Source organism: Alternaria ethzedia (genome assembly GCF_023757985.1).
Source record: "Alternaria ethzedia strain BMP 0044 chromosome Unknown scaffold_7, whole genome shotgun sequence".
Taxonomy (NCBI): domain Eukaryota; kingdom Fungi; phylum Ascomycota; class Dothideomycetes; order Pleosporales; family Pleosporaceae; genus Alternaria; species Alternaria ethzedia.
In genome coordinates this window covers 747,492-1,207,900 of record NW_026056200.1, presented here as the reverse complement: position 1 = coordinate 1,207,900, position 460,409 = coordinate 747,492, and the positions used below count along the sequence as shown (strand labels likewise).

At 51.4% G+C, this 460,409-nt stretch overlaps 153 protein-coding genes across 153 annotated transcripts; 73 read left to right on the top strand and 80 right to left on the bottom strand.

Annotated features, from left to right (window-relative positions):
* Positions 1–28,391: 28,391 nt before the first annotated feature.
* Positions 28,392–29,606, bottom strand: J4E87_004219 (uncharacterized protein; the record flags this gene model as incomplete). Its single annotated transcript, XM_049375842.1, has 2 exons — positions 28,392–29,350; positions 29,603–29,606. 2 exons carry the CDS (start codon positions 29,604–29,606, stop codon positions 28,392–28,394), a joined length of 963 nt encoding a protein of 320 aa, XP_049234827.1.
* Positions 29,607–30,760: 1,154 nt separating this feature from the next.
* J4E87_004218 (uncharacterized protein) lies at positions 30,761–31,874 on the top strand (the record flags this gene model as incomplete). Its single annotated transcript, XM_049375841.1, has 3 exons — positions 30,761–30,767; positions 30,800–31,595; positions 31,664–31,874. 3 exons carry the CDS (start codon positions 30,761–30,763, stop codon positions 31,872–31,874), a joined length of 1,014 nt encoding a protein of 337 aa, XP_049234826.1.
* Positions 31,875–32,155: 281 nt separating this feature from the next.
* J4E87_004217 (uncharacterized protein) lies at positions 32,156–34,441 on the bottom strand (the record flags this gene model as incomplete). Its single annotated transcript, XM_049375840.1, has 1 exon — positions 32,156–34,441. One exon carries the CDS (start codon positions 34,439–34,441, stop codon positions 32,156–32,158), a length of 2,286 nt encoding a protein of 761 aa, XP_049234825.1.
* Positions 34,442–34,936: 495 nt separating this feature from the next.
* Positions 34,937–35,783, top strand: J4E87_004216 (uncharacterized protein; the record flags this gene model as incomplete). Its single annotated transcript, XM_049375839.1, has 2 exons — positions 34,937–35,039; positions 35,131–35,783. The coding sequence occupies 2 exons, from the start codon at positions 34,937–34,939 to the stop codon at positions 35,781–35,783; spliced, it is 756 nt and encodes a 251-aa protein (XP_049234824.1).
* A 218-nt stretch (positions 35,784–36,001) lies between these two features.
* J4E87_004215 (uncharacterized protein) lies at positions 36,002–38,065 on the bottom strand (the record flags this gene model as incomplete). Its single annotated transcript, XM_049375838.1, has 1 exon — positions 36,002–38,065. One exon carries the CDS (start codon positions 38,063–38,065, stop codon positions 36,002–36,004), a length of 2,064 nt encoding a protein of 687 aa, XP_049234823.1.
* Positions 38,066–38,819: 754 nt separating this feature from the next.
* Positions 38,820–42,424, bottom strand: J4E87_004214 (uncharacterized protein; the record flags this gene model as incomplete). The annotated part of the gene is made up of 4 exons (XM_049375837.1): positions 38,820–39,081; positions 39,132–39,805; positions 39,852–40,226; positions 40,280–42,424. The coding sequence occupies 4 exons, from the start codon at positions 42,422–42,424 to the stop codon at positions 38,820–38,822; spliced, it is 3,456 nt and encodes a 1,151-aa protein (XP_049234822.1).
* A 536-nt stretch (positions 42,425–42,960) lies between these two features.
* Positions 42,961–44,207, bottom strand: J4E87_004213 (uncharacterized protein; the record flags this gene model as incomplete). The annotated part of the gene is made up of 2 exons (XM_049375836.1): positions 42,961–43,499; positions 43,913–44,207. 2 exons carry the CDS (start codon positions 44,205–44,207, stop codon positions 42,961–42,963), a joined length of 834 nt encoding a protein of 277 aa, XP_049234821.1.
* A 1,815-nt stretch (positions 44,208–46,022) lies between these two features.
* J4E87_004212 (uncharacterized protein) lies at positions 46,023–47,885 on the top strand (the record flags this gene model as incomplete). Its single annotated transcript, XM_049375835.1, has 1 exon — positions 46,023–47,885. One exon carries the CDS (start codon positions 46,023–46,025, stop codon positions 47,883–47,885), a length of 1,863 nt encoding a protein of 620 aa, XP_049234820.1.
* A 3,584-nt stretch (positions 47,886–51,469) lies between these two features.
* J4E87_004211 (uncharacterized protein) lies at positions 51,470–53,846 on the bottom strand (the record flags this gene model as incomplete). The annotated part of the gene is made up of 4 exons (XM_049375834.1): positions 51,470–51,683; positions 51,734–52,396; positions 52,452–53,659; positions 53,757–53,846. 4 exons carry the CDS (start codon positions 53,844–53,846, stop codon positions 51,470–51,472), a joined length of 2,175 nt encoding a protein of 724 aa, XP_049234819.1.
* Positions 53,847–54,537: 691 nt separating this feature from the next.
* On the bottom strand, positions 54,538–55,785 carry J4E87_004210 (uncharacterized protein; the record flags this gene model as incomplete). The annotated part of the gene is made up of 2 exons (XM_049375833.1): positions 54,538–55,458; positions 55,777–55,785. The coding sequence occupies 2 exons, from the start codon at positions 55,783–55,785 to the stop codon at positions 54,538–54,540; spliced, it is 930 nt and encodes a 309-aa protein (XP_049234818.1).
* Positions 55,786–58,941: 3,156 nt separating this feature from the next.
* On the top strand, positions 58,942–59,822 carry MRPL4 (54S ribosomal protein L4 mitochondrial; the record flags this gene model as incomplete). Its single annotated transcript, XM_049375832.1, has 3 exons — positions 58,942–59,287; positions 59,340–59,647; positions 59,697–59,822. The coding sequence occupies 3 exons, from the start codon at positions 58,942–58,944 to the stop codon at positions 59,820–59,822; spliced, it is 780 nt and encodes a 259-aa protein (XP_049234817.1).
* A 700-nt stretch (positions 59,823–60,522) lies between these two features.
* On the top strand, positions 60,523–62,054 carry GDI1 (Rab GDP dissociation inhibitor alpha; the record flags this gene model as incomplete). Its single annotated transcript, XM_049375831.1, has 6 exons — positions 60,523–60,529; positions 60,573–60,607; positions 60,659–60,998; positions 61,053–61,604; positions 61,656–61,913; positions 61,963–62,054. The coding sequence occupies 6 exons, from the start codon at positions 60,523–60,525 to the stop codon at positions 62,052–62,054; spliced, it is 1,284 nt and encodes a 427-aa protein (XP_049234816.1).
* A 411-nt stretch (positions 62,055–62,465) lies between these two features.
* On the top strand, positions 62,466–65,584 carry MCD4 (Glycosyl phosphatidyl inositol anchor synthesis; the record flags this gene model as incomplete). Its single annotated transcript, XM_049375830.1, has 4 exons — positions 62,466–62,634; positions 62,682–64,252; positions 64,302–64,489; positions 64,537–65,584. The coding sequence occupies 4 exons, from the start codon at positions 62,466–62,468 to the stop codon at positions 65,582–65,584; spliced, it is 2,976 nt and encodes a 991-aa protein (XP_049234815.1).
* Positions 65,585–66,588: 1,004 nt separating this feature from the next.
* Positions 66,589–68,012, top strand: J4E87_004206 (uncharacterized protein; the record flags this gene model as incomplete). Its single annotated transcript, XM_049375829.1, has 4 exons — positions 66,589–66,602; positions 66,657–67,093; positions 67,143–67,695; positions 67,748–68,012. The coding sequence occupies 4 exons, from the start codon at positions 66,589–66,591 to the stop codon at positions 68,010–68,012; spliced, it is 1,269 nt and encodes a 422-aa protein (XP_049234814.1).
* A 5,202-nt stretch (positions 68,013–73,214) lies between these two features.
* DEP3 (Efflux pump dep3) lies at positions 73,215–75,206 on the top strand (the record flags this gene model as incomplete). Its single annotated transcript, XM_049375828.1, has 6 exons — positions 73,215–73,343; positions 73,427–73,855; positions 74,014–74,394; positions 74,446–74,647; positions 74,703–75,106; positions 75,198–75,206. 6 exons carry the CDS (start codon positions 73,215–73,217, stop codon positions 75,204–75,206), a joined length of 1,554 nt encoding a protein of 517 aa, XP_049234813.1.
* A 676-nt stretch (positions 75,207–75,882) lies between these two features.
* Positions 75,883–77,610, top strand: J4E87_004204 (uncharacterized protein; the record flags this gene model as incomplete). The annotated part of the gene is made up of 1 exon (XM_049375827.1): positions 75,883–77,610. One exon carries the CDS (start codon positions 75,883–75,885, stop codon positions 77,608–77,610), a length of 1,728 nt encoding a protein of 575 aa, XP_049234812.1.
* A 311-nt stretch (positions 77,611–77,921) lies between these two features.
* Positions 77,922–80,201, bottom strand: DDI1 (DNA damage-inducible protein 1; the record flags this gene model as incomplete). The annotated part of the gene is made up of 3 exons (XM_049375826.1): positions 77,922–78,646; positions 78,728–79,308; positions 80,197–80,201. 3 exons carry the CDS (start codon positions 80,199–80,201, stop codon positions 77,922–77,924), a joined length of 1,311 nt encoding a protein of 436 aa, XP_049234811.1.
* A 696-nt stretch (positions 80,202–80,897) lies between these two features.
* Positions 80,898–81,717, top strand: J4E87_004202 (uncharacterized protein; the record flags this gene model as incomplete). Its single annotated transcript, XM_049375825.1, has 2 exons — positions 80,898–80,903; positions 81,175–81,717. The coding sequence occupies 2 exons, from the start codon at positions 80,898–80,900 to the stop codon at positions 81,715–81,717; spliced, it is 549 nt and encodes a 182-aa protein (XP_049234810.1).
* Positions 81,718–83,334: 1,617 nt separating this feature from the next.
* Positions 83,335–86,361, bottom strand: J4E87_004201 (uncharacterized protein; the record flags this gene model as incomplete). The annotated part of the gene is made up of 2 exons (XM_049375824.1): positions 83,335–86,126; positions 86,214–86,361. 2 exons carry the CDS (start codon positions 86,359–86,361, stop codon positions 83,335–83,337), a joined length of 2,940 nt encoding a protein of 979 aa, XP_049234809.1.
* A 1,017-nt stretch (positions 86,362–87,378) lies between these two features.
* On the top strand, positions 87,379–88,631 carry J4E87_004200 (uncharacterized protein; the record flags this gene model as incomplete). The annotated part of the gene is made up of 3 exons (XM_049375823.1): positions 87,379–87,677; positions 87,739–88,117; positions 88,170–88,631. The coding sequence occupies 3 exons, from the start codon at positions 87,379–87,381 to the stop codon at positions 88,629–88,631; spliced, it is 1,140 nt and encodes a 379-aa protein (XP_049234808.1).
* Positions 88,632–89,321: 690 nt separating this feature from the next.
* On the bottom strand, positions 89,322–90,396 carry J4E87_004199 (uncharacterized protein; the record flags this gene model as incomplete). Its single annotated transcript, XM_049375822.1, has 3 exons — positions 89,322–89,544; positions 89,643–90,235; positions 90,391–90,396. The coding sequence occupies 3 exons, from the start codon at positions 90,394–90,396 to the stop codon at positions 89,322–89,324; spliced, it is 822 nt and encodes a 273-aa protein (XP_049234807.1).
* Positions 90,397–91,231: 835 nt separating this feature from the next.
* Positions 91,232–92,899, top strand: J4E87_004198 (uncharacterized protein; the record flags this gene model as incomplete). Its single annotated transcript, XM_049375821.1, has 2 exons — positions 91,232–91,240; positions 91,280–92,899. 2 exons carry the CDS (start codon positions 91,232–91,234, stop codon positions 92,897–92,899), a joined length of 1,629 nt encoding a protein of 542 aa, XP_049234806.1.
* Positions 92,900–93,363: 464 nt separating this feature from the next.
* On the bottom strand, positions 93,364–94,419 carry J4E87_004197 (uncharacterized protein; the record flags this gene model as incomplete). Its single annotated transcript, XM_049375820.1, has 2 exons — positions 93,364–94,229; positions 94,278–94,419. 2 exons carry the CDS (start codon positions 94,417–94,419, stop codon positions 93,364–93,366), a joined length of 1,008 nt encoding a protein of 335 aa, XP_049234805.1.
* A 2,422-nt stretch (positions 94,420–96,841) lies between these two features.
* Positions 96,842–98,432, top strand: J4E87_004196 (uncharacterized protein; the record flags this gene model as incomplete). The annotated part of the gene is made up of 2 exons (XM_049375819.1): positions 96,842–97,819; positions 97,875–98,432. 2 exons carry the CDS (start codon positions 96,842–96,844, stop codon positions 98,430–98,432), a joined length of 1,536 nt encoding a protein of 511 aa, XP_049234804.1.
* Positions 98,433–98,867: 435 nt separating this feature from the next.
* On the bottom strand, positions 98,868–99,606 carry J4E87_004195 (uncharacterized protein; the record flags this gene model as incomplete). Its single annotated transcript, XM_049375818.1, has 2 exons — positions 98,868–99,209; positions 99,280–99,606. The coding sequence occupies 2 exons, from the start codon at positions 99,604–99,606 to the stop codon at positions 98,868–98,870; spliced, it is 669 nt and encodes a 222-aa protein (XP_049234803.1).
* A 418-nt stretch (positions 99,607–100,024) lies between these two features.
* J4E87_004194 (uncharacterized protein) lies at positions 100,025–101,853 on the top strand (the record flags this gene model as incomplete). Its single annotated transcript, XM_049375817.1, has 2 exons — positions 100,025–101,161; positions 101,212–101,853. 2 exons carry the CDS (start codon positions 100,025–100,027, stop codon positions 101,851–101,853), a joined length of 1,779 nt encoding a protein of 592 aa, XP_049234802.1.
* Positions 101,854–102,841: 988 nt separating this feature from the next.
* J4E87_004193 (uncharacterized protein) lies at positions 102,842–104,243 on the bottom strand (the record flags this gene model as incomplete). Its single annotated transcript, XM_049375816.1, has 4 exons — positions 102,842–103,190; positions 103,240–103,873; positions 103,921–104,163; positions 104,213–104,243. The coding sequence occupies 4 exons, from the start codon at positions 104,241–104,243 to the stop codon at positions 102,842–102,844; spliced, it is 1,257 nt and encodes a 418-aa protein (XP_049234801.1).
* Positions 104,244–104,984: 741 nt separating this feature from the next.
* J4E87_004192 (uncharacterized protein) lies at positions 104,985–108,005 on the top strand (the record flags this gene model as incomplete). Its single annotated transcript, XM_049375815.1, has 3 exons — positions 104,985–106,061; positions 106,111–106,552; positions 106,606–108,005. The coding sequence occupies 3 exons, from the start codon at positions 104,985–104,987 to the stop codon at positions 108,003–108,005; spliced, it is 2,919 nt and encodes a 972-aa protein (XP_049234800.1).
* Positions 108,006–110,950: 2,945 nt separating this feature from the next.
* J4E87_004191 (uncharacterized protein) lies at positions 110,951–111,527 on the top strand (the record flags this gene model as incomplete). Its single annotated transcript, XM_049375814.1, has 2 exons — positions 110,951–111,284; positions 111,355–111,527. 2 exons carry the CDS (start codon positions 110,951–110,953, stop codon positions 111,525–111,527), a joined length of 507 nt encoding a protein of 168 aa, XP_049234799.1.
* Positions 111,528–111,986: 459 nt separating this feature from the next.
* Positions 111,987–113,389, top strand: J4E87_004190 (uncharacterized protein; the record flags this gene model as incomplete). Its single annotated transcript, XM_049375813.1, has 4 exons — positions 111,987–111,994; positions 112,275–112,423; positions 112,523–113,118; positions 113,189–113,389. The coding sequence occupies 4 exons, from the start codon at positions 111,987–111,989 to the stop codon at positions 113,387–113,389; spliced, it is 954 nt and encodes a 317-aa protein (XP_049234798.1).
* Positions 113,390–116,057: 2,668 nt separating this feature from the next.
* On the bottom strand, positions 116,058–119,600 carry J4E87_004189 (uncharacterized protein; the record flags this gene model as incomplete). Its single annotated transcript, XM_049375812.1, has 2 exons — positions 116,058–119,506; positions 119,594–119,600. 2 exons carry the CDS (start codon positions 119,598–119,600, stop codon positions 116,058–116,060), a joined length of 3,456 nt encoding a protein of 1,151 aa, XP_049234797.1.
* A 3,038-nt stretch (positions 119,601–122,638) lies between these two features.
* On the bottom strand, positions 122,639–124,167 carry J4E87_004188 (uncharacterized protein; the record flags this gene model as incomplete). The annotated part of the gene is made up of 3 exons (XM_049375811.1): positions 122,639–122,945; positions 123,196–123,711; positions 123,998–124,167. 3 exons carry the CDS (start codon positions 124,165–124,167, stop codon positions 122,639–122,641), a joined length of 993 nt encoding a protein of 330 aa, XP_049234796.1.
* A 2,082-nt stretch (positions 124,168–126,249) lies between these two features.
* J4E87_004187 (uncharacterized protein) lies at positions 126,250–128,236 on the top strand (the record flags this gene model as incomplete). Its single annotated transcript, XM_049375810.1, has 2 exons — positions 126,250–126,255; positions 126,287–128,236. 2 exons carry the CDS (start codon positions 126,250–126,252, stop codon positions 128,234–128,236), a joined length of 1,956 nt encoding a protein of 651 aa, XP_049234795.1.
* A 268-nt stretch (positions 128,237–128,504) lies between these two features.
* On the bottom strand, positions 128,505–129,145 carry J4E87_004186 (uncharacterized protein; the record flags this gene model as incomplete). Its single annotated transcript, XM_049375809.1, has 2 exons — positions 128,505–129,068; positions 129,119–129,145. 2 exons carry the CDS (start codon positions 129,143–129,145, stop codon positions 128,505–128,507), a joined length of 591 nt encoding a protein of 196 aa, XP_049234794.1.
* Positions 129,146–129,595: 450 nt separating this feature from the next.
* On the top strand, positions 129,596–131,421 carry CCT7 (T-complex protein 1 subunit eta; the record flags this gene model as incomplete). Its single annotated transcript, XM_049375808.1, has 4 exons — positions 129,596–129,641; positions 129,689–129,855; positions 129,908–131,264; positions 131,312–131,421. 4 exons carry the CDS (start codon positions 129,596–129,598, stop codon positions 131,419–131,421), a joined length of 1,680 nt encoding a protein of 559 aa, XP_049234793.1.
* A 223-nt stretch (positions 131,422–131,644) lies between these two features.
* On the bottom strand, positions 131,645–133,285 carry J4E87_004184 (uncharacterized protein; the record flags this gene model as incomplete). The annotated part of the gene is made up of 1 exon (XM_049375807.1): positions 131,645–133,285. One exon carries the CDS (start codon positions 133,283–133,285, stop codon positions 131,645–131,647), a length of 1,641 nt encoding a protein of 546 aa, XP_049234792.1.
* Positions 133,286–133,839: 554 nt separating this feature from the next.
* J4E87_004183 (uncharacterized protein) lies at positions 133,840–135,236 on the top strand (the record flags this gene model as incomplete). Its single annotated transcript, XM_049375806.1, has 2 exons — positions 133,840–133,954; positions 134,074–135,236. 2 exons carry the CDS (start codon positions 133,840–133,842, stop codon positions 135,234–135,236), a joined length of 1,278 nt encoding a protein of 425 aa, XP_049234791.1.
* A 1,547-nt stretch (positions 135,237–136,783) lies between these two features.
* J4E87_004182 (uncharacterized protein) lies at positions 136,784–138,525 on the top strand (the record flags this gene model as incomplete). Its single annotated transcript, XM_049375805.1, has 3 exons — positions 136,784–136,912; positions 136,966–138,068; positions 138,129–138,525. The coding sequence occupies 3 exons, from the start codon at positions 136,784–136,786 to the stop codon at positions 138,523–138,525; spliced, it is 1,629 nt and encodes a 542-aa protein (XP_049234790.1).
* A 222-nt stretch (positions 138,526–138,747) lies between these two features.
* J4E87_004181 (uncharacterized protein) lies at positions 138,748–139,669 on the bottom strand (the record flags this gene model as incomplete). Its single annotated transcript, XM_049375804.1, has 2 exons — positions 138,748–139,132; positions 139,197–139,669. 2 exons carry the CDS (start codon positions 139,667–139,669, stop codon positions 138,748–138,750), a joined length of 858 nt encoding a protein of 285 aa, XP_049234789.1.
* A 491-nt stretch (positions 139,670–140,160) lies between these two features.
* Positions 140,161–141,818, bottom strand: J4E87_004180 (uncharacterized protein; the record flags this gene model as incomplete). The annotated part of the gene is made up of 3 exons (XM_049375803.1): positions 140,161–141,077; positions 141,137–141,597; positions 141,652–141,818. The coding sequence occupies 3 exons, from the start codon at positions 141,816–141,818 to the stop codon at positions 140,161–140,163; spliced, it is 1,545 nt and encodes a 514-aa protein (XP_049234788.1).
* A 4,770-nt stretch (positions 141,819–146,588) lies between these two features.
* J4E87_004179 (uncharacterized protein) lies at positions 146,589–147,313 on the top strand (the record flags this gene model as incomplete). The annotated part of the gene is made up of 2 exons (XM_049375802.1): positions 146,589–146,690; positions 146,747–147,313. The coding sequence occupies 2 exons, from the start codon at positions 146,589–146,591 to the stop codon at positions 147,311–147,313; spliced, it is 669 nt and encodes a 222-aa protein (XP_049234787.1).
* Positions 147,314–147,364: 51 nt separating this feature from the next.
* On the bottom strand, positions 147,365–148,322 carry J4E87_004178 (uncharacterized protein; the record flags this gene model as incomplete). Its single annotated transcript, XM_049375801.1, has 2 exons — positions 147,365–148,009; positions 148,071–148,322. 2 exons carry the CDS (start codon positions 148,320–148,322, stop codon positions 147,365–147,367), a joined length of 897 nt encoding a protein of 298 aa, XP_049234786.1.
* Positions 148,323–148,664: 342 nt separating this feature from the next.
* J4E87_004177 (uncharacterized protein) lies at positions 148,665–150,711 on the top strand (the record flags this gene model as incomplete). Its single annotated transcript, XM_049375800.1, has 6 exons — positions 148,665–148,730; positions 148,782–148,876; positions 148,924–149,682; positions 149,728–150,063; positions 150,117–150,307; positions 150,368–150,711. 6 exons carry the CDS (start codon positions 148,665–148,667, stop codon positions 150,709–150,711), a joined length of 1,791 nt encoding a protein of 596 aa, XP_049234785.1.
* A 9,689-nt stretch (positions 150,712–160,400) lies between these two features.
* On the top strand, positions 160,401–163,129 carry J4E87_004176 (uncharacterized protein; the record flags this gene model as incomplete). Its single annotated transcript, XM_049375799.1, has 3 exons — positions 160,401–161,506; positions 161,654–161,683; positions 161,839–163,129. 3 exons carry the CDS (start codon positions 160,401–160,403, stop codon positions 163,127–163,129), a joined length of 2,427 nt encoding a protein of 808 aa, XP_049234784.1.
* Positions 163,130–163,943: 814 nt separating this feature from the next.
* On the bottom strand, positions 163,944–165,964 carry J4E87_004175 (uncharacterized protein; the record flags this gene model as incomplete). Its single annotated transcript, XM_049375798.1, has 2 exons — positions 163,944–165,867; positions 165,921–165,964. 2 exons carry the CDS (start codon positions 165,962–165,964, stop codon positions 163,944–163,946), a joined length of 1,968 nt encoding a protein of 655 aa, XP_049234783.1.
* A 339-nt stretch (positions 165,965–166,303) lies between these two features.
* J4E87_004174 (uncharacterized protein) lies at positions 166,304–168,157 on the top strand (the record flags this gene model as incomplete). Its single annotated transcript, XM_049375797.1, has 1 exon — positions 166,304–168,157. The coding sequence occupies one exon, from the start codon at positions 166,304–166,306 to the stop codon at positions 168,155–168,157; it is 1,854 nt and encodes a 617-aa protein (XP_049234782.1).
* A 382-nt stretch (positions 168,158–168,539) lies between these two features.
* Positions 168,540–172,481, top strand: J4E87_004173 (uncharacterized protein; the record flags this gene model as incomplete). Its single annotated transcript, XM_049375796.1, has 1 exon — positions 168,540–172,481. One exon carries the CDS (start codon positions 168,540–168,542, stop codon positions 172,479–172,481), a length of 3,942 nt encoding a protein of 1,313 aa, XP_049234781.1.
* A 264-nt stretch (positions 172,482–172,745) lies between these two features.
* Positions 172,746–175,127, bottom strand: OCT1 (Mitochondrial intermediate peptidase; the record flags this gene model as incomplete). The annotated part of the gene is made up of 1 exon (XM_049375795.1): positions 172,746–175,127. The coding sequence occupies one exon, from the start codon at positions 175,125–175,127 to the stop codon at positions 172,746–172,748; it is 2,382 nt and encodes a 793-aa protein (XP_049234780.1).
* Positions 175,128–175,309: 182 nt separating this feature from the next.
* On the top strand, positions 175,310–176,183 carry J4E87_004171 (uncharacterized protein; the record flags this gene model as incomplete). The annotated part of the gene is made up of 3 exons (XM_049375794.1): positions 175,310–175,336; positions 175,384–175,476; positions 175,563–176,183. The coding sequence occupies 3 exons, from the start codon at positions 175,310–175,312 to the stop codon at positions 176,181–176,183; spliced, it is 741 nt and encodes a 246-aa protein (XP_049234779.1).
* A 3,088-nt stretch (positions 176,184–179,271) lies between these two features.
* Positions 179,272–180,804, top strand: J4E87_004170 (uncharacterized protein; the record flags this gene model as incomplete). The annotated part of the gene is made up of 8 exons (XM_049375793.1): positions 179,272–179,376; positions 179,440–179,474; positions 179,525–179,604; positions 179,658–179,680; positions 179,741–179,885; positions 179,937–179,962; positions 180,010–180,623; positions 180,681–180,804. The coding sequence occupies 8 exons, from the start codon at positions 179,272–179,274 to the stop codon at positions 180,802–180,804; spliced, it is 1,152 nt and encodes a 383-aa protein (XP_049234778.1).
* A 636-nt stretch (positions 180,805–181,440) lies between these two features.
* On the bottom strand, positions 181,441–182,128 carry J4E87_004169 (uncharacterized protein; the record flags this gene model as incomplete). The annotated part of the gene is made up of 2 exons (XM_049375792.1): positions 181,441–182,074; positions 182,124–182,128. The coding sequence occupies 2 exons, from the start codon at positions 182,126–182,128 to the stop codon at positions 181,441–181,443; spliced, it is 639 nt and encodes a 212-aa protein (XP_049234777.1).
* A 783-nt stretch (positions 182,129–182,911) lies between these two features.
* Positions 182,912–184,148, bottom strand: J4E87_004168 (uncharacterized protein; the record flags this gene model as incomplete). The annotated part of the gene is made up of 2 exons (XM_049375791.1): positions 182,912–183,459; positions 184,142–184,148. The coding sequence occupies 2 exons, from the start codon at positions 184,146–184,148 to the stop codon at positions 182,912–182,914; spliced, it is 555 nt and encodes a 184-aa protein (XP_049234776.1).
* Positions 184,149–184,881: 733 nt separating this feature from the next.
* On the bottom strand, positions 184,882–187,043 carry J4E87_004167 (uncharacterized protein; the record flags this gene model as incomplete). The annotated part of the gene is made up of 2 exons (XM_049375790.1): positions 184,882–185,187; positions 185,238–187,043. 2 exons carry the CDS (start codon positions 187,041–187,043, stop codon positions 184,882–184,884), a joined length of 2,112 nt encoding a protein of 703 aa, XP_049234775.1.
* An 862-nt stretch (positions 187,044–187,905) lies between these two features.
* J4E87_004166 (uncharacterized protein) lies at positions 187,906–190,403 on the top strand (the record flags this gene model as incomplete). The annotated part of the gene is made up of 3 exons (XM_049375789.1): positions 187,906–187,976; positions 188,330–188,798; positions 188,847–190,403. 3 exons carry the CDS (start codon positions 187,906–187,908, stop codon positions 190,401–190,403), a joined length of 2,097 nt encoding a protein of 698 aa, XP_049234774.1.
* Positions 190,404–190,918: 515 nt separating this feature from the next.
* On the bottom strand, positions 190,919–191,501 carry J4E87_004165 (uncharacterized protein; the record flags this gene model as incomplete). Its single annotated transcript, XM_049375788.1, has 3 exons — positions 190,919–190,996; positions 191,096–191,201; positions 191,356–191,501. The coding sequence occupies 3 exons, from the start codon at positions 191,499–191,501 to the stop codon at positions 190,919–190,921; spliced, it is 330 nt and encodes a 109-aa protein (XP_049234773.1).
* Positions 191,502–192,060: 559 nt separating this feature from the next.
* Positions 192,061–193,161, bottom strand: J4E87_004164 (uncharacterized protein; the record flags this gene model as incomplete). Its single annotated transcript, XM_049375787.1, has 2 exons — positions 192,061–192,869; positions 192,918–193,161. The coding sequence occupies 2 exons, from the start codon at positions 193,159–193,161 to the stop codon at positions 192,061–192,063; spliced, it is 1,053 nt and encodes a 350-aa protein (XP_049234772.1).
* Positions 193,162–195,280: 2,119 nt separating this feature from the next.
* Positions 195,281–196,663, top strand: J4E87_004163 (uncharacterized protein; the record flags this gene model as incomplete). Its single annotated transcript, XM_049375786.1, has 1 exon — positions 195,281–196,663. One exon carries the CDS (start codon positions 195,281–195,283, stop codon positions 196,661–196,663), a length of 1,383 nt encoding a protein of 460 aa, XP_049234771.1.
* Positions 196,664–196,949: 286 nt separating this feature from the next.
* Positions 196,950–197,968, bottom strand: J4E87_004162 (uncharacterized protein; the record flags this gene model as incomplete). Its single annotated transcript, XM_049375785.1, has 2 exons — positions 196,950–197,418; positions 197,937–197,968. 2 exons carry the CDS (start codon positions 197,966–197,968, stop codon positions 196,950–196,952), a joined length of 501 nt encoding a protein of 166 aa, XP_049234770.1.
* A 104-nt stretch (positions 197,969–198,072) lies between these two features.
* Positions 198,073–199,361, top strand: J4E87_004161 (uncharacterized protein; the record flags this gene model as incomplete). Its single annotated transcript, XM_049375784.1, has 3 exons — positions 198,073–198,214; positions 198,265–198,908; positions 198,966–199,361. The coding sequence occupies 3 exons, from the start codon at positions 198,073–198,075 to the stop codon at positions 199,359–199,361; spliced, it is 1,182 nt and encodes a 393-aa protein (XP_049234769.1).
* A 495-nt stretch (positions 199,362–199,856) lies between these two features.
* J4E87_004160 (uncharacterized protein) lies at positions 199,857–201,463 on the bottom strand (the record flags this gene model as incomplete). Its single annotated transcript, XM_049375783.1, has 2 exons — positions 199,857–199,897; positions 199,960–201,463. The coding sequence occupies 2 exons, from the start codon at positions 201,461–201,463 to the stop codon at positions 199,857–199,859; spliced, it is 1,545 nt and encodes a 514-aa protein (XP_049234768.1).
* A 1,183-nt stretch (positions 201,464–202,646) lies between these two features.
* J4E87_004159 (uncharacterized protein) lies at positions 202,647–204,313 on the top strand (the record flags this gene model as incomplete). The annotated part of the gene is made up of 4 exons (XM_049375782.1): positions 202,647–202,704; positions 202,758–203,212; positions 203,266–203,629; positions 203,691–204,313. The coding sequence occupies 4 exons, from the start codon at positions 202,647–202,649 to the stop codon at positions 204,311–204,313; spliced, it is 1,500 nt and encodes a 499-aa protein (XP_049234767.1).
* Positions 204,314–204,611: 298 nt separating this feature from the next.
* Positions 204,612–205,991, top strand: J4E87_004158 (uncharacterized protein; the record flags this gene model as incomplete). Its single annotated transcript, XM_049375781.1, has 1 exon — positions 204,612–205,991. The coding sequence occupies one exon, from the start codon at positions 204,612–204,614 to the stop codon at positions 205,989–205,991; it is 1,380 nt and encodes a 459-aa protein (XP_049234766.1).
* Positions 205,992–206,274: 283 nt separating this feature from the next.
* On the bottom strand, positions 206,275–209,720 carry J4E87_004157 (uncharacterized protein; the record flags this gene model as incomplete). Its single annotated transcript, XM_049375780.1, has 3 exons — positions 206,275–206,548; positions 206,607–209,164; positions 209,223–209,720. The coding sequence occupies 3 exons, from the start codon at positions 209,718–209,720 to the stop codon at positions 206,275–206,277; spliced, it is 3,330 nt and encodes a 1,109-aa protein (XP_049234765.1).
* A 445-nt stretch (positions 209,721–210,165) lies between these two features.
* Positions 210,166–212,088, top strand: J4E87_004156 (uncharacterized protein; the record flags this gene model as incomplete). Its single annotated transcript, XM_049375779.1, has 1 exon — positions 210,166–212,088. One exon carries the CDS (start codon positions 210,166–210,168, stop codon positions 212,086–212,088), a length of 1,923 nt encoding a protein of 640 aa, XP_049234764.1.
* Positions 212,089–213,438: 1,350 nt separating this feature from the next.
* On the bottom strand, positions 213,439–214,224 carry J4E87_004155 (uncharacterized protein; the record flags this gene model as incomplete). Its single annotated transcript, XM_049375778.1, has 1 exon — positions 213,439–214,224. The coding sequence occupies one exon, from the start codon at positions 214,222–214,224 to the stop codon at positions 213,439–213,441; it is 786 nt and encodes a 261-aa protein (XP_049234763.1).
* Positions 214,225–215,737: 1,513 nt separating this feature from the next.
* Positions 215,738–217,226, bottom strand: J4E87_004154 (uncharacterized protein; the record flags this gene model as incomplete). The annotated part of the gene is made up of 5 exons (XM_049375777.1): positions 215,738–216,142; positions 216,225–216,378; positions 216,498–216,604; positions 216,661–217,026; positions 217,221–217,226. The coding sequence occupies 5 exons, from the start codon at positions 217,224–217,226 to the stop codon at positions 215,738–215,740; spliced, it is 1,038 nt and encodes a 345-aa protein (XP_049234762.1).
* A 2,743-nt stretch (positions 217,227–219,969) lies between these two features.
* J4E87_004153 (uncharacterized protein) lies at positions 219,970–221,071 on the bottom strand (the record flags this gene model as incomplete). The annotated part of the gene is made up of 4 exons (XM_049375776.1): positions 219,970–220,285; positions 220,350–220,549; positions 220,603–220,934; positions 221,062–221,071. 4 exons carry the CDS (start codon positions 221,069–221,071, stop codon positions 219,970–219,972), a joined length of 858 nt encoding a protein of 285 aa, XP_049234761.1.
* Positions 221,072–222,436: 1,365 nt separating this feature from the next.
* Positions 222,437–224,197, bottom strand: J4E87_004152 (uncharacterized protein; the record flags this gene model as incomplete). Its single annotated transcript, XM_049375775.1, has 1 exon — positions 222,437–224,197. One exon carries the CDS (start codon positions 224,195–224,197, stop codon positions 222,437–222,439), a length of 1,761 nt encoding a protein of 586 aa, XP_049234760.1.
* A 449-nt stretch (positions 224,198–224,646) lies between these two features.
* On the bottom strand, positions 224,647–225,570 carry J4E87_004151 (uncharacterized protein; the record flags this gene model as incomplete). Its single annotated transcript, XM_049375774.1, has 1 exon — positions 224,647–225,570. One exon carries the CDS (start codon positions 225,568–225,570, stop codon positions 224,647–224,649), a length of 924 nt encoding a protein of 307 aa, XP_049234759.1.
* An 871-nt stretch (positions 225,571–226,441) lies between these two features.
* On the top strand, positions 226,442–228,693 carry J4E87_004150 (uncharacterized protein; the record flags this gene model as incomplete). Its single annotated transcript, XM_049375773.1, has 3 exons — positions 226,442–226,466; positions 226,517–226,586; positions 226,659–228,693. 3 exons carry the CDS (start codon positions 226,442–226,444, stop codon positions 228,691–228,693), a joined length of 2,130 nt encoding a protein of 709 aa, XP_049234758.1.
* A 239-nt stretch (positions 228,694–228,932) lies between these two features.
* J4E87_004149 (uncharacterized protein) lies at positions 228,933–229,503 on the bottom strand (the record flags this gene model as incomplete). Its single annotated transcript, XM_049375772.1, has 3 exons — positions 228,933–229,013; positions 229,068–229,343; positions 229,399–229,503. The coding sequence occupies 3 exons, from the start codon at positions 229,501–229,503 to the stop codon at positions 228,933–228,935; spliced, it is 462 nt and encodes a 153-aa protein (XP_049234757.1).
* Positions 229,504–230,104: 601 nt separating this feature from the next.
* J4E87_004148 (uncharacterized protein) lies at positions 230,105–231,131 on the top strand (the record flags this gene model as incomplete). Its single annotated transcript, XM_049375771.1, has 3 exons — positions 230,105–230,451; positions 230,511–230,970; positions 231,021–231,131. The coding sequence occupies 3 exons, from the start codon at positions 230,105–230,107 to the stop codon at positions 231,129–231,131; spliced, it is 918 nt and encodes a 305-aa protein (XP_049234756.1).
* Positions 231,132–231,339: 208 nt separating this feature from the next.
* J4E87_004147 (uncharacterized protein) lies at positions 231,340–232,093 on the bottom strand (the record flags this gene model as incomplete). The annotated part of the gene is made up of 2 exons (XM_049375770.1): positions 231,340–231,840; positions 231,890–232,093. The coding sequence occupies 2 exons, from the start codon at positions 232,091–232,093 to the stop codon at positions 231,340–231,342; spliced, it is 705 nt and encodes a 234-aa protein (XP_049234755.1).
* Positions 232,094–233,610: 1,517 nt separating this feature from the next.
* J4E87_004146 (uncharacterized protein) lies at positions 233,611–234,306 on the top strand (the record flags this gene model as incomplete). Its single annotated transcript, XM_049375769.1, has 1 exon — positions 233,611–234,306. The coding sequence occupies one exon, from the start codon at positions 233,611–233,613 to the stop codon at positions 234,304–234,306; it is 696 nt and encodes a 231-aa protein (XP_049234754.1).
* A 228-nt stretch (positions 234,307–234,534) lies between these two features.
* J4E87_004145 (uncharacterized protein) lies at positions 234,535–235,445 on the top strand (the record flags this gene model as incomplete). Its single annotated transcript, XM_049375768.1, has 3 exons — positions 234,535–234,901; positions 235,008–235,336; positions 235,368–235,445. The coding sequence occupies 3 exons, from the start codon at positions 234,535–234,537 to the stop codon at positions 235,443–235,445; spliced, it is 774 nt and encodes a 257-aa protein (XP_049234753.1).
* Positions 235,446–236,414: 969 nt separating this feature from the next.
* Positions 236,415–238,682, bottom strand: J4E87_004144 (uncharacterized protein; the record flags this gene model as incomplete). The annotated part of the gene is made up of 1 exon (XM_049375767.1): positions 236,415–238,682. One exon carries the CDS (start codon positions 238,680–238,682, stop codon positions 236,415–236,417), a length of 2,268 nt encoding a protein of 755 aa, XP_049234752.1.
* Positions 238,683–239,432: 750 nt separating this feature from the next.
* Positions 239,433–242,380, bottom strand: J4E87_004143 (uncharacterized protein; the record flags this gene model as incomplete). Its single annotated transcript, XM_049375766.1, has 6 exons — positions 239,433–239,671; positions 239,724–239,851; positions 239,905–240,169; positions 240,219–240,575; positions 240,954–241,586; positions 241,645–242,380. The coding sequence occupies 6 exons, from the start codon at positions 242,378–242,380 to the stop codon at positions 239,433–239,435; spliced, it is 2,358 nt and encodes a 785-aa protein (XP_049234751.1).
* Positions 242,381–243,068: 688 nt separating this feature from the next.
* On the top strand, positions 243,069–243,489 carry J4E87_004142 (uncharacterized protein; the record flags this gene model as incomplete). The annotated part of the gene is made up of 2 exons (XM_049375765.1): positions 243,069–243,301; positions 243,354–243,489. 2 exons carry the CDS (start codon positions 243,069–243,071, stop codon positions 243,487–243,489), a joined length of 369 nt encoding a protein of 122 aa, XP_049234750.1.
* A 1,943-nt stretch (positions 243,490–245,432) lies between these two features.
* J4E87_004141 (uncharacterized protein) lies at positions 245,433–247,043 on the bottom strand (the record flags this gene model as incomplete). The annotated part of the gene is made up of 3 exons (XM_049375764.1): positions 245,433–246,410; positions 246,456–246,998; positions 247,038–247,043. 3 exons carry the CDS (start codon positions 247,041–247,043, stop codon positions 245,433–245,435), a joined length of 1,527 nt encoding a protein of 508 aa, XP_049234749.1.
* Positions 247,044–247,749: 706 nt separating this feature from the next.
* Positions 247,750–250,075, bottom strand: J4E87_004140 (uncharacterized protein; the record flags this gene model as incomplete). Its single annotated transcript, XM_049375763.1, has 2 exons — positions 247,750–249,513; positions 249,560–250,075. 2 exons carry the CDS (start codon positions 250,073–250,075, stop codon positions 247,750–247,752), a joined length of 2,280 nt encoding a protein of 759 aa, XP_049234748.1.
* A 2,593-nt stretch (positions 250,076–252,668) lies between these two features.
* On the bottom strand, positions 252,669–257,975 carry J4E87_004139 (uncharacterized protein; the record flags this gene model as incomplete). The annotated part of the gene is made up of 1 exon (XM_049375762.1): positions 252,669–257,975. The coding sequence occupies one exon, from the start codon at positions 257,973–257,975 to the stop codon at positions 252,669–252,671; it is 5,307 nt and encodes a 1,768-aa protein (XP_049234747.1).
* A 2,908-nt stretch (positions 257,976–260,883) lies between these two features.
* J4E87_004138 (uncharacterized protein) lies at positions 260,884–262,771 on the top strand (the record flags this gene model as incomplete). The annotated part of the gene is made up of 3 exons (XM_049375761.1): positions 260,884–260,937; positions 260,993–261,128; positions 261,234–262,771. 3 exons carry the CDS (start codon positions 260,884–260,886, stop codon positions 262,769–262,771), a joined length of 1,728 nt encoding a protein of 575 aa, XP_049234746.1.
* Positions 262,772–263,221: 450 nt separating this feature from the next.
* On the bottom strand, positions 263,222–264,469 carry J4E87_004137 (uncharacterized protein; the record flags this gene model as incomplete). Its single annotated transcript, XM_049375760.1, has 1 exon — positions 263,222–264,469. One exon carries the CDS (start codon positions 264,467–264,469, stop codon positions 263,222–263,224), a length of 1,248 nt encoding a protein of 415 aa, XP_049234745.1.
* Positions 264,470–265,031: 562 nt separating this feature from the next.
* Positions 265,032–265,861, bottom strand: J4E87_004136 (uncharacterized protein; the record flags this gene model as incomplete). Its single annotated transcript, XM_049375759.1, has 2 exons — positions 265,032–265,627; positions 265,705–265,861. The coding sequence occupies 2 exons, from the start codon at positions 265,859–265,861 to the stop codon at positions 265,032–265,034; spliced, it is 753 nt and encodes a 250-aa protein (XP_049234744.1).
* A 715-nt stretch (positions 265,862–266,576) lies between these two features.
* On the bottom strand, positions 266,577–267,996 carry J4E87_004135 (uncharacterized protein; the record flags this gene model as incomplete). Its single annotated transcript, XM_049375758.1, has 4 exons — positions 266,577–267,027; positions 267,077–267,327; positions 267,380–267,564; positions 267,618–267,996. 4 exons carry the CDS (start codon positions 267,994–267,996, stop codon positions 266,577–266,579), a joined length of 1,266 nt encoding a protein of 421 aa, XP_049234743.1.
* Positions 267,997–268,315: 319 nt separating this feature from the next.
* J4E87_004134 (uncharacterized protein) lies at positions 268,316–269,154 on the bottom strand (the record flags this gene model as incomplete). Its single annotated transcript, XM_049375757.1, has 4 exons — positions 268,316–268,409; positions 268,458–268,656; positions 268,706–268,961; positions 269,023–269,154. The coding sequence occupies 4 exons, from the start codon at positions 269,152–269,154 to the stop codon at positions 268,316–268,318; spliced, it is 681 nt and encodes a 226-aa protein (XP_049234742.1).
* Positions 269,155–269,694: 540 nt separating this feature from the next.
* J4E87_004133 (uncharacterized protein) lies at positions 269,695–271,533 on the bottom strand (the record flags this gene model as incomplete). The annotated part of the gene is made up of 7 exons (XM_049375756.1): positions 269,695–269,917; positions 269,971–270,332; positions 270,384–270,708; positions 270,760–270,876; positions 270,928–271,206; positions 271,257–271,398; positions 271,449–271,533. The coding sequence occupies 7 exons, from the start codon at positions 271,531–271,533 to the stop codon at positions 269,695–269,697; spliced, it is 1,533 nt and encodes a 510-aa protein (XP_049234741.1).
* A 1,642-nt stretch (positions 271,534–273,175) lies between these two features.
* On the bottom strand, positions 273,176–273,717 carry J4E87_004132 (uncharacterized protein; the record flags this gene model as incomplete). The annotated part of the gene is made up of 3 exons (XM_049375755.1): positions 273,176–273,294; positions 273,397–273,666; positions 273,711–273,717. The coding sequence occupies 3 exons, from the start codon at positions 273,715–273,717 to the stop codon at positions 273,176–273,178; spliced, it is 396 nt and encodes a 131-aa protein (XP_049234740.1).
* Positions 273,718–275,956: 2,239 nt separating this feature from the next.
* J4E87_004131 (uncharacterized protein) lies at positions 275,957–276,991 on the top strand (the record flags this gene model as incomplete). Its single annotated transcript, XM_049375754.1, has 3 exons — positions 275,957–276,127; positions 276,171–276,226; positions 276,280–276,991. 3 exons carry the CDS (start codon positions 275,957–275,959, stop codon positions 276,989–276,991), a joined length of 939 nt encoding a protein of 312 aa, XP_049234739.1.
* Positions 276,992–278,316: 1,325 nt separating this feature from the next.
* On the top strand, positions 278,317–278,912 carry J4E87_004130 (uncharacterized protein; the record flags this gene model as incomplete). The annotated part of the gene is made up of 2 exons (XM_049375753.1): positions 278,317–278,765; positions 278,831–278,912. 2 exons carry the CDS (start codon positions 278,317–278,319, stop codon positions 278,910–278,912), a joined length of 531 nt encoding a protein of 176 aa, XP_049234738.1.
* A 753-nt stretch (positions 278,913–279,665) lies between these two features.
* On the top strand, positions 279,666–280,784 carry J4E87_004129 (uncharacterized protein; the record flags this gene model as incomplete). The annotated part of the gene is made up of 1 exon (XM_049375752.1): positions 279,666–280,784. The coding sequence occupies one exon, from the start codon at positions 279,666–279,668 to the stop codon at positions 280,782–280,784; it is 1,119 nt and encodes a 372-aa protein (XP_049234737.1).
* A 714-nt stretch (positions 280,785–281,498) lies between these two features.
* On the top strand, positions 281,499–282,456 carry J4E87_004128 (uncharacterized protein; the record flags this gene model as incomplete). Its single annotated transcript, XM_049375751.1, has 2 exons — positions 281,499–281,563; positions 281,616–282,456. 2 exons carry the CDS (start codon positions 281,499–281,501, stop codon positions 282,454–282,456), a joined length of 906 nt encoding a protein of 301 aa, XP_049234736.1.
* A 284-nt stretch (positions 282,457–282,740) lies between these two features.
* Positions 282,741–283,934, top strand: J4E87_004127 (uncharacterized protein; the record flags this gene model as incomplete). Its single annotated transcript, XM_049375750.1, has 1 exon — positions 282,741–283,934. The coding sequence occupies one exon, from the start codon at positions 282,741–282,743 to the stop codon at positions 283,932–283,934; it is 1,194 nt and encodes a 397-aa protein (XP_049234735.1).
* Positions 283,935–284,182: 248 nt separating this feature from the next.
* On the bottom strand, positions 284,183–285,817 carry J4E87_004126 (uncharacterized protein; the record flags this gene model as incomplete). Its single annotated transcript, XM_049375749.1, has 3 exons — positions 284,183–284,404; positions 284,461–285,538; positions 285,639–285,817. The coding sequence occupies 3 exons, from the start codon at positions 285,815–285,817 to the stop codon at positions 284,183–284,185; spliced, it is 1,479 nt and encodes a 492-aa protein (XP_049234734.1).
* Positions 285,818–287,176: 1,359 nt separating this feature from the next.
* On the bottom strand, positions 287,177–288,057 carry J4E87_004125 (uncharacterized protein; the record flags this gene model as incomplete). Its single annotated transcript, XM_049375748.1, has 5 exons — positions 287,177–287,197; positions 287,257–287,271; positions 287,341–287,468; positions 287,542–287,656; positions 287,704–288,057. 5 exons carry the CDS (start codon positions 288,055–288,057, stop codon positions 287,177–287,179), a joined length of 633 nt encoding a protein of 210 aa, XP_049234733.1.
* Positions 288,058–289,225: 1,168 nt separating this feature from the next.
* On the bottom strand, positions 289,226–291,163 carry VTS1 (Flap-structured DNA-binding and RNA-binding protein; the record flags this gene model as incomplete). The annotated part of the gene is made up of 3 exons (XM_049375747.1): positions 289,226–289,273; positions 289,330–290,612; positions 290,662–291,163. The coding sequence occupies 3 exons, from the start codon at positions 291,161–291,163 to the stop codon at positions 289,226–289,228; spliced, it is 1,833 nt and encodes a 610-aa protein (XP_049234732.1).
* A 1,841-nt stretch (positions 291,164–293,004) lies between these two features.
* Positions 293,005–293,577, bottom strand: J4E87_004123 (uncharacterized protein; the record flags this gene model as incomplete). Its single annotated transcript, XM_049375746.1, has 5 exons — positions 293,005–293,061; positions 293,113–293,173; positions 293,220–293,344; positions 293,399–293,469; positions 293,517–293,577. The coding sequence occupies 5 exons, from the start codon at positions 293,575–293,577 to the stop codon at positions 293,005–293,007; spliced, it is 375 nt and encodes a 124-aa protein (XP_049234731.1).
* A 402-nt stretch (positions 293,578–293,979) lies between these two features.
* Positions 293,980–295,497, top strand: VPS4 (Vacuolar protein sorting-associated protein 4; the record flags this gene model as incomplete). The annotated part of the gene is made up of 5 exons (XM_049375745.1): positions 293,980–294,088; positions 294,143–294,169; positions 294,219–294,390; positions 294,441–294,773; positions 294,825–295,497. The coding sequence occupies 5 exons, from the start codon at positions 293,980–293,982 to the stop codon at positions 295,495–295,497; spliced, it is 1,314 nt and encodes a 437-aa protein (XP_049234730.1).
* Positions 295,498–296,140: 643 nt separating this feature from the next.
* Positions 296,141–299,627, bottom strand: J4E87_004121 (uncharacterized protein; the record flags this gene model as incomplete). Its single annotated transcript, XM_049375744.1, has 5 exons — positions 296,141–296,348; positions 296,406–298,900; positions 298,948–299,123; positions 299,172–299,391; positions 299,445–299,627. The coding sequence occupies 5 exons, from the start codon at positions 299,625–299,627 to the stop codon at positions 296,141–296,143; spliced, it is 3,282 nt and encodes a 1,093-aa protein (XP_049234729.1).
* A 932-nt stretch (positions 299,628–300,559) lies between these two features.
* Positions 300,560–302,746, top strand: J4E87_004120 (uncharacterized protein; the record flags this gene model as incomplete). The annotated part of the gene is made up of 5 exons (XM_049375743.1): positions 300,560–300,751; positions 300,800–301,195; positions 301,244–301,721; positions 301,771–301,865; positions 301,913–302,746. The coding sequence occupies 5 exons, from the start codon at positions 300,560–300,562 to the stop codon at positions 302,744–302,746; spliced, it is 1,995 nt and encodes a 664-aa protein (XP_049234728.1).
* A 401-nt stretch (positions 302,747–303,147) lies between these two features.
* On the top strand, positions 303,148–304,023 carry RPS26 (40S ribosomal protein S26; the record flags this gene model as incomplete). The annotated part of the gene is made up of 4 exons (XM_049375742.1): positions 303,148–303,154; positions 303,505–303,666; positions 303,752–303,854; positions 303,909–304,023. The coding sequence occupies 4 exons, from the start codon at positions 303,148–303,150 to the stop codon at positions 304,021–304,023; spliced, it is 387 nt and encodes a 128-aa protein (XP_049234727.1).
* Positions 304,024–304,430: 407 nt separating this feature from the next.
* On the bottom strand, positions 304,431–305,209 carry J4E87_004118 (uncharacterized protein; the record flags this gene model as incomplete). Its single annotated transcript, XM_049375741.1, has 3 exons — positions 304,431–304,766; positions 304,819–305,054; positions 305,185–305,209. The coding sequence occupies 3 exons, from the start codon at positions 305,207–305,209 to the stop codon at positions 304,431–304,433; spliced, it is 597 nt and encodes a 198-aa protein (XP_049234726.1).
* Positions 305,210–306,343: 1,134 nt separating this feature from the next.
* Positions 306,344–309,838, top strand: J4E87_004117 (uncharacterized protein; the record flags this gene model as incomplete). Its single annotated transcript, XM_049375740.1, has 3 exons — positions 306,344–308,605; positions 308,658–309,346; positions 309,394–309,838. 3 exons carry the CDS (start codon positions 306,344–306,346, stop codon positions 309,836–309,838), a joined length of 3,396 nt encoding a protein of 1,131 aa, XP_049234725.1.
* Positions 309,839–311,414: 1,576 nt separating this feature from the next.
* J4E87_004116 (uncharacterized protein) lies at positions 311,415–313,455 on the top strand (the record flags this gene model as incomplete). The annotated part of the gene is made up of 6 exons (XM_049375739.1): positions 311,415–311,648; positions 311,699–311,899; positions 311,945–312,088; positions 312,139–312,244; positions 312,404–312,501; positions 312,550–313,455. The coding sequence occupies 6 exons, from the start codon at positions 311,415–311,417 to the stop codon at positions 313,453–313,455; spliced, it is 1,689 nt and encodes a 562-aa protein (XP_049234724.1).
* A 2,135-nt stretch (positions 313,456–315,590) lies between these two features.
* On the top strand, positions 315,591–317,277 carry DHH1 (DExD/H-box ATP-dependent RNA helicase dhh1; the record flags this gene model as incomplete). The annotated part of the gene is made up of 4 exons (XM_049375738.1): positions 315,591–315,634; positions 315,684–315,762; positions 315,818–316,414; positions 316,465–317,277. 4 exons carry the CDS (start codon positions 315,591–315,593, stop codon positions 317,275–317,277), a joined length of 1,533 nt encoding a protein of 510 aa, XP_049234723.1.
* Positions 317,278–319,779: 2,502 nt separating this feature from the next.
* Positions 319,780–321,806, bottom strand: J4E87_004114 (uncharacterized protein; the record flags this gene model as incomplete). The annotated part of the gene is made up of 2 exons (XM_049375737.1): positions 319,780–320,358; positions 320,430–321,806. The coding sequence occupies 2 exons, from the start codon at positions 321,804–321,806 to the stop codon at positions 319,780–319,782; spliced, it is 1,956 nt and encodes a 651-aa protein (XP_049234722.1).
* A 554-nt stretch (positions 321,807–322,360) lies between these two features.
* J4E87_004113 (uncharacterized protein) lies at positions 322,361–323,692 on the top strand (the record flags this gene model as incomplete). The annotated part of the gene is made up of 1 exon (XM_049375736.1): positions 322,361–323,692. The coding sequence occupies one exon, from the start codon at positions 322,361–322,363 to the stop codon at positions 323,690–323,692; it is 1,332 nt and encodes a 443-aa protein (XP_049234721.1).
* A 356-nt stretch (positions 323,693–324,048) lies between these two features.
* J4E87_004112 (uncharacterized protein) lies at positions 324,049–325,839 on the bottom strand (the record flags this gene model as incomplete). Its single annotated transcript, XM_049375735.1, has 2 exons — positions 324,049–325,652; positions 325,716–325,839. 2 exons carry the CDS (start codon positions 325,837–325,839, stop codon positions 324,049–324,051), a joined length of 1,728 nt encoding a protein of 575 aa, XP_049234720.1.
* An 812-nt stretch (positions 325,840–326,651) lies between these two features.
* On the bottom strand, positions 326,652–327,733 carry J4E87_004111 (uncharacterized protein; the record flags this gene model as incomplete). Its single annotated transcript, XM_049375734.1, has 2 exons — positions 326,652–327,495; positions 327,567–327,733. The coding sequence occupies 2 exons, from the start codon at positions 327,731–327,733 to the stop codon at positions 326,652–326,654; spliced, it is 1,011 nt and encodes a 336-aa protein (XP_049234719.1).
* A 781-nt stretch (positions 327,734–328,514) lies between these two features.
* Positions 328,515–330,602, bottom strand: J4E87_004110 (uncharacterized protein; the record flags this gene model as incomplete). The annotated part of the gene is made up of 4 exons (XM_049375733.1): positions 328,515–329,501; positions 329,561–329,618; positions 329,667–330,360; positions 330,425–330,602. 4 exons carry the CDS (start codon positions 330,600–330,602, stop codon positions 328,515–328,517), a joined length of 1,917 nt encoding a protein of 638 aa, XP_049234718.1.
* Positions 330,603–331,646: 1,044 nt separating this feature from the next.
* Positions 331,647–333,980, top strand: J4E87_004109 (uncharacterized protein; the record flags this gene model as incomplete). Its single annotated transcript, XM_049375732.1, has 1 exon — positions 331,647–333,980. The coding sequence occupies one exon, from the start codon at positions 331,647–331,649 to the stop codon at positions 333,978–333,980; it is 2,334 nt and encodes a 777-aa protein (XP_049234717.1).
* Positions 333,981–334,862: 882 nt separating this feature from the next.
* J4E87_004108 (uncharacterized protein) lies at positions 334,863–336,332 on the top strand (the record flags this gene model as incomplete). The annotated part of the gene is made up of 2 exons (XM_049375731.1): positions 334,863–335,154; positions 335,203–336,332. The coding sequence occupies 2 exons, from the start codon at positions 334,863–334,865 to the stop codon at positions 336,330–336,332; spliced, it is 1,422 nt and encodes a 473-aa protein (XP_049234716.1).
* A 518-nt stretch (positions 336,333–336,850) lies between these two features.
* Positions 336,851–337,855, bottom strand: J4E87_004107 (uncharacterized protein; the record flags this gene model as incomplete). The annotated part of the gene is made up of 1 exon (XM_049375730.1): positions 336,851–337,855. One exon carries the CDS (start codon positions 337,853–337,855, stop codon positions 336,851–336,853), a length of 1,005 nt encoding a protein of 334 aa, XP_049234715.1.
* A 2,324-nt stretch (positions 337,856–340,179) lies between these two features.
* On the top strand, positions 340,180–341,451 carry J4E87_004106 (uncharacterized protein; the record flags this gene model as incomplete). Its single annotated transcript, XM_049375729.1, has 3 exons — positions 340,180–340,393; positions 340,446–340,905; positions 340,959–341,451. 3 exons carry the CDS (start codon positions 340,180–340,182, stop codon positions 341,449–341,451), a joined length of 1,167 nt encoding a protein of 388 aa, XP_049234714.1.
* An 811-nt stretch (positions 341,452–342,262) lies between these two features.
* On the top strand, positions 342,263–342,960 carry J4E87_004105 (uncharacterized protein; the record flags this gene model as incomplete). The annotated part of the gene is made up of 2 exons (XM_049375728.1): positions 342,263–342,425; positions 342,509–342,960. 2 exons carry the CDS (start codon positions 342,263–342,265, stop codon positions 342,958–342,960), a joined length of 615 nt encoding a protein of 204 aa, XP_049234713.1.
* Positions 342,961–343,678: 718 nt separating this feature from the next.
* Positions 343,679–344,537, top strand: J4E87_004104 (uncharacterized protein; the record flags this gene model as incomplete). The annotated part of the gene is made up of 2 exons (XM_049375727.1): positions 343,679–343,747; positions 343,797–344,537. 2 exons carry the CDS (start codon positions 343,679–343,681, stop codon positions 344,535–344,537), a joined length of 810 nt encoding a protein of 269 aa, XP_049234712.1.
* Positions 344,538–344,811: 274 nt separating this feature from the next.
* On the top strand, positions 344,812–348,081 carry J4E87_004103 (uncharacterized protein; the record flags this gene model as incomplete). The annotated part of the gene is made up of 1 exon (XM_049375726.1): positions 344,812–348,081. The coding sequence occupies one exon, from the start codon at positions 344,812–344,814 to the stop codon at positions 348,079–348,081; it is 3,270 nt and encodes a 1,089-aa protein (XP_049234711.1).
* A 602-nt stretch (positions 348,082–348,683) lies between these two features.
* Positions 348,684–351,176, bottom strand: J4E87_004102 (uncharacterized protein; the record flags this gene model as incomplete). The annotated part of the gene is made up of 4 exons (XM_049375725.1): positions 348,684–349,053; positions 349,105–350,364; positions 350,411–350,864; positions 350,921–351,176. The coding sequence occupies 4 exons, from the start codon at positions 351,174–351,176 to the stop codon at positions 348,684–348,686; spliced, it is 2,340 nt and encodes a 779-aa protein (XP_049234710.1).
* Positions 351,177–351,577: 401 nt separating this feature from the next.
* Positions 351,578–352,425, top strand: GAR1 (H/ACA snoRNP pseudouridylase subunit; the record flags this gene model as incomplete). Its single annotated transcript, XM_049375724.1, has 5 exons — positions 351,578–351,653; positions 351,704–351,757; positions 351,807–351,907; positions 351,961–352,106; positions 352,155–352,425. 5 exons carry the CDS (start codon positions 351,578–351,580, stop codon positions 352,423–352,425), a joined length of 648 nt encoding a protein of 215 aa, XP_049234709.1.
* Positions 352,426–353,816: 1,391 nt separating this feature from the next.
* Positions 353,817–354,527, top strand: J4E87_004100 (uncharacterized protein; the record flags this gene model as incomplete). The annotated part of the gene is made up of 3 exons (XM_049375723.1): positions 353,817–354,001; positions 354,084–354,355; positions 354,421–354,527. 3 exons carry the CDS (start codon positions 353,817–353,819, stop codon positions 354,525–354,527), a joined length of 564 nt encoding a protein of 187 aa, XP_049234708.1.
* Positions 354,528–356,714: 2,187 nt separating this feature from the next.
* On the bottom strand, positions 356,715–357,962 carry J4E87_004099 (uncharacterized protein; the record flags this gene model as incomplete). Its single annotated transcript, XM_049375722.1, has 2 exons — positions 356,715–357,848; positions 357,906–357,962. The coding sequence occupies 2 exons, from the start codon at positions 357,960–357,962 to the stop codon at positions 356,715–356,717; spliced, it is 1,191 nt and encodes a 396-aa protein (XP_049234707.1).
* A 1,288-nt stretch (positions 357,963–359,250) lies between these two features.
* Positions 359,251–361,695, top strand: J4E87_004098 (uncharacterized protein; the record flags this gene model as incomplete). Its single annotated transcript, XM_049375721.1, has 3 exons — positions 359,251–359,541; positions 359,593–361,547; positions 361,599–361,695. The coding sequence occupies 3 exons, from the start codon at positions 359,251–359,253 to the stop codon at positions 361,693–361,695; spliced, it is 2,343 nt and encodes a 780-aa protein (XP_049234706.1).
* Positions 361,696–362,361: 666 nt separating this feature from the next.
* Positions 362,362–363,236, bottom strand: J4E87_004097 (uncharacterized protein; the record flags this gene model as incomplete). Its single annotated transcript, XM_049375720.1, has 3 exons — positions 362,362–362,927; positions 363,013–363,108; positions 363,170–363,236. 3 exons carry the CDS (start codon positions 363,234–363,236, stop codon positions 362,362–362,364), a joined length of 729 nt encoding a protein of 242 aa, XP_049234705.1.
* Positions 363,237–363,889: 653 nt separating this feature from the next.
* On the bottom strand, positions 363,890–365,650 carry J4E87_004096 (uncharacterized protein; the record flags this gene model as incomplete). Its single annotated transcript, XM_049375719.1, has 5 exons — positions 363,890–364,087; positions 364,147–364,638; positions 364,701–365,211; positions 365,268–365,368; positions 365,426–365,650. 5 exons carry the CDS (start codon positions 365,648–365,650, stop codon positions 363,890–363,892), a joined length of 1,527 nt encoding a protein of 508 aa, XP_049234704.1.
* A 1,997-nt stretch (positions 365,651–367,647) lies between these two features.
* On the bottom strand, positions 367,648–373,604 carry J4E87_004095 (uncharacterized protein; the record flags this gene model as incomplete). The annotated part of the gene is made up of 3 exons (XM_049375718.1): positions 367,648–367,999; positions 368,049–373,364; positions 373,417–373,604. The coding sequence occupies 3 exons, from the start codon at positions 373,602–373,604 to the stop codon at positions 367,648–367,650; spliced, it is 5,856 nt and encodes a 1,951-aa protein (XP_049234703.1).
* Positions 373,605–376,394: 2,790 nt separating this feature from the next.
* On the top strand, positions 376,395–378,159 carry J4E87_004094 (uncharacterized protein; the record flags this gene model as incomplete). The annotated part of the gene is made up of 4 exons (XM_049375717.1): positions 376,395–376,466; positions 376,515–376,552; positions 376,610–377,403; positions 377,453–378,159. 4 exons carry the CDS (start codon positions 376,395–376,397, stop codon positions 378,157–378,159), a joined length of 1,611 nt encoding a protein of 536 aa, XP_049234702.1.
* Positions 378,160–378,836: 677 nt separating this feature from the next.
* J4E87_004093 (uncharacterized protein) lies at positions 378,837–381,756 on the bottom strand (the record flags this gene model as incomplete). The annotated part of the gene is made up of 3 exons (XM_049375716.1): positions 378,837–379,244; positions 379,302–380,552; positions 380,605–381,756. The coding sequence occupies 3 exons, from the start codon at positions 381,754–381,756 to the stop codon at positions 378,837–378,839; spliced, it is 2,811 nt and encodes a 936-aa protein (XP_049234701.1).
* Positions 381,757–382,454: 698 nt separating this feature from the next.
* Positions 382,455–384,878, bottom strand: J4E87_004092 (uncharacterized protein; the record flags this gene model as incomplete). Its single annotated transcript, XM_049375715.1, has 3 exons — positions 382,455–384,481; positions 384,533–384,844; positions 384,872–384,878. The coding sequence occupies 3 exons, from the start codon at positions 384,876–384,878 to the stop codon at positions 382,455–382,457; spliced, it is 2,346 nt and encodes a 781-aa protein (XP_049234700.1).
* Positions 384,879–386,545: 1,667 nt separating this feature from the next.
* J4E87_004091 (uncharacterized protein) lies at positions 386,546–387,499 on the top strand (the record flags this gene model as incomplete). The annotated part of the gene is made up of 3 exons (XM_049375714.1): positions 386,546–386,915; positions 386,964–387,430; positions 387,485–387,499. 3 exons carry the CDS (start codon positions 386,546–386,548, stop codon positions 387,497–387,499), a joined length of 852 nt encoding a protein of 283 aa, XP_049234699.1.
* A 3,667-nt stretch (positions 387,500–391,166) lies between these two features.
* On the bottom strand, positions 391,167–393,111 carry J4E87_004090 (uncharacterized protein; the record flags this gene model as incomplete). Its single annotated transcript, XM_049375713.1, has 5 exons — positions 391,167–391,509; positions 391,680–392,149; positions 392,208–392,629; positions 392,689–392,895; positions 392,958–393,111. The coding sequence occupies 5 exons, from the start codon at positions 393,109–393,111 to the stop codon at positions 391,167–391,169; spliced, it is 1,596 nt and encodes a 531-aa protein (XP_049234698.1).
* A 1,551-nt stretch (positions 393,112–394,662) lies between these two features.
* Positions 394,663–395,119, top strand: J4E87_004089 (uncharacterized protein; the record flags this gene model as incomplete). The annotated part of the gene is made up of 2 exons (XM_049375712.1): positions 394,663–394,775; positions 394,843–395,119. The coding sequence occupies 2 exons, from the start codon at positions 394,663–394,665 to the stop codon at positions 395,117–395,119; spliced, it is 390 nt and encodes a 129-aa protein (XP_049234697.1).
* Positions 395,120–397,195: 2,076 nt separating this feature from the next.
* J4E87_004088 (uncharacterized protein) lies at positions 397,196–398,104 on the bottom strand (the record flags this gene model as incomplete). The annotated part of the gene is made up of 3 exons (XM_049375711.1): positions 397,196–397,670; positions 397,724–398,049; positions 398,093–398,104. The coding sequence occupies 3 exons, from the start codon at positions 398,102–398,104 to the stop codon at positions 397,196–397,198; spliced, it is 813 nt and encodes a 270-aa protein (XP_049234696.1).
* A 2,184-nt stretch (positions 398,105–400,288) lies between these two features.
* On the top strand, positions 400,289–403,183 carry J4E87_004087 (uncharacterized protein; the record flags this gene model as incomplete). Its single annotated transcript, XM_049375710.1, has 4 exons — positions 400,289–400,766; positions 400,815–401,302; positions 401,347–401,684; positions 401,731–403,183. 4 exons carry the CDS (start codon positions 400,289–400,291, stop codon positions 403,181–403,183), a joined length of 2,757 nt encoding a protein of 918 aa, XP_049234695.1.
* A 359-nt stretch (positions 403,184–403,542) lies between these two features.
* Positions 403,543–406,775, bottom strand: J4E87_004086 (uncharacterized protein; the record flags this gene model as incomplete). Its single annotated transcript, XM_049375709.1, has 4 exons — positions 403,543–404,325; positions 404,395–404,823; positions 405,278–405,969; positions 406,034–406,775. 4 exons carry the CDS (start codon positions 406,773–406,775, stop codon positions 403,543–403,545), a joined length of 2,646 nt encoding a protein of 881 aa, XP_049234694.1.
* Positions 406,776–408,015: 1,240 nt separating this feature from the next.
* On the bottom strand, positions 408,016–409,056 carry J4E87_004085 (uncharacterized protein; the record flags this gene model as incomplete). The annotated part of the gene is made up of 1 exon (XM_049375708.1): positions 408,016–409,056. One exon carries the CDS (start codon positions 409,054–409,056, stop codon positions 408,016–408,018), a length of 1,041 nt encoding a protein of 346 aa, XP_049234693.1.
* Positions 409,057–409,809: 753 nt separating this feature from the next.
* J4E87_004084 (uncharacterized protein) lies at positions 409,810–411,540 on the bottom strand (the record flags this gene model as incomplete). The annotated part of the gene is made up of 2 exons (XM_049375707.1): positions 409,810–411,483; positions 411,532–411,540. 2 exons carry the CDS (start codon positions 411,538–411,540, stop codon positions 409,810–409,812), a joined length of 1,683 nt encoding a protein of 560 aa, XP_049234692.1.
* A 2,118-nt stretch (positions 411,541–413,658) lies between these two features.
* On the bottom strand, positions 413,659–415,533 carry J4E87_004083 (uncharacterized protein; the record flags this gene model as incomplete). Its single annotated transcript, XM_049375706.1, has 4 exons — positions 413,659–414,904; positions 414,963–415,044; positions 415,105–415,262; positions 415,313–415,533. The coding sequence occupies 4 exons, from the start codon at positions 415,531–415,533 to the stop codon at positions 413,659–413,661; spliced, it is 1,707 nt and encodes a 568-aa protein (XP_049234691.1).
* A 1,117-nt stretch (positions 415,534–416,650) lies between these two features.
* Positions 416,651–417,921, top strand: J4E87_004082 (uncharacterized protein; the record flags this gene model as incomplete). The annotated part of the gene is made up of 4 exons (XM_049375705.1): positions 416,651–416,677; positions 416,738–417,173; positions 417,234–417,416; positions 417,470–417,921. 4 exons carry the CDS (start codon positions 416,651–416,653, stop codon positions 417,919–417,921), a joined length of 1,098 nt encoding a protein of 365 aa, XP_049234690.1.
* A 612-nt stretch (positions 417,922–418,533) lies between these two features.
* J4E87_004081 (uncharacterized protein) lies at positions 418,534–420,289 on the bottom strand (the record flags this gene model as incomplete). The annotated part of the gene is made up of 5 exons (XM_049375704.1): positions 418,534–418,893; positions 418,943–419,697; positions 419,753–419,842; positions 419,890–420,120; positions 420,172–420,289. The coding sequence occupies 5 exons, from the start codon at positions 420,287–420,289 to the stop codon at positions 418,534–418,536; spliced, it is 1,554 nt and encodes a 517-aa protein (XP_049234689.1).
* Positions 420,290–421,717: 1,428 nt separating this feature from the next.
* On the bottom strand, positions 421,718–422,612 carry J4E87_004080 (uncharacterized protein; the record flags this gene model as incomplete). Its single annotated transcript, XM_049375703.1, has 3 exons — positions 421,718–422,172; positions 422,230–422,436; positions 422,606–422,612. The coding sequence occupies 3 exons, from the start codon at positions 422,610–422,612 to the stop codon at positions 421,718–421,720; spliced, it is 669 nt and encodes a 222-aa protein (XP_049234688.1).
* Positions 422,613–423,546: 934 nt separating this feature from the next.
* Positions 423,547–424,825, bottom strand: J4E87_004079 (uncharacterized protein; the record flags this gene model as incomplete). Its single annotated transcript, XM_049375702.1, has 2 exons — positions 423,547–424,537; positions 424,632–424,825. 2 exons carry the CDS (start codon positions 424,823–424,825, stop codon positions 423,547–423,549), a joined length of 1,185 nt encoding a protein of 394 aa, XP_049234687.1.
* Positions 424,826–426,373: 1,548 nt separating this feature from the next.
* Positions 426,374–427,795, bottom strand: J4E87_004078 (uncharacterized protein; the record flags this gene model as incomplete). Its single annotated transcript, XM_049375701.1, has 2 exons — positions 426,374–427,414; positions 427,469–427,795. 2 exons carry the CDS (start codon positions 427,793–427,795, stop codon positions 426,374–426,376), a joined length of 1,368 nt encoding a protein of 455 aa, XP_049234686.1.
* Positions 427,796–428,406: 611 nt separating this feature from the next.
* J4E87_004077 (uncharacterized protein) lies at positions 428,407–428,835 on the top strand (the record flags this gene model as incomplete). The annotated part of the gene is made up of 3 exons (XM_049375700.1): positions 428,407–428,451; positions 428,497–428,583; positions 428,635–428,835. 3 exons carry the CDS (start codon positions 428,407–428,409, stop codon positions 428,833–428,835), a joined length of 333 nt encoding a protein of 110 aa, XP_049234685.1.
* Positions 428,836–429,152: 317 nt separating this feature from the next.
* J4E87_004076 (uncharacterized protein) lies at positions 429,153–430,728 on the top strand (the record flags this gene model as incomplete). The annotated part of the gene is made up of 5 exons (XM_049375699.1): positions 429,153–429,345; positions 429,514–429,612; positions 429,662–429,952; positions 430,018–430,277; positions 430,333–430,728. The coding sequence occupies 5 exons, from the start codon at positions 429,153–429,155 to the stop codon at positions 430,726–430,728; spliced, it is 1,239 nt and encodes a 412-aa protein (XP_049234684.1).
* A 598-nt stretch (positions 430,729–431,326) lies between these two features.
* Positions 431,327–432,988, top strand: J4E87_004075 (uncharacterized protein; the record flags this gene model as incomplete). Its single annotated transcript, XM_049375698.1, has 1 exon — positions 431,327–432,988. One exon carries the CDS (start codon positions 431,327–431,329, stop codon positions 432,986–432,988), a length of 1,662 nt encoding a protein of 553 aa, XP_049234683.1.
* A 337-nt stretch (positions 432,989–433,325) lies between these two features.
* Positions 433,326–434,142, bottom strand: J4E87_004074 (uncharacterized protein; the record flags this gene model as incomplete). Its single annotated transcript, XM_049375697.1, has 3 exons — positions 433,326–433,452; positions 433,504–433,999; positions 434,061–434,142. The coding sequence occupies 3 exons, from the start codon at positions 434,140–434,142 to the stop codon at positions 433,326–433,328; spliced, it is 705 nt and encodes a 234-aa protein (XP_049234682.1).
* Positions 434,143–436,847: 2,705 nt separating this feature from the next.
* Positions 436,848–440,651, top strand: J4E87_004073 (uncharacterized protein; the record flags this gene model as incomplete). The annotated part of the gene is made up of 4 exons (XM_049375696.1): positions 436,848–436,952; positions 437,016–439,096; positions 439,149–439,858; positions 439,912–440,651. 4 exons carry the CDS (start codon positions 436,848–436,850, stop codon positions 440,649–440,651), a joined length of 3,636 nt encoding a protein of 1,211 aa, XP_049234681.1.
* A 1,349-nt stretch (positions 440,652–442,000) lies between these two features.
* Positions 442,001–443,135, bottom strand: J4E87_004072 (uncharacterized protein; the record flags this gene model as incomplete). Its single annotated transcript, XM_049375695.1, has 2 exons — positions 442,001–443,064; positions 443,117–443,135. The coding sequence occupies 2 exons, from the start codon at positions 443,133–443,135 to the stop codon at positions 442,001–442,003; spliced, it is 1,083 nt and encodes a 360-aa protein (XP_049234680.1).
* Positions 443,136–443,972: 837 nt separating this feature from the next.
* J4E87_004071 (uncharacterized protein) lies at positions 443,973–445,561 on the bottom strand (the record flags this gene model as incomplete). Its single annotated transcript, XM_049375694.1, has 5 exons — positions 443,973–444,058; positions 444,114–444,461; positions 444,516–444,635; positions 444,685–445,263; positions 445,315–445,561. 5 exons carry the CDS (start codon positions 445,559–445,561, stop codon positions 443,973–443,975), a joined length of 1,380 nt encoding a protein of 459 aa, XP_049234679.1.
* Positions 445,562–446,462: 901 nt separating this feature from the next.
* J4E87_004070 (uncharacterized protein) lies at positions 446,463–447,282 on the bottom strand (the record flags this gene model as incomplete). Its single annotated transcript, XM_049375693.1, has 2 exons — positions 446,463–446,760; positions 446,813–447,282. 2 exons carry the CDS (start codon positions 447,280–447,282, stop codon positions 446,463–446,465), a joined length of 768 nt encoding a protein of 255 aa, XP_049234678.1.
* A 2,521-nt stretch (positions 447,283–449,803) lies between these two features.
* Positions 449,804–450,656, top strand: J4E87_004069 (uncharacterized protein; the record flags this gene model as incomplete). Its single annotated transcript, XM_049375692.1, has 2 exons — positions 449,804–449,934; positions 449,987–450,656. 2 exons carry the CDS (start codon positions 449,804–449,806, stop codon positions 450,654–450,656), a joined length of 801 nt encoding a protein of 266 aa, XP_049234677.1.
* Positions 450,657–451,620: 964 nt separating this feature from the next.
* Positions 451,621–453,959, top strand: J4E87_004068 (uncharacterized protein; the record flags this gene model as incomplete). Its single annotated transcript, XM_049375691.1, has 2 exons — positions 451,621–452,048; positions 452,102–453,959. The coding sequence occupies 2 exons, from the start codon at positions 451,621–451,623 to the stop codon at positions 453,957–453,959; spliced, it is 2,286 nt and encodes a 761-aa protein (XP_049234676.1).
* Positions 453,960–454,602: 643 nt separating this feature from the next.
* On the top strand, positions 454,603–456,056 carry J4E87_004067 (uncharacterized protein; the record flags this gene model as incomplete). Its single annotated transcript, XM_049375690.1, has 2 exons — positions 454,603–454,941; positions 454,992–456,056. 2 exons carry the CDS (start codon positions 454,603–454,605, stop codon positions 456,054–456,056), a joined length of 1,404 nt encoding a protein of 467 aa, XP_049234675.1.
* Positions 456,057–460,409: the final 4,353 nt, after the last annotated feature.

Here is a 460,409-nt window from a genome sequence, read left to right as displayed (position 1 = left end):
CTAACTTAGTATTAGCTATAAATACCTTAGAATTACTATTATAGCTTAGTAGTAATTTATCTTTAGTCTTTTTAGAATAATATACCTAATTATAGTCTAATATTATATATCTAGTATTTAACTAACTCTATTATTTAACACTTACTACTCTTAATATTAATAATAATAAGACTAAGAAGAAAGATTATAATAACGTTATTACTAAGAATAAGTCTAAAGACAACTAGTATTTTTAGATACTTTTAATTAAAACTATAAGTAGAAGTATAACTAGTGTGTAGTAGCTAAGGCCTCTAAACGCTAAGTCTAGTAGAGTAAGCTAATAAAGCTTACTACTATCTTCTATCTTAAAAGTAATAGAGTTATATAAAGAATATATTATATCTCTACTACTTTACTCTATAGTCTACCTTAGGTAGACGTTAGCTATTAATTAGAATTCTACTATAGCTTATAATAGTAATAAGGCTTCTAGTAGAAGAACTCTACGCTTATAGACACTAGAGCTAGCGCCTACTTTATTAATTAAGAATAGATTAAGTAGTAGCGCTTTACTACCTTTAAGATGTCTAAATCTATTTACTTAGCTTTAGCTAATAGAAAGAAAGTTACTAGACTTATATATACTACTAATATTACTATTAAGTATAGAAATTACGTTAGTACTATTCTCTATTATATTATAAACTTAGAAAAGTATAATGTTATTCTTAGAATAAACTAGCTAGATTACTATAAGCCTATTCTTAGCTTTAGTAGCTCTTACTCTATAATATTTAACTATAAGAATTATAAAGTTAACTACCTTAAGAATAGACTTTAAGACACTATCTATAAAGACTAACTACTAGAGAGTGTATTACGTAAGGTAGCTAGTAAGTCTATATCTACTAGAGACCTTAAGATCTTAATAATTAGCGCTAACACTATATATTTAGCTACTACTAAGAACTCTAGTTTAGTTATCTAGTTAGAGCTATATTACTTTAATAAGATTAAGTAGCCTAAGAACTCTTCTATAGATAACTATAATCTCTCTATATTTAAAGACTAAGTTACTAGCCTTATATTAGTAACCTAGAAAGACTTTAAATACTATATAGCTAAGATAGAGTACCTACTAATAAGTAATAAGTAGATACGTAAGCTTATTCTATTATACATTCTTAATTAGTTTTCTAATCTATTTAGCTCTTAACTAGTAAATATTCTACTACTACGCTGCTCTAGTATTAACTATATTATTAATATTAAGTCTAGAACTATAACTCTAAAACTATATATATATAAACTTACCTATAAGAAGACTATAGTAGTTAAGGCCTATATTAATAAGATAATAGGTAAGAGCTTTATTAGACCTAGCATATTACCTTATATATTACCTATTCTTATTATTAAGAAACTTTCTAGTAGGCTTTATATTTATATTAACTACTAGAGACTTAACGCTATTACGCGTAAGAATAGAAACGCGCTACTTATAATTAAGAAGACTTTTACTAGAATAGCTAAGGTATAAGTTATAATACTTATTAATATTATTACTACTTTTAACTTAGTTTATATTAAAGAAGGTAGTAAGAAAAAGACTACTTTTCTAACCTACTATAGATTATATAAGTATCTAGTTATACTCTTTAGCCTCTATAATACGCTAGAAACTTTCTAGATATTTATTAATAAAATACTCTATAACTACCTTAATATTATATATATAGCTTACCTTAATAACGTTTTTATATACTTAGATAATAAGAGTAAGTATAAAGACTATATACTAATAATCTTAGAAAAGATTAGCTATACTAGTATATACCTAGATACTTCTAAATACTTCTTCTCTACTAAATAAGTCTACTATCTAGAACTTATACTAATAACTAATAGTCTAGAGATAGACTCTAAGAAGGTAGCTACTATTCTTAACTAGCAGCTTCTATAGATAGTTAAGAATATCTAAGCTTTCTTAGAATTTATAAACTTCTATTACTACTTTATTAAAAGCTTCTTTATATTAGCTAAACTATTAACTATACTTACTATAGCTAATAGAAAGAAGTCTTTTCTCTTATCTTCTAATTCTAAAGCTATACTATCTTTTAAGCTTCTTAAGTAGATCTTCTAGACTACTAGTATACTTACTTATTTTAATTTAGATTTAGAGACTTAGTTAGAGACTAACGCGTTAGACTTTATTATAGCTACTATTCTATTCTAAATATATAATAGTATACTCTAACCTATTACCTTTATCTTCTATAAGATAAACTCTACTAAGTGCAACTATAAAATATATAATAAGAAGCTTTTTACTATTATTTACGCCTTTAAAGAATAGAGATTTAAGCTAGTAGAAACTCTAGATCTAGTAAAGGTTTTTTCTAATTACTAAGCTCTTTAGATCTTTATAACTAATAAGCGTCTTAATTAGTAATAGACGTAATAAGTAGAGTATCTTTTAGAATTTAACTTTAAGATTACTTACTAACCTAGTAAGTAGAGTGCTAAACCTAACGCGCTTACCTATTACCTAGGTAATCTTTCTAAGTATATAGATAATAATTATTACTAATACTAGTAGTAGATAGTTATTAAGTCTTATTAGGTTAACTCTAAACTTTAAGTTACTACTCTTACTAGTTACTAGAGCTCTAATACTAAGTACGCTCTATTCTTAGCTTACTACTATCTCTAATAAGCCTAACTATTAGTTCTTAACGTTACTTAATGTATATATAATAATAGTAAAGCTATAATAACTTATAAGACCTACGCTCTTAATACCTTATACGTTACCTCTATTAACGTTAATAATAACTATAAGGTATAGAGTCTTAGAGAGAAGAATAATATTTTATTTAATAATACTAGTAATCTTATAGATTTTATTAGCGCTACCTATCTATAAGATATACTTCTATAGGCTATTATTAAAGTAAAGAAAGAAGAGCTCTACTATCTTTCTACTAACCTTATAGATAATAACTAAAAGCTACGTATTAAGCTAGAAGACTATACTATCTATAATAACTTACTTTATATATAAAGTAAGCTCTATATCTCTAACGTAAATAATATCTACACTAAGGTTTTAAACTAAGTCTATAGATTATTATATAGAGAAGAATATAGTAGTAAGTATAAGACCTACGCTAAGCTTACCTATTAGTACTACTAGCTATAAATAATCTATAACGTTGCCTAGTATATATACGCTTATCTTACCTACTAAAGAGTAAAGTTATATAGAGAAAGTAAGTATAGTTTACTATATCTACTACTAATTCTAGATTAGTATTAGACCTTAATCTCTATAAACTATATTACGTACCTACTAGCCTATACTAATAATAAACGCACTTATAAGAATATTCTAGTTATTATTAATAGACTTAGTAAGAAGAAGAAGTTTATACCTATTATTAATCTATAGATAGATACACTAGTATAAGCCTTTATTAAGTTTGTCTAGAGAGAAAAAAGATACTTAGAATATATTATATCTAATTATAGTCTCTAGTTTACTTTGTACTTTTAGACTTATTTTTACTAAAGACTTAGAACTAAACCTAAGCTTTCTACTATCTATTACCTAGAGACTAATAGCTAAATAAAGAACGTAAATATTTTTCTTAAGTAGTACCTACGTGCCTATATTAACTATAAGTAGAATAATTAGACTCTTTTACTACTAATAGCTAAGTTTAAAGCTAACGTAGCTATAAATACTAGTATAGAAGTTTTTATATTTATTATAACTAAGAGTTATAACCTCTACTTAGAGATTAAGCTAGCTAAGGTAATAGACGCGTAGCTTACTACTCTAGCTAGAAATAATTACGCTAAGGCTAACTTATTTATAAAGAAGCTAAAGAACCTTTAGACCTTTCTTTAATAATAACTTACTTAGGTCTAAGCGAAATAAGCTAAGTATATAAATAAATATTAACTACCTACTCTAGAGTTTAAGGTTAGAGACTATATTATAGTAGACTTTTAGAATCTACGTATAACGTAACTAAACTAGTTACTAGACTTTAAGAACTATAGGCCTTTTATTATTATATAAGTTATTAATAATATAGCTTATAAAGTTACTCTATTACTAGAGATATAAGCGTATAATATCTTCTATCTATAGCTGCTCTACGCTATTAATAATAAGCTTTTACCTAGCTAGCCTTATAATAAAGAAGAATATATAGAGCTTACTAACTCTAATATAGATAATAATACTAAGTATATAGTTAAAGCTATTATTAATAGCTATATTAATTAATAACTCTATAACCTCTACTTAAATAAGAAGAGCCTGCTATAGTATAAAGTCTAATAGGTAGACTACTTAGAAAGTTCTAATAACCTATCTTAGAAACTATATATAAACCTAATTAGTTTACTAGATTTTGTTCTAGAATACTATTAATATAAGCTGTTTAAGCTAAAACTATATTAATAGTTTAATACGCTTACTAGTAGACAGAACTTTTTTATAATAATAATTTATCTACGTAATAACTACTAATTACTAAGGCTAGTTAAACTACTTACTTTATAAATAGTTACGTAATACTCTATTATAACTTATTACTTATATAATAGAAAGGCTATTACTATAGACTATTCTTAGTAAACTAGTAGTAATCTAACACTCTTTCTACTATAATAGAACCTTATAGAGAAGACTTATTAGCGTTCTTATATAACGCGTCTTCTAATAATAGGCTTATACTATGTCTAGTTATATAATAGTAACTTAGAGTCTAGATAACTTACTAGACTATAATTAAGATAAAAGTAGTATAAGCTATAATATTCTAGACAACGCTATTATAAGAGCAACATATCTATAAGTATACTAATACTAATAGATAATTCTAAGTCTCTTACTAATACTTTTATATTCTCTAAAAGCTACTTTAAGCGCTATAATTAAACTATACTATAGATATAAAGGTTATTAAGAATAATAGAGTAATAGTAAAGAATATAGAAGATGCTTTAGCCTATATAGCTTTTGTAAAATAGATATCTTCTTTATATTTAGATTATAAGTATTAAGTATAATATTACTTTTATAATATACTAGAAAAGTTATTTTAGTAAAAAGTCTTAGGTGTTAGAACTTACCTAAAAAGAGAGAAAAAGTAGTATTATAGATTAAATCTATAACTCTACCTAATTAGGTCTAGCGCGTATTAAGTAAGAAATATTAAAACCTTATATATACGCGTATTTGTTCTGTAATATAGTATCTTACTAGTAATATAATTTTAACTTAATATACCTATTATATAAGTAACTATTACTTAGACTAGGTATTAAAGAGTTAGAAGTACCTACTTAGGTAGTAAGTATAGAGAGAAAAGTAGAGTTTAATATCTTTAAAATAATATTAGTATTAGTATTAAGCTTAGAAGTTATACTTAAGTATTTAGCTAGGTATTTAGCTAGGTATTTAGATTTCTTAAAAATATAAGAAGTTCTTTAAAATAGAAAGTTATTAGATAGAAAAAAAAAAAAAAAAAAAAGTATTCTCTATATATAAAGTTTATATAACTCTCTTTAGGCTACTATTCTTTATACTATAGTTTACCTATATAAATATTATTTATATTTTATAGTATAGTACTATAATTTAATATTACTCTAGATCTAGAGTTTACCTACGTAGCGCCTCTATCTACCTAGCTCTATAGCTAAGAGAAAGGCTATTATAGTAAAAAGATTAGAAGTATCTCTATTAGAACAGGTGCTTAATGTAGTTAATTATATTATATGTCTCTTGTTGTTGTTCTTGTCTAAACGCTGTTTAAACCTAGTTTTCTCTAGCGCACTAACTCTTAAGTCTAATAGCTGTTTAGCCTATTATTATATTACTAGTTTTACTACTATATCTCTTCTACACTTAAGAAGAAGGCTTTCTCTTCTTCTTAAGTATAAAAGAGAGAATAGCTCTTAGATATCTTCTTCTACCTATTATATTGCTAGATTCTATCTACTTAATCTAAATATACTATGCGCTAAACTTCTATCTAGAAATCTAAATGCAAAATTTCTTTAGGCTATTTCTATTTTAGTATATCTTCTTCTATTACTCTTCTTATTTTAATTTAATCTCTTCTACTAGTTTGTAGCCTCTTTCTCTATTTCTTTAGTATATTCTAAACTTTATCTTAATTACTTTTAATATTAGTAGCTAATAATCTCTTAGGCTTAGATCTATATCTTTCTTAGGTTTAATTTTTACTTTTCTATAGCGCCTACCTATTTAGCGCTTACCCCTCTATAATATTAGCCTTTTCTTTAATAGATATTCTATTATTTCTAGTGCATTACTAGTATATCTATAGAGATATTTTAGAAAGTTTATACGTACTACACTACTATTAGAACTTATACGCTAGTTACCTTACTTTTTTACTTAAGAGCTCTTTAGCGCTTAGTAACTAGGCTATTAAAATAATAATATTACAACTTTTCTTATTGCGCATAGTAATTACTACTTTTAACTCTACTTTTACGCGCGTAGCTTTTTACTATTCTCTCTCTATTTTCTTCTCTTTTTTTGCTCTACTCTGCCTTAACTTTCTTTTTCTACTATAGCTTTACTTAAGCGCTCTAAAGGTAAGTTAGCTACTACAGACACTATACTAGTTACTATATTTACCTTCTATACTTAAGAGCTTACTGCTAAGCTAGCTATTATATCTAAGGCTAATAATAGCTCTGCTACCTCTACTACTACACTTACTTTTAAGCCTACTATAGCTAAGTAAGCTGCTACTATTACTACGCACGCGCTTACGCTTTCTAAGCTAACTTTTACTAATAAGATAACTATTAAGCCTAAGGCTATAGATAATTCTACTACTATTACTACTTAGCTTATAACTAAGAGTACTAGTAATAATACTGCGCTATTATTCTAACCTTTATGTGCGCCTAAATAGCTGTTAGCTAAACTTACTTTACCTACTCTACCTAAGACTACGCTCTTAATTAAAGCTAAGACTAGCGCTAGCGTTAGCTAAACTAATACTATTATAACTAACGTGCCTAATACTACTCTACTACTTTTCTCTATCTATAATGTTAACTCTACTAGCTATTCTTAGCCTAAGTTAGCTCTTAAGTCTCTAATAAAAGCCCCTTAGACGCCTATATCTTGTCTTTCTAAGAAGTAGAAGAACTAGAGTAAGTTTCTGCGTCTTTCTATTTTTACTCTAACTAAAGCTATTAAAGAGAGTAGGCGTAGTATACGTATAGCAAAGTTATATAAGTACAAAACTTCTAACTCTAGTTGCAATTAGTATATTACCTAGCGTAAGTCTTTTCTCTTCTCTAGAGCCTTTTAACTAAATATTATTCTAATATCTTCTATCTTATTAGTAACTAACTAGTAAGCCTATATTGTTATCTTTAGCTTTACTATAGATATATAAGATTACTTATATACCTTATAAAGCGTAGAACGCATACTTAGGCCTTCTCTATCTATTCTAGCTACTAATTAGAAAAGCTATTAGTCTAATATATAAGTTAACGCTTATAGCAACTTCTACTTAGCTAATCTAGAGATAACTATTAGCAAATTCTTTTAGTTAGATAATAAGTCTGCGTGCTAGCTATTTAACTCTAATATAGAGGCGCTTATACTATCTTATTATTTTAGCGCTAAGTTAGTTAGTGCAATTAACTCTTTAGTTAAGAATTCTTCTATTAAGATTATTATCTGTAGTTAGTGTGCGTTATTAAATTATAGAAAGATATTTAGCTAGTGTATCTAAGTCTACATTAATAGCTAGCTAATAAAGAGTAGAGTTTACACTAATTACTTAAAGTATAGTAATTATTAGGTCTACTCTTTTTATAGTAAGTTGCTAACTATTCTTTAGACATTTACTTTCTTGTTTCTAGTATCTTTGCTAACATGTTCTTCTAGAGACCTAAGTAGTAAAGCGTAGCCTTAAGTCTACTATAGCTACTAAGTTTATAGTTACTTCTAATATAATTACTAGTCTCTCTAAGAGCGTTCTTACTTGTCTTAAGGCTAGTAAGAAGCTAACTACTATATCTAAAGAAAGTAATAAGGCCTTATTTACCTAAGCTAGCAATAGTATAGCTACTTAGTACAGATACTATTTAAGTAATATTAACGCTAGTTACAACTTAGCTTTCTAACTAAGTCTAAAGAATCTTAGCTACAATTTGCCTAAAAAGGCTTCTAATACTAAGGCTACTTCTACTTCTACTAGCGTAACTTATGTTTAGTTATTATTACTACGCTTAAAGATTCTTAGTAAAAGTAATAATAAGTCTAGGTTAACTATTGCTAAGTGTTAGAGCTAACCTACAAAGTCTAATCTATCTACTAGCCTGCCTGCTCTAGACGCTGCGCTTTCTATTAAGCCTAATAGCTATTTAGCTACTAGTATTCTTAAGCCTATTACGCTAACTAGAAAACCTTATTACTACGCTCTTTGTGCTATTTCTTCTTCTATCTAGGTTCTAGGTAGTAGTTATAGTTAACCTTATAAGCAGCCTAAGCCTAAGAAGGCTGTTACTAATAAGGTAGATACTATTAGTAATAATGTTGTTAAGTTTAAGGCTTCTACTATTGCTGCTTCTATTACTACTTCTACTAGAACTGCTAAGCCTATTTCTTCTTTAACTTCTGCTAATTCTATAACTTCTAGCTCTGCTAGCTCTTCTGTACGTAGGTAGTTCTCTAGTCTCTTTTCTCTCTAATTAACTCTTAGGTCTATCTATTCTACTCTATAGTTATAGTAAATAAAATTATAATATACTTCTAAGTCTTCTCTTATTACCTTATATTCTTACGCCTATAATATTGTAATAGCTAAACCTATATTACTTCTCTTCTATACTTAAAAGAAAGAAAGTCTCTTCTTCTTTAGCTTTAGGTTCTAAATATTATTTAGATATAATCTTTCTATTACAATATTCTTAGGTTTCTAGTAGTTATTGCAATAATACTAGATTCTAAGCTGTAATTAAGAAGTACTAATAGTAATAGCTTTAGCAGCCTTTATAATTATATAGAAAATCTTCTAACATCTTTCTAAATTAAAATAATTCTTCTATAAAGTTAAGATCTATTTCTAAGGTTCTTAAAGCTGTTCTCTAGCCTGTCTAAGAGCCTTTTCTTGTTAGTAGATACTAATCTAAGCGCCTACTTAAGATGTCTAGTTAGAGTTTTACTATAGCTCTAGCTAAGCAGCCTTTAGTTAAATTTCTAACTACTCTAAATATATTACATTCTATATTGTAGTATTATAATATTCTCTTTACATCGCTAATATATTCTAAGAGTATTATTACATACTAGCTAGCTTTAAAATTCTAGTGTTATAATCTAGTGTTGCGTAGTAGTTCTTGTAAGAAAAGTAAGTCTATTACTATAGGCTTAATAGCTCTTTAGATAGTAAATATATTAAGCAAATTCTTCTATAATATCTCTATTACTACTTTCTACTCTTTCTACGCTTTAACTACCTTATACTCTTCTACGCGCTCTTCTACCTCTTCTTACTCTTTACTTTACTACTACTACTATTATTCTGCGCGTATTCTTACTATAGCTTTTAGCTCTATTAACACTACGCCTAAAGGTAAGACTATTAAGCAGCCTCTTGTTAAGAGCGCGTCTATTATCTTCTCTAACTTTAATAACGCCTACTCTACTACTCTCTAAGCCTTTCTGCGCGCTACGCCTAAGTAAGCATTTACTATTACTACGCTAGAGGCTGCTACTACTAAGCTAACTTCTACTAATAAGATAACTACTGCGTCTAAGGCTAAGAACTATTTAGCTACTATTACTACTTAGCCTATACCTATAAGTACTAATAAGTTTAATAAGCTAGACACGCAGTCTTTTAATAACTTTAACTTCTCTATCTTAGATAATAAGAGATCTCTTCTTAGCCTTTAAGAGTAGATTAATATTAAGACGTTCTTAGGTATTACGTAAATAGATTTTAACCTTAATTACGCGCTAAGCGCCTTTTAGGCGCTTTAGAGTATTATAGGTAAGAATACTTTATACTCTACTATGCTGCCTAACTACTATAAAACTCTATCTAATATTAAGAAATTTAGCCTCTCTATTAAGAGCTCTAGCCTATCTAAGTCTAAAGTTCTTTCTAAGTTACCTGCAAAAAAGCGTCTAGTGCCTAGAGCTCTTAGTAATTAGGTAGTAGAGTTGTATAAGCTACTAAAGCGTATTTCTACCTCTAATACTATTATTAGCTAGAGTAAGTCTACTATCTTTCTTTCTTAATTTCTAAAAGATATTCTACTAATATTATATTTCTTTATAGTAATACATATATTACGCGTAGACTTTACTATTAACTAGGTTAAAGACCTCTATAGATATATTGTTAACCTTAACACTTTAGAGACTCTAGCTAGACTAGTTCTTATAGTAGCCTACTTTCTAACTTAGAGTAAAGAACCTTAGATTAAGCGCAAAATTAATTTAGCGCCTCTAGACGTATCTAAGAACTATTTATTCTTCTATAAGTTCTTCTCTCTTAGTATAAACTATAAGCAAATTGTTTTTAAGCCTCTTATTACTATACTTATATACTATTATCTTATTAGCGTAATTAAGTATAAGTTAGCTTTAGGTAAGAATAAAAAGCTTAGTAGATATAATAAAATATGTAGCTATTACAAACGTAGTTTAAAGCTTTTGTTTAAGTTATATTACTTAGTTATATTAAATAGCTTTCTAATACTATAGAAGACTTGCACTAATTACTACGCAAAGAGTATAGAACTCTAGTGCTCTTTTACTTATAAGTTTCTAACTACCTTTTAGATATCTACTTTCTTAGTATTAGTATAATAGCTAACTTATTCTTAGGTAGGCCTAACTTCTCTAGCAAGAAGGTTATATTTACTAAGCTAGTTAATCTTAATAAGCCTTTTATAGCATTCTGCCTCTCTTATTAATTATTCTAGCCTTTCTTCTCTCTTAATAGCTCTAACAGCCTAAGCGTACTTTAGTTATATAAGAAGAGTTCTATAGTTTAGACTTTGCGTGCTTCTAAGAAGCTAGTTAGTAATAGTAACTATAATTCTACTAAGAAGTTCTAGAACTTAGATATTAGTAACTATAGTAAGAGTATCTCTAAGAAGAATTATAAGCTAAGGCTTACTTAGCTAGAGAAGGCTATAGCTACTCTAAAGAGTTTTCTAGCTCTACTATCTTCTAAGCGTAAGCGCGTTTCTTCTAAGAGTACTATAAAGTCTACCTCTACTAAGAAGATAAAGAAACTAGTACTACTACCTACCTCTATACGCACTTTTTGTACTTATAAGCTTACTACGCCTTCTACTAAGGCTATAGATATTAATAATAATAAGAGTAATAAATTTCTTACTCTATCTAAGTCTAAAAGCTTATTAGTTTAGAAGACTTCTAGTAAGAAGAAGAAGAAGAGTAAGAAGTAGGTACGTTACTTAGTTATAGGCTAAAATAGTAGTAGCTATTCTCTGTATATATTTATAGACGTAGTTTAGAGCTTAGTTATAGTATTTAATATATATATGTCTAAAACTACTTAAAACTATACCTATAATATATATGCCTAATACTTATTCTAGTTAAAATCTAGCTTCTTTGTTAAAATAACTACTAATAATTACTAAGGTCTAGACAATACCTATTCTATGTCTTGTTTCTCTTCTATATTAACTAATAGATTGTCTAGTTAAGCTCTTAGCTATAGGCTTCTTTAAACTTTAGTTAACTCTAGAGTATCTAGAATATCTTAGCTATACGTAGGCTGTTTAGGCGTCTTATTATTATTATTACTACTTACTTCTTAATCTATATTATTAGTTTTATTAGTAAAGAATATAGTTACAGCGTAGTCTAGCCTATTAATCTTAGCAAGATCTACTACTATGCGCTAGTAAAAGGCCTTTAGGTAGTTTTCTAGCGTATAACTTTAGAAAGAGGTGCTATTAAGCTCTTCTAACTAATACTAACCTTTCTTATTAACGCTGCTAATGCAAAATAGCCTCTTCTACTTAGGTAGAAGCTTAGTAAGCGTAGATTAGTTATTTTTGTAGAAAAAGTCTCTTAATAGAATAAAATTACCTAGAGAAAGCTTACTTAGCTAAAAGACTCTTAACTAGTTAAAATAGTTCTTGTTCTTATGCCTAAGACGCATAGTGTAGTTAATAGACTTCTTAAATTATTTATCTCTATAGTTAAACTAGTAGGCTTATATTATAAGAAGAGTAGGTATATTCTAAACGTTATTCTATAGAAGCGTCTGCTAAGTTAGAATAGATAGCTTAATAGGTAAGATGTACTACTAGCCTAAAACTAAGTACGCTAGTGTCTTGTTTATAGATTGCTTAATAGTAGTATAGTTAGTCTATAGAATATTAGGCAAGTTATCTACCTAGTTGCTAGAAAGCTTCTTTAGAGCAGCTATAATAGGCGCGTGCTCTTACTTAATAAGTTCTTGCCTCTAAGAGTAGTAGGCACTTAAAATAACTCTATTAATTCTCTATTACTTCTAAAGTTTCTTAATAAGGCTCTTATTCTTAGAGCTTCTATTAGCTAATATCTTAAGTAGAATACTCTATTAGTAAAAGATATTATATAGTAGAAACTTCTAAACGCTCTTTAAGTTATTCTTAGCTAAAGTCTTAGCTTCTACCTATTGCGAAAGGTAGTCTTAGGTAATAATAAGAAACTTCTTGCTATTACAACTAGGTAGTATGTAAATAACGTTAATAGTAATCTATGTAAATAGTATTATTAGTAGCTCTATAGGCTAAAGCTCTTCTTAAACTATTACTAATATATATAATTAGTACTTAGAGCAGAACTATATATAGCGTTTAACTTAATTATACTATTCTTTCTAATAGTAGCGCGCCTACACCTTACGCTAGGTGCCTTTCTTACCTTAGTAGCTAGACTTATTATAGAGAGATCTAATAATCTTATACTGCTTATCTATTAAGTTAACTACTCTTTATAGAGGCTAGCCTTCTAAGAGAATTATAAAGAGATATTGTTCTCTAATAGTTATTTAGAGCGCCTTCTTCTTAAACTTATAAAACTTAGTAGTAGATATATACTTAGGCCTTCTATAGAATAGAAGCTAGCCTATAATTACTTATAACTTATTACTATAGCTGTCTGCTAGTAGTTAATTATTAAAAGAAAGATCTACCTAGCATATTCTATACGCGTGCGCTAGAGCTTTACTAAAGATAAGCTAAACTATATTTAGGTGCGTATTAATAAAGTCTTCTACATCTTTCTTAGATTTGTTAGGTAGCTTCTAGCTATCTAGCTTAGGTATTTTTAAAAGAGTATTAGCTATAATGTTCTTCTTACTAGCTATATAGATAATGTTAAACTTCTACATATTAAGAAGTGTAAGCTACTAAGTAATTAGAGCTCTAGAGAGATTTATTGCGCTTTGTTAGAGTTGCGTAATAAGCGTCTTTGCATTTATCTTAACTTAGAAGTTTACTTTATAAATATAGAACTAAAACTTCTTTAGAGTAAGTAGAAGAGCCTTATATTTATGCTTACTTAAATTCTAATTTCTCTTAGTAGTAGACTAAACTCTACTCTTAAAGCGTACTAGGTAATAATAGCTATTTAGGTTAAGCTGCATAATAACTACACTCTAACTCTTCTTACTACTATTAACTGCAAGAATAATCTTTTAGATAGGCTTAGTGTAATTAATAGAAACTAGCGCTAGAGCAGTTATTAGAGTTACCTTAAGATATTCTATTATCTACTTCTGCTCTAGGCTCTATTTAAATAGTGTATTCTTATAGAGAAGCTTAAATAAAGAGACTATAATAATAGTAAAACCTAGTACCTATACTCTGTAGTAAACGTAGATTCTAAGAAATATTTAAACTTTCTTAGCGTTGCAATAATCTAGCTAATGCATAATCTTGTTAACCTTCTTCTTATTAGAGTAGCAGCTATGCTTATTAATTTAATAGCTAATAATAATTATAGAGAGGTAGTAGAAGTTAGACTTATAGCCTAATATTATTGCGCCTGCGCGCTTAATGTCTGTAAGCACTTTGTTAATATTTAAAAGATATTTAGCGACAAACTATCTTATACCTAGTTCTACCTTATAGTTACTATAGCGCTTCTTTAGCTTCTTAATACACACGTTATTAAGGTATAGTATATACCTATTAGAGATGTAGTCTCTGCAAATCTTTATTATAATACATATAAACTCTGCTAGAGAGTTTATTATACCTATTAGAAGTGTACACTATTATATAAGTTCTAATAGCGTTAAAAAGACTATTATATCTCTTAAGTTCTTATATAGTTCTACTTAGTTATACTCTAAGAAAAAGTCTAATAGGCTTATAATAACGCATTCTGCAAATTTCTCTAAAAACTTATTAGAATTAGGTAGTAGGTTAGCGTCGCAAATTGTAACTCTGTTAAGTTTTTAAGCGTTGTTAATTAGACAATACTTCTTATCTTTCTTAGTAACTAAGAACTATAGGTTACAATACTAGCTCTTACATAACTCTAAGGTACCTTAGTTAATGTAGTTCTAAATTATATTAATTATAACCTACTAAAGCTTTCTTAGAATAGAGAACTAGTTAGCTCTTTAGGCTTAATGTAGTACTATATTAATAATAACTAGAGAGATAACGTCTTTGCTAACTCTTCTAGATTTTCTAAAGTTCTAGACTAGTACTACTTCTTATTAGTAAAGAACCTCTAAGAGCATATCTTTCTCTACTAGTAATAACTCTAATAAGATTTTTATCTCTAAAATGCGTTTAGGTATTATTTAAGTGCCTTAGAGAAATGCAGCGTATTATAGCTTAAAATACTTAGTAAATAGAGCTAATTAGCTATTAGTATTAGGTACTTACTTTGCTGCTGCTCTCTTCTTCTAGTCTAACTACCTCTTAATAGGTTGCGTTAGTTAGCTAGAGTTATTAATAGGTTTAATCTTAACGCCTTTACGCTTATAAGCTCTATTAATCTAAGCGTTATTTAGCTAACTTACTATATACTTAGTAGGTAGGCGCGTAGGTTTACGCAATACTATAACTACATTAACCTTTAGTATAAGGCCTTTATCTACCTTAGCTAGGTTCTTTACCTAGAAGAACGCTTTACTCTATTTTGTAGTGTCTTTATTACTAATACTCTCTATAATATTGCTTAGAAGTTAGGCTAATAACTCTTTAACGTCTTCTATCTTAAAAATATATAAGCCTTTATTATCTCTTATTAGTAGGCTTCTATTAGGCCTAAGGCCTATTAACTTACTATTTAATCTTAATAAGTACGCTATTAGATCTTTTCTAGAGGCTCTGCGCTTCTTCTATAAGACCTATTTACTAATAGATTATATAGGTATCTAACTACTATTTAGTCTGCTGTCTCTAACCTTCTCTATTATTATACCTACTGCCTCTACATGCGCGTATACTATGCTACTTACTAGCTCTTTAGTTGCGTACTAGAGTGTAGCGCTAGCTACTATACTTCTATACCTTTTTCTAATATAGGTCTAGCATAAAGACTAGAAGCTATAAGCTTATTACTTCTAGTATATATAAATCTTATATTAGCTTAGCTATCTGCGCTAAAAATATAATAGTATATTAATCTATTAGTTATATACTTAATACGCGCCTAAGCGTTTATTAGAAAAGAGTTACCTAGAATAATTAGATTAGTGCAGAATTCTATAATAAAGAAGTTTATTTAGACTTTAATCTACTCTATAATAATAGAGACACTTTAGATAATATTTATAAAGCTTACTATACTTCTATTTGCAGTAACTATCTAAGCGGCCTTTATACTACCTAGTAGTAATATAATTAGTAATATAGCTCTTTTAGCTACTTCTCTCTTAATAGTGTTTAGCTTAGCGCCTAAGTCTAAGAGGTAGAGGAAAGAGTTCTCTCTAATGTTAATAGAGACCTTTAGGTAGTCTTAACACAAGTGCTTAATATCTATTAGTTAGTTATATGCTTAATTATCTCTTAGATAGTTATAATCTACGTCTTTAGAGTTATACTCTTAGCCTTAATCTGCAATAATGTACTATTATATATAGCTAATCTTCTAGTTAGTCTAGTGTTCTATCTTTAGGCTGTAGTAGTTAACTACTCTGCTAGCTTCTACTTCTACTAGTACGTAGTTAGAGAGAGTACTAAGAGTAATTATATTAACTGCAGCGCCTAAGAGCTTATTAAACTTTTATTCTTCTTTCTTACCTTATAGCTTCTCTTATCTAGCCTATTACCTTAATATCTTAATAATATTAACTTTAAACTTATCTAGCTTCTTATTTGTATAGTTAGAGTTAAACAGCGTCTTATAGACTTTAGGTATATTACTAAGAAGAGTACTAATCTAAAGAAGAATTAAAGTACCTAGAATACTACAGATTATAGCCTATGTATTAGGCTTAAGCTTATTAATAATCTTGCGCTTTCTTAGTTGCTTATTAGTTGTCTTAGGCTTTAGTTCTAATTATTCTTATAGTATTCTAGATACTCTATTATCTAGTTATATAAGATTGTCTTCTTTACTAAATTAGATAACTCTCTTCTTATTTAGCGCCTAATAGCTTAAAGAGTGTTCTATTCTATTCTTATAACCTTAGAGATAAGAGATATAATTGTTACTAGGTCTTTGCAGTATTATCTTCTTCTAAACCTTAGAAGAATTGTAAGATACTACTTTCTTAGGTTCTAATAATACTCTAGAAATAGTTGTAGCTGCAATAGTGTTGTTGTATTAATTTAGGTTCGCTAGACGCAGACAGTAGTCTAATTTATCTTTAGTAAAGATGCTTAAAAGCTTCTAGAATTATTCTATATTATTTACTTAGAGGCTTCTAGTAGAGTCTAGCATAAGCTAAACTAAAATAGCGTTGTTCTTTATACTAATTAGAGCCTTTAGGTTACTAAACTAGGCGTTAACTGTAAAAGAGTTAATATTCTTCTTTAGAAATTGTTGCTTAATCTTAGCTAAAATACTCTTAGCCTATAGTCTCTAGCCTAAGTTATTAATACAACTCTAGAGGTTCTCTAGCGTGCTCTACTAAAGCATGTTCTATTTATCTATATAAAGCTAGCTCTTATTTATATACGCTTAAAGAGTTAGGTAGTCTTACTTATAGTAGTTACTCTTATTATATACCTAATAATTTATAGTTGCTCTAAGAGCCTATTTATTTATAGTGCCTTAATTATATCTAGTTTCTAAATTCTAAAAGCCTTAGAAGTTGTTACAGAACGTCTAACTAGTGTTCTATTAGTAACTGCTGTATTGCTGCTGCTACTAAGGTTAATACTAGTTATTTAGCTAGAATTGCCTCTAGTCTTAGAGTAAGTACGCTTTTAGGTAGTTTGCGCGTTTATTAGCTTGCTAGTCTACTTTGCTATGTATATTAGTATTATTTATAAGTTTAGTTTTGTAGTAGGTCTACTAGATCTTTTATAGTTCTATCTCTAAGCTAGTATAATTAATCTTTAGGTTAAGCATCTTATTAACTAAGTTATCTACCTCTGTGTTAGTAGGTGCTTTTTCTAGAGAAGACTAGAAGGTATAGAGCCTAAGCAGCTTATCTTAGAGTAGAACGTTAAGCTTAGGTAGCTAGAAAGCCTACGTGTAGTTGTCTTAGAGAGTTAGTACTAGTTACTAAAGTTACTAATAGGCTATTAGCTGCGCTAGGTTAAATTTAACTTCTAGAACAATTTCTTTAACTACTTTAGAGGGGTTAAGCATGTAAGCTTCTTCTTCTACCTCTAGATAGGTAGTAAGGTAGTTACTAATCTTAGTGTAGTTAAATGCCTTTAGGTTATTAGTCTTTAAACTAAACTTATTAAGTATCTTTATAGTATACCTAAAAAGTAGTCTCTTAACTAGGTAGAAACCTTAGCGATCTTTATTAATAGTTAATACTTTAACACAGCGCTTGCTGCGAATCTAAAACTTCTATAGGTACTTCTTAATGTTTAGATTAGACTTTACTTAGCACTAGAGAAGCTAGTGCTTAAAGTACTTAGCCTAAGCTTTCTGTTAGTCTTTGTTATTAGTACAAAAGAGCTTTCTAAAAGCCTCTCTAAACTCTTTCTAGAATTTAGTAACTAGAGCGTTAGAATATTTATTTAAGGCTTAGATAATTACTCTCTACTTAGGTTTATAGTGCGCTAAAAGGTAATTAATCTTTATTTTGTCTATAAACTTATAGTACTTTAATATGTTCTTAAAACGCTTAAGAAACGTAGTAACGTTAGTTCTATTAAACACTAGAACTATTTCTAATAAGTATAGAGAAAGCTAGGTAAAATAGACTAGAGAGCAATTACCTAGCTACTAGAGAGACTAAGCTATTATCTAAAGAAGCTTTGCTATGTTATTATTCTAGAGTTATACTAGAGGTTGTGCCTAAGGCTGCTAGCTAGTAGTGCCTAAAAACTCTAGAATGTCTAGCATCTTAATATTCTTCTAGAATAATATAGGTGTTACTTTAGGTTTTATAGGCTTAGTTTAGAGAGGTAAAGATAGTTATTTAGCAAACTAGGCTTTTAAAGAGGCTTTAGCAACTAACTTAGATTATTTATTAATCTTAGCCTTATTAGATTAACTCTTACTTATTTATATAAGGTAGTATATAAGTATTGTAAATAGTATAATAGCTAGTGTAAATGTTAAATGTATAAGTGCTATTAATTAGGTTTAACTATTTACTTACTAACAAAGTTAGGTATCTTTTACTAGAAGAACTATTACTACTTTTTTTATATACTGTAATAGCTTTCTACTACTATCTTATTATTTAGCCTCTTCTTTTCTAGCTATACTAGAATTAAGATCTACTACGTTAGCTCTTCTAACCTTTCTTAAGTCTTATTATTTCTTCTTAGTAGAATAATACAGCTATATACTTTCTATTATATTATTTTCTATCTATGCAGCTATCTAAAGAGCAATTAGTCTAGTCTAAACCTTTTGTCTAGCTCTTTATATTACTTAGCGCAGCGCTACTGCAGCTATATTATCTATTAGCCTAAGTAGTAGTTATTATTATCTAATTATTTATGTTGTTAGAGGTCTCTTAGTGTACCTACTTCTTAGGTATCTATACTATTAGGTTTCTGCAGCTTATAGTTTACTTCTGCGCGTCTCTTAGGTATACTATTTTATATATTATCTTATTCTCTATTTTATATACTTGCCTATTGCTTATTCTATTATATTACGCAATAATTGTGTCTCTTCTAAAGCCTAGTTAAACTATTATTCTAATAAGCCTTTAGTAGGTAAAATGCGCACTTAAAGGTAGCGCGTAGCCTTTCTAAGGCAGAAGGCTAAATAGGTTAAGTTTTAGTTAGTTACTATATATAGTAGAGAGATTAGAAGTATTTCTATTAGAATAGATACTTAATGTAGTTAATTATATTATATGTCTCTTGTTGTTGTTCTTGTCTAAACGCTGTTTAAACCTAGTTTTTCCTAGCACACTAACTCTTAAGCCTAATAGCTGTTTAGCCTATTATTATATTACTAGTTTTACTACTACACTATATTATACTACACTCTAACTTCTACTTTACCTTCTACTTTTTTTATTATTACTATTAGTATCTATACTTTAGAAAGCTTATTTCTATATTAAATTCTAGAATTAAGAATATTTTAATAATTCTATAGCCTAATAGCTCTATAGCTTACTTATTACTACTTCTAAGTCTACCTCTAAGTTTACTAGAGAAGCTTTTATTACTATTACCTTTTATAAGTACGTTATTATTATTATTAAAGTACTATATTTATAGTAAATATTAAAGAAAAAGTTTTATTAAATTCTATAGTTATATATAGTAAGTATAAGGTATTTAGAAAATATACTTATAATAAGATTACTATATAGAGTTACTAACTACGTTTTATTACTCTACTTTATATTAATACTTTACTATAATAATAATATCTAAAACTTAGTAAAAATCTAATATAGATTACTATTAGATTTTACTATACTACTTAATATAGATAGCGTGTACTCTCTTAATTAAAAAGACTAAGCTTTTACTACGTTACTAGACTTTAATATACTTCTAAGACTTAAAATAAAATTAAGTATAGATATTACTATCTATAAAGATCTATTAAAAGTTTCTACTCTTTTTAAAGTTACTTAATAGTACTCTTAAATCTAGATTAATAATAGAAAGTTTATATAAGTTCTAGATAATAAGTATATATCTATTTTTCTTAGAGATAGATAGTAAGAACTTAACTTACTATTAAAGGTATACTTTACTAGACCTAAGAACTAAGTAATTATTAACTCTACTTTTAATAAACTTACTAATTCTAAGAAAATAAAGCGCGCTACTAAAATAGATTTATTTTCTATTTTTATTTTTATTATAAAAAAAAAGATTATTAAAGATAAAAATAGTATTAAAACTCTTAAGAAAAAAAGTAGACTTATTCTTAATATACGTAATATTAACTACTAAGTTATTAAAAATTATTACTTACTTACTACTTAAAAGAATATCTTAAGCTAAGTTTATAAAGTATACTATATTATAGTAGTTAATAGCTTTAGTTACTTCTATTAGTTTTAAGTTTATAAAAAAGACTAGTATAAATTTACTATAAATATATACTATAAAGCTAAGATACTTAACGTCTATACTATAGGTTTTAAGAACTTAGTAGTATATATTTAGAGAATAGATAATAATATACTTAGTAATATATCTAAATTTATAAAAGTATATATAGATAATTTTATAGTTTTCTCTAAGACTTTTAATAAGTACCTCTAGTATCTTAAGGCTTTCTTCTACTAGATTAATTACTATAGTATAACTCTTATATTTAAGAAGTACTTTATTAGATATTTAACTATTAAACTTCTTAGATAGTAAGTAAATATATTTAGAGTTACTTTAATAGATAAATAAATCTACACGCTATATAATTTTACTTTTCTCTAGTACGCTAAGAATATAAAAAAGTATATAAACGCTATTAGATTTCTTAATAATAGAATACTTTACTTAGCTTAGATTTTAGAACTTTTTATAATACTTAAGACTAAGCTATTATATTTTACTTTAAAGAAGAAAAGCTAAGAGAGAGCTATTACTATAGCCTCTATAACTATTCTAGTAGATAGTCTAGTTAGAGAAGCTTTTAATAATATATAATTCTTATAGAACTCTATTATTAAGCTAATCTATTAGAATTATCTTTAAACTCTTTATATTAATATTAATACTTTAAAAGAATATAGCTTTATATATATAGTTTACTACGTAATTAATAATCTAGAACTTATTATAGTAAATTTTAATATACTAGAAGAATATAAAGATAATATTTTATTACCTACTACTTAGTTAAAGAGATTTATTAACTTTAAAAAATAATCTATATAACTAGTTATATTTCTCTCTAAGTATTTATTAGGTCTAGAGTAATAGTACTTCTCTACTAAACTTAAAATAGCTAGTTTATACTAGATAGTTAGAAAAATCTCTTATATAATCTAGACTACCTCTAATGTATATATATTTATAAACTACGCTACTATAACTATAATTATATATTAGTAAAAACTTACTATAATAGAATTTTTTAAAAGTCTAAACCTTAGACTTACTAAAGTCTTACTTTATTTATAATAATATAACTTTAATATTAGATATAGATCTAGTAGGTTATATCTTATACTAGACGCTCTCTTAAGGTTAAGACCTAATACTATACTAAATTTAGACTACTAGACTAATATACTTAAGAATATTACTTATATCTTTTATACTTTTATTATAGAAATAAGTAATAACTTTAAGAACTATTTTAAACTTATATACTAGGTAGATACCTTTTAGATATAAGTTCTTACTATAGTATTTAGTAACTACTAGAATAATAAGAATAAAATATAACTAATATATAGTTTATAATTTCTTTATAAGAATAGTCTACTATATTACTAGAACTAGGTAGATAGTACTAAGCGCTTATATATACTAAAGTTACTTACTACTAAAATTTTCTACTAAGCCTATAATAACTTCTACTACTAAGAGTTTAACTAAATATATATCTATATTAAGTTATTCTTTTTTATTTATAAGCTTATAGAAAACTTAAAACTTTATCTTAAGTTTTACTCTTTTTATAAGATAATCTAAACTATATAATACTAGCTATATAGCTTTTTTAAATCTATTAATAAAAGTGTATACCTCTTTAAAGTTATATATATTAATATTATAATATACTTACTAGAGACTATATATAGCTATAATACTTTTTTTAGTAAGATATATTACGCTTTAAAAACTATTAATATTATTTCTAGTAAGAATATATAGACTAGTGTATAATAGTTAGTAGTAGTTACGTAGATAAACTATCTTACTAACTAGAGTATATAAAAAACTATTATTAGTAATTAGAATCTAAAATATATTAAAAGCTTTATAAGTAGATAATATAAAGTAATAAGTATAAAGCTTATAATAATAGTAGTATACTATCTAGAAGCTAATAGCTAATTAGAGTAGACTAACTAAATAGTAGTAATTACTATCTACTTCTTTATTATAGAAAACTCTAATAAAAGCTAAATAGAAGTAATAGCCTATATATAGTTTATAATAAATACTAGTAGAAATCTCTCTACTAGCTACACTTTATATAAGTACCTTATAGAATTTAACCTTTTATAAGAAATTAGAATTCTAGATACTAAATCTACTCTTTTAAGGTAGAACTTTAAGCTACTTAGACTTAACTACTAAGAATAAACTAAAGAAGCTCTTAACTTTATAAAAGTTACTTAAAAGAATATCTATAACTACTTATACTTTTAGATATAACTCTAGCCTAGTAACTATACTATCTTAGTTTTTTATTATAGCTACTAAATAAAAAGTAACTTTTTAAAAAAGCTTAGTCTTTAATAGTATAGTTCTTTTAAAGTTCTTAAAAAGATTAGAAAAAATACTTTCTATATTAAGTAACTATCTAATTCTAAAATATATAATATTATAAATACTACTTAGCTTAAACTATATTATACTTAGAAGTAAGATCTCTAGAATTACTTTTTTTTTATTCTCTAAAAAGTTACTACTTTATAGAAACTAGAGCTTAAGTTTATTAAGTGTATACTTAAGTATTACGTTAATAATATAACTAGTTAATATAAGTATTTTATTTAATAGTAAGACTACTTTATAATATATAATAAGTAGCTTACTATAGTTTAGCTCTAGAGTATAAGTAAACTTAAAAAGAACTTTAATACTAAGTTCTCTTTTACTAAGTAGAAAGTATATAAGTAGAACTATATTTAAAGCTAGTAAATATAAAAAAATACTTATAACTATTATATTCTAAGCTTTATACTAGACTCTAGAGTAGAAGCTATTATATAAAATAAGACTACTATATTACTTATTACTAATATTAGTAATAATAATAATAGTGTTAATACTTTATAATTTACACTATCTTCTCTATAGTAATAGTATAACTTTAGACTTACTAACTAACTTAATAATAGAAGTATCTAAATAGCTTATAACTTTAGTACTATAAAAGTATAGAAAGATAAGAATACCTAACTATAAATAGTAAGCTCTAGTAGTGTTTCTTAAAGTACTCTACTCTTAAATATTAATTAAACTTTTTCTTATAATATCTTAGTAAAAGATCTCTTTACTAGAAAAAAAGTAATTTTATACTTAGTAGAATACTACGCTTCTACTTAATCTTTTTACTTTCTTCTTTAGTATTTTTAGTTTTTTAGTTCTATAGCGTATTTCTTTTTTTACTTTTAGTATTTATCTTCTTTCTACTTACTAGTGTTTCTTAATTTTTTCTTATTAAGTAAATATCTATTAAGTATCTCTTATTAGCGTTTATTATAATTAAAATATACTTAATTTCTCTAGTAGTTCTTTCTAATTACTCTATTTTTATAATAGCTTAATTATATTATTTATATAGTTTACTAGAGTGTTTACGTCTACTACTAGTTTTACTAATATACTTATAGTAGCTATCTACTTAGTAATATATATACTATATAGTAAATAAATATTAATATTATATCTAAGTTAAATACTCTATATTAGGTTTATAGTATACTTTCTTACTATTTATACTAGAATTATAAAAGCCTTAATCTACTAAGATAGTAAAAAAAGAATAAGTTTATATAGCTACTATAACTTACTATACTTTTTTTATTTTACTTTTTTTACTCTATACTTAATATAGTCTTTTACTATCTTTTCTTTATCTTTTTTATACTATAATCTTTTAATAACTTCTTTTATAAGCTTTATTTTTATAATAGAATTTTACTTTTATACTATTATCTAAGCTACGCACTTTTTCTATACTATATACTTTAGATTTTATACTTTATACTTTACTTTAAGTACGCCTTAGTAAGATAATAAATATAGCGTATTATAAGCTTCTAGATATATATTTTAGTTCTACTTTCTTCTCTATATAGAGAGTCTAGTTTCTCTTTATAGCCTAAAGTAGAATATAACTTTAACTTACTATATAGCTTTTTTAATCTTAAGAACTTAACTATACTACCTTTACTAAATATAGCCTTACCTATAACTAATAAGAAAGTAGTATAAAACTAATCTTTTATAAAGGCTTATAATAACTACTATAAAACTACTTAGTATATTAGCTAAGTTAAAGCGTAAGATCTAGCTTTTTCTAATATTATAGATAGCTATTATAAAGTGTCTATAATCTAAGCCTAGTTATTTTCTTACTATAAATACTAGTATAATCTAGTAATATATAATATAGAAGAAGAATTTAATTAGTAGAATTAGTAGAATTATACCTTTACTATAGTTACTTTTATTATATATACGCTATATAATATTTATATACTAGTTAATAAAACTATATAATAATATTACTATAATATAGTAGTAACTATTAAGTATTATATTACTAGCTTATAGAGTATAGTATATTCTAAAAGTAAGTATAGTAGTATATCTACTAGCATTAGTCTTTAGAATCTAAATAGTATTATTAGTTAGTAATTTAACTATTATATATTTAAGAAGATTAAGAACTTTACTAGTATATATTAGAATAACTTTTTACTAAAGTTTAGTAGTAAGAAAGCTATAAAAGCTTACTTATTCTTTATAATTAAGAATAAAAATAATATAATAGCTAAGAATCTATTTAATATAACTCTTTCTAATAATAGTATTAAATATAATAAGTAAGTTATAGAAATACTTTATAAGTAAAAGTACTAAGTCTTTATATCTAATAAAGAGCTCTTAGATCTAAAAAAAAGTATAAGCGTCTAAAATATTACTTTTTACTAGAAAGTCTAAGACTTAGCTATATATATACTTACTTTATATAACTAGAAAAAAGACTAAAAAGTATAAGAGAATATTATAAGTAAATTAAAGAAGTATAAAGCTATTACTAAGACTTTTCTACTAATAAGTACTAAGGTCTTCTACTTTATAAAGAAAGATCTAGATAAAAAGTTTAAAAAGAAGTTTTATATACTTATTAACTCTAATATATACTAAATACTTTTTTAAGTAATTTTTCTAGATAATTTAGACTTATATAAGATAAAAAATTTTACTTAGATTTATACTTTCTACTATATAAAAAGCTTTAGAGTAAGAATAACTATTTATAATCTTAGTAACTAATCTTTCTATTTAACTTATTAGATACTTTACTTTTAGATAAAAGTACTAAAAAAAGAGAAAAAAAAGTAATCTAAAAGTAAAAACTAACTATAAACTTAAGTAAAATTACTTTTATTTAAAAGACTACTATAGTTTTTAGCGTAATAAGTATTTTAAATCTAATACTTATAGTACTTTACGTCTATAAGAAGTAGAGTTCTAAATTAAAAGTACTAACTTTAAAAGTCTATATTAATATAACGCTATATAAACTAGACTAGATTTTATTCTAAAGACTTAGTTTATTAGTAAAGTCTACTTTACTAAGAATAAAGTTAAAGTATAAATTAAAAAGAAAGTAGACTAGTCTTAAGCCTTTTATTTAGTTACTAAGAAGCTTTAAATCTAGTAGTTTAAGACTTCTTTTATTTAAAATAATAATAATACTAGATTATTTAATAGTAAAAAGCTTAATAGCTATAATAGCTTTAATAGTAGTATTAAAAAGAAGCTAGCTTCTAAGATTAAGCTTAAAAAAAAGCTTATTAAAGTACTTCTACCTAAATATAAGCCTATTTCTAAACCTACTATTAGTACTAAGCGTAAGTTCTAGATAAATTAATTATTACTATATAAGAGAAGTGTATACTTACTAAGCTATAACTCTACTATAAAAGATAACTTTAATAGTACTTATACTAGAGATAAAGATAAAAATAATACTTTTATTTAAAAAGCTACTTAATACTATATATATTCTATTAAGTAATAGATATATCTTACTAATTTAGCTATTAAGAATATAACTATAAGTAGTAAAATTAAAAGTAATATTATAGACGCTAGGTTTTTAGAGACTAGCTTCTAGTGTAAGATAACTTCTTATCTTACTAGTCTAGATAATCTTAATAAAAAGAATAATACTTACTACTCTAATACTAAATAGCTTATTAATTTTCTAGTAAAAGAGAATAATAAAGAAGCTAATAAGGTTAATCTTACTAGAGTTTAGAAAGAAAGTAGCCTTCTTATTTCTTTAACTAACTTAGATTACGTCTTTTATAATAATCTTCTTACTTAATTATTATACTTTATAATTTAGTATTCTAATACTTTACTCTTTATAAAAATAGTAGTACTAATTTAGTAAAGTATCTTTTAGCTTAATATCTTTACTAGTACTAATTATATAAATCTAGTAGTCTACTTATTACTTTAAGTATAAAGCTAATTACTAAAATATATTATACTATAAGCTTTCTTTTTTACTATATTTAATTTATAAAAGTTTTATCTTTATATTTTACTTTATAATATATTAATTAATATACTACTTTTTTTTTAGTAATAATATTTCTAGTATACTAAGCTAGTAATATAATAAAAGCTTTCTTTTTTATCTTTATTTAATATAGTAATACTATAACTTTAACTTATTAATAGTTACTTATATATTATAACTTAGCTTTTTACTTATTATACTAGATTTCTTTTATATACTTATAGGTAAGTCTAAAGTACTTACTATAAGTTTTTTCTTTTTTAACTTTAATAAAGAAAATACTTTAGTTTCTATTTTATTTATATATATAAGTTTTTTTTTAAGTTTTTTACTTTAGTAAAAAGGTTTTACTAAAGACTAATAGCTACTTTACTAAAATACTTAATCTATATAGTTTTTAAAAAGAGCTTATAAGCTATTTACTTACTAAAATAAAGCTATTATATAATTTTTTAATAAGTACTTAGTTCTTTCTTCTATACTAGTTAGTTAGTAGATATTATAATATAATTATACCTGTACCTATATCTTACAGGGGCGCTCTGCGGTATTCGCTATTGCGGCACGGAACCTTGAATAGGTGTGCGGCACAGATGGGGCCAACAGTTGTAAGTCTCGCATAACTTAAGCGCCAACAGCAGTCGTGGTACGCGAAAGTGATTATGAACCGTTACTGTGTGTGAAACTCTTCTTGCAGAAGGGGCTATGTAGCTTGCGAGAGCGCTAGCCCCTCGATCACGTCGATCGGGCTAGCTCAGGGTCACGCCCGACATCTGGAAGCTAGTCTTCAGGGCTTGTAAACCTCCCGTCAGACCACACTCGGGCAGCTGCGGCTTCGCGACCTAACGTTCTGAACAATTACCCCGCATGACAGCTTGCGGCATCGCATAAACCTCGCATGCGATCATGACTGATACTATCCCTAGGCACGCCAGCCCCCGGGGCCCACTTGATGGTCTTTCGCTTTGACTTCACGCCGGCAACACATGTGGGTAAATCATCTCGACCACGCACACCACATGTGTTAATATTGCGACTATACGACGATGCAATTAGTCACAACTAACGAGGCGCGGCTCAATAACATGATGGAGACGTACGCTCTGTAAGCAAGGCTTCATACGTTTCGATGTGCCAATATATTTCTAGTCCACATTTCCGAAAAGATAAACGAGTGAATTAACGAGAAAACAAGAAAGAGTGAGCGACCATGACGGGCCCAACATATGAAATATCCATCCTCCTTCAATCTACCCCGTCCTCCGCCCAACATCCTCATCTACGTTGCCCAACGCGTTCCTCCGTCAATCAGCGTCAGTACTTCCTATGGAGAACTTGGAATGTATACATCCTGAACAGTCTCCCATAGCTCGTCAGGCCTCTGTAGATGATGCAGCTCACTTGCTGGGAAGCCAATGGGCTCGTCACCCCTCCTCCAGATTACATTTTCCTCGCCAAGGTGGAAAGCTTCGGCCGGCTCCATGTAGACGTTCGAAGTGTCTTCCTTCACAGGCACGACTGTGATACTATCCACACGGGCGTTACGGGTAAGATCCGGAACCTCGAACGTCCACCAATTCGAGCCCTTGTCGGGATACGGTTGATTCACACCGTGGCCACTGGGAAGTACAACGTAGACCCTTCCTTCTACTGCTTGAGCATAAGCTTTGGAATTCGCAGCCCAGTAGTAGTCAAGACTGGAGAGAGTTTGGAACGCATTGTACTCGATCGCGTACTCCCCACCCCCGGCGTTCGGTAGTACATTATTCATAGAAGGCATCGTACCATGTCCGAGTTGGAGTCTGTCCTCAAGATTTCGCTTATAGATGCTGTCTTTCTTTTTTCGATCGAGTCCAGAGTAGAAGAACCATGGTTGACCGGTGAGTCCGTCCTGAGTGATAGTTTGTCGAAATTGGTTAGCACGGGTTGCAACATTGATGACTGGAACAGATGCATCCTCGGGATTGAAAGGGTCGTTCGCTGATGCTGCTGGCTGGTTACGATTGTTCCTTGCTGATGGTGGGTACTGGACAGCGTTTGGCTGTCCAGGGTTGTTAGCCGCAGGTGCGTTCGGGGCTGGATTAGGGTTTGCTGGTTGAGCGTCCGGGTTGGGGGCTGCTGGTTGCGAACTAGAGCCTGGACCGCCCGTGTCATCCCCGTTGTTGTTGAATCCTCCCTCGGTTTCCTGCGAATCGGAAAAGCCACCAGATGTCTCTTGCTGCTCACTGAACCCCCCAGACTCACCCTGCTGATCGCCGGCGTCAGAAGGAGTGTTCTGCTGATCTGGGTTTACATGAGGTGCGTTGGGACTGTTGTCGTTAGGTTTAGTTGGGCGTCCTCCGCCACTGGCTCTGCGGTCGAGTGCGGGCGGGAGAGCATCAGTACGGGCAAGATAAGGCCAGTTTGTATTGTTGAATGGGTGGCTACAGTCGACTTCGTTCTGGCATGGAGCGATCGGTATGATCGGTTTGCCGCTACTTTGGAGGATATATGCGGACAACAGTCCAAGAGCAATCGACTTCGGCACCGAGTGACGCATCGTGATGGTGTTGTTGAGTGGCGATGGTGTTTTGATACGAAGATGTAATGTGCAGAATGATCTTAAAAGTAGAGTTTGGGTGAAGAAGGGAGTAGATCACTCTGATGCTGGATGTCGGGTCAGGAGTGGTGGCTCTTATGTCTTCCTCCGTCGTTTCTCTACGTGTCTCGTCCCGCCGAACTTTCCTGGGGTCACATTCGAATCAGACAACAGATTTACACATCTAGCCTCATGCCAGATTTCACATCTTAATGCTACGTCATGAGCCCTCGTTATCAAAGGCCGTTTTTGGGTTCTTTGTCCATCTGCTGCGGACGGCCCGTGGCGAAGTTCGGCAGTGTCACTATGTGGAACACGATCGGCGTGTTGGATGTCACGTATGCTCTTCGAAGAGGTGGGAATATCTCTAGATGAAACTCAACAGTAGATTAAGTCGCCTCCGGTTCTTGCGGGGGCGGCTTGTGAGTGACGATGGTCGCCACGCCGCAAGTCCAGACGCCGCACGTTGAGGCGGCGCAGAGCCCTTACCGCACAAAGGTGATGACATACGGCGCCATATTTGATTACTCTATGTCACAGAAGAGGGCCATGATCGTTTTCATCGCATCGCAATGGAGTTGGGGCTGCGGCATAGAAAGGAGATCGAAAGCTCAGTGTCGCGACTCGGGGCCGATGTAATTGCCGACACCACAGATTCAGTGAGATGACGCAGAAACAAGGACACATAAGGAGCAATTGAGAGTACAGTGATGGCATCCTGCATCTCAAGCTCACGAAAGTCGAACGAGCATGACGCGTGCAGTGTAGGTGACACCATCATCATGGGAATGGGGTCCAGAGGGTCTTGCATCAGGACACGAGAGGCCAAAGGGACACGTCGCGATCTCTTGTGTGGAGAATGCATCTTATATGCCCTGTTACAATCAGATATAAGAAGCGAGCAAAGCGACAGTCGATGAGAGCATCAACATCAGTTATCGCTACAACCTTCAACTACTTTCAAATATTCCAAACGCTCTCAAACACTCTCATCCTACTATCTACACCTTGTACTATCGCATTCCCTCCTATTCAAAGCTCCATACTTGTACACCTTATCACCTCTCGCCATGTCAGGCTTCTTCGCCGAGCTCGGTCTCAGTGTAGCTTTCACCATGATCAGTCTTGCTCCCATGGTCCCCGAATGGCTCAAGGCAATCCCAAACCACAAACCAAGGTCAACGTACTGGTCGGTCTGCCGCCTTTAGATGCAGATGAGCAGAACAAGAAGGATGAGATCTACGAGAAGTTGAGCTACGGCGGATGCGCTCCGGAAGTGTCACTCTTCAACGCCAACGGAGACCGGGTTGGCTACAGCAAGAACAAGAAATGCAAGCAGGTCATTAGCCAGAACAGTCCAACCGACATCTGGGCCGACTACATCAAGCCAGGCGAAACGGAGAAAGCCGAGTACATCACCGTATCCGCATCTGGAACCGACGCTATCTGCATCTCAGCTATAGCAGTCACATACCCCACTAGCAGCGACACTTACGCTTTCCTCCCCGGCGAGGTAGCTGCCATATGCAACACGCACAACCCAGACTACAAGTACTCCTGGTCCCCATCCGCGACACAGATCCAGTTCAAGTCCGAATCCGGGCAGACCCAAGACGGGCGACCGAAATGCCTGTGGATCGACAAGCCCGACGACGACGGGGACTCAGCGACCCACTACGAAGGATTCCAAGTTCATCTTCCCGACTTCAAGCTCGACAACACTACCTTCCATGGATGGCAAGAAGACCCCTCACAAATGTGCGACTCGCTGGCGCGATTTGGCTCATACGATAGGCTCGACCCAATGCTCTGCCCAGAGATCTTCAGTCCAGCGCCAGCTAAAGGTGCAAGTCTTCCTTTGGATACCGTCTCGGCATGTATACCGGCTGCAAAAGACAGCACGACAGACCCTCACATCTGCGAGGACGACAGTTTCACGTACCAGCAACGGTACGATCTCATTGTCATGTACGACCAGATGTGTCTTAACGACGATTGGTGGTATTATAAGTGTGAAGAAAGGCCCTCATGCCCGCCTGGGCCGGAAAAGCGTCGGTCGCTTCTAAGATCGCGATCTTCTTCATCTTACTGGCCATTTCCCCATACTCCCAAATCGAAATATCGGCGCACTTCACCCGATCATCCGCTCCAGAGGCAGTTCGATGGAGTACTAGTCAAGAGTCAAGACGTCACGCAAAGTGCAGTGGAGATCTGCCAAAGCACTGGTAGTGTTGGACCTGACTTCTATTCCGAGCCCGAGCAGATGTTCTGTGATATGAAGACGCGTGAGTTGTATCCAGCATGTAACGGTACTGTTCAGATGACCTGTTTCGATCCAACTCAAAATGAGACGAGAATTGAGACTGGTGACGGAGAAGTGGATAAGCGTGGCGAGCGGAGAACATATGTGGAGGTGAAGGATTGGTCGTGAGCGGGACGAGAAGATGAATGGTCGTACAGGACTGGTCCCAATGTTGATATGCCATTTACAATTGTACCTCCTCTCGTATCTAATACCTCATACTCCTCACTCCCTTCTTGTGACTAGGGCTATCCATCCAGCTTTCCTTGAATCTATCCTCTCCGTCATCGTCCTGATCCACATCCCCCAGATCTATACCAGTAACACCGTCCACATCTTCACCGTCACTTCCAAACTCCTCTTGACCACCAACGCCGCCTTCAGGACTCCAAACCGGGCTTGTGGCAATCTTCGGTCTTGACTTGAACACCCTGTCGTAATCCACTTCGTCACTGAACAATTGCTCTGTGGGCGTACGCTCGATACTCTCAAGCTTCGCCTGCTCTAGGAGTTCGAACGACTTGCGGTTCCGTGGTGTATCGAATTGGTTGACGGGGAAGAGTGATGATCGGCTAGATTTACGCTGTTCCTTCTTCGCTGTGGCGGAGGGGCGGGGATTGTTTTGCATGGCTTCCATGGTGAGCCGGGTTCGTTCAGCCAGTGTTGCGCGTCGGTCGCCGTCTTCATCTCCAGTGATGGAAGGGATCGGTGGTGGTCCCATAGATGGCAGCGGTAGATCAGGTGACTCTGGAACAGGTTCGAAAGAGTTTGTCCGTGCCATTGTCATGCGTGTGCGTTCAATGAGTGAAAGGGACATGCGTGGTTGGGGCTTCTTGACCGGAGATGGGGTCGCATTACCGATGGAGTTGATGATCTGGTCGGCAAGTGCTTCTTCAGCATTAAGTTCTGGGGGATCGAAAGTTGGGATTGGTGGTTCAGAGGGGTATTCTGGCGATGGCTCAAGTAGTTTTTCAGGAGAGAGGTCTGTTTTTTGCTCCGAGTAATTAGTAAGTGTCTTGGTAGCTTCAGACCATGAGTTATCGACGACGGGCTCGGAAACAGCAGATGTGGTCTCCGGTACTGGTGTGCGCTCGTTATCAGTCTCCGTCGGCGATGCGTCATGCTGAGTCGTAGCTCTACTCAACGCAGATGATTGACCAATTAGTGTGGCATCTGAGTCGATTGGAGTGGCAGTTGCCGGAACGTGTCGAGATGGTCTGGGTAGAACCGGGACATGTTCTAACGAGTTTGGTCTTGATGGTGACTGTAATTTGACAGGCTTAGCTGGAATCACTGGTGCTTTGCGTATCGTCTCCGTCTGAGTAGATTTCCTTGTGAGAAGTGGTGGGCGAGCAGTTTTTGCCGTCGAGGTACTTCTATGATGTATAATTGTAGATGCAGTACTAGCCCTGACTTTGGCGGCTCGTGCTAGCTCACTGTCCATATCAGACAGGATGTCTTGAAATTCTGTTCGCATAGTCGGCCGCTTTACACTCGCAGATTCTGCGGTGTGCTTCGCCGACGGCAATTGATATTGCGAGTGGTCATCGAAGCGGAACTCTCTTACTGGCGCCGTAGTCTGTCCACTTCCTGATATTTCCTTCCCTGACTCGTCGCTTTGTAGCTCAGCATGGAAAGCCTTCCATTTTTGTAACCTCTCCTGCTGCTCTTGCACTCTTGCTTGCAGATTCTCCAGTAATCCAGTTTCAGGCGCGACGTCTTCTAGTTTTCTGCCTTTTTCCACCATATGCAAGACTTTGTCGAAACGGCTGTTTAAGAACGCATCGTCCGCCTGTACGTTCTCGCCGCGTAGCATTACGTCGAGCCACTGTTGGTTGCCAACCCAGTTGTCCTTAAGCTGTTTCTTGATGGCATTGGCTTCTTTCTGTGGTATCACTGGCTTTTGAGCTCCAGGGGTATCTTTGCATTTGCGTATGCGACCCCGGATATCTGCTGCCTTTTTGTCCAGAAGACCATGGAATTCCATGTACTTCAGCCTCTTCTCTTCCTTCTGTCTCAGCACGTTGACGAGCGCTGCCTTGTGCGCGATCGCTAGGGGCAGTAACGACCGTTGCTGTTCAGCTGAGAGCGTTGACGCTGTCGCCAGTTTTCTTGCGACAACGGCGTCTCTGTCTCCTCCGTCTTGCGCTGCAAGAACCTTTTTGAGTACGACATTCGAAAATATAGCCAATATCTCGTAGAACTTTTCGCCCTTGCACTCGTCAAGCATTGTCTTCCTAAGAACCGACTCTCTCCCCAGAATGCTGTTCTTCTTCAATTCGTTCAGACATCGGTATAGCGCAGCGCGGAGGTTTAACGATTGGAGTGGTTCGAGTGGCGGGAAGAAGGGTTGGAGTTTCTGTAGCTGAGTCAGACATAGATCAGCGTGAGGTTTCATCCCAGCATACCTGTGCTGTCTCATTGGGATCCCATATTTCGAATAGTCGAAATAGTGCCCATTCAGCCCCGCCAATTCTCTGCCGCTGGTCTGCATTCTTGGCCGAGAAAGTTTGTATCGTGATTTCAGGCCAATCCGGTCGCAAATCCAAATCCAACAATCGCAAATTGGTTACGAACAGGCGAATATCGGGCGCTGCTATTGGGTTCACTGCTTGAGGTTTGGGAATTGTCTTGACCGACGCGGTGCGCGCATGACCACTCATGGTAGTCGTGGTGGCCGCAGAGGCGGTTGAGGGCGGTCGAGACATGTTCGCGACCGCAGAGCATACATTCGCGCGGCGATCCTGGTCAAAGTCCCTGAGTCCTGAGGTGCATGCGTGGTGTTGCGGTGTGACGGGACCCTTGCGTTGTTTGCCAAGGCGGGTGTTATCGATAGGTCCGTTCGCGCCTTCTGTTCCCTGTCTTGACTTTCGTCACTTGTCCCACCTTTCTTCACTCACCAAACAGCCACCGTTTATAAGATAATCACGCACCCACTGGACTCCTATAAACATCCGACCCCGAACCGTATTCGAGACACCAAGCAATCATGACAGTCGACGAAGCAACCCAGGTCAACGGCGTGCCCGACACCAACGCCGGCGTACTTGACGCAAAGAAAGCAGAACAGAAGAAGTGGACGGTCGAGAGTGGTATGTCATGAACAAGCGATAGCTCGTCCGTATGCGACACCTCTCTTACCCCTCATACCCTGTATCCGCACATTACTAACATACCTCAAAGTCCTTTCAGAGAACGATCTTAAGTACGCCGAAAACACCGACTCACCGCTGCCCTTCTTCCACCTCCTCGAGCGCCTAAAGACGACCAAACGTGCAGGATGGCAGCGTTTCAAAATCGGCGATGGCGAGTCTATATCCGACCACATGTACCGCATGAGCATCCTCACCATGATGGCTCCTGCCTCAATAAGCTCCAAGCTCGACATCGCGCGATGCTGTCGCATGGCTGTTGTCCACGACATGGCTGAGGCGCTTGTCGGCGACATTACACCTGTAGACGGAATCGCCAAGGAGGAGAAGAGCAGGAGAGAGACCGAAACTATGGACTACATCTGCACAAACCTGCTGGGCAAGTTCAACGGTGGACTCAACGGCCAGGACATCAGGGCGTTATGGCAGGAATACGAGGACAGCGAGACGGCTGAGTCGCACTTTGTGCACGATATCGACAAGATTGAGCTACTCGTCCAGATGGTCGAATACGAGCGCGAGTCCAAGTGCGAGCGAGATCTTGGGGAATTCCAGTGGGTCGCAGATGTTATCAAAAGCGAGGAAGTTAAGGCATGGGCGCAGCAGATCATCCGTGAGAGGGAGCAGTTGTGGAACGATCATGGCAAGATAGCGAAGCCTGCTAGTGCGTACAAGAAGTCTTGAGGGACAACGGCGCATGGTGCCGAGCGCACTCGCATTACGATAGACGGGCTCCTTCACTGGCGCATTTCATGAGGTACGACGGTTTAGTAGACGGTGATTGCATGTCTAGAATTCATCTTCTCGTATGTAAACATAATTTCTCTCTCAGTCGTGATGTTTAATCCTCTTCACCTCCCTCAATAGGTCTTTCAACTTGACATCAACAACAACTCTAGCACTTAAGAATTAGACAAGCTGATCAATCTCCTCTTCTTCACCTCCCTACTCGGCGTCCCCGCGAGCCTAGGCATACCCCCAGCCACTCCGTTATCCCCAAAACCATAGTCATGCTGGCTATATCCACTACTCCCACTCGCGCTATTCCAAACCCCCTTGGTCCCCAACCCCCCATACTCCCCCTTCCTAATCTCATTACCAGACCTACGTCCATGCCAGTAACACAAGTCCGCGCTGGGCCCTCTATACTTCGGATGCAGAGGGCACAGCGGACTATTAGGAAGGTGTTCAGGGACGAGCCATTCAAACTTGCGTCGCTCTTCTTCTTCTTGACGGGCGAGCGCTGCGAGAGTGCGTTCGTCGGGGGTGTCGGGGTAGTGCGATTGGTGGATGCGGGACCAGACGTCGTGGCCCAGCATGGGGGATGTGGCTGCTAGGGAGGGACTGGCTGGCGGTTTTACGCCGAGGTAGCCTGCTGCATTGCCGATTTCGTTGCTTGTGCTTGCCGTGAGGGTGCTGCTCGGGCCAAAGTCAACGGGTGGGTTGATGAAATCGCTGCGGGGGCCGGAGGGGCCTTCGTCTTCTGCTTCGTCTGAGGGGTTGTCGATGTCGTTTGCTAGGCTCATGAGTAGGGCGTCGGAATCCCAGTAGCCGCCTGGACTGGACTTGGGCTTGTTGCGTGTGTTGATTGCGTCGCCGCCGTGGACGTCGAAGAAGAAGTCTGCTAGCTTGCCTTTGACTTCGCCGTTTGAGTCGAACATTGGTGGAGTTGGTACGCGTTGGAGGCCGGGTGGGATGAAGGCTGGCGGAGCATGCATCTGTGCGAGCGACTTTACTGGAGGTACCTGTTTGCCCCGAGCCGGGAAGAAGGAAAATGGAGTTTGTTGTTTGGTAGTCTCTGTGCCGTTTTGGTCGGAGATGCGGTTTGAGCGTCGGAAGGGATTGAAAGAGAAGCGGCGGTTGAGAGATTGCGCTGGTCCAGGAGAGGGAGGTGCATCGTCACTCGATTTGTGCAGCCATAACCAGCGGCGCGAACGTGTCGCCTTGGATTCGCTCGCTATTTGCTGCAACTCTGCCTTTGTTCGGGCTTGCTGTTCTCTGTATATCTTCTCTTCTGCTGGCGTCCAACTCCCATCTGGTGTCTTGGCCACCGTTGAATCGCTGGCACTCGTACCACTCTTCTCACTTCTGCCACTTCTCGTTCTTTTCGATCGCGGACGATCAATGTAACACCGATCTCTTACTTTCGGTGGCGGTCGTTCGAACTTCGGGGATTGCGACGAGAAGATCGCATCGGTATCGGGCAGGAGACCTATGCCACCTTGGTTTTCATTCCTCAGCGCTGAGGTGCTGTCCCGAATGTAGTCTTCTTCGAGGATTGGCGTAGCTTTGGCCATTGGCATTGGCTCCCACTTCGGCTGCTCTTTGCGGATCCACGGTGTTTTCGGACTTCGCGCGCGTGGAGCACCGAGGTTGGCCATAATATCGACGGGTGAGCGGCCGCGAGCAGGTAAGTCTGGAATGACGGTTGGCATGGAAAGATCGAGATTGACCTTTCTGCGGTCCCGTAGTCCGCCTTTTCCCGTTGGAGACTGTGGGCCCGATGGAATCTTCTCATTCTTTGTCGGTGTTGTTGGCTCCTCGATAACAACGGATGGCTTTGATGCTTGCTCGTACGACTCCTTCGCTTTAACAACGGGAAGTGGTGCGAATGATAGCATACGGTCCTTCTTGTGTAATCTAAGCGGACTTCCTTCCTGGGGATCTCGCCGGTCTTGGTCATCTTTGCTTTCGGGTAGGTGAAGCATCCTGAATTCTGGTACGTGCCGTACGATGCCCTTGGCAAAAGCTGCGATAGATGACCTTCTGTAATCGCGGACGTAGGAATCATTGGTTTCCGTGGAAAAGGAACCCGTTCGAGCTGTAGTTTCAGAATTGCGCGACTCCATACTGTCGATATGCTGCAGCTTGCTGTTTTGGATGTGGTCTGCATCGTCGATGGTCGTCCTTCGAATTATCTCTTCCAGCGGTGGAGGTGTTTTCGGACGTTCCTGCTCCATCGCCATTGGGTTGCGACTGTGCCTGCTCTCATTTCCGAGGCTTGCTCGATGGTCCCAGCTAAACCCCTCACGTCTGTCGACGTGCCGTCTTGGGGTAGTTCCTTCGCCGTTCTCTGACGACTCCGTGCTAACGATCTGGTCGGCATGGTCCTGAAGTGAGGTGTAGTGTCTAGTGAGAGACGTCGGCGAGCTCGGGCCCAGGAAGCTACCGAGATCGTGTGCAGAGGGTGCGATCAGCCCTGGTATGCCCGAAGGTGTGATAGAGGCATACGCGGGGGTATCGATTGCGTGGGCCCTGGTCGGTGGTGCCGATAGCATGAGCGGACCGGCGATGAAAGCCGCTGTTGCGTATCTGAAGCGTGTGCGCCCAGTTGATCACGCATCTAGCGGGCGGTATGTTGATTAGCAAACCGTTCGTAAGGTCAATAGGTGTATCGTAGGTGGGTGCGCAGAAAGAATAGGTAGCGCGCAGTTGTAGGAAACATGGTGTTGCTCTGAACTGGGGTGTAGAGGAAGCTTGTATCTTCGGTTTCCGCATCAGGAAGGAGACATGGACGACAAGACATCTTAACGAGGAAGTGGCCGTTTGGGCCGCGGATGTGCATACCAACTTCCCAACCGGGACATTAGTGTCATAAACAAGACTCCACCAACACCATTCTATGCAGAACCACACGGATATCTTTCCACTCCGCAAACCAAGCCATGCGTACCGGGTATCCAAACCATGTCTCATAACACATTACGCAAACATCAATACCTATCCAGATGATCCCGACGAGGCTTGCACCACACTAGTACCGTCGACAAACCGTGTGCGGAAGATGCGATTTGCGTTTTGGAACATGCCGTCTTTCAAACTGACAACGATGAATTGCGATCCCTTAAAGCGGGTCTTGAACAAACGGCCGATGTTTTGTGTGTGCGACAGGTCCAGCGCGGCGTCGACTTCATCTAGAATGTACATGGGTGCAGGTTTGAACTGGAGGAGGGCCATGATGAGGGATAAGGCGATAAGTGATCTAGAAAATGTTAGCGCATGTGATCCGGGCGAGTACGGGTGAGTGCATACCGTTGACCACCACTCAGCTCTGTCAGTGACTGCTTCCACACCTTGCCCAGCATGACTTTGACTTCCAGACCATCCGAAATTGTCTTGCCCTCAGGAGGATCCAGTTTCGCGAAACTGCCTGGCAGCAGCTCGTTAAAGATTTGACCGAAATCGCGATTGACAATTGTCCAGGTCTTGTGCAGCGCCTCTTTCTTATACTCATCAAGCTTGACGATAGTCTCTTCAATCTTCGATTTGTCCCGGATGACTGTCGACATGTTCCGCTTAAGGCTGGCTTCTTTCTTCTCAACATTGTCGATCATAGCCATGACCTTGGGGTTGATCTTGTTCTTCTTCTGCTGGAAGTGCTCTTCCAACGACTTCCGCCTGGTCTTCGCATCGGCCATGTTCACGCCCTTGAAGTCGTAGACTGTGCCGGCACGTCCAAAGAGCTCGGAGTCGCTCGCGATGAACTCATACTCCTTCTCGAGCGCCTTAACATGGCTAGCTGCGCCTTCTTGTTCTTTATGGAACCTTTCGATCTCATGGCCGAGCTTCTGTTGTTCAAGACCGCCTTCAGTAATGGATGAGTTCTTCGACCTGATCGCGTCTTCAAGTGAGCGAAGTTCTTCGTCGAACCCAGTGAGTTTCGCTTGTTCGTCTCTCAAGTGGGCTGCAGCTAAGTCGTGTGCGTCCTAGCAAAATTAGCATCGACAAGTGACCTCGGTCTAGAGAACTTACCTGTACACGAGATTGCTCAGCTAGCAACTCGTCCACTTCTGCTTGCTGCGACTGCAGATTGGTCTGAACCTCTTCAAGTTGCTCTTGTGCTGCCGCCAGGTCACTCCCGCATTGCTCGGACTCGACCATAGCTTCGCGCATCTCGGTCTGCAGGGGCTTGATCGAAGCGCTGTTCTTGTTCAAAGCCTTCTTGAGCTTGTCTAGCGATGACTGTAGTTCAGCAAGCTTGCTGTCCTTGTTGTTGCTGAACTCGCTCATGTCGCGTTCGATACGTTTGACGTCCTTGTTGGCCTCGTCTTGGCGAGTCTTTGCCGCTTTTATGTCTTCCTTGAGCTGAGCAATGGTCTGCTTCATCTCTTCTACGGCTTGGATGATCTGATTCATGATTAGCAAAGCCCCAGGTTCGCATTCCAGGAGTCATCACTTACAGATGAGGAAGAGTTGCTACCAATCTGCTCCTCAGTGAGCTTGATCTCGTGCCTCTTGAGGTCGAGCTCCTGTTTTGATTTACGAGCAGCATCCAACTTCTTTTTCTCTTTGGTCATGGTGGCCTGTAGCGACTGAAGCTGGGCTTCTTGCGAACTCAGTTCTGTTGTAATCTCATTGAGCTTTTGGAGGGTAATGAGAACCCCGCTAGACTGAGGTGCGCTGCCACCAGACAGAACACCAGCAGGGTCGTATGTGTCGCCTTGTAAAGTGACACTCTTCATGCGCACTGCTGGATCGAAGGTCACGCGCTTAGCGGTCTCGGCATCCTCACAGACGAGTGTGGACCCAAAGACGTACTCCATGGCGGCGTTGACCTCGTGCTCGTATCCGATCAACGACAAGGCCAAGTCGACTTTCCCAGGCGCGATCCTCTGAGCAGCCCCAATCTTCTCTGCCGACGCCTTGAAAGCTGCAATCTTGTTGAGTGGAATGATTGTCACTCGCTTCTTCAGCTTGCCGTTCTCGAGAAGTTGCTTGCCGGTAGCAGCTGAGTCGACGACAACGTTGTACAATCTGCCACCAGCGCAGATTTCCAGAGCAGTACCTGCTCGGGTATGCTCCTTTTCTAGGGTGAAGAGCTGAGCGACAAGACCTTTCACTTTAAACCGATCGAAGTTCGGGGATGGGTCGTTGTAACTGAAGTCGATGTTCGCAACCTGCCGCCTCATGCCGTCTGCCTGTTGTCGGAGTTCGCGTATGCGCGCCTGAAGATGCGACTCTTGCTGATACATGTCGGCCTCCTGGCCTTCGCTGTAGCCAAGCTTCGCAAGATCCGCTTCTAGCTTCTGAGCTTGGGATTTCAACGCCTCGAGGTCTTTGAGGAGCCCTGAATTCTGTTCTTTCGCCTTTTTCGCCTTCGGCTCGTCTTCCTTGATCTGCTTCTCAAGATGTGATATCCGAAGTTTACTCTGCTCTTGCTCGGTCGCGGCTGCGCTTGCGCGATTCCGGGCGTCTTGCAATTGGCCCTGGTAACCGCCTTCCTGGCCTTCTTTGGAAGCCACACCTGTTTGTAGAGTTTGCAGAAGTTCTTCTTTCTTCTCTACCTCCTCTGTCTGTTTCGCCAGCTCCGCGTGGGCTGTCTGGTACTTCTCTTGCAACTTCTCGTACGTCTGCTTTTTCTCCTGGAGTAGCTTCTCCAATTCTTTGACACTCTTCTCGACGCCCTCCTTCCGTTCTACCTCCTCGGCCATGCTCGTCGTTTTCAGGTCTAGCACTGTCGTCAGGCGGACAATCTCGTGCGAATGCGTCTTGACTTCCTCTTCCAGAGCCTGGAACTTCCCGCCCTTGCGCAGCTCCTTCTCTCGTGTTGCCTTTGTCTGTTTGATGTCCTCCTGGAGGTTCTCAATCTCCTTCTTCATGCGCACAGCAGACGCGTCGAGGTCTTTCGCCCTTTGCTTCTTGGCTTCGAGGTCTTCGGCAGACTGTTGTAATCGCTCGTTGTATCGTATGTAGTCGTATGCGACGACTAGCTTCGTAAGGCGCTCGAGCTCGCTCTGTGTCTGTTGGAAGTCCAGAAAGGCACGCTTTTCCATCCGCAGTTTCTCGAGCTTCGGGTCGATTTCGTCTCGCAGTAGCTCCGTAATCTCCTGCACCTTCATTTCCTTCTTAGCCATGGTCTTGTATGCCTTGTCCCGCCTGTCCTCAAACATGCGTGTTCCAGCAGCCTCTTCCAGCATAGCCAAAATCTCCTTGGCCTTCATGTTCAGCACCTGCATGACCTTTCCTTGTGCGATCATGAAATTCGGGTTGTTGATGTTCAGTTGTACAGACTGGAATAGGTTCTGTATGCTTTGTTGTTGCGCGCGGTGTCCGTTGATGAGATACTTGCTCGCTCCTCCGAGCACGATCTGCCTTGTCACCGAAATCTGTGCATGTTCCTCAAAGCCGACGGGGCTCTTCGATTTGTCGCGGTTATCGAACACGATGGTAACGCTCGCTTTGGTGACACCCGCTTGGCCGCGCTTGTAGATGAGGTCCTGCAGTACTATCAGCGCTCCCGTATCGCGTACATCTTGCTGTCCACACTCACCTGCAAGTTCTGCGCCCGCACCACGCTCAAGTTGTTGATTCCGAGTACAAAACATATCGAATCGAGAATGTTCGACTTTCCGGATCCGTTCAATCCCGTAATTGAGTTGAAGCTCTCGTCCCTGGTCCACTGTCAGTCGTGTCGTTGCGTGCGGGGAGCGTAAACAAGCCCTACCAGCCAGAGATGACGGTACGAACAGCGTATGACTTGTAGCCCTGTGCGCGTGTTAGAAAGCGACTACCGTAAAGTTTGAGGTCGCCTACATCGATTACGAGTTCTATAATCCTCATGGTGGCTGCATGTGCTGTCGTGCTGAAATGCGTCGCTGCTAATGTTTGTTGTTCCGTCTCACATGGGCAAGGGTCTCGGTACCGCCCACCAAATCGCGCTAGGCCTTCACGTGGCAGCGCGCCCACGCGTGCCCCGCCTCCTTCCACTCCCAGTCCGGCCAACGCGAGGGAACAATCATACGCACGAATCTCAATTGGCCGTAGACGTCATCGATTACTACTATGTGCTAAAGGAGTGTGAATATCTTCACCTGGTATCTCAAACGCTATCATCGCTCATCAACGCAGACTCAAAGTACAATCACCGAGCTTGCCCCAGGCAATGCTCTGGCTCGGCCTCTACGGGCTCACTAGCTTCTGTGCATGCGGTTTTTGAGCAGCTCTTTTTCCTCCCTAATCCTCTCGCAACAAACTCCTTAGATTCGAAGCTTCCCATTGCCTTCAATCCATATTCGCACTCGTCCTTGACGGGTGGAAGTGGCGCAGTCCTAGGGGCACCCCCCAGTTCCTGGATAGTGATCTCGTCATCTGGGTTGTTGGATAGCCCAAAGTTGAAGTTCCCGAAAACCTTGGTGCTCGGTCGCATTGTGCCCGCAGTACGGTCTTCGTAGTAAGAGGTGTTCCGGCCGGTGCCATATTGAGGGAACAGGGTTCGGAAGAGACACTTGGTCGCTGGCGCACAGGCTGTCATGATGTGTACAGCTGGTTCGGCGATGCTGATTCCGATGCCAATATCCCATGTGCGATCCTTGTTGGTGGGAGCAAACCGGTAGTAGTATACGATGAATCTGCCGATTGAGACGCCTGTCGCGATCCATCCCAGGCTCATGACAATGACGACTAAGAGCTTTGTACGTCGATGCATTTGGAGGCCCCATACCATGATAGAAGGGATTGGTATGATGATGAGGTCCATGAAGATGGACAAACCACACGACACGAGTACAAAGGTACGGGCGTCGATACAAGTACCACCAGGTACAACATTTCCGTTGGCATCGATGCTATCCATGGCGGGTCTGGACCAAGCGTAGGCACGAGGCGTGCACTGCACGACATTGACTATAGTCGACCCGACGGAGTATATGATGTTCAGCCAGAAAGTAAGGTGTAACGGGTATCGTACGCGCCGCCGACTATCTTTCATGCGGAAGAGGAACATGATAATGGAAGCTCGAATCAATCCCATGACTAGAAGCAGACGCCACATGTCAGCAAAATTCCGGAATGTCCTGCAGATCCGATATACGTACGTGGGTGGTACATCATCTGTACAGCGAAGTTCCATCGTATCGCAACGAGCTGATCCGCCACGGACTTCTTGGGCAGATCATAGACATGATAGCCGGTGCCGCTCAGTACAATGTACATCCATGTTGCCAGAGTATCTAGTATGAGGAGGACAAAGGCTATCAAGATAAGGTGGTCATCCCAGCAAAAGTTGCGGCCGAGGTACCGCGACCATACCCTGAGGAAGACTGTGAGAGAGGCGACGACTGTGAAAGTACCGATGATGGCCAGGACCTCGGGTTGTCGGCTTTCCACCATAGTCCTGCTGGTGTTTGTCGCCAGCGTCGTGCGACTGTGGAGCGCTCAGTCCGTTGGTGCGCAACAGGCGTTGAAGCCCACAGCGTGGAGTTCAATGTTGGCCTGTCCTGTGGATCGTGAACCGGATGAACCAGAGGGCTTATGAAGATCGTGGGTCCACGACGGATGATCGCACCGAGAAGCGAACGTGGAGTAACGACGCAAACAGTGAGGATCTGAAGTGTGACGGATATTGTAGGTGTTATTGGCCCACCCAAGGAAAAGTCGAATGTACCCGCACTGGACGCCTTCGAGTTTTCCTCGCTATGTGACTAGTATATGTCGCGCGTCCACGCGGGAAGTCGCACGTACACTCCCTTGGTGTCAGGATGGGATGTTTGGTGGCCAAGACGGATGCTGTCACTGCACGGCGAGGTGAAAGGTTGCCTCGGACCAGCCGCTGCTCTAGACTCTTGTCGTCTCAAGGATAAAAACCTGCCAGGAACCAGAGGCGTCGTCCAAAGCGAGGCGGTCCATTATGCACACCACAGCCGCGGCAACAGTAGTCGACTCCCGCTCGTGTCTTCCCCTCTCGCTTGACCAGAAAGAGGACTAGAGCGTCTCACGAAGTCCAAATCGGTTTCTCACGGTCCGAATTTGGGCTGACATGTCAAGGGCAGCCCTGGACACGGTCGCAATCTTCCGGCTGGAGGCCTGTCCGCCCAGTTGTTGGCTGGTCGATGGTCTGGACGCAACCATGGACAATTGAGCCACTGCCACTAGGGATTTCGATTGCTATTGCAAAGTGAGCGAATCGATGTTTTGAGCCACTTGCGATTAGGAGAAGTAAGTATGCCGATCTTCAGGATTATGGCGTTGTTGGCGTTGAAGGCTTGGAGGTCGGCGGCCATGTGGCTAACGGAGGCGATCCCCCGGGACTAGTTTATTGTCCGACCCGTCTGACGCAGCTCCTGCCAGACGCGTAGTCATCCTCACTGCACTCAATTGCAATTGATGGCCGAGAAATAACTGACACCATTCCAAGCCGTTATCATGAACGCGTGTTTTAGAACTACTTGTGAGCTCCACTGCTGCAGGTCCGTTGTCAGGCAATCGCGGCAGCTTCGCGCTTGCGTGCGTACATGACTCTCAGACTTTGCACTACCGGCAGCTACGCCGGCACCAACAGGCAGACCCTGGGCGGCAAGCCTCACGACTCGAGTAACGATGTGCCTGAGACTAGTCCCAACGACATATTCGAGCGCACGTGGGCACAGTCGATATTCCAGGGACTGCCTCACGAGTGCAGAATTCGCATTATCATTGCTGATCGCTTCTTGCGATAGGTCCAATATATAGAATATGCATGTGAGATACGCCGTACCACGCAACATCTGCATACATGGACACTCAGGAATTGCCTGGATAGGTTGCGATGCCGTGATTACTTGAATACCATGTCGTCGCCCCCGGTTAACTCAGCTGTCAACAATCTTTCCAGCCAAGATCAGCGGTCACACTCTGGGCAAAGAACATTAGCCTACATCCTGCCAAGCACAGGTTATTGGACAACGCCTCCTATATCGAGTCAGTCCGTAAGATGACCATTATGACTATCGCCTTGTTTCTCGTCTCAGTGCGCAACGGTCCGTCATCCGCAGACCAGCCGCAAGCCCCAGGGGAAAGGTACAGTGAGTAACGGCCGTCAATGGCAAAAAGAAACTTTCTGACAGACACGTAGATCTGCAGCCGTTCCACGGGAGACGATCAATTGCCAAAGACTGGTACCCTCGGTGAGACACTGAGTCGTCGTTTTACACCGACGAACTATTCAAAATGGCTTCCATCGCTATGTGGCTCACAGTTTTGGCTGCAACGTCAACCACGGCATCACCCGTCCTTTCGGCTAAGGCTGGAACCAACACCCTCAACGTAGATGTAGACCTCCAAGGCGTCACTTCAGCAGTCAGGTCCCTCTTTCTCCCCGGCTCGCTCGACGCTACAACACCAACGAACTCTTCGAGATGCAAAGTCTACCCCGATGACCCTCAATGGCCTTCCGATGAAGCCTGGTCCCAGCTCAGCAAACTCACTGGCGACCGCGTCATCAGTGCACCTACTCCATTGGCAGCAGTGTGCTACCCTGGCGAAGATTACAACGCTGCAAAATGCTCCGAATACACTGTGGCAGCATGGCAGAAGTCGTATATCCATATGATCGACCCTATTGAGATGATGTCTCCAGTCGCTCAAGGCCTGACCTGCGCCCCACCAGTTCTCTACGACTCGCATGGCTGCACTCGTGGAGGCTTCCCCATGTATGTCGTCAACGCGACTGAACCCAAGCACGTCCAGCTCGCCGTCAACTTTGCTCGTAATTCGGGTGTCAGACTCGTCGTCAAGAACACTGGCCACGACTTCCTCGGCAAAAGTGGTGGCAAGGATGCTCTCAGCATCTGGACGCACAACATGAAGGACATCGAGTACATCGAAGAGTACGTCGATGAGAAGCTCAACTACACTGGCCCTGCATTCAAGAGCGGTGTCGGAGTGCAGGCTTTCGAGATCTACAAGGCCGCCGCTGAGAAGGGCAGAATCGTCGTTGGTGGCGAAGGCGAGACGGTCGGAGTCATGGGAGGATACATTCAAGGAGGTGGTCACTCTCCATTGACCGGATTGTACGGCACTGGAGCTGACAGCGTGCTCTCCATGGAGGTCGTTAGGGCTGATGGCGAGTTTGTTGTCGCAAACTCTACCTCCAACACCGATCTCTTCTGGGCCCTGCGCGGCGGTGGAGGCAGCACCTTTGGCGTCGTCACCTCCGTGACCGTCAAGGCCCACCCCGACCTCGAGGTCACAGCTTCCCGCTTTGGGTTCAACTCCAAGGACACAGGCAACGAGACGTTCTGGGCTGCAATACGCTCATACGTCGACCTGTGGATCGACAACGCCGATGCCGGTACATACACATACTGGACTCTAATCCCCTCTAACGGCACCTTTGCGTTCGCCTTCTCACCCTTCTTCGCACCTGGCAAGAACGTAGAGGAAGCAACTGCACCCTTGCAGCCTTGGTTCAACAAGCTCGATGACTTGGGTGTCAAGTATGACCCCAACATCACTCACTTTGACAACTATTACGACGCGTGGCGTTCATCCTTCCCTCTCGAGGCCGTTCAGAAGCCCAATGTAGCGACCGCATCGCGCCTCTTCCCTCGCGCCAACTTCGAGACAGCCGAGAAGCGTCAAGAAGTATACGAGAACATCCGCCGTTCGAGCGAGAAGAACCGCGTCCAAGTTCACTTCAATATGCAAGCCAAGGACCCATACAACACCGACAATGCCGTAAACACTCATTGGCGCCCGTTGGTCTCTTTCAGCATGCAATCTGTGCGCTGGCCCATCAACAGCACCGCTGAGGAGATCCTGAGGATCCGCAAGGAATTCCAGGCAGGCGATATGCAGGCCTGGAGAGACATCAGCCCTGGCGCTGGATCCTACCTCGCTGAGGCTGATCGTCTCGAGCCTGACTTCGGTAACGCGTTCTTCGGTGACAATTACCCTAAGTTGTTGGAATTGAAGAAGAAGCTTGACCCTCAGGATGTGTTCTTTGCGACTACCGGTGTCGGTAGCGAGAGGTGGAAGGTAGAGAGCGTAGATGGCCTGCCGAACGAGAACGGCAAGCTGTGCCGTGTGTAAACGCGGGACTTCCTTTTCTCTGTATATTCTTTACTTCTCAAATTGGCCGATCTCGTTTGTAGCTTTGATAGATAGACGTCACTACACGAGTAAATCACGAAGTCTATCAAGTATTGCTCCCTCGTTTGTTGACCATGATATTTTTGTGCAAATCTCGACGAAATCTGACGGCGACAATGTCGCCTCTAAACTCTCGCATCATCCAGTGCGGGCCGGCCTTCAATCGTATCAAACACGGGCCCAACGAACTGCCTCTTCCCTCTGACAAACCACCACACAGCACTCCACAGCAGAACACCTCCCAGAACGACCGGCGCGTAGTTCATGTTCTGAGCCGTGACAGGTTGATATGGCGGAAAAAGAAGGAAAATAGATACGTAGACAGTGTAGATGATAGAAACAAGGTTGACACCCACACCGAGTCTTCCAAGTCTAAAGGGACCGTATGGTAGTGATGCCGGACGAGCAATCCGCCGGTAAGATATGAGCAATATCGGCATCAAGTATGAGATGTACAGACCGACTGTGCCGAGTGATACGATAGCGTTGAAAGCGGTAGTGGAACCAATGTTTAAAAGGCCGATCAAAATGAGAAAAACGCCGGTGACCGCTATCGCTGGTAGAGGTACATGATGTTTGCTGTCAACACGGGATAGCGTTTTTGAGCAAGGTAGTCCAGCGTCCTGGGCGAAAGACCACAGCATGCGAGATGCTGTCAGAAGAAGAGGTACTGTTGCCAATGCCGCTATGACTATGAGGGCGCACGTCATGGCTGATGCTGCTGCCTTGTTGCGGCTGATCTGATAGAAGATCTCGATGATGGGGTATCCGGTTGTCGTTTCCATCGCCTCGGTGATGTCGCCCATACAAAACAGTATGACGAGCAGGAATCCGAATCCTAATGCTCCGTTGATCATGATTGATGCCAACATGGCTCGCGGAACGTTGCGTTCGGGGTCTTTGATCTCTTCGGTGAGATGGGTCGCGCTATCGTATCCTGGTCGTATTGTCAGTTTTGTATAATTGTTGAAGATGGGCGTGACGAACCCGCAAGTACATATGTGCTACTCAGCAAACCAATGCTGAAAGCTACGCCGTCACTACTCCATCCCGACTCGTTGATAAAAGTGGTGAAGACGAATTCCGCAGAGTTTTTGCTGGGTGATACAACACAGATGACAATGATCAGCACGATCCAGAATCCGACGTGCAGCGCGAATGTCGCATGCAAAATCAGAGGCATGATTCTGATAGCAAAGACATTGACAAGTGCTGCAAGCCCAAGGAAGGCACAATATATCATCGTTCCGTGCCACCTCTCATACGAGTAGCTCGGGTAGTTGAGCACGACGAGACCTTGAATCATCGTTGCGCCGAGGAACGGGGCAGCCGCAGTGAAGGTCTGCCAGGCGAATATGCAGATCCATCCCGAGGCATATCCCCATGCTGCTCTGAATTTCTTGGGAGCGAGTTGGACGACGAAGTAGTACTGGCCTCCAGCCGATGGGTACCTGGCGGAAAGCGGTGGTCAGATGAGTTTACAATCCACAGAGGAGCTCTCGACTCACATGGAGGCCAATTCTGAAAGAGACAACGCTGTTGCCAATGTCCCTATGATCGCGACTGTGGTGTCTGTATCAGAGACCGATTCAAGTCAGCAGATTGGAAGACGAACGTAGGTATCCATACACCAGAGACACTGGGCCTCCAGATATGAGGCCGGTAGCCATTGTAGACCCAAGCGCTTCCCATGTTGCAATCAGGGATGTGGCCGTAGAAATAAGGGAGAAGACGTTGAAGTTTTGCTACTGCTTGGTAAGTAAGACGGTATCAACGGTCTCGACGTAACTTACTTCAAGCTTCTGGTCGGAGACCTGCGTCTGATCATGCTTCCCAGACATGGTCCGTTGCAAGTCCAGAGCCATCGCTTCGTTCTCTTTGCCGTCAACATCTTTTCGAGAACTCATGTTGGTTTTCTCGTTCACTCGCTCTGTACAGCGCAGTAGACGGTTAGTCCGATAGGAAGAAGAGAAAACGCTCACGCCGCATGTTCAGAATCATGGTCGTTGATGTGCGGAACCAATCCGAACAACCTGGACTGGTGAAGCGACTGTAACCTAATCAGGAAGCAGTAGCATGCCTGTCAAGATATGCTTATCTCTGCGCCGCATCTTTCCATTAGCAGAGGGGCTCCATGTTGAACGTGTGTCAGTGATCCCAGGGCCTTTCTCTCACGTTCTGCGTATAGTGTCCTATCTCGTCCAATCATCGAGGCGGGTTATACGAATTAGAGGAACCGGTTCTGCGGGGAACGGCAAAGGAAGAGGGTTCTGCAGCCATCCCGACGCCGGTCGTAGATGGAGGCGGAATCATGCCGTGATAGTGTACCTGACTCCAAACCAGACATGTGTATCTGGTGCTTTGCGAGTCACGGTAGCCATGGTGCATGCCCGGGTGGTGCGAGACGAGTAGTCGATGAGCCGAAGTGCTGTGCCCAGATCCCTCGAAGCTTACTACGCTCGGTTTAGACGCGTCAACATGAGTCGTCAGGGCGAACGTATGCCGTTGAGTTCATAATTCTCGTGTTGAAAGCGGCGCCTCTGTTCGGTGTAACGTCGGGGAGGTTGGCGAGACGTGCTTGACGCGTCTTATCGGTGTTGCGGGCAATGCGGACAAAATTCCGCGATAACGCTAGTGCCGCCGCCCACCAGCACCTGTCCGCAGTTCCATGGACGCGTCAAATGAAAACCACGTAGTCTCTTTCAGTGATATCTTGTGACCTTCATAGTGGAAGTACTCTCTAGATTTCCCGTAGTCACGAGCATTTACTGTCATCTTGCTTTAATGAATTCGCGTGCGAGCATACTCTAACAAACTACCACCACTTCACACCTCTGCCAGCAAAAGGTCCATCGCCCAGCATCTGCTCAACAAGCCAATCATCAATGATGACCGCCGCAACCTTCCTAAGCTCTTTCATATGCCTTTTGCACAAATAGCCACCGCGATTTTCCGTATCTGGTCTCCATCTAATCGTATTACGGCAGTCGCGGACGGCGCATGGTTTCTGGAGATAGCAGCAGGAAGTGAAGGAGGAGGAGATGGACGATAGAGAGGGGCGTGGGATTTTAGGCATTTTCTTTTGTGATGTATTGGGGAGGGACGGTACGATAGGATCTTGTTGTGTAGGTGAGATGCGATGATTCGAGTGATTCAGGTATGCTCAAAAGTTCAGATGGATGAGCAATAGTTCAGCGGGACGACTACTATACTTCCGCTAACAATGCGTTGGCTCATGATGAGATGTTGTCTTTGACAAACCCTCATCTGGGTCCAATCCAAGGACGTCCCGTATCCACGTACCCCCCAGCAGCAAACACGCGCCTCCTGAACCACCTCGCCTTCCTTGCATTCCATTCAGCAATAGGAGTCGCATCTTTCCAATGGGCCCCCCACGCATCGATATCTAAATCCTCGTTTGACCAGCCTTCACGTCCAATGCGGTCTTCATTGCCAATGATTCCTGACCTCTGTCGTCCACTCCTATTAACGTAATCTTCTGAAACTCGCACATTCCCGCGCCTCTACTGCGAGATGCCCAACTCCTTGTAGAAAGCTTCGGTTTGGGGCTTGCGACCAAGGAACTCCTCAAGAATATCCATCTCCTCCTTGGAACCACCACGCTCGAGAACCGTGTGCCGGTAGCGACGGCCTTCGGTGGGGTTCATGGGATCCTTCTTGAAGACAGTGTAGAACATGTCTGTGGAGTAGACCTGAGATGAGAGGTAGCCGTAGTAGCTGTGATGGTCAGCAAGTGATGTTTGGTAAAGTGATCGAACGTGACTTACCCAGCGTCATAACCACCGATCAAGTGGCCAAACGTAGCCTGTCCGTTACCCCAGTGCCAGTCACCCTTCTTGTCACCCTCCAACGACTCAGGTCCCTTCAGCTGACTGATCTCGTGCCTCAAAGAGTTGTACTTCTCAGTAATATCCATCTTCTCAAGCTCCTCATGGCTGGCTGGCTCGTGAACAGCCATGTCAAAAGTGCCGAAATGCAACTGTCTCAAGTTGAATAGGGCGTCGTTGACATGCTTGGTTGAGATCAACTTTGCAACGAGCGACTGGGGGATCTGCTCCGCTGGCTTCTTGTCGGCGCCTGAAGACTCTAGATATGCCTTCTCGTAGTCGGCAGAGATGTGAGAGTAGTGGTGTGATAGAGAGCGTAGTTGCGACGGTGTCCAGCACCAGTTCTCCAGCATCTGAGATGGTGCCTCAACAAAGTCACGAACAGTGTTGGTGCCGTGGAAGCGAGAGTAGGTTGTCCGCGATACCAAGTCATGAATACCGTGTCCAAGCTCGTGGAAGAGGGTAACGACTTCATCGTGCTTCAGTAGCGAGGGCTTCTTCTTTGTTGGCTTCGAGAAGTTGCAGACTAGTGCCGTTGCGGGGTATCGTCGCTTGCCGTTCTCGTCTATGTAACCAGGCTGTAGGTTGAAGTTGGCGGCATGTCTACCAATAAGTCAGTATTCAACTCATATGCAGGTCGTACAGCGGCTTTACTTACCCGTACTTGCCGTCCCGAGGGAACAGATCCAGGTAGAGGTAGCCGACAAAGCCCTCGCCCTCGCCCTTGTCATCCCAAACGCTGAAGATCTGCACCTCCTCATGCCAGACAATATCGGAACCCTTACCGCCATCAGCAAGGGCAGCCCTGTCTTCCTCGCCAACGATCTCAACGAAGACCAGACCAAAAAGCTCTTCAAAGATCTTCAACATGCCTTGGATAGTCGTCTGCAGAGGGAAGTATTCAGCAATGACTTGGTGGTCCAACTGATAGTCCTTCTCTAGTAACAGACGATCGTAGTACCGATTGTCCCAGAGGTAGTAGTCTTTGGTCAGCGGGCCGGTAAGTCCATTTTCCTTCACATCTTGCTCTTTCAATGCCATCAGCTTCTCAATCTCTTTCTTGCCGCCTGGTGCAAGCCGAGTGCGAAGGTCACCGAGGAAGTCGTCGACTGTCTTGGTAGTCTTTGCCATCTTGTCTTCTATCCGGAATTGCGCATGGTTGTCGTAGCCGAGAAGGCGGGCGGCTTCATCACGAAGGAGAATGGCCTCCCTGAACAGAGATACGTTGTCATTGCACTTGTTCTCATTCTCAACGAAGACCTTCATGCGCGTCTCCGGGTTCGTCGCATACTTGAGCGTCGGGAAGAGGTCGGGGTACTTGAAGGTCAGGAACAGCTTGCCGTCGAATTCACCCTCTCCCTTCTTGAGTCCTGAGAGGACATCTTCAGGCACGCCGTGTAGCTCCTCGGGTGTAAACCACAATCCTCCGCTTTCCTCATTAAGGTTTTTCTGGAAAGCAATGCTGATCTGACTCAGACGCTGCTTGATCTCCTTGAAACGATCCCTCTTGGGGCCCGCGGGAAGATTCAGACCATTCCTAATGAACGACTTGTGGTCCTTCTCGAGCAGCCGTCGGGACTCCGGGTCTAGGTCCTCGCCCTTCTTCAGTACTGCATCGATGAGGTTGAAGACGTCCTCGCGCATAGACGACTCAATACCAAAGTCATCGAGCATCTGCTCCACCTCGCTGGACGCATCGCGAAGCTCCTTGCTTGTCGACACGGCGTTGTAGAAGCCGAGGATATGCGATTCGATGGCCATCTTGTTGTCATCGCGGGCGATGGGAAGGAGTACGTTTGCGAAATTGGCGCTCTCGGGCTTCACGTCGCGGACAATAGCATCCTGGACACCTCGTGACCTGTCAATCTGGGGCAAGCGTTAGCATTTGGTCGATGCACCCCTCCGGCGGGGTCGGCAGCAGCAATCGCGAGCGGAAGCTCTGGAATCACGGAGCTGCACATACCAGTCGCTTTGCGTCATTCACCAAGCTCTCCTTGGTAGCCGTGAACTTGGGCGGCAACTGCGGCGGTGTCTTGTATTGCGAGGGAGCCATGGTGGAGTTGGTGAGTGGCCTAAACGGTTGTGTGTAGAGGGGATGCCGTAGAGGCGAGGGCTTGACGTATTGCAGTATAGATGGTACGCGGCCGCCGAGTCGGATTGAAGCCAGGATGGCGGATGTTGCGATGAAGAGAGCGACAGCGGCGAGGAATAGCTTGGTAAGGCGTGAGGAAGCCACGATGCAGGTGGGCAAACAAGGGCCTGCTACTTAAGCCGAGATGTTGGGGAGATCCACAGGTGCGATTGGTGTGCTGCGATAAACAACGGCTCTGTAGCTACGAGCACGACGGTGAAAGCGGTCGAGTATAACGCGGGCGTCTACGTGACCTCTCCATCGCTCTCTGGACAGCCGCATGAGATCGCCGCTGACGCCCAGGTGGATAGCTCCGCCCGGTGTTAGCCTCAAATGGCAAGGCGGCATCGTTAAACCCATGTCATCCTGCACCCCTCATGCAACACCCGATGTTAGACATGGCCGCAGTCGGCCGTGATGAACGTCTCTCTGCAGCTGCCAATGTGCATACAGAACGCGACATTTGTGTTCATGAGACCAGCACAGTCTGTGCAGTTCACAAGTGACACAGCTATCTCGAGTTGCTTACATTCTTGAGGGGAAAAAAATATGAACTTCATTAAGGGCAAATTATCATTATTGTTACAAATACAAGAAGGCACCCCTGAGCTCCTCAGACCGTCATGTGCGGATGCTGCTGTGGCTCTAGCAATGTCTCGCCCCTACTAGCTGAGCTCAGACTTTCCGGTATGGTGATAAAGGGCCCCCAAGCAGAGCCTCTAGTACGCACTGTCTCTTCGTGTATTGTGATGAAGCAATTGTCCTGCCCACTGGCTCTCTTGACGTCCTGGAGCGGCCATTCGCCCATGTCGAGTGCTTTGTGCTGGCTAAAGGCATCGATCTGAACAGGCCGCGATGGCACTCTGTTGACCTTCACTGGCGTTGCGCTTCGTTCTTCCTTTTGAGTACTGCGAAACAAGAGACGCAGGAATGGTATAGATGCAGAGATTATGCCGCTGTTGGTCTCAACCTGACCCCACAGGAGTAGGTCGTTTCCAAAGCGGGCAGAGTTGGAGGGCGACTCAGCCCATAGCATCATGACCCACATGCGTACGGACGATGCGGTTATAGCCATGATGCCAACTGAGAAGATGCCGATGAGTGCTAGACGTTTGGTCATAGCTATGCGAAGACTGAGAAGTGTTGGAAGGGGAAGCATGAGGATGATGATGTCGGTTATCAGGTTGGATGCCGAGGAGAACACCCATAGCTTGATGGGGTCAAAGCATTTGACTGGCTTTCGGTGGGCGTTAGGGTTGCGATCGAACTGAGCGAAGTAGTTGGTTGTCGACCAAGCGTCTGATGGGTTCTCGCATTGGAAGGTAGATGCCATACTTGCAGCAAACGTGTACATGCAGACGAAAGCGATCGTAGCATAAACGAGCTTGCGGAACGTGCGGTTTGCGGCGATGGCGCGGTAGAAGAATAGGATACTGAGCTTGACGAAGCCCAGCCCGATGGTGTAGGTCAAGCGGTAGACCCACCATGATATGAGATTGCCACGGACTTGCGGCTCGATCAGGGGCCGCTTCTCCTGGATGGATGTTAGACATTGTTGTTGGCTGAACTTTGGTCTCTCTCACTGGATTGAATAGATAGCTTGGACGAGTATGGGCGCTGGTCTCATCTTGATAGAAGTTCACCACGAAGTTGCCCCATGTAACTACCTGAATCTCATTAGCTTTATCGTCGAGGAGACGAGACTCAGACTTACAAGAGCCACAAACATGAGGTGATCGCTAGCACTGACAGTTCCCATCAAAAACCATCTGCAATAGTATCTGTTCGAGGACGTCAGCCTGTTGCCATATCACATCAACGCCAATTAGTCCTACCGCAACGCTACGATGACGGTCGACATCGTCGTGAGTATCGCCCCAACAATCACCACCACATATCCCGGCCGGAAGTACATGTTGAATGGCTGCGCGTGAAGCACAACAAGGAGAGTATCTAGGCTCGATTGAACGATTCGACGTGTGCAACAATGCGCCCGGACAGCAAGAGAAGAAAACGGATGTATGAACAAACATGAACATGAACAAAGTGAGTCGGGCCTGAGCGTTCGGTTATGAGGACGGATACAAAATGCAAACCTGAGGATTCCCCAGATTCTGCACAAGCGGGAGGGAGTGTCCCATAGGCCGTGTGGCGCTCCTTACGCGTGTGAACAAGCATTACTATCCCAGCTGTGGCGATCATGCGAGAGAAGCGACCGGATGGCTCGACGCGAAGTGAACCATAGTACATGTCTGGAGAATGCGATTGGTCTATGGCATCGAGAAAGTTCGCAGCTAGCGAATGATGCAAGGCTTAGAAACCGTTGTATAACATCGGGCAGCCATATGATCGGCCCGTAGCCTTGAAGAATCCACAGGAATCCACAATGGCATGCTATGAAGGAACAAAATGGGGCTGCGTCGTGATCTTGGCGCATGTGGTACGATCAGGATAGAGACGCTATCTCTATGCTGGGCTACGGAAGTCATGCGCGCTAAGTCCAAAACAGGTACTAACCGTGAAAGGAAAAGAGACAGCGGCCATGTGGCTAGATTCGGGTAGCTAAAGGCTTGCATGATGTGATGGGCTCGGCAGCAGAGCTTCCATCAGACCCACTTTTAGCCGGGTGGGCGTTGTGACGTGAGTGTCAGAGACCCTGAGGCTGAAACGCTTGTTGCACGCGTTACTCAACAACGAGGGCCTGAGGCGATAGACGAACGACGATGTCGCATTCGGATGCTGTTACGTAGTCTACCAATTGAAATGCTCGGGCATCGTGCTGGTTAGGAGAGCTCGATGGGATCGTGCATATTGAGCCTAGACCGCCCTCAAAAGATTGCCGATCAAATACTGTAACGACGCACCCTGGATTGTGGGTACTTGAAGGGAAGATAGGAAACATGAAGTTGCAATGAAGTCGGCAGTCTCCTGGTAAGCCGGGATGAGGATGGAAAACGACGTCGCAAGGCAAGATAGAATGCTGTACCTGATTGAGGCGGTACAGAAGGCCGGCCTCGAAACAAGGGATCGTAGGAAACGTCAAACCCCGGTAGAAGAGGTGTAGAGCCCACCGCTGCAACACAGTTAGTAGCACTTTCCTGTGATCACAGTCTGATGTTCGTGGGAGTTGCAGCGGGGGGTGCTCTCAAACATCTGCGGGGTGACGACTGCCGAGCGCTACACAAAGGTCGGCATCTGAAGGCCGCTTACACCGATGCGCAAGTTGAGTTTGGAGGTGGCTGGCGGCGCCCATGAGTCGTTGTTGAGGGAGAAAGCAGCCGTAAGACAAGCCAAGGATTCGGACACACCCTGAGTGAGAATGACTCACCGCTGCGCGCTATGATTGGACCATTGGGTGGCTTTAAGTGGGGCTGTGAACATCATCCGGGGACCACACTTTGGACTAAGGCACCGCAGCTGCAAGCCTCAGGCTTGCGTTCAGCGAAAAGGGCGTACGGGGTTTTGGCGACGGAACGTCCGGTTAGGTTCCCAAAGCGAGTACGATTTGGCAGATAATGGTGTTGTTGATGTAGGACATCGTCGAGGGTGTTGCTCACTTCGACTCATTGTGAGGTTGATGGACGTCTTCAAGGGCTCAATTTGTGTAGATATAGGCTCTTACTCATTATGAGCCAGAGTGATTGTCGCGGAAGATGAATGCAAACATCAGTATAAACTGAGGACAGTGCAACACAGTCATATGTAGAACAGATATTGAATTCATCATTTGACGAGATTGACAGTGAGTGTACACCACCAGAACCCTACAACCTCTGAGATTAAACCCTATTTTGCCGATCTGAATATCGCCCTGAACAGGCGTACCATGATCCGACCCATTGTCCGACATCGTCTGAAAGGAGGCCTCTCTAGATGATGAAACAGGAAAGATTAGGCCACCACATGCTGACAGACCGATACAGGGTTACTTGTGAGAACGGAGCAGGGCACGAAGCGTCTCGACCTCTCCCTCCAACCTGGCGTTGCGGACTTTGAGGTCGTCTCGCTCGGCTTTGACTTCCTTGAGTTCGGTCTCGAGGGTACTCATTTGATCGACGCGCTTTTGGCGGTAGCGACGGGCAGCAAGGGTGTTTGCCTTTCGCTTCTCAACTCGGCAGGAGGGTTCTGAGTCCTTGGGGCTGTTCTTTGTAGATGACAATTTGGACGACGAGATTTGCTCAGGAGGTGATGAGCTCTGATCCTTGTGACTTGTCGAGGAAGAACCAGAATGAGAGTAATCTACGTAGATTAGTTACTGGAGAATTGACAAGCGTGGCGTGGTCTTTACCTCTGGTCATCAGCGCAGATGTGTTCATAGTGTTGATATTGCCCATGCCAGGCGGCATGGTAAGCATGTTCATGTTGTCTTCCGCGATCGAAAGTGAAGTAGGCCCGCCAGGAAGCAGTTGCGTGCCATCGCCAAGATATTGTGAGTCAGAATGGGGGAAGAGGTCCCAGTCCGGAGTGGTATGGAAAGAAGGGTCCGGTGCAAGTAGGCCACCTGTCAAGGCGGCGGACGAGGAAGTAGAAGATAGAAGTGAAGGGGTATCGAACAGAGCACTGTTATTATCGGCGGTCGAGTAGGAGAGTGCAAACTCCCAATTAATTGACTGACTTCCAGGGTGGTTTGGCGACGAGACGGAGTTGCTGTGGCTGCCAGTACAGGCGGGCGAGTTCGCTTGGAACGAATCGCATGGAGAAGATTGAATACTGCATTTCGGGATGTTAAAGGGCGGGTCCTGGTACCCGCTGGTGAAATCGAAGAAATCGTCAAGTGAAATTGGAAACTATCTGAAGGCGCCCAGCACTGGGTGATGAGCGCGAAGTTTGGTGACGAGAGGAAGAGGAGCGCGGGGTGGCTTCTCTTTATACGGGAGGACGGTGCCTAGGTGGGTTTGATTAGGGCTGATGGCTGATGGCATGCGCTAGCGGCCTACCCCGGTCGCAGTTTCCTGCAACTTTGAATGTAACCCGGCTGCGCCCACCAGCATCGGCAAGCACAGCCCACACCGACGACATGGCTACGATACACTCCTCACGATTACTACGGCCCAATCTCGCATTGGTGCAACAGGACACGGTGCTGTCTTTCCTGGTGCCGTCGGTCCAATGCGCGCGCTTCTCCACATCACCCGCCCGATGGAAAAGAGACAACAACAGCAACAGAGGCAATTCCGCCGTCAGAGCTACCGGTCTGCGTCCTAGACAAACATTATCCGTCAAGGAGAAAGATTTCGCAAAGCAGCGGTTGCCCAAGCCCGTCAAGATCGAGCAGGAAGTGACTGGCACACCCGACCACGGCCTGTGGGATTTCTTCAAGGACCAGCAGCTCTTGCAGACACCAGTAGAAGAGCAGAAACACGGTAGGCTGCCATTGGTTCCGTGACGGGAAGCGGGTAACTGACAGAGGCACAGGAAGGTCGTGGACTGTTGGCGAGCTGCGCAGTCGAGACTGGGACACCCTGCACCAGCTGTGGTGGGTATGCGTGAAGGAGCGGAATCGTCTTGCGACCGAAAAGCTTGAGCGAAAGCGTCTGGACGCGGGCTACGGCGACTTCGAAAATGAGGAGCGAGACAAAACGGTGCAGGAGACGATGAAGGCGATTCTTGACACATTGGCCGAGCGACACCAGGCATACCAGGAAGCCTATGTGCTAGCGCAGAGCGATCCAGATATCGACTTGTCGAGGACAGACGGTCCACAGTACACTCAAACACCATACGTACGTACAACTTCTCAGGATGGCTATCCACATGCTGACCAATTTGTAGGAACCCGTAGAAGCAGACGAGACGCCGTACGAGACTCCGGCCGAGCAAACCATCGAAGAGCCCTCGAAAGACAAAGTACTTCCAGAACCCGAAGTGCAACCGAAGGAGAAGGTGAATCACGCATAATGAGGTTCATGGGTGCAGGTGGCATATGCGCCTGGGTAGCTACCCGGCGAGGAATGTACCTGTTGAAACTTTTGCAACGGTACGGACATCGTGCAAATGTGACTACGATCATAAACGCATCGCATATGGGACGGCGAACGGGGAGCACTGCTAGTGCAGTGAGGATGCTGTATAGATTAGGGTGGCCAGGGCGGCCTCTGTAGCATATCGCGTGTATCACAATCAGTCATGAAATCAATGAAGTGCACTAGTCAAGCGTATGCTAACCGCGACGAGTTATGAAAGTAATGCGAGCATAAACAGCCCTGGAGGTCGACCAGATTGGCGAGGCGCTTCCCAGAGAGAGCTACAACCCCACATCCATCACACCGCCTAGGGCTAACACCGCCTGTCCACGCGCCTTCTTAGCGGACACCCTCTACCGCAATCCTCAACTTTCTTATTCTGCACCCGACATCTGACAGCCATGGACGAGATTGCCCCCGAATACGACGTAGTGGTCCTGGGAACAGGTGGGTTGCCCTTACCCCACCTACGTAACGCTGCCGTCGCGGAAGCTAACTATCTCCAGGTCTCACGGAATGTGTACTTTCAGGGTAACACACGGACGCGTGCCAGCTTCCGAGTCCATACTGACATGCTTGCAGAGTCCTTAGTGTCAAGGGCAAAAAGGTGCTCCACATCGACCGCAACGACCACTATGGCGGGTATGTTATCTGAACAGGTACCCTGAGGGGCGAGAGCTAACAGGAAGCAGTGAGGCAGCATCGCTGAACATTGAAGCTGTAAGTTCTCAACAAGCCTGGCAGTCCAACACATGCTAACCCGGTGACTAGCTCTTCAAGCGGTACGGCCAGACCGAGGGCGAGCCATGGAAGAAGTACGGTCGCGTCAACGACTGGAACATCGACCTCGTCCCCAAGCTGCTCATGTCCAACGGTGAACTCACCAACATTCTCGTTTCCACCGACGTCACCAAATACCTCGAGTTCAAGCAGATCGCCGGCAGCTACGTACAACAGGGCAACGGCGCCAAGGCAACCGTCGCAAAGGTCCCCTCAGATGCTGGCGAGGCGCTGCGATCGCCTCTCATGGGTCTCTTCGAGAAGCGTCGGGCGAGGAACTTCCTCGAGTGGGTTGGCGCTTACAACGCGGATGACCCAGCGTCACACAAGGGTACGGATGCTCAAGTGAAAAGGAATAGAGAATGGTGACTGACATCTGACGCAGGCATCGATATCCAGAACTGCACCATGAAGGACGTATACGACAAGTTCGGCCTTGAGGCTACCACTCGCGATTTCATCGGTCACTCCATGGCCTTGTACCCCACCGACGACTACATCACACAGAAGGGGCAAGCAAATGAGGCCGTCCAGCGCATCAGGCTCTACGTCAACTCCATGGCACGCTACGGAAAGTCGCCTTACATCTACCCGCTCTACGGTTTGGGAGAGCTTCCTCAGGGCTTCGCTCGTCTCTCTGCTATCTACGGTGGTACCTACATGCTGAACACCGACGTCGACGAGTTCCTCTACGAAGGCGACAAGGTTGTGGGTATCAAGGCCACCATGAAGGAGAAGGACGACGCTGGCGAGGGCATGAAGTTTGAGACCAAGGCAGGAAAGATCCTCGCCGACCCCTCATACTTCCCCGGCAAGGCGCGTGTTACTGGACATTTGCTCAAGGCCATTTGCATTCTGAACCACCCAATCCCCAACACAGCCGATGCCGACTCACTGCAACTGATCATTCCTCAGTCTCAGGTCGGACGCAAGCACGGTACGTATACACCCGTGTGCCCATAGAACCCTTGCTGACAATTTCCGCTAGACATCTACATCGCTGTCGTCTCGTCTGCACACAACGTCTGCCCCAAGGGCTACTACATCGCCATTGTCTCCACCATCGCTGAGGGCGACAGCAACCACCACCTTGAGCTCCAGCCCGGTCTTGACCGTCTCGGAAAGATCGAGGAGAAGTTCATGGGCCCAGCTATCCCACTCTACGAGCCAATTGAGAGCGGTGCCAAGGACAACATCTTCATGTCAAAGAGCTACGACGCTACTAGCCACTTTGAGACAACGACTGGTATGTTTCCGGTGTCTGAAATGGTGCACGAAATACTGATATATGACAGATGACATCAAGGACATTTACCAGCGGGCCGAGGGCCACGAGCTGGTTGTCGAGGGTCTGAGAGAGGGCGCGAACTTCAATGTTGAGGAATAGACGGGCTCCACGAGGGAACGGATGATACAAGCATCAACGGTCTTTTAGGTATATCGTTTGGTAATCGGTAAAGACTTGGCTTCTATAACGACTTTCATTCTCAACATGTGTGAATGCGTGATGCTGCGGAGCTCGAGCTCGGTATTTCCTATTTGGGCGATGAGATCGGTCCCTTCCAATTCGACCACCACGCGCGTCTCGACGAACGTGTCAGTCCAGCCCAGATCAAGGTGGATAACAAGTCAAAGCTGCATCCATTCGTAGCGTATTGAGTCGTGATGTTGTACCTGTGCCTATGACGATGGTAGATCTTGGCAGGGATACCTCCATGGCTCCGCAACCATCTGAGTACTGCAACGCGTCCACAAAACGTGTCCTCGAAGCGCATTGCTGTTCCCACACTCCTTTACCATGGCGCAATTCGGTCGCTACAGGTTCCTGCTTGTAGCAGTAGTGTTCCATCTGGTGTACATCTATACAATATTCAGCATACATTTCACAAGTCCGATTGTCCATGGCATGCGCGAGCACCGCGTGGAGACGCAGGAGGCTCCCGCGAAACGTTTAGTGCTTTTTGTTGGTGAGTCGCGTCAAATGGGCCTCCATTCAGCACTGACAGTATTACAGGCGACGGACTCCGTGCAGACAAGGCATTTCAGTCGTTTCCTAACCCTGATCCCAATCCTCCGACCCCTCTCGCAGACAATACGAGCGACCCGAGACCCCTCGCCCCGTACCTCCGCTCTCGCGTCCTAGAACATGGCACCTTTGGCGTCTCCCATACACGTGTACCCACCGAGTCGCGCCCCGGACATGTTGCGCTCATCGCAGGCTTATACGAGGATGTCTCAGCGGTCACGACTGGCTGGAAGCTGAACCCGGTCAACTTCGACAGCGTCTTCAATCGAAGCCGGCATACATGGAGCTGGGGTAGTCCTGACATTCTTCCCATGTTTGAGGCGGGCGCTGTTCCTGGGAGAGTCGACGCATACTGCTATGGTGCTGAGGAAGAGGATTCCTCCAAAGACGCCTGGGTGTTAGACGAATGGGTGTTTGAGCGCGTCAAGAAGCTCTTTGCGGACGCCAAAACGAATGCGACACTGGATGCAGAATTGAGGCAGGAGAAGAACGTCTTCTTCCTCCACTTGCTTGGAATCGACACCACAGGCCATGCGCATCGACCATATTCGTGGCAATACTTGCACAACATTCAGATTGTGGACCGTGGAGTTCGGGAGATTACGGAGCTTATCGAAGAGTTCTACAACGATGACAAGACGTCCTTTGTGTTCACAGCGGACCACGGCATGAGCGACTGGGGAAGCCATGGAGACGGACATCCAGACAATACGCGCACACCCTTGATTGCATGGGGTGCTGGTGTTGCAGCCCCATTGAAGAACGCATCAGGCGTTGCGAAAGGCCACACCGAGTTTTCTTCTGACTGGAACTTGGACGAGGTCGAACGACACGACGTTGACCAAGCCGACGTCGCGGCATTGATGGCGTACCTGGTCGGTCTGGACTTTCCCACCAACTCTGTCGGAGTCTTGCCGCTCTCTTATCTTGACAAAGACCCCAAAGCCAAGGCTGAGGCTCTTCTTGCCAACGCTAAGGAAATACTGGAAATGTATCACGTCAAAGAGGATATCAAGAAGTCGACACAACTCCACTACAAGCCGTTCTCTGGCCTTGGTGACGAGGCACATTCTGTCGAACATCGCATTGCGGAAATACAAGCGTTCATCGACAAGGGCAACGATGTAGAAGCTATCCGTGAGACTTACGAGCTCATCGACCTTGGTCTCGAAGGATTGCGGTACTTGCAGACGTACGATTGGCTCTTCCTACGGACGCTGGTGACTGCCGGCTATGTGGGATGGATCGTGTTCGCTATCACGACAGTCATTGACCTGCATGTGCTCACCGAACATGTGCCAGCACAAAGAACGGCGGCCAGTATGGTGGTGTTCTCTTCTGTGTTTGTTGCGCTCTGTGGAGTATTCTTCAAACAGGAATCACCGATCGTCTACTACGCATACGCCGTTTTCCCTGTCTTGTTTTGGGAGGAAGTCTTTGCGCAGAGGCTGTCGCTCGTCAAGGGCAGCAAGGTTCTGTTTGGTCATCTAAACTCAGGCGCCGATGTTGCAAAGCTTGTATTTGCGACTCTTGGCTTTTTTGGTCTCCTCGAAGCTTTGGTAAGTAGGCCATGTACAGAAGGACACGATGGTACTAACTCAGAGATAGGTACAAAGCTACTTCGTCAGGGAAATCTACACCGTATGCTACCTGGTTGCAACATTGTGGCCAGCAGTCTATGGACAGGACTTTGTGAAGAAGAACATGGCGACAGTTGCCACTTGGGTCCTGTCTTGCATAGGCATGAGCGCTTTCACGCTACTTCCAGCCAACAAGGCAGAGGACACTCGTCTGATGTAAGTGCGCCGCTTTTCATGATCGAGTTTGAACTAATGATATGCAGTCTTCTTGGAGGCGCATTGATGTTTGTCATCGGCGCGCTTTACCTGCTCTTTGAGAAGAGCATTCTCGAAGACGGTAAATCCGAAGCCGAACTTGCCAAGCATGAACTCAACAACAACTCTCGCATTATACTGGGCGCCCAACTCGGTCTTGTAGTGCTGTCCATGATTGTCACGAAAAGCAGCAGCGGATACCTCCAAGCGCGCGTAGGCATACCATTCGGCGTTTTGACAGTGACACGAGCAACGCTGTTGGCCTCACTCGTCGTCCCTCAACTGCATGGTCTCTACCCGAACACACACTACGTCCACCGTCTCGTAGTCATCTTCCTGCAGTTTGCGCCGACATTCATCATCCTCTCGATCTCGTACGAAGGGCTATTTTACTTCGCCTTCTGCATGTGTCTGTTCAGCTGGATGCGCCTCGAGCACCAGGTGTACATGCATAACTCGGCCAACCCATCGACTGCAGCCATTACATCGGATCCGGCCAAGCCTACCATGGACGCTGCATCCGATCGCCTCAACTCGCTCCAAAAGGGGGAGTACAGAACATTGACTCTAGCCGACGCCCGCATCGCCCTCTTCTTCATCTTCTTCATCCAGTCGGCCTTTTTCAGCGCATCCAACATCGCGTCGGTGTCGTCCTTCTCGCTCGATGCCGTCTACCGCCTGGTGCCCATTTTCGATCCCTTCTCTCAAGGCGCACTTCTCATGCTCAAGCTCATGGTGCCATTTGCGGCTCTCTCGGCCAATTTCGGTCTGCTCAACCGCCGTCTGGGTGTGGCGCCGTCGGCCCTCTTCATGGTGGTGATGGCGGTTAGTGATGTCATGACGCTGAGCTTCTTCTACATGGTCAAAGACGAGGGGAGCTGGCTGGAGATTGGAACGACGATTAGTCACTTTGTTATTGCGAGTTTGCTGGGTGTGTTTGTTAGCGGACTCGAGATTTACAGCGAGTGGACTATTCGGGGGGTGGAGTTTGGCGGTAGCAAGAAAACGCAGGGGAATGGGACCGTCAACGGAAAGGCTAGTGGGAAGGTAGAGTAGTTGATGTATGGTGTAGTTGTAGTGCGTCTAAAATTAGTTTTATATGCGAGCATGGACAATCACCTCACACAAGGGAAAGACCGGACGTGTGCGTTGGAGTCGACATTACTATACAAACATCAGTTTGAGAATTGTTACGGCAGTGTAGTCTTATCGGTTCTGCAGAAGTGGCTGTCCAGTTTTCTTTTCGACAGGGTGTGATGTTCCAACCCTGTTGAGATAGGGGAATCAATGATGGAAAAGTATGGTTCACTACGGCAACGGTAGGATCGCTAGAGGCGCTGTACCAAACACGCAGGAAGCGCACGTTGACTGGAGCTAGGAAGATGCATGCTTCCGAGATGAGCTTGGGTTGCCGGGCAACATTGCGCTGTGCAAGTACGTGAATCGGTCGTGATGCTCTGGAAGCGACGGCAGCCGCGTGGGGAAGGCGAGGTCGCTTGAAGGAGCATCACCGTGCTGTCTCGTTATCAGGCGAGATGGGCGGACGGCAGGCTCGAAGCGGTCTCGAGAGGTGTGATGTGGCTGGGGACGGGCGGCTGGGAAGGCTCGGCTCCACAAACTAGCGGGGGCCTGCGGATGCTGCGCTGGGCGGCATGCGAGGATGGTCCTACCCAACGCACGACTATACAAAGCCTACGCTCGTCAACAACATCCGTTCGGCGCATTATTACCTCCGCTACCGTCTGCGGCGCATTGTTTACCTCCATCGCTCCGCAAAAGACATATAGTCCGTCTTGTGCGACGCGCCGTGTGTGTGTGCGACGCAGCGCATCATCGATAGTCGTGTTATCGTGTCTTGGAACCAGGGGCCCGCCCCAACCACCGCCGCCAACAGCAGCCCGTCGTTCAACCTCGCACTTTTCCTGCGAATCGAAAGCCTAAATCCCACACGCCCAACCATTCTTTATTCGTATCTCCAGGCGCAATCTCGCTTCCTCTGAACTGCCAGCTTATAACACCGCCGGCCTTCACCCTTCGCTGCAGACTCTTCTTTTCGCATAATGTTCTTCAAACGGTAAGTCGGACCTGCTACGCGCTGCATCTGGTGACGCGCACTAACTTTGCATAGTCGGTCCCGAGCCAATTCTTACGTCGACAACAGTGAGAACCCGCGCTCGCAGTCATTCGACGATTACACAGATAAGCGCCCCGAGTCGAGCCGTAAGGAGTCCCACCACAGCCAGCCCTTTTCCCCTACCGAGGAGCCGGACATGTATCCCCGCCAGCAGCAACCCCAAGAGCCGACGTACGCGCAGAGTGCTCCCCCAACCCACAACAACATGCCCATCCGCTCCCAGCAGGTGCCCCCGACCGGCAGCAGCGCCCCGATGGGGCTCGGCATGCCCGACCTCATCACCGCTGCCTTCAACCAGGCCGTCCAGCCCTACACGGAGAAGATTGAGCAGCTCGAGAGCCAGCTCGCCGACATGCAGAACTGGGTCGACCAGCTCGAGCAGCAGCGCGCCGAGGTGCACAACTGGATCGACAAGCGCGGACTGCGCCCAGGTAAGCCGCCTGCACTGCTCGCTGCACCACTCTGTACTGACCTGCCCAGATGTTCCTGCCTCAATTGCTAAGATCATGGACACGACCACCGCCGACGCTGCGCCCACACTCAACGCCCAGCTCGACCGCAAGATCACCATCGTCAACTTCGACCTGCACCGCCTGCAGGACGACCTCAACGACTCCATCTCCTCGTCACACTTTGCCTCGGCCATGCTGAAGTTCCTGCCCGACATCCAGCGCCTGACACTCCTCCCGTCCGGCCCGCGCTACGCCTTCGACCTCATCCTGAAGCTCGGCGGCAACCTCAACTCACACGGCGGCATCGACAGTGCTGATGCCGGCGACATAGCAGCCCGCCGCGACTTCTACAACCGCCTCGACGAGACCATGGTCGATGTCGTCCAGCGCCGCTTCGGCGAGGGCGAGGGCTGGGACGTCAAGCGCGAGATCAAGCGCATCGAGAAGACAGCCAGCTACCTCAAGACCTACGGCGTCGAGCCATACTTCCCCTCAACGCTTGAGATGATGAAGCGCGAGATGGAGTTCCAACCGCACCCCAACGGCGGTGTTCCCAATGGCGGAACAGGAACCCCACCGCGGTACCATTAGATCTCTTGAGTGTGTGAGCTGAGGTGTGCTGACAGTCTGTAGTCCGAGGGAGTCGATCGAACAGAGGATAGATGCGAAGCTGGAGAAGCTGGCACAACTCCAACAAGCTATCAAGAAGTGTCGAAGTGCGCAGGACAGCTTGGGCCAATTGCATTCGTTCGACGACAGGAAGCCCGGGCGCTCTTCGGGGCCTCCCCCGCCGCTCCCTCCACGTCCTCCGCCTCAGCCGCCTACTAGACCTGCGCCACCTCCACCCGGATCTATCTCGGATCTCTGTCTTGGTGTTGGCGCCGCTCCGGCTGCTTGATGAAACTTGTACTTAATACTCTTGATTGAACGAATTTCCTTGATGTGTTGCATGAAGCGGGGAAGGGAAGGAATTGGGGCTAAATTGGGGTGTGGTTCTTCTTCTGCATCATACCCGAGCATTTTTGGTAAATGGCGGCGTTTTGGGAATTGGGTAGCCTCTTGCATGTAGCTCGCGGCGTACATTTAGTATAGTTGTCGCTTCTTTTGAAGTAGTAATTGAGAACATGACTGAAAATGTTGGTACATCAAGATGAAAACATGCGAAACGAGTGAGCCAACCTCAACGGAGGCTCCAGGGTATTGAGTTCTTCCCTTGGACGAGGTGGGGAAGGTGAGAGTTTCCGAAGTTGTGTTTGACTGGACTGCATGCGTCGTAAAGAACACTCGCTATCGATATGGTGATGCGCTGACAGTGCACATCCACTGGCCGGCATTGTGGAAGAAACAACCCCGAGGTGAACATTCACTCACTCAGCGTCTTTGCGGAAATCAGGTGTAAAGGCTTGGCGGTGGTGGTCTGTCTGAGTACAAAAGATCTTCTGCTGCAGCTCATTCTCTTCTCCTTCATTATCGCAGTCTGGGTGTGATACTCCAAAAACTTAGCATACCGGTCCTGATGTTCTGTCTGCTCCTCCTTTTCCAAAAAGCTCTTGACAGCGTCCCATGGATTTCTGCTCCGCTCTTTTCCTCTTTGTCTAAACATTAAAACCCACCCTACGTATGGTACATGCGTCCAGAAAGATATCACTGCATAATTCATGTTGCAATCTTCGAAATTGGCGGAAAACAAAAGCAACATATGTATGTTCCTATGATCTTCGGGTGCTCAAAACTGAACATGGGCTATGCAAATGGGCGTTGGAGGAACTCTGGTTTTGAGACATTTTCGAAAAATCAGAAGCCAAGGTTGCATGAGCTTTGCGGGAATTTTTACGCTTTACTGCTCTTTTGGCGCGGCGCTGTCGTGGGAGATGGGTATAAAATCTGCACCCTCGTGCCTCCCGACTTTACTTCCTATACCACGCTTTTTTTCTAAAACACCAAAATCAACAGCGACTTGACCAATGACTGTGCTGTCTTTCTCTAAAATCAAACCCGTTGGCAATCAAAGCATGTCTGCTCTGCGCTGCCTTCCTCTCTTGTCACGGAGACCTTCAGCAAAAGCTGATCCTTTCAAAACTTAGCCTCTTCCTACAAATGACTCTGGTCATCCCGCCGACAGTTCAACTCGTGACTGGGAAGTGGATCAAAAGACAACGAATTTGGTCCCATGGAGACCGCTGCTGTTGCGCTGACTGGACTTGGAATCGTGCGATACACAAAAAACACATGGTCACAAGCGATATGTTGGGAGGAAGAGCAGAGAATTTGATACACCAAACTTCCGGCGCGATCTCGGTATCGATCTTACGTTCTAGAAGTGATATAAAAACTCTTCTGACCTTTACTCTTCTTGTCTCGTTACTTCCTCTACGGTCTCTTCCGATTTACCAACTTTACGCCAAATTCGGGTATGTTCTGCCTCTCTTTCTTTCTCAAAAAGTTCTACCATTGCGGCGAATGTTCGACACGAAAAACAGAATGGGAGGCCTCTCATGTCTTTCTGTCTTCTTTGCTTGTCGTTCTTGAAAATGCCGAAATGAGATGTAGATGCGCCCTGGTGTCTGACAGGAGAGTTTAAAACATGAGAGAGAAGCATCCATGTTGTCCAGCGACCCAACTTCGCATTTTTCCAAAGCCTACTTAGCGGTTCACAACGAGTCTCCAAAATAAAAGTTTCTGACCTAGATGGCTGTTCGGAAGAAAAAGCCTGGATGGAAGAAGACATGGAGTCTCAAAACAGCCTTGTTGACACGTATTGAGACGCTTGTCGCGGAACTTTATAAAAGCTCCGCCAGTCTCTCTCTTTGCACCTTCTCTACACCTCAGTGCTCGAAGTGCTTTCCTTCAAAATATGGGGCTCTACACCTAATGGGCTCTCTTCTTCGAAAATATCAAAAACGACTATCGTGGTCTCCTCCTGCCTTTCTTTCTTCTTCTCTTTCCATCAAAGGCGACTACGCGTTGACGTATGATTCCTCTGCTCTTCTTTCGACTGGAACGCGATGTTTAATCTTCGTCAAAAGGCACACATGAGTGTTGCATGCCCGAGAAGGCGTACAAAACAGACATCCAAAAGTTCCATGGCTTTCCTGGGCCCTGCGGTCTTCCAATCACAAATTTCTATCATGAATTCCGCATGTACGTGCGGTTGAGTGCTGAGGCCGACACTGATTGCATCCTCCATGGTAAAGCGTAATTTACCATGGTGACCTATGAACAATCTCACAGGCGGTGGGGATATGATTTCGATATCTCGTTTTCAATGCTGTTTTTATTTCTTATACCACCAAGTCCTCACCTCTGAATGATCAAAACCTGCTGGGTGGAGTATGATGAGCCCGTCTGCTCCTCTCGAAAAGGCAAAGGAAAGCGGCATAGTTGTCCTGCTCTCGATATCTTACCAATCTACGTCTTGTCGCAACGGTAGGCGAGCCTCTCAAACAAAGACTCCTCGAGCTGGTTCCAATACCCACGATACACATGCCAGAGGCTGATGTGGAAAACACGTGGTGAGGACGTGGCCATCGTCACACGATAGCGGCAGTGATGTGCCTTTGTGCCACAAATAATTCGGAGCCTATATTCATTTTGTCCAGGCGTCCAAAGCAATCGCAAAGATAATGTCGTCGTCAGAGTGATGCAGTATTTTGCCTCGGCGCGAGTGACCCTAGGGTTTGGTTTAGGCGGCCTGTGGTAACTCTCCAGACGCTCACAATCGACAGTTTCTATGGACTTGCCTGATGTGAAAATGCGCTAGAGCTGTGCACTAGCCTGGCTGGGATTAGCACATCCCATGCTCTTGAGCACTGCTCCGGCCTCCAGCCACCAGATTTTATCACTCAAATAATCGAATTCAACACGATGGCTTCGACAGCACAGTACGCTTGCGGAATTTGCAGGGAGCGTAAAGTTCGGTGCGATCGCGCGCTTCCCAAATGCAGAAGGTGCGATCGTCTCAATCAACCATGTGGCTATCAGGTGCACTCGCGTCGCACACGCGATGATCAGCTCAAACAACTTCAAGAACGGCTGGCCAAGACGGAGGCTCAGCTTGCTCTTACCGCGCAAAATTCGTCTACGACGACTACGCCCCATGCGCAACCAGCTTCTGTATTAGGGCCCACGACTGCTAGTACTCCGATGGACCTGGATAGTGCCAGAGAGACGAATGCAATCGTTGCAAATGGTTCATTTGTTCCGGACGTTGATTTATTCTCTTCTTTTGCAGAAGACATGGACTCACATATGACATTCGACTGGATGAATCAACCACTGGCGGCACTCGAACCGATGGATGATTTACTTCTCAATCAACCTCAGGAAGCGTCACAAAGCACCTCAAAAGAAGACATGTCTCCAACCGATCTGAGTTCGCTGCACGATCGCTACTTCCAGTCCGTCCACTATTCCTTTCCGTTCATAAACAGAGATAAGTTCATGATTGAGCCAACGGTGAGCGGTGGCCCTGCAGCGAGTGCTTTGGTTTATGCTGTTGCGCTTGCGGGCTGCTCTTACACTACCCTTGAAGACTCCGAACGACAGTCGACATGCTACAACCTAGCGCGTGATTACGCCGAGAGATGCGAGCGAGAAGACTGCATGAGTGATCTGAACTTCATCCAAGCCTTGCTGTTGATAGGCCGCTTTGAGGCTACAAGCCAGAAGCTGGAGAGGAGTTGGCTGACACTGGGACGCGCCGCCATGCTTTGTAGGCTTTTGAGGCTACATCGAATGGACGAAGTCAGCCATGATCGAAGTACAGAAAGCGGAGAAAGCCAGAACGGCCCTCGGTTCAGTTTGCCGCATACTGAAGATCCAGTGCTACTGGAAGAGCGACGGCGCACATTCTGGGGCTTATACATATTGGAAAGCTACGTGAAAACACGTAGCGGATTACAGTGTCAGCTGGGAGACGTCAAGGTGCGGAATGTGAACCTCTATGCCTTTAAGGGACTGACACAGTATCCAGGACTTTCGAATCAACTTACCATCGCCAGGGCTTTTGGGTTCGAGTTTAGTACCGCTCAAGATGCCTTCTGTTCTAGACGTGGGTACCGGACCCGGTCTCGAGATATCGTCTTACGCTGGCTGCGTTCTGATGGTCGAGCTGGCCTTGCGCTGCTTCGACCATGGGCAACAACGTGACAGACCAGATTTTTGGGACGATTACTACGCCCTAGTCAAGAAGACTGACGACCTCTTCGTTCTCCTCAAGCGTCATCTTAATGCGACTTCGATTCGTGAAGATCCAGTAGCCTTCAGCCTCTACATGAATCTGCGCGCGACTGAAATCTTCTCTCATGAATCAGCCACCACAAAAAGCGAGGAACAAGGACTACCACCATTGATGATAGCCGAGAGCCACCGCCGCGCGACTGCTGCTGCGTTCCAGATATGCAGCGCGGTAGGCCTTAATCTGCCATCGCCGCGCAAGGAAAGCAGCGATATCATCATGTTGCAAGCTATCTTCATTGCCTGGCCCTTGACTATGGCACTAAAAGCATTACACCGCGAACTCGTCAATGATGGGGGAAAAGAGACTACCAGTGGTGTGGTCGCTTCAACGCGCTTGCTTTTCGCGGCTCTAGATCACATTGAAGAGTCGGAAGGATACTGGCACCAAAGCGTGACGCATGTTGGGGCTAAGCTGCAAGAATGGGAAGAAAAGAACGGGTTAGAGCCGGTGGCTCTGTGAGAACCTTTTGTCTCTTCTTCGATGCATGTAGCGGGAAAGCGGCGATCTTTGCACCACTACACCTCATGGCTACGAGAAAGATTCTGATAATTTCCATTTCGTTCGACATAAGCCCGACCTTTTCCGTATGATATCCTCCGATAGATGTTCTGCTTCTTCATTCGACCGTCATCGTTTCGACACATGAATGTCCCCAGGAGGTAGTCGGTCGCTCGGACTCCGTGTCCGTGTCCGTACCTTGCACCACCTCTCCTGCCGTTATCGTCTCGTCGCCACACATCGAGCTCATTCCTGCTCTCCTTATCCCTTTTACTCCTGAGGAAACTGTTCCAATATTTATCGAGCTTGTATCTACATCTGCGAAAGCCCCGTGCCATTGAGAACTGAGTGAAACATTCAAATATGGACCGCACAGGCACACAACCGAGCCCGAACGACTTGGATCGCGAGAAGAATGCAGGACCGGCAGATTTCAGTACCCAGAGCTCACCTGCCGACAGGTCAAGTCCTCGCAATATCCATGGTTGGAAGGTAAGCAAGCCACTTTCACTCACACCCATACATGTCATCACATCCAGAATAAATGCTAACACAATACGTTTTCTTCCGTCTAGTGGGCAACCGCATACTCCGCAATGTTATCAACAACCCTCCTCTTCGCCCTCGACAACACAATCGTCGCCAACATTCAACCAGCCATCATCGCCGACTTCGGGCACCTCGAACTTCTAACATGGATCGGCACCGGCTTCGCCCTCGGCACCATGTTCATCCTGCTCTGGGGAAAGATCTACGGCGTCTTCAACATCAAATGGGTCTACATCTTCAACATCTTCTTGTTTGAGGCTGGCAGTGCGCTTTGTGGTGCAGCGCCGAATATTGAGGCGCTTATCATTGGGAGGGTTGTTGCGGGCGTTGGGGGTTCGGGCATGTATTCTGGTACGCTGACGTATGTGTCGGTTCTTTCGGATGAGAAGGAGAAGCCGGCGTATCTTGCGGGGAGTACTGTTGTTTGGGGGATTGGCAGTGTCTTAGGCCCGGTGGTGAGAATAACCCTACAACTCTTCCCTGCTGGATGTATGCTAACTTTCCATCATTAGGTCGGCGGCGCCTTTGCGGCAAGTAGCGCCACTTGGAGATGGGTATGTCATTTCGTCTTTACATCTTCGCATTCTCGCCATTGAGGCTGATCGTTTGCTAGGGGTTTTACGTCAATCTTCCCATTGGCGCGCTCTTCGCACCTGTATACTTCCTCTTATTCCCCAGTATCGACCCCTACCCGTCCAAGACGCTCGCCGAGAAGCTGCGCCTTGTCGACTGGGTCAACGCCGTCATCTTCCTCGCTGGTTCCGCCTGCCTAACCGTCGTGCTCACCTTCGGCGGTGTCATCTACCCGTTCAGTTCCGGAACTGTCATCGCGCTATGGACCATCACGGGCGTTCTGCTTGTCGTCTTCATCATCACGCTGAAGTTTCATCCGCTCGTTACCAAAGAGAATCGACTATACCCACTTCATTTCTTCAAACAACTGACATTGATCAACATGCAGCTTCAGGTGTTTCTATCCTCTGGTATTATCCTGGTAAGCTGCTTCCGAACATTGATGAAGTCAAATTGCTAACCTACCCCCAAGGCCATGACTTACTACATACCCCTCTATTTCCAATTCGTCAAGGGCGATGGCGCACTCGAGGCCGGCGTTCGTCTCCTACCATTGATCATGTTCATGGTCTTCGCGTCAATGGTGAACGGCTTCTTGATGCCGAGGTATGGCTTGATACCTGTCTGGTATATTGGAGGGAGCACACTGGCCCTTATTGGCATGGCTCTGATGTGTAAGACTTTACATCGCATCCGGGTTTTGAGTAACTTCACTAACGTCTTCCGCAGACACCGTCAATGAGGCTACACCCAATGCCAACATATATGGCTACAGCATCCTCGTAGGAGCTGGCACAGGGTGCTACATCGTCGCAGGGTTCGCCATCGTGCAGGCTTTGGTTCCTGTTCATGAGATAGCCAACGCCGTTGGTGCCATGACCATCAGTCAAGACCTCGGTATGGTGCTCTTCCTCGCAATCAGCGGCAGCCTCTTCCATAACGTCGCTGTCGACAAAGTTGGGAAGGCACTCCCAGGCGTCTCCCCCAAAGATATTGGGAACTTGATCGCGGGATCAAGCAGCAAGGCCTTCCAGGCACTGTCCGATGAGGAGAAAGCTTTGGTCATCCCCGAGATAGCCAGTGCCATGACCAGCATCTGGGCTTTCTTTCTTGCTGCTGCTGCGCTGAGCGTGGTATGCTCGGTTCCATTGCTGGTGAGTCCTCTCCAAGATTTGCCTTCCCTCCGCTGTATGATGTCTGCTGACGTCCACGACAGAAAGCCAGAATCGGTGATGGGAAGAAAGGTGCTGCGATCTCTGCAGCATAAGATGCACCGTTACTGGAAGTGAAGATGTCAAGCGAGGAGAAGCGTCTCGATTAGTGGTGGCTTTCATTACAAGATATACTTTCCTCTCCACTGTTGGAACAGGAACTCGTCATCTATTCGTTGCGGAATCTATCTTGTTCCCATGATCAGTGAATCCCTGAAGTACACAGCACCCACTGCACATATGGTCAGCAAAACCTGAGGCGGAGATTTCGTGATGCTGAATCTAGATGCATCCGCCCACGATCCGCCCTGGCCGACTGGCGAAAGGGGTGGATCCAACAGGCGACCAATAGACAAAGAGCGGCCGTTTGTGTCCGTTCCTACCTACCTTCCCATGTCTCCGGGAGTACCGACGATGCTTGAGACACTTTTCAAGATTAGGACAGGCCATGAAGACGATCGCAAAGTCTCAAGAAGAGGGAAGACTAGGGATGTATGATCGGAAGATGATGTAGTTGATGAATGCCATCATTGAAGAAGCTATTGATGGGTCCAGCAGAGTGGAGCTCGAACTCCGCGCGGGAGCCCCACATTTCCCGGTCGGCAGAACCTTCCACCGCCCAAAATTTCGAGCCGTCCCAGGTACTTTCCAGCGCAACTTCCAGATCTCACTTTACTCGCCTCCAAACACCCGTCACGATGTTCGCCGTTCCCGGATGGAACGTCGCCGCGCAGGTGAAAACCCAGGTCGAAGTACCAAAGCCGAAAGATTCCACGAAACCTGGAAAGAAGGCGCAGAAGCGGAAAGAGAAGCGCGAGGAGCAGCAGGTCAATGCAGACAATCTTGCAGAACAATGGGACAGCATAGCCAATGGAAAAGCTGCGGAGGTGGAGAAGACGCAAAAGACCAAGAAGCCAGAGGCAGCAAGTGTAGAGGCGACAGATGAGGCAGCACAAGACAAGCGTGGAAAGAAGAGGAAGAGGGGAAAGGCTGGAGGTAACAAAGACAAGGAGGCAGACGCAGATGGCGCAAAAGAAGTGGACGCGGATACGGCGACGATAGCTGAGCCTGCAGAAGCTAAAGCGGATGCTGCGAAGTCTGCTGAAGAGAAACCCGCAACAGCCGACAGCGAGGCAAAACGCGAGAAGAAGAAGCGCAGGAAGGAATCCAAAGCCGATAAGCTCCTCGCCGCAAACGCAAACGGCACGAACCCCGCCTCCGCGACTCCAGTCCTGGAGAACCTCCTTCCCGAACCCAAGGGCCTCACACCCCTCCAGCGATCGATGCGCAGCAAGCTTGCCAGTGCGCGCTTCCGTCACCTGAACGAAGCGCTTTACACAAAACCCTCTGCAGACAGCGCGTCTCTCTTCAAGGAAGACCCATCGATGTTCGAGGACTACCATCGCGGTTTCGCACAACAAGTCGAAGTATGGCCATCGAACCCCGTAGATGGCTACGTCAACAGCATAGTAGTACGAGGCAAGCTAAGGAACAAGGACATACGAAAAGATCGAAGAGGCCCACCAAAGAATGCAGTTCGCAGAGGCCCCGGTTTCGAGGAAGAAGAGACCACAGCCATCGCACCACCCCGTGGAGACGCGAAACCTCTCCCTCGAGACTTCAAAGGTCACTGCACCGTCGCCGATCTAGGCTGCGGAACAGCTTCCCTATCCTACCGCCTCCAACCTCATCTCAAATCGCTCAACCTAACATTCCACTCCTTCGACCTCTCCAAACCCACCGGCCCCTCCGCCGACCTCGTAACAATCGCCGACATCTCCGCGCTGCCCATTTCCGAAAACAGCGTCGACGTAGCCATCTTCTGTCTCGCACTCATGGGCACAAACTGGCTCGACTTCATCGACGAAGCATACCGTATCCTGCGCTGGAAAGGCGAGCTATGGGTCTCAGAAATCAAATCGCGCTTTGGACGTGTGGACAAGAAGAAGGGCGGTGTGCCTATCAACTCCATTGGCTCACTCAAGAAAACCATGGACAAGAAGCCGCCCAAGGCGAAGAAAGCTAAGGCGGATAAACCACCTGAGGAGGGCCCCGTGGACTCGGAAGACGAGGAGGAACTCGCGGTCAATGTAGATGGCCAGGAGGGTAAAGAGGGAACAGACGTTTCTGCATTTATTGAAGTGCTGCGGAAGCGTGGATTCGTTCTTGATGCTTTACCTGAGAGGCCGGGCGATGCGATCGATCTGAGCAATAAGATGTTTGTCAAGATGCAGTTTGTCAAGGCAGCGCATCCAAGCAAGGGTAAGAACGCGAAGGAGGATCAGAAGACGGGAGCTGTGGCGCAGAGAGGTGGGGGTATGAAGTTTGGGCTCAAGGGGAAGAGGTTTGGTGCTGGTGATGGAGATGACGAGGGCGATGCAAAGGATGGTGCGGTCCTGAAGCCGTGCTTGTACAAGATTAGGTAGACGTGGGAGTGCATTGTCATGATACGAAGCGCGTTGAGGGGCGTTGAAAGCCTTCTTCATTTGATCTATCTTATCTTCGTGAAACTACGTTAATGCATATGAAGCTTCTTCGCTTCTAATCCTGTTCCCTGGTAATACATGCATGCTATCGATGCCATGTCGTGAGTTCGTCAACTCATGTCCTCGTCATCGAGACTCCTTTGAACTGTTCAGATCTTTCCAAAGGATTAAATCTTACTGAGTGAGACTACAGCGGGTGTAGGCGAGCGCCATGTGATCCTGATCTTATGGTGCTGTGGTCGTCTCGTTGACTAACCACCGAGAAGGAAACTCGCAGCGTGCTCAACATTGCCTCCGAACATCTCCAGTGCTTGTATGGCTTCCTGTTCTGAACATCCAAACATGCCAGTGAGTTGCTGGATGTTCTCCTGAGGGAAGTTGCTTGTGGGTGCAGATGCTAAGGGCGCTTTGGACGCTGTGGGTTGGGCTTGCGGCTGCGCTGGTTGAGATGATGAGGATGATGCGCCGGCATTTGAAGGACCAGCTGCAGCGCTGCCTTTCGGTCGAACGGCACCAGTTTTCGCACCAATCTCCTCTCCGTTGGGACCTTGGACAGTTGGCTCGTTCATTTCCGCCTCCTCAAAGCTCCTGGGGATTTCCGACTCGTGCAAGAAGGGTACTTCCTGACCTTCAAAGCATAGTGCATTCTTCTCGAGATCGATCTTGGCGCGGTAACGCTTGAGCATGTCCAGACCAAATAGTAGGTCGACGTCCTTGCCCTCCATGACTGTGAAGGCGCAGGGCATGACCGCGCCTCCAATCTTGATCTCGGCGTGATGTACACGACCCAGAATACGGGCAGTGCCGACACCGCGTGCCATACCGGCATATCGGACGTCCATCAGGCGCATGATACCACACCGCTCGGCGCAGTCGGGGGACATGATGGTGGCCTGGGCGCCAGAGTCGACGAAGGCCTTGACAGGCACCCCGTTGACCTCGGTGTTGACGTAAAGCATGTGTACGCGCGTGAACACTGTGACATGTTAGCTTCCGTGGACACAGCCCCTCACTTATATCATCCCATCGGTCTATCCGCCGGTCGAAGTTGACATACCTTCAGGGTTCTCGTCGTATGCCTTTTGCAGGTTCTCGACTACGCGGTCCTGGCGGATGATGTCTTCTATCTTTCGTTGCGCCTCGACGTTGAAAGGGTCTTCGTTGAGCAGGGCAATCTGGTTCTGGCGCTCGCGCTCCGACTCCTCGGCCTGTCGTTGCCTCATGGCATATGTATCTCTCCAGCGGGTGGGGTCGTTGACGGCAGCGGCGAGCTCCGGGTCGCCCTGGCGCAGCTTGTTCATCTGCTGGGGGTCGTTGAGGACAAGCTGTCGCACGCCTTCTGGATCAGGTTGCGCGGGCCTGCCCGGCTGCTGGAGGTTCCTGTTTGGTCGAGGTGCGGCGCGCATCACAACGGCCAGCATCTCGCCATCCCGTATTCCGGCGTCCTCTAGTGTCTGTGTGTCTACGGCTACCGGCTGGCCGTTCAGGTAGAGGCTCTGTGACGCGGCGGGCAGGCTGGTGTCGGCCTCGATGAAGCCCTTGAGGTCCTTGACGGTGCTGCCGGGGGGCAGTTCGAGCGTCAGCAGGTCCGTGTCGGCCTGGGTGCCGGGCGCGGTGATGGATATGGTGACGCGAGGCCTGGCGGCGTGTGTTAGCAGCGTGCTGGGGGTGGTGGCACAACCACGGCTCCGGAATCGACTCACATGGTGGTTCGGAGCGGGCTGGGGCGTATGCGGGCACGTCTGGATGAGGCCAAAGAACGTGACACGGTGGGAGGTGAGGTTGGGTTGGGCGGGTCGGGGCAACGGTGTCTCGGTGCGCAGGAGCTTATAGGAAGGAGGCACTGGGCCGTGATGGTCTGGTCGCAACCTGGGACTGGAACGGGCCGGAGGGTCCTCGCAGTGAGAGAGGGAGAGGGCACGTCAGTCGCCGCCTGCTGGGCTGGAAGGGAATGGAACGTAGTGGAGCCGCGAACCCAGCGTCGGATGAATCAGCGATCAGAGGGCACAGGCTGCATGTTGTGAGAGTTTCGCCTAGGCCACCAAGGCTGTCACTCGTAATATACCAGCAACGTCGGGCTGGGGCGTAGGCGGAGGCGCGCAGTCGAAGGAGTAGTACTACTGCATCCAAACCACGACGTTGGCGGTGTAGGCCCAAGCATGGCCACAGCAAGCGGGGCAGCCGATGCGCGGGAGAGGCTAGACGGTGCAGACAGTCGCGTCGATATGAATGAATACCGTCTCTGCTTGGAGCCACGGCGTGTCTGCCATGCACTTGTCCTGGGCGGACTATGCGGCGAGCCTGGTCGCCATCTCCGCGGGGGTGCTGTTCATCCGGGAGCATACCCAGACCTTACTCCAGCTACCTGGATAGCATAATGTCTGGGATGCTTCAACTCCTGCCCAACGCATGCACGAGAATCATCTGGCCGCTGCGCCCTACGGCTAGCCCCTGCAAAGGATTCCGTGAGCTGTAGCTCCATGCCACCAGGTGCTGCCATACCCCACCGACATCATCCTACTGCACGTCATGGTGAATCCCATCGCCACACCATCGCTAGTCAGGGCATGGTCGATAATCCACGAATCCCGCCAGCACAAGACATTGCTTTTTGAGACGCAAGCAGGAGTCTAGAAGAGTGAATCCCATACCAGCCATAACACACGCATACCCCCGCCTGCTCCTTTGGGCCATCTGCCACGCAGCTAACCCGGAACGATCTGCAACGGCAGGCGCGAAGCGAACCGCTAGTAAAGGCGGGGCTGAGGCCGCAGAGAGTCTCGTGAGTCCTCCAGGAACCACGAACCCAGACTCACCACTGCACTCCGGCTTCCTATAGTCGCATCAACCGACCCTCCTGCCGTATCATCATCATAACAACGCTCCATCTGACCTGTCGCAACTCACCGCCAAGATGCCACGAGACTTGCTAGCAGACAAAAAGACGCTCGATGGCATGCCTGAACTATCAAGAGAGCCTGAGACCGTCGCTAGCCCAGAGTCCGTGGAGCAGCAATCGAGTCTGGTGCCCCATCGCAGTTCCAACATCGCCCAGGAGGGGAGACTCAAGCAGATGGGCGTCCGGCCCTACGCTTCATTGCTGAACATCGACGACCTGGATGATTGCGATTGGCTCGAGCATGCGGCCTTTGATCCGGTTGAAGCTGCATCGCGCGAGAAGGTGAGGACGATTGCTTTCATCGACGTTATCTCGAACATCATGGTCAATGCCTGTATTTTCTGCTCAGTGCCACCATTGGGCTCCGTCAGGCACGAGCCATGCGCTCTTCTCCATAATGATGTTACTCAAACCATCAAGTGCGCACACTGTCTTCTGCCCTGTTTCCTATCCATTGTTTCACGAAACACTAATATACCTCTTACGTCGTTCATCGGGTCCAATTGAGTTTGTTATGCGCTGGTCGTTCGCTCCTTCCCTTCCCTCACTCATGTGCAGCGCTCTTTCTTTCCGGTCTCTTCAGATTCCGCGCTAACCTACCACAGCTCGAGTACCGTCTGCGAACCTGTGGTGAGCTCTGCAGTGGGCTCTTCTCTTCCGCCTACCCCACCACGTCAGGACCATTAGGCGAGACCATCAAGTTGCACTCCTTCCCATCAATAGACTCAGCAGACACAGACCGGAAGCGCGTGATAATTGGTCACATCATCTCAACCAAAGCAAACTCCCCTCTTGTCACCGACGATGCCATGGACTACCCCAAGGACTGGAAAACCAACTATCAACTTACGCCAAATGTAGGGCACAACGAAGATGGTCAGACAGTCTGTCTGCACTCGTTATGTGTACATCCAAACTTTGCGCGCAAAGGTCTCGGCTCGATATTACTGCAGAGCTATGTACAGAGGATCAAGGATTCAGGTGTGGGTTCTAGGATAGCGCTCATCTGCAGAGACCGGTATATACCTTTCTATGAGAAGGCAGGATTCAAGAAGATTGGTCCCAGCAAATGCCAGTATGGTGGAGGGAACTGGGTAGACATGGTACTGGACTTTGAAGACAGTGGGGATGACGGATGGGAGTACTAAGAGGTATGCTCAGATAAAAGCGGGCCTTCTACAGGCTGGCATACAATCACGTTCGTAGATGTTTGAGCGATTCAAGAGCGTGTAGAATGGAACAAAAAGCATGTGCAAGATTTAGATGTTCACGCGCACTGTATTCGCTACACATCTGTCGTTGACTAATCGCCCATTCAGCCTCGCTTATTGAATCAGCCTGCTTAGCTCCTGCCCTCAGGCTTCGTTCAGCCGTAGGCAGCTGCGCCTCAGCCTCGTCTCACTCATCAACCTCGACAGCGTTTCCCTCGCTTCTTTATTCTTTTCCTCCTTCCTCCCTCTTTCTGACTGCATTGATGCGCACCATGTTGTACTTATTGGCGACCGACCCCACACGTCATTTCCCATCATGTCCACCCTGTACGAAGACACTCCGCTCCACATCGATGCCAGCACGAACATCCGACTTCTCACAATCCTCCCGACGAATGACGAGACGACTCCAATAGCCTGCGCCCTCCACGTTGTTGCTCTCCGAGAAAATCCTCACTATACTGCACTTTCCTATGTCTGGGGTCCGCCTACGCCTTCCCGAGACATTTTTGTCAATGGCAAGCCTTTCACCGTACGAGAGAACCTCTGGAACTTTCTTAATCAAGCACGGAAGGAAGAGAAAAATTGTCCTTTCTGGATAGACGCTATCTGTATTGATCAAGATAGCAATCCGGAGCGTACCCATCAAGTCTCTATGATGGGAAAGATATACTCGGAGGCTCAGCTTGTTTTGGTTTGGCTTGGGAATTCCACGAAGCATACCGCAAGATGGAGAACGTTGTTCAGCACTTTACTAGCTTTCGACATTCTTAAGCTTGCAGAGCAGGAAGCCTGGTGGGAAGACAATCTGGAGTGCATCAAAGAGCTATATTGCTCACCCTACTGGAGCCGAATATGGATTGTACAAGAATACGTTCTAGGCAAAATGATTAGCATACGATGTGGTTCACACGGGATCACTCACGATGAGATGAGAGGGATTCGTGATCAGTATTTCTACATACATTCTCACAAGGATGATTTATGCATGATACTGGATAGTCCTGCCACGCGAGTTCAACGACTTCGAGATAATAACCTGTCTATTCGTGATCGTGGAAAGGAATTTACACTTATCTTCGAATCCGTGATACTCGAGTTTGCGGATTCGGGATGTGCGGACGTGCGAGACCACGTGTACGCATTGTTAGCCCTTTGCGATGGGCCTTTGATCATTCCCGACTACTCGAAGTCGCCACTTGAATTGTTTGTTCAGATCCTCCGAAGGGCAGATGACACTTCACTGGAAGGCGGAAGACTTCCGTATGAAGACGAGAGAGTTCGTACCATAGAGTACTTGGGCGAAGTTCGCGAGTTACTAGGGATCGAAGATGAAGAATTAGAGAAATTGGACTGTGAGACGACGGAGCTACTGTATAGATGGTCATTCGACTGTTCGACTAGCGGGACTAGTTGTACAAACTCACATTGATCAGCTCCGCAGGGAGCGTTGGACAGTCATGAGGCTCAAGTCAGTTAGACTGTAAGAAATCACAGAGCATGAGTATCGTAGCCGGTCTCGTATCATCACGTTCTTGGTAGTATGCTAGACATCTACGCGTACTCACTCCTATCCACCCACCCCGGCTGCAACGCCTTCCCATCAATCTCGCTAAATGCAAACCCACTCTCATATCTCGCATACTCAATCAACTTGAGCGTATCCAACTTCGCGCCAGCCTCAGTCTGCGCCCACATCGCCACACTCAACACATTTTCCCCTCTCATGTTGAGGATACCAGGTGGAATGGGATAGCGAGTCTGGGGTCCAATGTGGGGTACGTATTTTCCGTACTGGTAGCCGTTGACGAAGAGAAGCATGCGTGCAATGGTACCTTTCGGCGCACCGAGTTCAATGCCGATTGGAACGTCGAGGTCGGAGTCGACGGAGAGGGAAAAGTTGGTTGTAAACCAGCGGATACCGGCGCCTTGGATGCCGTCGGCAGTGGGACTGGCGTCTTCCCAAGAAGAGGTGTCGAAACCGGGGAGGTGCCAACCGAGACGTTCACCGTACAAACCGCCTTCGTTCATTGGACCGCGCACGGGATCGATGTTTTGCTCTCCACCTGCGTTACCTTGGATCTTCCATTGGTCGAACGAGGTTTTCGTATTGTTACCGCTGAGGAGCTGGGCCCCTAGTATACCGCGAGGGTTTTCGGCGCCTGCGGGGCCTGTGGAGGTTTGGTCGTGGCCCGTGTAGTCGGTGATCACTGTCAAGACATTTCCTTCATCCTTCAATGTGACGTTCTTGAATGAGAGCAAGGCTGTGGTCGAAGTGAGTGATGCATTACCGGGGTGGTAACCGATTGATTGCCCGTTAAGCCAAGCCCCCCAGCCTGCCGCGACACCACCTTGAACTGTGATGTTGAGAGAAGACGCGGTCTTGCCAGAGAAGTATCCGCGGTAGATCTTCGCGCCAGTGTAGTACTTGTAGTCACTGCTGAAGAGTACAGGAAGAGTGAGCGGCTTCACTGGGCTGAGCGTTATGGTTTTGTTTGCGACAACCCAGTTGCTGTCATCGTACGAAGGTTGTATCTCAGGTGAAGACCCAGCAGCCTTGAAGTTGGCAAGCTCTGGAAGAGTGATCTCGCGGTCTGCAGTTCCAGCGATCTTCGCAGTGAGAGAACCATAGGGAGTCTTCGTCGTAGCGAGCTCCTTTCCATTCCAGGATATCGTTTCCACATCAGAACCGGCGTATACTTCGATAGTCGTCGCATTTGCATTGTCACCAACAACGGAAAGTGTGCCGCCTGATACACTGGCAGAGCGGACGAGATATGGCCCGAGCACGAATATCTGGTGGTCGGGTGTGACGTTGGGGTCATTTGTCGTTGATGGCGCAAAGAAGTTCCATGCAGTCGGTATATCAAGCATATAAGCAAGAACGCCGTTGGAGAACTCAACAATTGTTGCACCCCTGCTTTGGGTGTACGAGAAGCTTGAGTAGGTGCCATTAGCCGGCTTACTCGCAAGGTCTGACTCCGCACCGTATGCCTTGAACGTTACGTTACCCTGCGATTTGAATGCGAACTCTCCTATCTGGCCTTCGCGGGTGTAAAATACGAGGACAGGTCGATCAAACAGGCCATAGGTAGCAATCTCGGCTGACGAGTAGAGCAGCGTTTCGTCACCCACAGCGTAGTCGGTAACTACCCATCGACTCTGACGGCCCGCAAGCTGCATGCTCGGGATCTTGACATCGCCCTCCGATGTCTTGATCGTTATGGAGAAATCGGTAACAGCGCGGGTACGAGTGTTGTTGTTCTCGGCAAGGTAGAATCTCCCCTCCGTATCGCGGCTTTTGAGCTGCCAAGTCCAGATTGCGGAGTTGTCGACCGCGTTTGCGGTGCCGTTGTTCTCCATAAACGTGTTGTGAAGGCCCTTGCTGACACGGGTGAATAGTGCAAGGAGTTTGTACTGCTTGAACTTGTCGCGTACTTCTCGTGTCTCGCGTAGCGGCGCGTCGTAGTCGTAGCTAGTGTACACAACAGGAGCTGCAGAATGGCCCCAGTTCGTGCCGCCGTATGCCATGTACAAGTTTAGAAGGCCAGCTCGCTGTCCGATCAAGCCCTTGTAAAAGACATCCGCAAACTCAGGACTCTGTTCAGCCAAACACTGATCGAAGAAGTAACCGCCCCATGGTTGGAACCAGCCGCCTTCAAATTCGGGTAGATACTCTGGCTGAGTAGGGGAAACCTCTTGGAACCACTGGTAGTACGTCCTGGGCAGGTTAAATCCAGTGTCGAGATTCGTGCAGCTCATGCCACCAGGATAGCTGTCCAGACCGTAAACATTAATCGCACCACCGACATTGTTGTAGTCAGTAGACCAACTCTTCGACCTGAAGCCCTTCTCGTTGTGTGACAAAGGCACGATGATACCCGCTTCTTTGAAAGCGGTCTTCAACTGTTCCATGTAAATGACTAGAGTGTTGTTGGCTTCGTAACGGGTTTGTTGCAGTTCGTTCTCGACTTGTGCTAGGATGACAGGGCCGCCGTTGGTGATCTGGTTCTTCGCGATAATTTCGCCAACTTCCGCGATCCATTCTGACCACGCTTGTCTATATGTCTCATCCGAAGTCCTGTACTTGCCACCACTTCCGTCGCTGGTCCATAGCGCGAAGCCGCCGCCGTTCGTCTCCGCGTTGCAATAGGGTCCTGGTCGTGCGATCACGTAGAGTCCGGCTTCTTTAGCCATATCAAATAGGCGCTGAATGTCTTTTCCGGGCGTTGTAAAGTCGTATTTGCCTTTCGATGCAGAATGGTACGACCAGAAAAAGTAAATCGAGACGGTGTTCATGCCGTTCGCCTTGAACTTCTGGAAGACGTCGAGCCATAATTCGGGAACTGGGAGGCGAGCATAATCTGATAGGCGCAGAGGCGACAGTCAGTATGGTTCATGTACAGTTCATTCATTTCATCTCAATCACGTACGGAACTCTCCACTCATGACCATGATACGCTCGCCATTGACCATGAGCGACCCATTATCCCATTCCACGTCTGTCTGTAAGCCATTGTCCGTGGCTAATACACCAAAGAACAGCGAGATCGCGACTGCAAACAGATGGAAGAACCGCATCTTGACTTCCTCGGTGATGAAGAAAAGTCAATGAGACGCGACGCGACTTTTGCTCTACGACATAGCTCTCGATCTCGCGTGCAACTAGCCCGTGGACTTCAGCCGCGGCCAAAGATCGCCATCCGGACCTGCGCGTCGCGGAACGATCTCATTGACGGTATAATGTTTGCCATGGAAGAAATGCTCAGCGGGGTAATATGCAAGGTACTAGCGACCCCAGATGTGTGGCGTTTGCGGAGGCGGGTGGAACGTCATTCGCCCGAGATGCCGAGGGCGCGTGAAGGAAGCTTGCGCCAGCGGGAAGGTTACCACAACGGGAAGGGAGGAAGTATGTGGACGTCATGGAAGAACAAGCCATGTAATTTGCACCCTATGCTGGTGTTCAGTAAACACGTATAGTGTTGTCAGGAGACGTCGTGAGGTGGCTGGGAATAACGCAGATTCCCAATCTATGGCCGGTGGACGTACTAGCCATTTCCGGCACGCTACTTCACACGATGGAAGAGAGCTTTCCCATACCACTGCGCCGAAGTGGGCTGGAGCAGAGTCAAGCCTTTTAGTTTCCGTTCTTTCCGAGGCTTGTCACGCAACTCTGGCTATGCATTGACATGTTCACGAGGGTACCTTCGAACGACAGGCTTGGAAAAGTGGAAATCGGGCGGGTCCCACTCATTGGAGGATTTTCCGAAACAAATCTCCCCTGACCACACCCACGCACTGAACAAGCGTTGCTTCGAGCGACCATGTCCCTCTCATCTCTTCCTCTTTCTCTCCACTTGGTGGAGGATCTCGAAACAATCCCTCATCTGTCAGTATGGAGAATCTTGAATCGGGAAATTATGCCTCCGTCAAGTGTAGATTCGATGTATGAGTAATTGGCTGGTGGCTAAGTCATTCATTCGCATGTACCATTACCAGAAATTCGTATATATGTGTGGCGTACCAAGCATGTAGGCCAAGCAACCAAGCACTTCACTCGCTCTTTTAAGCCTTTCTTCGAATCAACCATCTTTCACAATGGTCGCCTTGACTCTTGGTATCTTCTTCACGTCGCTGGCGGCGTCCGCTGTGGCAGCCCCAGCCCCGGCCATCACTCCTGCACCTAAGCCCGAAGTCGTGAAACGTGCATCCAGCTGCACCTTTTCGGGCTCGAACGGAGCTGCTGAGGCTTCTAAGTCGCAGTCATCATGTGCTACCATGGTCCTCTCGGACGTTGCTGTTCCTTCAGGCACTACTCTGGACCTATCCAGCTTGGCTGACGATACCACCGTCATCTTCGAAGGTACCACAACTTGGGGCTACAAAGAGTGGAAAGGGTAAGCAAAATCCAAGTACAAATGTATGAGACATGCACTGACTTCATGAACCAACTTTCAGACCTCTCCTTGACATTCGTGGAACCAAAATCACTGTCAAGGGTGCCGAGGGAGCCGTCCTCGATGGTGATGGCGCTCGTTGGTGGGACGGTGAGGGTGGAAACGGCGGAAAGACGAAGCCCAAGTTCTTCTCCGCACACAAGCTCACCGACTCCTCCATCACTGGCATTACCATCAAGAACCCTCCCGTTCAAGTAGTCAGTATCAACGGATGTGACGGTCTCACCATTACCGACATGACCATCGATGCCTCGGAAGGCGACAAGGACGAGCAAGGTCACAACACGGATGGTTTCGACATTGGCTCGAGCAGCAACGTCATTATCGACGGTGCAAAGGTCTACAACCAGGATGATTGTGTTGCCGTGAACTCTGGTACCGTATGTAAGCCCTGGGGATGGAGATGATGACACCCGCTAACAATACGGATAGGACATCACCTTCAAGAATGGCCTCTGCTCTGGTGGACACGGTCTCTCCATCGGCTCTGTCGGTGGTCGTGACGACAACACGGTCGATACGGTTACCTTCTCGAACTCCGAGATCACCAAGTCCGTCAACGGCGTGCGCGTTAAGGCTCGCGCTGGCACGACCGGCAAGATCAACAAGGTCACCTACGAAGACATTACCCTGTCTGAGATCTCCAAGTATGGCGTCCTCATTGAACAGAACTACGACGGTGGTGACCTCCACGGTGACGCTGATACTGGCGTTCCTATTACCGGTTTGACGCTCGACAACGTCACTGGTGATGTCTCCAGCAGTGGCTACGACGTCGTCGTTACCTGCGGAAAGGGCTCCTGCACTGGCTGGACCTGGACAGATGTATCCGTAGCTGGCGGCAAGACCTACGACAAGTGCTCCAACGTACCCAGCGTTACCAAGTGCTCGTAGATGGTAGTTGTAGCCTTTTGTGGTGATGGCTCGAGCCTTTCTCATCTGGGGTGACGCACATTTTATTCTCGGTTCTGGCATGTCAGAGCTTCGCAGTCATTCCTTTTGCTGCGCTGTAAATATCCTTTTCTCTTTTGCATATTCAGAAAACCGCAATATACTCTTATTTTGAAACTGTATGTGCAACGAGTACCTTCCACGAATGAATGTTTATTTGATTTGATGTAGCGACGACGCGGTGTCGGATTCGCGGGTATTTGGCCATACGAGACCGCGCTCATGGTTTCTCCTGTCAGCGGTCGAGCTGGGCCTCCTGGAAGTGGGCGGATAAGCGACATGTCGCGAAACGGAATCCCAGCATGACTGACATCTCTTTTGCATGTTAACCGGCGCATCCTAAACTGAAAAGAGTGACTTCCTGTCTGGAACTAAGTTGCCTCAGTTGCATTGGCACTCTGATCCAGATGTTGATGCGCTACGTCATACCTTCCAAGGTTCCAGTCGTGGAGCCGACGCTAGAGCGGTTCGCAGCGGGCACCTGGGCAGCCACACCAACGCGCCTTTCCATCTCTTTATCACGACTCAACGCGTTAACGGGACGCGTCAAAACGTACCTCAATTTCATTATCAACCTATGCGAAACGCTACTTGGTCTTCCTCATCTTCACAACACTCCTAAACTTCACGCGCCTAATGCGAATTCGTGTACCTTGCTTCTTCCAAACCTCTCCTCCCAGAGATCTTCTCATTGATCCCATAGCGATGTAGTGCCTCTTCCGAGCCGAAGTACCTCACGGTTTCCGTTACGAGCTTCGCGACTGCCACGACCTCATCTTTTGCATCCGGTGTGGCCTCTTGCAATGTTCGACTCAATCTCTTCAGATTCTGGATTTGCAGCTCAATGCCGTCTAGGCTGGAATGAATGATGAAGCTTAAAGTTTCTGTAGGGTCTGGTTCACCGCTGATATTCTAAGTCAGAGAAGTTTCGGTCGACGTCTCGAAAGCACATACCTGTCGTCATCCTCGTCCTCGAACAACGTCTCGTCGTCGACCTCAGGAAGCTTTTTGAACTTCAGGTCCCTCGGCTTGGCCTCAGAGCAAGCGTCGTTCAATGCTGCCACCAGATACAATAGACGGTCTAGGCTTCGCGATGCGGCGTCCACGACTTCTCTCTTACGCTTATCCACCGTAGCCATACCGTCGAGATTCGCAAGATGAGCCCACACTTGCAGATCGAAAGCAAAAGCTTTAGTGTGTTCTACTATCTTTTCAAACGTGAGATCTTGAGGTTCCGCAGCCTCAACATCCATGTATGGAGAACACGTACTACTGATCTGGTCCAGTTTGTTTTGTAGCGTCGCATATTGGTACTGAAGTTCCGGTCGTGCAGTGGGTGATCTTGGGCTAGCGCTCGGGCTTCGCTTCGCCCTAAAAGCCTGACCGCTTGTGGGCAATGGCGGATTGTCCTGGTGGATTTCCACTTTGATGCTTGGTTTCTTCTGGTGTTGTGGCTTGCCTTCGTACCTTACCGGTAGTTGACTTGACAGGACTGGCTCGTTGGTCAGATCGTAGCCGGAAACTGGTATCGCGCTGGGCCGGACCTCCTGAGTGTTGTATCGTCGTTCTGACCTTCTGTCCCTTTGACCAGCTTCTGAACTCGATCGCATCCTCCCAGTAGTTTCGAAGACGGGGACGCCGAGTCGGTCAGGCGTTGTAGGAGAGTTAGAACTTCGTGGAGATGAGGCTGTACCATGCCGACTGTCATGATAGCGTTTCATTTCTTGTTCGCGACTCCTTCGATCCCATCTCGCCTTTTCTTCTATGGTATCGACATAGCCTCCTGAGCGCGACCGAGTATGACTGGGATTCCGATGACGTTCGTCGACTTCTAGGAAGTCGGTCGAGATGGTCGCCATCGCACGGAGTCGCAACGAATGGAAGAATGGAGACGATCAAAAGGTTTTAACGTGGTACGAACAAAGGCAGGTATGTGTCTATAGCGGAGACTCCTGCTGCTATGGTATGCATGGAACGTTCTGTCCGGTACTGCACCCAGTGTCAAGAGAAATTTGTCAGTGGGGTCGAGAACTCAACAGAAACGAAAAGATGTAGGAATGCCACGCTCATATGAACAGTGCGACCCAATTGCCTGATCAGGCAGCTGACTTCAGACGCCTTTGGGGGCCGTTGGGGGCTGAGCACCACCAAACGGTAACGTCATCCCTGTGCCGCTATGCATGGAGCCAATTCCGACCAATGTCACCTCAATACCCCACACCAATGCCGGCGAGCTGATGTTCGCATCTGTTCAGCCGCAATAGTTCGTGGGTCATGAGGCCGCCCGTTTAATGTCGAAAATACATCAGGCCGCCGCCTCTAAAAGATGGCCCAGCCCCCATCCGACCGCGCTGATATCCTGGACTCGCACTACATCTTACACGAAATTGCACCATACAGTTCCTGCGCTCGGCAGCTGTTGCTGTTACACGACTCAAAGTTTTCCCGACTGTGCCGCACGCAAGTTTACTGCTCCTTGGCGTCATAGAAGATACATCTCAACCGCATCTTCAACGCGACTCAACACTCCAGCTGGACGAGCCATGGCTGAAGTTCTTGGCGTTATCTCTGGCCTCTATACAGCAGGACAGGCTCTACACACCTTTGCCCTTGAAATCAGACAATGGAGACGACTATCCGAACGACTCTTCGACATCAAAGAAGGGCTTGACTTTGCGAAACTATCTCTAGACAGCTGGCAACAGAAATATGACATCCAAGTGCATCGACCCGATGTTCACACCAGGATCTTGTTTGGGAAAGAAGGGCACGAAAGGATCACAGCCACAATCGGTACTGTGAATGTGATCACCGGAAGCATCAAGAGCGACATCAAACGAGTCAGAGGCCTTGCTCTTAATTTCGAGTCTAGGAGAGGATATTATGGAGAAACTCAGCACTTGAGTAACGAGGATCGGGTCAAGGAGTGTCTTTGGAGAATTCGCCACAACACCACATGGTCGCGCAGATTCGAGTTGAGCGTCCTTGGAAAAGCGAACGATCTAGAAGAGCGTCTCAGGCGATTATATCAAAAGCTTACCATGCTCGAACGTTTTACCGACTTTTACCTCGAGCGAGAGCACGCAGAGATCTTCTCGGAAGTCAAGCGACTCCCTGGACGGCGAGTGATAATCAAGGTCGGAGACGGAAGGACGGATACGATACAGAGCAGGGTTCTGGACGCCGTTCGCGCCCAAAAAGATGCTGAGCGATTACATCGATGCAGCGACTCCAGCCGGGACAATCGACTACATCTCGGTTTATCCATCCCTCGCATTCATAAGCGCGACTTCGCGTTCTTGCTCAACATGAACGGGGCAAGCCATGAGATCATCGTCCATCCTGTGACCCTCAAGACTATCTACGAACCAGCTTTGGTGCCGAAGAATTTCGCTACTGCTGTGTCAAGTCTCATGAACAGGACGCAGGATGACTGCTACATGATACCTCCTTTGTCAACATCAGCAGGCTTCACGGTCAAGAAACCGCCAACAAACCTTCTCTCTGACTTGCAGTACAAGGAAGCCCTATCGAGTGTGATTCGCGACCAGAACGTCTACCTCGGCTCACAAACGCTGTACTCTCAAGACCAAAATGCGATAGCGACTGGCATCGCTCAAGGCTGTTTCCGATTGATAGGAAGCCAATGGTTGTCATTTCTCGACTGCTCGAATGTACGCTGGCGGAGAACAAAGGATGGGAAGTGGGCTAGCATGCTGACCGCAGCGCCTGGCTCGTCGATGACAACACGTACCCTGAACCAATGCTACCAAATGAATCGCCAAAGGAGAGATGGTCGCGATCTCTCCAAACACATCCAAATCTTCCGCATCGGACTCGTCCTCGCAGAGATAGCACTCAAATTACCCTTTTCGTACATCGATTTCGACACCGCGACCCACAAGACACGCTTGTATATCAACGATGGCGAGGAGGTCAGTGCTCACGATGTCGCATCGCAGGTCGAGCTGAGAAGCAACATCCTACTGGGAAATATGGTGTTCTTCTGCCTCAACGTACTACAAGACAACGATGTCATGGCGGAGAAGAGCATCGAAAGCAGCTATTATCAGGATGTACTCGGGCCGGCGGAAGAGCTGGAAAGGTTCTTCGGGGCTGACAGACGAAGAGGTGGCTTGAGTCCAGGCTCAAGCCCAATGGGGAGTGGAGCGAATACGCCAAGATCAGCTGGGAGTTCATATGTGTATTGACGTTGCGCTCGCTTTTGCATCGTCTTCTTTTCGCTTGAGACCTCCGCTCCATAGTGTTATCCGATGTACTTTCCGCATTACCACATACGCTTTTAATATAACAATATCCTTGAATAATATCAAAGTCTGGATCAGGAGTAGATTCCGATGAATGCAAGCAGCCGAGTACTGAGCACCAACACTAGGAGATTCAGCTGCCAAGTAGCGCGGACTCCAAGATACGGCACTGGTCAGCCGTGGCGCTGTAGTTAACATCGAAGGACACGAAATACAAGTGATGACTGAGTAGTGTTCCGAGCGAGGCGCTGTGAATGGGAGATGTAGCTTGCTGTTGAGCAATTGGTGAGACGAGCAGAGACAGGTGCGCCAGGCTAAAGCACCGCGTTGAATTTGTACCAAGACGCCTTCGCTATGCATTAGATACCAGGTAAGACATGAGAAACCCCTTCGACAGACTGCTCGTCTTAGACAGCAAAGCTCTGCTCATCCTTTCTGGGCCCTAGTCCTCTCTTCACACCATCCTTCAAACTCTCCCAGTTTACACCATCAATCCTGCGTCCGCGTGTGCCCATATCAGACGCGACATCACTCAGCTTGCCTGTGGCAATCTTGCGCATCATAACAAGATCTTGTGCGCTCTGGAAGGTCCTGCCCCTGCCCTCGGTCAGGAACTTCTCGATGAACTCCTCTTCGACTTCACTGAACGGCAATCCCGCTAGCTCAAACGCCTTGGCATCTCGCGTGTACATCTCGTGTTCGGGGTCCTGAGACCAAGGTTGGTGATCTAGCGTCTGCTCGATAAGGATCTCCAGTAGTGGTCTCTGCTCGTACTCCGGTCTGCCGTGGATCCACTGGTACATCTCCGTGACATTGCGACCTGCAAGGTATTTTGCAAACTCGTCCCTGGTTTTCTGGTCCTCCAGCGGCGGCCGTACACAGTTGTAGTATGCTAGTGCCAGTATATCATCTTTTGGATCCCTTGCCATGCCCATGCTGCTCACTTTGTCCTGCCCTGTCAAGAGGGTGTACATGATCTCGTCGGGGAAGGTGGGTATTATGCCCGGGTATGTAAGGTGTCCGACGGCGGTCGCGAATTGGAGGTGGTCGAGGAACCAGAGTCCTTCAACGAATGTCCAGAATCGCTTCTCGAGGTGTACGTCTTTCGCGAACGACTCAGCTAGCTCTGTCGCTTCGTGGTGTTGCGCCGATAAATCTTTGAGTAGGTAGAACACAAGACAGTGCTTATTGTGTAGTGTGGTGTTGGAGGAGATTATGCGCTGATGGAGCTCTTGAAGCTGTTGTGAGCTTTTAGGCGGGTACATCTTGCTTCCTGTTTCCAATTAGCATTTGGCGAGGTCCAAAAGTGTGCGCGACTTACCCTTGATGTTTAGGAGTGTCAGTAACCGTTCGAAGAAGGTGCGCCCACCGAGCGCAGTCCGGTATGATTGGATCTCTTGAACAAGGCCATCGTTGTAGTGAAGATTGCGATATACCGCGTCAAAGTCCTCAATATCAAGCATATTTATGGTGGAGCGTGTTTTGCTGGGGTGAAGGTAGTCGAGGTCTGTTGCGCGCGAGGTTCTCGATGGACCATTTGGGTCGCGCACGTCGATGTTTCCAGCCGCCGCGCGGTCACGTGGATTTCCCAGACACTTGGCGCCAAGCCCATCCTGATGGTATACCCACCGTGGCCACACAGCAGCCAGACGTTCTTGAAGCTCGCAAGTTTGATACTCAATATATTTGTGACTTCCAAGAACCATCAAGATCAGCGAGAGTCGTAAGGTATTATTGAATGGCTGACGCGCCCAACAGTTCGTTCTGCTGGTTGGCACTACCTCCAGCAGACTGCATGATAATAGCTCTCCAGTATGCGTGTCTAGTCATGCTATACAGAGCGATATTTCGTTGCATAGGGCGTGAGCTCAAACCTTATGTCAGCATCTAAGTGTCGTCCCCGAGCATGTCAGGATGCATGTATGACCTGATCGAACAGACGTAAATCACATGAAGATATCGAGGTAGGTATTGGAAGGACTTCATATAGGCCATCGGCGATGATACTGATGAAGGGTATAAGTCTCAAGTCACTGCCACGCGTCAGTACATGCCATACGCATCATGCCATGGCTGTCGTCCTCTCCCGGTCGATAGATCGTATGACCCGAGTTGCAGCATGCATGGTAATGATTCCCCCTCGGCAATAACAAACAGCGATGTCGGTTCTACGCTTTCCGAAATTCCGGATGTACTGTGTGTAAAGATATGTCAGACACTTGGCGTTCAGTATCAGATGATGAAGAATCGCTGTCGAAGAAGGTATAGTTGCGAGGTCCAAGCGAATGGATGCCCGCTGGCCCCACATCTTTCGCATGTTCGCGATTTACACCTCGTAGGATCGGTGACAGATTTGCATCAAGTGCGCTTATTGAGTATTTCGAGCGCTAGGCAGAAACTTGGAGGTCTGAGTCAAAGCCGGGGTCGCAGAGCCCAGTGCCGCCTTCAACGTCGACACTTCTTGATTGTAATGTTGCGTCAGAATGGAAGTGAAGCGATCTTGAATAGGCGGATAAATACTCCGAAACGAGTTTTGCGGCTCTAGAACCTTATCTAGTTGCGAAACAATCTTGAACCTTCGGGTTGAGGCTCCATGGCATGATGTCTTCTCGTCAAGTTTCTGTCACATTGAGCCCCAGGTGTGTCAGCCCGGGACTGGCCGGATGCCAGCAAAACACATGGAAATCGGAGCTTGATCATCTTGCGGTCTGCGCGTGGGATTATATCCGCCTCTAGCGTGCATTGCCAAGAGAAAACAAAGCTTGAGTGGATTAGAGACATGGCGCAGGTGACTATGGTTGATGTAAGCACCAATGATGTCTTTCGTGAGTGTGTAGCTCGGACAAAGCCTGGAGATAGCGGTGGTTGAATTTTTGCAAAATCGCGAAGGAAAACTGGGATCTGACAGGCGCGCGGTCTTAGCTTCCGATGTACCCTAGGACAGGGTGGTGAAGATCGCATGTGAATCTTCGATTCGAGCGCAAGTCGAGTGTGGGAGGCCGAGACGGATGGTCGTTGTCACCGGAATCCGATGCAGGCGCCTGTATATCCGCCTTGTCGCAGGCATGGCGTGACACACTCACTGAGTCTGCGACGAAGTCAAAGGCGACGAGGCCGTTTCAATTGTCAGGCCAAAGTCGCCGTAGGTTTCAATGTCATGATGAGATAGATGCAGCCACAACCTTAAGACTAACATGGCGAACTTTGCCGGGTGGATTGCTCGCAAAATCCCATTGGCGGTGGCTGACGGAATGGCCCTCTGTCCGTGCTTGCCCGGACCCACGCCGCGCCTGACAATCACATCCGACGTCACAGCCAACGAAGAATGCCATGCGATCGGATGGGTTTCGCAGCTGACAAACTCTTGTCGCAATGACTTGCTCAAGCTTCTTGTTCCGAAACTTCCGGAAACAATATAGATGCGAGCTAGGCCCATGGCGCTGGCGGCCACATGCATTGAAACATTTCTTCCTGTTACATCTGCTGTCTCCCTTGAATCCCTCATCTTCTTGTTGCTTTGACAGCGCATCCTGAAGTACTGTAGCCATTCATACGACTGGTCTGCGTCTTGCTATTTCAGTTGTCTGAGCTTTGCGCAATACATTTCACCTCAACAACTCTAATCCTTCCCTGAACACAACATACATGCCGGATCGCAGGAGTTTGACGATAGCCACCGCGGCGCTGCTAATTGAGCTCTTACCGTTGGCAGCTGCGCATGGCGATAGCAAGGAAATGGACATGAGCGCACATGATATGCCGAAGGCGCAACCGCAAGGCAGTGGCTTTGAAGGTTATTGGAGTTTATCGGAGCATGCTTCGCTTATGTACTGGCACATAGGGCTTGAAATCCTGGCCTGGATTGTCATCTTGCCAATCGCAGTCATGTTTAGCATCGCTCGCTCAAGATATACTCTCCCCTCGCAAATGATCTTCCTCGCCACCAATGCGTTCGCGCTCGTACTCGGCCTCGTACACGACCACAAGACACCGGAGATGTACGCAGGAAATGCACACAGCAAGATGGGATGGGCCATCACCTGGATCGCTTCGGCATGGGTGTTCATGGCTCTGATCCAGGCCTACGCTGGTGGGTCAGAGTCGCACTCGAAAGCGGACGAATTTGCGGAGCCAATGACGACCGCCAATATGCTCAGATATGAGCGCGTACACGACGAAGAGGCTATCGCGCCGTCGCGATGGTCAGGAGATTCGGGGCAGGGCACAGAGCGGAACTCGGCTTCTCTGTATGACCCCTCTCAGTCCCCCAGCGTGGAGTCTGAGAACCAGCAATTCGCTCCCCCTCTTCGAAGATCCACACATGACGACGACTCTTTCGGTAACGACGACGACAGCGACGACGAGAAGCGCGGCTTCCTTCGCAATACCTCGGTGGACAATTTCCTCTCTCGCAGCGTGGCGCGCTTCGCAGTTGGTCGGACACTCAAGGCAATTCGCTTCCTCTACGTTGCCATCGAGCGCACGATCTTGGTCCAAGGTTTCGCAGCTGTGGTGAGTGGCGCCATCGTCTATGGCGGCATCGGAAGAGGAGGAGCGGTTTTCAACGTCCTGGCGCACACGGTAAAAGGAGGCATCTTCTTTCTATACGGCTTCCTCACATTGGGTCGATGGATGGGTGCATTTGCAGATTTCGGATGGGCCTGGAACGTGAAGCCACCGAAGGAAGTCGTCGGTCGTCGGAGAGCGGCACTACCGTCGGCAGAGTTTACCGAATCCTTCGTAATCTGGCTATACGGCTGCACAAACGTCTTCCTCGAACACCTGGCTGCGTGGGGCGATGCATGGACTGCACAGGACCTGGAACATGTTTCGATTTCGGTGATGTTCTTTGGTGGTGGTTTGGTGAGTAAAGGTCGCTCCTTCCTTTTCCGTGTAATATCGCTGACATTCTTCTTAGTTGGGAATGTGCATCGAATCGACCAAGGTACGCGACCTTCTTCACAGCGGAGTCGTTGCCTCCCAGGCAAGCTCGCTACAAAACGAGTCCTGGCAGCAGCCTAGCCAATATCGCTTCTCGATGAACCCGCTCCCGGCCCTCATCATCATGCTACTCGGCAAGATGATGAGCTCTCACCATCAGAGCTCAATGGTCTCGACTATGATCCATACCCAATGGGGCAGCATGTTCATGGCCTTTGCTCTTGCCCGCGGCCTTACCTACATCACCCTCTACATCTCGCCGCCGACTTCGTTCCTGCCATCCCGGCCGCCTACGGAAATCATCACCGCATTTTGTCTGATATCGGGTGGTATCACCTTCATGGTCAGCAACAAGGACACAGTCGCGGCTCTGGAATCGTACGACCTCGACGCTATGTTCATCTTCACGGTTGTCATGGGCCTTACCGCGCTGCTCATGGCTTGGACGACTGTAGTAATCGCTATCAAGGGATGGGCTCTACGCAAGGAGAGCAGCAGCCAGTACGCAAAGGGTCTTGCTGGAGTATTGGCGTAGACGACGTCTTTACGAGATACCCTCGATCGATCGACTGGAGACGATTTTCTTATTTAGGAAGTGGAACTTCCACTTGATACCCTACATTTCCTCTTTACGACTTTGACGCATTTTTTTGATTTAATGGGTTTGGTCGCAGTATACCCCTTTCTTAAGGAAGACGACAGCCTGGATAGCTGCACCTAATGCCTGTTTTGTTCTTTACCGGTGGTAATGAAGGTCATATTGGATTAATGAGCTTCTTAGGACGAAGGGATCATGGTAGTAATAGACGGATGGCGACTCCGGAAGTTAATACTAAGTTGCACCACAGTTAGCAATGTAGCCACGCAACCCCTACACGATGTGGGATAATGAAACATCCATAGAACAAGCTTCCTTATTGCCATGAAAATTGTACTCATCGAGACATCACCATAGATTTGTCCGACGTTCTCAACGTGCTCCGCGACCCCGTCCAGCGACACCTCTTGCTATGCCTGTACCACCCCTGGTTCCTCTAGGTGCACCGCCGCGTGTAGGTATACCGCCCCGTCCGCCTGCTCGTGGTATTCCCCCTCTTCCTCTAGGTACGCCACTTGTTCTCGTAGCCGGTGCTGGCGTTTGTGGGTTCTGGAATTTGGAGTGGATTTTGCTACTCGGCGGGTTGTCGACGAATGAAGTGTCGGTCGTCAAGAACGTGGCTTCCATATCTTCTGGGCCTTGAGAGCGATTCAGGTTTGTGGCACCCTGATCAGGTTGGTTCTGTGGGCGCTTGAAGGATTCTGGAACAGGAGCCTAGTGACGAGTCAGTACCATCCCGCGTTCTCTCTCCTCTGTATCTTCTCTTCAGTCTCCCATCACTCACCTCCGGGAAGTCTACGCAAAAAGCATTCATGTTCATTCCATACAGAAACCCCGCAAAACTCTCTGAGAAACGTGCCAGGCTCTCGTGCATAAGTTGCAATTGCAAGAAGTTTTGCTCAAGGTCTGCCATGGCGTCGCTCAACTCCGCGAATCCATCCTGTAAGCCTTCAAGCGCGTTGCCAGATGCCGAAGCAGCGCGACCGCGTTGGGATGAGTCGCGTAATGAGGAGCGGGAAGACGGGCGGAGGGGCGTGGTCGGACGTGAGCGTGGTGATTTGCTGCGTGTGCGCCGGTACGAGGGCGTTGTTGTGGGTGTTGTGGACGCCATGTTTGCACAGTGGTAGATGTGTTTCCTTGTAAGTCTGGTAGCACAGTTGCGCAATTGCAGTCTGGTACTGTGACGCCTCTGGGTATCTTGAAACGCGGTCCTAGTTCGGAAGCTTGATACGAAGTAAACAGTACCCCACACGCAAGGCAATCGCGCTAAGACCAATTGGTCGATGATGCCATTGTTCTTGCTTCCAAAAGTACGCCTCTCTGTACGTCTCCGGATACTTTGTGTTCAGCAAACTATCACAAGACGCACTTGCCCGCAGCTTGCTCTCAGGCGTCCCGCTGCTGCATTCTGTACGTAGATCGCGGCTACATATTCGTCCGACGTATCCGGAAAGCTCTGCCGACGTCACACTAAGCAGACGCGAGCAGTTGCCATAACGAGGCTCAGCTCAGCGACCTGACACTTTTCCATGTTGCCTCGCGCACAGCCCCTACGACGACTTCTGCACACCTCTACACCCAAGCGTCAACTATCCGTGTATAACCCAAAGTATCGCGGCGCCCCACCTGCCCCCTATAGCTCTACGAATCCGGTCACACGCGCAAACCTACTACATCACAGTCGGCGAAGCACGGCACCGGCACCTCACAAGACAAGCGGACTCAACCTGTGGACTGTAGGAATAGTCGCTGGCATTGCAATTGGCGGCGTGCTACTCGTTCCCTTCGTACAGAGCTCTTCAGAGCCCAAGACGGCCAGGAAATCCACCCCGACTCATTTCAACACCGCAGACCTCACAGACTCGTACCTCGTCATGGCACCAAACACCCCCGCCGGGCGACCGGGAACCCTCACACCTGAAGAAGACAAGAAGCTGCGTGAGCTATGGGGGATCGTTATGAAGGTTTTCGGTGTGGAAGCGGGGTCGGAAGCTGCGAGCACGGTCGATGAGGTCGCATCTCCGACCACAAGTGAGGCGGCAGCGGACGGCAAGAAGGACAAGAAGAAGAGCCGATTGAACGTGTTCAAGAGGAATAAGGGCGAGAAGGGCGCAGACGACAAGGCGTCGACTGCTTCGACAGGCTCGACCCCGTCAGACATTAGCAGGCTGTCAATATCCGCCGATGACGACAAGTTCGGCCAGACCGCAGAGTTCAAGGCAGCGATCGCCAATATTCCCCCGGAGGAGCTGCGAAGGACCTTCTGGATGATGGTCAAGCACGACCACCCCGATGCTCTCCTTCTCCGATTCCTCCGCGCACGGAAATGGGACGTGGAGAAGGCGCTAGTCATGATGATCTCTACCATGCAGTGGAGATTGAACGAGATGCATGTCGACGACGACATCATGAAGAATGGAGAGCTCGCCGCTGCGCAAACTACCAGCGACGATGCTAAGACAAAGAAGAACGCGGAGGACTTCCTGACACAGCTGCGCATGGGCAAGAGCTATCTACACGGATTGGACATTGAAGGAAGGCCGATGTGTTTTGTTCGCGCGAGGTTACACAAAGCCGGCGAGCAGACGGAGGAAAGTCTGGAAAGATTCACCGTCTACACTATTGAGACCGCACGCATGCTGTTGAGGCCTCCGATTGACACAGCCGTAAGTCTATTCTCTTCTCCGGATTCTGTGCAATGATTAACCGAATACAGACTATTGTCTTCGATATGACGGACTTCTCTATGGCTAACATGGACTACACGCCGGTAAAGTTCATGATCAAGTGCTTTGAGGCCAACTACCCCGAATCGCTTGGCACTGTTCTCGTCTACCGAGCGCCCTGGGTCTTCAACGCCGTGTGGAGTATCGTCAAAGGCTGGCTGGACCCCGTCGTCGCCGGCAAGGTGCACTTTGCAAAGACGATCGACGATCTCAGCAACTACATCCCAAAGTCGCAGATTCCAACTGAACTAGGTGGAGAGGAGAAGTGGGAGTACAAGTTCCCAGAGCCCGTGCCTGGTGAGAACGACAAGATGGCCGAAGAGAAGCCAAAGCAGGAGCTGCAAAGCGAGAGGCAACAGATCGTCGACAACTACGAGACTTCCGTGCTGGAGTGGGTACACGCCGGTGAGGGTGCGCCAGCGGACGAGAAGAGGAAAGAAAGGGATAGCATTGCCGAACAGCTGAGGCAGAACTACTGGAAACTGGACCCGTATGTTCGAGCTCGCTCACTGTACGACCGTATGGGTGTCCTCCAGAGCGAGGGCAAACTAGACTTCTACGGCCAAACCCCAGCGCCCGCCGCAGCCGCAGCGCCAAAAGCAACAGAAACCAGCGCCGACGATCTCGACTAGGACTCGAAAGCCCAGCTACTCCGGCGGTACAGCACCTTCAACACCTTGGCCGACACTTCGAAACAACCATAATCCCTTTTCCCTTCGTGGCATTCACTATGTTGGTTTGGTAAACGGCCGGTTTAGCACACCATCGCTCTAATGTGTAGTCTTGAAAACAAACTCTCTGTATAGAACTCCACATCCCATCCCCTTTGATAGCCTTCGTCCCGTAAAGTTGCATTCAACCCCTACCTAATAATATCTCTCATTCGCCTTGTACCAACCAAGTACTAAAACCCCCACACCGCCTGCTTTTGCCTTCCCCCTTCTTCCTTTACCGCCTCACTACGTTTCAATCCTCTCCGGTGAAATGCGCGCCCCATACTACGGGGCTTCCCTGCGTGAGCACTGTTCATTCGATGCGGCCCAGATTCCCGATCGCGCCTCGATGCACTAGCACAATTGACGTCATGTTCCTGCATCGGAACAAATGCGAGTTTGCCCTCGGGACTCTCAGTATGTGCTTTTCCTCCTTTTTCCGGCTCGGCTCCTGGGCCTGAGCTAGAGGTTAGTCGGGCGGTTGCAGGTTCCGTGGTGCTGCTAGCACGGTTGCGAATGTGAATGGTCAGGCTTTATCGCAACGTCGGGGTGTTTTTTGGCTGGGTGCGCTGCGCTGCTGTGGGTGGCTCCGGGGGAAAGAGCTCAGGCTCGTTCCGGATAGGTGCCGTGGAGATCTTCGTAGATCTACGTCTTAGAACTGGGAATGTTATGGTGTTGATGTTTCGCTTGGGATGGAAACGTTACTGTTGGTGTTTAAGATTGGACGCGCGCTTGTGAAGTTGGTGTCGTGACATACGGCGCTCAAATTCGATAGTTTGAAGTTTGGTGTGGTGCTGAGGCGTGACAACTGAACACAAATAACGGCATGAGTAAGCGTGCGCGTGAAGGTGAGACCTGATCCTATGCATAATATTCGTACTGTAGATTTACATGCTATACAAACGCTCTATGAGGTGACTTTAAGATCTCTGCCTTCTCTCGTCCGATGGCTCTCGTGGTTGGCCACTTCGTCCAGTTTGGTGGCCATTTCATTGGCATCCTCTAAGCCCGTGTCTATCGGTCCCGCTGCTTCGTCGACTTGCTCCAGGGGGACATTCGTACCCATCCGTCCTACAGATCTGCGTTCGGGTCTCACGCTTTCTGCACTCTTGGCATCCACATCTGTGCTGGTTAATGTCAAGCCTTGTGCTGGGCGGTAGGTGATGCGGCCTTCAGCGGCGGCCGCAAGCCGTTGCTTTTGGCCGGTTTCTCCGGCACGACCTAGGACGCCAGCGATGACTTGTATGCAGCGTAGACTGTGATGTGTTAGCCTGAAACAGTAGCCGCTGGTGGGAGATGTTTTACCTGTCGTCGTTGGCAGGGATGGGGTACGTGACCCAGGTGGGGTCCGCGTTGGTGTCAATGACGCCGATGGTGGGAATGTTGTTCAGCGCACACTCGTGCAGCAGGACGTAGTTCTCGAGGGGATTCATGCAGACGACCAGGTCGGGCCGGAGGACAGATCGGTCGAAGAGCTGCTCTTCGAAGCCGGAGACCTCCTCGTCGAACTCATTCACGACCTTGGTCTTGCACCTGCCGAGAATTTGCTGGCCGTTGGTGATGCTTCCTGGGATCCAGCGCTCGAACAGGTGGTATCCTTTGGCTAGCTCCGCAGCGCGTGCTACTGCCCTATCCTGCCCGTCGCGCGTGCCCACGAACAAGATCATGCCTCCCCGCCGCGCAACTTCCTGCACGACCTTGGCGGACCGCCGCAAGTGGGCTGCAGTGACTTCGAGCGAGATGATGTGGACGCCTTGCCGTATGCCGTGGATGTAGCGTGCGTTTGCGGGGTTCCATAGGGAAGTGACATGGCCTTGGTGGGCCTCGGAGGCGAGGAGCAGTTCGAGGGTCACGTCGGCGGGCGATGGGGGGTGGTTCAGGAGGGAGTGCGGTTGGTAGTGCGGCTCGATCTGAGTTCCTAGATGTCCCATCTGCTTGGCTACGGATCGTCAGCAGGGTGGAGTCAGGATGGGGCGGCGGTCGTACACTGCTGCTTGTACATGTAGTACTGCTCAGCGACATCGTCGGAGGCGGACTCGGAGGTGCCATGGGTCTCGGGGTCGACGGAGGGGATGGGCTGCTGGAGGTGGGTGTTGAGCTGGGCCTCTATCGACTGGATCTGCTTGAGACTGTTGTCGGTAGCGGCCTCGATCGACTCGGTCTCGGTGGAGAGAAATCGCTGCAGCGGGCGGAGCGGCTGGCGGGAGTGTCGTGCGAGCGCCCGGGGGGCTATCGATGGTGTTAGTATGTGCAGTCATGTCCAATTGACGTCTCCTACCACTGCGCGCTGCGATGCTCCTCAGTATCATTTTGCCGTCGCGTGCAGTCGGCGCTGTCGCTCCAAAAACTCTCGAGCCGGGGCATGCCAAGCACCCGCCAAGCTAGCCCAATTGGGCCACCCTGCAGGCCAGCCCATCCTCCAGTGTCAGACCGATAACGAGCCTCAGGCGATTGCCGTCATTGTCAGATCATGTGTGCCAGTCAGGACCGCAGCGAGGGGGGCTGCGTGCATCGGTCCCACCGGTAGGGCAGAGCATGGCAAAGTGCAAAATACCATAGCTGGTCCCTGCTTGCAGAGTCGCTCGCCTCTTGCTTATCCCATGCCGCTCCGCCTGTGCTCAGAGAGTGCTTGTGCCCGGGCTGCCCCCGATAATTGCTCGCGTGAAGCCACTGACATGCTTCCGTCATCTTCTGCAGCTATCCCGCACGCGGCCTTTTGGCTTGGCACCTAGCGCATTCCACTGACGCTACACATGCTCGCTCTTCGCATCCCAACTTCACCCGCCCAATCTGCCCCAGACGACTCCCCGTCCTGCTGCACTGCACCCAGGCCGAGGAGCCCCCCCCCCATCTGTCGCCGCCCCCGGATGTCGCTTGTCAGACGCTGCACGCCCCGCCGCCGCGACTCCAACATCACCAGCGAGACAAGCGATAGCGCACCACCGCCGTGCCCTCGGGCGCCGCCCACACCCGTGGATGCCTACAACCCCGTGCCGGACGACACTGCCTGCTCCTGCCGCTCTTGAGCCCGTAGCGCCCTAGCCGCCACCATGAATGGCTACCCATATCCCACCCGGCCCTTCAACCCGGCCGCCAATGGGAACATGATGATGAATATGAATGGGGACGGCATGAACGGCTTCAACATGGTCGAGGGCCAGTCGCTGGACTCCATCGTCGCGCAGAACGACAAGGACAACCGCCGCCGGAGTATGCCCGTATACGCTAGAGGGCCCCAACAACAGCAGCAGCAACAACAACAAATGAACCTGGGCAGCCCCGACACGCGCAGGCTGAGCATGATGAATTTCGGTGATCCCAATGGCGGAGACATGGACGATTTCCAATTCGACATGTCAACCGCTGCCATGGACAACATGATGCGCAACAACACCGCTTTTCCGCGCACCACGGCCGACATCCAGAGTGACCAAATGCCGGCTGCCGACCTCAACATCAACACACAGTTCCAAGGCCAGGCTTCTCCCTTTCCGACCATGGGCGGTCCTGGCTCTGCCTACGCCTCGCCCATGCACCAGAAGAACTCCCTCGACCTGGACATGGGATCGTATCAGAACGGCATGAACATGCCCTTGGACATGGACGATTCGATGGCCATGACACCCATGGACATGAACATGTTCCCAGGCAGCCAATTTAACACACCCATGCTGGACTCGCCCATCCAGCAGGACTTTGTAGGACCAGTGCCCGCTGCTCCCCAAGGAGACAATACTCCGTCAGGGCAGACCCAAGACCAGTTCAAACGTCCGTCCCTAAACAATACACCAGAAGTCAAGTCCGGCAGATCCAGCTTCCTCAGTCGGTCGACCAGCCAGGACCAGTCCAGCATGCGGTCCCACTCCCGGCCCCAAAGTGAACACCATTCTTCCAACAGTGTTCCAACGCGCATGACCCTGGCCTCACTGCAGAACCAACAACCCGTCGCACAGGACCCTGCTCAAGATCTGTCTAAAGAGGTCATGAAGAAGCAACTCGCAGACTTCAAGATTCCGTGGCAGGCGCCCACCGGCGGGTTCCCGTCAACCAAAGCGAACAACCCACACATGAAGACGCAGTTCAAAAATGCGTACTCGTCGACCGGATTTGACATGCTCGGAGTGCTGGTACGTATCGACACAGTGTACTGAGATTGACATACTGATATGCCAATAGATGCGCGTAGCTACTCGACCTGAACCCCAGATCGACATCGGCTCCGTTGATCTTTCGTGCGCTTTCGTCGTTTGCGATGCCGAGCTGGACGACATTCCCATTGTTTACTGCTCTGAGAACTTCGAACGACTGACCGGCTACACGAGACATATGATCCTCGGGCGGAATTGCCGTTTCTTACAAGCACCTGACGGCAAGGTAGAATCGGGTATCAAACGCAACTACGTTGACGATGATTCGGTATACTATCTCAAGAACATGATCGAGAGTCGTGCCGAGGCGCAGATCAGCTTGATCAATTACCGAAGAGGCGGCCAGCCGTTCATGAACCTGCTCACTATGATCCCTATCGCTTGGGAGCCTGGCGGCAAGATGAAATTCTTCGTTGGTTTCCAGGTCGATCTAGTCGAGCAGCCTGGAGCCATGACGAACAAGAACTCAGGTGGGCTTCCGCATCTAACACAACACCTCGTGTGTGAGCTGATCATGTTATAGACGGTTCGTACCGAGTCAACTACCAACGCGGAATGTCGATGCCCAGTTACGTTTTCAGCGACCACCACAAGCCACAAGCAGCCGAGCAAGGTCAGACCATTTCCAAGGATGAGGTGTCCAACGTGCTCGCTGCATACAGCGGTAGCGGTGACTCGGAGATGACCAGACGTATCTGGGACAAGGTCCTGCTTGAGAACAGCGACGACGTCGTCCATGTCTTGTCGCTGAAGGGACTCTTCTTATACCTGTCACCGGCCAGCAACAGGATACTAGAGTACGACCCAAGTGAGCTTGTTGGGACTGCCCTGTCTTCTGTCTGCCATCCTAGCGACATCGTCCCGGTTACACGAGAGTTAAAGGAAACCACAAACGGCGCATCGGTCAATGTCGTGTTTAGGATACGGCGAAAGAAGAGCGGCTACATGTGGTTCGAAGGTCACGGTTCCCTTCACACGGAGCAAGGCAAGGGCCGGAAATGCATCATCCTTGTGGGTCGCGAGCGCCCAGTCTATACTCTCAGCAAGGCTATCGTACGCGAATCCGGAGGCGTTGGTGACAACGAACTTTGGACCAAAATGTCTACGTCAGGCATGTTCTTGTACGTCTCGTCCAACGTACGTCAGTTACTCGACAAGCAACCCGAGGAGCTTGTGGGCACAAGCATACAATCTCTTATGCGTCAAGAGTCTAAGATCCAGTTCGGCCGTATCCTTGAGCTTGCCAGAGGTGGCAGGAAAGGTGAAGTCAAGCACGAAATGATCAACAAGCGTGGCCAGGTCCTCCAGGCTTTCACAACCATCTACCCCGGAGATGCAATCGAGGGCCAGAAACCCACCTTTGTCGTTGGTCAAACGCGACTTCTCAAGTATTCGCGAAATAGCAATGCTGGCCGCCCATCGATGTACACGAACACCAAGCATGAACGCGACTCTCATAACTCTGTACACACGCAGATGTCAGGAGCAGCATCGCCCGCCGCAGGATCTCTGACCGGCCACACCGGGTCAAATACGCCAAACACATCAAACACAAATCCTCTTTTCATCACTACCGAGGAATCGCCTGCGACGTTTGCTGGCCACAACGGTCTACAGCTTGGACACCAGGATCAAAGTCTTGCTTCAGACGATAACGTGTTCGACGAACTGAAGACGACACGAAGCACAAGCTGGCAATACGAGCTCCGACAAATGGAAAAGCGAAACCGATACCTGGCCGAAGAGGTTCAGAGCTTATTGGCAGCCAAAAAGAAGAGGAAGCGCAGAAAGGGCGCAGGTCAGATGCAGAAGGACTGTGCGAATTGCCATACAAGAACAACACCCGAGTGGCGGCGAGGTCCATCGGGCAACCGCGACTTGTGCAACTCGTGCGGACTACGGTGGGCTAAACAGGTAAGTTAATCTTCTCACATCTAGTCCACATAATCAAACTAACAGGGACACTCACAGCAAGGACGAGTGTCACCTAGAACGTCGTCTGCGGCCAGTGACAAGAGCAAAAAGAGTGCTTCGCCACGCCACTTTCCTACAAGCCACTCAAGTCATCAGACTATTCTTCCTCATGCGAAGACGGAGAGCGGACAACAGTCTACTATCCCTTCGCCAATGGCCACTTCCACCAAACGTTCGCCGCAACAAGGTAGCATCAGCGAGTCGCATGCTGCAAAGGCGCCACGTATAGAAGTTGCTGCTTCACAGGGCTTCATTCCCCCACCGTCGATCGATGAAGTGACGGAGCCGGAATCATAAGCACGACGGATCTGAACGTCGTCTTCTTACTTCTTCTTCGCGGTTTCTCTCTCCTGTTTCGTGTCATTCTCCGCTTTGGTCAAACGATACCCCATTACTTATATTCACTTTAACGAACTTCACATTCGCTTGCTCGAAGCGAGCTTCTCATGGGGGAGTTTTTAGACTCACATCCTTTTTCTTTCTATATCCGTTTGATGTTTTACGACTTGGGTCAACAACGTGGGGAAGGTTTGGCGTGTGGTCGAGCTATTCGACTGCGGGTTTCACAAATTGGAGGCTGAGAGATGAGGCGCAATATGCATGTACATGTCTTGGGCACACTTTATCAGGTGTCTTCTTATTCTGTTGTATATATCAACGACGTTTGGCAACGGTACGGGATGGCTTATCAGGATCGCGTGGGGCGCACGCGTACGGACGGTATCACTCATCAATCAATCAATCATATATGTCGCATCAGATCAGATCATGTCAAAATGAATAGTGGAACGCGATTGCATGACCTGGCTGAAGCGTCATGGCGAACCCCAACGTTGCCCTTGACCCATTAATTCTTTCGCATCTCTCCCCCACCCGCACATCTCGTCGATTCGCTTGTTTGCTCGCTCGCCTACGATTCGAGTCGAAGCGAAGTGACGCGACGCGACCATCCATCCCCGCCGCAATTGTGGCGTCGAGTGGCCTCACTTGTCATACGTCAAGTCAGATCATAACATCAACCGCTAACTAGGATAACAAGGCCCTTTTGCCCATATCTGGTGCGTAATCCTAGCATGTTTGCACGGCTGTTTGTTTGTACGAGGCGCACCGCAACTGCGCGGCTTCCAAGGTTGGCAGCGAACACGAAGTACGATAAGACAACGGGCATCCCAAGTCCAACCTACGACGCTGATGTCGGCCTTGTCCTCGCTTGGAGTCTGACAACCTGCGACAGGCGCGTGGGACATTGACAAGGTCGGGGAGGGTGTGTTGGATGTAGCCCTAGAATGCGCGTGATGTGGCGCTAGAACGCTGCATGTGTTCCACGGAAGCAGGAAGAGGAACACAACCGAACAGGGGGTTTGGCAGGAAGGAAGCTGGGCAGCATGCAGGTTCCCGGACAGTTAGCCCCGGCATCACTGGGTTTAGTTCCAAGTCTCTTGGACACATGGCAGATTACGTTCCATGGATAGCATCTAGATTTGGGGGGCCTAGGGAAAACGCCATGCCGAGTAACTCGTTGGGTATTCTCTGAGCCTAACCTAGATCTTGTGAGGAGTCGTTGGGTTGGGTATTGCGAGAACGGTAGTTGGAGGTGGGAAAAACTTCGTGTGCCTCGGCATCGAGACCCGTGGCCATGAGCTCCAATGACGAAAGCTCAAAGTTCAACATGGCAAATAAACTTTGGTCCATCGCACGTTGTTACCCACATGGCTTGGGCTCTGGCAGACTGCCTCCCTCGTTCCCCCCTCCCCAAGCCCGCTCCAGCCTCCCAATCAAACAAGTGGGGCCGTCTTCCGGGCTTGATCCTTTGGATCCTTCGATCCCCTGCGGCCTGAGCGTTCTGGCAGCGCCTTATCTGGGCTCTGATGTCTGTGGGTTTTCCTTGGTGCGTGCCATGACATGTCGAAGCGGCGCGCGCGATGCAAGGGTACAAGGGTCTGTGGCCCTCTTTCGCACCGAAACTTTGCGCGCGCAGCAGAGCCGATGGGGGACATGGTCCCCGGATACTTGCACGCAAAAGAGGTAACGGGCTGGGCTTTTGGAAGCGATCTTCGTCCTTCATTTCTTTTTTTCACTTAGTCCTAGGCTGGGTTGAGCTTCATGCCTGATTCATTTCTAACGCTGTGCGGCTTTGGATAGTACTAGGGACCGTTCCGTTCTGCTGGGGGCACTGTTCGCTTCATTAATTTGTTGGTTGGCTTTCCGGTATTACACATACGAGAGGAACGCCTGCGTTGCGCTGCCTCTGCCTTTTTGTACTTTTGCATTTCCTGGTTCTTCGTTTGTCTGGACCGCTGCGACGACAACGCGAACTTGCGAAGCCTACGCGCGATATCTTTTCTTGTTTCTATTGTCGTGGGTTTACTTTTGGTCGGACCTCAGCCAAAGTCGTGACCTATTCCGACGACACATTCCGAACGCGAATTGCAGGACCATACATATCTGCGCGGGAACTTGGAAGGATTGCGTTTGCGTGGAACCACGGGACACGAGAAAAGGGAGTGCTTGGTTCGGAAGGACGGTTTGCGACAAGCGCACCCACGAGAGTTGACGACTCGAAACGGATCCGGTTACGACACGAATACCGCCTGAACGGGAGCGCATACACGTCACAAGAATTACAATCGCAGACACAGAATCAAGCGCAAGAGAAGGACACAATGGACGAGAACAACAGAATCACGATTACAGTGTGCGGTGATGGTGGATGCGGAAAGAGTTCGATTACGCTGCGGCTTGTGAGAAGCCAATGGACATCTGAGTACGACCCAACAATAGGTACATCCCCCTGCGCGCGAATTCGTCGCAACTTGTAGCCTCACACGACTAACACCCCTCCAGAAGACTCATACTCCGTAACCCGAACCGTCGATGGCGTCCCCTACTACCTCATGCTCACGGACACGGCCGGCCAAGAAGAATACCGCGGTCTTTGGGCCGCCTCGAACCTGCAATCCGACGCTTTCCTCCTCGTCTACGATATAACATCTGCCAACTCGCTCGACGCGCTCGACTACTTCATGGAGATGATAGAAATGGAGACCGAGAACCGGTTAGACAATGGCAAGATACCGCCCATCAAGTGCGTGGTAGGCAACAAGTGCGATTTACAGGGCCAAAGACAGGTAGAAGCGAAGACGGGTCTCGAGTGGGCGAGGCGGAGAAAGTGCGGATTTATGGAGACGAGTGCGAGGGAGATGGTCAACATTGAGGAGACTTTTGCGCGTAAGTCCTGCAGCGCAGATGACGGCAGAGACATGGCTAACAAGACGGACAGTGCTCGTACGTCGTGTAGTAGAAGCGCGGAGACTCACTGCCGGAGACGGCCCTGCGAACCGAACTGCCGCTCTTCCCCTTCAATCGCATCCGAACCGCGACCCGAACTCTTCGGCGGCGTATCTGGATAATGAGAAGGATGATGAGGACGAGCCCAAAAAGAGTTGGTGGAGGAGGCTGAAGTGCTGGTAGTTGCATTCCTATGTTGCTACGCATTGCACATAAGTCTCAGGCGTTTACCAATAGCCTGGGGACTTGTCGTTCGTTCACGGGCTCGCTGAGATGTGGTATGGGACATGAAGCACGACCTGCTTGTTTTATACACACTTTGCTTTCCCGTTTATTTCCTTGACTTGTATATATGCGTCGATGTTACGGGCGCAAAGCATTTGTATACGCATGGCATGGATATGTCGATTAGCGGGAATGGGGAAACCACGGGATATACCGGGCGGCTGTCTGATTCTTGTTCATTTTCTACAGCGTCTCACATCTTGCGTATGTATATTTCCTTGCATCACTGTCGATTTCATACTGTAAAGAATTCACATCAAGTTTTGAATGAGAACACATACTAGCTGGCGCACGTTGCACATGGACTGGACGCTTTCCGTGGTACGCTTCGCGGATTATATCAGAAGGCTCAATAATATGTATCAGTCAGCAGTAATCGCGATCTGTACCTATAGGATGTAGTGCGAACGATGACCGCTTCGAGGCTAACCACCCCGTCGGCTATCCAAGGCATCGCTAGCGCGTCTGTGCACGAGCACGCCATTGGCCTGTAAAGCCCTTGGACAACTTTGAAAACCCTCGCAATAGCATCAAACTGTTAATACCAACAAAAAGCTACAGGGACATCCTGCACCTGTCGACACTTAGGCAAGGAGCGCAAACAGTGCGTTCGAGGCCGGTGACGTCGTAACTACCCCTCTAAAGGGTCCGTGTTGACGGAGATAAGAGAGCAGCGAGCAAGAAGAGATATCGGCAACACAGAAAGAGCAGGAGCAACATGTCGAAACCTCATATTGAGGAAGAGCTTCCAGTTCAGGATGGTCTTTCTCGAACACTCAAAGACCTCTTCGCAGGTGCAGTGGGAGGAGTTGCGCAAGTCTTAATAGGACAGCCTTTTGGTAAAATCTCTACGAACTGCGTGTGAGACATATGCTGACTTCGCACTTCGACAGACATTGTCAAGGTGAGATTACAAACAACATCACAATACTCTGGTGCCCTGGACGCAGCGACCAAGATCTACCAAAACGAAGGAGCCCTCGCCTTCTACAAGGGCACACTGACACCACTCATCGGAATCGGAGCTTGTGTATCAATCCAATTCGGCGGCTTCCACTATGCGCGACGTGCCTTCGAAGCCAGTAACGAAGCCAAGACTGGAAAAGGTCAATTGTCATACTCGCAATACTATGCCGCCGGTGCATTCGCCGGTATCGCCAATACCGTTCTATCCAGCCCCATCGAGCACATCCGTATAAGACTGCAAACACAACCCCACGGTCCAAATCGTCTCTATGCCGGCCCGATCGACTGCGTGCGCAAACTCTCGGCACATCAAGGCGTACTTGGCGGTGTCTACCGTGGCACAGCTGTCACATTCATGCGCGAAGCACAAGCTTACGGCTGTTGGTTCACCGCCTTTGAGTACATGATGAACGCGGACGCTGCACGCAACGGAATTGACCGGAAGGAGATCTCTACTCTAAAGGTCGCGGCATATGGTGGACTTGCGGGTGAAGTGCTGTGGATCAGTTCATATCCCTTCGATGTACGTTCAAAATTCCCCATGTACGAAGTGCACGTGAGACATATACTGACCTCGTACACCCACCTTTTAGGTAATCAAGAGCAAGATGCAGAGTGATGCGTTTGGCAAGGATCAGAAGTACAAGAGTATGAGGGATTGCTTCGCGAAGACGTACAAGGGCGAGGGCTTGGGTGGCTTTTGGAGGGGTATTGGACCGACTTTGCTCAGGGCTATGCCAGTCTCGGCAGGCACATTTGCTACGGTCGAGGTCACGATGCGATTGATCAGCTAAGAAGCGCTCTTGGTTTCACGAACATCCCCAGATATTGCGGTGGTGGAGCCTGTACGATAAGCCCAGTGCCATAATTGATGGAAGACGCCGTTCAGATCTTTAGCCAATGTTTCAGATGTGCATACGGAGAGTTTGCGATACGTACCATTGGGAGATCGGCCTATCTGTATGCGTGTGCGAAACTATCGACTTCGTAGTGTTCCCATAGTAGCTAGTACGCGTCGATAACACGCCATTGCGTCTGAGCTTGGCTCGGCCTTAGTTCACAGATTATTGCGGTGCGGCCCTTGGGGAACAACAATGTCGTCGTATCACTCAGCCAGCCTCTAAACGCCCTCCACATAGAGCTTACTCAGCCTCTGTCTGTAGCGCGTTCCATCATCATGCTGACTACATACAAGATAGATTACCCTGTAGTCTAGGCACGCAGCACCCTCTCGGATGCAATTTCGCTCCTTCTTGTGCATTACGTCGGGTACCGACGCACCCCTGTCCGCACGCAGCCGTGCCGCATCCCCCCAAGATTCATGCCACAGCCTGCAAGCCACATGCTTTGAGCACAAACTCGAAGGAACCACTCATGAAATTGCACAACCAACTTGAGAAGGTACGGTCGGGGCCGACGGGCGTTGTTCCGCTATTGTGCCGCAATCCCGCTGCGAACATGTGGATTGGTCCGTAGAACTAACGGGCAGCACCAAACTCTACCTCTTCTCACCCCAAGTCCTGTAACATGCGATGGGAAGTTCCTTGTACGAGAGATAGAGTTTACAGCGAGTTCCAGGAACCTGGCCATGGCCTCGTGGAATTTGCCGAAGAGCTTCCGGGTATGCAAGAACGACTCTTATGCGGCGCGGTTTGCATCCATCGCCCGTCACACGTCACGTCACGTAAGGAGATTGCCGCTTTTAGCTAGGGAAGCAACGCATTCGTAGTCACGGCGAAAATCACCGTTATATCGGTGCATATGTTATGATATGATGTCGCTCAATGTCCTTTTCGATCGTTTCGCTCGAATCGCTGCTTCCTCCTCTGCACCGTACCTTCGCTAGACCTTCCAACAACGTGGGCGCGAGAGACGCGCCCGAATCCTACGATACGCGACGACGGACGCGTCAAAAGAACGCACAAAATGCTCTTCAGCACGACATTAAAGAAATGGACGTCCAATCTTAAACCCTCAAAGCCCTCTACACAGCCAAACCGACCATCAAAACAAACTCAATCGGACGAGAATCTCATTTCGATGCAACTACCAAAACCGCGATATAATTCCTCGACCCATTCGAACTCCGAAGCTGCGCTTCATCGACCGACGAGTCAGATTGTGTGTCATTCGCCGTTGGATAAAAGGAATCAGACGGGGAAGAAGGGGAGGAGGAGCAAAGCTGAACAGAGTGAGAGAGGGGGTGATGGTAATGGATTGAGGCATAAGACTTCTACACGGGTTTTGTTTTCGTCGACGCAGTTTGATAAGGTGGACGTAAAGAAGCCTGCTTGATGAGAGGTAGCAGTTATGATACATGGGTTTGGACAGCAGGACGGGATGGAACAGCGGGATCCAAAGGGAGAAGCAACATGGAATATGATGCGCAGAGGACAAGCAGAAGCGAATCAGGAACGACAATTTTCTACTACGAAATTATTCTAATTTTTGGCCTCGTTGGATGGACGGTACTCTTCACCATTACTGCCTCCCCGAAACGTGCAAAGATCTGTTCAGTGCTTCGGCAATTTGATCTTCATCAAACCCTCCTGTACTAGTCCTCCTCGGTCCCGAAAATGCTTCTTGCTGACTGAGCTCTATCGCTTTTGCAAGGTCGTCATCGTCATCGCTCCGTGCAACCTGCTCACCATAGTCCTCTCTCCATTCGCCCGGTGAAACTGTTCGTGGTATAGCATTGTCGTGGGCGCCTGGTGTGAGAAGTGGTTCAGCATCGAGCTCGTATAAATTTACGTCCTCGACAAAAGTTGGCGGAAGGTTTCGATGCTGATCTTGATGCAGGAAGTCTTGCATGGGTCTAGGTGGGCCGCGGTTTGCTTCGCTGCGACGCTGAATCCAGTCGGGTACGTCACCTGGCATCTCAGGATATTCAGCGTGTTCATTGCGGCTTGCATAAGAGATGTTGCTGTCGCTTGCTGGTCGATCCATCATGACACTGACACGCGCGCCATGCCGTTTTTCCCGAAGAGACTGTCTCTTGTTGAAGATTTTCGGACGTTCAGGCTTTGGCGAAGCTCCATGGGAGGCTGTAATCATTATTTATATGTGCGATGACACGAAGGATATTAAGCCAGATGGTTACTCACTGGTTCTCTTGAGGGGTTCGCCATCTGCGAGAAGTCGGGGAAATCCGCTGATCGGAAAACCAGACTGCCCGTATCGCGTGGTGCGGTGGTCAGTCAGATGCAGATCAATCGACACGGCTGCACTCTCCGAAGCAACTGGTATGACGATCGAGTCCAGTCTAAACAAACCTCTCTCTGTCATGTCACGAATGGTATGCCTTGTGACTGGTATAGATTGAGCCCCTTCGACGTGCATGGCTTCTTGTATACGAAAGAACGGCTGGAAGTGAGGCAATTGGTGCTTGCGTATGTAGTCACCCAAGTCCCGAAGATTATTGGAACCTGCAGCGAATCTGCATTGGATGTTGCCTTTCAATCATTAGTCAGTCATTTTGATAGATAGAACAAACTCACCCTGCACAATGATATGGTCGTCGGTGGGCCTGGAAGGGCAAGATCTCTCGAAGTAAAATGAACTAGCTACGAGTCGTTGCGCAACGTTCTTGATCTTTTTCTGCGCGCCAGGTTTGCGAAGACCGGTCTTGATCTCCTCCAGTAGATTATCGATCTGCGACTTGTCGTCCATCTTGGGTATCCGACTCATGGTCTTTGGGTTGAAACGAATGTATCGCTCGGCTGCAGCGTACGGGGCCATCCCTACCACGTCTTTACGGAACTCTTTCCATGTGGCTTCCGCATCCAAAGCACTTTCAACCCGTTGTTTGAAGATAGTAAGCCACGATTCGACTTCAGGAAATGCTCTCAGTACAGGCATAGATCGTCTCAAGCGTGGCGTATCCTTGACCTGGCTGAATATCTTCCGAATCTGGAATCGCCTGCTATCGTAACGTGAGGCATTCAGAGAATTGTCGGTATCTGCGCCGTGTTGACCAGTTCCTATGGACAGAAGAAGATCAGGAGGTCGCTGATCGGCATCAGGCCAAAGAAGCTTGCTTTCATAATTGGCGATGCGAACTGGGTTGTTGTGAAAGACAGCACCGTCCACATAACCCTCCATTGTACGTGCGTTTCTGAACGGCTTGAAGTATGTCGGAGCCGCAGAGGTTGCTCGTGCAGCTTCTCTGATCAAGACATCATTCTTCGGATCGTCGGGTCGGACCAACTGGTAGCCAATTTGCTCGTCCTCTGCGCGATTGTAGTTTGTAAATATGACTGCTTGTTCCGCAGTCTCCGTTGCAGAGGTAACAGCGACTTTGCACGCGCTAGCAACTGGAGTGTCACGTAACCCACCAAACATGGCCTCATCCTTGAAACACTCCTTGAAAGCTTCTTCTAGAGGTTTTGTGTGGTATTTGTTGGTTCCCAGGCTTACCCCTCCAAAGAACTTGGGTGTAAACGCCTTCTCCACCATTCTGAGAAAGAGTTGACTGCATTGGTCTACAGACCAATTCTTGACACCAAGACCGAGCGCCAAGATACCCCCGGTACTGGTGCCAACGATGAGGTCAAAGAATTCTTGGACTTTGATATGACCACCTAGCTCCTGTTGTATTTGGCGAAGGACTTCCAGGATGACTATCCCTCGTATACCACCTCCATCAAGAGACAGAATCCGTAGGCCTGCCAGTGGAGGCTTGAAGTAGATCTCTACTGGTGTAGGAAAGACAGCTTGGTGATCGTGCAGCGGACATGTGGCGATAGTGAAAGATCCTGAGAGTTCCCGATGTGGGCTGCCGTAACCTTTGACACACGCTGTGCAAAGCACGTGTCCGCAAGGCAAGGGATGCTCGGCCAGTTCCCTTAAACAACAGAAACAGGTAGTGTGGCTGACGAAGTTCTTTGCGCCCCCCATGTGGTGATAGAAGCCGGTAACGTTGGCCAAGTGGAGTTTGTTGACCGCATCCTCCTCAGTTGTTGGAGACTTCGTCATTTGCAAATCAAGCTTTGACTTGTTTTCGATCAGGTAATGCTTTAGGTATTCGAACCAGTCTTCATAGAACTTGTCAAATGTGAAGTCTGACTCATAGGGGCCAGATCCAATGACGCTGCCTCTTTGGTTTTGGTGTCCTTTCACATGTCGCTCCTTTACATTGACACATCGTTCGCCTCTTCTGTTGATGAAAGAACACGGCCAGAAGATAGCGCAAAAGTCGTCAAGAGCACCATCACAGTGCGTCATGTATTGTGTTTCCAAGATCTGCTCTGCAGATCCTTTGAGATCCTGTCGAACGCAGTCCAAAAGTATACAAGAGGTCACCATGTGGCTCAGTTCCTTGAAGATCTTCCTGGGGTCGTCGAATTGAGCTTTCATTGCAACGGCCAACTTCAAGACATGACCTCCAAAGTCTTGAGGTATCGGGTTGATCTTGAAGGAAATGTCCATGAAGTCGAATGGTGAATGAAGGTCCTGCGAGAAATGGTCGAATGCACATTGTAGATAGACATTGAGGTTGTCGGAATTGGAAAGCATGCGCGACCGTCGTTTGGCGTTGAATGACTCCAGGCATCGGTGTGTGACGACTTGGTGAAGCTTCGTTACCTGTTGATCAATCATCATATATCGGCCTTCGCCAGGGATCCGTACAACTGTGATCGAAGAGTAGTAACACTCAAGGAGATCCTTCATAGTTCGAATACGTCTGCCTCTTCCAACCCAATAATCTCGCCGCTCACGATATGCTGGATCGCGACTGATAGCTCCGGCGACGTTGGACATAAGAAGCTCTGTCGCGTACTCAGGATCCCACTCCTCCTGATCCACTTTTGTGTCGGTTGCGTTGAGTGCAATGACAGCGTGCGGGAGTGTAGGCTGGTTCACTGACTTCTCAAAGGAAGAGTCCGCCCATTTGATAAGCAATCCCAACACTGTAGATTCAAAGGTTTTTGCATTGCGCAGAACGAACACGATGACATCGGAGAATGTGTACAGAAGGCGAGGGTAGAGTTCCGTAACAGCGTATTGTCGTTTTGATTTATCAGGAGAGTTCGCCCATTTGATGTCTCTCTGGGTGCTATGCAAGCTTTTGGTGACTTTGCGGCGTTTTCGGTGCTCGCCCAATGCGACATCCTCCCTCCCTTTCTCTTTCTGTGGTGCTGTCGCACTACTTCGATATTGCGCAGCCATCGGGGTATTTTCGCCACCCTCCAGACCTTCGCAATCGGCGTAGAGTAACGGGTACTCGGTATTGTATGTGCTTGGATCGCTGTACAAGTGTACGTCACCGGAAGTGGGTACGTTGCTGTTTGCTGATGTTCCTGCGACAGGTGACGGGAGACTCCAGTTCCTTGGCTGGCTCATACGTTCTTGTTGATCGATGAGCATCTTGATAAGTGTACTCTTGCCTGCTCCGGTCTGACCAATGAAAGATACAAGTTGCGGGAAACGGTACTTGTATTCGCCAGAGTTACTATCCGCCATGATGGCAGAGTAACGACCATAGTCCTGGAAGGCAGGCGAGTTTTGACTATTGCGCACCATTCCAAACCACGTTGTATCCTCGTCTTCGATGTGTAATATCTGCTGCTCTCTATGCTCTCGAGGAGGAGTCAAAATGTCTCGCAGCCTCTTGACAACAGTTGGGTTCGCCTTCTCATGCGGAAGACCATCAGGCCCAGTGCGTCCCGCTTTGTGGGGGCCCTGTTTCCCCCAGCAGTCGTCGCAAAAGTTCATGTCGCAATATGAACAATCCCATACAGGAGATTTTTCAACCTCGCAACTCTCGCACAGCCGTAGCGGAGATTCATCGACGGTGACCTCAGATCGATCGCGTGAGAGCGCATGCGATGGATCCAAGGTAGGCTTTGGTCCATCCCGAAAGACACCGGTAGAGAACGATCCTCGAGGCCGACCGGTGCTCTTGGAAGATTCTGACCTGGATGTTTTGACTACAGGAATCTCTGGCGTATATGATGGCGGCCGTGAAATCATCGGATCGGCTGCTCTTCGGTAGGGACTCGACATATCGTCTGGACAGCCTCGCAAACCTCGTAGTTCAATGGCAAATGGTCGAAACGGGCGCGCGATGTTCCTCAGTAGGAAGAAAGGTGCGGAACTCCTCTCACCTAGTTGGTTTACGCGAGGCTAGATTCCAGCCTGATCTGTGGATGCATGTATCAGCATACGGATATTGGACGGCTTAGCGTAAGCAGGTCTGAGCCGCAAACCCCACGAATAGTGACCAATGTTGGGAGGACTAGAGCCATCTCCCATAAGCCATGAGAAGCCATCGCTGTTTTTAGACTCTTTGAGCAAAGAGTCACCCATCAGTGACTGCAGCTGATCAATATAAGCGCTCAGCTCATGCAGCCACCAAAGAACTCTAGATTTCGGATAGACGCGAGGCTGAAGTCTCTTCGCCGCCTATAGGCGCCTGGCTGAATATCAGAGAATCTGTTGACAGTACAAAGTAGCATCATTTTAGGGGTTCCATGCCTACTAGTCAATAGCAGCTAGAAGTGATCGGAACGAAGGTTGGGTGATCCGAAATACCTCGCGGGAACGAACGGGACGGGAGGTCGGGGACGGAAGACGGGCATGGCTAGTGCCCGATCCGGCAGCTGAAGCGGCAGAGAAATACCCACTGATGAAGCGAAATTTATCAGGCTGTCCATGTCCGGCGAATTGGGTATGCGGCAGATGGATGATGTGGGAGGGGGCGGACTCTGACCCAAAAGCAGGCTGAAAAAGGTGGGATTATGCGAAGCTGGGGTATAGGGTGCCTCAGCTGATGCGAAAGAGAACCTGGACAGGATTGATGCTTTGGTAGTGGAATATTGAAGGTGGATTTCTACGTGATTGAACATGTACTATGGGTCGTCATTGCACGCGCTTTGGAAGTGACATCATACGCGCCAGTTCGCGCCATTCCGCGTCGCGGTGGTCCAAGCTCCATCACAGCCATCCCACCCTCCTTCCGATGATGCTCACACCCCCAAGCGCAGCGCTAACCCCCGTCCACACCACCAAACTGCCATATTGCGTCCCATACAATCCATGCTCACCAAGAGTTCCCGTCTTAATCAATGCCTCGCTGATAGGCCCACTGACAATATTCCCAATACCTCTACCCATACACAAGAACGAGAAGACCATGGAGCTCTCCATCTGTCCCGTACTTGTTTGCACTGCTCTCATGATGCCAGGCCAAGTATTCGCGAAGCTGCCTGCGAAAAGTCCGTATGTGAAGCAGAAGATCAGCAACGGCGGTAGAGACGTGCTGAAGCCCCAGATTAGGAAAGTGGAGATCATGGCACCGATGGTGGAAATGAGGATGGCGGTGGTGACGTGTGTGCGATCGATGATGCTTCCCATACTAACGGATCCGATGACAGCGGCGACATTGAGGAGAATGAGAGGAACGGCGGAGACTGTGCTGCTGAATCCCAGTGCTTTGGTGTATGTAGGCAGGTCTTCATGTTGGAGCACAAAGTCAGCGTACTTCGCGAGTGAAGTTCGTATAGACACTTACAGATGGATGGTACAAAGAATCCCAAGCCCTGCAAGATGTTGCCAGACTGCAGAACCCAAAAGGTCTTGTTTGTGAGGAAAGTGAAAGTAATTCCACACCTAGTAGTTGCCGAGACAGGCAGCCGTGGTTTGATAAAGATTGTGACGGGTAGAAGAACTGCGAAGAGTAGGCCTGCCCATATGCGTAGCGTGTTGCGGAAGCCATAGCGATTGAGAAGGAACTGCAGCAACAGCGGAATGACGACGCCGCCAAGTGCTGTACCTGCCCACATGATACCAAATGCGAGACCTTTGCGTCTTACAAACCATTCATCCAAGAGTATGATACAAGGACAGTACACTATTGCGCCGCCAACACCATAAAAGATCCCTTGAGTGACGATGAGTTGTGGTACGGTCGTGCACAGAGAGCTCAGCCCAAGCGAAAGGCACATGGTGAATACACCAGCGACCATGGCCTTCCTTCTGTACTGCGGCCAGCGGGTGAACAAACCAAACGTCAATGGCGCGATCATGTATAGAATGCCCATCGCTGAAGTGCCGATGGCTGGGATACCAGATGAACCTGCGAATTCTGGAGATGAACTGTAGTACTCTTGAAAGATGCCATATGACCATGGGAAGCCTAGTAGGTATATTAGCAAACTTTCGAATTAGACAACACTACTACGGCAAGATTGAGTTGAGAGATATGTAGTCATGATGATACTACGAGGGCAAAGGCGTAGTCAATGAAACACTTCACACTCACCCCATACCATCATCTCCACCATAAACCCAGCCGCAACGAACAACCACGCATCTTTCCCGCCATCAGTCGGCGGTAGTAAAGACTCGTTCTCGTTTACGGGCTGCTCGTTCCATCGTTGGCTTGATTCAAGCTCGAATTCCGATTGGTTGTCGGGCGTGGTGCCGGTGCTTGTAAGGGCCGATTGAGTTCTAGTCTCCATGATGAGTGTTGAACGTAGATATCGTCAGAATGCTGCTCTAGAAAACATCCACAGAGGGCTTCAATTATATAGCAATCCATTCTGCGCTGATGCTGTATGATATCAACGATAAATGCATAGCAATTTGTTGACCGCAGGGTCCTCCGACCCAGATCGTGCCCAACATGCCAATAAAGATGTGCTGTTCAGCTCTAACACAGGAAGAGAAAAGCGATCCCTCCTCGAAAGCGGGGCATGGCAGACTGGTAGAGATGTCATAATTTGGAAAGAGTGCATGGCGCTGATTTCAAAGCGCTTTCGGAGTGGGCGACGCAGCGCACATGGAACTCCGAGGGGCGCCGGAGTTCGGCATAGAGTGCTCCAGTAGCTCATCGGTATCGCAACGGAGTCGGAGGCGACATCGCACAGCTGAACACGCGCGTTTGATGGGGAAAAAATTGATGAGAAATCTGTTCACGGTTTTCGCGCCTGATGTCTGATGATGCAGATCGCATTGGTTAAGCGCTAACTGTCCTTTGGTCGTAGCTCCCGCCGTATCCATGTAGGCGAGAACGGCACCTTCCCATGTCCGGACGTAATGTCCTACGCTTTCTCGGGCTCATCCAATAAGTAGCCATCCCTCCTACCCAGCACATCCTCGACGGTCTCGTCTGTGAATTTCAAGTCCTCCTCAAGCGGCACCGTGTCTTTGATCTTCAGCAGCATCACTGGCAGCGCGACGATCAAACTTCCAGCCAACAACACCCAACTGGATAGGAATATGTCCATGTAAGGCCTCTTGTAGCCGTCTAGGCGGAACACGATAGCTGCGCCAGCTGATTGAATGCCCTTGTAAAAGCCAGCAAAGTTGGCGAGCTTTCGACTGTTGTTCGAGATTGCGCCCATGAACCTGAGGGCTGTTAGCAGAGAGCATGCCAATGGAAAGACAGTCTTACCAGTACACGCATGTCTGCCATGCCGCGTCGTAGAAGCCATAGCTGATGTACAACACCATCGGGCCGCCTGCAGAGGTAGAGATAAAAAGTCAGTACATGTCTCACGTGCATTTCGCACATGACTTTTACGTACCATACCCGCCGTCTGTCCAATCGAAGTGGTGGCTATCATCGTCGCGACGATACCGTCGTTGGAATACGTACCCTCCTCCCCAAACGGCGAAGGTCAACAATAGCATGACTACCCAGGCAATCTTCGCCCTGGTAGTCCTTCTGACGTTCGGGAAATCCAGTGCAAATCCAAACACACCAGCTCCGAGTATCTGCGCCAACCAATAAAGCGCATTGTTGAGTGCGCGCGTTCGCACATTGAAACGTGCGTAGTTGACGTCGTTAAACTGGTACGTGTAGAACCAATTCGAAGCGAAGAACATCGGAAAGAGGAGTATGATATACGGATCCGTACGCAGAGTCTCCCAAAGACCCAGGATCTCGGACTGCCAAGTTGGGTGTTTCATCATGATAATTCGGCTGCCGTCGCGTCGTATGACGTGTTTGGCATCAATGAGTGTCCAGGAGAGGCAGGCGCCGAGGAATGTGAGGACCATAAAGCCGATGTATGTCTGGTCAGTGACAGCTGCTGGCCCGTCTGCGTTTTGTGTATCAAAGTTCAGCCCAAGCTGGACCAGGCTACCAATAACAGCACCCATGTTGAAGATGCTATCATAAGAAATTAGCTTATCTCGGTACGGTCCGTACAGCGACACCTACATCCAGAATAAAGAGATATACCGCCCCTTCTGCTTCTCTGGCGGATAACTCATCCTGCAGAGGTACGAAGTCAGTATATGTCTCACATACTCTTCATAAGTCAGCTTACATTATGGCACCTTGCGCCGACCACAGTATGCCAGCGCAACATCCTAACAAGAACCCAGAAAAGACCACGTAGCCCAAGTTCTGAGTTTTGTTGAAGCAAAGCAATGCACTGACGTAAACGCAATACCCCAGACCGCCGAAGGAAAGCGCAACTCGAATACCGAGGACATTGGTGATAGTGCCAGCGAAGAAACCGACGATTGCAAAGGTAGCATAAAGTGTAGTATTCGCAGCGTTGCTGGCATGTGCATCATCGTCGAGACCTGCGGCTCCGATACCATTGACGGCGTTGAACATGCCTGTGTAGAGTTAGTAAACTGTGCGTTACTACGATCGTGTGCTGCCTACCGGGACACAAGAAGCAGACAAATGAGACTAATATCAATTGCGATTCTGGCGATGCATAGCATGGAAGCTTGATGGGTCCGATTCTCAAGCTGCGGTATTTCCATCCTTTCGGTCTTTCGAAATCTCCATGGTCGCCGTTACTGACAGGCGCTCTTGCGCTTGCCCACCCAGAGTCGTCGGTTTTCGCCATTGGTGCTCGTATAACTGACGGGGCGTCTCGTGGGACTTGAGCCTTGTATTCAAGCAATTAATCGGCGAGCTGCAAGTGGGGATGCTGTAGATGGAAAAATGGGATGATGTTGATTCTACCGTGCGAACCTGAAACGACGAGACAAAGGAAGGATTCAGAATGCGGGTCAGGCTGGTCTGTTCGTCTTAGTAGCTGTTGCTGGATCGCTCACGTACGATGGGGCCAGTTGAGTCCGATCTGCGGACGTGCATGCAGTCGTGCTTTTCGATAGATGGACTGATTGGCGCAGTGCATGATTGTGGCAGCGCAGTCTCGCTATCTTTGTCTCACCAGCTGTGTTACCACACCCTTCTTTATGCAGAGTGCCCAATTCTGGGGGTGGAAGCTATCCATGCTTGGTATCGTCAGAATGCTGAAGTCCTACTTAATCTCAAAATGCTGTCCTCTGGTCGATATATTTCTGTTTGGTGCACTAAGATCGGTTACACGAGCAAGGCTCGATCGGAAGCTCACTTTGCGCAGCTCAGCCCGTCGCGTAAGACTGCTATGTGCGGCGCGCCTATGTAAGCCCGTGGCGTACCCCAACGCCAAATTGTGAACGCAACCTGCGTCCACAGAGATGGCTCCGCCCACTGCGGAGATAGAGCCAAGACATGCAAAGTACCACTGCGAGTCGCAACACGTATCAGCCCAGTAAGCTGGAAGGTCCATGTGCTCGGAATGAGGTGCGGAGGTCAAAATGGACGCATTGGGATATGTTTCGGCCCCATCATCTTGCTCGTACGTCTACGCCTCTTTCCATCACATTCGCAAAGCCCTTCGTGAGAGATATGTGACAGGCGTATCATGGCGCGCATCGACCAATAGGGATAGTTGTGTTCGGCCCTTGGTCGAAGTGCACAAGCAAGGGCATTGCGAAACCAATAACCCCGCCGGCCCCAATGGTATAGACTTTCAATATTTCTTCCATGTGTCTATTGGACGGCAAAGTTCAAGATCGGCGTCGCTGTGTACTCCAGCGTTGAGTAGTTCTCCCGGTCAGGCTCACCGCATGATCTACTGCTCCATGGCGTAAGCCACGACCTGTGTAGCTATCGGTACTTTTCACGTCACACTGCATAGCATAGCGTCTGCGCAGCCAGCAATTTGATTTCTCCTGGGCCTCACACCCATCGCAATGCAAATATCGACCATCTGCGATGGAGAGAGTTGCAACCACACCGGCGGATGCATCTTCCGCAGTTTCGGTTCTGAACAAAACGGCTTGGGCGTTGTTTGTATCTCTTTCCGAACTCAACCTGGACGCGAAACATTGCGATGCATCCCTTGACAATCTTGTGGGGGAGGTGAAGTCGCTTGGGAATGAGTGTTACCAGATTCACCTCAAACTGGCAGAAGTCGCAAGCAAGACCAAGACAGGGTCACCTCCACCCTATGATGGAGATGGTCGAATGTGGAGTTGCCTGGCAACTCAGGTCGAGGATGCAAGTCAGACTATAGATAGCCTGAACTCATTCGTCAGCGCTGTCAGGATGGAAGAGGCCGAAGAGGCCAGCGTTGTGTTCCAGCCGCAACGCCTTGTCGAGCTGCACAACAATAAGGAGCAGATTGAAGAAATGGGAGCCGCTGTACACAGACACAGCGACAATCTGAGAACTACGTTACTTCTGATTCAGGCGTAGGTCCTTCCTTGCACCAAAATTGTTTTCAACCGCTGAATCGTCTCCCAGGGTCCTCTCCTATATTGCGCCTATTCAGGCCGAACGACGTCCTGCACCTGACGTCATGAAGCTTCAACAAATGGTTAAGAAGCTACAACGATCATCCCAGGTCGGTCCGCCATGGCGGTATTCTCATACGGAGGCTACGTTGATGCAGTATGCGCAAGAGGTTATCGTGAAAGGAATGAATACTCCGGAAGCCAACCCACGGGAAGACATTATAGCTCAGACTTCACCCAAGGTCTCTAGCGATAGCGATCGTCTGCCATGGATGAAGGCTATCCAAGCAATACGAGAAGATCGAAAGGAGTCGGTGCCAACAAAGAGCCCTAGGAGAGCTCTCAGTGTCTTGCGAGGTGCGGCTCCACTTCAAGGTGTACAAGAGCGTGAGACATCCGACTCGGACGATGATCTGGACACCGACTTCGCGAAAGCGGCCTTGAGCACAGGCTCGCAAGCCTTCGATTCCGGAAGTTGGGACGAGGCGGACTCTCTACTCCAAGAAGCACTCAGAATATTGCAAGGGCTGTCAACGCGCCAACGCGCATTCTGTGACGTGTTCAGCCTCTTCTACAGGCTTGCAGTCTGCGCCTACCACGTTCAGGAACCTGTAGATGCGGCAAAAGCTCTGATCGGATTTGTCAACCAGCCAGCAGACTCTGATCAGCAACGTGAATGCATTCACAACGCGACGCACTTGCTGTCTCAGTTATATGTCCGAATGAGGCAACTCGACCGTGCACGAGCCGAATGCGAGAAGGCCTTACAAGCAAGAAGACGATTACTGGGAAAACGGCATGCTTCGTCTTTGGAGTCCTTGGCTCTTATGGCTCACATTTACGTCTTGCTCAATAACCGTGCGCTTGCGAAATCCTGCCTTGCCATGATACCGGAGGCAAACCGAGAAGCCTCTTTGAAGGCAGTCGAAGAATCGCTACAAACGAGCGTAGAGCACCTTGAGTTTTCTTCGCTTCTCTCGCGTGCGAGACCCTCCGAGACCGATGCGATAGGAGAGCGACCTCGCAGCAGACTCTCCGAAACAAGCTTGGAAGCCTCGCCAGAACCTACTGGGAGCGACTCAGCATCTGTGTCCATGGTACTGGCTGCTCGGCCTTGGAAAGCGCCTCGAAGTGTTATATCCGAGAACATGACTCTGGTGGATTCCAGCCCTCCAATGGGAAAATCGCAACCTTCTGCATCAAACAGAGTAGAATGGAGGCCGTCAGAGGATGGAAGTTGGACACAGGGCTACTCTCCTAGCCCGAGAAAAGCAGAACCAGTGATTCCGAGCTCGGATGAACCCAGGCATATGGCGACATCCGAGGGAAAGCCCTTATCTCGCAAAGAGATCCTTGGTAAAGTCGGATGCCAACCAAGGGATCGGACCGAAGAGGCTGTTTGCGATGGAGATCATGGAGCGTTGACAGCTATCCTTAACAAGAAGAAGGGGTTCTGGCGCTCGAGTGTGCGCAAACGGGGCCGCCCAGAGCGAGTCACCGCGCTACACTTCGCCGCGCTGCTGGGAGAAGTGGTTATGGCGAGGACCCTGATCCAAGCGGGGTTCAGCGTCAACGAAGTTCCTTTTGGCTACTCAACAACTCTAACGCCGCTCAACTTCGCTGTAGGCGCTCGACAAGTGGCCATGGTCGACTTGCTCACTGCCAATGGAGCGGTGCCAGCCGAGCCGGACACCTGGTCGACCTTGGCCGGACAGCTTATGAGTCGCTCATGGCTGATCAAGACCACGTCGGATGCCGACAAGCACCTCGTTCCAAGCCGCATCATCGCAGTCATGGATGTCTTGCTCAACCGCGGATGGGATATCAATGCACCGATGACGACATCCGGGGGAACCGTGCTGCACCAAGCTGTTTCTTTCTGGACAGGCGCCTACAAATGGGATCTGGATCTTCGAGCCACAGTGACATCCTTCTTATGCGAGAGAGGAGCAAATCCGTTTCAAGCGAATGCAGAGGGCAAGAGCCCTTATGACATTGCCTCTGATTCGGAACATCAAGATCTCCTGGCGATCATTGAAGAACATTCCAGGTCGAAAAGGCTCACTGGCACGGCAGCCATGCCGGCTGAGCTGTCCAGTCATCAATAACGAGGCCATCTAAGCTTGAGATTTGGACCCGGGTGACTGATCTCCAGCGTGATCAGTAATTGGGGTCACAGGAAGTCTAGAGTGGTCAGCATCATCGAATAGTTTTGATCGTGCCATACGTTGGAGACAAAAAGGCTGCCATACAATGATCGAATGTCTCATGTATGCCTTATACGCAAGGTCACATCCTCGTAGATTCGCCTATGTACCTAGATGCGACGACTGGACAGGTGGAGAACTGAAATTGAAGGAAAGGCTAGCCGTCCTCCTAGAAGAAGACAACGGGATCTGCCTGCAGTTGGCTGAGTCCAGGAAGAGAGTCATGCATGACGGTACAGAAGACATCGTGCGACGCCGGCGGATCATCCTGCTTATCCGTCAAAGGCGTAAGCCGCACATTGCGGACTTGGTTCTTCGCTTCAGGACTGAGATGGCGTATGAAGTCGAGAACAGGTAGATAATTAAATGCATAGAAATGGAACTGGTTCTCTGAGTAGATGATTTGCAGGCATTCGTGATAGATCAGGCGGTTCGTTCGCAGAATGTCCAGAGTCAAATGTCTATCTGGATGCGGGCGGCAGTTCTTGTTCCATTTTCTGTTGATGGATCGAGAGTCGCAGTCGGTGTACAGAATGAAGCGTTTGTTTGACGATGGTAAGACGTACCGGAAGATCTCTCTCCGGATCTCAGATGGAATGCGCAGTAATGGTGGATATGTATCCAAAGGCGATATGGTCTCGGCTAGCGATATTTGCTTCTCTACACTCTCTTTAGAACGACGGTCCAGACGACGTAGGCGGATATCCTCGGTTGGCTTGGGTGTGGGCGCCATCTATACACACGTCAGTGCCACTAAAGACCACAAGTACGGGATGACCTGACCTTCTTGGCAGATGTCTTGGCCGGCATGCTCGTAGAATGGGCGCTTACGGGAGAGAGTCTGTGGATGTGGTCGGGGCTAATGGCAAGTCCTGCGATAGGTTCACCCTATGAGACGAAGCGGTCACGAAGTCACATGTGCCGTGTCAAAGTCACTACGCAGCACGGGATTGATCGTATGGATGCTGCGACGACGAGGAATGCAGGCTGGAGGTTTGGGGGTTCTGCGATGGCGTACTGTGGCACAACGCATGGAAGGTTGAGAGAAGGTCGGAAGAAGGTTGTCAACAAGGGCACGGACGGCCTTGGCAACGAGACGGACGTGCCCTGGAAATGGAAAATTCACGGGAACGCGTTCCCCGCAGACAAGTTGGAAACATACGGCTGCGCATACCCCTCACATTACACCGCCAGCTTTGTTCGAGTTCCAAAGCTTCCACAACCTGAATCCAAGTTTTTGTGTTTGCACCATCAGCCAGCATGTCGTTCGGCGGTCAAACACCGACCATTGTGGTGTTGCGGGAGGGTAGGTGCCTCGACACTTTTTGATACACACGTAGCTTACAGCCTCAGGTACCGATCAGTCACAGGGTCGCGGGCAGGTAATATCAAACATCAACGCCTGCCTCGCTGTGCAGGCCACGATCAAGGGCACCCTAGGACCGTATGGCGGTGATCTGCTCATGGTCGACGAGAATGGCAGGCAGACAATCACCAACGACGGCGCCACAGTCATGAAGGTAGATTATGCCACAAAACCTTATCGTGTAAACTAATACTGACTGCGTGCAGCTTCTCGACATCGTCCACCCCGCCGCCCGCGTCCTCACCGATATCGCACGATCGCAAGATGCCGAAGTGGGCGACGGTACCACGTCCGTTGTCGTCATCGCCGGAGAGATACTGAAGGAGATCAAGGACTTTGTCGAGCAGGGAGTCAGCAGCCAGACCATCATGAAGGGTCTGCGGAGAGCATCGCATCTTGCTGTCAACAAGATCATGGAGATTGCTGTAGACACCGCCGAGGGCAACCAGCGGGACACCCTTCAGAAGCTCGCCGCGACCGCCATGAGCAGCAAGCTCATTCACAGGAACGCCGACTTCTTCACAAAGATGGTCGTGGACGCCGTACTTTCGCTCGACCAAGACGAGTTGAACGAGAAGCTCATCGGAGTAAAGAAGATTACCGGTGGTGCTCTCCAGGACTCACTGTTCGTTAACGGTGTCGCATTCAAGAAGACCTTCTCATACGCCGGTTTCGAGCAGCAACCGAAGACCTTCAAGCAGCCCAAGATCGTCTGCCTGAACGTCGAACTCGAGCTCAAGAGTGAGAAGGACAACGCTGAGGTACGGGTGGAGCAGGTCTCGGAATACCAGGCGATTGTCGACGCAGAGTGGCAGATCATCTACAACAAGATGGAAGCGCTATACAAGACGGGCGCCAAGGTTGTTCTGAGCAAGCTCCCCATCGGCGATTTGGCGACACAGTACTTTGCAGACCGCGACATCTTCTGTGCCGGACGAGTTGCCGCAGACGACCTCGACCGTGTCTGCCGGGCAACGGGCGCGAGCCTCCAGTCTACTTGCTCTGACATCCAGAGCAAGCATCTCGGAACCTGCGAATCCTTCGACGAGCGACAGATCGGTGGCGAGCGTTTCAACTTCTTCCAGGGCTGCCCAGAGGCCAAGACTTGCACATTGGTGCTCCGTGGTGGCGCAGAGCAGTTCATCGCCGAGGTCGAGCGAAGCTTACACGACGCGATCATGATCGTCAAGCGTGCGATCAAGAACAGGAACATTGTTGCCGGAGGTGGCGCCGTCGAGATGGAGATCTCATCATACCTACACAACTACGCCGACAGTAACATCCCGCACAAGCAGCAACCCATCATCAAGGCGTTCGCGAAGGCACTCGAGGTCATTCCTAGGCAACTGTGCGACAACGCCGGTGTCGACGCGACGGACATCCTCAACCGCCTTCGCGTAGAGCACAAGAAGGGCAACATCTGGGCCGGTGTCGACTTCACAACTGAGAGCATAGCAAACAACATGGAGAAGTTCGTGTGGGAGCCTAGTCTGGTCAAGGTCAACGCTCTGCAGGCGGCGACAGAGGCGGCCTGCCTCATCTTGAGCGTTGACGAGACAATCAGTATGTGAAACCATGTCGCGTCGTAAGCAAGTGCTAACAACAAGCAGAGAACCAGGAGTCACAGCAACCACAGGCACCCAACAGGCCGCTACCACCAGGCGCCGCCCAAAGGGCACTCGGCGGAAGGGGACGTGGCCGCGGCATGCCCAGACGGTAAAGACACAGAGACAAGAGAAGGAGTGTATACCACAACACGGACACGCTAATGCTACGCCACGTCGTAGAGACAGCTGTCTATGAATAATGCGAAAAGGAAGAATTGAACAACATCACGTTCACACGTCTGTGCACGTTCATGGACTTCTAACAACTATTTGCCCATTCAGCGACCGTTATTGGCAGTCCTTCATTGCTAACGTTCAACTCTGCATCTTTGACGCCTACTCCTTGATCCCCCTCTCATCCCAACTCATTCCATAACTCTTAACCCTACTAAAGTAAAACGCACGATCGTTCTTCAGCCCAAACTCGGCCCAATCATCCGTCAACCGATTATAGCTCCAGTACCCTTGCCAAACCAGTTTGTTATTCTTAGCCCCTCTGCCCGCATTACCAAAATTAAGCGCCATCTTGTACATGTACTTTGGCGTCGCTCCCGGTTTCTCAATATGGACCGTGCCCTCTTGTTCTCCACTACCCGGTTCAGGTCCACTCATACGCCAGCGGCCCAGCACGGCGTCTTTCATCGGCGCGCTGGGTAGGTTGTGATGGTTCTTACGGATGTGTTCGGTGTAGAGATATGGCACTACGTCTGCGGGCTCAGTCGTGGTAAGTAGCGAGATACACGTCCCATCGCGGAGGAAGCGTAGGTATCGGAAGTAGGTTACGATGTGGATGGGTGAGTTCCAGGAGGAGGTTGTGGGCTCGGCTTGTCCTGGGCGCGTGTAGTTTACTGTGCTGATGTAGCAGCCGTTGAAGCGGATGCGCGGGCGTTGACGGAAGAGCACGCGGTAGGTGGGGTACGGAGTTGGCACGAGAAGTTGGGTCAGGAGTGCTGGAGGGAGTGGTTCTGACTCAGGTTCTATCTCTTCGCTGTCGGAGAGGTCAAGGTTGGCGGTGCCTAGGGTTATTCCGCCAGTTTGGTCTTCCTCAAGTGGTTTCCCGCCTACTTCGCATGACCAGCTGTAGTGCATGGATGCGAAGCCATATTCGGGCCCGAGAGCTAGTCGTTTCCAGACGCGGTCTTCGGTGGTTACGAGGTAGGCGAGGCGTTTGCATACTTGGGCTAGACGGGCAAATGATGCTATGTCTTGTACGGCGAGTTGCTCCAGTATCTCAACGATAATTTCCTCCGGGATTTTAGAGATAGGACTTGGTGGCGCGGGACTGAATTCTGTTGGCGGTAGTTCACCGAGAATGGAGGTGCTGGCGTATTCGCTGATGAGGTTTTGATACGAGGGCGAGAGGCCATGTAGGGAGTGGTGGGCGGTATTAGGCACTGTCGCGGAGGCATTGGATGGGTTAGGGTCCTGGGGCTTCGGAGCAGCTGATGAAGCCGCTGCACTTGCCGCTTGTGCAGCCTTGAGTTTCTTGAAGTATGAGGGCGGAAAGTACTTTGCCTTGTAGGTCTCTTGGACTCCTGAGTCGAGCTTAAACGCCTTTCTGTATAGATCGACGCTATCACCCAGACTACCTTGACTCTCTTTCTCTACGGCTTTCTCATAGTGTTCTAATGCCGATGTTGGTTCTGCCTCCTCAGCGATAGCGGCAGCGGTCTGGGCACTGGTCTCATCAAGTCTCCGGCCATGTTGCTTCTCGCCCAGATTGTGGTACGTGTATGAGTTGACTTCGTCACCGCCTTCTAGGCTCAAACTTCGAGCACGAGTGTGATGTTGAGCATCCTGCGCGTTGCTTTTGCTTGGATGGGGTTTGCTGGTGGTTGAGGAAGTAGCGGTGGGCTTTGCGGATGCCGACGATGCAGGCGCCTTACCCTTGGCCCGGGCAGTGACTTCCTCTCTCCATTTCTGGCGGAAAGACTCAAGCTCGGCCTCGGTGTTGGTGGAAACGTCCTTGGGGTCCATGGTAACAAACTTGGCCAAGATCGGTAGTACTTGTCGGTTAGATGCGGTATGTCCGAAGTCGCAGGTGTCGATGGCAATAGGGCGTGCAGGGTACAATGCAGAGGCTAGCAGCAGGCTTTTAGTAAGAATACATGATACAACGGAGTGTGACTCAGGACAATGTTCCGTCCACAGCGATTAGGCGTGCATGAAGGGGCCTGTGAAGCCACGGCGAGGCGATGAAGGGCGCCACTCGATGCATGATCTAGCCCCGGCTCCATGCGCCATCTGATAAGCCAACGCCCTTTCCTCTGACTTTCGGCCGGCGGTCCAATCACTCGGCGGGGGCGCAACGTGGGCGGCGCGGGAATGACGCGCCAAAAGTGCGTAGTTCCTTCCGATAATTGAGTCCTTGCGTCAAAGCTTCCCGTCGCCTTCGTCACCACTCGTGCCTGCCTATCACCCCAGAAAACAATGCGCAGTACGCCCTTTTCGCCCATCGAGCCCTCCAACACCACAACCCTCGCCGCTGAGAGGTAACACGCCGTTCCGCTACCATCCCGACCACCGGCACCATGGCCACGGCCACCCAGCGAGCCGAGGAAGCGAACCCGAGCGGTGTGGGCGATGTGTCGCTCGGACAAAAGATGCTGTCGGCAGTGTCTGGCAGTGTCCTCACGTCGTTACTAGGTATGCAATATCTATACATTTCTTCAACATATGTCTTTCCGATTGCGTTGTTCTTATCCCGTCTAAACTCTGCACATTTGGGTACTCGCATCATGGAAGTCGATACTAATACCCACAAGTCACACCCCTCGACGTCGTCCGCGTACGATTACAATCACAAGAAACCGTCTCGACCACAGCGTCACGGCCACGCGGATACAATGGCGCCACACTCACTCAATTCCGCGATCTGCCTCCGAACCTCGGCATATCGTCCTGCTGTAGAGAAGTCTTCTGGATGAACAACAAGGCACCCTTCTGTGTGGCGGGGCCTACCATGGCACCCATCAACCCCGCCGATCTGAGCTGTGCGGTAGAGGAGGTCGAACGGAAAACAATAAATAGCACATGGGATGGCCTACGCAAGATTGCACAGAACGAGGGACCGCGAACACTCTGGAGAGGACTGTCACCAACCCTGGTCATGGCAGTACCTGCGAACGTCATCTACTTCGCCGGATACGATTGGCTGCGGACAGCGCAAACTTCGCCCCTACGACAAACCGTATCCGATGCCTACATACCATTAGTGGCAGGAGCGACTGCGCGGATACTCGCTGCGATAGCGGTAGGCCCGATCGAGATATTCCGAACGCGAATGCAGGCGGCCAACTCCACTGCCACCGCCGCCGGACACTTTCGAGACACAATGGATGGACTGAAAGACATGGTCGGCAACCAGGGAGTCTTCAGTCTATGGCGGGGCCTCACATTGACCCTCTGGCGCGACGTACCCTTCTCGGCCTTCTATTGGTGGGGTTATGAAGCCACAAGAAATGTTCTGACCGACCAACGAGGACGGAGGGAGGCAAGAAACGACGGCTTCGAGTTCCGCATGGGCCGTGGTGAGGAGAGGGTACGACGACGAAGCAGATCTCGAAGCCAGGAAAACCACAGAGATACACTAGTCGATAGCTTCATCGCTGGTGCTACGTCAGGAGCAGTCGCGGCCTTTGTTACCACACCATTCGACGTCGGAAAGACAAGACAACAAGTCGCGCGGCACATGGGCGAGACCGCTAAAGACATTGCGAACTCGACACGGCCAGAAGACCAATCCATGCCACGATTTCTGATGCACATCTACCGCGAGCAAGGCATGCCAGGTTTGTTCAAGGGTTGGGCTGCCCGATGTCTCAAGATCGCACCGGCATGCGCCATCATGATCAGTTGTTACGAGTTTAGCAAGAAGATGGCCCTGGATATGAATGAACGACGAGAACGAGAGCGACAGGACGCATGATCTGCCACACTTCACACCACCGACCCCAGTGCATTCTACACTTCGCACCGAGCATTCACGTTTTTGGCTTCACATGTTTTATGATTATTGCATAGCGGCGCATTAGGAGCATGATGGTAAAACCCACTCACACTTGCATTGACGGCGTTTGATGCAGACATTGGGCGGTCGTTCTTTTTTTGAGCCGTCAAAATGGTCCACAGCGATACCAGCGAGTACGTTTTGCGCATAATACATGCAGCAATCCATAATGTAAAACACCCATTACTATTTAGGTTAATTTATCCCTCAGTGATATTCCTGTCCAGATTCTCCAGGAATCCCAGAAACGCCTGCTGACACTGCTCCGCTTGAGTGACATATATCTCATGTCCAGGGCCCTCGACAAGCACGAGCTTGCTTCCTTCGATCTTCTCCCTTAAAGCTTTCATGTCTTCGACTCTCACGGCAGCACTCTGTGTCGGTGACAGAATCAACGTCGGCACTTTTATCCTCTCCAACCACGGTCTCGCATCCAACGTCGACAGAAACTCTGCGTATTGGCCCAATCCCTCACCGTCACTAACAGCAATCTGTTCTAAATACCACGGAAGATACTGCGGATCCGTCACGGGGATAGTCCCCGGAATGCGCGACAACTCCTCTGCCCAACCCCGCGACCCAAGCTCCCTGCACGCCGTCGGCCAATCCTTCCTACCGAAAGCGAATAGCCGCAAAGCCACTGGAGGTAGATAAGTCGGTGTAGAGCAAACAGTCAAGCTCAGCAGCCTCTCTGGGTGTTTCGCCGCGAATATCTCGCCCAGAATGCCCCCTGTCGATTCGCCGAGGAAATGCACTCTCTCGACATCAAGTTGATCAAGCGTATCAACCATTTCTCCTAGGATCGTCTCTAGAGAGTAATCATACACTTCCGAATCTTTCGGGTAACTGGAGTGTCCATGGCCTCGCAAGTCTCGTCGTATGACGCGGTATTTGCGAGATAGAACAGGGATCCAGTGGTACCAGAAGGCGGCGTGGCGCCCGAAACCATGTTGTATCAAGATTGTTTCTCGCGATTTCCATGGGTCGGTGAAGTCATCCAGGATGTAGTGGGTTCGTTGACCGGAAGGGTGGTGGATGAATGTTCGGCCGGGGGCGTCGCGTTCTAACGGCATGTTGAGGAAGGGGTGTTGGGTGTTGCGGCTTTCGAATCGTTCTCTCCTCAATCCCTTTCACTTTTCAGGGATATGTGCTCATTCCCAACCTTTTGCTCACGTCCAATGCCGACTTGGTCTCACTAGGATCATGTTGTGGTATCCTGGGGTACAGCGGCTTGTGGGGCCCATGTTGCGGGGAAGCTGCAGGGTCCACGGACTACCTAGATATACCCCAACTCTTGGAATATACAGCCTCACCAATAGCTGCATCAAATTTTGGAAGATCTGAAGTTAAAGGCTGTATCAATAGAACAACAACATTATAGCTCATTGTCTAGGTGCTTCAAGATACCTAGGTATGCTTTCAACTGGTTGAACATTTCCTCCATCTTCACACAGCAAATAACCACCATGACCATACTCGACATTGTTCAGGCAACTTGGCAATCCTCTTTTGTTGTCAAACTTGGGCTTATTGCTACAACACCAATACTTCTTCTCTTAACCATATACTTCATCGTCGTACCCAACGCCATCAAGGTAACATACTCCATGAGTTAGCCCAGCTCATATTCCACTGACTCGGACCGCAGGACCCAAGACGTCGACATCTCCCACCAGGTCCCAAGGGTCACCCTTTCGTCGGTTCCCTCTTCGAACTTGCAGACACCGAAGCCGTCCGCGAGAAAGCCATCGCCTGGCGCAAGCAGTACGGCCATGTATTCCACACCAAGATCGGCGGAACAGACTACATCTGGCTCTCCTCACCCCAAGCCGTAAAAGACGTCATGGACAAGAAATCCAACATCTACTCTTCCCGCGCCCCAGCTCCCATGGCTCAAGACGTTTTATCAGCGGGCCGCCGCCAACTCTTCATGCAATACGGGCCCAGATGGCGCAGCATCCGCAAGCATAGCCATGCGCTCCTCAATTTAACAGCGAGCACGAACTATCAACCGGTGCAAGACTTTGAAAGCAAAGTCTTACTACAACAACTAATGCGCGACCCTGCTGACTTCATGTCCATCAACCGCCGCTACTCCGCCAGCGTGATCATGCAAGTCACCTACGGCTACCGGATACCCAGCTGGGACGACCCGCTGATCAAACGCATCTACGGCGTCATCGACCGTTTCACCGTAAACACCGCGCCCGGAGCTTGGGCTATAGATTCCTTTCCCGCGCTAGCCTCGCTGCCGCAATGGCTCTTCGGCAACTGGCGCACCCATGGACAGAAACTGTGCGAACAAGACAGTAAAGTGTACCTCGATCTGTGGAACAAGCTTAAAGAAGACACGGATGCTGGTGTAGCGAAAGACTGCTTCACGAAAACGTTTTATCTGAACGGGCCTGAAAAATCTGGAATTGATGATTTGGCTGCGGCGTATACGTGTGGTGGGCTTATTGAAGCGGGGTCTGAAACTACGGGATCGACGCTTAATAACTTTGTGCTTTGCATGGTGCTGTTTCCTGGCGCGCAGAGGAGGGCGCAGGAAGAGTTGGATCGGGTGGTTGGTAAAGACAGACTGCCGACGTGGGGGGATGAGGAGAAGCTGCCGTATGTGAGGAGTGTGATTAAGGAGGTGTTGAGGTGGAGGCCGGTCAATAAGTTCGGCATGCCGCATGCGAGTAGTGAGGATGATTGGTACGAGGGGTGGTTTATCCCCAAGGGAAGTGTTGTTGTGCTGAACTGGTGGTACGATTCTTGCCCTTCCCCGTCGTCTTACTGAGTGCTTTTGACTAATTCTCATTGTAGGGCGATACACAACGATCCAATACTATGGTCTAATCCCACTGCTTTCGACCCGTCTCGCTATCTAAACCACACCGCATCTGCGGCACACTACATGAATAGTCCCGATCCTCTAGAGCGCGATCACTTCACCTATGGCGCGGGGCGGCGTGGATGTCCTGGTGTCCATGTCGCCGAGCGCTCGCTCTTCATCAACGTATCGCGCGTACTTTGGGGGTTCAACCTCAACAAGAAGAAAGGGAAAGATGGAGGGGAGGTGGAAGTCAATACGAAGATGGAGCCAGGGTTTATGAGTGTACCAGAGCCGTTTGAATGCGATATCAGGCCGAGGAGTGAAGCGCATGCCAAGGTCATGAGGGAGGAGAGCGAGAAGGCAGAAAGGGAAGGACTCCATTATTGACGTGTTTAGTTTGCTGTTTGGAGAGATGATAGTTATAAGACAAGTTCCTTATTTATCAACTCGGCCATGACACATGATGATCTTGATCATCATTACGTTGTCGTATTGATGGATAATCAAGATCATAATGTGTCATGGCCGAGTTGGTAAAGGAGAGATTGTGCCGGATCTAAAAGGTCGAGCCTACCAAAAGTTGAAGCTTCGATTGAAACAAGACTATTGCTAGTATCCCGCCCTCTTCGGGGGCTCCTTGTACCCCACATCCCAGATCTTATCACTCTCCAGGCCAATCCACCGCTGACTCTCATTCGGATAGTCAACCTGTTGTCTAAAGTAGATATTCTCCTGTGATAACTCCACCGCCTGGCCTGTCAAGTTATCGTCTGCGAGGAAAGCGTCCATGGCCTTGTTCACTGTCGACAAAGGTGTGATGTGCTCTTTGGGCCAGCGCGCCGCGACTTCTGGTGGACAGAGATTTGTGGGGATGAAGGCAGGGCAGATTGCGTTGACGGTGATGCCTTCTTTGACGAATACAGGGCCCGAGCCGCGGCATAGACCGATCACGCCGTATTTGCTGGCGGTGTATTGGGGGCATTGTGTCATGGCGCTGATGGTCTCGTTAGTCTCTTGAGTCTCTTCGAGCACTGAGAAGTGTGGGGAAAACGACTTACTATAACCCTGCTGCACTGCTCGTAGCAACAAACTTGCCCTTCCCTCCACCTGCCTCTTTACTTCTCCTGACATAATACTTGAACAGCCACAGTCCCTGGATGACGGCCTCAAGATTGACCTCCATAGTCTTCGTATTCAGCTTCTTAACCAAGCCGTCCTCATCCAGCTCCTCCTTCTCCATATCCTCAAAGATGTTCTGTCGGTCATCGATACCTGCATTGGCATGGCAGAAGTCCAGACGGTTGCCGCCCCATTCATACGCGCGTTTGAACAGCTGTGCTTGCGATTTGTAGGATGAGACGTCGACTTGATGGAATATGGCGTCAGGTCCAAGGGCACTGGCTACGCGCTCGCCGGACGAGGGATTGAGATCTGCGACGACAACTTTGAAGCCTTTGCTGTAGAGGTGGGTTGCGACTGCTTCGCCGATGCCGGAGCCGGCGCCTGTCACAATGGCTACGGGTTTCGACATGTCGATTTTGTGTGTCGTGCTTCACCAGAATTGAGATCTAAGGTGTTTACAAGAAGCAATCCGTAGGTTTGTAGGAAGGAAGCTACGATACGCCGTCACACAAGCGTGGTATGCCTTACTACACCATCGCTCTCGCATCTGTGCCGATCGGAAACATCGTCCCGGCTAGGCTGCGCGGCAAACATCGTCGTCGCTGTGGTTATGGGGCGTGGGGATGTGCTCGAAGACCCCACATGCTGCACGTCGGGAGTTGAGGCCAGAGCCGAGTTTACCCCGCACTAAACTGTATGGGGCGTGCGGGGGTGAAAGCGCTCGGTGGACACTCGCGAGCGACGTGCATGTTCGTTTTCGGTAAACTGATGCCGAGATGCATGAGAAGATATGAGATGAGCATCTACCACGCAACCTTTGCTACTGTCGTGACAGAACAAGTAGAGAACTCGGGTGCTCGACACGAGTGTGGCCGACCAGACCTTAGAAGCTCTCATTCGCTACTTCCCAGCGACGAACAAATCCCACGCCACACTGACCTCATCTAGATCGACAGCTCCTTCTTGTCTCAATGTCTCCAACCTGTCAACATCGCTAGAGTCGGGCCCATATATCTTAGTCTGACCCTCCGCCCAAGTACCACCAGGCCTCCCGTACGCAAAAGTCACAAAATCCTCCGCGACTCTCTTGGCCGTCATCTTTGCCTGATCAGGTATATGTTCATCGAAGTTCTGAAATAAGAACACTGCGTCCATCAGATGCACGCTCTTCCCCTTGAACATGCCGTCCCAGGGATTCGGCTCAGTAAAGAGATACGAGAAAACCCTCCTCTTGAAAGCGCGAGCATAGTACTGTGCCGGAAGCCTATATGCGATATCCGTTCCCAGTTCAATGATGGAAACCATGGCCTCCGCATCTGGAGTCGAAGGTGTGATCTTGTATTCAGATAACACGGCTTGAGCGACCGGGGATGAGAGGTTGCGGGAGAAGGATGTATGGATTGCGGATGCGATGCCAGGAAGGCGCGAACTCAGACCCATGAAATAGAAGACGTTTCCATCGTCTGCGCACGAGCCGATCAACAACTCCTCGCACCGAGTGTTGTTCAAGCTCTGGAATGTACCACTTGATAAGTTAGCGAATGAGGGCGCTTCGGGGATCATGTCACCATCCAGGTATGGAGCGAGTGGAATCTTGATTGGTATCTTCTGGACCAGGTCTTCGGGACTCATGGCAAGTAACTTCTGAATACGATCATGCGTGGAAGCGTCTTCGAGTCCCAGGGCTTGCAGAACAGCCTTGTAAGACTTTTCGGCCACAGCGGGTGAGAGTGGTTTGAGCATGAGTGGTGTCCCAGACATGCTGATCCCACGTCTGAACAATGGTTCTTTGCAACTCAGATGATGCAATACGGAGGCTGTCTCACATTAGCACACTCGCAATCCACGTTAAAGATAACGACTTGTAATAACTTACCAGCACCGGCACTAACCCCAAACACAGTAACATTTTCTTCATCACCTCCAAAGCCACCGATGAATTTCTTCACCCACTTCAACGCACATCTCTGATCCCTCAGACTGTTGTTTCCTAGATACCCAGCGCTTCTCAACTCTTCGCTCGTCAGATTCCCGGGTGCACCTAATCGGTAATTCACACTGACGACAACTATTGGCATGCGAATATCGGCGCTCATCTTAACAAGACGTGCGGGCTCCCATTGTGGCCAAGAGTTTGCGCCCATGATGAGGCCACCGCCGTGAATGAATACCATGACTGGCAGGGCGCTGTTGGTTTCCGTGGGAAGAGACGGGACGGTGATATTCAGATTGAGACACTCCGAATGGGACATGGTAGTCTCAGGTGCGGCACCGATGATGCATTGGATCAAGATAGACTGCTCGAATGTGCAAAGGTCTGGTGCTGGGGCGCGTGGTCTGGTGTTGTTAGCATGCAGTCCTGAAGGATGGAAAACAAAGGGGTCAAGTTACCCGTATCGTGTGGCGTCGACGATTTGGTTACCATACGAAGTGATAAGTTCGGGCGTTGCAAGCCAATTCTTGACCTCAGCATACTTGATGCCGAGGAACTTCCTCACTCCATTTTCTTCTACGCCCACAAAAGAACCGAAAGTTGTTTCAAGAGTGATGTGTCTCATAGTTGCAGCTGAAAACATCGTAGGAAATATGCTGCTTCTTTCTGTTCCGTTCTTCGCGAAGTTGACCACCTTATATACACCTTCCTTCCCCATAAACAGCATCCTTTTACCCTCCCAATCACGTTCCATCCCCCTAACGCAACTTGACACAGCATTTACCACGTACCTGCACACTAAGCCACCAGGAACGAAGGAAGCGGGTACTTATGGCGGGCGTAATCCTTCACGCCAGATTGAGCGAAGCGCGCACGTGACATCGGCCGAACTCTACAGAATCTGTATACTAAAACACTACGCTATGACCTTCGTCACGTGTGTTGTTGGTACTGGTGAGATTGCTGCCGTGTCCGAGTTGGAAGAAACTTGATTATTCCTGGTACTATGCAGAGGTGGTGAGATTGATAGTAGACTAACGACACGGAACAAGATAGCTCATTTGCTATTTCGAGCGCAGAAATTCGCTGTTTCGCCTAAGCCCCATCGCGAGAGTGAGGTGTCTTCGGTATCGTCTGGATCAGGTTCTCGAGGCTCATGCCAAGGAGATGCTGTAGATGTTCGTGTGGGCGAGCGCATACTACTTGCTGCGATGCTTTGATCGGAGAAAGTACTTTGATTTGGGTATTGAAGTATCTGAACTACTGTCTCGAAATATTGCTCTACATTCCCCGTCAATATCGTCTAAACGCCAACCAAGATCTATCCCTTAACCTCAACACTCTTGACAAGCTCCCCACCCAACCGCTTGATCTCATGCACAATACCCTCTCTATTCGCTTTAATCTCAACGTCATCCTTCTTGCCAGCCACGGGAACACTGTTCCACCCAGGCTTGACCTTCCAGCTCCTCTGCGCAGTGACAACTGGGTTCCACAGCCCGACGATTTTGTCTAATGTTTCTGGGTCCCAGAACCAGAGCACGGCATCGCCGTAGGTTTCTAGTAGGTCTTGTGCGAAGAGCTGCGGGAGCGGTGGTGCGGCCGGTGATGAGCTGGCCGTAGACTTCTGGAGGTCGAGGTTCTTAAATTTGGGGGTGGATTTGCTAGATTTGTTTTGCTTGAGCGTGTGTTTCGTGGATATGGTTATGGTGATGTCGAAGTCGGAGATGCCGGGCGTGAAGAGTGCTTCGGGCGAGAAAGTGTTCTGTGCCTTAGCAGCATCTTTGCTGTTGTTAATAAGCTTCAGTAGACGGTCTTCGTCCGCTCGAACAGCCTGCGTAGCCGCCTTTGCCAACGCCGTTAAACGTGCAGCAACAACCTTTTCAGGCTTCGCTTTATCTGTCCAGGTTGTGCCCTCTTCGTCGAGGTTTGTTGCAGCAAAGAGCACAACGCGGTTCATGGCTGGATCTATGCGACGCCATGCTTCGAAGCGCGTCCGTAACCGGTCGAGATCTTCAGACTTCATGCCCTTGGATGTGGTGTCCTCCAAATCTGCGGGGTTTGCGGAGAACGTTGTCGAGAAGTCGACTATCAATGGGACATGTCTCCAGTCCCATCGGCTTATCCAAGACAAAGTTCGTAGGAAGCCGGTAGTTGCGGTTGTGGGTACAGGCCATGGGTGCGGCTGCAGGAATGTGCGGATGACGAGAAGCTCAATAAGCTCAGGCGAGAAGTGCGGAGTCAGAAGGTGCGATGCAAACCACTTCTTCGTCAACCGTATGGCTGGCGAGAGGGCCAGGAAACGGGTACATAACGTCTGTAGTACCTGCGAATGCATAGGGGACTGAACAAACTCGCGCTTGTACAATGCCAGAGATGCAGCAGCGGATTCTCTCGATGGTCCATCCAATGACTTGTCCTTGATCTGGCGGTCGAATAGCGTAGGTTCACGGTCGTGGTAGATGCGGATACGGAATGTGAAGCCTGCAGCGGCGGTAACATCGAGGAACGCTTGGTTCTGAGCTGGTTGTGACGGATTTTCCATGCCCACGCGAGCAACATATCCAGATTCAAGCTTGGATAGAAGCTCGGCTAGCCTGAGCAGGAAAGCGATCTTGGTCCGTTGTATGGCGCATAGATCGTCCGGCCAGCGACCTGAACCTTCGAATTGCAATACAACAGAAGCGGGAGCATGGCCTGCAGCTGGAACGTCAATAGACGCATATCGAAGTTGTGGGTCGGCGGCCCTCAAATGGCGAAGGCGAAGTGGGAGTTCTTCCAAATCTCGAATGTCCTTCTCCATAGCACTGAAAGCGTTCATGATGGGCAAGAATGGTGCGGTCCCAGATTGTCCCTGCATGCGGCCAGCAGGGATGAGGTGTCCAAACGAGTCGCTCGAGAACTTGGCTGCTTCCGCCACTTTCTCACCTACGTGTTTGCCAAGGATGTAGAGTACGATCTGTTCAATCACGGAAACAGATGCATCTTTGACAGCCCAGACAACACTCTCAAGAATGCTGCCATCTTTAAAGCGTCTGAGCTCCGCCTTCTCGCCCCAGAATTTTCGGAATGCTGCAGCTTCCTGTTTGTTCTCAGCAGAAGGACCGTGGTCGACAGTGCGAGTGGCGTTGGCGGGATCAGTAGCGAAGTTGACAAGTATGCTTCTGCTTTGTTTCTCCTGGGGACGTCGCGAGGATATCGACCACGACTCTTCTTCGGGCATGGTAAATGACAAAGCCGAGATGCGGTCGGTAAGCGCGCGAGTCAGACTATTATGTACTTTCTTGCAAGTCTCGCTGACGCGTTGGTCATATTCCTCACCGGCGTTTTCGAGTCCAAGCGACGCAAGAGGTATCTCAAGTGTGGCATCGTAACGGTACTTCAACAACTCCGTCTTCAGAATGAATGCCGCGTCGAAGTGATCGAACACAGAGTCACTGAGCATATCTACGGTAGCTTTCGCTTCGGATCGTAGACGCGTGTAGGACCATGGTGTCATCTTGAACAGGACATTTTGTCCACGAGGGCCATCAAACACGACAGGCGCAGTCTCGGCCTTGGGTATGTTGATGTTTGTGGCTTGGAAGATGAACGGTTTCTTCGTGAGATCACCTCGGGACAAAAACTGCAACGTCGACTTGAACAGTTGATAACTGCTGAATCCTGAAGAGACAGATTGTGCGCCGGTGCCAGCGTTTGGCTGCAGTAGTATAGCCATGATCGCAGCCCATTCGAAGTTTCCGAAACCTCCTTTGCGAATCTGACTACCGAAGCCACGCTGCTTCAGCCAAACACGTCCAAGTATACAAGCGTCCTTGAACGCATCAGCTCTCGAGGCGGTGCCGTGAAGAAGCTTGAGGTAGGCTGTGACGTTGGCATCCGATTGTAGGGTGTTGTTGTAGAATGGCGTTGGAGTGAGCGTCTTGGTGGAGGCTTCGTCGTCGCTGCCTCTTGGTCGCACGCAGTTCGAGGTGGGCAGCAGTTTGTTCGACGGAAAGGTGTTTTCTGGTACCGCGGCCAGGATGTTAATCTGGCACTTGGAGCTCGAGAAGTCGTCCGCATCGCCGTTTCCGCTCGGTCGTACAACCAGGATAGGCTGAAGCTGGTTGCCATTCAGAGTATCGAAGGATAATTGAAACTTGTGTTCCTTCAAAGCCTTGATGCCAGCAGCCAGGCACGCCAGATAGTACGAGCGCTTGTAAAAGTACCGGTGATTCAGGTAATCCTTGTCTGTGAACAGACTCCTCGGCATTGTCACAACCAGATCAATTGACAGTCCCTCCTCGTGTCGAGTCGCGATTTTGAGCGGGTAGCTGCCGGTGGCGTTGATGCTCGCGGGTCGTTCGTACTGCAGCTTGTAGAGGGCGTCTTTAGGAGGGCGAGGACTGGGGAAAGGCACCGCGACACCGGCTGACTTGAGCGCTTTCTCGGCTTCGGCAATCTACAGTTGATTAGCTTGTGTTGACTCCGCGCGAACTGTTCTCCACATACTGGCAATGGTTCGCGGCTAGGTATCTGCTCTATGATGGTCTTGAGGGTGCGCATCGCGTTCTCTGCGGGAGCTTCCTTCTTCCCGTACTTCAGCTTGACCTGGTCGAGCAGCTCATCGAGCTGAAGCTTGAACATGTTCGACTTGAAGGATTCCGCTGTGTACACGCCGTCCTGCAGGCTCGGCGCAGGTCTCTTGGGCGGCTTGGACGCGCTCGTCGCTTTGCCGGCAGTCGTCTGCTTTCTGCTCTCGTGGACGTCCTCTTCTTCCTCAAAGTCATTTCCTTCCTCCCCGCTCATATCCTCGTCCTCGTCGTCTTGGAGCTCTTCTGCGCTGTCCATCTCGGCATCGCTGTGATCGAGCGCATCCTCGGCATCGCTGCCGTCCAGCGCGACTCCACCGTTCTCGCCGTCGAAATCAGCGAAACTTCCTTCACTGCCGTCCTCCGAGTCGCTGTGCTCGAGCTTCCTTCGTTTCGTCGCGGGAGGTGCCATGGTGGTGGTTCGTGAGGTGTGAGCGCATGCGACGCGAAATTTCTCTGGGACTTTTGGGAGCGGAAGCTTATCGATAAGCAGGGATTAGTTAGTTATGGCGCGTTTACATCACACCCACCCCTCTTTGACAGCTCCACGAGCTCGTAACCTGGGCGCGCTTGCCACATGTACACCGGTGTACTTGTTGTGCATGCATCATGAGCTCTTGACACACATAATCGCGTTAGTCTCAAACGTGTTCTGGTCTCTGATTTATATGAGCATATCTCTATCTAACTATATCATCTCCGTTCGTCTTGCTCCACTGGTACTACTTTCCACGGTGCCTCTCTCCACTAAGTTCAACCGCCTACGCGGACCTTCTCTCTTCTCCAAGCCCCCATTTATAACTGCACAGAGTAAAGCTTTCAGCATGGCTTGGCGAAGCTCTGGAGCGACTAACGAAGCTCTAATTACCAACCTTGTAAAGAACAAGCTGATCCGGTCTGACCGTGTTAAAGATGCCATGTTACGGGTAGGGCTGCGAGTGTTTGATGAGCCAACATGTTCAAGTATGATAACACTCGCTAGGTTGATCGCGCGCACTTTGCCCCAGCCAAACCGTACGATGACTCTCCTCAACCCCTAGGGCACAAGGCCACCATCTCCGCACCACACATGCATGCTTCAGCGTGCGAGTCACTCCTCGACTACCTCGAGCCCGGATCCAAAGTCCTAGATGTTGGTTCTGGCTCGGGCTACCTCACAGCTGTCCTCGCCAACCTCGTTGCGCCCAACGGGACGGTCATTGGCATCGATCACATCCAGCCGCTGAACGACATGGCGAACGCGAATATGGGCAAGTCAGAAGAGGGGCGGAAGATGTTGGAGTCGGGACAAATCAAGTTTGTAACGGGTGACGGGCGAGAAGGATGGGCCGAGGGCGCGCCGTACGATGCTATTCATGTTGGTGCTGCAGCAGCTGTGCACCACAAGGCGTTGACCGATCAACTGAAAGCTCCGGGCCGGCTCTTCGTTCCGGTCGCGGAAGGCGGGACGCAGCATATCTATGTCATCGACAAGAACAAGGACGGAAGTCTCGAGCGGCAAAAGTTGTATGGTGTGCAGTACGTGCCGCTGACGGATGCGCCCGTGTAGGTGAAGATGGAATTCGAAGGGTAGCGTAGTCTCTATAGCCGTCTTGTACCACTACTGTCCTACCAGCCCCTCGAACAACTCGTCGCGTCTCCTCCGTAGCTCGTCAAGCCTGACCTCCAGCTTGCCCACTTCTTTCCTGGCAGCCTCTTTGTCGGCAGGCAAGCCACCGAATTCTGCGACTTGCTTTTCCAAACCTTCTACTCGTTCTCGCAGCTCATCCAGCGCCTTCTGCTGCTCCAACATGTCGGTTATAGCCTCGGCAGATCCAACGTTCTTGGACCCCGGCGTCATGTTACGCGACTGCGACGACTGGAGTGACGAGAGCTTGTCTTCGTGTTCGCGGATCTTGGTGCGTAGGTGCTTAACCTGACGCGTTTGCTCGGTCGTCTGGCGCTGGAGGTTGGACGGCGTTGCGAAGGCGGGGTTCGTCTGGAGCTCGTGGAGCTGGGTTCGAAGGAGAGCTTGCTGCTTGTCCAGGTAGCTTTGTAGCGTGTGGATGTGCTGCAGCTGGTTCGTGAGGTTCTGCGACGCGGTCGTGTGCTGTATGAGAGCATGCGCGATGCTCTCGGGGTTGGCAGTCGGTAGGTTGAGAGCCACAGCTGTGGATGCGAGTGCGTCGAGCGCTTGCTCGCCTTCGGGGGTAAGGCTCGCTTGTAGCCTGGACAGGATGCGTTCGTCGACTTCATTCCTTGGGACCTACCGTTGTGAGCAGGGTGCTCGGTGCGCGGCAGCTGATGCGGACCTGCAGTTCTCATACCTCGTCCAGCTCCTTCAATGCCTCCCTCTCTAGGCGCTCCATGACGGTCCTCTCCTCGTCGGCGCGCTCATTTGCCATGGACAGCTCGCGGAGCACCTTGAGCGTCTCCTCGTTGCGCTCGAACGTCGGCACCGTGCGCCCGGCATACTTGTACGACAGCCATGAGTCGATGTGCGCCCAGTCCTGGGCTTGTGCGCGCTGCTGACGCGCTTTCGACGGCGAGAAGAGGTCGGAAGGGGTGAGGTTGTCCATGGTCGTGCTCGCGGTGCTCAGGTGTCTGGCTATCGAGTGCTAGGCTGAACCCTTACAGAAGAAAGCAACGCCAAAGTGGGGCCAGTGCGAGGTCGAGGGTGCATATGTGGATGCGCTGACGTTCCGGACTGCCACTGCGACGCGGAGGAAGTGACGCTGCATTATCGATAACCTTAAATTTCCTACCCAAGTGCCGAAGTCGGAGCTAATCGGCTTTTGGAATAAGCCCATGGTGCAATTGGAGTCATTGCGCCATCACATCTCATTTACCTGCCCCGTTACTGGTGTCTTCGCTATTCTCTAGTCCTGCCTTACCACACTTTTCTCGGTCGTGCTTGCAACATGTCGCCCATGGCCCTGGAAAACGATGTAGAAGTCGGAGAGAGTCTGCCGCCGGCAACTGAGCACGTGCGTCCAACTTCACTCCTGACTACCACACCATAGGCTGATAAGAGGCAGGCCGTTAGTGTGTCACTGCCGACATGGCGGGCAAATGTTGGATATGAAGAGGGTGAAGAATGGGTCATCAGCAAAATGAAGACTGGCTATCCTAGGTACTGTGTGGCGAGGCAGATGGCGAACGTATACTAACCACGACAAGATTCTTCATACATAAGATCATACAAGCCTTTGCGGCTGCAATCGTCGAGAAGCATGGGAAAGAGGGAGAAAGTGCAATGCTATTCCCCACGAACACCACGGCATCAAGGTGTCAAGACTTCTTCTTGCGACAAGCACCAGACCTGGATGCGTCACAAGCTCGGATTCTGGATTTCGTACCGGCAGCTGAAAGAGCTCGCTCTGACGAATTGCAAATTATTTCACCGAGAGTATCAGCCGTTCTCTTCCCAAAAGATCGCTTCAGCATCGCAAAGACATTCTGGCAGCACTCCGGAGATGGTGTCTCAAGTCGTAGAGCAGAGTACTGCTCTCAGCTCTTCAAGGAGGGCATCTTGGTAGAAGCGTCCACTGTCAACCAGCCAGCAAGAGTGTGCAAGGGTCCCAGACGGTATCAGAAGCAGACGTCGATTGACCTGGGCGCTTCGGACACATCCACCAACGGCAACGGAGAAGTGCAAGATCCTTCGCAGTTCGTCGAGGAGAGGTTTGGACGCAACTTGGATCTCTCAAAAACCAAAAATGCAAAGTTGGCCATTCGAAGGCGCATTGCAGGTTCATTAACCGCGGACGTCAGCTTGACAGAAGCAATGACCCTGGATCATGACGCGGCACGGAAGAGGCCGGTAGCGGGCTTCTCCGAAGATGACGTTTATCTGTATCCTACCGGAATGAGCTCCATCTTCAACGCTCACCGGAATCTGCTAAGAGCAAAGGGCTCCAAGAGGGCCATTGTCTACGGGTAAGCCTCTCAGTCTCCGTGTCTGTATTACTCTAATAGCTTCAGCTTTCCATACATCGACACCTTGAAGATCACCGAGAAGTTTGGTCCCGGCTCACAGTTCTACGGCTTCGGCTCATCAGAAGAGCTGGACGACCTCGAGCAACGACTAGAAGGTGGTGAAAGATTCGTCGCCCTCTTCACCGAGTTTCCCGGAAATCCGTTGCTCAGATCTCCAGACCTGGAGCGCATACGCAAACTAGCCGACAAGTATGACTTCTGCGTAGTCGTAGATGAGACGATTGGCAACTTCATCAATGTCAATGTTTTGCAGTATGCGGACGTTGTCGTCAGCAGTCTGACCAAGGTGTTCAGCGGAGACAGCAATGTCATGGGTGGAGGGTAAGCACCATTCTTGACCATTGTCGATAGACACTTACTAAGACAATGCACAGACTGGTGCTCAACCCCAAAGCACAGAACTACGCCCTCCTCAAGCGCACATGGGAAGAAGACTACGAAGACAACCACTGGGCCGAAGACAGCATCTTCCTCGAGCGCAACAGCCGTGACTTTGTCTCAAGAATCGACCGTATCGGTACCAACGCCGAAGCCATCTGCGACGTACTCAGCGCACATCCCCGTGGTACGTACCTTTTCCACACCTGATCTCTTTCATTCAGCACCCATCTAATACCACCTGCAGTGAAACAAGTAAACTACCCCAAAACCTCACCAACGCGCCCCTTCTACGAGAAATGCCGCAATCCCTCCGGTGGCTACGGCGGCCTCCTCTCCGCCACCTTCTACACAAAAGCCGACGCTATCGCCTTCTTCGACAACCTCGACACGGTCAAGGGCCCTAGTCTGGGTACGAACTTCACACTCAGCTCGCCGTATGTGATTCTGGCGCATTATGGCGAGTTGGATTGGTGTGCGAAATGGGGCGTGGAAGCAGATTTGATTCGGTTTAGTGTTGGATTGGAGGAGACGAGCAAGTTGGTCGAGACGTTTAAGAGGGCGTTGGACGCAATTCCTGTTGCAGAGTAGTATTTGCGTTTGGAAGCCGGTATTATTGTGCGAGTAACAATGCGAATTGATATGACATGGCGTACTCTGCATTTCGAGGCATTGGCTGCATTCGTGGTCTTGGTCTGCTTACCTAGGCGGTTCCTTCCAGTCTGGGTGGTAACATGTGGTTTTCCCCTTATTTCGCTCCTTCTGGCAGGCACGAACATGAAACGCGACGTCGTTCCTTCCGACTTCCACCTCCTTTGCAGATGCGCTAGCGACGAAGCAGCAGCATTCGCTGCCCACAAGGGATGGTCGTGTACATTGAGAGCATCATTCACTTATGGTCAGCCAGCGGATATTATGTGTTATTACCAGAGTGGGCTATACGTTGACATGACATAGCTGGTGGCAAGATTAACGAATCTGCTACCGGGTTTGACTCTCGCATTGATGTGTTCGATCTGCGCGGATGATTCCGTGCACTCTAGATCTTGACTGATGGCTAGTTATTATGACACTGTCTAAGCATCGATCGGCATTTGCAGTGTGGGTATGCAGACTCTGTCTTGCTTCGAGCGTTATACTGCGCTACTCTATAGTGAAATCCGATGAGATATCGGCTGAGGCATTGAGTTTCGTGGGTTCCGATTTCAGTGTACGTTTTTCGCGTGAGCGATTAGTCGTCGAAGTATCGTCATTATGCCACTAGTCGAGGGAATCTGATTTTGATTATTTAAGATGAATACAAAGTGTCCGACAAGATTGTTTGATGGTGTGTCATCAAGGCAGAAACACGTCATGATGGGCTGATGACAAAGGATTGGATGTACGATATCGCGGTCATCTCTGCCGTTGATGCAGAGCGCAGTTGCAACGAGTCAGCAGTAAATCCGTGTATTCTTGATGGAAACCAGTTTGGGTGTAGCCCCTCCCACCCCATCTGTGACGTTGCAATAGTGATCGCCACAAAGATTACCCATAACACTCACGCCTGCTTAGGCGTGTTCTGCGGCACACACTTTTTCATCCTTAGGGCCCTGGTGTAACCGAAGTATCGTCACCCTTGACTTCCTCCCGTATGGGTACCTGTGGGCCCGGCGCTCATGTCGCAAACACTGGTCGTTGTAGTCCACGTGCATTCATTGGTTCGCAAAACCTGCCTGAGCTTTTGCTCGACGGTAGGGCAAACCGTGTACCTATCCTGAGGCTCTGGGGGTCTGGGGCGGATGGACGCTTCCGACAGCCCGAAGTGAAGCGCAGTGCGGTGGGCCTAAGAGGGCTGTGATTTGACGTACTCATTTGCGAAAGCGAGATCTGATATAGACTAATTTTGGGAATTGAATGAAATTTCTGAAGGATAGCTGTTCGTTGCTAAGATCATGTTGAAGTATGATGAAAGTGACATGTCACACGTCTGTGTGGGTACCTATACAACTGTTGTGTTAACGGTTCATCAACACATCCGCCAGGTGTTGCTACTACTAGTTGTTGCAAATGCGTAGACTGTTCTATCCCAGCAACTCAAGAGTGCAGGCGGGTCCCCCCCGCTTGTAGAAGTATGGGTGAATAAGTTACTTGTCACTGGCGCTGCGAACCTGCGAGGAATCCACATCGCTTAAAGACGCCCCATGGGTCGCTATAGGCTCCATGGTAGGGAAGCTATGATCTCCAAAGTTGAACATAGTGTGACCCATTAGGTGTAGGAGGCATCGTATGAGGAATGTGACAACTGTGATTGTAGTGCGATAACGGTAGTGCGGAGACTACAGCCCCTGCGCCCGGCCAGGGCGATCCTAGATCATCCTGGTTTCGCATGAACATCCAAGATTCGCTCCGTGCCATGGCAGGTGCATCGTACCATCTGATCATTAGGCGTGCCAGCGGCTAGAAGTTATACGTTGATATAGTTGCATCCAGGGCTGAGCCTCAGGTGGCGGGGCGTTAGGACTCAGGTCGCCGTCATGTGGTCGCCGTTGTGTTAACGCCGAACAACAACGAAGATGTCGGCGAGTAGGGTGCGGCTCAGCAATGTCTTCGTTCCATAAGCGGCTATCTCGTGTATTGAGGCCAATGTTCAGTGGTACGAGCGCTCAAATGAGGTGATGGGCCTGCATGGATGCCAGAGCTAGGATGAAGCCGAACAGTTCCAAGGTCGCTGCCGGCGCCGGCAGGCATCTTTTGCGCGGTCGCGGATGGACGAAGTCGGCTTAAGTCGACCCCGACGCAGTGGATCCACGCACAATTGACCCGCTTCGAAGTCGAGAACGGACGGGATCTGATTTGTGTTTTTAATGAGAGGCTGTTCAGGAGGGAAGCGTAGAGTCGCGATGGAGAAGCGACGCATGGCTGCGACCAATCAATGAAACCTTGGCACTCATAGTAGCGGCTACGACTTCCTTCAGACAGTAGCTGTGCTCGCGTTCATTGCTTTGGCCGCAGTTCTGAGGAGCCGAACTCCAGTCTCCACAACTACATCAAGAGTCGAGCTGTTCGTAATGTGGGCCCGCGATGTCTACCGTGAACGGCGGCACCGCGTGCCCCTCCGAAACGCGCGGACACCTCAGCATCCCACCTTGGCTTCAGTCACACTCCTTCGAACTCGCGTACAGAAAGCCACACAACTTCTTCTCGAGCTTCGAGATGGATTCCAGAAGTTCCGACAGCGTAGGCCGCCTTATTCTCGTCGTTCACATTAACGGCAGCGCTTCCGAAAGACAACGGGCCGCTTAGGCAGTGCCCAGCACGTGCTCGGGCAACACTGCAGCGAGCCAAAATTAGAACCGCTCAATGAGCTGTGCACCGGCAGAGCATGACACGCGATTTGGGTTCATGAACAGCATACTCTCGTGGCTCTCGTGGCAGTGCCAGTAATATTCGAGATGAAGCTGGGCTTACGCCACTCCTCTTTCGACTGCATGTTACCCGACAACACCCACATTCTGTCTATCGTGCGTTATTGCGACCCACCCGCGGCTAACGTAGAGGGATCTGACAGGTCATTCCTTATACCAGACTCAACGCGGCATGGCTCCTCGTCACAGGCGCGGGATCGTGAGCGCCACCAACCCTCTGCTTGGTGAATGAGGCATCCATCCACGCCAGTATTCGTGGCTTCGCCAACACTACTTGCGGCGATGGCATCACTCGCTAATTGACAGGGGCTGGCTTCCGGACAAGTAGTGGGGGTTATGGCGAAGACATCGTCGGCAGACTAACAGGCATACCTGCTTTCATCCATCCTAGACAGAGTCGCGCAATTCTCGCTGGTGCGTGGGTACCCCGGCCCAGACCTGCCAGGCACCCATCGCGGGTGCACGTCCTGTGGCTAGTCAACGGTCGGAGGGCTTGGGTTCGATACCAGGATACGGATCCTTCGAGGCTCCAACCAGTCCGCAGCCGCAAAGCCGGCTCTGTTGCTGTTGGATCATGAAGCTCAGATGCTCTGTTCCTGTGCGTCCAGTTTCCCCCATGTAGGGCGCAGACCATCAAATGTCAAGGTTTGATACGTGATTCTGCCTCGCAGTCAAGTCGCCATAAGGCTGGTATAATTCCTCCCGACGGGCCGTACTCAGGAACGCAAACGTACGTCAACCCCACTGGTACCTTCCGCATCAAATGTTGCCTTTCCATTATTGAACATGACCGATCGGTCTCCCAAACCACATCAACCCAAGACGACGACCATCTCACGAAGACTTAGGGACCGTGCCGACCAGAACCTATCTGTTCAGCCACCAGAAATTCCACAAATAAGAGGAGCTCGCTCCCACCGTGCCGCAAACTTGCAAACGCCCCGCCACAATCCCATTGATTATCAGACGCCCGGGTCGCACCCACTTTCGCTAGCCTGGAATACTTCACACGTTCTCGAAGACATTCCACCTGACAGCTCCTTCCATTTATTGACCTCTCATCGAGATACGTCTCCCGACTCGTCTCTTGCGCAAACAACATATTCTGCACACCACGAGCCACTCCAAGACTCCAACCCAGGACTTGCGCATAGCGTTAGCCCACAGTCGCTGCGCACTCCGCACAGCCAGCCCAGCCGAGCGCTGACCTTCTTCCCATCGCCATTAACGTCTGTTTCTGGTAACCACAACCTCGAGCTACAACTGCCGGTTGACGTCGGACAGTCGGACGATTCGTTCTTGGAACTGCAAGATATGAGGTATATCACTCTATCAGCCCTCAAGAATTGAGCCTGTTCTAATATCGACAGCACCTTGGGCTTCATGATGCCATCTTCGCAGTACGGAATGGGCCACTACGGCTCTCCACAGACGTCTTACTCGTCGGGCTACCCACCTCTTCAGTCTTACGCAGAACCAAGATCATCAGCGTCAAATCCATACAGCTCATCCTATGCTTCGAGTCCGCTGCCCAATGACAGCCAGCAAAGACGATCCGATCAACATAACATTCTACCGCCTTATCAGCCTCAGAATCCATCTCTTCCACGTAGCCCCTACCAACAGCACCAGCCCGTTGATTCGATGCGAGGACATGCATCTCCGATGTCTTCTACGGCCCATTCCTACTCCTATTCGGCCCCGCACAATAGTGTTCCGAGCCAGTCGATGGGAAGCAACTCTTACTCGCCGTAAGTCAAATTAAGCGCCTAGCAAAGCTTTCCACTGATTGAAGAAAGTCCACAGCCGTACCCTCCAACTACTTATGGTACTAGCGATTATCACCACCCACTGCCGACTATGTACCCTCCAAGTTCTACGACACCTGCCGCGTATCCATCGTACGAGTCTTCGCAGAGTGGCCCGCCGGCTGGTGGTCCAGTACCTGCGCTATCTTCATCTCCAAGTACGCAGGGCAGTGCAATGCAGCCACGTGTTGTGAACTCTAGACCGAAGCCCCAATGCTGGGAGCATGGGTGTAACGGACGGCAGTTCTCTACGTTCAGTAACCTTTTACGACATCAACGAGAGAAGTCAGGGACCGCCTCGAAAAGCTCATGCCCTAGGTGTGGAGCCGAATTCACGCGGACTACTGCAAGAAACGGGCACATGGCGCACGATAAGTGCAAGCCAAGAAGAGCGTCTGAAACGAGTGGGTAGATGAATCCTGTATCTCATCGCTCGATCGATCTAGAACTATCCAGTTCAAGGACAACCAAAGAAGGTGCTGGTTGAACTAAGTGTAATACCCGAGCACCAAGTGTCACGGTCTGGCTAAAGACATTAGGCTTCGCCTCGATATCGTGCAGCATCGACACGCACAGGTGGAAGCATGCCAGCTGGCGACCATACCATTGTGTGCCGCTTCCCAAATCGGAATTTGGCCCGCAGGACACCCGAAGCTTCCAAAGGGCACACTTTTACGCCGCAGGAATCGTAGCTACGACTTGTCTCGTACGCTTTAGACTTGTACACAGTCCCGGCTCCGTCACATTTCGTGACATTAGTGTTTGAGCACCAGGCTTCCAGCGAATCGCTCAACAGTCATCAGTTCCTATGTATATAATGTTTGCAAGCAAGCGCCTGTTCTTAATGAAGCCACGAATATACAGCTTCAAGGTCGCAAAGACCACCATCTCTTCGTATACTTGGCCAAATCGCTACAACATGGCCTTCTGTACACGGTCTCATCCCAATCTCAACTATTTGAAAGAGCGCGTATGTCATTTCCTCACACCCAACGTCGGACTCCTTCTCCTTCGTACCAATGAGACTGGATTACGAAAGAAGGCGTTGACCGACCCGTTCGAGGGATCGCGGGAGGATTTGGAGGAATGAGGAAAGCAGGAACATGGAGTTCCTGCTGGTTGAGGGTGCCCCTGTAGCTTTTCCCTGCGATGTATCCGACCACACGGGTCACGCAAAATCATCGGTCAGCACCTCTTCCCTATCAGGGTCCAAGAGCGAACAGAGCACCATGGCCGACGCTGTCCCGCACGGCATGCTTCGGCAATGCCGCGCGAAATCGTGCGAAAACTCGTACCTTAGACTGGGAAGGGAATTTTCCCGAGCACCTCTACGATTCAGCATTCAGCATCAGATCGTATGGTAGTTCCAGTAGGTTTGCAGCACTGTAATCTTAAACATGACTTGCGACTGATTTCACAACAGAGCCGTATGTCCATGACTGATGCTCTACCCGAATTCGATTCGATGCCTTCTCGATGCACACCAATTATCACGAGCCGGTTTCACATGCATTAGCCACAAACACGCGAGCCAGGCTGCCGACTGACCTCGCACGGCTTTTCTCAACTTTGAGTAACGATCAGTCTAGCGGGCCGTTGTCGCCACGACTTAGTGCGGGAAAAGCCTTGTAAAAAGCACCCACCGCTGTGGAGAAGGACCAACCATGTAACAACGAACCGAAGCTACCGAGAGGCGCCACTAACGCGCAGCGCACTATTCGACAATGGTTGTCAAGTGGACGACTGTGGTCCGGGCAATTGTATCTCATAGGAACCGTGCCATCGGTACAACAGCGGCTACGATACTGGTGGCCATTCGCTCCTCATCTCCATGTTGACATCACTGGGCAGCGGAACAATAATCCGCCATGCGAATGGTCCCTTGTTTCGGAAACCGACAACCGCGTAAATGGGCTTTCAGCACCGGGTTACAGACGTACATATGCATATATGCCACTCTGGGATACACCGGTGACGTGGATATTTCCGGCTTTAACGTACAATATGCAATCAAACACACGTTCGGTGGCTTACTGGTCGCTCGCACAAAGTGTGTGTGATTGAAGCTTCGACGTGCATGCTGCCAAGACAGCCACTGCAGCTCAGAAACGCGTCTAACGCTGTATTACTGATCAGGAAAATGAGTATAGAGATCATTATTCATGTTTCGCCCTGCCTCTGCGGCGCGGGACCCGCACTGACACACAACACAATGATACGCATCCGACTCTAGGACAGACTCGTGGCCCAAATCCGATTTGCAAGGTCATGTCTCTGTCGCTTGGCCTTGCAAACCCGGCAGACTTAGCGTATAGTCGGAACCGAGTCGCTGGAACCACCCCTTGCTCATTGGCCCCTTACCGCTTTGGAGAGGGATTGTACCTAACCACGCGGGATTTCGGTCCAATTCAAGCACCGGGAACAATGACGTGAAAGGGTCCTCGGCGGTCCATCATGCTTCGCCCCCACAGCCAAGCGCGTGCCCGACACGTCTTTTGCTGACGTGTGGATGGAGCTTGGAGAATCGCCAGGATGATCCGGCGGGGCGCGGCTGCGCGGGAAGGATGACAGTCACTTGATCCCTCAGTGTACTTAGCAAGGATGAGACAAGGGGAGCACGAAGTACATTCATTCGGCATCACGTGAAAACCGTTGTGTTTGGCTCAGATCTCAGCACCCTACAGGCGGCTAGCTACAAGGTAATGCAATGGACGATCCGGCATGCAGGACCCGCTAGGGCGAACGGGCTGACTTGAAGTAACGCCGCGGCTTCAATCACTTCACTCCGCCGTCTGTGTTGCCCGCGGCTGGAACGATCGAGCTATCGGACCGCTCGCCAATTTGTTAAACGGAGTCTCAACGATGCAGAACTGCCTCTAGGAGGTTGATGACCGGAGTGTTTACCAACCTAGGACATCAGTGCCGGCGGCACAGTGACGGGCGTCAGCCCTCCCTTGTCCACTTTGCCTATCTGAAAGCGTCTAATCGTATGTTTCCTCAGGCGACCATAACACCGCCCCACCCCACAGCAAAACTACCTTCTAGATCACCTGCATGAGTCGATGAACGCAGCACAGTGTGGCCAAGAAATGATAGACATCTCACCTGCGTACGTATCGTTCGATCTTGACGAAATTGTGGCCCATGTGTGCATCCAGAGATCTTCCGTGGGAATTTCACGCACTGTGAGCGTCTCCACGATGTGATCGAGACGCGCAAGTGACCCGGCAACGTACCCGAATCCGACCTGGTCTCGCGCTCGCGCCTCTAGATCACCGCGCCGCAACTGATGACCATTAGGCGGGCTACCCACAGTGCAGTCGGCGATATGTCATCGCTTGTCAGAAGTGAGGCATTCGCAACTTGTACACGAACAGAAAGCATCAGAATGCCATCCCCAGCAGCACTCAACCACCAACATCTGACGCGCATCCCCTTCGAGTGGTGAGCCGTCGCAGAGAGAACAGCCGGAGTTTCGAACCATGTGGTCCTCGCATGTGCAAGGCTGACGTGCATGGTCAAGGTTACACATGGGGCTCCAGGGCAATGGTTTGGCTCGTAGCGCTCGCGTGTCCACTACTGCGGGAAACGTGCAGTGTCACCTTCGAGAAAGCCGGCTAAAGTCAGAGCCGTCCACCAGATGGGAGGACTGTTTCAATGAGGCGGCGGCATGTGCGTGGGAATAGATTAACCGCACATGGCGGCCAACAGCCGTAACAGGGGTCTTCAGCAGTCCTTTCATGATGGTGGACGCGAGCCTGTCATACGGTCATATCATTGTCCCATATACGTTTAGGTGTCTGTTTCGTAGCATTTCAGCCTCAACCGCCGGCTGAGCTTTAGCGGAATCCTGCGCCGAGATGTTCTGATGCCGTCGTGCACTGGGGTTTGGTCGGCATGTGTCTTTTGTGCTTCGATTCGAAGTCGCTAGAGTGTCACATTGTCTGGCGACTGCAGCATCATCTTTAATCTCGTAACGCCTTCTTAGTCTGGTAGGCAATGCGCTGAGCTGGTCATTGCTACCGGCCTACTCACATGTAGGTAAGGTTATTGGGTACCCAGCCTGCGCCAACATTACGCCCTTCTCGTGTCTGAACCCGATCGTCGCCCTAAGCCCGTCGATGCCTGGCGTTCAGATACGAATACGCGTGCCGTGCCGGAATCAGTCAGCAATAAGACCAGTGTATGTTATGATGTGACATGATCCCAGACATCGTTCTTGATATGCAACTGGCAGAACAGCATACATAGAAGAAGCCCTCCAGAACCAACGCGGAATGCAGATATGGACCAAGTCTTGTAAAGTCTCCACGAGACTGGAGACGTGACCAGCAAATTCGTACTTTGCTCTGCTGAATGCAGGCATGGATATTCACGCAACAGATGATCGTATGGCAAGATGGTTTTGCATTCTGCAGTCCACACGATGTTTCTAATGCTGTTGGCTAACGAATGTGTTGATACCTACCAGTGAGTACTGTGCCTTGAGCCGACAGTGATTTTGGATTAATGCAAGGTCAGTACGGATACGATATGTAAATCGCACCAGGAAAAAGGGCGTCTGCTGTTGCGGCGATCCGTGTTGAGGCTGAGAGCGATGGATGAGGGCCGCTCCGCAGACCGGTGACTCCCCGCAGAGCTAGGACCAATGACGACCAATGACTAACACGGCAGTCGCGACCTCCATACTTCCAACAGTCGACGACCATCTCATGCCACCGCAGCTTCCCCGTCACTCAGAGCATCACCATCACTATAGCTACCAACACTCATGTCTCTCTCTAATTTCTGAACGCCAGCTCGGCACCCTCACGCAACTCGTCGACGAGTTGCCTCCAGTCATTGCTTGACGAAGTTCCACTCATCGTTTGCCTTACACACCCGTCACGATGCTTCCTTTATTATCGCAATTATTTCGGACGCACTTCTTACACACCAACTCACGATCAATACCACGCTTACTCACCAGCGCAACGCGGCAATACGCAACTTGACCAGTCTTACCCCGACCGCGCCTTCCCGCGAGGAATAGAACCACGAAGACACATAACCTCTACTACGCAATATGGCCTCCATATTCACCTTCGACCCCGATCCTCCGCGCGTTTCGTCGCCGTGGGCAATCACACCCATCGGCGACGTTGCGCGATCCCCGGTTCCAACCACCAAACCCCGGCGTATTCCTTCGACTCTCGGTGGCCTTGACGATGAGACGAGCGCGAATGCAACATCCCTCCCCACCGATATAGATTACACACACATCACACGGCTGGAGGCAGAACCCCAGGATGGGCCTACGGAGTACAAGCTACATCTGCTGCTCAGGCGACGGAGGTCATTCACCCGTTCCAGTACCGCACGCCATATATCTGGGTCCATGCGTCGACCAGAAATACCTATACCAGCGGGTCGCAGCGTATCAGAGTCCGGCGTCCTGGCCAACACTCCTCCACCCTTGGCCTCCACACAGTCCAAGCAGCATCGTCTGGAACAGCTGACTACTCAGTTGCTGTGGCGCCTACAGCAGTCATGCCCAAACCACATGTCATCATCCATGGCACCTGTCATACCTCACTTCCCCGATGATGCACGTCTGTCAGCCCCCGAGATGCCTCAACGTCTGCTGCCGGGATTGGAAGAGAGTAGTGGTGCGCTCTACGAGATTGGAGTCGCGGACGACGGAACTATCGTTGGTCTGGCAGAAGACGAGATGGAAGAGAGCCTGAACAATTTGCGCGCCATGGCTGCAAGCTTAGGCTGTGGAATCGAGGTTATGCGCAGGGTTCCAGTGGGCGACTGCGAGTGGATAGAGAATCCTGGCACAGTACAACAGAGGGTGGTAAAATCGCAACTACTAGTTGCCGAAGCTCTGGTCCGCCCAGAACAGCACTTGATCGATCATACGAAGAGGAATGAGCAGGATGCAGCCCACGTTCCGTCTAACTCCGGTGCTAGCAACGTTGGGGCTCTGACCAACGAGTCTAAAGGAGTCACTGAGCAGATGCGTGTATCAGTGACCGGTGCCACCATGTCCGGTAAATCTAGTCTACTTGGCACGCTTTCTACCGCCACGCTGGATAATGGCAGAGGAAAGAGTCGCCTGAGTCTTTTGAAACACAGACACGAGATCGCATCAGGGATGACCAGCTCTGTCACTCAGGAGTTGATAGGGTACCGTGATGTAGGAGGCTCGTCACGCGTGACTAACTATGGCTCTGAGGACATTGACTCATGGGTTGACATTCACGCAGCTGTAGAGTCAGCAAAAACCGGCCGACTTGTGTTTCTCTCTGACTCAGCTGGTCATCCTCGATTTAGACGCACCACCGTCCGTGGAATTGTTGGCTGGTAAGTGATCACTGCACATAACAGCTCTTCCTTCCTTCCTTCTTTCACGTATACTCTTTTTGGGCGCCTTATTCTCATCATGTGGTGAGCTTTGCTAACCTACCCATCAGGCAACCACATTGGACACTTCTGTGCATTCCAGCTGACAACACCAGTGAGTCTTCAGGCAAGCTCGGAGCATCACCTTCAGCAGAAGAGATACTCGGCCCAGCAGCAGCAGATCTGGATCTGTCTCGTGCACACCTTCAGTTATGTCTCGCCCTGGAATTGCCGCTTGTAATTGCCATTACGAAGTTCGATTTGGCTAATGCCGGCTTGAAAGCCTCCATGGCCAAGTTGTTTACAGTGTTGAAAGCCCACAGGAGGAGACCTTTTCTTGTCCACGATCCATCTACATCTGTGTTAGAAGCCGATCTACACACAATTGAAGGGGTCGATCTCGAAAAGACGGACGAGGCTCTGAGTCCCCATGCCGACTCGCCATTTGCGGCAGTGCCGGTAATATTTACTAGTGCGGTCAAAGGAACAGGAATTCGGAACCTTCATGCATTCCTTCGACGCCTGCCCATGCCTGCGGAAATGAACTCATCAGCAGATGTATCAACTTCACCACTATTCTACATCGAAGACGTCTACAGCGTCCGCACGAATACACCAAATGATCGATCTGCCATCATTGGGGGCTATCTTCGCTACGGGTCTATCGCTGTTGGCGATGAGCTACTTCTAGGACCCTACCCAGTGGATATCAGCTCTGATGACAGCGACAGCGGGAGGGCGATACCAAATCGCAAGCCCTCTATACCGCAATCGAGGTCATTTCCTGGCGCACTGAGCACGAAATCGAAGAACACTTCACTGCGCGACCGACACAGTGAGTGGCGACGTGTTCGCATCACGTCTTTACGCAATCTGCGTCTGCCCGTGCGGACGTTGCATACAGGCCAGGTTGGTACCATGGGTATCGCCCCCGTCGACACACCGATTGTAAGTCCATCGATCAACAGGATACGCAAAGGCATGATACTGGCGGCTCGCGAGCCTAAAGCGCACAAAGTCATTACAGTACGATTCGAAGAGGGGCAAGCAGAAGGCGTCAAGGATCTCGGTGTCGGTAGCGCAGTCGTCGTCTACATTGCCAGCGTCAGAGCTTCATCGAAGGTACTTTCCGTTTCTGCTGAACGTACCGAAGCCCCTGCGCTGAACATTAATGGAGACGATGATGCTTTCGGGTTCGGCTTTGACGACGAGGTGGAGAAGTCAGCAACTGAGGGTGCGGTCATTGTGACCTTCCAATTCATCGCTTCGCGCGAGTTCGTAGAGATGGGTGCCAAGGTGTTGGTCATGCCTGGTGGTGGGCCAGGGCTTTTCGGGGGTAATGAGAGGGGTGCCAAGGGTATGGCTGGGCTGGAAGGGTTTGTTGGCAGAGTAGTGGACGACGCTTAGTAAGGTCGTGGTCATGAAAGCCTGCTATCACGTCTTCCAGGTCCGAGAATGAGTAGGCATGCATCGTTGTATCAATCTTGTTTAGCAATGGCGTTGGAGGCTACGGTCGGGGTAATAATAATATTTCGGTTTATCTTGCACGAATATGTTTCGCGCGCGAAGAAAGCGAATAATGGATGACTTGGCTCATCAAATATCATTGCAGACATCACGATAATCACAAAGGTCAAGAGATGTTGCACGCCCTTCCCCACACGCAGGCACTACACCGCACGCATCCATGACAGACACGCACATCATGCACCCACGCGCCTCATCACCACAGAATCGCATACCATCCTCACCCGACATCCGTAAGGACCGGCTAGATATACAAGCAGCTCAGAGTGAAAATCTGGGAGGGAATTATGCACGCACCGCCCACAGCTATCAAGACAGACGGCACCTTCTACATTACGGGAACCTTTCGCCTGTGAGGGGTACTAGGGGTAAAAGGAACGATTGTCGGCGACTGTGGGTTCGGTACGGTAGTTGATGTATCGCTAGGCTATACTGAGCAGCAGGAATGGGTCTGGTCGCTGAGCTCCACCTTAGGCCGCGAAAGCATGTTTTGGGTCTGGGCTTTCTTTTTGAGAACACGAACGAGAGGAAAGAGACATGTTAGGGAGCACTGGGAACCGCTTACCGCATGTATGGCGGCTGTGATAATCAAGATGATGATTTGGGGATATCGTATTCAAGTACCGGCTTTCCGTGCATTCGGAGCACATTCTTTTATTCAAAGGTAAATCGGTCGTTGCACTGTCGTTTGTGATCAAGCCGCTGACGAGGCGAAGAGAACCTTCCGAGGCCCACCCATGGTCAAGTTCTTGGAAACGGCTGCACTAGTTCCGCTGCCTTCCATACTTTCGAGCATCCTGTCCATGCCACCGAGATCAAGCTCGCCACGAGTGAGGAGAGCCTGGTCGGCTCGGGTCGAGGTTTCGTCTTCCACCTTTTCGCGCGCGAACATGGCGTTTAGATCACGTCCAAGAGGCTGGCTGGTGCTGGCGGTGATGATGAGGCGGTGCTCTGCTGAGATGAGAATGTCTCTTGGGACGGCCATGCGCGAGGCTTGGGCTGTGGTGTCGAACTGCGAGACCGAGGTGATGGATTCGCCGCAAAGTATAACGTCCTGTTGTTGGAGACCAGGGCCAGGTAAGGAACCTCCGCTGCTGGCGGAAGCAGTGCGAGTCCAGAACTTCATCAGATCTGCTATCCTGTGGATCTCGGACCCGTACCAAATGAGGACCGAGTCCTCTGCCGATACTCCGTTGTTCGACGTGATGCTCCCGACAGAAACGCCACCTCTGGTTGCTACTGTCGAACTTGACGCGCTGCCCTGGAACAATGTTTCCTCTTTCCGCTTTCGAGTATTCGGTGTCATTGGAGCGAGTGAATTGCGGCTTCCGCGCTTTGGACTCGATGCGCCGCCAGAGGTTCCTTCTTTCTCGGCTGTACCAACATACCCCCGAAGAGAAAATGCCGATGGATCTGCTGGAGGACTTGGACCAGACCGGTCGACATCCCAGACGCCCCACTCGCCATCTGCCAGGAGAGCTATTATATGACGACCATCGGAAGCCCACGCTGCGTCGATGATAGCTTTACGCGATGGGAGAACAGCAGGAGTGAGCGCAACGTTCTTGACGCTCTCGAAGGATGACCTGAAGGTCCCAATGAATGCTCCAGGCTCTGCGCGACTACCGCTTCCTCGTCGTTTACGGGTCGGTAATGTAAAAGGATCGTAGATGCGCGTAGTACCTGCTGAGTCCGCAATGAGTAGTTGCGAATGGCGAGGCTTCGGATATTGAGCGGTGTTGAAAGCGATACGAGAGGCAGGCTTGCTGAGAGCCAGCGTCTTGTAAGGCGCGACAGGATGGGACACCTGTAGTGCCGTCTCCGACAGCTCAAAACGGAACAGCTTGAGCAGACCTCCCAACTCGGCGGAGTGGGATGCCACAAGTATGTCGAAGCCGCCGTCGGCGCGCGATTGGGGTTTGCGCCTGGAGTTCGCTGTGTCTTCTTCCTCTTCGTCCATATCCACGTCGTCGTCCCCATCTTCTGCAGAGCTTGGTTCTCCCCTTGCAGTCCAAGTCATAGTAACACCCATCGGAATGCTCTGGTGACCGTGGACCTTGACAATGTTCTCGCCGAATTGGGGTTTCACGCTGTGCAGCTTGTCTTTTGCGACATGTGGAGGAGGGCTCAGAGGCAGCGTGATGACACGAATGGTGGAATCGGCGCATGCGACAGTGAAGACGATGTTTTGACTGAATATGGGAGGTATGGTATCTGCGGGTCGGAGGGTAGACGCGCTCGGTATTTGGGGTACGGCGATGTGGAGGACTTGGGTGCTGAGCGACAGGGACAGCTGCTGAACGATCGAGGCATACGGCTGGTCTGGGTCGAGCTCTTCTTCTTCATCCTCAAACTCAGCCTTAGGCAGCGGCTCCGCGGCAGCTTTGGCAGGCTCGTCATCGTCCGAGTCGATGATCATGATGGCATCCTTGCTTGTTCCATTGACTTTCGCTGGCTTCGTCGGCTGCTTGGGCGGCGGCGCAGTCTTCTTCAAGGGCCGTCCGCCTCTCCAGAGAATGCCGACGCCAGTCTCGTGGCCGTAGAGTACGATGGTCGAGCCATTGGGGGCTTTGACGGGGTATACGGTGGAGTCGTGTACGCGACGCGGAAGCTCGTACCTATAAGACGCTATGTCAGCAGTCGCGTGACGCGCAGCGCGGGGAGAAGATACCTCAGCTGAGTCAGCTTCCCTTGCGTCGTGACAATGGGCTCCATGCTTGCAGCTCGAGGGTGGTGAACGAGGCTACCGCCTAGGTAACGAGGAAAGGGCGAAGGATGCGACTTCTGCCCGAAGCGCAACTATAATCAGAACGTCTGAAAGGTTTCTGATTGTTATATTGGCAGTACGAGAGGTGCACGAGTGGCGCGACGTGATGTGTGAGGGTGAAGGAAGCTCGGAGGTGCTGCGGAGTTTGTCAACATTTCCCTGGGGAAGTCGCGCTCGACCGCAGCGCGTCACCTCAGATCGCGCGCCCCGCGCAAACAAACCGCCCTTCTCACCCCGACGCACACCCGCCACCCGAACCTCCCTCATGTTGCGGGCCAATCTTTCGCATGGCCTCCCTTCGCTCAATCGGGGTCCACAAGCCCTCTGCCCTGCAGTATCTGGTCCAAGAATCCATCCTGACCGACGATAGCACCGACCGTGACTATGTCTGGGATACCTACACCGACGACAGCCTCGATGGCTACACCGACGAGCTCGTCACGACCGAATACCACGTGATCTGGTCGAGAGGCGGCGTCATACGCAAGATATTCAACTTCGAGGTTGAGAAAGAGAAGGTCAAGCAGGCGCTCTTGACATGGTTCTTGGTAGACGAGCCCTCCCATGGCACCGACGAGCCTACCGACAACTCGTCAGAACACAAATCTGCCGACCCTGCAAAGAGCTTCCTCACCCAAGGGACCCAGCCTGCTACCGATCCCACTGCGCCAGCCAGTCCCACAACGCCCACGGCGGAGAAGCTATCGCGTGCTCTCGTCGTGTTCTTAAAGTCGCAAGCACACGTCTTCTTCCTCTCGGGCAGCACACACATTGTAAACCTGCCCTTCGAGGTGGACAAGGCCTTTCCTGCAGCAAGGGGTGTTGTGCTACAGAGGAAGCTTGCTCCTTTGCACCCTGTGCCCACCAGTCCGCAGCTGCCGTCGGCTCCACAGAATTCCTTCCTCACGAACAACCAGTCTTTCCTCTCACAACAGTTCTCCTTTTCACAGAGCTTTCATAAACCCCACCGGCGGCATGGCTCTTCAATGGGCGCATCGCGACATGGTAAATCTCGCCTGTCGGGTGCAAACACGTTTCTTGATGATTTGATCAATCCTATTGCGCCTCTAAATCCAGAGTCGATACCCAGGTTATATTCCTTCACAGACCCGCTGTCGGAGCTGGGACTGGTGGTCAGCGTTATTGCAGGTGGTGATCGCAGCAGCTTCTTGACCTCCCAAGGCTCAGGTCACCGGCGACTCGAGGCAATTGACAAAGCTGAGGAGATCATCTACGTGTCTCCGCGGAACGAGATCCTGTTCGATCGCAGTGGTAATGACAAGCCTCTTCTACTAGTAGTCACAGCAAACCACGAGACTAATGTATTTACCATCTGGTCTGCGGCCTATCTTGAGCCAAAATCAATATCAAGTTCTCGCAAACAGCACATTCCTCTGCCAGTAGCCAAGTCTCGACGCCGTAGCTCATATGGCGGCACTGCACCAGGAACAGGCGCAACTACGCCGGCAATTCGTGGAGCTGACAGATTGAGGGAAAGCTTTGGTGGTGCTCCACGCAGCAAGACTCAGCCCCCATCCTTCAAGATCACCAAGGAACGTCTCTCTGACCAAGCAGTCGACGACGCTCTTGCCTCACAGCTCAATCCCGACTCCGACATCACCCGCCAGCCAAAGGAGTCTAGGCGAGTAAGCTCGCTGTTGTCACGGGCTGAACTCTCAACGAGCTTCGACAGAAGCGCGTTTCAGGACATGGCAACGTCCCGCACCAGTATTGGTGGCAGCTTCAATGCAAGTCAGCGAAGTAGGCACTCACTGGGTCACGATCGTACAAGTTTTGGTGGCTTCTCACAATCTCGGAATCGAGCTTCCACCCCTGGTAGCGTTACATCCCGAATGAGCTTAGGTGCTGTATCGATCGATGACACCCTGGACGATGTCATGGACGAGGATACATTCGACACTATAGAAGACTACGACGAGCTTGATGATCTGTTTGCACCGCCTGATGGTAAAGGAGGGCCGCAACCTGGGGATGGACTCCACAAAGAGCTCATCATCAGTGTCATCGCAGAGCTCCCAGTTACACAATACCTCAAAAGTGGCCTCTTTGCCCTTGGGAACCCTTCAAATACTGAGGCAAGTCAGCATCGTTCCCAGAAAGATGACGTTACTAACGCTTGAGTAGGAATGGCATGAGCCAAAGGTACTGACGCTGAATGCACCCTTCAATTCAGCAACCCTTCATGAGAGAAAGCTATACCTGTACATATCCCATCCGTCACTGCAACTTCCACTGGAATGTGAGCTCGCAGTCTCACGAAGAAGACTATCACCATCCGCATCGGCCACCCAGTCGGGGTCGTCCAGTGCGGCTCCTCGATATGCTTGCGTACCGAAATTTGTCAGCTCGCGACAGCTCGATAACGCACTGGATCTTGTGAAAGTCCGTGATGGTCATGTCGAGCGAATCGCGCAACTCAATTCAAGAAATCCCCAGGAATCTTGTATATCGTTGACTGCAGGTTGGGGTAGCCACCTACCGGTGAAGCTCACCTTGGACTCCATGAAGATGTTTGATCCGTATGCCATCATACAACGCGATCAAACCAGAGCAACGGTAGGGTCAAGACGTATCATAAAACCGAGTCAGCCGTTACGAGGGCTATCATCATTAGGGAAAAGCGGCAAATTAGAGCTACATGACGGTGAGCTGCGTCGCCATCGGATGGTGTTGCGTCTGTCACCCTCGAATGGCTATGTTGCTGAACTCTTCCGAGTGCTTTCAACGGTTCTACCAAACTATGCAGGCGAATTCCTACTGGAGATTTGGTGGAACATTCGCAAATCGCTATCGGATGAGGGAGCGGAGCATGTGAGTGCTGATTGGACAGCTTTCGTAGCGACTCTGCTCACTCTCGCGGTACCCTTCATCGATGAGAAGAAGGGGAAGACGGTCGCTCGTGCAAAGTCAACTCAGCGAAGAAGTTCTGGGCGTCCTGCAAGCCAAGCCAAGCCAGACGAGTTTATTGATGACGAGGACTCAGCATGGCGTCTTATGTGCAATCGCCAGACGTCGACACCGCAGGCCAAGAGTTGGGGGTCCTCTCCCTGGGCCTGGGCGTTGCACTCTAGTCCGACATCGACGGCGATGAGTCCGCCGGCCAAGCGTGACTCACTGCAGCGCCAGTTGCCAACAATCGCTCAACAGATCAGCATAAAAAACGGCATGATACCAACTTGCCTCGAACTTGCTCGTCAGTATGTCCAGTCACCGATCGGCAAAGCCACCAATGACCATTGGAGACGAATGTCTCCCTCGGAGAAGCAGGATCTTCGCATATCGTCTTTGTCTGAAATTGTGGTGTCGCTCCATCTCTTCCGTGAAGAGCGCAAGCTTGACACCCTATGCCAAGATTTCTCTGATATGCAACACGGGAATCTCGCACCCGTGTTATCACAGATTGGGCACTGGCTTCGTTGGGAAGCATGGGATTGGAGACAGGGTGGATTCTTCGATCTTGATGGGGGTTCAAGTCAGGATTGGGCATATGACGAAACCACATTGATCAGCAAAGTTCGGCTGCATGCACAGCCATGGGATGCACCTCCCTCAATCATGGAATGGATTAGCACTGTCACAGGGTCCCAGCATTATGCCCCATTCCCCACACTAGCGATGCTCATACGGAAGTCCAAAGCCTCTCCACACTCGTCCATCAACATCGACGAGATCATAGCCGGGGTAACGCCCAGGACTGTAGCATTGCACAGGTTCTTCCGCGACATAGATCCTGCATCGAGCCCTAAGAAGGTTGTAGAGCTGATCAGGACCTGCAATATCAGCCCTGAGCTGTTAGCCACGTTGCCGGAAGCCGCCAAAGCACCACTCATGGAAGCTATTACCAGATGTCAGGCGAATCCACCTACTACATGGTCGAGCTCACTACTCAGACTCGTCCAGCGCGAAGACTTGGATCTTAGCCACACGCCAGTTGCAGACTTTGCCCACGATAGCCACTTGGCCACAACAGGCGGGGGTCTGCATGTAGCTGGCACAACACGAGACGTTCACACTATATGTCAAGGCGCTGATCGAATGGAAGCAATCCAATCAACATCTGAAGTTGATCGGCACTACATCACGCGACTCATCTTCCGCGAAGATAGGCGGTTCATGGAGGCATACACGCTGCTAGAGCCTCTGCGGCAGACTGTCGCAGAGTACAAGGCTGACAACCGGCAAGACGATGCAGCAATGCTTGAGGGACAGAAAGCACTTATGCAATGGGTCATGGTGCGCACGTTCTCTCTGCCGTTAGGCAGTTCCATGATCAAGTTCAGCAGCAAGAAACCTCTGCTGACAGAGAAATACCCGCTATACGGCTTCTCGACATCGTGTCTCATGAAGCCAATGGGTAACGTTGTCACTGCAGAACGGCAGAATTATTCCGAGGAGAAATACTTTTGGGCATTCTTCAACGCTGGTGCTGCAGCTGGTCTCAGCATATCGCGCGACGCCCAGGGCATCGACACGTCATGGATCATGTACAACAAGCCTTCAGAGTTGACGAACAAGCACGCTGGACTGTTGCTTGGCCTTGGCCTAAATGGCCATCTGAGAACGATTGCCAAGTGGCTGTCTTTCAAGTACCTTACCCCCAAACATACCATGACTTCGGTCGGCTTATTGTTGGGCTTGGCCGCCTCATTCATGGGTACCATGGATACGCTGGTTACAAGACTGCTATCGGTGCATGTCACAAGAATGCTCCCACAAGGGGCAGCCGAGCTAAACCTCTCTCCCTACACCCAGACCACAGGCCTGATGGGCATTGGTTTACTCTACTACAACACACAGCACCGTCGCATGAGCGAGGTGATGCTTTCAGAGATCGAGTTTGTTGAGATTCCAGACCCATCAGAACCACCCGATAGTTTGCGGGATGAAGCTTACAGGCTGGCTGCGGGCTTCGCGCTCGGCTTCATCAACCTGGGCAAGGGTAAAGATCTTAGAGGCCTCCACGATATGCGTATTGTTGAGCGTCTCATGACAGTCGCTGTAGCGCCTAAGCCCGTCAACGTCGTTCACATCCTCGATCAAGCCACAGCTGGAGCAGTCATCGCCGTTGCCCTCATCTTCATGAAGACCCACGACCAGACCGTCGCGCGTAAGATAGATATCCCGGATACGCTGCCCCAGTTCGACTACGTTCGCCCAGACATTTTCCTCCTCCGCACCCTCGCAAAACATCTCATCATGTGGGATACCATCGAGGCTTCGGACTCCTGGATCATCAAGAATCTGCCGTACGATTATCGCGAAGCCTGGGATCTCAAAGGCATTACACGACTCCGTAGCGAGCAAATGCCCTTTTACAACATCATCGCAGGTCTGCTGTGGGCTGTGAGTCTCAAGCATGCTGGTACGGGGGATATCCAGGTCCGCGACTTCCTGATCAAGTATCTGGATCAACTGATACGTATCAACAAACTGCCCGCCATACGCTATGATTCCAAGCTTTCCAAGAACACAGTCCGGAACTGTCAAGATCTCATCGCTTTAGCCGCCGCAACTGTCATGGCAGGGACTGGCGATCTCGACGTCTTCCGTCGCTTGCGCGGTCTCCACGGCCGCATTGGTCCGGATATCCCCTACGGCTCTCATCTCGCAGCTCATATGGCCTTCGGCACTCTGTTTATCGCAGGTGGCACACAGACCTTCAGTCGTAGCAACAAAGCCATTGCCAGTCTGATCTGCGCCTTCTACCCCCTGTTTCCCTCCGACGTACAAGACTCGCGGGCCCATCTTCAGGCGTTCCGTCACTTTTGGGTACTAGCCGCCGAGCCCAGATGTCTTGTTGTGCGGGACGTAGACACAGGACGCGCAATATCCATGCCCATCAACGTCGTCTTCAAGAACAATCAAGAAGGGAACGAGGAGCCACAAACAAAGACATTAGTAGCACCCTGTCTCCTCCCGGAGATCCATCTCATCAGCCGCCTCGAAACAGCAGATCAGACATACTGGCCCACGACCTTAGATTTCGTACACAATCCACTTCATCTCAAATCTTTCGAGCGCAATCAAACACTAAACGTTCGCCGTCGATCTGCCCATGATACGTACGCCACGGCGTTTAGTTCTACTCTCGTCGCCCTCAATGACGCCCAATCATCGAAGACCGCAAACCTCCTGTTCCACTGGATCTTCACCCTCCCCGCGCTATCGCAGTTCATATCTGCCAGCGACGCAGGACTCATATTGCCACTCGATCAATACAGTAAGAGCTGGTTGGATCCCGGAGCCACAGTTGTGGAGTCCAGGTTGGTGCTAGGTCGGCTGGCGAAGAGCTGGAAGGTTGAAGAGCTGAGGGAGTTGAAGGGCGTGTTTGAGTGGGCGGATGCGGCGTGTCGGCAAAATGGCAAGCTGAGGTGGTTAGGTAGGGAGGTTGTGGAGAGGATTAAGGCGGGGGTTATGGACCGGGGGAGGGGGATGGGCGGGTAGGAGGGGATGTGTGAGATGAGGGCATTTGCCGCATGAAGTTTTGGGGAGAGGAGTATCTAGAAGGTGTAGGAAGTAGCATTTCAAATTCACATTGTTCAAAAGTGATAGATAATATTGCAGGTATTCTGCTTGATTTGAGAACTCCACATCTATGATATAAATGCATGCGCGTTCGAACGTATCGTCTACCGTCTAATCATCTAACTATCATATATACATGCGTCGCAACATTAAACGTATATAAACATGACCTCAATCACCACTCTATTTCCCCCTCGCCTCCCTAATCCCCCATTTCCCCACCTCGGCCATAGCCTCCTCACCTCCCTTAGCTAACCTCTCATCCTTGAGCACACCAGCCAAGCACTGCCATCCATCTCTACCTCCACCCCACTTAAGCACCTCATTCTTATAAAGCTCCCCATTCTCCCTATCCAAACTACCTTCCTGGCCATTATGCTGGAACACATCTTTCCAAATCTTCGCTGCTAGCGCACGGTCAAAGAGGTAAGAATAATACGTGGCCCCGTATCCGAACAAATGGCCAAAGAAGCCTTGCCAAGCCGTACCAGCAGGTTCAGGAACAGAAGCATACTTGTTATAGACGTCGTGGTACACTTTCGTAGAGTTGAAGTTGGGGTCTGCGGCGATGGGGGAGTGGTACACTTGGTCGAGCATGCAGAGCAGGATCTGGCTTTCGAGTTCAGAGTACTGGTTCCGGTTATCGATGGCGAGTCGAGCTTCGACAGCGGCCATGGGGACCGGCGCATCAGTTTCCCAGTGGCGCGCGTAAAGACCTAGGACGTGGGGGCAGAAGGCGAAGTGCTCCATTAGGACCGAGGGTAACTCGGCAATGTCGGTTGCGCAGCGGGTGCCGGAGACGTTTTGCAGGGCCGTGCGACCGAGGATGGAGTGCAATGCGTGACCCATTTCGTGGAAGAGAGTGCGCACGTCGTGGATGTTGAGGAGGGTGGGGCGGGAGTGAGAGGCTTTGCTAAAGTCGCAGATTAGTGCTATCGTGGGGAGTTGGAAGTAGCTGTTTCGTTCGGCGTTGTATAATACTGGCATGCCGTCTGTGGCGGCTTCGATGGGAGAGGAGAAGCGGTGCGGCATGTGGGCCATTTCTTCCATTTCTGAAGGGAGGATTTCGCGGCTGCAGCGGAGGGTGAAGTGTGCTGGGTTGGGGGTCTTGCCAGGTCGGGAGTATAAGTCGCAGTATAGCACTGCGATGTGACCTTCGCTGTCTGAGATGACGTCTAACCGGCGGACACCGTCGTCCCATACTTCCCCTGGTTGGGTCTCTTTGGGTACGAAGCGGACGCCGTAGAGTCGGTCGAAGAGTCGCGATATACCCTGCAGTACAGTGCCAACGGAAAAGTATGCAGACAGAGAGTCAGGCGTGCGCTGCCTGTAGTGGCTCTCCATAGATGCTAGCATCTTCTGTGTGTAATAGAATTTATCCCAGGCGTTGATGCGATCGGGGAAGTTGTCCTGGTGGGCGTCGCCTCTCTTCAACTCCATCAACTCCTCTAGATCAGCGAGAACAGCCGGCCGGCTGTCCTCATACAGTGCTTTTAAAAATGTGTTGACCGCTTCTGGTGTTCTTGCCATCTTATTCTCCAGCGTCATGTGCGCGAATGTCTCGTAGCCTGACGTTTGGGCCAATTCCACTCGCAGTTTCAATAGCTTTTCTAGTCGCGCGATGCTTGGTTTATTGGCTGTCCGGACAGCTTGGTACGTCTCTTGCCGTACATCTGCGTCGTCTACGAATCGTAAAACCGCTTGCGATTCGGAATGCATGGTAGAGATCTTGGTCTCACCCCATTTCGTGAGCGCCTTTGCGAGGTTTGGGTCCAGCCCTCTCAGCTTCGACGACTTGAACCTCAAGTCCCGTTTCTCTGGCGCCATACCTTCCACAAACTCGTTCCCTACGTCTGCAATCTCGCCGCTCAGATCTACCAGCCGCTCCCTTGTCTTTTCGTCTAGTCCGATGCCAAATCTTGAGAAATCCTCCATCAATATCCGCGCAACGATGCGCTCCTCCTCGCTCCATGTGTCGTACACCTCGGCTATCTCCGAAGCCTTCTTCAGCTGGTCGTGCAGTACCGGCGTGGTGTTCAGCTGGTTCATGTACTGGAAGACCGTCTGATAGGCCTTCATCGCCATCATCTGGAACTTGCGATCCGGATGCGTGCCTCTTACAAAGTCGGCCAAGTCTATCACCCGACATAGTAGATCGCTAAGCTTGTCCAGGTCTTTGACCATGTGCTTGAAGTCCTCCGTCGACTGCGCGGCCGCCACCTTTTGCACCACGGCATTGCAGCGTTGTATTGTTACGGTAACGAAGTCGACGAAACCCTGGGGATGGGTGAGGTATTGGTTCCCTATTATTCCCGTGGGCTTTCCCTTTTGCGATGCGCGCTTGAAGTCATTCCAGAAAGATGCGTTGTCGAAGACTTTGCGCAGGGCGTCATCATCTGTCTTGCCGCTGGCAGACAGGCCGTAGAGAGCGTTGGGCGGCGCAGTGTCGCGTGCTTTGGCGGCGGCGGCGAGGGTGGAGTTGAAGCGTCGTTGGCGTTGGGAGGAGCGCAGACATTGTTGGCAGACCCATGGCGACTGCTTTGGGCGAGCGAGGCGCTTGAGCATATTGGGTTGCACGGGTGAAGGGTGGGCTGGCAGAAGTCGGACGAGACGAACGATGTCATAGCTAAGCCGAGGACGGGCGGGAATCTTGCGGCGCTCGCACGGCCGTTTCCGCGTCTTCTGAGCTCAACATCACCAGTTGGACATTCCCAAACCCGACCCATTGCGCCTGCCCCACGCTCGACATGGCTTTCAGACCGCTGTTACGGCAGGTGAGTAGCCCGCAAGAGATGACAGACTGTGTATTGACATCGCATAGCGCGCCGCTGTCCCCGCCATGGCCGCCCTCTCCGCCGCAGCAATCTTCGCACCCCGGACCGTATACGCAGAGGAGCGACCTGCCGACCACTTTGTACGTTGGAATGCCCTCAAATGCTCGACAAAGCTTTTTGGGGCCCTCTGTTCCCCCTATTAATCGTAATACTAACGTCAAAGTAGGATCGCAAACCTATCTACGATGATATGCCCGTCGATACCACAGCGCCTACCGCTCCCGCCCTAACAGAACCGTCGAACTCTTTATCTCCAGAGTCTAGCTACCGACCGACACCGACCGACCGCCTCGCAGTCCAGATCGGCCGTGCGCGCATGGCTTTGTACGAGCAGGCTGTCCGCGGCGAGAAGGCTGTCGATAACGCGCTCACCGAGACGCTCCGTCTCGAGCACTCCTTCACAAGCACCATCCGCTCATTAGCCCCACCAAGGGAATCAGGCGAGAAGGTCCTCCCCGGCGCACTCTATGTACTCGTCTCCTCCATGGCCGGTTCCATCGTCACGCGCAACCGCAACATCCTCCTTCGAACCTCCGTCCCCGTCGCTGTCGGCATCACCGCTGCAAAGTTCGTGCTGCCCATCACCACCAAGAACGTCGGAGACCTCATCTGGACCTACGAAGAGAAATACCCCGTGCTGGCGGATACCCATCTCCGGATGAAGAACAGGATCTCGCAATTCATCGAGACTGGAAAGGCACATGCGCAGGGGACTGTTGGTATGGTCGAGGGCAAGCTGGCTGATACACGTGAGAATCTTGAAGGATGGGTCAAGAAGGGCCGGTAAATAATACCTTATCAAAAGCTTCCATGGCACGAGTACCTGTACATTATTAGTAGCGGGGCATAGGTGGGAAGACCATCTTCGCGCAATGTGATTTGCATTTTCTTTTGTTCTGCTATCTATTTATCTCGCATGCAGTTGATTTGCCCAACCTAAGGACAGTGCCGTCTTCTGAATCCTTCTAGCACGGACATATCATAGCCATGTCCGTCCAGCAATTGCTTCCGTATATCGCGTTCCTTTCAACCGATCTCATTTTCCTTTCACCCATGTTTCCCGTTTCGCAAATACCATTGGCATGACCAACTGACCGCAAATGATTCAGTCTTCAGAGCTCTCCTGACCTTCCTCGCTGAGCGACAGGTGCTCAGCCAGAGCTTCATGTAAGTCCACTCCTTCGGCCGGCCGAGTTGATAGCAACTTCTGTGTGAGATCGAGAAGGAATTGCCCTGGCAATTCCGAAGTCAGCTTCACCAGGCTTGGTCTGGCAGCGCATAGGTCAACCAGAAACTTGCGCCTTCTCAATCCCCTTCGCTTGTGGGGTTCGTACCAGCCGACGATCTTTTGGCAAGGAATTGTCGCCTGAGAGGCTGAAGAGATCTCGATAATGGCCCGACCGGCGTCCAAGAGGTAATCGGAATCTTCGACATATCCTGCCAGTCTCCAGGCGCTGAGAAGTTCCCCAAGTGAATCTTTCTTCGACGTGATATCACCAATGTATAACCATTGTATGTATCGGTTGAAGTGCAAGTCATGCCAGTGCATACCCAGACCTTTCACTTGTGTTGGCTGAAGTGGCAGTGGCCAGTCCAAGCGGCATAACGGACACGTTCGTTCCCGCTGTAACCAGTCGTCGATGCATTTGGTGTGGAAGTTCTGACCACATCCCTTACAGTACGAGATCTGTGTGAAGCCGGCGACATCCTCGGTGCAGACTGAGCGGTCGCCTTCAACGGGTTTGCGAGACTTTTGCAACTTCCTCTTGAAATACTTCGAACTAGAGCAGAGCAGGTCTTCGTGAACAGCAAATTTGGTCTCATGTCTACCGAAATCAATATTCACAAGCTTGTGGCCAAGCCTAGAGCATGGGTTAGTACAAAGTCCAATATTAAGAGCAGCATCGATCCTACCGTTTAGCTTTCCGCGCGCCTTTTCTTGCCGCGCTCTGAGTTTGCGATACCGTCATTGTAACGTCCCGCTTGCCGAACTTACTGAACTGTTAGTTGGTGTCCTTGAACAGTCGAGAGTTTTGTAGGTATTAAGGTTGTTGGTAACTTGCCGTACATAATATATACTAGCACAATACCCTTGGTGTCACTTTACTTGGGGTGAGGCTATTGCAGAAAGTGATGACGCGGGAATAGGTAAAGGTCACTTAGGTGAGAGATCTATTGTAGTAGAATCGTCGTCGCTGCGGTTTTGGCCAGCATTCGGTATCTCGTGGCGACAATCTCATTGTCCTTGGATCCGCCTGAGATGCGACGACATTGGGGGATATACTAGTGTAATCACCTCTTAAACCACGCGACTTCCCATTTTGAAAGTGGAAAGAGCCAATCTCGCCTTGCACTTGCAGGGTAAGAGCGACAGCGCAACAACGCTCTCCAGACAGCAGTCACACTTGCCTATCTGTTACGACACACGTCTACCTCCTCTTCACTGCGAACGAGTCCCCTTTCTTAAAGGCGCTCACGAAAATCGCGAGAGCCCTATGGGCGGCTTACCAGTGACGTTAAGCACTAAAAGTTCGTCACTCTTACTCGATACAAACAAGTCAACATTGCCCACATCTGATAGAAAGCTCTTAGCATCTCCGCCAAGCGCGCTACTTACGACCCTACACCACAGACTACCATGCATGGCCGACTTGTTCAAGATGCACATGCATGACAGCTCATCGCTTTGATGCATGGTCGCCGAACGGTGTATGGCATAGCAGGGGACGCCGTTGGATGATGCTAGGCAGAACGCTTTCAAAGCCCGCAACGACTGCCACATACTACGCACCCCCACAACATGCGCATTACGGTTTGAGTGGTTCGTACGAAAGCGGTCGTCTCCTTGCTGATTCTTGTATCCACCACCACGCCTATCTGCGACTCCAACAGACTTGGTGATTGCATTGCATGCTGACCAGGCCTCTCTTGTGAAAGTGGCAGAATTCTAATACCTCGGCGATTTCTCCTTGCAGCAAGTATCCCGACATGATGCACTTCTCAACAGCCAGACCTTGCATATACATCGCTGGGATACTAGTGAGGGTCGGCACGGATTCTGTCAGCTTTGCGAACGTTTCTCCCCAACGGTCCAACGGTCCAGGCCGCAGTGGCAGGTAAACCGCCAGTTTGGTCAGAATGGCATGATTTGACACGGCCTTCCCCGGATCCGATACATTGGTTGATGCGCCCGACGCATTCCTTCCAATGCAGCTCACGCGGCCAAGGCGCCGGAAACGCCGAGCTACGAGTGGCTGAACCAGACGAAGACGAAAACCATGATAGAGACAATGGCAGGGAATCATTTGGAATTCCGATAGCCGCAGGTTGGAAGCCGTTTGGGAAAGTCCTTTGTGTACGCTAGAGAACTGTGCCCCAAACACACAGCAGAGCAAGGCAGATCAGGTCTCATTCTCAGAACTGGGTCAGGAGCCGAGGTTTAGGTCGTGTTAGCGCCCGGGAGGCAAAGGAAGAAGACAACAATGGTGGCATTGAGACATTGACGGGCGTGTTGATGGTGTGCACCCGGGGGATGGTCGGTGAGCTGGTCGCCCAATCTCTCGGAAGGAGTGACGCATGTCCAAAGCCACGCACTCGGTACTGGCAGGATGAGGCGTAAAGCTGTCGGTGTCATTCGACACGTTGGGCGTGGCTGTGGGTCTTTGCAACAGCTGGCAGCAGACAGGGCGGTCGAGGTTGCGAGGACTGCGGGGTTGACTGGCCCCCTAGCCCTCCCGTCGGCGCTTTCGCTGTCGGCGCGCCCTCCAAGGCCAGGGCCTTGGGAACGACATTATCCATTCCGCTGGGTTTCGCCTCTTCCTCGACACGACTCGGGGCGAGTCCTGTAGCGCACCGTAGCGCATCCCCAAGACATCATGGCCACCTCTGCGACTGACCGTGTGCGCAAGACCAAGCTGCGCCCGCTGTCCAGTGCCACCAATCTCACCGACTTCACACACTCGACGGCCGACCCAGCTGATGTATGCCGCCTGCTCTCCCCGCTACATACGTACCGAGCACTCCAAACTAATCGCGATATGTAGTCGGATGCACCGTCAGATGGAGAACTCAACGACTTGTACCTCTCCTCCTCCCCCCTCGTATACTCCATGCGCTTACACATCGCAGCGAGGTGCAAAGCCTCACGCCAAGCATGTATGGCGTCGAGAAGAAGTACGGCCGAACTTACCACGGCTTCCATGCTGGAGGTACGCATTCCCACCAGACGACTCTTCGCCTGACTTTAGCTAATTGATTCCAGCCTACCCATTCCCCAACGACGAGGTACGCGCTGCTAGAACCCATATTCGCCCATCGCCCTTTCGCTGACTCGCATACCCACAGCTCGAGATATATCGCCTGGAATGGGAGCATCACATCATAACAGGACTTCTACAAGGAAAACACTACTTCGCGCCGCTGAACACAAAGAGATCGTCGAGGATGCTGGACATTGGCTGTGGCACCGGACAATGGTGCATCGCGATGGGTATGTGCTGTGTCTATAGCTCCTTGTGGAAACACGACTGACAAGCAATAGCAAAGAAGGCTCCAAAACATTGGCGGGTACGCGATGCAATGCTCTCTTCATGGCCACGCTAACCAGACATCAGGTTGAAGGCATCGACTTGTCCGCGATCCAACCCAAGAAAGACAGACTGCCCAACAACGTCGACTTCTGGCTGGACAACATCCTCAAAACATCATGGTGGTTCCCCGAGAAACAACCCTATACCTACGACTACGTCCACACACGCTTCATGCACGGCATCTTCACAGATTTCCGAGAAATCATACAAAAGGGCTTCAACAATCTGAAACCTGGTGGATGGATGGAGTCGCAGGAGATATTTTCCAAGCTCCAGTGTGCCGAAGGCATGCCGGAAAGTTACCCGCTACTTGAATGGTCAAATCTGCAGGACGAGGCCGCGCACATCCTGGGCCGGCCGTTGCGCATCGCGGACAAATTAAAGAGGTGGTACCGAGAAGCCGGCTTCGTGGATGTGCACGAGGAGGTCTTCGCTCTGCCCGTGAATCCATGGCCGAAAGAAAATAAGTCGAACATGTACGGCAAGTTTTGCATGTGGAATATGCTCGTCGGTTTGCACGGATGGACGATCGAATATTTCGTCACCGGCCTGGGCTGGACGCCAGCAGAGGTCGAAGTCTACCTCGCGCATGTGAGGAACTCGCTCGCAGACGAGAGCGTGCACGCCTACTACAACTTGTAAGTCGCTTGTTGAACATGTGACGAGATTGAGAGACGCACACTAACATCTACCAGCTACGTAGTATGGGGTCGCAAACCTAACGACGGCGAAGCCGGCAGCACAATCCCCAAACCCGACCACTGGCCGCAACCTCCCTCTGACGACGACGAATCCACCTTTTCATCGGGAATATTATAATACACGTTTGGAACAGCCAGTATTAGCTGGCACATATGCATATGATTGAGCTTTTGGCGTTATTCATTGATAGGTGTTCTTGGGGACGTGCCTTCTTTCCTTTTACATGGATTGCAAGGAGGTAATTTGTTGCTGTTGTTGTTCTTTGCATATTTTCTCGGCGGCTTGTGTCGATTGAAAAAGCCTTGAGCGGTGGTTGGATCCTGTTGCTTGAGGGTCTGCGATTTACGATGTATGAGACTTGGGCTTTCCATGGTGTTTGGATGAGGGAGTTAGTTGTTAATGTCATTCGGTCTGTTGCTATCTCAGGTCTGTGAATACAATGATGAGTCACTATGGTGTGTATAGGGAGTTTGCCTTCGTTTTCATACATGATGGAAATGATTCGGACCACCTGAGGCTGAACCAAATTCTGTGCACCCAGTTGTAGCCTCTGACTAGTAACCTGCTTCGCTTTCCCGTTTTGCGTTTCGTTGACACGTATCGCGGCAATAGTTTCAAGAATGTCCTGGTCGGCGACCTCGACTCCTGTCACATGATCGAGCACTGCAGATCTTCCAATAATGCTTGCTCTGCTTCAATCTGTGCTGCGGTTGACTCAAGCCAATAGAAAGTGTTTGGTGCCTCTGTGGGGAATCAATCCATCTTCTCCATGTAGTTGCTCATATTTGCCATCGTAGCCAGCTTCGGCTTGTTGTCTGGACGGTCGGCCAGAAGTGCGACGGCGAGGTCAATGAGGAACTCCTTGGGCAGAGTCTCCGCGTTCTTGGCCATGTATTCGGGGTGTATTTTGACCCAGGAATCTACCAAGAGGCGACGACCAAGACTGCCAGCACACGTGCCCCGGTATACGTTGATTATGGTCTCGATTGATGGACTGTAGATCTTCCCGTTCGTGTCTTTCTCCTGAGCGACCTCCAGCAGACTTTTGATGGCGGAGTTCTTCGTAGCCTTGTCCTGAAGCTTCTCACCGATCACATAAAGCCGGCCGATTACGTGCATCTCGCCCACGATATGAGTGGCAGTCTTCGGTTCTTCGATGGCGTTGGTAACAACGTAACCCGTGTAGAGAAAGTTGATGTAGATGTTGAAAATTTGTGGGTCGTCCTCGGGCAACCTTATGATGCGTTCTTTGCTCTCTGTCCAGTTGCCGTTCATGGCACGTTGGAAGAATTCAGAGCGTGCGCACATGATTCCTTCATGGACTGAAAACCGCTGTTGATCTGGCTCTTTGCCCACAATGACTGTGACGAACTTGGATGGATCGAAGCTGCTATAATCAGCTACTCGCTCTGGAAATCTGGCATGCGAATACTCACTTCATTGCTGTATTCACGCCTGCTCGGAGAGTCGCCATGGCCGCTACGATGATGGCAGAGTGGCCTGATTAACGTTGGGGAAGTAGGAGATGGCGGGAGGCTTTTGCAAGGAGACTCTTTTGAATTGGGTGCAAGCGAAAGAAAAAAGCTCGAAGCGGCAAGTTTGTTAGTCCGTATCTGGTGCGGTGACTGGTGAATTCGAGTGACATCATTGGTGTCTGCGCGCGGTGAGCGACCGCCTACAGCTAGCCATTGGGAGGTATGGAATCAGTGAAAAACTCAAAATGCGTACTGAAAGGAGGCGCAGAACCGAAGTCTTCAAGCCCTTGTATTGACGATACTCTTGTCTCCGAGAGGACCTGCTTGAATATGTACATATGAGTTCCGAAAGCTTTAAGTCGCTCGTCTGCTTCGCATTACCGCAGTACCATGGGATGAAGTGGATGAACCAAAGTATCGCACCACACTCGGAGTTTTCAATATGATGTGGGATAAGAGCAATGGAGATTCGAAGCCGGAAAGCGAGCATATAGCGTTGAGATTTAAGTCTCGTAGGGTATTGAAGGTCAGGGACATTGCATCATTTTAGAAGCGAAAATCAATTCCGCCAAGCTTTGTATACTTCCCATGCAATCTGACTGACCACACACGCTACGTGTCTCCTTGCCTCCATTCAACTGTCGCAATACTATCATCGAACGATCATCGACAAATGCCATCCCTTCTGCCGACCGCAAACTCCACGTATGTACGGTACAAGTCGGCACATAGCGTCCGCAGCAGAATCCTCAAAGTTCCTCTTCATATGTCGTGGAAGGCATATCCCATGCAACACTTGGCTTTTTCTGACGTTGACCATAGATTGAATAGGCGAGATCGACGAAGAAGTCTTTGCAGATACTCTCGCTTTTCTCAAGGACGGTTTTCGTGTAGTTGTTGTTCCAAATGTCGACCATGAGGCGTCGTCCAAGGCTGCCTTTCGAAGTGTTCTTGTACATCAAATCGACGATCTCGGCATTGGGTAGTCTTTCGGGGAACGACAGACGTACGGTCACGGTGTGAAGAGTCAGCAAAGCGGTGTTCTTGGCTTGCTTGTCCTGCAGCTTCTCGGCGAGGATGTAGGACTTGACGATGGCTAAAAAGTATGCTTGAAGCTCGTTATTCGGCAGCCTGTGATTGTCTGTTTGACTGGATATTGCGCCCGTATAGATGATATTGATGTAGAAAGCGAAGATCTCGGGGTCATCCTCAGGTAGCTCAACAAGTCGATCCTTTTTCTCGGACCAGTTGCCACTGAGCGCGCGGTTGAAGAACTCAGAGCGTTTGCGCATAATGCCTTCATGGAGCAGGAAATTCTGTTGGGAACCTTCGGAACCGACGCGCACAGTCAGGAAGGAAGACGGATCGAAGCTAAATTTCATAAGTCAGCGTCAACAATTGAGTGTCTTAGCAAATAACTTGCCTCATAGTGTTGATTTTCCAAGCTTGTGCAGCGGTCTGTGACCCCATCGTGAGCACTATCGTCCTGGTGGTTTTGAATCGCGGAGGGTGGTGTGAGGAGAGGTGAGGAAGGGATTGTCGAACAATTGCAGCTATACGAGATGATGGTCTGCAACTTGGCTGTGGGCAGAAACGCGTTTATGGCAAGTCACAATCAAGGTGAAGGCCGAATTGCAAGACTAGTGCTGTGATTGGTGTGGCGGCTTACGAGGATGGAGTGAGAGGACCCGCAATGATGGCGACGGAAGCGGTCGAGAAAATGATTTTCTTCTGATGCCGCTAGATCGTAAGGCAAGGCGGAAACAAAGATCGTTAGCATGGTGTAGTATTAGGATGCTGATACCTATTGGGCAAAGGACAAGCACGTGCCATGAGTCTAGTCGCGACTTCCTGAACATGTAGCCACCTATCTTGTCATCATGGTACCTGCCTCTGACGGAAAGCCCACTTACCTGGGTGCACCTTGGCAAATAGAAACTTTACCTGACTAACTTCACTATGTTGGACCTATTTCTGACCGCTCATGTTCGCTTGCGTGTGCTTTTGCCATGTTATCACCATCATGTGAGGCCCGACTACACTCCTTAACCAACATCTTAATGTTAGCAGAACTCCAAACAGTTCAGATACGGGCGCAACCTCTTTGTGCACGCCATACCGGCTCTGGGACTCACCTTCACCTCGCCCTCTACCCAGCCCGCCGTCTGCCTAGCCCCGCCACCCTGCAGAAACCCTCTCTCACCTGAGCCCACCCATTATCAGCACCTGCAAGACCCACCTTTACCTGAAGACATAAACCCCAACATTACCCCATCCACCATCAACTCTCCTCCACTTGGCGGACTCGGGTGGGCTCCTGACGGGTACATAGAGTGCATTGCACGGATTAGAAAAACCTAGAGAAAAAACAGACAACATGTCCATCAAAACCAAAAGTGACTCTGGTAATGGGAAAAAACACTCAAGAGATGGATTTGTCACACAAAGGGCTGAACTCAGGAGGGCGCGCCGTTCGATTCGGAGTGGGCGTCGGTCAGCAGATGCTGGGTGGGGGTTGAGTTGATTCTTTTTTGCCCTCTTTTTTTTTCTCGATTTGGGTTTGGAGGTGAAGGTGAAAATGGCATGTGAGAGCGGATGACGTATGTCTCTCGTAGAGCAACAACACGCGGCCGCAGCTAAGACATAACAGAGGAATGCAGAAGACACGCAGAGGCATGAGGAAATAGAGACATAAGACAGATACAGATGACTTGAAGTTTCATGTGACTTTTCTACTTTTACCGTTAAGTATGTCCTTCCTGAATGGCATTGCAGCGTACCCGTTAGGCCCGTGCGATGGCGTGGCACTCCTTTCTGTCAGCTTCTTCCACAGCTCGCCTATACTTGCTCTGTTGGCGGGGAGCATGCTGTATTGCAAGCTGTATAAGTTGCGGCGGTGGATGGGTGGGACAAACTGCCCCGACACGAGATACAACAAGACGCTAGGCGAGAAGTAGTGCTTGCGTATGCGATCGCCGAGGTCGAAATAGGGTTGAAACATCGCGCGTAGTGACAGCGGGATCGACTGCATAGTGTGAGTTCACATACGTTATAGGATTGAGAAACTTGACTTACCTTCAGCAACACATAGGCGGTCGGCGGTGAGCCTGTCTCACTTGCCGTACTAGAGCTAACATCGGTCGTGTCTTGCAGCTCGAAACAGATTCCTCCAGGTAGTCTTCCAGGATCCTTCAGCCGTAACATGACTGCGAAGAGCGGAAAGTGATTGAGACAGGCAAGACCCATCTCCAGCGCAGCCTTCAGTCCTATGACAGCAATGCGTGCGCTCGCGAACGTCAGGTAGAAGACGAACACAGTTGGCAGTAAGAAGAATTGCAGTGTGAAAAGAATCGTGCCGAGCAACAGCTGATCCAGGTCGTAGTCGCATGAGTCGATTCGGTTGCGAAGGATGTTGCGCTTCTTTCCACGGAAAAGATGGAAGAGGGATATGATGATGGTGAGCTGCCAATGGAAGATGCGAGCAGACGCGACGTAAAACGAATAGATGTGCAGCGTCAGCAGCGAAACGAGGTCCGAGAAGATTGAGATGGGCATAGTGGCGCCGGCGAAAGCGGAAAAGCCAATGATCTGGATCAGCGCAGGTAGATGTGGCCGCAGGAGTGATATACATCCCGCCCAGTAATCAATGACCCAAAGAAAAAGGTCGCCCAGGAACGCAGCCAGTTCAGTGTTCAACTTCAAGCCTCCGGGCCATCCCATAAGCCATGATATCATGCGCCGTAGACCGTCGACTGACCAGGTACTGAATATGGTATCGACCTGAGCTGCCACGAACGAAGCGTTCTCGATGATGAATGTTCCAACAGCGATGCCCATTATGACATCGTTGGCAACCAGCCACAGACTATTGTAGAACCGGATATACTCCGGATGACTGTTAGTGATGCTTTCCCAATCGATTTTCCTCCTTCGTAAGGTGAGATACTGAATGGGCCAGTAACAGGACTGTTGTAATCGTATGTCGATCTGTTGCGCTGTTGCAGATATGTCTTTCAGAGCTGGCGAGTCGGAAGAACCTGGCCGCCAATGTAGAAGCTGAAGGACTGCCTCTCCCATTATGCGATGCGTGATGAGCCCAAAGATAAAGAGTTGTGCGGCTACCGGCCATATCCAGACTCTGAACGCATAATGGAGGACAAGCCATATATAGTCCCAGAGATCGTTCGCAGACTCGACGACCCGCTCACTGACACTCAAGGCTCGCTTCATGCGCCTGCCTATCATACCGATGTTTTTCTGCAATAGGGCGTTCAATTCGTGCGAACAGTTCACCTGCTCGATGAGCATCGGCAACGCCAGCTCCTTTTGAGTGCGCGGGTGTGCAATGACCGTGTGCAGCTTGAGCTTCTCAACGAGATGTGCCTTCCTTCTCCGCTCCTTCTCTTCTGCTTTCTCCAGCTCCTCGAAAGCTACATCCCATTCCGCGACCCTTGTTTTGTCTCCTAATGCGAGCGTGATAGGCTTGAGCGAGAGGTATTGCATACGCGTTGGGTGCGGTCGGTCGTATACGATGACTTGCATAGCCACGAGCGGTTCGTGAGGATAATGAAGGCGCGGAAAGCGGAACGAGGGGTCGGTATGGACTACGATGAGGTCGGTATCAGGCTGTTCGACTGGGCTCTTGGGGTTGACGTAGCCCAAAGCGCGCATCGAGGAGTGTCCGCATCGTTGAAGTAGTTCCTGAACATCGTGTGGGCTGTGTCGCAGCAAGGTCCCGACAAGCAGCGCGTTCTCGACTTGACGCAACTCGACTTCTTGAAGCACAGCTACCACAAAGACATCTGACTTCGAGTTTCTGAACCCCACCAGAACGCCCGGCGCAGAGTCCTTTGGAGCGTCTGACGGCCAGAATACGCGCATCAACCCATTGTGTGTGACCATGTCATCATCCTGCTACCCCGCTAGACTAGAAGGAACCGCGACGTTTGAGCTGCTCGCGCGCAGAGATGCCGGTGCCTGCGAGTCGGGGATGCTGTTTGATGCTGTTAGTAGGGACCCGGAAGTGCGATCAAGGCTCATACTGACCAAGTCTGTCTCTTGTGTCGCGATGCGCACAACCGGTAGTATGAAGAGGAAGAACAGCAGGGACAGCAGGCAGAAACCCTTAGCAGTCCGTGTCACAACGCCGTGATCCCAGGCAAAGATACCTAGTTCGTAGACGCGCGTCACAAGATCCCAACGGGCGGTCGAGTACCCTGCGACGAAGATTCCGATAGTAAGAATGGAGAAAGCGTGCATCTACGCCGTCATGCCAAGTTGTATTCGGAAAGGTCGAAGGGGGACTGCGCGAATACTAGACTAGCATTCAGGAAGGCGCAAGTGTCTGCGATGCGTCCTGACTTTCACTCTGTGAATTGACACTGGTATGAAGTAGTGCGCTTGGGCGTACATGGCGCTGAATGCATTAATGCGCGAGGCGTAGAAAGACGACGATCGCGTACGTGGAAGGTCCGGTTCATCGGAATGTGACGCTAAAGCTGAAATGGCCTAGCGTTCATCTCTCCGTCCTCGACAACATTGAACGGTGAACACCACTGCAGAGGCAAGCGTCAACACCCAGACGCACAAGGAGATTCACCCTTTTCGACAAGCAGCTATAATACATCAGCTGCCGTGCTACGGTAGGTGCTTGATTTCGTCTCGTCAACTCTTTCTACTCTACTTCCATACTGTCTACGTTGATTGCTTAGCGCGATTTTGCGACGAGCATTCCCAGTGCCACATGCATCGGTCGATATGGGCAGAGACGGGCAGAGGGCCGGGAACACCGAGAGTGCGCTTCGATGGGCAGAGGTAACTACAAGTAATGGATTTCAACGGCGTTTCACTGCTGTGTGAATCGCAACCACCTGGGCAAGATTTGGCGCTCTCACTTTATACAAGAAAAAAGCTGAACAGGTCTAGAGCCTACATCGACGCTAGGTCACCTATCTTGCAGGTTTTCACGTCGATGTAGGCTGCAGGCCTGTTCGGTCTTTTTCTTAGTTGACGTGCTTTGTTCGCGTTAATTACTAGCGCGTCGCGTCCGTCCGCCGGAACCTTGGAACCCTCGCAGTTTCCGTTCATACCAGCCGCGACTGCCTCTTTCATTGACGTCCACAAGTTGACAACACAAGTAAAATCTCACCGTTGCTAACAAACCCCAGTCAACTGCGAACTCCAGATCTTGACCCCGGACAAAGAGGCTATAACGGCAACCAAGGCGACATGACTGTCTGTGGCTTCTATCAGCGCAATGCTTGCAAGTTCGGAGATTCCTGCAAATTCGAGCATCCTGGAAGTTCGCGAGATGCAGCTCGAGGCGGAGGCGGCTTTGGCGGAGGCTCTACCAACAACCGCTTTGGTGCTTTCAACGGCGACCGCTATCGCCCAAGTGATAACAGCGGGACTAACTCATTTGGTGGAAACCGTGATCAGAAATCATCGACCTTCAGCTTAGACAAAGACGCCATTCAGATCGATCTCGCCAAAGAGCGGCCGATCTATCCGCTTTCATGCTACGGTCCCGGGAAAGATGCTCCGCGCCAGCTCATCGAGGGGCCTGTCGAGATCAGTCCAGAGGAGCTTCGATCCCGGTACTACACATTACGCGCGGCAGGCAATGAGCCTACAGCGGTAAGTCTGAAGTTCAGCGCTGGGTTCTTGATAACTAACGGTCTGTAGCAACAAGAAGAGGGAGCGCTGAGCGAGAAGATGCAACAGCAAGTAAAGGCGATTTTGGATGATATCACAGGTGCTATCAACTATGTCGCAGAGGGTGCCAACGTACATCCCAACCGCATCGACATCGCCAAGGGCACTGCAGCAAGCGGATCAGCAAGCAATCCTACTGGATCGTCTAACACTGCTGCGAATCCCTTCATGAAAGCACCAGCGACCCCGTTCCAGACTGCTGCAGCTTCATCTCAACCATCCGCGTTCGGGCAGGCTTCTACACCAGGATTCGGCAAACCGGCCTTCGGTCAACCAGCACAGACAAGCTCAACATCGGCCTTCGGCGCTGCTTCTGCGTTGGGTAATCCAGGATTTGGCAAACCGGCCTTCGGTCAACCCGCTCAGACAAGTTCAACATCGGCCTTGAGTGGTGGTAGTGGAAGTGCATTTGGGAAGCCTGCCTTTGGTGCCTCTGGGTTCAGCCAACCTTCAGCCTTGGGCGGTGGTAGTGGGAGTGCATTTGGGAAGCCTGCTTTTGGTGCCTCCGGATTCGGCCAACCATCAGCTCCTGGTGCAGGTAGCGCATTTGGCCAGTCCAGCAGTATGGGTCAAGGTTCTGGATCTGCTTTCGGCCAGCCATCAGCTCCTGGTACAGGAAGCGCTTTCGGGCAAGTCAGCAGTATAGGCCAAAGTTCTGGATCTGCTTTCGGCCAGCCATCAGCACCAGGTGCGGCGTCGGGTTTCGGCCAAGCAAACGCTCTTGGACAAAAGCCAAGCCCCTTCAGTAAACCAGGTTTTGGACAGAGCGGATTTGGACAGGCGGCTCAACCAGGTGCCAATGCCTCTCCTTTCAGCCAGCAAGCTTCGTCTGGCGCGTCACCATTTAGTCAGCAAGCCTCGTCAGGTCCATCTCCCTTCGGCCACAAAGCACAGCAACCAAGCCAGTCTTCACCATTCAGTCAAGCTGCCCAGCAGCCAGCTCAACCTTCACCGTTTAGCCAGCAAGCTCAACAGACCCAGAAACCGAATCCGTTCGGTCAGCCTCAGCAGCCGTCTACACAAGCACCTGCACAGGCGAACCCCTTTGGTGGTGCTGCATCATCTACCACCCCGGCCTTCGGACAACCAAGCAAGCCGTCACCTTTCGGCACCCAACAGCCTCAAAACAACGCAACGCAGCCGGCAGCTGCCAACCCCTTCCTCAAGCCTCAAACATCTGCCGCGCCAGCAGCCTCCACGCCTTCACCCTCTCCCTTCACCCCCCAGACACAGAGCCAGCCTAGCAACCCTCCCGCCCCTGTTCAGGCTACCTCTCAGCCGGCTTCCATAGCCCAGCCTAGCTCCGCACCGCGCCCCCATGTTGAAGGTGTTACACCAGATGGCAAGCCCATCGATCCCAAGGACCGTTACAAGGAAGGCAAACCAGAAGAGTATGAGGGCGAGCAAGGTAGGATTCTAGAGGAGATCTACAAGCGTGTTGCTCAGCTCGGGCGATTCAACGATGATGAAGACATACCTGTTACGCCACCGAAGTGCGAGTGGATCGCGCCGCTTACGCTGTTGTGAAGCGACGATTTGAGTCGGATAGGATAAGTGGGGGCATCTGATGGTAAATGGCATGAACGGCCTTAGTTTTGGTTTCGTGAATAGATCTCACATAATGATGTGTTAAATAATAGACTAAAATGCACACGAAAGCGCGTGTAATTACGCATTCATTTGATTGCAAACGCGACTTCCTAAACGGTGAAGCAATCATCTCGTAGTTGGACAGAGTTTCAGAGAGGCCACTATTCAAGTCCGCATGTCAGGTTCAGGTGGAGGGCGCCTGTCACAATATCATCATCAGGTTCCAAAACACCACCATGAACAGCCTAAAATATATTTGGTATAAGGTAGTTACTCGACGAGTATCAGCTTTCGTAATGACGGAGAAGAGTCCAATCTCGTAGTGTACATGCGTGTTCCATCCCACTGGTCCATCGTATTGTACTGCCTGCTCCGCCCGTGCAAGTCCCCATTCGGCGCGCTGCGCAGGTTCGGCCGCGTAATCGTCGCTTGATAGGTATGCGGTGGGTGATCTATCGCTTCTTCGCATCGACTTTGTCCTCGAGGGTTCGAACGTAGCCTTCTATCCGTTGGACGGCGGATTGGAGAGCCTGCTTTCGTTAGCCATGGCCTGCTTCAAATGTATAGCCCCGATGTATTGTTCTTGCGATCGAGCTTGTGCGTAAAGGATGTATGTAGGAATGACGTACGTAGATGTCCTCGGTCAGGAGCTGGTTCGATACGCGGTATTCGTCAATGACATAGTAGTACATGCCTGCGCCGGATGCGGTAGCACCGAGAAGGAAGCCAAATAATCTGACGTGTGTTAGCCATAACAATTCAGCCTTCTTTGCCATTCTAGTAGATGGTGTTCGGCGTCGCGCCTGCCTGATGGCATGTGACAGTCTTCCGTGGCTGTATAGCCGTCCAACCCAGTTCAATAGAATGCAATTGCGGGATGAGCACTCACCCTCCCCTAAAAGCACCAACGGGCTTCTTCACTGGCGCAACAACAGTATCCTGCCTCAGCACAGCGCTTGTCTGGAATCCGCGGGAAGCAGCCATGGGCGCTCGAACGCCGGCGCGAGCCGCCGCCCTCAAGAATTGAGTTGCCATTGTGTCCTTTGCTATCTTTTACGTCGCTCGTATCGTGTCTCGAAACCTGGTCGCGGATTGTGAGCGTGCGGGTGGAGCGTGGTGGTGGTGACGCTCGTGTGCCGGCCGTGACGTTTGTGAGCTACCTGCTCTCCGCACTACAAACAAGCAAGCTCGACTCGCCTGACCTGGACCCTTGCCTGCCTCCCGCTTATGTCAGCCACCCCGCCTGGCTTTATCTGGTAGACCAACCATGCACCGCGATTCATTCATCGCATCTCGACACAACAAAGTTTTTGCCAAGTGTGATGACTGAAAAGGGTTGCACCAGTTGCTTCGTCTAAGTTCTCCCCTTTCGATGGTTCTGAGTCACGATTATTGCCGCTATCCAACTCCGTCTTCAGCGACCCTCTCCAGATGCGGTCCCTGAAGGGGCCATCCAGGGCTTCTGAGCTCTTACCTGGTCGATACGTCAAATAAACGCGCACGTGCCAAACATGCATATGAAATGGAGCCATTTTGTCATAGTAATTATTGAATTAAATTGCGATGCGCGTAAGGGTATTGTAAATCATGTACACTAAGGAAATGAGGGCCTGCTAATGGGCAGTGTCCTCGTGCAGTCCACCAACTTCATCAAATCTCTCTTCTCTACACCCAGAAGACTCATCCTGATGTAAGCCTTCGCATAGTCCAGGTTCCAATGGACCTGATTACCAACAAACGACTTCCACTCATCGGCGATCTTGGGATGTGTCGATAGCACCTTGTCGCTTGGGAGGACGAAGACCTTCTGATCAGCACTGCCACCGGAGGGATTGTTTAGAGTATCGTTGTAGAATTCGACGTCCCAGACACCGGGGGTCGTATCGAGTGGCTTGTCGACAACCTCTGGGCGGACGTCCACGAATCGTTGCTTGGCTGTTGCGTGGGCGCCTACGAGTGCTGCGAGATCGTGGGGCGAGAAACCCTTGTCCTTGAAGATGGCGATCAATTTGTCGGCGTCTTGATGAACGTCAGGTAGAAGTCCTTTGGGTGCGGCCTTGGTCGCATCCTTGCGGCCAACGAATGTAAGTACGCGGGGCCCCTTCGGACACGAGATTGTTGCGTGATTGTGCGCATATTGGACGAGATCAGCGTATCCGACCTTGTACTTGGATTGTACATCTCGAAGTTTTGTGCGAATGCTCTGAAGGCCGTTGTTCTCGGGTCTTTCATGCTCGCCAAAGTCCATGAGTAGCGATCCATCGGCACCACCATTGAGAGCATTCTTATCCCAAGACCCAGCATCGTGGAAGCCCATACGGACTGCGGCACGAGCGTTGTCGTTGCATTGTTTGTCCTTGGGGTCGACAAACAGCTTGGTAAGCTCGGCAGAGACATCATACCCTATATCTGTTAGACCATAGACGATTAAGGAGGATTGTTGTAACTCACAAACGCAACATTTGTCAATACTCAACAATGAGCAGGTCAACGGCTTGTTCGTCTTGGTGTTGTCGATAGGTGACTTTTTACCAGACAGAACGTCCGCAATGAGTTGCTCAATGCCTGTGAGAACACCATTGAGAATGCCATCGATAAGGCCGGGTGCGGCATGACGGGGTTCCAACGGAGTTGATGATGCTATCGAACATAGAGCGATGAGTGGCAACGCCAGGGACTTAGTAGGGACCATCATGGCAGCTGAGGTAAGTAACGACCGAGAAGATTATGAACAATAAATTATAAGACAGTGTAAGAGGAGCAACTGTGAGCTGATGAGGAACAAAAAGACAAGATGTTTGGAACATCCTTATATTCCCCGACTGTCTCCTAACAGCAACGGTGTACCAAGTCCCGGGCCTTCCATTCTCGCCGATCACAGTCCCGCATGGAACCAAGACGCCGTTTAGTTGAGGCCACAGCAAGCCACATTGAGTAGAGGGATACAGCTCGGTCCCCGAAATAGTAATCTATCCCTGTAGCCCTAGGCCAAGCCAGCCGCTTTAAGGCGATACGGTTGAGGAAAGCCAGCCAAACAGCTACCAAGTGATGGTCATGACAGCGATATGCAGGGCCGAGCCTAGACTAATGACCTTTTGAGACAGGTAGATCCCGTCAATGTAGGAAGTCAGGGCAGTCTAGCAGTCGCCGCCTAGAAAAAAGGTGCCAAGCTTGCGAAGAGGCGCATTTGCGAACGGTCTAGCTGTTGCAGACATGTGCCTGATTCAAAGAGTGTGAGTCGAAACACTCGCCATTCGACAAGCAAGTACAGCCCAGAGCGAAATATCGACAGTACAGTCACAGCATCCTGCGTGAATGCCACCAATACTTGAGTGCGGAAGAGCACCCTGCCGAAAAGCAGCATACCGCTTTGCGATTCTCCGGTGCCGCTAGCGTCGGTATCCGTTGTCCAGAATTCTACGAAGCCACGATAGCCTCGTGTTTTCTCGTGAAGATGCATGGTGGCTTGTCCAGATCTCGCGTGTTCGCTTGGCATGTCAAAACTCAATACTCTCCGCATGGTGATCCGGGACCTGAGCCCATCATCCGCGAGGAAGAATACGCCACTTGCCTTGCGGTCCCACATACGTGAACTCGTACAACGACTAAGCGGTGTATTTGTTCTTCAGCTACACAAGCTAGTACCATCAGCTGGGATTCGCTTGTATGCCCAGGTGTCGTGGCATGGCGCGCCATGCGATTTCGAGCTGCTTTCGGGTATTGCCCCAAGATAGCGATACAAGAGCCACTGACGCTTTCCGCTAGCGAACGGTGATGTTAGTAATTGAGGTGATCCGGTAAGCCTCCAGTCCATCGACCGCTTGTAGAAGAGCTGAGCCAAGTGATCGACGACACTAGTGTGATCGTGCAGCCGCTGCTGTGGAGAGCCGGAGCCACCACGAGCACATGACCTTTGAAATGCTCAGCCCTGTAGGTGTTTGGCAGTAACTGAACACTTTTCCATCCAAATGGATTACCCTCGCAATCTGCTGTCTCAACAAAGGGCTTGTTCATGGCAGTAAGCCCAGCATCTGCCACCCTTTGCCGGTGTCCATTGCTTTTCAGGACGTCAATGTTGAGAGTAGCGTTCAGAACGCGCATCGACGCGCACATAGAAGGTGTGAGGAGCGAGGGTCTTGCAGGTGCTTCTGCTTACCTTGCGCGGTTCCGCTTTAATGCAGGTACCATTACCGTACCAACGTGTTGCACGGTAACAAGCAAAGCTATTGACGTTAGATGCAGCCTGACACCGTCCGGAACCAAAGTGTTGGATGATCCGACGCTCGGAGGTTGGACGCCCATGAGATTCGATGGCAGAACAGCCCAGCAAAGGGTTGAAGAAGTTGGAGTCTAGGGTTCAAGGGTTGTTGAGCTTCATGTACCGTTCCTATCGCCTCCAGGGCTTCTTCGGCCCGCAAAAGCATGAGCCTTGACACGGTGCTTGATTGTTTGTTCGCTCCAAGCGTTAGCATAAACGTCCCTGACCCCTTACCGCCATAATACTCAACAGTGACAAATATCCCATCAGACGTCGTTATCGCATTGATGGAGAGAGAGATATCTTGGTGGAGCGGCGAGGCCACGGCTCTAGCGGGAATAATGGTCTTGGCGTGCGCCAATCGGGGGCCCCGATCAGCGGAGGCCTCGACGCGTCTCGCCCTTTTCGATCTTTGTTCCTTCATGCATCAATACTGAGGGCAGATTCGCATCAGTCGGACATTCGTATCATCCATCTGATATCGACTGGTACTCCCCTTTCGCAACCTCGTCACTCTTACTCTGAAATCGCGACCCTTATCACGTCATGCAGACAGATGTCGCGTCCGGAATCCTCTGGCAACAGTCCGCCAAAACGTCGACGGACGGTTGAAGGGTCGTGCTGGCCTTGCAAGCAAAGACGAGTCAAATGCGACCTCCAGAAGCCCACATGCCGACGATGCCTCCTTTCCACAAACGCGGAAGACTGCAGCTACGACAAGTTACTACTCAGATGGAAGAAGCGACCTGCTAAAACGGTGCCCGAATGCATCCCACAGCTATCCATCGAGCGTTCGCTCAATAACATTCACCTGGCAGTCAATGAGCGAAGAGCACTGGAATACTTCAAAGCGCGGTTATGGCCACTTTTCTCCACTCTTCATGAGCCAGTCCCGCCACCAGTCGCACTTGCCCTGCGCTCTCAACCTGTCCTCCAGGCCCTATGCGTATTTGCCGAGGAGCATCGGGCGCTGCAAGAGCGCGGATCGTCCAAACAGACTCTTGAGAGGAGACGCTTGCATTGCTTGTCAGTTATCCGCGGCCAACTGAGCAGCGAGCAATCCGATGGTGCTGCGCTCTCCGCACTTTTAGTCGCGGTGCTGCTTTTGTACTTCCTGGAAGGCTATGTCAACTGCATGTCAGATGACGCTTCGACCGGTTGTCACCTTGCAGGAGCGATCGCAATCATCAACGCAATGGGTGGCTTTCGAGCAGCATGGTCATCGTCAGATAGAATGACTAGAATGCTACTCTCGGAACTAGCATCCACCGATCTGACAGACGCCCTGCTCCAAGACAGAAAACCTTCGTTCCCAGCCTCCATTTGGGAGACAATGGAGTCAGGATCAGTATGGTGGGAAGTCGTCCCTGGCACTACATCACTCGGGTCTGTTCTATCCACATTGGCTGAGATGAGCTTCTACCGCCACGAGCTACAAACTGGAGCCGAAGTTTGCGTCGAGAAGGCGCAGGCCTTTGAGCATGCGCTTCAGCCCACGTACTCCAAGCTAGAGTGTCCAGATGGAGACGCAGGACAAGACCTGCTAAGCCCTGTTACAACGGCATCGCTCTCACTTGTCCGTTGTTTCCAGCACGCAGGCCTCATATACCTTTACAGTGCTATTCACGACATTCCCACGAAGCACTTTCTTCTCCAACAGCATGTCCATGCGTGTCTGGAGTGTATACAAGGCATGGATACGAGATCTAAAGCACAGAACTGTGCTCTTTTCCCACTCTATGTTGCTGGCGCACATGCACTCTTGGAGGCCCATCGGGAATGTGTGATGAAGATTTTGGGGAACATACACAACAATCTGCGATTCGAGTCCGTGCTGTCTATTCGGGCAACTTTGGAGGCGCTCTGGCAACCGTCTCGTAATCCTACTACGTGGAGCGGAAGTTTCAAGAACACCGCCATGTGTACATTGGTCATATGAAAGAATTCATCGGTTCTTGCTATAGCAGAAGATTGCGATAGTTCCGGCAAAATGCCTCCGGGCCCTACGACTACCAGCCACTTGCTCAACTGTCTAGTGTTTGCACCAGGGACGGCCATAATTCATGTCGCATTTTACAGAGATTCCAAGCCAGATGTATACATGACTCTAAGGACTATCTAGTTGTTAAGATTGAAGAGTGTATATGCAGCAAATGCGACAGGAATGGTAGCCACTCTTGGTGCCCGTATCCCAGCACATTACCAATGTCTGAGTACCGCCTCCCTCACTCCAATTCAACGAGAGCCTCCACCTCGATTTCGACTTGCATGCCTTCGATACTAAGTTTGGTAATCTCGACACATGTCCATACCGGTCGGTGATCAGGCATGACGCGTCGCCAGCCTTCGATACATAGGTCCGCAGACTCGTCGATGTTTGTGTGGTACGATCGAATAGCGTATACGTTCTTCCAGGACACGCCCTTTTCGACAGATTGTAGAGCCTTCTCAATGTTCTCAAGCGCTAGCTCCACTTGCTTTGCCGCGTTTGGTGCTACGTTTCCTTCCGCATCCCAACCACCCTGGCCTGAAATACGGACGACGTTTCCTAATTTGACAGCTTGCGAGTAATGGAAAGCTTTCGATTTGGATTCGGTTCCAGCATAGTTTCCGAACGTTGCCATAATGAAGTTCTCGATGTCGATAGTGAAATGCGTTTGGGGCGAAATGAAGAAGAAGTTGGTGACAAGTGTTCTAGTCGAGAAGGAGTCGGGCGAAGAAGCTTATAACACGGTCTTGGAGATGATCGCGACTTATAGACCCATGCATCGTATGGGGCGTGTTTCCGCTGTTGGGTCCCGTAATGAATGTTCGCAACACAGCTCCGCGTCATCGCACTGGAGTCAAGCCCCAGACTACGACAAGAATGTTCAATCTAGAGTCCAACAACTCAAAGTTGCCCGGTATTTGCCTCGCTCTGGTATAGACAAGCTCGCTATCGTTGAATTGCTCTCCTTGACGAACGGAAGTGGAGCGTCCCCGCAATCCATATCTGACACAAGCAAACAAGCTCCTATCTCCGATATGAATGATGCCGCTGGAACCACGGAACATCTCAACATGGAAGGTTACCAGGCCTCGTTTTCGCCACGAGATATGGGACCGGGGTTTAGCGTGGCGATGCCTTGCAGTTCGAGCTATACCCAGCATGGCAAGTACAGCGGCCATTTCTTGACCCACATTTCCCTGCAAACCTATACACGCGACCCTACGCTAAGGTGTAGATAGCCGCCAATGGTGTCATTCGCCATTGTCGACGTCCATCTCACGATGATCTAGCATTTAACTGCTCTTGTCGTCTGCTTGAAGCGTCGTTGGAAGCAGCGCACGGGGAAATACTACTACCTAATGTACATGTTATCGATCAACCCAGTCTTGACGCCTCTGGGCTTTGCGGCGTTCTTGGTTGTACTTGCGGTTGGCCTGGTATGGCGGATGCAGAAGACTTCGAGTAACAAACTCTCTCCATCTTACGACATGAAGCAAAAAGGTGCAGTTGATCAGGACATCATCAATTTGGGCAGCACTGACCTCTCTAAGTCCCTTCCATACCATTCAAGACTCCGTTACCGAAACCGGCGGAGGACTACAAACTTGAGCTTACGGATCCCAAGCTCTATCGACCCTTCCGCCATGGCCCGAACTTTGTAACAATGGGGATCCGGAAAATGGATTGGAACCAGTGGATTGAAATGGATTCGAATTTTATCCCTTATCACGACGCCAAGGTTCGGGAGCTCGAGAAGGACGTCAAATCCCGGGTACAATATGTCGACAACGAAGTCACGCGCCTCGCATGCTTTGAGGTCCTGGAAGAACTGACGCAATATCTCACGCATCGCTATCCGGAAGTCTTCCAATTGCACGGCAACATCCTTCATAACACAGTCACTGGTGAAGAATTTCAGTACCCAGCACCGAACCCGACGGAAGCCATGGTTACCGCAGCAAAGCTAGTACAGGACGATCTCGTAGTCATGGTATTGAATGACGATGGCCAATACCACATCGATGCTGGCGCCGTCTGCCTGCCTGGATTCTGGCGCTTGACCGAGAAATACCGCATGTCGCTCGACGAACTCCATATTGAAGCCGGTGTACCTCATTACCAAGAGAAGTTGCAAAAGGCCATGAATCGCTTTTTCGCCAATATGACGTGTGAGAAACCCGTCATTCGGAACAACGTAAGTAGCGATACAATCACTCCAAATACCGGTGTACCAGTGCTGATAGACCTGTAGTTCTTCATCCAACTCGATGACGGTCTTGCTTGGTCCCACCGCATGGGCGACCAAAACTCCAACACGGTCGCCTCATGGGCTACTGCCAACTCCAAAGGTCTCCGTGTCGAAGACATCCACTTCCGCTCCGAACGGCAATCTCTGCGACGTCTACCAAAGTCTAAAGCTCTACTCTTCACCATCAGGACATACTTCGAGCCGGTGACGACCATTGCGAAGGAGCCGCATGTACCAGGAAGACTGGCCGAGGCGATCAGGAGCTGGGATGAGACGGTTAGTTACTACAAGGGACGAGAGCATTGGGAAGGACTGTTACTCCCGTATCTGGACGAGGAGCATAGGAAGCAAGTTGATAGTGGTGTGTTGGAGAAGCCGGAGGGTGAATTTCCGTTTTGAGCGTAGGCTTCCCTGTCAGACTCAGTATAGATATAGTTTGTTGCATATACACACGCCTCATTGTACTTGAGTGGTCTACAACATGAACTAGTGCTTCTATGCCTGCTACTCAGCTGATGAGGCTTAAGCTTCAAGCATGTGACCTTGGGCCAGGTAGCCCATACATCTCACACCTTTACTATAGTGAAGGCGCTTTAATGCCACGCTGCACCTTTTGCATAACATACGGTTCACATTACCAGGAGAGCTATTTTGAGTTTGCTGCATACATACTCTCAGATATTGACATATAGGTAGTTCTGAAGACGATGTACACTCCTGGCCAAGGACGCTACCAGATAGAATCGAATGCAATCGAGTGGACTTCTTCCACGAAAGGCTGCAATCCAGACAAAATGTGTAATCTCCTGCACCGGAGGAGGCCATGATACAAGAGTTACGAGGGCCATAAGAAAGCGTGATCATCCGACAACCAGGGCAAAGAAATAGTACACCTTAGTAAACATCATCCACCTCGTCAGGGGGACCCTTGAACTCTGGGCGATGTCAGTACAGACTCCAGTAGTGCATGGCCATGCGAATGAACATTGGAACTTACTGTTTCTGCCAGAGAGTGCATACCATAGCCCGCTCAAACACGCAAAGCCGACCAACACGACACTAGCGTAGTTCATCGTGACCTCAGTAACAGGAAGCGCAGTCGGCATGCTAAAAAGCACCAATTCGAACAGAATCCATGCCACAGCACCGATGTTTGCTGCGGTGCCCACCAGGCCACCGACATTCCATTTGGCATGTGCGACTTCTCTCCTACCGGTGAAGAGAGAGATGGCGATAGGAACGAGGTAGCCGATGGCGAGCGCGATAACGCCGACTGACGCAAAAGCAGTAAACGCACTGCTGGAGCCGAGGTTGATAAGACCGAGTAGCATCTCGATGACTGTGACGAGCGTGAGCGAGTAGATGGGCAGGTCGGCGATAGTGCGTGTCCAGAGGCCAGCGAGGGGAAGCGCGTTGTCGCGGCTGAAAGCCCATGTGCAGTGTGAAGCAGCAGTCGTGATCGCAATGGCGCAGAAGAGAGTGACGAATAAGATCATTACCATCAATATCAGCGCTCCTGTCTTTGAGCCCATGATAGAGTAGATGATGTACGGCAGCGCTTGGCCGTAGGGTGCGTTGAGGATGTCTTCGAGCGGTGGCAGCGTAAAGCATAGCGGTAGGACGAACAGGAGCGATGCGAGACCACCGAAGGGTATGCAGAGGGCGATAGCGCGAGAAACTTCAATCTCGGGCTGGGCGCATTCTTCCGTCATTGATGTCACCATGCCTATGGCGGAGAAAGCGTATGCTGGTGGCAGGAGACCGATGAAGAACGTAAAGCCCGTGCCCCAGCCCGAGAAACTGCTGTTGTAGTTGCCGAGCGCGTAGGAGGCTGAATGTCGACCTTGCTGAGCGCGGACCGAGAGAGCGACAAGAAGTGCGATGATCGTAACGAAGTTCCATACCGCGGCCACGGAGTCCACATACGGTAGCAGTCTGTCTCCAAGAGAGCACACAAGGAAGACCAGCACGCATAGCGCGTAGAAGATGAGAAGCAGTTCCCAGTCCGATGCCACCCACTCCGGGTTGTAGATTGATACCGTCGCCGCGATAAGGGAAGCGAAACCGAAGTTGACGGACAGTGCAATGGTCCAGTTTCCGATGAGCCAAAACCAACCGGTCAGGAACGAGACAATCTTGCGTGTCCTCTTTCGTTCACCGCAGAGTCGGTACGACCAGTAGTACACACCAGAAGATGTTGGATACCGTGATGCCAGCTCTGCAAGCGAGATAGCGACACAGCCATTGAAGAACAGGACAACCAGTACGCCGACGAATATCGACAGTTGGCCACCACCATAGATGGCGCTCATCAAGGGACCGCCAATACCGTAAGGTACAGCCACGATGGCAAGACACATACCCAGAACGCTAATGAGTGACCGGTTCTTCGTGAGCTGCGCGTCGTATCCCAAGTGGACGTGCTCAACGACACCCTCCTCACGGGTAGTCACCGGACCCATTGGATTGCCGAGCTTCTTCTCGCTGTTAGACGCCGACATGGTGGGAAAAGGACAATTCTCAAGATCAGGAGGGTAGGAATGATGCGGCGTCAAGTGTCTGCATGAGGTGACTGAATATAGCTGTTACAGGCAGTTCCATCTCATGCCGTACATGCGCTATGCTCGACAATGTGGCGTCCAACATGATAAGATATGACGATAGTTCATTGTCCACAGATAGCGAGCATCGTCCATACTGGCTCTCTACCCCGGACTGAAGTGTCTTGATTCGAGGTCAAGCCTGTATTGACTGCATCTCTACTGACTCGTCAGAACATCGCTTCGAGATAAGCGGTGGCTTGAATAGTTTTGCGGACTACCATATGATAAAACAACCAAACCGGAAGTTCTAGCGTCAATATAGGCTCCAGAGTGCTCGGTTTTCCCTTGTGCATGGTGCAGCGATGCCCTGTTTTGGAAGGATGATAGACCTCTGGTAGTCGTTTCCGGGGCCCCAGATTTCGCGTGTAGAGCGCTCGCACATGACTTTGGTGAAGGAAAAGCTTATCTTTCGCTCAAGCCTTAGATGCGCCGTCAGATCCGTGCCGCTGGAAACATACCAGAAACGTCTCGAAGGTCTGAACAACGACTATGCCCGGGAAAGCAGTTTGGAGGGCAATGTCAAAGCGTGTGCTGGCGTGCTCGAGATGCCGATCGGACATTTTGGCCCTGACAGTGGAGCCTCTGCATTAGTGTGGTACTAAGCCGAAGATGGCAAGTTGACGGGCAAAGATGGCCCTGAGAAACGCTGGCTACCTTATCACTTGAGGAAGCCACTGGCCAGCGCAAATTGTGGACATTTTGATCAAGTCGACGCCAAAGTGTTCCTTTGGAGTTCCGGGTCTGCCGTGTGGGACGCCTTGTTGATGGACCCACATTCAGGAAACCACCACATGCCTTCGGCAGCGCGTCTTGGTCAAGTTCTTGTCTGTTTTGGGAAATTCAATGGGCATAGCTTCTTGTCGTAGGACGATAGGCATTGCGAGTCCGAGTATGATCATGTGGAACCAAACGTCCTTGTAACCTCGGTGCGGGGTGGGTGTGATGAAGACGCGTTGATTGAGGGCGCAGGTTATGAAAAGACCAAAAGTCCAGCTCTGTCCTTGAGGTGCATCTTTCTATCCTCGTTGCATAACACTTCCTGCATCTTAACCCTTCTTCTGCCGCATACATATTTTCCACAATGGCCCAGTCGATCGACCTTACAGCACCTAATGGCGCGAAGTGGACGCAGCCCACTGGTAAGCATCAACAACTCCCAATATTGTAGGCGTGAACAACTAACATTGGTTAGGTCTCTTCATCAACAACGAATTTGTCCCCTCCAAATCCGGCGCAACACTGGAGTCGATAAATCCTTACGACGAGTCCGTAATCGCAAAGGTCTCCGCCGGTAACGAGGATGATGTAGATGCTGCAGTCGCCGCAGCACGAGCTGCCTTCAAGTCATCCGCATGGCGCGACATTTCCGCCGCTGAACGAGGGCAACTGCTGTGGAAGCTCGGTGACCTTTGCGAGAAGAACAGCCATATCCTTGCTACCGTCGATGCATGGGACAACGGCAAGCCTTACCAGCAAGCCATGGACGAAGACGTCGCTGAGACTATCTCGGTCTTCAGATACTACGCAGGATGGGCGGACAAGGTGTATGGGCAGACGATTGAGACGAGCAATGCGAAGCTGGCGTATACCAAACACGAACCCCTTGGTGTCTGTGGACAGATAATCCCATGGAACTTCCCTGTCATGGTATGTATCCATCGACTCCGGCTGGTGTAATTCAAATTTAACAAGCCTCATAGATGGCTGCTTGGAAACTCGGTCCAGCATTAGCTTGCGGAAACACCGTTGTGCTCAAGCCAGCAGAGCAGACACCACTTGGGGCACTATTCCTGGCCACCTTGATCAAGGAAGCTGGCTTCCCTCCAGGTGTGGTTAACATCGTCAACGGCTACGGCAAGAGCGCAGGCTCACGGCTTTCTGAACATCCGAATGTCGACAAGATTGCTTTCACAGGAAGCACCATTACCGGCCGAGCCATCATGAAGGCAGCAGCAACGAACCTGAAGAACATCACTTTGGAGACTGGCGGCAAGAGCCCACTTCTTGTATTCGATGACTGCGATCTCGAACAGGCTGTGAAGTGGTCGCACATGGGTATCATGGGTAAGCTCCCTTCTCTTTGCAACGTCCACTTGCCGTACGCAGGACTAACCGAGCTGTCAAGGTAACATGGGTCAAGTCTGCACAGCGACATCCCGGCTATATGTCCAGGACACCATCTACGACAAGTTTCTCGAAGCATTCAAGAAGCAGACCAAAGAAGGTACCAAGATTGGTTCGCAGTTCGATGCCGACACCAACCATGGACCTCAAGTCAGCAAAGCTGCCCAAGAGAAAATCCTCGCATACCTCGACACAGCGAAGTCAGACGGAGCTGAGCTCGTCTTGGGCGGCAAGCAGAGCGGCATACCAGAGAAGGGATACTTCGTCGAGCCGACTGTATTTGCCAACTGCAGCAATGATATGAGGATTGTGCGCGAAGAGATCTTTGGTCCTTTTGTTGTTATCCAGAGCTTCAAAACGGAAGACGAAGCGGTCGAGAAGGCGAACGATACGGAGTTCGGATTGGGAGCGGCTGTGTTCACTCGGGACATTATGAGGGGCCACCGTGTGGCAGGTGCGATCGAGGCGGGTATGGTTTGGATCAACAGCAGTCAGGACTCGCATTTCGGGATCCCCTTCGGTGGCTACAAGCAGAGCGGTATTGGGAGGGAGCTGGGCGCGTATGCGCTGTCTGCGTACACTCAAGTGAAAGCTGTCCATGTTAACTTGGGCACGTTCTTGTAGACTTACTCTCAATGATGATGATTGGAATATGTACCATTCCGATATATCGCTACACACGCAATGTGGTTGTTTGAAGGATGATGATGCTCCTACCCAGATGAGATCTTGGGTGATGGGTGATGACGCAGCGTGTCATAGTCGCGTCGCGTCGGATTAACACCGCTCCACGCTTATCTCCGTCTCAGCAACCGCCACCCAGCAGCACCTGCCACGACCACTACCGCAATTCTAGACTCGACACCCGTTCCTAAGCCCCTCTCCGTTCGAAAGCCAGTCATCGCATGCGCAAAACCCTACAATGGTCCTCGGTTTCGAGCGCATCAACGAGCGCACCCAACGCCCGAACGCGCACATAAACTTCATACGCACACTGCCCGGCCCGACATCGTCCACAGCGGAAAACATCCTGAACCGCGTTGCAGCGATATGTTATCCCTTTATGAAATCGCACATGATCCTTGTTCAGGCGCTCGAAGAATTCCCCTACAACACCGAGTTTGTCGGTCGCAATTTCAATGCCGGCGAAGTCATACAACTGGTGCTCAGGGACCGAAATGGAAGATGGCTGCCCCAGAGGATGGTGGAGATGGTCATGGTTCATGAGCTTGCGCACTGCAAACAGATGAATCATTCAAAGGCTTTCTGGAAGGTTCGAGATGGCTACGCGGTGGAGTTGAGGGCGCTCTGGGCAAAAGGATATACTGGTGAAGGACTGTGGGGTAGGGGTAGGGATCTGGATACAGGAGCCCTACAAGCGAGCGATGGTGAGGCTGTGGATGTACCGGAGCATCTGTGTGGTGGCACATATGGACGGAAGGGAAACAAGAGGAAGAGGGGTGGAAAGGAGAAGCCCATGCTGAGCTATGCGGAGAGGAAGCAACGAAGGATAATGAAGAAGTTCGGAGCTGGAGGCCAGGCATTGGGCGCCGACGACGACACAAAAGTCAAGCTAGAGAAGGGTGTTCCAAAGAAAGGCAAGCCTAGGGTCGCTGGCAGTGCACGAGGACGGGATCTCCGAGCTGCGGCGGCATTGGCACGTTTCGAGCCAGTTAAGAAGGAGGAGGAGGTCGTGATAAAGAAGGAGGAGCCGTCATCGGATAGCGAAACTGAAGACGAGTTTGTTGAAGGCGATCAAGACGGCGCAGCGGTAGACGTAGATGGCAAGAGCATGTTCGACAACAAAGGCCGCGCCCTGGTCAAGATCTGCGAGGACGAAGATGACAAAGATGGTGACGCAAGGAGGGAGATGGACGAGATACAAGGCTTCGCGCCGCAGCCTAAATCATCGAAGAAGACGACATCGTCCAAAGCCTCGAGTATGCCGGCAGCGCCGAAGCCAACGAAGACTCCGTCTGCAATAAAGACCTCCTCGCGATCGTCTGCCAACGCGAAACCATCATCAGGTTCTGGCAACTCCCTCCCCGAGATCTTCAAACCTCGTCTCAAACCAGACACTTCTGCCTCCCAACCCCAACCACCGCAGAGCTCTGCCTGTCCCATATGCTCCCTCGAGAACGAGGCCGGAGCATTGACTTGCGGCGCTTGCGCAAACGTACTGAAAAAGGACTTTGTACCCGACCACTGGCGATGCAAGAGCGCTGCTTGCGAAGGGAGTCAGTACATCAACGCCGGGGACGCAGGTGCTTGTGGCGTTTGTGGGATGACTAGGAAGAAATGAGATGGTCATTACGCAGTGAAGCAGCAAGGAGAAGAGGCTAGTGGCCGCAACGATGGAACAATTATGATACCCAATTTCCTGAAGAAATGACAACACCGTTACAATGCACTGTATTCCGAGCACATCAGATGCAGATGTCATGACTTCATTCCATGCAATAACGCTACGCTAAAGTCGACAGTGGCAAACCACAACACCCATCCCATGAGATCAACACCAAGCCATGCATAATAATGATCAAAGAACGCCTTACGCCTCCCACCATCTACGGGTATTGCAAGTCCTACCGCGCAATCCTCAGATGTGAAGCACCCAAATTCTTCCTAGCGCTAGTCGGCATGCCGGCGCCCCTTCCACTATTCCGCCTCATACCCTCCAACTTTGCCTTGAGCTGTTCATGTATCTTCCTGTTCTGTGCCCAGCCATCGGCCAGCTTTTGCATTCGAATAGCGGCGATGATAGCGAGAGCTGCAGATTTGAGCTTGGGTCGGCGGTCGTGGACGGTGATGTCGGGGGTGATGCCCATCTGAGAGATGAGATTGAGGTCTTCTTGATTGCTGGGAGGTGTTAGTGGCTGTACTGCACAGAGTCTCTGGTAAACGGGTGGAGACATACCATTCATTGTAAGTCTGAATCTGCATCAAGAAGAACTTCTTTTGGTATCCAAGGGCTTCCCGGAACGCCTCTGCTCGCGAGCATCGTGCGCGGAGGAACTGGATCTGCTTGGCGAGACCGTTGATCTCTTTGATATGGCGCTTAGTAAGGGCTTCCGCCTGTTCGTCCAGATCAATCGCATCCTGGTTGGCCTTTTGTTGGATGGACTTCGAGGAAGCTTGGATGAGACGAAGCTGCGATTCCTTCTCACGGAGATGAGACTGTAGGTCTCGTAGTTGACGCTCAAGGGCGGATTGCTGTTCCCGTGCTGTCGACTTGGCTTCGGATAGAGATTTGCGGTGTTGAGCATCCTTGTCGCGGATCCGTCCTTCAAGATCGCGAATCTGGTTCTTAAGAGCGGCCTCTTGTTCGCGCTGTGCCGCACGGGTCTGAGATTGCAGGGCCCCGTTTTCGTTTTCCTTTTCGCGTATCATAGATTCCAGAACGGTGATCTTCTCTTCGAGCGAGGCCTTCTCCTCGGCGACTTCGTCGGCATCCTCTTGCAGAACTTCTATCTCAGCTTCGAAGTCGTCCTTCTCCCGGCGAGCGTTCTCCTTGAGCTCCTCAAGTGCTTCCAAGCGCTCCTCTGCAAGTCGTTGCAGGGCATCAACTTGGCTCCTCTGCTCGTTCAGCTCGTCGCGCAAATTCTCTAGCTCGTCGTCGCGTTTGCGTACTAGGTCCTGCATAACATCGATTTGGGTATCGGGCTCGTCGGCATGGCTCCGTAACGCGTCAAGCTCGGCCTCGCGCTCGGTTATCGTCCGTCGCGCTGTATCCAGCTCCCGGGTCCTGTCACTAAGGTCATTCCTGAGTTGTTTGAGCTCCTTGAGTGTTGTCTCTTGTGCTTCAATCTTCCTCTGCAGGCCGGCGATATCGCGCTCACGAGCTTGCAACGTTGATTGCGAGTTCGAAAGATCTCGAGATAGTGCATCCCGTTCGCGCGTGATCTTCTGGAGCGCCTCGATCTGGGTGTCCTTGCCAGATACAGCGGACCGTAAGTTGCGCAGTTCGCTCTCGATGTCTTTACGCTCCTGCCGCAGAGTAGCTACCAATGTGTCGCGGTCGTTGTTGCCTCTGCGCAAAACCTCCACTTGCTCATCTTTGCTCGACATCTTGGAAACCAAGTTGTCGCGCTCACGACGAAGATTGTCACGTTCTCGTATGGCGTTGTTGAGCGACTGTACCTGAGCATCTTTGCTGTTGAGGTTTGAGCGAAGGCCGGTAAGCTCCTGCGTCGCATCATCGCGCTCACGTCGTACTCTTTCCAACCCATCCAGATCGCGGTCTTTCTGGTTCAGTTCACGTCGAAGCTGTTGCAACTGCTGTTCGTATGCGGATGCTTCCCGTTGTAGGCGTGAAATCTGCTGCATAGCGTCTTGGTGCTGCTTCCGGAAGTCGTCTAGCTCATCGGCTCTGGATTCAGCAGCGTCGACCCTCGATTGCAGTAGTTCAATCTCAACGCCCTTTTCACGAGTAATCTCGACCACCTTCTGTCTGGCATCGTTGGCGGATTGCTGCGCCAATTGAACCTGGTTGTCTCCCTGAGACTCCGCAAGCTCCAAACGTTCGCGCAGTGCATCCATCTCAGCATCCTTCTCGTTTTGAATGGTTTGGAGGTGCCGCTGCAGCTCTCGGAGCTCGGCATCCTTTTCGCGCTCCAGTGAACGTAGGCGCTCCTCGAGAACAGAGAGTTCCTGGCGTTTTTGCTGCTCTGCGACCTCGAGATCATGTTCCGCTTCATCCAGGCTCTCGTTCAACTCCCGAATTTCCTGGTCCTTGCTGTCGTCGGCGCTGTCGAGCTTGGACTTCAAGGCGTTGATTTCAGCGTCCTTCTCGCGCTCGACGGCACGAAGTTGTTCCTGGAGGTCCTCGATCTTCTCGCCCTGTTCAGCCACCTGCCGCTCCTTTTCTGTGGCGTCTTCTTCTTGCGACTGCTTGGCCGATTGCAGCTGTTCTTCCAACTCGGCGATGCGTCCGGCTTGGTCCCTAAGTTGGCGGTCCTTCTCCTCGTCACCGGCAGACTGGGAACTTTGCGCATTCTTCAGCTTCTCCTCCAAGTCCTTGATCTGTTCGTCCTGATCGTCTAGCATCTCGTCTCGTCGGTTGAGCTCTGCTTGTGCCTCGTCCAACTCTGCTCTGACCTTGTCCAGCTCCTCGCTGTCGCCACTCTCTTCTTCCAGCTTCCTTTCGAGACGCTCCACCTCGGCCGCGCGTTCGTCGGCTAGCCGTCGGAGCTCGTCCATCTCTTCCCGCATGCCTTCGTCGACGTGCCGTCGCTTGACCTTCTCGGCGTATTCCCGCAGCTGCTGCTTGTATATGTCTAGTTCCCTCTCGGCCGCTTTGAGGTCTTTCGAGTAGTTCTTGATATCGCGCGCCATCGTGACCTTCTCCGACTTAAGGTTGATGTTCTCCTCCATGGCTTGTCGGTTGAACTCGGGGCCCATCTTCTTCAGGTTCTCTTCCAGGAAATGGATCTTGAGCTTTAGTCCGAAGTTTTCCTTGTCGATCTGCTCCAGACGCTGCAGTGGTGTTAGAACCTGTGAATAGTCGTGGCCGGGTGAGCCCTGATATACATACCGCTTCCTGCTCTCTCAGAGTGAGCACATTGCCGTTTCCGTTGTCCATTTCGCCCTCTGCCCTTCTTGGTAGCGCGGTCGGCGTGCTCATAGCACTCGAGCTGGGGTCTGGCAGCTGTGTCCGGCCATCGACCGAATCGGCGAAGGAACTGGATTGTATGTCGTACATGCTCGCCTCGGGCAGCGGCGTGTTGCTCACTTGGAAGCCTGGCTTCATCGCGGCGGGCGTCGTAATCTTGCCGTCGAGCAGTCCGTTGACCTGGCGCGTGCGATTCGCGGTTGCGCTCTTCAGCATGGGCGTGAATTCGTTCTTCGCGGTCTGTTGGCGTCGAGATGCAAGCGGCTGTCGGGGGGTTCGGGCGCCGCCCATCTGTTTGAAGAGGTTGTCGCGGTCTGTCGGCGCATGGAATGTCTCCTCCATGCTGAATGAGGGCTCGTTGACTGTAAAGCGCGTCATATCGCCAACCTCGGTGCGAGGCGTGTCCGGTAGGTGCGCCATGGTATAGAATGTACTCTAGCAGCGCATGAGTGAGAGAAATAGAAAGGTCCTTTGGGGCGCACCTCAGCAGTGCGGATGCTTCATGTTCCACTTCATCATACTCCAGATGTTGTTTGTTTGGGGACGCTTGGACCACGACAGGGATACTGCCCGCCGCTAGCCCATGCAGGCAAGGACCCGAAAAGCGCGTCCTGAAGTCACGTTACCTCTTTGCCGCCTACACCAGAAACTTCATCACAGGATTGAATGCTCCTTTACTACTAAGTACACCGATATCCGCCTCTCGAGAACAGTGGAGATACAGAAACACGTCCTAGAACTACCGGATCGACAAAATCAATACGAGCGTTGGGCTCAGCCTGGAACGAACAATAACGAGGTCAAGTTCCACCTAACCCGCTTCGAAGACCAAAGATAGCACCATCTGGAATATACATCCTAGACCATGGACGGACCCCAAGATGATCTCAAGTGGTTTGGCGAAGGTTTCGATGGCTTTCCCAAAAAGCTGCCTGACGATGTCGTGGAGTACATGGTCTTTATCATCGATTCTAGACTCTCAGACATTCAGACAAGGGAACGGTTGCAAGCTTTCCAACGCGCTTTGAACGCATTGGAGAAGAAGTTCCTTAAAGAGTACATATGGCAGCGTGACTCTCTCAAGCTCGATCTAGTTCGCGAAGAACACCGGTGGCTGCTCAAAGGACGCTCTAACTACGGCGATAGTGTGGCAGACGAATGGCTGATTGTCTACTTTTTACGTGAACTAAGCAAAGAGTTCAAGGACGCATGGATACGCATATATGACAGCGATGGAGAGTTCCTCCTGATCGAAGCGGCGAATGCGCTACCAAAATGGCTGAACCCTGAGGTTGCCGAGAACAGAGTCTGGATCAACAGTCATCGCCTACTCATCATACCACTTGGGAAAGAAGAAGAGCCTGGCCCTTTGACGCAAGCACAAGCTATTCAGATCATCGGAGCTACACCAGCACGACCACAGCAGTACATCAAGGTTGAAAAGGAGGCTTTTCATCGCCTGGCTGGTTATCCGGCTGCCATCTCGGAGAATCAACATCATGCGACTCTTCCTCTGCCAAGGAAGGTTGCACATATTCTGCATAGCAACCCGTCGTACATCGCACCAGTAGTCGAAGCCTTCTATCTTCGAGATCCCATCTCCATCCGGCTCATTCAACCCGAAAAGTCCAAAACCCCGCTCACGTTCCCACCAGAAGACTTTGTAGACGTTAGCGTTCGTTTCACTAAAGTTCTTTACGCTCAGCTTCTCGGTCAGCATTGGGAACCGCCCGCACCATGGGACGCAGCACTGGAGCAGCTCGTCAAGTCTGGTAGACCAACCGAGAAGGCAGAGATCGGAATCAAGATTACAGCAGGCATGCAGATGCTTCTGTCGCACTCTTTATACACATCTCGCAAACCGACGCGTGAGATCGCCCTTCTACTAGAAGACTTGGAAAGTGGCGACGACACACTTCCTACCGACGCCGAAATCGCCAGTTGGCCCAAGCGTGAGGACGATGAAGGGTGGCTCAACATTGACTTCTCCGAGTTTGAGAAGGAGCTCGAAGGCAAAGGAAGCGGCGCGAAAGACGCGTTTGGTGACAAGAATGCCGAGGAGAATTTGAAGAAGATGGTTGCACGCTTCAACGACTTCCTGGCCGACAACGAAGCAGGCGCTGAGGGTGCTGATGGCGTTCTGGACCCCATGGATGTTGATAATGACTCTGACGCTGGCGGCAGAGAATGGGAAGACCCAGAAGATAGTGATTCGCCAGCCGAGAACGAAACCAAGAGCAAGGGCACGAGCAAGGCCAAGGCCAGAAATAGCGAAGATGAGGATGACACGGATGAAGATGACGACGCAGAAGCCGACGCAGAGTACGCCGAATACGAACAAGCTTTCGAAAAGTACATGATACTGCCTGCGGCGGAGAAAGCCATCCTCACAGAGGAAGCTCGCGCACTAGCGCTCGAACAAGACGCTGAGAAGGAAGAAGACGAAGAGATCCAGAAGCTCTCTGAGATGATGGAAGCTGAGCTCTTCAGTCATGGCGCGCTTAACGTCAACCCCAAATCGGAGCATAAGCCTGGAACAGGTCTCCTGTCCGATAGCAAAGGAAAGGGCAAGGGGAAGCTTCAAGAGGTCGCTGAAGAAGACGAGGACGATGACGATGACCTTCTAGACGAAGATTACAACCTCGCTGATAACATGCTAAAGGCGTTCAAGGGACAGGCTGGTATGGCGGGCCCGGCGGGCAACATGATGAGGGCGATGGGCGTGCAATTTCCACAGGACGCTGATGATGAGATCAAAGGAAGCAGTAGTAAGGGTAAAGGCGCGTAAGATGTCTAGCACGTACAATTACTTAGCCCAACAACTTACGTATGAGTACTTTATGTTCCTTCCTCCATCCATTCGTACTTATCTCTGCCCACTGCCACTTCCAGTGCCTCTGTCTCCACTTTGACCCCATTCTCCTTCAACGTACTGTTTCGCATACTTACTAATCGCCTGTATATCGGCGAACTCTCTGCGACTAACTTCCTTCTTCTGTTTATTACCTCTGTCTGACTCTTCCCTTTTATCTTCAACATCTGCGCAAGCTCTTTGTCCTCTTTACCCTCTACATACAAACGCAGAATCGCTTCGTCATCTTCCGGGGTGAAGTGACAAAGCTTTTTGCGCCGCTGTAGATCGATAACATTTTGCGGTACTTTTTTCATAACCTTAAGGGCTTGCCATCGAGATTGGATCGCTTCGACCGGGATGTTCATCTCGCGAGAGATGGCTTTGGGTTTCTGCAGGCGGCGGTGTCCGTCGATCACAGCGGCATCGAGCTCTGGAGTCCATTTTATGGTGGCGCTCACGTCTCTTTGTCGGATCATGGCGTAACGATGCTGAGTAGCATGTGCGGTGCGGTTAAGGACTTTCGCTGCTTGTTCATAAGTCATTGTCTCTATCTCAATGAGACGGATGAGTTGGCTTTCCTCATCGTAGTTCCATCGACGCTTCTCGGCCGGGGCTTTCCGGGGACAGGATTCGCTGGGGTATAGGGCGTCCATGATGAAACAAAATTGAAGGTCGTCCTTTGAGTGTTAACGAGTTGAGTAAGCCGGTTTTGTGAGTGTTAGTGACTTTATGTGGGCATAGTAGCCGAGTATATATCTAGAGAGGAGAGTGGCGGGAAGCGTCAGCTGTGACATGTGTTAGGCACCAGAAAGTGATCACAGCTTGAACATGAATTCACTTTGTATCGAATGCGATCTCGTGCCCTGGAAAGAGTACACGGGCAAGTATTGTGTAGCTCGGAGAGGCAGTCCCAGTCTAGCGTAGACCCCTGCAAGGTAGCGATCAAAGTCATGACACCGAGTGAATGCGAATATTCCCGATACGAAATAGCTCATTCTAGTAGTGCGATTGGCTTTTTCACAATAAATGCAAAGCAAAAAGGTCCTAATGAGGTCGGAAATGGATGAGTTGAATCGAGGGTTATCGCACTGTTGACCAGGGGATCTAAAAAGACCCAGGAAGAATAGTGCGCCCACCCGCCAGAAGTACTGGATGCTCATATGACCTGTGAAACTTCCAATGCCAATATCACAGGCTCCGCATCCTCCAAAAGTCATTCACATCTCCCTATACAATCCAAAGATCTTGGTTGTAGCCACCCTGCTCATGTACTGCCCATGCTCGCTAATCAAACACCATAAACTCCTCCATGAACTTGTCTGCCTCCTCGTCATTTGGATTCGTCTTCTCCTTCTCGTGTTGATAGACCGAATGGACTGCCTGCTTGAACCACCGACCAAGGTTATACCTCACTTCCTCTTCATGACATTGACTGAGCCACCTAGGCGTGTGGTACAGGGCTGTTGCCGTCTTGCGGCAGCTATTTTGCACAGCCCGCAGGACTTGACCGTGAACCTTCCACCTTCTGTCGTCACCGCAGACAGCGATCCCATATTCTCCAATATGCTCCTTCGTAAGCGATGCCCACTCGACCGCGAGGTAAGGTCCAACAACACTGCGGGGAACGAAGCCGCTTTGTTCCATAAATACGCCGGAGGAAGGATGTGGTAGTTCGAGACAGATGTAATAGTAGTCGCCGTACTCGTACGCAATGCCGATTCTGTTCAGGTCTACGGTGTTGGGGTTGAATGTAAAGAATGTGTCTCGGAAGTAGAAAGAAGGGCCATAAGCGGGAGCGGGCTGGTCACTACCGGACGCCGGTAGAGTGACGGTAGAATCGCTGACCTTTTTCGCAGTCTGGCGCGTTTCAGTGCCGGTCACCAGGCTGTCTGATCGTGCTTTGATTTTCGAGGCGTCTGGAGTAGATTTGACCGCGTCAGATGCGTTGTGACGAGGACGCCATCTGATGGAACGGTATGGATATGCGTCGACGTTAATTTTGAGTACCGAGATAATATTGGACGCTTCCGTTGCTGTAGTTAGCGAAGCGCCGTATTCGCGTTCCGCCATTTTGTGGGTAATATGCTGTCCGCCAGAGGTGGTAGAAGGTAAAAGAACTTGGAACGGAAGGCAGAATCGCAAAGGTTGAAGTCGCGTTTGTGACGACAATAGATCCTCGCAGGAGGGAACGAACAATGTTAGGTGACGTAGAGTCCGCAGAGCATCTCGCAACTTCAATTCGGCTTTTCAACGTCTTTTCGCTTTTTCTTCGCTTTACAGTAATTGTTCCATGCTCGTCGAAATTACTCTAGCGCTGTTCCATGGGAGTGGATGCCCGCCCAAGTATGGCTCCACGCACTACCAGCCCGGCAACAGAAGCGTAGTGTCGGAGGCCAAGCGCAAAGTGAAAACTATGCCAACGTCAGCACAAGTGAGGGTAAGTGAGTAAATCTGTTGCGGACATAGCGTACGTGACCTCCGAGATTTCGTGACCTTCGCTGAACATCCACCTCACTGTCAGGCCCGACACCCACACGTATCCACCCCGCCTTCTTTCCACCTCAACTACAATGTCCAACCCGAATTCTCCAACAGACATCGAGGCGGTCCACAGAAGCGTCGGACTGATCACGCCCTCCTCCGCCCCGCTGCCCATACCTACTGCGATTATCGCCGATCAAGGCGCCTACTGTAATGTAATCCGCACGACCTACATATTAGACACAGACTGACGTCACACCCCAACATCTAGACATGATCTGCTTCGAGCCCGACAACGCCGGTATCGTCACGACCCCGCCGCTCTCTGCAAGGAAAGACTTCGTCGCCGCAAACTATCCAGACCTCGTCCAAGCTTGGAACAGGAAGAGAAAAGATGACTGGGAAGAAGCGCTACACATGAAGCAGAGGATTACCGACTACGCGGTCTTTTTCCGGGGTAGGCAGCGCGCTGGCGTATTGGCAAGACGCGATGCGGGAGTGGCATGCGATCAAAAGTTGCTCCCGGGGATGAAGCGCCATTTTGGTGAGTTGCGACCCTGCGCAACACACGCTCGCGAGCGGGGTGCCTTCCTGGTCTGTAACGGCTGTCGTGTCGCGCATCATGCGCAGGTAGAGCGAGACTTCGAGCGAAATCGCCTGATGACGGAAGGAGCGCGCGTGCCAGTGTGCGAGTTCTGCGCGAGGAGGTCGGTCCTGGATCTGGGAGAGGGACACCGAGGTTGTGCATGCGATCAAGACTGGCAGTGTTTTCGGTGTCGGGAGGACTTTCTCAGGAAACTCGCGAAGGCAAGGCAGCGGTCGCACGTGGAGGGGAAGTGTGGGAAATGCGATAGTGTGGATGACGTCGTGGAGCATGTGAAAGTATGCCTCCTCTGTCAGGGAGTGAACGTGTGTAGCAAGCATGTGTGAAGGACGTTGAGATAAGACAAAAGCGGACATTTCGGACACGTGTTTTGGAGCTTCACGGAGAAAATACATAGCCGTTGCATTAAGAAAGCCTACTTTACCTGGGTCAACGAAAAGGCAATAGCACCATAGATGAAGTTGAACCAAATGCACGTCGCTCTTTCTTCGCGCAACCTCAGTACCGTGGCGTGAGTTTGACATCTAGCTTCCCCACTATGATGGTAAAGCAGTCTCGGGTCTTGTTCTCGATTGTACTGCCATCCTCACCCTCAGCAAAAGAGATCTCGAATGATCTAACAAGATTGGCAGTGACACTGCGCAGCTCCATCATGGCTAGCTTCTGTCCGATACAGTTGTACGGTCCAATGGAGAAAGGTAGATAGGCACGTTTGTCGATGATAGCACCAAGCCTTTCGCCGGTCCATCGCTCTGGCATGAAAGACAGCGGCTCTTCAAAGTATCGTGGGTCGCGTTGCAGGCTGTAGAACGGCATCCATACATTAACTCTTCCGGGTATATATGTGCCGTTGGGTAGAGTTATTCCTTCAGGTGGTGTCTCGCGCTGCGCTCCGGAGGGTGTCTGAATGTGTTAATGATGTCAATGATGGCCTCCTTGGGTGAATACTTACAGCAGGATGAAGGCGCAAAGTCTCGTTGATTACCCCGTCCAGATAAGCACACTCGGTGACGTCTTCAACATTAAGATGCGCTTTCTTCGTTTCGATTTCATCAATTGCGGTGCGCAGCTTGGCTTGGGTCTCCAGATTCTTGCACAGCTCGTACAATAGAAATGATAACGTTGCAGCCACGGTATCGCTGATGATCATGTCAGTATTCGGGACTTTAGATGGAGGTTGCAACAGGATCAAGTGCAATGCCGTATCTAGGCAAAACCTCGTAACGCCTGGCACCAAGTACTTCATGGGGTTGCTTACCTGCCCGCTATGACCAGAAGCCGCGAATCAGAATTCATCTCGGGCGTTATCCGGTCGTCATTTGGGTCCAGCAGAGAAGAGAAAACGTCCTTCTCTTTGGGTGTATCCTGGTATTCGTGAGAAATCTTCTTTGAGATGGAGGTTATCGCCATGGCATGCGTACCTTTTTCCGCTCTTCGAGAACCTTTGCACTCCAGGCTATATGCTCAAAGAGGGGTCCAGAACCGACAGGTGTTAGTGCGATAAGCCGCATCGCCCAAGAGATGTGCGCAAAAACACTTATGGGTGCGTGGCTCTCATGCAATAGCTTGATGACAGGATCTTCTTTACCCTTCTCCATCATGTCAAAGCTGCGGTTGAAGCCGACATCTCCCATAACATCAAAGCTGTAGAAGTTGACCCAGTCTGTAATTCGAACTGAAGATCGTGTAGCTCGCTCTTTGAGCTTGGACATGAGAGTAAGAGCATGGCGGTTCAAGCGAGGCTCATATTCGCGGAGAGCATTTGCGTTGAATGCACGATCCCACATCTTGCGCCTTTGTCGATGTTCATCTTTGTTAGTTGTGAAATGAAGAGAACGCCCTGCCACTTCGGAAATACTGTCGTATATAGTGTTCTTCTTGCACTTCGAAGTCGCTCCATGGATCAGAGGAACGGCGTCAGCGCAGTAGACCGTGACTTCTACATTTGGACAGGCAAAGTCAGTGTCTGTGTCACACACACCTTCATTGTCTTGGGCTTACCTCTAGGACCAGTACGAATGACGTCTTCTCCGTACTGCTGGGGTAAAGAGTCGAGCCATGAGAAATACTGGAAGTTGGTCGAAAGTACTCCGACCGAGATGCCGTATGACTTTGAGAATCGGGCGAGGAAGGGGCCAGGGAACTTTGCAATGTCAGCAAATCCTACTTGATCAACGTCAACGAAGCGCTTGCCTTTCGCAAGCGATGGAAGAATCCCCTATGCAGTAATATGCTGGCAATCAAGATGGCGAAATAGAATGTTGCCGTCCTTGCCGCAAGTTGGATTGCGACACCAAGAGATTTAGTGGACGTATCAGCAACATATTCGAGAGTCGCAATGCCTCCAAAGGCGACAGTCCAGACTCCAATGACTGTGTGGAAGGTGTTATCCCAGTCGCTTCGGTGAAGAGCATAGTGAGTTGCCAATGCTAGTGACGCAATTAATGTTTTGCTGTGCGCAAGCTCCATGATTCCGTACGGCATGATAGCTGATGAAGAAGGAGATGAAAGATCTCGAGAGATGTTGGAATGATGAAGGGGTTGCTGAGACCATGAGGAGCTGAATGGAAGGTTGGACCCTGAAAAGCCGAACATTTGGACGGACCGTACGAGTGAAACGCACGATCTTGGAATTTCGTGTTAGCACGCGCGGCTGAGAGCTGCAGGTAAGTTTTGACCAGAGCTGAGGGAGCACAGGATTTTAACAATCGCCATTGTGCTGCGGCGTAGTTGATGCAGCAGCAAACATTGCCTCTGTCATGCTGTGCCTCCTATGCCCAGGTCTGAGGTGGATATTTTGGAATGCGCCTGCGGACCGTTAGCTTGCAGGGATTACGTGCTACCAAAGCGGGGCACTAACCTGATGGAGGCTACCTAGGTACTTGGCAAGAGCTCCTTGCTTGACAATCGCGTCGCTGCACGATCATTCTTTTGGGAACTCTACCAATCCCCAATTACATGCCGAGGTCTCAGCCCCTAGGTACATCGAATGGTGTCACGACGCGCTTATAAAGCCACCACAACGTGAAACTATTCTCCTAACAGAACCTTGCTGATAAGCCCTAGGCTAAAGACATCCCGAAGCCTTGAATGTGTCTCGGACCTGTCGTTGCCAAGCGGTCGTTGAGTCTTCCTCGCTCGATTGAACCCTGTCATCTTCTGACTCGCAATCGCTGTTGAACATCTCTTTCCTGGAGAATTCACGGCTGATGGGAATGCCATTCTGCACGGCGACTCGGTAATGCACCTGGAAGTCAAGCCTGGAATCGATGCATGAGCCTGATCCATCCGCTAGCTTGCTTCGTGGTTGTGCAAGCATGTGGCACCGCATGTGAGATATTGTATCTGCCACTCTTCGCAGCCGCGGACGATCAAAGTTCCAATGTACGTTGAGGTGTTCGAGCGTTTCGACTTTCAACAACGGTTCGATCCAGGAAGCGACCCATGGTCTTGGCCCAACGGTCATCTGTGCCTCCCACAACAAACATTCTTCCGCTGAAGAAGGCGCAGTGTCATAGCGCTGATGGAAACTGCTGATCATTAGACGAAGCCTCCGTAACCCCATGCGCGTGGTGGACAAGAGAGTACAGAGATCCGTGAAGTGGTTATAAGCGAATTGCAGCACAAGCGAGTCTGTTGACCTGCGGAGAACGGGATAATGAGCTCCAATGGTGCCTCTCATATTGCTCGCTTCCACTAACGCAAGCTCCATGGATGAAATAAGCTTGAGGGATTCGGCAGGCCTGTCGCACAAGAACGCGAAAGCGGTCGGTATGCTGAGGCTTTCCGTAAAGCTGAAGATGTTCTGTCCATAAAAGACCTTTCTGGCTTCGTGATATATCTGCCGACATGTTTGCAACAATCGAATTTCGATGTGGTTGGACGACGTGTCTGATGGAATTGCAAGTTGATATGTCATTCGGATGTTCGTAGGCCCATCCCTTGAGTCGTACTCCGCGGAGGTCAGACCAATGTCGAAGCGAGGTGTCAGCCAGATCCGTCGGTGGGCGCGTAGACGTCTCAACGGGTAAGCTTTCTCGAGCCCACGGGTACTGCGGCAAGCCGGGGCTTCCAATAGGACGGCTGCGCTTTGAACGGGAATCACATCGCATACGAGAACGTAGCCATAAATAAGATCTCGAAGCTCCCGCGGAAGTTTAAGAAGACGCGAAGACATGGTGGCACAGATCAGGGGTTCACTGCGCAGCCGTTGAGGATAAAGGCATGTCAAGTCGATTAGGGGAGATGTGATGACGCCGTTCGTTCCGAGAACGGCTAGGCCAATTGACCGCGCACCTGGACAGGGGCCGAGGTCGGACTATCCCCCGCTCCTCTCCTCTCGCGCCATACGACCACCTTACACAAGAAAGAAACTGAACAGGTGCACTGGCGTGTATAGTAAGGTAATAGCTGAAGTAAACAAGACCTGAAGGCAGTGTAGACTTCAGAGGGATGCGTGTTGAAATCTTCCTTTGCACGAAACTCATTCTCTGTCAGCTCTAGTGCCCTTCTATCAATACCAGATGACGAGTATAGACTGAGTTCATGTTCACAGAAGAAATGGTTAAGGAGTGAAGACATAGCTAAGGATGTGACAGTCAAATTGGCTATAAGCTGTATATACAAGAATCTTATCGATCGTCACTTCAGTTTTCCCTCCACTCTGTCACCACCATTCCCAGCCTTGCGATACTCGTTTGCTTCGTGGTCTCCACCAAGTGTTAAACACTTTACAAGTTGGCAGCAATGAAGCTACGGAGAGTAGCTTGGCCAATGTTGGCGTACACACCAGGGGCGTTGGGGGCAGCGCAGCCATCACCCCAGGAAACGGCACCGAGGAGGACCTTGGTGGACTTGTTGACGATAGGGCCGCCGGAGTCACCCTGGCAAGAGTCTTTTCCACCCTGGGAGAGACCGGCACAGAACATCTGGGCGGTAACAGCCGAGGTGCCGTAAGAAGACTGGCAGGAGCTGCGAGAGACGACAGGAACATCAACCTTGAGGAGGTTGACGGGGAGCGACTGGCCGCCGGAAGAGGTAGTACCCCTAATTTGAAAGTTAGCTATGTGTTTCGGACAGATTCTGAACAGATAAGAATGACAAAACTTACCAGCCAGCAACGGTGAGGGTGGTTCCAGCAGCAGGGTCGGATCCGGACGCGGGGAGCGTAGCGTACGAGACGGTGGAGCTGGTAGGGATGGAGGTGGCCAGCTTCATGATGGCGACATCACCGTTGTAGGTGCTCGCTACGTAGCCAGGGTTGACCTTGATGGAGGAAACACGGGCAACAACACCGCCGGAGGTACGGCTCTGGATTCAACTTGTTAGCCTAAACAAATCTCATGGCCAAGGTGGAAACTTACGTTGGAACCAGCGCGAACTGTGAGGCTGGAGGCAGTCTGGCCAACAGCACAGTGAGCAGCTGTGAGGATGGTGTTGGCGTTCAGAAGGGTGCCACCGCAGAAGTGGGAGCCGGAGCGCTGGAGGGAGACGATGAAGGGGAATTCACCCGCGCTAGCGGTTGTTCCACCGACAATGTCCTCCTGGCTGCCGTTGTCCCAGTCGGGGATCTCAGTGGGATCCTGAGGGATGGCTGCGGAGAGCACCACCGCTGGGATAGCGAGGACGGTGAGGAGATCTTTGATCTGCATCTTGAAGGAGGTTGGCCGGAAAGCTGGGGTGGGACGGACTGAAGCTGGAAGCGAAAGACTGCTGGTTCTCTGATGAGGACTGGCCTGAGAATGAGAGGAAGACAGCCTCCTATTTGTACTCGACTGGTCACTCTCTAGTCTTGCGACTTCGATGTGGTGGTATACACCAACCTTGCCACATTGTTGTCGTGTGGTCCAGGTATGCTACTGGCCCCAAGACCGCTAGAACAGGGGATATTCGATGCTCCTTCTGCATGTAGAGGGAGAAAAGCAGTGTACAGCGGTGATTGGTACTGTTGCAGTTATAAGTTCCTTCTACAGCCTAGCATCCTTCATGCAGCCATCCGTCGATGTGGTGCTTATCTACTGCATGACTATCGATACCCCGGAGATCCCGTGCTCGTCGCCAAACGGGAAGCTGTTTTGGCACACTATCGTACAACTGGTTCTGCATAGTAGTACCTCCGGCCCTAGGGGATATCGTGGTGAGTTCGGCCGGTAGTGGCTGGTTTCACGTGCCAACGTCGGTGAACGCCATGTGCCATCGAGATAGAGGGAAAAGAAATTTGGGAAACATAGGCGGAAGGCCAGTCAGCTGCTGCTGTGGCAGTACAAATCTCCAGCCTCTAGGCTGCGACTACGCCGGTGCCGGTGCCGGGTGATCTTCCTTATGGCGTTACATGGATGAAGATCCTAGGTGAAGAGCTACATAGCAGCTATAATTGGCTCATTGGGTGGGAGATCGATGATTGCGATAAGATCTAGCTGATGAGCATTTGCGACTACAAATGACCAGTGGCCTGCAGCGTTCGGCGGTCTCCCCCATGGACTCGCTGCCAAGCCTTACCAAGCTTCCGTTTATATTGCAGTCGTGGGCGCGATATGCGAGATAGCAAATGGTTGGTGTGGGAGCATCGTCTCCCTGTGAGGTTTGTCTCGAAGAGGCAGTTACTGGTGAGGGTGGGGCTTGGCATGCGGCCCGGCCCCTGCTCATTCCCTCCGAAACACTCCGCCCTACCTGCTGCGATCGCCACAACACCTGAATCATCTCGTATGGACGCGGACTTCGCGACCTAATCAGACGGAAGAGACCTGTTAACAGTAGGTGGCAAGAACTTTGCCCCCACTGCGTCATTTATCATGGACGGGTATGAGCGAGGTGTGTCCGCCCTTGTCTGCGAGTACAGGTTGGTGAAATCTGGAGCAAGCACCGCACCTCTGGCGTCCTCTTGAAACGAGACCTTGCAAACTCACAAAGCCTATACCTTCTTTCAATACCGTATGTACGTACAGTGATGTCTGCCTGGGCGATAAACGGATGATGTGCTGCGTGCTGCATGGTAGTGCTTCGCCGTGCGATAGGCGGGAATGGCACAAATTAATCCAGGCACATGTATAGCACAGCTGTGGTATCTCTCGAGACCTCCTGCATTCGGATTGGGTCCGTTTGTAATTACATGACCGACTAATGTACATATCAAACCGTTCTTTGCTTACCACTACTCAGTCACTCATTGCAGTCTTCTGACCCGTATATCAATATAACCTACTGGTTCAGAGAGCCCTTCGTAGTCCGCATCCTTATTTCAGCATCTTCCAGCAGTCCGCGATAGTCCTCCGGGCCATAGCTACTCACGCACTCCCTCGCACCTCCGCCCTTCCTCCGCTCCTGCATACACAGATCTCTTAGCAGCGTGTCAAGGTAAGGCATCGTATCGAAGACAAGATCGGGTAGCGTATGCCCATAACTCATTGCGCCGCGGAGGACACAGTACTGCGTGTTTCGATATGTCTCTTCAAGTGTTTTGGTGGATGAAGAGGGTAGGGATAGCGTGCCGTCGAAGTAGGCAGTGATCCAGAGACTCTGAATATATGCGCAGGGGAACGTAAAAAGACAATGGGCTGCACCTGCAAAGGCAATATTGCGCTCTTTCATGGCTTTTGGTGGGACCATGAAGCGGTGTAAGCGGTACGGTTGGGCGTTTGAAGAACGCTGTTCAGCGTAACGAAGGGAGGGATCGGGATGGTGTATACGACTCGTATCCCTCTCTTTTAGGTAAGGGTACTCAGTGTACAGAGTTTCCTCCGACTTCCGTATAAGCGCTGTTTCTTCCGGCGTGAGTGCAAGTGTACTGGGTAAGCCCAACTGCTTCTCCAGCTCTTGAGGTTCAAAGCGGAAGGTGTATCCCTTTTGCCAGCCTGTTGCACAAACGACTGCATCGGCCTCTAACACCTTCCCTGACTTGAGTACAACATGTCGCTCTCCGTACAGGCTTTCAATGTCATCAACGACTACTTTGACTTTTCCGTCTTTGACCAACTCGAAAAAGCTCTCCGGGTAATTGTGAATCGATAGCGCATTACCGACTTCGAAAGCACCTCTCCAAGGCCGCAACTTCTTCGTCTCAGGGTGTTTGTCCAACCCATTTAGCGCGATCGCATCTTCTCCAAGTATGTTCCAGAAAGCACCCACTATTTTCCTGCCGAGCCACGTGCGATGGAAAAAGGAGCGCAGCCAGCCTTCAATGCCTGTCGTGGGTGCCCAAGGACAAGGAGACATGAAGCCAAAGAAACGTGTATGTACCAGTTTCTCCAGCCACAATCCCAATGGTGTGACGTGACTAGGCGTCATCCACACAGGCCCGTTGCCGTCAGGACGAATGAGTAAAGTCGCTGTAGCCGACGGCTGACTAGCACATGCGTACGCTACATCCCACGCCGACTTTCCAGATCCCACAACGACGGTATGCTTGCTTGGTTTCGCAATGACTTGGTGATGTTCCGGGAAGTCTGCAGCATGGATAACCAATGATCTGAAGTTTGTCGACGTTTGATAATCCGGTAATAGTGGCTTGTTCGTGGTACCGACTGCAATGACCAGTTTCTTCGCTTTGATCTGGGTGCCCTTCCTATTCAATGGAAATGCCGCGCAATGCAAAACCCATCCATTCGCATCTTCATCCCTCTCGATGACCTCAACAGTTGTTCGCCCTCTAACGAATTGCTCTACATTGGCCCATTTCATGAAAGCACAAAGGTAGTCGAACATCTTCGCGGCAGGAATGTGTTCTCCCCTTTTCACCATGAACTTTTCTTCATCCATGGGGAAGTCAGGGTGTTCGTACATGCCCCACAGATTGTTGGTCCGGAGACCGGGAAACACACGATTCGGTGCCCATGGTCCGCCAATGGATGGCGCAGAGTCGAGAATGAGTATTTTGGCTGAAGGATGTAGGCGGTGGTATGTGTGAGCAGTTGTGAGGCCGTAGATGCCTGCACCTATGATCACGAGATCCGCTTCTTCCATTGTACGGACGGACGTGAGAAACCACTCGAGGGTTGGAGGAACTTGCGCAGAGTTATGTGCAGCTGTATGGACGGGGCTATACGTGTCGAGAGTAGAAGAACTGCGGCAGGTACAGTGGACACCATCCATCCTATTGGTTCCGGCAGCGTGAGATGGAGCAACGGGAGGCCCTATGTTTTCGATGCGGTAAAACAAGCGAGATCTGTATCATCCATGTCATTCTTGCAGTAGCATCTACCAGAGGTACGATTGCGATAACTGGAAAGCTTGTCGGACACAAGATCTTGTTGGAAGCCCTAACACTGGCCATTCACATGTTAGAGTTATGTTCATGCTACAGTCGTGATCTTTTCCGAACCGCTGCATCCACATCAACGCTTGCATTAAAATATGGTATCGGGTCAAATTAGGGGGGTAGCCATCAGAAGCGAGAAAATAGAGCAGGAGCATCATAGTTTAGCCTTTACAGAGCCAACCCCAGCCTTGACTTGCACAGCTCCAGCCGAATCGGTATCCACCATTACCACAACCCCCTCGGAAGCGGTTTGGTCTGGCTTCAGCACGATTTCCTGACAGTCTTCGTTGCTTACTTCATTCGCAAACTGTACGACCACAAAGTCGATTGGCCGATCTCCGATCACGATCATCGGCGCATGCCATGTCCCAGCCCCGTATGTCACTGCTTGACTGCCGTTTGCAACGAAGGCGCGAAGGTTCTTGAGGTCTGGCAGGCCAGGTCCCTTGGGTCGCGCTGACGGGTGCAGCCGTGAGAACTGGCTCTGGGTAGGCACAGTCTCGTTCGAGTACGGGCTCGGCCTTGCGCGCGCAAAAATGTCCATGACACTCCTTTTCCGTTCGATGTGGGGTGTAGGATATGGCGGCGCTCTGCCTGTGTGCCTTCTCGATGCGCTTGCCGGCAGTGTTGGAGCCACTATGACAAGATACTGTGTGTGCCTTTCCTGCTGCGACAGGCCCATGGGTATGAATGTCTGCGTGGTGAACGGATGTCTTTCGAGGATGCCAACGTCCAATAGCTGCCTCTGGAAGTCCCCGCATCCTTCCTCGTCCTCATCTAGGTCCAAGTCTCCCCACGAGCTGGGCATGCTCATGCTCGGCTCGTGCGGCCGGAGGTTGCGCGGCGAGCAAACAAACATGTTCATTACTGCCTTGGCAGGTTTCTTGCTCGGCGCAAGGCTGTACAAGTTCGACATGTGTGTGACATCGAGGTACTTGGTGGCCGAGCCCTGATTGGCGGCGACGGCGTCCGGCGGTGGTACGCGTTGCGGGATGGGCAGCTTCGCGGACGGTGATGTGGTCGGGTTCTCGATGACAGCACCGAACTGCGCGAAAGCAGTCGGAGTCAGAAGCTCCATCGGGATGCGAATCGAAGGGGCGGGCATCGAGGTCGGCATCTTCGCGGCACGGCGTCCGAAGGGACGTGGACGGAAGCTACGATGGGTCTGTGGAGTTGGGGGGAGCTCGGGAGCTTATGGCGCTACCGAGGCGATAACGATAGACATGGAGTTCGCCGTTGGTATATCGCGAATGGTCAACTGTACGCAATGCTTGTATAAATTGCGCGATCTCCTACGTATCTAAGCAGATGGAGGGAGTATGAAATGGTGTATCAGTCGCTGACACTCGAGACGAAGCCGACGAAGCATGCTCGATTCGCGGCTCTTGCTAGGGAAAGCTGGCCCGCAGATCATTGAATCTCGAATCCTTCTGTGCAGACGGCACAAGATCGGTCTAGACTCGGTGACGTCGATGCAGTCAGAAAACGTATTCAGAAGACGAGTTTCGAGCGCCAATGCGTGCACAGCCGCTCCCATTCACTCTTCCGTCTCCAGCATGTGCTGGCGAGGCTGATGTCACAGTCCCAACGCCAGCGGCCCGCATTTTCCCCGAGCACTAGCGCGTGTGCCCACGGATTTCTTTCTCGACGGCCGCCATCGCCTTCACTACGCTGTCACACGGTCACCCTTCAATTCCCTGACGCGTGTTCCTCCTTCCCTCCACGATCCACCCGTTGCCGCTGCGTGCGCCCAAAGTCTGCCCTTGGCCTATAAAGTCCCGGAACTACGTCACACTCGAATCCATACCCACACCCCCGACGTGTTCCTGTCTTAGCCTTACTCATCGCCAACCCACAAAACCGAGCTCAGCAGTGAGCCAGACTTCGCGACCACCAGCACCTTGCCCCACGCCCACTTGTACAACTTCCTGTGACTTTTACTAGTTATCATGGCTGTTCCCACACAGTTGGCTTGTACGCACCCTCCGCACAGTCGGAGTGAGACACGCTAACAACACTCGCAGACCGCTCCGCCAAGGGCATCGGGATCTTCAACGCTGCTCCAGTGTATGAGGCTCTTCCAGGATTCGTACGGTAGGTGTTTGGACTATACAACAACTTCTCGCGCACATCCGCGTCCAGTTCTGACGCTGACTTGCACAACAGACCCGAAGGCAACCTTCGCTGCTGCTGCTACTCGCCCGATAGCAAGTACTTCGCATGGGCAACACCTGAACAGGTTTCGGTGATCGACGCCTCAGTCGGCAACGTCATTACCACACTCCCCACACCGAACGTTTACGAGCTCGGCTTCTCCCCGCTCGGCACATACCTCATCACATGGCAGCGCCCATCCAAGGACGAAGACGGGAACGCGGCGAAGAACCTCCGGGTCTGGAAGACGCTCTCCGACGAAGCTGAAGATGACGGATCACGGGCAGTCATCGGCGAATACGTTCAGAAGAACCAGAGTGGCTGGAACTTGCAGTACTCGTCCGACGAGAAGTACTGTGCGCGCGTTGTAACAAACGAGGTGCAGTTCTTCCAGTCGAGCGACTTGCGCAACCCTTGGAACAAACTCCGCGTGGAGGGAGTGACCGACATGGCGCTCGCCCCAGGCAAGAATCATTCAGTTGCCGTTTTTGTTCCGGAGCGCAAGGGTATGCCCGCTGCTGTCAAGGTCTTCCAGGTCCCTCAATTCAGCCAGCCGGTATCCCAGAAGACTTTCTTCAAGGGCGACAAGGTCCAGCTGAAGTGGAACGATCTCGGTACCAGCTTGATTGTCCTAGCCCAAACTGAGGTCGACAAGACGAACAAGAGCTACTACGGCGAGACCAACATGTACATTCTTAGCGCCAACGGCACCTTCGACTCGCGCATCCAGCTAGACAAGGAGGGTCCTATTCACGACGTCTCCTGGTCGCCGAACTCGAAGGAGTTCGGTGTCACCTATGGCTACATGCCCGCAAAGACTACCATCTTCAACCAGCGCGCGGTCGCACAACACAGTTTCGACCTAGGCCCACGCAACACTATCCTTTTCAGTCCACACGGTCGCTTCGTCATCGTCGCCGGTTTTGGTAATCTAGCTGGAGATATGGACATCTACGATCTTGAGAAGAACTTCGCCAAGGTCTGCCACGTCAAGACCTCCAACTCGACCTATTGCGCATGGAGTCCGGATGGGCAGCATATTCTTACGGCTACTACTAGCCCGCGTCTTCGTGTTGACAACGGTGTTCGCATCTACCACGTCAGCGGGGGCCTCATGTACAATGAGGACATGGCCGAACTCTACCACGTCGTTTGGCGCCCTCAGCCAATCTCGATGTACCCTCTGACCGACCCCTTGACCAACGTACCGGCACCGCATCCGTCTGCGCTCGCCTACCTCAGCACCCAGAAGACACCGTCCAAGCCTGCGGGTGCCTACCGTCCCCCCGGAGCGCGCGGAACCGCTACACCCCTACACTTTAAGCGTGAAGATGAAGGAGGCGCAGCTTATGCCAACACCGGTATCTCTTCCACGAACGTCGGCTTCGCCAATGGATTTGGCAAGCCGCGTCGCCGTGAGGTACCAGGAGCAGAAGCTGCTGAGACCCTTCCACCGGGCGCTGCTCCCGGCGGCGGTGTTAGTCTTACCGGCGCTCAAGATGGCGATGGAGAGCTCTCGAAGGCGGCTTTGAAGAACAAGAAGAAGCGAGAGGCCAAGAAGGCTCGCGAGGCCGCTGACAAGGCTGCTGGACTAGGCGCTGACGGTGCCAATGTACCCAACGGAGCTGGACGTAGCCCAGAACGTCGCCAGCGCAGTCGCAGCAAGAGCGGATATGAGCAGCAAGGACGAAGCGCCAGCCAGCACCGCAACTTTGGCAACAGCCCAAACCGTCAAGCTCGTCCGGACGGTAACCAGCGCCAGAACCCTGCGCAGCAGCGTCAGCAAGCTCCAGCTCAGGCTCAGGCCCCTCCTCCGATCCAGACCGAGAGCCAGGGTCCTCCCCCTGACCTCACCGTCACCAGCCCTGGTGACGGCGGCAACCCTCAGGACAAGAAGATCAGGGGTTTGCTGAAGAAGATGCGCGCCATCGATGAGCTGAAGATGCGTCAAGCCGGCGGAGAGAAACTAGAGGACACCCAGGTCAAGAAGATCAGCACCGAGAAGCAGATCAAGAAGGAACTAGACGCCTTGGGCTATAGCGGTTAGAAAACATTGTAGATGCATGTGAGTCCCTCGAGGCCTAAGCATTACATGTAGTACGTTACGAGATGAAAAACTGAGTCATGTATTGTTCTCTGCATTCATTCATGATTTCGTGATTAGGCTATGACCCTGCATGATAGTACCATAATGTCCAGGTATCTTCCTCCACGATGGGCCGTCATTCATAGACATACGATGAAGGCCGGACTGAAGGATCGGTAGGCACATCATACGTGTTGCTTCTAGTGGGAGGCATGTCCGCCCTGTGTGCCTAGCTCGGAAGCGAGCTCACTGCCCTTTTTGAAAGTTCCGTCAGGGTTGCGCTACGTGGAATATGTTAGCCACGAACTCATCGACCGTACTTTAGGATAACCTACGCCGCTCTCGTTGCTGGAAGTCTGAGCACTAGAGTCGTTGGAAGAACCGTGGGATGCGTGGCCGCCCTCAGCACCAAGCTTGCTGGCGACCTCTGAGCCCTTGGTGAAGGTGCCATCTGGGTTGCGGCCTGGCTCGCTGCTGTTGGACGTGGAGTCTGTAGCACCGTGGGAAGCATGACCACCTTGAGCGCCTAGTTCCTTCGCGAGGTCTGAGCCCTTGGTGAAGGTACCGTCAGGGTTACGGTCAGCATTGCCGCTGCTGCCGGTGGATGTGGACTTGACAAAAGGTCAGTCACTGCACATTAGAGTGAGGGTATCCGGCACGACTTACTTCGCTGTTGCCAGAGCCGTGAGAGGCATGACCACCCTTGGCGGCAATCTCACTGAGCTTGTCCTTGGGGAGGTTGGCGAAGTTGGAAGGGTTGGAAGAAGCCATGATTGATGATTGTGTTTGATAGAGGTCTGATTGAGTGTTGTAGTTTGAGAAGATGGGTCAGATTGGTTGTAAGATGAGAGAAGAAGCAAAGACGAAGTAAGTCTGTTTATATCCCCTCACCTGTACGCGCTCCTGTTTGCTTCCCCTAGGCAACACGTCACAAATGCGGGCAGCACGCCTGCATGCGAGCCTGCATCAGGCTTCAGTCTCCACCTCGAGGCATGTTAGTGTCGATCAAACGTCCGCTCACGTCTGATTTGCCGGAAAAACGGTCATCTTGATGGGGAAGCCACTGCAGCCTGCTTGCATCCTTGTGCCATGTTGCGGACTGTGTCAGGGCAGAGTGTGATGTCATGTCACGTGATTCAAACGCGTCGCGCGTACTCACGTGTTGCTGTGCCACGCGGCGGCCAATCAACGTGCTCGGGCGGAAATGACAGGTCGTGTCCGACGTCACGTCCCCGACGCGAATCTCTGGGGCTGGGAGATGCTTGCAATCGTCGCGATACTCTTACGACTCGTCATAGCTTCCTTGCTATTATCTTCGTTGCTCCACGCATCTCCGCTTTCCCCATATTCTACATCGATTGACGGTTCCACCATGAGTCTAAAGCGTAAAGCAGCGGCAGCGGCCACAGACGCGTCCAAGAAGCCCAAGCAGAACGGCAGCATTACCGCCTTCTTTGGCGCCCCGAAACCCAATCCCAATGCACCACCCAAGCAGTCTGCTGCAGCCGCAAAGTTTGATAGAGATGCATGGGTTGCCAAACTCACAGACGAGCAGAAAGAGCTGCTACAACTTGAGCTCGACACCCTACATGAGAGCTGGCTGCCGCATGTCAAGGATGTGCTGCTGACACCCCAATTCCTCGAATTGAAGAGGTTCCTGAAGAAGGAGCTGGACAGTGGGAAGACTGTATACCCGCCGATGAAGGACGTGTACTCCTGGTACGATTTCCCATATCTTCCGGGTGCCAGCTCGAGTAACGAAGACTAATACTGGTCAGGTCGCGACACACACCCCTCAACACCGTCAAGGTCGTCATCACAGGCCAAGATCCATACCACGGCCCCAACCAAGCCCACGGACTCTGCTTCTCCATCCGTCCACCGAACCCTGCGCCTCCTTCGCTCATGAACATCTACAAGGCCCTCGAGAAGGAGTACCCAGACTACAAGCGACCCCCGAACAAGGGTGGTCTTCTGACTCCATGGGCTGATCGTGGTGTTCTACTCATCAATACCTGCTTGACCGTGCGTCGCGGCGAAGCAAACTCACACTCGGGCAAGGGCTGGGAGCTGCTTATGCAGAAGGTCATTGATACTGTGGCTAAGGTGCGGACGAATGGTGTTGTCTTCCTGGCCTGGGGCAGTCCGGCGCAGCAGAGGACCAAGGGCATTCCGGTGGACAAGCATCTTGTGCTGAAGAGCGTACATCCCAGCCCGCTGAGTGCGGCGAGAGGCTTCGTAAGTATCGCCTTCCGGCATGTCATGATTCAAGTGCTAACGATGTGTAGTTTGACAACGGTCACTTTAGGAAGTGCAACGAATGGCTGGAGCAGCGTTATGGCAAAGATGGTGGCATTGATTGGGACTTGAATGTTGATGCTGAAAAGACTGAGTTGTAGTCGTATATTGTTCCAGTCTAGCCTTCCAGAGTGCCGAAGGCTACAATGAGAAGCTGAAGTTACTAGGTGCTGACCGTGGGTGGGTTTGAGGTATGCATTGCGCTAAATGTAGTACATTAGTGACAAGTAGAGGTGCGTTCTATGTATACATTATTCTAGTAATTAGACGTAAAAACATCGAAAAAGAACTAACGTCTTCTAGCCCCTGCTACATCGGGACGCCATACTTCTCCTGGAGTCTCCGCATAACCATCCAGTGAACTAGATCGCGCGCCGCAGTTGCATCTTCCAAGCTATCATGACCTTTGTTGCCCTTGGTCTGAATGTCCGTGTCCAGGTATTTCTTTAGCAGTGTCTTCAACGCCAGATCACCCGTGCCCTTTTTCTTCTTCTTCTTGGGCTCACCCTCAGTGGGGTTGGTCGAATCGCCCATTGTCTGCGCATTGGTCAATGGGGTGAGCATGCTACTCGTCGCTAGTCCTGTGACCTCCAGAAGGCACTCCTCCACCCTTCTTGCCGCCTCTTCACTAAGCTCTTTTTCTCTGGCTTCGATTGCCTTCTTCTCCTGAATACTCTTGTGCTCTACGACGTAGGAGTCTACAACCTTCGTGTGTATCCACTTCAATGCTTTGAGGTCATTATGAACGCTGTGTCCGACGAGAATAGTGTCTGGACCGACAAACTTCCACAACAATTTTCTCGCCCCAATCTGAAATTAGTGTACAAAGTCAGTACATGTCTTCCTTCAGCTTGCATACGGAGTGACTTGCCTTCCCCTTCAGCGTGGTCTTCTCTCTTACAGCCTCATTCATTTGATCCCAAGTAACGCCCGACCACTTTGTGTTGAGATGTTGCATTGGTTGATCAGGCTTGACAAGGTTGTTAATGAGCACTTCTCCGGTTAAGTAGTCGATGGCGCTCAGGCGGATGAGCTCAGAGTCTCCACTCCTGGCTGTTCCCATCTTCAGAATGGGAGTGAGAAGTCAGTATGTTTCACACACTTTTTGTAGATCTGGAAATACCTCGCAATCGATCGCTACGGCGAATTTGGCGTTTATCCTGCGGTCCGCATCCCAATGACGGAAAGGTGGAGTCGGTTGGAATTGATGTAGGCGTTCGAGCTCACCTGGTCGGTATTCACGTATCCTGTGCTTGTCGGAAGTTCTACATGGCTGGGCCTCCGAGACGTGCTTTCCGCAGCACAACCAGCACTAACAAGATTAGTTGGGTTAGGCAAAGTAGGGCCAGACTGCGCTCACCTTTGTAGCACGGTCAACTGGTGCCGAGTGGTAGTGACACTCTGTTGTGCAATACTGAAATCCAGAGGTACCGTTCTCGTATGGTACGATCATACTTGGCAATGTTTTGTAGGGCGTGTCCGGTGGATGTGAGAGAAGTTGTTGGCTACGGCGCGTTATGGCCTGTTGTAGACCCTTGCTAAGCTGTTGGATAGCTACCAGAAGTTTAGCAATATTCTTGAAATCAATATGCACATTCAAAGCACTGAGATTGCACTTACTTTGATTGCATTTACTGCATCTCCGTTTCAGATGAATCTCCTCGTCTGTCAACTGTGCAAAGTTGTAGCCATGTTTTCGCAGAGCATGTGCGGGTTCTAGCAGGCTTAGAAACTCCCGAATGTAGTAATCCCCGGGCGGCAGTTGGAGTATTGAAGGTGCTTCGCCCTCGCATGCTTCGGGTGGAGGGGGATATGGGACTACATCGCCGGGGTGAGTTGGTCCCGTTGCTCCGGTGTCCATGATCCGAGATAATATAGAAATCGGATTCTTGAGAAAGTGTTTGACTCAGCCTGATGTGAAGGGTGCTGAAAGTAGTCCAGGTTTCGACTCTAGGATGCGGTGTTTGCCTGGTCAGATAAACCTAACGCTTTCCTCTAAGGCTACAGTCTAAGTGACATGCAGGGTAGCCATCGGTGCTTGGAATATATTGCCTGCGAGTCCTGCGGGGAGTGGCAGACGAGAATGGTGACAACGGTGGTGATGCCGAAGGGTCTATGTGATGGAAAAGTGGGGGAAGCGGAACCGGGATGGCGCGTCGACAAGGGTAAGTGCGCTAGCATCGTGTCGCGTCTTCCAACATCGCCGCCAGCTGGGAGGTGCCTTCTCCAGCAAGACTGTAAGTTCGTGCTTTCTGTGTGTCGTAGTCTTCAGATCGTCGAGGCCATGAGTGGACAAAGAATTCAACATTATACGACACCTTGGCTACTGCGCCGTGTTTCACTCCAGCTCTGCACGCAGGGCCACCGCCAGACAGCTGGGTCCAGCTACTCATTGTACCTAGTCTTCAACCCGTGCTGGTATGCATGACGTCATATGCCGCCGGTAGATGGTAAATCAGCCTAATTTAGTTGATATTCCATGAACCATATATCCTCGGTAGCGCTACACAACAGTATAACTTCCCAGGTTATGTAGAAGCGCCGAAGCCTCATAGACAACCGCCCAGACAGTGCGCAAACATGGCCAAAGCCACAGCATTCAACGTCCTCGTTTTCAGCAAGACCACAGGCTACCGTCATGACTCTATCCCAGCTGGTATCCGCATGTTCCACAAGTTAGCCAGCGATACGAATCTCTTTAAAGTCACAGCTAGTGAAGACGCCTCGCTGTTCACCTCGTCTTCTCTCGCGCAATATCAAGTCATCGTCCTCCTGCAAAACATCGGCGACGACATCTTCACTCCATCCGAACTAGGAGCTTTGAGGACCTGGGTGAAGAATGGCGGCGGTATCGTAGCTATCCACGGCGCAGCTGCAGCTATGCAAGGCAACGAATACTACACAAACTTGGTCGGAGCCAGTTTCGACATGCATCCCGATCCTGAGCCTGGTACCGTCGTTCCTGAAGAGTCTGGCCAAAAACACCAGATCATGAACTGCTGTGGTGGGCGTGAGGGCTGGAAGGACGAATGGTATAACTTCCACACTCATCCAAGAGAGAATAAGAACCTCCAGATCTTGCTTAAAGGTGATCCGAAGACGTTCCAAGGAGGTAAACACGGAGATGATCATCCGTTGGTATGGTGTCAAGAGTTCGAGGGTGGAAGGATATTCTTTACGTCTTTGGGTCATTTTGATGAAGCGTACGAGGATCCATGGTTTGTAGGACAGGTCGAGAGAGGGTTGCTGTGGGTATCAAGGAGAACGGGGGTTTGAAGTAAGGGCTCTGGAATTGCCCGTGTCTTTCTCAAGGTGAAAGGGAAATTGCACGGTGACGCGTTGCGGTGAGGAGCGCCTCCTCACCGCGAGTGACAGTGAAATAGTGTCAACACACAACAAACGCTCACCTCAAAAAATCTTCAGTGTCGCATCCTCCATACTTTTCTCCAATCTCTCCTCTCATCACACGCTTTTAATTCCGTTTCCCATCACACACAAACCACAATGCCTGCCGCAAACGAAACCCCTGCGCCGTCGGCACCTGCCGCAAAGCCGTCATACTTTGAGACGATGCTGGAAAAGGCGAAGAAGCTGCCTCCGGGCAAAGCGAAGGAGGCCGATAGAGAGGAGCGTGAGATGCGCGAAAGGGCGGCGGCTGATCCAGAAGTGGCGGCCTACCTTGACTACCTTTGCCGCAAATTTTTGGGCACTGGAGCGGGTTCGGTGAGACTGACTGCCAGTTTGAAAGATTGGGAGAGGCAGCAGCAGCAGCAACAACAAGAGGAAGAGGAGAGGAAGAAGAAAGAGGAAGAGGAGGAGAAGGCGAGGAGTGAGCGGAAGAGGAAAGCGGAGGAAGACACCTCCCAGCTTGGTACGTTTCTCTGATCAATGGTCTTATTGATAGACATGGTGAACTAATATATCTATAGACCAATCCGCCACCAGCCGTAAGGTACCCCGAGTCGTACCAACTGCAGCTCCGACTGCACCCACCTTGCCTGGCCCCGTCACAGCCTACCTCAACCCGAATCCCGATCCGGGGTGCCACGTATCGTGCGCGAGTAGCGACTACCATCCCAGAAAGCCCTGTCCTGCCGCTGTAGCGGAGGAAAAGCTCGCTGCTGATGCAGCACGGGAGGAAAAGCGCGCCGCCAAGAAAGCAGGCCGCCTTCCCGGCCCATACATACCTCGAGCAGAAGACTGGCTCTGCCGTTGCAGCTTTTGGAACGGCAAGTATACGGATGTCTGCCGAGGCAACGTGGGAGGAGTAGGTGGTGTTCCGTGTGATGGTGTCCGAAAGGACAGTGTGCGCGTGCAAGAACCCGGCCCGGGTATAGAGGAACCGTGGCCGTGTCGGGCCAAGTACGACGGGGACTGGTGCTGTGCGTGTGGGCGATGGAACCGGCCGTATATGAAGTTCTGTGGAAAGTGTCCTGGGCATATAGATGAGACCTGGGTGTATACAGCGGTAGATGGGGTTGATGGCGAGTTGCCAGATGCTCCTGAGAAGGAAGGATATGAGCCGACAGAGGCTCAGAAGAAGGGTCGGTTTCTCGCTACCCATCAGGGGTATTGGAGGCCTAAGTCGAGGCGCTATAAGTCTAGGTAGAGTGTGGTGAGGACCTGTTGGCCTCACTTTGGTCTGTTGGAGTGGAGGTTGCTGTGGTGGGCTGGAGGATGTCAGTTCTTATTCGATGTTTTGAAGTTAAGTTACTAGAATAATGTATACATACAACGCACCTCTACTTGTTACTAATGTACCACATCTAGTCTAATGTAAATCTTAAACTTATCCAACACTTATTAACTTCAGCTTCAGATGCAGTCAAGTAGAGCTGTACGCCTGATCTAAGATTTGTTCACTCCGCACGCACTTCCCATCGCCGGCTTCACCTTCACTTCTCCACCCCATACAAACTGATGAACATCGCCTCGCATTCACTATTTGATCAGCGCTGCAGCATCCCCATATCCAACTTTGTATTTTGATCTGAATCAACTATATGTAATGTTTAATTCTCAAATTCTCCATCAAGCAGTCTGCTATGGTTGTTCACAGCGTAACCATCCTACTCGCTGTGAGCGAGTGTAAAGGCCATTGCCCCGAGTTCGAATCTCGGTAGCAGACATCTGCAGGGAGCCCTTCGTGGCCGTATTACGACCCTGTGGAGCTTGAGCGTAGGAGCCTTAGAGAGCCCGTATACAACCTACATCTTTTTTTGCCTTAGCAAAAAACATCATCTTTTTGCATCCCTCTTTTCACTTTTCCACAACACTCTTAAGCGACTTGTGTTTTTGCTAGGCAGCCCAACACGAAAGAACACAAAGACGCACGACCCACAAGCTTAGAGATGTTCATGCATTTCATTCGTTAACTGTTAGATCTAGATCTTCATATCATCCAGAGCAGCCTCTAGATCAATGATCTCCTTCGCCTTACTACTACCCGCACCCTTCCTCTCTCTATACTGCTTGGCCACAGCCTCCATCACCTTGCCCATCTGCGCGTCCTTGCCCTCCGCCTCGAGTTCCTTTTTCACACGCGCAAAGTTGGCTTTGACAAAGACCTGGTACTCGCTCTTCTCCCTCTTGCCATCCTTGCCTACAGCAGCACTAGCGCCAACGCCCCTAGGGGTGGGCTTGGTCTGCGCGAGCTTGCCCTTGCACTTGCCACATGAGTGGCGCGCCGGATCGACGGACTTGGAGTGACGCTTGAACTCGTAGCCGCAGGAGATGCATTCCCAAACGTACTTATATTCGATCTGGTAGGAGTGTTTCGTGGTGACCTCGACGCCTTTGCTGGCGAACGCGACGGTAGCTTTGCGACCCCAGGACTTGAACTCTGCTCCGTGGGGGTTGTTGCGCACTTCGCTTATCATGAACGTGGTCAGGTGGCAGAATTCGTGGGCAAGTACGTTGTAAAGCCTCTCCTCGTCGTCAATGACCTTCTCGGCGAGTTCGATGGAGCAGTGGTGTCGGATCTCGACGCGCGTGTCGGTGGGAAGGGGACCGGTTCGTATGCGAATCTGCTCTCTACGCCAATTCGCGCGACCGGCTGTTGTCTTGAGGGTCTTAGACCAGACGAGCTTGATACCACCTGTGGGTTTCGAGAGCTCGTGGATGCGACCTGATGAGATTGTGGTGTCGAGCTCGATGAGGAAGGCTTCGGCTATGGCGTGCTTGCGTTCGGCGAAGGCTTTGCGTTGCTCACGGATCTGCTTGACACTCGGGACCGGCTCACTCTCTGGTGTCTTCTCCTTAGCTGGTTTCCGAATTGTGGGCTTCTTCTTCTTGGGGCTCTCGATGGGGCTTTCGTAACCCTCGTCACTGCTGTCTTCTAAAGCAACACCTTCCATCATCTTGACTATGTCGTCCCTCCATTTCTGCTTCTTGGGCGATACGAGCTGCTTAGCTGGCGAGTGGCGGTCGGTCCAGTCGTTGACAGCTGCAGGATTCCAGAACGCGTCGAGGCTTGGTCTTCCGTCTAGATCGACCGCCTTGGGGATCACGGGCTTCTTTTTCGAGGGCGAGACGAGCTTGGTGGGACTGGGAGGTGCCAGGGGAGGAGTGGCTGGTCGCGAGATGGGCGGAGCTTTGCGGGGGGAGCGTTGCTTGGTAGGTGTGGGCGAATACGTAAGAATTGCAAGCGGACCGTTCGATGCTGAGCTAGCAGGCCGAGAAGATGCTGCGAAAGAGCTTGATCGGGCGTGGGTGCGTTCAGGAAGCACGAAAGATTCCGGGGCCTCCGGCGAGTCGGTGAGGTCGACGACCTCCTGTGCCCAATTCGATATCGTACTATGACCCTTTCGATGTGGTGGTCTCATGGAAGTCAGATCAGTCGGCGGTTTGAGTTCAGGAATCTTGAAGATTGGTTGCTGAGGCTGCTTGGTAGGTTGTGGTGCGCTTAGCTCACTCTCGTCCTCCTCGCTGTCAGATACGACGCGCCGTGCGCGCGGTTGTCGCTGGTTTGTTCGCGACTTTACGACAGGCTCGTCCTCTTCATCATCCTCGCTGATCTCGATGACTGGTTCAGCAACCTCTTCTTGTGTCTCTGCTTCCTCGTCGCCACACCACAGACTTGTTTCGGCCTCGGCATCCTCGTCGTCTTGCGCGACTGCCTCCTCTGTGCTCTCATGTTCCCTACTTCGTGACCGTTGGGCGGCCTCTTGTGCCTCGACTTCCCCTACGACATTGATCTTGCCTTTCTTGTTCCGCTTGTTCACCACGCTTCTAGCCAGGCTTTTGGCATACATAAGCCCATTTCTATTCCCCACATCCGTATCTGTTGTTCCACTGCGCACTCTCCTCTCTCTTTGCTTCTTCTCTGGGCTTGCCAGACTTTCGTCACTCAATTTTCGAAGGAGTCGGCTATTGCTCTCGACCGGTCGCAATACACGTTGCTTGCGGGGGCTGATAGTATCCTTTGGCGTTGCTATCGAAGGTATGCGGAAGGACTGCTCTTCGTCTTGCGATATGCTAATGTCTTGCGCGGTGCGCCTCGACCTCTTTGGCACAAGTATCGAGCTGTCATCTTCTTGCGAAGATGCGTATCGTAGGGTGGCTTTTCGGGGACTGGATCGGCTTGCTCTCGTCTCGGACGGTGGCATGAAGATACTGGGTTCGTTCGGACTCGGTTTGCGTAGACGCGCCATGTTGAGGATATGCGATATGCAATCTTGTAGTGTGTAAGGATATTCAAGCTGTTGTGCGCGCGATTGGTTCCAAGAAGGTTGTTCGCGCAAGGATGTCTAGACGTTGGAAAACTGCCGAGCGTGTTTGTTGTCGGCCGTTGTCCCGGTGACTAGCGGGAACGGGTCCAGGATCCACTCGCACGTTTGCGGCGGTATCGTGCACCGTGTCTCCCGAGGTCAGCCTGCGCGCGGTGTGCTCCGAGGTGCAACATGCGAAATTTCATGGCTTGAATGTTCGAATTCTAGCAGTTGCTGAGGCGAATACATCCAACTTTTATCAGTTGTACAAATCGACAGGACGTGTCCTGGAGGTATTCGCAGCAGTTGCCCACCACAACTCAGATGCGAAATTTACAATGTATGCTTCACGATGCCTCATGCCATTGCATACGCTTCTCACAAGCTTATACGTATTCGTAATTCGGCACTCACATCACAGCATTTACGGCTTGTAACAAGAAAAAATCAGTCATACATTGCATGCTAATCATCACAAATACAAGCAAACCCAACTACTTTGAGCCCGAAAGATCGACCCAGGAGCCGTTACTGCCGCGCCCGTCTGCGGACGCCCAGCTCTCTCATCATCTGCTTGACATAGTCCATGTGAATCCCCGAATCCCCGATCGTGAAGCATCTGCGGGGTATTCTGTCCTTCTGTATATACATCCCCAGTGGTGATTGTCTTCATCCATGTTCTCTCGTGTGCATTTACTGCTTGGCGTTCTTTGCCATGGTGTTGAGGGCGCTGCCGTTCTTGAACCACTCAATCTGACCCTCGTTGAAGGTGTGCGAAAGCTGGATTTCAAATGGTTTGGAACCGTCTGCTGGATGAACGGTCATCGGGAGCGGTTTACCAGGAGCAAGTTTGGTGGAGGCCAAGTCAATCCTGTCTGACGGACCGATCTTCTCATAGTCGGCAGGGTCAGAGAAAGTAAGGGGAAGCATGCCTGAGAGGTAGGAGTTAGTGCATATCTCACATAGGGTCTGGATGTCCCTTACCCTGCTTCTTGAGGTTGGTCTCGTGGATACGGGCGAAAGAACGAGTGATGATGGCAGCGCCGCCCAAGTGCCTAGGCTCAAGCGCAGCATGCTCACGGGAAGAGCCCTCGCCATAGTTGTAGTCACCACTGCAATCGGTATCAGTAAGGTGTAGGTAGCTTTGTGTACCAGAGGTACTCACATAACAACCCATGGGACACCGTTCTTCTTGTAGTCGCGAGCGACATCAGGAACAGCGCCGTATTCACCGGTGAGAGCGTTCTTGACCTTGTTTGCCTCGCCGTTCTCCTCGTTGATGGCACCGATCAACATGTTGTTGGAGATGTTGTCGAGATGTCCACGGTACTTCAACCAGGGACCAGCCATCGAGATGTGGTCGGTCGTAGTCTTTCCTTGGCACTTAATAAGGATAGGGAGGTTCTTCGCATCTTCACCGTTCCAGGCGGCTGTAAAAGTTAGTATGCACCGTGTATTTCGCACAAGAGTATTGCTTACAGAAAGGCTCAAGAAGTTGGAGACGGTCTGAGGTGGGCGAAACAGCGACAGAGACAGATGAGCGGTCCTCTGGTGGCGCTTGGTAAGTATCCTGACCTGGGTCGTAGCCGTTGGCGGGAAGACCCATGCCGGAAGGCTCCTTGAGCTTGAACTTCTTGCCATCCGCTCCCTCGAGCTCATCTACTAAAGGATTGAAGTTCAAGGTTCCAGCAATGGTCATGGCAACAACAAGGTCGGGGGAGGTAACGAAAGAGTGGGTGGCGGGGTTGGCGTCGTTACGGCCAGTGAAGTTGCGGTTGTAAGACGAGATGATGGAGTTAGCCTCGCCCTTCTTGACATCGCGGCGATCCCATTGGCCTGGAAATTCGTTAGCAGATGCTCAGATACGAGTTGAAAAATAGCAGCCCTGAAGCATACGAGGGCTTTTATTTTGTCAAGAGACAAGACAAAACGTATCGGATACCTCCAGGCTACCATGAAATGAAGGGGGAACTAAGCAGCTCTGGAGCATACGAGGACATTTGCTTCTTCAAGAGACAAACCCAAACGTATCGTATACCTCCAGGCTACCTCGTCATGGAAGGAAATACGGTAGCTCTGAAGCATACGAGGGTGTTTATTCTGTCAAGAGACAGAACAAAACGTATCGTATACCTCCAGGCTCTACCGTGGAAAAGAAGGAATATAGTACTGACCGATACAAGGACTAGGAGGAAGTTAGCACAGTGTCTGGACATTGAAGAGGAGGGAAAACTTGCCCGCAAGCATTCGCGAGAACCATGCCGCCGAACTCCTCGAAGGTCTTGAGCTGACCGTCGCGCTCGATAGTGGCGCGAATCTGCTCTGAGCCAGGGGTAACAGTGAAGAGAGACTTGGCCTTGACGCCGTGGGACATGGCGTCCTCAGCGATGGAGGCAGCACGGCTCATGTCCTCGTACGAGGAGTTGGTGCAAGAACCGATAAGACCGACCTTGAGGTCCTCAGGCCACTTGTTGGCCTTGACAGCCTCCTTGAACTTGCTGATGGGTGTAGCTAGATCGGGGGTGAAGGGACCGTTGATGTGGGGCTCGAGCTCGTCAAGGTTGATCTCAATGAGTTCGTCGTATTCGGCACCCTCGTCCTCACGGAGCTGGGCAGCGTACTCGCGGGAGAAGTCACCAATGTCGCGGCGCTTGGTGGCGGAGAGGTAGTCGTACATGCGGTCGTTGAAGGGGAAGAGCGAGGTGGTGGCACCAATTTCAGCACCCATGTTGCAAATAGTCGCCATGCCGGTGCAGCTTAGACTCTCGGTACCGGGACCGTGGTATTCGACGATAGCACCGGTTCCACCCTTGACGGTGAGGATACCAGCAACCTTGAGGATAATGTCTGTAGACTTCGTTAGCGTGGTTGCCCCGCTTCGAAAACCAATATTAAGAATACGTACCCTTGGGAGCAGTCCAGCCGGAGAGCTTGCCAGTAAGCTTAACACCAATGACCTTGGGGGCCTTCAGTTCCCAGGGGAGACCAGCCATGACATCGACAGCGTCGGCACCACCGACACCAATGGCGGCCATACCGAGACCACCGGCGTTGGGAGTGTGCGAGTCGGTACCGATGAGGAGAGCACCGGGGAAAGCGTAGTTCTCAAGCACGATCTGGTGAATGATACCAGAGCCAGGCTTCCAGAAACCAATGTTGTACTTTGCGCAAGAGGTGGACAAGAAGTTGTAGACCTCCTTGTTGATCTCGTTGGCGCGCTCCAAATCCTTCTCACCACCAACCTGGGCCTCGATAAGATGGTCGCAGTGGACAGTAGTAGGTGTAGCAACGGAGGGCAGACCAGCTGACATGAACTGAAGAATGGCCATCTGGGCGGTGGCATCCTGGCAAGCTACACGGTCGGGGCGGAGCTTGAGGTAGCTGGAGCCGCGCTCAATCTCTTGACCGTGGGGGTCGTCCAAGTGGGAGTAGAGAATCTTCTCGGCGAAGGTGAGCGGGCGGTTCAAGCGGGCACGAACAATCTCGAGGTTCTCGTTCATCTTCTGGTAGTTGATGTAGTGGCCCTTCTCCCAGTTGGTCATCTCGACCTTGCGAGAGAGGGGAGCATCGCTGACGGTGGCCAATTGCCTGCGCGAAGCAAGGCTCTGGCCCAGGCGGCCGAGCCTCGAGAACTTCTGCATGGTGAAGTTTGAGGAGGGGAGTGGTGTGGAGAGAAGAGTGATGGAGGAAGCGGAGGAAAAGAACGTCAGAAGCTGCCTCAAGTTGGGCGATAACTAATGAGGATCACGAGGGGCGTGATTGGTTCGTCTAGCCCCAGCTGCGTGCGGAATACCTCGGCGCCAGAACCAGAAACAGGTCGGCAGCGCAGTCCCGTTGGCCCGCTTCACGTGCAAGGGCGATGTAATGGAGACGCAATTATGGAGAGAGTAATTGCGCTGTGTGCGACTGGCTGCCCGCTGCTATTTCACGTCTTGGAGGCCGCGCAGCCATGTGTCGCGAAGCTATAGGTGTTCACCCAGACGTCATACCCGGGAGCGGTTCACCAACCCCGCGCTCGTTCCTTTTGCAGGTGATTGGCGTTCTGCGATAGCACATTCACGCGCGCGCTGCTGCCGGCGGCCTGCGCGTCCTTTTCCGACTCAACAATTGTGTGCCGAGTCAGCTTGCAGGCCTGCAGACATGGCAAATTTCGGGTCTGGAGCGACAGTAGCATCTACCAGCACCTGATTCGACCTAGCTCCACAAGTCTTTCTGACCTGCAGACCGGGCACGGGCCCCCGTCGGCAGGTGTCCCCACACTGCAACTTTCTCTATAGCCGACCATCACGATTCCACACGGATAACCGACGGCCGCGGATACTGCCCACCATGCCAGCCATACGCGGACAAGACTCCAAGAAGAAGACACGTCGACACACGCGCGACCTCGACCAGATCCACGCCGACCTGCGCGACGAGAAGCACCTCGCAGAATTCAAGGATGCGAAGCCCATAGAAGATTTGCCCGGCCTGGGCGAATTCTACTGCAAGGAATGCGCAAAGTTTTTTGAGAGCGACGCCAACTTTGTCGCACACCAGAAGGGCAAGGTCCACAAGCGCAGGTAGGAATCGCAGTGTTTACGATCATGATTATTCTTTCTAATCAATCTGCAGAGTCAAGCAACTTCGCGAAGAGCCCTACTCGCAGAAAGAAGCAGAGGCAGCGATAGGCCTTACGACCAACAACGGAACGCGCACAACCACCGCGACAGCCCCGATGGAGGTTGACCAGGTTGCAGCATCAGGTTGAGGTCACGGCAACGGCCAAGACTATCTGATGTACAGTCCACGGCAGATGGACGGCAGGCTTAGGAGTGCAGGACGACCACTCAAATGCTTTCGGGGGATCAGACATCACTCTGGTGGCAACACGATAGCTGCGGTTAGGATACCGTCGGGCTCGTAGAAGAACATGCATTGCACGGCGTTCAAAACTGGCATTTGGGACATATAGAAGGACAAAAGTTCAGACGATACCCTACATTTCAAACCGAAACACAAGTTTCCAGAATGTCATGACCTTGTCGTAGTGACTGTTGTGTCTTGTTGTCCAAGTCAACAACATTATCTGGCTGCTGCGTTGAGCTCATACTGTAGAAAGAATGAATCAGATCAGTACTAACAGGATGTAAATTCAATTTCGCTCACACAATTACTTCACAGCTACCTAAGTAGAATGCTGTGCGCTTGCTGCGTTGTCAACAGAACGTTGGTAGGTTGCCGTTTTCCATGCTGCCTGATGTTGCCTGGTGGCTACCTACGTCCCTTCGCGCCATCACCAACATCGAATTCACAACATAAGAACCGCATCTAGCACTGCAGAGAGTGCAACAAGCAGCAACAAACCTACCGTCGAACACGAAGCTACAAGATGGCCTTCACAAACACCCCTCTGTACGGCGGCGCAATAACCCTCGACCTGCCTTCAAACTTCGCCGACGCATCGTAAGTTCTCATCCTGCGCGCCCCCCCACATCCCGCGCCTTCCCTTTGCATGCGTTTCCATCAACACCTGCGTCCAAAACGCCTAAATCGGCAGGCACTTACCTTTCCCAACCCAACATGCAGCATACTGAAAAAGTAAACAAACAGTCAAATCCGCCAAATCCCCGACCACCAGGAAGTCTACCTCGACAACAACGGCTACTCCAGCATCGTCGTTGAGATCCTAGAGTATGTCGAGAAGAATAGCGATGAAGAAGCGCTGCAGTATCATTTTGGGGATCTAGTTGAGGGAACGGGGGATCAGAGTACGATTATCTCGCAAGGACGTGCTGTGATGAAGAGTTTGCCGTAAGTATTCCACCCCATCATTCTGGAAAAGCGAAGCAGGACCGAGGAAAGAGAGGATCAAGTTTTGTATACAGAAGCGTGGATGAATGGCTGACCACAATGACAGAGACAAGCCAGTCCTAGCACTATCCTTCATCCAAACACCACCAACACCCAATCCCCATCCCAACCGCAAGACTCCCGAATTCACGTATATTCATCTCCTCCTTCTCCGTCTCAAGGAGCAAGGTACTGATGTACGTATCTATCCCCTCTACCGTCATATACATTTCCTTCCTCTGTCAACTAACACATCGCGCAGATTATGGTATCAGTCAACATCCCACACTACCCAGGCGAATACACGCCAGCAGAACAGCAGGGTGGAGAAACGCAGTTAATGAAGGATAGCAAGGCGGTCAAGGATCAGGTTTTGGAGAGCTTTCAGGTGAAGGAGTGGGGGCTGTTTGAGGGTTGAATGGAAAGAGGAAGAGGTTACCTAAAGATGTTTGATTGGGGGCGAAAGGAACGAAATGGAGGGAAAAATTAGGTCGAGATATGTAAGAGGGGAACTTGCGGAACAAAAACAGTGAGAGGGGCAAGATGTGAGCCGGCGATTTTGCTGGGAGAGCCATAAACATGTAGCTATTAGCTTAAATACTGTCAAATAGCAATAAATGCCAAATCAAGCACACAACATCACAAGTATGATTCAAATCAACCAGAATTTTGCAATGATTTCATCGTTGTGCTACTTGCATCATCGGAGACACCGCTGTATCCTGGGTATGATCCTCCACGTATTCTCCTGCGGCTTCTTCATACACATTTCCCATCGCCTACATGCCTGGTATCACTGATATACTCACCTTCGCCATACGCTGGTGAGTTCAACACTTCACCCAACAACACTACATCTACTCACTCATACTGGCTCACACGATTCAACCTCCTACGCATCTCCTCCCCTGCAGTGGGTGCCCGCTCATCTAGACTTGGATCAAGACTCATGCGCTGATGGTCAAGCTCCCCCAGATGAGGTACGCCGTTCGCCTGAGCTGCAAGGAACGGCGATGGCGGAAGATCGGCGAGGTTGGTATTAGGCTGTAAACCATGCATGAGTGCGGGATCGACTGGCAGGTCGTAGCCGTTATCTTGGGCGTACTGCGGATAGATTGCGCTCTGGTGCTGTGCGGCTTCGAGCTGTAGCTGGCCACCCGGCGAGTCTGAACGAGGTGGTGGTTGCGTTGGTGAGAATAAGCTCGGCGGTGTTGGTGTCAGAGTTGGCTGGGTAGTGGTTGATGACAGGAAACTGGATCCTGACCTCGCCTCTGCCCGTGCTTGATTCTGACCCTGGCGCATAGCCGACAGGCCCTTGTTCATCTCGCTGCACTCTGGACAGTTGCGAATGACCTGGCTGACAGTCTCCTTTATGCGAACCCAATGATAGAGCTCCGCAATTGCTGCCGTGGTCTTGTTGATGCCTCCGTGTGACTTGTGATGTATCTCCCGAGCGATCTCGTACTGCTGCTTTGGATCCGCAATGACCTCCTTGCCCTTGAGCCATAGCTTCTCAGGTCCATCACCCTCTCCGGGTGTGAGCTTGTAGTGCGTCGCCGCGCTACGGAGACGGCTCTTTTCTGCCCGATCAGCACCGTTGGGATATTTTCCGTTCTTGAGATAGAAGCGGATCTTGTCGAAGCGCTCCTCAGACACAAACTCGTCATCCTGACCCAGATCTCTCCCGTATATGATAGCATCGACTAGCTCGCCCGGGTACGACTTCAGGTTACCGCAACCCTTTACGCGACCGATCCGCTTGAAGCCGAGGGCGTCCCATATGCGACAGGAAGCGACATTGGTTTCGTACACGAGGTTGAAGACGGAGTAGGTATAGCCCTGAGGGTGTTAGCGCATGCGATGTAACTCTCACGGCGGTCTCACAAGCTTCGGAGCCCAGTCCAGATAAGTCTCGCCCATCAAGCGACCGACACCTCGATTGCGCGACGCATCCGTGACCAGGAACCCGCCGTTGCAGACATGACTCGAGCGTCCTGGGTAGTTGGGCTTGATGTAGAAGCTACCCAGACATTCCCTCTCCCAGTCACAACCCCTCCGCGCCATCTCATGTAGTTCGCGACCGTCCTGGATCTCCCCCAGCAGCATAATCGCACCAAAGACACCGAACCAGTACGGACCGAATGCCTCCAGAGCGAGCGGATCAACCATGGGGTACGTATCTCCCTTTTCTATCTCGCGACCCAGTTGGTCGCATAGGTATGCCAGTAGTGTGAGGGGTACTTGATTCGGCGCAGAGAAGGGTATGATCGTTGCGGTAGTCACGCGATCGCGCAGGATGACTTGACATGGTGCAATGCCTACAGGTAGCGGACCACCGGGAGGAGGGTACGGTACGTCGCCAGAGGTCCTATATATCACCGGCGCGGTGGGGTCATCTAGCATGGCGGGCATGGCGGGCGGACTGGTCTATGAGATATTAGCATGGCAATCATAAAATGTTAGCACCCGCATTGGGACCGGGAAGCTGTCGCGACTGCGCGACTCAGCCGCCATGCTGAAGAAGCACAAGGTGTAGATGCGGTGTGCAATGACGACGATGGTGTAGGACTTACGCAGGAATGCCTGAGGGACCCTAGGAATGGTCAAGCAGGATGAGAGATACTGCCGTGATGTGGTGCTCGCGGTGCGTGCCCAGAGACATCGGCCAAAGAGTCACTAGCGCCTTTTGGTACCAGCGGGGCACAGCGCCGTCCACGGGTCGTCCACGCAAGCCGGAGCTCGTCATGCCTGCAGCTTGCCTTGGCTAAACGATTTCTATGTGATGTCCGACATGTGTGCACAGTTGGGCATATCGTCTTCTTAACAGACACAGCAGGCATTCCAAATTTGGCAGGTCTCGCTTCATGAAACAACACCAGCATTCATAATTTCATGTCATAAAGCAGCACATGCATGGCATCGGAACAGAAGTATGTTTATGGTCATATTGCAAAGCGCTATGGACGCCTACGCTATGGACAGGGACATCAAGGAGACGATGACGTTAGGAAAAACTATACGAGAACCACTGCTGGATATCAATTGACATTTTGTAAGGAAAAAAAAGCTCTCATGTCCAATGTACATCGAAAGGTATTATGTAAAGGTTCCTTCATACGCAAGCATACACATGCTTCTCCACCACATCGCTCTTCTTCTATAACCGAAATCTACCACCTTACATCTCCGAGTACAAGAAGTTACCTTGCTCGTCGACGTACTCAATGGTCTGCTTGGTGATGCAGTAACCTTCCTCCTCCCAGGGCATGGATGGGTAAGGGAAGACACCGTTGCTAGGGCTCTGGGGCTTAGAGCCGTCGCTGCTGGGCTCGAGGTACTCTGGGCCATCGGGCAGAGGAATGTCGATAGCAGTGGGAATGTACTTGAAGGGCTTTCCGGCGGGCAGGTGGGCAGTGACGCTCTCGAGAACCTCGTAAGGGGCGCTCAAGTCGGGAAGCTCGTCGTCAGAGGCAGCGGGCTTGGCCTTGTTGCACTTGACGCTGATGTGGAAGTCGGGGATGGTGTCAGCGTCGATCTCGCCCTTGACACCAACAACCTTGTAGTAGAGGTTCTCCTTGAGGTAGGGCTCAACGTGTTCAGGACGGAGCGACTCAATCTCGCCAGCGGCTTCCTTACCCTGGAGGCAGGTGGTCAAGGGAAGAGCACCCTCAGTCATGAGAGCCTGGGAAGCGTTGGCACCACCTTGCATCATAGCACCAAGGATACCGTAAGAACCGACGTAGTTGGGGTCCTGGGTGTAGTCGGTGGATGGGTCGTAGGCGGCATCGGTCTCGTTGCTGGGAACCCCGGTGCTGGGAGCGGAGCCACCACCAATGGTGATGGAAAGAAGAGGAGTGGTGATGTTCAGAAGCGGGTAAGTCGACTCGGTCGCGGGCGCGGGCGCAGTGGAGTTCTTGGTGGAGTTGCTGCTAGGCTTTCCAACGAAGCAGTGAACAGTGTAGGATCCCTCAAGCGCGTACTTGTTGGCAATGACGGAAAGAACAGTGTGGTAGTCACCCTCCTTGATGGGACGTCCGAGGTACTGGCCAGTTGCGGATTCGTCGCCGTCACGCTTGGTAAGAGTCCTCTGGCCGGCACCGTAAAGCTGAGTAACAGCGCGAGCGACCTGCTGGTAAGAACGGTCGCTAGTCTCAGGGTAGTAGTATCCGAGAGTGCGGGTCTCCTTGACATCGACAGAGGTGAAGTAGTTGCCAGCGGTGTCCTTGGTGAAGGGCTTGAGAGGCGAGTACTGGTTCTTGGGCTCACCCTGGTTCCACTGAGCCATAGGGCGGGGGATGTTACCGTTGGAGATGTAGGTGTTGGGGGTGATGAGCTGGTACATGGCGAGGAGACGGTCGACATTGGTGTGGTGGAGCCAGAAGAGGGGGTCGAAAGCCGAGACATCGAGGTAGTACATGTGGCCACCGGACTCACCACCAGCAGTGTTGTGGATGGCATCGTGGACGGACTCGAAGCTGTCAACGCCACCGCCGCTCAGGTCAGTGCGGACACCAATGGCAGAAGTGCTGGCAGCGCCCCAGTTAGCCTTGCTGGAGAACAGGGCAAAGACACGGTCACGGAGAGAGACGCGGATGGAGTTGAAGCGGGCGTTCATCTCGTTGTTGTTGCTGCGGGTAGGGTTGGCGACCGGGCGACGGAGAGTCTCAGGGAAGCTGTTCCATGGGCCTCCACCCATCTCAGAGGGAAGCGAGCTGCCGAAGCTGTACTTGTACAGCGGGTTAGGGATAGTGACGGTTCCCTGGGGCTTGGTAACAGTAACGGTCGAGTCGCGCATCTGAGTGGGGACGGTAGGGCCGCCGTTAGTGTCCATGGCCCAGTCCCAGTATGGCATACGGAGAGTGGACGCGGCGTTCCTCCATCGCTGCTGCTGGTTGGAGGGGAACTGAGCAATCACCTCCATCACGCTCTGGTACCATGCTTGCTGCGAATTGTTAGCGTACGATCATACGCCTTGTCAAGATACACACCTCGTAAATGGCAAGGTAAGGCCTGTGCCAGGAACCGAAGAGCGAGCCTCCGTGAGGGCAGAAACCTTGCTGGTTGAGGAGAGGTGCGGGGAAGTTGTTCCAGGTCTGGAAAGGACGACCGTGGACACCAGAGACCTGGTAGTACGAAAGCATGTCGTCCTTGTCCTTGCCCATGAACCTCTCCATACCGAGGAGGTACAGGTTCCACTGGTCGGCGTTGCGCGCCAAGGTACGGATCTCAAGACGGGGAGCAGAAGTCCTGCCGCCGTTGCACTGGCCGTTGGAGGCAGTGCCAGAGCTGCAGACACCGGTGATGGCGATGGGGCCGCGCGACTGGCGCTTGGTGAGCTCACCCTCGATCTCGTTGATGTGGGCCGCAATGGAAGCGTCGCTGGCGGCGCGGGCAGGGTGTGCGTGGTGGTGGGAGCCATGCTGGAAAGCAACGGTGAACTGGAGAAGCGACAACAGGCCGAAGACCATGGTCATCATGCTGGCGGGCTTGCTGAAGTTGGCCATGGTGAAGAAGGTAAGTGGGTGCTTTTTGTGTTTGGTTGAAGGACCGGGACGGCCAAGAGTCGAAAGTGAAGGTGACTCGAGAACCTAAAGAAGGAAGGACTATTAAAACCGATGCTAAAGAGCGTAACGACCTTTGGAGCAAGCCTGAAGGTCTGGAAAGAAAAGGTGTGCGGTAGAGACCTCGACGTCAAAGAACGAGGAATCAGAGTCGCGGCGTAAACGGAGCAGGGGCGGGTCAGCAGCAGGGTCATATATCGAGGCATGCTATTCCCAGTCCATGCTCAACTCGGCCTACGGCGGTGCGGTTGGTCGCCATTTTGGACACGAGGCGGTTGAGCCTGGACCGGGGGTGTAGTCGTATTCGTGGCGGCATCGGTAGTGACGGGCGACGATTGGTCCCCTGGTGGTCCCGAAACGTCTAAAGACGAGTGATCCGCGCCGCCTTCCCCTGACTTGGCTCGATGCGGGCAAGACGTCGCACGCCGGGGCCGTTGCAGGCTGGTGATTTGGGAGCCCACTGCCGCCGGCGTGCGCCTCGCTGCCTGCCCACGCTGTCGTCGCGACGTGATGTATCGCTACCGTGGGAGATGGCACGACGGACTGCGCTCCCTATCATCGTGCGACCTGTCCGCCTGAACGTGGGCCCGAGCAGCGAGTCGTTCATCCATGGCAAAAAGAAAAAGACGCACATCGGCTGCAAACCCTCCATGCGGGCCCAGCACAGCCACGCAGACGCCTCAGGCACGCTCCGGCTGCAGAACCATTCGCGGTCCACAAGAGGACCGGTACTTTCGCCTTCTGCATCCACTTCTCGCATCTTTTGATTGCGGCGTGTCCTGCGCACGCTGCTTACCGTTACGCCCACGCCCCCATGCAAGCTCACGCACCAGGACGGTGTAGCAGAACTCACCACGGCCTTATCAATGCACATCCTCATCTTGCAGCACTGCTCCCCGTCCGCATGGGGATGGCCTCTACTATGCACATTATGCGCTCCTCAGGCATGTTGCTGACTGCCTTCCTCGGCAGCTCGCTTGTTGGCCGATCTTATGCAGGAACACGCCAGGCCCTGTTTCACCAGTCATGGATCACCGTCCACATGTCAAGGCCGTCCACATCGCTGTTTCAACCCTCCTATTTTCCGCATATTGCAGTGCTTGAATCGGATCAAGCTTTTGCTCTGTGGAGATGTTTTATCGATATCGCCGCTCAACAAGTGCTTTTGCCGTGGAGTGACGTCCGCGAACCCAGACGGCGGATCTTCCAAAATCTAGAAGTATCGTTAGCTGGCGTCGTTGTTCGGTTCGGTCGGTGCGCTGCATGCCCAGCACCTGCGGCGGCGCGGCAATAACGCCTGTGTTCAGACTCCGAGTAAGATGCGAGGATGGGTCCTCTCCACAGGCGAGTGTCAGATCCGCCACGAGGGTCGCCGAGAGTAAGCGGCTGAAGGTAACGCGCAACTCAGTCCACTTTGTCTTTATGACATCGTTTCCCTTGCTCAGTTCACAAAATCGCCTTCTATTTTCAGTTCCCGTCCGTATACTCGTACACTAAGAGACAACTGCCGCCTTCGATTGATTGCAGTACTATGGCGAAACGTTTCACTCGCCTTGGACTGATACCTCACATCATCTGACTTTGGGGCTGTCATCTTTCCTCGCCGTATACAAACATAATGCCCGTATGTTTCCCAATGTCTCGGACCGTGACCTGCGTCGCGATGGACGAAGTTTGAGGACGGCGCGGCTCGCGTTGCGAAATGGGGCAGTGTCCTGATGATGATGAATGCGCAACTAGAGTGAACGGCACAGCAGTACGGCAATGTCTCTGACCTTACCAGAAAGCTTGATGAAACTCTCTCCTCACGGTGGTACAACAGCAGAAGAAGAGGCGAAGACCCCAATAAACTATTGAACCGACGAGACACCAGTATGTGCTCGGCTGAAGCTACCCTATTGAGTACCAAGAAAGCGCCGAAAGGACGTACAGCATCTAAGTTTCGGCAGTCGGGACATACCGCCGCCCCAATCCGAAGTAGCTCAAAAGGTTGATCGCCATCATAAGCTGACGAAGAGGATGGGATTCCTGCCTGTTGAACACGCAATCGCTGACGGCAGATAATGGCGAACCTTGTATATATCATCCCACGCTGATCCAGTCGCCTTGTGCGCGATCGAAGATGGATAAAGAAGACACATTGTGCGATCTATCTAGAGCGTGTCATAGATTGAACCGTTGCTGGATAGGTAATGCAGTACGATCAATGCTTCTCTTACGTGGGCTTCCCTGCAGTCATTGTCCGCAACACCATTATCTTCGTATACCCAAACCTGAAGCTTCGGAGACACTCAATTACCACCAGTTTCCAAGAAGGCATTGTAACAGCGAGACGCGTCACGAGTATGTTCGAAAAAGAGTACTGAGTACACCAGGTATCGTATTTCAATCCGCGCAGTTCGCTACAAAGACGTCATCATCCTCAGAAAACAAACGAAAAGTGGGTATATAAAACCAATATACACTGTGACCATTCCAATACATTCGTCGTCGTCATCGCCCACCTAAATTGAATTTATCGCAAATATGTCAACAACTACTGAAAAGCTCCCCGGATCTTAGCATAGAGCTCCGTGTCCAGGAAATTGTAATTTGGATCGCTAAAGCAAAATGGCGCTCGTAGCAATGTCTCGGCTGTAGGTCGTTCCATGGGGTCAATGGTGAAGCAGTCGTACATGAAGCTCAGGCCCTCTACGCCAATCACCCTGGAGACGTCTTCGGGGATGGGAGGGGCCTGGTTTAAGCTACCAAGCTTGTAAATGGCACCGATGGCCTCTTCCTTGGACCAAGGACGTTTACCCGCAAACATCTCAAGGACTACGCAACCCAGAGACCAGATGTCTACTTTAGCTGAGTAGCCCTGGCCTTGGGAGCGGATTACTTCGGGCGCCATCCAGAAGACGGAACCTTGCATGCTGTTTGTTACATCGTTGCCATAGATGTTGTCGCTCTTCTTTGAGATACCAAAGTCGGAGATCTTGCACGTGCCGTCGAGGTCGAGCAGGATGTTGTCGGCTTTGAGATCGCGATGGAGGATGCCTTCGCGGTGGAGATAAGAGAGACCGAGCAGCGTCTGTCTTGTGAGCGAAGAGACGACAGACTCTTCAAACTTCCCGTGCTTGCGGATGCAGGATCCTACACTGCCACCGGAAATATATTCAAGGAAGATGGAAATGCTGTACTCTTTGCGCTCGCATCCGAGGTACTGCACAATGTTGGGGTGATCGAGATGCTGCATGGTGTCGATTTCCTGATCCAGACTCTTGACGAGTTCCTTGATCTTGTCTTTGTCTGAACCAGCTGCTTTGGCGTTGACTTCGACTTGCTTGACTGCGATAAGCTCTCCGGTAGTGATGTTCATACCGAGATAGACGCGACCGAATGTACCTTTGCCGATGAGCTGTCCCTTCATCCACTTGAATGTTGGCTGTCGCGATGGAACACTTGGCAGATGATCTTGGGGTATCGTCTCCATAACGAGGCGCGAGCCGCGCTGAGGTCGCACTTGCTCAGTCCTGGCGTTGAACATCTTCGTCGACTTTCGCCTGACAATGTCACCACCATTGCGTAACGTAGCAACACGCGATGGACCGGCACCAGCATGTGCCTGGCCTGGGAGTGGCCTCTTGTCGAGTGGCTGGTATTGCGACTTCACTACTTCACGAATAGACTTTGTGCGGCCCAAACCAGCGCCTGATTTCCTCATGTTGCGTTGCGCGATACTCTGCAGTCCTGCACCACCACGGGTGAGAGGTTGAGGAGTGGGCTCGGCGGGTATAGGCGGGGGATCGTTGGCTGCCTCTGCAGCACCATCCGCTTCCTCTTCCTCAAGCATCGGCTGATCGAGGTTGACGTTCGGGAAGAGCTCGTCAAGGTGTTCCACGAGGGCTTCAGCTGGTGGACGATTTGCCCAGACATCGCTGGCGAATGATTCTCGGCGGGAAAACTTGTTCGTGTCATTTGGCGAGTCGGTCCATGTTGCAGACGCAGCCGACTCGGGGTGGAAGTCGCTTGGCTGCGAATCGCGATCACCAGCTGCGCTTTGCTCAGATTTTTCCGTGACCTGCGCTAGCGAGTTCTTTGACCGTTGTGTCTTGAGTGTAAGGTTTGGCCGTTGGCTGCGGGAGTTGGTCCGAGTGATGGGAGTGCTCTGGGCAGGTGTGGGTGGACCAGCTCGTCCTGCGAGCGGCGCAGCGAACAAGCCATCGTCAGAATCATCGTCGTCAGAATCCATAGGCTCCAGATTTGGAGATTTCGTAATGAAGGACACTCGCGCTTCTTCGAAGTCGTGAGTGGGACCGTACACTGACACCCGTGATGGTTCTCTGCTCAAGGTAGACTCTGGAGCGTGCGCTGTATGGGGACTTCGAGTTGGCGAACGAGACCGCTCGTCTCTCGATCGCGGTGCTGTCGGATCGGGCATTTCAAGGCTGAGGTCTGGCCTCTCGTTGGACGTGTCGTCTCCGAAAGCTTCCTCATAGTCAGGTATTCTGAAAGGTATATTTCCCTTGCTCATTGTGAGCTCGCCGGGGCTGCGAGGTGACCCACCTGGACTATTTCTTCCGGAGCCAGATCTAGCTGCGAACCCATTATCCTGCAATACCTGTTGTGAAGGTCGAATGCTTTCAGGCGAGCCTTCGCTGTTTGCTGGTTGAGGACCCTTTGGCGGCGCCCTGTTCGCTGCTCCTATGCCTGCCCCAAGATTACCAGCGCCGATGATAGCAGCAGCGATGCCTCCCAGCCCGCTTGCAGCCTGAGGAATGGCTTTGCGCTTTTCTGACTGCGACTCTGTTGATCTCCGCTTGTCTTTGCCATCATCACTCTCGGGCCATGAGCCGCGGTTTTTGGCCCTCGACAGCGAATTGGCTTTCAACAGTGTGCTTGTATCGGCTGGCACTGGTGGCGGCTCTCGCAGTGGGACAAGCTGCTTGGGTTTAGCATCGAATGGTTTCTTTACGTCCTCATAGGGAGAAGCGCGGGGTTCATCAAAGTCAACAATACGCTGACTGCGGTAGCTGAGGTTGTCGCCTGAAGTGGGGTTCAGGTCAGGACTGTGTCCATTGGCCCTCTGGAATCGACTCCTCAGATATTCTTCCTGCTTCCGCTTTGTTTCTTTGCGGTGCTCTTCAGCAGCGGCTTCAAGCAGCTTTCTTCGTTCCTCCTCGGCCAAGTCATCACGCGGTTCCCAAGCCGATTCTGCAGGCCTGTCACCTGCATTGTTCGGCATGGGTTCGGCTTTCTCTGCCATCTTGCGAAGAGCTGCACTCTTATCTGCGACTAGCGTGGACTCTCCTGACTTTCCTCCTGGAGAATCTAGTTGAGAGTCGGCGTTCAGCCGAGAGTATGCGTCCTCATCGATAGACCTAGCAGCTGTATGGGGTAGCGACACTCCTAGCCCGGCAGATGGAGGTACGGTTCCCTCTTGCGGTATCTTGACAAAAATCTTGAGCTCGCCGACTCGATTCCCATATTGCGACCGCGCCTTCAACAACTTTGAGTCGGACAGCGGGTGATCGTGGTCTTGTTGCCCAGGATTCGTGAGATGCAACTCTACACCAGATATCTGGCTCAGACCTTGACTCAGCTCCTCACAACACACAGCTCGTAGAGCTGCTGGTGAATCTACGTTGGTGATGTCGATGAGCCGGTAGTTCCAGCCATCTGGTGTGACAAAAGCGTATTTGCGATCTTCTCTTCCGGATGTGCGAGTACGACCTGTTGCTCGATTGTCGGAGTCTGTCTGAGCTGATCGTCTCGAAGGGGGTCGCTCGTTCAAGGAAGTCTCGCTTGAGTTCATGCCAGATTTCCCAAACAGGGACCCGCTTGGATGCGTACGATGACTTGCCGGACTAGTGGGTGAATCCAGGCTCGTGTCATCGGGAGATGGGTGGTTCTCCTTCTTCCGCCCGCCCATGATTTTCTTGAAGAAGCCCTTCTCATGATCTTTAGCGCTGGTGGGCGCTTCCAAGTCATATCTAGCTAGTCCAGTACCCGGTCGTGAGCCTTCGTAACCATTCTTCCGGTTCTCGTTGCGACTATCGGAACGATTATCGAATGATCTGCTTGATGGGGGACCCGAGCCAGTGTTTGCAAAGGTGGAGTTGATGGACTCGGTACTGTTAACGCGGTTGTGCGGGGAATAGTACCGCGATCCGTTGTTGCTCAGACCCGCACTGAGCTGACCGCCATTGGTCGCAAGACGGGCTGAAGGGAGCGCTGGGCTTTGCTGCGGACTTGCTTGGCGATAGTTCGACGTACCCAATGAAGATGGCGCAAACTCTGAGGACGCATTCGGGCTATGGCGTACAGGCTTTGGATCTAGGCCTTGCAGAACCTCCCTCGAATAGGGACTACGTGCAGGTCCTTCTGAGAAATCTGGAGTAGGGCCGAGACCGGGCACAGTGAAATTGCGTTGCTGTGTAGAGATGCGTCTGGGCGGGTTCGTACTACCACCAGGCGAGTGCAAGAGCAGCTGACGGCCCGGACTCTCTTCGCCATTGCCAGCAGTGGTTGGCGTTGATCCAAAGTCCATGCCTCTGGTGCCGATGTACGGTGAATTCTCCACAGTACCCTCTGTCCCGGCGCTCGTCATGCCAGTGTCGGATCGTTGCGGTGCTGCGCGGGGGTTGGCGATGTGGCCCGTCTCTACGATGGAGCGCACAAGTCTGCGCAGCTTGCGACCCTCGTCTCGCTCTCTGTTCTGATCCCATCCGGTCCCGCTTGCGGTGCATTGCTTGGCCAATTGGGGAAAGATGACCTGGTGCATCATGGCTACATTGCCTTTGCTGCCATGGCCGCGGCCAATGTCCAGAAACTTTGAGCCTTCCAGACCCAGCGTCCTGAACGTCTCTTGCCAGTCTCGTGAGAAGTTGTTGCTCGCTAGCCAGTGTTGGACGCGTTCGGCTGGCCAGTGCATCGAGGAGTCATGTGGGGATATGGGGGTCGTGCCATTGCTTTCGGACCGGTGATAGACGCTGCCGTGGTTCTGGACCATGGGGTTCTGCAGCGTGGCGGTTGGCGGTCCAGACGAGTCGTAGACCTGGGCTCTCTCGGTGGGTATGTTAAGGTGGTTGCGACTGCTGGGCGTCGGGGGCGCGTTGAAGCCGTTGTTGGAGCCATATTGCACGCTCTGGACGCTTTCGAGGAGGCTGCTGGAGAAGCCCTGGGCGGACGTGTCGGCGTTGGCGGAGTAGTTGTCGTCGCGGTAGTAGGGCTCGGGGTAGCCTCTCGAGGTGTGCAGTGGAGGAATGCCTACACCAGGCCCGAATGACTCGCCGCCGGGGATGTAGGTGGCTGACGTCAGTGGAGGTTCGCGCTCGTGCTGGATCTGCTGCGGAGGGGGCCCTGGCGGAGGGGGGATGCTGTGAGGGTAGCTGCGATACTGGCTCGGGTCATAGCCCTGCTGCTGGTACTGGGGCCGCGGGGGACCCCAATTGTTGGCATGGGGCGGCGGCGGGATGGAGATGCCGCCCAGGTTGCCGTAGCCCGTAGGTCGTGGAGGCGGCGGGGGCAGGGCGATGTGGCCGGCGGGCGTGCTCGAGGGCTGGGGCGGCGGAGGGGGGATGTATTGATGCATCGCTGGACCCTGGACGGTATGCGCCCGTCCGCGAGGGCTCGAGGCGGGCGCGCTGGGTCCGCCGGGGGAGAAGGAGGGATATGGCGAGCCGAGGTTGCTCAGGCCCAGCGGCTGCAGCGACGACGAGGGCGACGAGGTGACGCTGGGGATCTCGGGCAGCGGGAGGCTGGCGGGCGGGTTGCGATTCGGGCGCGGTGCGCGACGGGCAGAGCGGTCGGAGGGCGTCGATATGTTGGACGCGGAGCGCTGGCGGGACTCGTGGGTCATGTCCTCGTATCAAATCAGCAGAGCGGCCGTCCCATCACGACATGACGCTGCCGCGGAAACGTCGTCCAGAGGCTCCTTGGGCTCCTTTGAGGAACCTGTGGGTCCCAGAGCCTAGCGGACAGTGCAATACGAGCTACGAATCGCGGAGCCGTTGGCACGAACGGGGGGTGAACGCTGGAGCAGTGAATCGAGGGCAGGAACGCGGCGCCTGCGCTTGCGTCGACGTGGGCGCTTCGAGGATGGCGGATGCGCTTGGCCGGCGTCGCAACAAAGATGGGCACTCCAGCGCCGGCAGATGCAGGTCCTGGCGGGAGATTGCAGCGTCAGAAGACACGGCGGCACGACAACAGCGGCGACGAGGGGCACGCAGCGACTGAGCGACCGAACGCGCCGCCGTCGCCAGCTGCCTGAGGGCTGGCCGTCGTGAGAGGCACGGGCCACAGGTGAAGCTTGCAAGGTGATTTGTTGGAGGCGCCCAGCACTCTGACGCTGTCAGCCATTGCGCGCTCTCGACCCGCCTTCCACGCTGCAGTAACTTTCAATGCGCATGGTTCATTACGTAGCGTTCCGGAGAGACACCGTCGACCGTGTTTCATGTCACACGAGCACGTGGCGGTGCACTCGTGACAGCCACACCCAGAGAACGAACCACGGCTACCGCCTCGCAGTGAGCACCAGCCGAGGCCGGGGCTGCGGTGCGGTGCGTCAGGGCTGAAGCTATCGTCTACCGTTAGTCAGGAACTGAGCGGAACATGCCATCCATCGGCGCATCCGTACGACCATCCACGTAGCCATCCTAATACCCAGGTAGCCACCTTTCCTCGTATCAACAATTTCAGACTCAGCTCCTTCTGCGATCTCCGCCAAACTTACCCGTCGAGTACACCGCTTCAACGGTGTAGACACCTTTCTCTGGTTTCCATGTCTCCTTCTACTAATCCGTGGTGGGGCAGCGGCTACCTGCCTAGGTAGGTAGCAAGCAGGGTCAGCCTCCTCACGTAGGCCGTAAAGCGCGACATGTACACCCACCGGGAGCACCATCATCAAGAGCAGGAACTGTTCTCCTGAAAGTCTCCAATTCTTGACGTGGGTCAAGATGGCAATTTGTCAGCGTCTCAACTCTGCCATAGGAGTGCCTCGAGCGGGGCATGTTCTTCATTCCCGGCGTCGTGAAGCTTGCCATTCCTTCGCAGGCACCTTCAGAAGCTGGGGGTCGGCGTCCGAGGAGCCCGCACACCATCGCAGCATTTCAAGCACTAGAGCCTCCCCGCACATCCATGTCCTGGGCCTGGGAAGTGTAGGCACTTTCACAGCTCACTCGCTTGCCGAGATACCCGCAAGGCCAGTAGTAAACCTGCTGCTACATCGTCCTTCTCTCATGAACGAGTACCTAAGAAACGGGAAGATTCTTCTACTGCAGACGTGCGAGGGCCAACAGATTGCCCGAACGGGTTATGACGTGGAAGTATTGCACGGAAAAGAATGGCACACGGTGCAAGAGCTGTGCATAGCTGGGAATGCTGAGGTACTACAGCTACCAGGACCCCCAACTGACGAAACTATCAACGATCTTGTCGTATGCGTCAAGTCTACGCAGACTGTGGCAGCCCTCCAACCTCTTCTACCCCGACTCTCGCGCACATCAAATATCACATTCCTGCAGAACGGGGCAGGCATGATAGAAGACGCAAATATGTTATTGTGGCCTGATCCACACACGCGACCAAATTACATTACGGGTGTGGTCTCGCATGGTATCACTCTGAACGGGCCCTTTGATGTCACCCACACAGGGCCTGCAGCAACATCGGTAGGCCCCGTCCCGCGAGAAGATGGCGATATATCACAAGCACCTTCGCCTCTCTTGGAACTCCTACCTCTTGCGCCTCGCCTGAACTGCCAGGCTTACCCATGGCCCACCATACTCCAGATACAACTAGAAAAGCTTGCCTGCAACGCTCTCAGCAACCCTATCTGCGCGCTCGAAGATGCCGTAACAGCATACATTCTAAGCATCCCAGAAACCAACATGAGGCTCATGCAGGAGATCTCGTCTGTCATCCTCGCTCTACCGGAATTACAGGGCGTAGAGGGAGTAAAGGAAAGGTTTTCAGCGAAAGCCTTGCATGCTACTGTTATGGATATAATCGAGAAGAACAGAGCGACGACCGTTAGCATGGTATGGGATATGAGGCATAGGAGAGAGACGGAAATCAGATACATCAATGGATACTGGGCAAGGCGAGGACGGGAAGTGGGTGTGAGAACGCCGCTGAACGACGAGTTGGTAGAGAGGGTGCAGGCGATGACGAAAGACAGACTGCGAGAGCCAAAGTTGTGATACGAGCATTCGGTTGCATGCTTAGAAAAGCTTTGACATTGACCATTTTTCGCATTTGCTGCCACGCAGGTGATGATGCATAGTTACTAAGAACATGTTGGCAAAGTGGTTCCGCTACCACGGAATTCCCACGAAGCTAAGGATGCACCCCACTTCCAGATGTCTCGACTTCCTCACCCATATCGATCGCGTGTTTGATGCGAGACAGTTCCATTGTGGATTGGTCTTGTTGCGAAGAATTTCGTCGTCAAGGAGACTTCGAGCTGCGAGTGCACGCATCCGGTAGCAATACTATGCCGCAGACTTGGTAGCTCACGCCACCTGGGCTGACAAACGGCGTGGTATGCTGCGCGTCGCGTTACTATGGTGCAGCATCCCACATGCACCCGATGCACTCGCACGAGACAGGCCCAACAATGGCGCTGGCCGGTAAAGACCGGACATGACCTCATTGCTGTAAACTTCGCGGACCCTTAAAGGTAGCTGCGCCCAACAGCCTGCCATCACCACACCAGACAAACTACTTTCTTAGCATCCAAAGCTTCATCTCTCTGACAGCTTGGCAACATGGCGCAAGATCTACGATCGCAGGACATCAAAAACCCAATCGACGTTGCAGAGGTAAGTCATGGGTTGTACACGCGTGTGAGAGCGCGCTAGCTGACAAGAACCCCAGTACCTGTTCCGTCGACTTCAGCAAGTCGGCGTTGAGTCTGTCCATGGCGTTCCAGGAGACTACAACCTCGTCGCACTCGACTACATCCCCAAAGTCGGCCTGAAATGGGTCGGCAACTGCAATGAGCTGAATGCTGGTACGTGGAGCTTGTTCTTGCGTTCGGGCTATCAGCGGCTCGCTTGCGGGAGCGACCGAAGTCGATCCGTCTGTCTCATGCGATAGGTGCTGACGATCATTACAGGTTACGCCGCAGACGGCTACGCAAGAGTCAAGGGCATTTCTGCATTGGTAACGACCTTCGGCGTGGGTGAATTGTCCGCTGTCAATGCCATCGCCGGAGCCTACTCGGAATACGTCCCAATCGTCCACATCGTCGGCTACCCATCGACTGTATCTCAGAGAAACGGAGCGCTGCTGCACCACACTCTTGGAAATGGCGACTTTACGGTCTTCTCGCGCATGTCCAAGGAGATCTCGTGTGCTGTCTCGATGCTCAACAGCCAGCACGAAGCGGCCATGCTGATCGACAACGCCATTCGGGAATGTTACCTGAAGTCGAGGCCCGTCTACATCTCCTTGCCTAGCGACATGGTAACGAAGAAGGTCGACGGCGATCGCCTCAATACTCCGCTTGATCTGGAATACCCGCAAAACGACCAAGAAGCCGAAGAATACGTCGTTGACGTGGTACTGAAGTATCTGCACGCGGCAAAGAACCCCGTCATTCTTGTAGATGCATGCGCTATCCGCCACCGAGCATTGAAGGAGACTCACGAGCTCATCAAGAAATCTGGAATACCCACTTTCGTCGCCCCAATGGGAAAGGGTGCGGTAGACGAGACTCTGCCGAACTACGGTGGTGTTTACGCCGGAGACGGTTCAAACGCTGGTGTGCGTGAACGCGTGGAGTCGTCCGACCTCGTACTCAGCATTGGTGCTATTAAATCCGATTTCAACACTGCAGGCTTCACCATCCGCATGTCTCAGCTCACGACTATCGACCTACACAGCTACGGATGCAAAGTACGATACTCGGAATACCCTGGTGTTAGAATGAACGGCGTGCTTTCCAAAGTCACAGCCAAGCTTGGAAAGCTGAACATCGAATCTGGGCCTAACCCGAACAACAACGTCCCAGACAAGGAGACTTCATCGACAGAACCAACCATCAAACACGCCTGGTTCTGGCCAAAGCTTGGTCAGTGGTTGAAGAAGGACGATGTCCTGATCACCGAGACTGGTACCTCCAACTTTGGCGTCTGGGAGACTCGCTTCCCAGCAGGCGTCAACGCCATCTCGCAAGTCCTCTGGGGCTCCATCGGTTACGCAACTGGCTCATGCCAAGGCGCTGCCCTCGCCGCAAAAGAGTCAAACATCAAGCGCACCATCCTATTCACAGGTGACGGCTCCTTCCAACTTACCGCTCAAGAAGTCTCCACGATGATCCGAAACAAGCTGGCTCCCATCATCTTCGTCATCTGCAACAAGGGCTACACAATCGAGCGACTCATCCACGGATGGGAAGATTCCTACAATGACGTCCAGGAATGGAAGTACAAGGACATCCCCCGCGTCTTCGGTGCTGAAGAAGGCAGTGTACTCACATACAGAGTGGAGACGAAGGAGGAGGTTGAGAAGCTGTTCCAAGATGAAGAATTCAGCAGTGGCGAGACGCAGAAGATGCGGTTTGTTGAGTTGGTCATGCCGTGGGACGATGCCCCGGCGGCTTTGAAGGCAGTTGCTGCTGCGGCGGCTAAGACAAATGCTAGTGCGGAGTAGACAATGGATCGAAGGAGCGACTGATGATTGACGATGTATTAGCAAGGCGAAGACAATAGGGTATGGCATTGCGTAGGATTCTCTTCTCTTATACGAATGATGATAACATGACTCTCTTCATGTACAAAATTCCCGTTGATACTTGCATGTCGTCTTCATAACATCAGCCTTTTATTGCTGTGGCCCCCTACGAGCACGTCGTCGCCGTCCACATCCACGGCAAACGTCAGAGAGAGAGTTTTATTGATTCCTACAGTTGCATACAGCGAATACAAGGTGTTGGAAATACACCTGCATTGAGATCACTATATAGAGTTACCGACTGCGTTTTGTTGCCTTGCTCTGCATCAACACTTCACCGTAATAACATCAGCCTTTGTGGCCACAGAACCAGACAGCAGCTATCGAGCTAAACTTCCATACTCATGACGCTGGCGTCGCCTCTGCGTCTTAGGGGTCGTCATTACCCACATCCTTGTCCCCATCCTGACCTTTATCCGCAGCCTCGTTCCTTTGCTCATCTGTAAATGGGTTCTGGTTCCGACCCTGGTCCTGGTTGTGGGCATTCGCCGCGTTCTGGCCGTAGAAGCTCCATACCACATTCTTCCAGTGGTCTGCAGTAATCGTCTTACCAGCAAACATCTTGAGCATGTGCGAGAACTCGTCGTCAGAAAGACTACCCTGAGGAGGCACATAGGAGGACCCATCAACTGCAGGGGTGTGCGAATCTGCAGATGGCGCATCGGGTGTCTGTGGGCGAACTCGCTGCAGTGTGTTTTGATACTCCAGATGGTTAACGGACTCTCTAAGACGGATGTAGAGTTGGTTCATGGCGTCGACCATGTCGCGGGTGTCGTTCTGTTGGTCTTCTAGCGCTTTGATACGGGCTTCCATGTCTGTATTCGCTGCAGCACCGGTAGTAAGACGTCCAACACCTGCATCATGATCTTTTGAAGTGGAACGAGAGGGGTTCAGGCCATGTCCCTTCTGATTTTCCATCTTTCCCGTAGCTGAGATAGGCTGGAAGGCGACTACCTCACCGTCTGTGTTCTTGATTTGGATAGCACGTACAGAGCGGGCGGGCTTTGGAGTCGCTGTCACGTGGTTCAATTGACCAGCCTGGTTCTGAGCCGCGTAACGAAACGGATCCCTAGAGGAAGAAATTGATGGGGAAGAGCGGGTGGGCAGAGACATCCTCGAAGCCTCATCCCCCGCGCGACCAGCTTGTCGATCGGCCCCCAGACCAGGGAACTCGTCTATTGCTTGGTCGGCGTCACGCTGAGAGCGTTCGTCTTGGGGTATGCTAAGGCCTGGTGGGAATACGGCGCTTGGTCGGGGTTGATTGATTGTGTTTCCATGTACACCGACTGTCAACCTGCCGTTGAAGTCCTCGCCAGATGGCTGTCTGCCAATCGCACTGTTGAGTCCCATCCTGCCAAACGGAGACAAGCCGTCATTGATGGAAGGGCTGCGATCTGGCGCAGGTCCTGCAGCGCCACTGTTGTGCCCACCGCGGTTGTTGGTGCGCTCAGTTCTGTTCGAGCCTCTGCCTCTTCCCTGTCTTCCCCTTCCAGACTCATTGCGACGGTCACGCGACTGTGTATCGCGAGGACCCGTAGGCGCATTTGCTGGTGGGGCGGGGGGATCTGGTTCATTATCGCTATTCACGCCGCCAGGAGCCCACTTTGAGCTGTTCATAGTCCTTCTGTTGTGATTCCGCGTGGAGTCGTGCTTGTGTGTCAAAGAGTGTGACTGATCCGAGTTGGAATGCGGGGTGAGAGCCCGAGCTGGTGCTTAATGTAGGAAAGAGCAATCGCGTCAAGGAGAGCAAGCAGATTTGCTCAAGCAAGCAGTGCGAAAGGAGTGGAAAATGAAGTACGAGACTGGAAGTGTAGCTCAAAGTGCGTAAAAACAGTCAGCAGGCTCGCGCTTTGAGTTAGCGCAGGGAAACAATACGTCAGCTCAGCTCGCGTTTGCTGTGTCGTGTGCGCATTCTCAGTTCGCCATCTGGATTTTGTAGAACTAACGGGTCGAGGTTGGACGGACACATACAAGGACCTTAGATCGACTCTCGGATCCTGTGAGTAAGCAAGTCTGATCTATCCACTTCTTTCTCATGCGTTGTATTCTTGCATGCGAATGCAATCCATATGTATTCATCTATCGTTCCCTCGTATTATGTTCATGTACCAGCCACCTCTTTTTGTCCTTTTCTCAACATGTCCTTATTATACTCATCTTCTAATCCTAGACTCTTCCTTTACAAAGCGATAGCAAAACCCACGGCTACGACCGCAGTGCTAATCGCGGTCCACAATGTCCTGCCACCAATCATGGCGCCACTCGCGTCACCCGAAGCAGGGCCGCTCGAGCCCTCGCCATCTCCCGTTGGGCTCGGCCTCGGGGGTGGGAAGCTTGTGTTGGACGGCACGTCGGTAAGGTTCTGTACGGTAATCCAGGTCGCCGCCAGAGCAGTCGTCAGGTTCGCGTCAGCCGCAAACTGGCTGACGTTGAAGCCGACCCTGTTGTCCGCCAAGTCCGCGTACATGGAGGGTATGCTGAAGTTGCGCGGTTGCTGCATGAGGATGAATGTGTAGCTGTGGGGGCTGTCACCCACTGGAGGTGAGGGCTGGAGGTATGGGACGGGGTTGTCCGACGGAATGTCGAGGGCTGAGCCAGTTGTGTTCGCGGAGATGGGAACAGAGCGCGTGACGTTGGTAGCGATCCAGTGGACTAATTGGACGCGTGAGTTGTTACGGGGCACGTCGAGGTCGACCATGAGGAGGACGCATTGGCCGGGGCCTCGCTCGTCGGAAAACCATACTGGCGACGAGACGGTTGGGGCTGCTGCGGTTTCTGGTGGTGATGAGTGTTAGTTGGTGTGTAGCAGTACTCGGCTCGACTGCGCCGCGACGACAGTGGATGGAACGTACCGGGACGAGGAATGCGCTCTCCGCCGGGCGACACGGTATTGTTGCCGTACGTCACGGTCAAGTTCTGAGTGACGTCGATAGGAAAGCCAGGCGCTGATCCCGCTGTCGCAACACGTGCGAGTAGCGCAGTCGCGCTGAGGACGGTCTTGGTGAACATGGTCGGTGTCTTGGCTGGTGTTGTAGTCGGCGTTGTTGTGGAGCAGGTCGTACTGTTGTGATGTAGTTGATGCTTGATGGTCGAAAAGCAACGGGCGCAAGCAGCTTCTTTAGTATTTTGGCTGAACCTGCGTCGGCTGCGGGAGCGTAGGGCTTGATGCGCAGCTAAAGGCCTATTTCCGTGTAGCCGGCGTGACAGCAGAGGTTCATGACGTTTACCAAGACTCGGTCCCTTGCTCGGGGTATCGCACGGCCAGCGGACGGCATCCCGGCACAGCTCAAGAAAAGGCTGGGGCTGGCCGCCTGAGGGGCCTTGTTCATGCCGCAGCCAGAATTATTCCAAGCATCGCGCTGGTCGCCTCGGCCTCAGGAACATCGTTAATCGAATTTACCCTGTTGTCCGCGAGTGTATGTAAGCACGCGTCGTTATTTGGTTGCGGTTGCGACGCATGCTCGCCTAGTTGGGGCCAAAGGGACGGGAGCCGGCTGAACATCCAGCAATTCAGGCCGCCCTCATCGCACGATGCCTGCAATTAAGCCACGCATGAATCAAGTATGCCTGAGATTTGTCTATGCTCTATGGTTTCGAGGCCTTGCATCCTCACATGGACTTATCGGCGGCAGCCCTATCACCTCTCGCTCGGGATGCAGACGTTGTGTCCGCACAAGCGCAATGGTTTCAGAAGCCGCGCCTCATCACCAATCCTCCAGGGCTATTATAAGGTGATCATGTGGTCTCGCGCAGGGCCGACACCAATCCATTTGACCTTGACTCCGACGAACTTCTCAATGTACTCAATGTAACTCCTCGCTTGGTTGGGCAGGTCGTAGTAGCTTGTCACGCCAGTCGTCGGCTTCTTCCAACCTGGCAGTGTATCGTATTGTACTTCGACTTGGGCAAGGATCTCGGGATTCGCGGGGAAGCCTTCAAGCACCTCGCCCTTGTACGAGTAGGATGTCGCAACCTTGAGCTCGTCAAAGTCATCCAGGACGTCGAGCTTGGTGAGGTTGATGGCGGTGTAGTCGTTGCACGCGTGTGAGTGCTTGACAACGACCAGGTCGAGCCAGCCGCAGCGGCGCTTGCGACCGGTTGTAACGCCGACTTCATGGCCGACTGACTGAAGCTTCTCGCCCACCTCGTTGAGCTGCTCGGTAGGGAAGGGTCCGCTACTACTTGTTAGCCTCTGAATTTGTCTTTCGGGGCGATGCAACTCACGATCCGACACGGGTAGTGTATGCCTTGACCACGCCAATGACCTCCTTCAGTGATCGCCATCCCAAGTTGAGACCTGTGATGACACCTCCAAGACCAGTGTTTGACGATGTGACGAAGGGGTATGTGCCGTAGTCGATGTCCAGCATCAGCGCGTTCGCACCCTCGACGAGGATTTTGGCGTTCTTCTCCTTTGCCGATGCGAGGAGCGGGATCTGGTCGACGACGTAGGGAGCAAGCTTCTCGCGCAGAGTCTTTGGCATTGTCAGTCTTTGTTCCGTATATTCCAACCCCATTGTGACTCACCTTATACTTCGTAATCTCCTCTTCCACATCGTACTTGAGTAGATCACCGTATCGCTTCTGGAACGAGTTGGCTAACCTCCTGAGCTTCGTCTCGAAGATCTGCTCGTCGAAGAGGTCGCACATGCGGAGGCCGCTCCTGGTCATCTTGGTGCTGTAGGTTGGGCCGATACCCTTCTTGGTCGTGCCTGCATCCCGCCATCAGCACGTCAGTCCCGCAGCAGGCGCGTGTGCTCCTCACCAATCATGCCACCACCCAATTCCACCTCCTCCAGGCCATCCACCATCTGGTGCACATCAAACACGACATGGGCGCGGTCCGAGATGAATATTCTTCCGTCCGTCTTCAATCCGTGTTTCTCCAGCGCTTCCAGCTCCTTGAAGAAACTGGGTACGTGAACAACGCAGCCACTTCCGATGACATTGATGCAGCCGGGATTCACGAGACCGCTCGGGAGGATATGGAAGTCGTACGTGACGCCGTTCGCGACAATGGTGTGTCCGGCGTTGTTACCACCCTGGGCGCGGGCGCAGATTTGCGACTCATGGGCTAGGATATCGGCCAATTTTCCTTTTCCTTCATCTCCCCACTGTGCTCCGAGCACCACAGTAGTCGACATCGTGAAGGCGGGAGACAAGAAGGAAAGAGCGGAGGGGCGGCAGGTGGGTTTTCAATTCCGCGTTGACTCGATCTAACAAATTCGTGCCCCACCCATCACCCCGCGATGCCGCAATTTTCCGCACGAGCCACCAGTGACGCATGTGAATGAGCCGCAATCCATGTGTCTGGGCTGATCTGCAATCTTCGCAATCACAGCCTCTACATTGCTGTACAGCTACGTCGTTATCGTGGTAAACGCGTCAAGAAATTAAGAAATCTCATTTCTAATATTTACAAACACTCCCAGTGGAAATTTAGTCACATCCAGACCTATCCTCCTAACCGCGCCAAACACCCGGACCCGGCGGCTGATATGTCTCTGGCGCCGATGTGTACTTGTTCAGGTCGACAAGAATTCCCGGGTCATTACTTCTGCGACCTAATGTTAGCATGTTCTGGGTGCTCATCAGTTTGACTTACTTGTAGGCACCTGGGAACGCAACTAACGGGCTCGGCAGCCCATTCCCTCCCTCAATTATCTTGATCTGCGAGCAAGCCAAGTAGAACTGCGCTTTGTTCGCTTGCATAGCCATGTGCAGTGCGATGTGCTCAACGCGGAGCAGGTAATCGCCTGATGGCGTAGCAGCAGGGATTGTTGTGTTGGGTGTGAGATACTCGTCTGCGAAACGTCATTAGTAAACGCGAAGTGAAGAGAAGGAATAGCTTACTCTGTCCTGGCCAGCTCATCTGTTTCTGTGCGTTTACGGTCGGCATTGTGGTACTAATCTTGAACCACACTGCACCACTCCCGTCCCAGTTCTTCACATCCTTGCCATCAGGAACTCTCGCAAGGTAGTATTGCGTTGGTCCCGGGTGATTGACTTGTTGCGTGGATATGTAGTGAATAGTTGATCCGGCCGGTACGCTTGCGACGTTTGGCGCGGTTTTGGGGGTGTAGCAGCGAATGTCCGCGACAGTGGGGTTCTGGCCAAAGTAAGTATCATAGACACATCATGGGCCAGTGGTAATTCGAAGAGTATCTTACCTCGATGCCTTGCTTGGTGTTCGCATTCTTGGTCTCGCGGGTCGAGGCCCAGTCTTTATCTTCTGACTTTCCATCTACGACAAGACGTGGGAATGTGTCTGTTGGTATGAGACTCATATCACTGGAAATCATTTGTTGCTAACTCACAATGTGCCTTGACCACCGTAGCGGCTACCAGAAGTGTGATAAGCATCTGCATGATGAGGGGTCAGATTCTTGCGCCTGAGAAGTATTCACCTCTCGCTTGACGTCTTATGTATGCTTCATGACCCCGGTTCCAGAACAGACATGTGAGCTGAGTTGCGAACTATCGGTAGATTAGCTTGGCGGTTTGGCATACACCGAAGTAGTCTACTGCAGACCATACACACATCACAATATACCATCATCGACAAAAGAACCAATAGGCATCGATATGTTTATGAATCATGTGCAACGGTCCAGCATCTGCCGAAACAAAGCAGGCCAATGCCCAGACCGCATGTTGCCAATAGCTCACCAGATCAGTAGCATAGTTCACCATCACAACAAGCATATGAAGAATTTGGAGGCCCATGCATTACTGGGCAAGTTGAAAGGGAAAAGTTGAATTCCCAAATGCCCTACGCTAACATCGAGCAAAGTAAAAACGAACGAAGTGTTGAGGTCGTATCGAATCGTAAACACACACGTCTAGTGCATGTAGCGGAACTCAGGGTGTCTGTATCCGAGATCCTTGATCTGAGCAGCGGTCTTGCCGACCAAGCGGTGGTCTCGCTTGCCCATATCACGCTGCTTGTTCTCCCACTTGCAGTAGCAGATACCGAATATGGCGAGAATACAGACGCAACACTGACCAACCAAGTTGATGGTGTGGCCGATTGGGTATCGTGGCGCGTCAGCACTTGTGTAGGTCCTGTAATGTATTAGCCTAGGATCTGATTCAATTATTCACATAATCTGACGTACCAAGTCGCGAGAATACCTCCAGCGGTACCCAGCGTGACAACGTAAGCAGTCGAGACGGAGCGGATAGCAGGGCCGGCCGCATTGTTCGCCGCCCACGCAAGGAAACCAGGACCTCCGGGAAATGCACCAATGGTGATCAAGAAGATACCGCCGTATCGGACGTTAGGGTCGGTCGCCCATCGCATGATCGAGAAGCCCGCAATAGCGGGGAGCGTGAAGACAGCGAGGTAGACACCACGGCGGTTCGTCTTGTCTGATGCGAAAGCTATTGCGATAGCGATCAAGCAAGCACATACATAGGGTGGTACTGAGTAGAGTTGTGCCTTGGTGGCCGTCCATCCGAGATCCCTGAGGATAGTGGGCTAGTAATGTATGTTAGCAAATCATAAGTTATGGGGAGGATATCGGCTTACCATGAACAGTGAGATACCCTGTACAGTGATGTTGATGAAGAAGAAACCAAAGGCACAGAAGTAGTTTGTGATGTTCATCACGGCCCGCTTGACGTGGTGTACTTCAGTCTTTTCGTTCTCATCAGCTCCTCCTTTCAGCACCAGTCTCTGTGTGGCAATCATTCGTTCGCGCTCGTTCAAGAACCAGCATTCTTCTGGGCTACGGGGCATAAGAAAGGGAGCAGCAAGGCCGACAATGACGGTAAAAAGTCCCTCAAAGAAGAAAATGTTACGCCAGGTATGGAGAATCATAGTCGAAGCTCCCCATGGTGGAATACGAGCGAGACTGTACTGTAGTTAGTTTTTCATGTAATCTCAAGAATGTGACAGGACCTACGCAGTAGCGAGCAGTCCACCAAAAGCTCCAGCCATTGAGGCCGCGGATACGTAGATACCAATGCGGAACAAAAGTTCGTTGCGCTTGTAGAAACATGTGATGAAGAATGCCAATCCCCTACAGACTGATGGTTAGTATGCACTCCAAACAACGATAGAAGGTACTTACGGCATCACACCACCTTCAAACACACCTAAGAAGGCCCTTGCAACCAACAGACCTGCGAAGCTGCTCACAAAGGCGCTGCATAGTGAGACCAAACCAAAGCCACAGACGAGAAGTGGCAAGTAGTATTTCGGGCCAAGTCTCTTGAGAAGGATGTTGCTCGGTACTTCGACGAACATGTAGACAATGTAGAAGATCGAGGTAACCCAGTTGAAACGGACACCTGTGTTGAGACCCAATTCCTCTCCCATACCCTGGATACGCGCGTTTCCAACATTAACACTTTCAAGGTGGTTAGCGAACAGTTTTGCGCAGAGTGAAATGATACGTACCGATCGAGGAAACAGAGCAGGTAAAGAAAGGTCGTGAGTGGCACAATCACGCGGTCCAGTTTACGTCGAACCTTCTTCTCTTCCTCAGCTGTCCAGGTAAACTCGCCGTCTGTAGATCGGTCGCTTCCATTGGCCTCCTCAACTAGCAAATCCGTTAGCACATGTTCGCGACAAGATTAGTAAACAACGTACAAAGCACATTGTCTCCCTTCTCCAGCTCAGCAGGGGTTGGGTGGTTTGGGTGTGTCCCCGTCGATACCATCCCGATTTGTGCCATCTTGTCCAAGTAGGATGCCGAATTCGAGATCTAAAGGATGCGAAGCGAAATCTCTTCGTTGTGTCGTGGCCCCACAAGTTCCGAAAGTCTGGGGAAAGGAATCTGGGGAAGAGCACAGCCCATATAAGAACGTACGATGCGTCCCGGTATCCGAACAAGCTTACTCGTCGCACGTCTGTGTCTTGGGTCGCAAGTCGAAAGCCAGGAAGAGGGAATCGGCAGTTACTTCGCAGCCTTCAGAGGATGGCAATACGGCACCATGTTTAGCTTGATGTCCGCTCCACCGCGCGCTCTTGTCCCGTTCCAGCTGGCGGCTTGATTGAACAGGGAGCGAAGTCGGTGCGGAAATTTTACCGAGTCGACACAGAACCCTACATAACGCCGCATAATTATCAACGGCCTCCTCCTTGGTTGGCGTGTTGCGGGGCCGTTCTCTTGGCTGACATGGGTTGACTCGTGGAGCCCGCGAGGGTGACGGGCGGATGCTTTCATTGTGGTCATTTTGAAACGCCACGCTTGGCGAAGCGGGACGAGAACTTTCGTGTTGCTAGCAGCTCGCGATGCGCTTCGGCAGTTCTGTTCATCTTCTCAGTGCTTCCTGATGGTGTTAACAAACTGTAGTTATGGAGTTCTTCTCCTCATAGATTGAACTGGGGTAGGGCGGATGATTGCGGTCAGATTACGGGCGTAATGTGTGACAGAAGATTTATCCACCGTGGACGAGTTTTGCTGCCGCACCAACAATGTGGGTGATTGATTGCTGCATATCAGCGCGGCAGGATTGCATACGGTCTACAGTATTCCAGACAACTGGGTATATTTGCCGCCGAGGTCTAAAGTGATGCAACTGGCAGCCTTCACAGATCATGATGTACCTTTGCTGCTCATGCAAACAATAACATCCCCGCAATTTAGCCGGAATCCTTCGTCGTCCGGTGGATTTTCTTGGTTTCTTTGTGCCTTTCCGAGCAACAAAATGCAAGAAATCCACCGACGCGTACTCGCAAGTAGAGCCCCTAAGCTTCTCAGCGAGTAGAGTGTGTGATAGGGTCCATCAAAGTGGGCGGGTCTCGTAGCTGGACTGTTCCGCTCGGTCTAGCCGTATAGTGGCTGCAGGTTTATGGCTCGCACAAACGCAGAATGCAAAAGCTTTGGGAAGTCGAAAGACGCGACTCGGTGGCCGAAGATGGCTGTCAGTGCTGCGAAGTGGGACGGGCGCCGGCGTCGGGGAACAGGACGCTCTTGCCAAGCTGTCGCGCCACGTGGCTGAGACACTGAGCTTCACAACATTGCGAGCTCCATAAATACATACTGACCTACAGAAGATCAAATAATTTTAATTCGACAAGGATTCGCAATTGCAGTATTCAAAGCGCCGATCATCTCCAGAGCCTCGTCCTCAGAGCTTCAACTTCTCGAGACGCCGTGTCAACGACCCACGACTCCACAAATCATCGCGTCAAGGGCCACTTCCCCTCACAAATACATGAACCTCCACAGTCGCACACGGGAACGGATGTCCCTTCTCGGCAACGCTACCTTTGGCGTCTCGCCTTCGTCTCCACCAACTCCTTCATCACGTCTCTAATCTCATTAGGTCTTACCGGCGCGTCATCCAGATCCACCTTGGAAGCTGATGATGCTATAGATGCGTGGGCTTTGGCGGCTTGGGTGGCTTCTCCGGCTTTCCCTTCGGTAGCTGATCGAACGCGGCAGTCGTCTTAAGGGCGGGTTTGTTCCCGCGATCATCCTCGGTTTCGGCTATTCGATCATGTGACCACTCTTGGACATCGTCTTCAGCAACTTAAACTCCAGAAAGATCAGCTTCAAGTTGATCGAATACACGTCGAGAGTTCTGCGTACCATTATCAGAGAGAGCTGTTTGCAACTCTTCTCGAAGCTCCAAAATTGTGATTTCCAATGCCATATTCTGGTCGTCCATTTGTCGGACGAACTCAGCTTGCTCTACCGCCAAGATGTCAAGCTGAGTATCTACTTCTTCAGCATGGCGCTGACCATCTGACAGTAGCTCTTCAAGAGTTGCTTTAACCTCATCTTCAACCAAATCCAGGCTATCTGCAAGCTCATCTCTCTCTTCTTCAAGCGCGTCCATCCGTTCCCTCAACTCATGCACTGTGTCTGTTTCAGCAGCGTGAGATCTAGTTAATCGCGCGAACGCTTCATCGCGATTAGCTTCTTCTTGCTCTAGACATTCTCCGCAGTTTTCGTCCCTGTCTTTCTCGAGCTTTCTCCAAACAGATCGGTGATTGGCAGCTTCTGCGGTTTTGGCAGTGGCACAAGACCATGTCGTTAGATCTAGATGCCCGCAGGCGAATGTTGTCTCGAGATCGACGTGAACACAGATGTCTGCTGTTGCTACCTTTAAGTCCTGTTCACGCTCAGCTTTCCGTTGCTGAAGCATCTTAGCAGACACGGTCCCAGCATCTCGAGCCTTCTGTTTTTCTTCGTTACGTTCGCGACTGAGGCGATTTATGAGTTCCGTTACACAAGGTCTGCATTCGTACTGCCTTGTCCTAGTATGGTCTGCAGTCTTCTTACAACTCCTCTCCCCACAGGGGAGGTTGATCTTGCTCTCGTGGCCACAGTCGTACGTAATTACGAGAATGGTACACATAACGGACAATATGATTTTGAGGTAGCGGTATCCGGCGATCTCACTCTGCGATTAAGATATGGGTGATAGACACGACTCTCGTATAGGTTTTGAGCATCTACGCTACAACCTTGGAATGATCAACGACGTGTCACTCAGAGAGTCTTCAACAGCTTCAACCTTGCCATGTGAGCCAAATCGTCACATTGGGCAAAACAGGTCACATTGGTAAATGCTTCACAAAGGCAACTAATTACAAAACCATTACATTCGGCACACGATTTCTGTTTTCCCCAGAAAACGCCGTCCACTACCTGCATCCTGTCATCGCCAAACACCCAATCTACTTGTCTGCTCTCATTTATCACGCTAGCCCAGGATGTGCACAACATATCGCGTTTACTTCTACTGCGGACACCTAAAGTCCACGACCACTCACGAGCACTCTGGCATCGAGTGCACAATCAACGAGGCGAAGAGCATCACAATCGACGAAAAGTGCAAGCGCTGCGTTCAACGGACATCTCGAAAGAACGTCCGACTCGGCGATATCATGAACGGTGCGGAAGTACCATCGATAGTAAAAGGCGAGGAGAGTGGTGCCCATAGTGGCGACAGTGAGCGATGATAGGAGGTTCAGAAGACCAGGAGTTCTCAATATTTAACTTCACTATCATCGAACCGTCATGAACAATCCAGAGAGCAAGAAAACACATATGTCGGGTTCTGGATTGGAATCAGACTAGATACGCATAAGATAAGGTAGCCCTCTATGCGGTGATCTACGCTCACCGGTTTATTATGGAAGTCGTAGCATCGCTGAAATACGACGTACTCAAATCTCGCGTTGCGTCCGATGCATGCAAACGTGATGACCTGGTGAAGCGCTTTTACGTTCATGGGAGTAGCCTATTGTCCAAATTGTAGTCACATAAGCCCAGCGTGCAGTTCTCCATGGTCTCTTGAGCTCATTCCAAGCATCACAGCACCCTATATGGCAGACATCACTGTACCTGTCAGTCAAGTTTACGCCACCTACCGCTCCCTTGGAAGATATCTGGAGAATCCCAATATCAGGCTGTGAGAAGAATGTCTAGACTCATCGCCTTATAGATTGCACGCGGCATTACTCGTGCCCGGCGAAGGCTCCACAGACAGCACCCCTCTTCTGGTGCTAGCCTTGTCGACGATAAACATAGAGCTCGCGCAATAACGCTCCTTATCATCATAAGTGCTGCGACCGATAATTCGACTTGTGACTATCCGTTGTTCGAGGGCTCGACGAGATCGCGGCCACTAACTGGCGATGGATTGTCGGCACCCGAGGCGTGGACTAGAGATCGGTCTCTGCGCGAGGTGCTAGAGCGACTTCCGTATGCGAGATATGTGCGACGAGGGCGCTATGCGTGACATAGTCTTCGGCGAAGTCTTATGAGTAGTGTCGATGCGAAGAGAACGAGGCGGGGAGGAAGCTGTTGAACGCGTTCAGAACAGCTGACCCGAAGACGCGGTTGAATGAATATGGTCGGGGGAGCATGTGAACATATGGCATGTCTGCTCATGTCTTCAGACGTGTCGTGAGCTACATCAGTGTAGACGACCTGCGGGTTGTGTAGGAAGCCTCGCAAGCTCCAAAGGTTGGGTTCCCAGCCGCGTTCCGATGCGCGGGTGTTGCCGGCTATAATCGATAAGTTCCGACGGAGATTCCGATCAACTCACCACGCCACCTCCACAGACGCTTGACTTCGAGACTTCACACCCCAGATCACATTCCACTCAAATCACGACGCGTCTTACTTGATAACCAACATGGCCAAAGTCGAAGGTGCCCCTGCTCATGGCGCTGTAGCCCACCTCCTACCACAAACATACAAGCGATTAGTCTCGGAATGGCTTGAAGAGGACACACCAAGTTTCGATTACGGTGGTTTCGTAGTGGGCGAGGAGCTTTCGGAAGCGAAGCTGCTCGGAAAGAGTGAAGTGAGTGTTTTCGACTACTGTAAGTGCCGACTAACATTGACAGGGCATAGTAGCAGGCGTCCCGTTCTTCGATGAAGTGTTCCGACAACTAGGTTGCACGTGCGTTCATCTCACCAGATTACATGATCAAGCTCAATATTGACAACTACTAGCGTGGAGTGGCACGTCAAAGAAGGTGCTTCATTCCAACCCATCACCCACTGCGCTACTGTGCGCGGCCCAGTCCGTCACCTCCTTCTCGGCGAGCGCGTGGCTCTCAACACCCTCGCCCGCTGCTCCGGCATCGCGACCAAGTCAAATCGCCTACTTACTCTTTTACGAGGAGCTGGTTACCCAAACATTCTTGCTGGTACCAGGAAGACTACACCAGGTTTTCGACTTGTAGAGAAGTACGGCATGCTGGTTGGAGGCGTGGACGCGCATCGAGTTGATCTTAGTGCAATGACGATGCTAAAAGACAACCACATCGTGGCCGCAGGAAGCATCACCAATGCAGTGAGAGCCGCCAAAGCAGCAGGCGGCTTTGCAATCAAAGTCGAAGTTGAATGCCAATCGTTTGATGAAGCAGACGAGGCGATTGCCGCTGGTGCTGACATCGTCATGTTAGACAACTTCACCCCAGAAGGTGTCCAAGTTGCTGCTAAAGATCTGAAGGATAAGTGGGGACGGGGTACTGGAGACAGGAAGCAATTCCTCGTTGAAGTGAGCGGTGGGCTTACAGAGTACAACGTGGAGAAGTACGTCTGCGGCGATATTGATGTCGTGAGCACGAGTAGCATACACCAAGGAGTACCACACGTGGACTTCAGTCTGAAAATCGTACCGAAGAGTAAAAAGGATGGAGGGGAGAGTCTAGCGGTATAACCTGACGATGGGCGAAGGGGACTTGTGGGTATCCCTTACGTATCGACAGACATAGCTAACTAATTCAGTATAGTTATTTACAATATTTGTCACCTTTCGGTGGCATGACTTTCACTATGATACCACTTCCCAAAACTGTCAAGCGTTCGTTCCATAACCTCAGACATCTCAGACTCTTACCCTTCTAGCAAGCATGGCAAGGGGCTCAAGCAACCGCTATCCGCGCTGATCTACGACACGGCAACATCACTAATTAAAGCGCTCTTGTAGTCACTGTCTTCTAAAAAATCGTCTCACAATGCCAACATCGACTGCAATACGTGGCCCTCTATTCCTGCTGCTCGGGCGTCATCTAGCCGCTTTGCGTCGCCTCCGCGGTCTGCGTCAAGCCTTTCCAACCAATCCTTCTCGTGGCTCTCGCATACAAGTCCTTTGATCTTCGGCAGCCGGCTGGCCTGATCACCGGTAAGAGGTCTGGGTCCGCTTCCCTGCATTCCAAGGTTATATCGCCGTCGTCCCGGTCATGTCTGCTAGAACAACTCGCGCGTCCGCCGAATCTAAGCGATGGTCTCCACATACGCCTTGCTGCGCCTTCAAGTGCTTTCATCTGTCTGTTGCGCGTTCGAAAGCTACTCCTGGATCGTGCCGGGCTGGTGTACACCATGGGAAGGTCGACCACGCTGGCTGGCAATGCCCTTTCCGCCCGGATATTCAACAAGCCAAGGTCATACGTTGGGATCAATCAAATCCCTAATTTTATCCAGCAGTAGGTATGCAAAGCCGAGTAAAACATCGTTACTCTCTTGGGTTGCGTTGGCAAGCGCTGGCGACAAGTATAAAGTTACGCCCGACGCGGTCTTCAACTAGACTCCATAACGGTGGGTCTGCTTGTGGATCTGACAAGGCCGTGCCCAATGAGCGCCTTCCGCTTTCGCAGAAGGCTTCCGCGAGAGTTCAAGCATCAAAGCTCCCGGCCCTAAGCGAACTACGTTTGCTTCGCTCACCTTCCGTGTGCGCCGTAGCCCAGGCACGAAGGAACGACGTCCTCTCGCCTCAAGCTCGTGTTGTAAATTATTTTGCTTGTATCGCATGGAGCCAAACCGCTTTCTTTTTACCGCCATGTAGAGCTTCGAATCCTACATCGGGTACACCGAGTGACAGAGCACGCATGCGCCCCATCTCGCATATCCATGGATGTCGAGGCGTGGAAAAGACAGGTACAAAAGGGTGAGCTGTAGGCACCCTCTTCGCATCACCATTCTCTCGTCCACAAACTTCAGCTTAATCAAGCCCTACAACATCATTGCTCTCCTCACTTTTTCAATATGCAATACCTCAACACCATCCTCGCTTTCGCTGCTGCAGTGTCAGCTGTCGATATCAAGTCGCACGGCGAGTCACACTGCAAAGGTACCGAGAGGGTATATGTGAACGCCAAAACCAACCAGTGCTATGCCGGTGGCGGGATATCCTACGCTTGGTCGTTCAACGCTATTCCCACAAACTGGAACCTGCAGACTCGATCTCACAAAGACGGAAACTGCAAAACGCTGGTTCACGCCTGGAACTCGAATGGCGCACGCACGGTCTGCCATGGCGCAGCCGTCAACAACTTGTTGTACACAGGTGCTGGATACAGCTTCGCCAGCAAGAAGAGGTCGGAAGACACAGTTTTCAACAGCGAAGACTGCATCTGGAAGCCAGACCTTATGACCCTGGGAGACGGCACAACATACAAGCTTACAGATGTTGAGGACGAAACTGCGAAGATCATGTAAGAGCAACCCTAAGCACCAGACAGGGCCCTGGATATGATGTACTAATTTCATCTTCTCATAGACTCGCATATGGTGATAACACCACGATTGCCGAGAACATGCCAAGCACATTCGACGAGTACATTACACAAGAGCGTCGCTGAGTGTGCCATCAAGATTGGTTGTTGGTGATCTCTAGTGCGATGCCTTGGCTCAATACATTCCATCCACTTCCTCCAATGCTACTGCGACAGCGCAGAGCAGACGCATTCACGACTTCCAAAGCTCACATCACACCTACTCAAGCAGGACTCCCGAAACGAGAAAGCGAGCAAATGATGAAATCCGGAAGAGACTAGTCTCGCTATATATTGTTGGGATATCACACACAAGATGACCTAAATCGATGACCGGCCTACTCCGTTTCCACTTCTTCTATGACTTCCATCTCTTATCTTTTGTGACACTTGGAGGATGACGATGGTATTGCTAATGATTCTCTTTGTATTTGAGTCGTGTCAGAGTGAAGATGGTAAACCCAGCGAAATGCTATTCTCTTACCTTGTACTATGGAATGCTCTCTCAACAGCACGCCAACCGTCGTTCACGTGGCACATTCACTTTCGCAACACCGTGCTATTGTTAGTTTACAGCGCAATAAAGACGCATCAAGAGTTTGGATAAGCGCTCGGTTATTGTGCAGCCGTGGACTCAATAGCAACAGCGTGGCATTGTGCTGGCGCGCCTTCCACCTTCCGACTTGGTATAACCAGTCTTTTCCGGATTACGCCAACCTACCCACAATGTCGCATCACTGTGTTATGGTCAATACAATCAACCTATAGAACAAAGTCATTTTCTCTCTCTCACTTTTCCTCGTTACCACAAACCTTTGCCGAACAAACACAGGTACAAATATGCGCACGAAATTATCGTTTACTACGACCCTGGCGGCTCTCGCAATTTTGGGAGACGCGCACGGCGACCATGCTAATGACAGCAGGCAATACTCCCTAACAGACGATCTTAGTTACAAGAACTTCTTCTCCGCCTTTGACTTCTTCAACGAAACCGACCCAACCAAAGGCTTTGTCAATTATCAGAATCAGGAAGATGCTACCAAACAAGGCCTAATAGGCTACCTTGAGGACACAAAGTCCGTGTTCATGGGTGTGGACTATACGACCAAGGACCCCACTGGCCGCGCTTCTGTTCGCCTTGAGAGCAAGAAAAGCTGGAATCATGGACTACTCATCGCAGACATTCGTCATATGCCCTCGTCGGAATGCGGCACTTGGCCAGCCTTTTGGCTTTTATCGTCTTCAGTGCAATGGCCGAACGGCGGGGAAGTCGATATCCTCGAGGGTGTTAACGACTATGAAAGCAACTCTGTTACTTTACACACAACCAAGGGCTGTGTTGTTGATAACTCGACTGCGGCTGGAGGAGGATTTGGTGCTGTAGGTGGTGATAACAATGCGCCATTTACTGGTCTTATGAGTACCGACGACTGCGACGTCGCCGCTCCTGGCCAAGAGAAGAACGTCGGATGCTCTATCCACGCTCCTGACACCATGCCTGGTATCCAAAGTGGCGGCGGTAGCGGTAGTTCCGACAATACTGGTGCCGCGCCTCTCGCATCTTATGGTACCGATTTCAACAAAGCGCAGGGCGGTGTCTATGCCATTGAATGGGCCGCCACCAGCATCTCAGTTTGGTTCTTCCGCCGCGACTCCCCGGGCTTCACGGATAATTTCTCTTCGAACACCACGACACCCGACCCATCAACCTGGGGCACACCTATAGCGCACTTCGGCGGTGCTGGCTGCGACTTTTCTGAGCGCTTCAAAGATCTTCAGATCATCTTTAACACTGCCTTCTGCGGCGAATGGGCAGGCGCCGAGTGGGATAAGTCTTGTGCCAAAAAGACCGGTGTTGTTACTTGCAATGAGTATGTACGCGATAATCCCCAGGCCTTCGTGGAGGCGTATTGGGAAGTCGCGGGATTGAAGTGGTTCCAAAAGGGTGCTGCGTAGAGGCGGAATACCGTTGCAGTTCTGCCGAAACGCGAGGAAGTTGCCCATTTCCCCGTGAAAAATGCCAAGACAAAGGGTAGATGGTATGCTTGGTGACTATCACATCCGTATTTGTCGTGTAAGCTGCGTCTGGGCTACGGAACTGTTTCGCTTTCCAATGTCTTCAAGCTTAGCTTCGCGGATGTCAAATTCGATGCTTCCTGGTTCAATCGCGTCTATTCAAGCCCAAGCTGCCCTCCCGAGGCCGATATGAGAATATGCAGACTATCTCTTGTTCGATGTGGAATTGTGGAATCGTTCACTTTGAAGTGATTTTCTGGTTATGATTGTGGCTACGATGTTCGAAGGTACCTATGTCATTTGGTCGGTTGCCCACTTCCAAGCCGAAGATGTCTGGAGCCGATTTCCTCAGTAGATATGTGCGCACAATGATCAGAGTTTCGTAGAGCAGCCAAAGGAAGGAAAAGAGGCTGAGAGTTTACGTTCAGGATGTGCGCGGGCGCGTCGCGGACGCGTCAGACAGTTAGCCAGGTTGGGTTAGCGCTTGAAACGCCTCCTGCAACATTCCATCCAAGCTCCCGACCCTTTTAGCCCCTGGGAAACGGTTTGAGCGCAACACAGCGACATCCGCACTACCCTCGATCATAAGTGTAGTGTACGACCCTCGTTTAAAACCACGTTTTCGATAAGCCCGATCTATATCCATTCAGTGAGATGGCACCTCCGGAAAAGCGCCCTATGATCCCGAAGAGTGCGCACACTTTAAGCAAGCTACCCGAGTACGAGGCCCATTAACCTTGAGCTCATGGAATTCTGACAAATCAAACGTAGCTTGAGTAGCAACATCATCAAGGTCAGGCTCGGCATCAAGAATTTCAACTACGATGAGCCAGGCGAGCTGGGGCCGACCGAGGCAAAGGTCGATCCGCGACAGAAAAGAATCGAGGACTACTTCAATCCTACCCCCAAACTTGATAAATTGAACAGCATGCCGGGCCAAATCAACATTCAAAGCGGCACAGGGAACCGGAACAATGAGCGTGTGTCATTTGTACATACGAGTGTTTTATGCCAAACGTCCGCTTTCTTCCAGACTGCTACGAAGCAGATATGGCGGGGCCAAACTCGAAAGCCTATCGATCTTACCACAGAAAACTATGGTATCTTCCAACAGTACCTACAGTGGCTATACAGTGGCAGGATCGCAATACATTGGTGCCCAGAGCCTGACAAAAATATTCCAAACAGTTCGTACAAGGCGACCCACGACTTGTTGGAACAGTATCTCTTTGGAGGCAGGATGCTGGATCCAACCTTCCAGAACGCTGTCATCAGAGCTTTTATGGACTGCATAAGTAACGCGCATACTTTTCCGACTTGGAACAAGATTAGGGATGTGTACAAAGGCACTATGGAGAACTCTCCGATCCGGAAGCTCCTCTTGGATATTTTGGCATCCCTAGCAGACAAGACTTGGAGCTTTGATAATATCGTAGAGGAGGCTGGTGAAGAGTTTACCAATGATCTAGTAGCTACGTTGGCGGTGAAACGACAAAAGCCTGGATCGAGCTGCAAATGCAAACACATGAATCAATGGGCTTGCCCACAAACCCAGACGAGATACTTCTGCGAGATTCCCGATGATAAGAAAAGAGGGGGAGCTCCTGCATAAACTATGTAAACGTTATCGAACAAAGACAAGGAAGGACTACTACACGTCAGCCTCTTACGTACCATTGTTTATGTTTTGATTCCGCATAACTTGTTGCAGCAAAAGGATAAGAATGCTCAAGTGTACTCGATGTAAGCTAATCTCAATACGCTGGCGTTGCGCCAAGAATATCCCAGTCTTGATGGGGTCGAAATTGCCCGCCCTGGGAGCAATCACAACACCCGTGGACGGTTCCTTCACTGCGGACAAACGCGCAGCGCTAACCAAAAACCGGACTAGCGACGATGCGCTCTCACCTCAAACTGTGGTCCGCGGTGCAATCAAACATCCTTTCGCACTTCTCACGCCGTCAATCGACTTCCAAAGACTTGATCGATCCACAATGGCGCCCAAAACCGATCGACCAGCGAAGCGAAGAAAGCTTCTCCCTCGGGGTGTCGCTGATTCTCGCGATTTACTTGAGTAGGTTCTACATGCACATGATTCTTGGAACGATCCTAACACGGCATAGTGTAAGCAGCGAAATACTCATGGTCAAGGTCGGGAGTGGCGACGATCCAGTCCAACCGAGTGCAGCATGCGAAAATTGCGGCAAGAAGGAAGGCGAGCAGCAACGTGCGGGAGATCTTGCTGATAATATGAACCAAGAAGATGGACAAGGTGCAGGAGAACTCGAGAAGCAAAACGTAGTTCTTGTCCAGGGTGACGACAAGGGTGCTGGCACAGACTCCGACAAGGACGGCGCAATTGACAAAGAGAGCGACGAGAACAGCAACGAAAGTGATGACAGCGATGACGACAGCGATATCGACTCAGGAATCTCCGACCAACGCATCTTCCATGTCCACAAAAGCGTTCTCTGCAAGACATCCGCCTTCTTCCAAAATGCAACGAAGCCAGAATGGACTGGTCCAACACCGCGACCTACAGATCTTTCTGACGAGCTTCCAGAAATCTTCCATTTGTATGTGCAATGGTTGTACAGTGGGAAGATCGCCGTCGAGATCACGCCCTCCAGTGACTCGGATACGGACGTTCGCAAACACGAGAACGTGGATTATCATTCACTGATTCAGTCGTACATACTTGGAGAGAAGCTCATGGATACCACATTTCAGAACGCAGTACTGCAATGTTTGATCGAGTGCGTGGAGCAAGCAGACTGTTTTCCCGGTGACCGGACTATCAGGACGGCCTATAAGCGCACGATAAAGCACTCGCCTCTTCGTAAATTGCTGGTCGACTTCTGGGTGTGGCACGGCGATTCTGAGGAGGCGGCTGATGACATGAATGCGAGCCTGGGGACCGACTTCACGAACGACTTACTTAAGGCCATGCTTGAAGCGCGTCCTAGTCCGGACACGAATAAAGCGAAGGTCCAGCCTCCTTGGCTGACACATCTGGAGATCTACAGCATAAAGGATAACAAGAAGACCGCCAAAGACACCAGCAACAGCGGAGATGTCGCCAAGGAGTAGCGTGGAGTGTGTCTGCAAATGTTGCTGAGATTTGTGAGAGGAAGTGTTGTACGAGGCCCTTCACGATACACTGAGATGGTAGATTACTACACAGGAAAGGAGGAATCGTGTAGAGTCCTGCAACTCGAAGCTTTTACTGGATACCTGCGTGCAAGTCGTAGCTAGGCCAAGAGCTTGGTAATGACAACCAAAGACGAGTATTAACAATGAAGGCTAGCATGTGCCCGTAAATTCAGTACCATGTTTCCCTAAATCGTGTATCTGAATCGTGGGCTGTCATCGCCCATCTCCGCAATATCCTCATCGCTCATCCCTTCAACCAGATGCTCTTCCTCACCCTTCTCACGTCTCGAGTTGATGCGCCCAAGATGGAACCACATGACAGCATAGCATATACAAGCAAAAGCCACCATAGCCATAGTGATACCGTGGCCCTTGACGAAGCGAGGACGATCAGCCGTAGGATAGATCTAGCGATCTGTTAGCAGCGTTTCCACGTGGAGTCTAGCGATTACGATAAACTTACAAATGCACTCATGATACCCGCACAATTACCGATGCTCAACTGCAACCCTGTCGCAGTGGTCCTCTTTCCATATCGTGGCAAGTTCGTAGGCAGCCAAGCTAATGGCAGACCAACACAGACATACAAGCCCATTGCAACAAGGAAGCAGCCAGCGTAATGAACGCCAGAGCTGGCATCGCTGATCAACATGGCGTATCCGACGATACTCACCACGCCGAGCAATATGCTGTAAAACCCGCGCTTTTGCTGTTTATCGGAGAAGCGCGCTACAACCAAGTAGGTAATTGCACCTAGTGCGTAACACGGAATCGTAAGGACCTGCACCATCGCGCTGCTGGCGGTAGTGTTGATTGACCTGATAATTGTCGGCAGGAAGGTAGAGTAGCCGTAAAGCATGGTATCGCTTCCGAATTGCGCAAAGCAGAATACCCAGACTTTCCAGTCCTTGACGCACTTCCTTACATCCTCCCAGTGAAATTCCGCTGCTTTCTTGGTGTACCCTGTCTGGCGCTTGAGGCGAGCGGCGGCGAAAGCCTTCTCTTCAGCGGTGAAGAAGTAGGCAGTTTCCGGGGTGTCCGGCAGGATGAACCAGGTCGCGATACCCAGGACGAAGGTGGGAATACCTTCGATGATCATGATCCAGCGCCATCCGCGCAGGCCAGCCGTACCATCCATATGTCCAATAGCGTACGCGAGTAGTCCGCCACAGGCTCCCGCCAGGGCAGCAGAGACGAAGAGGTATCCGATGCGTAAAGCAAGTTCGCGCTTTGTGTAGAAGAATGTCAAGTAAATGGCCATTCCGGGGAATAACCCTCCTTCCACGGCGCCAAGAAGAAGACGGCATGCGATTAGACCGCCGTAGCTCTGCACGATACCGGTCAAGGTCGCGATGATACCCCATGCGACAGTGATAAAGGCTATCCATCGCGAGGGCGTAAGTTTCTTCAGCACCAGATTTGATGGTACTTCAGACAGGATGTACGTGACGAACAGTATAGAGACGGCTGTCTGAAATTGAGAATCTCCCATATTTAGATCTTCCTGTAGACCATATAGACGGGCATTACCGATGTTGACTCTGCAATCGCGTAAGCAAATTTCTCGTTCAAGCTGCTGCAGACTCCCAGTTGCATCCAGCCCGGATAGACGGCGCATTAATTAAAAAGCTCCAAACTCACCTGTCCAGAAAACTGAGCAAGTACAACAGCATTACCACCGGAATGACGAAAAGATCCAGCTTGCGCACAATCTTCGCTTCCAGAACGGGGTCGATGCCTTCTAGCTGCCTGCCAATCTCATCGCTCTCCTTCGCGGCATCAGGCACAGCCGGATCGTACTGTTTCTCGATGTCGCTCATGGTGTAGTCAGGCGTCCTCGCCTAATAGTGGCTCGGAGAATTAAGCAACAATGATGATCGATGACTCCACGTGAGGAAAATCGGCTGTCGCGTTAAAAACGCAAGATAACGGCAAATGCGTCAGGAAGGGATGGTGAGAAAAAAGGCAGCGAGCGTCGCGTTCTTAATGCATCCGGCCGAAATACTGATCCGTCATCACGTAGAATCTCCACGACTTTGCCACGGAAGGGGAATGCTCATGCTTTAAATTCGTCGACGGCCTACGGCTTCGACATCGGACGAGTCTGCAAGGGGGCCCACTCTGAACATGTCGCCCGCGGGCAGATCCATGGCGGGGGGCTGGAGCCAATGGAGCACGGAGCTAACGGTTTGCGGTATGACGTTGACGGCTACCCTGCCGGTAACACAGATACGACTGCTGGGCAACTGATAACGAACCACACGCGTCGCTGTGGCCTATTGTCCGCCAATGTTCCAAGGTTGGGGGAGATATCAGACAAAGGATGGGGGTGCTCGCGTGCCCTTTTGAGAGAAGTGGTGGGGACAGGCATCCGGTGTGGTTTGACATGTTCGTCGCGTTAGTCCGCTGTCATGCATCGCTTAGGCAATGCGATTAGTCCTGTCTGACCAAACAATTGCTCCAACAGGACTCGGAGACGCGATTGCATCACATCACACTTTGTTGTGCAGATCAGCGCTGATCCTGAACGCGTTCCACAACACGAGCTAATCACTAATTGATACCATTTGAGTGGGGATTGCCATTCTCAAGCAGACAGATGCCCTCATACCAACTCAGACGATGTCAGCGACGGATAACTAAAGGGCGTCGTATCCCAATCGATAGGCAGTACGATGCCAGAGTATATGTCGATCTGCGCTGAGGGATCAACAGGCCACCCCAAGTCGTCGCGCGGAAAGTCGATCTCAGCCACTGCAGCTTCCATATCCACGCTCACGGTATGCTGGACGCAGGTACCGGCAAGATTTGACCGTGCAATCGCACGAACCTCCTTCGCCATTTTCATTCCAAGTGGCCATATAGTTCCCATCGTGTTCAGAAAGCCGATGCTGAGACGCACACGATCTCGCGCTATCGACAGCGCGTGTCCATCCAATAGATAGGTACATACAGACACTTGTGCTGCCGCGAGTTGCGCAGTTAGGCACATGATAAAAACATTGTGCCTTTCGAGAGCGCATGGGATTGCGAGGAGTTTGGTATGCATTTCGGTCGCCTTGAGCACACGTGCGGTATGTGTGTTTCGCCCAGTTTTTGGTGTCAGCGTAAAGGGAGAAGGAGGCAGAAAAGACTGCGTGGTCATCTCTTCAGGAAGGTGAGGTAGTGACGAGAAGGGCCTATGCAGTGTTGAGATGACTCTGTCTTTGTTAGCGTAACAGTAGCAGTGCATGAAGGAACGAATTACATTGCAGCACACATATGTGCCATGTACCTGTTGTACGTATCGTTAGCGATCATGTTTTCGTCCGGCTGACGGTGTGGCATACATCACCTCATCTACTTGACCATCTGGTCGAAGCGGGTCCTTCTTACAAGCCGGCAGCATCGCCGACCAAATCGCCAATTTCATGTCGCAGTTCTCGGCCATCGTTTCGCTAAATATAGCAGTGTCGATAAAAGACTTCATGGCTGGAACTGTTAGGCATCATACGAAGTAGATAACGGCTTTCATTGGGTACGTCCACCTGTGGTCTGTACTTACTGCCAGCGATGACCATTCCGATGTCGTAAAGATATACGATTGAGGAATAAACAATCTCAATTTCTGCGAACTCACGGGTCTGGTACTCCGCCCACGTCATCACAGGCGGGATGTTCTGCTCATGTCAGCTCTCACCTCTATCTGCGCAGCATCTCGACATACCCCTGACTCAAAGTATTCATCATCGCATGGCAAATCAACGTTGTTCGATGTGAGAAGTAGTGTGTAGAAGGGCGTGTTGGTGACAAGGGCGAAGTTTTGATCCACAATATAGAGTACGTAAAACGTTCGCCTCCAACACTCTTCCAGTACACCGCTACCCTCCCCATACGCTCGAGCAAAGTCTCTTTCGTTCATACGCAATTCTAATGCAATTGTGATAGCTTTATCCAGGTGCTTACGAGCCTCGGCTCTGGAAATGCTGTGGAACTCAGCGAGAGCAAATAGCAGCAGCGCTTGAACATTGAATGGTGTATGCGCCAGGTCGGGCGACGTGACAGCTTCTAATGCTGTCATGTGGTAGGGTTTCGATAGAGTCCAAGGGGCGTAGATTGATCCGATCCATTCCAAGACGGATATTAGTGTGGTCATTCCATGGTTCCCGTGCAGGCGCCTGGCTTGCAGATAGTGGAGAGGCAGTACAACTGGCCATGAAGACCAGAAATATTCGAAGTACAAATCGATGAGTCGTTCATTGTCGACTTGGAAAATCATTCGACTTTGCTGGGTAACGTTCCGTTCACGAAAAGGTATGGAAGAACCTGATGAACCGCTCTCAAAGGATCCCAGGCTAGACTGGTCGGATGGGGATGGCGCTGGTAACTGAACTTTTCCGCTGGTCAAGTTTTTGGGTTCTTGTTGCAGTCGTAGACGTCGCTCCGCAAGTGCAGCTTTGCTGAGACCTCCTCTTCTAGATTTTTGATAGATGCATTCTTTCCCGTCGCGCCTGCATCGGTTGCAGGCGGGTTGTGTGGAGTCACACTTTACGTGTCTATTGCGGCACTGGATACAGGCCAGCACTACTCGTTCAATTCGTTTCGGATCCGACGATAGCTCCATGGTTGAAGGAAAACAAGAGGAAGAGCGTAGGTTGCGATGGGATCACGGCCGTAATTGGGGACACCGCCAAAGGAGATCTTGCGCGCCAACCATGGAAGGTCAAAGTCAAGATTATCCAAAAATAATCATACATTCCGGTGAGTGGAAGACGAGCACGACGCGTAGGGCTGATCTGACTGGTTACACAGCGTGTCAAGTTGGGCGCCTGCCGAGTCGGCAAGAGTCGGATGTGCATCAGCATTGGGGGCCGCTCCTTGTTCATTAAGATGTTACGTTGAAAACCACAAACTCTCAACACGGTTTAGGCATGGACAGAGCGCGCTCGCGTGCGACACATTCAAGAGTTCAGCTGACACACATAGTGTCACTATTAATCCCGTACATTCGCAAGCCTTTCTACCCTACTACCATAAACTAGAAATAATCGCACTATAAACCCACAATCAGCCTTCGTGATACGACAGGCCAACGTAGCAACATCCAAGTCTCTGGTCTCAATGCACAAAACATGTAATCATATGCGTTCCAGACCTGACGGCCAATAAACCGTACCAGCTGGGGTTGTCGCTTTTCGGTCGTATATCTATAATCGAAGGCGATGAAGCAGAATGAAGAAGCCGCGAGCTTAACGCAGCTTGCCGTGATCTTGAGCCTCTTTGACCTGTTCAAAGACCTGCAATACAATGTTAGTTATCGGGTTCCGTACATTAGAAGAATGGTGTTGCATACCTTGAGCATCTTCCTACGTGCACCAAGAGCATTGACTCCACGCTTCTCCAAGCCTTCGTCATCGAGCTCAATAAGCTCCTGCCACTTGAGGTCCTTCAGGTTATCTGTGTACTTGTGCAGACGAAGACTCCGAAGCCAGTTGGGAATGTCCGAAAGCAGACCAGGGTCGGTGGGATCCTCCGGGGGCTTGGAGCTGCCGCGACGGCCTCGGGGAGATCGACCGCGATCAATATTGTCACCGAGGAAGCCATGGCCTTCATTACTGCCGCCGGCGAGACCAAACTGAGCAAGGTTGAGAGCGCCCATACCGTTGTTCATCATGCCACCGCCGTAGTCAGCAGCCAAGAACCCATTAGCTTGAGGCGATGTGAAGTTGCCCATGGCACCCATGCCCTGACCCTGCATTGCGAAGCCGGGGGAGCTGGGGCGAGATCGGCGGCCTTGCATAGCAGCCAATTGCTGGGCCTGAAGAGCAGCCGCTTGCTGTGGTGTCAATACTTGGCCAAGCTCGTTTGTCATCAGGATGTTTCCGTTGCCCATCTGAGGCATGCCGGGGGACATGGGTCCGTTGTCAGAAGATCGGGCGCGGCGGAATTTGCGTACATCGTCCAGCTGGATGCGGTTGTTGACTGTAGACAACGCGGCCAGTTTCATAGCAGTAGCGTTCGCGACCATATCGGCCTGGTTGTTCGACTGCTGGAAATTGGCGACCATGGGAGTGCTCAGCTGGGAAGCCCAGCTTCCACCTGGGTTATAAGAAGGCGAAAGGAGCGGCATGTTGGAGGAGTTGGCCTCGAGAGCGTTCAAGGTGGTGGTCTGGACATTGTTGCTATCGTTCTGGAGAGGAAGACGTGGAGATCGAAGACCGGCGGATGGAGGTGGCTGAGTGAATTGGCCCATCGGTGGCTGCTGGTGCTGCTGCTGGCCCGAAGACTTGGGACGGTTCGCGCCCTCGTTCCAGGGTGATGCTGGCGGAGCATTGTTCTCTCTCTTGCTGTCCTCAGGGGCGGAGATGGTGGGAGCCGCTAGAGAGGTACGATCTCCAACGGTGCTATTGCGGTTGGACGCCGGCGCAACACCGACAACGTCGGTGAACTCAGCCTTCTGCTTGGCGATGGCAGCCGCGGCGTCCGGGAACATGCGGTTGATCTGGGATGTCTCCAAGCCCGAGTTGCGTTTTCCAGCACCCGGGGATGGCGGCGGACGGCCGAGGCCCATGGAATGACGGTTTTCGCCAGTGCCGAGCTTGCTCATGGCGTCGCTCAGTTTCTGGGTCATGGGATCTAGCGCTCGTCAGCATGGAAAGTGGCCTGTGGATGTTGTCAAGCTCACCTTTCTCTCCGAAGTTGGCAGGGGACAGAACTCCAGACATGGGCACGTTCTTGGACATCTGCTGCAGGACTTGGATGAAGAAGCGAATCTGCACCTGCGTCGTCTGCTGGAGGAGAGCGTAGAGGGCTGCAGTTCTCTCGGCCTCACTAAGGACGCGGAACCACTGCTCGATAGCGCTCAGCTCGTCCTTAAAGTCCTGATCAAGAGTGGCTGTCGCCATCTCTTCGAGTGTGTTCTCATATTGGTCGATATCGGCGAGCCACTGCTGAGCAGCGCGCTCCATCTCATCCGGGTTGCCCGACTGCGTGTTGTTGCGCCCGAAGTAGATTTCAGACGCGGGACGAATGCCACGGTTGGCAAGCGGGGAGGGGAAGCCACCTAGATCAGCTGAGGCACGGAGATGGTGGTTGGCGCCGAGGGAGGTTCGGGCTTGCGGGGGACGGAGCGAGCTGGAACCCTCGGGGGTGCTGTTCCTGTTGGCGGCGATGTGGCTGGCAGACATGGCGGCGGTGAAAGTGGTCGACGGCGGGTTGAAGTGTAGAGGGTGAAATTCTGGCAACTTGTCAGTACGGCCGGCCCAAGTGCTCGCAGGCCGGATGCTGGCACACGTACAGTGTAGACTGGGCGGGAGCACGAAGGAAGGTATTGATGCTTGCACACGAGTCTTCTCCTGCAGTCCCAGCTGCCTCAAGTCAGTATAACGTCGGACGCTCGTGGGAGCGCGAACTTGCCTGTGCCTCAAAGGAGAGCTCGATGAGTTTCGCGGGAGGCTGACACTTGTGCAGGGATGCGGTCTGCTGCGATGCACAGGCAGGCCGGGCAATAAGAAGAGACAGCGTAATATATCAAGGTACAAAGAAGGGAAGCTCAGCGACAGGAGGTCGAGTGTGAAGACGGCCAGAGGAGTGTTCGCTGCCAGGAGTCCGTCGAAAAGCCCGCGGCGTTGGGTTAGCGCGCCCAATCACGGAACCCTGCGCAAGGCTGAAGCAACGGCTCGCCAGATCTAGCCTGGTCCTCAGCTGTTACAGATAGTCGCGGCATACGTGACTACAAGCCTTCTGTTTGGATGGCGTCCATGGCTATCTCCGATTGTGTCAAGGGCGGTCACGGCTGCAGCTGCCTGTGAATCCCTCGCCTCTCCCCATGGTACACCTCCACACGCCCGCCCACCAGTTGACCGACTGTGGCACTGTGGCCGTTTCGAGTCGAGCAAACGCGTCGACAGCGTGCTAGCCACACGATAGCATAGACGGTCAGAAGCGCACCGTTTCTGTAACAGCTTCTGCGGTGCCGTGCTTCTTATTGGCGAGCCGCGCCGTCAAACGCTCCGAGAAACAAAAGGAATTCTTCCCGAGACGTGTTCATGCACTGCCCGCTGCTAACACTAGTCGTTCGGGTCCACGGATACAAAAGTTGTGCCTCTCCAGGTCGTGTTCTATCATTGCAGGAGCGTCTGAGACGACCCACTGTTGCCTGATCCGACATCTGATGCCCTTAGGTGCATGCGCTAACCTCAAATGGTTAGGTACGTGTCGTCAAACGTGCATTGATAGCGCTCCAACGCTCCGCGAACAGGTGAATGTAGGAACGATCCATCCTGAAGTGTGAGTGATAAACATGATCTGGTGGCGATTGGTAAGGTGAAGAGGAGGCGCGACTAACTATAGGCAACATGGTCGACAACTATCTGTTTGACTTGCAGTTCACACGGCTCTAGCAAATACTCGCTAACAACTGGTTTTTTAGAATAATGAGTGATACACAAAGTCCAGTTTCTCTATCCCCTTGTAGGCTACAGGCATTTCGCTATCAACAATGATAAGCAGCTTTCGTTTCCGCGAGATACCAGTATCTGAAAAAGCTAAGAAGGCCACAGTGCCTGAACAATCTACAAATTGGATTACTTGAGGCAACGTCGACTTCGAGGCATCTGTCTGATTTTCTCTTGATGGGGTGACTGACATGTCTGAAAGTAGCGATAAGGTGGATGAAGATAGTCTTTGAGGAGTATTGTAAGGTTAGAGTATTAAAGTGTTGGAATGCTGGGCTGGGCTGCGGCTGGTTACTCTCGCTCTTGCCACTAGTAGTGAGGTCTAGCCACGCACAGTGAAGTTCCTTCGCATACCTTTGAGTCAAGAATGTCCAGACGTTCTGGTATCGAATGCCATCCTCCTTGAGATACTGAGTGTAAGAGTCGGCGGCAGCGTGGCCGACAATAGTGCCACACGCCAATCACCACGGAGCAGAAGATAGCCTCACTGTAGAAGGAATTTGTACGAAGATGAAAGTGTTTCTCGGTGGAAATGGGTATCTTGTTGTTTTACATCTGCCGTGCTCAAAGTTTCATGATGATGCCGCTGCTTGCTGTGATTGCTGTGCCGCCGACTGGATTTGAATAATCTGATTTGGGCATTAGCTATCCGCGTAACGAGACACGTTCGAAAAACATACCTCGCCCTTGATCTTCTCACTCTTGTCTTGTATACCCTGTATCTGTTTCTCGATATCCTTGCTGCATCCAGTCAGCAGAGACTCGCCACGCCAACGGGCCCACTCACATCTGTTTGTCGATGAACTCGAGGCGACCGTTGACCGACATGACTGCCTCCGTCTTGTCCTGCTTCAGCAGTACTGGGCCAATTTGTTTATAGATGTTTGCATCGTCGTCGAGGATGTCAAACTCCTGAGATGACGCCTTTCAGTATGTGATCCGAGACCAATCGCAATCTCCGCATACCTTCTTGACGGTACTGTTCTCCTGTTGTTGCGATTCGAGCTTCTGGCGAGCCTCTACTGCAGTTCCGAGCTCTGTTCCGAGATTAGCTAGGGATCGGCCATCTTTGGGCGCGGCTTACCAGCCTGGAGGCCTTGATAGCTTTCAGACAGCGCCTGCAGCTTCTTTTGCACGTCTGCCATGGCTTTGGTGATGCTGAGTGACGCGTGCTGCAAAGTTTGGTGCAGTCTCGTTCGGAAGTCGCGAGTGGGATGCTGAACTCCCTCAATCCGGTTAGAAGCAACGCGGGGCTAGGTGCCTTGGCCGTACCTGGAGCGACGGGCACCTCTCGTGTACGACCGCAAAGCCCATTCACGCGAAACAATCTCGAGCGCACCCTCGCCTAAACATCGTCGATCCAAGCTGCGAATCCCTCCCTTGCCTCACATACTCGCCCTGGCCCCGCGAACCCACAGGCAGCCTGCACGCGATTGCCCCACTCAGATCGCCCTCCGCCGCCCATACATCGATCAATCAACACACCAGCCGACGCGCGCTCCGAGAATCACGCTCGCTGAAGCCTCCACCGACCTCCGGCCTTCACAATGAGCAACGCCGACTTCCTCGGCCGGGCCATCGAGACGGTCAAAAAGGCAATTGAGACGGACACGGCAGGCGAATATGAGAAGGCGTATCAGCTGTACTACAGTGCTCGTCAGTGCCACGAGATATAGGTCATGTTAATTTGGATGCTAACTTCATGCGCAGTCGAACTGTTCATGCTCGCTCTCAAATGTACGTCGGTCGGATTCTGTAGATTGGCAAACATGCTGACGCTCAGTAGGGGAGAAGAACCAGAAGTCCAAGGATATGATCCGCGGCAAGGTAGCCGAATACATGGAGCGCGCCGAGAAGCTCAAACAACATCTGAACCAAAATGACGCCTCAAATCGCAAGAAGCCAGCAGCCATGGGCTCAAACGGCAAAGCAGCAGGTGGAAGTGGAAAGGGCGGAGGGTACATATCAAGTCTGCGCCGGCCGAGAGTTCGCAACTGACCTCTAACAGTGACGAGGACGAAGGCGAACAAGACGCCGACTCGAAAAAGCTCCGCGGTGCGCTCGCTGGCGCCATTCTATCCGAGAAGCCCAACATTCGATGGGAAGACGTAGCAGGTCTGGAGATGGCAAAAGAAGCACTCAAGGAGGCCGTTATATTACCCATCAAGTTTCCTCACTTGTTTACCGGGAAGCGACAACCATGGAAGGGTATTCTTCTCTACGGGCCACCTGGTACCGGTAAGAGTTACCTGGCAAAGGCGGTCGCTACCGAGGCGAACAGCACATTCTTCAGTGTCTCCAGTTCCGATTTGGTCAGCAAGTGGATGGGTGAATCAGAACGGTAGGTGAAACAGTCCATTTCGGCGCGACGCGGCAACTGACATGATGTTAGACTCGTAAAACAGCTCTTCGGCATGGCTCGCGAGAACAAACCCTCGATTATCTTCATCGACGAGATCGACGCGCTCTGCGGACCTCGAGGCGAGGGCGAGTCGGAAGCATCACGACGTATCAAGACAGAACTGCTAGTGCAGATGGACGGTGTCGGTAAAGATTCGAAGGGCGTACTCATTCTCGGTGCGACGAACATCCCATGGCAACTTGACTCTGCCATCCGACGACGATTCCAGCGAAGAGTTCACATAAGTCTGCCAGATCAACCCTCCAGGATGAGGATGTTCGAGCTCGCGGTTGGCAACACACCTTGCGAGCTGAGCCAGGCCGACTACAAGAAGCTAGCCGAGCTTAGTGAGGGATACTCTGGGTCTGATATCTCGATTGCGGTACAAGACGCGCTCATGCAGCCCGTGCGACTTATTCAGACAGCAACACACTACAAGCCCGTCGAAGTAGACGGTCAGACAAAGTGGACACCGTGCTCACCCGGTGACCCACAAGCAGAGGAGAAGTCATGGACAGACCTAGACGGCGATCAGCTGCTCGAGCCACCTCTAAAGGTCAAGGACTTTGTCAAGGCGATCAAGGCTTCAAGACCGACTGTGAGCAGAGAGGATTTGGACCGCAGCGCCGAGTGGACAAAGGAGTTTGGTAGTGAGGGCGCGTAGACGAACCGTTTGTTGTCGTTTGAGGCGGTGCTGTATATCTTCGAGGCGCTTTTGGTGTTTATATCCCCTTCTAGCATAGCGAATCCAGGCCGTACATGGACCGGCCGGCGTTGATGCTTCGAATACATAAGCAATTTGAGGCTTTCTCGTTCCATGATGCTACAAAGGCGATACAGCATATACATTCATATCTCGCTTTGAGATTCTCAGGATTGAGGCAAAGATGTCATTGCGACTCGTGGCGCTTGCAGAGTGAACGTTCTTGAATAATGGTGGCTCATTTCTCTACACTAAACTGGTCCAGCGTAGTCCATTCCATGGCACGATCGAAGTGGGTGAGGGGACGAAGGGGAAACTTGGGGGGAATATGTGTAAAACCGGACCGGACCTGACCTAACCGCCTAACCTAACCTGTCCTAACCAAAACAAGCACTCCGCCGTGATAAAGATGCTTCTCTATACTTCGCCAGCCTTGTTACCAATGACGAGGCCCAGGGACCCTCACGTCATGCTCTTTCATCGTATCTTCGTGCTGATGTCATGTCACAATTCCGAATCGAACGCCGCTCATGCATCGTGTCCCATGTGGATTTCCTTCCACAAGTCCATAAAGTTGACCATTTACGAACGGCCTAGTCAGCCTCTAGCTGAAGTAGGCTTGCGCAGTACGCTGCTGCTCTGGTGTCAAAGTCGCGGCAGCCTGGCCAAGATCGGTGCTGGTCGCCTGGATCAGAGCCTTCACGGATGCGACAACGCGGTTCGCGGTCTGTCCTTGCAGAGTTTCGGCCTCCAGGGCTTGCACAACGTAGTTGAAGACCTTTGCGGGTTGAGAGAACACAGCTTGGTTTTGTCTGAAAGATGTTAGTGTGGATCTCATGCATTCGCGATGTGGCGCTAAATTAACTTACTGTTCAATCAGCTGAGCTAGGAACGCATAGGCGTATGGTGTAGCCTCCTCGTCGTTGGTGATGGGAAGCGTATCCATCCAGGCAGCGGCGACACTGTCCCAGTTTGCGACCTTGCTCGCATTGTAGTGTAGGATCTTGGCAATTGCAGCCGAAGCATTCTCTGTCGCGAAAATGTCGTCGTCCGCGCGAGCGTTTGGTCTCTGTGTAACCTGGAAGAGCGTCTCCAGGGACGCCGCAACAAATTCGGACCAGTTCTCTCCACCCTTGTGAGCTGCAACACCAATTCCGTATACTGCTGCCTGGCGATTGGCAGGGACGTCATCTTGCATACCATCGATGAGAGGTTGGATAATCTGGTCCTTGTATTGCCACGACTCTGGACCACAGAACTCGAGCACATCGTCGTAGATGCAAATCGCCCACTGGCGTTGAGTGGGGTCTGGGTTAGCAGCGGACAAGCTATAGAATTGGGTTAGTTCAGCCCAGTAAGGCAAGAACGCTGTGCCCATGGTCTTGAAAATGCTGTGGAACGCCTTGTTCATGTCGGAGAGGAGCGTCTGGTCGTCTTCTATGGCAAACAACAGATCTTCTGAAGCTTCCTCGCCATCATCATTCTCGGCCTGCTCCTCTAGACGTTCCTTTACGCGTACGTGGTAGTCTTGAAGCACGCTTCTAGCGGACTCAATGAAGGTCGTCATGTGTGCGTTGGTGAGGCAGTTGCGGCCAATGCACTCTAGACACTCGTAGAAGCATTGGTACATCTCGGCGAGGGTATCAATGGCGGGCTCAGTGCTGAGCACTTCGAGGACACGCTCGACGGTGCGTCCCCACAGCTCGCTCAGTTGTGTAGATTCCGGACCGTGGGCCTTCTTGTACGCATTCAGCAGCGCTGGAACACACTTGGCTGATGCCACTCGCACGGGGTCGTGGAAGAAGAAGGCTAGGCCTGGGAGCGCGATCTTCTCCATGATGTCGTTGACGTAGGGCTCGAAAGCGTCCTCTAGAACTTGCGCGTAGATGACAATGAGCTCAATAGCCATGTGTTTGTCGTCAAGGATGCTGGTCTTGATTCCAATAACCTTGCCCTTGAGCGGGACCAACTCCCAGCCTTCTTCATCTTGGATCTGGGCAACTTGTTCCTCGTCGTCAAGAAGTTGGATATCAGCCTTGGCTCCAGCAAGCTCTGTCAGTGGTGGGATGACACCAGCAAGGAAAGGAACGAACTCCCGTCCTAGAACACGGCACATGCGACCCCAGCAGTGGAGGAGATAGGATGCTTGCGGGTCATCGGCCTCAGAAACGCTGTTCTGGATCCGTCCGAGCAGCTGTACAAGGTTGAGTGCGTCTTGGCCCATACGGTCCTTGCCGACAGCGAGAGCGATAAGCGTCGCGCACTCCATGGCCTTGGCACGGAGAAGTCGGTATTCTTTGGATTGCTCTTCTTGTAGGACATTGAAGAGAAGAGGCATAAGCGTGTCGTAATACTTGGAGAAGGCAGCCTCTGCGGAATCCGCAACGGTGGCAATAGTAGACAGGGCCTGTTCCTGTACGAAACGCTTGGGGCTCTGCAGGAGCATGAGCAAGTGGTTAAGCAGCTGGTCCAGGTATGGCTCAAGGATGTTCTTCTCAGCCTCCTCGCAGAAGTTGACTAGAGCAGCAGCAGCGTGCGCCTGCACGCGAGGCTCCGAAGACTCCAGGACGGGGATGATGTTGGGTAGAACGACCTGGTGGTACGTCTCTTGCATGGTACCGGCAAAGTCAGTCGACATCTGTCCGACAGCATTGCAAGCGGCCCATCGCACTCGTGGATGGGGGTCTCGGAGCGCAGGCAATACGAGATCCAGGACTTTGTCAAGCTCGCCAACCATCAGCTCGCGACAACCCTCGGAGATGGCTGATATCGCCATAAGAGCAGCGTGCCTGTCGCGCCACGCCGAAGAAGTCATCATGCGCGGAAGCCAGTTGAACGTTGGGGGCAGAATGGCTTGTCCACCGAGCTTGTTTGCCAGGCGATCCATACACTGCTCACCAGCCACATGGTTCGAGTCGCTTTCTTCATCCAAGTCTTCTGACACGTTCCACTCCTCAGCATCGTCATCGTCAGCTCCAACGTCGGTCATCAAAGACAGACATTGAGTAACCATGTCATTTGTGAAGTTGGCATCCTTCTTGCACATCAGAGGTGCGTTATCCGCGAAGGTCGCCATGAGTTCCAACGCGTTCTGCCGAGCCGTCTCTCCCAGATCCTTGTCCTGGATAACGGAAATGCTGAACTGAACGAGGTCGTTGAACGGAGGCTTGAACATCTTGGGCGCAACTTCGGCAAGGTCGATGAGCGAGATGAGGGCCTTTGTGAGGAGCTCTGCATCGCCAGACTCCTTGATCGGGGGCAGAATACTGAGGATCTCCCCGACGAGAGAATAGTACTTGGACTGGGCCTTCTTGGTGATTGAGCGGAAGAAGGACGCGAAGGCTTCGACGGATGCGATTTTGACCTGCGAGATGTAAGTTGAGGGCTTCCAGGTGCATGCGGAAGACGAACCGATGTCTCGCTGTCGGCAAAGCCGCCCTTGAAAGCAGTCAAGACTACGTCCTCATGCTGCTTCTCGATGATCTGCGGGGTTGTCGAGAATATCCTGAAGGCGTTCTCACGCTGCGCGGGGTCTGCGGACTGGCTTGCCTGGAACAACGCGCCCAGAAGCTCCGGCCATGCAACGCCTAGATGTATTTAGACATGTTTTTGTAGCGTGTCCCGTTTCCTCGTACCTTCGTCTGTGTGCTGGCGTGCGAGTTCGGCAACAGCATCTCCAACCTTGGTGCGCACTGAGTTGTCCGTCTCGTTCGCGAGGCAATGGAGCAACTTCGCGCGTATGGCTTCGCGCTCGGGGGCGTTGAGGGTCAAGAAGAGGTCGGCGGTCTGGCCTGAGGGCGCCTTTCGCGGTTTCGACGACTGTCGCCTGAAGATGACGGCGGCGAACGTCCGTGTCTAACACAGCCTGTAAGCTAGAACCCAGGGTTTCTACCGAGCGGGACCCTTACTGAGGTATCCTGCGCCAGCTCGATCTGCTCTGAGAGGCCCATCAAGAGCACCTCGGGCCTCTGGGCAACCCACTCGTCATTCAACTGCTGCTCGGCAGCCGTGCGCTGAATGTTATCCGGCGACTGGAGGCCCTGCAGCAGGGTCGCCAGCGCCGTGTGAACCTCGGCGGGGAGGACAGACATATCGTATACGTAGATTGGTAGTGGAGGGCAGCGGCCCAGGAAGCGTGGTGTTGTTCACAGGCAACAAGGGAATACGGTCGCTTGGTCCCTGGTAGTGCTGCTTGCGGAGCGCGTGTGACGTGTTGGAGCGCCTCTGCTGCAGTGGAACTATGCAGGACGGGGCAGCGTATATCTTGGTGCAGACACGATCTTTCCGCGGCAGAGACTGGTGCTTTGTGTGGTTTCGCCTCAAGTCATTGATCGATGTTTTGGTGGGGGAGAGTGTTGGCCCAAAAAAGTGTGTCACTCCACTCATTGGCCAGCTAGCGTATCCTTGAAGGCTACGGAGCCCTGGGGTACACCGACTCACGAAGCATTCACTGCATGGACCCTGTTGAAACCACCCAGCTGGCTCATATATACTTGAAAACACGATCGACACTGCAAATTCGGCGTAATATCGTGTATACTCTTAGTGAAAGGAAAGATGAATCAATACACGGCTGGGTGCATCGCCAGCCATCCTGTTCATGAGAGATACCATGCGCGTGACCTGCCACGATAGGAGTAGGAAAACCTTGATCTAGCTTCAAGTACGGAGCCCCGAAACCTACAGCAATGCTAGATCCTTGAATCTGTTTACTTTGTTGTAGTAGGCTGTATAGGCGCTGTCTAGGTACAGCCGTCTTCAGAGTAAGCTCCTCCGAGGTTAGAAACACAGGCCATGCAGTAGGACAGACCAGATGGAGCCAGCGCGCGAGCTAAAATTCTGGTCTTTTGCAGGCAGTCGCCCGTAGGCCGAGCAGGCGCATGTGCAATGGCAGCAGGCCAGGGGAAGAGCGGTCTAGCTAGCCTCGTCGCTTGCGCCTTCTGCGTCTACCCTGGCAACCACGACTTTGCTTCTATTGACCCCTCACCAACAACCCGACTTCCACGTCTCGGTCAAAAGCAACATGTCGCATACGGGGACTATGCGCGGTACGCCCAAGCCCAAGAACCAGCACCCGCCCCAGCAATTCCCCCACAGCCCCTCGGGGATCCCGCGACCAGCAGCTCTCGAGACGCATGCTTCTCATGTTGCCCAGAGCGATGCGGGCGGCTCTTCGCTCAGCGCCAGTCGTGCCAAAATGTCGAAGCGCGACGACGTAAGCTGCCCTGCTCGCCATGGACTGCCACATACTCATGATGCCTAGGCCATCCGCCGCAAGATCGAAACCGACCTGAACAAAAAGAAGAACCCCAGCGGCCGCGTGCGACCCTCCAAGAAAGCCCCGCCTGGCACTGTCCTCGCCTTGAAGCCCTCCCCCGCGCTCCAGATCAAGCCCTCCACCTCAGTCGCCGAGGCTGCGCAGTTGATGGCAGCTAAGCGCGAGGATTGTGTCCTAGTTACCGACGACGATGACCGTATTGCGGGTATCTTCACGGCCAAGGATCTGGCCTTCCGCGTCGTTGGCGCCGGCATCAAGGCTCGCGATGTCACAATCGAAGAGATCATGACCAAGAACCCCCTCTGCGCAAAGACCGACACAAGTGCGACCGATGCTTTGGATCTCATGGTCAGGAAGGGCTTCCGCCACCTTCCCGTCATGGTATGTTGGGCTATAAATATGCGTCGCGGGTGAACTGACGTGGGATAGGACGAAAACCACGACATTTCCGGTATCTTGGACATCACCAAATGTTTCTACGACGCCATGGAGAAGTTGGAGCGCGCCTACGCTTCCTCGCGCAAGCTGTATGATGCTCTGGAGGGTGTGCAGGCCGAGATGGGCTCCAGCCAGCCGCAACAGATCATTCAGTACGTCGAGGCTATTCGTCAGAAGATGTCTGGTCCTACTCTCGAGTCTGTCTTGACTGGCCTGCCCCCAACAACCGTATCCGTGCGCACTTCTGTCAAGGAAGCTGCGTCACTCATGAAGGAGAACCACACAACCGCTGTTCTGGTGCAGGACAATGGCTCCATCACCGGTATCTTCACCAGCAAGGACGTCGTCTTGCGTGTGATTGCCGCGGGGCTCGACCCGATGACTTGCAGTGTCGTACGAGTGATGACTCCGCATCCCGACTTTGCGCCTATGGACATGAGCATCCAGTCCGCTCTGCGCAAGATGCATGGTAAGGGGTCTAGATCTATAGCTCTTCGAATAATTGCTGACTTTTGCAGATGGTCACTACCTCAACTTGCCTGTCATGAGCGACGCAGGGGAGATTGTTGGAATGGTCGATGTTCTCAAGCTGACTTACGCCACTCTTGATCAGGTACGCCCACTTCTGCTTGTCAAAGTATCATTGCTAACTCCTTGAAGATCAACAACATCAGCACGACCGACAGCGAAGGTCCCGCGTGGAACAAGTTCTGGCTGTCTCTGGACAACGAGACCGAGTCGATGATGTCGGGCGAGGGTGGGAGTCGCGTCCACGACCATCGCTCCTACGTCTCCCACCATGATCGCCCTGGCCTAATGGACCGTGGCGATAGCGTACTACCCAACGAGTCTGCCTCTCATCACGGGGACTCACCAGACGCATCTGCTGTCGCCAGTATTCCTCCCTCTCATATGGAGGACATGCCGTTCCCTTTCAAGTTCAAAGCTCCAAGTGGTCGCGTTCACCGTCTGCAGGTCGTTGTATCTGCTGGTATTGAAGAGCTCATCCACAATGTAGCGAACAAGCTTGGAGGAGAAGTCGAGGCCATAGGAGGCGTACCGAGCTTTGATGACGGCAAGGTTTCCCGGGGTGGCTTCGCTTTGAGCTATCTCGACAACGAGGGAGACACAATCTCCATCACCACCAACGACGATCTTGTTGAGGCTGTTAGTCTATCCCGCATGGCACATCGCGAGAAGGTAGATCTCTTTGTGCACCATCCTGAAAAGGCACCAATGTCTGCCGAGGTCAACCCACAACCTGCGCTGCCCAAGCCTGTCACACCGCCTGAGTCGTCTCTTCGCGAACGTAGACAGTACTTTGACGAAGAGGAAGAGAAGCCTAGATCACGAGGCCGTAATCAGCCAGTACCTATATCGCAACAGCCAGAGATCATCGCTGGTGTACCGAACGACCTTCTCCTTCCTGGAGCTATCGGTGTACTAGCTGTTGTCATCGTCGGTGTGTTTGTGCTTGGCCGCGCCAGTCGGTAAGAATTGGGTGGACGTTAGGTAATTTGTGTTGGAGTATGAGCGAGAATGCATTGTTTCCTTTGTTATAACCTGATATCCCATAGATCCCTGGGTGTTTCCTAGCAGTTTGGCAGTCAGATTGAAATACATTTTACTTCCACCTCTTACAACAAAAAATCTGGATAGGCCTGCAGCCTACATTAAGATGAGAACATGCAAAGTAGACGACCTGATCATAACGTAAGCTCTAGGGTGTGCCAAGTTCAAATTTAAGTAGTCACACGTCCCACAGAAATACGCCATCGTTATATTTCCTGTCGTGCATCATTGAAGTCGTCGAAGAAAGAAAGAACGGCCAACATCATTCTCATGATGTCCTCGAAGCTTTTCTGACGGCGGGGGAAGAACTTCGGGTAATCAATATGGCTGGTAGCGTAACATACTGGTCCTTGCATGATTGCCAAAGCGCCCTTCCAAGAGTGAACGCGTATCCCTACTTTCCGAGGACAACAATAGTAATAACAGTGGAATCTTCACTGCCTTGAGACTTGTTTCACTTTCGTACAGTGAAGCTGCGCGGAGGCTGTGGGTGCTGCGGCTAGCGCGCGGTACGCCAAGAGATAAGATTAGATCCGCTTAAGCGAATTTCGTCGACACAGTGCGCGACGTCAGGAAGGAACGACTCTCACGACAACACCCCCACCGCTGACTTCTAGATACATCTTCAGTACGCTCCCCGTGTTCCCTCAACCCAAAATCCCGCTCACACAACTCGATAGAATCAGCAGCCATGGTTAAGAAGCGAGCGTCCAACGGCCGAAACAAGAAGGGTCGCGGCCACGTCAAGCCCATCCGTTGCTCCAACTGCTCGCGATGCACACCCAAGGACAAGGCAATCAAGAGATTCACCATCCGCAACATGGTTGAGTCCGCTGCCATCCGTACGTCTCCCGGCCACGCTCGCACCGCGTCACACTACAAAACAGAAGGGGCGGCATTGGGGAATTGAAGACTAACGCCACGCAGGTGATATCTCCGATGCCTCCGTATTCCCCGAGTACACCGTCCCCAAGATGTACCTGAAGCTCCAGTACTGCGTCTCCTGCGCTATCCACGGCAAGATCGTCCGGTACGTTGAGCCCGCACGAGGATTCGGCTGAGCCCATGTCTAACACACTCGCAGTGTCCGCTCGCGCGAAGGCCGCCGCAACAGGGCCCCTCCCCCAAGGGTCAGGTACAACAAGGACGGAAAGAAGATCAACCCCAACCAGGCCGCTGCTAAGACTACCACTGCTTAAGTGGAGTGTGGTTCGAAAACGGAATGATCATGGCGCTTGGTGTGGGGTCTTAGGGTTCTTTCGGAATGTCATACTGGAAAATGCATGATTCCAGAAGGAAGGGCAGACTAAATGACGAATCATGGTTAATGCTCGCTCGGATTGCCTGCCTAAGCAGCACCGAGAGCTAGCTATGAACTTGTAAACGAATATCCAAGTCGACTTGCACCAACCCTACGTTTGCTGCGGTGATGTTACGTTGGGAACTGACTACGCATAAGGTCCTGATGATCGAGCTCACTCTGCGTTCACAGTGGGTATGCAACCTAGATGGCATTCCAAACATGATGATGAACTGCAATATCCCATGCTCCATTTCGCCAATTCTAGCCAATTCGTTGTCCCAAACATCGTAGAATGCCGTCATTTTAGTCGTTCCGCTTCTTGCCCTCGCCCAAATCACCCCCATCTTCGAGACTCTTTCCATTCGACGGCTCGGGTTCGGTTGTTTCCCAGTCTTCCGCGTTCTCGTCCCATCTTTCAAGCTCCTCGTCCACTGTAGTTCTGACAACACCAGATTCCTGACCTTCGGGGTTCTCGCCCAACTCAATATCCCGCTCCTCGTCACCCGCGACGGCTGTATATCCGCGCGCAGCCCGTTTGCGCTCGAGCATGCGCTTGTGGTACCAATTGCATAGGCCGAGAGCGAGGAGCGAACCGAGAACGTTGGCTATGATGTCGTAGTAATCGAAGTCGCGATGTATCTTGATATGTGTCAGCTTCTTGTACAATTGTTCCTCCCATGTATTGACTCACAGGCAACAGCCCTTGTACGACCTCACTTGCGACTCCCAGACCAATCGTGCACACGGTAAAGGTGAGCTGCAAGACCTTCCTCCTACTCGTTTCTAGTATCCAGTAAAAGCATAGTGTGAGTAGGAAGAAGGCGATGAAGTGTAGTGCTTTATCCGATTGCTTGTATGAGGGGATCTTGTAATCGGGTGGGGAGAAGCCGGCGCCGGCGCTGATGAAGATGAGGGCTACGAAGGCACCTGTATAGACATTAGCTTGGTATGATACGGAAGCAGAGCGCAAGTTCGAGGAACACGTCCATTCCCAGGTTGATTGCTTGAGCGCTGTGCCTCGAGCTCTCTGACGTAGGAAACAGCAAGTGCGACCTACCAGCAAATGGCTTCCGGATGCGCATGGTGACTTTGTATAGCAGCGACTATAAGCACTCGAGGAGCATTTCCAGCCCTAAAAATCGGAGAGTTGCAGTCAGCGGGCGGCAAGAGCTACCAAGCGTCGTTATGCGGCCACAAGCTGGCATTCTGGCGGAACTGGCTTGCAGAAAGCGGCTAACGGCTTTCGGTATTCCCGCTGTCGATCACGTGTGGAACCTGTGAAAATCGACAACCTAGGAAGCTGCGGGTAGGGGCGGGTAGTTTTGATTGACCCCAGGTCTGTGATCTGTGTACCTGGCGCTATTTCTACATTTGAGGTTAGGTTTGGGATGGAGAGTCTCGGCTGCCAGGGCAGATGCGTGAGAAGCCTTCCTCGATGGTGCTGCATTACTGATACGGTAGGTGTATATCTGGAAACCTGATCGCTCTGAATGATTACCCGATGATATACGGTGTGCGACTATCAGGTAGCATAGGTAGGGCTGTAGGCGATCTGAGCTGCATACATGATGTACCCCAGAGGTACTCGGGTGTCGTACCGACGGCAAGCATACCTATGTAGCATCATGTCCAGCGAATAACTTCGGGCCACTCTTTAGGGACTTGCAAGGACAAGAACAGCAAAAGTCATCGAAGTAGTTCTCTGTGCTGGCCCAGAAGGCGTGCGATACTTCAAAGTTGGCAAGTAATGGTAATCTAGGTACCCCCTAGGGACACCGTCGGAGCCAAGTCAGTGCGCGCAAGACGATCGAGGACAAATCGGAGACATTGGCGTAGATGTAATTGATCTTGATGGTAGAAACACTGCGATGCGTACATACAGCAGTCACAGCACTTTGATATTGGGAAGTAGGTAGGTGACGCGGGCCCTGGACTGCGCAGAACGCTAAGGCGGCTGGACGAGGAATAGCCCCCATCCACCTACAACCCTAACACCACGTTCGTTCATCAAAGGCCGTATCTGTGGCCATCAAGACGCGAGCCCCAATACCCTCTTCCATCTCGCAGTCATCGGCAAACCTTTCGCTCGACCGGTAGCTCCTTCCATGCTTGATTTTATCGCGTTGCGACACCTGGACCAGTTGGGACGTCGCCCTCTGGTTGCGCCTTCCCCGTAGGTCGCGAACCGCCAAGACCCCCCACAGCCGACGACGACGATGTCCTTCAGCGCTTCCCCATATCCTCCATCGTCGCGAGAACGCCCAAGCCATGCCCGCTACCTGCACCAACCGCCCAACGCGACTCGATTACGCACCCCCAATGCGACGCTGAATGATGAGGCGGCCATGTCAAACGCCTCCAACGCGATCAACATGGGGGACGGAGACATGGTGGGAGAGGAAGACCCCCGCGCGGCGCGATGGCGCGAACAGTTTCTACGCACAGAAGCGCGTCTCTCTGCAGTGATCGGTGGCACGTACGAGGGTGATGCTGTTGATGCCCTGGACAACGAGCCGCGCCCGTCATCCGGGGATGCGGCGGCGCATGACGCGCGACCGGCCGTCACCCCGAAGAAGTTGACCCGCACAATCGACGAAGACGACTATGGCGACGATGAAGACGACGAAGACGAAGACGATACCCGCACCTCGCCGCTACACTCAAAAGGCGCTGCCAATGGCGTTGCTGCTGCCGCTCCCAGCACGCCAAGCCTCCTCCGCGTTCCTTCCATATCGAACAAGTCAGGTCACGACCGGACCGGGACACCTTCGTCGGACCATACAAAGACATCAGACGATGTGCGCAAGAAGCTACAACAGGATAAGATTGCGACCGAGGATGCGGCCAGGCGGAGCTTCCAGACAATGTTCTACTCGTTGGAAAGTGATCGTGACGCCATGCTAGAGCAGCAGAAGCTTGACGAACTCGACCGTCAAGTAGAGATAGAAACGTCCGGAACGCCTGCGAATGCACCCCCCAACAGCGTCGTCGTCGCCCCCCAGCAAGGCACTCTCAGCACCACTAACCTTGGCGCCTCCAGTCTCACACTCAAGCACCTCATCTCCCGTATCGACGCACAAAGAGACAAAGTCCACGCGACTGATGCGCAGCTCCGAAGCCTTATTAGCGAAGTCCGTAAGAACAGGAGTAAATGGGCAAACGAAGAACGTGTTGGACAGGAGGAACTATACGAGAGTACAGAGAAGGTTCTCATGGAACTCAAGGCCAACGAGCATGCTCACCCCTTCCTTCAACGCGTCAACAAACGAGAGGCACCGGACTACTACAACGTGATCAAGCAGCCCATGGATATTGGCACGATGATGAAGAAGCTCAAGCAACTCCAATACAAGTCCAAGAAGGAATTCGTCGACGATCTTATGCTCATATGGTCAAACTGCTTAAAGTACAACGCGGACCCAAGTCACTTTCTCCGGAAAAAGGCACTACACATGAAGAAGGAAACCGAGAAGCTCGTACCCCTTATCCCGGACATCACTGTTCGCGATCGTGCAGAAGTCGAGGCAGAGGAACGGAGAATGCGTCATGGCGATGCAGATGCCGACGGCGCCGACGATAGTGAAGACGAAGAACCTATCATGGCTTCACGAGGACGAAAGGCACCAAGCAAGGGAGGCAAAGGCTCAAGTACAGCAAGAAAGGCCCCTCCAGCAGGTCTGGAGGACACACCGGGACCTGAAACAAAACCATCAGCTCCATCTCTCAATAACGCAGTGTCCAATCTTAAGAACGAGTTTCTTCGAGCAGACTCCGAAATGGAAGGCAGCGTCAACGGCTTTTCGACACCTCCCCCACCCGGTACATTGACACCGTTGGGAGCGAACAGCATTTCGCGAAACGGCGTGAATGGTAGCCAAGCCGACGTTTCGGAGGCTGACGGCACTGGTATCTCGGTCAGTGATGTTCTGGAAGAGGATGCTGATTTGGATGATCTGGAATACAAAACATGGAAACAAGTGACGAAAAGAGATCGAGCAATCATTGCGTCAGAAAGGCATAGACTGTTCCGTGACGACCACCTACAGCCAGATGAACCTGCTATTCTACGCACAAAAGCTGGCATGAGAAGATGGCTACGACACCGAAAGCAAGCTATCGAGGAAGAAACTGCAAGCGGGGCCGTCTCCGCTCCGGACGGAAAAGACGGCGTTCAGGCCACTGCTGGTGAGTCACTCGCCGAGGGTATCGAAGGGGAAGAGGAGCGCCAGATTCCGGATTACTACGACCCTGTGTGCGCCATTCCCGACCTTTCTGAACGCCTGCAATGGGTTGAAGACGCCGAGGGCTATGTCATTCCTCAGGCTGAGGAGTACATGCGTATTCTGCCAAAGGGGCAGTTCGTATCGCCAGACAGTGCTTTGGTTCACAAGTTCGATGACAACAACCACATACTGCAAGAAACCAGGAAGATATGCGCAAAGATCGGCATCGTCAAACAGATGCAGATCCAATCGCAGGTAAGTTTGTATCCGAAATTCGAAGGAATATACCGACCGCTAATTCGTATAGCTATACCAAAACCAGTTTCAACGATATGAACCGCAACCTTTCCACGAGGCAGACATCGAGCCAACAGTCACATCCGAGGATGGGCCGATCATGGCCCCCTATGTCTGTCGCGCCGCCTTACAACGCAGCGTTGGCAAAGTCTTTTATCATGCTGGTTTCGAAGAGTTCCAGCCATCAGCTCTTGATGCCGTTACTGACATTGCGGCGAAATTCTTCCAGAATCTTGTTGCAAGTCTCGGGGTATATCGCGAAACACCGAAGATGAAGTCAGATGTCCCCATCACTCTTCCCAACGGACAGGCTACAAGTTGGACACCACGCTTTACTCAAGAAGAAGCTGTCCTTCACTCTTTGCACGCCAATGGTGTCGATCTTGAGTCTCTCGAGACTTATGTCAAGGACGATGTTGAGAGGCTTGGTACCAAGCTCGGTGGCATGCATGATAGGATGCGATCATACTACGCTGAACTCCTGCGACCAGCTATGGATAACGCCGGTGCTGACGGGGCCGGTGCCTTCAACGACGGTAGCGAGCAATTCGTGGGTGGAGACTTCGCAGAAGACATTGGCGAAGACTTCTTCGGTTTCAAAGAGCTCGGTCTTGACATCGAGTTCGGACTTACTTCCAGCGTCCCGTTGCATCTACTACAGAACAGGGTGCACAATGCATATGCCAGGCAGGACAACAGGTATGTTTCGCGATATGCTTTGATGAGGTTCTTACTAATATTCACAGCAATATTACTACTACTGGTGTCATTATGCCTGAGCCACCGAAGTTCGAGCCTGTCACCGTTCAGACCGCTGAGAACCAGATTGGTCTTCTCCAAAGTTGGCTCTTGGGTAAACTCCATGACAACAACAGCCAGCCGCTTGTCGAGGATGATGATCTTCCTCCGAAGCAGCGATTCCCTAAGCCACGCTTGCCACCTACAGGCAAGATCTCCAGTCCTCGGAAACGCCCTCTCAGAGAGCAGCAACAAATGGCTCGTAAAAAGCGTAAGCTGGACGAGGAGAAGGATGACAATGGCAACGATCAGGGTGGCTTCATGAAGGGCATTGGTAAACCCATCGGTAAGCTGAAGCTTGAACCGGTGCAAAGAGAGAATCATAGCGTTCAAGAGCCAGAGAAAGAGGATGGTAGCGCGCATGGCATGCCGAGCCCACCCGAATCTTTCTAGGAGCACTGCTTTGGAGGGTTGAACCGGCGGATCCTCTGCCGCTATGATCTCCAGTAATTTCGACTTTCCGGCACTCATTCTGGGTTTTGAGAAGCAGTCGTTCGCATTCATTGTTTCATCTATCGACATATCTCTATCCTGTCCGCTTTTTCGACGACTGCTTTCGGCCAACTCTGCGCCATTGGTATTCATTTCCGCAGATCGGACAAGTCCTTATGGCGTTTGTAATTTTTCCTTTACCTTGCTCATCATATCCCGGTGGGCGCAAATTTGTCTTATTACACGGGGAAGGCGGTAGGGCTCGTCCTTGTATACCCATCCTGCATTATGCGCAGTGGCCTTTTATGCATTTTTCCTGCTCGCGCGTTTGCGACGCCAGTTTGGTCTCATGATGGACTAGCTTTAGGCTTCGTTTTTTGCTCTTTGTATATACCAGGCCGACGAGATTGGGGATGGCACCACGGCATTCATGAGGCTTAAGATATTTCAATGCTACTCTTGTGGCATGATCACGTTATCTGTTTGGTGTGTGACTTGGATGACTTGTCGCTGACGAGGTGATGCAGTAGACGTAGTGTATAAATGCAATAACTAATACGATATGCAACGACGCAGCTCAAATCGCATTCAATCGCTATCGTACCCGCTGTAGTGTGTGATCGCCCACATGCTGATATCGTACTACAGAATGGGACTGCGCAGACAATATAGGCGGCTGTCACATCATAAATGAGAAAAATCAAATGCATACGGGGAGCGAGCCAGCGGGTCTCGAAGCATGCGCTTGAACATGACTTCCTTTTACCACTGCTGTACCTATCGCGGAACTCGGCCGCAGTGTGACCCCCAAGCTTACAGCAGTAAGTACATAGTTCCTCCGAGATTTCATAGCAGGTACTCAGATTATGATAAAAGTTCCGGTAGCGACGCTTACCTTCTTAAAACAAGTAGCAAGACAGGTCACAACATCAGTAATCTCGTTAGAGCACTCCCAAGGAGCACGCAATTGCTAAAAATGGTGTAGGTGAACGTGAAAGGTCGTATGCGCCAATGATGCGCAGCCAAGCCTCCAATTTTCACGATGAATGCTGAGAAGGGAAACTGGTGTTGGTGATACGCCTCGATTCCATCAGTGGTCGAGCTCAAATTTGAGGTCCGCGCGCTAATAACAAGCCCATCCCACTGTCCACACCTCCCTCCACTTTGAGCGACATCAGCATCATAATTCGAGCCAGACTTCAATAACAGTCAGTTGCTTATCTTCGGTAAGTAGTTGCCGCGGGCCGCTTTATCGCCTGGCGACTTTGAGAATTCTAAGCTAAGGTGGCACCAGTTGACCAGACGTGGATCATCTCGGACTTGGATCTCTTCTGTAACTTAACTTCCTCACAACAACCATCAACCTCGCGCGCATCTTCCCGCGCCACTTCATTCCATACTTCTAGTCAACCCAATCTTTTATTGCGCATTTTTGCGTCCGCATCTTCAACCCGCGTCAATTTCTGCAACCTGTTCTTGCGCTTGTCACGGCCGCCGCTCAACCTTGGCTGCCATTGTGTCTTTTTCTCGGTTCACCATGGCTCCCAACGGCCACGCGGCATCTGGAAGGAAGAGTACCCACAAGTCTAGCGACAGCTCTCCCGTTTTCTGGGAAGACAAGCATGGTCACCGGGAGTTCATGGATTGGAAAGAAGCAAATCAGAACGGTCCTTCCCCATCATACGAGGAATGGGTCGAGTCTCAAAAAATGACTGGTGGTCTCTCGCTATACTACACAGCGCTGAGCATGTTTGAGGAGTCTGATTCAACTGTAGGTCATTGTCATAATGAGCTAATTATACCGTATGCTAAAAGTTCCAGGACGAAGAGGCCCCACCTGTCAAGGCCAAACCTCAAGCCACCAAGGCTCGTGGCCAGGTTGGTCGGCCAAAGAAGAATGCGACTGCCAACGGTAATGGAGCGTCACGGGCGGCTGAGTCTGCGACACCGTCGGCCGTGGCCAACTCCGAAGACCAGAGTCCCTCCGGCAAGAAGAAGCGCAAAGCGCGGAAGAAGCCACTCGTGAGTACTCTTCGCATACCTTCGTCTAGTTACTGACAAGCATAGTCTGATGAGGTCATCGCCTCGGCGAGCGACGAAGGTGAAGCCAGTAAGGATTTGGGGGCAGAGACCGCGACGCCAACAGTACCAGCCATCGCCGTTAATGGCCAGCGCAAGTCTTCTGCTCGAAAGGCCAGGAAGAAGCCTATTGTGAGTTTCATCGTTTATTCGCTACCCAGCATGCACTAACCTGCCCATAGTCAGAAGAAACCATCTCGCCCGAAGATGAGCTAGAGGACCCGATGGAGACTACAATCGATGAGGTTGCCGCATCTGCAATCGTGTCTCCTCTTCCTGTTCGATCTGGTATGTGAATTTTGGACCCATTTTGAATGTTAATTACCCCACCTGTGTAGTTTTTTCATGTTCACCAAATACTGGCCGTGCCGAACCTCTTTGTGCTTTGACATTTCACGCGAAACATTGCTTGCTAGTCTGTTGTGTTCTTGCTAAAACATGTCACAGCTCCGAAATCGTCGACCGCAGCAACAGCGTCAGAGACACCGAAGAAGAGCCACATCCTCAAATTGAGCACCAGAAAGACACCGAAGACGAAGACTGCCGTAAGTATTCGTCTTTAGGTTCACGGTTAATTTGCTAACCTGTTCAAGTCTGAAGATTCTGCTATTGAAGGCGGAGCCGCCGAGGCAGGTGCTCACACCGAAGTCACGCCCACCAATGTCGCAGAGGCAATCGAGTTGAATGCCACATTCAACAGAACCGTCACACCCAGCGCTAGTAGTAAGATGGCTCAAGATGTTGACTCTGCTGCGGCTTCTCCAGATCCGACCACCGCGTCAGCAGGCTCCACTCGACGCGGACTACGGACACGAAAGCCAGCACAGCAGAGGCCATACTACCACGACTCGCAGCTGTTTGAGGATGTAGAGCCCACAAACGGGGACGCCCAGGAATCGAATAACACATCACCGACTGCAGAGGGCAGGAGAGCGTCGGTGGCGTCGATCAGTAGGAATATAGATGACGCCCTTCTGGCTTCGCTAGATGAAGAAGCCATGGCTTTGCTTCAAGAAGAAACGGAGCCGGAGCCTGCAAAGCCCAAGCACTTCAAGGGCAAAGGTCGGGCGTGGAAGAAAGAAGGTTCTGATGAGGACGAGGAGTTCTCTTTGGCTGCCAAGAAGAAGGCTGCTAAAGCAGCGAAGTTGAAGGCCAAAGGGCAAATCCCCAAGAAGCGGGGTAGACCCAGGAAGAGTGGTCGGTCTGAAGAGCTCATTGACGAGGAGGAAGAGGACAAAGAAGCGGTCAAGCGGAAGCGTCCACCACCGCGCAAGAGCGCGCTGTCTGAGGAAGTCATCATCGAAAGCTCCGAAGGCGAGGAAGTGAAAGAGATGGAGGTTGAGGAGTCTACAACACCCAAGTACACTCCAAACAAGTCCTACACCCCACAGGGCTTGCCGAAGTTCATGTCCAAGGACGACATTGGCACCAACGGCGACGCAGAGCTCGGCACTGATGACGAGCCGGAAGTCGCCAGTCCTTCCAAGAAAACCGCTTGAGGTAGATTTGAGGAGTTCAGTAAGCTACAACATCCTGATCAGCGGGTTCTCAGAAGCAAGCTAATGCGTTGATAGCAGACAGGCTTTACGATTGAGAGTCGACTTGGTTCCCACATTCCATTTGTCTCTTCCCTGTGTAGCATATTAAGATGGGGTGTATCACGGTGTTTGGGTAGAGCTATGGGACTATCAGAATTGCATATGTGATAGGGAGAGAGGGATGATAGCTGAGCCTGTGTAATACCCGCCTAAAGCGGGTAATAGATCGTGGTATTCACAGGTTACATACATATTATGTAGTCTGATAATCGTATCACAAGATCCGGAAGCGTACTCTGCACTATCCACTTGCCAACCAACAGACATTACAATAGCTTAGCAGCACACAGAACCTGATCAGGAAGTCCTTTACGTTTACAGAACATGTTGAGAACACCCCGGCTGTACTATTCCCCTCAGAACCTAAGACGATGCAACCTGGTGAAGTAGTACACGAGCCCAAACGCCAACCCTCCTAGATGCCCGGCATGACTTATTCGCGAGTTCGAGTCGTTGAGATAAAATCCATCGTAGACGGCATAAGCGGCAGTCATAGCCCAAAGTGGCATCGGTACGATGCCATAGATCAGCACTCTCGCGTGCGGGTTCATGCACGCTGCCACAGCGCCGATGCCCATGACGGCTCCGGAGAATCCAAGAGTCCTTGAATAGTCTCTGGCGTTAGGGCCTTCAGAACGCAACTTGTAATACCGATTGAACAAAGCGCCCACTCCTCCCGCAATCCCAGAGCCCAGAGCGATAGTCAGGTATCGCATTGGCGTTATCACAGGCGCTGCCGCTAAGAAAGAGCCCAAGAAATAAACGCTGACCATGTTCGACAATATGTGGAAGAGATCCACGTGCGTGAACGCCGCAGTGAGCAGCGACGTGTAGTTTCCGTTTCGAAATTTGTCGAGGTTCAATGTCATCGTGTCCATGAACTTTTGGTATGGCATCTGGAAGCCCTGTATAGCTTGGCTCTTAAGAAAAGCCGCGTACCCGAAGATGGCAATATTGGTACCCATGAGTCCATACAGGACAAGCTTGTTGGACTTTACTTGAGCGCTGTAGGCGTCGTATGCGCGGGAGGAGAAGAGGCGTGATCGTGGTAGATTGAGGTGTCGGGGCGTATGGGAAGGAGAGAAGAAGTGGGAGGTCATTTTTCTGGTAGTCTGGGGTGTCCTGAGCGTACGAAGGGCCCTTGAGAGGCCGAGCAAAGACGACATGGTGAGTTATGGGCTTTGAGTACGCTTTTCGGCGGCTGTTTATGCAACTGTCGAAAGACAAAACCGACACGTATGACTGATGTGGAGAGATTCAGTTATCGAATCAATAGTGTGGCCGATATGTTTCTGGCTGGAATATGCTACATTCGTCGTCAATACTCATGTTGTCATGCAGCATTACACATGAAACGTACAGCTATAGAGCGGACCTGGCGCGTGGTATCAAGTCCGAAAGCGGCAAACAGAGAAGGTGCAATGAGAATACGCCGCTATCATTGCACAGAAATCCTCAAGTTGGATAGTCAAGGATTGGATGTCGCAGACGGGGACTGAGATAGTCGCCCTGGCACCGACGTCAGAAGGGCCAATGACAAGCACGCACGGACCCTTGCCCTCCACCAGCTTCAAGTTCCTTCTGCATAAAGCGGCCCGCCCAGCTACCACAACACCACACAGACCGACCTCACTGCACAAAATTACACCATCTTCTCTGCGCTTACCCTCTCGAGGCATCTACTAACTCCTACTGTCCTCAGTAACCCCCGCGCGAACCCCCACTCGCAGACGACTCCACAAGGCGAAACCACGACATTGCGACTCTTTCGAGCCTCAATCAGCCTCTTCACAACGCACACCACCACGAGAAGCCGACACCCGAGTTGCTGCTAAACAGTCAGCACTCCCATCCCGCGCTTACCTGACCCCACTTTCTTCGGCATACACTACACGAGCCTCCACACCCAAACCCCTCACTTGCATCTGCTCTGCTCTGCCGCAAGCGTTGCACACACACCAATCGCGCCTCTATCCACACTACTAGACCTTGACGTTCCGACCAACAACCCCACCTTCGGTGGACCCACATACACAATGACTTCAGAAATCACCAACCAACTAGCGGCAACGCAGCTAAGGTGAGTCCATGTCAAACGAAGCAAGAGCTACGCGCTGACTTGTTCCCAGCGATGCTACACCATCAGGAGAGGCAAACTGGAAAGCCGGTTTGAATGCGCCAGCGAAGGATGCGCGACCGCAGACAGAGGTAGGCTATGGGCTTGGGAATCACATGTATTGGACATGAGCTAATGCTAGAGTAGGATGTTACAGCGACCAAGGGCCTTGAGTTTGAAGACTTCTTCATCAAGCGCGAGCTCATGATGGGCATTTTCGAGGCTGGATTCGAGAAGCCGTCACCAATTCAAGAAGAGACGATCCCAGTAGCCCTCACCGGCCGAGACATCCTCGCGCGAGCGAAGAACGGTACCGGAAAGACTGCCGCCTTTGTTATCCCTACCCTCGAGCGCATAAACCCGAAGAGCCCCAAGACGCAAGCTCTGATCCTCGTTCCCACCCGAGAACTCGCACTACAAACATCCCAGGTGTGCAAGCAATTGGGACAGCACCTCGGTGTAAACGTCATGGTCTCGACTGGTGGTACAGGATTGAAGGACGATATTATACGGTTGAGCGACCCCGTTCACATCATCGTTGGAACACCTGGTAGGATCCTGGATCTGGCTGGAAAGGGCGTAGCAGATCTGTCCGCCTGTCAAACATTTGTCATGGACGAGGCTGACAAGCTCTTGTCACCTGAGTTTACCCCCGTTGTAGAGCAGCTTCTTGGCTTCCATCCCAAGGACAGGCAAGTCATGCTGTTCAGCGCTACCTTTCCTATCGTAGTCAAGAGCTTCAAGGTACGTTTGACCAGCGTCTCTACGACGACAAGCTTGCTAATGCGGTACAGGACAAACACATGAACTCTCCGTACGAAATCAACCTGATGGACGAGCTGACCCTTCGCGGTATCACACAATACTACGCCTTCGTTGAGGAGAAGCAGAAGGTCCACTGTTTGAACACCCTCTTCAACAAGCTGCAGATTAATCAGTCCATCATCTTCTGCAACTCCACAAACCGTGTAGAGCTTCTTGCGAAGAAGATCACCGAACTCGGATACTCCTGCTTCTACTCGCATGCGCGCATGCTCCAGCACAACCGTAACCGCGTCTTCCACGACTTCCGCAATGGTGTATGCCGAAACCTTGTCTGTTCAGATTTGCTCACCCGCGGTATCGATATTCAGGCTGTCAACGTCGTCATCAACTTTGATTTCCCGAAGAACGCCGAGACATATCTGCATAGGATCGGTCGATCTGGTCGTTTCGGACATCTGGGTCTAGCTATTAACCTGATCAACTGGGAAGATCGCTTCAATCTTTACAGGATCGAACAGGAGCTTGGTACCGAAATCCAGCCCATCCCGCAAGTCATCGAGAAGAACCTATACGTTTACGAATCCCCCGAATCAATCCCTCGCCCTATGTCCAGCGCCCAACGTGTTCCTGGTCAAGGTCAAGGTCAGCAACAAGAACAAGATGGTGCTGCGCGCGGTAACCCCAACGCGCGAGGCGGCTTCCGTGGCGGTCGTGGTGGCGGCGGCCAGTTCCAGGGACAGCGCCGAGGTCCTCCACAAAACCAACAGAACCGTCAGCCAAACGGTCAGAACCCTCAGCGAAATCCTAGGCCACAGCCTACAGGTCCACCTCCTGCCTCGTAGAAAAGTCTGGTGGTCCCGATCTCTGCAGTGTCTTGAACCTGACGTCTAGATTACGTCTTCATGTCACGACAATTCTCTGTCAAGAGGCTGCGATATCATTTGGTTGCCTTGCATCCATATGTGTTCATTACATTTCTTTCTTTTTTCATGACTATGCGATCAGTCGCGCCGACGACGCGGTACGGAATATCTGGACTTCTGCTATCAGGTTTAACGAATCGAATCATCGGCGCAATACGGTTCTAACGATCTCGACCTTTCTACATGTACTATATACCAAGGTCTACCAGGGTCGCGTCTAGTTTTTGCTTTGCGTCGGTTGGCTGGTTTCGCCGACTTGCGTTGCTGGAGCCTTTTGCCTCTGCAGCAGAGTGCACTGTCTCCAGTTCTGCGCGCTCTCAGTCTTCAGTTCTCACTTCCATCCTCTTTTCAACAGCATTTGGCGGTTAGGTATAGTCTTTTCAAAAGCCCAGTCCTCCTTGTATAGAGGATTGCGATTGGGGACGATCTTCTTCGGTACGACTATACCCTGTTCACGACGCTACTGGATATGTGTAGCTCCATCGAGCTATTCTACGTCTCCATTGACGGCACTTTATCACTTCCATGTCTGGTTCTTGACAGCAATTACTGTCTATGGCCATACAACTACATTCTCACCCTACTCGATGCGATGCTACACCTTGTCGCATGTCATTACGCTATGGGCTCTAGCGGCCCTCCTCCCTCCCCTAGGGTACCGCACCTACTCGGCGCTACGATTTAGCTCCCTTCAAGCCTAGTCATCTTGTGCTTTGTACAGCAAGCCCAAGACCAGATCAGACTGGATCTATACTTCCGATGCAGTCACACGAATACCTTAGGATATGCAACATCTCGTCCATGTTTGCGACGATATGCTGTCGACTCTGCGGGTCTCGTGTGGTGGAAGTATTCCCAACAAGAAGAGATAACAAGACACGTTATCGCAACAAGAAAAGAAGAAAAAGCCTTTGAGGACATGATTGAAGGACTTCTGGATGACGGTCACAATTTGCGATGAGCACGGCATTCTTTGCTCCCTCGTCGCCGCGACTACCATACTGATCACGCGATACTGTTCTGGCATCGTGTTGAAGCTGCGTTAAGATAGCCCCAGATCCTCTCAATGCGAATACACTCTCCTCAAGCCATATTTCCCTGGTGTGTTGTAGCTTGTCTCCTTCAAGATAGCAAGCTTGTTTGTCGTAAAGTGAATCCGAGCTATGTGACACATATTGCTTTCCCATCACCGTTCCCAAAGCCGTCAATGCGTTGGCAAGAACATTGAGGCACGAATTTGCGCCCTACGATCAACATCTGAAGAATGGAGCGACATTCACTGGGTCGATAATTAATTCTCCTAGCTAAAAGACCATCGCTTGTCTATAGACGGCCTGATTCAGTCACTTGAAGATTTGCTGACGGAAACTGGCTAATTGATACATCGATTCTGGTGCTCAAGTTGTTCTGCTCTCGTTCCTGACTCCGTGGTGTCCGTATGCTTTGCGTGATCCGATCCCATACCACTATACGATGTACAGTTGACTACCCTTCTGGTTCATGTTTTGTCCAACGCGACTTCCAAAGTATGTGTTATCTTCCCATCACAGCTGTCTCTTTGCATCTCGACCTATCATCAAGAGAAACATCAGCATCGCCAAGGTGACACTGTATGTACTTGAGCGTACAAAAGCATAGATCAGATCTCCTGGCAGTCTACTTTGCTTTGTAATGTTGTGAAGCTTCAGTTTTTACACCAATGTAGACGGCGAACATCCATTGACTTGTTTATACGCACTTGCCAACCCCACACGTGTCCATATCATGTATTTTACGATACACGAATAGTTTGCTGAACATCAAACGCTGTCTTCTGCTTGTCGTCAGAACGCATATATGGCTGGTTCTTACACCAATCTATAACTGTTCTCGATAGACTCCACAATGGTCAGCCACTTTGAACGCTACCACCTACTTTACCTCATCAAAGACAATGCACGCCTACTCTACGGCCCTGGATATACTTACTACATTACTACCTCCCGCGACAGTACTAACACTGCTCAGGCAAAGCTGTTTGGATATAACGTTAACGGAATTGGTGGACAAGTGCTACGTGTCGGGAATGCTGCGAATAGAGATATGGAACAAGCACTGGTGAATCTGCACGTGCAGTTGATGACACAAGTCTCTGTGCTGACTGGTAAGTCGACGAAATTTTGAACCGTCGGAACAGGAAGCTAACGCCATTTCTCTTAGAGCGCTATCCCGAGGGAAGGACGTTCAAGGTTGAGCTCTATGAGCCTCAACTCAAGAAGCCTCCAAGTGCTGGGGAACGATAATTGGGCATGGACATGATTCGGAAGTGCGACATGATCAGGAGATCATCAAATGAACGGCTTGTAGATATTGTCTCCAACTTTAGTCAGAGACCAAGAGAACAGTCCGGGATAGCTCGTTACTCATGACGCCATCTATCCTCTAGAAACCCACAGCCACACCGGGCCTTCTCTTCTCGATCCCCAAAACCATATCCACATACTTCTCGTTCAGAACTTCCTTCTTCCGCGCAGCAAGCAGCGACGCGCTCTTCAGTACGTTCTTGATTTGACGACCGTTGAGCTCCACACTTGCCATTTCGTCCAGATCCAGATCCTTCCATCCCTCCAAGCCACCCAAGCTCTTCAAGAAGTTCTGCCAAATGCTCTTCCGCGAGGTAGACGTGAGATCAGGGTATGCCATGCTGATGTGAATACGAGACTGGAAGGCAGCATCGATGTTATCAACACGATTGGTGGTCAAGAACAGCATGCCTTCGTAGTACTCCAACACACGCAGGAAGATGGACACGAGCTTGTTTCGCTCTAGGTCGTGCGTGCTGCGCGCCTCAAGGAAGACGTCGCATTCATCGAGCAGAAGGACGGCGTTCCATTTGGATATCATCTCGAGGATGTTGGTGAGCTTGCTCTCGACTTGGTCGGGGTCGATACCCAAGTCGCCGGCGGACATCATAAACAAGGGAGCGCGCATGTGCTCGGCTACAGACTCTGCTGTAAGGGTCTAGAAGGTGTCAGTACCTTGGAACCATTGTGTTTCGTTCAAAAAGCGGGGAGATTTGTAGGGCGACTTACCTTGCCAACTCCGGGAGGGCCGCTGAGCAGAGTAATATGGCCACGGCCTTTTCCGCTGATAATGTCGTCGAATTTGCACTGGCTCATGGCTTGCGATTCGGCAAATGCAAGAATGAGCTCCTTCTGGTCTTGAGGGAGAACGAGCGAAGCAAAGGCATTGTCATTGAACTTGATGTTTTCGATGAGATCAAGGTAAAAAAACAGCCACTGCTTCTTCTTGAGCGAATAGCCCCGGACCCTAGGCAAGCATAGAAGATGGTGGTCCTCGGTGAGGCGTAGACGTTCTTCCTTGTCTTGCTTGCCAAACACGTACTTCATCTCGGTCGGGTCTTGGATTTCGAGCTTCTCAGCGACGGCTTCAGGACCAGAGGCGCATTCTTTTGCGCTGAGAGGATCGACTCGGTTGATAGAGCGGGGAGAGAAGCGTTGGAAGCTGTCCGAGTCAATAATGATACGGCCGGTGCACATATACGGTGCCTCATTGCCCTCCCTGTCCCATCCAATCGCGAAGCCATCGTATGCCTTGTAGTGACTGCCAGCAAGTGCTTCAAACTTCTTACCACGGCTGATCAGCGCTTCTCTGACTTTGACTTCATGAGGATGAAATGACAATGGGAAGGCTGTCAAGCCCAGTATGGGAGCAGTGCCATGAAACTCTCGAATTCGAATAGTCTGGGCAGTACGACCGAAAGTGCTGCCGTTCCAGTCGATGGCCTCAAGGTTGATCTGGTAAATCCTACCGCACTGGGTATTGGCGTAGGAGCCTGACTTCAATTTGTAGACCCCATACGCTCCATTGTGAGAGTTGGAGTAGATGAGGGCGCCGGGCTGATACATGATCCAGATATGATCGAATGTGACGATGCCATGGCTGATGTAGTCCTCGAATGTCTTGATGACGTCCTTGAGCTCAGAGGAAAGAACTTCGTAGAGGAGCTCAACGTGTTCAGCAGTTGTGGCATCGAGATCTTTTCTGCTTTTGTACTCAAGTAGTTGAGCCCATCGATGAACGAAAGGAGTGAATGGCGCCTCAAACTCCAGGCGTTTCAATTCACAGTGGATGGCTGGGTAATCCTTCAGAACTTCAGCAAGAGCAGTCTTGAGCCAATGCGACTGGATGATGATTGAGTGGATCTTGTATTTCCTGCGGGAGTCGTCTGACTTGAGCAGACGAGTGATGAGAGCGTGTTGGGCCGTCTCTTCATTCTCAGCAGGGTCTGCGACATCCTCAGGTTCCTGCTCAGTCCAACTCCACTGTTTGTTCTTGTCCCGCGGGCCTTGATAGAAGTTCTTGAAGGATGCAAGAGAACCTTCTGGCGCGAATTCCGTAGTGCCATTCGTGTCCTTGACACCGTTGGTGGGAGTCTCGCCGGGCATGATGACGGTCTTCAATGAAGACAAGAAAAAGCACGTAGATGAAGTGAAAAGGGTTATGAGTTACGAGACTGAAGATATTGCTTCTGTACTCGACATAGCAATAGACATGGTGAGAGGTACCTTTACTTTATACACCAAACCGGCCTGCAGGCACCAGCTTTACCTGCAAGAATCATGCTATTCACCCTTTTCAGGCGTTCCAATTCAACATGAATACAGCAGCGGTTACAGCCTTGACAGTGCAACCACATGGACGATGGACAATGCTGAGTGGCCATGATAGCGATACTAGGTAACCATGGGGGAGGTGGCGCAAGGCGTACAATGGCTGGACCCCAGCAGCGGTGCCTAGATGTGGCAAAATGCTGATATCCGGTGAAGTCGCGAGGCTTGTCTCAGATGGAGTCATAGGTGACTCAGGCAAGTGCAGTGCTCAAGTCATACCTGCAGCGGATGGGATGCTTGGCGCGGAGAAGATGCGGAGGTGCAAGGACGCGCTAAGACAGCGAGCATTGCGCGGGTGCGCCAGGCCATGATTCGAGCCACCTCCCACCATGTCCAAGGAAGATGAGCTTTCATACATCGACTATGAGGCCTTCCTCGATCCAGACTTCTCGGCGACGTCATTCGCCAACACGCTCGTCCTCTCGACCAACAACCCCTCCGACACCCCGCTAGATCTGTCAACACCGCTGTCGCGCGTCCTCTTCGATGTCCAGGAAGTCGACACACACATCGATACCCTGACTACCAAGTCGGCACTTCCGCTGCTGGAACACACGCGGGACCATGCCGAATCGAGCGGTCGCATACTGCACGAAGTGGAAGGACAGGTTGCCAGCTTGACCGAGTCGTACAAGACGCTAGAGAAGGAGGTCATTGAGCGCTACGAGGTCGCTGAGCAGGTGCGATTGACAGCAGAGAGGCTCTGCGAGACTGTCAAGCTTGGTCGAGCCGTCGCGCGATGTCTCATGCTAGGCAGACAGCTCGAGGTGCGTATGTCGGAGCTGGGCGGTGTTGGTAGCGCAAAGAGGGAAGACCACAGAGCCATGGTGCGCTCGGCAGACACGATCCTGTCATTGCGCCAGCTCCTTGCAGCTTCCAAGCCAGGCGAGGAGGGTGAGGGTCTGGACCGGGTCAACGTAGTGAACACGCTCAAAAACGAGCTCGTCAACCCAGGCGAGCGCAGCATATCGTCGCGCGCTCAGCAGGTAGTCAAGGAGTTCTCCATGTCCTCGCTACTATCCTCATCAGGTCAAACATCGGCATCCACCTTTTCGCAAACCGAAGACACCAAGTCGAGAACCACGTCCGCGCTGCTCACCCTGTACCTCCTCTCGCCGGTATCGACCAAAACCACGACCGACACCTTCGAACCGACCCTTATGCTCAATGCGCTACAAGACTACCTCCAGACCCAGCTAAAGTCATCTCTCGCATCGCTCGCGCGCGCCTTGGGCCAGCTTCCTACGCTAGATCGCACCCTCCTCGAGATATCCGCGCGGTGCCAGAACATCGTCGCACTACAATCCCTCCTTGAAAGCATCAAGCCACCCGCGCACCCTCTACTCGACACCGCGCGTACTCCGAGCTTTTCCAACTTCCTACAACCCCTCCTTCAAGCCCTCGATACATCTTCGCTACCCAGCTACTTCTGGAGGACGCTCGCCTCCAACATGGCGCCGAGAGTGCAGGAGCTCATGAACAAGGGCGGTGTGTCTGCAAGGACGCTGAGGAGTAACAAGACTGCTGTTGGGGACTCGGTGAAGGAATGCGTCAGTCGTGGTAGTCAGTTACCCGGGGCGTTATCGAATAAGGGTGTCGCTGTGACTTGGGAGAGGGAGGCTGCTGTCATGGTTAGGAGTGTGACGGGGCCGATTAAATGAATAGACACATGAATACTATGAGAAACTCACTATGCGTAGTGCCTGGAGGCATTGACACATGGGACTCACAGGACATGTTCATATCATTAACATCACATATTGTTGTAATCAGTTTCACATCACATACGATCGAAAGTAGGCTCAACAATGATGATGAAGATAAAACCGGAACTCCATTAGCTAACGCTACCCATGGTCCCAAGTAAGAAAACGAGAACCGTGTCATTCCCCCATGTAATCATAACCATTTTGTACGCATATACCTCAGCATGTATGAAAAGTGATCAAATGCTGAAAGGGGTACTGGTACACGTGAAAGCGCCGACATAACCAAAGAAACTCAAGAAGCGAGTCATTTACAACTCGTCCTTGACGCTCGAGGCAGAAGCCGAAGCCTCAGATGCCGCCGATGAGACGGAATCGGTGACCTCAGAGGCAGCAGACTTGACAGACTTGGTAGCCTCAGAGGCGGCTGAGGCGGCTGAGTCGGAAGCGACAGAGGCGCCAGACTTGACGGTCTCGGTACCCTCTGAAGCGGCGGAGGCAGCAGAGTCGGTGGCGGAAGAGGCACTGGCCTTGGCGGATTCGGTAGCATCTGCGGCGGACTTAGCGGCAACTTCGGAGGCGGCCATGGCCTGTTCAGCGAGCTTTTCAGTCGTACCTTCGACGGCCTCGCCAATGCTGGCCTCGGCCTTGTGTGATCCGTTCTCCTGGATGAACTGGACGAGGTCCTCGACGGTGCGGGAACCAGAGTAGTCAACTGGGGAGTCCTTCTTGCCAGCGGGGAAGAGCTTGATGGTGGGGAAACCCTGGATCTCATCGGGAACGTCGTTGGCGGTGGCGTCAACCTTGGCGATGGTCACAAGCTTGGAGAGCTCATCGGAAGCGTAGAGCTGGCCGAGCTCCTCGTACTTGGGAGCAAGAGCCTTGCAGTGACCGCACCAGGGAGCGTAGAACTCAACGAGAACGTCCTTGTCGTTGTTGATGACGACATCCTTGTAGTTGTGGGCGACGATGGTGGTGACGGGGCCGTCGTTGGACTCGGGAATGGGCTCAGACTTGATGCTGGGCTCGACCTTGCCAGCGAGGAAGTCGTCGACGAACTTGCCAATCTCCTTCTCGGTGATCTTGGCCTCCTGGTCGTAGGGGAACTTCTCGTTCTTCTCGGTGCGCTGGATAGCGAAAGCGGGCCAGGTGCCGACCTTCAGGTTGAGGTTACCAGCGTGCTGGCCGAAGGACTTGGCGTCGATGGTGGCGAAGTTGATCTCGCCCTTGTGCTTGAGAGCGAGGGGCTTCAGCTCCTTGGCGAACTCCTCGCGCTCCTCGGGAGTCTCAGCGAAGATGTATGCGAGGGGAAGGCCAGCGGCCATGTATCCGGCGTAGGTCTCGGGGCCGACCTCACCAATGAGAGGAGTAGAGGCGACCTTGGCGAAGTCGCGGATAGCGTCCGCATCGAAGGTCTCGGTGAAGACGTCCTTGCCGTCGTCAAAGGACTTGTAGAGGACGAGGCCAGGCTGCTTGACACCCTCAGCCTTGGCAAGGGCGGCGTCGTTGGTGGCTCCGAAGAGGAAGTTGTCGCGGAGACCGTTGGCGACCGAGGTGAAGGTCTCGTTGGAGGCCTTGTCGTCGGCGGCGAAGTAGGCGACGAGGACGACCTTGTCGGCGGTCTTGAACTCCTCGAGAGTGTCCTTTGTGACGTCGGAGACGGCGGGGAGAGCCTGCTTGGTCATGTACGAGATCAAGCTATCGGCCTTGCGCTGTCCACCGTAAGGCGAGACATTCTCGGGGCCGCGGAAGACCTTGAGGGTGGGGTAGCCCTCAACGCCGTACTCCTGGCACAGATCCTGCTCCTCTGTGCAGTCGACCTTGACGAGGGCGATATCCTTCTCCTTAAGTGTGGTAGCCGCCGTCTCGTACTCGGGAGCAAGTGCTTTGCAGTGGCCGCACCATGGCGCGAAGACTGTAGCAATTGTTAGCTTTGTAATTATTTGATTGAGCGCTTGGGTAATTCAGAAGTGCTTACACTCTGCAAGGACGAGGTCGTTCTCCTCGATGAAGCTCTTGAAGTTGTCGGTCTTCAGTTGCTTGACATCAGATGCGGCGGCGACGGCCGCAAAGAACGCAGCGCAGACAGTCGTGTACTTCATTTTGCTGTGCTTGTATGTGGTTGAAGTTGGGTAGGCACGACGAATTGGGGTAGAAGTAAGAGAGGACAGCGGTAGAGGAGCGCTTTATATTCCAAGTGGATGGCTGTGACTTTCGAGCAACTGTGTTCACACCAGCTTAGCGCTAGAGCGGCATGGTCCCTGCGCCTCCACCCATTTTCACCGCATTGAGAGACCACGTTGAACTTACCACCCACTGCACTTACCCGCCGCATGCCTGTACCCACCTTTGTCCAGCATTTCCCTAGCACTTTCGCCGCCCCCTCTACATCTCACTCACATCGCTTGGTCTCCCGACCGGTTGCAGTTAGCTTGCAGTTCCTGCCGATCCCAGTGCATATTATTAATCTGTGTTCACTTTCTACTTGCCATTCCCAACTGCGGCGAGTGTCAGCTTCTGAGGACAGGTGTTCCTTCACTCGGGTCATTCCAACCTGATTCATTCGGTGTGGCTCGTATCATTTCAATCGGCCCTCAACTAGTGGTGTACCCAGGTAGTCCTGGTAATGCCGACCGACCCGTGGGCAATCGCTTCCCTACTTGGCAAAAGTTCTAAAATGGGTTCGCTGGGTACTCACCAAATGTTCAAGGTCTGGAAGGCTCGCTTTTTATCAATTCTGGCGCATGGGGTACTCGCAATGTGTGTCGAGAGGAAACGTGGTCGTGTGAGATCTTACCGCGGAACGCTTCCGTTCTTATCTTATCTAAAAAAGCACATCGCCATCACTGAACGCGAGATGTGTTCTTAGAACCGTAATCAACAACGAAATCAGAGTCAATTGATGATTACAAACCTACGCAGCAGTAGCGACCGTTTGACTTGCATCCTTCGCTTCATCTATCCCCGCCCCTTCCTTCAACTTGCGCATCCTCTGCTCCTCCTTCCTCTTCATCTCTTCTTGAATTCGCAATCGCTCGGGGATAACTGGTTGCCTCTTTCCAGAAATCTTGAACCCCGCAATCCGGTCCTTGCCCAACGCCTTCATGGTCTTGCGCTCCACCGCGCTGTAGTTCCCATCGGCACGATCAAACACAAAAGGCTCCTTGACGGACACCGGTGGGTTTGTAATGACGCGGACTTGGCGAAGTTGGTTGTTGGACGCTGAGTGCAGCATCAGCGGATGCAAAAGGTAGACGTCGCCAACTACACCGGTGGCTTCCACGAAAGCCTCATCGGGCATACTGGCAGCTAGGTCGTTGAACCACTTCAGTCCTTGCTCTTGCACAAACTCTGGGTTTTGCGCTCTTGGCGTCATCCTTGGGCTGACTCCGTCAGGATTCTCGCATAGATGTTTCGCAACAGTGGGAATGGCGGCAGGACAAATGTAGGTTCCACCACCGCCTGGAGCGATGTCTGACCATAGCGGGATGACCAGAAGCGCTTGCTCAGGTGAATCTAGGTAGTGAACAAAGAAGTCTCCGTCGACGTGCCAGCCAGGTAGCTCTTGAGGGCGTACCACTTTGTTGTGACCCTCTGGCGTTCCGAGATTTACTATGAAGCCATCTTTCCAAGTCGATGCGTTAGAATCAACGCGGTCGCTACCACCCACAAGGTTGCAAATTCCAGCCCAGGCTTTTGGTGCAAACTCTTCGACAGAGAATTCGTTGAAGAAGGGCATGTTTGTTCGCTCGGTGTGCCTGTATCCGTCATGTTAATGTCTGTTAATGGCTGCACGTAAGAGACTTATAATTGAAGAAGAAAAGCGTACCATGTCGACTTGTCTTTGGGATCCATACCCAAACGCGTCCAGAGCGTTTCCTGAAGTCCTTCTGCTTGCTCTCTTGTGAAGCAGTTGCTCAACTTCAACCATCCGTTCTCCAGAAAGAAGTCGATCTGCTCTTGCGAGAGCTTGTATTGCTCCTCTGCGTTGGCCATTGTGCCGTTTAATAGTTTATGTCGGTATTGTGTGTACTGCGATGTTGTCTTCGTTTGGTCGATGTAATATAATCGCAAGACTTGTGTCTGATACGGGAGACAAAGTCAAGCTTATATGTCGTAAGTGAACATTCAAGAACGTATTTATGCGCGTGGGAATAGATTTCCTATTACCGCCCTCACGCGATTCTTAACGCCACCGACGGTAGGCGTAATGCTGCTAACGGCAGTAATGCCAATTTATCCGGTGGACGATTAGCCATGTGCTCGTTCATGGTGCTACACGTGCCGTCCCCAGAAGTGCAAGCCCTGGAGATATCCTGCGGGGCAAGCTGTTTGGGGAAGCCGGCGGGGAATCCTCTCGTACTAACGAGAACATCGGAAATCCTAAGGCCCGCTGTTACCACGACCTAGACCGAGTAGGAGAAAAAGTTAGGCCGCTGCGAAGACTAGGTTATTTCCGGGTATTCCAACTGTCCGAGAGCCACCAGCAACGGCCCCGTGGTTGTCCTCCGCGGACGCGCAGTTTTTGGTTTATTGGCTACAAAGATCGCGGCAGGATTTTGGCAACGGGTAACGCGCTGCACTACGGCACGACGGATATTCTCCTTCGATGGCAGATGACTAATTCATGGGACTTGGAAGATGATTGCGATGGTTGGTATGCATATTATTACATTCTACATACAATATTTACCCTTACATCAGCATCGTCCGTCGCGGAATAGAGCGCCGTTATTCATGTCATTACCGCGTCGCGCGCATTCAGGTCGCAGTCCCCCTAGTTTCCAGGCCACCAGATGTAGTTGTTGGTCTCCTCTGGCGTATCGAAGACAAGCTCACTGCTCGAGTCGGTCGGCCGATCAGGGAATGCGTTGGCCTGAATGTTCCAGACCTTCATGTCGGAAGCCTTGACAGTAGAGTTGCTGCCAGCCCAGATGCTGAATCCAGTGCTGTCGGTACGAGCAGGGTAGATACGAGTCGTAAGCCAGAAGCGGTCGTTGACAAGGACTTCTACGAGAGATCCGTCAACGAAGATGTCCATATGAAGAGACTCGGTGGTACCGTTGGAGAACGTGTAGGGGTAGAAATATCCCAGCATGGTATAATTGGCGAACTCAACGATAGAAGATGAGTGGGAGCGGTCAACGTTGATGGTGTAGTTCTCAGGACTGTACCAGACGATGGTCTTTTCTTCGTGCCCAGGCGATTGGGCAATGACCACACCGGCAGGTCCAGTGAAGTCAGAAAGCTTGACCTGGAGATGCATATGACTACTGCCGTTGCCGGAGATCGCGCCGGAGACACAGGCATTGTCGCCAGTCTCGATGACATGGGGCTCAGCTCCAGCGTGGAAGCCTTCCACAACCTCAGGTAGAGGACGGGCTCCTAGAGTGTATCCAGTGAAGGTACCATCACTGTGTTCTTCAACACGAGTGTTGCCCTTTGTAGTCAGACCACCATTGGTGTTGACCAGGTCCTTGGTCTTGATGACGTACATCTCTCGAGGGATGGCCATGGCACCTTGGTAACCCATCTGGTTGATCGCAAAGTTGTTGCTCTCCTCGTTGGCCCAACCCCACTGGACGCGACGGTCGTTCTTTGAATCCCAGAAGCTGGTAACCGCGTAGAGAAGACCGGAGTCGATGGCGCCGCCCGACAGAGGGGTGAACTCAACAGAGCCGTTGTCCCTTCTGTTGACCTGGCCTTCATTCCACAGGCCCCATTGTGCACGTGGATGCCAGGTAAGGTTGCCGCCTTCAGTACCCTGTAGGAAGCACGAAGTCAGTACATGTGTCACATGTAGCCGCCACGGCCGGAACTTACCATTAGAACGTAGTAATGAACGTCGTCATCTTCATCGGTCAAAGAGAAAAAGTTCGATCTGTAAAATCAGTACACGAGCGATTGCAGCAAACGTATATGTGCTTACACTTCGAAGTTGAAGCCATAGGTTCCGGTCTCAAGCAAAGAGCCAAGAGTCTCGTTCCTCTCGGGCTCCCACAGAGCGCCAAGGAAAGTCCAGTCTGTCAAGTTGCTGGCGGGAGCGCTGTAGAAGGGAATACGGCCACCGCCACCCTCGCCCTTGATGCCAGAACCAAGAACCATATACCAGTGGGGCTCGTCTTGTCCTAGAAGAGCATCCATTTCCGGCCAAGGCTCGACGAAAGGATCACGCCATCCGGTAATATTCCATCCGCTGGGTGGCTCGGTCATAATAGGGTTGCCAGCATACTGCTCCCAGGTTTCGCCGCCATCGTTAGAGATGACGATGCTCTGGCTCTCAGTTCCCTTAATGTAAGGTAAGGCCCAGTTTGTGGGGAGATACTGGACGGAGGTGTAGAAGGCGATGAGAGTACCGTCCTGCTGTCCTTGGAGATTGTAGGGCTGTGCCGAGCCTGAGAAAATTCCAAGGCCATAGTAACTGCTGTTGTCGGAATCAGGAAAAGGACCGGTGCCAACAGACTGAGCCTGATCATCTTCCCAGCCTCCAACATCTATCCAAGTAATCATGTCTTTGGAGGTTGCATGACCCCAAGAGATGTTACCCCAGTTGACATGGTTGGGATGCCACTGGTAATGGAGGTGATATCTCTCCGTAGCAGGATCGTACATCATTCCACATGCTACAGAGACAGAGGTACAAAGTCAGTATTTGTCTCACATGCACTTCGTACAGCCAAAACTTACGATCGTTGAGCCATCCTGCCGGTGCGGAGAAGTGGTACGTAGGGCGCCATCTTGTGAAGAGAGTGTTGTTGCCCAAGCCCTCGATGATATCGGCAGTCAGTACAGCTGGCACCTCCTGTGCGCCGACGGCGGAGAGGCTGCCAAGCGCAATGCTCAGGAGAGGAAGAGATCGAAACATGATGAGCTTGCAGATCGATACTCAAATCTAACAGCAGCCATGGGAGGTTTATGTACTTTTCCGCAGTAAACAAGCAGGGTCCACCAAGATCATTTGTGATCAAGATATTTGAGTCCAAGAGCTTGCGCCCCGAGCCTATGGTCTGGGCTGGCGCAATCCCGAAGCTGGGTGCAGTAGCTTGTTGACGATCCCCGCAAATTCGGCACCAGCTCTCCATGTTCCCCACAATCGGTACTGGAAAGAAGAAAGTGTCGTTCTCGAACATGCATGGAGAGGCTGGTATGCGCCACTCGGTCATCTCTTGCACGTTTGCTAACGTGATGTGACATAGCAGCGAGTCTCGAAGTCCGGGAGACTCTCCGATGAAGCTCGTGATACCTGCGCCTGGTCCAAGTCGAGGAAGACTTTTCTTGTATACACGACGTGGCTTGGCTGGAAATTACCGACAACGGTCCTTAGTAAGTAAAGGGTTGTTGTGCTACCGAGTATTCTTCCGAGATCCAAGTCTTACTGCGGGGATACCCAAGGGCTTGACTATGGAGAATCCGGACGACATCGGACTCTTTGGAGTAGCTTCGGAGCGTGCAGCCCTTGCGCAGGAACGCTCGTGCGGAGGAACGAGCAGTCCCATGGAAAGGCGGCATGGAATGGGGTACCATAGATGTAGAACGCATACGCGCTATTGCGTGCCACGATACGTAGGCATGGTACATGCACTCTCCAGCATGTGGTATTTTCTGGAGGTAGTAGTGCAGAGTAGTATCATCTGAGATATACTGATGAGCGATGCGTCTCAAGGAGAACATACGCGAGTGTATGGGTGAATGAGGTGGAAGTCGCGATCTCGGGAGACCGAGGCGGGCCCGCGAGACGTCATTGCTGGCGGGCGAATCAGGTCGCTTCCCTTGGAGCCTCCACGTTGCCTTTCTCCCAGCACCGCCGCATCACGCGAACGCGACTCTTCCCCGGTTGTGTTCGCTCTCATCACCCTCAGATGGGGACACGCATTCCTTTCTAGTCGCCTTGCACCTTCACCAACGCACCATGAGTCGACTCAAGCTCTACGTCGCGGGCTCGGCCGCCATGGCCAACATTGTGCTGATGCGCGCATACTACGAGCGCCCCAACTTCTACTCGGCCGCCGTCTACATCTCCCAGAGCACCGGCTCGCTCATGTTCCTCGTCAACCTGATGCTCATCGTCGCCGCGAGCTTCGGCTATGGACTCCAACGCCTCTTCTACGGCCCCCTCCGCCCCATCGAGACCGAGCAGCTGTACGACAAGGCCTGGTTCGCTGTGAGCGAGACACTGCTGGCCATGACCATCTTTAGGGATGACCTCGGCATGTGGTTCTTCGCAATGTTCCTCTGCTTACTTGCAGGCAAGGTCTGGCAGTGGATCGGAGAGGGGAGGGTCGAATTCCTCGAGCAACAGCCTCCGGCAAACCCCAAGCTCTTTCATTCGCGCCTCATGAGCTCCTTGCTATTGTCTGTTGCCTTCGACATATTCATGATGCAGTACTGCATCGATTCGATCCTGTCAGAGGCACGGCCGGGTGTCATGGTCATGTTTGGCTTCGAATACGTCCTCCTAGCCACCGCATCGATATCGACCCTGCTACGATACGCACTGTCGCTCGTCGAACTATACATTACACACCGCCAAGAGAAAGCACGAGAGGAGGCTCGTCGTATCGCAAGGGAACAAGCACGCCAGCAGGCTACAGCAGAAGGAACCGAAGCGCCTGTTGAGGCAGACGACGATGAAGACGAAGGCGACGTGCCCGGATGGGAAGAGAAGGGTCGCTGGGTATTCTACTTGGATCTCGCGACCGACTTTGTCAAGTCCTTCGTCTACCTGGGCTTCTTCGTCATTCTGATGACTTTCTACGGCATACCAATTCACATCATGAGAGACTTGTTCATGACCATCCGATCCCTCCTCAAGCGTATCCACGACTTCATCCAGTACCGAAACGCGACCCGCGACATGAACACACGCTATCCAGATGCGACGGCAGAAGAACTCGAGCGGGAGAACACATGTATCGTCTGTCGCGAAGAGATGCGGCCGTGGACACAACCAGGCGCAGATGGTGCACAGCCAGGTCGAAGAATGGACGAGCGACAACGGCCCAAGAAGCTCCCCTGCGGGCACATCCTACATTTCGGATGTCTCCGTAGTTGGCTTGAGCGACAGCAGGTCTGTCCCACGTGCCGAAGGCCAGTACTCTCATCGTCGACGACACAAACCACGCAACGCAACAACCAAGCCAACCCGGGCGAGCAAAACCTCCAGAACCGAGAGGCACTGCGAGCAATGTTTGGAGGAAATGCGCAGCAAGGTGCTGTCGGAGGGCAACAAGGACAAGGCCAGGGCCAGGGTCAGCAGGCTGCACCACAGGGTGGACAAGCAAATCCTCCAGCAGGCAACATGCGCGTGTTCAACTTCGGGCCATTTCGGATCGCTCTCGGGAACATTCGCGTACCACCAGGACAACAGGACAATGTCGCTGTGCAGAACGCGATTCAGCGATTGCGCGAGCAAGCCAACGGAAACAACGCGGCGCAGAATCAAGAACATCAAAACCAAGCACAGGGCCACACGGGCTTCACGCCATGGGCTACTCCCAACCTTCCCACCGGCCCCATCCCCGGAGCCGTCGCGCTGCATCCGTCAGATATTCAGTCCGACATATTGCGCATACAACAGAACATCATTGAGTCGATGCGGCATCTCAACGCACAACACGAGCAACTTGAGGTTGTCCATAGACTTCTTGCTGAGCTCAACAGGCTTCAGCAGGCTTCAGGCGTGGCTTCCGCGACAGGGCAAGAGCTACCGCCTATTGCCCCATTGAACCCACCTAACATGAACTCGTTCGTACCGCAAGCCTACTTCGCCAGAGGGTCCGTTCTGCGACAGGGCGATCCCGGTGTGCCTGAAGGCTTGACGCTACCGGAAGGGTGGACATTGAGGCCGATGGCCCTAGCGCCACGGAATAGCCAAGAAAGCGCGACACGTCCATCCTCGCAACCTGGACATCCGGCGCCAGAGAGTGGCTCGATACCGCCTCAACTTCAGACAACACAGCCAGTAGCGGAACCTGACGCAGGGCCTTCGACGTCCGCTCCCGCGGCCTCACAAAACCAGCCAGCTTCATCGACTACAAACCCGACTACTTCCGATGAGCCCTCCAATCGTTCGCCAAAGCCTGCAGAGCCTAGCTCTCTCGAGTCAAGCTGGAGCTTTGGTAACGTAGGAGAGAGGACTGAGGCCGAGGGTTCAAGCTCTGCGGTTGCTGGAAGCAGCTCTGAGGGCCAGACTGCAACAAGGCGGACTGTTACTGTTGAAGATGTCGAAGACGGCGAGCAGTAGCTGGACGATGGGCGATGACACTGTTACGGTTCTGTATTGCATAGCGAGGCGTTCGGGTTTGTTGATTATTCTTGAGCGACAGGGAGTCGCATGTGTCAATGAAGCACGACAGGGAATCCCTGCGAATGCCAATTCATCACACCGGTCGGTGCTCCACCGCGTTTCTCGAGTGTATATTTGATTGTATCACCATCATTGAACAAAACAATGAAGCATGCCTTGTTAACCATTCATCCTGTATGCACCCCGCACGCACATGCCCTTCAACTCGCAGGAATCCAGCCCCCGAGACGACACTGGACGATGGTTTGATGCACATTCGAATGCACATGTACATGCACGCACTCGGCCCTCCACTACCAGACCCACAAAGCTTATCGATGCCGGCCTAGCCTGCCCCATCCCGTCTTTGCTTGCCGCTAGCGCGAAACACGTGTCCAGTCAAACCTCGACTGCCTCCCAAGACACCATATCGAGGCGGCTACGTGCAGGTCGTGAACAGCACCAGGTTGAAACGGCGGCCTGGGCGGTGCGAGGACGGTGGGTAGCACCCAGTAACAGCTGCAGGAACGCAAGCCCTGCGACACACTTGCAAGCCCTCGAGGGCGTGTGCAGACCAGGGTCGGGCTGCCAACGGAATAAGTGTAAGGGCCCCCGTCTTGGGCGAGCGTGTTAACGGCGACTTGACTCGATTTAACACGACTTGAGGTTAACGTTGTGATTTGGCTTTTTGGATGACTCTTCATTCACTCTCGCTAATGGATGCTTAGACCGCACTTTGTTTATTGCAATTTTGTATACCTATCGTCCTTTTCTCTTCCCTTCTCTTCAGTTCCATTTTGCTTTGCATCTTTTCCTTGTTCGTTGTCTTGCGTTTTAGCGATGGCGGTCAAGTTAGACCATGCGCATGTTGCGCGTAGGCCTGAAGAGGCCGAGGTATCTACATGCGTCTCAGGCATCATAGAAGCTTTTCAAAATGGACTGGATATTTTCAAAAGCTTGCGCGAAAGAAGAAGAAAGCGCAGATCAAAGAGAGATACCGACACGCCTGATTCAACAAGTACTGCCGAGCACCAACTCTCAAAAAGCTTGCGCAGAGGGCCAGAGGAGGTGGCCGGAAAGTATACTGAATGCTACTACAGCGGCATCGGGCCGCGATTCGCAAAGGGCGATGGTAAGTACAAAGTCCACTTAACACATAAGCCGTACTAACGTAATGCAGCTATCGCGCACCAGTCACTCGCAGAGACATTGATCAAATTAAACACAGGCCTCGTTGCCATCATCGCAGCGTTCCTGAACCATGACGCGCAAAAAAGCGGAAAGGGTCACCTAGACATAGACTACAAGTCGTTGACCCACCTGTCCGACGCATCGCGGCGTGAAGCAATACAAAGCCTTACCCAGTTATATCAGCGACTAAGCCAGTCTCAACTCCAGCTGCATAACATTGGCGCTCCACCGTGCCCGCGATGTGGCACAAGCAAACACCACGACTGCTCCTCTCGCAGCACTAGCCCTGAGAAGGACAAGAAGAAGTCGAGCTCCACTCGTCAACGTTCCTCGGGCCATGTAGTCACACGCATGTCCATGAAGAACCGAAGCTCGAATGAACCCCGGCTCGTCGTCATGCGACCTAAGACCACCCGCAAGGGCAGCTCGTCCAGTAAGGAATCTTCTTCAGTGAAATCGCCGTCAAGTTCATCTCGCAGCTCTTCACCGCTGGCATCCCCTCAGCCAAAGAAGATCCAGATGGCTCCACAGCTACCCTTGTACGTACCTGTCGACCCATTCGAGCTTGAGACATCTGGTGTCATCAGAGGCACTCTAGGTGGCGCAGCACCAAGGGCCAGTAGTGGTGGTGTCAAAAAGCGCGTTGATTCCTTCGACGACCCGCGCGAACCATGGCCTCAAGAGAACGCCTACACAACTACCAAATCGCCCTCCCCAAAGCACCATAACGAGCCCACCCCCAAGCTCCCCACCTTTACCCCTACATCCCGCCGCTCCCCATCTCCTGCTCACTCCAAACCCGCAGTCTCTTCCAAGCCTCCCCCAGTCCCGGAGAAACCCTCCTACCTATCCCCTCCACCACTCCTCGACCAGGCCCCAGCAACCCTCCACTTCCGCCGCCGCCTGGACAAAGCCACACCATCGAGCTATACGTTTGCTTCCGGCAGCACGAGACTGGGAGAGATACCCGAGAGACGCTGGAACATGCCCTTTGATTACCAGGAAGCCGAACGCCTCAACACTGAGGCTGCTTTGAATGGATACCCCAATGCGCCCACGGCAGATGCCAAGGACGCGAAGAAAAAGAAGCGTTTTGGCTTCATGCGACGAGGTGATTAGAGAATCATCTCGTCGGTGTTTGTTTTATGTTTGTACAACTGTTGTTCCTCCCTTTTCATGTTTTGTTTACTGCGGGTCTGCTATTTCCTCTTGCTTACTGGTGTTGGCGTTCCTGCTGGTTGACTTTTCTCTCTACTCTGTTGTGTTCATGGCGTTGGTCGGCATCTCTTTTCCTCTTTCTCTCTCCACTCTTGGCATCCGGCCCTGGGGGCCCGGTAATCACGGCTACGATTACGATTCTTTACGCTTTAACGACTTTGACGAGGATATACCCCTTTCTTTATTGGTTATACCCTTTTCTTTATTTGGTTGTTAACGGCGGCATCTATATACCCATATCTTGTTTTTGTTAGCGATGTCTGCATATAGCAGATGCTCTTTGGATTACTTGGTAGTATGATTAATTTGGATATGGTTTTCGGCTTCTACAATTGAATTTTGTTTGGATTGACTATGATGTGCGACCTCTGATGGTGATGTTGAAGTAAAGTTCGATCTTCAAGAGGGCGTATGTGGTTTCATTCACTATATCGCCACCCTCCTCTACCCCTGCCTCTGCCCTTGCCCCTACTAGACGCTACGTGTACTGGCGGAGGTTTTTTCCGCACGAGTCCGTCCTCTCCGAAGATCCAGCTATGTGAGTCGTTCACGATGTCTACCATGGTCTTACCCTCAGTATTCCTTGCGGTTCTCTCCGCACCTTCCTCTAACAGCAGATTGCATACTGCAGGACTAAATCCCACTGGGCGGTTAATTTCTGAAACGGACATGAGCAATGGGGTTTCCCCCTCCTGATTCAGTGCGTTCAGTTCAACACCGTGTTCAAGGAGTACATCGATGATTGATGTAATCCTGACTTCATCTCCTGGTTCGATGGATTTACTTGCGCAGTGTAAGGTGTTCATGCCAGACGTTGTTTTGGCGCACGCATCGGCGCCAGAGTCGATCAGATAGCGGACAAGCTTCTCGTTGCCGAATTGAGCGGCGCCATGCAGCGCTGTCGAGCCATCTGCAGCAGTGGTGTGCAGATATTCACCATGGTTATGAAGCAGTTGTACTAGCTGTAAGCGCTCTTCATTACTGTTGGAATAGTGAGAGAAGAATTCGACTGCGAAGCGAAGCGGTGTCCACCCAATCTCGGTACGATCAGTCTTTCCCGAAGTGACATCATGAACATTCGCGCCGTTATCAAGTAGCAACTTTACTATTGATATGTTGCCATACTCGCATGCTGTGTGAAGTGGTGTCTCTCCTTGAAGCGCCCGAGCAGAAACATCCGCGCCGTTCGCGATGAGAACTTTTGCGAATGAGGCATTTGCTACCAAATGCAATGGAGTGTAGCCGTCCTCGTCTGTACCGGATACGCTTGCTCCCGCCTTGATGAGATCCTCAACAAGACTCGGGTCATCGTCCGCGTCTCGAATGATGCCGCAAAGCGGCGAAGTCTCATCAGGCGCAACGTGATCGACGCGCAGGCCGTTGGCCAGAAGAAATCGTACAACATCTCGCGGCACGTGCGACATGTGCAGGCAAGCCCAAAAAGCTGTAGAGTGTCGACCTTGATCGTCACGCGTATTGACATCAGCACCAGCTTTGACAAGACTATCCATGATGCTAGAAACGCTTTTGTCCAGAGGGCAGCATAAGACTGGTGGTCGGCATCGGTCGTCACAGTCGTAGTCGTAAAGGGCGCAAATGAGGGCTTTTCCTAGGGCTGTCCCATTTCCATTGAGGCGTACGGGATCTGAAAACCTTGCCTGGTAGTAGTGGAGAAGTAGCTCAAAAGCCTCCACATGCCAACACAAGGCCGCTCTTTCTATGGCTAGCCGTACAGCCTCTAGCCTGGACATATCAGAGAAGTCGCGAGTTCCCTGCTTCTCTAGAATCAAGGCAAGGCAGTCCACGTGATTCTTGGATGCGGCGAAAAATAGCGCGGATGGCGATATACTGATATCGTGGTCGAGGAGCGCGGCTAATGCATTTGATTGTCCCAGCCAAGCTGCAAGGTCAAGTGCAGACAGCGAAACTTGGTAGGCTGGCTCGATGTCGTCTTTGAGTGTAGGATCTGCACCAGCTTCCAAGAGAAGCTGTACAACCGATCCGTGATCGGCGCGTATAGCGAGGTGTAAAGGGGTACAATCGTTCCCGTTACGAGCGTCGATGTTCGTGGTGGCGGTTGTGTTGTTCTCTAGTATAGATGTGACCAGAGCAACATCGCCTTTATAAGCCGCGGTGTGGATTTCGCAATCGCTGTCGTGAAGTGGGTATTGTTCCATCCACTTCCGTCCCTCCTCAGACATAAGGGCGTATACTTCGGCATCTTCGTTCGGCATGCTGACTGATGACGAAGAGGTACGTGATGGAAGGAAGCAAGGTGAGATGTCGTATCCGAAGATAAATCCATGAGAGGAAGTCATATATCAAGAATCCACAAATAAACAGTTTGTCGCCCTTTGTCGCAAAAGGGCGCGAACATCTCGAATTCTGCATCTTTCAGGGCGTTCCATTGCGCATATGGTTAGTGAAGGATTTCGGTAGATTACGTAGCGGAACCCATGGCCTGAGCGCGGTCGTTGCATGTCCTTCCATCAGGAGAATTCGCACATCTGCAGATGGATTTGTGCCGTGGTTCTTTCCATGCTGAAGGTTCCTTCGTCATCTGAGTGCGTGCGTTGTGGCTCGTGCGGGGCTCTGACTCGGGGTGTCTCACAGTCTCGCGGCAACAACCTCACTGCAACTCATCACTTTATCCAACCGAGCACTCACGTCACTGGCTCTGAACATACCACCAACCTCTTGGGACTTCCCACAAGCAGGTACTGTGCAACAATATGTTGGTGTCGCGTCAACTGATACCAGCGCCTTACGCCCTTGGTTCCGGCTGGTGGGTTCTGTACGAGATTGCGAACTTTCTCGCGACGAACATCAAGGCCGGATACATGATGAAGCACTTCATTTCAGAGCGCATGCGATCTTTGTCGCCCATATTCGCGATCCGATGGCTGCAAGGTACCCTCATGTACCCGTTCATGCACGTGAAAAGCCGCAGGAAACTGCGTTTCAGATCTCCTAAGCCCCTTCAGGTCTGTATTGTGTTGACCCGACACGAACATCCCCTGCGGCAGAGTTGAAAACTAGATCTCGCTTGCAGCCTGCATTCAGGGCGAATATGCGCGTTTCATCCATGGCAACGGCCAATGTATCCTCCACTCACACACATGCCTCGGATATCCCCTCAATGCTTCGAAAGGTCAACCGGCTGCTACGAAGTGATGGCCCATCCAACACCAACAACAAAAGGTAATCAGCACTGCTGACGACGAATCAAGAACAGTTCTGCTTTGTCGTAATCGGTTCTATCGAGTTAGTGAGCGCAAAGCTATGCGTTCGTCCAACGTCATACCAACGACAGGCCCATAAGCTTATTTACATATACCCCAGAAACTCGGAAGAAAACCCATCTGCCAACTTGGGATTGCAGGTACCAACATGCGACCTGTCACAATGCATCAGCCTATGTGGTCTTCCCAAACACGTCTGATATCCCCATTATCCATTATGGCGCGTTCCCCAGAGCTATCTCAATGGTTCAGATCTCCTCGACCAAGGTACATGCCTCGAGGTTAGCACAGACACGCTAGGTGCTTCTGCATCTCTGATACACTGGCCAGCCAGATCCCATGAACACATACCGCGCCGCAAGATGACTTGTGGCGATAGTATTTGATGCTTGCCCCACCCACAGGATATGCGCTCGGTCGGCTCGTGGCCGTTCTTTCTACTTTCAGATTGCCGAATACGTGACTCTGGTAGTCATTTTGGCAGCTGAAGGTTCTCTAGTTTTGTTATGAGTCTATCGCAATATACCTCGCCAGAGTTTCTGGCCGAGGATCGAGGCCCAACTATCAAAGCGACAGCCTGCCTGCTGATCTTTTTCTGCACATCTTTTGTTGCCTTACGTTACTACTCACGCTATCTCACGAGTACCGCGTTGAACATCGAAGATGTTCTCGTTCCTTTTGCATGGCTAGCTGAGGTGGGCCTTTGCATTGTTGGTATCGGTAAGCATGCAACGCCTTGAAGACTGCTTGCGCCAGCTAACATATCAATCAGTCATGGTCGAAAAAGCCAGCACTGGACGACATATGGCCTACATTGCGTCCACAGATCCGGCAAAGATATCCGAGCACTTCAAAGGCATTATGATACAAGAGGTCCTGCATCCAGCAGCTGTCGCATTCCCAAAGCTCACCGTTGTACTGCTCTACTTGCATATCCTTACCAACAAGTACGAGCGCCTGGCTGCTAAGACGCTACTCGTTCTCATTCTTTCTACGTGGATCTCTTTCACCGTAGCTGTCGGGTTCCAGTGCATGCCTTTCAGGTTCAATTGGGACAAGAACATTCCGAACGGAAGATGCTTCAACGTTCAAGTCTTCGCGAACAGCTCTAGCGTACCTAACATCGCAACCGATTTGGCCGTCTTGATACTACCTCTAAGAACAGTGTGGTGTCTGAAGATCAGTGTTGGAAGAAGAATTGGGCTGTTACTCATTTTCCTGACCGGAAGCGTGTAAGTTGCCAGTTATACTTCCCAGGCCTTATTCGTAGCTGACCGATATATAGTGGTATCGTCGCATCCATAATCCGCACCGTCGTATTCGCCCAGACCCTCGCAGAAGCCGGTCCTCTTACAGATGTAACATGGAACCATGTTGCGCTCATAAACTGGACAATGATAGAGCCCGGCATGTATCTTCTCAGCGCTTGTGCCCTCTCATTCAAACCTCTTCTTCGGATGTTTGCCAAGGCCCTCCATCTTCAGGGCTTTGTTACACATACAAAGTCTACTGTCGGTGTGACTAGAAGTCATGTCAAAAGAACATTCACATCGACCCACACGCAGCCTGAAGTCTTCGAGCTCGGGAACGTCTCCGAGTTTGGCAAGTTTCACCGATTGAGCGACGATAATGCGAGCAGTAGTACGAGTGGGATTGACGAGGGAGGAATAGAAATACCCGCAACGAAGACCATTGAACTGAGTTCACAGAGAAGACTCGACGATGAGCGTTGGGACAGCAGGGATCTAGCGAGCGACCACTTTGGGAGGGCGGTTTGATGTGTTAGCCAGATCCTCTTTCTACGACTAGATGTTTAGATGAATGAATGTACTTTACATATCCTACTCATCAAGATGAAGCGATATCTCCGATGTGTGAGCCTTCACGTCAACCTATGAAAAAAAATCAAACAGGCCTGCAGCCTACATCAACATAGAAACGTGCAAAGTAGGTAGCCTAACGTCGATGTAGGCGCTAGATCTGTTCATTCTTTTTCTTGTATAGAGTGCCTTCCTTCCGGACATGCGTAGTGGCTGCAGTACGGAATAGGACCGCTACCGATGCTGAGACCCACCCACCCTTTCGTACCTGGCACGGAACAAACACCATCGGCGAGACGGCATCTTCTCACATGGAATGCGTGTATGCGAGTGCCTCTCGGACTCTGTGCACACCGGCCCCGAAGGCAGCTACCGGGAGAGATCGATCGGGCGCGTCTTAGCGTGCCGCGCACCTAACGCGAATTAACAACATCGTCATGCATATGTCTAGAATGCCTCCACCTCCACCCAGTGTGCCACCAGCCCACCGAACGCGCTCCATCACGACGTCATGCTGCTTATGAGGCGCCCCTCGACCAGCCACATGGGCTCGCGTCGGCGTGGAATATCCGCTGTTACTTGACCCTCTGATCTCACCGTTACGTCCACGTACATATCACGAGCAGCCTATACCAAGATGTCTGCTGGTCCTCGACTACTTGTACGCTCCGCACGAACAGCTCTACCCAGAATTCAACTTGCAACTCGCATTTCAACACCCATTAAAACAACTACTATTCGATACTTCTCCACTACACACATCTCCAGAATGCCGGACCAACTCAAGGCTAGCGAGGTCAACTCCAAGACCGACCCCTCTGTCGCGAAGCAGTACGACGATGAGACCCCCAAGGACCAGCAGATCAAGCAGTTCTTTGAGATGGTAGACGGCAAGAAGATTTGCATGCTCAACACATACCGCAATGGTGTTGGTATGTTTACCCCTACATTCCTCCACTTTCAAGCTCCATCCCCTCAGTTCCATCCCACGTAGCTCTAGACTAACCATTGTCAGGCCCCGTCGGTCGCTCCATGGCCCTCGCCCGCCGCGACGGTCCCGACTTCCTCTTCCTCGCCAACAACCACTCGCAAAAGTTCAACGACTTGAACCAAAACAAAGAAGTCCAGATCTCGTTCCAGGACCTGAAGACACAAGAGTGGGCCTCCATCACAGGAACTGCCACAACAACAGACAACAGCGACCCCCGCATCAAGGAGGTATGGAGCCGTGGCGCTGCAGCATGGTTCGGTGATCTCGGTGATGGCAAGCACACTGGTGGCCCCGAAGACCCCCGCATGACTCTGATTGAGATCAAGAGCAAGTACGTCTCGTACTACGTCACAGATGTCGGCCTCTTGGGTTACGCAAAGGAGATCATCAGCGCGAACGTCACAGGTGGCGTTGCCAACACCGGCAAGCTGAGGGAACTCAAGGAGGCGGATTTGGAGAAGGCCAGGTCGATGTAAGTGCACATAAGCACTGTTAATGTAATGGGAATATGTTGAGATCTTGGTAGATCTCCATCGAAGCTATGAAGGCTTGCAGATTTACAATAATAACCATATTCAATGACACATGCGCGATGCAATGTACTTCGAAAATGTATGTGTAAAAGGCGTGATGTGCAAAGCTGAACAAACATTGAAAAGCCTGGAAGTAATCACCGTCCATACATGCATGTGCGCTTGACGGAATGTGTCAACGAGCTTCCGAAGGTGGCACGCGTGTGAAGGAATTCGCCGCACACTAATCCACCTAAAACAAAGAGGAACAACAAAAGTCTTCTTTTTAAAAGCTATACAACATAACAACAACAAAAGAGAATAAAATTTTAGAGTAGTAGAATTATAGAAAAAAAGCTCCTCTATAATTCTACTATTTTAGAATTTAATAATATCTACTTTGTAGTATGTTATAGAGCTTACAAGAGGGAGAAGTTTTAGGTGTGCGGCGAATTATTTCACCTGCGTGGGTGGATAGCTGCGATTGGAGGCTACCCCACTTTCGTCATAGCCACGACGTTTGATGATGATGTGATCAATCCATGTATATGGCGTCGAAGTCCGCAAAGATGGCGATCGCTGCTATATAGCTTTTGAGGGATCGCCATATGCGTAAGAGCACACATTCTGTCAACAGCTACATTATACTTTTACACCTCTGATAACTACCATCACTACTACCATGGGCAAAGATCATCCTGACGCAGACCTTCATCCTGAAGCGACAGGACTTGCAGCAGCGACAGTCAAAGTAAGCAAACGCACACCTACAGTATCTTCTTCGTTGCTAATATTCGAAGGCTCACTCAGCCGAGTGCCCCCTGAAACTGTACTCGGGATGGTTCTGTCCCTTTGTGCAGCGCGTATGGATAGCGCTGGAGGAGAAGGGTATACAGTACCAGTATATTGAGGTCAACCCGTACCACAAGCCACAGTCTCTGTTGGATCTCAACCCCCGTGGTCTAGTCCCAACGCTGCAATACCAGAACAAGCCACTTTATGAGAGTACTGTTCTCTGCGAGTTCCTGGAAGAGGCATTCCCTCAGCACACACCGCACCTGATGCCGACGGATCCCTATCAGAGAGCTAGAACGAGGATCTGGACCGACTATGTAGGCAGTCGCATCATCCCTGCCTACCACCGTTTTCTGCAACATCAGGGCGGTGGCTTGGAGGAGAAGCAGAAGGAATTCTTGAACCATCTCAAGGAATTCACACGTGAGATGGATGCTGAAGGGCCGTACTTCTCAGGCAAGGACTTTGGACTTATTGACGTTGTCCTGGCCCCATGGGGAATTAGGCTGTGGGTATTCGACCACTTCAAGGGTGGGTCGGGCATTCCGGATAAAGGAAAAGGCGGGGAGGATGAAGAGGTCTGGAAGCGCTTCAGGAAGTGGCTGTCTGCTGTGGAGGGCAGGAAGAGCGTCAAAGAAACGCTCAGCGAGAGGGAGCATTACTTGCCGATCTATCAGCGGTATGCAGAGGACAGAGCACAGTCGGAAGCGGCCAAAGCCATCAGAGCGGGTCGGGGCATTCCTTAGATGCACTGCATTGTATGGTATGCTATGGTAGCGCGTCATGCCTAGTGACGTCAAGCTGGTGATAGTCGTTCGGATGTTTGGCAGGGCTGCTGTTGCCCGGTCGACACTGTTGATAGTGTTGATAAACGGGACCCGCTTGCCGCGCCACAACGGGCTAAGCGTGCGCCCACGCCTGGCAACTGATCCTGAACGCTCTTGGACGAGGATCCCTCACAACCTATATGCGCCGGCGCGACAACACATTGCCAGCAGACCGACTCAACTACCCGCCACCATGTACGGATACACGGCAGGCACTCCCTGCCCGGCGCCCTATTCCTCCACGGGCAGCTATTACAGCGGCTACGGCAGCCACTACGCGCCTTCCTACTTCGACGACAACAACACGACGGCAAACCTCGAATACACAACCGAACTGAAGCCCCGCCAGGCCAAGCCGCGACGACCGATGCGTGCCACACACAAGCCTGCCTTCAACCCCTCGCTCGACATCTTCGAGGATGTCGCGCAGGAGGAAGAGCAGCAACAAGCCGAGTTTGCGGTCAAGAGGAGGAGCCGCGCCAGCGTTGTTCCCGCAGCTGCGAGGACAAAGAAGAGCACCATACTTGCGCACCCCGCGCAGAGGATACCCAAGGCAGTCGCGCCTGCCCAGGAACCACAACCGGAGAAGCCGCATCGGAGACGTGTCTCGCACGCACCTAGCGACAGGCATGCGACGGATGTCAATGCGACTGTACGGCTACAAGAGGACGTTCTGGAGAGGAAGGAGCTCAAGAAGCAGGCCCCTAAGAAAGACCTGCGACGGAGAACCATCTACATACCGTCTGATGACACGTCAGTCTTCACTATCCACCCGGGACAGCCTACACACGCGTCGCGCAACGTCCGGGAGCCGTCACCAGACATCGGACTGGATCTGGTCACACTTTCCGAGGAGGAGGGAAACAACCTCATGCCAGCGTTGAAGAGGGAGAAGAAGCTACCGCGCAAGTCTCTGGCTGCACCACCGAAGCGAGGTCCTCTGAGTACCGCATCGCGCTCGTCACAGGGTTCGTCCTTCTCGAGTGACGTCGTGGGCTCAGGAGGAGGAAAAGAGAACCTTCCACCGGGAATGGAGGCTGTCGAGAAGAAGAAGAACGGAGTACACATCGAGATCAACTTCACCAAGGCCGATGCAAAGAAGCCCGACGCAAAAGCACCCAAAGTACATTTCAACGCCCCGAAAGAGCCCGAACGGATACTACATACCAAGAAGAGGCCCGAGGGTTCCCAGAAACGACCACGGTCGCACGTGGCTCAAGACGATGCACCAGCAAAGGCGCTCAAGGCAAGAGCAGATGGCACCGCCTCTGCCGCAACAAGCAGGGCATCTTTGAGGACGACGATCAAGACCGAACGAGCGAAATTGGCGAAGGCGAAGCGCGCACCATTATCTTCCTCGCCCTTCCACACCGACAAGTCTCCACCCACAGCTCTGCGTCGTCAGAAGACTGGAAGTGTCGCGAGCAGTATTACCATGCTGCACGAAGTGGGCCAGCGACCGCAATCAAGAGAGAAGTACCCAGTACTGCAAGAGGATCTGGCTCAGCCGGAATTGTACGAGGACAACTGGCTCACCTACCAGGAAGTCGCCATCACCCAGCTTCTCAACTCCGTGTTTGACTCGGCGGCCAGGGACCCGAGCGCGGAACAGAGTCCGGAGGAGATGCGCAAGAAGATGCTTGCCATTTACCACGATCCCGCAATGCCATCACTCCACAAGCGACTACAGGCTTCGCTTCAGTTCGGCGCACTCAGCATACCGAAGGACCTCCTCGCTCAGACACTTAGACTCAAGGACGACGTCGGACTGCGCAAGAAGTTCCTCAACCTGTGGACGAAGTCATACGATCTAAACGCACTACGTGCCGCGGCTGAGACTATTGTCGGTCGCCAAATTACAACGCCCTGCCGACTGTCCACAGGCTCCACGTGCTCAGATGATGGCTCTCGCCAGTATCGCGCGGAGCGCCGGGCGATCGAAAGCTTCCTGTCCGCTTTTCTCATCAAGAACGAGGACGCTGTCCGGGTCAAATCCGGAGGTGGTAGCATTGCAAGCCTCACACGCGGCGATGATGACTTTGGCTCCCAAGGCTGGTCGTGGCGGCGAACTGCACTGCGAAGTCTGATGCTGGTTCTCATCCTCGACCAAGCGAAGACAACGGACGCTCTGCCAGGCTGCCTTTTCCAGACAACGTCATCATACAAGACGTCTGTGGAGGTCCTCCATCAGCTATCGAAGATGCTGCTACCTTCGCACGGCGACATTACTCGGCCCCTAAACCACCTCAACTACAAGGTCGAACATGTTCAGTATCCACTACAGGAGTACACCTATCAGATCGACAACATCGCCATCGACCTCCGTGATGGCATCGTGCTCACTCGTCTTGTAGAGCTACTACTCTACCCGTCTACCACTCTTGGAACACAGCAGGACGACACCGTCACTCTTAGCCTGCCCAGCGGTGAGCTTCTCAACAGCTCCCTCGACCCTTCGCAGAAGGACACCTGGATCCTTTCCCAACACCTCAAATACCCGGCCATTGGCCGTCCCCAAAAGGTCTACAACGTCCAGATCGCCCTGGCTGCATTGAGCAACGTACCAGGTATGCCTAGCGCAGCAGTCAGCGGCATCCGAGCCGAAGATATCGTCGACGGACATCGCGAGAAGACGCTTTCGCTTCTCTGGTCCCTTGTCGGCAAGTGTGGGCTTGGAAGTCTTGTCGACTGGCCGCAACTGGTCAAGGAGACGGAGCGCTTCCGCAACCAGTGGTACAGAGCCCGAGACAGCTACGAGGGACGAGTCCTCGATTCTGAGAACGAAGAGGAAGAGACATCTGAGCTGGACGGCATGGCATACCACAAGCGTCTTCTTCTTTCTTGGTCCCGCTCCATTGCTCGTCTCCATGGCTTGCGCGTCGCAAACTTGACAACGAGCTTCGCGGATCCAAAGGTCCTAGAGGTCATTGTCGACACTTACTTGCCCTCAAACCTGACCATCTCCACTGAAGGAACCGGACGTCTTGGTTTGGCAGCAAAGCTCAAGGCTGTCGGCTGCTCAACCTCATTCATTGCGCTCTTCACGCCGCAGCACAACACCACTCGTTCCATCCCAAGCCGAGACTTCACCCTCCTCACACTGTCCTTCCTGGCTAGTCGCTTATTGCCACTTGCTCGTACACACCGCGCCGCGTCAACCATCCAGTCAGCTGTCCGTTGTTTCCTACTTCGTCGCCAGATCAGCACGCGCATCCAAGCCATGAAGATAGCGCATGACTGCGCTGTAGTAGCACAGGCTCGACAGAAGATGGTGGATGCCGCCACAGTTATTCAACGACGTTGGAAGGCAATCCAAGATGCCCGTCGTCAACAACTGGAAAGCGATGTCCTGGCTTTCCAGGCCTTGGCCAGAGGCTGGGCCATCAGGCGATGGGTCCGACGTATCACCGCTGGCCGCGTTGGCGGAAAGGAGAAGGTCAGGAGGGTCAGGGGTGGATGGTAGTCTGCAAGATGCTGTATACTGATGTTCACAAGCTCTCAAAGGGGTGAGGAGAGGAGATGGCAAAGTTGGATACGAACCTGATTACGACGGAGTTGACGAGTTAGTGTATTGTTTTGCGCGAGGCGTTCTCGTTATACCTATGCACGGCGTTGCAAGCATGCTTTCCATCATTCATCGCGCTCGCTATATACCACTTACAGATTGTCTGTTTCGTTTGAATCTTGATACTTGTATTGTCTTAGCACTTCACTTTTGATGTTCATTTGCACGTGTCACAGTGAACATAGCTATATGCGCCGGGTTCTGAGTCGTTGCTAAATGAGACGTGATCTTCTCAGTTATCCACAATAGTCGTTTTGATAAACCACGGCATCTGACTCACTCGAGACACTGAGCATAGCAGGCAACAGTCATCGCTCAAACGTACTTCATTCGAGATCTATCATGCGATGATATAGCTGTGGTCAACTTCTGGTCCATATTGTAACCGACACTGAAGGTCCATAAGCACTCCACTACCTTTTTCCACCTTCATCAAATCGTATCTTCATACCTCGTACGCCTTCCCATGCATCTTGCTGATATATCTTACCACCTAGAATTTAGACCTTGTTCTCGATGTTGCGCTCATCCCTCAACTTGACCAGCTTCTCTATCGCCTCATCGAGAGGCACGATGACACCACGCTGCTGTGTCTCTTGGTCGTCGCGGTTTCTCCGGTTCACAGCCCTTGCTTGCTGTTCCTCGGCACCAACGACCATGATGAAGTTGTAGAGTGCGAGTTGTGCTGTGCGGATCTTCTTTTGCATGGTGTTGCCGCTGATGTCAATGTCGGCGTGGAGGTGGTGTTTGCGGAGCGCTGTCTGTACTTCCTTGACGTAGTCGTTCGCGCCAGGCATGACGGGAATGACCATGACCTGACGAGGTGAGAGCCAGAAAGGCCATCGTCCGGCAAAGTGCTCTGTGAGGATACTACTGTTGTCAGTGAACATGTTCGAGCAATTCGTAGGGACTGAAGCTTACGCGATGAATCGCTCGAAGGATCCGTAGATAGCACGGTGAATCATAACAGGGCGAGCGTAACCTGGTTGCGGCTCCTTGATCTTCTTGGGGATTGTGACGTCGGCGCCTTCCAGCTTCTCCTTCTTCTGCTCAATGTGTCCGCCTTCCTGAGCCTGAGGCTGGTCCTTGGACTTTGTGGGAATGACTTCGGACGTCATGTATTCGAGCTCAAACTGGTTGGGCAGTTGGAAGTCGAGCTGAATGGTAGCACACTGGAACTCTCGCTTCAAAGCATCAGAGATGGTGATGTCGATCTTGGGACCGTAGAAGGCACCATCTCCAGGGTTCAGCTCCCAAGCGCCACCACCGGCAGCTGTGAACTCGTTCAAGGCGTCCGTCAGCTTGGCCTCTGCCTTGTTCCAGGTATCGATGTCACCAAGGAAACCCTCCGGGCGTGTACTTAGCTTCAGCTTGAATGTGAAGCCGAACTTTCCGTATACCGCCTTGAGGAAGTCGAAAAGTGCAAAGATTTCCTCTGTGATTTGGTCTTGGGTACAGAATACGTGAGTGTCGTCCTGCTGGAAACGACGGACTCGCGTGAGACCAGTGAGGGCACCGCTAGCCTCGTTTCGATGTAAGATACCAAAGTCGGCCATGCGAATGGGCAGTTCCCTGTAACTTCGCTCGCGGTGCTTGAAGATCAGGCAATGTCCAGGGCAGTTCATAGGCTTCAGCGCCCATTTCTCTTTCTCAACATCAAAGGTGAACATGTCTTCCGCATAATGCTGCCAGTGACCAGAGATCTTCCACAGCGCTGAGTTGTACATGTTTGGTGATGCTACCTCCTGGTACCCACGGTTCCAGTACTCCTCGCGAAGGAAGGCCTGTAGTGTGTTGTAGATAATTTGACCGTGCGGAAGGAAGAAGCATGAACCCGGGCTGTATTCGTGGAAGAAGAACAGTTCTTGTTCTTTTCCAATCTTGCGATGATCTCGCTTTGCGGCCTCTTCAAGGAACTTTAGATGGGCCTGCATTGCGTCTTTGTCGGGGAATGAGACACCGTAGATACGTTGTAAGCTGTCGTTCTTGGCATCACCCAAGAAGTATGATGCGGAGTTCTTCATGACCTTGAACTGCTTTATCCGTCCGGTGTGTGGTACGTGTGGTCCTCGGCAAAGATCGATCAGTGGTCCGTTGCGGTACACGGTGGTGAAGGTGCCGTCGGCGATCTTGTCCTTGATGATGTGCTGCTTGTACTTGTTCGACTTGAACATTTCGAGTCTGGAAAGTTTTAGCATTCTTCTTACGCGTGGGATGAAAATCTTACAAGTCGTCTTTGGAGAGGGTCAAGCGCTGGAACGGCTGCTTCTCCTTGACAATGGTGTTGACAATAGTCTCGAGTGGCTTGTGGTCGGCGGGATCGACTGCGGCGTTGTCTGGAAGAGCCATTTCATAGTAGAAGCCGTCCTCAATTGGAGGGCCGATGCAGAGATCGCAGCCAAATCTACGTTCCGATGCTTCTCCTAGGATATGTGCGCTCGAGTGCCAGAAGACCTTCTTGCCCTCGGGGTCGTCGAATGGTAGAAGCTCAAGCTTGCAGCTCTTCTCCAAAGGCCGCTCGAGATCCCATAGGGTCTCATCGGGTGTGCCCTTGTCCAGACGCGCAACGACGGTGCGCTCGAATAAGCTCTTCGCGATGTTTCGCGCAATGTCGGCGGGGCTGGTAACCCATGACTCTCCTTCGATGTTCTTGCCGTCTTCGAGGGTGATGGTAATCTTCTCTGCAAGGCGTGAGGTGTCAGTACTAGGAATCGTCGGCATTATGGGATGAGCGTACCGTGGGGCTTTTGGGCTATCTCTTCGTCGTACCTCGCCTTGAGCTTCTCGAAGATCTGGATGCGGTGGTCGATGAAGGCCGGCGCAGGGTCGAGCATCAATGGACGACCATCACCAGCATCGCCCTTGGCCTTCTTCTCTTTCTTGGGCTTGGGGGCCTTGTTTTCCTTCTGCTCGACCTTCTTCTCGGCATCTACGGCCAAGTTCTTGACGCCCTCGACAGCCGAGTTGACTGCATCCTTGACTGCGTCCGCCATGTTGTTGGTGTTGTCGAGTCTCAGGCGCGTTGGGCGGGGTTGTGTGAGCTGTGACTCAGGCGTATGCGAGGTGCTGCAACTCGGGGGTGTGATGGGAGTGCAGTAGATCTATAATAGATGCGGGCGCTATGGTGACTCCTGCTCGGTGTGCAGAGTCCGGTCCGAAAGCAAAGCAACGTCAGACTCAGTCACAATGCCAAAAAGATGCGCGCGCACGACAGCCCACTTAGCCGTTTAGGAGGCGCATTTGGTGGGGTTGCATGCGGCGGAAGGAGCCACCGGCGAAACGTGGTACCGATTGGCCGCGCTATCTGCAACTTCATTTTCAGTCGAACTTTTCGCGAAGCTCTAGACCAAGCTCACCTTTCGCGCACCGATCCACATTCAACATCACCAACAACATGGCATTTCGCGGAACTCCTCGTGGCGGTCGCGGCGGCGGCTTCGGCGGACGTGGTGGATTTACTCCTCGTGGAGGTATGTAGCATGTCTGGAGCTCTACACGACTTTTAGCTAATGCGCGACAGGACGCGGCGGTGGTTTCGGAGGAGGCTCTTTCGGACCCCCAGACACTGTCATCGGTACGTGGCGCGATCACACGGTCAAGCAAAGCGCTAATGACCATGCTAGAAATGGGCAAATTCGTTCACGACTGCGAAAACGAGATGTTCTGCGAATCGATAAACACCAAGATCCCCTACTTCAACGCGCCCATCTACCTGGAGAACAAGGTACATATACTGCGACGGGAAAAGGCAAGGATGACGGGCTGACCCAGCTACAGACACCCATCGGCAAAGTCGACGAAATCCTCGGCCCGTTGAACCAGGTCTACTTCACCATCAAGCCTCAAGAGGGCATACAAGCCAAGTCTTTCAAGGCTGGCGACAAATTCTACATTGGAGGCGACAAGCTGCTCCCTCTTGACAGGTGAGCTGGTTCAGATGGCATTTGGGATTTTTGCGCTAACTCTTCTAGATTCCTTCCCAAGCCCAAGCCCGTCGGTGGTGTTACGAAACCTAAGAGGGCCGCCGGTGCCGGTCGTGGAGCTCCTCGTGGCGCAGCTCGTGGCTTCGGAGGTCGTGGTCGTGGAGCACCCCGAGGACGTGGTGGACCTCCTGGACGTGGCGGCGGTTTCGGTGGCCGTGGAGGAAGTGGATTCGGCGGTCGCGGCGGCGGCGGTGGTGGTTTCTCAAGAGGTGGACGCGGCGGTGGTGGTTTTGGTGGACGTGGCCGAGGAGGATACTAAGTGCCTCGATCCGGGACGGTCACCACTTCATTCGGAATACGCTGGCAATGCGCAACCGTCTGCGCTGCCGTTTCGGCTCGATCCTACGACTACCTACCGATACCATGATCATTTGAGGCGTTTTGGAGTTGATGGGGCCAATGTATCATGTCTAGACATGGCGCCATGCTATGGACATCTTGTAAAGGATGCGCGCGTTATATTTTCTAGTCAAATTACTCTGAAGTCCAACCTGCCCGATGCATTTGGGCGACTGAAACATTTCCTAGAGCAGAGTTCGACGCCGGCGACCGTGCGGGAAACGATCGCAAGACGTCGCAAGCCAGACTTATCGATTACATGGCAAAGATCACAGGAATGCACTGGTCCGCTAGTATGAGCTGTTGTTTTGGAAATCGCTATACTACGGTCTGTTCGTTAGACTGGTAGCTGCTCACTACAGCAATGAAACAGCGCTTCCAAAAGTATTGCACATATGGAAGGCCTGCCAAACGCAAACTTGCTATATACAGCTGTATGGACGTATACCATGAGTGATTCGTATCCAGATGCCTGTTTGCATTGGGTGGCTCTGTACCATAGTTTACGCGCTGCTGCAGTGAGTCGCACGGCTTATTATCAGCATGAATAACATCTGCAGACCAGTCAATGCTAATTTCGAAGAAGCTAACAGTAGACAATAAATCAGACGTCACAACTGTCAAACACTGGAGCCATGTCAACATGCCAGGTTTGTAGCAAAGGGATGTTTGCGCCGGTCCAATAGTCTCGTTCCCAGCCCCATCCCAGCTTGGGAGGCTGGGCTGCCATGAAGGTTCCTCGGACCACAACAACAGGGGCTTTGGCAATTTCAGCATCGTGCATTCGCAATTTCCATCATTCTATTCCCCGCGTCTCCGCAAACATCTTTCTTGATTCTCGCGTCCACGATAACATCACCCTGAAGGAAGTGTTCACTGTTGAGGCACCTCCGAGACCTCCGCACCCGCCCCGCAACACCCTCGCACGTTGCTGAGGTTACCTGGAACGTCATCCATCACCGCACACACTGCACGACTGCGAGCGCAAAGACTCGAGATACTCTCGCGACAAAAGCAATTGAAAACGGGAGCGAAAAAGCACCCGATTTTCGCGGTATAGGAGAAGGGAAACGTTGCGACAGCGCCAAGTCCCAAGCCTAATCTGCGGATAGGCGGCATAGCAAATCAACGACACAAGGCTCCGTAGCTCGAAGCGCAAGAACTCTGGACTCGAAGAACCGTTGCACCGGCGAACTACCACCGTTGCGCATATCGAACGCCACAGCAAGAACACTCTAGCGCAAGCCTGCCCGCTATCGCATTCACCAGAACCCTCCCGACTTAGCCGCCGAGGCGCGACAGAAAGATACAATGGCTCGCGCAGGACATTCAGGCACAGTTGTGGGCTCAGCGGTAGTAGTACGGGAGAAGTACTACTGGCCCGACCTACAGCTGAACATCTGGACGATTGTCATGCTTGCAACAGCCGGAACAATATTGGGAGTGAATGCGCAGTTTATGGCGATACAAGATCGGATGGGACTGGGGACGCCATGGTATGTACACTCTACAACCTCCTATGCGGCCAGCATAGTGAGCGAGGTATACATATGAATGCTTTGCTAATTCCTTTAACAGGATAATGCCCTACGGCGTCACAGTTGGCACTCTGGCCATAATCTTCATCATTATCGAGATCGTCTTCATCGCGCAACGGAAACTCCTCCCAGGCACTATGATGCTCCTCTCCTTCATCCTCCTCGTCCTTTTCATCGCCGGAATCATCGGAACCGCGATACAACTTTTCGCCGGACCCAACATCAACAACCAGTGCAATACATACGTCTTCAACAACGACGTGGATGGGCCGAACATGGATACATTGGCATTCCTGCAGCAGAGGAATATCTGTAAGTATTCTTGGTGTTTGAAACCACTCGGACAAGTGAAGAGACATATGGCTAACAGTAGACAGGCCAATGCTGGCAAGCCGAGTTCGCTTTCTGGATCATCGGAAGCATATTCCTCGTGTGGATGATGGTCATGGCGAGCCAAGTCAACTCAAACACATATGCCAGGTAATCTAATGGCTCAGACCCACCAACTTCCTGCTCTTCTTAGGACTCTTGTCCATCTTCTTTGTGTCTTATTCTCTGCTTTCTGACAACGGCCATGTGTATATGAAAGAAGCGCGTATTGCGTGATTTCTAGCAAGAGCGGCGGCGTTAGGGCAATGTTCTTTTTCTTCATTACGAGATACCGATGGGACGCATAGTATGGAAAGATGGGTGAATGTAAGGAAACGTAGCAGGAATGACGGATCTTCCGGCTATCAGATCTGTATGATGAATAATAGCAAGATGCATTTTCCACAATAATCGATTGAAACAGAAGAAGTTACTCATGCCCTGATAACTGCCAACATGCTGTCAGGCTACCATGGGACGATTGCAGGCTGCTAGCCATCTGCAGGGCATACACCCATTTCTTCCCATGGGAATCGTAATCTTTCAGGCACGAAGAGCCTCATCCACCATGGAACTCGCGGTGTGATTACGACTGGTACCGCGACTCGACCTGCATTTCACATTTCACCCTGCATCTGATTCCCAATCTGACCCTCTCTCTCCGCGGAAGCTAGGAACGCCATCATAAGCACCAATCCTAATTCCCTCATAGCCAGGATGGGATACGAACACAGACAATGCACCACCGAAAGCAGGTTTGGTAGAACCCCCATTTCGCACTGACAAAAGATTCCCGGGTCTTGGTCTTACCCGGAGATGGAGCCGCGGGTCCTCTGGGTTCGAGGCTAATACGTGGACCTGGGCACTGGGCAAAAGAAGTACGAAGGGCGAGAAAAGTAACTTCAATCTTTAGCCCTGGAGGTGCGATAGCAGTGATTCATGCCTTTGCTTCTTTAAGATCAACATTAAGTGGTCACCTTGACAATGCATGCGTGACCCGTCCCGTCACCCAGCCGACGCATTTATCAGAAGTGAGGTGTATTAATCCCGTTCGTTACCCAAGCCGCCCGCGACCATGCACCACCAGCCACGGGCCTAACACCCACTAAATCGGCGATCATCCCGTCACGAATCCACACCGTACAGACAGATTTACCAGCCGCGCATTCTTACATCATCACGTTTCAATACCAGCCACGCTTCCAGATTGGGGCTTAATGGTTACCCTTGGCGACAAGGGCTGGCCTCGCCTTTTACCAGCGCCGTGGCCAATCAAGACGCTGCGACTCGGACACGAAGCTGGCACGAAACGCGTCGGCGACTTCTGGAGCGCGTCGATTTTGGAAGATTTCATTGGCTGTGAGAATATGCGGAGGTTAGGAGGAGGGGTGTGTGGCTGGCTGCTCCTTGTAGGGCTTTATGACTCTTACCTGGGGTGCAGTGGTTCGAGATCTTCCGAATTGATGTGTTGTTCTGTGTATGTAGGGTACATGCAGGTAATACGTGATGGTGTGATGGGAAGGGCGGCGTGGTCGTTGTAACACCTGGGTGTTACCGCTCGTGAAGGGTGCATAGGATCTTTAGTGTACTTCATTCTGCTGCAAACCGTTGATCATGTTCGCATTTGCCGCATAGCTTTCAGACAAGTGGTGGTAGTGGTTGGAAATGCAGACGTGTGGCGTAGCGATGATTCGCTATCGTACACAGCCTTCCCACAGTGCATTAGCGAGACCAGGAAACAAGTATGTACGGCACTTTATCATTCAATGCATCTTATTATTCGCCTACATGACCAAACCCCAAAATACAGTTGCATTTCGGAGGTGCCTGGCTAGGCCGTCGGTCCCATTCTACCGCTCGCGTTATGTGATACTGCTATACTATGCTGTGCTGAGCTGATAGCAAACAAATGAACAGAAAATTGCTTAGAATACAGTCGCTGGAAAAAAAGTGTTCAAACGGGGATATGCGTGAAGGGTGATACAAAGCGCTTGCGTTGTTGCTAGCTCGATTTTGCCGCCAAGGGGCGGTTGGGCGGTACTGGTGAAAGATAACGTAGGAAACGTATGCAGTTATGCATGGGGTGTGTCGATGATGCCTTCCATAACCAAAGAGGTCTTGCCTCTGTAAACGCCATGCTTATCAAGGAACCAACAGTAAGTGAAGAAAGGAGACGCTATTCGATAGCGGCATTGGGTGGATTGGTGGCGGGGCGATGCACTGCGCATGCTTAATGTCGCCCTGGTGTCGTTGCGTCGTGCCCACATGAGTGTTGGGCTGTGTGTGGAAGATAATGCGAGGATCACGAGATGAGCTCTCCACCAAGGTCCATTGGGCCGTCCATTCTTCCAACATGAGCGTTCATGTGGGAAGCGTCACCAGGAGGACCAATGTTATCGAAGTTGAGGTGACGTCGTGCTTCTCGGACGGCAGCAGGTGTTCGTGTTGCCACAGGGGTGCGGTTCCATGACGATGCATTGGCCTGCGCAGGACTCGGCGACATGTTGAGGAACTCGGCAAAATTGAGGTTTGTTGACGGTGTCGCAAGTCCGAAACCCATGTAGTGAGAGCCGCCACCGCCGGGCGTGGACATCATCGACGAGGGAAGAGGTGTCGCTTTGGGTGGAGGAGTCGATGGCGCGAGCATCTGCGGCTTCTGGTGACCTGGACGGACTGGTGTCGGTGATGTAGCCAGGTACATCAAGAGGTTTGCATCGTCATCTCCTTGCTTTCCTTCCCGAGCTGCGCCGGCAGCATTGAATCCACGTTGTCGAAGACGTGCTGAGCGAGCGACATCAGGGGGCGGCGTGCGTGGGGCCCTCTGCGGCGGCGGCGATGACTGGAAGTGCGATCGGTCGAGGGAGAAGTGCGATCTGTTGATAGAGAAGGATGTGATGGGTAGGTCTTCGTCATCGTCTTCGGAGAGTAGGGGCGAATGTGGATCGGGAACGGTCGAGGTTTCGGAGACGAAAGAAAGGCTAGGGACATGTTGACGACCAAAACGTGCGTGCCGGCGATGGTATACGGGCGAAGACTCGGGCAATTGGAAGCTGTTCTTCCAGGAGGTAGCAGCGCTGGTGGCTGTCCTCACCTTGACACGGGCGTGGTTGCTCGATGCTGGGTACATTGTCCGGTCTTGACGGGGCCGCTTGTTTTGAAGGTAACTGCCTGTGCTGACGGACCGGCTGACGGATCGTCGGACATCGTCGGAGAATATGGGGGCTTGGAGTGGGGAGGAGTCGAGGACGCTGGGTTGATAGAAGCGCTCGGAGACGCTCGAAACATCCGACATGGCTTCGTTGCTGGAGCCGGGGCGCTTACGTTTGCGCTCAGCGCCGTCGAGGACGGGTTCAATGGCATCCAGGCTGAGGCTCTCCCAGCCGTTCTTCATCTTGACGTTGGCCAGGGCGAGGCGGTTCTGCAGCGTTCGGGTCATCTGTAGTGCACCTGGTTAGCAAACAAAGGGCGAGGGGCTGCAGACGGAGAGATGGACCTTTGAGACTTGGGCCCTTCGCAGGACCTTGCTCGCGACTTCATCCTGTTCAGCCATGGCAGAGCAATTGGGTTGGACGACGGGGTAGGGAGATCCAGCAGTGATATGGCCCGCTGAACGTCTCGATAGGGCTGCTACAGACGAAACGTGGGCGGAGCTGAGGTGACGGTCCGGCAAGGAATGTGAGGAGCTGGCGATGCAAGCGGACTAGCCTCAAAGTCTGCGGCAGCACAGGCCTCGTACTTGCCAGGGCGTTGTAGGAGTGATGATGAAGTCAAGGTGCTAGGAGTCGCAAGCGGCACGAAAGCCTTAGTGACCCCATAGCGGGCTCCTATCCGGCGCTGGAGCCTTGTCCGAGTGCGCCTGCAACAAAGAAAACCTATGCTGCTGAGGGTTTGGCGAGCGGCAGGGGTCGCGCATCTGGTGGCTGCGGTAACGTGCTGAGTAAGACAGGAGAGGTACCGTACGGTATCGGTAACGCTGGACCGTGGGAATGTTTCAGACACGCCTTGCCTTATCGCTGCAGGCCATCCTCGGGGAACGGGCGAGGTCCGTTGCTTCTCGAGCTACACCACATGGATGCGCGGATGACGACGCGCAGAATCGGTGACGGGGCCGGCCACCACATATGCCTCGACGCCGCATGCGCATCACATGCGTGTGTCAATGGCGGACAGCCTGCCATGCCATTGTCGCTCACGGCGCTGATGGACATGACACTGGATGGCATACACATGTCAGATCACGACCTGCCGTCCCAAAGCGGCTAGAGGACGTTGCGCACCAACGTCATTCGTTGAGTCGCTAGGAAGTCGCGAACGCCTGCTCACCATGCGCTCGCGCTCGACTCCACAGTCGCAACTCTTACTAGCTGTCCTCCCGCAGTTGCGCAACAAGGCCAATTCCTGCCAACTGGCCTGCTTTGGCGCTAGAGCCTTCCCAATTGAACAACTACCTGTTCGGTCCTGCTAGCTTGGATCGACGGAGCTGCAGCACTTCACGTCGGCTGCCTCTCCACCTCGACAGCGCTGCCACTTTCTTCACCACCAGCTTTCTTTGCCCTCTCCCGTCATACTGCATATCCTGCTTTCACTCGCTTCCCGCATAGTACATAGCTATTGCCAGTACACTCTCCCGCTCGCTTGTTCCCACCCTATCAGTGATTATCACGCTCGCCGTATTACGCGTCCTCACAGCTCCACAACCGCGCCCTCCTTGTCGCTCGTTACCTACCTGCGCTGTACCTCACTGAGACGACACTGAACATATCCACTTTGGACCTTGGACGATACCTACGCCTATGATTTCATAATTCGACCCGTATACCAGCGCCGTAGTTGTCACCATGCCGTCTTTCCTCAGAAGCCTTGGTAGGAAGAGCAGCCGCATGTCCAAGAATGGCGACAAGCAAGCAAATGGTGCCGATGCCCAGAACGGCAAAGGCTTAGCCCATCGCGTATCCGCCTCTACCTTGAACTCCTCTCAAGTTGGCTCGTCGACGCCCTCTACTACGCCAGCCACCTCTACCACCGACGAAGTCAACACTCAAACCAAAGACCTCACCAATGGCCCTACACCTGCGCCTGCGCGACCTCAGCGACCGACTGTCGACCCTGTGAAGCGTTATAGCATGAATGTAAGAAATCGTAGCCATCTTCACAAGACGTTGCTCTAACAGTACCTTCAGGGTTTAGCATCGCCTACCTCGACCGGCTCCAACAGCTCGTTTAATAGATCTTCGCTACTCGCGCCGCGCATCCTATCGGTCTCGGATAACTCCTGGGTACACCAACAAGTACTGCTGATATTCGGGCAGATCGGTGAAGCACAGAGCAAACCGCTGGACGGCACACTTACGGTTAATCACCATCAGGGCCGCTTCCCATCTACTTGCTGGCCAGTACATGACTCCTACTTCAAGGCCTTGGTGCACCTGGAGCCTGGCTGGAACAGGATCCGACTTGACTTTGCCTCGCCCAAGGTCTCCTCACCGAACACCTCGGTACCCTCACATGCCTCTTTCATCAATATTAATTACCTCCCATTGTCGCACTCGCCGCCTCTCCAGCTTGCAATCATACTAGGTCATGATTCTCCCGGCACTTACGACGCCCCACCAGAGCGCATCGAGCGAGAAGGTAACGGCCTCGAGCTTGCGACCAAGAAATTCCGCATGGCTGCGTATCTTTGGCAAGCCTTTACTGGCGAGCAGATGAAGCGTTACGGATTCGGTCGACGCTGCTTCCGATTTGAAGATGCCTGGGAACCTGGAACGCTAAGTTACCAGGATTGGGAGCACAACCAATACCGGACGCAGGCCAAAATCCACGTTATACGCTCAAGAAGGTCTGTCGCTGAAATTCGCGACCTAGAACGCGCGCAGCAGTACGGACCAGGAACCAAGAAGAACGAACTTTTCGACATTGCGATAGAAGCATGTAGAGACTACTTCCCCATGGTACCAGGCCAGAAACACTACGTCTCTTGTCTGTTCCTCGACACACATTGGGACACGCAAGAGAACACAGTTCGAGGACATGCGGCTCTAGGCGGGGGTACTGGAGATCTACAGCTAGCCATCTTTGGCTCGCATGCGCTCCACAGCTATCCGTCGAGCATCGAAGAGGTTTTCCAGGCTTTCCAAGACTGTACACAAACTAACACTGCCTTCGTCGCCAATGATTGCAACGAATCTGGAAGCAACTGGGAAGCTGCCAACATAGGCATCGGTGCCCATCTGCATGAGACGGGTCATCTCTTTGGTTGTCCTCATCAGGAGTCGGGTGTAATGTTACGCGACTACGTTACATTGAACCGAACCTTCACTTGCCGAGAACCCTACTCAACCCGCACCAAGTCAACCGGTCAGCGTCTAGTCCTGCCAAACGACGAGTGCAGATGGCACAAGCTCGATGTCCTCCGTTTCCGATTTCACCCCTGTTTCCGCATACCTATCGATAGCCCGAACATCAATGGGGATGGCAGTGTCCAAGTGTGGACAGTCGATGTGAGCCAAGGCGGTGTCATCGCAACCTCGAAATCAGGCATCGCATGGGTGGAGCTGTACACCGAAGGAGAGGAGGTTTGTCACTACTGGAAAGAGTTTCCTGAACAGGACAACCAGTATCCACGACAGGTTGCACTGGAAGAAAACTCGCTTCGTTCTTTGTTACCCAAGGAGAAGCAAAAGTTGCGCTTGAAGCTCGAAGTCTACTCTGCCGGTGGAGGCAAGCACGTGGTGGAGGATTTCAGCCAGCTTTCCAACCAGAAGAACTCCCGAGTCAAGATACCGGACGGGCGATGGGGCTACCGCGGTGGCAAGCTTGGCTACTCACAGATGCAGGGCTCACAGCCTCATGAAGTCATCTTCGATTACGTCCACATTCAAACCAAGCTTTTGCTTAGCATCAAAGTGTACCATGGTTCCGCGGTGGATGGATTGGAATTTGTGTATGAAGACACACACACCCAACTTTTCGGCAAGCGAGGAGGTAGCATGACTGAGTTTGCCTTGGATACCCGGAAAGGAGAGCTGCTGCTGGGCTTTTCTCTGCGCGCTGGCCTTTGGATCGATGGTCTACAAATACTAACAAGCCTGGGGAGGAAGAGCGAGTGGTATGGAAACCCAAAAGGTGGTAGCGGGTATGTATCAGATCCATGGCTTGACGAATACTAGCTAACCCGAATGTGTAGACACACGCTCATCCCTCCTCGTGGCTACACCATCGGCGGCATATCAGGCTCCTACGCACAATGGCTCGACGGTTTCTCTTTGATCATCACGCGGTGATTGTATCACTGCACAACTTGACATACTTTCCTTGTTCCCGTTTGCGACAATGTCGTCGCCTACACCAAAATAGACGTCATGATCGTCGAGCAGTTGCCACAAGACACGATCATCTTGCGTTACCATCGCCCTGGTGGAGGTTCCAGACAAGCTATCTTGTACCTTTCCGGCATGTTTGCATACTCCATCTCTGGAGAGCTTGGCTCCTTGCAGCATTTAGGTCGGCATGAGGTGTATCGGGTCAGAAGCTGTTTCGGTCCTGTTTGATGGAACTTTCCTCTTCCTGTTGTTGGTTCAGGAAGGCTTGAATCGCAGATTTAGAACCATGATACCACAGTCATTGAACTTGACTTTCTCTGTAATAGTAACAATTCGAATAGACTTCTTAATTCACAGGGACTTGCAGTGACATGGTAATTGCCTTTCAATGCTGCTTCCTCTAGAGATGGTGCAGTTTCGGTCGAGTCTCTGTTAGATGATTTTGATAATAGGGTATCATTGTATTTTGTACGCCCGCTAATCGATCATAGCATCGTCATGCGTCTCACTAACAGGACAAAAGCAGCCGATTATCCTCTCTATAGGCCAAAGATCCATTACTTCCATCGTCCCAATCGCAGCGGCTCACATACAAAATGCTGAGCTTCTCACCTCTGCTCCAGCAATCTAGGGCTTGGGAATATGGACGCTCTTGCTAACCATCAAACATCCGTGAAGAATGAACATGGCAACAACAGGGTGGAACTCAAACGCCGTGCCCTCAAGCCAAAGACCCATGGGAATCTGCTCCAGCGTCCAGCCCTTGTACACCCAGTATGCCATGACCTGCACGATACCCAGCGACATGGGAATCGGCGTGCCCTCGAAGTACTTGCTCTTGCCCGTCGCATCCTTTGGCACCATAGCAACCGTAACATTGAACCTCGCGAGACGCGTAAGACCGCAGAGCACGAAGAAGCTCAGGAGCAGGTGGTCGACGGGAGTGCGCAGACCGAGGCAGAAGGCAGCGGCGGCGGGGCTAACACCGAAGGAGACGAGGTCGGCCAAGGAATCGAGTTCCTGACCCATGAGCGACGCCTTCTTGCGCCAGCGGGCGACTTTGCCGTCCATGAAGTCGAAGAAGAGGCCGAGGGGGATGAAGCCGAGGGCCCAGTACAGGTTCGTGTAGTTGAAGGGGTCTGACTGCGTGCAGTAGCGGAGGGAGGACATGATGGACATTACGCCGCAGAAGCCTGGGCATCTGGTTAGTACAGGTTCTCGTTCTTTCGCGTCGTAATTGGCGGAAATGTGTGTCGGAATGGATATCGAGAAACGTACCATTGAGCTCGGTAATGTAGTCAGCGGCGTGCAGAGCTCTCACGAGAGAGAAATGTCCAGCATCCTGCGAGAGGAGCCTTTTTTGCTTGTCCTGCACTGTTCTCCCTGTTAGCCCCTTCATGTCCATATATCGCGTTGGGTTCTTTCGCCAACATACCCTCACCCTTCGCCGGGGGCATCTCGTCCTTGGGCTGCGGCTCTCCGCCGTTCCGTCGTTGCGACATGGTTTTGATGTTGTTGCGGGTGTGTGTGTACTGTGCAATGTGCCGCTTCCGCTTGCTTCAAAGCAAGAATCAAGACAGAGATATCGGGGTATATTGTGTTGCGCAAAGGCAGAAACTAGAGGGGGGAGCCGGGAAGTTAAGGGTCTGGGTAGGGTTGTTGCGTGGAGAAAGCTTGTTGTTGGTGTGCGCAGGTAGGCAGTGACGTGCCCTGGGCAATTTGGGCCTAGATCAAGGCGGCTGGGGACCAACGTCATTTTCGTCCTACGCAAACTTCCGTGCTGCTGCACTGCCCGGCTCAGCCATGTGATTCGCACGTGCCTGCGGCAATTGTTTCTCTACATCGGCAGTTCTTTGTTCAGCATGTCCAAGTCTGTGGCTGTGTCTTGAACAGAGGGGCTAAGATCTGTCTACTCAGCACTGTGCGCCGAAATTGAGGGATGTCTTGCCTCAGCGCGTTGCACAATTAGCACAAAAGCCCTTCTACTATTGCAGTCGCTCTAAACAAGATATTATCTATTACGAGATATACATGGCAAGGAAATTATACAAGAAGTATATCGTACATATACACAGGCCATAAGCAAATGCTCGAAGCCTAAACGCCGCCTTCATGCTGACAATGCCCAAAACCCAATACCCGCCAGCTACATGATTTACTTCCGTCGGCTAACAATCTTGGTGACGGCATGCCTTATGATTGTACCAGCCTTCTCTGTCTCCTTCTTTGTCAGACCGCTCGTCACGCACACCTTCAGTGCGGGTGTAGGTTGCCAGCCCGCATCGCGGGGGTTCAGTCCAAGACCGAGTGGGAAAGACTTGAGTCGTGTGATGAGGACGCCGTTTGCGAGACACTGTGGTTATTAGCAACTTGCCTAAAGATAAAATTGGGAACGCAACGGAGAGAACGTACCTCGTCAACAACTTCCCTGAAGATCTGGTTCTGATCGTCGATGCTCAGTTTCTTGTTTTCAATAACCTCATCTTTGAGAACAAGGAGCATGATGGGGTTATCTCCTGAGCTACTGCACTTAACCCAATCACTCCTAGGGTCCAGCTGTCCCCGCATCGCCTTGACATTGTCCCTGAGTCCCGCGAGGATATCCGGTTGCTGTTGCAACAGACTGATTGTTTCACTCGCTGTTGTACTCAACAAAGCAGGAAGCGCAGCGGAGTAAGTGTATGACGCAGACGAGATGCGCTGATGCTCAACAACTTCCTCGTTACCGGCACAGAATCCTCCTGCCGCACAGAGAGGGCCAGAAAGCGAGCCGATGATCATGTCTACTTCTGCAGCGTCAACGTTCTGCGCTTCGGTGACGCCGCCGCCGGTGCGACCGAGGACGCCGTAGGACCAGGTTTCGTCGAGGATGAGACGGAATTTATACTTGAGTTTGAGTTCAACCTACACAAGCTGTTAGCCAATTCGTCACTTTGATAATTAGCATGGACACGCGATCGACGTACGATCTTTGGCAGGTTCACCACATCCCCAATGTTCTCAAACAGGCCCTCGGTGATGATGAAGCGTCTGGTGAGCGGCTTCTTGGCCTGCTCCTTGACAACCTTCTTGAGGACGTTCTCCAAATCCTCCATATCATTGTGTTCGAACCACCTGACAGTACTGCGACTGATTTGAATGCCCTTGCGCGCAGCGAAGTTGAGCGCCTTGTCCGCTACGATAATATCTCCTCTCTTGCTGAAACTGGGAATCACACTGCTTATAGTCGAGAAGGATTGCGCGTAGATGATGCAGGCGGGGACACCGAGGTGTGCAGCGACGTCGGCTTCGGTCTTCATGTGAACGTCCTGTGTGCCGTAGAAACCAGGGGGGCCACAGGGGCCGACACCGTAGGTGCGCAGGGTCTGAATGGCCTTGTCTTTGAGGACATCGTTGGAGAGGAAGTTGTAGAAGTTGTACGAGGCAAGGTTCGTGACGGTGCGGCCATTGGAGAGCTTCGACTTGGGGCCCGTAGGTCTGCGCAGTGCTCATTAGCATTGGGTTCGGAACACTGGGGAGGGCATTTGCTATACCCAACAATGATGGGTCGCTTCTCGTTGTCCAATTCCTCGAGGGCAGTAGTGGGCGCGACAAGCGGTTCTGGCGTCCAGTCTTCGACCAATTCGTCGATCTCCTATTTCCTCGTCAGCCCGCCATGTCGGTCAGTCTGTCTGCAAGGCGCAAAACATACTTCATCCGTAAGTTGAACCTTCTTCTTGGTGCTATACTTGGGTGCAAGTAGGTAGCGCACTGCGAAGAGGAACAAGAACAGCTCTACCGCGCTGCGAACGGGGTCATTCTGGTAACTCGACTTGATGTAGCGAACAGCGATGGCGGAGCCGGGTATGCGATTGAACTGCGTATTGGCGTCGGCGATGAAGCGCGCAGTTACATTCTGTATCTCATGCAGGTCCATAGTTGCTGTTAGTTTTGTAGGTGGCGGCTATGGTACCTCGATGATGTTTGGGGGTTCACCTGGGCAATGTTGCGGCGACGCCGGGAATGCCGTCCCAAAGCGGTTAGTTCCGTGTGTACAGCGCGTGTGTCTGTTGACCAAACTTCCAGGTAGCCCTCGAGACCTTTCTATAGCCTCCCAGTAGTAACATTTTGTACGCAATTGGGGCAAGTCGAGTTCAGAAGCAGTTGGACAGATGCTCCACCAACCAGTCACCAGTCTCGCATACTTTCTCGTCCACCGACACTACTCTAGACTTGATTAATCCTTCGTCCCTCTAGTACTTTAAACCCTTGCAGGGCGTCAGGCAACCAGTTGAGCCTTTTTCTCGCACCGGCCGAGGCCACGACGCATACTCATCCTACCTGTCCAAGGCTCCGGATCCTACCTAGGCGGGGCGTAATACTCGGTAAGAGAAATGGTTACATAACAGGCCGGAGACTTCGTCTCGGTTGATGGTCTCTTGTGTAATGCTTTTAATGTAATTCAGTGCCACTTCTACGGTGCAGAAGGAGTAGTGTATAAAGACTTGTCCGTTGCCTCGCAAAATAAAGTATCTCCTCTCATCATCACTTCTCAGTCCAAATATCTTCCACTACCTCCAAGGCTCTCACCTGTTAGCCTATTCTGCTTGTGTCATGCAGTTAGCTATTGTTCTCATTACCCCATTAACCTCTATAGCTTCAGCAGGCAACAAGGACCGACCCTTCACCTTGCATGACGGCGCAAACTATCGAGGCGCAACGCATGAGGACTCGCGATGGAACGACCGAGTATGCTGTACGTGATATCAATGTCTGAGCCTGGCCTATGGTAAGTGACTGGATTAGGGAATCTTAATGACAAAGGTGATAAAGCCAGCTCTGTTTCGAAGCCTGGTGACCATTGCACTATCTTCTACCGGTAAGTTAGCATCATCTTCTCTTGCTAGGCATGGAGAACTTATATCAAATACAGGGAACGCGATTGCAAAGGTGCTAGCTGGCTTAGTCGAGGTGACGCTCTCACAGTCCCGGATTTCCTCAATGACCATATCTGGTCGTACCGCAACCCTTACAGCTGCGAATACCCCTAGTGGCTCAATAGGAAGGCAAAACTCCTTAGGATATCTAGGTAGTCCATATCAGATGAGGGAGCTTAGTGGTACTATGAGTCGGAGGCTGAGGTCACAGCTTGGGCAGCGTCTTATACAAAAAATAGTAGATGTGCGATTGAACCACCGCCCACAGGCAACTTAGTCAGTCATCTTTCTTCACTGAGCTGAATAAAAAACAGTGTCATCCAAACGCAAGAGCAACGCCAACGTGACTTCACGCAGGTAAGGCATGTCCCGTCAATGATTCCGAACTTGTCGATGAGCCTGAACTCAGCCTACCATGCCCTCTATGACTGATCGCTAACAAACACGGTGTCTACCCGAGAAGAGCAACTTCTTACGTAGATGTAACGATGAAATGTAAGGTTCATTCAAAGGACGAAGTTGGACCTGTGCAAAGTGGAAGAGGCCCTGTACTTCGCTTGGCCAGAGTAGCGACGGTAAAAAACAGTGACCAAGGCGGTTACCTTGAGCAACGTGGATTTGGCCTACGATACGGGAACGACGACATTGAGGGATGCACGAGAGCATAAAGTCACAGGAAAGAAGGTCGTAGTTGTTAAGACATCAATATATCTATGTAATGAATTCACTTTCTAACATATTCGCCTTCCATGATGAACCAAAACAGCCCCTTCGTGTGTATGTGCAGTCAAGTCCGCGCCATAGGCGGACACCAATGTGTTCAGAAAGAGAGAAAGCAGGTCGATGTAGCCCGCCGTAGAACGCCTAAAACGAAGGAAATGCTGTAGTGGATATTACAATCATTATGGGACCAAGCCATGTCGCCACGCTCATGATTTGCCAATATTGTACAATGCAGGCTGCGAAAGCAGTAAACAACGATTCGCGCTATGTGCTTTTAGTATGCCATGTACCGACGGAATCGGCGAGCGGCATCGTCGGTCGCAGCGGCACCACCGGCATCACCTCCACCTGTGGCAGCACCATCGTTCCATAATGGACACTTCATGCCGTTGACACATGATCCGGTAGGGGTGTTTGTGGTGTCGTTGTTGCTGTATCCAGTAGGCTGCAAGATTGACAGAGGCAGGCCGACGTCCAGCTTGATGTACTTGCCGGCGACGATTGGGCCAACGATCAAGCACAAGAAGACGACTAGGAGGACAAAGTACAGGATAGCGTAGCGGATGACACGACGCTTGCGAAGCTTGGTCTGCTTGAGCGAGTAGATCGGAGGACGAATTTGACGACTGTTACGTGTTAGCGGATGTCAATTGAACGAGTAATGAGGGAACATACCTAGGTCGCAGCCAGAACAGCATGACAGAGTGACCCTTGTCGGCGTATGGGATCAACAAGATCGGAAGCATGAAGAAGAGGAGCACGTGGCCGAGAATGAAGTCGGCGGCGAACATGCCCAACTCTGTGATCTTGCAGAGGAATTCACGACCAGGCTGAGAGATTGTGTGCCATCCCATAGTGTACCACTTTCCGGTCCACCAGGCAATGTTGGCGGTGTCGGCCTTGAACTCACGAGTGAGAGCAAGCGTGATGATCAGCTTGAAGAAGAATCGCTGGATAGCGACGACGGCGATCATACCAGACAAAGCTCTGGGGAAGCTGAAGCCCTCAAGGAACATGAGAACAACAAAGAAGATGAGGAGGACGAGAACAGCAATGGCGTGCGCAATAGCAGCCAGAACGGCACCGAATTTCTTGCAGCACATGCTGAGCAGAGGACCCGCGCAACAAGCCAAAGCGAAGAAGCCCAGAAGAGCACCAGCGTTGATGGCGATGGGACCGAATGCAATGAGTCCGATACGGACCAGAGCACCGGACGCCTCGGGATCCTTCAGGTCTGTCTTTTCATCTTCCTTGTGGCGGTTGTCATTGACACCAGTCTGAGCGTTGATGAACAAGTAGGGGATGATGGTAATGGCGACCAAGACAAGGGGTCCGAATACCTCGCTCATGAAGATGTTCGTGAAGTGAGCACGAGGGACATCACCGGAAAGTTTGGCGGACGGGTCACCGAGAGCCTTGCGCTTGAAACCAGTGATACGCGTACGCGAGAGACGGCAGTATCCGATCCAGGAGGCACTGTGCGAGCGGGTGTTTCCGCGAGACAGCCAGCGAAGGTACTCCCTGTAGTCGATGAAGAAGTCGTCCCATGAGAATTGATGGGGGTTGAAGAGGAACGGTGCCAAGCACAGGGACAACAGGGATGCCCAGAAGTAGATGAGCCATGGACCCCAAACTGTGATGGTGGCAAACAGCAGCATCATCAACGAACGGGCTCCAATGTAGATGGAAGGACCGGCGAATCGTGAGAACAAGATACCGAAGGGGATACGAGCTGTCGCGAAACCACGTCCGGTACCAATGTAACGAGCACCACCATAGGACAAGTTGGTGTGGAGAGCGTTGGCATAGATCTGAGTGACGAAAACCTCGAAGAAGGGCGATCCGGAGGAGAAGTGCTTTGCGAGACGAGTCGCGGCACGCCAGAAACCACGCTCAGTCAACTCTTGGACCACAAGGGGAACGAAAGAGATGAAGAACACGATGAAGATGGAAACGATACAACGCGAGACCCAGTCGAATACGGGTACCAAGTTGGCGCAACCGTTGGGCCACTGAGGATCGGTGATGGGAAGGTCCTTGTTGAAGTGGCAGAGAATCGTCTCGTGGTTGAGCGCGCCGAGGTGGATGAGTACGAACATGAAGCACTGGACCGACAACATAATGAACATGTTGTTGATGTGGAAACCGGGATGGGCGTAGTAGAAGGACAGGAATCGGTCGAGAGGAAGTTGAGTACCCATGTAGTAGTACTCGCGAGACAACATCTGCTCTCCCATACCTGTACCAATCTTGGTGGTGAAGTTGAGGACGGAACCAAAACCAAGATCACGACCCTTACCACACTGGTAGTACTCGCAGTGCTTTATGCGACCACCGCGGAGAAGAGCGTTCATACCAGCGTAAATATCCTCGTTGAGATGGAGACCCTTCTGCGCTTTGGAGACACCACCACGTGTTGTCATGAAGATACCGTTGAGGAAATCAGGATGACCGTAATGGAGCTTACCACCGATCTGGGCCAAAGTACGAGCAAACATAGTACCGAACGTCTGCTCCTTTCCGGCAGCGATGTCACCAAGGATACCAATGTTCTCGGAGAAAATGTATTCACGGGCTCCGAGAATGGCGACAGGGTTGAAGTTGGAGCTGGGAAGGCCAGGAGTGTAAGGTGAGACATTGTCAGTGGTCATCTCTTCGAACTCAGCGAGGACGCTGCGAATCTTCAGGCACTCTTCAAGGTAGTTGTCTTGGTTGGCGTCGATGAGCTGGATGTACTCTCCTCGGTAGAAGATGATGGAGTGGTTCTGGTTGTCGGACTTGCCATCACCAAGAATTGGGTTGCCGGAGAGTTGAATGCGGAACTTGGGACGACGCATGCCGTTGTCCATGAGCTCAGAGTGACCATCGATGAGAGCAGAGTAGATACGCGGTTCCTCGCCCTCGTTCATAGGAGGCTCCTCATCCAGATAGGCAATTTGAAGGTCGGGGTATGCACGGAGGAGGAACTCGGTGTTCTCGCGTTCTTCCTTGCTGAACTTGGCGTAACGTTGCATAGATACACAGATCTTGTACTTGCGCCTAGCCATACGCTCGAGTTCACGCTCAAGCTTGTCAGAGTTGCCACCGAACATTTGGACGACTTCAGGGTTCTCTACGCGGTAGAGAAGCTTGATAGCGCGGCTGTAGTTCATGAAACCAGAGATGGTACGGTAAAGAGTCTGCGAACGAAGAGAAGCCCAGATACGAGTGCGGAGGGTGTATTCAGGCGCGGCGGACTTGAAACCAATGCAGTAGAAAGGAAGATCGTCAATCTTGCTCTTAGCGGTGTCCTTCTCGCCCTTTTCGTCGTCACCATTGAATTGAGAGGTCTCATCGGCAAGAATCTTGGTGTCCTTGACAAAGCAGTCCCACTCGTGAGGGTGAAGCTGCTTGAGGTACTCAAGAAGAGTGACACGAGAGTAAGGCTCGTCCTCGCGAATGATCTCACGGAGAGACAATAGAATCTTTTCACCGTAGTGGGGAATCAAGACTGTGAATGTGGGCATGTTGTCGACTGGTAGAGGCTCGGGAATGGGAGTCGACAGCGACTGAGCGAAGAAAGAGATACGGCGTTCGGCTTCGCTCTGAGCAGGGAAAAACTCAGTCTTGAAGGAGTGATCTTCCTGGGACACGAAGAAGGTAGGAGCACGCAGAGTGCGCTTGCCCTCTTGCTCGGAAGGAACCTGGTGGTAAAGCAACTTCTGGACGTGGTCGATCGCAAGGAGATGCTCGCGGTACATGGAGATGACCACAGCGTTCCAAATCTGAGAAATGAGGACCTTGGGCTTGTACTTGATCTCCATGTCGGTGGTGGCGAGAACCTTTGAGTAGATACGCTTGGGCAGACGAGAGAAGATGTTCCTCCATGGTGTCCAGATCGAGACACCCAAGTAGAAAGACCGAGAGACGGAAAACAACATGTTCGCAATGATGTACCACAGGTAAGAGTCCAAGAAGAACAAGATCAAGTCCATGAAGTACATGAGACCGAGCAAGATTCGAGGCTGGTACTTGCAGAGGATGTTACCAATGATGGCGTCTCCAAGGCAAGAGGGCTTCTTCATGTGTGACAGGATGCGAATAGGGTCCTTGATCGACAGAGTCAGGAAGAAGTACGACTCAGCAAGCTTGGCAGCGAAGACCAAGACCCAGAGGCCATAAGACATCCACATGTCGTTGCCGGCGAGGCGAGGGTAGCTGGCAGTGAACGTTTGACTTGCAACATACTTGCGAGAGTTGCGTGTCAGGTAGCTGCCGAACAAACCTCCGATAGGCATGAGCGAGAAGAACACGAAGGTGGCCAAAGCGATAGCGAACTGAACACCACCGAGAACGTTGGCGATAGTACCGGTGCGCTTGTCCATACCAAGAATGTAGACACTAGGGGCAATGTTGACGACGAAGCACAGGATAAGGAACAAGAGACGCTTCGTAAGATGCTGAGCACCAGCCCATCGTCGAGGAACGTAGCACCACTCGCAGATAGTAGCGAAGATCTGGATGAAGCAGGCAATGGTACCACCGAGAGCAACTACGGACAAGGTAGCGGCCTTCTCGGGCTTCTGGTCTCGTTGTTGTTCGTAACCCTTGGTGTAGAGAGGTTGCGAGTTGAAAGCCGTGTAGAACCAGAAGGAAGTCAGATGAATGACCCAGATACGGTTGAAGTTGATAACCATGTGGAACCACGAACGGCGCTCGTAGTATGTCTTGAAGAAGACCTTCTTCCAGAGGACGTCCTTCAACTTTGCGTAGCGCTCAGCCGGTGGGATGTCGACAAGACGAGACTTGTCCTCAAATACGATGCGCTCGAGACCCTCTGGGTACCAGAACAGTTGGTTCATGTCATCGTATCCAATGATGGCTGCGTGATCGCGTTCGCGACGGACGTACTTGCCATCTTGGATCTCGTAACCTTGATCACGGCAGTACTGGTATAGCGGAGTGATGACATTGTTGAGGTAGGTGAACTCCTCGATTGGCTCTGTCTGAGCTTGTCCAGCAGGCGAGTTTAGCCAGTCGTCGGCGCACTTGAAGATGAAGCACATCAACTCAGGCATGAAACGGACCTGGTTGGCCTCTCCCCAACAGAGAAGGTATAGGGCGACTTGACGAACACGGTCGTGTTGCGACATGCGGTTCATGCGGGTCTTCCAGCGGTATTCAGCCGCCTCCAGACTGTTGTCGCCCTCGTAAGCGTCGAGAGTCTCTTGCTCGTTGCCTGGGTTCTCGCTGGCCTTCTTCTTGGCGGCCTTGCGAGCCTTGCGGGTGCGGCGGTTGGCCTTTCCGAGGTTCATGTTGGCGAAGCCAACGGCATCATCCAGATCGAGATGAGCCGCGAAGTACCATCGACGGTAGTTGGCGTTCTCTCCACCGATGTAATCGGCGTGCAGCGACAGAAGCGCTTGGTTGGGCGACATGCGGGACGCACGCGAATCGAGCAGGGTCATGAAGTGGTCGTACATGTTGCGCATGCTGTCACGCTGGAAACCGAACTTAGCGGTCAAGTCGAGAAAGATGTCCTCAATCTCCTCCTTGGTGCAGGGAATCTGGGCTTCAGCAGTCCACGCCGGGTAAGGCTCGCGAGAGCGCTGTCCAGCGGGAAGGGCATTGGAGTAGTCCATGCCGTAGATTGGCGTCGAAGCACCAGACGAGCGGTTGCCACCATATGAGACTTGAGACGAAGGAGGGCGGTAGCCGCGGTTACCCTCGGCGTAGCTGTTGTACCTCTCGTCCCCGCGACCGTAGTAGTCCATGTCGGTGGCACGAGCCATGTCGGAACGCATGGTGAAGTCGCTGAAAGTTTCAGAGTCTTCCTCAGAGTCGTGCTGACGGCGACGGGGCTGCTGGCCGTTGGCTGCGTAGCCGTCTTGGGCACCACCCTGGTCGTAATACTGGTCGTTGTAGTACTCGTCTTGGTAGCCCTGCTGGCCGCGCTCGTCGTAGTAGCCGTTTTGTTGGTACTGACCGCCCTGCTGGCCGTCATAGTATCCTCTGCATGGCTGTTAGCAATCGATCGAAAACATCGCTGAAGGTCTATACGCACTGCTCGTCATAGTAGGAATCGGTGTGCTGGCCCTGCTGCGGGTACTGGGCGCCGTGGGCGTCGTCGTGATACTGGCCGTACTGGTCGTCGTGGTAGTAGGCGTCCTGGCCCTGAGGCTGGCCCTGTGCGTGGCCTTGAGTCTGGCCGTAGCCGTCGTCGTAGTGGCCTCCCTGTGGATGTCCGGACATCGTGGGAAGCTATTAGAGTGGGATGTAGATCTGCGAGGCGAGCTGTCAATAACTGTCGCGCAAGGGGCCGCCAATGCTGAAACGGCGGGCGTCGGAGGGGCGGTCGTACCTCAAACAATGGGCATTAGGAGCGGCAGAGTCGAATTGCTCGTAGTCGTGCTGCCGCGAAATACGGTTGACGTCGATGCACTAGGTGCAGATGGGGTGGTTGAACGAGTGTGTTGTTGTGGAAGTGGCTCGCTGTTTATCGCGGGGGCGGCAATGTCTCAGTAGCACAGCGGGCTGCTCGTGCCTGCTGCAGTGCAAGAGCGTCTGGTGTTGTGGTCGGGCGTAGCGAGTGGAAAGCTGAGTATGCAGCCGGTCGTGGTTGGCAGGAGAGACGCGCGGCGAATCGGCGCTTGTCTGCTGCTGGGGCGAAAGTGGGAATTAGGCTGGGTGGAAGTGGCGGGTAGCGGCTCTCCTCCTCAAGGCGGGTGAGGGAGCAGTCGGGGCGGGTCGTCCAAGCTACACAACCTCAACGCAATGAAACGAGAGGCAATGTAGAAGAAAACGGACACGTGAAGAAGAAGGTGGTGAGTGAGCGACAGTGGTGAATGCGGAAGGGCAGGCAAAGAGCTTTTTAGCAGCTTCCCCTGAAAATGAAAGGCACGACCGCCAAGCTAGCCTAACGCCGTCAGAGACGCTGCGCATGGGTCCCCTTCGCTAGCATTCACGTCCCGATATTGAGTCGCCCCTCTAAAAAAGGCACCGGAGATCATGGACGTATGCACACTACAAAGCTGCTCCGCTGCGCTCACTCGAGCAAGAGGAGCTGCGATCTGCTGCGCGCCCTCTGCGCGCTGCTCTGGCCGAGGCCGCACGGCGCTGGCCAGGAAACCAGCTACCATGGAATCTCCGATCTGCTTGCATATCGATACTACCGGTTCCCGAATACACCAACAACAAAGACGACACCACCGCCCTGCTTGCCGTCACCCGGCGCCGACGCAGCGCGCTCTGGGTGACTCGGCTGACAGCTCGAGACTGCAGTACCGCTTTTTGCCTCTGCTCCCCCGCTGCTGTCGCCCTCGCTCACGTCACGACTGCTCGCAGCCATGGGCCAACAAAGACTGCTCTGCACGGTTGCGAGGCCCGCGCTGATCAAACCACGACTAGCGACCCGGCAGACCAAGGCAGTCCCGCCTGCTTCGCCCGCTGCTCGACCGGCCGCGATAGCGACGATAAGTTTCTTATCTGACGGCCAATCGCGACGTGGCGCGCTTCCGCAACGCCCTAGCCCTAGCTCATCAAAGGCCAACGGTGCTTGGTGTCGCAATCCAAAGGGGGCTGACGGCCGCCAGTCGCTGCTAGTGCTTCTGTTGAGCCTGATCACACCCGAACACACCGCACCTCAACATGCCCCAGTCCTTTTGCCGCCTGCATGTTTACTTCCCTCCCAAAAGCCGCTGTCTCGTTGCGCGTGAATCTCCTGAGTTGTGCATGAATCAAAAGCGATCGCATGATGACGGAATCCCTCACCGCACCCCAATTCAACCGACCAGGGCCCCAGCTGGTGAGCTATATTAGGCCGCCCGGTTCCCAACGTCGACACTATGGCAAATGAGCCGGCTACAGAGCGTCTAAGTCGTTCCAACACCAGTGTAGCAAGTCTGATCATGATTACGTCTGTATGCAAACTCTACATGCACTTCTCTTAGCCCGTAACCGCTTCATCAGTTCATAATTGCGCACACTCCTTGACCAGCTATCTTTGTATGCAAGCATTACTCTCAAACGCTCTCGGGCATGCCAGCTCCCGGCCTGAAGCCTCGCCATGCCCCTCCCGTGTGATGACCAATGGCTGTCTGGAGCCGAGTCGCAGACGTGCGAACACCAGCGTCAGCGGCATCTGCCTGTGAACGCATCATGATCCATTGGCCGCCTCACGGCGCGAGCGACTTCGCCACACCAACGACTCGGTTTCAGCTGCACAAACTGCGTGTCGTGTGCCTCCGAACCTAAAGTGCCGCGGTCACCCCGGGGCTTCACGAGGCTGCACGAGGCTGTGCACTCCAGCGTCGACGACCATCGCAATCGCCGACATCCATCCCCAAGATCCACAGTCTCGACTTCCCGCCTTCTCTCGTATAATCCAACACGGCGCACCGGGACTGCTCGGGACACATACCGTGACATCTGCAGAGACGCCATTCAATTTAGCAACATGATCCGCAGTGGGGCTCAGGCGGCTCTCAGTGGGGTGCGAAATTGGGTGTACGTACGCGTCGAGATCGCGACTCTTGACTACGAGCCGCGCTGACAGTCTCAAAATGCGACAATAACATTGGTAGTATCTTGGTGAAAGAAGCTGACTACCATACCGCGAAGCTGGACGTGTAGTCTCCAACATCCAACATTCATATTACCTGCGGTGTTGGTGCAATAGAAGAATAGATGATGGTCTCGAAGGCGCTCGGGCCATGAATGCGAAACAAGCCTAGTATCAGGGGCACAGGTGAACCCTCGCTGATCCCTCTTGGAATGCTTGATTGACCCTACATTTCTTCACTCGTTGTGCCTCAGAGTCGTTTCTACACTCACTTTTCTGTTTTACCAGTCCGTCTTTACGTCCTTGAATAATTCATTTTTCGCATACAGCCTCATTCGCTGTTGCGCCACACTCCTTCATCTCATTGTTCCTTCCTAAACACATTCTCTACACCCTTTAAACACAACTCTCGGCGATTCAACCCAAGCTCTCGCCAACACCACCACTACTCTTGGAACTCGTCTTATACTATTACTACCAAGATGCGCGGAGTCTTCGCTACTGCGGCCCTACTCGCGGGCGTTCAAGCCGCCGTTGACCCCATTGTCATCAAGGTATGATGTCGTGCGACAGGTGCGACTGGCGTGTCTAACAATGCCTAGGGCCAGAAGTTTTTCCAAAAGAACAGTGGTGAACAATTGTAAGAGACCCAAGAACTCAAGAAAAGTCAAGCAAAGCCAAGCTAACAATCGCTCAGTTTCATGAAGGGTGTCGCATACCAGCAAGAAATCAACTCCAACTCCACAGCTGCCTCGACCGACGACCTTGACATCACCGACCCTCTTGCCGACTCGTCAGCATGCAAGCGTGACATTGAGCAGCTCAAGAAGCTCCAGACCAACACTATCCGTGTGTACGCCATTGATCCCAAGAAGGACCATGAGGACTGCATGACCCAGCTTGCCGATGCCGGCATCTACGTCGTAGCCGATCTGTCTGAGCCAGGACTGTCGATCAACCGTGACGACCCCGGCTGGACTGTCGAGCTATACGAGCGCTACACCAGCGTCGTTGACGAGATGATGAAGTACGACAACACTCTCGGTTTCTTCGCCGGAAACGAGGTCAGCAACCAGCCCAACAACACCGTTGCTAGCGCTTTCGTCAAGGCAGCTGTCCGTGACACCAAGGCCTACATCAAGAGCAAGAACTACCGTGAGATTGGTGTCGGATACGCCACCAACGACGATGCCGACATCCGTGAGAACATGGCCAACTACTTCGACTGCGGCGACGCCGACAGCGCTATTGACTTCTGGGGCTACAACATCTACTCGTGGTGCGGTGACTCCTCCTTCACCGAGTCCGGTTTCGATGTCCAAACCAAGAACTTTGAGAAGTACAACGTTCCCGTCTTCTTCGCTGAGTACGGTTGCAACACTCCTCGCCCCCGCAAGTTCACTGAGGTCGGTGCCCTCTACGGCAAGCAAATGACTGGTGTCTGGTCTGGAGGTATCGTCTACATGTACTTCGAGGAGGAGAACAAGTTCGGTAAGTTTCACATTATTCAATCCTTGGAATCGCTTCTAACAGTTCCCAGGTCTCGCTTCCATCAAGGGCGGCAAGGTCGAGACCAACGACGACTTTGACAACCTGTCCAAGCAGATCGCGAAGGCCACCCCCGTCGGTGTCAAGATGTCCGAGTACAAGCCCAGCAACACCGCTGCTGCCTCGTGCCCCAAGGTCACTTCTGGCAAGTGGGAGGCCGAATCTGACCCCCTCCCACCGGTCGCCAACGCCAACCTCTGCTCGTGCATGATGGAGACTCTCAGCTGCCAAGTCGCCGATGACACCGAGGAGGACGACTTCGGCAAGATGTTCGGCTTCATCTGCGGTGAGAAGGACGGCGAGTACTGCCAGGGTATCAACAAGAACGCCACTGCCGGCCCCTACGGTGTCTACGGCATGTGCTCCAGCCGCGAGCAGCTCTCTTTCGCTCTCAACGCCTACGCTAAGAAGGTCAGCGATGGCTGCGACTTCAAGGGTCAGGCTACTTCCAAGAAGGCTGTTGCCAGCCCCACCGCTTCCGGCTGCTCTTCCCTTCTCAAGGACGCTGGTGTTGACGGCACTGGCTCTGTCAAGGGCGCTGCTGCCAAGGCCACCGGTGCTTCCAGCTCTGGCGACGCATCTGGCTCCGGCAGCGCTGCCGCCGGTCTCTCCGCTCCCCAGTTCACCAACGGTGCCTTCGGCATGGGTCTGTACGTTGTTGCTGCCGTTGCCTCAGGCATGGCTATGATCCTGTTGTAAGATATCGGTTAACTTTGTATTTATCCTGCATAGTTTGCGTGGGTTTGCGCTTATTCCCCTTGGGTTTACCGGCACCGTTTTTGGACGCGTGGCCTGGAAGAGTAGTGTGGTTTTCTTTGGCTTAGGTGAAATTCTAATAGTTTTGCTATACTGTTGTATGTATGGTGCGCAATGAAATGAGACCTTGAATTGTCTAAGTATGCTAGTTCTTCAATCGTGAATGCATGTGATGTTGTGCAATGAATGAGAACGACCTGGTGTGGTATGGGGAGGTAGCAGAAGAGCAGGCCTCCACAAGGTTCGACGAGTGTGCATCTCCGCAATGGCAACGCAAACACGTGAGCATTGGCACGCAATGCGGCATAGAGTCATCTCAATATGTCTCATCATTGGAACTTAAACTATTCCAAGAGATTCTCAATCAGTTTTCGAAACTCACTTGGCTAGCTTATTAGCCTGCCATGGCGACTACATTGATAAATTGTCCAAGATAAAGCGAAGCAACAATGTGTTTGACAAGAGTTCATATCGCGGTAGGACTCCTTCTAACATGAACCATTCACTCGCACCGTTCAAGCCCAAGGCTAACGTTTTGAACTGGTCTAGGACGCCACAACATAACAAACAAAGAACATTAATTGCATATCAAATACACATGGTCAACTACGAACTAGCCATCAATATCTCTCCACCAGAAACGCCCTCCGCTCAATCTCCCCCATCTCCCCCAACATCTTCGCCTCCTCACGCTTCATCTCCAAATACGCCCTCACAAATTTCTGGTCCAACGCCTCATTAAGCGGCCCATCCTCTCTCAGCGCCTCCACAGCCTCCTTCATGCTCCTAGGCATTTTCTGCGTCATACCAACCGCAGCGCGCATCTGCTCGTCCATGGTCGCAGGATTGGCCTGGATATCCTGTTCCGGGAAGATAAGGTCGTTTGCAGCGAGACCGAGGAGGCCCGCGGCCAGAACCGCGGAAAGGGCGAAGTACATGTTTGCGAGACCATCGATACAGCGGAGTTCCCACCGGCCGGGGGAGATGCGTCGAAGTGGTGTTTCGCGGTTTTGGGTGCCCCATGCTACCTGTGTACGCATGTTAGTATGTGTGTATTTAGTTTTGAGTGAGAAAAGGTGATTTACCCATGATCCGCCTGTCCAAGAGTTATCTGCTACACGTCCATAGCTGACCTCCTCTGGCATGGTGAATGCGCAAATAGCAGGGAGATGCTTCAACACGCCTCCGACGAAGAACTGCATGTCCCTCTCTGGCGGGTGCAAACTAACATGCGCGTGGGCAGCCGTGCCCATACCCTCGAAAGGCTTAGGATGCAACGTGGCGCGCAGTCCATGCAGACTAGCTATCTGAGCAATGACCTGTCTGGCCTGGATAAGCGTGTCGATGGCGAGCAGAGGGGGATGGGGCGGAAGCACAAATTCGTACTGTCCCGGCCCGGATTCAGCATGGAACTGTTGCACTTCGATGCCCATTTCCTCGAGTGCGAGGACGATTTCGCTGAGGAAGGGGAGTTGGAGCCATTGTTCTGGTGTAAGGGTGCCCCAGGCGTGGGTTTTTGTCAAGGGTGAGTAGGGCTCAGCCTGGAAAGGGTTGGTGGAAGTGGAAGGGGGGTTTCGCGAGAGGAATGTGACTTCTATTTCGAAGCCGATGAGAAGGGATGTCGCGTAGTTGTATTGGAGATCGTTGATTAGCGTTTCCAGGTTGTTTCGTGGGTCTTCTGGAAGGGCAGATCCGTCTTCTGTGCGCCAGTAGCTGAGTACTGTTGCAGCGGGAAGGGGGTCTTTGTTGTGGGTTACACGGAGGGAACGTAGATCGGGTTCGACGTAGACTTGGCCCGTGGTGTTTACAACTGGGGTAAGGCGATCGTTCTGAAGAGTGCCCGTGTTTCCCTGTGATATGCCAATGCGTTCTCCTTCGATTATCATGCGTGTAAATTCCTTGATGGGAACAATGCGACTACGGATCGTGGCCATGTAATCAAGCCATTGCACGTAAATGAACTTCACTGCAGGGTTCCTTTCTCTAAAGTCTTTGAACAGCTGAACGTCGTATACGTGCGGCACCTTTGGCGGTGGAGGGAACGCCGGTTGCGTGTACGGAGAGACTGACCGACTGGCTGGTGTGTTGGAAGCTGAGAATCGGTTGGGAATGCCCATAGCGGGTGCTGGCGTCACCGCTGGAGACTGGTAAGGTGAAGCTGTGGCAGGCTTTGGGTTGTAGGTAAGTTGTTTTGGATCCGCTTGTACTGTCTCATCGAATATAGCCTCGTAGCGCAGATCATACAGTACGTTGGAGTTGTTGAACATGATATCTTTCGTCATGCCAATAGCTTGGTGTGGGGTTATGTCGCCTTTTTGGATATACTCGCTGAGTAGCTGCAATTGTTAGCGTATAGGAATAGGCGTTTCGTCATCCCAGCGAACTCACCTGGAACCAAACTTCGCGAAACTGTAGATTGGCAAGCCAAAATGTCTCAGGGAACCAATGGCCATCAGATGAATATAACAGCTTGCTGCCAGGGACAAGCTCCATGGCTTGACGCAAGATCGCGGTCTGACCATCTCTACTGACCATTGGAAAGACCTCGCCGATGTCCAGGTACACATGTCGGTATACGGTTGCGAGGTAGCCGGCTTCGCGCGTATATGGATACGCTGAATGAAGGAGTACGAACGGCACCTGGGGGTAGTTCTCGATCAATGGCTGCAGGAAGGCTGGGTTTGACTCTAGGAGGCTGATATCATTGTCTCCAAGACCAGTATGGAGCTGAAATGGCTTCGCAAGAGAGTCACCATGTGGCAATTGCTCAGACAGGATTTCCAGTGTGCGCAACACGAGATAATCGTTCAGATGCTTCTTTTCGATACGGTAGTTGCGTTTGCGAATGCAACTCTTGACGTATCGTTCGAAAGGGTGTCCAACTGTCTTTGCAGCTTCTTCGTACTCTGGTTCGATATCAAGACCTGTTCGGTAACAGATGACAGATTTGAATCCGGCAACGTTTTCGTCCTCAACCGCATCTTGGATCTCACGCTCGAAGTCTTCGGTAAAATTCGTCCAGACCTGCGGCAGAAACTTGGTCTTGCCCAGATCGTCTTCTGATGCATCTCGCACAAGATTCTCCATCAAGCGCTCAGCGACCGTCTCGATGCGCACAATGCGCTTACTGGGTGCCTGGGTCCAACGATCATGGTCGTCGTAAGGAAAGACCTTCTCCGGTCCAGCGAGTCCATCATCGATGAGGAGTGCGTGAACGTTTTCGAAGCATCGTTGATGCAATCGTTCGGAGTTGCTCCGGATCCACTCAACTCTCTGTTCCAGAATGTCCTCCCAGTCCGCGTCCTCACCACATTCGTAAAGTCGGCGCAGCTGCTTAGCTGCTCGTAAATGGGGCAGTGATTTGAAGGTGTCTCGCAAAGCTCTTCCTTGAGCTTCCGTGGTTATGGTTTCAAAGGGAATCGTATCGGCCTGGTGAGGTAAAATGAGGTTGTGGGCATGATTGTCGATGATGGGATAGTTGTTGACGACATGTCGTAGTTGTTCAATAGTAGGCCTAGGTGGGGAGATAGTTCGGTCCATATCGACACAAGGCGCTAGCGGATCGCTTCAACTGTGAGTCGCTGTTTAGGTGCTGTAAATAGGTACTCAGATGCAGTTAATCTCGCGTTTGCGTGGAGGGGAGACTGCTTTGTATCGAGCGATGACGACAATCCGATGACGACCAATATAATATCACCAGAAAGAAGTCTGGAAAGTTGATGTCTTCGTGCTTTTGCGCATTACAGGCATGATCCAAGTCGAATGCGTTGTTCGTGAAGATGTGTTCCAAGGCCCGTCCGATGACGTCGGTGCAAGCGGAAACGCGAAATCTCGGACTCCAAGATTAGTACTCAGCGCATCGCAAAATGTTTACATAGGATATTGCTGTACTCAGCGTTGACGAGCGCGACAATGGAGGGCTGGGAGGAGGAGAGAAGAGTGATCCAATGAAAGTTATGACGAAGTGGGGCATATTTCCAAGGTTTGATCTCGTGAGCATCAGCAGCCGACCTCCAACGATGTGCTTCCTGCACTGACTAAACGGCCGCGACTATCACCTGAGCCCAAGTCAGAGTTTAGTAAAATCTAAATGCATGGGATGTAACTGTATAATTTCGCGTTGATGCCGCTTGCTGGTACAGAATTTGTACCAGCACCAAGCGTATCTCCGTCGTCTGTAACAACGTGCTTTCTATGGGGTATAAGTAATCAACTAGGCTTTTATTCCACAACAGGTTCTAATCCTCCTTGGATCCCAATAGATTCAACTGTTTCAACCTTCCCACCATGGCCTTCGCACCCCGATCACCACCAGCAGCATCATGAACCTCCTTGGCATGCTTGATCAGGTCCCCTCTCCAGCGATGGAAAGCACCTTCAATCTGCCTTGCTACTGTTTCACCTTCAACCCTGGCAACGAGTTGGCACACCCAAATCATTCTCCTTGCACTGACGAACCTGTGCTCCATCATGGGCCGGATAATAGCAGCTCGGACTACAGCTTTGGTAAACAGAGGACCGATTGGCAGAGAATGCGACTCAAGATAGTTGTATAGTTGGTTGATGGAGCGCCAGGTTGCGTTATGTGAACGGGTAGTAGCGATAGAGTAATGATGAGCTAATTGATGGACAAGCGCCGTGCGCTGAGAGAACGGTATGTCAGCAGTGAGGTTGGCGTAGGCTGGCGGCAGCGCATGGTAGTCCGAGGCGCGGTCCAGAATTGCGACAAATTCCCGACGGGCCTGTAGAGTTTCCATCTCTTCTTGATCGCTGACAAGCGTAGTCGAGATCGCTGGTCCGGCGAATTTGTTAAGAGAATCGGAGATGTATTGGCATGCACGTAATGTGGAGGCGTGCTGTTCGCGCTCCTGGACTGTCTGCAGGTTTGGTTGCTGTCGGAGAGTGGGCAACTCAGCGGCGAGACGGGTTTGTATGGCCTCTGGGTTATGTAGTGGAAATCGATACTTTTGTACAAGGTATTGAAATCGGCGCAGAGACCGAAGGCTGGCGTGGGATGTGAACGTATGGACAGCCATACTCATCATCGGCCCATATTGAATGGAAGCCTTCCGCATGCGCTTAAAGACCTTTATCACTTCGTCTTCCATTCTCAGTATGCCTTGCTGCTCCAGTGCAGAGGCCGCGTAGGCGTGTACGCACTGTAACCAACTGTCCTTGTACACACCATAGCCTGGCTGCTGTGCCGTACGGAACGCGAGAGCATAGAGTAATAGAAGTGGCCGCTTAGTACCCGTACGTTCGCTCTTGAATACATCCGCAGCCACCTCGGTGAAGGCGATTTGTGTGTAGGTGCTATTGGAACGGGTTGCATCGAATCGGGCGTCAAGGTTTCCAAGGACTGTCATCCACGCACGCGCACGGTGCCAGTACGTCTCAGCCGACAATCTTGTCTTCCTGACGCCTTGTATGAGGGACAGAGTCACCGATGAAACTAGCGACTGGAGTCGTTCTTCAGGCAGGAAGAAAAGTATTTCCTCGACAGCGTGGAGATAATTGTGAGAAGCGCGTGCAATCATCGACACGATGACTTGTTCTGCGTTGTCGAAATCGGCTAGCAGAGAACGTATCGCTTTTCGCAAGTTCGAAGCCTCGATCTTGTCCGCAAGTAAGCAAAGATCGCCTACAGCACTTTGGCCGGCTTCAGTAACGTAGGAACAGCTGCGAAGGGCTGACCGGATCAGTGTGAGTAGTTGGGTATCCTGTAATGAGCTTGTTGAATCTGCAGCTGATGTAGCGGCTTCTATCATCTTGGAATATACGCGGCGGTGGACACGGGAGGCATGCGGTAGATACGCGCCAGACGTTTCCAGACACTTGAGGAGGTCGAGACTCTCGGGTGTGTACGTGGGAGGTAGATTGAAAAACTTAAGGCCGGAAAGGATGCGCGTGTGATCCCAGCGGTTTTCGGTCAGATGCTTGACTACCATGACGTTGTAGACCCAATCGATATTGGTGGCTGGGCGACATGCTATCCAGCTCTGGTGTAGTAATCGGCCGCGTTCGGTACTGGACAAAGTTCCAGCGTTTGCGATCTTTGTCTTGAAGTCGTCAAAATGCGCCTCAGGATCCAGCGCATCGACTGTGCATTCCCCTGATCTGCTCAGATGTTTCTGCGGTTTATCTTGCGAAGTATTCTGCGAGAAAGGGTATGGGGCACCGAATGCAGAAGCGGTAGTCGTCGAAGCTGCGTGCTCGGTGGATGTACGGTTGGGTTGCGTTATGGGCAAGCTTGGAACATGCTGAGCTGCTGTCGATATTAGCTGAGTGTATGTGGAGAATGCGCTGCGCAACGTACGCGAAGTCAATGGCTCTGCATGGGTTTGTAAAGACGGTGCTTCGTATCTCCAAGTGGGCGGATCATCTTTGCGGAAGCCAAAAAGCGCACCGAGATTGAACAGTGGCGCAAAGTTTCCCTGAGGGTAGAAGCCCGCTGAGACAGTCATTCGGCGCTTTGCTGCCCTCCTCCTGGCCTCCAATGGCCCCGGAACGTGGCTGCCATGGCGCTTCTGTTGCGGGCACGAACTGGGGAAAAATCGATTGAGGGCGCCGGTGAGGAGGTCGTCAGAGATCCATATGTGCTGGGAGGAGGAAGACTGGAGCGATTGCACTGCTCGGCGACAGGCAACGGGCGGACGGCGCATTAAGCGTGGCTGGTCATCGGAGGCCCTGGTGAAGCTTGGTTCGATGCTGAGCACGCGTCCCGATCGGGAAGTGGGAGATGCACGTGACACGGGTGACTAAGCGCATCATCACGAAATCGGAGGGGCCTTGGAATCCGGTAGCACTGCAGTCCGGCGGCGGCTTGGCGCGACTTGCTACAAACCTGGGGAATCTTGACACGAGCATGAATCTTAGGACGAGCTTGCACGATGCGGCTGCGTCCCGCTCGTGTCTCAGGTCACCCAAGCATTTTGACATGTGTCTAACTCAGCCGTTGGAGGTTCTGTGTATGTGGCGCTGTATGGAGAGGCACAACGGTCACTGTTGAGATACTGGCCGCTTAATCACGATGCAGATGTCGTGCATGTTGCTTTTTCTCGGGCCAGAGTGCGTGCAACCTCCGCTATGCTCACCTCACATTTTTAAACTTTCATCGCGATTGTGTCGGGCCGCGCATGTCTAGACTGTGGTGTTCGCATTTCGGATAGAGCGGACAACGGCTTCGATGCTCCAGATTCCGGATGTTAGTTAAATGAGATTCCACATGGGAGACGCGACTCGACCGTGGCCGCGTCCCACTCCCGCCTTCCACGATGGTAGGCAGTCCCAACAGCGCAGTAGTGGAGCGCGAGAACGTTCTCGACCTGGCATCCATCGCAAAAAAGCATCGTGCGCGTCCTGAGTATCGCAACGTCAGCGACACCCTCTGGCCGAGCGCTTGAGTCGCTTTAGTGCCTGACCGCGCGGTCCTGGGTTAGCCTGCAACCACCCCTGCCGCCCCCCGGCAAGCATGAAACGCCGTGCGGCCAATGGCGGCGCTGTTCCTGGCACTAGTGGGCCGGCGCCTTGCCCAGCTGGGCCGACGTCGTGACAGGCTGTCGCGCACACGAGGCCCTGGATGCATGCCGTGAAGGCAGGTGTGAATACCGCGAGGATAGACTTTGGCGCAGGAGATGCGAGGGGAGCTCGAGGACGCGCTGCAATTTAGAGGCATGCGCTGTCCAAAGTTACAGGGCGGGTGGGCTAAAGATGGCGGCAGTCAGACGCAGGCACAGGCTAATTGCCAAGGCTGGCTCCTGCTCCTGGCTGCATGCCTGCCTGTCCTAACTGGGGCGCACTCTCCTGTCCTCTCTTCACTGCGATCCACTCTCAGGGCCCGAGCCTCCTCTCGTTTGTCTGCTTCACGTTGTCAATCGTCGACACCCACAATCGTTTTATCGCATCACTACACTCTCTTTACCCAGAACCCATCTCCCGTCGATTCATTCCTTTTGCGTCACTCTACGGGGGTTCTCTCCAAGGGGCAGCCGACAAGTTTCATCGCCTCGACTTCTGCCACGACGCCCCCCGTTTCAACACCACCAGACGGCCCTGGGCATCGTTGATCGAGCCTCCAGTCCCAGTCCATCGCGCCTGTCGACGACTCCATCTCCGCCGCCATCCCCATATCCACTCAGCCTTACATCCACGCCGAACCCCAACAGCTCGCTCTCTCACCACCATCACCACCGGCGCCGACTCGGACCGCCCGACCTATCCACGCCCACCGGGCCTTGCATGTGTCGACGCCTCTGCATATAGCCCTCCGTGCGACACGCTGTCACCGCCGACCGACGCGCACCACTAACTAACCAAGCACATCACCACAATGGTGTACATCAGACTCGCCTCCGCCCTGGCCGCGGCCTCGATGGTCATGATGGCCGCCGCGGAAGAGAAGCCGACGCCAACATGGGCGACCGTCACGGACCCTATCACCACACCAACAAAGACCTTAGGAGCAAGTGCCATGGTGAGCATCGGTTGCTTCGAGACCGGAATCCCACTCGAGAACCACGGCTCTTTCAACTTCCAGTCGCCTGGTAACTGTCAACTCGTTTGCATTGAGCAAAACAAGCCCGTTATGGGTCTGTCGAACGGCGAGGAATGCTGGTGTGGTGACGAGATTCCCGCCAAAGAGTGGCAGATCAAGAACGAGACGTGTGGCACCACGTGTAGCGGCGACAAGACATGGACCTGTAAGCTGACAACCTTCCCTTATTTCACTCCCGACTGACAGCGCTTAGGTGGTGGAAAGGACAAACTATGGGTCGTTCTCACCGGAACAACTCGGAACCCAGTCGACTTTTACGAGCCCGAAGTAGAGAGCAGCAGCTCAGTAGCACCAAAGCCGTCGTCTGCTGCTCCAACATCAACCAGTGCCGCCCAGGCTTCGGCCACTCCATCTGCGGCGCCCGAAGAAGACAGCAAACCAAACACAATCGCCATCGCGGTGGGCGTAGTCGTCGGCATACTAGCCCTTGCCTCGATCATGTTCGGTGTATGGTTCTTGCTCCGCCGGAGACGTCAGCACCAAGCAGAAGAAGACTACCGTCGCAATGCCGCCAACGTAAATGCTTTCGTCAACGGCGGCAAGCTACACACCAGCAACTCGTCCATGAACGACTCGCGTCTGGACCCGAGCTTCGTCGACCGGAGGCAGAGCAACGGCAGTATTGCAGACAACGAGGACTACTCGAGGCGGATATTGAAGGTATGCGATCCACGATGCCGCCTGACGAAACGCCACTCACTGACACTCCATTAGGTTACCAACGTATAAGTGCCTCAAACAGGGCAATTGGCGCAACACGTGCGCTCTTCACGTCGACCCTTTCTCACGACTGGCGTCGCTGACGAACACCTCCATACCCTGACTACGCAACTACCTAATCTCCTTCACTACCATGTCTCGCACCACGGTGCGCGCAATCACGCTTTGACGACGAGAGTAAGAATCATCTTGCGATTTAGCCCGTTACTATTCAGTACACGACGGAACCACCATACCGTTGTGCAGACCAGCATTTGACGAGGATAAAGAAAGATTTGTGGCGGCTGCACCGAAGAATCTTTTCACCTCTCTTGTGTTATATCCAACCTTTTCTTGTTTCCTCAACTGGGCGTTTGTGGGGTGTTAGATACCGGGCAATTGAATGGGTCACTTATAACTCCATCCGGCGCACAAGAGCACCACGGTCGCTCTCTTGTCTTTGTTCTTTGTTTACGGACGGTAATTTCGTCCAAGCCATTCCTTTACCTGAGGGCATTAGTTCCTGTCCTGCCGCTCCCTATCCCCATGTGTGCTCCTCTTGCCTGTCGCCATGTAGCCACCCTGCCAACAAGCACCCCCCATTTTCTAGCTACTCTATCTACCACCTCCGCCAATCAAAATCAGTCACATTACATGATATGTTTGCTGTGACACTCGAAGCGGTCTTGCAACTACTCCTACAAACTTGGTGACTAACCGCCATTACGAGCATTATCCCCACAGCCACACAACCAACGTCATCAACATACCATGCTATTCAAGCTCTGTGCACCAGTTATTGCACATGGTTGTGTGTCACGCGAGCCCTCGCGATGCCCCAGCCTCCCCTAGCCACACTAGCCCAACATTTTCAGCCTCAGCCTTGCACATCACCATTAAAGCGCTGTACAACTACCACCAATGAACATACGTCTCCCTCCCCCTCCCCATACTTTTGCGTCGATCACCCAGTTAATCACCACCCTTTTCGAGAAAGGCTCGAGGTCATGCGAATTGGGATTGAAACGCACCTACAACGCAGCGCAATGTTACCCAAGGCAAAATTGAAACCAAAGTGACCCAGACGAACTTGACCGCCTTTTTTCTCCGCACTTTGATGCGTGAAATTGCCTCGTGAAAGAGCCGACTCCGAGGTGCCCGTAGTCCAAGTGGCTGGGTACGGCAAAAGGTGGGGAAAGACTTCGGCGATTTCGGCCTCCCTTCTTGTTTCACCACCCCTCCTCCGTCCTTGCTCGTTTCCCTTTCGCTGTCGCCGTGAGGCTGAGAGTGCGGACCCGTGATCTCCCCGAGGGTATCGACAAATTTCCCGACCAGAGAGGGAAAGAAGGGTCGGTTTGTCTTGATGTTTTGACATGCGTGCTTTTTTGTTCTCGCGCTTGCTTTGGCCTTGCAACGGGGATTGTGTGCGTCGGTGCGTTTGTTACATATTCTGGGAAATGAAGGGCTTCGGCATTTGGAGAGCATGTGCGAAGGTCATGGCATCTGGGCGTTTGTGGGCTGAGAGGGAGGGTTCGTTATGCCGTTGATGCCGTTGCGGTTGATACTGACTCTCTCGTGCATATTGTGGCTCTCTTGTAAAGCCGAGGTGAGGATTCGGTGGGTTTTCTTTTTCCTTCGCTGCTTTGATGTGTCCTGGGGTCTGAAACAAAACTGAAGGCGCGGCGTTATGTGGTAGGCATTTTGGGAATTGGAAACGCGAATCCGAGCTTTCTAGATGTTTGGTATTGTTCGCTACCAGAGAGTTCGCTGGGTCGAAGCTAGGCTTGAAGTTGTACCCTGGAGGTGTTCGCTGGGGTTTACGGTGACGGACTAGTACGGCAGACTGTACGTTATGCTCCAAGGCTTGGTGTGGCTAAGAGTTGGAGAAGGAAAGCCTCGTTGTAGTCACCGGCGGCAGTGACGATAGCTAACCCAGCGATGAAGGTCCCCGATGACGGCACCATCTATTGATGGTCTATTGCAGATAAAGTCTTGTTTGATGAGCTATCATTCGATGAGATGAGTACGATGATAGAGTGAATACAGCCAGTGTTGTCCAGTCAGGAAAGCTTCCAAGTTGAGATTCGTTCATACGCAGAGCTTTGTCTGCTCTTCCTCATCTCATCCCAGGACAGACAGCCAACGACCTAGCTTTCTTTCGATGATGAAATAGACAGACTCTGGGATATGGCTGTGCAAGGGAAACAGGTTGTTGAGCTCCTCGCTGGTATCGAAATGCCCATGAAAACGCTCGTCGAGTTTGCAGGAAGCGACAAGGACAACCTACTGATCGTTTCCTCACACCCCACTGCTCCCTCGATCAACACTGTTCGTCACGAGTATAGCACCACGCTCACTCTCCGTAACATAGGTCACTACATTCTGACGTCATACTAAGACGACTTGATCGTAACCTGGTAATAGCTGACGAGGGCTTAAGATCGGTCTTACTATCGGACACGCAGGGGTTGATGTCTATATAAAGCACCTACCTAGGAAGAGAAGCACCACCTACCCTACCGGGCTATATGACCGCACACCTCCGAGTACTATGAAGCGGAGGTGCCCACGAGGTGGATTGCATGTACAACAATAGAGCAGAGAGACCATATGACGCGCGTCTCTCTCGCTCTCACGCATCCCCAATACTTTGACTGAATCAGAGGATCAGTCATCACTACCTAGGTAACGAGATGCGTGGCACCGCTATCAAGAAGCGCCTGGTTCACTACCTCGATATGTCGCTCCATCGATCGTTTGACCTTTCCTTTGCTTCGGCTCTCGCTCTGATCGTGCCCGCTATCTTGACCATCGCACCTTATACAATGAGAACCCAAACAGGTCTGCAGCCTACATTAAGATAAAAAGGTGCAAAGTTGGTAGCCTGACGCTGATGTAGGCTCCAGGGTGTGAGTTTGGTTTCTTCCTTGCATGAGGCGATAGCTTCATGCTGCGTTGAGGCTTGGGTTGTCAGTCGCGGTGGACTGAGAGGCTTGGTTGCGAGAGTCTACATGTGTATCAATGAAGCCAACAGCAGTCTGTGTGAGGATAGCATATGCGATCGGATAAGGAAGACAGCAACAGGCTGGTCAGAACGGCATGGTACGCATCTGAGCACGTAGACGTCTGAGCTCATAGACGTCTGAAGATGCTTTTGATTCCATAGCAGTACGATAGTCTAGTCGACAAGCCTCTCCTGAATGGCGAACTGATGCTTCTTATTGGCGACAGGAACACTTCGATCTCTGTCAAAGGACTCGGCTTGGTATACCACTAGTCTGAGCCGCCTCACAGTCCCGAGGTCTGTTTTGCTCATCGTGTTCAAGCCATCCCACTGGGGACTCGGAGTCGTACCGCTGGTTACCCGCTTCCGGTCGATGTGACGAGGCGTTACATGTACGTGCAAGGCTCTGTGTTGTTAGAGAGATGGTAGATACAGACTAACTTTAGCGATAAGTAATAGTATGTAGGAATCAGATAAGTCTAGGCTGATTCCTTGTTGATAATGAATAGTACTGTTTCCATCGGTAGCGGGTGATGACGATATCATCGTGAGACTGTCGCGTAGAGAGCCTATAGGCTTCTCCAGATTCTCTTCTCCCCTGGTGAGCCAAACTGGGGTCTTCTTTAGCGTGACTGCCTTTTCCCCAATATGCGCATGTCGTCAGACCATATTTATGTCATCATACGTTGATGGCTAATCTGTCGAGTCGCGTACTTTGGCCGGTACCAAGTATGATGGAGACGAGTTTAAATGCTTCCGACTCTCTTTCTCAAAGGCGTCAAGTTTGGTGTTTGATAGCTGAGGCACGATACGCTTGACGAAATCCTTGACTTGCTGGACAGTTATCTCATCAAAGAGCGCCGCATCGGTGATAGCGCAGCGGCGGATGATATCCTGGGTTTCGTGATCATCATCGTTCTCGTTATCTGCGGGTATACTGTCGTCTCCTTCCAGCGATGCCTCCTCTAGCTCTTGCTCTTCCATATCTTGCTTGTCCTCTTCTTCCTCCGCGCGCACGCTTTCTGCTTCTTCATCTCTTCCTTCGCGAGAAGGCCCGCGACCGTGGTGTTATATCGTGTCAGAAAGGGGTTTCTTCAATCTCGTATAGCGATAAGGCAAGGGGTTGCGTTTTGGGCTTGGTAGGTTGCCTCGGGCCCCTCCCGCCGCTCTGCGATCAACTTGAAGGTAGCTGCGTGGTTGCCGTACTTCGATATGACGTCCGCTCCATCCCAGTATGATGGCTTCTCCGTGAGTTCGACGTCCATGGCCCTCCGCATCGCCTTGATCCCTTCAACCTCCTCTTTGCTTATCTTCTTGTAGCCGGTGAGGAGGACGTTAAGGGTGGCGTTGCTTGAGTTGGGGATACTGAGAATCTTGCGAAGTGTGGTGTTGTCTGCGCCGTAGTTCTCGAATTCAGACATGCGCAGGATGATACCCGTTGTGGTCTGAAATCGGTACTTTGTCGAGCTAAGAAAACCTTGTAGGTGTGCCGTACCCCAGACCTTCACCATCGCGTAATCAATGAAACGCTCTTTAAGCGCATTAGCTCTCATCGTGTGGGTGACTACAGTGCCGCGGTAGCGGTTAAAATACTCAGGGTGTGGAACTGAGAATGCGATGCGTTTGATATTGTTGTATTCGATCCAACACGGTGGTGTCTTGCTTGATTGGTACTCCTATAGAAGTACGAAGTCAGTATGTGTCTCATGTGCAGTTCATACAGTTATAGCTTACATTGTTGCCATCAGCCAACCATATTTGCTGGTGCTGAACATCGTTCGCGTCTAGATATGACAGATAGGTAGTGACCGCAGCCGCTCCGACAAGTAGGGCGATCTTTGCCTGCGATCTTGCCAGCCATTCCTGCGCGACACACTGCCAATAGTTTCGTAGGACAGCCGGAAGCTTCTCCAAAACCTTTTGGCCTGTTGGCACAGTCTTTCTGTTGACGCGACGCGGGAAAGCGTTGATGTGGAGGGCGCCGGTCGGTCGGAATGACTTTAGGTGCAGTCCCAACTTCGCATAAAGCATTGACATCGATATATTGGAGAGGTCCATCGTCGTCCCGTAGGAGGCTTGTACCGTACTGCCAACGCGTGCTGTTGGATACGATGTGATTAGAACCAGGCTGTCTTGGATGCTCCCAGTGTACTTGACTGCAAGGGCACAGTTAGTTCAGCCGCCTTTTAGATCCCAAGTACCAAAGAAAACTTACCTAGCTGATCCTCTGACATGTCCAACCACTTCGGCATATTGGTTCCGACAGGCAGCTTGATTGCTCGCTCAGCCTTGGCCCCCTCTTCCCACAACAGGTCCGACTCTTCGTACGTCGAGGGCCAGCTCTTAGGCTCTCGCTCGTGGCGTGGTATGGTAAAGGGCGGCGAATTGTGTGTAGTAATCTGGGCGAGGAAGTCTTGGACATCTGCAAGCATAAAGTCAGTATGCCGGAGTACATCACATCTTGTACGAGTACGTGTAGCTTACCTTGCTGGCAAATGCCAGGGAGAAGCCGCTGGACGAGCGCCTCGATGTCGGTAGGGCTCAGGTCATCAAGTAGATCGTCGTCGCTAACGGCACATCCCTGTGGGATATTGGCTGCGATATCTTCATCTCCGCTGCTGATCTCGTCGTCTTCCATAAGACTGGTATGGACGTTGATGCTAAAGTCGTTCTCTTCCTCGTCGTAAACTTCGGTAGGCGTTGGCGGAGCTGATACGCTGTAGGGTGTAGTCGTCAATGTGTTGCTCTGCTGGCGCGGTATTCAAGCAGGTGCTCGAGCAGGTGCTCGAGCAGGTGTTTGAGCAGGTGTTTGAGCAGGTGTTTGAGCAGGTGTTTGAGCAGGTTTCTTGTTGTCTTGTCCTTTCTTTGGTGGCATTGTCGGACGTGTGATCGAGGGAGCGGGGGCGTTGACAGGAAGTGAGATGCTCTCTTTGATACGTAGGAGCTTGGTGAGGCTTGGTTGGTCAGACCCATGAGGCATGAGGAAGGAGCGCTGTCATCGAGCCCAAACGTTTACCTCAGCATCCCAAGGTCCAGTTAGCCAGAACCGTAAGGCATAAGGAAGGTGCGCTGTAATCGTGGCCTAACTATTTACCTCAGCATCTAGTCAGTGAGTAGTATAATGCACGAGGAAGGAGCGGTGTTATCGTAGCCAACGACAACAACGAGACACTGCGAAAGGTGCTCAGCGTTCCAAATCTCAGCAATGCGACTCTTAACGTCCTGCTCACGAACTACGAGAAGATCAGCAAAGAAACCACGGCCGGGCAGTGTTGATGAAGATTCTGATAAGTCAAGGCCCTAGGCAAAGGTGCTGTGATGCGTCAGAGGTGATTGGCTAGTAATCCGAGTGAGGGCTTATGCATTTGGTCATATATCTTAGAGTGAGCTGGTCTGACAGAGTGTATGGGTCAAGCATCTCGTTAGGCGGCTAAGCATTTTGGTGAACTAGCTTGTCTGTGCCTTCTCTCGTTAATTCGTTGAGCAATGTACGCTTCGAGCGATTAGCTAGGCTCGCCGGAAGACTAGATGCATGTTGGTGAACTAGCTTGTCTATACCTTCTCACGTCAGCTCATCGAGCAATGTACGCTTCGAGCTATGGGCGAAGATCGCCTGAAGATTAGATCATTCGGCTGGGTGATGTCCCTGTCGACACTATGGCATATCCCTCCTGCACGACCCCGTTCGCTGTATAACGCAAAAGAGGTATTCAGGACGATCACACAGCTACAGCACCCGAGATTTCAGAGGTATAGAGTTAGGGTCGGCACCCAAGGCCACTTGAGAGGTGATAGTTATGGGGATGCAACGTGCCCGGCGAAGAGCATGCAGCAACAAGCTTAGGCTAAAAGCATGATCTACATGTACCCAGTCATGGTCCTTCTGGTCCTTCTAGTCCTTCTGATTATGGGACTATGGTATCGATAATCCTGCAATGAGATTTAGCGGTCGGTCACCGACTGGCCCAACAATATCACTGCTGTGAAGCCATACGGCCGTATAAAATTCCAGGGAATCATATATCAGGCGACAATTGACGCGGTGGGTCTTGCAAACTACCTTCTCACTCCTCAAGAACCTTCATCTTCATACTATTCATACACCTGGCTTCGCTTTCGAGACTTCAAATCCTGTACGAGCACATCGTACTTTGGGACATAGTCGGCAATTAGACGCGACGCAAACAGCATGAAGCTGGCCGCTGCCGGAGCCCTTACGCTCTTTGCTCGTTCAGTCATGGGCAAAGGCTGTCCAAACGGCCAGGTTGGTGTTGGCACCGCCATGAGCTGTCTGATCGTCAAGTTCGTCTTTATCTATCCGAATCGCCAGGGTGTCCGGACGAGACTACGAGCTGACTTGTATCTCTAGCAACATGCAGACTCAGTGCTCCGCGACGCAGGGTGTCGTCTTTGGAGAAGGCAACTGCAATCAAGCCGATATCGAGAACATGTTCCAGAAAGACGGATATTGTCAGCCTAGGACTTTCTTCTATGGCGCCAAGGTTTTCTGCGAAGACGATGACAGGACCGTCACGTCTGTTGCATACAATCTAGCGATTTGGGGGAATTGCAAAGAGCAACATGTCGATTGTTCTGCTGGACCACTTGAGTACATATATATCGATTACTGTTGCGAGAAGATGTAGGGCTGAATGCGTCACTCAAGTGTTGCCGCGGCCAAGGTACGGAAACCATGTACGCTAGCAAGGCAGCATCTGCCCACACAAGAAACTTTTACGAAGCTGATGGTTCCTGTGGGTGTCGTCTGCTTGTTCATTCCCTTGGCACTGTTAGCATCATGAAGTTATGTTCCCTTCATACAAAATTACCGAGATGTTTGATGATGCACCGGCTGTAACTAGCAATGGCGGTACATCACCCAAAACGAGGGTCGTGGTAAGTCTGTCGGGTACAGGGTGTTCTATGTCTTAGGCCCCCGCTATGAGCAGCTTACTGTAGGTAAGAGGCTTCGCCGTTGGCAAAGTTTGCGACAGTTGCACTCTCCCCGTAGGTCGCAAGCCTGTGCTAAGATCACCTGCCTCGCTCAACACGCGCGTATGTCTCCTCAAGCGTGTTGCAATGACTTCGTCAGCGAGCGATCCAAGCAGGCCTACTGTACCACTCGTGCGTCGCGTCGTCCTCCCTTTCGATAAAGATCAAAGCATGCGTTGTTGTGTTGACGCACCCGGCGAGGAGCTCGTGAGTAGCATGTGAATGCCGATCGCCCTCGCAAGGGACCAGGCTTACACCCCCGGAGTCTGGAAATCAGCATGCGATGACCCGAGGCAAAGAGAAGACGATGCGCATCAAAATCCTAGAGCATTAGCGGTGTGAAGAGATGGATGGTTGTGTTTGAACGCTGTGGAAGGATTGAAGTTGCGCACTGCGTGCGTCGGCCGAAGTGGGGTCTGTGAGCCCTCCAAGTCTCACATGACCAAAAATTGTGTTTTACCCCCACACCTAGGTATGAGCATTTGTTTGTGCTGGAATGAATGTTTTTGTATTGTAGAAGTGTTTGCATGTCTCAGATTCAAAATCGGTCAAGGTAAGGTGGTTTTGTGCGCAAAAAATACCAATTCACTCCTTTTTCTCCACCACAACTATTACTACGCTTCAGTAGACTTTACAGGACCTTAAAAAGGGCAAAAAGAATGCGAAGCCGGCAGGATTCGAACTGAAAACGCTGTTAGTTGCTTGTCTTGTGGATGTGTAGTTGTGGAGAAGTGATTTCTTACCCTGCGCGCCCGAAGGCATATGATATCTATTCAAGCTGCTCTAAACGAACAGCTTATTCGAGTCATACCCATTAACCACTCTGGCACGACTCCTGTGGTTGTGATGATTGATGGAAGATAGCTCAGCAGCAAGATCTATATCCTTGTTCAAAAGTTGGTCACTGGGGACTTACTTGGGCAAATGGGACCACAGCGGGGCAAAGACAACCTCACCTGGACTTGTCTAGACCACCAGACACGTCCGAATGAACGACTTCATTCATTGGCTAAGTGGTTCTTCAAACGCAGAATTTTGTTGGGTGGTGGGGCCGGCGCCCACCACGACCATGTCCGCTAACCGCCCATCTACCGGTGGAATGCGGCACAAGAAACCACCATCACCATCTTACATTGTCTTACATTCATAGACTACGGCGAACGCAACGCTGTTTAGAATGCTGCGAAAAGCGCAAGATTTTTAGATGCATGTAGCTCAGACATAGTTACAACTGTTTCAAACTCCTACTTAGGTATTAACTCTATCTCTTTGTGCTTTTGCATTTTCCTCCGTGGACGCGCCTGAAGCGGGGTACCTGCAAGGCTCACTCACCGTTTACCGTTGTGCGACCAGCCCGTACACTTGCACAGCCCAGGCACGAGCGCATGACTGTAACGACACATCACATCACCATCACATACCACTTTTGTTCTCGGTGACGCATTGATTGGATATTGCTACTCGGCCACCAGCATTTTATCTCCCAATTTTACGCTTACAGTATGTACATAGAAGGTCGTAAAGATGCTCGCGAAAAGCCCCAAAGCCCCGGAATTACCTCCGACTGCGCACGCCCATCCAAGTCACTCAGCGTCTCCTATCACCTTGTACAAGAAAAAATCCGAACAGGTCTGCGGACTACATTGGGACAAAGGAAGCAAAACAGATAACTTTGTGGCAACGTAGGCTCCATGGTGTTCAGTTTCTACCTGGTTTGACATGCTATTGCTCTAGCATTGGAGCTTCGCCGGACCAGGAATCTTGTAAGGCGTTCCGTTGCCCTTGGGCTGACCTTGGGCGTTGTAGATGCTGAGCTTGATACCCGCATCGTCCGCCCTGTAGGCACCAGGGAAGCTGACGGTACTGCCAATCTTCGATCCAGATCCCGAGACATTAATTTGCGCGCAGCCCATGTAGAATTGCGCGCCGCCGGTCGAGCTCGCGCTGTGCAGGGCGATGAGTTCAGCCCTGAGGAGGTATTGGCCTGGAGCGACACAAGATGGCATAGTCATCTCCGTCCAACCACCGTTGTTGATCATGCGGTCGACGCCCCAGTTGCCAGAGCTATCGAGACCGTCTTCGGAGACTTTGAACCACTGGAGACCAGAAGGAGACGCCTTGACGGCATCGGAAACCTTCGCCATGTAGAAGATGGCAGGTCCCTTGTGGGACTTCGCAATCGGATGGTCGGGGTCGTTTGAGCCTCTTGGAAGAGTTAGCAAAGTGCTGGTAAAAGGACTGAGAAGGAGAGAACGTACTGCGCTCCGCCGACAATGTGGCCCCAGTTCACGCCGACTTTGTCTCCAGGCTTGACATCAATGACTTTGCCGGTAGAGGAAGCACCAGAGTTACAAGCAATATTGCCGTCGTTGACATTGGTGATGGGGTTGTTGGAAGGGGCGACGCGGATACCGTTGCCTTGGCCCAAGTCCTGGCCGTTGATACGGACGCGCTGAGCGATAGTATGCGCTGACCCAAGAGCGGGTAGCAGGGCGACGGCGACAGCGAGGAACCTCATCTTGAGCGGGAAATGAGTAGTGTAGATGTACTGGTCGAGTATCAAGCTGTAGATGCGGATGAGGTGCTGTCACTGGGTGTCGTGCCTCTCCTTATATATCCCATCCTACTCCTACGCCCATTCCCGCGCGACCCTGGAGTATCAGTAGCATGACGCTTCTACCTGTCTATCGTCCATCTCAGTCGCTGGGCTGCAATATAACAACGCCACACGCGAGCCTTCGCTAAAGAGCCTCCAAGATTTCTCCGTGCGCCCCAGACTTGTTTTCCAGCACGGCAGAGGTGGCTGCTGTCGGTAGTCATGCAATGAGACCAATGAGACCAGAGAGTTTTCCATTTACTCTACCGGTCATATATGCTGTTTCGCAATAGATGGTTTTGTGCAACCACGTACCCGAAATCAGTGCTTGGCAGTAGGTGTTTGTGTGTGGCCGGTTAATATACTCTTCGCGATTGAGGCCCGTGAGTAAAAAGACACATGACCGGTTCCTGGAAGCGAGATATCCGCTAGCGGTGATCGTATCGAGCTCTGCGTTGTAAGTGTAGTAGAGCGTAGTTGCGTGTAGAGCTTTCCTGTGGTGAAATTAAAATCAGATCATGAACTGAAACCTCCAGTCTAGTACTCATACAGAAGCAGGGTAGACGAAACTACCGAGAACATCGATAGCCTTTCTCAAAATCCTCAAATCAGAGCTCTGGCTATCATTGATTCCATAGCGCACCGCACTGTTGCTGTGCCTGACGCCCCGTCGTGGCATGCAAACGATCTTGTGACACCTCGCTACTGCTTTCACTTCATTTATTTCATGCCTACTCAATGCAGCGTATTGACCACGCCCGAGTCTTACCTCTCCAACTCTTCTCTTTGCAAGACTAGGTGCTTCCGCCCTTTGCAAGTAAGAAACTAAACAGTTGCACTGCCGACTACATGAGTAAGAAAAACGAAAGTTGAGAACATCTTGAAGCAATATAGACTTCTGGGCTATGTAATAAGATCGGTGTTCCATTTCTCTTCGAAAGCATGCTTAATGTCTGGCATCCGTCTCTTCTTGTAGCGTTCGGTCAACACAGACGAGATATCAGAGTTGCGAGCCCAACAACTGTCGTCAATGAATGGTGCGGCCCCCGGCTGGATATGTTTCTGTCGGTATCGCATTGTCCTGGTCTTGATTGGGCTGCCCAGGTGGCCATCGAAGTTGTACATGAGTACGCGGGACAACTGTGATACATCAACACAGACATACTGCATCTTACTCGCCCTTCAGAGAATACGGAGATAACCAATGATGGCAAAGGGGCAGTACAGCCGACAATGCTTCCCGCTGGGTTACTTCGTGGTAGGCTAGTGATGCTACGGGGTCCAACTAGTGTTAGAGGGTCGGATACGAGAGGACCCCTGGAAAAAATGGGATAGGTCCCACCCACGAGAGACGCGCAGCTCGCAGCAAGATGGACGGAGAAAGAATTTCGGCATTGCCGCCGTGCTGCATTGATCTGCGGAAGGATGAATGCAAATCGCTGGGCAGACTTGGGTCGGCACGTTCGGCTGTGCTCTCCCCACATTGAATCTCCACGTGTTTGGCCAGCGGCGATGGAAGTGGCGACGGACGATGCGGCTGCAAAGTCACCGAGAAGCTTTATCGAGACCAAGATTGTCAAAGTGAAGAAGTTGGCAGGCCACGAAGCCCCTCTTGTGTCGCCTACGTGTTCCGCGAGCCTGCATGTGACAGCTGCTAGGACATTCGATGTGACGGGCGCAAGTAACGGCGCAATGGATGGAAATGCAAGCAAGTCATGATAGGCCGAAGTGTAACAGCCGCGCCACAGACTAAGACGATTCAAGGGTCGGGCACTGCTGCACGATGACGATCATGTCCGGATGGTGTTGAGGGCGTAGCATTGAAGGGAACATGACATCACCTAAGCATCTTTGTGAGCCTCTTCAGTGCCGCGAAGCCGCCGTGGAAGGCCATGGTTTTATTCTTCACATCCGGCATCTGCCTCTCGACATCACAAGCACCCTCAGGCTCACATTAAATCCATCAAATTGAGCAGTTTGCGACACAATTGCACTCCGAGCAGTAAGTATTGATTGATCTGCGGCGCCATGTCGGTTCGGGCTCTCGCAATCTGCGCCTCGACCCCTCCGAGGCATCTCACCCCTTAGCGCGACTCCACACGTCATCGCCAGCCACAGCGAACGCGGCTCAGGGTTGCAGTTGTTTGCGAACGTCTTCTTACATATATTCGTCAGGGTCTACCTTACCGTCGCCGCAGCCAATATCCACGACCAGGCAGTTCCCACTATGGCGACCCAGCGCCCAGTCACCCCGTCGGCCTCCTACGACCCCGTACCGCACATCGACGACCCAGCCCATCTCAGCCGCGGCTACGGCACCTCCGCCGTGAATGACTTTGGAAACTCACCACTAAGCGCGCCAAATGAGCGCTCGCGCCTGGGGCGGTTCGAGGAGGACTTCGATGCGCGCACACGTGGTTCATCCGTCATCGAGGGTGATATGCACCAGCGCTCGTCCTCGCGCTCCTCCACCTTGAACCAGGGCGCAACCCCTTCGCGAAGTGGCACGCTCAAGAAGAAGAACTCTGTCAAGAGGGCAAGCAGCATGAAGCGTAGTGGAAGCAGGAGATCGATGCATGCTGGATCTATCCGCGGAGTGACCATTGACGACCAGGAACATGGCTACGATCGCGAGGACAGTGTCTTCTACACTCCTGTGCCTACCAAGGGCACCCCCACCGAGATACTAGCAGAACGCTTCCAGAGTATGTTGGGCACGTGACAGATTCGTGAAACGTACTGACGTCTGACAGCTTGGCGAAAGTTTCTCAAGGACCTCATTACCTACTTCCGCGAGGTCGCATCCTCATACGAGCACCGCGCCAAATCGCTGTTGAAGGTATCAAACGTGATCAACAACACGAACGCCCCCGCCGCCCTCCTCATAGAAGGAGGCCTGAACGACGCCAACCGCATCCTCCGCGATTTCCACAAGCAAGCCATTCTCGAGGCCAACAAGGCGCGTGACGTTGAGGCCGACGTCATCAACCAGCTCAGCGGCCTCCGGGCTGATCTGGCGCAGAAGATCAAGGAGATCAAGTCACTGTCTGGCGACTTCAAGAACAACGTCGAGAAGGAAAAGGAGACGACAAGGAAGTGTGTAACAGCACTCGAGGAGGCGCTGGCTTTGGCCGACTCCGACCCCACGGCAGTTGCAGGCAAGGGAGATCCCTATGTCGTGCGTCTGGGTGTCGAGCGCCAGGTGGAGAGGCAGATCGATGAGGAGAACTACCTCCACAGGGTCAGTTATCGCACCTGTAGGGGCGACTCAACTAACGTTTACAGGCTTACCTCAACCTCGAAAACTCCGGCCGCGAACTCGAGTCGATCGTCGTTGGCGAAGTCCAGAAAGCCTACAACGCTCTTGCTACCATCTTGAAGCGCGATGCCGATGAGCAGTACAACACGGTAGAGCGGTTGCGCAATGGCCCCATCGCCATGCCGCGCGATCTCGAATGGAGCAGGTTTGTGCGAAGCGACCCTCACTTCGTCAACCCAGACATGCCGTTGCGCAGACTGGAAGATATCCAGTACCCTGGCAAGCACCACCCTGCTACCACCGAGGTCAGAGCGGGCATGCTCGAGCGGAAGAGCAAGTATCTCAAGTCGTACACACCAGGATGGTAAGCAACTTAGTCTCGACAACCTTCCCAGTCTAACACTTTCTAGGTACGTCTTGTCGCCAACGCATCTCCACGAGTTCAAATCCGCCGACCGCATCTACACTCAGCCTCCAGTCATGTCCCTATATCTGCCAGACCAGAAGCTTGGTTCTCGCTCCCAGCCCGGAAGTTCCTCCCACAAGTTCGTTATCAAAGGCCGTCAGGCTGGATCCATGCATCGTGGCCATACTTGGGTGTTCCGGGCGGAGACGTACGATACCATGGTCGCATGGTTTGAAGATATCAAGGCCTTGACTGAGAAGAGTGGAGAAGAGCGCAACGCCTTTGTCCGTCGCCATGCTAGCGTCAGGAGTACCAGCGCCGGCAGCGCCCGTTCAGCCAGCTCGGATGGCGGACTAGAGGAAGACGAGGCCGACGCGGTTCCTTTCTCAGCCAACCAGTCCATGAAGGAACAGGCCTACCGGGATCAGTCTGAGCGACCTTCCCGACCTTCTCCAGGTGGGCGATTCCCGTCTGATTTGATGGTCAACCGTAACTTACAAGCGCCTTTATCGCCTTCTAGCGGAAGTTCAGAGGTCGGCAATGATCTAAACACCATGTCTGGAGGTCCGACACAGGATGTGCACCCGATGTATCTTGCCCAAACCTCAGCCTACCAGCCCGAACCTGCTCAGCCCGTCCAGCCAGTCCAGTATATCCAGCCCGCTCAACATCAACCGCAGACCAGTTTCGTAAACCCATATCCACCCGCCCAGCAGGCATACGCGCCTCAGACTGCCGACGCCCCTTCATACGCGCCCATTTCTCAGGCTTACCCTGTCCAGCCAACTTCGGTCGACCAGTACAACAAGCCATCCCTGGAACATGCTGAGCCTATCCAACGCAAAGACAGTACTCATTACGGCAACTGGTTGGCGCCTGCTGTTGGGAGTGCAGCCACCGGAGCCCTTGCAAACGAAGCATTGCGGAAAAAGCAATTGGCGCAACAACACTACGAGGCCCAGCAGCTCAACCAAGAGCAGCAATATCCGGTCGAACAATCTCGCGCGGTAGACTTCCCAGATGCCACCCCTACGCAAGTCCCCGAGCGGCATCCTGACCATATCCTCCCCGACCAAATCGACGATACAGGCTACGTCGCCCCTGCTGTGCAGCCAACCCCTGCTCCGATCGTTGCGCCTGTCTTCGATGGCCACACTCAATCCCAGCATGTAAGCGGGTTGGATACACCAGGAGCTACTTCGTCTTTTTTAGGCGAGTCTGAGGTAGGGGCACCTGCCTTCGGCGAGACTGTCAACGGCGGGCCCGTCCCAGTGGGCCTCGTGGATACTGCAGAGGAGATGGCGCACCCTGGCATGGGTAAGCGGATGAACACTGACATCAGCGTTAGCGACCTGCATGTCCCGGGTGAATATCCCAAGACAACCGTCGGTGACGCCAGGATTCCTGCTGCAGCCGCCACACAGCAGGAGCCCACGACTTTCCTGAAGTACAACTGATTGTCTCACGGCAACGACTGAACGACCTGGGTAATGGGAGCTCTACGGTGACGACTCGAACGACTGGATTATGGATTCACGAAAAACAGCTGAGCAGGGGCTAGCTACGGGCGGGCGTTTTCTGGCAAAGAACAAGGTTCACATCTGCGTCGCCTTTCTGTGAGGATCTCCTTGATGGATCTGTCAACATTTATTCCTTTACAGTTCTTTCTCTCGTTTTAACGTCTGAGCATACGTGCTCAAGCGTCTCATTACCCCCCTTGATACCCGGCGTGATACACCCAATAGTACATAGATGGTAATTTGCTTTAATTGATCGTTACACTTTGTTTGCTAGTCTGGTTCACTGATCATAGAACCTACGCAACATCAACAACGATCTTCCCCCTAACTCTTCCTTCGACCATATACCCCTTGACCTGCTCCCACCCCTCTTTACATCCTTCCTCTGTCAAGATCCCCTTAACGACATCTTGTACTACAACCTTCACCTCGCCCTTCTCTGCCAACTCTCTGACCTGCTCCAGCAGCTCACTCTTTTGATACAAGATCACATTCGCATACCTTGGCCCAAAGAAGTACCCCCAAACATGTCTCATCACCTGCGACGGATACGTAAAATACGTCAACGGCCCACCCATCGCCGTCCTCGAAGTCTTATCCCCAACAATAGTAATATACGCGCCCGACGGATGAAGCAACTCATTCCAATGCGCAAACATCTCCGTGCCGCCCACACAATCAATGTACAAATCGTATTTCGTGCCGCCGGGCCGTTTGGAAAGAAGCGAGTTGGGCACGTCTTGTGTGCGGTAATCGATGACTTCGTCTGCTCCGAGGGATTGCACGAAATCGACGTTGGAGCCGGAGCAGATGCCGGTTACGTGGCAGGAATAGAGCTTTTTGGCGAGTTGCACGCACCACATTCCTACGCCGCCGCTGGCGCCGGAGACGATGACGCGGCGTTGGGAGGGGGATGGGGAGCTGGATGGGGAGGGGAGCCAGTCGAGGCAGGCGAAGGCTGTTAGGACGACTAGAGGGATGGCGGCGGCTTCGTGGTGGGAAAGGGTAGTTGGTTTCTTTGCGATGGGCTCTGAAGTTGGGTTGATGGAGAGGTGTTGTGTGAATGTTCCTTCTGCCATCTGTTCCACGTTAGTTCTAACGTATTTCGTCTTGCAGCGAAAGCAATGCCAGGCACAAGATTAACTTACAGGTCGATTACACAATCCAGAGACTTCGTCACCAACCTCCCATTTCCCGCTTTTACTTGCTTCTTCGCCCAGGGCTACGACTTCTCCAGAGTAGTCGCGTCCTATTCCTTTCTCTTTCTTGCCTGCTAGCCAGCCGATCATGGGGTTTCCCCATAGTTGGATGTCGACGGGGTTGATTGCTGCGGCTTTGATCTTCACTAGGACTTCTTGGGGACCTGGCTTTGGTATGGGTGTATGTGTGAGATGTGGCTCAGATGAGGGTTGCGTATATGTGAGAGATGTGTTGGACTCTGGTAGTGAGGATGCCATGGTGAAGTAGCTCTTACTTTCCGTGAGCGGCGGAGCGAGTGGTGTGTTGATGTAGGAGACTAAGGCGCAATCAGAGCGATTGATAGAACACTTGCGGAACCAATGTTTACTTCCGGGATTCTACTTATGGCAAGATGCGGCCAGGGTTCTATTGACGTCGTATTTCCAATGTTGCTCAACAAGACCTTGGGTGGGGCTTCGGAGTACACACCGAGGCTGCATATAGCCTATACGAGTCAGGTAGCGGGAGTCGTGGATCATGACCGAATCAGCCCTTTGTCAAGACCAAGGCACAGAATTTGGTTTGCTATTGTATATGAGTCTATCTAAGTCTACAGTTCATAGCATGTGTTCATAGTTTGACTGTACTTCTAGCGCGGATGTTCTCTCCGTACCTGATGAACAAGAATGGTATCGGGATCAGTAACGTAGCGATGAACCCCAGCATAGTGTTGCCCCAACCGTAGCCCATTTGCGCATACATCGTCTGACTACTCAGTGGGATAAATGCTGCTGCAACACTACGCAACACTGTACTCGCTGCCATAGCACTCGCCGCATGGACAGTAAATACGTCGACCAAGTACGTAGTCGCAGGCATGAACGTCATCAGCAGACCAAACCCGATGATGCCTGTTGCAACAATGGGCACCATGAAGTGCGTCTGGTATTGTACACTCCAACCGTAGATGAAGAGACCGCAAGGGATGAAGAAGCCACCGATGCACATCATTTTCAGCCGGTGTTCAGGGCGGAAGTCGCCGCGCGCCATGTGCTTGTGTACCACTTTGTTGCCATAGTGGATGTAAGTGAATTGTCCGATAAGGGAGCCAATACCGAGACCGAGAAACGAGAGACCAGTAATGCCGCCATGCCAGCCATATTGTCCTTTGAACACCGCAGTGAAGGTGGTGAACAGAATGTAAAGATAGGCGTATGTGATCGCAATGTAGAGCGAGATGGCGAAGCAGATAGTTGAGCGGAACAGCATCTTGGCTGGTCGGATGATTGAAAATTTGAAGAGCTGGCGTGGAGTGAGGCCACTGTCCAGCTTAGATCGTAGTTTCGTGTTGCCTGTTTCGGCTTTGAGGCGGTTGACTTTCCGTTGTAGAATGATGATGCCAGATGTCTCGCTCATCAGAATGAGTGACATGATGAAGAATGCCCCGCCCACTATAGCGACGAACCAAAAGTTCCATCGCCAGCCTTTCGCTACAGTCAAAAAGCCACCGATGATTGGACCGACACAAGGCCCTACCGTTGGACCTAAAGATGAGTGTACGAAGTCAGTGTCTGTCTCACATACAGTTCGTACATGGATATTACTAACCCATCATCCAGACGGCCATGGCAGTACCACGCTGCTCTCTTGGGATCAAATCCGCGATAGTTCCTCCACCAAGTACCATGGGCGCTCCTCCAAAGCAGCCCATGAGAAATCGGAACACAACAAACTGCGCCATGTTGTTCGCCACAGCCGCTGCAATTGTGAAGACAATGAACAGAAAATTGCAGCTATGGTACAACGGCAATCGACCATACATCTCCGAAAGTGGTGCGATGATCAATGGCCCAAAAGCGAAGCCCAAAACGTAAACTGACACCATGAAACCTTCAAGCAGATCGCTCGTCGAGTTGAAGTCGCGCATAACCTCCGGCACACCGGGTGCGAATTGCGAACTCGCAAGAGGCGTTAGGAACGTAATCGCCGATATGAGCGCGACCATGCCCCATTTCTTTGAAGTTTTCCAGTTCATGGGGTTCTCTGGGTCGTTAGGACCGTCAAAGTCGACAACATTCGGATCGCGTTCAGGTTCCTCTTCTGCATCGGGTTGGTCTGCACTGGAGATTGAACCTGAGCCGTTCCCCTTTTCAACATCTCTTTCGCCAGTTGTGTATTCGCCCTTCTTCTCATCTAGCGAGTGCCGTCTTTCCGATGTACGGCTAGGCACTTGGTGTATCGAGCCGAGGTTGCTCGGGATATCTGCATCATGACCTTCTGCTGCGGCTAGGTCGATGATCTCGCTTCTTGTGGGATGGCGGTATAATCCTGGTGGTTCTGGTTGCGGCATGCTGATGGCTCGTGGAGATTGTATGAGCTCAGAGGGTAACGAAATCGCTATATGTTATGCGTCACCGCTGAGTCGTGCGTCACTCGGTTGTACAAAGCAATTATAATGTATTTGTCGGAAACAGCGAAGCGAAAGCTATCAAGCTAATAATGTTGGCATGTGGAGATCTCGTCCACATGGGTGTCCGGGGATAACGGGCTGCCTCGAATGGCTTGAATCCGGGGGAGGGTAGAATACAACAGCGCCATGGATGGTAGCTACGGAGGCCAACGTTAAGTAAGAACGAGTGAAATGCAGCTAGCGGTAGTGAGAGGTGTCATCGGTTGCGGCTACCTGCTTGCCGCATGTTCTGTGGCTTGCTCGGTGAAGATCTTTGAGCGTTAATTCCGTTGGGTGCAACGCAGCAAGGGTCCAACACAGGTGCAGCGCTTCCGATAAACTCTACAACATACCAAGAAAGACATAACTTTATTGCCGCTTACTCTACTGCAGTACGACTGTGAACAGTGTCGTTCATGAGCACAGTAATGGGGCACCAAGACGCGGAAGACTACCGTGAGGCCTAACCGAGATAGTGCGTCATCCCCACTCACAACTTTGCACCTTGCTTCTTGGAGAGTATCACTAAGAACAACAACAGAGGCATCAGAACACGATGTTGTTACAACAATCATGCGATTTTTACTCCAGCTCAAATTCAGCAGTCTCAAATCGATATCTTTGCCGAATTCCGTCCCTCTCCATCTTCCCCGCGTTTGCTTAGCAACAAATTGAGTGGCCTCGGCCGAGCCCCATGGCCTAGTGTAGATTGCACGCCACAACTCGGGATGTGATACCCCTCTGGTGGGTCTAGCATGGCCAAGGTCATACTACTGCCCTTACTGGCGGATTCGTGACCTCAGTCCCTGCTTACTATGCGGTGGAGAGCTTGTGGAACCGAGCCCATCATGCTCTCGCATTCGTGAAAACTAAACCATTCCGACTAGCTTGTGTGCTGAGAACGTCGTACAAGCGCTGCGCATACAGCGGTTGTTGCCCTAAGTCTGGTATTGTAGGTGGTGGTGTTTTTCGCGTTGTGGTAGCGTTGATAATCAGATTGTGGTACTGCATGCGAAGCAGGTGCTTTAAGACCGGGACTCGTGTGCCAGAAGTGCCGTCGTTTGATAGAGTCTGGTATTCTTCGACCAAAGGCCAATAATGTTCCTTTCATGAAACAAAATACTCCTTTGAGGCCTTCACCTCATATCATGGCACCATGCCGATAACAAGGCTGAGGCAAAGGCTCTGTGACTTCGTAGTTGCCGAAAAAGTCAACACTACTCTTTCTCCTCTCCTCCATCGCATCTTCCAGGTCACGGCTGATGCAAATTTCCATGCCTCCACTCTGTTCAGTACCCTTCTTCTCTGTCGACATCTTGTAGCCCACACCCGCCGAAATGTTCGTCGTTGCCGAAGTCGGGCTGAGGTATGTAGAAGTAGTCGTCTTCTTCTTTCCAGGCACGTCATTTTCGCCGAGTAAACCAAGCCAGGGCAGCTCTGCGCAGCGCTTGAACACGTCTTCGAGGTCAAAGAGGTCCTGCATGGAAAGACTGTACATTTTCCCGCTCCGGAATTTCCAGAAGAAGAGTACTGATAGCTCGATCGTCTCGATGCACTGGAGTGACAGGGCGATCTTGTCCATGGAGGCGAGGAGGTTCTTCGTCATACGTGTCTGGTCTTTCATCATACGATCCCTTCCTCCATTTTTCAGCGTCGTGTAGTTCCATTCAACGTAGAAGCGTATATGTGTTACATGCTTCAACATGGGCAGTTGCAGGATGTGCTGCGAGAACTCGAAATAGTCGTTGTTCGTCCGCGTATTCCGTAGTTCAGCATGTAGAGTGATCTTGCTGCGGCGAAAGTAGTTGTGCAGCAGCTCGTCCCGGATTTGTTTGTTGATTAAGAGAAGCTCAGGCCGTAGTCGTGATGCTTTGGCTACGGAGGATCCATATCCAAAGATGTCGTGTCTCCAGGGTTCTCCGTTGGACATCTCAGCACCCCAGAGGCAAGTGTGAAGTTCCGGACGAATCCTTGTCGGATCAGGTAACACGTAGTTGAATATTTGGTCGCGGATCTCTCTTGGAAGGGCCAGAAGTGGTGAGCTGAAGGTGCTCGGTGTGAGTTCGAGCAGAATTTCCAGTTCTCGGAAGAGCATGCTTTGACGATGCTTGTAGAGACCATCGGAGCTTCTGTTCGAAGAGACTGAGAGCTTATTGCTCGATCGCTGCTGTATGGTCGCCATGGCGTATGCAGGGTCCGTTAGTTCCAAATGGAAGGAACGCTGTCGTTTAGTTCCCGAAGATGTGATAGTGGTTGCAGGTTGGTATCCCGGAGTATTAGAAGGTTCAATATACGGGGTTCGCCGCAGGCTTTCCAGAGCTCGAAGACGGGCAATGTCCCTGTGTGAGCATGGGAAGTTGGTCGGCTAGGTACAAAACGTCGCCGCGAGTGATCTTATGGAACGTTTCGAGAGAAAGGAGAGTATCTGCGACGCCATGGCTGTGCAATGCGGCCGAGTCATGTGTGAGTGGTGGCTCGCCTGTGCGCAAGGATCGATTGCGGCACCCGTGCGAGCATTGAAAGTGGGGTGTCTGTATCACGTGTCAAACGGGAACGCGAGATCTGGCCGGCACAGAGTGTTTCAGCTTGGCGCTTCGAACCTCCTGCATTCGCAGCCCTTGGATGCATGAAGACCTCAAACGCTTTGGGATGACATTTTTTGCGTGGCATGGTCGTCCGCGGGCTCCACAGCCATGCTGTTCCGCTAGGCAGGAAAAAGCATGCTCGCGTGTATGGCATTCTGACGGGAATCATGATCGTTCCCAGGTTGTGCGCACTGAATCTGAGGAAACTATTATTATTCCGCCTTATTGCGCGTCATCTATATTTAACAACAAGCGACCGAAATTCGCGTCATCGCGTTGCGCCTTTCGACGTCTAGGGGTATCACAACAAACAAACAAAAAATGCTCAGACGCTACGCATGCTTCTCCACCTACACAGCCGATTCTGAATCAAAGCACTGGCAGTCGGCAATGCTACCACCAGGTCTCCACCCGCTCAACAGAGTCGGGCATCGCCATGCAACATCCATGTCTGAGCACTGAAACAGTACATTCCATATCCTCTCCATTGTGTATCCGAACCAGGGTTGGCTCATCGAATCGGGTCGTTCTTGAAGGTAGGGTTCTTGGTGTGCCCAGCTGTGCTCGTCGACAAAGAGCTGCCACAAGTCGTCGTAGATGGACTTGTCGATACCGCGAATGCGCGCAGCAGTGACAACGAACTGGCCTTTGTAGCTGAGCAGCACGTTCTCACGAGTGGATCCGTCGATCCGGGATTGTACGTCCGCGAACAGCGATGTCTCATCGCGCCAGCCGCGCTTGTCCCCACAGTCGTCGCCATTGCATAATATCCCCGCCCAACCCAGGTTGAGGAAGCCTGTCTGGTTCGCCCGGAAATATCGCTCGAAGAATGGGTAGAATTCTCGTGGGTTGTGAACGTCGGCTTGGAGGAAAATCGTTCGTTCCGCAAGGCTGTCCCAGCGGTTGACGATGTGGTTCAGGTAAGTCTCGGCTTCGCGTCCAATGTTTGGTAGCTTGATGACTTCGTGCGCGTTCGTTTCCGCTTTGATCTTTCTTTCGTCTGCTTCGCCGTCCTTCAGGTAAATCGTAACAAGAGCCTCGGTCATTTGTGGCATGCTCTCCAACTTCTTGATCAGCGCAGCAACATCCTCAGTGCGTTCTTTGTACATGCTGATCACAACTTCCAAAGGCCCAATGGGTTCGTATTGCAGATCTAGGCGCGGCTCCTCACGAGGGTATTGTCGTTGTCCAAAGTTCAAGCTCACGAATGCTGTCCACAGCACGATCAAGATCAAGCTGACTAAAGAAGAGCGAGCACTGCTGCCCTGGGATCTTGGCCGTGATGCTCGTTGTGCTTTGGTATCAAAATCCTCTTCGTCATCGATCGGTGCATTCGGGGAGCGTGAGACGAGATCGTAACTTCCGCGGGAGTCATCGTGACGACTGGACTGTTTCCAAACTGTGTCGTAGATGTCTTTTCCGCAGGCGCACATGATGGCAAGGAAAAAGCATGATAGTTGGTAAAAGCTGGTGTAGGATCGGCGCGTTGACAAGACGGTGAAAGAACCGGTGATAGCTGTCATGACTAAAATTGTCGTGGCGCTGCGGACGCGTTGTGTTGCGGCAAAGCTGCTTCCGGGTAGTTGGCCTCCTGACTGCATATCCATTGGGAAGAGTATCGAGCCCCCACTCAACAGTGCCGCTGCTGTTGAGAAGGCATTGAGACCGCGGAGAGGCAGGCTGCTTGTGTCGAATGAGTCCCAGTGCTCGCCCGGGAAGTTGCTAATAAGACAGAACAATGCAAGCAGACCGCCCATAACAACGAGCAACATGGCGTTCATGCTTCGGGTAGCACATTCTCCCGGATAGTGTCTAGCAGCAAGCTTCTTCAATGCACTTGCTGCACCAACGAGGAGCATTGCCAAGATCGATGCGATCAAGCTTGGTACCATCAGTCGGTATTCCATGAACAGGACACCAGCACAAGCTGTGGCAAGCAAGCTCAAAGACAGGGTTTCTGCGTTTGAGCGAGGTGTGTAGTTGAACACATAGAGGACTACACCTTCAGCGAAGAAGGCTATGGTCTGATCTGGTCAGCGGAACGCATGTTAAGCTTGCTCTGGAGAACATACCGTGATCATACATAGTAGCGGTAGATTCGAAGTATGCAGGACTGCTTGCACTATGCAGAATGCAGATACCGCTTGCAGGAGATTCGAAGCGGCCAATAACAGTCCACCTTGAACAGGTCGCTTCCTACGTTGGTCTTGCTCGCTGGCATGTTGAGCGCTTGGTCTCCATGGATGGAAAAGGAAAGCGACTAGGGCCGTAGCCGCGATCTGGGTAATGTACAGTTGCAAGGGATAGTGCAGATTTCTTTCAATCAACAAATGCCGTGTGGTGAGCAGCGAGGTCGTAGCGCATGCCAGCCAGCCAAGCTGGCGATAGTCCTGGAGTCGGTCGCATACGGTCCGGCGTTGGAAGGGAGACTCTTGGTCTTCATCGATGCGTTCGAGTCGGCCACGCGCGGTCATAGTGGCGTTGATTCGAAACCGGGTGTGGTGTGAAGGAAGTGCAGAGGGAGACCGAGTTCGATCGTGATTTGCACCAAAACCTTGCTCGGACGCCTGATCGACGTGCAGGCCATGGGTGGAAGCGAGTCTATAAAGAGTTGTATGCTGCGGGCAAGACGTGTGATAACGGGGGTGTGGGCCAGCTTAAACGGGCCTGGTGGACCTGAGTAAAAGGTAGAAGGCTGTGGAGTACCGACAGGCAGGGACAGTAAGGTTAGTCTGCGGTCATGGCCTGACAATACCAACGTTAAAAGTCTTTCAGAGACAAAAGGATCCTTTTCATGTCAGTATTGGCATACGACAACAGGCCCAGGTCCAGACCCCAGCAGCGATTGGAACGCTTGTATGTAATTCAGCCACATGGGCTCACCAACGCATCGATGTCAGAATGCGCATCTAGTCACAGTGGGGGGGGTGGAGAGGCGCAGCCTGTACAGTACACGCATCGCGCGCCATGAGGCATACCGCCCTTGTCGACGGGTGCGTGACAGCTTTAGGCCCCCGTGTGCCAAGGGGAGGCCTTATGTAGATCGTCTCATCCCCTGTAAACTCCATGGTAAATTTCTTGTAGGAAGTCGACAGCAGTTGACTTTGACGTACGCCACACAGTTCTCAGATTGCGCTCATTTGACTCTTGATCTTCATATATTGCTTCCGTTCATGTCGTGTCAATTGGCATCTCAAGAGCCCTGAGAAAAGGGGCGCTGTGGATGAGACCCGCTTGGGGCCAAGCCGGGATGGGGCGAGCGAGAAAACGTCAGCCTTGGTCCAATCAGCCTCAGCATGGCTAATTGCGAAACTTGGGTCCGCCTAGTATGGAACATTGGGGCTTGAGCTTGGTGGAAACGCGTGCGACGGCGTGGAATTGTGAGAGGAAGACGAGAGGTTTCCAGGGTCTATCGTGGGGAAAGACAAGACGTTGCTCAAGTTCCACGAGGCTGTCGTCGCACCTGCCATGCGACGAATTGGTACCTGGGTAACCACCAGCAACCCAGACTCAGCCTCGCGCTTTGTGTTGAGCAGTCCCACATGCGAATTTTACTTTGCTAAACACTTCGAGCTGCAAAGCCGTGTTGCGCGCCTCGCCTGCAATCCTTCTGTCGTATCCTCCTTCCTTTAGCGGAGCAGGGAGAGGCGCCTGCTGGGTCTCGCCAAGACGGGTGCTTTCCGATGTATTGGGGTCTAGAAAGCCCTCCCCAGCAGCCGCAATTCGACATCTCAAAATTCGAGATGCGATTTTATCGAGAGAGCATGCCCTGCAAGGATGCGGATTTCCCCAGAAGCGTGTCCTGCGCAATCACCGCACCGCAGTGTCGCCGAGAGCAATGTCGCCGACCACAAGTCGACTACGATCGCTACTTGCTGATGCATTCCACGATCTCATCAGCACGACCCGACTCCAAGGTTGCCAGCCCTTCGCATGACTCTTTCCGCATCAGCGACAACACCAGTTTCATCGTCAGAGAACCCTACAGATTCTGAGCCGAGTTTCAGAATCAGTCCTCGGGATCACGTGTTTTATTTTCGACCCTAGGCGCGACCTCTGGAAATGCGATTGGTTCAACACCACAGTGGAGAGAACTTCCTGAAGTGTGATGATCACTGTTGATGTGTTTATATTAGGATTAACTACGGAAGCTGCTAAGGTATCATGATAGCCTTCCGATGAATTATTAATTCATTATTCTAGTTTCCGATGATGCCCTCTACCATGTCCATGACACCGGAGAGTACGCTCTGGATGACAGGGTACTTTGGCAGATATGGGTTGTATACCTTTTGACATCTGCCATTGTAATCGGCTGTGTTGCCAATTTCAATGGTAAGCTCGTCCCCAGGCACACCAAGCTTCGCAATCGGGCCGCTGCGAGGAGTGGCCTTTTCCCATCCAGGACCAGCGGCGGGGTTCTTGATGAACTCGACGAACCAGTCGTTCTGGAAGTCAGCAAGCGCCTGTTCCTCGGCAGTCACTCCCTCAACCCCAGCAAAGGCACCGTTGCCTCCGAAGAAGAAAGGAATTTCAGCGCCATGCGTTGGGTAGTCGACAGGCAGAGGCAAGAGGTTGGAGTAGTTGCCGAGGAAGCGGTATGACCAAGTATCTTGGGTCTCGCTGCGCAAGTCGATGAAGTGATCAACAGGGCAGAAGAAGCGTGCATCACCGTACTGAGCGCCGCTCATTTCCGAGACACTGGAATAGTCGGCGATGTCGTACGCGGCCTCGATGATGTTGTTTGGGATCTCGGCGACGTCAGCATCGAAGGTGTTGAGCCACGCCGAAAAGTCTGTGTTCTCGCTGCCGTACACCAGACCGAAAAGGGCGCCCTCTTTGTCGGAGTTACCCGTCAGGAGGGGTACGTGGGAAGCGTAGTTGCCGGCAGCGAACCGCGCAGCATAGTCTTGGTAGCGTGTCTTCTCGTCTACGACAGGCGTGAAGTACGTGTTCAAGGTGGCGTTGAAGGCCTCGGTTTGGAAGGCGTACATGTCCACCTTGCGCAGGCACTCGAGCTGTCCTGCACCAGTTGCGCAGCCAACCTCTTTGGCAACGAGGTCGAGCGCTTCGTTGGTAGGACCGACGGCAGGGCCAGACTTTGCGTTGGCAGCCATCTGAACGGCCCCGACGAGTGGTGTGTTGGGGTGGTTCCAGAGGTAGTGGTCGACCTGAACAGAGCCAGAAGAATGACCTCCGAACACGACACGGTTGGGGTCACCGCCAAACTGGGCGATGTTGTCGAAGACCCATTGCAAAGCCTTGTCGACATCGAGAATGCCAAAGTTCTGCGACTCCTCGCCATCGACAAGCTCGGCAGAGTTGGGGTATGCCCAAAGACTCTCGCGAGTGTTGAAGCTCACGAAGACAACTCCCTTGCGAGCGAAATTCTCTCCGACGTAGGCTGGATTGCTGCTTGAGCCCGTCACCATCGCGCCGCCATACCTGGATTTTTTCCAGTCAGTATATGCTCCACATACAGTTCGTACAGAAGATCACGTACATGTAGACGAATACTGGAAGACCGCCGGGTGCGTCCAAGCCTGGTGGGGAACCCGGTGGACCTGGTGGGCCTGATGGAGGGCCTGGTGGATGGTGAGGTCCATTCGGTTTATGAGGCATCGGCGGCGCCCGTGGCAGCTTACTGTTCGAAGATGGCGCCCAGATGTTGAGGTTCAAGCAATCTTCATCTTGCTGGGAGTATGTTGTACCGGTAATGGCCTGTGGACATGTCGCACCATACTTTGTGGCATCGAGCACTTCGCCCTTCTTCAGCTTCTTGACGTCCTTAGGAGCCTTCCATCTACGCAATGATCAGTAAACCGGAGGCGATGCAGGACCGCCATCACATACCGGTTTTGTCCCCCAGTTGTCTGCGCAAATGGAATGCCGAGGAAAACAGAGTTTCCATAGTCGTCAGTGAAACCCTTCACAGTTCCCTGATCGAGAGCCGCCGTTCCATCCGCAACGGTTGCTCTTGAAGGTTTCGGAGGTAGCGGCGTGGCGGCGACCTGTCCGAGAAAAACGCCTAGTGAGAGGCTTTGCAAGCCAATCAGAGCCGAGGGAACCTTCATGACGCAGGACAGGGAAACACGATGTTGGGTAAGAGATAGAGTTTGGCGGGAGGCTGTAGATCGTGTTTGGGCTTACACATGGCTATATAGGGCACCACTTTGGCGGGCTGCCACCAGCTGGAACGAGTTCTCGCCGCCAACAGCACAGCAACACCATGTAACGTCCAACTGCCGAAGATTGGCCGGCGTGGAGCCTGAAGGAGCCGCGAGGGAAAATAGGGCATTTTCATCTCCGTCTCTGCAGATTCCGCAGGATCCGAGGTCCGATCAGATTCAGGGACCGCAAAATTGGAAAGCTAAGCGAGTCGAACCAATCGCAGCTACCGTGCGGCATCCATGCTAGAAGCCCGGCTGAGACACCAAAAGCGCTAGAAGGTGACGGTACCAAGGTAGAACCTGTCGGCCTCGTGCGCCATGTGTCTAGTTCTCGCCTTCCAGACCGGCGCTCCCTGTCGTTCATCGCCATGCGAGCTAGGATGCTTGCATCCTCATCGGACCGAACCATGGAACCTCGATACGGATCTGAGCACAACCCTTCTCACCCTCGCACCCATGACCCCGAGGCCAACGACGAGTTTTTGCCATCCATTACTCGGTAGTCTCTTCACATGCGAGCAGTGGCGTATGGTTTCCCACTGCCCCGTTCGGCGGACACGATGCTATACATGTAGTTTTGTCGTCTCGAGTCAGATTCTTCCAACCAGCGTAGCTGCACCTGCTCTAACGCATGAAAACGTTGCCACTCAGTAGCGGCCGTAGAAGGGTTTCGCAGCTCAATTTTGGCTACCGACTCTAGCGGCCGAGACCTCTCAGATGCTTGCCAGCTTACGGTTGGTTGGGCTTTGGGAGGTCCCCTGATGCTATCATGCCACAACGCTACGGGACGGCATACTAGTTGCACAACCCGCAACATCCTGTAAAGTTACTTTAGGGGGTCGTTTGCCCGTGGAGTAGAGAAAAATGGTACTTGTTGCGGCAGCCCCGCTGTCAATCGACGTTCTACTCACCCTCGTCACACTCTCCACACACTGTTCTTGGATCTCCAACTAGAGTGGAGCGAGCAGGCTCGAACTCCTCACGGCCTTTCTCTCGGTGACGGCCACACAGGCAAAGCAACATGGTGGACAGTGAGCTCGGGCAGGTGGTAAGTCCTCCTCTTCCTGCATGCTTCGTATATTGTATGCAGTGCTGATTCAGTTGACAGGTATCATGGTATATCTGTACCGTAGCCACGGTGCCTTTTGTCGCGCTACGCATGTATGCGCGATGGTCGAGACTGGGCAACCTCGGAATTGACGACTATCTGATCCTACTCTCTCTGACATGTCTGATCGGGGACCTCATCATCCAGCAGCACATGTGGAACCTAGGGCTGGGCGACATGGCGTCAATTACCCCGGAAAACTTCAAGGGCATAATGCAGATGATCATCCCCGGATCGACGCTCTACGTTTCCTCACTCTGGGCCATCAAGTTCGCCCTGGTCTTCTTCTACAAGAGCCTGGCTGCTCCCGGCTCGCGTCTGGTCCTTGTGTATAACTTCACGCTTGCCGGATTAGCTGTCACCTACCTCGTCATCTTTTTCGACATCATCTTTCAGTGCTTCCCCCACGACAAGCGATGGTCGAATAACCCAGCCTGTGAGCAAAAGCAAACCCTGACCCACATGCATGCGAACGGTGGAGACTGACCATGCGCAGATCAATGCAGTCCCAAAGCCGCCGAGATCAACTACTGGATCACCATTTGCTTCAACATCGCAACCGACGTGTTCATCATCTGCCTGCCCATCACCATGGTTTCCAGGCTTCAGATGAAGCTGAAACAAAAGATCGGTGTAGCCGGAATCTTCGCCTTGGGGTTCTTCGTCGTTATTGCCAGCAGTATGTTCCCATCAGATTCAAGATGAACTGAAATCAGACTAACATTTTGCCAGTTGTCCGAGCCTACTACTCGCACAGGAACGAAACGATGCTAACATGCACCGTCTCCATGATCGAAACCGCCATCGCCATAATCGCCACCTGTCTCCCCGCCCTCCGCTCCATGATCCTCGGCACAAACAACACCACAAAAGACTCTGCCAACAGCTACGGCCGCCACTACGAACTCTCGTCCGCGCGGAGAAAAGCAAGCGGAAACCGTCTAACGGCTTCGAATCAGATATCCGGCGGTCTGCACTCCACGCACGACACCCGAAATCGAGCGAACGGATCAGAAGACTCGCTCTTCACCGATCCGCCATCGGATCAAGTAGGCGGCGTCGAGCAGTTTGTGAGCGGCAAGGGGATAACGGTTAATACCCAGATCGAAACCATGTTTGAGGATTCCAGCTCAAGGAGCAATATTTCCTCGAGTTCGACAAAGGCGAAATCGCCGTTCAATTAGTAGATGAAGTAAAAAATAATAAAGTCGAATGGTCATTCTGCGAGGCAGCGATGCCTTAATATACGTAGTCAACGAAGTACTGAATCATTGAACGATGGCAGATATATTGCATGAGTGGGGTGGCTGCTGCAAGAGGCTGTGATGAGCGGTGTAAAGCCACCGGCTGTGCCTGCTTGCGGTGAAAATAGGTGCTGCTCAGATCGCTTTTTGCCCTACGAAGTGTGCGTTGAAACGGCGCGTTTGTGTGTGTGCGGCGGTATTGGCCGCGGCAAAGTTTCCCGGGTGGAGAGGTTGTGATAGCATGAATCGGACGGACGGCCTGATTGGGAAGGGTGATGATGAACACCAATGCGTTCGAAGAAAGTCAGGATGATCTACTGTGTAGTGAGGCTGGTGGAAGTTTGTGGAAGAAAACTTGTAATGTATTGAGAAAGTGACAATGTTCAAGCCCGTATGCCAGATAATCCTAAGATAAAGAGGGCTTCTCAACTGCCCTCACAAACGCCGGGTGCCCTCTAAACGCCAATCATGCAGCTCTTGGGCCTGTAACATGCCCGAGCAGAGATACTGTACACCAAACTGCCGGAACTCCACCTTCCTCCAAGGAGGCTCTTATACCTCTAGTCCGCCAACCATGTAGAATAGCAAATAGGCCTCTGCAGCAAGGACCTCTGCCTCACTGACCAGCACTACCTTGCTGTCGTCAAACATGAACCAGTCGTTACCCTCCCTGCTGTAACTGACGTAGTGTCCAGAGTCGATTTTGCCTTTGTGTACGATGACACTGCTCAGTTCGTATACGAGGGCGTTCGCCGGGCTGTTGACGTTGTGGTTCGAGAGCGGTGCGCCGGAGGTCTTCACGGCGCGCATGGCGGCTTTGTGCGCGGTCGTGTAGGGATATATGTCTAGTTTGACTGGGAAGCGAACGGGGGTTTCGATCTTGGAGGACGTGGATTTTGTGTGCTCGAAGCGCTGAGTAATTGTCAGTATAGGGATGCCGCGGACGGCTCTTGGTACTTACCTTGAGGTGAATGGAGAGAACCGGTGGTAACCGCTTGATGCTCAGCTGCTTGGTCGCATTCTGCGGACTGTCGCAGTTCCGACATGTGTACTCTGCTGAGCCCAGCTTCTCTTTTACCGTGAAGCGTTCGAGACAGTCCCTCAAATCCAGAGGTGTCTCTTCACCCTTTTCCTCCTTGATCTTCCGTTTCTTGCCTTGTATCCGTACGTCCAAACTAAGGTCCATGTACGGATCTTGCGCCGTCGTCACATTACGGCAATTGTCGCATGTCACCGTACTTGAGAGCTTCCCGCAGAAGGCCTGATGTACCACGCACTTGCAATCCTCCGAGTCGTCTGTCGATCCGCCGTTCGCCTGGTGCAGCGTGTTGAGTATGAACTGCATGTACTCGTGCGCATCTTGTTGTTGGTACCCTGCGAGAGCTTCCCCCGCCAGCCAACTGCCCATGAGCATGCTGACAGCACCAAAGCCCTCCGTCTTCTCGGCTGAGTGGAATTCGACAAACATCTCGTCCAGCGCACAACTCACACATGAGTCCCTCTCGCACTCTGTCTGCTTATGACCTTCGGAAAGATAGAAGTTCCGTATGAATGGATTGTGGACGAGGGTTTGTAGGATGACGCTCATGAAGCATGTCTGGCCCATGTTATAGAGCCCGCGCAGGCCTATCGCGCGGCAGGGGAGGAAGGTCGAGTTGCTGATTACGAGCTTGTGGTCTTCGGTCGTGGTATTATCTTCGTACTTTCGCTTCTTGCCTGTATTGTAGTCAGCCAATCTGATTCCTTCAAGCATGAGCATGTCGCCACACACCCTTCTGTACTCTCAGCACGTCCAACGTCTCGTCGTAGATGAAGTCCTGGCAATTGCCACAGTATATGTTGCCGTCTCGTGACTCCACAGCTGCTTCCTGTTAGCCCTTTGTATTCCTATGGCATTGTCTAACCCACAGAAACAGTGCGACTTGGTCTCGAAGTGCAAATCGCGATCCACCTCGGTCATGATGCTCGGGCACTGCAGGCACAGGTACAGCGGCCTCAGCGACACTACATTGCGCGCATCCGCCGGCGCAGTGTACGTCTGGGCTATTATACTCGGTTTCTCGTGGATATTCTGGAGGATGGCTCGGTAGTGCTGGAGCGTCTGCTTGCGCGCCTTCTCAAACATCTCGCCCATGTGCTCTGCCATGTGTTAGCAGCCTCCTCTGACAGTCTGAATGGCAGAGCGCTTACCGCATCCATACGCGATATGCGCCATCTGGCTGCTCGGCACAATGTTGCCCTTTGCATTCTTAACAATCTTGGGCGACGCCAGCGCCGACGCCTTGGGGGCCACTGCGATCGTGTCCATGGTGCCGGAGGTTTCGAGCCTTGGTATAATAGACGTGCTCGCGCTCTACATAGTGCAGGATTAGAAGGTTATCGGAAGCGCTCGCCAGCAGCACGGGCGCAACACTTTGGTGGCAGCGGCGCTCACGATGCGCGGCTTGGGGAGTTATTTCTGGGGTTGAAGCGGACCTGCATGAAACCAATCAGCAGTGCGCCGCTAGCGGATCTCCCGCCCACGCATCGTGCCGAGCCCGATGAGAAGACATCACCATCACACTGCAACTTTGATGTAATCCTCCCAAGTCCCACTTCTTGTATTCAATCCGTGTATCCTTCGATTGTGATTACAGGCCTACCCTCTACAGTATATCACGCGATTTCAAAACTTACTCACTCCTCCCTTCTTCGTTATTCCCTCCGCTTCAGCGCCTTTCCCTTGCTCTTTGGGGTCTGCATCTTCAACTTGTAGAACAAGGAAAAGCTTAGTCAAGGTTGATGACAGCGAAAGTGGAGGCGAAGGCGGAGGAGGTGTGAAGGGCAGAGAGGGTCGCGATAGCGGGAGTGGGGGTGTAAGAGGGCGCACGGGAGCGACAAACTTGGGCGGGGAAGGAACGTTGTCTATATTCTCGTTGGCGAACTTAGGGAGCTTCAGCGGGATGCGGCTGCTCGCGCAGGTCAGACACATTTCGATTCTACACGCAAATGAGTTTCACTATACCTACCTATTGCGCTCCAAAATGACACGAACTGGCTGATAATTACTTCATCTCAAAGGTACCTACGTATTACGTTGAGATGTTGATGCAGAGCAGAGCAACAGAGCGCGATCAGGGAACTGTTGCCCAGGTATGCGAAGTTGTATTGAGCTCTATGGAAAAGAAAGAAGATCCCGCTCAAGGTTGTATGCGCGTAACACGACTGCACTGTTATATGAAGAGAAATGTGACTGGTAAGTGCAACACGTGGGAGAAACCCTTACCAACAAGCTGCCGTCTGAACACTTCGACGCGTCTCTCTAGACCCTGCTCTACGTTTTCCGCGACATAAGAGAACACCGAATCACAAAGTGCAGCAACACGAAATGGCGATTGTTCTGATGAAGTGCTTCAAGTGAGGGCGCCGAAATTGTAGTTTGCAGAATACACGTGCCAAAATACAGCCAATGTGCTATGCTACAAGAATACGTAGGCGCCAGACAGCTGTATCAACAGACCGCAGCCGGATTTTCTGCTACCTCTTTACCTCTCTCTAAATGCTGCCGCGTGACACACCTTATGGATCAAACAACCTTGGTTGATAGTAGAGGCACTTGGGAATAGATACTCGTCGCAGTCCTAGGTACAACGTATGTAGCTTACTGTAGGCTCTTCGGCATTCTGCCATGCTTTCGCCGTTTTGGAGCCTCACCTTCACTCTTCTTTTGCGCTTCTCTCTCCATCTGCAACCTGTTCTACTCCATGATGATTCTCTTTCTAGTAGCCTTGCACGCTTTTGTTCGATAGCCAAATATTTGATAGCGGATGTTGTTTTGTTTGAGATAGTCGACGTACGTGGCAACACCTGCGGACCCGACGAGGAGAGCCAGTTTGGAATGCGATGGCTCAATGAGCTGACGAACCACGAGTCTCCAATACATGCCGAGATTGGTCGGAACCTGGTCGACGATATTCCCGAGACCGAGTGCAATGTTGCGGTCAACTCGCCTGGGGAACACGTCCAAGTGGAGGGCGCCGTGGTTTCTGATCGAGGATACGTTGTGGCCAAGCTTGGCGTAGAGCATAAACATGGACTCGTTTGAAATGTCTAGGGTGGTACCATACGATCGACGAACTGTGCTATCCTCCTTGGCAGTGGGGTATGAGCTGACAATGAGAAGGGTATCGCGGAGGCTTCCAGTAGGTTTAACTGCGTGAGCGTAATTAGCTTGGAGGCTATCCAACGTACTTCACATTGACAACTTACCCAAATTGCTCTCGCTCATGTCAATCCAATTGTCCATTGTGTCCGGGAGCTCAATAGCATGTTCGCCTTCCACTGCCTGTCCCCATGCGAAGTCCATGTCCGGATACGTAAGCGGCCAGGTGGACGGATCTCGCTCTCGGCGGGGTATAACGAAAGGCGGCGATGTGCATGCGTGGTCATAGACGGTCGCAAGGAACTCTTGAACTCCTGGTAAAGTTAGTACGCATGCGCCTTACGTGCTGTAAGTAGAGTAGAGCTTACCCTATTCTTGAAGGTCTGGCAGCAATCGTTCTACCAAATTGCGGATTTCGTCGGCGGTTAGCTCACTGAACAGGTCGTTATCTGTTAGGGAGCATCGGTCAACGATGTCAGGTACTGTGCATTCGTCAATGATGCTAGTTGTGGGATCCGCGTCGTCTAGTATTTGCTCTGTCGCTCCGGTGTTGTCGGTGAATACCGTAAACGCAGGGGGTCGTTTTGCTTTCGTTGTTGATGATCGAGTCCGCGCTGTCTGGTGTCCTGGTGGCGGTTCAGGTAGTTGGGACGGTAATTCCGACAGTGCTCCAGTCAAAGGCGCGTTGCGAGCTCTTGAGGCTGCTGCCGACAGTACTGTCTTCTTGGGTCTCTTCGCAGGTGGGGAGTTTTCTTTGTTGGATGAGCGCGGTGGCGGCATGGTAATCGAGGTCTTGGGGAATGCAATGCGTTTACTGGCACACGTAGGGGACAGATTGAAAACGTAAAGGACAGATTGAAAACGCGTAAAGTACGGGAGATTTGAATATTAGATACCCCGAGTGCGGTGTGCCAGAAGCGAGTAGAATGAGGCAGTCGCGAGAGGTATGAGGCAGTTGCGAGAGGACCCACATCCAGCGCATCATGGCCAACCATCTTCCCCGCGTCTCCTGGGTGAGTGGCATGAGGCAGTCACGAAAGAACCCACACCCAGCGCATTATCAATAGCCAAGTATCCTCCCCGCGTCTTCTTAGTAAGTGGGATAAGACAGTCGCGACATAACTCTAATCCAGCGCATCAGGGGTTAGGTATCTTCTCTAGGATACTTTTAATAAGTGGCATAGAGTAGTTATAATAGAACCTTTATCCGGATCATTGGGGGTTAGCTATCTTCCCCAGGATCCTCTCATTCAGTGGCATGAGGCGGGGACTACAGAATTTTAGATCTGAAAGTTATCCGATTGTCTAGATGATCACACGCTAGCCCTACTTGTTGTGAGCATGCCTGAATCTCATCTAGTTAGCATAGTAGCTACACACATCCCGCTCTACCTAGATAGTTTTGAATACTTTATTGTACTTTATTAATACCAGCCTACGACACTGTGCTGAAGTGGTTTAATGAGTGTGATTTGAAAGAGCTTGTCTCCATCAGATCCTGGTATCAGATTCTGGTCGAGGCGTCGAGCCATGATGTCGACATGCATTACCCCATGCGATCGTATGTCGGCCACGTGGAATCCGAATTTTGCATAGAGCATCCACATACAAACATTGCTCATATCATCCACAGTGCCATAGCGGTTATGCACACTCCCTTCCTCTGATGCTGTCGGGTAGCTGGATATCAGTAGTAGTGTGTCGGTGAACGAGCCAATTGGCTTTACAAGACCGTCTTCTGACTTGTTAAGCCATCTTGGTAACAGATCTGGGTCGCCGAGGTCTAGAGCCCGCTCGCCGTCGGCTGAGTGCTTCCATAGTAAATCGAAGTCAGGGTTAACTAACGACCAGGTAGTGGGGTGTCGAGAGCGCGCCGGGATCCTAAATGGAGGGGACTTCTCAAGATGGCCTGCGATAGTTCTGTAGAAGTTCTTCATCTTTCTTGATGACAGCGCAGGTAAGACTTTTTCCACCATGGATGTAACCTCAGCGGCGGTAACATCAACATTAAAGAGGTCTTGGTCGCGTGGCGGTATCTCGAGGGAGTACTGTGTCTCCTTCATGTCATCATCGTCCGCATGGTGGATATCGGCATCGTCGTCGGTCTGGTCGGCATCGTCAGACTGGCTGGCCTCGTCAGACTGGTCGGCATCGTATTCGAACCGGTTGGCCTCGTCCTCGTTGTCTTCGTCGGGCTGTTCGGCCTCTTCCTCGTTGTCTGACTGGTCGGCCTCGTCCTCGTTGTCTTCATCGGGCTGGTCGGCCTCGTCCCCAGGTTGGCTGGCCTCATCCTCGTTGTCGTCTGAACTCAGGAACATATCCTCTTCGTCGCCCTCGGGATCGCTGTAGTTCTCTGACTCAAAAACACTACCTGTGTCATCGTCTGTTGCTCCTGCTATGTAGGACTCGTGCAGGCTAGCATCATCTTCATCTGCGTGTCGACTGGTTGACCCTGCATGTAGTCGCTTTTTTGGCGCTTCTCGTAAGCCTGGTGTCCTGTGCGGGGGACCGCGCCGCATCCGTGTCATCATCGTCTTCTCGTCGCCGTTTCCGCTGAGTCTTGATGGGCTTGGGTGGTTGGGCGGGGGCGGCTTCCTTGCTCTTTGGTGTAGTCTTGCTAAGACTGGGCCGGGTGTTGCGCGAGACGTAGTTGTCTAGACTCTTTTGTTTGTATGGGTCATGTTGGATCTTTCTTTTGCCCATAGTAGACACCCTTAACCTGGCAAAGCAGGGGGGTGCAGCGGCGCGTGGACCTTTGGCAATCTGAGTGTTGACAGTACGCAGCCACACTGAGGTGACGCTGCAAGTGAGGGGTTAAAGCAGGGAAATGTAGCGGCGCATGAACGTTTGGCACCCTGAGCGTTGATAGTACACAGCAACACCGAGCTGATGCTACCAGTGAGGGGTGGTAAAGCAGGGAAATGTAGCGGTGCGAGGACGTTCGACAGAGATAGGGACGGACGAACGGTGTTGACGATATAGCATGCTCAACTCCAGGGCTGCCTAGCAATCGTTGAAGGAGCGAACTTGAAGTGGTTAGGCGGCGGATGTGAGACGTCTTCCTGGGGAGGAGCGAGCGCGCTGGGGGCAAGCGCGCTGAATTTGGTTGTAGCCATTGTAGTGCGCGAAGCAGGAGCGACATACTAGTTGGTAAGAGTAGTAGAAGAGAGGCCAGCATCGCGAGATAGTTAGATTAATAGATTGCGATGTCAAAAAGTGAGCGCGCTAAGGGTATGCGCGCTGGAGGGAAGTGTAACAGGTGCAGTGCGCGAAGCAGAAGCGAAGTACTAGTCAGCAAGAGTAGTAGGAGAGAAGCTGATATAGAGAGATAGTAGAAACAATCGATTGCCATGATGAAATCTTAACAACATTCCTCATTTATCTCTTCTTTTCCTCCTCTTGACTAACAGAATCCCATTACTTCCCCGTACTCCAAACCCCGCCCTTGCGAACGGCTTGGTGCTGTGACTTGACTAGACCATGGCTTCGTCGTATTGGTGGCTCCCATACCCCAGCGCTCGAGTTCTTCTTGACTTTCCGTCCACTCATCCTCACTTACCCGTGGGGTAAAGATGATGGGTTTCGGCCTCTTCTGTAGCAGCGTGGGTGTGCCAAGATCGGTGTGGGAATAGAGTGCCTGTCGTTGTGCGCGACAATGACCGATGGTGAGGTTTTGTCGGTCTGGTGTCAGCATGGTAGCGGCGGTTGTGCTGGGTGCAGCCATTGGGTGGTAGGATGTTGATGACTAGATTGGTTGACGGCTAACGCCGATGAGGCTTAGGCTGCGATGGCGATTTATAGGCTGAAGTGGTGGTTTGGATGTTGATGATATGTGAGCGTATCCTCGTGCGGAAGCTTCGACTTTATACCACATTGCAAACGATCAGCGCAACGTGTTGACCAGGGTATCACGCAGCAGCCGGAGAGATGGAATTTTCGAGGCATTTATGTATAGTGTGCTACGTGTCTAGCATTACCCTGCTGTATCTTTGTGAACGTGATGTTGGTGGTGAGACCAAGAAGTGGCGCCACCTGTTTGGGCAACCTCCGAGTAGAAGCCGATGGAAATGCCTGGCCGCAACGAATCAAGTGCAATCATAGTTGCGAATACATTAGATATATAATGACTGATTTATGATAATAGAAAGTAGTTCTTGCAAGAAGCACCAGTGGGGTATCCGAGATCTAAACATGACTGAAGACAAAGGAGTAGCGATGATGGAAACGAAAATGAATGGGTGAAACACCGCCTTAGGCATCCGATACTGCCGGGGATGGCGGGGGTATTGGTCCCAAGTGCTGCCTCTTGGCATCTGGCAGTTCGTTTGTGTCCTCGCATACGCGCTTCACCGACCCGTTCGCATCACCGCCGTTCTGCGACTGCTTTCTCTCCTTGTTCCTAGCAATGACCCTCTTCCACTGCGCTTTGACACGCAGGACGGATGTCACGCGCTCGAAGTGCGACAGTGGCGGAGCAGGCTTCATTTCTATGCAGTCGATCCTCCTCAAGCCAATCGAATCCTTGTTGTTCCATGCCTTTGTGAGGAGCTTGGCCATGTAATCGATTTGTGCTTGATTCAGCGAGGCGTCGCGCAGACCGAATCGTAACGTCAAGTACCCATTGGCTCTTGGGCGGTATTGGTGTAAAGCATCGACTTTGGCAGGACTGAGGGGTGTCAAGAAGATGTGCTCTTGATTGGGCTGAGGGATGCGGCTACGGCCCCAGAGATGTGAGGGAGTATCGATACGCCTCTTATCTTCATTGATACGCTGTGTTAGGCTGAAGGTAGATATTGGACGCTTGGGATCTTTGTCGAGGAAATGTGTGGCAGCGTCGATGAAAGCACGGGTATACGAATTGGGGCCGGGGGCGGCAGTCGTCTCGTCGATGTAACAGGCGCTAAGTAGCTCGAACTTCTTCTCTTCCTGCCGGCTGGACTTCACAAGATTGCTAGAGTAGCAAGTGTCCAATATAGTCAGTACGTCGGCCTCAACGATTGGCTGACGGAGCTGCTCCTCTGCCATGTTCCAACTCGCATGGCCTATCTTGCTCAGGCCTTTTTCTTCGTCGGGGTTTTGAGTGACGGTGAGCTGCAAGGTTTTGGTAGACTTTTGATACACGCCGTGCCCAGTATAGTAGACAATGAGCAGACTTTGTGTTCCATCATGCTCGCAGATGAATTGGCTGACGTGCTTGTTGAGCTGGTGCTGTGGCTTCTCTCGTACATTCAATTCGACCGTCTTGGTTTGGTAGTGAAAGCGTTCGCTGAAGAGGGTTGCGAGTTCTCTGGCCTTTGATATTGTCAGTCAGTCAGTTCAGATACAACGCGTCTCCCCTCAGCATACCTCGTCACCAGTCATGAGCTCGTCGAGACCGTCCTCCCACTTGATCAACAGCACTGCGACTTTGGTGTAGCCATCTGCCAGATCCATGTTCTCGGCAATGGCCTCGGCCCACCAGTTCTTCTGCGACTCTGTACTCGCGTCGCCATGTTCCTTGGTGGGCGTGCTCTCTACGAGAGTCTCCTGGGTTGGGGGAGTCTGTCCGCTGCGCTGAAGCTCGTCTTCAATCGAGCGTATGCGTATGTCGGCATTGATGACTTTGTCGGGGAGGGGGTTTGCGTTGCGAGGAGGGGCTATCTCGGTCGTCGTTGCTGCGTTCGCGACGCGCATCGTGGAGTCTGGAATAGGAGCCATTTGATGGAAAAGCCTCCAAGGTACGAGGCTGAGAGAGTTCGCAGGTGCCCGCCATTTTGAAGGATGGAGTTCGTAGCCTTGGAGTAACCTTCAGCCCCCATATTGGGTGCATGCACCACGGCTTGAAGAGTGCGGAGATAGCAGATGCAGCTGGTCTTGGCCAATTAGCGCATCGCGCAATCACACCACCATCATTGGGGGCCAAAGGCAGTGCCTCCACCATGCACCCCCAACGCTCGTCTTACTAAGAACTGAGCGTTCCGTCCCGTGCCATAGCCTCTTTCGGTAAATGGCCGTTCACGATGACGGCTTGCTCAGCGGCAGGACACCTGTAGAGGGGGCCATGGCGCATGGGTGCCGCATCGCTGCATGCACCTAAGCAAACATTCCAAGCTGCGGCTGTGCAAACCCAAAGGGTCCCGACTATCATCAATACCGGTCACGAACCTGTGTTGCCTGGGGCTGCTGCAAGTACATGGTCACGGAGGCCAGCAATAGCCCTCTCTATAACAGAAGACAGCCTGCTCCTTCCCCAAGGGCATCACCTACAAGGCTATTCTACCTCGCTTCACAGACTTCCAGTAATCATGGCAACCGAAATGCTCGAACATCAGCCTGTTCAGGCTGTGGAGGTGAGTCGCGCCCCGTTATTTCAGCGACGCAGGGCTGATACGCAGGCACAGGATCAAAATTTGGACTCTACACCCGAAAACCCAACTCCTCTGACCAAGTCCGGGGTTGCACCCATCACAAACGCGGATCTAGTATGTCCGTTCTTTTTATGAACACAGCACCCTTCTCTAACAAAGAGCCAGGCGGATGCGCGCTTCAACAAGGGCGACAGGGTGCGCAAGAGGGCATCAGCACCCGGTGGTGCTCAAACCAGATCTGCCTATACGATCTACGCGCGCAGAAGCAGCCCTCATGGCTGGATCGAGTATCAGCTTGAGGACTTTTACACACAAAAGGTCGATGGCAGCTGGACACGCGAAAGGGACCTCAGGGCCGGCGCCTGAACAGTGCTACATTGCCTGAGGCTGAGCTCACCGGAATGCCACCAGGCAGCTGAAATTGTGACGCGCGCAGCCAATTGTGAGTGAGGCGTTGGGGCTGAGTCTTACACATGCGACCATCATCTTTCTTGTTCCCGCTGCTCAATACTACTTACACCCTTCTGTTGCCACAATCTATTAGCCACAACTCACTTTTAATGCTCGCTTGAGTGATATTCGATTGTGCGAAATATCTTGCTCGCCTTCTCTCCGTCCGTTCGTTCGTCGCTGTCACGCTTGTCTCGCTTGTCTCTTGCCTCGCCATGACCCCTCTTCGTACCATGACCGGGGATACGTTTACCGATGAGAAGACACCTCAATCGCCAGTATCTCCAACGGGTACCGACACAACCCTAAGAGGTGACGCCTACATCGAAGTAGCGGACGAGAATAGTGACTGCCATCCTACTACCTCGGCCCCAATGCCAACGACCTCAGGTGATGTCGACGTTGACATTGAGAGTGCACAGCCTTGTAGGTCACTCCATGCCACTATTTTGGCCCCCAGCGCCAAACATGGTCGATGCTCGGCATCAGCTGAAGCGCAATGGCTCACACCGGTCAGCCAGCTCGTATGCACGACGTGATTACAATCTAGGGCTATGATTGGCATCCATATGAGCAAAACTGACATTTCTTCAGCGAATGACAAGAAGCGGCCTGGGGTTTTACATCGCATGACAGGTTCATTTCGCTCCGAGCCAGAACCTCTCTTCGTGACTGAGACCAACACACGGACACGTGAGTATTTTCAAGAGTCTTCATATGGCTTGTCACTGATATAACGTAGTGGAAGATACGCCTAACGGCTTCCCAAGGCTTGCAGCATTTCAAGCTAGCGACACAAATTTTGCGTTGTATCGCAGTTTCAGCTACCTGCATTCACGTGTGCTGCTCGATCTGCAGGATGAGATCACCTGTTTGGAAAGAGAACTTGATGACATTGATGAAGTGGATGATGAAGTGGATCCTCGTCGTCTGAAGTCCAGGGACTACGACATACAGCAGCCTACCGGCGAAGGAGCTGATCGCAGCCGTCGAGTCATACTTCGCGAGATCAAAGCTAAATTGATCGAATACGGTATGTATACGTCAGCAGTAATTAGGAGAGTCCTAGTCGTGAGTCATTAGCTAATTGACGCACAGATGAGGTGCTCATAAAGGCAAGAGAACTCCAGTCTTTCCAAAGGCCCTCAGATCGCAACTACCGCAGTGTGCGACGCTACTGCTTCAAGAAGAAGCCGCTCATGGATGATGTACTTGACTCTATTCGCACAAAAGAAGACATAGTCACCATCCATAATGGTCGTGAGTGGGCGAGTTTCGATGGTGGCGTAGAGACGATGATAGGGCAAACAGACCGCTTCCTTCAGAAAGTCTTCAACACAGAGAACCCCCCGCTACAGGTACATGAACTCGATCTTCCAACTTGAAGAGTCAAATCACTTACACATTCGGCAGAAATACTTCCGAACCCCAGAAGCGCAAAAGAAGACCAGCGATTCCGACATCTCCTACTACAGCAGCTCTCGCGTCGACAAACTGGTCAACATCCTCATCACCTTCATTATATTCTGTCTCCTCGTGGTACCAGTCATCACCATGTACCAGTTGACGAACACTGCCGCCCATATCGAGACCGACCCATCAGGCAAGACTTCCGCACAGAGTCAAGTGGACATTAACAAGCGAGATACATTCAACGCAGTTGGTGTGCTCATAGTATTCACATTACTGTTCAGTGCTGCGATGAGTCTGCTGACCAAGGCGGCAAGGCATGAACTGTTCGCGGCGTCTGCAGCCTACTGTGCGATCTTGGTTGTGTTCATTGGGAATTTCACTGGGCCTGGTAATTGACATTTCCTTATCGACGGCACTTATGAAATTACGATGATAAACGACATCTTCATTCACTCTATGTTGCATATCTATCTCAGTCCCAAGTTACCATAAGGTTGCATGCGAGGGCGACTGTCGCACAGTGAGGCGGTTCGTGGAAACTCTCGGACTTTTTTAATCCGCCACGACCTTCGTATCTTCGTATATTTCTACTTGCCGGCAATTCGGGGATTAGACTCTCCCGAGATCCCGCTGACCGGTATGCGAGGCTTGGCGTATAGTCAGCCTTAATGCGAAACTAACCGGTAGGCTACTTAATCCAAGCCCTTTACTACACCAAGGCACATATGATTGGCACCCCTACTGCTAGTAGGCACACATCAGTGCGGATGTAAGGTCTACAAGCCCTGGGCAATCGACTATCCGATACCTCTCACGTGAGATACCGCCCGGGCGTACCCAAGTATCGCTTGTGGCACATGCATTTGGTTTCGCGTCGCTTAGACGCAAGACATATATTTGAAGTATCTGCCCGCACCAATGTTGATACGACATCGGTAAATCACCTTCTCCTTCTTCTGTGAGGCACCCAGTGATAGCTTTCGCTTTCTTAAACATGTCCTTCCTATCGAACTACTTCACTGGGCAGCGAGTCGCTCCTCCTCGCATACCCACGGATACCATCATACCTCTCCACAGCCGCGACGACACGCATCAAAACAGGAACGTTTCAGTCGAATTCACCATGTGTTTTGACGCTGTTCTTGATGAGCGGAAGCTTGTCGCAGCATTATGGAGGTTGCTGGAGAAACCGGGTTGGAGGAAGTTGGGAGCGAGACTGCGCCTCAACACCAGCAACGATAAACTTGAGTACCACATACCAGCACAGTATAGCAAAGAGCGCCCGCCAGTCAACTTCACCCATGGGATTTTTGACAGCAAATTGAAGGACCATCCTCTTGGTTGCCAGATTCCTACTGCAAACGAGCGTAACGACAGTGTCCAGGTCTTCGGCGTTCTAGAGTCGCAATGTGGGGTTATAAGTGCGAAGGGTAATACTTCAGTCCTTGATGACTGGCTTTTTTCAGACGAAGCGCAGTTAGGCTTACATGTAGCGAGCTTCAAGGATGCGACACTCGTCACCCTGACTTGGCTACATACGCTTCTTGATGCGATGGGACGACAAACTCTACTAAGAGCCTGGACGGCAGTGTTAGAGGGAAGAGACGAAGATGTACCGGAGTTCTGGGGTTACGATTTCGACCCATTGATGCGGCTTGGAGCTTCTCTCGATGAGGACAACCAGGGTGCAGAGGGTATGAGTGCCGGCACTACGCAAGTGCAAGAGAAAGCGCAATCTCAGATCTGGATGGTGATGTCAAACTTCAAGACCTGGCTTCCAAGCTTGCTAGACCCCAGAACGACGCTCGCATACCTCTACTCTCGGTTCTTTAGACCGACAACAACGCAGAACGGCCGTATGCTCTACATGCCCCCGGCCTACATGGCTCGCTTGCGAACTGAAGCAATGCACGATCTTGAATCTCTCGATGCCTCACAAATAACCTACAATACCTCAACGTCTTCCGCACCAAAGCCCTTCCTCTCAGACGGCGACATCTTCTCAGCATGGTTGATCCGCCATCTCGTTTCCTCCGACACCTCCCTGCTCAACTCACCACCTGCTCGACCCATCATAATCCTCAATGTCTTGGGCATGCGAGACGTATTATCCACCTCGTCATCCAAATACGAGGTCTTGATTCCAAAAGGAAAAGCATATGTTGCAAACTGCACAGGTGGAATCGTTTCGGCGTTCAGTGTACAGCAGTTTGTCGGTATGCCGTTGGGTCACGTTGCGGCTCGTATTCGCAAAGATCTTGTTGAGCAGGCGAATAGAGAGGCGGTGGAAGCTTCGCAGCGTGCCAGCCGCAACGGACAGCAAAACCTTACGCCTCCGTCGGATCCGCAGATGGGGCCGGCAGCCTACGTGTTCTCAAATTGGGCAAAGGCAACGTTGTTTGATACAGATTTCAGCGCTGCTGTCGTTTCTGATGACGGCGATGAGGGTGGGTTGACTAGTAGGCCGACCAGAGGAAAGCCTGTGTATATCAGTGTTAACGGTCACGATAGACGGGTGGACGGTTGGGGTAAAAGCTCAGGGGGCATTGGTATGTGTGTTGGTAAGGATGCTAGGGGTGGGTATTGGCTTGGAGCAATCACCCCAGCAAAAGAGTTTGCGGAGGAGTTTGAGAAGACTGTGTTAAGCGATTTCTAGGCCGGTGGGCGGGTCACCGAGATGGATAGCGTCACCAGCTTTGTTACTTCGGAATTGGCATTACCATCTGATAGAAATCTTCGAGTAGAATATACGGTAGGTGTTGCATTAGTTGGACGCAGAATTATTTCGCTCAATGACTACAGAAACTCCGGCCCAGTTGCGCCATTCGCTAAAGTGAAAAATCGTGAGAATATAATGCATCAAGGGCTGGGCTGATGCACTATGGGTATACATGTGTGTTGTTCGTGAGGCTTGGTAGAAATGTGTGGGCACACCTTCGTGCTTCACAACCTCCATGCCTTTTTTCTAACGGAACATCGAGCGGTTTGAGAATCTAGTAGCGGACGCCATCAGCGGCGGCCTCGGTGTGTTGTGGCTGAACGGCCTTCTCGTGTTCGAGCCTAGCCTTTCGGCGGTGGTCCCTAATCTCGTGGAAGGAGGCGGTGATGGCATGGAGGAGTCTGGCAGCCAGTTAGCAGATGATTCAGGGATTTGGGCAGCGGAGAACATACGTGCTGATAATTGCCAGGATGAAGGTGCCCCACGGCAGGTTACAGCTGTCATCACGGCTCGCAGTCGCGCCAGTAACAACACCAGTATTGCCGTTAGCAATACGCTCCGGGCTGTAGCAGTGACGAGCACCAGCGAGACCTCCGTTCGGTCGCGTAAGCACAGCCACTGCGATGAATGCTCCAACAAATGCAAGGTCGAGAAGTACCCAGATCCATCGGAGTACTCGACCGCCAGGGTTCGCTGACTTCTTGATGCAAGAAAGTAGGATCGTGATCAAAGTATACAGCACGGCGGCGGCAAGAATGCCCTCGACTGCACCATAGCTGCCGTTGATGCCGCGATAGGTCTTGACGCTGTTGACAAGGCGATACACCTTATATAAGCGTTGAGAAAAGATGCCGAGTGAGACCACAGAGCTGATGAATTGTAGGAGGCGTGTGAAACGTAAGAACCAACGGTAGAAGGAAGTGTTCTTGAGCTTGTCCGGCACAAAGCCTAAAGATGGGTGTACGCAGTCAGTATATGTCTCACATCCAGTTCATGGGTAGTTACTGACGCGTAAGAAGACCTGTTTGCTCGCGCTTGTCGGTGACTGGGTAGTCGACCGGACCGTCAATGGGCTCCTGGGCGTGCACCATGTTTGTCGACGTGGATGGTATTGATGGATTGGTGAATTCTGCTGAATGCTGAAGATGAGGGCAGCGCGAAGATCTACTATCTTATAGCTTTGAGGATGGGGTGACAGCGATGTGACACAAAGACCAGGCCCCTCTTGCCCGTTTGACACGGTCGTCACTCACCGTCACCGTCAGCTTCGGTACCAGCCCCCCGCATCCAAATTAAACCTGGAACCGCGGAGATTTCGCTTAGGCTTGATGCACGGCAGTGGCATGTTGCCTTTGCGCTTCTACGGCGCGTCATGAGATTGGATAGCTTTGAACAACAAGCCACGATACAGGCGTGATTGGTGGCTGAGAACCAGCGCACGTGACACCGCTAAAGCAGTGCTAACCTGTTGCAGGCAAGTACGTCACTGAAAATCCCCATGCTTTTTCTTGAACGTGATTTGGAAATCCCATGCATGGGAAACCAGTTCCATGCGCGTCACAGCCTCGTAGATCTCCAATGGCATATTCGTCGTGGCTGCCGAATCGCTCGATTCCTGAGCTGATCATCGGAGAATGACGAGCCACATTCGCGGGCGCTTGCTTTTTAGAGGCGATCGTGGTGAAGCTTGTTTCTGTGGCTTCAAGCTATAGGCAAGCTAAGGTTCCGTCAACCGATTGTCTCACGAAAACCAGATTGCGAGAGCATAGGGTGAACAGAATACGCTCCTTAATCCATACGCAATGCGTCCAGAAGCGGTTGTGCGACGAACTGCTGCATGCTCGCCCTGCCAGACTTGTTGAGCGCTACTCGCATTCGGATCCAAATGCCAACACAGCATCGCTTGGTGCTGCCCTGATGGGGAGTCAAGCCTTGCGCCTGATACCGTCAAACATTCGGCATGCATCCTAGCTCCATCTTCCTGTCATGTTCGTCGTTGGCGACTTCAGACCAGTCGCTGCCAGTTCTTCAACAATCACTCCTCAATTGCTCCGGTCCTGGATGATGTTTGAACCGAAGTAAGAATGGCTGTTCCCCATGATATTCATCACCGTCTGGGTGCGGCTTTGTATGCCGATAAATAGTGATGTGTCGGGTGAACAGGCCGTGACCGCGATGTCGACGATAAGCAAGTTGGGTTGATCTGATAGGCTAGGCATTGCTGGTGTCTGCGTTCAGGAGGGATTGTGAGTTCCACATAGCGTCGCCCTGCGGTACAGCTTGGCCGTTGTGTCATACCACTGTGTTCAATTCTCTTGACAACTTTCCATCAAGGTAAAATTGTATCTTTCCGATCTTTTTCGCTACTTTCCCCGTACCATACAGTCGCTCATCGATGTATTTGATCAATTCGAGAAGGTAGGTTTCTGACTTTGCGAAGTCCACTGGGTACAGCTCCTTAAAGTCCAGATGTGCCAGACCTTTAATCTTACGGAAAGGTATTTCTGCAAGACTGATCTCTTTGTTGCCGTTTCCATACCTCCACGTATCAATATTGATAGTCACAGTATCAATCCGAGTAACAGGTATGTTCCTGCCATCGTCTAAGTGCTCGTCCAACAATGGGTCGACCCATGTTTCCAAACCCCGGAAAACTTGTGATCGATGTCTTTTCGAACTATCATCGAGTAAGAAGCGAGCCAACGGGAACGACAGTCCTCCGGCAAGAAGCAGCCAATAGGTGGACAAGTCAGCTGGATGCCGGCCTTCGTGATCCCAGTCCGTCTGCAGATGCCGTCTATCCGTGGTACAGCACGGGATTATGTTGATGTCTAATCTCTCGATGGTTCCTTCAAGCTCGCGCGCGGGAACAACGCGCCGTGTCGGCCACAACCAGTGGTCGTCAATAACTGCGATCTCGACCTCGAAGTTCCGCGGAGCTTTTAAAAGATATTCTTTGGTCTCGCGATACATTCGTTGACTAGTTAGTAGAAGGCTTGAAACTCCTGAATCCTTCAAATAACCCAGGCTCGGTACACAGTAAAGACTGCGTACGTCGGTTGGATAGCTGGGCCGATGACGCGTGCCATTCTTCGGTAAGACAGTAGGTGAAGAGAGCACAAGGTCGATGATGTTGAAGACCAGTTCGCTCGGGAGATCTAAAAAGCCGACCATAGCTGCTTGCTGGCAGAGGCCGCGACAAGGTTGTGTGAGGGAAGGTTGCATGGGTTGTTCGCGATGCCTGCGCAGGTAGGTACCGCAGCTCTGAGGCGCAGGCGCGGTTGACCCCACTTGAGCCTCGGGCCGATGGCAGCTCTGCCACACAGCCATCAACTCGCCATTGCATGAGAACAGGCCCGACTTTGTTTGAGTCACATTGCGGTGCGCTCAATGCTGTTACACATACCATCGCATTACAGGTTCGACTGCACGCGTTCTCGCAGCATCGCACCCAGCCCTGAAGCCAGAGACCGCTTCGTTTTGGTTAGCGCGAATGACTCACTTTTGCTCACTCTGCCTGCGCCTCCTGCATGAGGCTCAACAGCCCCCGGAGTCATATGTATCGCCTCATTGGGAAGCATGCTGATTCACGGAGTGAGTAACGGAGTGGAGTAAAGTGTTTGAGCGTGTCTCTTGTACAAGACATAAAGATCGCTGCACACTTACAAGAGATCAGAATCATTAGACGCCAGAGTCCTTTCTGACGCACTCGACATACCCCTTTCAATCGTCTTCTCTGCATCTCGTTCTGCTTTTAGACATGGCGGCTACCGACCATACTTCTCCTCCAGCGCGGATGTCAACGACTTCTTACGATACAGCGTTGTGCATCATCCCACCCGCTTCTCAATGCGGTCACGTAGATCAGCTGCGGGAACTTTACGACAAGGCCTATGGGAAGGTGAGCGAGACCCGCTCTGGATTCAGAGAAAGCACACATTGACTAGGGGTCTAATCTTTTTAGTGGCCACCTCACATCAACCTCGTATACCCTTTCGTTGCACCAGAGCAGCTTCCCAAAGCACAAGAGCAGATTCAAGGGTACCTGGCACAGCATTCCACCCAAGCGACACCCATCGATGTAGAACTGGTTCAAGCCGGTGGTTTCGTGCAAAAGAACAACTTCACCGTATTTCTTGGTACCGATGACCGTGGTGAGGAAGACTCGCCTTTCGTTTCGCTGCGTACGACTGTACTGCAAGCACTAGGCCAAGGTCCTTCTCGATTTACTCCCCACCTCACTATCGGTCAGACACAGGGTAATCCTCTGCTCTCACAGTCATACCTCCTACGCAAGGCTCAAAGATTACCAAACATACACTTCCGCGTCGGCACGCTTGCTATCCTTATTCGTGAAAAAACGACTGGCGCGCTGTCAACTGATTACATGCGGTTGTATGGAACTATCGATATTGGCGGTCCAGGCGATGTTTGGAGACCTCACATTCCAGACTACTGGGTAAAGACGCCCAAATCGAATCCGGCTGCACCCCGACCGGATGTCGATGAAACTCAGCATGATTCCTTACTTGAGGATTTCGAGGTGCGCGACGTGCCAGCCCTCTGCTTCGATCCCAACGAATCCAGATGGTCACCGCACACATGCGAGAATAGGATCGAGGTTGAATCAGAAGAAATCACTGTTGCGAGTTACAATGTCCTGGTAGACACTGAGTATCCGCCGGACCATGACCGCGACCCGTTGATTGTGGACACCGTCCTATCAGAACAAGCGACGGCCGACATATTAGTACTGCAAGAGGTCTCCGACGACTTTCTTGACTATCTACTTTTCACTCGTCAGGACATTGCACACATATACCCATTTGTTTCGCATGGTCCGCCATGCCAAAACGATCTAGGTCCTCTCCCCAGTCTACGGAACGTCGTCATTCTGAGCCGCTATCCTTTTAGCTGGCATTCAGTACCCTTCCATCGCAAGCACAAGAGCGCTGTCGTTGCGCGATTGAGAGGCGTCACGGCATCTGGCACTAAGGGCTTGGGGAGCTTAGTTGTCGCTGGAGTTCATTTGACTGCCGGTCTTACTGATGGCTCAGTCGCTACTAAGAAAGCTCAGATGGGGACTTTGATACGCCATCTAGAACAGCACTATGGAAGCGAGCCATGGGTCATCGCAGGGGATTTCAACCTGGTCACGTCGACTTACACCATTGAGACCTCCGTCAAAGACCAGTCCATATCCAGCGAGACTGTTTCCCTGTTAGCAACAGTTGAGGCCGAGATTCGGGAAGCGGGGTTATCTGATGCTTGGTCTGTTGCCCGTGTTGAAGGAGTGGACGAAGCGAGTACAACTGCATCTGGAGATGTGTTCGAGGGCGAAGAGGGCGCGACATTCGATCCCCAGAACAACCGACTGGCCGCAGGAACGACTACGACTTCTCACGATCGGCCACAGCGTTACGATAGGATACTATTTCGGTCGCAGGATTCACTTCGCATAGACCGCTTCAACCATTTCGGCGTTCCGGAGATGATCGACGGTGCACAGGTCGCAGCCAGTGACCATTATGGAGTGAGAGCGAAGATTAAAGTGAACGAAGCGGTCGCGAGCACCGGAAATGAAGCAGCCTTCTCAAATCGGCCTGCCGTGGAACACAAGCGAGTGGATGGAACTTTGGCAGAGACCACGAGCCTCGTTTCAGTGCTCGAGACCCACGGCATGTTCCCGAACGAAGATCAAGCGAGCAATCGGCGCGACGCACTTGCAAGCCTCCAGCACATACTACTGGGTACATCAGACGATGGAGATCCAGCGCAATCTGATATACCATTGGTTATAGTGCCAGTTGGCTCGTACGCCTTGGGTGTATGGACTGCAGACTCGGACGTCGACTGCCTTTGTATCGGCACCATTAGCTCTAAGACCTTCTTCCGGCTCGCTCGACAACGACTTGCCAAAGCAGAAGTCAAAGGTGTCAGGATCTTGCGGAAGGTTGAGGCCAGCACCGGCACCATGCTCGAACTGTCCGTCAACGGCATATTCATGGATCTGCAATATTGTCCTGCGCCCCAGGTCGTCGAGAGGTGAGTCTCATGGAACGATTGCGATATAGCAACGCTGACATTAAGCAACTAGGTGGCATGAATTCTGGAACATCCCGACATCCGATCCCATTTTCAACCTTTCTATTCTCTCACTCCGCAAGCTCAAGCCTTACCGCGATTTGCTATACATTCAACGTACACTGCCGTCACTTTCTGCATTCCGCCTAGCTTATCGTTCCATCAAGCTATGGGCTGTCCAGCGCGGCATGTATAGTGCGAAATTCGGATTCCTTGGAGGCGTACACATCACGCTCATGCTCTCATGGGTTTGCAAAAGTCTTGGGCATGATGCTGGCCCAGTCACGGCTGCAGACATCATTGCGAGTTTCTTCCATCACTATGCTCAGTTCGATTGGACGAACGACATGGTCTACGATGCCATCTTCCACAAGAAGATGCCACGTTATTATCGCAGCGCAAGAGAGCCGATGGTGGTGTTGGGTTACCACGCACCCAACTCGAATATCGCTCATACGGCTACGGTTCCCGGCTTACAGCTGCTCGTTAAGGCATTCAAGACCGCCGAAAAGCAGCTTTGCGAGCCAGGAATGACGTGGGAGACGTTCTTCGGTGCGCCATCTGCTCCAGAATCAGGGTCGCAACTTCCTCATGGAGCTGCAGAGTTCCTCCGCAACCACAACAACTTCGTCAAGGTTGACATCCAGTTTTGGGGCCGTACATTGGCGAAGGGTAAGAGCCTAGTCGGTTGGGTCGAGTCTCGCTGCATCTCGCTCGTCATAGGTAAGCCGCATATTCCAAACACCTGTTGCGCAATCGTTTACTGACCCTGATAGACATCTACAAAGCCATACCCAAGTCGGAAGTACACATCTGGCCAGCTCGCTTCGTCGACAGCAATTCGTTCGACGTTGGAGAGGGCAAAGAGTACCAAGGCTGTTACCTGATCGGCATCTCGAAATCCGAGAAAGCCGTCTCAACACATAGCGCGGACGACAAGCAAGTCGCCAAGCAAGCTCTGGAAAAGGTACTGGATCGTTTCTTGACGCAGCTGCGAACCGATGAGAAGAACTTCGATGCAAGCACTTCATGGATCGATGCTTCGCTAGTAAGATCTAGCGATGTCAAAGGCTTGCGACTGGACGATCGAGAATGGGGTGTCTACGCGATGGACATAGATTCCGACTCGGACGAAGAAGAAGATGTCGACGAAGACCTTGAAGACGCCGATGAGACCAAGCCTCAGCGTACCATACCTCAGCGCCCTAAGCCCACTTCAACACCTTTGTCGAGAACAAAACTACGTCCTGCATCCGATGTGCTCAACCGTCTACGCTGGGACCCAAGTCTTGATCCGAGCGATTACATCATCGGATATGAAGACCGCTTTTTGGGCGCGAAGGAGACTGGTCTTGAGAAATGGAAGACTGAGCAGACGGATGAGGAGTTCATTCCCCAGCATCGCATATTGTATTTCAAGAAGAAGGGCGGAGAAGACGGAAAGGGAGAGGTGGTATGGGAAAGAGCTACGAGGATAGACAAGATTTTCGGGAGTGGACTAGGTAGTGGTGAGTAGGTATGGGTCATGATCCCGAGAATGGAGATGAGGTCTCAATATACCTATACACTCAATATGTGCTTGCACTTCCTCTTGCGCTTCATGGGGACGCGGCGTACTTGTGGGCGGCCTTTGCATTCGTGACTCAAACTTGAGGAAGATGGCACACCTGGTTCACCTCAGGTTATAGGCCTCTTTGTGCATTGTCTCTGTAGCACGCTTGTTCCCTTCCCAACGGCGTTCGGCCCGGCCCGCTTCGACAAAAGCGGTGTACTCTGGTGTTGCCTTCGCGAAAGCCTCGATAACTGTCTCTTCGAACTGAAGTATATCCTCATGTTTGAAGATCGTTTGGAACGCCGTCTTAGCACAATCTTTGCACTTCAGCGATGCGAACCTCCTTCTTCTCCCCGGGCAGTCAGACTTCTAGAAGCGGTAGGTTGTCAATGTCTCGGCGCTTGGCGCCGCTTCAGACACACGAAGCGCGGATAGGCGTGGTTTCAGACGAGTCGTGAGAGCCCAGACCTCGCAGTTAGCACTATGTGATCCATGGACCATCAACTCAGCGGAGCTTATGTGGTGAAATGCGCAAGGAGTTCTACACTTCCCAACCTCCATGTCTAGGGCTTACCTCCGGCCTCTCCTCGGTTATTAGATCTTGATCTCGACAAGGCGGCGACGGCTCAAGATGCGGCCCCATGGGGAAGTCTAATCGCGGCTTAGTTCCCACGACGGTATCAACACCCCTCTCTTGATTGCGATCTTCCAATTTCCGCAGAGGGGTAGCTTTCAACCACATTGTCAGCGGATCCGCAGAACCACAGTATTAACAACACCGGTTGCATAGCATTACTCGGGTCAAATGCTTAGAATCTCGGGTTGATTGCGAGGCTGGATCTTGTAACGCGCACGGAGTTCGGCGCCGAAACGTTAGCTGCCCGGTCATGGTGGGCGCAGGATGTGAGGCGCTGGTGGGAGGCTTGCGACAAGGCTTGCTAGGGCTTGGGAGTCTTGCATGGGGCGGAGCGGACTCGTGTTCGCATAATGACATGTGTCTTTGTTTGTCTTGGGGATTGTTCGCAATGGAAAGATGTTGAAGTGGCACTGGGAGAGCGGCGCGGCTGGGAGAGCCAAACGCTAGATCGCATTCAGACAAGTCTCCATCTGACATCAGCGTCGCCCGCGGGCACGGCAGTTCGACAGCTCGGCGTTTTCAAGGAATGTACAACCACATCACAAGCAACCTACGCCGCAATTAAGAACACGTATCGTCAAAGAAAATAATGAGGATGAATTGGCTGAACGTGATATCTATGATGCCGGAGTCAAGCTCCAAACGCCGCTCATCCTGCTGCCGAAGCAGATGCTATTTATACATTCCAAAGAACACTTCGCTGATCTTTGGCATTGACCCAGACGTACTCCGTACATCTCGGGTTCGCCTTGCTCTTACCCAGGGTAACAGCAAATAGGTTGATCTCCATCCACACGGGTCGCATACCCATGCGCTCGAGCCTTTCCCACCATGACCTGAAGCGGCCAAAGTCTATGCTGCCACCGCCGCCCGCGTTATCGAGATTGATGCCGTCGCCGAGATGCAGTTCGATCATGACCTGGCCGATGGGCAGGACAGATTTTCCAGATGCGGTCTTCATGTTGTCGAAAGCATTCATCATCGTGTCTAGCGCGTCGTACTCGCTGCCTTCGATATCAATTTTCAGGATATCGATGTAGGTGTGGTTGTTCTGCTTCATCAAGGCGGGTAGGGTCCAGAATGGCGGGTCGGATTCATGCTTGTCCTCTTTGCCTAGGCCGACCTTCTTGAAGAAGGTGCGGTGGCGATGCTTCTCGGCGATTTGGGGGCCCCATGAGTCGACTGAGAAGTCGTAGCCCCAGATGCGGGCGCTGGGGACGCGCTCGAGCATCTCAGCTTCGAAGGAGGACTCGCCGTTGATACCGAAACTGTACATGACCAGGCCATCTTGCGCGTCCACGAGGGGTTCTTGCGATCCGATGGTAGCGGAAGCGGACTTGGGTGCGGGGAGACTCTCGTAGATGTTCATTCCGCATACCCATTTTCCTCCGTCACCGAGTCTGCCGACGCGCTGGATGTCGTGGGGGCATGTCCATGTTGGTGGGAAGAAGTCCCAGATTGTGAAGGGGTATTTGAGGAAGTCCATTGGGAAGAATGGAATCTTCGGGTTGTCCGGATGCGACTTGGCCATCTGGTCTCGGAGCTCAACGCTCTTCTTCCACGACTTTTCCGAGAGCGCTGATCGGTCTTTTATCCATGCTTGCAGGATGGAGGAGGGTTGCGAGGACCCTGTTGATGGGAGGACGGGGAGGTAAGGAAGTAGTGCCGTGCCAGCGGATTCTTCATTATGAAAAATGACGATTAGGAAAACGACGACGAATATTCCAGCGAATATGCGGGCTGTACGTTGTGTTAGCACGTGTTCAAAGGACAACGAAGAAGTTGAACCTACCACCGAAAGACCTGAACATCTTTGCAGGTGGAAAAGAGTGACGTGGGATTGGTGGGCAGAGTTGAGTCGAAGGAACGACCGTGATGTGTGACCTCCGAGTTGAATCGGTGGAGGTAACAATCGCGTCAAGCGTACACAAAGAGAGAAAGAAGAGTGAAAGAAGGAGGAGACAATAGTGAAGCCAAGGGTTTGAAGATACACGACAAGTAGGCCCCAGACAACTTGACTCCTAGTCTGGCGGCATGGTGGACATCGGTCCTTTAGATATGCCAAGGATACGCGAAACAAGAACAGCGGAAAGGCCAACAGTGTTACGTGTACATCTGCCGAGCGCTTATCACAACCAAACATCAGGTAGACCCCCGTTACAGATTTAGCATTGATCGAACAAGAACATCCAAGACCCGTACGGGCTAGATGTTACGAAACCCCGCTCAAGCCGCACGCCGCTATCTTCGCACCAGTCAGGATACCACTGCGACTAGTGGACGACGGGGAGGATGACTAGCCGCACGGCGGACGATGAGGCGGCGGGGCAGATGTGGGTCGATTGATCAACATGGGCGGTTGTTTCGTCCGTGTCTTTGTCTTGCTGCTCCTGCAGCTGAGGCACGGCGCACGCGTTTCAAGACGCACACTCCAGACGCGTCGCAAGCATGATGTCATAGGATCAATGGTATCTATCAATGGACTTGTGGGTATAATACATGTAAATCGCTATTTCGCGATGCGACTATCTTGGATGTTGCTCCGGTTCGCGCGAGGCTTTCTGATGATGGATGCGTACTCCCGAGGTTATGTTTAGTTTTAGTGCCATGCAGGGGGACAGAAAAGGAAAGTGGAAACTGTAATGAGATCATGTGAGGGTCTTGTGAACGACGATGGCAGCCGCCACCAAGAGCACGCTGCACGTGGTAAATACGGTGTCGCGATGCGCTTCGCCTGGACTCATTGTTAGTTTTAGGCCTCTTGTCCCACACAAAGCGGCGATGCTTACCTTCTTTCGTAGTGCTCAAAGCAAGCACAACGAAAACGTTGAGCGGAATGCGAAGAATGCCGTAAATGCTGGCCCTTGAGCCGTCCTCGACGAGCTTGCTCTTCAAAGAGCCCATTGCGGGGTAGTAAACTCCGCAGCACAGCTCAAATATGCAGAAGCACCATAGCGTGACGCGCTCGTCCCGGAAATGCCCAGGAACAAAGAAGCAGGCGGATGAGACTGCGAGGATGCCTGTCAGCATCTTTTGTGCTGGCACAGGTGAGGCAGATGTGGAGAGATGTTTGTAAAGGAGCGAACCAAACATCATCGAACACATCAAGATGGCGAAGATGAGACCAAATGGCAGTTCTGGTTGGTGTTAGCCTGGTTGTGCTTGCATAGAGTGGATAGAAGGCTGCTCACCATCTGTTGAGCCCGCCAACTTGTGACTGAGCTTCAGCGCCGGAAACTTGAAGAAGATAAATAGGAACAGAGATCCTTCGAAGAATCCTGAGACCAACGCAAGCATCATGATGTTGCGATCTAAATGTCAATTAATAAAGCAATCTCAGGTAACGAGGCTTCAACGTACCACGTAGAATAGTCCGGAGAGCAGAAGTAGCTGGAGGAGCTGGGGTGGCCTCTTCCTGCTGGAGCAGCCCCTCAGTCTCTGATGCTCTCCGACTGCTTGAACCGTAGTTCTCTCCCCAGAAGTTCGAGATGGCAAGGAAGGACAGGCTCAAGCACGCAATGGAGGCCATGAACGGCGCCTTTGCGGTGCCTGCCATCCTGACTGCCCACTCAGCGAAGATACCCGCACCAATGGCTACACATGTGTTGGACGTGGTCATCGTGCTGAATATCGCGCTGAGGTGCGGTTCACCATCGGGCAGCATGAGATGGTTGAACTCAGCAACTAGCCAGCTTTCGAAGACGCTCCAAAGGACGGTACCGCAAACACCGCCGAGGATGCGACCGAAGAAGAGAACGTAGATGTTGTTGGTAAGGAGAGTGGCGCAGGACAGAGAGTAAAGGGCGCAGTAACCCAAGCATGCTGTCTTGCGCCCATATCGGTCTGCGAGTGCGCCTACGAAAGATGCGGAGATGCCGGCGGCGATGAACCCAGTAAGGAATAGGAATGCGACTGTTTCTTCCGAGAGTCCTTTCTCATCTACATATCCGTTAGCGGTCAGTCTGTAGAACAGTAGTTCGTCCAACATACCCTTGTAAATAGGATATATGTACGGCCCTTGGAGCCAGTCCGCGGCATTGACGAGCAAATAAATAGGGAAGAAGCGCTTCTTCAGCTTGCTCAAGCCCTCTAGATCCGGCTCTACATGTTGATGCTCGTCTTTCTTTTCCGTAGTCGCAGTCTCTACGACGGCCGCCTTGCGTGAGCGGTGCGACTGGTAGAAAGCAAGTGCATTGAGCACTAGCGATCCAGCGAATGTAGCTCGATAAAGGTCCATGTTGAATGTGGACTTGTATTGTTGAAATGAGCGAAGGGCGACGGTCGGTTGTGGATGAGTGTATGTCCAGCAAAACACAAAGGAATGTAGAAGGTCAAGGTCTCGATTCGTCAAGATGTTGTAAACAGCACTAGCTCTGAAATGGCCCAGTGAATCGAAGGGATTAGTATAGAATGAATTAGTGTCCTTGTCCCGTGCCACTGCTCACGTTGTTAGGACAAGGAGATACGAACACGGTATGCTAACTTGATGGTGTCCCGAATAGAATAGCCGCTTTGTGCACTCGGCCAAGCTGATCCCAATCATGGACCGCGGAGCAGCACAGCGCCGGGCGTCATACATGGAGGTCCCCTCCCGGTACGGGCTGACGATAGGCTTGGGGGGCTTGCGCGTCAATAAGTGGAGTGACACACCACGGCGTTTCTAAAATGTGGGACGGCTGGGCGCGTCAATGATGCAAGGTCTTGGTTTGTGCGGGGTCAATGCGCCGTCAGGGGCGGCAGGAACAACCGACCGCGGCTTCGCGAGCAGCTGCCGCGTGAAACCAAGGGGGCTGGTTTCAGATATGACGGCACCCCATCGTGGATACATCCATCTTCACACCTCATTCAAAGAACACATCCAACACCCTGGAGCCTACATTGACGTTAGGTCACACACTTTGCACGTTTCTACATTGATGTAGGCGGCAAACCTGTTCAGTTTTCTTTTGTGTGAGATTTTCTCGCGAACGTGCTCTGGGTATCTGTGGGTGTAAATTGCAGGCGGTATTCACAATGAAGAGAAGCTTGGGACTACAGATTGGTACATGAATATCTGTTCCTTGGTAAATTGGAGCCTATTCAACCATCCTTGAACATCTTCCACCACCACTCATGCCTCTCACAATTCTACTCCTTGTTCAACCACCGGAGGAACAGTACTGGGCCTTGGATCTCATACCCTCGAAAGGGCTCCGCTCCAGCGCGCGAATCTTCTCCACACACGCCTTGCAGGCCAGGGCCTCACAACCAGGGCATCTCATGCCGCCGGTGTGAGCGGCCATGCAGAAAACACAGTAGTCATCACCGCCAACCTGAAGACGCCATGCCGTGCTCTTGTAGATGCACGTCTGTTGGCCGCAGGGGTGAGACATCTGCACGACCATGCCATGTGCCTTCGCTCCAGGCTTGGGGGTCGGAGGCCCACCCTCGAATGGACTGAAAAGAATATTAGCAAAGATCAGGTTTGGAGATGATGGATCCTACATACCTCTCATAGGCCCCAGGGTGCCTCATGCGGTAGGCGGCGTCTTTCTCCTGCCATGCTGTATACTCCTTGCCCAGGTAGTACTGCCAGCTTGCCTCGTATGGCTTGCGGAACGGCTTCTGAGGCGGCGGGCTTGCTCTACCGGACTCGTATGCTCTACTAGCCTCGTAGTTGGCGGGGCCTTTGCCACCGAAGTTCTCGTTACCGGTATCATGGTTCGTCTGCTCAGTGGGAGCGCTAGTCTGGTACTTGTTACGCATGTAGGTGCGGTCGTATTCGGTGCGGTACTCGGTGTTGGTGAGCTGCTCGAAAGCTTCGCGAACGCGGCGGAAGACATCGGCATCTGCTACACCGGACTTGTCGGGGTGATGCGTCTTAGCGAGTTCACGGAATGCCTTCTTGATGGCATCAGTGGAAGCGCCAAGCTGGAGACCGAGGTCCGCGTAGTAGTCTTTGAAAGTGTTAGTGGCCATCGCGAAAGGTATTAGCAAAGAAAAGAGGTTCAGCGAAGAGGTTCAGCAAAATGATGAGGCTCTGCAAAGCAGTGAGGTATCAAGAGCTTGGTCAAAGTGGAGAGACGAGGCTGAGGATCGATCGAGAGTGACCCGGATATCTGGTCTATCTCCCGCTGCGATGGTCCTTTTGGTCCGCTTGCCTCAATACGGATAGGTGCCTGTCAGGCACCTACGATTACAAACAGTCACGTCTCTATTTCCGGCAGGTGCGCCATCTCCAGGTGACTGAGAGTACCATGAAGGAGAATCTGGGGCTCTCATTGGCTGCGCGACCGGAAATACAGGCTACGATGGTTGTACAGACGACGAGATTTGAGCAGAATGGCGCGATTTTGAACCGGAGAGAAGCTCCGTGTAGGCGCTATTGACTCAAGTGGGATAATGGCATTGTCGGTGTACAAACGGCCGTGTTCGCGAGGCATCGCGTAATCAGGTGATGCCGAGGCACTACCCGAAGGGTTCATGTCATACTGGCATACCTCAACATATGGAGCTCATCTACTCCAACGTGGACGTCGCGCTGTCGCTACCCCTTTCTACTTCTGATCAGACTACGTAGGTAGGTACCGGATCGCTCGCAGTCGACGCACCATCCCAAGGCCTTCAGTGTGAAGTCTCTATCAGCTCCCAAGCTATCTAGATAGCCAGGTTATCTCGGACTGCGCTGCTCAAACTCCGCATTCAGCATCACACGCCAGGCGACCCTTCCATCTGCGCATTGAACATTTGTACTCGCGTTTGCTCGGCTCACATTACTTTGCGTCCTTCAGCTTCATGCACTGCTCCCTGTCGTTCGAACTACTAGCACAAAGGATTTCGGACTCGTGTTTGGCTGTTGTAGGCTGGACGCGATCAGGTCAGGGCTGCACAATATCATGGTCTTTCTTCATTTTTAGACCAGAGGACTCCACGCTCTGCAAAGCCCCCATAATCTCCCCGGACCGATCGAAGAATTAGGCACAGTCCTCGAACATAGGGTAGTCCTGTCCATTCCTTACGCCGAAGTCGCAATAGATAATAACATTAGCGCGGCAATAGGTGGGTAGGCTTGCATTGGCGTCCTGTGTGAGCCACATCTGCTTTGCTCAATCTGACGTCTTGCTCGTGGTCGACTTGGTATCTCGCATTCACGAATAGCATGAGAAGTGTGGCTATGGGTGATTGCGTCTTTGGCCTGGGCAGCGGAGATAAGATCTCGAGACATTCTTATGGGCCGACGTATTTCATACCGCGATAAGCAGCGACGATCACACAAGACGATGTATACTTTGGATTTGATCACTCGGCGTACAGTAAGAAGATTCCTTAGGGGCACAAGCCTTCTTTTGCGGCAATGAAGGTGCTCGTAGAAGATTCTAGATATACGTTGAGTAGGTCAGTCTTTACGTGAGAGTGATGCGGCGCGTAAGTAGGTATGTTTGTCGGTCTACAAACAGGTGATTTACGTCACTCTGTTGTCTCTCGTGACTCTCATCAAACTTATTGGGCTTTATCAGTGGCGCTCTGAATCCTCCTGCACAATGTGTACCCATCGCTCGACTTTCCCATCTGATTTCCGCTAAGTGGTCTTCTCCATGTCTTCACCTACTTCATTGACAAATGGTCGCTCCATGTCTGCACCTACTTTATTGACGAATGGCCACCCCATGCCTCTCGCAGTGCAACCATTGCCCGAACCGGCGGTACAAAAATGGGTTGTGTGTCGCCGCATACCCCCGTATCACTTTACTCTGGGTTTCACCGGCATACGATGCATCGATCAGCATGCCTTGATACATCAAAGTACGTTTACGGAATGTGTCTGCAACGATCTTGACACAGCGATAAACGAAGCGAATCGAAGGGCGGCAAATTACATCGCAAGTCAAAATGCGGGCTGGGTCAATGACGTCTCCCCAGATGGAACGCATTACTGGATATGGAATCACGCTCAGCTAAGGGACTTTGATAACTTCATAGCGGTATACTACGTTGAGGGCCCGGTCGATGAATTGTGACCGAAGGTGCTGTTATGGGAATATTACACTCACTGGTAATCTTATACTCAGGTCTCTGAGACGAAGATCATTCCGGAGACTACGATTGCGATCTAGAATTTCGCTGGATACGGAAGGGAAAGATATAGCAGTACTCTATCAGTAAAGCGAAGATATCATCTGGTGAGGTTCCCGCACACGGGTACTAGATTCAGACTCATACGTTGCAGTCTATGATGTTTGTCCTCGTTTCGTTTTGCGCATGTATCCTAGGTACCGTCTTGACTTGGAAACTGCCAAGTGAACATGTACTCAAGCCGCTCGCCGCTAATAGAGACGACGAATTACAGCACATCGACGCTGTAGCTCACAGCACCTAGAGCGCGGTGATTACTGAAAGAGCGTAATTGTAGCGAATGACGTACTGGAAGAAAGGGAAAGAAAAGGTTCCGTGCGCCACAACGTGACTAAACCGGGCAAACGATTTTGAAGTTATTCCCAAGATGTTCCGCCCGTCCTCCTTGGTCGCACACAGAACCCTTTTGATCAAACAGGACCAAACAAGTATCTCCTTCGCCATGGCCGACAAGCGACTCCTCTTAGAATTCCTCAAGGCGCAGGATGCGTTGAGAGAGTAAAAGCCCCACTATCAAATTCTTCGTCTTTATCTAACACATCTCCAACAGGCCACCTGCTATGGTTACTTTCCTCCACCGCTTGCCAAACAGTGGAGATGTCGCACAAGCAGAACTATGTCGAGATCTCGTTTTCGAACGCTCAGCAAAGATTGCCCAACAGTGCAAGACGATCCGCGAAGACAAGGTGGACATGAGAAGCCGGCCGCCAGGTCTCATCAGTGACTACATCGTCCTCCTTCGCGACAACAAGCCTCCCCGACGACAGTTTCCGACTGCTGGCGACCAGACCATGGACGCTGTCGCCAGGCTTCGCTACATCACTTTGAGCAGTCTTTACCTCTTCTCCGTGGAAATGGAAGACTCTACCTCCGCTCAGATCGTCTTTCGCGCCATTGTAGACAACTTCCACTTTATCTGGCCGAATGGCTATCGATACCACCCTGGATCTGACGTGATCAACCATGTCTACTACTACACTCTGGCTTGGGACCCCTTGCGCTATTTCCTAGCAGACTGCTACGTTGACTTCGCCAACATCAAGTGGTATATCCCCCACCGGAAGTTCCACAAGAACTTCATGACCAACGTCTCGTTGGGCCATTCGAGGCGTCGTAGCCTTGCACATGGCCCTTCCAGAACTGCCAACCCGCGGAACTACATCTTCCCCCAGCAGCTCGCCCAGACCGCAACCAACTCCGCCAGGAAGTCTACCCAGTAAGTACTTGTGAGGCTCACAGAACGAATAGAGCGCTAACAAGACGACTAGGCACGGTAGGAAGGGTCTTGGACGGCGCAGGACGTCGATGTAATTGCCGCAGAAGCATGTCGGTCCGATTGAGAAACCTCAGCAGACCAGAGGTGGGTAGGTATCATGGGGTCTTGAGACTGACAGCTTGGGTCGGGAAATAGATGTAGCGGTCAACAGAGGTACATCATGTAGCCAGATATGCATACTCAAGAACGCTGCTCTAATGTGCAATTGACCAGCGTCCGTGTCTCTTTCCCAGGATACCTGGGTGACAAGCTACGAGCTCCAGTTCCTCTATAGCAAGCATCAGAATCGCCTCATTTCTGTCGTTCTCGTACCCATTGGTCGTATTGCTGAATTTCTGGAATGCAGCTCGCCGTGTCGATATGGAAGCTTGTCGTGCACAGCGCAGCTCACGTGCGCGAAGGCGAGGTAGCAGCTCTTCATTTCCCACTTGGGCGAGGTCACGCCTTTCGTGAAAGTGAGGCAAGAACCCTAGAATGATAGTTGATAGATGGAGATGATGGCTGTACACGCGCTGCTGCGATAACCGACAGCCTCGCCATGTTGTCACTGGGTGACGTCGCGGATGATCAGGGAGATCTCGCCCGATCACGTTAGCGTGAAACTTCACTTGCGGACCCTTCAACCGGCGCAGCGCCATGCTTTCTTTTCTCACCTTATCGGCAGCCACCCAAAACCCTCAATCGTGACGAGACTACCTGCCCAAAAACATTGAGCGACTTTAAATCCATTTTTCGCAACGCGCGAAGCGCATTGAAGTTCGACAGACGGCAGCACCCTCCGCCAGTCACGCTTCAGACGTGAGGCTTATCTACTTCTGTCGCGCTGCCGCAACCCCCGGAAGGACCCGCTCTTTTTTGTGCAGCCTGAGGAAACCTCACTACCGCTATTACTTAAACTTAAGTCTCATATGTCAGGCCCAACATCAAACCCAGACTGGAACAGAAGCGGCAGTCCTGCCTACGGCACGTTCACTCGGCCACCGTTCAATCCGAATCCCACCAAAAGCCACGACAGTAATGACAGTGCTGTTGCACCCTCCAGCAATGGTGGCGAGGAGGTCTCGCCGAAACGTCGGCCTTCGCCTCAGCGGAAGCCATCAAAACACATCGAATTCAGAAAGTACTTGAAGCGCCCTCATATGATGGAGACGCAGAGGACGCTGAGCGATGCATTACGATCGGCCAAGAACAGGGAGGAGCAGGAGACTCTACTCCCCGAGGAAGACTACGCTGGATCTGACGGGTGCTTCAACGGACAGGGTGAGCCTATGATCCCTAGAACAGCCAGTACGCCTGGTTTGAACAACAACACCAGGACATATTTCAATATCCACAGGTAGGTCAACGCAGTTGATATGAGTCGCACCGCGGATGTTGACTATGTTCCAGGATACGACGTCTCGTCTTGGCTGTCATCGAAGATCCGTACACAGTGGATCAGCTGCGAGAGCCTCGAATGAACGTTCTTATTGTAAAACCACTGGTTGACCGTCTTTACGATGAAGACGACATATCCATCGTGTACTGTCTACTCGTCAATCGCATGCAGTTTCTTCGAGAACAGCAATTCCAGCAACATCACCAGACTGTCGATTTGACGCGTGCCAACCTTTGCGAGCTGGTCGCCATGAAGGTACTGCGACGGCACGACGAGGAGTCTACCGGTAAAGCTGGCCTACTACTCTTAGCACAGATCATGGTAGCTCCATTCCAGCCGTTCCAAGGCGCGCCCGAAGAGCGTTGTCCACCGCGACACATATCAGAGTACCAGGGCCAGGGTGACAATGAGGGTAAATTGACGGCGCTAGAAGTGGCTATCGTGTCTGAAAGCAAGGTACTGCTAGCTGGCTCCGCGAGCCAAAAGGTCATTGACGCTATCTATCGGGGACGAATCGTATACACTCCAACCGTCTACATGGATATCATACCGGATCACTACAAGTATAAGCCCATCTCGCTTTACGATCCACGCAAGGCACCGACACTCAACCAGTATCGCCTCATGGTACCGAGAACGCGCAACATCATCGAGGTTGTACAGTTCTTCATACTGCTCGCACTCTATTGCTGGTGTATGACCATGCGACAAGATCACTACCTGACTATTGCCGAGGTCACGTTCTTACTCTACGGCAGCGGCTGGGTACTAGACGAGCTCATATCATGCCTTGAGCATGGCTGGGAGGTACACACACAAGAACTTTGGGCTTTCCTGGACGTCACATTCGCCGGCATATTTCTCATCTATCTCGGCATGCGGTGCCATGGGTGGATAACGAATCAAGACGAAACGGGTAGACAAGCCCTCGACGTTCTTGCCGTCGCGTCCCCAATATTGTTCCCACGTATCGCATTCAACCTTATGCCCGAGAACATGTTGTTCATTGCTCTGAGGGCGATGGTCAAGGAGTTTACAGCACTGAGTCTGATCGCTGTATGGTGCTTTGGCGGCTTCCTCTTGGCGCTAAAATGGCTGAGCATCAGCAACCCCGAAGTCGGCTACGAAGACTCACCAAACTCCATCACTATCTCCAAATGGATGCTCTGGATTTGGTTCGGTCTGGATGGCCAAGGCATCGATGAAGCTCCTGGGTTCCATGAGATTCTCGGTCCTACCCTGATGGTGATCTATGCTTTCCTGGGTAACACGCTATTCTTGACAGTCCTTGTCTCGATTCTGTCCAACACGTTCAGCAAGATCGCAGCAGATGCGACGGCCGAAATCCAATTCCGCCGCGCCGTGCTCACTTTCGAAGGTGTCAAGTCCGATTCGCTATTCGCCTACCGTCCACCCCTTAACCTGTTGGCGTTCATCGTTCTACTCCCTCTCAAGTTCATACTTTCGCCCCGCTGGTTCCACAAGATCAACGTCTCAGCGATACGTATCTCGAACTTCCCTATTCTCCTCACCATCAACTACTATGAGCGTAGGTATCTGTGGAAGCCCCGTCGCCACCTCAGCATCAACGGCCCTGGGCCCTCCAAACGCACAACCTGGCTGCAAGACATCGGTTTCTGGAGGAGCTGGAAGCAATTGAGTCCGCACGCTGATTTGCAGGCTGTGTTCGAAGAGGAGCCACCAGAGGACGTAGTGCATAGAATCGAAGAGGAGGATGACCTTGAAGACGCTATCCTCGAAAACAGTTTCGCAGCGAATGCCATGGGTACTCGTAGTGTGAGTCCAGGAAGTGCAATGACGGGAAGAAGGAGGAGATTGAGTAGTGTGTGGCCAGGGCCGGGCGCTTAGGAAGGGTTTCGGCGGTCTACACGCTAGATCATGCCTTGGAGGCTCGCACCTGTTTTTCCCGGACTATAACGACTTTCGGTACCTCTTATCACCCTATCAATTCAAATCTTACATCTTGATCAATGAACATTTGTGTTGTCGCCTATCAGTCGCTTGTCCATCGGGCCCGTCGTGATGCAGCACCCCACTCCGTACTAACGCCGAGATCCGCACCCAACGTCAAGCTATTACCCCAAGCTTATTGCGCATCGAACCCGTTCGAGATAGTATCGCGACGATAGTATATCTTGTTACCCCCAGGATACTACTCACTTGACCCTCTGACCATCCGCGGCCTTGCAAAACCGTGTTCTTGTTCGACGAAGCTGCGCGGCCGATCCGCACCGCACATTCTTTCTCCGACGGCTAACGCCTACGGCCGATAAGCATCATCACAACAAAGTCAGGGAAAGATTCTATCTGGTCTTGCGCCCAGAAGGAAGAGAGTGACTCACTACTGGGTGCCTGATCTAGAAAATCTATGCGACGGTGTTGATTGAGGATATATAAAGCGCTCCGACAGCTTAATCAAAAGAGTAGCAACATCAACACCGGCCACCTCGATCTCTCAATTTAAACGCTGAACACCACCTCGAATTTCAAGATGGCAGACATCAACCCCCTACCCTTCTACCCGCTCCCTTCACGAGCCTCCCTACTATCACAGTTCCTAAGCAAGCAGCTCGAAGACCTGCCCACACCAGCCATCGTGATCGATCGCGCCATCATACGGCGAAACTGCGATGCGATGCTCAACATCTGTGCGGAGCTCAAAGTAGGGTTTCGCGCCCACGTCAAGAGCCACAAAACGCTCGAGCTTTCTCAGATGCAAGTAGGCGCAGAGCAGAGCCAACCGGCGAATTTCATCGTTAGTACGATTGCGGAGGCGGAGAACTTGTTGCCGTACTTGTGCTATGCGCAGGGTGTGGGAAGGGAAGCTAGCGTATGTCTTATATCACAATTGCATAGGCATCACTGACGTTTGCTCTCAAGGTACTTTACGGTGTACCAGTGCCTCAATCTGGTATCCCGCGTCTCATCTCTCTGGCCTCGAAATTGCAGCCGAGATCCGTCAGTGTCATCATCGACAACGAGGCGGCTTTTCTCAAGTTCCACGAGCGACTTGCTGTCTCCGACACGCAGCTGGAGATAGGAGTCTTCATCAAAATCGACACGGGCTATGAACGCGCTGGCATCAAGACTTCTTCTCCGGCTTTCCCATCGCTTGTTAAGACAGTAGTAGAGAAGAGCCAGGAGCCAGCATCTGGATGCTTCCTGCAAGGTTTCTACTCGCACTTCGGACACTCGTACGGTGGATCTTCAGAAGACGATGCCGCGGACGGTCTTATCGAGGAACTTGTCGGTCTAGAAACAGCAATCAAGGCTGTTCCAGAGAGCTTTGACGGAAAGTTGGTACTGAGTGTAGGCGCAACACCTACAGCGACAGCAGCACAGAACATGCTGTCCAGCTCCAGCCCCAAGGTCCAGGAGTTCCAAGACGTACTCCAACGTCTGCAGAAAGATCACGTCGTTGAACTGCATGCAGGGGTATACCCGTTGCTAGACTGCCAACAAGTCGCGACACACGCTAGGCCACCGACTTCATCTAGTGGAGCCACGTCGTCCTTCCAGCCTCTCTCCAAATCTAACATTGGTATCCGGATGTTGCTCGAAGTAACAAGTGTATACAATGAGCGATCGAGGCCTGAAGCTCTGGTATCCGCTGGCTCTCTAGCGATGGGTCGCGAACCTTGCAAGTCCTACCCCGGATGGGGTATTGTTACGCCTGCACTAGGCAATGCTTCCGCTAAGCACATATACGACGAGCGAGAGGGCAAGACGGGATGGATCGTTGGACGCATCAGCCAAGAGCATGGTATCTTGACATGGGAGGGCGATAGGAGCAAATGCAACGAGTTGACGATCGGGGATAAGGTTATGGTCTGGCCGAACCATGCTTGTGTGGCTGGCGCTGGGTTCGGGTGGTATCTTGTGGTCGACTCGGACGCGGGTGGAGATACGGTCGTGGATGTCTGGGCCCGATGGAGGGGCTGGTAATCGGACAAAGGTGTAGGTTGAGGCGTTATGATCGCTCGATATTACTCGGCTTCCGATGCTATAACCCATGTCAATGTAGTTGTAAGAGAACCCCATTCATACATCCAAGGCGATGCTGGGTGATGGGACTTGGATGCCCTCGTATTGTCTGACCTCAACTGGCGTCGTCTCGACTCTGCGCTGCCAGTATCGCGCGTGGATGGCAACAGCTCAAAAAGTAACGAGTCTGGCGTCTCCAATTGCCCAATCTGCGCGTGTAGTTTGATGACTTTGACTTTGCTCACACTCCGAGTTGACATTCCTGCAGGCTTGTACGACTCGCGCAGCATCTGGTCCTGGCGCTGTCGGCAAGAAAAGCCGCTGACGACTTCCGCCAGTATTGTCCTGCCCATCGCGTATGTGTGCGCGGATCGTTCTGCAGTCTTCAAACCCGTCTGATCCGATCCGGGACGAGTCGCATTTCGCGGCGTATAATGTCCGGCACAGCTACATCTCGTTCGTCGGGTTCGGGTTGCGGCGACGGGATGGGAGGACACGAGTTTCGTGGTTTGCTACTGTAGCGTTGCAAGAGTGTAGTTCGCGCCGTTGTTTCTTGTAACGTTGGTCTGCATCTTGATCAAACTTTCTATTGTTGGTGGCTACCAGCCGCTCTCTAGCCCAGCGCCAGAAGCATGTTGCACGGGTTGGTAGATGGAAGAAGTGATGGTCGCTGGGTGAAGCTTGCCGATCGCGTGCACTGTGATTGGATGCTCGTGACCCGTAATATGCTTGCCAGGCACAAGCACAAGTTTGTAGTTATGCGCGTGCATCCCAAAGCTTGGGATCCATAGCTTCCCGCGGAGATCGGCCAGGAACCGTGGCGCTTGGTAAACTCACGTTGGAGCCCATTCATGACGTCTGCTATGGGTTGCGCCATTTGGCAGCTAAAACATCAATCGGGATATGATAAGCCTCGGCACTTGACCTGACCGAGTTGGAAAACGGCGACATGGCGGGATCGTCGCTCAGGGCAGCCATAGGAAAGCTTGGGGGCGTTCCTGGGTGTGTTGCTGGCGGCTGCAATGCGTCTTCTAGCGCACACAGTGAGGATGCCACGGCCAAAATGCCAAACCGCCAAATCACCTGCTCGACACGTTGCAGCCAGCTAAAGGCCGCGGGCGGTCTAGAAAACGGATATCTGTAGTAAAGGGCGCCGCTGGGGATAGGCACTGCCAAAGTTTATTCTTGTTTGAGGCTTGCCCGTCTGCTCCTAGTCGTGAAGGCTGTATGGTGGAGAGTAGCCATGGCTTCCCCGCCCTGCCTCTGGATACCAACCGTCTCGGGCACTAAGGCATCCGCCAGCCTGCTTGCGGGCAAGCCTCCTGCACTACCTGCAGACCTCCTGGCGACCAGAAACCCCCCGTCTCTGTGCCAGATCCCAGGCTGATCTGTGACCTGTGACCTGATGACTGACGAACCGAAGGGGTCCTTGAACCTTGGGACCGTGTCCAGTCTTCCTTCCGCCATCTCCGGCACCTTCAACATTTCCATCCCCTGCGGCGTAGACTCTGCACACACAATGCCATCCTGCACCATGCGTCTTTAAGAAGGCCCGACGACGATACACCCTCCAGCGCCCCGGCCTCGACAACCCAGTGTTTCGTGCTTATGCACAGCCCATATCCTTGAACTGCGAGTTTGGGCTTGCATTGGCTTTGGCTTCTGTAGCACCATAATCCGAGCTGGAGTAGCATCCACTCGCTGCTCGCCATGGTTCCTTTTCGACGCTTATCGCAGAGGGGCCGTCGCAGCTTCGACAACCGCGACTCCTACGAATGGCAAGACGAGCGAGACAAACGCATCATGACGGCCACCTTTCCCATACACCCTCTCTCCTCTATGCAGGCGCCCTTTGAGGAGTCGATGCTCGACGCCACTGGCGAAACGGGGCACGTTCCCTTCGCCATTCCCAAGAAGAGCGTTAAGACGCGACAGCAAATGCTGTGCAGAGAGGAGAATGCCTCTGAGCCCTCGTGGAACTTCACATACAACTGCCACTGGAGGAGCAACGCAAAGGGCAAATTTCACCCCCTGACAAAGACCGTCGCGCAGATCATCTTTGGTGTCCACCTGCTGCATCAGCATCTGGAAAAGTCCGTCGCCGATGTCGCTGACATATTGCTCAAGCATGTCAATGAGCTCGACAGTTTTCTGCAGCGGGCGAATGAAGACCTTGAAAGCAGCATGAAGGACATGCTGTTCCGGCATAAATGTCTAAAGGTGCCCATGGAACACGTAAACGAATTCGATCGCCTCCTCGAAGACCGCTCATACCGCGCCCAACTCCTCGACGGCAACATCGTAATCGAACGCACCATTGGGCGCATGTCGCAACTGCTCAACGACTACCTGATCGACATCAACGTATTTCGCGAAGCCAACCAGGAGCTCGATCTCTACCTAGGCGATGTGGGAGACGAATGGACATACCGCAATGAGGATATTGGGCGCATATATTCAGCCATGTGTGGCAACACCGGAGGCTGGTCGCAATTCTTGCAAAGCCTCGTAGCAAAGGCTGAAAGGCTGGGCGTTGTGCTCGTACAGGTCAGCAGCTATTGCAATGAGATCGAGAAGCGGTGTGGCGCTGCAAGTCGCCGAAGTTTGGTATGTTCGCTGCCAAAATCCGCTTCGAACCCGCTTCGTGGGCTATGTTCTCAGCTGGAGCTTCGCTAACAGCCCTAGATTGCGACACGTACATCTTCACGAAATTCGTCCAATTCGCGCGAGGCACGCCCATTTCGAAACTTTGCCAACAACAAACCTCTTCCAACCCCCCCGCCCGAACGTCCGCCATTCATGAGCGCATCATCATCTGGTAGGGAGACGCCTGCCAGCTTTGGCACACCCCAGCGACATTCGACTTTACGAGCGAGGCCGCAGCAGCAACAGCATCAACAGCAGCAGCAGCAGCCCGAGATCACAAACGCATCCGATTCCACCACAGAGACGCCCAAACGGAGCGAAGACTCGTCTTCTGCATCTGCCGTTTCCAACACAGACGTCGATGTACGACGTCAGGCAAATCAGTCCGGGTACTACCGTGATGCCTGGCGCAACGACGAGCAACGTGACGGAGCGACACCGCATGCAGAGTCTAGTCGTGCAACACATGTTCCGGGGCACCAGCATAAAGTGTCTTCGCCATCTAACCTATCTGCAGAGGAAAGCGCATCAGCACCGAAACGCATGTCGGCGAAACCACAAAACGGAGAATACAGTCCGCCTTTGACGGGCAAAGATTCGGCATATTGTTCTGTGTCGGGCGCCTCAGCCGTGTCACCGGGCTACGCATCGCCACGCTCCGTGTCCTCCATGTCCTCGCGACAAACTGCCCAATTTGGTCTTTTCCCTAGTCGAAACTTGAGCACGCCGAAAGGTTCCATGTCGAGTCGACTAGGTGCCAGCTCTCCTACGTTCAATCGTCCTGAGCAAACCCCTAAGGCTGCGGACATGCCAAGCCGGCCACCAACCTCTCTGTCCACGTTCTCAGATGTCTCGACTAAGCGACTTTCCAAGCGAAGTAGCTTCTCATCTCTCAAACGGCTATTCACCAAGAAGAAATCTGGCGATATAGGTCCTATCGCCGAGTGATACCCTCTAGTTTGATCTTTGTTATCCCTTGTCCCGTCCTTGGTCCTCTTGTCTGGCGTTGCAAGGCTATATACCCCTTTGACTTTGCGTTTCTGTGTATTACGCAATCCAAATCTCATAGTCTTTGCCGTGGTTCTGCCCAGCGTTCTCGATGGCTTCCTGGGGCTTTCGCATGTATATATTTTCGCCCTGGTAGATGTAACGCGGTAACGAGCAACGTGTAATGTCTTTAACTTCGTGTGCGGACGTCATCGCGGCAGAAGGCGGCGTCGTGCGGAGGACGTCGGTGATGCGGTGGTCTGTTGTGCTTGCTGGGGGCAGTTTCGGAGCGGGTTGCGTTGGATGCTGCGTTGTCCTGCGCATGGTGGGCAGCTGGGGTGCGAGAAGGAGAAGCGAAGAGCTGCTGGCTGTTGGCTGCCGGTTTGGCGCCACGGGTGGTAGGCCCGCCGTAGGGGTAGGTGTGGGAAAGCTGTACGCACAAGTAGGTAGGGACCATTCTCGTATGCATCTCTGCTACTGACCCTTTCTGTATCGTCTCTGTATTCCTTCTGTGTCTGATGTCTCTGCCTTCCTCTGCGAGATGCTGGCGGGGTAGGGGTAGCCTCTGCCGTAATGGACGTGAAGGAGGCGCGAGTCTCGCTATCAAAACAACGTCTCCGCCGAGCTCCCTCCGTCTCCTCTACCTTGCCCCCACCCACAACAGCACCACACTCGACAGCT